Source organism: Diorhabda carinulata, chromosome 9, assembly GCF_026250575.1.
Source record: "Diorhabda carinulata isolate Delta chromosome 9, icDioCari1.1, whole genome shotgun sequence".
NCBI lineage: Eukaryota > Metazoa > Arthropoda > Insecta > Coleoptera > Chrysomelidae > Diorhabda > Diorhabda carinulata.
In genome coordinates, this window is record NC_079468.1 from 1,209,738 (window position 1) to 1,697,324 (window position 487,587).

Genomic DNA, 487,587 nt, shown 5'->3' on the forward strand with positions numbered 1-487,587 from the left:
TACTCGAATTTTAATTACAATCCAATATGTATACGCTTTGTTGTATTTTCTCGTAATTATAAGAAAATTTAAAACAGTTCGTCCCCATTTAACTAAATATGACAATTGAACAATCGATATTTCATAAAAACGCCCGAATAAACTTCGTTAAACATCTAAACAAACCGTCAGTCCGCGTGGACTCTTCGTCTACACCGTTTACCGATGAAAAAATCGAAATAAAATTGAATCTCCTGTATATTTTATTCCAAATTCAAAATTTGAGAAAAGAACATAAATTTTCTAGAACGTGAATTCGTCAGGGTTATTTGTAAACTAGTTTTATGGCCCGAGTTTCAAACGAGCGACTAAACGCTGAGTTTGGAATTAACGCGTTTTCTTTGTCGTATTTTCCCATAATTATAAGAAAATTTAAAACACTTCGTCCCCATTTAACTAAATATGACAATTGAACAATCGATATTTCATAAAAACGACCGTATAAACTTCGTTAAACATCTAACAAACCGTCAGTCCGCGTGGACTCTTCGTCTACACCGTTTACCGATGAAAAAATCGAAATAAAATTGAATCTCCTGTATACTTTATTCCAAATTCAAAATTTGAGAAAAGAACATAAATTTTCTTAATCGTGAATTCGTCAGGGTTATTTGTAAACTAGTTTTATGGCCCGAGTTTCAAACGAGCGACTAAACGCTGAGTTTGAAATTAACGCGTTTTCTTTGTCGTATTTTCCCATAATTATAAGAAAATTTAAAACACTTCGTCCCCATTTAACTAAATATGACAATTGAACAATCGATATTTCATAAAAACGACCGTATAAACTTCGTTAAACATCTAACAAACCGTCAATCCGCGTGGACTCTTCGTCTACACCGTTTACCGATGAAAACGTCGAAATAAAATTGAATCTCCTGTATATTTTATTCCAAATTCAAAATTTGAGAAAAGAACATAAATTTTCTAGAACGTGAATTCGTCAGGGTTATTTGTAAACTAGTTTTATGGCCCGAGTTTCAAACGAGCGACTAAACGCTGAGTTTGGAATTAACGCGTTTTCTTTGTCGTATTTTCCCATAATTATAAGAAAATTTAAAACAGTTCGTCCCCATTTAACTAAATATGACAATTGAACAATCGATATTTCATAAAAACGACCGTATAAACTTCGTTAAACATCTAACAAACCGTCAATCCGCGTGGACTCTTCGTCTACACCGTTTACCGATGAAAAAATCGAAATAAAATTGAATCTCCTGTATACTTTATTCCAAATTCAAAATTTGAGAAAAGAACATAAATTTTCTTAATCGTGAATTCGTCAGGGTTATTTGTAAACTAGTTTTATGGCCCGAGTTTCAAACGAGCGACTAAACGCTGAGTTTGAAATTAACGCGTTTTCTTTGTCGTATTTTCCCATAATTATAAGAAAATTTAAAACACTTCGTCCCCATTTAACTCAATATGACAATTGAACAATCGATATTTCATAAAAACGACCGTATAAACTTCGTTAAACATCTAAACAAACCGTCAGTCCGCGTGGACTCTTCGTCTACACCGTTTACCGATGAAAAAATCCAAATAAAATTGAATCTCCTGTATATTTTATTCCAAATTCAAAATTTGAGAAAAGAACATAAATTTTCTTAAACGTGAATTCGTCAGGGTTATTTGTAAACTAGTTTTATGGCCCGAGTTTCAAACGAGCGACTAAACGCTGAGTTTGAAATTAACGCGTTTTCTTTGTCGTATTTTCCCTTAATTATAAGAAAATTTAAAACAGTTCGTCCCCATTTAACTAAATATGACAATTGAACAAACGATATTTCATAAAAACGCCCGAATAAACTTCGTTAAACATCTAGCAAACCGTCAGTCCGCGTGGACTCTTCGTCTACACCGTTTACCGATGAAAACGTCGGAATAAAATTGAATCTCCTGTATATTTTATTCCAAATTCAAAATTTGAGAAAAGAACATAAATTTTCTAGAACGTGAATTCGTCGGGGTTATTTGTAAACTAGTTTTATGGCCCGAGTTTCAAACGAGCGACTAAACGCTGAGTTTGGAATTAACGCGTTTTCTTTGTCGTATTTTCCCATAATTATAAGAAAATTTAAAACAGTTCGTCCCCATTTAACTAAATATGACAATTGAACAATCGATATTTCATAAAAACGACCGTATAAACTTCGTTAAACATCTAAACAAACCATCAGTCCGCGTGGACTCTTCGTCTACACCGTTTACCGATGAAAAAATCGAAATAAAATTGAATCTCCTGTATATTTTATTCCAAATTCAAAATTTGAGAAAAGAACATAAATTTTCTAGAACGTGAATTCGTCAGGGTTATTTGTAAACTAGTTTTATGGCCCGAGTTTCAAACGAGCGACTAAACGCTGAGTTTGGAATTAACGCGTTTTCTTCGTTGTATTTTCTCGTAATTATATGAAAATTAAAAACAGTTCCACCCCATTTAACTAAATATGACAATTGAACAATCGATATTTCATAAAAACGACCGTATAAACTTCGTTAAACATCTAAACAAACCGTCAGTCCGCGTGGACTCTTCGTCTACACCGTTTACCGATGAAAACGTCGAAATAAAATTGAATCTCCTGTATATTTTATTCCAAATTCAAAATTTGAGAAAAGAACATAAATTTTCTTAAACGTGAATTCGTCAGGGTTATTTGTAAACTAGTTTTATGGCCCGAGTTTCAAACGAGCGACTAAACGCTGAGTTTGAAATTAACGCGTTTTCTTTGTCGTATTTTCCCTTAATTATAAGAAAATTTAAAACAGTTCGTCCCCATTTAACTAAATATGACAATTGAACAAACGATATTTTATAAAAACGCCCGAATAAACTTCGTTAAACATCTAGCAAACCGTCAGTCCGCGTGGACTCTTCGTCTACACCGTTTACCGATGAAAACGTCGGAATAAAATTGAATCTCCTGTATATTTTATTCCAAATTCAAAATTTGAGAAAAGAACATAAATTTTCTAGAACGTGAATTCGTCGGGGTTATTTGTAAACTAGTTTTATGGCCCGAGTTTCAAACGAGCGACTAAACGCTGAGTTTGGAATTAACGCGTTTTCTTTGTCGTATTTTCCCATAATTATAAGAAAATTTAAAACAGTTCGTCCCCATTTAACTAAATATGACAATTGAACAATCGATATTTCATAAAAACGACCGTATAAACTTCGTTAAACATCTAAACAAACCATCAGTCCGCGTGGACTCTTCGTCTACACCGTTTACCGATGAAAAAATCGAAATAAAATTGAATCTCCTGTATATTTTATTCCAAATTCAAAATTTGAGAAAAGAACATAAATTTTCTAGAACGTGAATTCGTCAGGGTTATTTGTAAACTAGTTTTATGGCCCGAGTTTCAAACGAGCGACTAAACGCTGAGTTTGGAATTAACGCGTTTTCTTCGTTGTATTTTCTCGTAATTATATGAAAATTAAAAACAGTTCCACCCCATTTAACTAAATATGACAATTGAACAATCGATATTTCATAAAAACGACCGTATAAACTTCGTTAAACATCTAAACAAACCGTCAGTCCGCGTGGACTCTTCGTCTACACCGTTTACCGATGAAAAAATCCAAATAAAATTGAATCTCCTGTATATTTTATTCCAAATTCAAAATTTGAGAAAAGAACATAAATTTTCTTAAACGTGAATTCGTCAGGGTTATTTGTAAACTAGTTTTATGGCCCGAGTTTCAAACGAGCGACTAAACGCTGAGTTTGGAATTAACGCGTTTTCTTTGTCGTATTTTCCCTTAATTATAAGAAAATTTAAAACAGTTCGTCCCCATTTAACTAAATATGACAATTGAACAAACGATATTTCATAAAAACGCCCGAATAAACTTCGTTAAACATCTAGCAAACCGTCAGTCCGCGTGGACTCTTCGTCTACACCGTTTACCGATGAAAACGTCGAAATAAAATTGAATCTCCTGTATATTTTATTCCAAATTCAAAATTTGAGAAAAGAACATAAATTTTCTAGAACGTGAATTCGTCAGGGTTATTTGTAAACTAGTTTTATGGCCCGAGTTTCAAACGAGCGACTAAACGCTGAGTTTGGAATTAACGCGTTTTCTTTGTCGTATTTTCCCTTAATTATAAGAAAATTTAAAACAGTTCGTCCCCATTTAACTCAATATGACAATTGAACAATCGATATTTCATAAAAACGACCGTATAAACTTCGTTAAACATCTAACAAACCGTCAATCCGCGTGGACTCTTCGTCTACACCGTTTACCGATGAAAACGTCGAAATAAAATTGAATCTCCTGTATATTTTATTCCAAATTCAAAATTTGAGAAAAGAACATAAATTTTCTTAAACGTGAATTCGTCAGGGTTATTTGTAAACTAGTTTTATGGCCCGAGTTTCAAACGAGCGACTAAACGCTGAGTTTGAAATTAACGCGTTTTCTTTGTCGTATTTTCCCTTAATTATAAGAAAATTTAAAACAGTTCGTCCCCATTTAACTAAATATGACAATTGAACAAACGATATTTCATAAAAACGCCCGAATAAACTTCGTTAAACATCTAGCAAACCGTCAGTCCGCGTGGACTCTTCGTCTACACCGTTTACCGATGAAAACGTCGAAATAAAATTGAATCTCCTGTATATTTTATTCCAAATTCAAAATTTGAGAAAAGAACATAAATTTTCTAGAACGTGAATTCGTCAGGGTTATTTGTAAACTAGTTTTATGGCCCGAGTTTCAAACGAGCGACTAAACGCTGAGTTTGGAATTAACGCGTTTTCTTCGTTGTATTTTCTCGTAATTATATGAAAATTAAAAACAGTTCCACCCCATTTAACTAAATATGACAATTGAACAATCGATATTTCATAAAAACGACCGTATAAACTTCGTTAAACATCTAGCAAACCGTCAGTCCGCGTGGACTCTTCGTCTACACCGTTTACCGATGAAAACGTCGAAATAAAATTGAATCTCCTGTATATTTTATTCCAAATTCAAAATTTGAGAAAAGAACATAAATTTTCTTAAACGTGAATTCGTCAGGGTTATTTGTAAACTAGTTTTATGGCCCGAGTTTCAAACGAGCGACTAAACGCTGAGTTTGAAATTAACGCGTTTTCTTTGTCGTATTTTCCCTTAATTATAAGAAAATTTAAAACAGTTCGTCCCCATTTAACTCAATATGACAATTGAACAATCGATATTTCATAAAAACGACCGTATAAACTTCGTTAAACATCTAACAAACCGTCAGTCCGCGTGGACTCTTCGTCTACACCGTTTACCGATGAAAACGTCGAAATAAAATTGAATCTCCTGTATATTTTATTCCAAATTCAAAATTTGAGAAAAGAACATAAATTTTCTAGAACGTGAATTCGTCAGGGTTATTTGTAAACTAGTTTTATGGCCCGAGTTTCAAACGAGCGACTAAACGCTGAGTTTGGAATTAACGCGTTTTCTTTGTCGTATTTTCCCATAATTATAAGAAAATTTAAAACACTTCGTCCCCATTTAACTAAATATGACAATTGAACAAACGATATTTCATAAAAACGACCGTATAAACTTCGTTAAACATCTAACAAACCGTCAATCCGCGTGGACTCTTCGTCTACACCGTTTACCGATGAAAACGTCGAAATAAAATTGAATCTCCTGTATATTTTATTCCAAATTCAAAATTTGAGAAAAGAACATAAATTTTCTTAAACGTGAATTCGTCAGGGTTATTTGTAAACTAGTTTTATGGCCCGAGTTTCAAACGAGCGACTAAACGCTGAGTTTGAAATTAACGCGTTTTCTTTGTTGTTCGATGGCGCTCGATCTTTTTAACGACAAGAAATATTGCACCATCAATCTTGCTGCTGCTAATTGTGCAGTTCGGATCATTTGTTCCGAATCTTTCCACAGGTTCGACTTGGCTATAGGGCTGAAATCAAATCGACAAATCACTCCAACAACTTTTCGTTTTTCACTTAGAGAACGTGACGTTCATAAATGTCTCGAAAAGTTTTACTTTTTCCAACGAAAAATCATCGTTGATGGTAACACATATATACAGAGTGAATTTATATATTCGTTTGGGTCAGTTTTCTTTTAATTACAAACGAAATACGAGGTGTGGCTAATAAGTAACAAGACTGTTTTTAAATTATCGTTTTTCCTTCTTCTTAGGGGCTGTTTTATGCCTTTATAACCTTACAATCACATTTGCAACTTTGGTATTCGACAAATTACTTTTAAAAAACAGGAGGTCATGTCACGTACCCCCTATTTATCATTGGTTATTCCAGAATAATACAACTCGACAAATCCAGGAAAAACGAAGTGATATAATTTAGTTACGAGGTTTTAACTTTAAATTTCTGTATCTCAGAAGTAGCTAAACGACTTGGTATTTACACCCCTACGAAAAACGTTTATTTTAAGTCATTAATAGTAACAAAACTTTCAAGCAGTCGCGACAGGAAGGGAAAAATATGACCCTAAACAAAGGTCTTACTAAGGTTTCAAATATCTTAATGTACGTTGTGTTAAAATGATGAAATACGGGATTTTTCTGTATTTTCCAATTCTTCCTTTATTACTTTGTTAGTTTCAGTCTCTTATTCTTAGTTTCAACCTATCATCTTTTATCAAACAAGATTTGAATGTTTTAAGGAAAGAAATTCTCACACAACCCTCGTATATTGAAAATAGAAAATTAATCTAGCATTCCTTTCGCGTAATTTCGTAATTTATTACTTAATTTCTTCTATAGATTCAACTACAAACTATTAAAAAACTCCGATGGGAACTTTTATTCCATTCTTCAATCGACCTATAAATAGAATTGACAATTGATGAATCGCTGTTTTTCTAAAGCTCAGAAAAATGAAACCCGAACTGGAAAAATGCAATTTATAACATGGACGTATATCCATTTAAAATATATCTTCCTGCCAATTAAAATACTTCATTTTTTATATAATAGAAAAACCAAAATACGGAAAACTGCAATTTTTTATGTGTATAACCTAATATTTTCGGATGACACCTGTCAATAATAATGTCAACTGTCATCATCTGTCATACAGTGTTCGTGAAACGATTAACGACATACTATCAATTAAAACAAAATAAAAATGATCATTTTTTAATTATCAGCAGTCGTATATTGGACTCCATATAGTCCTGATTTATCTTCATAATAATGAAGCGAGTTTTCCGACATTTTAATCACGTCACCCGCGTGCAAAAGCGTATTGATCGTAATGGAGAATATTTATTTTGAAACTTTATCAGCAACCCTGGTATTTAAAATAAAAAATAGAATAAAAACCCGACCGCGTTGTCAAAAATCGAACCGACGCCGACAGAACGCATAAATAAATCCCATTGTTTCGTAAAAACTTAACATTAATGATTTTTGAAACGGCGTACAAGTAAAGAATAAACGATTTTGTTTATACTCCGTCAAGAATATAAATTACCAGTTGTCGAATAAAAGGCCAATTACCTTCGCGTTATATATCAAGCTGTTGACGGTTTACCTGTCCGTAATCCATCACCGAATAAAATGATCGCTTAAGCGAAATACAACGTTGCCAGATTCGTTATAAATCAATGCCGGCACAAATATATTTCACAATTTCTTAAACAAAACTCGCGAACACGACCTCCAACGCCATCTACAACGTCTGTTCCGAAAGTAGTTGGAATCGTTTTTCGTTTTAAATATTTTTTTATGAAAATAGTACAAACGAAAAGAATTTTCCAAAGTAGAACCTTTCCGCATCTACGCGTTACTGCCCACGAGTTTTCCAGTTTTCAAGAACAGAGATTTTTCTTTGTAACTGACTATTTTGTACTCTTGATCATTAGAAAAAGTCTGATGAACCAGGTCGGGTGCGAGGAATGTTCAATTCATCAGCAACCATTCCGATAATCATCCTAGAAGTTAAATCGAAACAAAAGGTGTAAGAAATAAGAAATATTAAGGAAATTGATATTTAAAAACACTTAATCTAGTCAAAGCAGCATCAACGCAGGCTTCCAGTAAACGCTGCACGATTCTCCATGTCAAAGCGATTCGTCAGGAGTTAACTGTAGGAACTAACTCGCGTTTCTCTTCATTTATCACATATCTGGTCCATGGACACGTTTGGTATTTGGTGTTGGATTCTTCCGCAAAGAATAGAACGTTTTCATTTTCCCTACACAAGTTTGTGGCGGTTCTATTGGTGGTCTAACTATAGCTCTACATCGGGTCCAAACTTACACCAGATGAAACAGGAAAATGTGCAGAAGCTTCGGCGCGAACCAAAACTTCTAAGCAAACATCTTTCAGCGATTCACACTGTTTCAACAACTCCTTGAACTTTTGACAAAAATCCCGTTTTAAAATGTTTTTATGCGTGAAATATGAAGTAGAGAAACGCGCGATAAAACATGTTGCCAGTGTAGTTAATAAACGCTGTTCTACGACTATGTTTCGCTACAACTCCATTCGCATTCCGGTGATTTATAACCTTTAATAATTGCATGAGCTGTCGCAATCCAAATCCTAATTCAGAAACGGCTGCTGCGGCCGGCCGTTCGCTCCTAACTTGACAAAATAATATTAAGTACCCTTGCTCATAAATATTAATATATGGTAACGAATTAATCGATAAATATCGAAGAGGGATGAAAATTGAAACGTGGGGTTAGTCAGTTGTCACAGAAATACTTGGACTGGCCTAGAGATGGCGGTAGTTCCACCCCTAGATTAGAAAGTACAAAATCTATACAATTTGTAAAGGATTTAGCCCAACCAATATTAAAGTTGAACTAGATTCTACATTGAATGATCAACTGAAAACCGGTGGTCGACGACTCTACAAATGTTGAAGAAGCTACTGGATGATCGTCGATTGGAAGTGCGCGAGCTAGCAGATATACTAGACAAGTTAAAAAGTGTGATACGTTACATATTGAGTGAAAATTTAGATATGAGAAAGCAGTGCGCAAAATGGGTCCAGAGTTTGCTCACATTGGACCAAAAACAATGGAATGAATAGGAAAAACCAGCTCCAAAGAAGACAAAGACCGTTCCATCTGCAGGCAAGGTCATGGTGTAGGTTTTTTGGTATAATTTTGCAAAGTTATTGCAACCTTTGAGTTAGGAAATCAAGCATTTACCTTCTGTTCTTTGGTCGTCACTAGTTTCTTCATGACTTTCGTTTCTACGTTGAAATCTGTTGAATATTTTTCTTTGTACAATTTGACTTTTCTATTAAATACGATTTTGAGGCATTCCAAACTATGTACAACAATGTACTTACAAAAAAAAGCATAAAACAAACCAGATATTTAATTCAAAGTCTATACTGAAGTTTTAGACACTATATAAAGAGAAGAAGAGTCCATTAACGAAACATCGATGAAATTGTATCAAATCTAACGGAATCGATGTCGTTAATTTGAATTTATTACGTGGAAATGATAACTTTTAATGAAAAATTTATAATCATCCGGCAAGTGTGCATTTCAAAACGTCCGGTTTGATTTCGAATTGATGTTTTAAATAATTTCTCTTTCGTGGTTTGCTACTAACTATCCCCGGTTATCGATTCCGTATTTAATTTTTGAGGTTAAACGAAACAGGTCAGGATTAAATGAACCCTTGACGCCTCTTTTGAAATTACCGAATTCCGCAGTTTTTCATGCAAATTTTCGACATCGCTGAGCAAACTGTGAATCTTGGTCAAGCCGAGAACTCTCCAATTAATCGGTCTGCAGTTTGTTCCTCCTGCAACCACCAGCGATCGTCGGTGGTGTCTTGGATGAAGTCGAATTCAGCGCCTGTTCAAATGGGGGTTCCGAATCTATTAGTTAAAGAATTTTACGTTAGAAGACACACTGTATCAAATATCTGGAATTATTTTATAGCAATTCCTTCTCTTTATCCAACACATAACGCATTTTGTTTTAGTGGGCCGTAAAAAGTGAATGGACCGCGTGGCAGTAACTGTCACGAGCACATTCAAGTTAAAAATTAAAACCGTGGCTGGTGTTCTGATTTCTCGGCCATTTGCTGGCTGAAAAACTGCTACGATGTGTCCTTAACCGGTTAATGAAGATTAAATGACGCAGTTGCTTCCACCGCATGTGGAAATATTAAATTTGCTTCTGAGAAGAAGACATATACATTGTTATTTCGAAAAAAAAAAGAACAATTTATGATACGTGGAAACATTGAATAATTGAATGTTATACAACGTGTCCCACGATACGTACCGGATAGGCATCTAAAAACGGTCGTAACGCGAGAACGGCTAGAGATATTTTCAAAATTTTATATATTTCGTATTGTTGGATAAAAGGGCTTTCAAACAACATTAAATTTTTAAAAATCGACTCAACAGAACCGGACTTACAAGCATTTTTTTCTAACAATGTTCCCACTCTCCCCTACTTATTATTTAGAGAGATAGATTGAAACTTTTTGTATGAAAAATGTGCAGAATTTATCGAAGAAATCGATTATTGTATATACAGTGTCACTCAATTGGATGAATTTTGGAAAATTTGCTTTTTTATTTTCATATTTACAAATATGTTTCTCGGGGTAACTTTTGTAATTATTCTTAAATCGGTGACAAAAATATAATTTAATAAATGTTCACCATTATCCTTGTCAGGTTTACTGTCCTGTAATCAATTTCTCATAATTTCGTCCAGGTTTGGGATTGCAAAATTGTCAGGTTTTGAAATTAAGAAAATTGTTGAATTGAAATGATTATTTTTCGATTTTATTCGGAACTGACAAATATCAACAATTGTGCTAAAAGTTTTACCTGTGCGTGTGTGTGTGTGTGTTTTTCGAGATATAAAAACTGGATAAAAGGGCTTTCAAACAACATTAAATTTTTAAAAATCGACTCAACAGAACCGGACTTACAAGCATTTTTTTCTAACAATGTTCCCACTCTCCCCTACTTATTATTTAGAGAGATAAATTGAAACTTTTTGTATGAAAAATGTACAGAATTTATCGAAGAAATCGATTATTGTATATACATGGTCACTTAATTGGATAAATTTTGGAAAATTTGCTTTTTTATTTTCATATTTACAAATATGTTTCTCGGGGTAACTTTTGTAATTATTCTTAAATCGGTGACAAAAATATAATTTAATAAATGTTCACCATTATCCTTGTCAGGTTTACTGTCCTGTAATCAATTTCTCATAATTTCGTCCAGGTTTGGGATTGCAAAATTGTCAGGTTTTGAAATTAAGAAAATTGTTGAATTGAAATGATTATTTTTCGATTTTATTCGGAACTGACAAATATCAACAATTGTGCTAAAAGTTTTACCTGTGCGTGTGTGTGTGTGTTTTTCGAGATATAAAAACTGGATAAAAGGGCTTTCAAACAACATTAAATTTTTAAAAATCGACTCAACAGAACCGGACTTACAAGCATTTTTTTCTAACAATGTTCCCACTCTCCCCTACTTATTATTTAGAGAGATAGATTGAAACTTTTTGTATGAAAAATGTACAGAATTTATCGAAGAAATCGATTATTGTATATACAGTGTCACTCAATTGGATAAATTTTGGAAAATTTGCTTTTTTATTTTCATATTTACAAATATGTTTCTCGGGGTAACTTTTGTAATTATTCAAAAATCGGTGACAAAAATATAATTTAATAAATGTTCACCATTATCCTTGTCAGGTTTACTGTCCTGTAATCAATTTCTCATAATTTCGTCCAGGTTTGGGATTGCAAAATTGTCGGTTTTCGAAATTAAGAAAATTGTTGAATTGAAATGATTATTTTTCGATTTTATTCGGAACTGACAAATATCAACAATTGTGCTAAAAGTTCAACCTGTGCGTGTGTGTGTGTTTTCCGAGATATAAAAAACTGGATAAAAGGGCTTTCAAACAACATTAAATTTTTAAAAATCGACTCAACAGAACCGGACTTACAAGCATTTTTTTATTACAAGGTTCCCACTCTCCCCTACTTATTATTTAGAGAGATAAATTGAAACTTTTTGTATGAAAAATGTGCAGAATTTATTGAAGAAATCGATTATTGTATATACATGGTCACTTAATTGGATAAATTTTGGAAAATTTGCTTTTTTATTTTCATATTTACAAATATGTTTCTCGGGGTAACTTTTGTAATTATTCTTAAATCGGTGACAAAAATAAAATTTAATAAATGTTCACCATTATCCTTGTCAGGTTTACTGTCCTGTAATCAATTTTTCATAATTTCGTCCAGGTTTGGGATTGCAAAATTGTCAGGTTTTGAAATTAAGAAAATTGTTGAATTGAAATGATTATTTTTCGATTTTATTCGGAACTGACAAATATCAACAATTGTGCTAAAAGTTCAACCTGTGCGTGTGTGTGTGTGTTTTCCGAGATATAAAAAACTGGATAAAAGGGCTTTCAAACAACATTAAATTTTTAAAAATCGACTCAACAGAACCGGACTTACAAGCATTTTTTTCTAACAATGTTCCCACTCTCCCCTACTTATTATTTAGAGAGATAGAATGAAACTTTTTGTATGAAAAATGTACAGAATTTATCGAAGAAATCGATTATTGTATATACAGTGTCACTTAATTGGATGAATTTTGAGAAAATTGCTTTTTTATTTTCATATTTTCAAATATGTTTCTCGGGGTAACTTTTGTAATTATTCAAAAATCGGTGACAAAAATATAATTTAATAAATGTTCACCATTATCCTTGTCAGGTTTACTGTCCTGTAATCAATTTCTCATAATTTCGTCCAGGTTTGGGATTGCAAAATTGTCGGTTTTCGAAATTAAGAAAATTGTTGAATTAAAATGATTATTTTTCGATTTTATTCGGAACTGACAAATATCAACAATTGTGCTAAAAGTTTTACCTGTGCGTGTGTGTGTGTGTTTTTCGAGATATAAAAACTGGATAAAAGGGCTTTCAAACAACATTAAATTTTTAAAAATCGACTCAACAGAACCGGACTTACAAGCATTTTTTTATTACAAGGTTCCCACTCTCCCCTACTTATTATTTAGAGAGATAGATTGAAACTTTTTGTATGAAAAATGTACAGAATTTATCGAAGAAATCGATTATTGTATATACATGGTCACTTAATTGGATAAATTTTGGAAAATTTGCTTTTTTATTTTCATATTTACAAATATGTTTCTCGGGGTAACTTTTGTAATTATTCTTAAATCGGTGACAAAAATATAATTTAATAAATGTTCACCATTATCCTTGTCAGGTTTACTGTCCTGTAATCAATTTCTCATAATTTCGTCCAGGTTTGGGATTGCAAAATTGTCGGTTTTCGAAATTAAGAAAATTGTTGAATTGAAATGATTATTTTTCGATTTTATTCGGAACTGACAAATATCAACAATTGTGCTAAAAGTTTTACCTGTGCGTGTGTGTGTGTGTTTTTCGAGATATAAAAAACTGGATAAAAGGGCTTTCAAACAACATTGAATTTTTAAAAATCGACTCAACAGAACCGGACTTACAAGCATTTTTTTCTAACAATGTTCCCACTCTCCCCTACTTATTATTTAGAGAGATAGATTGAAACTTTTTGTATGAAAAATGTACAGAATTTATCGAAGAAATCGATTATTGTATATACATGGTCACTTAATTGGATAAATTTTGGAAAATTTGCTTTTTTATTTTTATATTTACAAATATGTTTCTCGGGGTAACTTTTGTAATTATTCTTAAATCGGTGACAAAAATATAATTTAATAAATGTTCACCATTATCCTTGTCAGGTTTACTGTCCTGTAATCAATTTCTCATAATTTCGTCCAGGTTTGGGATTGCAAAATTGTCGGTTTTCGAAATTAAGAAAATTGTTGAATTAAAATGATTATTTTTCGATTTTATTCGAAATCTAAACTGACAAATATCAACAATCAACAATTTTTCGAGATATAAAAAATTCCTCGGAAGTCATAAAGTTAATTTATCAACAAATAATCGTTAATGAAGTTGTATAAACAATAATTTATTTCGTTTAAGAACATTTATTAATTTCCGACCGAAGGATAATCAATCAACTAATAAATAATCGATTTATGTATGAGCAATAAAAATAATTGTTCGATTAATTTATGCCTCCGTTGTTGATCGAGGTCAATATAGTCGAGATTATAATGTCACAGTCTATATATTTATATCCGACCGCAACCAATTTATTATCATTTGTCTATGATATCAATTTAAAAAATAAATCTACTTCAAATTGAATTGGATAATTCAAAAAAAGACTTTCTCAATATTCAAACTCAAAATTTTACAATAAATGAAACATCGCTCCACATCAGAGTTAAATCGACAATAAATTTGCGTGGAATAACGACGAAATTGACTGATAAAGTTATGGAATCAGTATTTTACGATACGCATGGTATAATATCTTAAAAAAAGGCAACATTGCATAAATCGGGCTTCGAATCGCTTCAGTATCCATCGTATTCTCCACATCTAACCTCCAACGATTTCGTTTTATTCCAGACCTCAAAAAAATACGTGCAGCACAGAATTTTTGAGCTGATGAAGAAGTTAACGTCGAAACTGATAATATTGACTAAAGATAAACTGTGTTATAGAAATTGTATGACTAGCTTAACGGTTTCCAGTTGCTTTTTCATACGTAATCACAAAAATTAACGTAGAAGACAATTATAGAGTGTCAAAGGACAACTACAAATGCCAATTTGACACATCATGAAAAGGAAACTCACAGAAATGGTGAGGAAGATCACACGATGGATACCTCGATGACCAAAAGGCAGACCAAGAAATATTTAAAGAGACTAAACGAAACCAGGTCCAAGAAAAAGAACATGGGGAGTAATCAACCCCCATAAAGGGATTTGTAGGCACACAAAACGCTAGTCATAATCCAAGAGGTTTAACCTCAAACCGGTAGGCTACATCAGGTGATTTAAGTAGTTCAATCGAACTGCATATCGAAGAAACATGCTTCTGAAGTCTAGTAACAATCCAAAGTCTTAACTATTTCCAGTGAAGCAGTCCAGGGTACAGAAAGTTCATTCTAACACGCTTTTGGTCCAAAATGAGCCACCACACATAATTGAAAACAGTCTTTTCGTTGCTGGTCAAAGCAGAATCTAAAAAACTGCATTTTCAGTACTGGAAACTTTAACTGTATCTCATAGTAGAATAAATCCGAAGCCACTACTTTTAAGGTGATAAAAGTTATACAAAACAATAAATTAATCGATAATTTAAAACCGGTAGCGAAAGATCACCCAATAAGACGCAGTACCAACAACTTGTAAACACTTTAAACTATAAGACCGGATTGTATTTTCAGATCTGCATTTAAATTGCCTCTTCACGACAGAATATCGTGACAAATATATTTAGGATTGCATCTTTCAGTTGCAGTGGGGGTTAAAAGGTCTAGGGCGTGTTGAACGTAGGTGGTACACACCTTCTCAATACTTGTTTACATAATAACTATATAAATATACAAGGAGATTCGACTGTAAGAAACTGATCGCAATCCCATGTCTCGAAATAACTTATACAGAATGGCATGTATGGTTCCGTTGAAGCTACAGGATTTAGTGTTTCAATTTTGGCCAAAAGAGCTCCAAATATTGGACGTTTTTGGTATCCATCTGTATGGATATGGTCCAAATTTTTGTTCCAACCAAAACACATCAATTACCTTCAACGCCTGGGTCAAATTAATCAAATGGAACGACGGCGGTATTTCCACTTGGTTTGAAGTGCTTCACGTGCAACTCTTGTTGGATTTTGGCTCGCCTTGAAAGACCCATACAGTTCCACGTATTTTGAAGCACCAATCGACAGGTTCTCTATTTTTGAGCGGTATCCAACGCGACCAAGTCAGAGCGAGTTGTTCGGCACTCAGCTAGTCGTCTGAATGGATTTTAACGATTCCATCTATGCAGACGCAGATCTAGAATGACCCTGTATAACTAGTTACCATAATGGATGCATCTATATGCGTTGTAATGCTATACGTTTTCGAATTGAACTAATATCTTTGAGGATTTGTTTGATGCTAGTACTGATATGAAAAAAATACTCTAAGCAGTAAAACGGATGATGCAACAAAGTGCATTCGATTCCGGAGAACCTCGGGAAACTTTTTTAAACGAAAATTGCATTTGTACATGGGGAAAATGCATCTCGCAAACTATCTCGAATCTATGGAAAATGAAAAATTGATAATTATGAAAATATTGCTGGAGATGATTGATCTGCGAGGTACCTGGTGTTCGGGGTAGATGGTTTTTACGCCCCGTGGCAATTCTTTATGGTATTATCCAAATATATACATTTGGTTCCCCCTACAAATCTCTAAATATGATCCGCGATGGAATAGTTTTTCTTCAGTACTGACGCTGCCGTTTTACCACGTCCCTGCTAGGTTCGGTCTATCCTGGGCGTTTTATTTCCACGGTACAATCTACCTCCAAGAGGCGTCATACTAATCGCAGCCTGGGAAGGCGATGAAGGACAAAAATTGAGACTTCATTTCTGATTCCCAGTGCAAAATATCCAGCAACTTCCTTCTTGGTCGATTTAATTAGTATCTCTAGTTGCTGGAGCTCAATTCCATTGGATATGTGATTGAACCAATTTGGTTCCCCCTACAAATCTCTAAATATGATCCGCGATGGAATAGTTTTTCTTCAGTACTGACGCTGCCGTTTTACCACGTCCCTGCTAGGTTCGGTCTATCCTGGGCGTTTTATTTCCACGGCACAATCTACCTCTAAGAGGCGTTATACTTTTCGCGGCCTGGGAAGGCGATGGAGGACAAAAATTGAGACTCCAAGTAAGTACTAGAGTAAAATAATTGTGAATACGTGAAAGTTTGAATAAAAAACCCATACGTTTCGTAGATAGTTACCCGGTCGTAGAAAGTTTTCCCTCGAGTGTTTTTAACATCCCTTACGAACATCTCTTATTTCGCGTGGTAATTCTTTTCCTCGCGCAGGATAATTTACAGCTCGGAAAGCAATAAAAGGATCAGGCCACATATCGGTTATTTTTACACTCCATAATTTAACGTCTTCTTCTCTTTTTTCTCCGTACCGTAAAAATGCGGACGCGTATCTAAATCTTAACGCGGGTTATGTGGTGGAAAATTTGAAAATGCTACGGCGATAACTCTTCCTCTAAATGAATTATGATTCCATTTGTTGTTAAAGTAGCGCTCGTAAATTTTATCGGGGGATATATATATATATGATGCTGATACAGTGTCGTTTTTAGGTATCGAATGATCTGAAACTTGTTACAGTCCCCCATTTTATATGATAAATCAACGTCTTTACAACCATTTCGCTTTCATTCAACTTTCAATAAGTAATCTTTTGAAAAACATCGATAAATCTACTTAAATTGGATGCAGCTTCATTTTTCTACGCATGAACCACGCAGGATTACTAACAATTGAGGTTTAATACATACGAGGTTAGTTCGCAATCTTTCACTTAGTTCATTTTAGCTTCTTTCGGTCTTATTGAAGAAGCTTCTTCAGCGAATATGGTAGTTGATTCATTTTTAGTTTATTGTCATGCTAATAGTCCGATTCTTAGACCGCAGAAGGTTCGTATTGGTTTTGATTTGCTTTTCCTTTCCATTTTTTTGGATTTTTTCCCTCTTTTCCATTGAATCCACATTGATTCAGCAATTCTTAATATGATTGCATTATCAGATTGATGAATAATTTCCTTGCTGTGTGTCTAAAGAGCGCCATTTTTTCTATTTATTTAAAGAAATTTATAAATTAAATAAATCTCACTTAGCCACGCCACTGCTTATCGCAGACTGTCTGGCAGGAATATTTCGAAGAAATTGCGTACAACTGAATAATTTCCTTATTTTGAATATACTTAAAATAACTTGTCCTGTTTTAATGTCTTTATTAGCCCATGGTCTAAAAAACGCCGTTTTTTCTATTTATTTATGAATTAAATAAATCTCACTTAGCCACGCCACTGCTTATCGCAGACTGTCTGGCAGGAATATTTCGAAGAAATTGTGTACAAACTGAATAATTTCCTTATTTTGAATATACTTAAAATAACTTGTCCTGTTTTAATGTCTTCATTAGACCATGGTCTAAAAAACGCCATTTTTTCTATCTATTTATGAATTAAATGAATCTCACTTAGCCACGCCACTGCTTATCGCAGACTGTCTGGCAGGAATATTTCGAAGAAATTGTGTACAAACTGAATAATTTCCTTATTTTGAATATACTTAAAATAACTTGTCCTGTTTTAATGTCTTTATTAGCCCATGGTCTAAAAAACGCCGTTTTTTCTATTTATTTATGAATCAAATAAATCTCACTTAGCCACGCCACTGCTTATCGCAGACTGTCTGGCAGGAATATTTCGAAGAAATTGTGTACAAACTGAATAATTTCCTTATTTTGAATATACTTAAAATAACTTGTCCTGTTTTAATGTCTTCATTAGACCATGGTCTAAAAAACGCCATTTTTTCTATCTATTTATGAATTAAATGAATCTCACTTAGCCACGCCACTGCTTATCGCAGACTGTCTGGCAGGAATATTTCGAAGAAATTGTGTACAAACTGAATAATTTCCTTATTTTGAATATACTTAAAATAACTTGTCCTGTTTTAATGTCTTTATTAGCCCATGGTCTAAAAAACGCCGTTTTTTCTATTTATTTATGAATCAAATAAATCTCACTTAGCCACGCCACTGCTTATCGCAGACTGTCTGGCAGGAATATTTCGAAGAAATTGCGTACAACTGAATAATTTCCTTATTTTGAATATACTTAAAATAACTTGTCCTGTTTTAATGTCTTTATTAGCCCATGGTCTAAAAAACGCCGTTTTTTCTATTTATTTATGAATTAAATAAATCTCACTTAGCCACGCCACTGCTTATCGCAGACTGTCTGGCAGGAATATTTCGAAGAAATTGTGTACAAACTGAATAATTTCCTTATTTTGAATATACTTAAAATAACTTGTTCTGTTTTAATGTCTTTATTAGCCCATGGTCTAAAAAACGCCATTTTTTCTATTTATTTATAAATTAAATAAATCTCACTTAGCCACGCCACTGCTTATCGCAGACTGTCTGGCAGGAATATTTCGAAGAAATTGCGTACGAACGCGTTTCGACAGCTTCGGCCAATAGAAATGCATTTATGTTTACGATTCGATGTTTTTAATGGTAAACAGTCACTATTTATGGTCCCCTTTCTAAAATAGTCGACTTTTACGTGTTTTTACGCTTTATAGTCGAATCATCACGTGCACAATTTGTCCAACACGTTCCTTTGTTATCTATAGGTTAGGTTAGGTTATATTAGGTTAGAATAGGACAGTTTGACAGCTGTCTTAAATTATAGACAGTATCTTTTGAAGGTTGAAGCTAATTAAAAATCATTTTGGTTTAGTACTAGTAGCGTCGTATATATTCGAATTCAACCCTGTATATTTCTCATAAATAGAAAATTGAAGGTATTTGATATATACGATAACTTAGACACACGTTTTCTTTATTGATTTATGTCAAAAATATTTCGATATCTCAAATGGTTTCGAAAATATGGAAATTTTATATAAACATTACAAATTTTTGAATTTTTTGATATAATAGTTGGAAATAACATCTTTATAGCGAGAGAAAATTATGTATTTTTGTCCAAAAAATCCAAAAATGATGTTAGTTTCCGGAACTAATCTATAATTTTCCGAAAAATCTTCAATTTTTCGTTTATAATAATTTTGATATTTTTCTCGATTACTTTTTACCCTTTTTAGAAAAATTTGACAAAATTTTGACTTTATTTTCATTATAAAATACAAAATTTAATTATATAATTACAAAATTTTGTACCACTACATATACGAGGGATGATCAAAGAGTTCGTTAGATAGAATTTGGTAGGATAAGAAAAATTATTTGTAAAAGAAGAATTTGTTGGAGTCCTGATATAGGAATAGCTCCTCTGCAGAGCTGGGGTTATGGTGGTTGCGCGGTATTGTGTTTATCAACTTTCCTGGAAGAGGATTTTTGACTAGAAGAAAACGAAAACAGTGGAAACGGTTTTTCTCGGTTTGTTTTATTTTAAATTCAAAAGAGGGCGGTCGAGTACAGCTGCGGCCGCGTTATTTCCTATCGTCGGCCATTTTGTTGAGGAACCGCTTCACCAGGAAACATCAAAGAACTTAGCAAATGGAAGTTTTCATAATAAACATTCTAACAACAAATTGTTAAACTTGATTAAGCGATTAGAATACAAGAAAAAAATTAGTTATTTACATTGAATTATTTCGAGGAAAATATTTTCATTGAGAAATCGTCGTGTTCGGTGCGCGCCTATGTCTACACTTTAATAGAATGGGTACTGGTGTTAATTATCAAACGGCCGATCTTGAAAGTATTCATCAGTTGTAAAAAGCATTAATTAGATGGTGTACGTGAAATATATTTCAACAAAGAACATAATGTAATTAGCACATTAATACCATGTTAACTGATAGTGATGAGTTCGTCCCAGGTATGGTGTTAGTCAATCCAATACGTTTATCAGTACAGGGTAGGACGGACTCATCGTTACATTCAATAATTGTATATAAATAGACGATTAAAACTAAAGGAAAAAGCTTTACTACAAGTTTTTCATCTATATTGAAAAATACACTCGTATATCGAGTTTTAACCGCATTTGAGACGTCGTAGGTCACCATTTTGGTTGATGTATATTCGAAATTCTTGTTTTTACATCCTGATACAAAACACGATTCATCTACTATCCTATTTACTTTGTATCGTATATTACTGAAATGTTTAAACTACCTACAAAATGTTTTGAATTTCAATAATTTTTTTCTCTATAAATATTGATCTTGAGGTACCAATTAGCACGTTTATAAAAATGTTATAACATCTAGATCACTTAGAACGAATATACTGCATGAAAGATACCAGAAGGCAAAAGGAAAAGTTGTAGACCAAAAAAACGGTGGAGGAAGCGGTGGAGGAAGACCTTGAAGAGAGAAACATCCTGATTTGGAGAGACCAAACCATACAAACCCTTTTATAAATACGAAGAACATTCAGAAGATGAAATTCCGTCTTGCCACCTCTCTCATGACGTATTGGCTAGAAACTACAACGTAGAAATAGTTCTTCGTTTTCGAAAATTAAGAATAAAGTTCAATAACTTGAGAAATTAAACTACGTCGCGCGGGCTAAATCTCTGGAAACGGCGTAGCTTCGCTGAGATCTCGGGAACAAAGAGCAGATAGAAGGTTTTTGGTTTTCCATAAATCAGGTATACTAAGTTCATATCGATTTTCTATAGTAAGAGATTTTTTTTCTGGAAATGAATGTTTGTCTTTGATTAAAAATATCAAATATCGTAAATTTATAAAATTTAAAACAATTTTTAGCATTTCCTCAACTTCTATAACAGGAATTTCTATCTTAAAATCGGTTTTTAGAATATAGTTGTTTATTAGACCACCCACTATAGTAAATTCTGTTCTATTTAGGCTAAGACACTACCAAGAAATGATGGGGTTGATGAAAAACCAACAATAAATAATAAAATAAGCATCTATATATATTTAAGTTCAAGCAAATTAATTATTTCTTTGTTGGTAATTGTATAAAGCCGGTCCTGTTCTTCATACTCGGTGACGTAATTAAAAAAGAGTTTGTGTTGCCACGTTAACAGAAGTTTTTTTTGTGATTCCGAATATTTGAGTGACGTGGTTTTTTTTCACTCCACAGCTGGTTAAATTCCAAATAAATAAGTAGCAGATTCAATAAAATAGGAAAACTAAATAAAAAATTTGAAATATTCTAAATAAATAATGATAATTCGTTTTAAAAGTGTACAATAATGTACAGAAGATTTCACAGTGTCTCACGAACCACTGTGTGTTATTTCTTCGGCGTTTATGATTGTAGTTTAGTCCATTTGAGACGCTGTAATTCATACTCTTTGGACAAAAAAATAGTACAGGCAAATTAGGTGGATTTTGAGCTAAAATCTTAAATCAAATTGGGCGGTTAGGTTAAGTTAGGTTAGGTAGATTTTCTAGATTTCGGGAATTCAAAAAAAAGCTGCTGGAATCAAAACTGTTGAGTTCAACATAAAACTTGAGGTTTTCGCGCAGATTAAGAGCAGATCTTGATGTAATCTTGAGTATAAAACAAGGCGGAAACTCGGTAATAGTTAGGTGATGTTTTAAAAAAAGGACGATCGATAAAACCTGAAGGAATTTTGAAAAAAACAAACTATAAGAGAATATTTGAGAAAAATGTAAATAGTAGATTCTGGTCACATATTGATCAACTGAAAATCTATTTTCCAGCGATCGTAATCATTCCTCGAAGATTTACAAAGAGTATTTTGAAGAATTGGAAAGAAAAACTACGTTTGAGTTGTTTTGGGACAAAGTGGATAGGAAATTCAGAATGTACTGACTTGAAAAACCAGTAGAACCAAACAGACGACAAAAACTTTTGTTTTTTCCAATAATTGTTTCACTAAACGATTTTTTTCTTATCTACCTCCTGGTGTTTTCTCCGCAGAAGATCTCAGATACTACAAAAGATCAATCCGCCCCTATTTTATCAAAGTTTTTCTTCTATTTCAGCTCCCTACACTCTAATGTTATCTTATATATTAAAAAAATTGATGATTTCCATTCCGAGTACGTTCAGGCGTTCTACCCTACCGATTTGCTTAATTTTTTTTTTCAATGAAAGGTATTGATGCACAGATCAGCCATCAACCATCGGATTTCATCTAATTTTCTCCATTCTCAAGTTATACTCAAATGCGATTTCCTCCTGTACATTACTTATGGGAGTTTTTCACATTCACACGTTCTATCCTCAATATCTCAGGTTTTATTCAAGATAGAGACTTCGTTTTGGTTTAAAAACACTCGATGAAACACCTTCTTTCTTTTGGGTTTTTGAACACTTAAATCGGTTGAGTTGGAGAAGAGCTAGGCGCGGACATTCGATGTGGAGTTATGAATTTTTGTAGGTTTTTGGCAATTTTTCTACATTCAAAGATCTATATCTCAGGTTCTAATACAGCTACAGAGGTCGTTTTGGTTTAAAAACACTTGCTGAAACACCTTCTTTCTTTTGAGTTTTTGAACACTTTAATCGGTTGAGTTGGAGAGGAGCTAGGCGCGGACATTCAATGTGGAGTTATGGATTTTTGTAGGTTTTTGGCAATTTTTCCACATTCAAAGATCTATATCTCTGGTTCTAATATAGCTACACAGTTCGTTTTGGTTTAAAAACACTCGCTGAAACACCTTCTTTCTTTTGAGTTTTTGAACACTTTAATCGGTTGAGTTGGAGAGGAGCTAGGCGCGGACATTCAATGTGGAGTTATGGATTTTTGTAGGTTTTTGGCAATTTTTTACATTCAAAGATCTATATCTCTGGTTCTAATATAGCTACACAGTTCGTTTTGGTTTAAAAGCACTTGCTGAAACACCTTCTTTCTTTTGGGTTTTTGAACACTTAAATCGGTTGAGTTGGAGAGGAGCTAGGCGCGGACATTCAATGTGGAGTTATGGATTTTTGTAGGTTTTTGGCAATTTTTCTACATTCAAAGATCTATATCTCTGGTTCTAATATAACTACAGAGTTCGTTTTAGTTTAAAAACACTCGCTGAAACACCTTCTTTCTTTTGGGTAATTGAACACTTAAATCGGTTGAGTTGGAGAGGAGCTAGGCGCGGACATTCAATGTGGAGTTATGGATTTTTGTAGGTTTTTGGCAATTTTTCTACATTCAAAGATCTATATCTCTGGTTCTAATATAGCTACAGAGTTCGTTCTTTTCTATTATAATGATTTCTGATACTCATTTAACGCATTCGATGCAAGGGAAGCCGTGGGTAAAAGCTAGTAATTTCTTAAGACCAATTGACATAATGCAATGCAAGACGCAATATTTTCGATCAAAAACATCGCCGATGGAGTTTCACGGAAAATCTACAGTTCCTACATTATCTAGTTGCGTACAAGCTGCAATTCTAGTTACTTTTGACATAACAACTGGTCAAAAAATATATTAAGTAGTTTCAGGAAACCATGATCAAGATTTTGGAAAACATCCATTCAAAATTGTACCATTGTTTAACTGGACTTTTCCTCTTTTAGACCAAGCTCGTTTATTAATCGTTTTTTCCCTTCTATACACGTTTTTCTTCTGACATTCCATGGAATATTCTCGTACCACATCAGTTATTTCTTCATTATCTTCATTAATTCTTTTATTAGCGACTATTTGTATATAATTTTCGTTTACAAACAGTTAATTTATAAACGTAATTCGTCGAATAAATAATTTAATCGATTTATTAATATGAATTCTACATCGCAACTGATGGATTTATGAATATTTTATTAAAGATAATCGACGTTCCTAATCGATTGATTGTTTAAAGAAACTTCATCATCCGTAGTAAACAATCGTTCTTGTAAAATTAGATATTCAATATTCGTTGTTGGTTGTTGGTTGTTTAAGAATCCAAAGACCGGTGAGTTGTTCGCATGTGACTAAGTTGACGCTGTCCGTTGTATTCCATTATGAGCAACATCCATTTTCGCCGTGTACGCCGGTTCGTTTAACGTATGATTCCTGCCATCTAATGCGACGTGCTCACTGAATCAGCAAGTTATATGATCGCTTTTCTAGCACAGCATAGAAATCGTATGCAGGCATAAAGTACTTCAGCGCTGTTTAGATTTATGGGTGCTTTTATAGGCATACTATTCCTCCCTTAACGATGTCCGTCAGGACGAACGGTTTAGTTTATATGATGGATGATCCTGTGTTGCCGCAACATACTCGCGCAGTAAGAATAATCGTAGGGAAATGTCTACGAGGTGGAACTGCTTACTCAAAATATCTATTCGGAGATCTAAAGATCTAAAAATCGTATTCAAATATGCGTTTCTTTTAAGATAATATACTTTTATAATATTAAGAATATGGTTTGATGTTTGTTCTATAACAAAGAAAAAATATTTTCGAGCTACAGGTCATCGTAAATATGAAATCTATGAAAGAAAGTTTAGGCAGAAGGTAGTTAGTTCTCTCCGATCCTCAACATTGTAACTCTAATAGAAATAAAAAAAAATTCCAATTGATAACGTATTTATTTTCTTTTATATAAATATACCGTTACTTAATCTATAAAATATCAAATTTTTACGTAATTACTTCGATTAGTTTCCGAGATACAGGCTTATAAGTTAATCCCAATATATCCTTATATATCCAATATATTTCCTTATATATCTCAAACCATCAAACCTAAAGATTTAAAAGAAACTTCAGTAGATTCGTGAATAATTTTTTCATAAGTAGTCAAATTTTCATGTATTTTTCTTTATTAGTTCCCGAGATACAGGTTGATAAAGTTTGACGTTATTTTAAATCCATCGATTTCATTTCAATCCCATAATTTCACTTATATCTTCCAAACCATCAAACCTATAGATTTTTACATGCATTCACTCAATTTAAGAGTATTCTTTTTCATATAATACCAAATTTTCACGTAATTACTTCGATTAGTTTCCGAGATACAGGCTTATAAGTTTATCCCGAACTTAACTGATATATAAAGATCTAATATATTTCCTTATATATCCCAAACCATTAAACCTAAAGAATTAAAAAAAACTTCAGTAGATTTGTGAATATTTTTTTCATAAGTAGTCAAATTTTCATGTATTTTTACCTATTAGTTCCCGAGATACAGATTGATAAAGTTTGACGTTATTTTAAACCCATCGATTTCATCTCAATCCTATAATTTCTCTTATATCTTCCAAACCATCAAACCTATAGATTTTTACATACACTCACTCAATTTAAAAGTATTCTTTTTCATATAATACCAAATTTTCACGTAATTACTTCGATTAGTTTCCGAGATACAGGCTTATAAGTTTACCCCAATATATCTTTATATATCCAATATATTTCCTTATATATCTCAAACCATCGAGCCTAAAGATTTAAAAGAAACTTCAGTAGATTCGTGAATATTTTTTTCATAAGTAGTCAAATTTTCATGTATTTTTCCCTATTAGTTCCCGAGATACAGGTTGATAAAGTTTGAAGTTATTTTAAACCCATCGATTTCATCTCAATCCTATAATTTCTCTTATATCTTCCAAACCATCAAACCTATAGATTTTTACATGCATTCACTCAATTTAAGAGTATTCTTTTTCGTATAATACCAAATTTTCACGTAATTTCTTCGATTAGTTTTTGAGATACAGGCTTATTAAGTTATTCTAATCTTAAGTGATATATAAAGATCGTATAAACCTCCTCATATCTCCAAAACCATTAAACCTAAAGATTTATACATATCTTCAGTAGATTCAAGAATATTTCTTTCATGAGGTATAAAATTTTTACGTACTTTCGTATTTTAGTTTCCGAGATACAGGCTGATAAATTATGGTGTTATTTTGAACTAATCGATTTGACATGACCCTAAAATTTCCCTTATATCTTTCAAACCATCAAACCTATAGATTTTTACATATTTTTAGTGAATTTTTGAGTATTCTTTCAATAAACTATCAAATTTTTACGTGGTTTTCCTTGTTAGTTTCCGAGATACAGTCTGATAAAGTTTGGTGTTATTTTGAACTAATCGATTTGACATGACCCTAAAATTTCCCTTATATCTTTCAAACCATCAAACCTATAGATTTTTACATATTTTCAGTGAATTTTTGAGTATTCTTTCAATAAACTATCAAATTTTTACGTGGTTTTCCTTGTTAGTTTCCGAGATACAGTCTGATAAAGTTTGGTGTTATTTTGAACTAATCGATTTGACATTATCCTATAATTTCCGTTATATCTTTCAAACCATCAAATCTGTATATTTTCACATGTTCTCAGAAAATTTTTGAATATTTTTTCAATAAACTATCAAATTTTTACTTAATTCTCCCTGTTAGTTTCCGAGATACAGGCTGATAAATTTTGTTGTTATTTTGAACTAATCGATTTGACATGACCCTATAGTTTCCCTTATTTCTTTCAAACCATCAAACCTCTAAATTTTCACATGTAGTTAATCAAATTTAGAGTACTTTTTCCATAAAATATGGAATTTTCACGTGATTCTCATTATTAGTTTCCGAGATACAATCTGTTAAAGTTTGGTGTTATTTTGAACTAATCGATTTGACATTACCTTATAATTTCCCTTATATCTTTCAAACTATCAAACCTATAGATTTTAACATATTTTCAGTCAATTTTTTAATATTTTTTCACCAACCTCTCAAATTTTCACGTAATTTTTCTTGTTAGTTTCCGAGATACAATCTGATAAAGTTTGGTGTTATTTTGAACTAATCGATTTGACATTACCTTATAATTTCCCTTATATCTTTCAAACTATCAAACCTATAGATTTTTACACATTTTCAGTCAATTTTTTAATATTTTTTCACCAAACTCTCAAATTTTCACGTAATTTTTCCTGCTACTTTCCGAGATACAGTCTGATAAAGTTTGTTATTATATTGAATTATTCAAATTCGACATTACCGACTATTAGAAATGAATGAGTCACAATAACCTCAAAATGTATTTGACACGACTTCATAGTACAGTATTAAGTTGATAAATGACAAATAATTTATCTACATGCGCAGAATCGACTTTACTTAACCCCACTTCTTAATTAATGAATAATTAAGAAATATACTGGTTGATTCTGTGGTATGAAGATTGCCTAAAAAGTTTTTGTCCTGAATTTGAATCAAATAAAAGACAAAAAAAATGTTTTATTCGTTTGTTAAGTCGGAAATTTTTCATATACTCTCATATAGTAGGATCAAGTTTAATGTTTTTATCTTAAAACGTGCATTTGAAAAAGATTATTACGAATATTTAATTTTGTAGTTTTGTAAGTTCGAATTGGGACACCCTGTAAGAGAAGAGTAGTAAGGAAAGAAATATACGAGGCTTTTCATACAACATTTTAGCAATTTACGAGCCACTTTCCGTCTAGATATAGAAAATGTAAATCGCTAGCCAGTGAACAATGAAAAACTTCGAGATTTATGGTTCTGTGGAAACAATGAATTTATTCGACATGTGTTCTGGAAGCGTCGGATATATGATGACTTCTGAATTATTTATTTGACAGGAGGAAACAGTTCACACTTTCCAGGTAATATATGGACGTTGTTTTCATTTTAATTAGATACCTTCACGGGAAATATGGAAAAGTCCGCGTTGCGATCATTCTTTTTTATAACGTTTCACGTGATTTAATTGATTCTGTTGTGGTAAAAATACCTGACCGACCGATACATAACACAGGAAATTTCTAGTAACCTTTTATCTTCTACCTACTCATTGTTCCATACCTACTCGAATCCAGGCGAGGCGTTTGGAATCGAGGAGAAAATCGTTCATTATTTCTTCTTATTTCATCATTTCCCGTATATCTTTCAAACCATCAAACCTATGGATTTTTACATATTCTCAGTAAATTTTTGAGTATTTTTTCAATAAACTATCCAATTTTCACGTAATTTACCTTGTTAGTTTCCGAGATACAGTCTGATAAAATTTGGTGTTATTTCGAACTAATCGATTTAACATATTCCTATAATTTCCCTTATATCTTTCAAACTATCAAACCTATAGATTTCTACAAATCCTCAGTAAATTTTTGAGTATTTTTATAATAAATTATCAAATTTTTACGTAATTTACCTTGTTAGTTTCCGAGATACAGACTGGTAAAGTTCGGTGCTATATCGATTTAATCAATTTGTCATGACCTTATAGTTTCCCTTATTTCTTTCAAACCATCAAATCTTTAAATTTTCACATGTGCTCAATGAAATTAAGAATACTTTTTCCATAAAATATCAAATTTTCACGTAATTTTCCTTAGTAGTTCCCGAGATACACTCTGATAAAGTTTGGTGTTATTTCGAACTAATCGATTTAACATATTCCTATAATTTCCCTTATATCTTTCAAACTATCAAACCTATAGATTTTTACAAATCCTCAGTAAATTTTTGAGTATTTTTTTAATAAATTATCAAATTTTTACGTAATTTACCTTGTTAGTTTCCGAGATACAGACTGGTAAAGTTCGGTGCTATATCGATTTAATCAATTTGTCATGACCTTATAGTTTCCCTTATTTCTTTCAAACCATCAAATCTTTAAATTTTCACATATGCTTAATGAAATTAAGAATACTTTTTCCATAAAATATCAAATTTTCACGTAATTTTCCTTAGTAGTTCCCGAGATACACTCTGATAAAATTTGGTGTTATTTCGAACTAATCGATTTAACATATTCCTATAATTTCCATTATATCTTATAAACTATCAAACCTATATGTTTTTACATATTCTCAGTAAATTTTTGAGTATTTTTTCAATAAATTATCAAATTTTTACGTAATTTACCTTGTTAGTTTCCGAGATACAGACTGGTAAATTTCGGTGCTATTTCGATTTAATCGATTTGTCATGACCCTATACATTCCCTTACATTTCTCAAACCATCAAACCTTTAAATTTTCAAATGTACTTAATCAAATTAAGAATACTTTTTCCATAAAATATCAAATTTTCACGTAATTTTCCTTATTAGTTCCCGAGATACACTCTGATAAAGTTTGGTATTATTTTGAAATAATCGATTTGACATGATCCTATAATTTCCATTATATCTTATAAACTATCAAACCTATAGGTTTTTACATATCCTCAGTAAATTTTTAAGTATTTTTTCAATAAACTATCAAATTTTTATGTAATTTTCCCAATTAGTTCCCGAGATACAGTCTGTTAAAGTTTGGTTTTATTTTGAACAAATCGATTTGTCATGACCCTATAGTTTCCCTTATATCTTTCAAACCATCAAACCTTTAAATTTTTAAATGTACTTAATCAAATTAAGAATACTTTTTCCATAAAATATCAAATTTTCTTTTGATTTTCCGTATCAGTTCCCGAGATACACTCTGATAAAATTTGGTATTATTTTGAAATAATTGATTTGACATGATCCTATAATTTCCATTATATCTTATAAACTATCAAACCTATATGTTTTTACATATTCTCAGTAAATTTTTGAGTATTTTTTCAATAAACTATCAAATTTTTATGTAATTTACCTTGTTAGTTTCAGAGATACAGACTGTTAAAGTTCGATGCTATTTCGATTTAATCGATTTGTCATGACCCTATACTTTCCCTTATATCTTTCAAAACATCAAGCTTTTAAATTTTCAAATGTACTCAATCGAATTAAGAATACTTTTTCCATAAAATATCAAATTTTCACGTAATTTTCCTTATTAGTTCCCGAGATACACTCTGATAAAGTTTGGTATTATTTTGAAATAATCGATTTGACATGATCCTATAATTTCCATTATATCTTATAAACTATCAAACCTATAGGCTTTTACATATTCTCAGTAAATTTTTGAGTATTCTTTCAATAAACTATCGAATTTTCACGTAATGTACCTTGTTAGTTTCAGAGATACAGACTGTTAAAGTTCGATGCTATTTCGATTTAATCGATTTGTCATGACCCTATACTTTCCCTTATATCTTTCAAAACATCAAACTTTTAAATTTTCAAATGTACTCAATCGAATTAAGAATACTTTTTCCATAAAATATCAAATTTTCACGTAATTTTCCTTATTAGTTCCCGAGATACACTCTGATAAAGTTTGGTATTATTTTGAACCAATTGATTTGACTTGTTCCTATAATTTCCATTATATCTTATAAACTATCAAACCTATAGGCCTTTACATATTCTCAGTAAATTTTTGAGTATTTTTTCCATAAACTATCAAATTTTCATGTAATTTTCCTAATTAGTTCCCGAGATACAGTCTGTTAAAGTTTAGTTTTATTTTGAACAAATCGATTTATCATGACCCTATAATTTCCCTCATAACTTTCAAACCATCAAACCTCTAAATTTTTATATATTTTAATCACATTAGGAATACTTTTTCCATCAAATATCAAATCTTTTTCACGTGATTCAATTGATTCTGTAGTGGTAAAAATACCAGACTGACCGATACCTAACCCAATAAATACCAAATAACTTTCTACAAATAAATTCTACCAATTCATCTACTCATTATTCCATATCTACTCGAACCCAGGCGAGGCGTTTGGAATCGAGGAGAAAATCATTCTTGAGATCTCAGCGAAGCAGCATCCTTTCCAAAGACTCAGTTTACATAGTACATAGTACCGGAAGTTTGCAATCTATCCTAGCATATAATTCCAACCATTAGGACACAATCCAACGTGAATAGGATAGAAATATCAAACACTACAGCTAAACGTTAGATATCTAAACAATAGAATGTGCAAAAACAAAAATTTTCTCTTCTAATCTTGGTGATACGACAAAGAATTATCATTTCAAGACGTTCGAGGTTTCTAAACCTTCCAGATTGAGAAATCTAATTTATACCACTCCGATAAATAATGCATTTTATTGGCTATACTGCTTAGTTTAAGAATCCAACTCGGTTTTGATTAAATTGATTATGTTTAGGTCAACTTTTACTCCCTGGAAGCTCCATCAGTTTCCAATATTACCACACACCAAACATTCTCTTTTAAGAACGAAAACTTTCGATGGAATCTTCGTCCTTTTTTCTCCATTAATGGACCACTTCAGCGGTTCTTATCCCTGTCCATTGATTCGTCTTCTCGAAATTTCTTTGTTGGTTTCTCTTGCAGTCTCCCAAAATTTTTCAGAAGAATGCCTCCAAACCACACCACGAACCATCCGTGGCATTTTGTGAATCTCATTCTGAGGTTGTGGTCGAATTAAACGTTTTTCAATCTCGCGATCTTTGATGTTAATCATATAAATGTAGGACAAACAACGAATAAAGTTAAATTTGTTTTACAATTACGTGCCAAACCGATTTTATGTTTTGTAAAAGTAGGAAATGTGGGAATGGAAAGGAAATCGATTCAAATTCCATACTAAGTTGTTAATAACTGTTTTAAATATAATAATTTCTCGACAAATATATTAACGAGAATATAAGACACTTGCTAAAAGTAAAAAAAACGACCGTTAATATTTCATTCGCTGGGGAAAAAGCATTTCAGCGGCACACGTGTGCAACACCGCATTATTAAAGCTGTAATTCAACATCACGGTCGACTTCTATGTCCCGGCTAATCAAATTTACGATCTCATAGTAGCGTTTTGTTAGCGACTGCGTCTCTACTAGTCTTCCTTTCTTCATCGCGTGTATGTGTGTGTGAGTGTGAATGCGCGTTAATTCGTCTGTCGTCTAAAGCCGTATTTCTTTATTTAAACAACCATTTGCCTCTCACCTAGCTGCCGTTACTTTTTGTCTTTTTTTCTTTCCTACTTTAGTAGGCGCCGCTCGATACGCTTCTCTGGCCATTCGCTGACTTTTACTAATACTCTAATAGCAACCAAGTGCTTCCTGTTTCGACCCTTGACAGTTTTACTACTCTTCAGAGTACATATATAACGTTTTCTTTCGTCAACAATCTCGATACCAGGCTAAGTGCATATATACGTTTATTCCGAGTTAGTAAAATATGGTGGCGAGAGGGCGATCGACTAAATTTAATCTAAATGTCGACAGCCAACTACTTTGTTATACGACTGCTTTTTTTTTATAGATTTAATCAAGTTTTACGACGCTTTTTGCTGATGTTAATTAGTTTTTCAGTGCTGCTCGCTTTATATCTGATCATTCTTGAAGATATCTTCGAATTTCTGTCGGTTAAAGTCTGTCTTCATGAATGAAACGAAATCTTCGGTTTCTTCGGCTTTGATTCGAGTCCAACTTCTTAAGCTACTTCTTTTGGTGTTACCAACTTTATATCTGCTCATTTTTGGATACATTTTCTAAATTCTTTTCGAAATTTTGTCGGTTAAAGTCTGTCTTCATGAATGAAACGAAATCTTCGGTTTCTTCGGCTTTGATTCGAGTCCAACTTCTTAAGCTACTTCTTTTGGTGTTACCAACTTTATATCTGCTCATTTTTGGATACATTTTCTAAATTCTTTTCGAAATTTTGTCGGTTAAAGTCTGTCTTCATGAATGAAACGAAATCTTCGGTTTCTTCGGCTTTGATTCGAGTCCAACTTCTTAAGCTACTTCTTTTGGTGTTACCAACTTTATATCTGCTCATTTTTGGATACATTTTCTAAATTCTTTTCGAAATTTTGTCGGTTAAAGTCTGTCTTCATGAATGAAACGAAATCTTCGGTTTCTTCGGCTTTGATTCGAGTCCAACTTCTTAAGCTACTTCTTTTGGTGTTACCAACTTTATATCTGCTCATTTTTGGATACATTTTCTAAATTCTTTTCGAAATTTTGTCGGTTAAAGTCTGTCTTCATGAATGAAACGAAATCTTCGGCTTCTTCGGCTTTGATTCGAGCCCTACTTCTTAAGCTACTTCTTTTGGTGTTACCAACTTTATATCTGCTCATTTTTGGATACATTTTCTAAATTCTTTTCGAAATTCTGTCGGTTAAAGTCTGTCTTCATGAATGAAACGAAATCTTCGGCTTCTTCGGCTTTGATTCGAGTCCAACTTCTTAAGCTACTTCTTTTGGTGTTACCAACTTTATATCTGCTCATTTTTGGATACATTTTCTAAATTCTTTTCGAAATTTTGTCGGTTAAAGTCTGTCTTCATGAATGAAACGAAATCTTCGGTTTCTTCGGCTTTGATTCGAGTCCAACTTCTTAAGCTACTTCTTTTGGTGTTACCAACTTTATATCTGCTCATTTTTGGATACATTTTCTAAATTCTTTTCGAAATTCTGTCGGTTAAAGTCTGTCTCCATGAATGAAACGAAATCTTCGGCTTCTTCGGCTTTGATTCGAGTCCAACTTCTTAAGCTACTTCTTTTGGTGTTACCAACTTTATATCTGCTCATTTTTGGATACATTTTCTAAATTCTTTTCGAAATTCTGTCGGTTAAAGTCTGTCTTCATGAATGAAACGAAATCTTCGGCTTCTTCGGCTTTGATTCGAGTCCAACTTCTTAAGCTACTTCTTTTGGTGTTACCAACTTTATATCTGCTCATTTTTGGATACATTTTCTAAATTCTTTTCGAAATTCTGTCGGTTAAAGTCTGTCTTCATGAATGAAACGAAATCTTCGGCTTCTTCGGCTTTGATTCGAGTCCAACTTCTTAAGCTACTTCTTTTGGTGTTACCAACTTTATATCTGCTCATTTTTGGATACATTTTCTAAATTCTTTTCGAAATTCTGTCGGTTAAAGTCTGTCTTCATGAATGAAACGAAATCTTCGGTTTCTTCGGCTTTGATTCGAGCCCTACTTCTTAAGCTACTTCTTTTGGTGTTACCAACTTTATATCTGCTCATTTTTGGATACATTTTCTAAATTCTTTTCGAAATTTTGTCGGTTAAAGTCTGTCTTCATGAATGAAACGAAATCTTCGGCTTCTTCGGCTTTGATTCGAGCCCTACTTCTTAAGCTACTTCTTTTGGTGTTACCAACTTTATATCTGCTCATTTTTGGATACATTTTCTAAATTCTTTTCGAAATTCTGTCGGTTAAAGTCTGTCTTCATGAATGAAACGAAATCTTCGGCTTCTTCGGCTTTGATTCGAGTCCAACTTCTTAAGCTACTTCTTTTGGTGTTACCAACTTTATATCTGCTCATTTTTGGATACATTTTCTAAATTCTTTTCGAAATTCTGTCGGTTAAAGTCTGTCTTCATGAATGAAACGAAATCTTCGGCTTCTTCGGCTTTGATTCGAGTCCAACTTCTTAAGCTACTTCTTTTGGTGTTACCAACTTTATATCTGCTCATTTTTGGATACATTTTCTAAATTCTTTTCGAAATTTTGTCGGTTAAAGTCTGTCTTCATGAATGAAACGAAATCTTCGGTTTCTTCGGCTTTGATTCGAGTCCAACTTCTTAAGCTACTTCTTTTGGTGTTACCAACTTTATATCTGCTCATTTTTGGATACATTTTCTAAATTCTTTTCGAAATTTTGTCGGTTAAAGTCTGTCTTCATGAATGAAACGAAATCTTCGGTTTCTTCGGCTTTGATTCGAGTCCAACTTCTTAAGCTACTTCTTTTGGTGTTACCAACTTTATATCTGCTCATTTTTGGATACATTTTCTAAATTCTTTTCGAAATTTTGTCGGTTAAAGTCTGTCTTCATGAATGAAACGAAATCTTCGGTTTCTTCGGCTTTGATTCGAGTCCAACTTCTTAAGCTACTTCTTTTGGTGTTACCAACTTTATATCTGCTCATTTTTGGATACATTTTCTAAATTCTTTTCGAAATTTTGTCGGTTAAAGTCTGTCTTCATGAATGAAACGAAATCTTCGGTTTCTTCGGCTTTGATTCGAGTCCAACTTCTTAAGCTACTTCTTTTGGTGTTACCAACTTTATATCTGCTCATTTTTGGATACATTTTCTAAATTCTTTTCGAAATTTTGTCGGTTAAAGTCTGTCTTCATGAATGAAACGAAATCTTCGGCTTCTTCGGCTTTGATTCGAGCCCTACTTCTTAAGCTACTTCTTTTGGTGTTACCAACTTTATATCTGCTCATTTTTGGATACATTTTCTAAATTCTTTTCGAAATTCTGTCGGTTAAAGTCTGTCTTCATGAATGAAACGAAATCTTCGGCTTCTTCGGCTTTGATTCGAGTCCAACTTCTTAAGCTACTTCTTTTGGTGTTACCAACTTTATATCTGCTCATTTTTGGATACATTTTCTAAATTCTTTTCGAAATTTTGTCGGTTAAAGTCTGTCTTCATGAATGAAACGAAATCTTCGGTTTCTTCGGCTTTGATTCGAGTCCAACTTCTTAAGCTACTTCTTTTGGTGTTACCAACTTTATATCTGCTCATTTTTGGATACATTTTCTAAATTCTTTTCGAAATTCTGTCGGTTAAAGTCTGTCTCCATGAATGAAACGAAATCTTCGGCTTCTTCGGCTTTGATTCGAGTCCAACTTCTTAAGCTACTTCTTTTGGTGTTACCAACTTTATATCTGCTCATTTTTGGATACATTTTCTAAATTCTTTTCGAAATTCTGTCGGTTAAAGTCTGTCTTCATGAATGAAACGAAATCTTCGGCTTCTTCGGCTTTGATTCGAGTCCAACTTCTTAAGCTACTTCTTTTGGTGTTACCAACTTTATATCTGCTCATTTTTGGATACATTTTCTAAATTCTTTTCGAAATTCTGTCGGTTAAAGTCTGTCTTCATGAATGAAACGAAATCTTCGGCTTCTTCGGCTTTGATTCGAGTCCAACTTCTTAAGCTACTTCTTTTGGTGTTACCAACTTTATATCTGCTCATTTTTGGATACATTTTCTAAATTCTTTTCGAAATTCTGTCGGTTAAAGTCTGTCTTCATGAATGAAACGAAATCTTCGGTTTCTTCGGCTTTGATTCGAGCCCTACTTCTTAAGCTACTTCTTTTGGTGTTACCAACTTTATATCTGCTCATTTTTGGATACATTTTCTAAATTCTTTTCGAAATTTTGTCGGTTAAAGTCTGTCTTCATGAATGAAACGAAATCTTCGGCTTCTTCGGCTTTGATTCGAGCCCTACTTCTTAAGCTACTTCTTTTGGTGTTACCAACTTTATATCTGCTCATTTTTGGATACATTTTCTAAATTCTTTTCGAAATTCTGTCGGTTAAAGTCTGTCTTCATGAATGAAACGAAATCTTCGGCTTCTTCGGCTTTGATTCGAGTCCAACTTCTTAAGCTACTTCTTTTGGTGTTACCAACTTTATATCTGCTCATTTTTGGATACATTTTCTAAATTCTTTTCGAAATTCTGTCGGTTAAAGTCTGTCTTCATGAATGAAACGAAATCTTCGGCTTCTTCGGCTTTGATTCGAGTCCAACTTCTTAAGCTACTTCTTTTGGTGTTACCAACTTTATATCTGCTCATTTTTGGATACATTTTCTAAATTCTTTTCGAAATTCTGTCGGTTAAAGTCTGTCTTCATGAATGAAACGAAATCTTCGGTTTCTTCGGCTTTGATTCGAGCCCTACTTCTTAAGCTACTTCTTTTGGTGTTACCAACTTTATATCTGCTCATTTTTGGATACATTTTCTAAATTCTTTTCGAAATTCTGTCGGTTAAAGTCTGTCTTCATGAATGAAACGAAATCTTCGGCTTCTTCGGCTTTGATTCGAGCCCTACTTCTTAAGCTACTTCTTTTGGTGTTACCAACTTTATATCTGCTCATTTTTGGATACATTTTCTAAATTCTTTTCGAAATTCTGTCGGTTAAAGTCTGTCTTCATGAATGAAACGAAATCTTCGGCTTCTTCGGCTTTGATTCGAGTCCAACTTCTTAAGCTACTTCTTTTGGTGTTACCAACTTTATATCTGCTCATTTTTGGATACATTTTCTAAATTCTTTTCGAAATTTTGTCGGTTAAAGTCTGTCTTCATGAATGAAACGAAATCTTCGGTTTCTTCGGCTTTGATTCGAGTCCAACTTCTTAAGCTACTTCTTTTGGTGTTACCAACTTTATATCTGCTCATTTTTGGATACATTTTCTAAATTCTTTTCGAAATTTTGTCGGTTAAAGTCTGTCTTCATGAATGAAACGAAATCTTCGGCTTCTTCGGCTTTGATTCGAGCCCTACTTCTTAAGCTACTTCTTTTGGTGTTACCAACTTTATATCTGCTCATTTTTGGATACATTTTCTAAATTCTTTTCGAAATTCTGTCGGTTAAAGTCTGTCTTCATGAATGAAACGAAATCTTCGGCTTCTTCGGCTTTGATTCGAGTCCAACTCCTTAAGCTACTTCTTTTGGTGTTACCAACTTTATATCTGCTCATTTTTGGATACATTTTCTAAATTCTTTTCGAAATTCTGTCGGTTAAAGTCTGTCTTCATGAATGAAACGAAATCTTCGTCTTCTTCGGCTTTGATTCGAGTCCAACTCCTTAAGCTACTTCTTTTGGTGTTACCAACTTTATATCTGCTCATTTTTGGATACATTTTCTAAATTCTTTTCGAAATTCTGTCGGTTAAAGTCTGTCTTCATGAATGAAACGAAATCTTCGGCTTCTTCGGCTTTGATTCGAGTCCAACTCCTTAAGCTACTTCTTTTGGTGTTACCAACTTTATATCTGCTCATTTTTGGATACATTTTCTAAATTCTTTTCGAAATTCTGTCGGTTAAAGTCTGTCTTCATGAATGAAACGAAATCTTCGGCTTCTTCGGCTTTGATTCGAGTCCAACTCCTTAAGCTACTTCTTTTGGTGTTACCAACTTTATATCTGCTCATTTTTGGATACATTTTCTAAATTCTTTTCGAAATTCTGTCGGTTAAAGTCTGTCTTCATGAATGAAACGAAATCTTCGGCTTCTTCGGCTTTGATTCGAGTCCAACTCCTTAAGCTACTTCTTTTGGTGTTACCAACTTTATATCTGCTCATTTTTGGATACATTTTCTAAATTCTTTTCGAAATTCTGTCGGTTAAAGTCTGTCTTCATGAATGAAACGAAATCTTCGTCTTCTTCGGCTTTGATTCGAGTCCAACTCCTTAAGCTACTTCTTTTGGTGTTACCAACTTTATATCTGCTCATTTTTGGATACATTTTCTAAATTCTATTCGAAATTCTGTCGGTGAAAGTCTGTCTTCATGTATGAAACGAAATCTTCGGCTTCTTCGACTTTGATTCGAGTCCAACTTCTTAAGCTACTTCTTTTGGTGTTACCAACTTCATATCTGCTGGTTCTTGAATACATCTTTCAATTTCTATCTCCATTCCAGACTTGGTTTGAATATGTCTTCAAGATATGAAACATTTGTCGATATTACAATTCATTAATATCGAAAATAACAGTTTTCTTTGCTGTTCATATCAAAATAAACAAAAAAATAGTAGATATGAATAATAATTTTGGTAAATATTGTATAGCAAGTCACGAATACAATAAAATTTCTAAATACTTTTTATATTATGTTAGCAAATAGTAATCAACAGTCACTATCAATTACTTTATACCCGATTTGGTATTCCGTTTCGACTCAAGACAAGTTTTTGAAGCAAAGGCCGTTTCTGTCGAACACGACCCGACGAGAATTGGATACAGATGCCCTTATTACCGGTCCAAAGTTAATTCATGCCACATCAAGACCGGCTCCTAACACAGCTACTATGTGACATGCCAATCCATCAATCAAAGTATAAAGCACGCCGCTTTTTAGTCCAGTCAATACAAAAATTATCAAAATATGAAATTGTACATTGTATGTAAGGAAATCATGGTTTTTTCATCGCCATCTACACCAAAAATACATTCCAGATAACTTGAAGATTAAACTCTTGGAGAAGACGACGAAGATGCTGCTCCTCCAATGATTTTTTTTGTCTTCTTTCATAGTTAATACGTTCTTAGTCTATTTTGACGATTTTTGCTTCATAGATATGGCAAAGACAGTGAATTTACGATTCAACGAAGATAAATCGAAGTTAACGACGATGATAACACCACAAACGAAAATAGCGATGAGAAGTTTGTCGATACAACTGAAGACAATGAGATTAGAACAAAGAAAAATACTGGGCGGTAAAAAGGAGGAACAAATAATGGAATGAAGAATCAATTTGGAGAAACAGAACTAAGCGAAAAAGAATGATGGACATATAACAATGAGGAACAAGATAGATGGGCTTGAAAAGCCTGCGTGAAGATTGTGGTGCCATCTACAGTTGATTAATAACCCAGGAATGCCAGGAAAAAGGAGAAAAGAAAGATTTTGAGCAAATTATAGACAAATTCTCAAAAAAGAAGGAAACGTGATGGTTTGAAGGGAATATTTTGACGCAAGATTTGAATTTTCATGAGTTAAATAGTAAGATTAACACCCCTATACCTTAGAGGGTGAAAAATATATAGATTATAAATTTCTTTGAGATTTATTATTACTTAGACCTTTAGGTATCTCCTGTTTTAAAATTAGTTGTTTTTGATAATTTTTGGTAGACAAAATTTGACGTTTCGACTTTTCTTTGAGTCTTTATCAAACTATGATATTGACGCTGATAATTTGCGTATTTATATTAATTAATACATCACCCACATCATGAATATCAAAATAAGAATAAAATCGAAACAGAAAACGTTCTAATAAGAAAAATTAATCTCAAATATGAAGCAGTACCCAATCAATCGAATTATCTGCAGTTTTATTAGTATTTAAAAAAAAGAGCTACAAACTCTACTCAATCCTTTTCACCAAGAATTTTTGAATCTTTTTGATTGAATTTATGATATTTTTTTTATTTTTCATGGTTTATTAACGCAGTTTTATTTTTTCTATCGTATTGATGACCTTTTAGTCTATTTTCTGAATAATGAGATGTCTGTCCTATGTAGATAGCATCACAAATAGTACAAGGCACTTGATACATAATAGTATATGATTATATCTTTTGTTTTTTGGTGTTTTTGATTTTAATTTAGTGAAATATTTGGATAACGTATTATGTAAAAAATTTTATTCAAGGTCAAAAGTCAAAAAAATGAGTTTTTCGGGATTATCAGCAAAACGGTGGGTTTTATCAAAAAAATACTTCAAATAAAAATTGTAGATCATAAAATTATCTATAAGAAACGTATCAATACTTTTTTTCCTACGATCCACCGTTTCTGAGATATAATGATTCAAAAAGTTGTAAAAGTTTTCGTATTTAATGGTTTTACCATTTTCAGCAATAAACTTTTATCACAATATAAAAATGAACCGAAACTTGTTGTTAGTATATGTAAGAAATTTCTGTTGACTGGTTGGAACTGTCATAAGTTCATCAAATAAATTATCAATTGACGAAATTATAGCCATTAAATACGACAGTAACATTTCAACTTTTACAACTTTTTGAATCGTTATATCTCAAAAACGGTGGCTAGTAGAAAAAAATATAGTTATACGTTTTTTGTAGATAATTTTATGATCTACAGTTTTTGTCTTAAGTATTTTCATGATAAAACTCACCGTTTTGCTGATAATCGCGAAAAACTCATTTTTTAACCTTGAATAAAATTTTTTTCATACACGTAACATTCAAATTTCATTTTCAATTGTATATTAAATAATTTTAATAATTTTGAGTATGATAGGAATTTACGTAGCTTATTTTTTGGTCTAATTTGACCGGACTATTAATCTAAAAGTTAAAAATAATTCTTGTTTCATATACTATTTGGTGGTTGAACAAATCTAAATCGTTTTGATAATTATTCTTCAATAAAATCAGTTTTTCTTCGTTCTCGTAGATTTTGTTGTGAGTATTTGTTAAGAAATTTCTGTTGACTGGTTGGAACTATCATAAGTTCATCAAATAAATTATCAATTGACGAAGATGTTACAGCAATTAAATACGACGACGAATATATCTGAAACATTTACAACTTTTTGAATCATTATATCTCAGAAACGGTGACTCGTAGGAAAAAAAGTATTGATACGTTTTTTGTAGATAATTTTATGGTCTACAATTTTTGTCTTAGGTATTTTTTTGATAAAACTTCCCGTTTTGCTGATAATCGCGAAAAACTCATTTTTTCGACCTTTGACCTTGAATAAAATGTTTTCCACACACAGAGATGATGAGGAACAATCAATTTCAATTGTATTTTACTGATTTTCAGCTTGATCGCAAATTCTACCGGACTATATCTGTAATTATATCTGTCTACTTGTGAATCGACGACCGTTACAAGTAACCGATTTATACGCCGCGCCTTGAAAACCATTTTGATACCAATGACGAGCTTTCCTTTTTTAGAACCTCGATCTCTTCTTAATGCTATAACTATCAAATACCAAGACGTATATATATATAATACGTCTCGTAATTGCTCCATCTGGAACAACTACATACTATTAGCCATTACTTTTTATTATTTGGTTTTGAAACTTGGAAAAAATGTTGTTCGAATTGTTTTTTTTTCTCTCTAGTAATATATATTGAAGTCTTTATGTCTTTCTACTATTTGTTCGAGACACCAATAAGTCACTCACCAGAGAACACGAAGTATTTGAAACAAATTCAGTTAAACCTGAAACACCACCATAACCAAAAACTAAAATAAAAACAAACCAAGTTTGAAGAAAATATGAAAACCGTTTTTCCGAGACATGCGAGAATGTAATGGCGGCTGTACACTCTCTCCGAGAAACTTCGAGACATTCCGAGACATGCGAGAATGTAATGGCGGCTGTACACTCCCTGCGAGAAACTTCGAGACATTCCGTGACATGCGAGAATGTAATGGCGGCTATTCACTCTCTCCGAGAAACTTCGAGAAATTCCGAGACATGCGAGAATGTAATGGCGGCTGTACACTCCCTGCGAGAAACTTCGAGACATTCCGAGACATGCGAGAATGTAATGGCGGCTGTACACTCTCTCCGAGAAACTTCGAGACATTCCGAGACATGCGAGAATGTAATGGCGGCTGTACACTCCCTGCGAGAAACTTCGAGACATTCCGAGACATGCGAGAATGTAATGGCGGCTGTACACTCCCTGCGAGAAACTTCGAGACATGCGAGAATGTACACTATCGAGCAAATGCTATCGCCTACAAACTTCTTCACATCCTGCACCAGAAGAATTAATGTGAAGCCAATTTTCACAAAAAAAAGTGTTTTTGATGTGGAGGTGATACATGAAGAGTTTTCCCCCTTTTTAAGATGAATATTATACCGTGCGCATCACAAAATACTGATGTGACAACGTTGCCAGTTGATTTTTATGTTTTTTAACGTTCCAGAGTCGGTTTTTCACGTGCAGTTCAATATGCTGACTGTCGATTGGACTCCAGTACAAAATGGTTCGTCCATTGTCACATATTAACGGAAAAATTTTGATTTATTAGTCGATAGTAAGCGTGCGCGGTACCCGTTTTGAACAGAGCTTTCGGATACCAAATTACACATTCACGAAAGCATTTCTTTATTATAATTACAGTTATAGAAATTATTTCGATGTTTTTGACGGTGTCAGCCTCGTCGGGGCGTTCATTAATTCCGAATAATGTTAATCAATCCGAGATTTAACTTCATTAGTTTATGCTTATCAAAAAATAATGATTCATTAACAAACTAAATTGCTTACCTTTCAAATTATTAGTATGACATCTGTCAAATTTGTATACAAATCTTTTGAGAGTTACGCCATCTATGTGTCAATATTTTTAAACTCATCTGATAGGTTAGGAATTGAATTCCTATTGGGTTATCATAAAACTGTCATTCGTTTACAAATAATTTGAGTTTTGATGTGAAATCGTGATTTATAGCGAAATTAGACTTCCCATGTGAAAATACGCTTGATAAAAGTTGTAGAGAAATGAAAAATCTACAATTTGTATCAATTATTTTTTTCACTCGACCTCAAATTTTCAAAAAAATTTCAAAAATCTGTTTCTTGGGTTCTTGGTTCAGATTCTTATCAAATCTAGTAGGAAGGTTGTTTCTTTGGTTCCAAACGATATTCTATTTTATATTTTGAGAAAAACTACTCGCTTTCGAATGAAGAAACTTGTTTCTATAACGAAAACGTGATTTATGACGAAATTAGACCTCCCATGGGAAAATATGCCTCATAAAATATGTACAAAAGTGAAAAATCTACAATTTATGTTGTTTCAAAATCGATGAACACGAATATGATGACAGGAAAGGTGTATTAAGTACCTGCTGCCCAGGATGGACAACATCCACGTCGCCTACTCAAATCCTGTGGAAATTCCTTATGAAATTGGTCGAATATAAACATCCTGGGGATGTCATAACAGAAATTGAATCGATTTATTAAAAAAATCGATTCATTCCTCACAAAAAATAGTGAAAACAGGATTCAACGTTAATGTTTTTAACTGTATTAGTTTCGTCTGCAAATTTGGAAGAATATTTTTGACGCTCACTAGTCAAAGCGATTTTTATGGGGACTAAATTCAAGATGGTAAAGTTGTTTTTCAAACGTCTATATATAAAAAGAAAGCTACTGACGTTACTGAAATTAAATTATTCAAGTCCGCACTTCCCCATGGTTGGATGCTATCGCAAGAAGCGAAAATCTCTCAAGGAACGAAGAGGCCGTAAATCAAAGCAATAAATCAGAGCGGAACGGTGTTATCAGGTGCAAGCTAGGGATTGTTATATGATAAACTCTCTGAAAACAAATTCCGCATTGTCCGGCAGCTAGTTGCGAGGTCGTTTATCAGCTACGCGAATACCGCCACGGGTCATGATAAAGAGGCGGCAATGAATGAGGAAGCGGTCGCTTAAACTTACGCCGAGACTCTGCGAGCAGGATAAATGTCTAAGGATCACACCCGGGGGAGATTCGCCAAATACATTCGATAAATTATCTGAAATATATTGTAATAATAAGTTTTGATATTAGACGAAGTTTATAGAAAAAATTGATTAAAAGAAAACAGTAATAGTCCAGTGATTACAGCTCCTGACCCGGAATTTTGCAAATAACTCGAAATCTACGCTAAATTTCTGAAAAAGTAAAGAGATCGAAAATATAGTTTATAAAATTTTCTATAAAAAAGGTTTCTCGTGATTTTTTCCTAAGAGCTCACATTTCTTTGTAAAATGCGCTCAAACTTCGGAGTAGCGTCTTACTAAAAAGTACTACGCGCCACGTAGGGTCTGAGGGAAATTACGTCCTCGTCTGAAGAAGAAACTGCTTGAAACTACTCGTTAGAGTTTCTACTTTTCAATTGCATCTGCTAAAAAAATCAGACTTGTGAAATTTTCTTGGAAAACAACACGAACGGGATTGTTTTTTGCTGGTTGCCTGGGTGAATTTAAAACACTTGTGTCTGTGACTCTGCTACACCCAGCAACGAAACTCTGCTTGAGGTCGTCAATTAGACGATTATTTTCAAAATGAGACCAATTATACCTTTGAACTCACTCTGTGATAGAAAAAAAAACCACTTTTACTAATGTTAGATTTTTCATAGTTGACAAGTTTGGTTACTTTTTGATTGTTGAATACCAGCCATTTTCGCAAAATAATGAGAAAACTAAAGCGTACATTTTGTAGTTGAGTTGACGAGATTCAATTTCCTCCCCAAATAAGTACGTAACGAGTTTAAAGCTGATTAAAACCTTAAGAAACCTGTTCGTATCAAGAGAGTATTCGATTCCGAAAACTCTCCGGGCTAAACCTGTTTATATTGAAGAAGTTTTCGATACCGAAAACACACCGTGCATCAGTGGACGTTTAAATTGGGTTTCGTTCCCCAAACACGAGTTTAAACTCGATTAAAACCTTAAGAAACCTGTTCGTATCGAGGGAGTATTCGATTACGAAAACACACCGGGCTAAACCTGTTTGTTTCGAGGAAGTTTTCGATACCGAAAACACACCGTGCATGTGTGGACGTTTCAATTGGGTTTTGTTCCACAAACACGAGTTAAAACCTATTAAAACCTTAAGAAACCTGTTCGTATCGAGGGAGTATTCGATTACGAAAACACACCGGGCTAAACCTGTTTGTTTCGAGGAAGTTTTCGATACCGAAAACACACCGTGCATGTGTGGACGTTTCAATTGGGTTTCGTTCCCCAAACACGAGTTTAAACTCGATTAAAACCTTAAGAAACCTGTTCGTATCGAGGGAGTATTCGATTCCGAAAACACACCGCGCTAAATCTGTTTATATCGAGGAAGTTTTCGATACCGAAAACACACCGTGCATCAGTGGACGTTTCAATTGGGTTTCGTTCCCCAAACACGAGTTTAAACTCGATTAAAACCTTAAGAAACCTGTTCGTATCGAGGGAGTATTCGATTACGAAAACACACCGGGCTAAACCTGTTTGTTTCGAGGAAGTTTTCGATACCGAAAACACACCGTGCATGTGTGGACGTTTCAATTGGGTTTCGTTCCCCAAACACGAGTTTAAACCTGATCAAAACCTTAAGAAACCTGTTCGTATCGAGGGAGTATTCGATTCCGAAGACACAACGTACTAAACCTGTTTATATCGAGGAAGTTTTCGATACCGAAAACACACCGTGCATCAGTGGACGTTTCAATTGGGTTTCGTTCCCCAAACACGAGTTTAAACTCGATTAAAACCTTAAGAAACCTGTTCGTATCGAGGGAGTATTCGATTCCGAAAACACACCGCGCTAAACCTGTTTATATCGAGGAAGTTTTCGATACCGAAAACACACCGTGCATGTGTGGACGTTTCAATTGGGTTCCGTTCCACAAACTCGAGTTTAAACCTGATCAAAACGTTTCGAAACCTGTTTGTATCGAGGGAGTTTTCGGTTTTGTACTTTTTCTGTTAGGTACGGAACAGGAACCGAAGCAGATTATTATTTTAATTGATGTTTTGAAGTAATTTATCGTAATTTTGGGTTCTATATAAAAATTTGGAGTGATGGGATCTGATTTATTACAGAATTCGAATGCTGATTGATTGGTACGCTTGTTTAAAACTAACCTTTTCGTCTTCTTTCCGTGAATCTAATCTTCTAATTGGTACCCCATTTTTTTATTAAGGGTATTTCTAATTTGTAGCGTGCCATTCGGCTTCTTCGCAAATTTTGATAATTCCCGGATATTTACTTGATTATTTTTATCTTCTGCTAATAGGGAATTTGTTTTTTGGAAAATCTCCAGTAGTTACCACCATGATTTCGTGAGGGACTTTCTCGTCTCCGAAAGATAAATAACCCCTCAGTAATTGCGTGCGGAACGATGCCATATTTCATACACGCCATGAGCCATAACTTAGAAGGCAATTACTATGAGTACGTCGTTTATCATCCGAACTCCTTTAGACAAGGGTGATGCGCGACGGTTCATAATCGAGATTAAATTGATAACGAATCCATTCCTGTCAAAATCATACTTCGACAATATCAAGTTCTTTTATACCGACATATTGACACTGCTTTCAGTTAATGATAAATTGAAAGGTTTTTCTTTTTGGCTCCCTTTTTATTTTGATAAAACAAATGGGTAGTATTGCTACAAGTCATATTTGAACAACGTTGCCAAGTTGAATTATTTATATGAGATTTGAGTAAATGCTGCATGTACCGTTGAAATGTCGAGATTAAATTGGGCGGTTTTCATTTTCTCGGAGGGTTTGGGATATTGAATAAGTCTAAAAAAAATTGCGGGCATGAATTTTCGAAATTTTGGGAGTTGAAACTGAAAAACATTTTGAAACGGGAATAACTCGAAAACTATGAGACATTCGGAAAAAACTGCCCAAACAAAAAATGTAGAGTACAAAATTCTCTACAAAAAAGTTTTCTAGGTATTTTTTCCTAACCTTAAAATTTTCATCTTAAAATGCGTTTATACACTCAAAAATATTTTGAAACGCGAATAACTCGAAAATTACGGAGAATTCGAAAAAAACTACCACAACAAAAAATGAAGAGTACAAAATTCTCTACAAAAAAAAATTTTCCTGGGTATTTTTTTCCTAACCTCAAAATTTTCACTTTAAAATGGGTTTATACACACAAAAATATTTTGAAACGCGAATAACTCGAAAACTACGAAGAATTCGAAAAAAAGTGCCAGAACAAAAAATATACAGCATAAAATTCTCTACAAAAAAGTTTCCTAGGTATTTGTTCCTAACCTTAAAATTTTCATCTTAAAATGGGTTTATACACTCAAAAATATTTTGAAACGCGAATAACTCGAAAATTACGGAGAATTCGAAAAAAACTACCACAACAAAAAATGAAGAGTACAAAATTCTCTACAAAAAAAAATTTTCCTGGGTATTTTTTTCCTAACCTCAAAATTTTCACTTTAAAATGGGTTTATACACTCAAAAATATTTTGGATCGCGATTAACTCGAAAACTACGAGGAATTCGAAAAAAAGTGCCAGAACAAAAAATATACAGCATAAAATTCTCTACAAAAAAGTTTCTTAGGTATTTTTTCCTAACCTTAAAATTTTCACTTTAAAATGAGATTTTTTTATGGGGAAATAAATTTTTGCGTGAAAAATATTTTGAATCACGAATAACTCGAAAATTATGGAGAAATCGAAAAAAACTGCCCGAGCAAAAAATGTAGAGTACAAAATTCTTTACAAAAAAGTATTCTAAGTATTTGTTCCTAACCTCAAAATTTTCACCTTAAAATGGGTTTATACACTCAAAAATATTTTGAAACGCGAGTAACTCGAAAACTATGAAGAATTCGAAAAAAACTGCACGAACAAAAAATGTAGGGCGCAAAATTCTCCACAAAAAAGTATCCAATGTATTTGTTCCTAACCTCAAAATTTCCACCTTAAAATGGTTTAATGTACCCAAAAACAAAAAAAAACCAAAAGATTCTGCCTTATAGCGTCAAAATAGAAGTTTATTCTATTGATTATTCCGTTCCTTCTGTATTACAAATACTAACCTCTTAAGATATATAAAAAAATAATCCATTGTATTCGATTCGGGGGGACGCGGTGGCCATGTAAATGAAAAGCGTTCAGTATACAATCTTCCAGCTTCAAACGACTTACCAGAAGCCAAATCATACATCAAATGCATATCGGCATATTCACTAAAAGTAAATTCAACCTTATCGAAACTTTTAATACGTTTTGATGATCATTGATGACAGATTTTGAAACTACAAACTGACTACAACAAATTAAGTCGCTCGCAATTTTTAATTGAATATCAAGTAGTAGCTGATATGACAGTAGCCTACTAGATGGAATATAATAATTAATCTCATCCAAGTTTTTCCTTATTCAAGTAATATAATATACAATTTATGATAATTTTTTTCAGAATGTCTCTTTATAGCGATCTTAAAATCTACATATCTCCTAAACCATAAATTTGATCGAGTTGAACGAAGAGTACCTTTTAGTTAAAAAATCGATTGAAAAATCAATTTTTGCTATCTTCAGTTTGTACAGGTTGTCCCTTTAAAAGTTACGGATTGTTAACTGGCCATGTACATCGATCTAAACATCTACATATCTCTTAAACCATAAATTTTATCGAGTTGAACAAAGAATACTTTTTTGTTAAAAAATCGATTGAAAAATCGATTTATGCTACCTTTAGATGGTACAGGTTGTCCCATTAAAAGTTACGAATTGTTAACTTGCCATGTTGATCGATCTAAACATCTTAATATCTCTTAAATCATAAATTTGATCGAGTTGAACAAGGAGTACCTTTTTGTTAAAAAATCGATTGAAAAATCGATTTTTGCTATCTTTAGATTATACAGGTTGTCCCATTAAAAGTTACGGATCGTTAACCAATGGGTATGAGCCGTCCCTGGCCTTCAGATTCATAATGATCGAATTTAGAAAGAAATACTTGAATATAGGCCTGTAACTAATAAACGAGAGGTGGTTTAAGAAAATTTTTTTATGTCATGTCAGTCCCGAAACACCCCGTGGAACAATTTAAATAAAATGGCGCGTTATTCCATTTTATAGCGTGTAAATTCATGATTCTATATTAAATCAAATCTGTCACAAACACGTAATGTAAAAAGGAGAATTGTAAATAGACATAAAGCGTTTGTGTAGCAGACGTGGTTTTCTAAGCCCGATAAAAGAGGGCGTTGATTGGTTCATTTTTACATCACATGCAAAGCCGGGGGTTTGTTATAAACTTGAAAGGTAGTAAATAAGCAAGCGGAGTGGATTTTCGTATTCGCCTGCATGTGGCACAGACACGGATGCTTTGAACTTTTATTTAAACGTTTTATTTACTAGTCACATTTCCGGGACTTTTATTTTTTTACGTCATTCCCTTTCATCGTACGATAAATTGTTTTTAGAAGGATTCCAGACCGACGAACTGACAAACAATACGCTTTTAAAACAAAAAATATTAACGTTCAACTACTAGATTTATATTTATGTCGAAATCACCCACGATGAGGACGAAAACTTTTACAAATCGGAAATCCCAAAAGGCGCTCTCCGATTGATTAGAAAACAATCTTTGAAAACAAAAGATTTATGGACACACAAATTTCCTTATCAAAAACAAATAACCCCTAATTTGTCTTACTACACTTTCTGCTCTTCCTTGTATAAAAATTCTTCGTTTTTCTCTATTTAGGGAGGCTCCTTCTTCAAAGTTACCTCAGGAATCTATCCAACTACAACAATTTTTAACACACGTGAAGTTTTTGTGATTTTTGTAGAGTGATGACTCAAAATTTCGAGGTTTCTGGGTCTAAACGGAGAGGAGGAAGAACGAATGTTAGATCTATGTATAAAACACGGCGAAGTTCGGGATAATTTTGAGATGTTTTTGAGAAATGGCGCCTCTAAACTGATCTGTGGCGTATCCAAAACTGCGGATGTAGGTAAATGGGTTTATGCACTCAAAAATATTTTGGATCGCGATTAACTCGAAAACTACGAGGAATTCGAGAAACACGCGTGAAGTTTTTGCGAATTTTGTAGAGTGATGACTCAAAATTTTGAGGTTTCTGGGTCTAAACGGAAAGGAGAAAGAACGGATGTTAGATCTATGTATAAAACACGGCGAAGTTCGGGATAATTTTGAGATGTTTTTGAGAAATGGCGCCTCTAAACTGATCTGTGGCGTATCCAAAACTGCGGATGTAGCTAAATGGGTTTATGCACTCAAAAATATTTTGGATCGCGATTAACTCGAAAACTACGAGGAATTCGAGAAACGCGTGAAGTTTATACGAGTTTTGTAGAGTGATGACTCAAAATTTTGAGGTTTCTGGGTCTAAACGGAGAGGAGGAAGAACGAATGCTAGATCTATGTATAAAACACGGCGAAGTTCGGGATAATTTTGAGATGTTTTTGAGAAATGGCGCCTCTAAACTGATCTGTGGCGTATCCAAAACTGCGGATGTAGCTAAATGGGTTTATACACTCAAAAATATTTTGGATCGCGATTAACTCGAAAACTACGAGGAATTCGAGAAACACGCGTGAAGTTTTTGCGAGTTTTGTAGAGTGATGACTCAAAATTTCGAGGTTTCTGGGTCTAAACGGAGAGGAGGAAGAACGAATGTTAGATCTATGTATAAAACACGGCGAAGTTCGGGATAGTTTTGAGATATTTTTGAGAAATGGCGCCTCTAAACTGATCTGTGGCGTATCCAAAACTGCGGATGTAGCTAAATGGGTTTATACACTCAAAAATATTTTGGATCGCGATTAACTCGAAAACTACGAGGAATTCGAGAAACACGCGTGAAGTTTTTGCGAATTTTGTAGAGTGATGACTCAAAATTTTGAGGTTTCTGGGTCTAAACGGAGAGGAGGAAGAACGGATGTTAGATCTATGTATAAAACACGGCGAAGTTCGGGATAATTTTGAGATGTTTTTGAGAAATGGCGCCTCTAAACTGATCTGTGGCGTATCCAAAACTGCGGATGTAGCTAAATGGGTTTATACACTCAAAAATATTTTGGATCGCGATTAATTCGAAAATTACGAGGAATTCGAGAAACGCGTGAAGTTTATACGAGTTTTGTAGAGTGATGACTCAAAATTTTGAGGTTTCTGGGTCTAAACGGAGAGGAGGAAGAACGGATGTTAGATCTATGTATAAAACACGGCGAAGTTCGGGATAATTTTGAGATGTTTTTGAGAAATGGCGCCTCTAAACTGATCTGTGGCGTATCCAAAACTGCGGATGTAGGTAAATGGGTTTATGCACTCAAAAATATTTTGGATCGCGATTAACTCGAAAACTACGAGGAATTCGAGAAACACGCGTGAAGTTTTTGCGAGTTTTGTAGAGTGATGACTCAAAATTTTGAGGTTTCTGGGTCTAAACGGAGAGGAGGAAGAACGGATGTTAGATCTATGTATAAAACACGGCGAAGTTCGGGATAATTTTGAGATGTTTTTGAGAAATGGCGCCTCTAAACTGATCTGTGGCGTATCCAAAACTGCGGATGTAGCTAAATGGGTTTATACACTCAAAAATATTTTGGATCGCGATTAATTCGAAAATTACGAGGAATTCGAGAAACGCGTGAAGTTTATACGAGTTTTGTAGAGTGATGACTCAAAATTTTGAGGTTTCTGGGTCTAAACGGAGAGGAGGAAGAACGAATGCTAGATCTATGTATAAAACACGGCGAAGTTCGGGATAATTTTGAGATGTTTTTGAGAAATGGCGCCTCTAAACTGATCTGTGGCGTATCCAAAACTGCGGATGTAGCTAAATGGGTTTATACACTCAAAAATATTTTGGATCGCGATTAACTCGAAAACTACGAGGAATTCGAGAAACGCGTGAAGTTTATACGAGTTTTGTAGAGTGATGACTCAAAATTTTGAGGTTTCTGGGTCTAACCGGAGAGGAGGAAGAACGAATGCTAGATCTATGTATAAAACACGGCGAAGTTCGGGATAATTTTGAGATGTTTTTGAGAAATGGCGCCTCTAAACTGATCTGTGGCGTATCCAAAACTGCGGATGTAGCTAAATGGGTTTATACACTCAAAAATATTTTGGATCGCGATTAACTCGAAAACTACGAGGAATTCGAGAAACACGCGTGAAGTTTTTGCGAGTTTTGTAGAGTGATGACTCAAAATTTTGAGGTTTCTGGGTCTAACCGGAGAGGAGGAAGAACGGATGTTAGATCTATGTATAAAACACGGCGAAGTTCGGGATAATTTTGAGATGTTTTTGAGAAATGGCGCCTCTAAACTGATCTGTGGCGTATCCAAAACTGCGGATGTAGGTAAATGGGTTTATGCACTCAAAAATATTTTGGATCGCGATTAACTCGAAAACTACGAGGAATTCGAGAAACACGCGTGAAGTTTTTGCGAGTTTTGTAGAGTGATGACTCAAAATTTTGAGGTTTCTGGGTCTAAACGGAGAGGAGGAAGAACGGATGTTAGATCTATGTATAAAACACGGCGAAGTTCGGGATAATTTTGAGATGTTTTTGAGAAATGGCGCCTCTAAACTGATCTGTGGCGTATCCAAAACTGCGGATGTAGCTAAATGGGTTTATGCACTCAAAAATATTTTGGATCGCGATTAACTCGAAAACTACGAGGAATTCGAGAAACACGCGTGAAGTTTTTGCGAGTTTTGTAGAGTGATGACTCAAAATTTTGAGGTTTCTGGGTCTAAACGGAGAGGAGGAAGAACGGATGTTAGATCTATGTATAAAACACGGCGAAGTTCGGGATAATTTTGAGATGTTTTTGAGAAATGGCGCCTCTAAACTGATCTGTGGCGTATCCAAAACTGCGGATGTAGCTAAATGGGTTTATGCACTCAAAAATATTTTGGATCGCGATTAACTCGAAAACTACGAGGAATTCGAGAAACACGCGTGAAGTTTTTGCGAGTTTTGTAGAGTGATGACTCAAAATTTTGAGGTTTCTGGGTCTAAACGGAGAGGAGGAAGAACGGATGTTAGATCTATGTATAAAACACGGCGAAGTTCGGGATAATTTTGAGATGTTTTTGAGAAATGGCGCCTCTAAACTGATCTGTGGCGTATCCAAAACTGCGGATGTAGCTAAATGGGTTTATGCACTCAAAAATATTTTGGATCGCGATTAACTCGAAAACTACGAGGAATTCGAGAAACACGCGTGAAGTTTTTGCGAGTTTTGTAGAGTGATGACTCAAAATTTTGAGGTTTCTGGGTCTAAACGGAGAGGAGGAAGAACGGATGTTAGATCTATGTATAAAACACGGCGAAGTTCGGGATAATTTTGAGATGTTTTTGAGAAATGGCGCCTCTAAACTGATCTGTGGCGTATCCAAAACTGCGGATGTAGGTAAATGGGTTTATGCACTCAAAAATATTTTGGATCGCGATTAACTCGAAAACTACGAGGAATTCGAGAAACACGCGTGAAGTTTTTGCGAGTTTTGTAGAGTGATGACTCAAAATTTTGAGGTTTCTGGGTCTAAACGGAGAGGAGGAAGAACGGATGTTAGATCTATGTATAAAACACGGCGAAGTTCGGGATAATTTTGAGATGTTTTTGAGAAATGGCGCCTGTAAACTTGTGAAAAGGAAGGATCGGAAAGGATGTCGAGGAATCAGTGCTACTTCTGGTTAAAAATTGCTATTTACAGAAGGATCCTTAACGGAGGAACGATGTCAAATGCTAGAGGATGACTGAATAGATTCATTCGAAAAAATAGAAATAAAATAAGTAAAAGAATTCATTTTGGGTAGGAAGGTGATTGGATGGTTAAATCCAGGTCCTCTCTATCATTTTTCACTATAATGAAATACTGAATTTTGTCAAATGGTCAATTGTAGTGTGAATTGGTTTTTCTTTCCACAATTTTCTTTCTTTTTAGTTCATACTAAGTAATACCATTTCGGATTGAGTTTTGAGTCGATTTTTCTTTATACGAATGTGGTCAACCATGGTTGAATCGTGGTTACATCACCAGAAACATAAAAAACTATCAATACAATGGGAGATCCAGCTCCAAAGAAGGTAAAGACTGTTCCATCTGCAGACAAGGTGATAATTTCGGTTTGTTGGGATGCGCGTGGGTTAATTTTCATTTAATATATTGGGAAATATTTTTGTGAAGATATTGCAACGTTTGAGCGAATAAATCGTCCAAAAACGGACGCATTCTACTAAGAAGAAAGTGTTTGATGAATCAGCTTAGATATCCAGCCAAAATTATAGTTTGGATTACTACCTCTTGCACCCTATTAGCCATATTTAGACCCCTCGGATTATTTTTTGTTATTAGACTTGAAAAAATGGCTCGGTGGTCAAAGATGAAGAGGTGCTATTGGCAGTTGAAGGCAATTTTGAGAATCATTCAAAATTTTTGTGTTTTCTTCGTTGGGTCAGGTTTTTCTGGAACCATTTGTCCTTTTTTCTTTTTATTTTGATCTAATTATTGTTATTATCACTATCATTAATTTCTTCACTAGTATTAGTTTCGAAAAACTACTTTCCACTGAAAATTTTAAAAGATTGTTTAGATAAAGTTATTTCCAAACAAATCATTTTAGTAAACCGAAACTAGTAACAAGAAAATAACAAGAAAGCGTCGTTAGAAAAAGATTAAAGGTGATGGCGTTAAGGATTGCCATCCAGGGAGGACTAAAATCGATCAAGGGATAATCCTCTGGGCTCAGAGTTATATGTTTACAGTTGCTCCTCCAGACAGTTGGGATTTCAAAGATTTCGCTTAACGGTCACTTGACAATTTGTTTGAAATTGGATTGGACCTCAATTCCTAACTTAACGCCATCAAGACGAGATTGTAAAAGATGTCGAATCTCGAACACTCCCTATTCTAATGGTTATTATATTTGGGTGGATTCCTTTGTTGAGCACGTGAAAGGTTTAGTTTTAAAAAAAAAACAGACTAGGAACTTACCAAATTCACGATAAATTTATATGTTAGAAGTTGTATACTTGTAAAAAATAATGACTATAATAATAATAATTATACAATCTGAATCAGAACTCAATCGGCTTATCAAACGCTTCCGCAATGTTTTTTTTTGTAATGGGCAGTTGCCTTATCTGGACAAAACACAAAATTTCCTCCAGAGGATGCTTTTTATTCATGAACTAGATCTAACACACTTTTTTCCCATATATTTTGGCCGTCACAGAATCACCACAACGCTGAGGAAACCCTACGACAACCATACCAAAAGTTTCGAGTTGAATTTTTGAAATATCCTTCTCAATTTGAATCCTTGCCTTTCCCACAATAACTAATCTTATTATTTAGAGTCAAAAGTAAGATATGACATACACACGCCATCTCCTGTCATTTCGACAAGTCCTCAACCTCGTTCGACTTGCAGTTTCGTCCAGAGTTCCATGGGAGATTCTGGGAAGTCTTATCTTGTTGGTTTGGACGTCTTAAGGTCTGTGTGTGTGTTTTCGCTACCTTGGGTAAACCTCTTCCAGTCTTCTTCGACAAGAAAAGATCTAATCGCGTTAAGAACTAAATTCTGATCCTTTAGAAAGCTGCTTACACATTTCGTATCGATTTTGAACTTTTCTACCCAATTGTGTGAATGTAGAACAAAGTTACGTTACGTTATGAACGTATTATACGAGGATAGTACCAAAAGTACTTAGCCCAACGAAAAAAACTCAAAAATTTCGTTTATTAATCAAAGTTATACCCTTTTAGCCCCATACACTTTTCCCAGCGATGTTCAATGAGTTTAATACCTTTTTTATCATAAGATTCGTGAAGCTCAAGGTGCTAAATCTGGCGAATAGGGAGCATGATGTAGCAATCCATTAAAATTTTGGCTGTTGCAATAAAAATGCGGCCGTTTTTACTTTATTTCTTTGCTCAAAAGTTGCACTAATACTCGCCGTTGATAGTTTTTCCTTGTGTACTTTTTCAAGCAACTAGCGCCATCTCTAGACGAGGACCGATATTACCGGACGATCCTCGTATATATCTTTAATTTTCCACGTCATAAAATAAGAATTTAAGGATGAAGATAGCGGGATATACATTATTTAAGTTACGACTTTGTTGTCTTATTAGCATATTTATTAATATTTATTAGTAACAACTCGGCACATCTTCACGACCAAACGACAATGAATTACTTTAATGGATCTGCAAAATGGATCCCCTCGACTCCCAACACATTAACTACACAAGAATGGGACAACATAATAAAATACGAGCCAGTTAAGCGAATAAAGAAGATCCGGGGAATATATACTGCTGGTTTTATTGCAGTTCGGTGACATGTATTAGCGCTTTACCTGACGATCGAACACGTCGAGTTATGGCTCTATAAAACATTCAATCGCTTTATTTGTTAATTAATTTTCTATCTTATTGCTGGTTGTTTTGTTCTTGCTGTTTCGCCGCATATGGCGTGTCGTTGTGTCGTTAAGATGCGGTTATAATTATCCGACAGTTATTTTGGAACCGCACACGAATACAAAATTGTTATAGAAAAAAAAATTATCTATCCTTCGAAAGAAATTTGTACGATGAATATGAAAATGAAATACGTAAATCGAAATTGAAAATAGACTATGACCAAATATTATTGCAAGGCCCGAAAGTTCAAAAACCGAACACAGATTGTGATTTAGCCGGATAGTACAGGCAAATTAGGCGGAAACTTTAAATTAAATAGGACGGTTTTGGAATACTAAATAAGTCTAGCAACTCTTGACAAACTTACGGCCACGAATTTTCCAAATTTTGAACGCGAATAACTCGAAAATTATGAGGAATTCGGAAAAACTGCCCGAACAAAAAATATACAGTACTAATTACGTTTTTCCCATCGATATTTCCATGTGATATACGCTTTTGGAAAGTCTCCAAGCAATCCCGAGGTAAACTTGTCCAGGGTCTGTTTTCAGCGATTTCTTTCTTAGACCTTTTCCCGGAACAACTTTTGCTACACCAAATACCTTCCGAAACATCGCAAAAGGTTCAGCGATGAAGTGATTTAGAGTACTCTATCTTCGATATAAAATATCACGCAAATACTCAAATAAAAACTCGAGGTAACGGTTTGTCCAGCTGGTAAAAATTCGAAGTTTCTTAGACCTTTTCCCGGAACATCTTGTGCTACACCAAATACCTTCCGAAGCATTGCAAAAGACTCAGGTATAAAGCGATTTAGAGTACTCAATCTTTGATATGAAATATCTCGCAAATACTCAAATAGAAAATCGAGATAACGGTTTGTCCAGCTGGTAAAAATTCGAAGTTTCTTAGACCTTTTACCGGAACAACTTTTGCTACACCAAAAACCTTCCGAAACATCGCAAAAAGCTCAGCGATAAAGCGATTTAGAGTACTCAATCTTTGATATGAAATATCTCGCAAATACTCAAATAGAAAATCGAGATAACGGTTTGTCCAGCTGGTAAAAATTCGAAGTTTCTTAGACCTTTTACCGGAACAACTTTTGCTACACCAAAAACCTTCCGAAACATCGCAAAAAGCTCAGCGATAAAGCGATTTAGAGTACTCAATCTTTGATATGAAATATCTCGCAAATACTCAAATAGAAAATCGAGATAACGGTTTGTCCAGCTGGTAAAAATTCGAAGTTTCTTAGACCTTTTACCGGAACAACTTTTGCTACACCAAAAACCTTCCGAAACATCGCAAAAAGCTCAGCGATAAAGCGATTTAGAGTACTCTATCTTCGATATAAAATATCACGCAAATACTCAAATAGAAACTCGAGGTAACGGTTTGTCCAGCTGGTAAAAATTCGAAGTTTCTTAGACCTTTTCCCGGAACAACTTTTGCTACACCAAAAACCTTCCGAAACATCGCAAAAGGTTCCGCGATAAAGCGATTTAGAGTACTCAATCTTTGATATGAAATATCACGCAAATACTCAAATAGAAACTCGAGATAACGGTTTGTCCAGCTGGTAAAAATTCGAAGTTTCTTAGACCTTTTCCCGGAACAACTTTTGCTACACCAAAAACCTTCCGAAACATCGCAAAAGGTTCCGCGATAAAGCGATTTAGAGTACTCAATCTTTGATATGAAATATCACGCAAATACTCAAATAGAAACTCGAGATAACGGTTTGTCCAGCTGGTAAAAATTCGAAGTTTCTTAGACCTTTTCCCGGAACAACTTTTGCTACACCAAAAACCTTCCGAAACATCGCAAAAGGTTCCGCGATAAAGCGATTTAGAGTACTCAATCTTCGATATAAAATATCACGCAAATGCTCAAATAAAAACTTTTTTTCAAAAAGTGGTGAACAATATTCCCAATGAACAACAAAAAAGTGTCTCTTTTCTCCCAGATTTCCATACATCAAAAATAAGATTTTTCTATGAAAAGTAGGGATGGTTGCAGCCTTCAACTAAAACCCAAGTTAAAGTTGATTTCCACGTGGGGATTGCGTACCGATTGTTTCTTTGATAACAGCTTAGCTTCCTTCTGGAAGTCGTAGAACTGCGCGAAAAAATAAAATATGAAAGGAAACGAAAGCACAGATGGAAATTACTAAATAAGTAACGAGTAGGTAGAACAGATTTGAATAAAAAGGAACTTGTGATCTTACATATGAAGCTGATTAAGACGGGGCTTTCGTAAAGTAGATAAACAGCTCTTTCTAATCTGGTTATTATAGAAATATCATCGAAAATGGTTTATACACCGAGGTGAATTATTAATAACAATAAGTTTTCATTTTCTTTCCATCTCTAACTAAAAGTAATTACGTTTAAACGATCATGCGGATATGACCACGTTTTCTTGATTCTGCTACTCTTATTCATTAAATTTATGGTTTCCTGGACGATAAGAAGTCGAGTTTATTATTAATATCGCTCATCGTTTAATATTTCTCATATAGAGAATTTATATACAATGTATATTTCTAAGGATACTTGCAACAAACTACGTCGTCTATGTTTGTATCATATAGATTGAAATTTCACTTTTCGTACTTCATTTGGACATTTATTAAGTCGCCTGCGATGATGAGATCCACAATAACGTAAACCTGTCGTTTAAATTACTGTTTCGAACCAATCTGCAAACTATAGAGTCCTGTGAAACTGATTTTTAAGAGTGATATTTCAAATCAATTAAATCATCCTAGTTAGACCTCAAATAATACTAATAAATTCACCAGAACGAAGAAATCCGCATCCAATATTAAGTGGTCCCAGTAAATTACATCTGAATTCTATTCCGGTGGAATTTGCACGATCTTGTGGTATCCTCTGTTCCCTTTCGAAGTCAGTTTGACCACTAAACGACCCAACTTTATAGACCAGTCGTTTGGGATGATAATTACATCAAAACTTTCCATTATGTGATTCTCGAAGTGGATCATCGGTAAAAGAGAATGAGTTTAACGTTTAACAACCACTTTATATAGATATAGATCAGAAACAAGGCTAGAAATATCAAAAACGAAACAATTCTTGGAAACTGTAAATATGAAAATTCTTGGTCGGATCCCGAGGAAGAGCTACCAGCATAGACGTGGTAGAGGTCTACCACGACAGAGGTGGAGTCACCTCCTACAACCAGATCGAAGGAAAAGATAGATAGACCAATTCCTCCTCCAACAACACCTTATTGTAACCCCTGTATAAATAAACGTGTAGAAATCAACTTCTCCAATCGTCGAGCGTGTTTGTTCGACCCGTGCTGAGCAATTGGTATCGTTTCCGAAGACAAAAAATTGATTTTTCTTTGGTATTTTTGATTAACTAACCAAAAGCCATTCCTTGGAATCCTCACATCATAATCTAGCTTTTTGAACCGAAAATTTCACCTTTCTTGTACTCAGTTTGCTATTTTATCAATTTTTTGGAGTTTTTTTCAAGTTATTGCCAACATAACCGCTGGATTAACTAGAATTTAGCTTATCCATAACCAATAACTAACTAACTCAATTTCGGTTTGTAGTACGAAATAAAACAGTTTTTAATCAATTATTTATTTTCCATTTTGTTCAATGACCTTTTGCCATCTTTCTTTCAGCTTCATCATTCCGCGCTCATTAAATTTCTGGTTCTTATGAGCAAAAAACTGCACCAGATGCTATTGAAGGTCATAGTCAAAGCAAACTTCGGAATAAATGGTAATCAGATGGTGCCAGATCAGGAGTTGCCTTTACGATTTGATTGCTTCATCCAGTTTCATTAATTGTTCACAGTAAACATCATAATTGATCGTTTGGTTCCTTGGAAACAGCTCTAGAAACTCACAATCACACCAAACTGATAGCATAAGCTTTTCTCGTTGTTTCTCAGCTTTCCAAGTGGTTGGTGCTGATTCCTAGTGAATTATGTTACTGTACAGGACCAATTTTTCAGCACCAGTGATGATTCTTTTCAAAAAAGGTACGGTTTCAATCCGTAAGGTACCTAAATATCAAACCAAGTGTTTTACAATTGTACATGTAACCTCTTCGCAGTTTCTCCAACAGTTACATGACGATCCTCTTCAATTATGATTGGGTCTTCATCAACTTGACCAGAACGTTGCTTATGCACGAGGAAAAAATCTCCAGAAGGGAATTTTTCGTACCAATTGTAACACATTAATTAATCAGGCTCCATCCATTTAAATTTAGTTTAAACATCGCCGTCTACACGATCCACACTCTCGCTTCGAACGTTAATGTGATATGTTGTGGAAAATGAACAATTGGAGGAGATTTTTTTATAAATAAACATGGAGAAATAGTGACCGGACTAGTGAGAATCTTGCGGAATCTGGTATTGGAGTTGCGACCGCTGAACGATCCGGTTTTCCCGCAAACCACAACGGGATTGCGAGTGGATTAATTGCAGACCTAAGGGAGCATTTACGAGCGGCACGACAATAGCCTTAAGATATAAACTGGCGAGCTCGAAGTATTACCTTTGCCCTTTTCCTGTCGTCAACACCAATATGGAGAAAATCCACCTTTAATATGTAGTTTTTCCCTCAACTCTCACCCAAGCAGGACAATTTGCTTTTTTATTTATGGGATGGAATTTAAACTAGGATATGTGTAATTTCGAGTTTTCCTCGGGTAACGCTTAAATTGTCATCGTTACTTACAACTAAACTGGCTAAAAGGATTTAAATGATGCACTGTTTATGGTACAGAACATTCCGGAGTCGTTTAAAAAGATAAAATCCTTTATTACAAGTTCCTTAACTTTTGTATACATTTATAAACTATTCACAAACAATTCCACGCCCAAAAAGATGTAGTTATACGTTTTATAGATTTCTAAAAAGCTTTCGACACAGTGCAACATCGAAATCTCCTTCAAATACTGAGGCGATTTGAAAGATGTTGAAAACTTGTATTGGAACCAATCAGCTGATATCAAACAACCTCAAAAATCTCCTGGACTTTTTGTTTTTGAGCTCTGAGTTTGATCTTAACTTTAGAATAAGATTGATCCATATGGTCCGTGTTATTGTCGGTATGGAAGGCTGGATACCATGAACAGATTGAAGGCATCTGTTCCACGGATGGAAAGAAAAACCAACAAAGAAATTCCGAGGTGAATTAGAAGCATATTTGGGATTGGGAGGATGGAGGATGTCGTGGTTCTACAATATCAAAAGTGAGACAGGGAGAACCACGGGAATATCAATTCTTACAACCAGAAAAATAGATATTTTCGATTTTCCAAACTTCTTAGAGTTTTTTTTTTCGTCTGTATTCAGTTCCAAGTTATGGTATTGGTGAAACATTTTGATTATTTCGCGCTGGCGTCGTTTGGAGTGTAGCACCGGGTTTGGGATGAGCGTTGAGTCTCGAATATTTGTTGTAATCACCTTTCACGTCCGATTACGTTCAAAGGTAATAATACTTTTTAATTTTTCTTCAAATATTCTCATTACATTAAGCTCTGACATATTTTTAATTTTACATCAAAATTTAATGAAAAATCTACACGTGAAGAAATTCAAATACACTCCAAACCTAATTACATCCACGGCAAATACTCATTTTTTTCATAATAAGCTCTTTGATCATCGGATGGGCATTCTCGAAACCGTCACCGACAGAAGTGGCAGCGCTACACGAAAAACGCCCTGCGGAAGGGCGGGCCTACGGCGGCGATGCTTTGTTATTTTCCTTTATCGAAAAACCAAGAACAGACTCACATAATACGATCCAGATTATGGGGAAATAATTTTTAATGTTCACTTTAAATTAATAGGACCTTTGAGCTTCGCAAATATTAAATTGGCCGATGTCAGATGTTTTTACTCGGTTTTTATTCGTGATTAAAGGACAGGTATTTCCAAATAACGTCATTTAATTAACTAATAATATGTTATTAGTTTCTTTCTTTAATTATTTATAAAAATCAATCATTTAAGAGCGCTTAAGCATCTAGCCAAGGAAGCACGGTCCAATCTTCTAGCCCAAGCGCTCGCACTCGGAACTAGTCCTGGGAAACATACGAGATAGCGTCAACATTGATAATACGGTTATCTTTCCACTTGTACATCAGCGATCAACGTCTGTTTAGCTGCGTCAGCTTCGCGCAACACTGGTTAGGTCCCAGCTGCAGGAAGGGCAGGAAGTAAATCGATTTCTGTCCCTGCATCCGCTGGAATCGAGGCCATACTCCAGTGCCATGGTATCCCGATATTGGCTAGCTGAAAACTCCGTACTATCAGCTAGTTTTGGAAGTTCTAGTTAAATATTGCTTTCTATGATGCAATTTTCGAAGCTTAGCTTCATCCCAATGGGGCTTGTTTTGTACATGAACAGCATCCAGAAGAATCTGACACTTCCAGCACATTTTTTAGGTCTTGAAAGAGAATATTCCTTAGAGAAACTCCTTCTGGCTCAATGTTCTTGAGTGATCTAATGAACCGAGGGATTGCACTTCTTGGTTTTATCTCAAATTTGATTCAATTCCTAATTAGTTCACAGCTTTGATCACCTGAAACTTTGAGGAATTGTTGAATCAAGATAAAACTATTACCTCCAAGGAGATTCACAGCTTCTGACTCAATGTTCTCGGGTGATCTAATGAACCGAGAGATTCCAGTTCTTGGTTTTATCTCAAATTTGATTCAATTCCTAATTAGTTCACAGCTTTGATCACCTGAAACTTTGGGGAATTGTTGAATCAAGATAAAACTATTACCTCCAAGGAGATTCAGAGCTTCTGACTCAATGTTCTCGGGTGATCTAATGAACCGAGAGATTCCAGTTCTTGGTTTTATCTCAAATTTGATTCAATTCCCAATTAGTTCACAGCTTTGATCACCTGAAACTTTGGGGAATTGTTGAATCAAGATAAAACTATTACCTCCAAGGAGATTCAGAGCTTCTGACTCAATGTTCTCGGGTGATCTAATGAACCGAGAGATTCCAGTTCTTGGTTTTATCTCAAATTTGATTCAATTCCCAATTAGTTCACAGCTTTGATCACCTGAAACTTTGGGGAATTGTTGAATCAAGATAAAACTATTACCTCCAAGGAGATTCAGAGCTTCTGACTCAATGTTCTCGGGTGATCTAATGAACCGAGAGATTCCAGTTCTTGGTTTTATCTCAAATTTGATTCAATTCCCAATTAGTTCACAGCTTTGATCACCTGAAACTTTGGGGAATTGTTGAATCAAGATAAAACTATTACCTCCAAGGAGATTCAGAGCTTCTGACTCAATGTTCTCGGGTGATCTAATGAGCCGAGGGATTCCAGCTCTTGGCTTTATCTCAAATTTGATTCAATTCCTAATTAGTTCACAGCTTTGATCACCTGAAACTTTGAGGAATTGTTGAATCAAGATAAAACTATTACCTCCAAGGAGATTCACAGCTTCTGACTCAATGTTCTCGGGTGATCTAATGAACCGAGAGATTCCAGTTCTTGGTTTTATCTCAAATTTGATTCAATTCCTAATTAATTCACAGCTTTGATCACCTGAAACTTTGAGGAATTGTTGAATCAAGATAAAACTATTACCTCCAAGGAGATTCAGAGCTTCTGACTCAATGTTCTCGGGTGATCTAATGAACCGAGAGATTCCAGTTCTTGGTTTTATCTCAAATTTGATTCAATTCCTAATTAGTTCACAGCTTTGATCACCTGAAACTTTGGGGAATTGTTGAATCAAGATAAAACTATTACCTCCAAGGAGATTCACAGCTTCTGACTCAATGTTCTCGGGTGATCTAATGAACCGAGAGATTCCAGTTCTTGGTTTTATCTCAAATTTGATTCAATTCCTAATTAATTCACAGCTTTGATCACCTGAAACTTTGGGGAATTGTTGAATCAAGATAAAACTATTACCTCCAAGGAGATTCAGAGCTTCTGACTCAATGTTCTCGGGTGATCTAATGAACCGAGAGATTCCAGTTCCAAGTTAGCGTGTTTATGTTTTTGGGGGCGCTTTTCCTGATTCTCATTTTATTAAAATTATCAGAGTGGAAATGAATATGTTGTATATCACCGAAAATTATCTCGGATTTCTTTTATACTTTCGAAACTCTATGAGAGGAGTTTTAATTTATCGCGAGATAAGAAAGTTCTGTGTCATCAGTTTCGGTAGTGGTGGAGATGCAACCGTGTTTGCTAACGCATTTTCCGGATATAATGGTGACGATAAGGGCGAGAAAATGCGACTGTTTTAAAATCTAAGTGTAATAGGTTCGCTGGGGGAGAGATAATACCAAAAGTATCATAACTTCAACGCTTTTAATTTTAGAAAAAGAAATATTTAGAACATGGATTGCGGTAACTTGGATAGGGTTCAATTCAAATACGTGGAATGATGAATGAATTTCTTAGAATTTAATGGGGTGCAACGAATTATGAATAATACAAATTAACGTACTAAATCGATAACTCCAATCTACCCAATAATTCCTAGTAATATCGCACCAGCTGAAAAAGTTTCTCTATCACTAACTGCGGGTTTTGTACTCTAGAAGGACCTGTCGTAGTGCTCGAGAGAAACGTGTCTTAGTAGAGAATCCACAGTCCAAATAAATTGATTTTCTGAACGTCTGCCTATCGAGTAGATCGTGCAAAAACTGCTCTAGGTGGGAATACGTCAGACATCTCTGAAAAGCTTTTACCTTGGTAGTATCAGTAGAATCAGATCTTCTATGCTCTAAGCTGTTCAAGCTTCTGTTCAATTCCGGATCGCCTATAAGTCTTTTATGTATTGAGTCGAGCATCTTCAGCATTTGTTTAGGAGTCGAGCACCAAATGTACTAGATAAGCCTTATAGAGTGCTAAACACGCCTCAACATTACTAGTAAAATATTCTGTATACAACTAGGAATTATTCAGAGGGTAAAACCTAAATTGACCGGACTATTTGTCAGAAAATTCTATCGATGAGTTGACAGTGTCTTGGTGGAAGATACCGGCAATTCCTCGTCGTCGTTGAACCTCCGATTCTTAAAAATTAAAATACTGGTGCTAATAATAATAAGGTATATTGGTTTTTCCAGAAACGTGCTACCAGATATTTCGTAGAGGATTAGGCAAATTACACGCCGTAGCTAAATTAAGAAGGGAAGACGTCGATCAGTATGGTGGTGACGAAATGTTGTACGGGGTCGAAGAAAAGAAGCAGGACGCAATCTCGAAGGAGATTGGAATGCGGCGGATGCAGCGTCCAGATGTTAACCAGATTTTGCTGATTCCAGAGCTTCGTTTTGGGCTTCAGTTAATTCAATGATCCACATTCGTTGTTGTTTTTGTTCTATAGAGTCAATTTGAGTTGAAAGGAGCTTTGCATGAATATTTTACGCAAACATTTCTGTATGTATTACTTAAAGAATCATCACGAAACGACAACACGGTTACTACCGTAAGTTTTTTGAATTTTCGGTAAATGATTTATGTTAAAAATGGAAAGATTAATTTTCCTTATTCGCGAATGAAAGTTTGACGACCAATTTTTCACTTTAGGTTAGTAAAATACGGCAACATTAAGTGGATAGAAGTCATTCAACACCTCGAAAGTGCTCACTTTATAATACGACTATTGATACGGACTCGGGGGCAAAGTGCCGTATCGTCGCCAAGTGAGTACGCGCTGAAATGGAATTTGAAATTTTGAAGACCCCAGAGTGATGTAAAAATACACTTCGAGTAGGGTAAAAACGTCGTTTGCCTTTTATTACATTACTGAAAATATATACTGGAGGTGACAAGGACGGCAATGATGTTGCACGTTATGGAATTTATTTTTACTTTCCTTGAAAGGAGGATTTGAATTACTACTCCACGTTCTGACAACCTAATTTGAATACATGAAATTTTCTATGGAAAACATAAGAATAATATACGCGCGTTTTTACTTAGCAACTTTCCTTTATATTCGCATTTCAAAAAGTATACAAACCAAAAAATGTGGTTTTTATAACAGTTTTGAAAAAAATTTCAGTTGATTCAGCAACTTGGTTATGTAAAGATCGGGATAACTTGACAAAGACCTGTTGAGGATTTAACGCAGATCACTAATAAGGTCCTGATCAAGTTTACCTTCTATCAGGATTACTTAGTGATGGTCCTGATCTGAATTACTTCATAAGATCTTTATCAGGATTACCTAACAAGAAATAGTCTCTATTTAAGTGGGGTGATCCTTAGATATTCCTGGAGATGACCAAGAAAGCCTGAAGGAAATTTCTTTCCAGTAGGAACAACCTAATATGGACCTCGACAGGATTACCTAACAAGAAATAGTCTTTATTTAAGTGGGGTGATCCTTAGAGATTCCTGGAGATGACCAAGAAAGCCTGAAGGAAATTTCTTTCCAGTAGGAACAACCTAATATGGACCTCGACAGGATTACCTAACAAGAAATAGTCTTTATTTAAGTGGGGTGATCCTTAGAGATTCCTGGAGATGACCAAGAAAGCCTGAAGGAAATTTCTTTCCAGTAGGAACAACCTAATATGGACCTCGACAGGATTACCTAACAAGAAATAGTCTTTATTTAAGTGGGGTAATCCTTAGAGATTCCTGGAGATGACCAAGAAAGCCTGAAGGAAATTTCTTTCCAGTAGGAACAACCTAATATGGACCTCGACAGGATTACCTAACAAGAAATAGTCTTTATTTAAGTGGGGTGATCCTTAGAGATTCCTGGAGATGACCAAGAAAGCCTGAAGGAAATTTCTTTCCAGTAGGGACAACCTAATATGGACCTCGACAGGATTACCTAACAAGAAATAGTCTTTATTTAAGTGGGGTGATCCTTAGAGATTCCTGGAGATGACCAAGAAAGCCTGAAGGAAATTTCTTTCCAGTAGGAACAACCTAATATGGACCTCGACAGGATTACCTAACAAGAAATAGTCTTTATTTAAGTGGGGTGATCCTTAGAGATTCCTGGAGATGACCAAGAAAACCTGAAGGAAGTTTCTTTCCAGTATGATCAACCTAATGTGATCCTAGTGTGGATCTCGACAGGATAAACTAACAAGAAATAGTCTCTATATAAGTAAGGGTGATCCTTAGAGATTCCTTGCTTGGAGAAGACCAAGAAAACCTGAAGGAAATTTATATCTAATAGAGACAACTTAATATGGACCTCGACAGGATTACCTAACAAGAAATAGTATTTATTTAAGTGGGGTGATCCTTAGAGATTCCTGGAGATGACCAAGAAAACCTGAAGGAAGTTTCTTTCCAGTATGATCAACCTAATGTGATCCTAGTGTGGATCTCGACAGGATAAACTAACAAGAAATAGTCTCTATATAAGTAAGGGTGATCCTTAGAGATTCCTTGCTTGCAGATGACCAAGAAAGCCTGAAGGAAATTTCTTTCCAGTAGGGTCAACCTAATGTGATCCTAGTGTGGATCTCGACAGGATAAACTAACAAGAAATAGTCTCTATATAAGTAAGGGTGATCCTTAGAGATTCCTTGCTTGGAGATAACCAAGAAAACCTGAAGGAAATTTCTTTCCAGTAGGGACAACCTAATATGGACCTCGACAGGATTACCTAACAAGAAATAGTCTTTATTTAAGTGGGGTGATCCTTAGAGATTGCTGGAGATGACCAAGAAAACCTGAAGGAAATTTCTTTCCAGTAGGGACAACCTAATATGGACCTCGACAGGATTACCTAACAAGAAATAGTCTTTATTTAAGTGGGGTGATCCTTAGAGATTGCTGGAGATGACCAAGAAAACCTGAAGGAAATTTCTTTCCAGTATGATCAACCTAATGTAATCCTAGTGCGGATCTCGACAGGATAAACTAACAAGAAATAGTCTCTACATAAATGAGGCGATCCTTAGAGATTCCTTGCTTGGAGATGACCAAGAAAGCCTGAAATTCCGCTATTACATTTTGTAATTTGTAATTTTATATTTTAAATCCGCCAATTCATAAAAGAAACTTACTAACAATATTTTTTACTATAACGTTTCTAGTATTGATTTACAATCTTTCTATCCGTGGGGTAAATTAATAAACACTGTCTGTTAGTTTTACTTACACACTATACAATACACTTAACACTTAAAATAATTTACTTATAAATATCATTTAAATAATTTCAGCGTTTACACATTTATATACCTAAATAAAATTCTACAAAGTTCTAGAACAAAAAGAAACAACTTTCGTAGAAATTATTTAGAAGATATACTGTAAATAAACCGTCTGCTACTAAAAAAAATTGTAGTATCTAGCCTAACCATCCATTTTGTGATTTTTTTCGTAACATTACGTTAAATTTCCTCCCAAACGTTTCATAATTGACTCCCCCCTGAGTAAATCCCGCCGAAATCGTTAAATTTCGTGTTGTTTTTTTTACTGGTATTCCCTCGGAAGCGTCCCGTATATTCCGACAACCACGTAAGATATAGGTAAGCGGTAATTTCTAGATCCGGTTGCGTTAGGAAGTTATGAGGTTCATCTCTCTCCCGCCTCAACCGGATATTGCCGCTCGTTTGTCTTAGTTCGTAATATCGTGTCTAACGGTTCCGAAATCCGTGGCACACAACCGATTCGTTATTAAGTGTACTCTATTCACACCAGCAGAGCATGACATCACTACTAGCTGCTTATCTTCTTGTTAAGTATCGACTTTCGCCGCCGCCGTCGCGGTTACACGACAGACGCACCCGTTAATATCATCGCTAAGATAATGTCGAGCGCAGACATCGATACGTTCGATTATAAATGACTTCTTATACGAAGCGTCGTGAAAAAATAGTTAGTATCTTGGTCGGACACAAATTTTATCTATAATACGTAATCCAGCTCGTTCCAATCCACATACATATATCGACAAAACGTAAAATTAAACTTAGTCGCGCGTGCCTAATCACCATGAGCAGCGTAGCTCCGTTAGATGTCACTAGACGTTCGAGTTTTGCTCGATCGCACCGAAGAAGATTGTCTTTAACACTTCTAAGCAAAACGTCTCACTTGAATTCGTGTAAGTAAAGAAGGTTTGGATAATAAAGGAATGTAGGTATACTGGTTTTGCATAAAACGTGTTTCCAGGTATATTGGATAGCATTAAATTAATAGCAGGACGCTAAGAAGGTTATAAAAGAAAAATAACTTCGGAATTCTCAACATGGAATTCCTTGGGCTAAGCATCGGTCAGTTAGGGGTTGAAATATGATTGTTTTTATTGTTCGGAGGGTGGAAAATGTAGTAAATGAAAGTGTGCCTGTATTATATATGTTTAAATGCTACGGCACATGGCGTAAGTCACAAAATGACAATATTTACGAAAAAAGTATTATACTGAAGAGGCACAATAACACTGAAATCGGATTAAAAACTATTTCTCCTTTAACAAACCAAGGAGAAATAATTTGTATCGATGAAACATCAGTTCTATTGCTTTAATATTGAGAAGGGGATAAATACACTTAAATATACAGTGGGACGTTTAATGTAACGTAGCTTATCACACTATTAGTCGAATATATCGCGCTACGAAGTCTTTCTCTTTCCCAAAATGAAAAAAAGTTCAATTCGATTATTTATTACAACGACAGAAAGGTATTACGGGCTCTGTTGACGACGCGCCGCGTTCTGGACTACCCGTATCGGTAACAACTAACGAAAATATGGAAACGGCGGCGTTGGCGTTAGTTGAGTAACCGAAACAATCTGTAAGGATGTTTCGCAGTTCCGGCATTCCACTTTATGATTGGATAAAGCAACCTTCAATCGGCGTAACCTGATACTTTGTGATTTCTTTCTGTGGTGCCTTTTGCAGGACCACGTTTTTTCAAAATAACCGCGTTTTTGGATCTCCGAGCTGCAGAGAACTTCACAGGACCTGCTTCTCCATCGAGAAACGTTGTCGTAAATGCATTGATCAAGATCGAGATGAATTTTTGCGAATTCCTTTTGTAGTTTCGATAAACAGACAAACTTTGACTTTGATAATTTACAAAATGAAATCTTTCTGTACGTATAATAACGGATTGGCCTAAACTATTCGAGTTCACTAATCACGGAGGTTTAGAGATAGGGTTTAACCCTCGCGCTGACATCGGCCACTCAATTACTGTTGCTTTAATTAGTCCGTGACGGCCCATTGCCAGCTCATTAATACGTTGTGCGGAGAGTTCCCGCGAGAGGGCAGGTAAATCACTCTTGACGTTGCATCGCGGGCGCCATTACTCTTCACTTTGTAGTAACTCGTGTCTTAATCACTGAATTAATTTCCGTTAATAAGTTTCTTTGTTGTATAAATAATTATTTGAGGTTAATATTATGTTTGATCAGAACCGTAGTCTTTAAACTTGGGGCAAAGAGAAGTTTGGGAACGATCTGGAATCTGGAACGATTCGGTAAGAAAAAACGTTTAAAAAATTAACTGTTGTGATGAATTAATGTTTGAAATACTGATTTGAACGTTTCGGAAACTATAATCCAGATTTAGATAGATCATCTATCAGCTGATTGATAATCCTAACCTAGAACTAGACTTAAAACATAGTTTCCGAACGTCGTGTTTAATTTTCGCTGGAAATTTTGATATCAAACAAATATTAAACAGCTTTTATACTAGATCAAACTGGAATGTACTAAATTAAGAATTTGATATGAAATTGCTCAAATTCTATTAGTAATTCTGCTATTTCCAATGACCATAAGACATTGGAAGCTTTACATGAATGTTTGAACAAAAAAAAACGAATAAAATTAATTAATAAATTTTTCTTTGATTGTTTATTCAGTAGTTTACATCAACCTTAAAATAACAACGGCAACGCCGCGTTTTTTCTTATAGTTATGAAAAAACCAGAAGAGGTTCAGCATGGTTGTTGATTTATCTTTTACCCGTTTGAGATCCATGCACTTTTCCCGGCGATCTTCAATTTTATTATAAGAATTTTCAAGCTCCAACCATTCACTTGACCAATCGAACCATTTTTACAAGTATGGGAACAGAATATAATCCGAGGAGGCTAAATCTGGAGAATATGGTTCAATTCAAACTGTAACTCATCAATTTTAGCCATTGCAATAACGGATGTTTGAGCTGGTGCTAAGTCTTGATGAAACATCATCATTTTTCAAGATAGTCAATGGAAATTATCCCATAAAAACGACGCTATGACCTTGTCTGCAGACGGAACGGTCTTTGTCTTCTTTGGAACTGGTTCCATTGTTACCATATTACATCTAGCTCACGTTTGGTGGATTTTCTTCAACATTTCCGGAGTCATCTCCTTTGGTCGACCACTACGATTATGGTCGTCGTTCAAACTCAATATTTTGTTGCTGTTAACGAAGGAACAGTCTCAACCAGAATAGAATCTAGTTCAACTTTCATATTCGTTCATTATTAATGGCTACCAAACAAATATTAAACAACGTGGCGTCTTCAAACTTGAAACATATGTTGTATAGATTGTGTACTTTCTAATACAAACAACTACCGCCATCTCTAGGTCTGGCGATGAGACCATCATCGTACTGTATACACGAGTAGTGTTTCTTTCAGTCAATCAAGAAGAAAAATTGTAAATTTCTCCTTTTTTCCATTTTATTTTCGTAATTTTTTCGAAAATATCATTTTCACTTACCGGATTAACTGTATAAAATTCGAATTATCAATATATCTTTTTAATTGACTCGCCATTTTCACGTTAAAACTGCCGTTGATGAATTGGATCGGAGTTGTTTTTTTATTGGTAATTCAAATCCTCGTTAAAATGTCTCTTGCCAGATCGTCTTTGAAAGCATCTATCATTATTCATTTATAATGAAACACTTCGGAGGTGTTTCCGTCGTCTTCGCGTTCAGCTTTAATTCCGAATTGATGGCTTGATTGATTGAATAACAAAGAAAAGTAACTGGTAAATGGAGAATGGCGCGTTTCTATAAATTCGTTTTCGATACAACACCAATAAAAAGAAAAATCTACAATTTTGTGATAAAAAAAAACTCGTCGTGGATGAATTAGTCGTAATATTTTCAAATATACGAGATGTGTTAACTGAATTGAAATTTCTTGCAATTTCCCCATTTCATCCTTCCGGGTCTGTCTCTTCTCTTTTTTTTTGTTTGTTTCCAGCTGCTGGTCGATTTTTTGCACTGCACTTACAACTTTGAATTCGCAACCATAGATCAGTTTTCTACCCAGTCCACGTGGACTCGTCATCTCCGGTATTTACTATCGTAAACATAATGCAATTCTATTGGTCGAAGCTGTCTGAAGGCGTATGTACACAATTTCTTCGAAATATTCCTACCGGACAGTAGTGACGAAAGGGGTTTATGTAGACAACGCATCCTACAGCTCACGGTAACTTACGATACCAAAAAGTAGTAGAAAAGCTTAAATTTTACCATTTATGTTCCGTCAGTGATCGTTTTGTATAAAAAAAAACGAACGTGGTACAAAAATAGATCAGTACAAGACTGGTACCCTGTTTAAACCAAACGCCAAGTACATTTTACTCGTCTATTTACGTTTTATAATGAAAACGTCGTAAACATAATGCATTTTTATTGGTCGAAACTGTCTGAAGGCGTATGTACACAATTTCTTCGAAATATTCCTACCAGAGAGAAATGACGAAAGAAGTTTATGTAGAAAACGCATTCTACAGCTCGCGGTAACTTAAGATACCAAAAAGTAGTAGAAAAGCTTAAATTTTACCATTTACGTTCTGTCAGTGATCGTTTTGTATTAAAAAAAACGAACGTGGTACAAAAAGTGACCAGTTCATGTCTGGTACCCTGTTTAAACCAAACGCCAAGTACATTTTACTCGTCTATTTACGTTTTATAATGAAAACGTCGTAAACATAATGCATTTCTATCGGTCGAAGCTGTCTGAAGACGTAAGTACACAATTTCTTCGAAATATTCCTACCAGAGAGAAATGACGAAAGAAGTTTATGTAGAAAACGCATCCTACAGCTCGCGGTAACTTAAGATACCAAAAAGTAGTAGAAAAGCTTAAATTTTATCATTTACGTTCTGTCAGTGATCGTTTTGTATTAAAAAAAACGAACGTGGTACAAAAAGTGACCAGTTCATGTCTGGTACCCTGTTTAAACCAAACGCCAAGTACATTTTACTCGTCTATTTACGTTTTATAATGAAAACATCGTAAACATAATGCATTTCTATCGGTCGAAGCTGTCTGAAGACGTAAGTACACAATTTCTTCGAAATATTCCTACCAGACAGTAGTGACGGAAGGGGTTTATGTAGAAAACGCATCCTACAGCTTGGGATAACTTAAGATACCAAAAAGTAGTAGAAAAGATTAAATTTTACCATTTATGTTCCGTCAGTGATCGTTTTGTATTAAAAAAAAAACGAACGTGGTACAAAAAGAGATTAGTACAAGACTGGTACCCTGTTTAAACCAAACGCCAAGTACATTTTACTCGTCTATTTACGTTTTATAATGAAAACGTCGTAAACATAATGCATTTTTATTGGTCGAAACTGTCTGAAGGCGTATGTACACAATTTCTTCGAAATATTCCTACCAGAGAGAAATGACGAAAGAAGTTTATGTAGAAAACGCATCCTACAGCTCGCGGTAACTTAAGATACCAAAAAGTAGTAGAAAAGCTTAAATTTTACCATTTATGTTCCGTCAGTGATCGTTTTGTATTAAAAAAAAAACGAAAGTGGTACAAAAATAGATCAGTACAAGACTGGTACCCTGTTTAAACCAAACGCCAAGTACATTTTACTCGTCTATTTACGTTTTATAATGAAAACGTCGTAAACATAATGCATTTCTATCGGTCGAAGCTGTCTGAAGGCGTATGTACACAATTTTATGTAGATAACGCATCCTACAGCTTGGGATAACTTAAGATACCAAAAAGTAGTAGAAAAGCTTAAATTTTACCATTTATGTTCCGTCAGTGATCGTTTTGTATAAAAAAAAACGAAAGTGGTACAAAAATAGATCAGTACAAGACTGGTACCCTGTTTAAACCAAACGCCAAGTACATTTTACTCGTCTATTTACGTTTTATGATTTAATATTTAGTTTTAGCAAGTTAACGAGGTGTAATAATGATTTTTTTCGAAGTTTCCAAGCAGGACTACTATTTTTGAGTATAAAGATAGTTTTTGGGGATTTTTGAATAATAGAGGGGTTCGAATTAGACGCGGAAATAGTGAAAAATAGTGTGTGTGGTATATTAAACGTCACGAAAGAAAAGATAAAAAGAAATCGTTCTGTTTATAACGATCTCCGACAAGCAGACAACTCGGATATAACAAGATTGCGCCGTTGATAACATATGGAATAAATCTAGCGAGTCGACGGGGCCTAATAAAAGAATGGCGAATAAAGTTGGCAGGTCGTCATGACGGATATTCCGTTCCCAAAACAATACCGAAACGAAATGAAATTTATCACGGCTAGTAGACAGTTTGGCGGATGAAAATTGATCGCGTTCATACTCATTGACTCTGTATTACATATTTATAAAACGATATGTCGAAAATCGGAATTATTTGAAATGGTATTAGTTAAAAACGACACCCCGTTCATGAGATATCAATTAATTCATCAAACAGACGTTAATTATAATAAATTATTATGCAATAAACAAGATTGATACCAGATCCAACAGAGAAAACACAAAAATTGTTGGAAAATCTTTTTTCAAGTTTGAAAATTCAAATTTCGCGGTTTAAATTGTCAATCAGGGTTTACCTGTTTGACCGGGAAAGTCAGATTCTACGAAAAGAATCGTAGTCCAACTGAATTCCTGCAAAAACCACCATTGGCAGTAATAATAAAAAGAAAAAACGTGTAAAGAAAGAAACAGTTATAAAGGAAAATAAAATACGTGGTCTGGCATATAAAAATCATGTGGGAAAACAAGTTTCGACTAGATTTACTGGCGCTGATTGTAGATATGTCAAAAACTGATTAAATTTTCGAAAATTCGTGTTATTATTGAGTAGATCTTTCGTTTTTAAAAAGCTTTCAAAATATTATAACGAGAATAATCGACCAACTTCGATAACTATGTTTAATAACATCAAAGGATGAACAATATTCGAAAAAGTTGATAATACAAGTGACGATGAACTAAATGCGAGAGAAGAAAATAACAAAATGAAATCGTTTAGTAACAGTGAAATGTTTTGTTACTAGATAAGATTTGAAGGCATATTCTGTATGTTTTAAGGTGTTTTTAAGCAAATTTGGTGTTATTAGAAGGAAAGAACGAAAACTACAAAATAATATTTAGCTTCAAGGTTAATCACCACACGATAGAAGAGGAAGGACACAAGAAAATACCGGAGTCTGTAGCGAATTTGATAAAAACCCATAAAAACAAAAACTTCCAGAAAAAGTTTTTGTTGAAACAATGTATGAAAAGTTTTTAGACAAGTTTTTACAGCATTATTTAATATTGAATTTGATCTGCTGAGATCTGACACGTGTACCATTTGTAATATATTTATACTTAAGAAAGGCTGATAAAATCTAAGAGATAAAAAGGCAAAGCAAAACAAGGCCTTATTATTCTTTTATCGTTTGCCATTGCCCCACATTCAAACTGGTGATTTTTTTACCAGTCAGTTCCGATACTAAATTTTTGGGGTGCATCATTTGTTACTTCAACAGGGCATTTATAAGCAACAAAGACTCAGTGTTGTTTAGTGATAGATGCCCGGGGTAAAACAAAAGACATTCCCGACTGCCCGGCGATCAAGATCAAGTACAGTCTGACTAGTATAGGTTAATATCGGCAGCTAGAGGGAAGCCTTCTCCTTTTAAGATTGTGAAAGCAGAGCAAAATATCGTTTTGATAGGGCTGAAGATCTGATGGCATTTTTTATACCCAATCCAAAGCCGCCTATGGAAATAAAATCAGTAAGAGTTAATTAAAATAACTGCTGTTCAAGGTGGGATTCAAATCAAACTCCAGAAGCTACGAAATCTTGTTAAATGCGTGAATGTTTTCGTGAATATCCATTATTATCTCAATCTGCAATCAAATATTCCTCAGTCCAGCACTAGTACTGGACCTGAAGTTGGAATAGACAACGAAGACAGTAGCAGTAGTGCAAAAGATTAAGCAATGATACCGATTTTCTTACAACTTAACATTGTTCAAAAATAAACATTTCTTTCAACCTTTTGCATATTGAAAACCTTATTTCCATAGAAATTTCCTTTTTTTCCAAAACTGGATTGGTTTTTGTAAGAAACGCCACAATTCAAACTACAATTCATTAATTTTGGTCATTGCAATAACGGATGTTTGAGCTGGTGCCTTGTATTGATGAAACAACACTTTCTTCTTAGCCAAATGCGGCTGTTTTTACTGGATTTTTTCGCTCAATAAATTCGCATAATACACGTAGTTGATAATTTTTCCTTTTTCAATGGAAATTATCCTAAAAAACTGACGCCATGACCTTGCCTCCAGATGGAACGGTCTTTGTCTTCTTTGGAGCTGGTTCTTCCTTTTCAATCCTTTGTTTTGATTGTTGTTTTAATTCTGGTGTGAAAGAATGGACTCACATGGACAACATCTTCACCTCGAAGTTTTTTTTCTATTCTGAGTTTGCTTTTTCACTAGACAATCATCAAATACCGCTTTTTGTTGTTTTTTCTTCAACATTTCTGGAGTCGTCACCTCAATTGTTCGACGACTACGATGCTGGTATTCTTTCAGCTTCTATATTGATCGAGTCGAAGCCATCTTGTTTACCGATAGTCGTATTCTCCAGATTTGCCTTCTTGTGACTTTTTTCTCTTTTCTAAACTTGAAAATTTGCTTTGGAGCACTCACCATAAGCCCATTCGAATACGATTTTTCTAATATAAGTAAATCGTAATTACCACATTGGACTCTCATTCTTTTTAACGCGAATTACCTTCTACAATGAACACCCTGTATATTTTATGTAAGATAAGCAAAGATATAATTTCACGTCACTTCAAACCCCCGCGAATTCTCACCCGACGTCATCCTTATGTTTGGTTTGTGTTCTTCATAAAACAGGGGCCGTGAGCTATGATTTTTAGTCGAGGACACGTCCGGCTTAGAAAATTATGTCAACAAATCACTCTTTTAGTTCCTATCACTGCTCGCCAGTTTTCCCAACTCTACATATACACTAGTTGAACTTAAAACCCGTCAGTGTTTAATCTCGTAACTCCTTTTGGGAAATTTATAGAATCATAGAAAAATAACCAATGAAATAAGATTATTTTTGACGAAGGTAACTTTTGTAGACGATTTACTGATCGAGTTAACTGGAGATGTTCCATCAACTGGTCAATTCTGAATGGTACACCAGCCATAAAGAAGATGTTGACACATTTTTTAACACTATAAAAGAATTAAGAGTGAAGTATAACTACTTCTAACAAAATCCAAAAATTTGGGGTTGAATAAATACCTACGAAGAACGCGTTTTAAGTGTGCACTGTCTGAACTAGTTCTGCTACAAAAAACGCGTTTTTAGTGGACACTTTCTGAACTAATTCTACTACAATGAACGCGTTTTTAGTGTACACTTCCCTGAACTAGTTCTACCACAAAGAACGCGTTTTTAGTGTACACTTTCTGAACTAATTCTACTACAATGAACGCGTTTTTAGTGTACACTTCCCTGAACTAGTTCTACCACAAAGAACGCGTTTTTAGTGTACACTTTCTGAACTAATTCTACTACAATGAACGCGTTTTTAGTGTACACTTTCTGAATTAGTTCTGCTACGAAGAACGCGTTTTTAGTGTACACTTCTCTGAACTAGTTCTGCTACAATGAACGCGTTTTTAGTGTACACTTTCTGAATTAGTTCTGCTACGAAGAACGCGTTTTTAGTGTACACTTCTCTGAACTAGTTCTGCTACAATGAACGCGTTTTTAGTGTACTCTTTCTGAATTAGTTCTGCTACGAAGAACGCGTTTTTAGTGTACACTTTCTGAACTAATTCTACTACAATGAACGCGTTTTTAGTGTACACTTTCTGAATTAGTTCTGCTACGAAGAACGCGTTTTTAGTGTACACTTTCTGAACTAATTCTACTACAATGAACGCGTTTTTAGTGTACACTTTCTGAATTAGTTCTACTACGAAGAACGCGTTTTTAGTGTACACTTCTCTGAACTAGTTCTGCTACAAAAAACGCGTTTTTAGTGTACACTTTCTGAATTAGTTCTGCTACGAAGAACGCGTTTTTAGTGTACACTTTCTGAACTAATTCTACTACAATGAACGCGTTTTTAGTGTACACTTCCCTGAACTAGTTCTACTACAATGAACGCGTTTTTAGTGTACTCTTTCTGAATTAGTTCTGCTACGAAGAACGCGTTTTTAGTGTACACTTTCTGTACGCTAGTTCTGTCAGTGCAGCTACCAAGAACAAACCTATTGATAGTTAAGACATTTTAGTCATAGTTTAAACGCATAAAGAAGTGTAGGGAATATTTTGAAAAACAATAAATTCATATGTTTATATTTCTATCTCGAAACATGATTAAGGAATTAGCTACGAGTAAAAAGTAAAAAAACGACCGATTCTGAAGGTTTGTCATACATTACAAGACACAAAACAAATAAAAATATTCCTAAAGTCATCGTTCAACAATCCCCCGACATTCATTATGATTTATTACAGTTGACGTTTTGAATGGGTACCCGGGACGTTTGCCGTACATCTCAGTGAATAATGTAATTTCATAATTGTCAAGCCGATGTCGTTAGCGTGATCAAATTACGGTCCGAGTTAGCGAGATAGTCGAATATTCGAACGACTAAATGATGATTGATGTCGGCTATTTCCGGCGACACACCGGGACCTATTCTATCACCTCTCGTCGCCAATAAACACGTTTTTATATGCGACCTGACGCGTACATTGTAACAAGTAGGCGATGAGAATGGTTCTCTAGACGCGTAAATCGTTGTATATACATATATATATATATATATATATATATGTGGCCATTGCACACGCGGGGTTAATATCCTTACAAAGATTTATGTTTTGAAAAGAAACAATAGACGCATGATGTAAATGGAAGTTACAACTACCACCCGACGAAATCTAATATCATCTCCTTTTTAAATATTACACGTTTTATATCAACAAAATTTCTAATTGAACGTGGAATGGTTAGAAACCGCGCGATTGAATCAGCCCCCTTACTAATATATTTTTTCTACGCCCATGTCTGTAAACGTCAAAAATCGCACTATCAACATTCCTTGTAAATGACATTTGACAATAGAAAATAAAAACGAAACTTAAACTTCTCGGTTTGATTCAATAACAATCAAATTTTGTATTTACGTAAGACTTTATTTCTATTTACACAAATTAAATTAAAAAAACATAAAACTTTTAGCATTAGAGAGAAATATTTAGGATTGAAAAAGTGTTGCACCTAAATGTAGGCAACATATTATGCAACTTCTTTAAAAATAGGACACGTTTTCTTAAGTAGCAAGCTATGAATGAGCGTAGAAAAAGTATAGTACGTTACACGAGTTATAAACCAATTACGCAATCGTGAAATTTATGCACTCGACGCTGCGCGTTTTCCTACCTAAAATTTTTCATTTCGTGCGTAATGGGTTACTTACAACTCTTGTTACGTAATATACCATTAAAATTAAAAAAAAAATAGATTGAAATATCAAAGTTTACGAAGAATGTTGTGAATTAATTGCACGCAATCGCCGATACCATGTAAAGTTGCATTTTATCCTTCAGTTAGTTATGAAATATCTCGTAAATTGCATGCACGCCATCTATTTATGAATATACGTAATTCAAATGACACGCGAAATTATTTATTATCATTCCCATCGTGTTATGCAATAATAATTCATCGTTTCGTTTCAAGATAAAGGAAATGGTGTGCATAAAACATAGGCTTGTTGTCAAAATATGATGGATCCTTTTAATGATAATTGATAACAGTAGCTAGGTTTGGTATCTTGATGTTACTAATTGGAATTCTTTCGTGTACGGAATTATTTACTTAGGCAACCACCATTACCAATTATACCCTACCGATCAAATTTTTTTGCTACTGCGTGTTAAACAACGAATAAAAACAATAAAAATCGATTTTATTATTTATTTAAATATGTAGTGTTCAATTTTTTATTTTAAAAACTTTAAAACTATCAAATAATTGATATGATAATGAGGCGACAATGAGTTATTTATCAAACCACTTTGTACATTTAGCATTTCCCATCGGTTCGTATAGAGGGCGTTTGCCAAACATGAATTAATAATTCCATTGAAAATTCACAAAGAGGAAACCCATTAGGAAATGATCTGAGCTTCTGAGCTCTGTGTCTAATAGGAAGATCTCCCCTGAGGACTGATAGTCACGTGTGAAGGATCACTGTCACATTACTATCCATCAAAGTGCTCCGGTGTTTATAAACCACCCCTCTTCCAACAAAGTATATATGTTGAATACAGGGACGGATTAAGTAACGTATATAAAAACAATTAAACAATATTATATAACGTTACTCAATAAGTAATTTGACTGACACACAGATCACGCTGTCATTGTCAAATTAATATGACGTTTATGTAGTACCAGCATTAGAAAATTTTATTACATTTCGATTAGTCAGAAAAAAATGACGGATTTAAAAAAATTTCGTGTGTTTTGCACCGAATCACAATTTAAATTGTCGAATTACATTTCGAATTGCTTTCTTATCAAACGTATAGTCCAGATCTGGCTCTCAGTGACTGAAAATAATAAATTCAGTTCAAATTAAGAGGAAATTGCTCAACTGAAGCCTATTTTGAGGCAAAGTGTTTTCCACAGTTAATTACACGACTTATTTAGTGATATACTTGGACTTTTCGACTTTTTTAAAAAGGAAATTTCAAAATATTTCATATCATACATTTTTATTACAACCAATTATAGGGTTTCCTTATTTTTCTTGATAAAAATCTTGAGCCGTGGGGTGCGTAAAAAAGTAAGTAAAATTTATATACGAAAGCGAAATACAATCCATCAGCTAAACACACGAAATGTTTGGAAAAAGGAGAAAACTATTAGATATGAGTTATGAGTGCAGTAAAGTACATAAAATGTCATATCGTGAAACGCCTTATCGTTATCGTCGTTATCGCCGCTTTTACTCCTGCCAAACAGCATGAGGTGCTATAACAACATTATATGCTGATACCTTCAAACAGAACCGAACTGAAAAATTTCGCAACTAAAAATATTATAACCAAACAGTCTAAAAAAAAAGTTTTCGCAAAATTGTTATATTAAATTCGTAATAACGACATAATCGACGAATTAATTCGTTTAATTTCGTATTAAAAGATGATTAAAAATCCTTAAAAATGTTCATTTTTGTCAAATATAGTTAGAGCCGGTCCTGCGTCGAGCGTCATGATCTGCCAACTTCACGGCATTTACTCGAAAACTATCACGTGAAACAGGAAAGACCATAACCGTGAAAATTTACGATATGAGTGCATTATCGTATAATAACAAGATGGACCGCTTTATCGACACGAACATAATGCCGTTATATTTCTTTTTGAACAAGATAAAAGAGATTTTATATTTTCCTTAATAAGAAAACATTATTTATAAACTTGTTCTTTATTTGCAATAAATACCCCTAAACGTCGGCAACTTATTATACGTCTTAAAGTCAAAGCTTTTATTACTAAAATATATCATTAAATAACGTATTTAAGACGTTTACTTGGCAATATTCACTTATTATGTTAATTAGAAATCTTTAACTGTTGTAAGACGTAAAGTATTCGATTAATATAGAAAAAAGATATTGAAGTTTTGATATGGATGCCCCTAAATGTAGGCAACATATTATACGTCTTAAAGTCAAGGCTTTTAATACTCAAATATTTTAATTTAGATAAGATATTTAGATATTTAAGACGTTTACTTGACAATATTCACTCATTATTATATTAATTAGAAAATTTTATTTGTTATTTGACATAAAGTGTTCGATTAATCTAGAAAAACGATATTAAAGTTTTAATATGAATGCCCCTAAATGTAGGCAACATTTAGGGGCATATTGTGTTTCGTAAATTAAAAACCTGGTAAAAATTAAAGGGATTTTAAATAAGGATATAAAAGATATTAAAGGAGAATGTAGTAAGTTTTGGCTAGCGCTTGATCGACAGAAAATTTGTTTTACAGCTCGACAATAATCTCAAATCTCCCGAGTTCAATCCTATGAGTTATTGCGGGACAAATATATAATTGTATAGCATATTTTGAATAAAGCAGTTATTTTCCTACAATAATAAGTTTCTTACAATATTCACGTATGTCAAAAGCTTAAATTATATTGTCTGTAGTGTTGGAACAAACCTATAAAGGCCGCTTCACATGATGGAAAACAACTTGCAAGGAATTTCACCCAGACGACGGTGGGCCAGGCCCTGGCTGGAAAAAACAAAGAGAAACAACAAAAATTGCGTTTTGCATTGCAGTTTACGTCGTCTTGCATCATGTCAAGAGGCCTTAATTAATATTTTGAAATGTTATATAGGCAACACATTGTACGTATCATACACTTTATCTATACCGCGCATGCTTGAGATTGCGCAGAACCGATTTTCATTTACAAAAGAGGTTAACTGAATATTTCGTACGGTAGAAGTAAAATAAAATGAATGTATGATGAAAAATTATAACAGAGATATCAAATCATTTCTGTAGTTGATGAATGTTGAAATAAAACTCGTGATTTAAAAACCGACACGCCGTGATAGAGCACGCTATATATTTTCGAATATTCATAAATTTATGTGACCACAACTTTATATGCTAATTAAGTTATACGTCTGGTGTAATTGAAATGTCATAATATTTTTTATTTTTATATGAGTTATCGTAGTTTTCTTCTAGTTTATTGTGTTTTTATTCAACTATCAAAATATCGTGTAGGTATATACACATTCGATTCTTCTACACGTCAAATTCATTCTTGTTGTAAATTGAATGTTTGATTAATAAGTTTTATAACAGAACAGTAAAATCACGTATAAACCGACTAAAGCGATTGGGAATTAATTGCGTTTTTAATTACACGATACTTTATATGGTATTTATGAGAAAAAGTAATTTGTGAAAATAATGAAGCCACTAATCATTCCGGCCGATGGCGGTTAAAGTAGTTCATTTCTATAATTGCTTCATAAACATGCCAATTCTCGACTCACATTATTCCCACAAAAACAAACTTGATTTATAGCAATCGTCACAGCTGCCAACGTTGCCACATCCAATAAAAACTACGAGGTATTATACTAATAATAATAATAGGATTGTTTATTAATATAAATATAAATAAATCGGATGGTTTTGAGTTTCTAATGATTAACCATGATAATTAGTATATAAAAAAACAACTTTTCTACAAAAATAATGGGAGATTAATAATATTTTTGGAAAATAAAATCGACAAAATGAGGCGTTTAATCACGTGACATTAAACACCAATCAGAAAAACGTGACGTCACACCTCGCGAAACGCCATATTGTATAAAGTGACCAGATTATTTCGAGTTTTCAACAATTATCGTTAAATTAATAAAGTTCGTTTTTAGTTTAATCTTGAAATACAGGTGTAATTTGCCGTGAAATCAAAATTTAACAAAGCAAAGTGCAGTAATTTGCCCAAAATTGACGCAGTTATGCTTGACAAATTTTTTGCATTGAACATCTACTTTTGTTCATCGAAAGTCCGCAGCGTTTTACTGATTTTGAGGTTAGCGAATACAAAGTTTCAATAACTTTAACTCAATTAAGTCATAACGTTTTATATGGTATGTGTGGTATATTATGGTAAATTTTGTACATTTTTCTGGCGGTTTTATCACATTGGGGCACTATACAGTATTTATAAGACGAGGAATCCATTATTTATTAAAAAAACACAATTGACTGTCGTAAACAAACACAGATGTTTCGCGAGGGGTGACGTCATTCAAGACGCCATGACAGTCTTGGATTTTTTCGCGGGCAATTTCAAATTTATTTCTAAAAACTCAAAATACTAACGTAAAAAACCTATTTTTTTATAAAATAATATATTTTTGGGGTGAAATAGATGCTATTACGCTCTAAAATTTTCTGATACGAGGGTTCTACTTAAGTTATGGCAACACTGTCGCCAATATGTCAATTCTGTCATAAAGTTTGACATTTTTAATTCAGAACGTATTGCCAAACGCGTGCTATTTGCAGATACTTGAAATATTCATCTTGATCTAACTTTAGAATTTAATCAAAGATTTTCTACGACTTTCAACTTGAATTAAACCTACAGCAGTATCCCGATGAATACAGCCACTACCAATTATAAATATTTGTTTCCTTAAAACTCGAGTAGCTACTCAACCCACGGCTCTGTGGGGCATCTGGACTGATCCACGACAAAGCTACACCCCACAGCTTTGTAGGGCTTCTGGATTGATCCACGACAAAGCTAGTCCCTACAGAATTGTGGGGCTTCTGGACTTATCCACGACAAATCTAGTCCCCACAACTTTGTGGGGCTTCTGTACTAATCCACGACAAAGCTAGACCCCACAGCTTTGTGGGGCTTCTGTACTAATCCACGACAAAGCTAGACCCTAAGCTTTGTGGGGCTTCTGTACTAATCCACGACAAAGCTAGACCCTAAGCTTTGTGGGGCTTCTGTACTAATCCACGACAAAGCTAGACCCCACAGCTTTGTGGAGCTTCTGTACTAATCCACGACAAAGCTAGACCCCACAGCTTTGTGGGACTTTTGGATTGATCCACGACAAAGCTAGTGCCCACAGCTCTGTGGGGCTTCTGGACTGATCCACGACAAAGCTACTCAACCCACAGCTCTGTGGGGCTTCTGGACGTATCCACGACAAAGCTAGACCCCACAACTTTGTGAGGCTTCTGTACTAATCCACGACAAAGCTAGACCCCACAGCTTTGTGGGACTTTTGGATTGATCCACGACAAAGCTAGTCCCCACAGCTTTGTAGGGCTTCTGGATTGATCCATAACAAAGCTAGTCCCCACAGCATTATGGGGCTTCTGGACTGATCCACGACAAAGCTAGTTCCCACAGCTCTGTGGGGCTTAACTGAAGCAGTGGTTTGTATAACGAAGCTTCCAAACTGATGTGAAGCTTAAAGAAAGTCTATTTCATTATTTTATTAAGTCAAAACATATCAAATTGTTTGATTTTGATTGCTACATATTATAAACCAAACGAGGAATTTAACGTTTGGGCTGCGACCGCTCTATCCGACAGGTAAATCCGCTAATCATCGAATTTGTTCCAGTCGGCCGGCGATAATGATCGTGCACGTCTGATTCGGACACATCACTCTCTAAACTACATTGAATTGTTTGTTTCTTGTTGAGAATTGACCTCGAACAGCAAATTACGCCGGCTGGAAGTAACTGTTCAAAGCCTTTATGACAAAAGGGCTTTGCGTTACTCAGTGGGAATTAATTAGGTTGGTCGGGTTGAGTAACCCGCAGGGTTTGTTGCGGAACTCGCCGGGGTTTCCCACTAATGAAGCTGGTAAACGGTCCAAGGGATTATTTTAATTACATACTGGCCCTTATGCACGTTAACGAAAACAACTTTATCAAAATAATAATTTACGAGAGGTGTTTGATATATTTTATAATGAAACTACCGACATAATGTTTGAAGGAAGTTTTTATTTGAGACATCTAAAACAACTTCGTCCTCACTATTATATTGTGAGTTTGTTTATTATCTATGACTAACAGATGTAGCTCTAGAAGTGTAAATCTGGTCCACAAAACCACCTTGACATTCACCGACTTCTTGGTTATGAATTGGTTTGTTTGTTTCTTATAACTGTGACCAAAGTATGTCACGTCGAGTAGTTCTGCAGCAGGTCTTGTCGCCGTTCTTATCTTACAGCGTTGTTCCAAACATCTGGTGATTGTTCTTCTTCTCAAATTTATCTTATCAATCTGCAGATATTATAAAAATCGTTGCTACGTAAAGAGTCTGGAAAAGTTTGAACAATTCAATGAAAACTGGGTCGAGAATTGTATAAGCTACGGCCTTTGTCTTATAGAAGAAGATGTTGAATGGAAACATGAGTTTAACATCGATTGGAACTGATCAGGTTATATGTCTTATTGTTCTATGGGGGCATTTAAATTATGGTCAAACGAGCAGACGTTGAGAATTAGTTAGAAAGATGTATTACAAACTAATTTCTTATTAATATGACGATTGATCTTCATGATTTTGTGTACCCGATTGTACACAGCTAGAATAGATACTTAAAGACGTTAGACTTAGTAGATAATGCGCAGATTTTATTGCACAAAGGACTTTTTGTCTATGGAACATCTAAGCACTACACCTAGAAGGGTTTGAAGATCTCTGGTAGCTGCAGCCATTTCAGGTACTGGATTTCCTAAAAACAGTGGGATTGAAGGATTATTTGAAGATCTCTGTTAGTTGCAGCCATTCCAGGTACTGGATTTTCTAAAAACAGTGGGATTGAAGGATTATTTGAAGATCTCTGGTAGTTGCATCCATTCCAGGTACTGGATTTTCTAAAAACAGTGGGATTGAAGGATTATTTGAAGATCTCTGGTAGTTGCATCCATTCCAGGTACTGGATTTTCTAAAAACAGTGGGATTGAAGGATTATTTGAAGATCTCTGTTAGTTGCAGCCATTCCAGGTACTGGATTTCCTAAAAACTGTGGGATTGAAGGATTATTTGAAGATCTCTGGTAGTTGCAGCCATTCCAGGTACTGGATTTTCTAAAAACAGTGGGATTGAAGGATTATTTGAAGATCTCTGTTAGTTGCAGCCATTCCAGGTACTGGATTTTCTAAAAACAGTGGGATTGAAGGATTATTTGAAGATCTCTGGTAGTTGCATCCATTCCAGGTACTGGATTTTCTAAAAACAGTGGGATTGAAGGATTATTTGAAGATCTCTGTTAGTTGCAGCCATTCCAGGTACTGGATTTCCTAAAAACTGTGGGATTGAAGGATTATTTGAAGATCTCTGGTAGTTGCAGCCATTCCAGGTACTGGATTTTCTAAAAACAGTGGGATTGAAGGATTATTTGAAGATCTCTGTTAGTTGCAGCCATTCCAGGTACTGGATTTTCTAAAAACAGTGGGATTGAAGGATTATTTGAAGATCTCTGGTAGTTGCAGCCATTCCAGGTACTGGATTTTCTAAAAACAGTGGGATTGAAGGATTATTTGAAGATCTCTGGTAGTTGCAGCCATTCCAGGTACTGGATTTTCTAAAAACAGTGGGATTGAAGGATTATTTGAAGATCTCTGGTAGTTGCAGCCATTCCAGGTACTGGATTTTCTAAAAACAGTGGGATTGAAGGATTATTTGAAGATCTCTGGTAGTTGCAGCCATTCCAGGTACTGGATTTTCTAAAAACAGTGGGATTGAAGGATTATTTGAAGATCTCTGGTAGTTGCAGCCATTCCAGGTACTGGATTTTCTAAAAACAGTGGGATTGAAGGATTATTTGAAGATCTCTGTTAGTTGCAGCCATTCCAGGTACTGGATTTTCTAAAAACAGTGGGATTGAAGGATTATTTGAAGATCTCTGTTAGTTGCAGCCATTCCAGGTACTGGATTTTCTAAAAACAGTGGGATTGAAGGATTATTTGAAGATCTCTGTTAGCTGCAGCCATTCCAGGTACTGGATTTTCTAAAAACAGTGGGATTGAAGGATTATTTGAAGATCTCTGGTAGTTGCATCCATTCCAGGTACTGGATTTTCTAAAAACAGTGGGATTGAAGGATTATTTGAAGATCTCTGGTAGTTGCAGCCATTCCAGGTACTGGATTTTCTAAAAACAGTGGGATTGAAGGATTATTTGAAGATCTCTGGTAGTTGCAGCCATTCCAGGTACTGGATTTTCTAAAAACAGTGGGATTGAAGGATTATTTGAAGATCTCTGGTAGTTGCAGCCATTCCAGGTACTGGATTTTCTAAAAACAGTGGGATTGAAGGATTATTTGAAGATCTCTGGTAGTTGCAGCCATTCCAGGTACTGGATTTTCTAAAAACAGTGGGATTGAAGGATTATTTGAAGATCTCTGGTAGTTGCAGCCATTCCAGGTACTGGATTTTCTAAAAACAGTGGGATTGAAGGATTATTTGAAGATCTCTGGTAGTTGCATCCATTCCAGGTACTGGATTTTCTAAAAACAGTGGGATTGAAGGATTATTTGAAAATCTCTGTTAGTTGCAGCCATTCCAGGTAGTGGATTTTCTAAAAACAGTGGGATTGAAGGATTATTTGAAGATCTCTGTTAGTTGCAGCCATTCCAGGTACTGGATTTTCTAAAAACAGTGGGATTGAAGGATTATTTGAAGATCTCTGTTAGCTGCAGCCATTCCAGGTACTGGATTTTCTAAAAACAGTGGGATTGAAGGATTATTTGAAGATCTCTGGTAGTTGCATCCATTCCAGGTACTGGATTTTCTAAAAACAGTGGGATTGAAGGATTATTTGAAGATCTCTGTTAGTTGCAGCCATTCCAGGTAGTGGATTTTCTAAAAACAGTGGGATTGAAGGATTATTTGAAGATCTCTGTTAGTTGCAGCCATTCCAGGTACTGGATTTTCTAAAAACAGTGGGATTGAAGGATTATTTGAGGATCTCTGGTAGTTGCAGCCATTCCAGGTACTGGATTTTCTAAAAACAGTGGGATTGAAGGATTATTTGAGGATCTCTGGTAGTTGCAGCCATTCCAGGTACTGGATTTTCTAAAAACAGTGGGATTGAAGGATTATTTGAGGATCTCTGGTAGTTGCAGCCATTCCAGGTACTGGATTTTCTAAAAACAGTGGGATTGAAGGATTATTTGAAGATCTCTGTTAGTTGCAGCCATTCCAGGTACTGGATTTTCTAAAAACAGTGGGATTGAAGGATTATTTGAGGATCTCTGTTAGTTGCAGCCATTCCAGGTAGTGGATTTTCTAAAAACAGTGGGATTGAAGGATTATTTGAGGATCTCTGGTAGTTGCAGCCATTCCAGGTACTGGATTTTCTAAAAACAGTGGGATTGAAGGATTATTTGAGGATCTCTGGTAGTTGCAGCCATTCCAGGTACTGGATTTTCTAAAAACAGTGGGATTGAAGGATTATTTGAAGATCTCTGTTAGTTGCAGCCATTCCAGGTACTGGATTTTCTAAAAACAGTGGGATTGAAGGATTATTTGAGGATCTCTGTTAGTTGCAGCCATTCCAGGTAGTGGATTTTCTAAAAACAGTGGGATTGAAGGATTATTTGAGGATCTCTGGTAGTTGCAGCCATTCCAGGTACTGGATTTTCTAAAAACAGTGGGATTGAAGGATTATTTGAGGATCTCTGTTAGTTGCAGCCATTCCAGGTAGTGGATTTTCTAAAAACAGTGGGATTGAAGGATTATTTGAAGATCTCTGTTAGTTGCAGCCATTCCAGGTACTGGATTTTCTAAAAACAGTGGGATTGAAGGATTATTTGAGGATCTCTGGTAGTTGCAGCCATTCCAGGTACTGGATTTTCTAAAAACAGTGGGATTGAAGGATTATTTGAAGATCTCTGGTAGTTGCAGCCATTCCAGGTACTGGATTTTCTAAAAACAGTGGGATTGAAGGATTATTTGAAGATCTCTGGTAGTTGCAGCCATTCCAGGTACTGGATTTTCTAAAAACAGTGGGATTGAAGGATTATTTGAAGATCTCTGGTAGTTGCAGCCATTCCAGGTACTGGATTTTCTAAAAACAGTGGGATTGAAGGATTATTTGAGGATCTCTGGTAGTTGCAGCCATTCCAGGTACTGGATTTTCTAAAAACAGTGGGATTGAAGGATTATTTGAAGATCTCTGGTAGTTGCAGCCATTCCAGGTACTGGATTTTCTAAAAACAGTGGGATTGAAGGATTATTTGAAGATCTCTGGTAGTTGCAGCCATTCCAGGTACTGGATTTTCTAAAAACAGTGGGATTGAAGGATTATTTGAAGATCTCTGGTAGTTGCAGCCATTCCAGGTACTGGATTTTCTAAAAACAGTGGGATTGAAGGATTATTTGAAGATCTCTGGTAGTTGCAGCCATTCCAGGTACTGGATTTTCTAAAAACAGTGGGATTGAAGGATTATTTGAAGATCTCTGGTAGTTGCAGCCATTCCAGGTACTGGATTTTCTAAAAACAGTGGGATTGAAGGATTATTTGAAGATCTCTGTTAGTTGCAGCCATTCCAGGTACTGGATTTTCTAAAAACAGTGGGATTGAAGGATTATTTGAAGATCTCTGTTAGTTGCAGCCATTCCAGGTACTGGATTTTCTAAAAACAGTGGGATTGAAGGATTATTTGAAGATCTCTGTTAGCTGCAGCCATTCCAGGTACTGGATTTTCTAAAAACAGTGGGATTGAAGGATTATTTGAAGATCTCTGGTAGTTGCATCCATTCCAGGTACTGGATTTTCTAAAAACAGTGGGATTGAAGGATTATTTGAAGATCTCTGGTAGTTGCAGCCATTCCAGGTACTGGATTTTCTAAAAACAGTGGGATTGAAGGATTATTTGAAGATCTCTGGTAGTTGCAGCCATTCCAGGTACTGGATTTTCTAAAAACAGTGGGATTGAAGGATTATTTGAAGATCTCTGGTAGTTGCAGCCATTCCAGGTACTGGATTTTCTAAAAACAGTGGGATTGAAGGATTATTTGAAGATCTCTGGTAGTTGCAGCCATTCCAGGTACTGGATTTTCTAAAAACAGTGGGATTGAAGGATTATTTGAAGATCTCTGGTAGTTGCAGCCATTCCAGGTACTGGATTTTCTAAAAACAGTGGGATTGAAGGATTATTTGAAGATCTCTGGTAGTTGCATCCATTCCAGGTACTGGATTTTCTAAAAACAGTGGGATTGAAGGATTATTTGAAGATCTCTGTTAGTTGCAGCCATTCCAGGTACTGGATTTTCTAAAAACAGTGGGATTGAAGGATTATTTGAAGATCTCTGTTAGCTGCAGCCATTCCAGGTACTGGATTTTCTAAAAACAGTGGGATTGAAGGATTATTTGAAGATCTCTGTTAGTTGCAGCCATTCCAGGTACTGGATTTTCTAAAAACAGTGGGATTGAAGGATTATTTGAGGATCTCTGTTAGTTGCAGCCATTCCAGGTAGTGGATTTTCTAAAAACAGTGGGATTGAAGGATTATTTGAGGATCTCTGGTAGTTGCAGCCATTCCAGGTACTGGATTTTCTAAAAACAGTGGGATTGAAGGATTATTTGAAGATCTCTGGTAGTTGCATCCATTCCAGGTACTGGATTTTCTAAAAACAGTGGGATTGAAGGATTATTTGAAGATCTCTGTTAGTTGCAGCCATTCCAGGTACTGGATTTTCTAAAAACAGTGGGATTGAAGGATTATTTGAAGATCTCTGGTAGTTGCAGCCATTCCAGGTACTGGATTTTCTAAAAACAGTGGGATTGAAGGATTATTTGAAGATCTCTGTTAGTTGCAGCCATTCCAGGTACTGGATTTTCTAAAAACAGTGGGATTGAAGGATTATTTGAGGATCTCTGTTAGTTGCAGCCATTCCAGGTAGTGGATTTTCTAAAAACAGTGGGATTGAAGGATTATTTGAGGATCTCTGGTAGTTGCAGCCATTCCAGGTACTGGATTTTCTAAAAACAGTGGGATTGAAGGATTATTTGAGGATCTCTGTTAGTTGCAGCCATTCCAGGTAGTGGATTTTCTAAAAACAGTGGGATTGAAGGATTATTTGAAGATCTCTGTTAGTTGCAGCCATTCCAGGTACTGGATTTTCTAAAAACAGTGGGATTGAAGGATTATTTGAGGATCTCTGGTAGTTGCAGCCATTCCAGGTACTGGATTTTCTAAAAACAGTGGGATTGAAGGATTATTTGAAGATCTCTGGTAGTTGCAGCCATTCCAGGTACTGGATTTTCTAAAAACAGTGGGATTGAAGGATTATTTGAAGATCTCTGGTAGTTGCAGCCATTCCAGGTACTGGATTTTCTAAAAACAGTGGGATTGAAGGATTATTTGAAGATCTCTGGTAGTTGCAGCCATTCCAGGTACTGGATTTTCTAAAAACAGTGGGATTGAAGGATTATTTGAGGATCTCTGGTAGTTGCAGCCATTCCAGGTACTGGATTTTCTAAAAACAGTGGGATTGAAGGATTATTTGAAGATCTCTGGTAGTTGCAGCCATTCCAGGTACTGGATTTTCTAAAAACAGTGGGATTGAAGGATTATTTGAAGATCTCTGGTAGTTGCAGCCATTCCAGGTACTGGATTTTCTAAAAACAGTGGGATTGAAGGATTATTTGAAGATCTCTGGTAGTTGCAGCCATTCCAGGTACTGGATTTTCTAAAAACAGTGGGATTGAAGGATTATTTGAAGATCTCTGGTAGTTGCAGCCATTCCAGGTACTGGATTTTCTAAAAACAGTGGGATTGAAGGATTATTTGAAGATCTCTGGTAGTTGCAGCCATTCCAGGTACTGGATTTTCTAAAAACAGTGGGATTGAAGGATTATTTGAAGATCTCTGTTAGTTGCAGCCATTCCAGGTACTGGATTTTCTAAAAACAGTGGGATTGAAGGATTATTTGAAGATCTCTGTTAGTTGCAGCCATTCCAGGTACTGGATTTTCTAAAAACAGTGGGATTGAAGGATTATTTGAAGATCTCTGTTAGCTGCAGCCATTCCAGGTACTGGATTTTCTAAAAACAGTGGGATTGAAGGATTATTTGAAGATCTCTGGTAGTTGCATCCATTCCAGGTACTGGATTTTCTAAAAACAGTGGGATTGAAGGATTATTTGAAGATCTCTGGTAGTTGCAGCCATTCCAGGTACTGGATTTTCTAAAAACAGTGGGATTGAAGGATTATTTGAAGATCTCTGGTAGTTGCAGCCATTCCAGGTACTGGATTTTCTAAAAACAGTGGGATTGAAGGATTATTTGAAGATCTCTGGTAGTTGCAGCCATTCCAGGTACTGGATTTTCTAAAAACAGTGGGATTGAAGGATTATTTGAAGATCTCTGGTAGTTGCAGTCATTCCAGGTACTGGATTTTCTAAAAACAGTGGGATTGAAGGATTATTTGAAGATCTCTGGTAGTTGCAGCCATTCCAGGTACTGGATTTTCTAAAAACAGTGGGATTGAAGGATTATTTGAAGATCTCTGGTAGTTGCATCCATTCCAGGTACTGGATTTTCTAAAAACAGTGGGATTGAAGGATTATTTGAAGATCTCTGTTAGTTGCAGCCATTCCAGGTAGTGGATTTTCTAAAAACAGTGGGATTGAAGGATTATTTGAAGATCTCTGTTAGTTGCAGCCATTCCAGGTACTGGATTTTCTAAAAACAGTGGGATTGAAGGATTATTTGAAGATCTCTGTTAGCTGCAGCCATTCCAGGTACTGGATTTTCTAAAAACAGTGGGATTGAAGGATTATTTGAAGATCTCTGGTAGTTGCATCCATTCCAGGTACTGGATTTTCTAAAAACAGTGGGATTGAAGGATTATTTGAAGATCTCTGTTAGTTGCAGCCATTCCAGGTAGTGGATTTTCTAAAAACAGTGGGATTGAAGGATTATTTGAAGATCTCTGTTAGTTGCAGCCATTCCAGGTACTGGATTTTCTAAAAACAGTGGGATTGAAGGATTATTTGAGGATCTCTGGTAGTTGCAGCCATTCCAGGTACTGGATTTTCTAAAAACAGTGGGATTGAAGGATTATTTGAGGATCTCTGGTAGTTGCAGCCATTCCAGGTACTGGATTTTCTAAAAACAGTGGGATTGAAGGATTATTTGAGGATCTCTGGTAGTTGCAGCCATTCCAGGTACTGGATTTTCTAAAAACAGTGGGATTGAAGGATTATTTGAGGATCTCTGGTAGTTGCAGCCATTCCAGGTACTGGATTTTCTAAAAACTGTGGGATTGAAGGATTATTTGAGGATCTCTGGTAGTTGCAGCCATTCCAGGTACTGGATTTTCTAAAAACAGTGGGATTGAAGGATTATTTGAAGATCTCTGTTAGCTGCAGCCATTCCAGGTACTGGATTTTCTAAAAACAATGGGATTGAAGGATTATTTGAAGATCTCTGGTAGTTGCAGCCATTCCAGGTACTGGATTTTCTAAAAACAGTGGGATTGAAGGATTATTTGAAGATCTCTGGTAGTTGCAGCCATTCCAGGTACTGGATTTCCTAAAAACAGTGGGATTGAAGGATTATTTGAGGATCTCTGGTAGTTGCAGCCATTCCAGGTACTGGATTTTCTAAAAACAGTGGGATTGAAGGATTATTTGAAGATCTCTGGTAGTTGCAGCCATTCCAGGTACTGGATTTCCTAAAAACAGTGGGATTGAAGGATTATTTGAGGATCTCTGGTAGTTGCAGCCATTCCAGGTACTGGATTTTCTAAAAACAGTGGGATTGAAGGATTATTTGAAGATCTCTGGTAGTTGCAGCCATTCCAGGTACTGGATTTCCTAAAAGCTGTGGGATTGAAGGATTATTTGAGGATCTCTGGTAGTTGCAGCTATTCCAGGTACTGGATTTTCTAATAACAGTGGGATTGAAGGATTATTTGAAGATCTCTGGTAGTTGCAGCCATTCCAGGTACTGGATTTTCTAAAAACAGTGGGATTGAAGGATTATTTGAGGATCTCTGGTAGTTGCAGCCATTCCAGGTACTGGATTTCCTAAAAACTGTGGGATTGAAGGATTATTTGAAGATCTCTGGTAGTTGCAGCAATTCCAGTTACTCAATAGATGTTTCTAAAATGTATAAAATGGTGCTACGCCACTGATGAAGCACATAAGCCGCTTTTTTTTCGAAAAGAAAATAGCTTTGATTAGTGGAATTAACTTCTTATTTCGAATGCAGTGTACTAATTATCTGTGACCTTAAGAATGCCGTAGAAAATTCGTGATAAAACGAAATTCTGTTTGTGTTTTATAACCGTTTTTTAATTCTCATTAATTGAGACATGTCATGCGTGTTCTACGGCCATTTGATTGCAGTTAAGGCAGTAGGACGCCTTCTTTCGAAGATATACCTAACTAGTAATTATACAAAGACGTACATTTTTATTTACAACGGGTATTTTAATCCAAATACATAGCTATAAAAACATTCAAGTAACATGACGTTTTATAGTATTTCTTCTTTTATATTTTCCATATTATAAATCATCTTGAGACATAATTCCGTTTAGTTTTCCATTGACTTTTAAATATTTTCTTACTGTCGAGTATTTGTCATAATTATCAATCTAGCATAACCTCACTTTTTCTTAAAAATTCCTTTTTGTTTTTCTCCAAGTACGCCTCTGTAATTGGAGGTGGTTCGGAGATTACTGCTTTTTGAAAGTTTCCCGTGATGCATGATAATGATATCGAATTATAAGGGACAAATAATAACTGTCATTATTATTCATGAATTATGAACAGTAACTGAGAAAAATTTTAATAACGCAATTTCTTTAATAACTGATTGCACTAAATCACGAATGGTTTTCGTACAGTGGTGTATTTCGTAATTTTAAACAACATTTTGACATTTTATCAACAACGCAGACTGTTTACAGTGTGTGACACTAGTTTGAACACATATATCAATTGAGAAAGTTCAAAAATATTCCAAAAATTTTATGTATTTATGTATTATTGAAAAACTATGTACTTCTCTTTAGGTTTCTGTACGACGAAACTCGGGGTTAAATTCTAGGCTAATTTAGATTACATTTTGACGTATTATGCACGATTTCTATAAATTACAACATATATAATCAAAATTTAGTGCGGTCAATCAGCTCTTATTATATAGACCAGGTAATCGAGCATTTTTGCTCCGAATTCTTTAATACATTTATTTGAAATATTGACAGATGATAGGTGTTTATTCAAAAAGCGAGATCCACATGGTGACGAAGTGTGTAATACCCCAGGGGGAATACCACCCCTATTCGGGGGTGGAAAATTTTTCAACTAAAATAACCGAGGAAATCGAAAGATCAGTAAATTTAAAGTAAGAAATGTTATGTAAATTTTTTTCGCCAGATGAATAGTTTTTGAGTTATTCGCAATTGAAAAGTAAGATTTTTCCTCAAAAAACCGCATTTTTTAATAGTTTTTTACGTATAACTCTGTAACGATGCATTTTATCGAAAAAAGTGCGATGAACAAAAATGAAGCTTATAAAAAAACAAAAAAATTAAACTATATTTTGAATACTTAATATTTTACCTAAAGCAAGTTATAGATACTTGAATAGATTTTGTTTTACGTAATTAAGTATTTAACCTCAAATAACTGGAAAATGGTATATTTTTCAACAAAAAGTCATATAATACTTTTTAAAGAGCTTAAAAAGACCTTTCGAATGATTACTGATAAAAGTCATTTCGACTGAAATTTCAGTGAGATATGATGTAAAATAGTTGAAGTTAAAGAAAAATTACAATAAAACTAATTCCATTTCATTGAAAATCAAAATTAAGCTTATTCCTTGTACTAAATACTTTATTTGGATTTTATTCATCACATCTGAAAGTTTGGCCGATTAGAAATACATAATTTTGACAAAAATGAGCATTAAATAAATTTTTTTTGAAATTTTTCAAAAAAAAAATTTTTTCCCCATTTTTTTCTCCATAAATATAAGAGATACAAAAACGAGTAAACCATCAAATTAAAGCATTTTTTATGAAGATTATTTTCCTTTTTTTATTTTTTTTGTATCATAAAAATTGACGGAGTTATAACCAAATTAATCCGTCATTATAGTACGAGGATTGCTTATCCACAGCCCTTTGACCCTATATTATTAAAGTGTGGAGAATGTCAAGCCCTTCTGACATACATAAGTTTGTAGCCCTGAAAATTACCTTCAAAATGGTTTTTTGTATGATGTGATAACTTCAAAATTAATGGAGTTACATAAAAAATTAAAATTTGAAAGAAGGTAAAAACTTTTCCGTCTGCAGGCAAAGTCTTGGCGTCGGTTTTTTCTAGGATACTCGTGGGATAATTTTCATTGAGTATTTTGATTTATCAACAACGACTTTTGAGCAAAAAAATGGCCGCATTTGGTTAAGAAAAAAGTGTTGTTTCGTCAAGACTTAGCACCAGCTCAAACATCCGTTATTGCAAGGGTCAAAATCAATGAATTAAAGTTTGAATTGAACCATATTCTCCAGATTTAGTCTCCTCGGATTATTTTCTGCTCCCAGACGTGAAAAAATGCATCTGTTGTCGAATATTTTCCAATAAGGAAGAGGTAAAATCTACAGTTAATGATTATTTTGAGAAACTTGACGATTCTTATTATAAAAACTGATTGAAAAGTGTACGGAGCTGAAAGGATATTACGTTGAACCAGATACTTCTGGAACCGTCCAGACTATTATCAATAACTAACTATTTAGTACGACTTTTGTTTCAAGTTGTTAAATATCATGTAATTAAAGTAAATCAAATCGATTTTTGACTTTAAAAACAAGCTCGTACACATCCGTTCGGTAAATATTGAAAACTATTTGTTCCCAAGACGAAACTACATTCATTAGAATGTCAAAAAATAACAAAATTCATAGCACACCTTGTATAAACAAAAAAGAACATGAAAAGACCCATTAAAGTTAACAAATCGCCATCTACTGATACAGGATGTCTTCTTATAACCGAAAACTCACGAAGTTTTCCGATGTAGTTGAGCTACACTGTATATAACGAAATTTAAATAGAAATTACAATGTTAAGATAGATTATGTATAACGTAACGTTTTGATTTATTTTATATCGCCGTTTCGTAGCGGTTTTATGGCGTTTATGGCATTTACGACAACCGTAAAGAGTTTTACCTGCGCCAAGTCGCATGTAGAAGCCGAGAATTAAATGACTAATCAGTATGTATCTATCTCGAAGTAGTAAATTCGAGATTCGATAAAAGCCGTAGATTTCGTGTGGCGTTCAGTAGCCATAAACACCGTTTTCGTATTCCCTTTGTAAAATACGACTAATTATTAACCATACTCAAAGATTAAAATCAACTTTCGATTCTTAATTATACTACTAAGGATGTTATTTATTTAGAATGTAAAATTTGTTTTATTACCGTCCAATTTATAGACGTTGCAAGACGTCGCTTTCTTAATAACTTTTAATTACTCCGATTAAATTCATTCTATCGAAAAAATTATTTATACCAGAAACTTTCGTTATTTGCAAAACAACTTCCTGTACGAGCGCAGCAATAGCTTCGAAAAAATGTTGTCCGGACTATTCTGGTCGTCAAATTGAGGTAATTACCCCAAAAAACATCGAAACAGTCCACGAATTGGTTGTATCTAATCGTAAATTGTATTTAAGTGAGGTAATTGAGGCTCTAAACATATCAGAACGCAGTATATATGAAAAGAAAGATTAAAAACAACAACCATCATCATCCAAGTGGACTATAGTCGGTGAACTAGGTCCGAAGCGTCCGAGAGTCAGCTGGGAAGGTCGTGGCTCCAGTATTTTGAGATTTGTATGGAATATTGTTCATTATCTATCTCTAAAAGGGAGAAACAACCAATAACGAATAGAAAAAAACACTGGTTTCACCAAGACAATACGCCGATTCATAAGTCGATGGTAACGATGGTTAAATTGATCTTCATACCTTTCGAATTGCTTCTTTATCAACCATATAGTCCAGATCTGGTCCCAAATGACTACTGATCTTAAAAAATTCAGCTCAAATCGAAGATCAAATACTGAAATTGAAACTTTCTACAAGCACGACATCGAAAAATTAGAGAAGAGTTGGAATGATGGTATTTTTGGCAAAAAATACTGTAAAAACTCAGCAAAAGCTTCAAAAGTGTTATTCAGACTATGCTCCATCGAAAAGAACGATTTGTTGAATTTCTACGGTGATTGTGAACGTTCTGGTCGTCAAATTGAGGTAATTACTTCAAAAAACATCGAAACAGTCCACGAATTGGTTGTATCTAATCGAAAATTGAAATTCCGTCACATAATTGAGGCTCTAAACATATCAGAACGCAGTATATATGAAAAGAAAGATTTTTTCAACTCACAGTCGATTAAAAACAACAACCATCATCATTTAAGTGGACTATAGTCGGTGAACTAGGTCCGAAGCAACCGAGAGTCAGCTGGGAAGGTCGTGGAATCAGTATTTTGGGATTTGTATGGAATATTGTTCATTATCTATCTCTAAAAGGGAGAAACAACCAATAACGAATAGAAAAAAACACTGGTTTCACCAAGACAATACGCCGATTCATAAGTCGATGGAAACGATGGTTAAATTGATCGAAATACCTTTCGAATTGCTTCTATATCAACCATATAGTCCAGATCTGGTCCCAAATGACTACTGATCTTAAAAAATTCAGCTCAAATCGAAGATCAAATACTGAAATTGAAACTTTCTACAAGCACGACATCGAAAAATTAGAGAAGAGTTGGAATGATGGTATTTTTGGCAAAAAATACTGTAAAAACTCAGCAAAAGCTTCAAAAGTGTTATTCAGACTATGCTCCATCGAAAAGAACGATTTGTTGAATTTATACGGTGATTGTGAACGTTCTGGTCGTCAAATTGAGGTAATTACTTCAAAAAACATCGAAACAGTCCACGAATTGGTTGTATCTAATCGAAAATTGAAATTCCGTCACATAATTGAGGCTCTAAACATATCAGAACGCAGTTTATATGAAAAGAAAGATTTTTTCAACTCACAGTCGATTAAAAATAACAACCATCATCATCTGAGTGGACTGAAGTCGGTGAGCTAGGTACGAAGCGTCCGAGAGTCAGCTGGGAAGGTCTTAGCTTCGATGTTTCGGAATATTTTTTCATCCACTAGGTATAAAATAGAGAAAAAATCAATAGCGAATACTACATGGAATTGTTGAATACAAAAATCAAGAAAAAACGACTGTTATGTTTGACAGCATCGTTCTGGAAACTCAAATTTCACAAATTACAACAAAAAGAAAATCTGAACAGATTAAAAATTGAATAGGAAACTTTGCTCATCCTTATGGTGAGAAAGTTCGTCAGTTCGCTTGTACAAACTTCGTGATGAAGTAGCAACCCTCGTAAAGGTAAAAAAACTTCGAAGGGTGTTGAATCCGTACAAGAAAATTTGATCTGCCGAAGTGAGTGAGTTAAAACAAAACGAAAAACCATCAGCAACATCTAAAATTGAAAAAAAAATGAACTAATGTTCAATATTATATGAAATATTGAACGAAAATTGATAGAAAACATTATTTTTTAGGTTATGTTAGGTTAGATTAAGTTAGGTTCCATTGTATTTGCTTTCAACTCGCCCCGGTATATAATTTCCGCGATCGAAACTATTTTTCAATTAAGAATAACAATAAAAAAACTGTAAAATACAACAAAATAAAATATATGAAATGAAATCGGTTGTTTTTCCGTACGTCCTTTAATGATTGAATAATATTCCTTTCGATTTAAATCCGATCTGTTAATTAAAGTGACAGATGACATCTTAATAGATTTAACGTCAACGTGGACGTAAAGCTGCCGTCATAGAGTAGTGACTAATGGATTTAATTATTCCATAGACAGTAAGGACGTTAACAGGGAATATATAGCGTTGGTCCTGGAGGATTAGCACACGATAAGAGTGATGTATGGCGGGAAGTCGTGAAGACGTGGCGGGAGATTAGTGGGGATCGCTTGTAGAGCACGGGGTTACTTCCGGTCGTGACAGTTCAGATAAATCACCTATCTCGTGCTAGGGCCGATTAATGGTTGAACAAATGTGGAAAACCACCTCTGCACTTTGGGGTATTTCTAGTGAAACATCGTTCGAGTCGGCAAATATTGAGAGTTTATGTTCTGCCGGTTGATTTATCACCCCATTCGGCCGATCCAATATATTGTCTATGGTGTATTCGATACGAGGGAAAAATATATATTGACGTGTCGATTTATTTGGAAAAAATGTCCGAATAACATTTTTTATTTGTGGTTCAAGACAAAAAATGTCACTTTCGCGGTGAAATAACTAAATTTTCACATGATACGATGCCCCAATTTAACCGGGGGGTGAAACAAATCCCGTCTTGGAGTTGGAAACTAATTCATGCAAACTAAGCTCAGAAATCGATCGATACGACAATTTTTATATCAAAAAATGTGAATATCTTGCAACTTTTTTTAACAATAACTGAAAAAAAAAATATTAAAAACAATGTTGAAGTATATACGAGGTCTGGCTATTAAATAACGAGACTGATTATGAGTTTTATTCGATCCACTCAAATCGGGTCTCTTTCAAAGCAGATTTTATCTTAGGAAATAAAATAAAACGCACGTTGCTAAATCTGGTAAGTACGGTGGGTGTTGGTGCACAAATTGTTCTCGCAGTGTTGCCAAAACTGACAAGTAGTAAGTCTTGTTAACAATCTGACCCTCTGGAACCCATTCGGTCATCACGATACGGTTAATGTCGAAAAAAACTGTCAACGTTACCTTGAATTTTGTTAAAACACGCTCATTAGATAGAGAATTGTTCTTGCAACAATTTATACCACTCGGTCGGAGTTTTTTTTGAATTTAACGAGAAATTTTAAATTGATACACGTTCGTTTCAAACCGCTACTGCACAAATAGTGATGGAAACGCGTTTTGGGATCAAATAGACAAGATATCTAGTTACCAAACGCACCTAGGGCGCCCTCTAGGCGCGCAGTCTCGTTATTTAATAACCAGACCTCGTAAGTTATCGAAAAGTTTGGAATTTTTTGAAATAGTTTGAAATATATGTTGGAACGTTGTCGGGTGTCTCTTATTTTTGAAGTTTCGCCACAAATTTGACATCGGCATCTTCTGACATTGCCAAACAGTCCAAGAACCGTTGACAGAAAAAACTGCGAGGTACTATCCTATTTTATTTTTGTTGGTGACTGGACTATTAGTCGAATTATGTAACTCATCATCGTTTTATTTGATCTCGACACGATTTACTAGGGTTAAATTTGAAATATAAACAAATCGGAACACACCAAGTTAGTTGACAGATGACAGTTGTGAATGACACAAGCAGAGCTGCCAACGAATAAAAAAATCACCGTAAAGTCACTGCTGTTACCAACTCTAGATACATAGGTAAACAGAAAGAAGATATCCAAGTCTGGACCTCAGGAATGAGACCTAATTGTAGCTATATCTCGAAAAAATGAAGAAGGAGATTGAGTTCTGGTGAGCGTCGTGTTTCAGCAGCTGTAACTGAACGATAACATCGTTGTCCTGAATGTTAATTTCATCTGTTGCAGTTCTTTTTGAACTGGATTTTTAATATGAATAATTACAGAAAATGGGGTGATTGATATTTTGTGCGCGATCCTTTACGAATAAAAAACAGCCGTGATACAATGTTGACATTATTTTGAAACAAAAACAATGTTTATAACGAAAGTGAAATTGCTGACGAAGAAATTATCACATCTGCTGAATAAGCGTCATTTTTTACTAATTTTGTTTCGTCGCGTTAACCTATTAATTCTTATTGTATATTTGATGTGTGTGCTTGTGGTTTTTTTTATAATATGGTGAGTCCTAAAGTGTTAAAATCAGAAAATAACGGGGATAAAATTAATAATTCGGAACGTTTCAAAGAACCTGAAGGAATGGTTTCCATAGAACTGAATTCTAAAAATAGGAATCACGGTAAGATCGAAAATATTTTTCAGTATTATTTGTTTGGTATAAATACAACAATTTCGGATAGTACGTAATTACGAGGGTTATCGGAAAAGTGGTCCCGTTGCTTGATTTAATCACTGGGGGCTAGATCTAGTGATCTACAATTTCCAAGTGCGATCACCGAAGTGTAAGAAGGTTCTGGTGGTAAAGCACTTTTCAAGTCGATGAAATCCACTATCTTGACTGTTTTTTTCATGCCATGTGGATCCACAGTTACAAATCAACGCTAAAAATACGATTTTTGACTTAAGCCGCTTGAATGAGACTCGGAAAATGTTCGAAGCTAGCAAACGCGATACTCAACGCAGAGATAGCTTACTGATATTGACATTCAGTCAGTTTAGAGCGAATGCGTTGTTTTGGTAACTCAATAGCCTCTTTACAGTCTTGTAAATGTAGAATCTAACTGCACAATGTCTAGATTATCTCGTATTTACATTTGCGTGAACGTATTGCCTTCCAAAACCAAATATTTAATTACAGTTTCTTACCACTGAATTATCGCTGCCCCTAACAAAAATTCCATAACCTCAAACTTTATTTAACATTTTTTTGTTAGTTTAAAAATGAAAATAACAAAATTAGGTGCCTCGCTTTTGGAGCCCGATGGACAATTTGGTTGTTTTGTTAAAAGTTTATAGACATCTCCCTAGAATTTCAGATTAATATCGATTAATATCGATTTTTAGGATCTTCTGAAGATTTGAAAACGAAGAAATCGAATAAATTATTATTGACAGAAATAATTGTGGTTTTATTTTTACTGAATGTTACTATATTTGGCGTTCTGATTTTCTGCAATCAAGGTTAGTAGAAACTTCGTTTATTTTTATTAAAAAAAAAAACGAAAACAGAAATAAATGTATTGATATTTCAACGTTTTAATCAATAAATCTTGTATCTACTTATAAAAAAACATATTTTCTATTAAAAATCACATTTTATTTATCGTTAATCACATACTAAATTCATCAAACTTCTAAATTCTTTGCAATTTTGATGATAATGACGATAATAAACAATAAAAAACATCCAAATATAGGAATGTAACTGAAAATATTGCACGTGTATCGTTTAAATCACATTCTAAACGTCGGCTTTTAAAGTGTAAGTGAAATCATTACTCAGATAAAAGGGGAAATGACATTTAAACGTTGGTAACTCTGTAGCATCAAAAGTGTCAAAATTTTTTGTGTTTGCGTTACTAAAGAGATGGAGGACAACGTTATTAAATAACGTGACATAAAAATTGTACTACAGTTAATTTTTGAAGTTATCTAGCAACGTTGCAATTATTTCGCATAAGCTATTAGTTGAATATTCGTTTTTTTACTAAAAAAACGAAACATTTTGCAATTTTCATTAGAATGACGATAATAAACGATAAAAAACATCCAAATATAGGAATGTTACTGAAAATATTGCACGTGTATCGTTAAAATCACATTCTAAACGTCGGCTTTTAAAGTGTAAGTGAAATCATTACTCAGATAAAAGGGGAAATAACATTTAAACGTTGGTAACACTGTAGCATCAAAAGTGTCAAAATTTCTTGTGTTTGCGTTACTAAAAAGATGGAGGACAACGTTATTAAATAACGTGACATAAAAATTGTACTACAGTTAATTTTTGAAGTTATCTGGCAACGTTGCAATTATTTCGCATAAGCTACTAGTTGAATGTTCGTTTTTTTACTAAAAAAACGAAACGTTTTGCAATATTCATTATAATGACAATAATAAACAATAAAATATATCCAAATATAAGAATGTAACTGAAAATATTGCACGTGTATCGTTAAAATCACATTCTAAACGTTGGCATTTAAAGTGTAAGTGAAATCATTATTCACATAAAAGGGGAAATAACATTTAAACGTTGGTAACACTGTAGCATCAAAAGTGTCAAAATTTTTTGTGTTTGCGTTACTAAAGAGATGGAGGACAACGTTATTAAATAACGTGACATAAAAATTGTACTACAGTTAATTTTTGAAGTTATCTAGCAACGTTGCAATTATTTCGCATAAGCTACTAGTTGCATATTACATTTTTTTAGTAAAAAAACGAAACGTTTTGCAATATTCATTATAATGACGATAATAAACAATAAAATATATCCAAATATAAGAATGTAACTGAAAATATTGCACGTGTATCGTTAAAATCACATTCTAAACGTCGGCTTTTAAAGTGTAAGTGAAATCATTACTCAGATAAAAGGGGAAATGACATTTAAACGTTGGTAACACTGTAGCATCAAAAGTGTCAGAATTTCATGTGTTTGCGTTACTCAAGAGATGGAGGAAAACGTTATTAAATAACGTGACATAAAAATTGTACTGCAGTTAATTTTTGAAGTTATCTAGCTACGTTGCAATTATTTCGCATAAGCTACTAGTTGCATATTACATTTTTTTACTAAAAAAACGAAACATTTTGCAATTTTCATTAGAATGACGATAATAAACGATAAAAAACATCCAAATATAAGAATGTTACTGAAAATATTGCACGTGTATCGTTAAAATCACATTCTAAACGTCGGCTTTTAAAGTGTAAGTGAAATCATTACTCAGATAAAAGGGGAAATGACATTTAAACGTTGGTAACACTGTAGCATCAAAAGTGTCAAAATTTTTTGTGTTTGCGTTACTAAAGAGATGGAGGACAACGTTATTAAATAACGTGACATAAAAATTGTACTACAGTTAATTTTTGAAGTTATCTAGCAACGTTGCAATTATTTCGCATAAGCTACTAGTTGCATATTACATTTTTTTAGTAAAAAAACGAAACGTTTTGCAATATTCATTATAATGACGATAATAAACAATAAAATATATCCAAATATAAGAATGTAACTGAAAATATTGCACGTGTATCGTTAAAATCACATTCTAAACGTCGGCTTTTAAAGTGTAAGTGAAATCATTACTCAGATAAAAGGGGAAATGACATTTAAACGTTGGTAACACTGTAGCATCAAAAGTGTCAGAATTTCATGTGTTTGCGTTACTCAAGAGATGGAGGAAAACGTTATTAAATAACGCGACATAAAAATTGTACTGCAGTTAATTTTTGAAGTTATCTAGCTACGTTGCAATTATTTCGCATAAGCTACTAGTTGCATATTACATTTTTTTAGTAAAAAAACGAAACTTTTTGCAATTTTCATTATAATGACGATAATAAACAATAAAAAACATCCAAATATAGGAATGTAACTAAAATTATTACACGTGTATCAACAAAATCACATTCTAAACGTTGACATTTAAAGTGTAAGTGAAATCATTATTCAGATAAAAGGGGAAATGACATTTAAACGTTGGTAACACTGTAGCATCAAAAGTGTCAGAATTTGTTTTGTTTTCGTTACTAAAGAGAAAGTCATAGGATGAAGAAGACAATGAAGAATCATTTTTTTTCTTTCCAACTCGCTTCTTTTAATTTAAATTTAAAAAGTATCAAAGAAACTTTTAGATAAAACGTTAAAAATAACATTTGATTGATCGAACGTTTCATTTTGTTTTAGAAACTAACATATTTAGAAGAAAAAAATGTGAAGACAATCAGATCGAGTTTGAAAATATTGAAAAACAAAACTCGATACAACAAAAGAAATTAACCACAACGGAATATCGAAAAAAAAGAGAATCAACCTCCAATTATTATTATCCACATGTAGAGCCTTTACAACACTACGATTATATATTTTATCCCGAAACGGATTACGAATATCCTTTGGAAGAATACGTTTATTATCCTTTTGAATATAATTTACCTCATAATTATCCTATAAACCAACAAAATCTAAAGCATAGATCATCTATGAATAAAGACGAAAAAGATGAATATGAAATAAAAACTAAAACATACAAAAATGATGATACTACTGTAAAAACAGTTGATAACGTAAAAGAAATTGATAAAAATCTTGTATCTAATCAAAAAACAACGAAATCTCAAAAAATATCCTCAGGGAATCAAGAAGGATCCAACAATAGATCAAATTCGACCCCGAATGATCTACTAAGTGACGATATTATAGGAGATACTATCAAAAACAACGAAGAAAACGATAATAAATTGAAAAATAGAGCAAACGCGGTAATCAACAGTAGGAATAGAGAAAAAAACGATATACTAGACGCTCAATCGAATCAACCAGCTCTATATAATCCTTGTTTGATGGGTATGACTCAATATACTTCACCGTATAAATTAGTACCGACTGATAATAATCAATTATTTCAAATCGTATCGAGTTCGATACCGAAATTATCAGCGTACGTTGTCAATCCTCCTGTTTATCCTTATATGCAAACGCCTTTCGTGGTAACCCAACCTGCACTACCCACAAATCACCAAAACAATGGGGTTATACAAGTCAACGGTCCTGGTGGTCAATATTATATATGTAACCCCATATCTGGTCCCAGTAATGTAGGAAGTATGAATATCGCGAATATGCCTGGAGTGGAAATTAGGAGAGACGCTGCTAATTTACAGGACTTATTAGGGACTAATCTACGTCTCGAGAAACCCAAGTAAGTAAACGTAAGTCTGGCAACGCTGTCGAGAAATATTAAAACACGTACTCGTCGAGTAGACACAGAAATTTTTAAAAACGGGCTCGGTTGCCGACGTGCCGTGTTCTGGACGATTTATATCTGTAAAAACTATATTTTCCGAATTTCAACAACAATTTCCGAACTTGCCGCTACCGAATAGTTTGAAAGTGTGGAAGGCGTACCAGAAATTCTTAAAAACGGGATCGGTTGCCGATGCGCCGAGTTCTGGACGACTTATATCTGTAAAAACTATATTTTCCGAATTTCAACAACAATTTCCGAAATCGCCGATACCAATTAGTTTCAAAGTGTGGAAAACGTACCAGAAATTCTTAAAAACGGGCTCGGTTGCCGACGCACCGCGTTCTGGACGATTTATATCTGTAAAAACTATATTTTCCGAATTTCAACAACAATTTCCGAAATCGCCGATACCAATTAGTTTCAAAGTGTGGAAAACGTACCAGAAATTCTTAAAAACGGGCTCGGTTGCCGACGCACCGCGTTCTGGACGATTTATATCTGTAAAAACTATATTTTCCGAATTTCAACAACAATTTCCGAAATCGTCGCTACCAAATCGTTCGAAAGTGTGGAAGACGTACCAGAAATTTTTAAAAACGGGCTCGGTTGCCGACGCACCGCGTTCTGGACGATTTATATCTGTAAAAACTATATTTTCCGAATTTCAACTACAATTTCCGAAATCGTCGCTACCAAATCGCTCGAAAGTGTGGAAGACGTACCAGAAATTCTTAAAAACGAGCTCGGTTGAGGACTCTCCGCGTTCTGGACGATTTATATCTGTAAAAACTATATTTTCCGAATTTCAACAACAATTTCCGAAATCGTCGCTACCAAATCTTTCGAAAGTGTGGAAGACGTACCATAAATTTTTAAAAACGAGCTCGGTTGCGCCCCGCCGAGTTCTGGACGATTTATATCTGTAAAACCTATATTTTCCGAATTTCAACAACAATTTCCGAACTTGCCGCTACCAAATCGTTCGAAAGTGTGGAAGACGTACCAGAAATTCTTAAAAACGGGCTCGGTTGCCGACGCGCCGCGTTCTGGACGACTTATATCTGTAAAAACTATATTTTCCGAATTTCAACTACAATTTCCGAAATCATCGCTACCAATTAGTTTGAAAGTGTGGAAGACATACCAGAAATTCTTAAAAACGGGCTCAGTTGCCGACGCACCGCGTTCTGGACGACTTATATCTGTAAAAACTATATTTTCCGAATTTCAACAAAAATTTCCGAAATCATCGCTACCAATTAGTTTGAAAGTGTGGAAAACGTACCAGAAATTCTTAAGAACGGGCTCGGTTGCCGACGCACCGCGTTCCGAACGACCTATATGTGTAAAAACTATATTTTCCGAATTTCAACTACAATTTCCGAACTTGCCGCTTCCAAATCATTCGAAAGTGTGGAAGGCGTACCAGAAATTCTTAAAAACGGGCTCGGTTGCCGATGCGCCGCGTTCCGAACGACCTATATGTGTAAAAACTATATTTTCCGAATTTTAACAACAATTTCCGAACTCGCCGATACCGAATAGTTTGAAAGTGTGAAAGACGTACCAGAAATTCTTAAAAACGGGCACGGTTGCCGACGCGCCGCGTTCCGAACGACTTATATCTGTAAAAACTATATTTTCGGAATTTCAACAACAATTTCCGAACTCGCCGATACCAATTAGTTTTAAAGTGTGGAAGACGTAGCAGATATTCTTAAAAACGGGCTCAGTTGCCGACGCGCCGCTTTCTGGACGACCTATATGTGTAAAAACTAAAGGAAAGGATTTCGCGCATGGTACCTCGAATGCAATCAGGGCGATCTGTATTTCCAGCATTCCATTTCCTGGTCGGTTGAATCAACCACACATTTAAATAGAATTAAACCTGCCTGGAACGTGTGTGACGGCAGGTATCCATGCGGGAGATCTCGTGGGTCCGTACTTTGGTGATGGTCACGTTGAGTGTCCACCACGATCCTGTGGGGCCTGCTCAAGAACGCGTTTTTACAAAAGAACCACGCACTCTTCCCAACCTTCGAATTACAAGAATTTGAAACTCTTCTCGGGCAGCTTGACATGCATATCCTAACCTAACTTTCCGTAGAGGAACGTCGCAGTTAATATAATGATCTAGGTGTCATCAATTGACTTATTTTAGCCTGTGTATTTGATTCACAAGTCACTGGCTGCTTTTTAACCAAGTTTGTAATAAATCTTTTTAAGGGGCAACATCAGATCGTCGGAAACGGATATTGTTTGTCCAATTGGATACGAAGCTTGTTTCGATAATAGCAAATGTATACCGAAATATCAATTTTGTGATAACGAAGCTCAATGCGAAGACGGAAGCGACGAACTTGCCTGCGGCTGCAAAGAAAGAGTCGGAAAATTGAGAACGTGCGATGGGTATTTCGATTGTCCCAATGGGGAGGACGAATTGGGTTGTTTCGGTAATTACAATATTCAAATTATGTTAGAAATTAGATTAATAACCATGTCAGGGACTAAATTCCTTTTCTTGGATCATCAAGAATGGTTCGTTTGTAATTTCTTCAATCCTAATCTTCATCTTCATCTTCATCTTCATCTTCATCTTCATCTTCATCTTCATCTTCATCTTCATCTTCATCTTCATCTTCATCTTCATCTTCATCTTCATCTTCATCTTCATCTTCATCTTCATCTTCATCTTCATCTTCATCTTCATCTTCATCTTCATCTTCATCTTCATCTTCATCTTCATCTTCATCTTCATCTTCATCTTCATCTTCATCTTCATCTTCATCTTCATCTTCATCTTCATCTTCATCTTCATCTTCATCTTCATCTTCATCTTCATCTTCATCTTCATCTTCATCTTCATCTTCATCTTCATCTTCATCTTCATCTTCATCTTCATCTTCATCAACTGCGATTATTCCAACAGATGCAGGTTGTTTAAAACTGGTTAAAAAAGAATCTGACTTCGCGTAGTTTCCATAATATCCAATCGGAATTTCAATTTCAATTCCAGGTTGCCAAAAAGACGAATTCAGTTGTGACGATTGGTCAAAATTAAGGAAAGGCACTTGTATACCAATAGAGCAACGATGCGATTCAATTACACAATGTGGTATCACCGGAAAGGATGAGGAAGATTGTACAGTGCTCGCAGATAATATTGGAGAACAGCCTTTCAATAAAATATCCAATTCCGTAGGGTTTCTCCATAGGAATTTCAAAGGGAAATGGTATCCGACTTGTTTCGGTAGCGAATTATGGGCTACGGATGTTTGTAAAGTAGAATCAGGGCCTTTGACAGTGTAAGTTTTCTATACTAACCTATTTTAGAAGTTATCGATTGTTTCCGTAGGTTTCCCAGAACGCATATGGCTATAACAAACGATAAATACGACGGTCCTTTTATTAATATCCTTCCGAATAAAGAAATAAGCATCGTGAACGTTTGCGTTAAAGATAGAGCCGCTTTCGTCGAATGTCCCGCTCTATATTGCGGTATGAGATTAACCACGAAGAATCCTTATAGAAAACAAGAAGTTGATACCAGCGCGGAGCAAATGTTGAACGAACTAGAACGATTTTCTATTATGCGTAAAAAAAATTTGAAAAGAAGCAATAGTAGAGTGGTGGGTGGTAAGCCGAGTCAACCTACGGCTTGGCCTTGGTTGGTATCCATCTACAGGAACGGGATTTTTCATTGTGGGGGAGTTTTGATTCACGAATCTTGGATTGTTACTGCAGCACATTGCTCCGATAAGTAAGTACCGGTGATCAGTTTTGGCCCAGACACTTTTCATTCTTAAAATCCACCACCGGTCAAAAGTTTTGACCACCCCTTGTATGTATGTAGATATTGTGGTATCGTATACACCGTAACTCAAAGTTTGCTCCTTTTTTGATGAGATACTGGGGAAATCAGCGCTCAAAGCTGATCTGTTAATACTTTTAGAAAATTCAGAATGTTGGATTGGTTCTAGCTGCTAGAGGTCTCGTGGTAAAAACTTTTGACCGCTATTGTACATTAGTCTTCGACGTTTTTCTCGATATGGATGTTTCTAGCGACATAATATACAGTTAGGATTTGTATTTTCTTATTTTTTGCCATTTCTTTGCCATGTCAATGAAACGTCAAACAATGGGCTATAAATTTAGGTCTTTAATGTATATTCGGGCATCGGCGGCACGGTTTCTTACTAGAAAACCTGCTATTAATATTAATACCGAGGTAATCGGCTATTCCGAAAGAATCCTATATACAGAGTGTCCCACGTCGAGTTAAAACTACCCGTATATGGCAAAATAATAAAATTATGAAAATTTCTACGTTTGGGTTCTTCGGACACAAATTTTTATTGAGAAAGTCATGGAATTGCTTTCATCGGCAGGGGATGATCGCCATGGCTGGAATTGAGGAATTACCTTTCGAATTTCTTGACCACCCACCGTATTTACCAGATCTAGCCCACAGCGATTCCTATTATCTTACATTGAGGTTTTTTAGAGTAGTACGTTACACTTAAACCCCTATTTTGAAGAAAAACGATTAATTAGAAAAGTTAAAATACTTGTGCATCACTGGACTAGGTATACAGGATGTCCCCAGTTAAAACTAACTGTATATAGTGCAAAATACTTGTAATAAAATCATGAAAATTTCCACGTTTAGGTTTTCGGATACGATCTTTTTAAAATATTTTCAAAAATGGCCGGCTTCCGGTTCTACCGGAAGTCGACTGTAACTTTGTTATTTCAAATAAAACACCCTATATATTAATACATTTTTAAAATCTACGTAAAATTTTAGTATACTTTTGTCTAAAAATTTTTTTTCAAAAATGTATACTTTTTGAGTTATTAATTTTTTTGTAACTATTGCAGACCCTTACAAATTATTTTTTTGCGTGGATACCCTTAAAGATATGAAAATAGTTTCTATTCGGTTGCTTTTAGCAAAGTTAGACGTATTTGAATCTACGTTGGAAAATTTTTTGTTTTATACAGGGTGTGTATAAAAAGTGTTCAAAGTTTTACTTCATAAATATCAAATTTCTCTATTTTTTTAAATAGATCACCCTGTATATTAATACATTTTTGAAATCTAGAGAAAGTTTGGTATAATTTTGTTTAAAATCTTTTTTCTAAAAATGCATACTTTTTGAGTTATTAATTTTTTTGTAAAAAATTTCACCGTTGCAGATCCTTATAAATTATTTTTTTACGAAGTTATCCTTAAGGATACGAAAATAGTTTCTATTCGGTTGCTTTTAGCAAGGTTAGACGTATTTGAATCTACGTTGGAAAATTTTTCATTTTATACAGGGTGTGTATGAAAAGTATACAAAGTTTAACTTCATAAATATCAAATTTCTTTATTTTTTTAAATAAAACCACCCGGTTTTTTTCTATTTTAATGCATTCAGGGGTAGAAAAACTGTCATTAATCAATTAGTGATTCTTTAGAAAATCGTTAAAATCGCTCGTTTTCAATTTAATAATGAATAAATAAAATACTAAAATATTTTGCCATATACAGATAATTTCAACTCGTCGTGGGACACCCTGTATACCATGCGTGCATAAAGTATTACATTACGTTAATAACCACTTTTATGAAGTATAATATACAAAAAATTCCAAAAATATGAGGATTTTTGACTGTTTTTTATATAAACTCCTTGACACAATTAATGAATCACTTAGATTTATCTAAATATTTACAATATGAACACAAAAATTCGTAATTATTCACACTCTTCTCATATAAACTTTCCTACCAATTATTTAGAAGAAATACTATAAATAAACCGCCTGCTACTAAAAAATCTTGTACAAATAAACATGAAACGAATTCCGGCATGTATAAAAAAATTCGCGAGCGAATTCGGCGAATTTTAAAAATTCTGAACAGAGCCGTCCTAAGGAATCATTTTGTTCATAACCTCATCAAATTTTTGTGCGATATATTTTCCTATTCTTCAATATAGATCTCTATGAGTTACTTGTAATTAGAAACTATAACTTCGCATCCTCTTTTCGAGTCTCATAAAAGTTCTATAGGATTCATATCCGATCTATTAGGTGGCCACTATAATTAAGAGACATTGACATCAAGTAAGAACCTTATAACCTGTCTAGCCACGTGGAGGAACACAAAGACATTCCTCACGAGCATCAAAGCTAATTCCTCCCCAAAACATTTTAGAACCACCACCAAAAGGCACTTTAGGAGATATATTACAGCTGTAAAATCATTCTCAATCATTTATAGTCCAATTCTGATGTAGTCTTGCAAAATTTGAACTCTAAACTTCGTCTTTTTTTGGCTGGTCTTCTGTTACTTAAACCCTGCTTCATATAAACGTCTTCTAACCATTCGATACGATTCCTGGTGGCTCTTCTGTTTATGAGAGGACGTCGTGTCGACAACGATCATCAATTTGATTAGTGCGACTTGGTCTTCGATGGTACGAACCCGTTTCACTATACGACTGATGCTGGAACGACGTCTTCTTAACTCTTCTCATTTATGGTGAATACAAGCTACAATTTCCTTTATTAGAATGATTACTTTGTAGATACTGGTTATACTATTACGAAATACAAGCTGGTATGTTGAGGAGATTCTCGTACGCGCCCATGGAACAACACCGTTGGGCTACAATCGTCGTAACCAACGAAAACTACGATAGAAGTTCGTTAACCAACGATATAGCTCTTATGAAATTATCCGCCGCTGTTAGATTCAATAGATACGTTAGACCGATTTGTTTACCGTCAGCTTTAACTGCGGGTAAGGAATTTTTAGCTGGACCGCCTCCGGGGACGATCTGTTCGACCGTCGGCTGGGGAGCTACCATCGAGCACGGATCTGATCGTAAGTCTGAAACTGTTTTTGTCTCACCAACTTTGTGATTTGATTTTTTGATTTGATTATTGTTTAGCCCAACCTATTAAGTTGGGCTAAACAAGAATCTGGACATTTTGGTGTGTACCAATGTTATTTTTGTTTGATCCAAACAAAAGGCGTGACCACCAAGTCCAAACACACCGTCCAGTATCCAAACTACCCAACAGATCAATCCTACATAGTGCCAAAGCATAAAAATTTGTTCTTTGTCAACCAATAAGGTATCTCAAGAGCGCGACCAAAGTTATGAACCCTCAGCATTGAAAGACTTACGAGATGTTTGGAAAATTGCTTGGGCTACAGCTTGGTAATACAAAATATTGCTGTTCCATTTGCGAAAAAGACGGAATAAGCTACGACATGAAGAAAGTATGGTCCAAGGGCAGAAGAATGATCCTTCAGTGAACCTTGATGACATGCTGTTACCACCGTTGCTTATAAAGCTTTGACCAGATGAGAAATTTTGTAAACTGTATGCCTAAAGATGACAGTAGATTCTTATACCTGAAAGAGAAATTATTTTCCAAGCTTTGTGAGGCAAAAATTGAAGAGGAAATGTTCAATGGTCCACAAATGCTGGTGCTAATGAAGAATACAAACTTTGGACGAAATCTGATTGATCTGGATCATGAATTTTGACCAAAATTTCCTCATACAAAGCTTTGGGATGTAATATACCAAAGAAACCTGATGTTTCAATGTTTTTCCATTGATTTATCATTAATTGGTGACCATGGTACATTCGAAACTTGATGTAAGCTAAGAATACAAATTTTGAAGGAAAGCTGATTGATCTGGATCATGATTTGTGACCGAAATTTCCTCATACAAAGCTTTGGGATGTTATTTACCAAAGAAACCTGATGTTTCAATGTTTTTCCATTGATTTATCATTAATTGGTGACCACAGTACATTCAAAACTTGATGCAAGCTAAGATTACAAATTTTGGAGGAAAGCTGATTGATCTGGATCATGATTTGTGACCGAAATTTCCTCATACAAAGCTTTGGGATGCAATATACCCAAGAAACCTGATGTTTCAATGTTTTTCCATTGATTTATCCTCATTTGGTAACCATAGTACATTCAAAACTTGATGTAAGCTAAGAATACAAACTTTGAAGGAAATCTGATTGATCTGGATCATGAATTTTGACCAAAATTTCCTCATACAAAGCTTTGGGATGCAATATATCCAAGAAACCTGATGTTTCAATGTTGTTCCATTGATTTATCCTCATTTGGTAACCATAGTACATTCAAAACTTGATGTAAGCTAAGAATACAAACTGAAGGAAATCTGATTGCCCTGGATCATGAATTTTGACCAAAATTTTCTCATAAATAGCTTTGGGATGCAATATACCAAAGAAACATGATGTTTCAATGTTTTTCCATTGATTTATCATTAATTGGTGACCATGGTACATTCAAAACTTGATGTAAGCTAAGAATACAAACTTTGAAGGAAAGCTGATTGATCTGGATCATGATTTGTGACCGAAATTTCCTCATACAAAGCTTTGGGATGCAATATACCCAAGAAACCTGATGTTTCAATGTTTTTCCATTGATTTATCCTCATTTGGTAACCATAGTACATTCAAAACTTGATGTAAGCTAAGAATACAAACTGAAGGAAATCTGATTGCCCTGGATCATGAATTTTGACCAAAATTTTCTCATAAATAGCTTTGGGATGCAATATACCAAAGAAACATGATGTTTCAATGTTATTCCATTGAATTATCATTAATTGGTGACCATGGTACATTCCAAACTTGATATAAGCTAAGAATACAAACTTTGGAGGGAAGCTGATTAATCTGGATCATGAATTTTGACCAGAATTTCCTCATACAAAGCTTTGGGATGCAATATACCAAAGAAACCTGATGTTTCAATGTTTTTCCATTGATTTATCATTAATTGGTGACCATGGTACATTCAAAGTTTTCGTCTGACAAATAAATGTTGTTGACCAGTCTAATTATTACAGCCGATCATATGCGGGAAGTAGAAGTACCGATTTTGAGCCACTGTAAACATAGAGATGATTTGAGCCAAGATGAGATATGCGCGGGATTATCGGAAGGCGGTAAGGATGCTTGTCAAGGTGACAGCGGCGGTCCGTTGATGTGTAGAAACCCAAATAACCCGAGCCAATGGTATTTAGCCGGTATTGTTAGTCACGGAGAAGGTTGTGCCAGACCTAATGAACCAGGGGTTTACACTAAAGTCAGTAAATACGTTGAATGGATCGCAGAAAATATCGGTTCGTATATTTTTAACATAACCCATAAATTTTTAAATGAAATGAAAATTTTCATCGTTTCAGGCGGGGAAAAATTCATTACTACGTTCCCTTTGCAGCACTGTCCGGGCTTTGTTTGCAAATCATCAAAAAAATGTCTTCCGAAGAAACATCATTGCGATAAAATAGTCGATTGTCTTTTTGGAGACGATGAAACTAGTTGCAGTAATCATTTCTTCGACTTGTTTAAACAAGCTAGAGAAAGTGAAAATGATGATGACGATAATAAAATTGATGGAGCTAATACAGGAAATGAAACAGTTTTAGTAGATCCTACTTCAATTACAAATACCTCGAGCAATTCTAGTAATACAGATGAAAATTCAGTAGAATTTTTTACTTGTAAAAGGTAATACTAAAGAAAAACTGAGTATTCAATGGAAAATAACAAGATTTTTGCCATGAGATGGTTTTATACACAACATTTCTTACTTACTCACTTAATTTATTTAAATACTTACGCTAAATACACTCGAATATGCACTAAACACTAAACTACTCACTATTTGTTAAAATTATCAACTATTCACTAATTTATTTAATTTTTCCTTTTTTTTAATTGTAAAAGGAAATACTAAAGAAAAACTGAATATTTAATGGAAAATAACAAGATTTTTGCCATGACATGGTTTTATACACAACATTTCTTACTTACTCACTTAATTTATTCAAATACTTACGCTAAATACACTCGAATATGCACTAAACACTAAACTACTCACTATTTGATAAAATTATCAACTATTCACTAATTTATTTAATTTTTTCTTTTTTTTACTTGTAAAAGGAAATACTAAAGAAAAACTGAATATTTATTGGAAAATAACAAGATTTTTGCCATGAGATGGTTTTATACACAACATTTCTTACTTACTCACTTAATTTATTCAAATACTTACGCTAAATACACTCGAATATGCACTAAACACTAAACTACTCACTATTTGATAAAATTATCAACTATTCACTAATTTATTTAATTTTTTCTTTTTTTTACTTGTAAAAGGAAATACTAAAGAAAAACTGAATATTTATTGGAAAATAACAAGATTTTTGCCATGAAATGGTTTTATATACAACATGTCTTACTTACTCACTCAATTTATTCAAATACTTACGCTAAATACACTCGAATATGCACTAAACACTAAACTACTCACTATTTGATAAAATTATCAACTATTCACTAATTTATTTAATTTTTTCTTTTTTTTACTTGTAAAAGAAAATACTAAAGAAAAACTGAATATTTATTGGAAAATAACAAGATTTTTGCCATGAAATGGTTTTATATACAACATTTCTTACTTACTCACTCAATTTATTCAAATACTTACGCTAAATACACTCGAATATGCACTAAACACTAAACTACTCACTATTTGATAAAATTATCAACTATTCACTAATTTATTTAATTTTTTCTTTTTTTTACTTGTAAAAGGAAATACTAAAGAAAAACTGAATATTTATTGGAAAATAACAAGATTTTTGCCATGAAATGGTTTTATATACAACATTTCTTACTTACTCACTCAATTTATTCAAATACTTACGCTAAATACACTCGAATATGCACTAAACACTAAACTACTCACTATTTGTTAAAATTATCAACTATTCACTAATTTATTTAATTTTTCCTTTTTTTTAATTGTAAAAGGAAATACTAAAGAAAAACTGAATATTTAATGGAAAATAACAAGATTTTTGCCATGACATGGTTTTATACACAACATTTCTTACTTACTCACTTAATTTATTCAAATACTTACGCTAAATACACTCGAATATGCACTAAACACTAAACTACTCACTATTTGATAAAATTATCAACTATTCACTAATTTATTTAATTTTTTCTTTTTTTTACTTGTAAAAGGAAATACTAAAGAAAAACTGAATATTTATTGGAAAATAACAAGATTTTTGCCATGAGATGGTTTTATACACAACATTTCTTACTTACTCACTTAATTTATTCAAATACTTACGCTAAATACACTCGAATATGCACTAAACACTAAACTACTCACTATTTGATAAAATTATCAACTATTCACTAATTTATTTAATTTTTTCTTTTTTTTACTTGTAAAAGGAAATACTAAAGAAAAACTGAATATTTATTGGAAAATAACAAGATTTTTGCCATGAAATGGTTTTATATACAACATGTCTTACTTACTCACTCAATTTATTCAAATACTTACGCTAAATACACTCGAATATGCACTAAACACTAAACTACTCACTATTTGATAAAATTATCAACTATTCACTAATTTATTTAATTTTTTCTTTTTTTTACTTGTAAAAGAAAATACTAAAGAAAAACTGAATATTTATTGGAAAATAACAAGATTTTTGCCATGAAATGGTTTTATATACAACATTTCTTACTTACTCACTCAATTTATTCAAATACTTACGCTAAATACACTCGAATATGCACTAAACACTAAACTACTCACTATTTGATAAAATTATCAACTATTCACTAATTTATTTAATTTTTTCTTTTTTTTACTTGTAAAAGGAAATACTAAAGAAAAACTGAATATTTATTGGAAAATAACAAGATTTTTGCCATGAAATGGTTTTATATACAACATTTCTTACTTACTCACTCAATTTATTCAAATACTTACGCTAAATACACTCGAATATGCACTAAACACTAAACTACTCACTATTTGATAAAATTATCAACTATTCACTAATTTATTTAATTTTTTCTTTTTTTCACTTGTAAAAGGAAATACTAAAGAAAAACTGAATATTTATTGGAAAATAACAAGATTTTTGCCATGAAATGGTTTTATATACAACATTTCTTACTTACTCACTTAATTTATTCAAATACTTACGCTAAATACACTCGAATATGCACTAAACACTAAACTACTCACTATTTGATAAAATTATCAACTATTCACTAATTTATTTAATTTTTTCTTTTTTTTACTTGTAAAAGGAAATACTAAAGAAAAACTGAATATTTATTGGAAAATAACAAGATTTTTGCCATGAGATGGTTTTATACACAACATTTCTTACTTACTCACTCAATTTATTCAAATACTTACGCTAAATACACTCGAATATGCACTAAACACTAAACTACTCACTATTTGATAAAATTATCAACTATTCACTAATTTATTTAATTTTTTCTTTTTTTTACTTGTAAAAGGAAATACTAAAGAAAAACTGAATATTTATTGGAAAATAACAAGATTTTTGCCATGAAATGGTTTTTTATACAACATTTCTTACTTACTCACTCAATTTATTCAAATACTTACGCTAAATACACTCGAATATGCACTAAACACTAAACTACTCACTATTTGATAAAATTATCAACTATTCACTAATTTATTTAATTTTTTCTTTTTTTTACTTGTAAAAGGAAATACTAAAGAAAAACTGAATATTTATTGGAAAATAACAAGATTTTTGCCATGAAATGGTTTTATATACAACATTTCTTACTTACTCACTTAATTTATTCAAATACTTACGCTAAATACACTCGAATATGCACTAAACACTAAACTACTCACTATTTGATAAAATTATCAACTATTCACTAATTTATTTAATTTTTTCTTTTTTTTACTTGTAAAAGGAAATACTAAAGAAAAACTGAATATTTATTGGAAAATAACAAGATTTTTGCCATGAGATGGTTTTATACACAACATTTCTTACTTACTCACTTAATTTATTCAAATACTTACGCTAAATACACTCGAATATGCACTAAACACTAAACTACTCACTATTTGATAAAATTATCAACTATTCACTAATTTATTTAATTTTTTCTTTTTTTTACTTGTAAAAGGAAATACTAAAGAAAAACTGAATATTTATTGGAAAATAACAAGATTTTTACCATGAAATGGTTTTATATACAACATTTCTTACTTACTCACTCAATTTATTCAAATACTTACGCTAAATACACTCGAATATGCACTAAACACTAAACTACTCACTATTTGATAAAATTATCAACTATTCACTAATTTATTTAATTTTTTCTTTTTTTTACTTGTAAAAGGAAATACTAAAGAAAAACTGAATATTTATTGGAAAATAACAAGATTTTTGCCATGAAATGGTTTTATATACAACATTTCTTACTTACTCACTCAATTTATTCAAATACTTACGCTAAATACACTCGAATATGCACTAAACACTAAACTACTCACTATTTGATAAAATTATCAACTATTCACTAATTTATTTAATTTTTTCTTTTTTTTACTTGTAAAAGGAAATACTAAAGAAAAACTGAATATTTATTGGAAAATAACAAGATTTTTGCCATGAAATGGTTTTATATACAACATTTCTTACTTACTCACTCAATTTATTCAAATACTTACGCTAAATACACTCGAATATGCACTAAACACTAAACTACTCACTATTTGATAAAATTATCAACTATTCACTAATTTATTTAATTTTTTCTTTTTTTTAATTGTAAAAGGAAATACTAAAGAAAAACTGAATATTTAATGGAAAATAACAAGATTTTTGCCATGACATGGTTTTATACACAACATTTCTTACTTACTCACTTAATTTATTTAAATACTTACGCTAAATACACTCGAATATGCACTAAACACTAAACTACTCACTATTTGTTAAAATTATCAACTATTCACTAATTTATTTAATTTTTTCGCTTACTTCCACTATTTTGATAAGTTCACTATGACATCTGATTATTTACTGACTTTTCGCTAATAAACAAGATCCTATTTATACAAAAATAATTTATCGACAATTCAGCTCTAGAATGTAAGCATCCGCGAGATTTGGATTCTATCAACATAATAGCACCGGCTTCAAGATTTAAGTCATTAGACGAGTTTGTAACATTTTCTTTCTGACACCTGTCACCTGTCACCTTATTTTGACATTTTTAATAGTGTGAAATTTATTTATTTTCAGTTTACTTCAATTAATTCCTTCTAAAAAGGAATGTGACAAAGTGATAGATTGCGAGGACGGAAGTGACGAACTTAACTGTACTTGTGCCGGTTATGTGAAATCTCAAAATCCTAAAGCTATTTGTGACGGAACATCTGATTGCTATGATCTATCAGACGAACAATGCGGTTAGTAATTCAAATTGACTTTCAAAATTTATTCATTCATATACAAAATATTCTTTGTAACAACATAATAAACATTCTACCTCCATATTGCAAACACCTGATTTTTAAGTAACGACATACGTTCCATCGACTGCCTCGTTGTAATCTCATAATGTTAAAAAGAGATAGCGACAAACAACATTAATTAGGTTCTATTCATGAGGGTGAAGTTTGACAGGTGACAAACATGGCAACTAGTTGACAGCGTCTTATAGGCGCCAAATTTAAATTGTTAGGAATCACGTAGTTATTTAACGATATTATTGCTATTTAGTATTAAATTGTATTTTGAGATGTTAATAAATTGATGAAAATATTGATGAATTTAAAAATTAATAGCTCTCAATTGAATGTAGTGCAATGAGGTTAGTCCACAAATTTTTTTTTATTTCTGAATTTATACGCACTGTCTCTTACGTAATTGATTTATTCACCGGCTACTTACTTTAGTTCAGTTCACTATGACTATGAATTATAAACTGACTTCTCGCTGCTAAACAAGCGAGAATTTATACCAGAGAGGAATTTCTAGAATTCTAGAAAGTAAATAAACAAACAAATGCATGAAAGGCTTTCGAAAAATTGGTTCAAACAAGATAAACAATCCGCCATTATAATAAAAATACGTAAAGAGCTTTTTTGAAAACTTTTTTTGTGCACTCAGCGTGTTCACCTAATTTTAGACTCATTATAACCGAACAGGACCAGTTTTAATGTCCATGTCGTGGACGAGTTTGTAATATTATTATATAAATCGGATGCAGCTTCGCATATTTTCGTGTTATAATACGAGGGCTAATAAAAAAGTAAGGAACGTTTGATTTGAATAAGAATATGCTTAAAACGAGTACCGTGGAAGTGATTCGGCTGAAATAGTGACACATTTTACAATTTTTTTTAGTGAAATGTGAAAAATATGAATACTACTGTCGCCTAAGTCAACAATGCATAGATTTGAAGCGACGTTGTGATAAAAAAATAGATTGTTCGAAGGGAGAAGACGAATGGGATTGTGGTAAGTTATTAGATATAATTTAGAGTACTAATTCAGATTTTAGCAACGTTGTCAGACTTTGAAATGAGATAATTTTGATTTTTTTTCATAATAATACTGTTCGGTTAATTCTAAGGCTAATTATTTTATCTTGAATTGTGTTTTTTGTTATAAAATTTCGTCTGAAGCTAATTTTTAATGTAAAATCCACAGTTTTCGCCAAAACTTTGCTCCGAGGAGAATTTTGTTATTAAAAACGTCTCTTTTAAAACATGGGATCAATAGGGACTTCTGGGAACTAATTTTTAATGTAAAACCCACAGTTTTCGCCAAAACTTTACTCCGAGGAGAATTTTTGTTATTAAAAACGTCTCTTTTAAAATATGGGATCAATTGGGACTTCTGGGAACTAATTTTTAATGTAAAACCCACAGTTTTCGCCAAAACTTTACTCCGAGGAGAATTTTTGTTATTAAAAACGTCTCTTTTAAAATATGGGATCAATTGGGACTTCTGGGAACTAATTTTTAATGTAAAACCCACAGTTTTCGCCAAAACTTTACTCCGAGGAGAATTTTTGTTATTAAAAACGTCTCTTTTAAAATATGGGATCAATTGGGACTTCTGGGAACTAATTTTTAATGTAAAACCCACAGTTTTCGCCAAAACTTTACTCTGAGGAAAATTTCTCTTTTACCTAGACTATACAGCTCTGATAAAATATTCTATAACGTTTTTTGTAACAATCTGTAATAGAGTGTTAATTTTTCGCTAATAATAATTATTTTCTCCATACGTTTCGGTTGGTATCCATTCCGAAAAAGTTTTATTTTGACACGCAAACGTTAATTACAGTCCTTTACGTAATACCTACTGATAAATCAACGTCAAGTCTTAATGTTTGGTCGTTCCAATGAAAAAAAAAATATATATATATATATCCGAAAGATTACATTACGAAATTACTCAAAACGAAAGTGATGTGAAGAAATTTATGATTCGATTATATTGTCAGACGTGTAGGTTATTACAGTTTGATATATCTGCAAGATTGTAAGAAAAATTGTTGTCGTTAATTTCTTTAGTGGACGCAATTACCGGTTTTACCACTTTTGTTATTAAGTTTTGCGGGAGCTCTCGCGCGGAAATTTATCGTCACTATAATTTACCTACCATTTATTATTTTATCGAATTTATTAAAATTGTTTATATAAAATGATTTATTTATTTATTTATTTATTTTTTTCCATTTTTCAGTGACACTTACAAACGGTCGTACCGTAGATTTGGACGCGGATTCTCGTCCGAATCTAACGACGCGCGGTATCGTAACCATAAACCGCAACGGGGTTTGGCGTCCCTATTGCCTAAACTCCACCGAAAAACCTGCTAATATAGCGACTAATACTTGCTATTTATTAGGCTTCGAAGAATATCTAACGTTCAATAAATTCCAATTAGACAAAACACCCCTAAACGAAAACGAAATAAAAACAATTTACGAAAATAACACTTGCCAAGGATTGTATGTTAAATGTTCGAACGTATCTTTGGATAATTCGATCCACGGCATTCGCGACAACGCAATCGACGAGGTTGAACTTTATACCGCTCCATGGAATGCCGTCATTTATTCCGACGGTATATATAGATGTATGGGAGCTATTTTAAATCCATTTTGGATTGTTACTTCCATCAATTGTACCAAACATTTAACGCAGTAAGTGATTTAAACCATCTTTATTTAATCAGTGACGTGTACGAGGCTTGTCCATAAAATAAAGTTTCCAACAAATGTTTCGATAACTTCGATAGCGTACCGGGGCGGAAATTGGGAGAAAGAGTGCCAAACAGTCAAGTTTCGTCGAGACTCACATAACATCAGCAGCTCTTATTTAATGGACAACTCTCGTAATAAAAATTGTCAATAATTGAATTCTAATGAGACACAATACGATTCTTTCGACAAGCTTCTTTTTTTTTACCAAAAGAAACAGCATTGGCACGTCCCTCAACCTCCGGAGTTTTTGCTGTGTTGCAGTTATACTCGACGCTACGTTGCCGCGTTTATATTGTTGGTGTTTTTTAGTTTGGAAGAGCACTACGTGGCTGTTTTATTGGGTAAAGGTAAAGCCGAGCTGCCCGTCGAAGGCCCCCACGAGCAAACACTAAGAATTGTCGAAAGTCGACGAATTCCAAATACCGATATTGTCCTATTGAGAACTGAAAAATCGATATCTTACAACAGATACGTCAAACATCTCCGCTTAAATTTGAGGTGAATATTTAAAAGTTCGTACGGCGATGATGATTTTATTTTGGAGGTTTACTTTGTAGGAGGGATGGAGAAAGGAGAGAAAAATGCGTGGCTATCGGATTATTTGAAAATAAAGCGAAGTATGTCTTTTTGGCTCCTGTCAAAAATTGTGACGTTGGGTATAGGTGTTTCGAAACAAAAATCAAAACTAACTGCAAGGTATCCAACTTTTATTTTTGTATTATTATGAAAATGTATGAATAATTCGATTTCTAGAATTCGATTCCTTGGAGTGGTAGCATTGTATGCGATTCTGGTAGCGGTTGGTACTCGGCGGCTGTGTATTTTGAAAAAGATGGTTTATGCGGCTTATCTTCCGTCAAAAAATATACCAGCATTCCTTATCACAAAGTGGAAATAAACAAAATTTTAGGTATTTATATATATATATATAAAAAAATTAACATAATTTTTGGATGGCAGTGTATATAAAACTCCTTAATTATTTAGTAAAAAATGTATAAAATAGATATCTCACTTTGTGGAGGGCAGTGTATATAACACTTCTTATATCTACTCCATAAATTTTCCCACGCTCGAAAGTTATTGTAAATTTTTTTCGAAAAATTAATTTTTTTTTCCAAATTCGTAATACAAAACATTTAAATATCATAATTCGAACAATTTTTCTAAATTATTAAAAAAAAATTAGTTCAAGTTAGGTTAGGAATTTATATAAACAAAAAATAACAAAACACTTTCTATCTCTCCATGTATATAAAAATTTATAAAACTAATAATGAAATTACACTTTTTGGATGGCAGTGTATATAAAACTCCTTAATTATTTAGTAAAAAATGTATAAAATAGATATCTCACTTTGTGGAGGGCAGTGTATATAACACTTCTTATATCTACTCCATAAATTTTCCCACGCTCGAAAGTTATTGTAAATTTTTTTCGAAAAATTAATTTTTTTTTCCAAATTCGTAATACAAAACATTTAAATATCATAATTCGAACAATTTTTCTAAATTATTAAAAAAAAATTAGTTCAAGTTAGGTTAGGAATTTATATAAACAAAAAATAACAAAACACTTTCTATCTCTCCATGTATATAAAAATTTATAAAACTAATAATGAAATTACACTTTTTGGATGGCAGTGTATATAAAACTCCTTAATTATTTAGTAAAAAATGTATAAAATAGATATCTCACTTTGTGGAGGGCAGTGTATATAACACTTTTTATATCTACTCCATAAATTTTCCCACGCTCGAAAGTTATTGTAAATTTTTTTCGAAAAATTAATTTTTTTTTCCAAATTCGTAATACAAAACATTTAAATATCATAATTCGAACAATTTTTCCAAATTATTAAAAAAAAATTAGTTCAAGTTAGGTTAGGAATTTATATAAACAAAAAATAACAAAACACTTTCTTCTCGTATATCTCCATGTATATAAAAATTTATAAAACTAATAATGAAATTACACTTTTTGAAAGGCAGTGTATATAGAACTTCTTAATTATTGAATGAAATATCAGCCATTTTTTATCCCTACTTTTCAAACAACTTTTTTCACTCGTACATTATATCAAATTTCAGAACAAATTACTCCAGACGTCGACGCTCCCAAATGTGATGGATTTAGATGTTCCCTAGGGGAATGCATAAACAAAACAAAAACTTGTGACGGTATCACTGACTGTAGAGGTGGCGAAGACGAAGATTCGAATTTGTGTTATGAAAATGAACACATCTGCCATCTAACCGGAGAATGTCGTAAGTACAGATCTCTTCCTAATTACAGGAATCATTATACCAATAATAGGAGATTCAGCATGAATATAAACTTGAAGTATAGATGTCGCTAGACAAATAACTTAAATTTATAAATTGTATGAATTGATAATATAAATAGATACAAATTTCTTATTTTTTAATAAAAATTTCATTGAAACAATATATTTTTTACGAAAATGAAATACAAATAAATTATTTAAAAAGAAACTATTTAAAAAACAAGTCAAGTACACGGTTTTTATATATAGATGACGCTAGGCGCTTATCTTGAATTAGTATTTATAATAATAAGACGTTTATCAGTAATTTGAATTTAGTAATTAGACTGATATATTGCATACAATTAAAGAATTTATAGCAAATTACTGATGAATTTCTTCTTATTATAAATACTAATTCAAGTTAAACCTTTAGCGACACCTATGACTGAAAACACTATACCTCATTCTATTTATTAATGATTCCTGTACGGTACAATTCCGAGTATCACTGTAGATAAATAATTAGACTGATATGTTACGTTCAAATAAAGAATTTATAGCAAATTAATGATAAATTTCTTATTATTTATTTATCTATAAACAGTCTAATTATTTATCTACAATGATACTGGAAGTTTTATCGTACAGGAATCGTTAAAATAAGAATTAAGTATACATTTCTCATTAATAGGTGTCGCTAGGCTATTAAATTAAAATTTATGTTATTGATAATAAAAATTGTAATAATTCACAATTAATTTATCGATTTAATTAAGAAATTAAATCAATTCGATTATTTCTAAATAAACTTAATGATTAACAGGGATTTTCATAAATATTTTTTGCGTACAGAAAACAGTAATAGAATATTATTGATATAATGAAATTGTAGTACGTGAATCTCATTCATAGATGGCGATAGACGTTTAAATTGAAATTTAGTCATTTCATGAATAATAAATAAGAATTTGTTTGTTTCACAATAAATTTGTCATTAGCTCCACGTAAATATTCATAAATATATACAAAGAATTAAAATGATAATCGAAAATGTGTTTTATTGTATACAGAAATCAATCAAAGCATTCTACTGGGTATTTAAAGTTTGAATTTTCATTTATAGATGTCGCTAGCCGTTTGAATTGAAGAAATTCAAGTAATACTAAAAGAAATGGAGATTTTTTTAGTTTATTATATGAATTTCATGATTAATAAATATTTTTAGAATGTCATTTTAACGAATTAAGATGTAATAATGGCATATGCGTCCCCAAAAGCAAGTTTTGTGATAGAAACGATGATTGCGGTGATTTGAGCGACGAACCAGATGTTTGCGATTGCAAATCTTACCTTGAATTAACGAATCCGGAAAAGATTTGTGATGGTATCGTCCATTGTATGGATAGAACTGACGAAGATCCACAAGTTTGTCCATGCAAACCAAATAGTTTCAACTGTTCAAAGTTAGTAATAATCAATTGTTGTTATTTTCTCTAAATCAATCATAATATTAACCCTTTTCATGAATATTTGATTGAGATAATCAAATATTAATTATTAATAAAGTTTATACCAAGAAAACGGCATTGTTTGTACAAAATCCTAAACAGCGAGGGTCATAATTTGTATAACAACGAATTATCTCAGCAATGTTGCCATATTGGCTCCTGCGAAGGAAACTTGGGTATTTTTATATTGAAAAAAATGGTTTTTTCTTCATATAAAACGAGGCTCTCTGATTTGTTATGTTTATTTTCAACCGTATAATGGGTAAAAAATATATCTTGAGATAATTTTGTTTCAATCTAATAGCTTTTCTTTGTTCTTCATCCAATTTAATTATTTAATGATTAAATAATACTTTTTCTGTACCCAGCTATATTGTTAAAGATGAAATGGGATGAATCGTAAAAATCATAAAACTGATATCAACTATTGCTTCATATAACTAAAGCTGGCAACGTTGCGCTCTTTTCCAGATGATTTATAATTCGTGACTATGGCTGTTTAACGTCTTGTACCTTATTAATTATAGAATTTATTTTAACTTCAATATTTTTTATTTCTTCGTCTTTTTTCTACACTTTTGTTTCAAAAATTCGCATTTTAGCTCTAACCTTTGTATTTCCAATGATATGGTGTGTGATGGAACTCCGGATTGTCCAATAGGAAGCGATGAAAAACTGTGTTATAACATTGTAAATGAACAGAACGAAACGTACGTAAACAATTCAAGCCATAAACAATTTAATATACTTAAGAATAAACAATAAAAAACATTAAGTAATAAGTATACGGGGTGTCGTTAAAATTAAAATTAAAATTATTATTATTTATAAAAATTCTAGAACGAACGCTGGAGAATTAATATCGAGAACCGGAGGTATATGGCACTCGGGTTGTTTCCGTAATAATTATACAGCTCAAGAAATCGAACACATATGTCAAAATTTAGGATTTTCCGGTGGGACTTCGGATCAACTTGAACCGCCCAACACTATATACGACATAAATACGATGCGACCGAAAATAGACGATTTTGATATCATATGGTTACGAAGATATCCGAACGAACAATTTAGAATTGGACTTAGAACCGGAAATGAACCTTACGTCAGTTTTATACCCGACGACGATTGTTACAAACTATTTTTAGCTTGTCTTTAATTCAATAAATAATTCGATAATCAAATTTTTCAATTAATTTTTATAGCATACCTATTAGTTATTCTAACATCTATACTATGGATCATTACTGGTTGCATAACTATTTCTTATTATAATACCAATATTAGTCAATGTTGGTTGCATAACTATTTTTTTACTTGTCAATACTGGTTGTATATCTAGTGATTATTATAATTCTGTTATGAGTAATACTGGTTGCGTAACTATTTGATTCATTATAGGTTTAAGCAACAAATTCTATTATTGGATTTTGACATAAGCACGTATTTTCGAACCACTACGTTTATTATTAATTTGTTATAACGATTTTTTTATTAATGTATCTTTTTCTTTATTTTAAGCAACAAAATATTTAACGTTTCGAAATCAATTCAAATGATATGTATATTTTTGTTTTTATAACTGGTTGCATAACTATTAGTAATTATATGACGTTTAATAAATAACTGGTTGTATATCTATTAGGGATTGTAAATTTTAATAAGGTCACTAGATATACAACTGAATTCACCCACCAAATCTGGTATTCTTCGCAACGGTTTCTTGGGTCGTTGAACGCCCAGACCCAATTAAAATCTATGCTCGTTCATAAGTCGACTAAAAATGAATGTAAATATCTAGCATCAAAAAGTACTAATTGATATTCTTCGCTATCGATTGGAATTGCGGTAGTACCGGACAAAAATAAACGCTCGCAGAATTTGAAATAATTAATATTAAATGGAATATTTAATATTTAAACTGTTAGTATTTTTTTTTGTCCTTGTAATATGAAAACCATTAAAATCAAAATAGGTTACTGTTCTACCTACCTATCGGAGTCTCCAACTTTTTTTTTAGTTCAGATCTTTTTTATCTGAAAGATCACATTCCTTCATAAGAAATAACCATTAAAAAAATAAAGTAATTCTCAGAATGTACCTGTGCGGTTAATATAGCACCGAAACGTACCCGCAATATAATATGTTGGTCAGTATAATGTATATTATATGGAATAATGTATAATACTTTCAATTCATCGAGTAGACTGATAAATGTGAGAGAAATAGTTCTTATAGACTCACGGAATAAGGTTCAAAATCGCTTATTTTCGTTTTATGGTTCAGTCGCTAGTACCCGTACAGGCAGCTCTATAGCGGTAGACAGGACCGGACTGGTATTTTATTTATTAAAAAAAAATAATTACGGAAAACATTTTAAATAAAACCGAACAATTTTGGATTAAATTAAATACAATGAGAAATAAATTAATTTAATTTTGAAATATATTTTAATTGATTTACATATTCATCAACAATTGAAATTAGCTTTAATAAAAAAATTGTCAACAGACCGAAAATAGGAATAATAGAAATGGATATACAAGGAATTATCAAGTAAAGTGGCTGTACTAAGATATATCTAAAGAATTTCGGAACGATAGTTTATTATACCTGAAATAGATCACGAAATCACGAGGAGTATTAAAAACTAAGTTTATTTCTATTCTAAACTGTGCTACTGATTTGGTGGTTTAGATACAGCCCTCTAATGAACAAATTTTAGTTTAACATCTACTTAATTAACTATCTCACGAAATTTTCTTTAAAGGACAAGGATTTTATTAATAATTTCATCAGTATTTGATATTTATGAGACTTTTTTTCGGTTTCTTTGATTGGTTTTCTACAGTTTTCCTTATATGGAGTATTTAAACTAATCTAAATCAATTGATGACATCATAAACATGACGTTAAAGACAGAAATTGAATATATAGAGTTGCTACAAATAATTAAACCGCTTATAATACAATTAAGACTTCGTAAAAGGTTCAAATATATAAAAAAATATATGAAAAAGAAGAAGCATTATGACAAGAAAGTTTTTATGTGTACTTTTATTTATAAAAATTGCGATTACGGATCTGTAGTACGAACAGGTAGACGGAGCTTGTTTCCTGCTCTTACCTGTCTTGAGGTGTAGATGGAACTTTCAGTCTTTGGTTAGAAGGTGAGGTTAACTCGTGAGTGCGTCGTGAAACTAACAGTTTGGTTGTATTGTAACTATTTTTTTTTTTTTTCGAACGTTAATTCCGAATTTTTTATGTGTTCCTTATTCGACCATTTGGGATATTAACTACACAGGTTCGTTTATTTATTTTTATAAAAATTAGTGTTAAATGGACGAGTTTGAAGGTCAAGTTGAACTTTCTGTTTTATTTTCTTAAAAATTCGTTTTGAAATTGTTTCGATCTATTTGACCTTCAAAATTTCTACGTCTGTAGTAAATTTTTTATATTGTCCCTGAAGACGATAATATCGTTAACGAAACGTTAGTTTTTATATTTAATAATATGTTTTTTGTAATTATTTTCACTTACGTATCAATTTAACAATATTAAATCAAATTATAAAAATTCCAATAACGTAAAATCTATTTTAGAATACTGACGAATCTCCAAACAATCAAAATTGTATAACACAATCATGATTAAGAAAAACAAGTTTAATAATTCCGCATTTCTCAATTTCTTATTTAATCACAACACTTTTCTTAGAACTGAAGGTCAGTAAACAGATTAAGAAGTTTGTGTAGACACTATAATATTTACCAGTCAATTTCGTTTTACGTATAAGTTAAAAATACTAGTTTAGTTAATAGTAAATAAATTACCGATGCAAAATCGATTATTATAATCGATATTAACCCTAAATTGTTTGGCACGGTAGTGCGAAGTGATTGACTTAACGGTTGTATCGCTATCATTGTTTAATTGGAGGAGAGAAACAAAGCGAGAGAGATAGTAACAGATGTTTGCACATCTTGATTGACACGAAACGATTATATTAATAGGAAGTGGCTATGCGCACGAAATACGGTTTAATAAAATTAGTGTTATATATTTTTTAATTAATATAAATGATTTTAATTATTAATTAGTCGAATAGGGAGAATATATCAAATTGTCAATTTTGAAATTACATCACGCAAAAAAAAGTTTAGCAATTTCTCCTAATTTAAATGTTTAACTGCCTAAACTGAATTCTTCAGCAGTACTTACGTATTCCGAAGTTAGCTTGTTCAAGTTTAACAACCTTCTTTCGTCGCACTGACCTGAATTCTTGCAAATTACGCCGATTTATATTTTTTTCGTTAATCTCATTTAACAATTGACTTTATTATGAGTGATACGAGGGTTGCTTCCTAAGTTTCGAGATAGACAAATAAAAACAGATATGAGTTTGCACCAATTGTCGAAGTATTTTGACGTTGACCTGCTAAGTATGCGTCAATCTCAAGGTATGTCACATGGTCACGTGGTTTTGACATATTCATATCTTAAAACTTAAGTATCGACCCTCGTATACTAAATATTGGGTAGTGAGTTCACGAAATTCGGATGTTATAAGTTACCTTACAAAATTACCGTTGAATTCGTGCAGTTTCATGACTTTCCCACTATTCTTATTAATTTTAATTATTCCCAAGATGATTCTTAAGATTTTTACGTAACATAAATTTCTCACATTATTACAAATATTACGAAATGTAAGTCAAATGAGTAAGTAAATTACGCGGAAGGTTCGATAATTTTTATTCGAAAATGGTAACCTAACCTAACAAACTCAGTTGTTTGATCGACAAGCTTTAACGTACAGTTTTGGAAAAAATAATTTTTTTATTAAATCACGAGTAGGAATTGATGAAAAAAATGCAGTATGAGTGTTTATAATATAATATGAACGCGTATTTTCGATCCGTTACCTTTTGATTGGAGTGGAACGGAAATGCCTTAAAACGTATAAAATGCAACACCTTGTATAGTATACGATAAACTATATATATATATATATTTAGTACGTGCCAGAATTTATGAATAGACGAACCCCGTTAGTTGAATATAATTTGAAATTATATTACGAGGACGGTTCCAAAAGTACCTGGCCCAACAAAGCGACTGTGAAAAATCATTATTGTACACTGACCGCTTCTAAAGGGAACCAACGTCATAGTTAAGCGATTCCGAGAGTTCCTTAGACACTTGAAGTTCCAATAACGTATTAAATTACTTTTATTTATTACAATAAATATAATTATTAACAGCTTTCGTGTAAAACAGTTAAATTAATTATTTTCTTGTATGATAAATAGTTTTGATGTTTTAAAACAATGAATACGTCAAAAAAAACGTCAAACTTTTGAGTGCAATGACAGATTTGACATATTTACATCAGTGTTGCCATATTTCAAAACTTAAGTGAGATTTAGACCCCGTTCCACACACATTTGTAATATAATTAAATTTGGATGAAACTAGAAGAATTAGAGGTGGCAACACTGCAATTTTAGATAGTGATTAGTAAGTTCTAACTGCAGTTGAATCGTCGCTATTATAGAACAATGAAATTTTGTTGTATTTCGTTGTAAACATTTGGCGATACTAATAGAAGGTTCTAATTGTATTATGGCTACTCTAGTTACCATAATTTGTTCAATAATTATACTCGACTAAGTTAACTGGTAAGTCAAAGAGCAAATTCATGTTTAAGGTGTAAATTTAATGTTTGGTAGTTTCTAGAACGACTTACAGTTAACCGTTCCACGTGGTCGCCATTGACTGGATTACCATAGAATCATCATTCGTTATAAATATAATTAAATAAAATAATAACTATACAGTTTGTCCCGCGATTAAATCCGATAATGTAAATGAATGTTATAGACATTCGTGTTCAAGGTCAAGGCTTCAATATGGTCTGTACTATAATTATTATTTTCTGGTATTTTCCTGACAGTATCGTACTGAAATTTATTGAAAGATGAGTCGAACAAATGCCTTTTTAACACGGGAAAGACGAATTTTTTCAACTTATACAGTTTATATAACTTTTAATTTTTATTTCGCGATTTTTTTTTATTTTCTATCGATCGATCGTCCAATGTGATAATTCAAGATTCGAATGGTGATGTAATTGTTATAAATAAGTGACTAATATGACGGAATAATTGATTGTTTTATTGAATTTGATGAATTCCTGGAACTTCAAGACCGGAAGTGGGAATTAATCATTCCGGGCAACATAATGTACGTAAAAAAAATTTCACTGAAGAATTAAATTAGAAAACGTTCGATGAACATCGAATGTCAGTGGGTCACGTGGCTTAGTCATTCTTAACAGCCGGATATTTACGTGAAAACTTGAAAGATTCTGATCATGCCAAAAATAAGTTATTTCAAGTTATAAATATGAATAAATAATTATGAAGAATGACGTAATATTTGGGTTTATTTCCAAAAAAATAATGTGTTATTTTTGAGGTTAGAATTTGATATTTGCATCTATTTTTTCCAAAAAAACATTTTTCCAATGCAAATTTTCATGAAAATATTCATTTTTCTATATCATAATGAATTTTTTCCATTTTAATTTTGTTTTTCAATAGATATCTGCGTGAAAATCGATAAAAAGAATAAAAACGCCAAAAATACGTTATTTCAAGTTTTAAATATGAATTACTTCGTATCGAAAATAAAGAATTATCAAAAAAGACGTATAGTTTGAAATATTTGGGTTTATTTCCAAAAAAATACCAATTTGTGTTATTTTTGAGGTTAGAATTTGATATTTGCATCTATTTTTTCCAAAAAAACATTTTTCCAATGCAAATTTTCATGAAAATATTCATTTTTCTATATCATAATGAATTTTTTCCATTTTAATTTTGTTTTTCAATAGATATCTGCGTGAAAATCGATAAAAAGAATAAAAACGCCAAAAATACGTTATTTCAAGTTTTAAATATGAATTACTTCGTATCGAAAATAAAGAATTATCAAAAAAGACGTATAGTTTGAAATATTTGGGTTTATTTCCAAAAAAATACCAATTTGTGTTATTTTTGAGGTTAGAATTTGATATTTGCATCTATTTTTTCCAAAAAAACATTTTTCCAATGCAAATTTTCATGAAAATATTCATTTTTCTATATCATAATGAATTTTTTCCATTTTAATTTTGTTTTTCAATAGATATCTGCGTGAAAATCGATAAAAAGAATAAAAACGCCAAAAATACGTTATTTCAAGTTTTAAATATGAATTACTTCGTATCGAAAATAAAGAATTATCAAAAAAGACGTATAGTTTGAAATATTTGGGTTTATTTCCAAAAAAATACCAATTTGTGTTATTTTTGAGGTTAGAATTTGATATTTGCATCTAATTTTTCCAAAAAAACATTTTTCCAATGCAAATTTTCATGAAAATATTCATTTTTCTATATCATAATGAATTTTTTCCATTTTAATTTTGTTTTTCAATAGATATCTGCGTGAAAATCGATAAAAAGAATAAAAACGCCAAAAATACGTTATTTCAAGTTTTAAATATGAATTACTTCGTATCGAAAATAAAGAATTATCAAAAAAGACGTATAGTTTGAAATATTTGGGTTTATTTCCAAAAAAATACCAATTTGTGTTATTTTTGAGGTTAGAATTTGATATTTGCATCTATTTTTTCCAAAAAAACATTTTTCCAATGCAAATTTTCATGAAAATATTCATTTTTCTATATCATAATGAATTTTTTTCCATTTTAATTTTGTTTTTCAATAGATATCTGCGTGAAAATCGATAAAAAGAATAAAAACGCCAAAAATACGTTATTTCAAGTTTTAAATATGAATTACTTCGTATCGAAAATAAAGAATTATCAAAAAAGACGTATATTTTGAAATATTTGGGTTTATTTCCAAAAAAATACAAAATTGTGTTATTTTTGAGGTTAGAATTTGATATTTGCATCTATTTTTTCCAAAAAAACATTTTTCCAATGCAAATTTTCATGAAAATATTCATTTTTCTATATCATAATGAATTTTTTTCCATTTTAATTTTGTTTTTCAATAGATATCTGCGTGAAAATCGATAAAAAGAATAAAAACGCCAAAAATACGTTATTTCAAGTTTTAAATATGAATTACTTCGTATCGAAAATAAAGAATTATCAAAAAAGACGTATAGTTTGAAATATTTGGGTTTATTTCCAAAAAAATACCAATTTGTGTTATTTTTGAGGTTAGAATTTGATATTTGCATCTATTTTTTCCAAAAAAACATTTTTCCAATGCAAATTTTCATGAAAATATTCATTTTTCTATATCATAATGAATTTTTTTCCATTTTAATTTTGTTTTTCAATAGATATCTGCGTGAAAATCGATAAAAAGAATAAAAACGCCAAAAATACGTTATTTCAAGTTTTAAATATGAATTACTTCGTATCGAAAATAAAGAATTATCAAAAAAGACGTATATTTTGAAATATTTGGGTTTATTTCCAAAAAAATACAAAATTGTGTTATTTTTGAGGTTAGAATTTGATATTTGCATCTATTTTTTCCAAAAAAACATTTTTCCAATGCAAATTTTCATGAAAATATTCATTTTTCTATATCATAATGAATTTTTTTCCATTTTAATTTTGTTTTTCAATAGATATCTGCGTGAAAATCGATAAAAAGAATAAAAACGCCAAAAATACGTTATTTCAAGTTTTAAATATGAATTACTTCGTATCGAAAATAAAGAATTATCAAAAAAGACGTATAGTTTGAAATATTTGGGTTTATTTCCAAAAAAATACCAATTTGTGTTATTTTTGAGGTTAGAATTTGATATTTGCATCTATTTTTTCCAAAAAAACATTTTTCCAATGCAAATTTTCATGAAAATATTCATTTTTCTATATCATAATGAATTTTTTTCCATTTTAATTTTGTTTTTCAATAGATATCTGCGTGAAAATCGATAAAAAGAATAAAAACGCCAAAAATACGTTATTTCAAGTTTTAAATATGAATTACTTCGTATCGAAAATAAAGAATTATCAAAAAAGACGTATAGTTTGAAATATTTGGGTTTATTTCCAAAAAAATACCAATTTGTGTTATTTTTGAGGTTAGAATTTGATATTTGCATCTATTTTTTCCAAAAAAACATTTTTCCAATGCAAATTTTCATGAAAATATTCATTTTTCTATATCATAATGAATTTTTTCCATTTTAATTTTGTTTTTCAACAGACATATACGAGAAAATCGATAAAAAGAATAAAAATGCCAAAAATACGTTATTTCAATTTATAAATATGAATTATTTCGTATCGGAAATAAAGAATTATCAAAAAAGACGTATAGTTTGAAATATTTGGGTTTATTTCCAAAAAAATACCAATTTGTGTTATTTTTGAGGTTAGAATTTGATATTTGCATCTATTTTTTCCAAAAAAACATTTTTCCAATGCAAATTTTCATGAAAATATTCATTTTTCTATATCATAATGAATTTTTTTCCATTTTAATTTTGTTTTTCAATAGATATCTGCGTGAAAATCGATAAAAAGAATAAAAACGCCAAAAATACGTTATTTCAAGTTTTAAATATGAATTACTTCGTATCGAAAATAAAGAATTATCAAAAAAGACGTATAGTTTGAAATATTTGGGTTTATTTCCAAAAAAATACCAATTTGTGTTATTTTTGAGGTTAGAATTTGATATTTGCATCTATTTTTTCCAAAAAAACATTTTTCCAATGCAAATTTTCATGAAAATATTCATTTTTCTATATCATAATGAATTTTTTCCATTTTAATTTTGTTTTTCAACAGACATATACGAGAAAATCGATAAAAAGAATAAAAATGCCAAAAATACGTTATTTCAATTTATAAATATGAATTATTTCGTATCGGAAATAAAGAATTATCAAAAAAGACGTATAGTTTGAAATATTTGGGTTTATTTCCAAAAAAATACCAATTTGTGTTATTTTTGAGGTTAGAATTTGATATTTGCATCTATTTTTTCCAAAAAAACATTTTTCCAATGCAAATTTTCATGAAAATATTCATTTTTCTATATCATAATGAATTTTTTCCATTTTAATTTTGTTTTTCAACAGACATATACGAGAAAATCGATAAAAAGAATAAAAATGCCAAAAATACGTTATTTCAATTTATAAATATGAATTATTTCGTATCGGAAATAAAGAATTATCAAAAAAGACGTATAGTTTGAAATATTTGGGTTTATTTCCAAAAAAATACCAATTTGTGTTATTTTTGAGGTTAGAATTTGATATTTGCATCTATTTTTTCCAAAAAAACATTTTTCCAATGCAAATTTTCATGAAAATATTCATTTTTCTATATCATAATGAATTTTTTCCATTTTAATTTTGTTTTTCAACAGACATATACGAGAAAATCGATAAAAAGAATAAAAATGCCAAAAATACGTTATTTCAATTTATAAATATGAATTATTTCGTATCGGAAATAAAGAATTATCAAAAAAGACGTATAGTTTGAAATATTTGGGTTTATTTCCAAAAAAATACCAATTTGTGTTATTTTTGAGGTTAGAATTTGATATTTGCATCTATTTTTTCCAAAAAAACATTTTTCCAATGCAAATTTTCATGAAAATATTCATTTTTCTATATCATAATGAATTTTTTCCATTTTAATTTTGTTTTTCAACAGACATATACGAGAAAATCGATAAAAAGAATAAAAATGCCAAAAATACGTTATTTCAATTTATAAATATGAATTATTTCGTATCGGAAATAAAGAATTATCAAAAAAGACGTATAGTTTGAAATATTTGGGTTTATTTCCAAAAAAATACCAATTTGTGTTATTTTTGAGGTTAGAATTTGATATTTGCATCTATTTTTTCCAAAAAAACATTTTTCCAATGCAAATTTTCATGAAAATATTCATTTTTCTATATCATAATGAATTTTTTCCATTTTAATTTTGTTTTTCAACAGACATATACGAGAAAATCGATAAAAAGAATAAAAATGCCAAAAATACGTTATTTCAAGTTTTAAATATGAATTACTTCGTATCGAAAATAAAGAATTATCAAAAAAGACGTATAGTTTGAAATATTTGGGTTTATTTCCAAAAAAATACCAATTTGTGTTATTTTTGAGGTTAGAATTTGATATTTGCATCTATTTTTTCCAAAAAAACATTTTTCCAATGCAAATTTTCATGAAAATATTCATTTTTCTATATCATAATGAATTTTTTCCATTTTAATTTTGTTTTTCAACAGACATATACGAGAAAATCGATAAAAAGAATAAAAATGCCAAAAATACGTTATTTCAATTTATAAATATGAATTATTTCGTATCGGAAATAAAGAATTATCAAAAAAGACGTATAGTTTGAAATATTTGGGTTTATTTCCAAAAAAATACCAATTTGTGTTATTTTTGAGGTTAGAATTTGATATTTGCATCTATTTTTTCCAAAAAAACATTTTTCCAATGCAAATTTTCATGAAAATATTCATTTTTCTATATCATAATGAATTTTTTCCATTTTAATTTTGTTTTTCAACAGACATATACGAGAAAATCGATAAAAAGAATAAAAATGCCAAAAATACGTTATTTCAAGTTTTAAATATGAATTACTTCGTATCGAAAATAAAGAATTATCAAAAAAGACGTATAGTTTGAAATATTTGGGTTTATTTCCAAAAAAATACCAATTTGTGTTATTTTTGAGGTTAGAATTTGATATTTGCATCTATTTTTTCCAAAAAAACATTTTTCCAATGCAAATTTTCATGAAAATATTCATTTTTCTATATCATAATGAATTTTTTCCATTTTAATTTTGTTTTTCAACAGACATATACGAGAAAATCGATAAAAAGAATAAAAATGCCAAAAATACGTTATTTCAATTTATAAATATGAATTATTTCGTATCGGAAATAAAGAATTATCAAAAAAGACGTATAGTTTGAAATATTTGGGTTTATTTCCAAAAAAATACCAATTTGTGTTATTTTTGAGGTTAGAATTTGATATTTGCATCTATTTTTTCCAAAAAAACATTTTTCCAATGCAAATTTTCATGAAAATATTCATTTTTCTATATCATAATGAATTTTTTCCATTTTAATTTTGTTTTTCAACAGACATATACGAGAAAATCGATAAAAAGAATAAAAATGCCAAAAATACGTTATTTCAATTTATAAATATGAATTATTTCGTATCGGAAATAAAGAATTATCAAAAAAGACGTATAGTTTGAAATATTTGGGTTTATTTCCAAAAAAATACCAATTTGTGTTATTTTTGAGGTTAGAATTTGATATTTGCATCTATTTTTTCCAAAAAAACATTTTTCCAATGCAAATTTTCATGAAAATATTCATTTTTCTATATCATAATGAATTTTTTCCATTTTAATTTTGTTTTTCAACAGACATATACGAGAAAATCGATAAAAAGAATAAAAATGCCAAAAATACGTTATTTCAAGTTTTAAATATGAATTACTTCGTATCGAAAATAAAGAATTATCAAAAAAGACGTATAGTTTGAAATATTTGGGTTTATTTCCAAAAAAATACCAATTTGTGTTATTTTTGAGGTTAGAATTTGATATTTGCATCTATTTTTTCCAAAAAAACATTTTTCCAATGCAAATTTTCATGAAAATATTCATTTTTCTATATCATAATGAATTTTTTCCATTTTAATTTTGTTTTTCAACAGACATATACGAGAAAATCGATAAAAAGAATAAAAATGCCAAAAATACGTTATTTCAAGTTTTAAATATGAATTACTTCGTATCGAAAATAAAGAATTATCAAAAAAGACGTATAGTTTGAAATATTTGGGTTTATTTCCAAAAAAATACCAATTTGTGTTATTTTTGAGGTTAGAATTTGATATTTGCATCTATTTTTTCCAAAAAAACATTTTTCCAATGCAAATTTTCATGAAAATATTCATTTTTCTATATCATAATGAATTTTTTTCCATTTTAATTTTGTTTTTCAACAGACATATACGAGAAAATCGATAAAAAGAATAAAAATGCCAAAAATACGTTATTTCAAGTTTTAAATATGAATTACTTCGTATCGAAAATAAAGAATTATCAAAAAAGACGTATAGTTTGAAATATTTGGGTTTATTTCCAAAAAAATACCAATTTGTGTTATTTTTGAGGTTAGAATTTGATATTTGCATCTATTTTTTCCAAAAAAAACATTTTTCCAATGCAAATTTTCATGAAAATATTCATTTTTCTATATCATAATGAATTTTTTTCCATTTTAATTTTGTTTTTCAACAGACATATACGAGAAAATCGATAAAAAGAATAAAAATGCCAAAAATACGTTATTTCAATTTATAAATATGAATTATTTCGTATCGGAAATAAAGAATTATCAAAAAAGACGTATATTTTGAAATATTTGGGTTTATGGTTTATTTACAAAAAAACAACATTTTGTGTTATTTTTGAGGTTAGAATTTGATATTTGCATCTATTTTTTCCAAAAAAACATTTTTCCAATGCAAATTTTCATGAAAATATTCATTTTTCTATATCATAATGAATTTTTTCCATTTTAATTTTGTTTTTCAACAGACATATACGAGAAAATCGATAAAAAGAATAAAAATGCCAAAAATACGTTATTTCAATTTATAAATATGAATTATTTCGTATCGGAAATAAAGAATTATCAAAAAAGACGTATATTTTGAAATATTTGGGTTTATGGTTTATTTACAAAAAAACAACATTTTGTGTTATTTTTGAGGTTAGAATTTGATATTTGCATCTATTTTTTCCAAAAAACAGTTTTTTAATGCAAATTTTCATGTAAATATTCATTTTTCTATATCATAATGAATTTTTTCCATTTTAATTTTGTTTTTCAATAGATATCTGCGTGAAAATCGATAAAAAGAATAAAAACGCCAAAAATACGTTATTTCAAGTTATAAATATGAATTATTTCGTATCGGAAATAAAGAATTATCAAAAAAGACGTATAGTTTGAAATATTTGGGTTTATTTCCAAAAAAATACCAATTTGTGTTATTTTTGAGGTTAGAATTTGATATTTGCATCTATTTTTCCCAAAAAACAGTTTTTTAATGCAAATTTTCATGTAAATATTCATTTTTCTATATTATAATGAATTTTTCACTTCTAATTACCAATTTTTTCCATTTTAATTTTGTTTTTCAACAGATATATACGAGAAAATCGATAAAAAGAATAAAAATGCCAAAAATACGTTATTTCAAGTTATAAATATGAATTATTTCGTATCGGAAATAAACAATTACCAAAAAAAACGTATAATTTGAAATATTTGGGTTTATTTACACAAAAATAACATTTTGTGTTATTTTTGAGGTTAGAATTTGATATTTGCATCTATTTTTTCCAAAAAACAGTTTTTTCTATATCCTTATGAAATTTTTTCTCTATATTTCTGTTTTTTTTTTGGTTTTCATCTTAATTTTTCAGTAGACGCCATCTTATCATCAATATTCGTATATTATATACATAAAAAAAATGTTAAAAATAGTATATAGCATATAAGTGAAATTGTACTATTGGCTCATCTGTCATTCCTACATCTTGAAACTTTGACGTCATCTCGATCCAATCAGAATAAAGTAGAGAGAAATGGAAAGTGATATACCGATGTTCTTTCTCTTTCCCTGTCGGCCGTTCGGGTCTACTTGAACAATCTCCCATCTCTCCCTCTCTCTATATATTTAATATTTTATCTATGACTTTTGACATCTGTACCCTGACAGATGTCAACTGGAAATATTGACAGATGAGAAATTTCGACAAATTACAGCCCCCAATACATTTATCTGTATAAAATATTAATTTTCTTCACCATTAATTTCATATGATTGTATAAAATGTACGATGGTATCAAAAGATGTTCATATCCATGAAGTAAAAGATGGCAGACACTTCCTTCCGGTGTAAAATTGATCGTGACGTTCCGCATATGTTTTGTTATTAGAAACCTTCGTATTGTTCCAGTGATTATACCTCAATAATTGCGAAATGTGGTTTAAAAAATGCATTCGTTTACTATCTAACCGTATATAAAGACGCTACACGTAATAAGGAGGTTAACCTTGTCAAGTTCAAGAAAAAATACAGGTCCGAGGTCGTACATTAAATATCTGACCTCGATGACACAAAACTTTTAACGATAATGGGTTAATGCTACACCTACGAAAGAAATTTCACTACGAAATTTAAATACAATAAGAAGTAGAATTAGATTTCAGTTATATCCGGATTCTTGTACCTAATACTCTCCCAAAAATATCATAAAGTACTTATGACGCACTATTTTATCTATTTGTCACTAAATGGGGGTTCATCTACCTCGTTTTTATTTTAATTATCTTTTTCAATAAATGTACATGTCGAAATAATTAAATTTAACACTATAACCTACGATATTTCGACATAAACGTTGAATCCCAGCCTAAATAATATCCCACGTCAACATATCATCGTAGAGATCGAATTTGGCAACAGCGCGCATAGTTAAATTCTTATACAACTGTTGTTGACCTACTTATCTCCTTGGCTCGATCGAAGAACGTTATTTGCAAGAACGATTGGCAAGCCTACTGAGAACATACCAAAGAAAATGAATTTATAATACGTACATACCTACGTTTATACATAAACTGATGTTTTACTGTTAACGAAATTTCTTACGAGACGCTAACAAGTAATTCTAGGAATTTCTAAAGCACCTTTCTAATAGAAATTTCAAAAAAACTGTCAATTATTTTTGTTACAATTCGTATTTTTTTAAAATTGTTATATTGACCTTGACGCGAATTGATATATATTATTTACACAGTTGGTATTAAGGGTTTCGGAAGTTACTGGTGATGATATATCAGTGTTGCCAGACTTTTCTAATAACTTTCTTTCAACTGAATTTAAAAACTATGAAGTTTTTTAAGGGAAAAGATTTTATTTAATAAAAATAACGTAATGAAAATGCCGTTCAATATAAATTAATTACGGATGAAATTTAAATATTTGTTAAAACAAATTTTGTATAAACATTTTTTTAATAATAGTTTAAAATTTTTTATTATGAAAGTAATGCTTCCGATTTGGCAACAGTGCGTTATACCAAAGAACAACTATACAAGTGAAAAAAAAAAATAACGCTTGTATAATAATATGCTTGACCACTGGTAGTGTCTAAATAACCGTTTGTCTTGAAATCGTCACCTTTATAAATAATACATAATTTTTTTATCAAGGCTAAAACGCTTATTTCAAACTTGATTTATGATATCGTTTACTGATATTGTTTTTTTTTGTTACAGGGGGATGCTAATACGTACAAAGGCGACCATATTGGTCGCCATAGTATTTTTATTTGGAGAATCATTATCACAGGTACGTACACTTCAATGTTTTTAATGATAATTACCGATAAAATAGTCAAGGTAACGCAAAAAAGGTAAATTGACAAGGTAAGGTGACACCGTCAAAAGTAGAGAAAAAAATACATAAGAAATAAAAAAATATAAGGAAACAAGAGAAAATATAAAAAAGAAAAGGGAAACACACGTATTTAAAGAAAAGATATTAGGGAAAAAATATAGAAGAGAGAGAGAAGAAATTAAAAAAAAAATGTACAGAAAAGAGAGAAGAAATTAAAAAAAAAATGTACAGAAAAGAGATAAGAAAAAAAGACAAAATATAAGAGAGAGGAAAGGAAATATGGGGAATAGAGAAACAAAAAAGAAAAAAAAAACAGATAAAATTAAAAAAAAAAGAGAAAAAAATTAAAGAAAAAATGTGAGAAAGGAATATGAAGAATAAGAACAAAATAAGCAACAAACAAGAAAAATGAAGAAGAATAAGAGATATTGAGATAAAGCGAGAGAAAATGAAAAAGAAGAGGACAAGGATAAGACAGATAAGATGAAATTTAAGAAAAAAGAAAAAGTATGAAAAAGAAGAAACGTTAGAGAATGTATTAGAAAAATAAAGGAAAAAACAAAATATAAGATAAATAAGAAAAAGGAGATTTTAGAGTAAAAAGAAGAGATATAAAAGAGAGAAAATATGCGAAAACATCCGAAAAATACGAGAAAATAGAAAAAAAGGGTTAGAACAGAGAATATTAGAAATTATGAGAAAAAATAGAGAATATAAGAATTTAAAAAAATGTTAGAAAATATGAGAATAGTAGATAAAATAATTAGAGAAAATAGACTACTAGACAACTAGAAGGAATATGAAAATAAAAAGTAAGAATTATAAATATAAGCAAAGTTAGCAAGAAATAAGAAAAATAAGGGTACTGACATGAAACAACGAGAGAAAAGTGAAAAAGAGAAGAAAAAAAAAGAAAATATAAGAAAAATAGAAGAAATATGAAGAAAAGATAAAATATAAGATAAAGAAGGGAAAGAAAATATTGAAATGGAAAAAAGAAATATAAAAAACAGAAAATATACGAAAAATAAGAGAAAATAGGAAAAAGAAGAGAGAACATATAGAAAAACTGAAATTGTAAGAAAAACTAGAGAAAACATGGAAAAATAAAGAAAATATGAAAAACTAGCGATAATATGAAAAAATATGTAAAAACCCTAAAAATATGAAAAAAAGGAAAATATAAAACAAATAGTGAATATATGAAAAAATATAAAAAAACCGTGAAAATATGAAAAAATAGCAGAAATATAAAAAAATAGTGAATAAATGAAGAAAATATGAAAAAATCGTGAAAATATGAAAAAATAGCGAAAATATAAAAAAATATGAAAAAATCGTGAAAATATGAAAAAATATGACAAAAACCTAGAAATATGAAAAAAGGGAAAATATAAAAAAATAGTGAATATATGAAAAAATCGTGAAAATATGAAAAAATAGCGAAAATATAAAAAAATAGTGATTAAATGAATAAAATACGAAAAAATCGTGAAAATATGAAAAAATAGCGAAAATATGAAAAACTAGCGATAATATGAAAAAATATGACAAAAACTTAAAAATATAAAATAAGGGAAAATATAAAAAAAATAGTGAATATATGAAAAAATATGAAAAAACCGTGAAAATATGAAAAAATAGCGAAGATATAAAAAAAGGTGAATAAATGAAAAAAATATGAAAAAACCGTAAAAATATGAAAAAATAGCGAAAATATAAAAAAATAGTGAATAAATGAAAAAAATATGAAAAAACCGTGAAAATATGAAAAAATAGTGAATATATGAAAAAACCGTGCAAATATGTAAAAACAGCGATAATATGAAAAAATAGTGGAAATATGAGAAAACAGAGAGAATATAAATAGAATATGAAAAAAAGTATAAGAACAAGGAAATATTGCAATAAAAAGCAGGAAATATAAGAAAAAGTAGAAAAGAAGAATAAGACATAGTGCCCCGCGTCAGCTGGCCTTTACAACCGATTAGAACGTATATTTTATAAGGCTGTACTAGTTAGAATACCATCTACCTACAGTCAGATAACGATATAAAGACAGACATTTTCATGAGAAATTTGCTAATTATAATTATCAAACATTTTTCTTCTCTTCTTCTTACCCACTTCATTTTCATCACTAATAATTTTAAATTTCATTTTTATTACAGAATTCAACGAGCAGTTTATTTAGTTGTCCACCTGGTAAGTTGAAACATTATTTTTTAACAATTTCAACTGTCTTTTGTCTCATTAACATCGTGTATATATTTATAAATTCAAAGATGACTCATTCTTGTCAAAACACATTCCATTCCATTGGTATTTCCAAATTGTTCTGTTGTTTAAAAAACAGGTTTTTTTTTGTAATTCATTCGCCATTTTGAAAACTAAAATAACGTTAAAATGCGTTAACCATCGAAAATTTATTATTTTAATAACAAAAACCTACGCAAACTGCAAAACACTTTGTGTAAAAATGTCAAGGACCCAATGCCAAGTTGTACAAATCTCATAATTACATTTCCTCTTGTGACGCATCGTATAAAATTTTATGCTAAACGGTGATTAAAACCAATCCCCTATACGTTGCATAAATATTTTTATATTATCCTTTCACGAAGGATAACCAGTTGTGTAATCATTACTATTAAATTTTGTTTCATATACATGGAACTTCTGTACCGAATACCGATATTCGGGACGCGCCCATCTCTCGTGTCAAAGTTTTAGATACATTCATTTGTTTACGTAAAACAACGACTCCGATTTAATTGTAATAATTTGTAAAATATTCCGCAACATATTTTCATCTCAATTTCTATTTCGTTATTTTAAATTCTCCCCATTTCAAACATTCTTTCCCATCTTGAGAAAGTTGAAAATGAACGCTTCCAAATGATAATTCTAATTTGTTAGGTTAGGTGTGTAAATACATACCTATGATAAATAACCGCTCGGTAGATAAATAAGATAATTAAATATTGCGAAACAACATATATGTTTTAAAGAAAATATTTTATAAATAACACAAATAAGGATTGTAAATGAGTTTTGTACACGAGATTATTATTTTCAATAAAGAATTTCTTTTAATGCGTTATAAAATCAGTTGTCAAACAAAGCAGCGTTGCCAAGCTATTTGAAATTTGTATAGTGGTTGGATAAACGAATTAATACATCGGTTTGTCAACGTTGCCATTCTTATATATCAAATAGTTTGATTGTGAAAGTTAATTTTAAGATTGATCATCTGAAATGAGAATTATTATAAAAAATAAACGAACCGGATATATATTATTACTTAATAATTTATTTAATATATGGTAGAAAGTAGTTTTATCAAAAAATATACCTAAAATTGGTTACTTATTTTCATTTATAATTTTTTCGTTGCAGGTTGGGAGTTAAGGAACCTCAACTGTTATAAATTTTTTAATATAAGACACTCGTGGGAAAAAGCAGCCGAACTTTGTAGAAGGTGAGCACAATAAAAATCAAATCTTGCAATAATGATGTTTACATACTTGGGTGCGATATAAATAAAAAAAAGCAACACTTACACGACATTTTTTTTAATATTCTCACGATTGTATAGACGTTGTATAATATACCTTCACTTTTGACATTAATTTATTGTTGCATAATTACTTTGCATTTACTAATAATTAAAAATAAATAAGAAATAAAAAAAATGTACAAATACCCTTAATACGTAGTTTTATATATAAACAAAGTTCATTAACCCCAAAAATTCATTCACGAAACATTTTATTTCTCATCAAGTGGTTAAACTTCTAATCCAAATAAAAATTATAACTATAAAAAACGTTTTAAAGCGAAATTTAAAGTTTTCCATCTAAAGAAGTTTTATTTTCTGCACTGGCAACAACGCCAGTCATTATAATTTTACAGTTTCCTTCGATATTTTAGGATACTTTTGGGTTCATAGCTGAAAACAGAGATGGCGCGACTAACGGTTTATAATTTATATTTATAATTAATTTTGTGATTGCTACAAAGTATTAAATTTATTTTAAAGTGAAATCTAGAAGATTGGTATTCAATCCTGAACTATATACCTAATTATTAGTTTATAAATAATTTGTTCAGGTCTCATTACTCGTACGGTACATGCTCTAATTTTTAATTAAATCACGCGATCTCTTCTTAGTTCGACGAATAAATATCTCTCTTTTCGATCCATACCAGGTCATTAATAAATTACTTGTTTTTATACTTATTTTCACAATATCTACAAATGGTCACTTAATTGTGTTTCTACTATGAAATAACGCAACAAACATATAAAAATATAGGATCACTTTCTAGGATATTCTGAATGATTCAGCAAAAAAAATTATTCAATTTACCATAATAATTAATAAATAAGTCGAATACAACATTTTTTTGTGTTGTTAACCTATTTTAAATTTGTATTCTGAACAGTATAAATAATACAAATCATCGATTCTCCCGCGCCCGTTGTTTAGGCAACACACAACACCGCCACGTGTTGCATTAAAAATAGATTATATGTTCTATGTATTAAATGGAGCTTAACCTCCGTATAAAAAGTTTATCTATGGCGATTGCAACGTGAATCGATGGTATTAGAGCACACGGAACAGGAACAAAGTACAACAACAAAGATAACGATACAATATTATACACTGACATACACGCTACGAACGGAGTACTAGATATAGAAAAAGTATTTGACATAATAGAAAAAAAAACGCTATTATAAATGGAATTAAAGGAACTCGTAAAGTATACAAAAAAAGTGATAGAATATACGGGAGATTTCGATAAGTTAAGCTAAACTAGGTTATATAATAATGAAAATAAATACACTGAGAAAAAAAATAGATATAGAACTATATATGATAATGACTTTGAATGTTTGTTTACGTAAATAGACATGATAAAGAATTATATTTATCGTAGGTGAAAACTTTTAATGCGTCTCGAGGTATTTTAGAAAAGTAGGTCTACATCTTCGACCAGACTTACAGGTGTACGCATTGGTCAGTCGCCCGGGGCGATCGAAATTCTTTTTCTCAATGAGCATACAGCACCGTAACAAAAATTATTTTATTTTAATGCGCTGCAAAATGGAAAATTAAATATATACATAAGCATTCGAAAACAAAAATTTTCAACACTGAACTTTGTTTCAAAATTAGCCATCATCTGATTGTCAGCTGATTGTATTTACTCACAATCATATATCTATGATCTGATTACTGCGTTCATTTTCTACACTGAGGGTATAGAATGGATTGAAGATCGAAATCAGCTGATTTTGACAGTCCGCCATTTTGTTACAATAATCGAATTGTAAACAATATATTTTGAAATATAAGGTTTTTGATCAAAATTAACGAAATTTAAAATTAATTGAAATATTTTTGAGTATATAATTAATTAGTCATTCAAGAGAAGCTTTCGCAATATTTCGAAATTAGTTTAACAATCGCATTGCATATCAAAACCGCCATGGTACGTTTTAGATAAAAATATTTTTTTGTCTAGTAAAATGTCATAAATATGCAGGTGAAATAACTATACTTTCTCATAATCGTTGGAGTGTGATGACCCTGTAGATTTCTAAATACTAAATCTCAACTTATTTCTTATTGATGTCGATAAAGGTCAATAGGTTCGAAATCACTGACCGAATATTTATGCATATAATCTCAATATAAGTTGAAAATTCAGGTTTTTATTCGGTTCATCGTATTATTTAATCCACAAGGCGATGTTAATATTTCGTATTAAAAAATTATGACCAATTAAAACGTTTTTAACCTCAACCTTCATCGGGATTAACATTTTTTTTGATATCCATTAACTAATAAATACTCCAAATCAATTAATTCCTGAACAAAAAGTAATTTAATCATACAGGGTGTTTGAAAAAAGTTGATTCCGTCTCTAGGACAGATTTTACCGCAACTAAAATATTTGAGGTTAGGTTAGACATTTTTTACGATTTTACCGCAACTACTGGCAACATCGCATTGAAATTTTTTATGTTTTGGAAGCTGATACATCCAATGAATTTGTTTTTATTCAACGCCTTTCATCTCGAATACGGATGGCGTTACGAAAATTTGTTTTGAAGAGCAAATCCCACTTTTTTTTCGAAACACCCCGTATAATAGATTATTATTATTATTAATAGATTGTGTCAATAGCTATGAACACATCAATAATTGAACTATAAATTTGAATATATTTAATAAATTGATGTGAAGTAAGTTTTATAAAATATTCATTTCGTACCCACATCGTATATAAATTACTATGTAAACACATATCGCAGTTCTGGTTGTCAAATAGAAAGTTATTGGAAAAGAAATTCTTTAGGTATATGTGTAAGTAGGTGCGTTTTGGGTTAATTAAAATCCATCTACATATACACAACTCTAATTTCATGAAATCTGGAGAAATAATTTGTTTTAAAACTTAAATACCAATTAAATCATTGAAGGCAACCTACGATAATGATTTAAATTATTTTGGAATATTTTTGTCACGAATTTTGTTATGAATCAAATTCCCAACGTCAGTGGACGAAGAACTAGCTAAGAAGAGCCGATTTTACAAGTGATTGTGCATTTTTTTGCATTGTAAAGTATCGAGCCCTTAACTAATTCTGAACGTGCAATAGGTGGCTGCAGTAAACCCTGATGTTTAGTCCAAATATCAAACATTCTACCAAAACTCTTCATAATATTCCAAAAATGTGAACAATTTGAAAAAGTTAGGTTAAGATCCTCCGTTTTATGTTGAACTGAAGTGACGTTTAAACCGAAGTTAGTAAACGCCATCTATGAAACGTATCTGTAATTTAAACCGACGTTTGGGGTTTCAACATCACTTTTAGAAAACACATCCTACTGTAATATTAATCAACCTCGATTGGGCAATGGAGCAAAAATAGTTGTGAAAAAGGTGGAGGTAACAATCGTAAAGGGAAGATACAAAGGAGTGAATGTCTTGATCTCGCCCATATCGATGATTCCAATAGATTTACGTACGTCTGGCTTTTGCAATAACCATAAATAAATCGCAAGGCTTTTGTTTGTTTGAATTTTTATTAATCGATTGAGGTAGTACGAAGCCTGCCGGATCAGCTAGTCTATTTGTCTATCTCAAAACTGAAGCAGCAACTTATTTATTTAGATATTTGGAATTCAGTGGAAATACTTTTGATTCCAGATATGGCAGTGAATTATTGGCAATAGAATCTTATAGTGAAAACAATTTAACGTCAACGATAGCGACGTCTTCGGTACCATTAGAAAGGCGAGGTGCTATACATTATTGGTTAGGTTTAGCTTCATTAGACGATCTAAGAACAAATACGCTCGAATCTGCAGCCGGAACGTTAGTTTCACAATACTCAGGTAAATTTTCGTGAAAATCGTTAAAAACTAGTGGTAAAAATCAAATTTTCTTGTAGGATTCTGGTCATCTAGTCAACCAAATCCGGAATCCGGGGAATGCGTAGACGTTACATTGACGGACGAATCGCAGTCATGGGAATTAACAACTTGCGAAAGTCTTTTACCTTTTATGTGCAGGACACGCGCGTGTCCTACGTCGTCTTTCCACTGTTCGAATGGACTGTGCATTAACGAAAAATTCCGATGCGATAAACAAGACGACTGCGGAGACGGTTCCGATGAAATAGACTGTGCCACAAATTGCAATTTTTATCTGGCCAGTAGTGGAGATGTCGTCGAAAGTCCTTACTACCCTCACAAGTACGCCCCTCTGACGAATTGTAAATGGACCCTCGAAGGACCTCAAGGTCACAATATTCTTTTGCAATTCCAAGAATTCGAAACTGAAAAAACTTTCGATACCGTACAGATTTTAGCGGGTGGTCGAACCGAGGATACATCGGTGAATCTGGCTACTCTTTCGGGGAAACAAGATTTAACCAACAGATCATTCGTTTCCGGTTCCAATTTTATGATTATTAAATTCAGTACTGACGCTTCGGTGGAAAGGAAAGGGTTTAGAGCTTCTTGGAAAACCGAACCTCAATCTTGTGGTGGTACTTTACGCGCGACGCCACAAGGACAAGTACTCACATCTCCAGGGTATCCGGAACAATATCCCGGAGGATTGGAATGTTTATATCTCATTCAATCGCAGGGAGGGAAAATTATAACTTTGGAAGTGGATGATTTAGATCTGGATGAAAATCGGGATTTTATTTTAGTCAGAGACGGAGATTCGCCAAAGAGTAAACCGATAGCTAGATTGACGGGAAAATGGGAGAACAATCAACACGTCATCATGTCTACCAACAATCAACTGTATATTTATTTCAGGACGCGACTTGGTGATTCGAAAAGAGGATTCAGAATTAGATATACTCAAGGTAAAATTCATTGACATACTATTTTTTCTCATTTTCTGATGTTCGCCAACAATTTGGAGGTTTTTCTTTTTTCATTGATTCCCAAAATGGTCCAAGTGAACCTCGGGGGACGTCAGTTTTATATGGTCTTTCCGTTGTTGGGATAACCAGCAGTTTTATGGAAATATAATTTCAGGTTGTAAAGCAACGATTGTAGCTCGGAATGGAACCATCAAATCTCCCGCTTTTGGTCTCTCCAACTACCCCAGTAATCAGGAATGTCTCTACAAAATCAGGAACCCAGGGAATCAACCTCTATCTTTAAATTTCCCAAGTTTCGATGTCGACAAATCCGATTACGTTCAAGTATACGATGGATCTACAACTAGTGGATTGCGACTCCATTCGGGGAACGGATTTACCTCGGCATCTAAACCGAAAATAACATTAACAGCTTCCAGTGGTGAAATGTTGGTTAGATTCGTAACGGACGCTCTGCACAGCAGCCAAGGTTGGGAAGCTGTATTTTCAGCAGGTATATAAAAGATTCCACCATTAAAAAAAAAAGAAAAGAAATTTTCCACTATTTCGAATTTTTAGATTGTCCTCCTCTACAACCGGGTATTGGAGCGTTAGCCTCTAGTAGAGACACAGCTTTCGGTACAGTAATCACTTTCAGTTGTCCGACGGGACAAGAATTCGCGACAGGTCGTAATCGCATTACGACTCAATGTCTTCCGGGTGGTAATTGGTCGATCAGTTACATACCTAAATGCCAAGAAGTGTACTGCGGACCCGTACCTCAAATCGATAACGGCTTCTCCATTGGATCGACGAATGTCACTTATAGAGGTCAAGCTATGTATCAATGTTACGCTGGATTCGCTTTTCCCACGGGACAAGCCATAGAAAGAATATCCTGTCTATCGGATGGGCGTTGGGAGAAGAATCCCAATTGTTTAGGTGAGTACAATATGAAGTGTATTTCGTAAAATCAGCATCCTAGTACCGCAACATTTTTCCGAAATTTCCAGCTTCGCAATGCGCAGCTTTACCGGAAGTACCTCACGCTAACGTCACCATATTGAACGGCTTGGGTCGCTCATACGGTACCATAGTAAGGTACGAATGCGAACCCGGATACATACGAAGTGGTCCACCGGTTATTTTGTGTATGAGTAACGGTACTTGGTCCGGAGACGTACCCATATGTTCCAGTAAGTTCCGCTAGCACCGGAGTATTTGTTGGAAATATATAATAAAAATTATATATATATATTACAGGAGCTAAATGTCCCAATTTTCCCGAAATTCCCAACGGTTTCATCACTGACACTTCCAGAAATTATTATTACAACGACGAAGCGCGCGTACAATGTTTCAAAGGCTACAAATTAATCGGCAACAGCGTGCTGAGATGCGGCGACAATCAAATGTTCAACAATCCTCCGAGATGCGAAGACATCAACGAATGTATAAGTAGCCAGTGCGATGTGGCGTCTACAGAATGTGTCAACGTACCGGGATCTTTCCATTGCAAATGCAGGAAGGGTTTCGAAACGACTCAAGAATGTAGACCGGTAGGAGATTTGGGGTTGGTGAATAATGGTATTCCGGATGAATCGATTACCGTTTCTAGCAGCGAACCCGGATACGATAAATCAGTAAGTTTACTAGAATTTAAAATTTTTGTGCGGTTCCCACTACTAACACTTCACCACACTAAACTTCTGCCTTGCAACAATTCTAGAACATTGTAGAAACTTTCTAAAGAACTGGAACAATAGTTCAATAAAACAGTTACCCAAAAATCGTGGTTTTCAATTTTTGGGGGACATAAAGAGATCGCGGGGAGATAGATCCGGCGAAGAAGTAACTGTGGTAATACAAGAAGCTAGAAATTGCGTTACAATTAACGCACACGGGTAAAGTGCATTGTTTTCTCTCCTCGCGCCTTTTGCACAGTTTTCTTTCCTCGCGCCTTTTGCACAGTTTTCTCTACTCGCGCCTTTTGCACAGTTTTCTCTACTCGCGCCTTTTGCACAGTATTCTTTCCTCGCGCCTTTTGCACAGTTTTCTCTACTCGCGTTTTTTACACAGTTTTCTCTACTCGCGCCTTTTGCACAGTTTTCTCTCCTCGCGCCTTTTGCACAGTTTTCTCTCCTCGCGCCTTTTGCACAGTTTTCTCTCCTCGCGCCTTTTGCACAGTTTTCTCTCCTCGCGTTTTTTGCACAGTTTTCTCTACTCGCGCCTTTTGCACAGTTTTCTCTACTCGCGCCTTTTGCACAGTATTCTTTCCTCGCGCCTTTTGCACAGTTTTATTCCCTCGCGCCTTTTGCACAGTTTTCTCTCCTCGCGCCTTTTGCACAGTTTTCTCTCCTCGCGCCTTTTGCACAGTTTTCTCTCCTCGCGCCTTTTGCACAGTTTTCTCTACTCGCGCCTTTTGCACAGTATTCTTTCCTCGCGCCTTTTGCACAGTTTTATTCCCTCGCGCCTTTTGCACAGTTTTCTCTACTCGCGCCTTTTGCACAGTTTTCTCTACTCGCGCCTTTTGCACAGTATTCTTTCCTCGCGCCTTTTGCACAGTTTTCTCTACTCGCGTTTTTTACACAGTTTTCTCTACTCGCGCCTTTTGCACAGTTTTCTCTCCTCGCGCCTTTTGCACAGTTTTCTCTCCTCGCGCCTTTTGCACAGTTTTCTCTCCTCGCGCCTTTTGCACAGTTTTCTCTCCTCGCGTTTTTTGCACAGTTTTCTCTACTCGCGCCTTTTGCACAGTTTTCTCTACTCGCGCCTTTTGCACAGTATTCTTTCCTCGCGCCTTTTGCACAGTTTTATTCCCTCGCGCCTTTTGCACAGTTTTCTCTCCTCGCGCCTTTTGCACAGTTTTCTCTACTCGCGTTTTTTACACAGTTTTCTCTACTCGCGCCTTTTGCACAGTTTTCTCTCCTCGCGCCTTTTGCACAGTTTTCTCTCCTCGCGTTTTTTGCACAGTTTTCTCTACTCGCGCCTTTTGCGCAGTTTTCTCTACTTGCGTCTTTTGCACAGTTTTCTTTCCTCGCGCCTTTTGCACAGTTTTCTCTCCTCGCCCCTTTTGCACAATTTTCTATCCTCGCGCGTATCTTCTTCCACTAGTTTCCCTCCGCGCGCGTCTTCTTTTACAGATTTTTTTCATCGCACGTCTTTTACTACGGGTTTCCTTCACCTCGCGTTTTCGTTTCCTCTTTCATGGTACTCATTGAGCGTTTTATATCAATTTAACTCTTGTACGAGACTCATGGAATTATCGCGAAACACTTTTATCATTTTTCTCTAAGAATCAATCGCCAAAACGTCTAAAATTCGATCAGGACACGTTGCTTGAGATTGTCCTTTCATCACTAACACAATATGTACTGACACAACGGGATTACCACATTATGTGGCAAAAGTTTTGTTTGTTTACTTATAAAATCTCGTACTCCGTCGACTGAATTTTAAAAAACTTCTAAATTCTAGATGGTGCGTTTGAACGGAGCTGGTTGGTGCGGCAATACAATAGAAGGTGGTTCCAATTGGGTGCTGATCGATTTGAAAGCGCCGACGGTGATTAGAGGTTTCCGGACGATGGCCGTACAAAGATTAGACGGAAGTACCGCTTTCACTTCGGCGGTTAGGATACAATACACGGACGATCTAACCGATGTGTTCAAGGATTACAGAAACCCGGATGGTTTAGCCGTTGAATTCACCATCGAAAAACCGACATTATCTATATTAAATTTACCGGTACCGATCGAAGCGCAATATATCAAATTCAAAATTCAAGATTATTCGTTAGCGCCGTGTTTAAGGATCGAAGTTATGGGTTGTACGAGATTGGAATGTTCGGATATAAACGAATGCGCCGTAAATAACGGCGGTTGTCAACAGAAATGCGTCAATAGCGCCGGCGATTATTCTTGTGGATGTAACGTCGGATACGAACTGTATACCCAAAACGGAACGGCGTCGTTCTTCATCGAAAAATCCGAAAACGGACGACGAGACGGCGACATTTATCAAATTAACAAATCCTGCGTACCCGTCATGTGTCCGCCTCTAATTTCGCCGGAAAACGGCGTTATACTAACGACGAAAGACAAATACCATTTCGGGGATTTGGTGAAATTCCAATGCGATTTCGGTTACGTCATGACCGGATCCACTTCGTTGTTATGTACTTCGTCGGGTGTTTGGAACGGAACTGTACCAGAATGTAAATGTAAGTACAATCCCCCTAACCCTCCGAATTAATTTTTAATTACTTGTTACTTTATTATTACAGACGCTCAATGTGTATCTTTACTTGACAATAAAAATGAGGGTTTGAAAATTTTACGTAACGACGAAGACAGCGTCTTGGTACCGTTTAGAGACAACGTCACCATCAATTGCAACTCCAACGGTAGACAACTACGAGGTTCGTCTACGTCCGGTTTCAGACAATGCGTTTACGACCCAAAACCAGTAAGTTTCCAACAACAAATATCTCGACACGTACTCTAAGCAACTTTTCCAGGGTTTTCCAGATTATTGGTTAAGCGGAGATCTACCTTCCTGTCCGAGAGTCGATTGCGGTCCGCCGCCATCGAGCCCCGGAGCGGAATACGGACAATACGTCGATACCAAATACCAATCGTCATTTTTCTTCGGTTGTCAAAACACTTTCAAACTAGCAGGTCAAAGTAGTAAACACGATAACGTCGTTAGATGCCAAGCGAACGGCGTTTGGGATTTCGGCGATCTTCGATGCGAAGGTCCGGTATGTCAAGATCCCGGTAGACCGAGCGACGGTTACCAAATAGCCAGAAGCTACGAACAAGGATCGGAAATATCCTTCGGTTGCAATAAACCCGGATACATTTTGATAAATCCACGACCGATCACGTGCGTAAGGGATCCGGAATGTAAAGTGGTACGACCTTTGGGTATAGCCTCCGGTAGAATCCCCGATTCCGCCATTAACGCCACCAGCGAACGCCCCAATTACGAAGCGAGAAACGTCAGATTAAATTCCGTTACGGGATGGTGCGGTAAACAAGAAGCTTTCACTTACGTCAGCGTCGATTTGGGAAAAGTATACAGAGTGAAAGCGATTTTAGTTAAAGGAGTCGTAACTAACGATATAGTCGGTAGACCGACGGAAATCAGGTTCTTCTATAAACAAGCCGATAACGAAAATTACGTCGTGTATTTTCCCAATTTTAATTTGACCATGAGGGATCCGGGAAATTACGGCGAATTAGCGATGATATCTTTACCCAAATACGTCCAAGCGAGATTTGTCATTTTGGGAATTGTTAGTTATATGGAGAACGCTTGTTTGAAGTTCGAATTGATGGGTTGCGATGAACCGGAAAAGGAACCTTTGTTAGGATACGATTACGGATATTCTCCTTGCGTTGGTAAGTTAATAATATTTCATATAATCGTCTAGTCGTTCATGGTATCATCACTCTGGATTTCTTCTGTTCTGTACGATATACCAAGAACTTTTCATTCGATACACACCAAATTTAATGAATCATTGCACGAAGTATTTGGGATTGGAACCTCTGGAAGGTAACAATACTTGATTTACTGGCACCACCTTAAAGATCTACGTCATATATGGTCGTCGTTTTGTCGTATTAACTATCGTATTAACTCTAATGTATAAAGTGAATAAAATAATGGCACCAGAACTATACCCTGTGGTACCCCAATTTTGAAAGTGTCTGAGGCTTCTCAATTAACTGTGGTCATGAATTGTCTGCTTGTTAAGTAAGACTAAGGCCTTCCTGTCAAAGAAATACTTTTTTTTGAGGGATCTGTTGATCGTATGGCATGATGCAACCTTGTCTCATTTTGTTAGCTATGGTATAGTTTTATAAAAAACATTTATTTGAATAATTTATTAATTATCATTTATTAATTTTCAAAAATAATTAAAAAGATAACAAAAGTCATTAATTTTATTGTTTTTTTTTTTGGTAAATTTTAAATGAAAAATATCTTAAATTCATTTTTCTGTTGCTCTTTTGTAGTACAAAATATGAGGATTCAAATTACTTTTCAAAATGCATGCATAATTTTTTATATCAAATAATTTAAAAAATTGGAGAAAAAAATAATTAAAAACCATCCCAAGAATCACTTATTGAATAATATATCAAAAACATGAAAAAAGTTTCTGAAAACTGATAGGATTCAATTTTTTTACAAAAACACTTTTGATATAATAGAAAAAGAAATATTTATATTAAACAGTAAAAAATTTATAGTTCTGCCATATTAAAAAAAAAACAAAATGATATTTTTTCATAATTTTAAAATCATACTTACAAAATATTGATATCAGTAATCTCCTTTTTATTAATTTGATTAAAAGTTTAAAACATTTACAAAAAGGTTCAGGTTCTTACTATCGTAAGAATATTTAAATTTTGATTCATAAAAACATTTGAACAATTATATTTATGTTTAAAATAAATTATTGAATGTATTACATTCCAAAGATTATTCCTCAGACTTGTAGAATGTAAAAATTAATGAAAAATAAGTTTTTTCCATTTACTATGGTTTTTTCATTATTATTATACCCGAATGTGTTGAAATTTTTGCATCATATACACGATAAAATTAATTTTATAAATTATTTTGGCCCTACCACTATTTGTTTTGATTTCTTTTCATATCTCATCAATATTAAAAAAACATATATTTGTAATTAATAATTATAAAATATATAAGTAATATGGTGAAAAAAAATATGAAAAACTGTGATTATAATAAAATTTTTAGTAAAAATTCCAATTTCTTTATTTTTGATGTATTATTTTTTACTCCAAATCGAAAATTACAAGATATTCAATAACATCTTCTTGATATGAGACAAAAATTTCAAAATGGCTGCTAACGCCATTGCATTAAATGAAACGATATAACTTAATGTATAAACCCTTACCATTGAAACAATTTGGATTAAAACAATTTAATTTTCACAAAGAACACACACATTATCACATCTATAACTTTCACCATATTCCAAAAAAATAATAATTAAAAACGAACAATTTCAAACTTATTTCACTACATACTCCATAAATATAAAAACTCGTCAATATCCATCAAATATGACCGCCCAACTGAAATCAATACACAGAACTTTGAAAAGCCGAAGATAACGAATTTTGTCGATAATTCTCGAACACGCACTGAAATTAACATAATCATACTGGCAACGTTGCTATAGTTGCGTTCGTTTTATTTACTTTCATATTGAGAGTAAAATCGAATGTTGCCATATTTAACAAAAAATTTTATGTTAACATTCTTTTTATCTACGCTTTTAATATAATATACAACTGTCGTTAATGGATACATCATTCGAATTCGAATGATTTTTATCTGTCATTGTCTTCCTTATTAGTAGTATTAAATATCCCCATAATAATTTAAACGATATAGTTTCTCACTGTTCAAAATTTTCAAGATAACGAAACTCCGGTGTTCCAAAATTGTCCACAACAACCGATAGTTGTTCAAAAAGACGCTAACGGAGGTTTACTTCCAATAAATTTTACGGAACCGACTGCTGTCGATAATTCCGGTAGTATAGCTAGATTAGAAGTAAAGCCGGCAACGTTCAAAACACCAATGTATGTATTCGATGATATGGTGGCGAAATACGTCGCCTACGATTATGATGGTAACGTAGCCATCTGCGAAATCAACATCACTGTACCAGGTTAGTCAAAAATAAGTATATATTATTTTTTTATAACTAACATTATTTATTTTTAGTATTGAGTTTATTATTATTTTTTTATCGTATCTAGTATTTTCGTCTCTTCTTATTCCTATGTGTTTTATCTGCCTAATTTGGAACTATAACACGCTAATTTGGCGTTTTCGAGGCATTTATCGAAATCCTGGGTATCGGAAATTAGTATTTCCATTTTTAACGAAATAGAAAAATATAATAATAGAAAAATAATTTTTTTCTGATGCATAAAAAACCGAACCGGAAGTGAACCAAATTAATTATTGAAAGTATTAATTTCCGGAATTTGGATAAATGGATTCTACGATTCCGAAAACGATAAACTAACGTGATTATGATCCTAAAACGTGCAGAATTCATATTCCGATTATATTTTTTTTCGTTAAACGACATTTTCAGATAACACCCCACCTCAATTGAGTTGTCCTCAAAGTTACGTAGTAGAATTGGTGGATAAACAAGATAGCTACGCGATTAATTTCAATGAAACCCGTAGAAGACTGAACGCAACAGACGCCTCTGGAGAAGTTCACATAACGTTCGTACCCGATAAAGCAACAATACCTATCGGAGATTTCCAGAACGTCACCGTAATAGCCGCCGATAAATATGGCAACAAAGCCTCGTGTCATTTCCAAGTTTCCGTACAAGCCACGCCTTGCGTCGATTGGGAGTTAAAACCGCCAGTAAACGGAGCTTTAAATTGTTTACCTGGCGATAAAGGACTACAATGTATCGGTACTTGCAATCCGGGCTTTAGATTCACCGACGGTGACCCCGTTAAAACTTTCTCTTGTGAAAATAACAGCCCTTGGAAACCGAGTTCCGTTATACCGGATTGCGTATCAGAAAGTAAGTATATTTTTTACTATTAATTCTTTTTATTTTTAACTATTATTTATTTAAAAAAAACTTTTAGATACACAACAAGCAGATTATCATTTCACGGCGTCACTGAACTACAGAGCTAACGGCGCTGTTGCCACGTCTTGTTTGAATCAATACACTGATCTCGTTTCGCAATATTATAAAAATCTAAACGCGATTTTATCGGAAAAATGTTCGGCGGTAAACGTGAAAATGAACGTAACTTTCATTAAAGCTAAAGCTATTTTAATAGAAGAAAATCTAGTTAAAATCGATTATATCTTAGATATAATTCCGTTGTATAAACAACCGCAAATTTACGATCTATGCGGTAGTACTTTAAATCTAATGTTCGATTTATCGGTACCTTACGCTAACGCCGTTGTGGAACCGCTACTAAACGTTGCAGCAATAGGAAATCAATGCCCTCCTTTGAAAGCACTAAAATCCACCAACGAAAGAGGTTTCACTTGCAACGTAGGAGAAGTACTAAATATGGACACCAATGACGTACCGAGATGTCGTAAGTTTATTTTCTCCCCCTCCCCAAAACCTATAATCGAATAATAATTTCCGTTGTGTTCCAGTTCATTGCCCCGCCGGTACTTTCGCCGGAGAAAGACAAAAAGAATGTACCAATTGTCCCAAAGGGTACTATCAAAATCGAGATAGGCAAGGTGCGTGTAGTAGGTGTCCTCAAGGTACTTACACGCGCGAAGAAGGTTCCAAAAGCGTTCGCGATTGTATACCGGTTTGTGGTTACGGTACTTACTCGCCTACGGGTTTGGTACCGTGTCTGGAATGTCCAAGGAATAGTTTTACCAGCGAACCACCAACGGGCGGTTTCAAAGATTGTCAAGCTTGTCCGGCGAATACTTTTACTTATCAACCGGCTGCCACTGGGAAAGAAAAATGCCGACCGAAATGTAGTCCCGGGTTTTATTCGCCCACGGGACTCGCTCCTTGTACGATGTGTCCAAAGAATTTCTATCAAGCCGGTAAGTACGATAAAAAAACCTAACCTAACCTAACTTTTTAATATAATAATTGTAATTAATTAAACTTAGTCATTATTGGAATAGATATCATATTATCAAAACTACTTTCCATTCTCTAGCATCAACATTGCCGCGCATTTTATGGCTTCTTGCGTCATAACGGTGTTGCCAATAACACGGTAATCGCGGTGTTTTCGAGACTTTTTTAATTGTTTTTAAAGACATAAATTCTTTCTTTTGATAATATGAAATTTTTAACAAAATACGATGAAATAATTGAAATTTCACTTGAGACCTATTTCGATTTATTTTAATTATTTCTGAAACGAGACAACACTGTCTACGAGTTTTAGTTCTTATAAACATCTAGCACTTTTTAGTTCGAATACAGTGTTGCCAATAACGCGGTAATCTCCATAAATATTTCGTTTGACAATATAAAATTCGTATGTTACCATTTTTTAAAAAAATACGAGGAAATAAATGAATTTTCACTTGATAGAAAATTAGTTTCAAAAACCATGTAAAACATTAACGTTTCGACCTATTTTGATCTTTAATATAATATTTTTGAAATCAATTTTTAGTAATAATTGAAATATTCGTATTATCAATTGTAGTTTCCATTCTCTAGCAACAAAATTGCAACTTACTCGAGTCACGTGACTGTCTATTACAAAGTTTTATCTCCTAAAACAATCTAATGGCTTCAAGAGTGATTGCAGTGTTGCCAATAATACGGTTGTCGCGGTGTTTTTAAGACTTTTTGAACTGCTTTTAAGAACATAAATTTTTCATTCGACAATATAAAATTTCTATGTTAAATTATTTTTCCCACAAAATACGAGGGATATAAAATTTCACTTGATAAATTGTCTTGATTGATGACCTTTTTGATAGAAGATGAGTTTAAAACACTGGTGAAAAATTTCAAAATATTTTGACCTAAAATCAAAAAAATGTATCCAGAAAAACATATAAAAAGGTCTAAGAAGTGAAAAAATTAAAGATATATATATATATATTTTTTTATTTTTATTGAGTCATATAACCAATTTTCATTTGTTTATTTTATATGATTGGCAACCCTGTTCGATGCGTAACATAAATTGAAGCACTACGGTCATAATTTCTTCGATAACGTATTATGATGACTTTGTATCCAAATTGGCTCCAATAGATGAAGAAATTATACTTTTCATATATTAATACACAAATGATGCTAATTTATCTAAAACAAAACTTCATTATTCTTATCAAGAAATCATGTTATCAAAACTACTTTCCATTCTCTAGCATTAAATTTGTGGCGCGTACTGGAGTCACGTGATAATACAACCTGTCAACGAGTTTTATCTTCCAAAACATGATGCTTCAACTGCGAATACAGTGTTGTCAATAACACGGCAAAATCCATGTTCTTAAGACTGTTTTTAAAAACATAAATTTTTCGTTTGGTGTTATAAAATTCATATGTTACGAGGGAAAAAATAAAATTTCACTTGATAAATCGTCTTAATTGTGATAGAAAATTAGTTTCAAAAACAGATAAAAAATTGACGTTTCGACCTATTTCGGACTTTATCAAAATATTTTGACCTAAAATAAAAAAAAAAAAAATTAACCAGTAAAAGAAAAAAATATGAGTGAAATGAAAAAATAATTTTTCTAGATTTTTATTGAGACATAATCATTTTTTAGTTTATATGTTTGGCAACCCTGTTCGATACGTCAGTAACATGAATTTAAATAGCAACGGTCATAATTTCTTCGACAACGTATTATGATGACAACGTTGCCGAACTGTCTCCAATGAAGACAAAACTTAGTATTTCCCTAATATAAATTATGACATCTAGGAGGTCGATAAATGGATTGTATGATCTCGAAAACGCTAAACAAACGTGTTTATAATACATTTTCGATATAGTTGCAGGACAAACGATATGTAGTGAATGTCCCAGTAACATGAAAACCGAAGGTCCCGGCGCAACGGGTCGAGACGAATGCCGTCCTGTCCAATGTAAAGAAAACGCCTGTCAACACGGCGGACTTTGTATCCCGATGGGACACAACGTGCACTGTTTCTGTCCGGCCGGTTTCACCGGAAGACGATGCGAAATCGACATCGACGAATGTACATCTCAGCCGTGCTACAACGGAGGTTCCTGCATCGACTTACCTCAAGGTTATAAATGCCAATGCCCTCCAGGATACTCCGGTATCAATTGCCAAGAAGAAAGATCGGATTGTTCCAACGATACCTGTCCGGCTAGAGCCATGTGCAAAGACGAACCTGGTTACAAGAACTACACGTGTCTTTGTCGTTCCGGTTACACGGGAATCGACTGCGATGTCACGGTGTGTTGACGAAAAAAAAATTTCATTAGATATTTATATATATATATATATATATATATACGTTTTTTTCGATTTCAGATCGATCCTTGTACGGCGAACGGAAACCCTTGCAACAACGGAGCCACGTGTTTGGCCCTACAACAAGGTAGATTCATGTGCGGATGTCTGCCCGGCTGGGAAGGACAATTGTGCGAAATAAACATCGACGATTGCGCCGAAAAACCTTGTCTGTTAGGATCGAATTGTACCGATTTGGTGAACGATTTCAGTTGCACGTGTCCGGCCGGTTTTACGGGAAAGAGATGTCAAGAGAAAATAAATATGTGCGGTCGTAATCCTTGTAAAAACGGCGTTTGCGTCGATAGATTATTCGATTACGAATGTATTTGTAATCCTGGATGGACGGGAGATCTGTGCGATTCGAATATCAACGATTGTCAGCCGAATCCTTGCGAAAACGGGGGACATTGTATCGATGGAATAGACGATTTCAAATGTACGTGTGAACCCGGCTTTACCGGTAAAAAATGTCAACACACCTTAGGTAAGATATAAATTAATTATTTAATTTATCAATCATATTTTGCTACTTTTTGTTTTGCCCTCGTAGTGTCGTCAAATCAAAATTTATATCGATTTCTTACCACCTATAAAAGTTTCTATAAATAAATATTTTTGATTCATGTTCTATAATTTTTTTGGCATCTCGCTGATATTCACACGTATTTTTATTATATTTTCAACAGATTTTTTTATTTTACACAAATTTTATTCGAAATCAATAATAATTATTATAAAAATCTAAATCATTTCATCATTATTCGAACAGGTATTAAATTATCAATACTTTTTTCCACTGTCTAACTTTAACGTGTTTATGAGTCACGTGACACTTCGACGAGATCATTTGTACTAACAGCTGATCGTTTGGGGCGCGTAAGCTCATTTCATCGCACTGTTGCCGGAATTCAAGAATATCCCTCATTTTAAAAGATTTTTGAATTGAAGGTTATGAAAAATTGGAGGTTTTTATTAAGTGTATAAAGGCAAGATATGAATTAAAATTCTAGATTCCCACCTTTTAAATCTATATTTTCAATATCTTACGCCATTTCTTGAAAGTTGACCAACTTTTTATTTTTGTTTCGACTAGTTTGTATCAATTCAATATACAATATAATTGTTTTTTCGTTCTATTTTACATATTTTTACGTGTTTAAATTAAATGTTCATCTAATTTTTTTTATTTTATACATATTTCTTTCAAAAATTAAAAAATTTTCAATATTTATCCAAAAATCTTAATCATCATTTGATTTGGTATCATATTATCAATATTTATTTCCATTATCTAAGTTTACGGCGTATTTAATCACGTGACACCGATGACGAGGCCATTGTTGCCAGTCTTTAAGAATATCCTTCATTTTAAAATATAATTGTGTGTTTGTTAGCAAAATATGAATTAAATTTCTACATTTTAAATCTATATCTTTGATATCTTTCTTTTTTCGCCCTTATAGATTAGATTTTCCGCCATTTATTTCAAATTAACTAACTCATGAATGGCTCATAGACATATTTATTCAATTTTCTTCAATAAACAGTGGAAATTATTGATTATCACAAATTATTGTTTCGCCTAGTTTCTATTTATTCATCGTACAGTTAATTTGTTTTTTTTTTTGGTTCTATTTTACATATTTTTACGTGTTTCAATTAAATTTTCATCTAATTTTGTTATTTTATACATATTTCCTTTGAAAAATCTAAAAATTTTCAATATTTATTTAAATAAAAATCTAAATCGTCATTTAATCTGGTGTCATATTATCAATATTTATTTCCCTTATCACGTGACATTGATGAGGAGGTCGTTTTTCATAACAGCTGATCGGCTTGAGTGTCAAAGTTTATTTCATTACATTGTTGCCAGAATTGTAAATATTCTATGAAACATTTTTTTATGACAGTGACGTTGTAATTTTTGTTGGCAGGTAACAATTAAAAAAGCTACTACTAAACACTTTACTGTGTACTAACGAAATTTGTTAGTTCAATACAGGGTGTTTCATAACATCTATACCATTAAATTGTACAAATAGAAATCGTTTAATTATATCGAAACTAATGGCAACGTTGTAATTCTGTTTCCGTCACAACTTTTATTTCTCTGGTATCACGATAAACCGGAAGTTATACTACTACCATGCGACGTTGTCATGTTGAATTTAATTTCGGAAACAATATTTATTTGATTTTATAGATTTTTGTTCATCCAAGCCTTGTCAAAACGGAGCTACTTGCACCGATTTAGTAGACGGTTTCTCTTGTAAATGTCGTCCAGGATTCGTAGGACTACAGTGCGAAGCCGAAATCGACGAATGTCTAAGTGATCCTTGTAATTCCGTCGGAACTGAAAGATGCGTCGATTTGGATAATAAATTTGTGTGCATGTGCCGTGAAGGATTTTCTGGTAATTGAAAATTACCAAAAAAAAAAAATTGACAATTTGCAATAAATTTATATCTTGACAGGTACTTTTTGTGAAATCAACATGGACGACTGTCAATCGGATCCGTGTCTTAACGGAGGTTCATGCAGAGACGACGTCGGTTCTTATAAATGCGTTTGTAAGCCCGGATGGACTGGTACCAATTGCGAAACGGACATCGGCAGCTGTCAAACAAAACCTTGTCAAAACGATGCCAACTGCATCGATCTGTTTCAAGATTATTTCTGCGTGTAAGTACCTCTCTATTGAATATATTTTATCTATGAAGGCACTTTTTACGTGATTTCTTTGATTACCCCCGTATTACAAAGGTTATTCCATGAAACGAGTGAAAAAATTACGAAATAACAAGATACAACTTTTTACTTACCCCTGTTATAAAAAATAAATGCTTTTTATACGAAAAATTAGAAAAAATAACGGAAAACTAAGAAAGAACTCTTCAAGTACCCCCGTAGTACTACAAATTGTACGTTTTATAATCGAAATATTAAAAAAAACCGAAAGAACTTTTTGTATACCCCCAGAATAACAAAATTTAGGTTTTTTTATGAAAAAAGTAAAAAAAATTCAGGAGAATTTCTTATATCAATAATATTTGTTACTATCCCACTAAGTCTGGCAACTATGTTTGAATTTCTTTGTGAAAATATATATGTGTTTATTACTGGCAACAACGCCTGAAATTATTAATTAGATTTAACTAATTTTCTGTAATAGTCCAGTTAAAGTAGACACTTTTTGGGTTGAAAATAATGTTAGCAAATCTAAATTGGTGAAACTAGAAAACATCGATTTAAAGAATGATCTAGTGGAACCGCAACAGTGAAGTCATAGTTGGGATTAAAAATTGATTTAATGCCCATAACTATCGAATAAATTTTGTTTGGGAACCCAAATTATCGTATTTTTTCCTATAAACTGCTTACTTCCAGTATAATTTTCTTCAATTTTATCTACTTGGAATCTGATTTTAATAATTATTATATTCGTGTTTCAAAATTATAAAAATAAAAACTACACTTCTTGAATAATACTTTTTTCTAGTTAAAATCTGTAAACCAGTTTATTATTCAACAGAATCAATCGGTTTGTAATAAAAATTTCATTAATAAATCGTAATATATATCAAATAATGAATTCCACATCACTATTAAATAAAAAATTTAAAAAAGTCTAAATTCAAAAATTAAACTCAATTTAACTGTACTATAACTTGAATCGTATAGACGCGCGCAATTCGTTTCCAATTCGACATTCCTACAAATCAGTGTTGCCAGATTTTTGTGAAGATCTCCATTCTACTATGAATGAAATTAAAATTGAAAAAAATATTTTCACGAACAACAATGACGTTTCATATTTTGTTCTTTGTTTTGCGGTTTCTTATTGTTTCGAACTAGATTTTCGTCACTCAGTTTAAAGGAATTCGTCAAAAAAATGTGGCAACACTGACTTGTTGGAGAGTATGGTCAGAGTCAACTTAGCGAACGTCTAGACGATTTCAATTTATAGTACAGTTAAATTCGTCATTTTATTGAACTTTTTGTCAATTAGCGATTTAAGGCAACTACAACTAACTTCTAACTATATATTAATCTGTATGATATTATACTTTCAGTTGTCCTTCCGGTACCGACGGTAAACAATGCGAAACAGCCCCGGAAAGATGCATTGGCAACCCTTGTATGCACGGCGGTAAATGTCAAGATTTCGGTTCCGGTTTGAATTGCTCTTGCAGCGACAATTTCAGCGGCATCGGCTGTCAATACGAATACGACGCTTGTCAAGCGAAAGCTTGTAAAAACGGAGCGACCTGCACCAACGAATTTCCCGGTTTCAGATGCATCTGTCCACCGGGATACACCGGGAAATTCTGCGAAGAAGATATCGTCGATTGCAAGGAAAATTCATGTCCTCCGAGCGCCACTTGTATAGATCTCACCGGAAAATTTTACTGCCAATGTCCGTTCAATCTTACAGGAGAAGACTGTAGAAAAAGTATGTATAGAATATTCCTATTGAAACATAACCTAACTATTTCAGCTTCGTAACATTTATATTTGTTTGCTTCTTCTTGTTTATCGAATATACCACATGCTACTTGATATTTATAGAATTTCTTCTTTATTTATGTTTGACGCATGCGTGGCACTTGACGTATAATACAGTCACGGTTGTCAATAGGATTGGTACAATATTATAGTCAGTTCATTATTTTTTTTTGGGTTTCTTGTCTACGTAAATCGGTGACGTGACACTAAATCGAGTTCTTTTTAATATTTTCTAAGAAAAATATGATAAAAGCGGAAGATTTTACAAGTTTTATTATCAAACCATATCACTGGATTACGTTTTAGCCTACTTCTAGATAGTTATCTGTCTCTAATGATAAGTGACAATTCGATTTCATAATAAACAGTCTCTAATAACAATTGACAGTTGGTTTCCATAATAGACACTCTCTAATGACAATTGATAGTTCGATTCCACAATAGACAGTCTCTAATGACAATTGACAGTTCGATTTCATAATAAACAGTCTCTAATGACAATTGACGGTTTCTGATCATTAAAAACAGTTTCTAGTGACATTAGTTTTTTGTAAAAGACAGTTTCTAGAGACAAATATGACGATTTCTCATCATCAAAGACAGTTTTTTCTCTTAATAGACATTTTATAATGACAATTGACGCTTTCTCATCATCAAAGACAGTTTTTTCTCTCAATAAACAGTCTCTAATGACAATTGACAGTTCGATTTCATAATAGACACTCTCTAATGGCAATTGACAGTTCGATTTCATAATAGACAGTCTCTAATGACAATTGACAGTTCGATTTCATAATAAACAGTCTTTAATGACAATTGACGGTTTCTGATCATTAAAAACAGTTTCAAGAGACAAATATGACGGTTTCTGATCATTAAAAACAGTTTCAAGAGACAAATATGACGGTTTCTCATCATCAAAGACAGTTTTTTCTCTTAATAAACAGTCTCTAATGACAATTGACAGTTCGATCTCATAATAAACAGTCTCTAATGACAATTGACAGTTCGATTTCATAATAGACAGTCTCTAATGACAATTGACAGTTCGATCTCATAATAAACAGTCTTTAATGACAATTGACGGTTTCTGATCATTAAAAACAGTTTCAAGAGACAAATATGACGGTTTCTCATCATCAAAGACAGTTTTTTCTCTTAATAAACAGTCTCTAATGACAATTGACAGTTCGATCTCATAATAAACAGTCTCTAATGACAATTGACAGTTCGATTTCATAATAGACAGTCTCTAATGACAATTGACAGTTCGATCTCATAATAAACAGTCTTTAATGACAATTGACGGTTTCTGATCATTAAAAACAGTTTCAAGAGACAAATATGACGGTTTCTCATCATCAAAGACAGTTTTTTCTCTTAATAAACAGTCTCTAATGACAATTGACAGTTTTTTCTCTTAATAAACAGTCTCTAATGACAATTGACAGTTCGATTTCATAATAGACAGTCTCTAATGACAATTGACAGTTCGATCTCATAATAAACAGTCTCTAATGACAATTGACGGTTTCTGATCATTAAAACAGTTTCAAGAGACAAATATGACGGTTTCTCATCATCAAAGACAGTTTTTTCTCTTAATAAACAGTCTCTAATGACAATTGACAGTTCGATTTCATAATAGACAGTCTCTAATGACAATTGACAGTTCGATCTCATAATAAACAGTCTCTAATGACAATTGACGGTTTCTGATCATTAAAAACAGTTTCAAGAGACAAATATGACGGTTTCTCATCATCAAAGACAGTTTTTTCTCTTAATAAACAGTCTCTAATGACAATTGACTGTTCGATTTCATAATAGACAGTCTCTAATGACAATTGACAGTTCGATCTCATAATAAACAGTCTCTAATGACAATTGACGGTTTCTGATCATTAAAAACAATTTCAAGAGACAAATATGACGGTTTCTCATCATCAAAGACAGTTTTTTCTCTTAATAAACAGTCTCTAATGACAATTGACAGTTCGATCTCATAATAAACAGTCTCTAATGACAATTGACAGTTCGATTTCATAATAGACACTCTCTAATGACAATTGACAGTTCGATCTCATAATAAACAGTCTCTAATGACAATTGACGGTTTCTGATCATTAAAAACAGTTTCAAGAGACAAATATGACGATTTCTCATCATCAAAGACAGTTTTTTCTCTTAATAAACAGTCTCTAATGACAATTGACAGTTTTTTCTCTTAATAAACAGTCTCTAATGACAATTGACAGTTCGATTTCATAATAGACAGTCTCTAATGACAATTGACAGTTCGATCTCATAATAAACAGTCTCTAATGACAATTGACGGTTTCTGATCATTAAAACAGTTTCAAGAGACAAATATGACGGTTTCTCATCATCAAAGACAGTTTTTTCTCTTAATAAACAGTCTCTAATGACAATTGACAGTTCGATTTCATAATAGACAGTCTCTAATGACAATTGACAGTTCGATCTCATAATAAACAGTCTCTAATGACAATTGACGGTTTCTGATCATTAAAAACAGTTTCAAGAGACAAATATGACGGTTTCTCATCATCAAAGACAGTTTTTTCTCTTAATAAACAGTCTCTAATGACAATTGACTGTTCGATTTCATAATAGACAGTCTCTAATGACAATTGACAGTTCGATCTCATAATAAACAGTCTCTAATGACAATTGACGGTTTCTGATCATTAAAAACAATTTCAAGAGACAAATATGACGGTTTCTCATCATCAAAGACAGTTTTTTCTCTTAATAAACAGTCTCTAATGACAATTGACAGTTCGATCTCATAATAAACAGTCTCTAATGACAATTGACAGTTCGATTTCATAATAGACAGTCTCTAATGACAATTGACAGTTCGATCTCATAATAAACAGTCTCTAATGACAATTGACAGTTCGATTTCATAATAGACAGTCTCTAATGACAATTGACAGTTCGATCTCATAATAAACAGTCTCTAATGACAATTGACGGTTTCTGATCATTAAAACAGTTTCAAGAGACAAATATGACGGTTTCTCATCATCAAAGACAGTTTTTTCTCTTAATAAACAGTCTCTAATGACAATTGACAGTTCGATCTCATAATAAACAGTCTCTAATGACAATTGACAGTTCGATTTCATAATAGACAGTCTCTAATGACAATTGACAGTTCGATCTCATAATAAACAGTCTTTAATGACAATTGACGGTTTCTGATCATTAAAAACAGTTTCAAGAGACAAATATGACGGTTTCTCATCATCAAAGACAGTTTTTTCTCTTAATAAACAGTCTCTAATGACAATTGACAGTTCGATCTCATAATAAACAGTCTCTAATGACAATTGACAGTTCGATTTCATAATAGACAGTCTCTAATGACAATTGACAGTTCGATCTCATAATAAACAGTCTTTAATGACAATTGACGGTTTCTGATCATTAAAAACAGTTTCAAGAGACAAATATGACGGTTTCTCATCATCAAAGACAGTTTTTTCTCTTAATAAACAGTCTCTAATGACAATTGACAGTTTTTTCTCTTAATAAACAGTCTCTAATGACAATTGACAGTTCGATTTCATAATAGACAGTCTCTAATGACAATTGACAGTTCGATCTCATAATAAACAGTCTCTAATGACAATTGACGGTTTCTGATCATTAAAACAGTTTCAAGAGACAAATATGACGGTTTCTCATCATCAAAGACAGTTTTTTCTCTTAATAAACAGTCTCTAATGACAATTGACAGTTCGATTTCATAATAGACAGTCTCTAATGACAATTGACAGTTCGATCTCATAATAAACAGTCTCTAATGACAATTGACGGTTTCTGATCATTAAAAACAGTTTCAAGAGACAAATATGACGGTTTCTCATCATCAAAGACAGTTTTTTCTCTTAATAAACAGTCTCTAATGACAATTGACTGTTCGATTTCATAATAGACAGTCTCTAATGACAATTGACAGTTCGATCTCATAATAAACAGTCTCTAATGACAATTGACGGTTTCTGATCATTAAAAACAATTTCAAGAGACAAATATGACGGTTTCTCATCATCAAAGACAGTTTTTTCTCTTAATAAACAGTCTCTAATGACAATTGACAGTTCGATCTCATAATAAACAGTCTCTAATGACAATTGACAGTTCGATTTCATAATAGACACTCTCTAATGACAATTGACAGTTCGATCTCATAATAAACAGTCTCTAATGACAATTGACGGTTTCTGATCATTAAAAACAGTTTCAAGAGACAAATATGACGATTTCTCATCATCAAAGACAGTTTTTTCTCTTAATAAACAGTCTCTAATGACAATTGACAGTTTTTTCTCTTAATAAACAGTCTCTAATGACAATTGACAGTTCGATTTCATAATAGACAGTCTCTAATGACAATTGACAGTTCGATCTCATAATAAACAGTCTCTAATGACAATTGACGGTTTCTGATCATTAAAACAGTTTCAAGAGACAAATATGACGGTTTCTCATCATCAAAGACAGTTTTTTCTCTTAATAAACAGTCTCTAATGACAATTGACAGTTCGATTTCATAATAGACAGTCTCTAATGACAATTGACAGTTCGATCTCATAATAAACAGTCTCTAATGACAATTGACGGTTTCTGATCATTAAAAACAGTTTCAAGAGACAAATATGACGGTTTCTCATCATCAAAGACAGTTTTTTCTCTTAATAAACAGTCTCTAATGACAATTGACTGTTCGATTTCATAATAGACAGTCTCTAATGACAATTGACAGTTCGATCTCATAATAAACAGTCTCTAATGACAATTGACGGTTTCTGATCATTAAAAACAATTTCAAGAGACAAATATGACGGTTTCTCATCATCAAAGACAGTTTTTTCTCTTAATAAACAGTCTCTAATGACAATTGACAGTTCGATCTCATAATAAACAGTCTCTAATGACAATTGACAGTTCGATTTCATAATGAACACTCTCTAATGACAATTGACAGTTCGATCTCATAATAAACAGTCTCTAATGACAATTGACGGTTTCTGATCATTAAAAACAATTTCAAGAGACAAATATGACGGTTTCTCATCATCAAAGACAGTTTTTTCTCTTAATAAACAGTCTCTAATGACAATTGACAGTTCGATCTCATAATAAACAGTCTCTAATGACAATTGACAGTTCGATTTCATAATAGACACTCTCTAATGACAATTGACAGTTCGATCTCATAATAAACAGTCTCTAATGACAATTGACGGTTTCTGATCATTAAAAACAGTTTCAAGAGACAAATATGACGGTTTCTCATCATCAAAGACAGTTTTTTCTCTTAATAAACAGTCTCTAATGACAATTGACAGTTTTTTCTCTTAATAAACAGTCTCTAATGACAATTGACAGTTCGATTTCATAATAGACAGTCTCTAATGACAATTGACAGTTCGATCTCATAATAAACAGTCTCTAATGACAATTGACGGTTTCTGATCATTAAAACAGTTTCAAGAGACAAATATGACGGTTTCTCATCATCAAAGACAGTTTTTTCTCTTAATAAACAGTCTCTAATGACAATTGACAGTTCGATTTCATAATAGACAGTCTCTAATGACAATTGACAGTTCGATCTCATAATAAACAGTCTCTAATGACAATTGACGGTTTCTGATCATTAAAAACAGTTTCAAGAGACAAATATGACGGTTTCTCATCATCAAAGACAGTTTTTTCTCTTAATAAACAGTCTCTAATGACAATTGACTGTTCGATTTCATAATAGACAGTCTCTAATGACAATTGACAGTTCGATCTCATAATAAACAGTCTCTAATGACAATTGACGGTTTCTGATCATTAAAAACAATTTCAAGAGACAAATATGACGGTTTCTCATCATCAAAGACAGTTTTTTCTCTTAATAAACAGTCTCTAATGACAATTGACAGTTCGATCTCATAATAAACAGTCTCTAATGACAATTGACAGTTCGATTTCATAATGAACACTCTCTAATGACAATTGACAGTTCGATCTCATAATAAACAGTCTCTAATGACAATTGACGGTTTCTGATCATTAAAAACAGTTTCAAGAGACAAATATGACGGTTTCTCATCATCAAAGACAGTTTTTTCTCTTAATAAACAGTCTCTAATGACAATTGACTGTTCGATTTCATAATAGACAGTCTCTAATGACAATTGACAGTTCGATCTCATAATAAACAGTCTCTAATGACAATTGACGGTTTCTGATCATTAAAAACAATTTCAAGAGACAAATATGACGGTTTCTCATCATCAAAGACAGTTTTTTCTCTTAATAAACAGTCTCTAATGACAATTGACAGTTCGATCTCATAATAAACAGTCTCTAATGACAATTGACAGTTCGATTTCATAATGAACACTCTCTAATGACAATTGACAGTTCGATCTCATAATAAACAGTCTCTAATGACAATTGACGGTTTCTGATCATTAAAAACAGTTTCAAGAGACAAATATGACGGTTTCTCATCATCAAAGACAGTTTTTTCTCTTAATAAACAGTCTCTAATGACAATTGACAGTTCGATTTCATAATAGACAGTCTCTAATGACAATTGACGGGTTCTGATCATTAAAAACAGTTTCTAGTGACGAATATGACGGTTTCTTATCATTAAAGAGTCTTTTCTCGTAATAGACCTTTTCTAATGGCAAATGACGGTTTCTCTAACGACATATAACGTTTAAAGACAGTCTTAAAAGACAAATAATGGTTTGTGTTCGTAAAAGACAGTCTCTAACGACAATTGGCACGCCGATTTTTATTCTGAATATTGAATACACATTTACAAGACAACTTTTCGACATAAAGAAGATTTATAAAGTTCAATCATTTTGCAGCAATATCAGTCGATTACGACCTCTACTTCAGCGACGCCACTCGTAGTTCCGCTTCCCAAATCATACCGTTCTACACAGGCGCTAAATCGAGTCTAACCATCGCCATGTGGGTCCAATTCACTCAAAAAGACGAAAACGGAATATTTTTCACGTTGTACAGCGTTTCGTAAGTCCGTTTACCTCTTTTTTTTCCCAATTTAATCGATCTAATTTTCAGAGATAAACACGTAGCGGTAAACAGAAGACCGATCATCCAAGCCCATTCGAACGGAGTCCAAATATCAATTTTCCCCGATTTGCAGGACGTTTATTTGAGTTATCGCGATTACACGACGGTCAACGACGCCCAATGGCATCACATAGCGATAGTATGGGACGGCGAGAACGGCGGCGAGCTCAAATTGATCACCGAAGGTCTGATTGCCAGTAAAGTTAAAGGTTACGGCAGCGGCAGAAAATTACCCGAACAGTAAGTCGAAATCAAATCAATTTTTAATCGATTCCATCCGAATAATATATTTCAGTGCTTGGGTTACTTTGGGCAAACCCCAAACCGGGAATCCGAAGGCTTACACCGAATCCGGTTTCCAAGGGCACCTCACCAAGGTCCAGATATGGGGAAGGGCGCTCGATGTTACCAACGAAGTACAAAAACAAGTGAGAGATTGTAGAACCGAACCGGTCATATACAGAGGATTGATTCTAACTTGGGCGGGATACGAAGATACGGTTGGAGGAGTGGAAAGGGTAGTACCGTCTCATTGCGGACAACGGAATTGTCCACCGGGATATAAGGGATCGAAATGTCAGGAGTTGGAAGTCGATAAAATATCACCGAAGGTAAATTCTTTTAATATTTTCAGTTGAACTAATTTTTTCTAGTTATTTCGATGTTTATCCACTGCATCATTTCATAACAGACACTTTCTAATGACAAATAACGGTTTCTTATCTTTAAAAACCGTTTCAAATGTCAAATGACGATTTCTTATCATCACAGACAGTTTCTAACGATGGATTCTTTTCGTAAATGACAGTTTCTATTGACAATTGACAGTTTCTTATCTTTAAAAACCGTTTCAAATGTCAAATGACGATTTCTTATCATCACAGACAGTTTCTAACGATGGATTCTTTTCGTAAATGACAGTTTCTATTGACAATTGACAGTTTCTTATCTTTAAAAACCGTTTCAAATGTCAAATGACGATTTATTATCATCACAGACAGTTTCTAACGATGGATTCTTTTCGTAAATGACAGTTTCTACTGACAATTGACAGTTTCTATCTTTAAAAACCGTTTCAAATGTCAAATGACGATTTCTTATCATCACAGACAGTTTGTAACGATGGATTCTTTTCGTAAATGACAGTTTCTACTGACAATTGACAGTTTCTATCTTTAAAAACCGTTTCAAATGTCAAATGACGATTTCTTATCATCACAGACAGTTTCTAACGATGGATTCTTTTCGTAAATGACAGTTTCTACTGACAATTGACAGTTTCTATCTTTAAAAACCGTTTCAAATGTCAAATGACGATTTATTATCATCACAGACAGTTTCTAACGATGGATTCTTTTCGTAAATGACAGTTTCTACTGACAATTGACAGTTTCTATCTTTAAAAACCGTTTCAAATGTCAAATGACGATTTCTTATCATCACAGACAGTTTGTAACGATGGATTCTTTTCGTAAATGACAGTTTCTACTGACAATTGACAGTTTCTATCTTTAAAAACCGTTTCAAATGTCAAATGACGATTTCTTATCATCACAGACAGTTTCTAACGATGGATTCTTTTCGTAAATGACAGTTTCTACTGACAATTGACAGTTTCTATCTTTAAAAACCGTTTCAAATGTCAAATGACGATTTCTTATCATCACAGACAGTTTGTAACGATGGATTCTTTTCGTAAATGACAGTTTCTACTGACAATTGACAGTTTCTATCTTTAAAAACCGTTTCAAATGTCAAATGACGATTTATTATCATCACAGACAGTTTCTAACGATGGATTCTTTTCGTAAATGACAGTTTCTACTGACAATTGACAGTTTCTATCTTTAAAAACCGTTTCAAATGTCAAATGACGATTTCTTATCATCACAGACAGTTTGTAACGATGGATTCTTTTCGTAAATGACAGTTTCTACTGACAATTGACAGTTTCTATCTTTAAAAACCGTTTCAAATGTCAAATGACGATTTCTTATCATCACAGACAGTTTCTAACGATGGATTCTTTTCGTAAATGACAGTTTCTACTGACAATTGACAGTTTCTATCTTTAAAAACCGTTTCAAATGTCAAATGACGATTTCTTATCATCACAGACAGTTTGTAACGATGGATTCTTTTCGTAAATGACAGTTTCTATTGACAATTGACAGTTTCTTATCTTTAAAAACCGTTTCAAATGTCAAATGACGATTTATTATCATCACAGACAGTTTCTAACGATGGATTCTTTTCGTAAATGACAGTTTCTACTGACAATTGACAGTTTCTATCTTTAAAAACCGTTTCAAATGTCAAATGACGATTTCTTATCATCACAGACAGTTTGTAACGATGGATTCTTTTCGTAAATGACAGTTTCTACTGACAATTGACAGTTTCTATCTTTAAAAACCGTTTCAAATGTCAAATGACGATTTCTTATCATCACAGACAGTTTGTAACGATGGATTCTTTTCGTAAATGACAGTTTCTATTGACAATTGACAGTTTCTTATCTTTAAAAACCGTTTCAAATGTCAAATGACGATTTCTTATCATCACAGACAGTTTCTAACGATGGATTCTTTTCGTAAATGACAGTTTCTATTGACAATTGACAGTTTCTTATCTTTAAAAACCGTTTCAAATGTCAAATGACGATTTCTTATCATCACAGACAGTTTCTAACGATGGATTCTTTTCGTAAATGACAGTTTCTATTGACAATTGACAGTTTCTTATCTTTAAAAACCGTTTCAAATGTCAAATGACGATTTATTATCATCACAGACAGTTTCTAACGATGGATTCTTTTCGTAAATGACAGTTTCTACTGACAATTGACAGTTTCTATCTTTAAAAACCGTTTCAAATGTCAAATGACGATTTCTTATCATCACAGACAGTTTGTAACGATGGATTCTTTTCGTAAATGACAGTTTCTACTGACAATTGACAGTTTCTATCTTTAAAAACCGTTTCAAATGTCAAATGACGATTTCTTATCATCACAGACAGTTTCTAACGATGGATTCTTTTCGTAAATGACAGTTTCTACTGACAATTGACAGTTTCTATCTTTAAAAACCGTTTCAAATGTCAAATGACGATTTCTTATCATCACAGACAGTTTGTAACGATGGATTCTTTTCGTAAATGACAGTTTCTATTGACAATTGACAGTTTCTTATCTTTAAAAACCGTTTCAAATGTCAAATGACGATTTATTATCATCACAGACAGTTTCTAACGATGGATTCTTTTCGTAAATGACAGTTTCTACTGACAATTGACAGTTTCTATCTTTAAAAACCGTTTCAAATGTCAAATGACGATTTCTTATCATCACAGACAGTTTCTAACGATGGATTCTTTTCGTAAATGACAGTTTCTACTGACAATTGACAGTTTCTATCTTTAAAAACCGTTTCAAATGTCAAATGACGATTTCTTATCATCACAGACAGTTTGTAACGATGGATTCTTTTCGTAAATGACAGTTTCTACTGACAATTGACAGTTTCTATCTTTAAAAACCGTTTCAAATGTCAGATGACGATTTCTTATCATCACAGACAGTTTCTAACGATGGATTCTTTTCGTAAATGACAGTTTCTATTGACAATTGACAGTTTCTTATCTTTAAAAACCGTTTCAAATGTCAAATGACGATTTATTATCATCACAGACAGTTTCTAACGATGGATTCTTTTCGTAAATGACAGTTTCTACTGACAATTGACAGTTTCTATCTTTAAAAACCGTTACAAATGTCAAATGACGATTTCTTATCATCACAGACAGACAATTGACGGTTTATATCATTTTTTACCCTTCTCCTTCGTTCTATTCCCCTTTTTTTGTTTTGGTTTTCCTATTTTTCATTTTTCTTTGATTCTTTATCTGATTTTTCCCTTTAGATCCTCTCATTGCATCCTCTTTGTTTGATTATCTTCCAAGTTCCTCATTTTTTATCCTTTTCCTTTCTTCTATGCGCCGTTTTTGTTTTATCGATTCTTTTCCTATTATTGCTTTTTCATTCTTCTTTCGTTTCTCTTTCGTTTCTTTTATTCCTTTTTCTTCCTTTCAGGTGGAATATTGTCCTGGAGATCTTTGGATAATCACGAAAAATGGATCGGCCATCGTTGTATGGGACGAACCCCATTTTTCAGATAACGTAGAAGTAACGAATATCCAAGAAAATAACGGACATCGACCCGGACAAACTCTCTTGTGGGGAGTATATCAAATTGCCTACGTGGCATCTGACGCTGCAGGAAATACGGCCGTTTGTTCATTTAGAGTATCGGTTTTATGTAAGTTGAAAATTTATTTGAGAATTTTTGGTAATTATTTAACTTGAAAGTTCGTAGATTCGTAAAAGTCTCTGTTAAATCGTGACATTGATGATAATTTATAAAACTTGGCAACGCTGTAAACGATTCCGTCGATATGAAATACGACAGTAAACTAAAGAAATATTTCCATAAAAAAATGTACAAGTAACGTAATTTTGATAATTGAAATTCAAAAATATAAGTATCGGTATCAATTTTTGGAAAATTGGTTTCAAAATGGATGTTTTGCAACTTTTTTTTTCATACTGGTAATAAATGTCAAAAAAAAAGACTGCAATATGACAGATCGTTTGACAGTTAGTCGTCTTAACCTAAAAAAAAACACACTGCGAGTAAAATTTTTCGCCAAATCTATTCGCCGATACTTTTTTGCTTAGTTTATTCAATAATCATTGTTTATACGTGAATGATTTTGAAAAATTTTCGAAATACAACACACTCCCTTAAAGATTTATCCGATGTTGCCAAGAATCGCCATTTTACGTAAAATATTGGAAATATATCCCATGTTGCCACGGTTTACTATATTTCGTACATTATTGGAATATCGTGAATTAATTCTAACAAGATTTGATTGAATTTTATGATAATTTGACAATTTCAGCTGATTTTTGTCCCGAACTTCCTGATCCAGTTGGCGGTATGCAACTGTGCAAAGATTGGGGCGCCGGGGGTCAATTCAAAACGTGCGAAATCGGTTGTCAGCCAGGTTTGAGATTCTCGCAACAAATCCCACAATTCTACAGCTGCGGTTTGGAAGGTTTCTGGCGACCGACCAAAGACCCGTTACTCCCGCTCGTCTATCCCGCTTGTTCCGGTAAATAAAATTGAAAAATAATCGGTCCGATTATAAATTTAACGATATATTTTGAAAAATTTCCAGCCGCCAAGCCCGCTCAAAGGGTATTCCGCATCGAAATGTTATTCCCCAGCTCGGTATTGTGTAACGAAGCCGGACAAGGGGTGTTGAAACAAAAAGTACGGAACGCGGTGAATTCCTTGAATAGGGATTGGAATTTCTGTTCGTTTTCCGTTGATGGTACCAGGGAATGCAAGGAACTGAATATCGACGTGAAATGCGATCACAGGACCAACAGGCAGACCAGGCAAGTTAACGAAGAAGAAGACGGAGGGACTTACGTTGTGAAAACTGACGTACCAGTGGAAAAGTGAGTAATTTGATAGAATTCTACTTTTTTTTTCAATTAAAATCAAAGCATACGTTTAGATAATCTATTTCCATTCAATTATGTATTACGTATAAATATTTTTCTCAGTGTATATTCATTATTTGATTATTAATTTTTTTTTCCTTATTTATTATTCTAAATTGCACAATATGGCAACATAGTATTTCATTATAATGTCTGACTCACTACCTACTCCTGATTAGTAATCGATATCCAGTGTTGCCGGACTTTTTAACTTTTAAGTATCAAAAATTTTTTAAATATATGGCAATTGCAACAATTAAATAACAAAATTAAGTTTTTTGTCAAAAAATAATGACATTTATAAATTTCTAAAAGTAAAATTTTTTACTAAAAACGAAAATAAAGATTTTATTTATAATTGTATATAATGGCGTAGTTTAAGTGGCGTTTGATATCCTATTTTTTTTAAATTGTCGATAAAATTGTGAAAATAATTGCCAAAGATACGATTTTGTTTAAAAATCCTCGAAATTCTAAAAAAAAATCTGCAAGTTTTTCAGCAGTACTAATTTCTATGCAAAACTACTTCATATTGAAGAAAATCGTTCAATTCTGGCAACAACGTTCTAATAGTCTCGCAATCAGTAGTTACAGCAGTGTTGCCAGATCTTTTTGACGACTTTCATTCGATTGATTGATAAAAATATTTCATATGCTTCAAAAAATAATGAAAAGTACAAGGAAACACTAAAAAAAATAATAATATGAAATTTTTTTCATAAAAATTAGACAAAATGTTTAAAAATCAAATTTTAACCGACAAATACAGTGAAATAGCTAATGTCATCTCGTATTTTCTGTTAAAATTCTTGGAATAGTTACTGAACATACGATTTTGTCTTCAAATCCTTCAAATTCTTATAAAAACCTTCAATATCTTCAGAAGTAGAAATTTTAGTTAAAAAATAATTCATATTGTCGGAAGTTCTTCAATTCTGGCAACACTGTCTTACAGTTTTGCAACCGTTATATGCCGAAATGTTGCCACACTTTATTTGACCATTTTCTTTCAACAAATAAGATTTTTTATATACTTCAAAAATAATGGAAAATACAACCAAAAATATATGTTTTAATAAAAATGGCAACAGAACTATTAAAAATCGTTAACTGCTGATGATAATGTATAAAGAAAATGGCGTTTGATATTTTTTCCTAAATTTATGAAAATCTTTCAAACCCGGCAATGCTAACAAGAATCTTTCATATCTTGAAAAAATAATGGAAAGTATAACAAAATATTTTACAAAAAAAAAGTATGAACGTAAACAAAACTAACAAAATTGCTGATAAAACTTTCAAAATACTTTCTAAATAAACAATTTTGCCTGAAAATCCTTCAAATTTATATAAAAATAATTAATTCCTAAGTAGTACAAATTTTAATACAAATTCCTTTATATCGAAGAAAATTGGTCAATTCGGGCAACACTGTGATGTGTATTTCATGTTTGTAAGAAATATTTCAAACCATTTAAATAACAAAGATCGAGTCAAACAGCAACAAAACTGCGAATACGTTCTTTTAATACTATAATATGAGATAATGTATTTTAAAAACTATTTAGCACTTACATTTTTTACAAAAATAGTTTGAATTAACAGTCCACCATCAACTTGTTTTCTCTCAAAATACTTAAGAATCTTCGAATCACTTGATAAAAACTTAAGATACCCTGTCACAGTTTTTCTGTACTCTCTTTTAAAAAATAATAAATAAATTTTATTACCTTTCACAGTAATTAATCACACAAATTAATAACGATAAGAACAATCAACTTTCACACATTCACTTTAATAATAATATTTACATCATCGACGCCATGTCTACCAACTTTTTAAATATAATTTCCCCTGTTACAATTCCACTTACACTTCAGATATATAGATTTAGTTCGGTGGTTGCAATTGTCATTACAAAAATAACCTTAACCTAAAAGTTGTTTATGAATCAAAACTATTAAACGAAGTCTAAATGTATGCAAAGTTTATAGCATGTAAAAGTTTTACTCATTTGCAGTATGTCACATCACTATAGTATCTATTGCATGGCTTTTATAGTTTAATTAGAAAATAAATAGTTTAGTTGAATGTGTAGTAGTAGCATCTTCATATTATTGTAGAACCTCCCGACAAGGAAGACAATCATCCAGCGACACGTACAACTTAGAAATTTCATTCCCGGCAATAAAGTAAGCATGTCGTAATTTATTTAGTCTCTTTTCAGATCTTTCTTGAGTAGTAAAAATGAAAATAAAAAAATTATTATACAGATCAATATCGTTGCCTAATTGTTTTTATTATCAAAACTTTTTATTCGTTTCATCATTTACACGCCGCTTACCATAAGCACCGAATGCGCACTATTAAAGGTTTTTTTATATATACCGGATGTCCCAATAAGAACTCTAAAACTTAGTGAAAAATTTGGAGTAAAAAAGTATCATTAAAAGATGTTCATTTCTTTCATATACATATACCAGATGTCCCAATAAGAATTACAACATTTGGTGGAATATGTGGCGTAAAAATTTTTGATGAAAAATATTAATATTGGTGGAATATATGGTGTAGAAAGTATCGATGAAAGATGTAAATTTCTTTAATGTATACCAGATGTCCCAATAAGAATTAAAACACTTAGTGAAATATCTACAAAGTGCTGCTTTGCTGCCCAATTATTTTATATATACCGTATGTCCCAAAGAGATTTATAACATTTAGTGGAATATCTGGTGTAAAAAAGTATCGATGAAAGATGTAAATTTCTTTAATGTATACCGGATGTCCCAATAAGAATTATAACACTTAGTGAAATATCTGCTAAGTGCTGCTTTGCTGCCCAATTCTTTTATATATACCGTATGTCCCAAAGAGATTTATAACATTTAGTGGAATATCTGGTGTAAAAAAGTATCGATGAAAGATGTAAATTTCTTTAATGTATACCGGATGTCCCAATAAGAATTATAATACTTAGTGAAATATCTGCTAAGTGCTGCTTTGCTGCCCAATTATTTTATATATACCGTATGTCCCAAAGAGATTTATAACATTTAGTGGAATATCTGGTGTAAAAAAGTATCGATGAAAGATGTAAATTTCTTTAATGTATACCGGATGTCCCAATAAGAATTATAATACTTAGTGAAATATCTGCTAAGTGCTGTTTTGCTGTCCAATTCTTTTATATATACCGTATGTCCCAAAGAGATTTATAACATTTAGTGGAATATCTGGTGTAAAAAAGTATCGATGAAAGATGTAAATTTCTTTAATGTATACCGGATGTCCCAATAAGAATTATAATACTTAGTGAAATATCTGCTAAGTGCTGTTTTGCTGTCCAATTCTTTTATATATACCGTATGTCCCAAAGAGATTTATAACATTTAGTGGAATATCTGGTGTAAAAAAGTATCGATGAAAGATGTAAATTTCTCTAATGTATACCGGATGTCCCAATAAGAATTATAATACTTAGTGAAATATCTGCTAAGTGCTGCTTTGCTGCCCAATTATTTTATATATACCGTATGTCCCAAAGAGATTTATAACATTTAGTGGAATATCTGGTGTAAAAAAGTATCGATGAAAGATGTAAATTTCTTTAATGTATACCGGATGTCCCAATAAGAATTATAATACTTAGTGAAATATCTGCTAAGTGCTGTTTTGCTGTCCAATTCTTTTATATATACCGTATGTCCCAAAGAGATTTATAACATTTAGTGGAATATCTGGTGTAAAAAAGTATCGATGAAAGATGTAAATTTCTTTAATGTATACCGGATGTCCCAATAAGAATTATAATACTTAGTGAAATATCTGCTAAGTGCTGTTTTGCTGTCCAATTCTTTTATATATACCGTATGTCCCAAAGAGATTTATAACATTTAGTGGAATATCTGGTGTAAAAAAGTATCGATGAAAGATGTAAATTTCTTTAATGTATACCGGATGTCCCAATAAGAATTATAATACTTAGTGAAATATCTGCTAAGTGCTGTTTTGCTGTCCAATTCTTTTATATATACCGTATGTCCCAAAGAGATTTATAACATTTAGTGGAATATCTGGTGTAAAAAAGTATCGATGAAAGATGTAAATTTCTTTAATGTATACCGGATGTCCCAATAAGAATTATAATACTTAGTGAAATATCTGCTAAGTGCTGTTTTGCTGTCCAATTCTTTTATATATACCGTATGTCCCAAAGAGATTTATAACATTTAGTGGAATATCTGGTGTAAAAAAGTATCGATGAAAGATGTAAATTTCTTTAATGTATACCGGATGTCCCAATAAGAATTATAATACTTAGTGAAATATCTGCTAAGTGCTGTTTTGCTGTCCAATTCTTTTATATATACCGGATGTCCCAAAGAGATTTATAACATTTAGTGGAATATCTGGTGTAAAATGTATACCTTCACATCTCCGTATGTAGGGTTTTCTTTTGAGTAGATGAATTTTGATTGTTATTGTGTTATTCCATGTTCGACTCACATTTTAGTGATCCTGTTGTTAACGTTAACACGAACGAAAGAAGGAACGTGAAGGAACTGCTGGAGAAATTGATATTAGAAGAGGATCAGTTCGATGTAGGGGATATACTGCCTAACACCGTTCCAGATCCATCTTCCCTTATATTAGAGTCCGATTACGCCTGTCCAGTTGGTCAAGTCGTCATGGATCCAGATTGCGGTAAATATATTTATAATAATAGTCACTTATCCACTTTTGTAAATTAAAAATTGTGAATAATTGTTCAAGCTTACAGCTTCTTCTTCGTTTTTATCTTGGTCTCTAAATTTTTGTTTTAGTCCCATGCGCTATCGGTACTTACTACGATAAAGACACTAAGACATGTATACCGTGCGCCAAAGGGTACTACCAAAGCGAAACCGGACAAACCCAATGCATCCAATGCCCTCCTATCGCCGGTAGACCGGGTGTAACTATCGGCGTTGGCGCTCGAAGCGCCGCAGATTGTAAAGGTGATTTTTTAACAATGTTTTTTTGTTACATATTTTATTTACTCAATTATTGTTGTGTAGAACGTTGTCCTGCCGGTAAATTCTACGATCACGAAGCCGGCTTGTGCCGCAGTTGCGGCCACGGCTTCTATCAACCCAACGAAGGTTCCTTCGCCTGCGATATATGCGGCTTAGGTAAAACGACTAGAACCAACGAAGCGGTATCGGTAAAAGAATGCAGAGACGAATGCGGCGACGGATTACAATTAGGAGTTGACGGAAAATGCGAACCGTGTCCGCGCGGTACTTACAGAACCAGAGGAATACAATCCGCTTGTCAGGCTTGTCCTATAGGTCACACGACACCCAAAACCGGAGCCGTAACAATAGAAGAATGTTCGTTGCCGGTTTGTTCGCCCGGTTCCTACTTGAACGGTACTTTGAACAGCTGCGAACCGTGCAAAAAAGGTTTTTACCAATCCGAGTACCAACAAACTACGTGTATACCTTGTCCGCCGAATACTAGCACCAAGGAACCAGCAGCGGTGAGTTAAGAAACTTTTTTTTTTTTATTCATTCTAACAACTACACTAAAATCACGGTGTACACTAACACTGCACTTTTTCCACACTAAACCAACTCAATAGGTTCGGTTATGCACCGATGGATCCGGAACGAACACATTCTAGTCTTTACCGAGATGAATTGAAGCACTTAACATGAGTTAAAGTAAAAAAAAAACAGTTGGGATTTCTTCTTCTTTTACCAAACAATTAAATAGGCGCGAAATTCGGACTTTTAACCGGTCACGGCCATCTGAGACTCCATCTCCGCGCCATGGGCATCACGGATGACTCGGAATACCGAGGGTGTATGGAGGAGGAGGAAATCGCGAACCACGTTATCTGGAAGCACTCAGCATCGGCGTTGAAACACTTGGACAAACCTCACTTGTCTAATGACATGAAAAGGTTCAAACCGATCGGTTTCAGTGGGACAGGACGCGGGTATATGCGCTTAAAGGCTCACTATTCTACTAAGACCTAAGAAGATTGTGTTTGTAAGTACTTAGCGTGAGTCAAGCCAAGGAACACATAGATGGGTCTTCTTCTCTTAACAACTGAACGAAATAGACGCGAAATCCGACTAGAGATCATACACGGTCATCTAAGACGCCATCTCCACACTATCTGTACCACGGACGACGCTGGGTGCCGTTGTTACATGGACAAGGAAGAAACCGCGGACCACGTCATCTGAAAGTGCCCAGCATTGACCCGAGCGGGGTTCAAACTTTTGGGCAAGTCTCGTAGCTTAATAGACTTAAGCACAAGTGTCTAAATAGCCTTTTCATCGGGTTTTGAGAGTTTTTAGTGGATCCATTAAGAGGGCTATGTGTGGAGCTATTCCTTGAAACCGAAATTCGTCTTATGACTAATTTTTTTACCAAAAATGGTCATACAAGTCACCATCTACATACTATAGATATCACGGATGATCCGGAATGCCGTTAGTGAATAAATAAAGACGAAACCGTGGACAATCCCACAGTTTACTTAGTGGCGTTAACAAGTCCAAGCCAGAGAGTTTATTTAGCTTTTTCATCGGCTTTTGATAGGTTTTAGTGGATTTATCTGGAAGACTTTGTGCTCAACGGTCTTTGATCAACCAATTACGATTTTCTGGTCAGGTTTACGGTGTCTACTATGGAGACCAAGGAGCATCAAAAATACAGAAATTTCGTACTTCTTCAGATGACAACTTTGAGAAGCTATTTCGCAATAAAACTGGGAATTACAAGGTCCAAAATTCAACAAATAACTTCACAAACCACACGGCGGTCGTTTTTGCATGTACATCAGCTGATTTTGACAATTTGTTAGATTGTTCAACCGGCAGATTATGCGCAAAAGGTCTTTGTTCAACTTCTAACGGAAAAAATATTTTTGATTCGTAATAACTTGACTCTGAATCAACTTTACTAAAAAATTTGATACTTTCCAATGAGTAAAATATCCGGGAATCATCATGGATAAAACATCCAGACAAGTCTTGTTGATGAGACTTGAGCTTAAAATGTAATAAAAGTCATTGAACCCATGATCACAAATGCGGCGTTGGTCTGATGCTCGAAAACTGAACAAAAAACATCTCAGAAAAAACTGAACAAGATTCACAGGCTAATCTGTCCGGATATCATACCACAACCTTAAAGACGCTGCTGAAATTGCCTCCCTTTCATCTTATAGTGAATAAAGAAGCATTTGGCGACGCCTACGGACTAATCCAGACACTAGAATTGAAGCTATGAAATCTGACAGGTCACTTAAGAATTTTAGAACCGCTAGAAAGCAGTGACCAAATGCGCAGTAATATGGACAAAGATTCCATTGGAAGTGGTAATTAATGACCGCCATCATGGGTCACAATAAACTATCTGAGTTAGTCACGCGCCCTTGAAGGTCCTGAAAGCTATTCAGTGCAAGTTCAAACTAGCGCGGTACTCTGAAAGCCACGACCCCATATTTAGGACCAGTGTCTTCCTCAAGAGATGGGATTTTTACGAGAGAAACACTCTATGCGTCCAAGACAATCCAAAAGGTTCATTACCGTATCAGCGAGGAAGTTGTGATGACCAGAAACGACATGAATCTGGCGATTAGTCTTCTTAAAAGTGAAATATCCGCCTTAAGACGACGGTGATTGCAGATTTTGCGAGCAAGCTATGGAAACAGCAGATTAACTCCTCTGCGAACGTCCTGCTCAAGGTTTTGAGTACCTCGAAGGATTAGTACTAACACTTTGGGATACGAAAACCCCAGAAAAACTGTTTTCTTTAGGAGGAATCTACATATTTTAGATTATATGTTATTTTTTTTTTATTTAGACTAGCAAATCGGCGTGTACTAATCCTTGCGAGACAAACGGCGAAGAAATGAACTGCGATCCGAACGCCTATTGTCTCCTCATACCCGAAACCAGCGAATTCAAATGCGAATGTAAACCAGGTTTCAACGGAACCGGCGAATACTGCTTCGATTTGTGCGACGGTTTCTGCGAAAACGAAGGCACTTGCGTCAAAGACATCACCGGTCAACCGTCTTGCAGATGTATAGGAAGTTTCACGGGAAAACACTGTAGAGAAAAATCCGAGTTCGCTTATATAGTAGGCGGAATAGCCGCTTCCGTCATCCTAATCATCTTCATCGTATTATTGATTTGGATGATCTGCGCAAGGTAACAATTTATCTCTCTTTTATTTTTTTACGCGAATTTTATGGTGTTCGATTTTGTTTTCAGAGCGAGCAGAAGGAAAGAACCGAAAAAACTGCTCACCCCCGCTACGGATCAAAACGGATCTCAAGTCAATTTCTATTACGGCGCCCCGACGCCTTACGCCGAAAGCATAGCTCCCAGCCACCATTCGACTTACGCCCATTATTACGACGACGAAGAGGACGGATGGGAGATGCCGAATTTTTATAACGAAACTTATATGAAGGAAAGTTTACATAACGGGGTCAATGGAAAGATGAATAGTTTAGCGAGATCGAACGCCAGTATATACGGTACGAAGGACGATCTATACGATAGACTGAAACGGCACGCCTATAACGGTAAAAAAGGTAATGATAACAATGATAATAATTGAGTGATCAAAAAATATTTGATTTCAATTTTCATCCACCTTTTCACTCTTTCCGATCCTTTACTACTATTTTTCCCTTTCTGTTGTCACCAAGTTTTCCTTTCCCTCTTTTGGGCCTTCTTCTCTTCACCTTTCAACTCTTTTGTTCCCTTTTGGTTCCCGTTTGAGCTTGAGAGTTATGCGATTCCAGTTTTCATCCACCTTTTCACTCTTTCCGATCATTTGCTACTATTTTTCCCATTCTGTTGTCACCAAGTTTTCCTTTCCCTCTTTTCTTGTGTCTTTTTGCTTTTGATTCCTCTTTTCCGCCTTCTTCTCTTCATCTTTCAACTCTTTTGTTCCCTTTTGGTTCCTGTTTGAGCTTCGGAATTATGTATTTCCAATTTTCATTCACCTTTTCACTCTTTCCGATTCTTTGCTACTATTTTTCCCTTTCTGTTGTCACCAAGTTTTCCTTTCCCTCTTTTCTTGTGTCTTTTTGCTTTTGATTACTCTTTTCGGCATTCTTCTCTTCATCTTTCAACTCTTTTGTTCCCTTTTGGTTCCTGTTTGAGCTTTTCCATAATTACCTCATTCCGTTTCCATTTTTCTACTCTGTGTCTTTTTGATCTTTATAATTATTTAATTTCCATATATTAACGTTGTTGTATACTTTTATTGTTATGTCTTCACCTATTTTTTCTTCTTAAAAATTGTTTTTTTTATCTCTATATCTATTTTTTCGTTTTCTTTCAAAACGAATCAAAAGTGATCCCTCTTTTTTTCTCTATCCTTCAATTATTAAATCCTCCCCATGTTTTCTTTTTCAATTTACTATCATCATTTTGCATTTCTTGATATTTCCATTCTCATATCTTCTATTGTCTACTTTTCCTTGTCACCTTAACAAGTTTTCCCTATTTTGAATTTCCTTATCACTTCTTCCACTTCCTCGATTTCCTCTCTTGTCCTTCTATCATCGTATAATTCTCCTTCATCCTCCAATTCTTCTCTTGTTAAAGTTCATCCTATGCGGATCAACTGTTCTTGAAAAATTTTTTTTTATGTCTTTATATATTTCCCTGTTTCTTCTATCTCTAATTCTTCTTTTTCTTCTCTTCTTATTCTTCCCATTGCTCTATTTGAGTTCCAAAAGTTTTGAAATATATACTACTATATAAATATATTTTTCATTGTATTTTTTGATCACAACTCGTATTTATAATAGTTTGTGTTCAAGCATGCTTTTTTTACAATCGTAGAAACACATTTGCAAATCCATACATCACTATTCAATCCTGTTTGCTTATTTGTTTTTTGTTTTGTAAATATTTTGGAAAAAAAAGAAATTTCGAATATTCAGGGTGTCGAATAATAAATAAAAAGCTTTCTTAGTCTAGTAGAACATTTATAGAGGTACTATTTGCTTTTTTCTATGAAAATTGAATGTTTTTATTAAAATTATGGTATTTGGGATAATGTAATGTTCATCGATAAGAAATTCAAATAGATTATTAATTGCATTAGTTGGAATCGGTTAAAAAGGCGAAAATTGAATTAATTTTATCACTGGGTTTGTTTTAAAATAAATCTAGATGCATGAATTTAATCGCTAACGCTTTATATCTAATAATTAATCTCTCAACATTATTTTTCATTCGCTTTTAGCATGAGCTTCGACTAAAGATAATAAAATCCAATTAACGTAAAGGTAAAAACTTATCTTGAAATTTGAATCCTTTAAATCTTTCTTCGAATTACAACCTCTCTAAATACACTAATTAAAATAAGGAATAATAATAACACTTCAATATCTGTGTAAAATTATATATACTCATAACTTTTTTTGAAATTCAAGTTTCCACTTAACATTTTCATTTTTCTGTTACCTTCACATGTTTTTTCTCCATAATTGGTTATCTCCAACAATGGATAAGTCAATTTTTCTCTCGTTAAGTACTTTTAGTATGTGAAATCCACCTCGAACTTGACTTAAATGATAAAACGAAATGACAATTGACACTTTTATTAAAAACCAAAGCCATCTTGTTAGTTTGCCAGTTACGGTCATAGAACATACCTCTGGTACGTTCTGTGGTTAGGGTAAACCGATTCAAACCTATAATCAAATTAGATCTGTGGTTTTCGGAAAAACGATTTAATTTTGTTTAAAACTTAAGATATTAGATAAAAATAACCAGAAGAAAAAGTATCTTAGTGTGTAAAAGGTTTATAAATTGATACTTTCTTTATCAGTTTAATATGACGTTAGATTCATGACGTCATTATCATTTGCTGGTATACTACTGTATATTTCCATAGAAATAGATGAAATAATTACCACTAATATTAAATTCTATGGCCGCCATATTCTACGACAAAAGTCTTAGTCAGTTATATGTTTGTTGTTTACATCGTTAACATGGTTAGTACGAGTGACTTATTTCTGTTGATTAGTGGAAATTGTTTTTAAAACATTTTTATTTCTTATTTCTTAAACCTTTTATATATGTTTATGTTTCTAAATCGTCTTGATTTTAGATCTCTTCTGTTATAAGATTTTTTTTATAACAGAAGAGACCTAAAATCAAGAAGATTTAGAAACACAAATATATTTTTATTGTGATTGAAAGAGTGATTTTGTATCGTTACGTGTATAATTAAAGTGGGAGAAGATTATTTGTGAGGTATTAACTTTATTTCGTTTATATTGTTATTATAAGAAGCTAGTTATTTTTTTTATTTTCCTTTGTTTTTCAATTAAAAATTTAGAAAAAACAATTAGTTTCCAAGTGTATTTATGTCTAGGGTAATTAATCCAGTTAATATTAAATTATGCTCAAGTATTCTAAACGAGAACATCTTCATTTATTATATTTTACTAAAAAAAAAACTTTCCTACACGAATAACTTGAAATTTCAAGTTTCAAATTTATTTTTTGCTATTGTAAATGGTAAGAAAGTTACCCCCCACCCCTTTAGAGTCCTGTAAGCTGAAAATTGCGAACTTTACACATCTAAACCTTTCAAAAGGGGGAAAAAAGTTCTATCATATATTTTTGAATAAAGAAAACTGATCTTTCGAGTAAGATTTGGCTATGCCATTTTGTAAATTGACCTAAGATAAATCGAAAAGGAGGAATAAAATTTTTCGATATTTCGCTTCGTTTTCGAGATATCAATACTTAAAATCAAAAAAACCTAACACCACTGGGGCTTCATCTTCGTACTTCTTGCTTGATAAGCTCAAATAACATATTCCTACATTTAATTAACGATGAAATCTTCAAAATATTGCCATTTTTTTCTAAAAAATTATTGAATATTTATCATGGAGTGATGAAAGCCCATTTTGCTTCAGCAATCTGTTCTTTTTAATATGTTTTTGGAATATTTGCGTGGATTATGTATCCATATCTCGAAAACGAAGCGAGATATCGAAAAATTTTATTCTTCATTTTCATTTTATTTTGACTTAACTAAGCTAAATGCATTAATCGAGAACCCTACTACCTTCCGTCTTTTAAAATTCAGAAAAAAAATTTTCAAGGATTTCACAATTTGTTAACCTTTTCCTCGAAATTAGGGCACTTTTTGAGAGTTAATACTCATACTTATCTTTTTAATCTATTCCTATCTATATTTCGGAGAACATAACCTCAAATATAATTTTCGTATATATAAATTTTGAATCAGGTTGTTGTGGATTATGAATATTGAAATAGTTTCGATGTTGGTGACATTACTAATACTACTAATATTGTTTCAGATAAAAGTGACAGTGAGAGTGAAGGTCAATAAACAAAAAATCTGGTCATGTATCTTTACAATGCTCAAGTAGCAAATAAAAAAAATATCTAGTGAATATGTAAAATTACGTATAACGAATGTGTGAAGTATGTAAGTACCATTTATAAATGTTAATTTATATATTTTAAAGTAGATACACCCTGTAATATACACGAAACTTTTTTTACTTGTTGATTTAGGTTGTAATGTATATTTATATATATATATATATATAAAAATAAATTGTAATTCTGTAATTCGAGATATTTGTGGGCATAAGAATTTGATATTTTCCGGGAAGTTACTTTTCAGTCATGGTAAAATAATTAAATCAAGTGCGAAATTTCAGTTATTAAGCACTTTATCATCAATTTAATACTTTTTACTTCATTTTATATTTTATTTATTGTATGTAAAGTTTTTTTAACGGTTTGACACGTCCACTGACAAAATTGTTTTTTAAAAAATTTATATCTAAAATGACTTTTATGATTATTGAAATCCCAGTGAAACTGCTATTTATTATTCAAAATTAACTTCCAGGAGGAATATTTTTTTAAATTATGGAATTACGATGGTATGTTGTTGAAATTTGTAAATGGAATAAACAAAAATAACTTTGGTCGAATTCTGATTAATTTTTATTTTAAATATGTTAAAATTGAATACGATTAAGGTTATAATACAATATTTCCCACGTGGTAATTATTTTTTTCAAAAACGAAATATAAAAAAATTATAATAAGTAGTTGATGACGTATACGCCATCTACTGTAAAAAATTTACTTTATCAAAAGTATAATTTACCAACAATTATATTATAATCTGAAAAACAAATACACTTTTTAATGAACTTGCACAGTTTTAAATATACAAAGTTTGCAAACGAGAAATTGGTGTCTGGTTTTTATGAATTTTGAAAAATATTCAAAATTTACACAATAAGTAAGGGTGAAAATTTCTTATTGTGATACTTTCTCTACTTCAATGCTACCTTTTAGCATAATTTTTAAATAAATTCACGAAAAAAAAAATTTATATTTAATAGGTAAAAGTGAGACCAGTTTATGTATAACCATTTTTTTTTTCAAATTGATATCAAATACTTGATAAATTATTTACAAAAATTGTATTAGAACATCAAGTTATATAAATTCGAATTATTTATTTAATATTTTGATTCAAATTTTGTTTTTTTAATTATTTTCATAGGAATTTGAATTTTTCGGTAAAGGTAAATTGGTCTATTTTTTAATATATTTTACAAATACGACTTGTACAGTAACAAAAAAACAACGAAAGCATGCTTTAATTCCGTTATTTTCCCCACCATTTTATATATTTAATTTAATATAAAATTTATATTTTTATATTCAAACTTTTTATAATATAAGTAGTTGTATGATAGGTTGGACACGTACGAAGAATGTTTTTCATATTTTTTAAAAGAATGACTGAGAAATATAATTTATAATGAGTATTTCGCTTTATTTCACGCACCCACCATGCTCATAACAAAATTTAATCTCTACGAGGGATGTTTGAAGATTTAATTTTGAAATAAGAAAAAGAAGATCGAGTACAGTACAATACGGTTGTACCTCGAAGACTTTAAATGCTAAAAGCCAATTAAAATAGCTTAGAACTAAGTCGAGGCTATACAGAGGATGGTAAAAAACGCCGAAACTCCACCGAGAATTTGGTTTGACGTTTCTTCATTTAGAAAATTAAATTTTTTCACACTCTTAACATTCTTCAAAACTGCATCCAACCATTTTTTCGTTGGTCCTTCTTGTACCTCCTTTCCCTTCTTCAATGGCCCTTTCAGCAAATCTTTTTCCCAGCGTACTTTTAGTATACCCCAACTATCTTACTCTTTGGACTTTATGTTTGGGATTTGCTGATAAATCTGGACTTTATGTTTGGGATTGTTAATATATTTGCTGATAAATCACTAGAAGGGTCAAATACAGTCAAACCTGACGTATGTACTTGAAGAAAAAAAGTGAGAATTCATTCTTTTCCCTAAAATTCTGGCATGGTGAAACTTCAAATGTTTACCTTCCATAAAGATAAGTAGAACGCCGTGAATGTTGTATTTTTCAAAAATTTAAAGTTTAAAAACGATCAGTTTTTATCAAAAGGATTCTTTCACGATCCTACTGGTGGTGGTAAATTCACTTTTTGGATAACCATTTGAATGATAAAGGACAAGAAATTAAAACAAAGTTCGGTGTTGAACAAGTATATTTTAAAGTTTTCAAGTTGCATAGATATTCAGCTGTATGTACATTCAATAAAACCACAAAAAATAATATCTTCTAAAATGTTTCACAATAAAAACATTTTTTAACAAACAATAAATAAATTAATAATAAATTTCTAATGATATAAAATATCAGCTATACTGGTTTAAAAATTAGATCGTTTTCTTCTTTTTTTTTGGTAAATTGTCTAGATTAATTCGTTTATTTTAATTTAATTTTGTGTAATTTCAATTTGAATCCCAACATTTCTGAAAACACACCGGATAACGCAGAAAGGATCACCAATTTTGTACAATTGTATAATATCGGATTCGCAGAAAGACCCGATATTTTAAAAGGATTTTCCAGCTCCTAGAAACGAAAATTCATAATTTCCAAAACGCTGTTATCGTTAAAATCAAATTTGGGAAATTCTTGTGTATTATCAAAATTAAACGGTAAGTAAACATCATCAAAACCATTTTATCTCTCCAACTTTTTTTGTTAGACCTTTTTATATATGTTTCTTGATAACTACTTTTGATTTTATGTCTCTTTTGATACGAAAATTCGTTTCAAAGCAGACCTAACATCAAGACGATTTATCAGGAAAATCATTTCATTTTATTGTGTTTTGTTTTTAATATTAATGTAAAATTTTAAATAAATATTTGTTTTTAGTGAAATTTTGATAAAACCAATAGTTTAATAATTATCTTATAAATGAGAAAGGCAAAACTAGAATGTAAATTATAGAAAATAAAGATTCCTAACCACACTTTTGTTTCATTTAATTTATTGCATCAATTTTCAATTACCTTCGTTTACGTCTAAGATTATATTGAACACTAGATAAAATTTTTTTTCTAAGACTAACATAACAGCTTATTATCCAATTAAAAATCAATAAAAACTAAAACCACTCTGTTTTCTACATTTTCAACTAACTTTGTTGTTACTGTCAAAATTAAACTCAGCTTTGTTCGCGGGTGTGATTTAGGAACCATTCGAGAACCGACCGCAAGAGCACCTTTACAGTTCGATGGTCACTTCGATTCAGCAACAACGAACGTAACTTACGAACAGTTCAGGACTGACTCTTATTGTGAAACGGAAACAAACTCGTAACAAATTTTGGTGGAATGAACAATTTTTGATTAAGTGAAAGCAAAATATTGAAAATAAATAAAATGATTTTTACTTACCTTTAATAGATCTATGGCAAGTTTTAAAACGTTATTAGCAACGTTAAGCTCGTCTTTCTTATGCGGTTTTTGTTCGATTTGCAAATGCAAATTTATTTGTTCGGTAATCAATACAGAAAGATTCCTGTACTTTTTATTAATTTTCGTACCCAAGGTCATAAACCTCAGTAATAATATCCCTAAGCCCACACACCAGATAAGCGCTTCAAGATAATACTGAGACAATAATACTGTATCCTGGAAATAATAACAGTTCAAAATATACAGGGTGGTCAATGGAAAATTAACTAACCTTCAAAACTTCGACGCAAAGAAACGTCAATAATAACAAGTTAGCAATAAAAGCGGTAGACACGATGATATCTACGGACCTTTGGGGACCTCTCTTCTTCAAATACGATCTAACTGACAACCAAGTTTTGATATTTATCACTTTGTTTAATCGAAAATGAGGTATTTCGGATTTTCTAGCTCGTCTCGAAGACGTCAAGTGAGAAAATAATTTAGCGTATAATAATCTTTGTTTGAACGTTCTTTCCGCGACGGCTAGTAGAAAAAATATCATTGAAGCTAATACCCAACGTTGTATTAGCGATATTGCCATTACTACGTATTCCCTATAAGGTAAGGAAAGTATGTTACGCCCATGTCTTAATTTTCTTTATAATCAACTATGATATCATCAAATAATAAGAATTATTTTCTTATTGAATGTTAATTAAAAAAAACACTATTTAATTGTTTTAAATCCTTAAAAATTATCTTGATTTGAAAAAATTATTTCCAAATATGTTAGAATAACGTTAAACTTGGCAACATCTTTACTTCAACTTAGTAACTTCCGCTGTAACCTTCAAAGAATTATATTCATGGAATGAACGTATTACAGCGTTGCCAAGTTTCATTATAGAAATTCCAATTAAGTAACAGTTGAAAATGAAATGCGTTGTATTTAAAAAAAATAATATTTTGAAGAAATTATTTCGCATTACGTACCTACATTGATATTTTTCATAAAAAAAATTGATTTTAGTTTTGGTTTTATAAGAACAATTATGCAATCTAAGCATTCATTCTCAAAGGGAATAGATCCTACTAAACACATTGTATAACGAAATAATTAGTCACTTTAATCCTGAGAGCCCTGACTTCTATTTATTTCCAACAATATTACGAAAAAATCCAAATATATCGGAAATAGTGTAAGATTTGGCAATGTCGCGTATAGTTAAATTTATATCTCGACAGTTGGTATAATCGATCCTCCCCGCCAAGCTATAAGTTGTTCAATATCGATAGAATTGATCACAGGGTTGCCAAGTTTTATGTAAATTTGAATTATATAAAAGTTATTTAATCCGAACAAAAAAGAAAATTATTTTTAAAGTTGTATAAGAAAAATTGACAGTTGAAAATTAAAAACAATATGTTACTTACATAAGTTTTATAAAAAAGTTGAAAATAAAAAAAAATTAATTTAAGTTTACTTACCAAATGTTCCCTTCGAAAGTGGACAAAATCCATCTCCTACATTGTAAAATAACTTCTCCTAACATTGTCCTGTGTAACATGAGCAGAGTTTGTTGATTATCGGGTAAAGATCTAGTTACGTTAACGTACAAATTTTCGACGAAATATTTAAATTCTACAAAACTATCAGACGACGTACTCAAAATTTTGCAAATCACCGGTAGAAACGCCAAGAGAGACGATATCATTAACCCTATATAAAAATAATCTCTACTTTCAGGCATTGAATCAACTTTTGCTATAATCACAGAACTTATTTCTAACATAGACAAATCCGCAGTTTTCATTTCGTTCTTTTCCCAAATTATACAACTCACTAAAACATTTGAAAAAAATATATCAATGTTGTATATACAATACTAATTGTAGATTGCAAGTACTTTTCGACGTACCCCTGTATCTATTATTTGAAGAATAGTTTCGATTTTCATGAACAAATTGTAATTGAAAGTATTTTTGTATTATGTTATTAATTTATTTTCGAATATCTGACAACACCGCGACGTTTTTTTTATACTCTTGGAACAAAAAATCGTGAACATTTTAGTTTGATTGTTGGAGATTACATGTTGGTTTTAATTTTATGGTGGTTTTGAAACTATTTTTTGTGTTTTTGTTTCGTACATATATAGGTAACCATTAGAATTAATTAGAATAATGACTTGGGTGTTAAAACATAAGTAATTAGATTACAGTTACGTAGCTTGCAGTTACATTCTTAAAAATAAATCACTCTTCACAGGTAAATTGCTTTTTCTTTATTCACTTTAGCTATTATCAATTTTAAATATATAAAATGGTGAAAAAAAATTTATTATTCCGATAATCGACAAGGTTAAGACATAGGCGTAACATAATGAAATTAGTAAGATAAAATTTTCAAAAAGAAATTGAAAAAACATTTTATATTTTATGAAAATTATTTTTTCTGTATGTGATAATGTGATTTACGTATATTTAATTATCATAGTTCAACCGACATCTATTAAGTTATTTTGAAAACAAAGATAAACTTCTTCCAAGGTCATAATATAGGACAGTAACACCTATTTTAGTTCCTTTTATGAATCCTTGTAAAAATTAAAAAGCAAAATCACGTTTTAGCGAAACTGTATGAGGACAACTTATTTCATTCAAAATTAAGGCCAATACATTGTCAAGACACGTAATGAATAATTTTAAGAAGATAAAAATTCATAAAAAAACAAATAATAGTAATAGTAAGAGTTATTAATCAATTTAAATATTTTTTTATTATAAAGCGTCCTTGGAATTTTGTTAATTTTTTATATTAATTGCTACAGAATAATTTTTATATAGCACGCCTATGGTAAAGCGGATATTGCCGTCCACCATTATACATTGGCCATCTTGGACGTCAAACTTTCGTTGATTGATTTACTTTTTATTCGATGTCTTAACCATTCAATTAATGCCTAATAAATTATTTGGCGATAAATTCCAGTTATCCCAAGATTTTTTTATAATAAAGTAAATAATTACTTTTTATTCAATGTATATACATATTTGACAGTCTACTAGTGAAAATCTGGGCGTGTCAATCATATGTGTTAATAATACAAATCCAGCGATTAATGTGGAAAGTTATAATTCAAAATCACGATATTTATTAGAAAATTAAAAAAAAAATGCTAAATTTTCTCAAACAAAAACGTTAACTTTTGATAATCTTTTCAAATTATTTTTCGAAATAAAAGTTCGATCAGCTGATTTCCGACAGCCATCATTGTTTTACAACTTCTCGTTTACGATATGTCAGTTTTAAAGAGAAACGTTTCTTTGTGAATAAATAATATTTTGAAAATATATATGTTGATAATAATGTTTATTAAGTGCGTTTCGAAAACTTGTACAGTGTAATCATGTCTGTGTAGTAGTAACAGTATAAACAGTGTACTAAGTTTTAATATCACCAATATAAAATTCCGTAAGACATATTTTCTTACTTATAAAAGGTTAGAAGCATTGTTGTCAGATTTTTATTATGTCTAACTAAAATAGTTTTAGTTTCGTGGTAGTTGAATAAGATACTAATTTTAGTAATTAGAAAAAATATAATAAATAAACATTGAATTATGATTAAATCATCATTTTTTTCAAATTCGTATATTATAGTGACATAGTATTTAAAATAAAAGATACGGGGGTAATTTCAAAAGTACTTGTTAAAACTAAGTCATTTTACTTAAAAAATATAAACGAATTAGCACATAAACTATACTGATGAGGTTCAAGACTATGAAAATCGGTCTATACTCAATTATACTTCTTCGTTTGACTAGAATACTTTTCGAAAATGATAAAAAAGTTGGTAAATAAAAAAAAATCGAAAATAACATTGTATTAGTAGAATATGTAATAATTACCTTTGGCAGATGGTGGATTCAATATAGCTGTTGGAGCTATATCGTTATCGTATACGGAATAATCTTTTTCGTTGTCGATTTGACTATCAGTCAAATTTTCCATGTCGGAACTGTAGCTGCAATCACTATTCGTCGTCACACCCATCCAATCGGTAGCCGACGACGTCAGATCGCCCAAAGAAGTTTCATTCAACTTTATTTCGGGAGACGATAAAGCCGGTTCTTCGTCAGTTTCACAATTACTATCTTGCGAAGTTATACTAATCGTCGGAATAAACGTTATTTTAGATTTAGTTACCTAAAATAACATTTTCTCGAAATTTACCAAAATTTATTCCACCACACAATTAATAAAAAAAAATTTATTGTATTTTATAAAGTATAAACATTTTTATACAATCCAGCACTAAATCGATCCAATCAATATAATTATTGTTTCAAAAATTAAATTTTTAGTCATTATAATGCTATTCTATTGATACGAGTGTTTATAACTACTTTTGGAAGCACCCCTGTATAGTTTATTTCAAATACGCCATGTTACTATGAGACACGATTATGTAGAAACTAATAAAATTCACAATATACTTATATAAAATAAAGAATTTTTGTTTACGCATAATAAAAATCTGACAACAGCGCTTCCTACATTTCTTGATATAATAAATAGCTTTGTTAGCGGGTCTTGTTTGGAGTCGGTTTAGGAACTGCAAGTTGTAACAGTTCTGTGTTCGATGGTAATAAAGTTTCGAAATCGAATCTGAATTGTCACAAGAACAAAGCTAATACGTCTGCTATTTAGAATCGAATTAGAATTATTAAGTGTATTTTAATGAAAATAGAATCATTTATACTACATGAATGTTGTTATTGAAAAACTGACTGTGTATTGCTGTCGCTTGTCCGGCGAAAATCAACTGTCTGATTTATTTATATATCAATTATTAATCGAATTTAGGAATGTTTGTAAGTGGTTTAAAATTTTAAAAATTGAAATATTGGTAAAGTTAATTTTTAATTGAGTTGCCATCACAGACCGCCATTGTTAGAACAGGTCAGGATTCACTTTCCAAAATTTTAACCGCGTTGACGATTGTTTATGTGTTTAGTGATTTCTGATTATTTCGTATTTTCTTTAAAAAAAATCCCTCGTAAGTATCACCAATTACGTTATTTATTATTTGTAAAATATATTTACGTTCGGATACAATTATTATTAAGGGTTTTAGACTTGACTATGACTTCCATTTTTTTTTATTTAATTTCACGCTTCTTTAAGGAAGAAAACATGTGACCAGGGAAAAAACTCCCACTGTAATATTTATAGTGTGGTACAAAACTCATTACCATCTTATACTGCAGTAAAACACTTTAGAGAAACACACATAATTTGGAAAGTGAATTATAACAATATGGCGGCCGTGACGTCACTTTCCGATTGTGTCTATTAACCTTCAAAAAACTTTATATCGATTATTTATCGAGATATTTCGATGACATTTGGAATCTCAAACGTCAAATATTTGATTTAAGTGCAATGTAGAAATTGTATAATCTTTCTAAACTCCTCCAAATAAGTATAAGTGTCAAAAACTCAAAATTAAAATATATTTACTCCTTGAATTAATATTATAACTAAATAATGTCAAGTATCGTGACAGCATCAAATAGATTCTAACCTAGAAAACCCGATCTACAATATAAAATACAAAAAATCTTTTTTTTTTCGTAATTAAAAAGTACGTTACCGATGGAACTGACTTTCTTCTATTAGAAAATACCGGTTTTGTTTCACTTTCTGAATCAGTGCTACAATAACCGTCTAATCTGTTTTCGGTTAGCCCCTTACAGCCGTCATGATTCGAGTTCGTTGTTTGTTTACTGAAAACTCACAACGTGAAACTGTATACAATACGATTTTATACGTATTATCTTCTTAGAATTGAAAAATTAAAAAACGATCATCGTTATAAGAAGAATGCACTACATTATGATAAATAATAAATACACCTATTATTTCATCATCTACAGGGGTAGATCAAAACATTGAAACTTGAAGATTGCAATTTTTTGACGAAACGTTGATAAAGGTTATGTCGTTGTAATAGGTCACGTGATTTGTAACTTCGTGTAATTTTTTCATTGAAATAGAAAACTTTGCGACAAAAAAAATGTAAAATAAAACACACTAACGATTTAATGTGAATATTTGTACTACGAAACAATACGGCGGTTGGTTGTGACGTCACATCCTATTAACTCTAACGATAGGGAACATAAATTCCAACGTGCTGTCAAAATGAAAACAATATGGCTGCTGGGAGGCAAACAAATAATATTGTTCTGTGAGTTTTGTATGGATTTGTTGAAAGTTACAGTTTTTTTAATGGTTCAATGGTGATATGGTTCAATTTACCCAACAACGGAACCATTTTGCTTTAGATTTCATATGGGATTCGCCATAAATGCAGTTATTATGACCCTAATTGATGAATGAAAGAGGTTATGTTTGCCTCCCGGCGGCCATATTGATATAATAAACGTCAAAGTTTCGGAATGCCCTATATGTTTAATTAATTGATAAATTAATTAATTTAAATAATTATTAATCGTTATTTCATACCTTAGAACGTTTAAACGTCGAAAAACATCTTATTCACTATAAAACTAATCAAATTTCGAAGGAAAATTGTCGTAAAACAAATTATGATAACAATTTCCCGCTAGGTATCATTATTAACATAGAAATAAAATTAATTTCTTTAATTTTAATTGATACAGGTGATTAAGTGTCCTTGAGTTGGTTAGTGATTAATTTCTAACGCGTAATTCATATATTAAGTCTTAAGGCTACGATCACACGCTCAGGTTTAAACCGGACAGTACGCGAAAATCGTCATACTGTGATATTGTGGGAATGAATATATCAAAATTGAAATATGAGCAGAATTTTGATTTAATTTACATCATGTGATATAAGATTCTTGGTATTTTCATATTTTTCTCGATGTATTTTATCTAATTCTATAATTGTCACAATTTTTTATTTATTATCCTTGAATTGCCTTCAATTTGGTGCTTCTTTAGTTATTCTTGGCTTTGCTCCAATTTGTCTCACCCCTTTCTCAGTTTTTCTTGGCTTTCCTCTGATTTTTCTTGGTCTTATTTCAATTTTTTGGTTTTTCTCCAATTTGTCTTGGCCCTCTCTCGGTTCTTTTTGGCTTTACTTCAATGTTTCTCAGCCTTTTTTCAGTGTTTTCTTGGCTTTCCTCTGATTTTTCTTGGCCCTTTTTCAGTTCTTGGCTTCTCTTCAATTTTTCTCAGCCTTTTTTCAGTTTTCCTTGGCTGTCCTCTGATTTTCCTTCGCATTTCTTCATTTCATCTAGAACAGTTCTTTTTGATATTTCCTTTAATTTTTCTTTTAGGCTTGTCCCTAATTTTTGGCCCTATTTCAATCTTCTTGGCTTTACTCCAGTTTTTCTCAGCCTTTTTTCAGTTTTTCTAGCCTTTTTCTAAATTCTTGGCATTTTCCAAGTTCTTCTTGGTTTTCCTTCAATTTTTCTTGGCCTCTTCCAGTTCTGGCTTCTCTCCTATTTTTCTTTGCCTTTTTCATTTTTCCTTGGCTGTCCTCTAATTTTTCTTGGTATTTCTTTATTTCATCTTGAACCGTTATTTTGATGTCTCCTTCAATTTTTCTTCAGTTCTTCTTCAGTTCAGAATTTTCATCAAATCCTTCATTTTGTCTCGATTTTATCCTGATCTTCCCTTAATATTGAAGGGATTATCATATTCTAGCTATTATTTCTGCGTTGATGGTTAAAAAATGCTTTTATGTTATATTCAGTCAGTTTAAACCCTTAGTTTCGAAATTTCTCACAAAAAATATTAATATTTTGTTCAATTCCACAAAAATTTCAGATGGATCCAAGATTATTTGAACAAAACTTTGGCAACACTGTTAAGTTTCAAACTCTAACCCTACGGCAATCATACAAATATATGTTTACAATGTTGCCAGATGTCAAAAAAGTTTAAACTGGAAATTATTGAAAAATTTTTATAACGTACCTCTTAAGACTAAAATCTAATAAATCACTTCTCTTGTTTGCTTCTTTTTCTATTTTATTCGACACTTTTTCGTGTTTAATTTTTGCTTCGCTTTGTAATTCTTGTTTCTTCTTCTTTTTAATATGAAGACGCTTTCTGATCTGTCCATGTTTCAATCGCGCTTTTTCAATCTCAGTACCAGAACTAGTTGCCACTATTTGCGAATGTATTAAGCACATAATCCACAATAATAATAACGGAATAAATATTTCCATACAAGATAACGACTGGAAAAAAATCTTTTTTAATATAGAAAAAAATGATATTAATGAAATATTTCACTTACCTCTGGAAAAACCTCACTAATTGTAGCGTAAGTACAATAAATCGCAATGTTAATAATATGGAGAATGTATATCATTAAACAAATAATGAAAACGTATTTGGAAGTCTGCTCTATCCACCATTTTCCATAAAACGGGAGAAACAGACATCTAACGGTAGCCAATTTGGTAACTTTAAAAAAACCATGTTTAGGTTTTGCTTTCGTGAAAGACGAACCTGCAAAAATAATGAAAAAGACACGAGATAATATGAAATAAACAAATTACCTCTCACTAAATCTAGATCAATAAAATTCAAATTCGGTTTAGCTGATCTTGTTTTTATATGATTTAATCCGTTGATTCTTTGTTCTCTTTCCTCGATTTGAGTTTCCCATTTTTGTTTATCGTACGCACCAATTTTTTGTTGATACCTACAATAAGCTGATAACATTAAAATAAAACAAAATAACTTTTAAATTTTTAATTCACATCAAAATACCTGCGAGTTTTTAATATACGTCAAATGTTTGCTACAAGTGCCTACTTTTTATTAATAAAAACAATCTTCTCTTTTTAAAAAAAATTACGCAAGCATTAGCTAAAAAGTTTTTTTTTATTTACACAATGACTACGTATCAGAAAATTTACTAACCATGTAAAAATAAAATCAATACCCATCGAAAGTTATTATTCTATTTAGTATGTTTCTATTTCTATCAATAAAATTACGTTACTTGTATTAAAGCTGAAACACATATCATCTCTGTTTGATAAGGTTCTTCAAAATTTGAAAAATTATTTGAGTTCGGATCAGCTGATATCATTTGGCAACTTAAAGTAAGGTTAGAGGTTAATGACATTATTGTCATAGAACTATAAAATATAACGATTTGATAATGGAATGATTTTCAAAATCAAAATAATTTAATCTCTTTACTATTAGATAAAAAACTTCATTATGTATTTTGATTCACTTGAGAATAAATGATAATTAGCTTCATACCGTTATTGTGTATCAAACTAAAGTGTTATTTTTATAAATAATACAGTGAATATTATCAGATAATTTTGTAAAATAAATAAAATAAAGTTTTTGGTATAATGACTATTGATTTCTTTTGCTATATTTGTAGCATCTCAACCAATTCCACAATTAATCTTTTATTACCTTATATTCGTAGTAGTTGAAGGGTGAATATATAAATAAGAAACATTGGTACATATACTTGTTTTATTAAAATTAAACAATAATTACTAAGAATTTGTTTAATAAATATCCTACGATTGTTTTTTGTAAAACAGAATCAATAAAATCGAAAAAAATATCGATATATCGAGAATCTGACTGTATTATGACGTCACAAATTACCCGACATCACTTTAGAGTAAAATGTAAACAAACAAAACAACATTAAATATTGTGGTTCATTTCTTGTATACCTCACTTTATAAGTTGAATAAAATGTGATCAGCTTCCCAAGTTCGAAAAAAATTATAAGCACAACACGAGAAACGAGCTCAAAAGATCAAATCACAGAATATGATTTTAAAGATTGTCAATGGTTACAGCTTGACGTTTGATCACAGAACACAGACGATTTAACAAATTTCACTTCCGCTAACTAGCACACTGAAACATGGTGTCCGTTCCAGAATGTGGTGTTGAGTTTGTAGCGTATATAACACCGAACGACTCCGCTAGGGTTGTACAACGTTGTCGTCCGCTAAATAAGACCTATCTCAACTTACCAGTTAGGCAACACACAATTCTGTCACACTTTCCGTCAAAATGTGTTCAAATATGTATCAAATCATGATCATTTTGTTGTGTTAGAGTAAAGAGACCTTTAGTTTATTAATCAATGGGGTTGTTTTTCAGGCAGGTGCGCTCCATTTTGTTATATTAATTGGAACGTAGTACCAAAAAAATCCGTATTGGAAAATGTGGCGCTACTACAGTAACGTTTTTAACCAATGTTGCCAGAATAAAACGAAATAGAATGTCAATTATTGAAATATTTAAAGTTGTTTTTTACTATTTATAATTAGTAAATTTAATCAGTTTCATGAATGCAAAACGTCAATTTTATGTTTGGTAAAATATTTTTCTCCTAGGCATCCGATTACTTACTTTTTAAGTATACGAAAGATTTTTGTCTCTCAGTTGAAAGAAGGTCGTAATAAAAAATCTGGCAACAGTGTTTTTAATAATTGTTTACATTTTTTTTTGGTTAAGTGCAGTATTTCTGCCTGTTAATATTAATTATTTTTATAAAGATGAGTATAATATACGAAAATGAAATTGGTTTTTATATTTCACACGAATTATATATAAACAAAGTATGTGAAAACGTGTGTACTTCATGTGGTAATACTTACATGCTAAACTCGAATTTATTCAACATTAACACGCCATATAAAAATAGTTCCAAATTGCAAAAACGAATAAAATTAAAGGAAGAAAGGAAAGAATTTGAGGATCTCGTAATAGAACAAGAAGATGTTAAACAGAAATATGTGAGTTTTTTACCGCATATAAAAGAATATTTAAAAGAGAGTTCCGGCGATAACAAAATGGCTCTCGAAACAGCTGATTATATCAACAAGACTTTCGAAAACTTCAGGTAACAACGTAACAACTAGTAAATAATTGATTATTTAATAGTAGTTACTTTTTTAATGTTGGAGTTATAGAGTTGTAGATGTTCGAGGAAAAAATAGTGGATCTGCTGTTATTAAAGAAATAAATAGTTCAAAATATTTGTTTCCAGTAAATACAGAATTCTATTGTAAAGATATTTGTGAAATAAATATTTATTTGAAAGATAGAAAGTTTGATGTAATTCTGTTGGATCCTCCGTGGTGGAATAAATACATTAGAAGAAAAAGAAAAAAATCAACAGGTGAAAGTTTTTGTTATTTCGTAAATGTTTAGAAGTATGTTTTTTGTCGTAAAAATTCATATTTTTGATCATTTTTGTTTTCTTTTTTTTAATCCTCTTTGAATTAATAGAGATATGAAAATTTTTTTCAATTTTATTCATTTTTTGATGCCCTTAGGTCAAAAAAGTTTAAAATTCCAAATTTCAACACTTTTTTGGTGGATATAACAAATGAAAATGATATTAACATTAACATTACAAAGAAATGGAATCTTTACCTAACCTAAATTTTTTTTCTAAACTTGTAAAAATGGTATTCTATTGTTTTTTTTTTTTATAAAATTGTTTGTTAAAATCATGATATTCAATCGTTTTTTTTCCAAATTGTTCGCTTATGTATTCAATATTCGAAAAAAATACAACATTCTTCAAATATCAAATCTAAGAACAGTTTTCGGTAACAAAACTGGAAGTTGTTTTCAAAAAAATTTTGATTTTAAAACTCAAATCTCATTCTAATTCCAAACACACCAAAATTGAAAAAAAAATTTTTTGACCAAAAATAAAGTATACCCCACTTCCAAATAATAACCATAAATTTTTATACTTTTATAGATAGTTACAAAATGATTTATAACGATGATTTAAAACAACTACCAATAGAAAACTTATTATCCGATGACGGTTTACTAGTAGTATGGTGCACCAATTCCAAACAAAATTCAAACGCGCTCTTAACCGATTTATTTCCACACTGGAACGTCGAATTCGTTTCCAAATGGTACTGGTTGAAAATAACAAAAACCGGCGAACCAATATGTAACTTTTCTCACCCCCCCGGTAAACAACCATACGAAAAAATCATATTCGCCAAAAGAAAAACAAATAAAACAAATTTTCCCGTAGACGGTAAGATATTGGTGAGTATACCGAGTGTTTTACATTCGCATAAACCGCCTTTAATGGAAATTTTGGAAAAATATTTATCGAAAGATTCCGAACGTTTGGAAATATTTGCCAGATATCTTCTTCCGGGTTGGACAAGTTATGGTAACGAAGTGCTGAAATTACAAAACGAGTGTCTTTTCAAATGTAATTGTATGGAATAAAACGTTTATTTATATATATAAAAAAAAATTAATAATAAATATCAAAAATCGAGTTCAAACTTTTTCTTTTCCTTTTTTTAACAAATTTGAATAAATCGTACTGTATATCATCTTCGTTGTCTCCAAGATTTCTTTTGGGGGTTTTGGAAAACGTGGCTAAAGCTTTAACAACTGCTGATCTATTAGGGGTGCCTTTGAAACTCCCCTTCGTACCAAAAATATCATCATAGAGATTATTTATTGAGTATCTTTCAGATACATTTGGTATATTCAAACTTCCGCTTCTATATCTCACACTTGGGTTTTTATTAATCGATTCGTGGAGATTTTTCGATCCGTTATTATTATTCTGAGATTGTATCTCCAAATTTTTGAAATATTTTATTGCCTTATTGAATTGGTGGTGTACTGGATTAATTGGAACGTCGATATTGTCGTTTTTTGTTGATATACTGGGAGCAGTATGAATTTTCTTTACAAATCTCTGTTGTACATTTACAGGTTCTCCAGTTGATAATTGTAAAGCTAAAATCAATTTCCAAGTTACAGTAATTGAAATTTATACAAAAAAAAATGAGATATACCGTCACCAAAACTATATATAATCTAAAGAAAAATTCACAGTTTGTTGATTTGATCATATGCTTAAAGTAGATCAATAAATACTAGATGTGTCGGCGAATTTCTTTTTAACGATTAGTTTTAATCAAAATATGTTATCAAAAACAGGATTTTACTTGATACTTCTTTTAAAACGTTTGTATTTTTGGTATTTTTTTTATATATTCAAGTTAGGTACCTTGTAGTTGCAAATAAAAATATATATTTATAGGGTTAAAATAGTTGATAACATAAAATGAGGGTAGATGTAGTGGAATTTATACTTTTAATACAAAATTTCGACTTAATTAAAAAGTTTTTTTGTACAATAAATAAATAGACTTATTGATAAAGAATGAAATTGTCAAAGCAACTTTGGGAAATGGCATTTTCATACTAGAACATGAATCAAATTCAACTAAAGTGACCTGCACTCACTAATTTAGTTGAAAACCAAAAAATATCACAACTACAATTACATGTGGACTTGAAACTTATGTGGAAGGAACTTTTATTTAAAAAAACTTATGGGTACAAGAACTACAGTGGTTCTCGAAGGAAAGTCTGAAATACTACTGGAAAAACTAGCTTCTGATATACCAAACCATCTTCGAATCCATTTGGACGTATGGATGTAATTGAGTATCACGTTAATTTCCTTCCAGACTCCAAAATACTAGAAGAATGACCAGCTGACTTAAGAAATGGTTAAAAGTCCTTAATAGGATAGATAGGAACAAAAAATAGATTCACTATGTAAAGATTACGTTCATTTCCTCCAAGAACTCCATAACACAGGAAAATTGAAAAGGAATTTACCTGATGACTCAAGAAATGGTTAAGATAAATGGGAACAAAAAATAGATTCACTACGTAAAAACCAGTTTAATTTCCTTCCAAAAGTCTTTATCATGCTAGATAGAAGCAAAATATGTATTGTGGATATAAAAACAAAATTAAAACACAACAAAAACAATTATTTTATTATTTATATCATTTCTACGTCGTAAGATACTTCAAAGTTTGTTTGAAAATAAAAAGTAAGGTTAGATGCTAATGACAATTTAATCATAGAAATATAATTCTTACTTTATAACCACAGAATTGTAAATTAAGTCTTTGTATAACATCTGTGGTTTATAATAACTAAACGTCAAAATAACACATTTGACTATTTCTAGATATAAAAAAATTTACTCTTAATTCCACACTATTGGATTTTATATATTTTTCAAGGTAAAATTGATATAAAAAACTTCGTAAAATAAAGAATTGCGTAAAGTCTATGGTTCAGTGTCAACTCTTGACATATCAAATTTACATAGATAATTATAAAATACCTGTATTGTTAATAGAAAAATATAAAACATAGAGGAAAAAATTATAAAATTTGATTCCGGATAGTTCCAAACCACAGAGATAAATATTTGTTGTAGGTTATAATTTAAAGTTTTTGTTGATTAAAAATTCAAAGTACTATGCTAGAGTTGGGCGAAAACGTTTTAAAATAATCATATTAATTTAATACTCACCGCTGTTATATCTTTTGATTTTATCATGAATAGGAGTAAATTTTACATTGAACTTTTTATTTTTTCTCTCCGTACTGTTTTTTATTCCATCAACATTATTTATAACAGTAATTTTTCCAATTTCCTCAGCTTGTTTTACTAATAATTTTTTCCTTTCTTTGATAGATAAAGTAGTACATTTATCTAAAGAATCATCAACAGATTGGTACTTTTTCGTATTAGTACGAACTAAACTACCAGTTATAGATAAAATATTGTCTGCTGATTTGAAAATATTTTCGTTATTTTCTTTAATTGTCGGTTTTTTCCAAATTAATTTGCTCCTTTCAAGTTCACTTTTTGTCGACATTACAGATTTCTCACTCTTGGCGGAAATATTCTCCCAAAAGTCTTTTCTATCTTTTACCGAACCAATCGAAGAATTTTCCGAATCTAATGACAGATTCGGTAAACTTATCGTACTGTATAACGACCAACGTTTCAATGGTTCTTTTATATCGGTTGAAATATTGAAATTCGGTTGGATTTTTTTCACACTTGATCCTAAACTATTTTCGTTATCCGAAAATGAGGAATTGTTTGAAAATGGTCCGATTTCTAATGAAGATTGAGCGAAAATCTAAAATTGAATCGATTTTTTCAATTCATTAATCGATTGTTTAAGAAAATAATTAACGTTAATATACAAAAACGAGAACATTTTAAGTTATATAAATATTACTAAAAACATGTATTTAATAAAAAAAACTAAAATCAGTTAATATATGATTAATAGAGATGGGGTTTCCACTTGACTTTTAACAGTTCAAAAATAAATATTTAGTATAACAACGTGAATCAAGAATCTCACGATTACGATCTCTAAATAGATATTTTCTTTAGTATATTTATTGAAGAAAATAATTTTTTTTCAAAAACTATCAAAAATGAATTCGAGAAACCGTTATTATTAAACTGGTTGAAATACAATCGGTACGCCCATCTCTATACGATTCAATAGAATTTTACAGTTTCCTACGGTCATGGAAACAATTAACCTTTTGGGTTTGTAGTCGTTAGTGAAGATGGCGTAACCAGCACCGTTTCAATTATATTGTTATAATAGAAACTAAAACTACAAACCAAAAGACCGAAGACTTTTGTAAATTGGAAAAATTTGAAGGAAAAAAAAATGGAAAGGCATGAGCGCCCCATATGAATTGCATGCTCAGAAATAAGATGTTTCGAGGTCAAGGTCATATGAAAGATAAAATTACCAAAATTTTTTGTTCTTTATAATTTTTTTAATAGAAATTTTCATTTGTTTAATAGTTTTAACATTCCTGGGGTTCAAGGGTGCGTTTATAAGGAAAAAATAGTCTGAATGAGGTAGGACTAAAATTTTATGCTTCATAACTTTTATTTTCAGCTTTTTTTTGATATTTTCGAAATATAACCTAAAAATTATATTTCGACGTAGTGTTTATTCACAGTCTTTTCGACTGGACTAATTTTTATAAATCCCATTATCTAGTATTACAATGTTGCCAAATATTTTCTTTTATCATATAAACACCGTTTTTTTACTATAAACATTTTCATAACTTTCGAATAGTAAAAATTGCAATATCGAGAATTACAATGTTGCCAAATATTTTCTTTTATCATATAGAAACCGATTTTTTTTCTATAAACATTTTCAAAACTTTCGAATAGTAAAAATTCCATTATCGAGAATTACAATGTTGCCAAATATTTTCTTTTATCATATAAACACCGCTTTTTTTCTATAAACATTTTCAAAACTTTCGAATAGTAAAAATTGCATTATCGAGAATTACAATGTTGCCAAATATTTTCTTTTATCATATAAACACCGATTTTTTTTCTATGAACATTTTCAAAACTTTCGAATAGTAAAAAAAAAAAATTACTAACCTTTCTTTTTTCGGCCACATTTTTTTTCTTGTAATCTACTTCCGGTACAATATGATCGGGGCATATCGGAGAAGTATTTTTTTTCGAAATTCCAGAGCCGGCTCTCGATTTTTCCAAATAAATTTGTACTCTATCTCTGATAGAATTATTATTGACGTCATCTTTATTTTGCAATTTATTAGTTTCGTTAACGATACTCTTAAAATATTTAACCTCCAATTTGTTTGAGAAATTTTCTAGCGAACTGTCCGGAATTTTTAATTCATTTTCAAATTTATTTTTTTTATTATTACGGTCTACTTGTTTGTACTCGCTAATTAATTGTTTGCCGTTACTTATTTGTTCAGAAACAGCGTTGTTTGATTTCGAATTATCGCCGCCGCCGTTCGAAATTTGTTTATTCGAGACGGTGTTTCCTTGCACTGGTATATTGCCTATTTTACAGGGTGATTCCTCGTGTTTGGACTCGAATAAGTTGATTTTTTCAACAATCGCACTTTTTGAGGCTTTTTTTTCCTTGTAATTAATATTTTCAGACGCATTTTTCGCTTCAACGTAGTTTTTAAGTATTTTTTCGGAACTTTTTTGATTATTCTTTTTCAGTATATCGATATTACTTTCGTTGGGACTGATTAATTTGATTGATTTTTCGGTTTTTTTATTGTTTTTATCAATAGTACAGTCCGATACAGCATTTTTTGCAATTTGATTTACGAAGTTTTTAATTTTTATTCTGGAATCTGTTGAAGTGACTTTTTCTTCGTAAATAATTCCGTTTTGTTGATTACCTTCAAGAAATTGAAAAAATTTAAAACTAAAATTCATCAATAAATCCGTGGAAGAAAACAATACGAGGGGTTAATATGTACGACTTTATCTCGATCCCCTCGTATTTAGTATCGATAAAATTGAAAAATTTTTCGATTTCAATTATTTTTTTTTTTGAAATCTTCGTTTTTACGTAAAATTTACGAAAAAAATTACGAATATGGAAAAAATTTGACATTGATTTAATTTAAGGATTTTGACGTTCAAAAAATCCGGAGGAAAAGACAATACGAGGGTTAATCTTTTTGTTTTACCTCATTTTTGAGATTTAAACAAATTTATTTCGTTTCTAAACGTTTTATTAGTGTAAAAGGTAACGCAAATTAAGAGAATAAATAGTTTAGGGTAACTCAAAATTTTATAATTGATTTCATCGCGTTCCCCTCGTATTTTGGCTCGTCGAAATTGAAAAATTTTTCGATTTCAAGCATTTTTTTTGAAATCTTCGTTTTTACGTAAAATTTACGAAAACAATTACGGATATGAAAAAAATTTGACATTGATTTAATTTAAGGATTTTGACGTTCAAAAAATCCGGAGGAAAAGACAATACGAGGGTTGATCTATTTGTTTTACCTCATTTTTGAGATTTAAACAAATTTATTTCGTTTCTAAACGTTTTATTAGTGTAAAAGGTAACGCAAATTAAGAGAATAAATAGTTTAGGGTAACTCAAAATGTTATAATTGACTTTATCGCGATTCCCTCGTATTTTGGCTCGACGAAATTGAAAAATTTTTCGATTTCAAGCATTTTTTTTTGAAATCTTCGTTTTTACGTAAAATTTATGAAAACAATTACGGATATGAAAAAAATTTGACATTGATTTAATTTAAGGATTTTGACGTTCAAAAAATCCGGAGGAAAAGACAATACGAGGGTTGATCTATTTGTTTTACCTCATTTTTGAGATTTAAACAAATTTATTTCGTTTCTAAACGTTTTATTAGTGTAAAAGGTAACGCAAATTAAGAGAATAAATAGTTTAGGGTAACTCAAAATGTTATAATTGACTTTATCGCGATTCCCTCGTATTTTGGCTCGACGAAATTGAAAAATTTTTCGATTTCAAGCATTTTTTTTTGAAATCTTCGTTTTTACGTAAAATTTATGAAAACAATTACGGATATGAAAAAAATTTGACATTGATTTAATTTAAGGATTTTGACGTTCAAAAAATCCGGAGGAAAAGACAATACGAGGGTTGATCTATTTGTTTTACCTCATTTTTGAGATTTAAACAAATTTATTTCGTTTCTAAACGTTTTATTAGAGTAAAAGGTAACGCAAATTAAGAGAATAAATAGTTTAGGGTAACTCAAAATTTTATAATTGATTTCATCGCGTTCCCCTCGTATTTTGGCTCGTCGAAATCGAAAAATTTTTCGATTTCAATTATTTTTTTTTTTGAAATCTTCGTTTTTACGTAAAATTTACGAAAAAAATTACGAATATGGAAAAAATTTGACATTGATTTAATTTAAGGATTTTGACGTTAAAAAAATCCGGAGGAAAAGACAATACGAGGGTTGATCTATTTGTTTTACCCCATTTTTGAGATTTAAACAAATTTATTTCGTTTCTAAACGTTTTATTAGTGTAAAAGGTAACGCAAATTAAGAGAATAAATAGTTTAGGGTAACTCAAAATTTTATAATTGATTTCATCGCGTTCCCCTCGTATTTTGGCTCGTCGAAATCGAAAAATTTTTCGATTTCAATTATTTTTTTTTTGAAATCTTCGTTTTTACGTAAAATTTACGAAAACAATTACGGATATGAAAAAAATTTGACATTGATTCAACTTAAGGATTTTGACGTTCTAAAATCCGGAGGAAAAGACAATACGAGGGTTGATCTATTTGCTTCAACTAATTTTTTGATATTTAAACAAATTTTTTTTGTTTCTAGACGTTTTATTAGTGTAAAAGGTAACGCAAATTAAAAAAATAAATAGTTTAGGGTAACTCAAAATGTTATAATTGACTTTATCGCGATTCCCTCGTATTTTGGCTCGACGAAATTTTGGTTATATCTCTAAAAGGGGAAAAAAGGTGCTTAATGCCCACTAATCTGCTATGAATAAAAAATTAGAGATTTCCAGGAACTCGATTATTCTAGAATGTCATGATAGTGTATATAAAACAATTTGTTGCCATATTGAATATATAGGGATAGTGAAAAGTGTTTTTAAATAAATTAGTGTGTCAAGTGTTAGTGAATAGTTAAGTGTTAGTTTGTTTTTTTCATAAATTCGCTATAAAAATCCCTAAAATCGACCACAGAAACGAAATAATATAAAACTACTCATTTTTTAACGACATATTCAATAAAATGGATGAATCACGGAAGAAATTCACATAAAAAAATGTCCTACCTGTAATTTTTCTAACAGTTTTCGTACGTTTCCTCCTCAGATCAATTCCATCTAAATTATTATCCTTAGCAAAAATATGAACGTTGAAAGGACTACATTTCAACACTTCCCCACCACCGACCAAACTAATTTCGTACATTCCTTGATGTTTCGGAAAATAAGTCACTTTAATTCTATCATTTTCCAATATGGCTTCCACGTCGATTTCCTCCCCGCATATTTTCCTCGGACTCCTAGTGAAATTGATGATGTTCGATTGGAGCGATTGCAAATTTTCGATCAGATTCAACGAGGGTCGTCTTTCGTTTTTAATCGGTCTGCGTTTCCTCTTTTTGTTTATCAATTTCGGCGCCACGGCTTCGCCGAACGATCCGAACGGTCCTTTTATCTGTATTATGACGTTGCTTTCGTTATCGTCGTCGATGTTTTCGTCTAAATAGATATAAAATTCGGCTGTTTTGTATTGCTCGCCGGAAAATAGTCCCATGCCTCTGACGATATAGCGTTCGGAAATTTTGCTTTCCCTATCGGTACTCGTAGTGCGGTTAATGGATTTTTGAATATCCGTCAAGTATTTTAGAAATTTTCTGTCTAATGTCGACGTTAATTTCTTATTCAGTTCGTCGTTTGAAAAAATCTGTAGAATCGATGAGAAATCATCTAATTTTGTACCGCGGGCGGGAAACTAAGAACTGCAATCGGCCGTATTTGGCGTCGAGAAACACGTGGAAATTATTTTCAAAATTTTGGATTCACAACTTGATTGGAAACGGCGATTCTTTTGAAAAAAGATCGATTTTTGAATCGATTCGAATCGTAACCGGATGAATCGATTAATAAAACATCGATTTGTAATTCAAGACGTCCAAGGTAGAAACGGCGATTCTTTTCAAAAAAGATCGATTTTTAAATCGATTCTTATTGTAACCGGATGAATCGATTAATAAAAAATCGAGATCTAAAAGATCGATTTGTAAGTTAGTTGCAAACCGAGACGTCTGAGGTAGAAACGGCGATTCTTTCCAAGAAAGATCGATTTTTAAATCGATTCGAATCGTAACCGGATGAATCGATTAATAAAAAATCGAGATCTAAAAGATCGATTTGTAAGTTAGTTGCAAACCGAGACGTCTGAGGTAGAAACGACGATTCTTTCCAAGAAAGATCGATTTTTAAATCGATTCGAATCGTAACCGGATGAATCGATTAATAAAAAATCGAGATCTAAAAGATCGATTTGTAAGTTAGTTGCAAACCGAGACGTCTGAGGTAGAAACGGCGATTCTTTCCAAGAAAGATCGATTTTTAAATCGATTCGAATCGTAACCGGATGAATCGATTAATAAAAAATCGAGATCTAAAAGATCGATTTGTAAGTTAGTTGCAAACCGAGACGTCTGAGGTAGAAACGGCGATTCTTTTGAAAAAAAATCGATTTTTGAATCGATTCGAATTGTAACCGGTTGAATCGATTCTTAAAACATCGAGATCTAAAAGATCGATTTGTAATTTAAGACGTTCACGGTAGAAACGGCGAATCTTTTTGAAAAAAGATCGATTTTTAAATCGATTCGAATCGTAACCGGATGAATCGATTAATAAAAAATCGAGATCTAAAAGATCGATTTGTAATTTAAGACGTGCACGGTAGAAACGGCGAATCTTTTTGAAAAAAGATCGATTTTTAAATCGATTCTTATTGTAAACTGATGAATCGATTCCTAAAAAATCGTGGTCAAAAATATCGATTTGTTATTTATTTGTAATTTAAGACGTCCAAGGTAGAAACGGCGATTCTTTTCAAAAAAGATCGATTTTTAAATCGATTCGAATCGATTCTTGAAAAATCGATTTTTATTGCATTAGATCCTTTCAAACAATATCAAGGTTTTAAAAATCGGCTAAGCAGAACCGGACCTGGAGGAAATTTTTGATAACAAGGTTCCCACTTTCCCCCCTTTTATTTGAAGAAATGTACTGAAACTTGTAAAATGAAAAAACCTAATAATTTCCACATGTTTTTCCGGGCCATTTTTTTTATAATTTTTCATGAGATTTAACCAAAAACCGTTTCTAGTTTCCCGCTGTTTTACTATTTAAATTTGAAAAAAAAAAAAAATTAATTACCGGGGCTACTCCGAAATATTTATAGGCCAAAGCTTGTGCGTGTGATGGTGGTTGTTTCCAATGTCGATGGGGATTAGGACAAGCCCCCGGTACCCCCGTATTTATTAAAGTACAAAGTAAAGACCCGTCAGTCCATAAATCTTTTATCCCCCCGGATAAAGTTTTAGAGGAATAAGAAGACCAAGTGGGCGGTAATCTATTACAAGCCCATTTCAATAGCGCTTCTTTTCTTATAAAATTGGGGCAGATCACTGAAATAGCAAAATTTTATAAGAAAATCTAACAACGTTGTTCAAATAGAAAAAAAAAATTTTCAAACATCCCCCGTATATTAGTTTTTAGCAGATTGTTATCTAATTATACTCAATTTTCATATTGTTTAGGCAACACAGAACAAAAAACATTTTTTGGAAAATTAAAAAAAAAACATTTTTATAGAATAAAATTGAAATACTAATTTTTCGAAAAACTTTTGGTGATTTCAAAACGTCTAAGCTGGTAGATAGACGTAACTATTAAGGCCGAAGCGCACTAGTGACGAATATGTGTCTGCGTATACACGCCACCCCACGCCACGCCACGTCCCGCCACGCCACGCCATCCCTCATGGGACGATTCAAAATTTTCCGATGCAATGCATTTATTAGAATGGAAGCTACAGATTTTGAGACGAGTCGATTTTTTTTGCTTACTATAGTGTATAAAACTGCGAAAATCGTTATTGAAAATCGACGATTACCCATCAAGGTCACGATCATTAATAGGAAATGTGCGTATCGTAAACATTGCAACTATATTGAGTTTTCTTGTTACGTCTATTAACTTTTATGATTTTTTTCGTAAACAAACCATTAGTTTTAATTAGTTTACCTCATAAATATATATATATATACTCATATAAAAGTTTCATTTAATAGAAAGTAGCAAAATATTAGAAAAAAAAACGATCTTGCACGACTATACACGATACTTATACCATTAGAAGCTTTTCGTAATTCCAAAATAATCAAAAATCATTTATATCCCAAAAAAAATTATTGGGGAACTGTTATTATGGAACTGGTGGAAATATAATAGGTAAGCCCATCTCTAAACGAACCAGTTGAAGCGCTTATAAGGTACGTTATAATAACGAATGGTCTGTACAGTGTTGCCGATTTATATTTTGAATAAACTATATTCAAATAGGATTTTATCGAGAAGAAATGATTTCTACGGAATATATGATTGAAATATGTTTTTATTATGTAAAATTAATAATGGTGATGTAAAATGGACGCACTATAACGCAATAATGAAGTTTGAAGTAAAAATAATTTTTCAATTGTTCAATTTTGAAAAATTAATTGAATATTTTTCATTATTTACAACGAAATTTCTTTGATAATTTGAATTGATTTCATAAATTTCAAATAAACTGGAATTTTTGGTGATATTCATACTGTGGCAGATAAGTTGGCAACACTGTTTAGTCATCTACAAACTCTGACCAAATATTTCACATTGGAAACGGTTATTTCTCAAAAACAAACCCTCATTTATTTTGGTAGACTATTTTTTCAAAAAATTCCGTCATTTATCGTCGCAAACTGTCTTAATGTAAAATTTTTCGATTGAGTACATGTGAAAAATTTTAAGTGGCGCCATCTGCCAACAACATTAAGACAGTTTGAGATGACAAATAATTTTTTTTTGAAAAAAACAATCTACCAAGACAAATGAAGGTTTGTTTTTGAGAAAAACAGTTCCTAACGTCAAATAAAGATTTTTTTTGAAAAAAAATCAGTCCCCAAACACAAAAAACAGTTTCCAACGTCAAAAGAAGATTTTTTTGAAAAAAATCAGCTTCAAATACAAAAAACAGACTCCAAAGACAAATGAGGATTTGTTAAAAAAAACATTTTCCAAAGAACACTAACGGTTTGTTTTTTGAAAAAAAATCAGTCCTTAAGCACAAATAATGATTTTTTTCTATAAAAAGTCAGTTCCTAGAAGAGCCACTACCTGTTAAATATTTTTTATCGAGTTGTAATAATAGTTTTTCAAATATTTGTCTCCTTCCTAAAACAACTAAAATCAATCCGGCCACTGGTAAAAATAGATGAAAACCGACTGAAAATTTGCTACTTCTATACTGATGTTGGTTCGTTTCTTCCGCATTTTCTCCCGAAACATTTCCTGAAATTATTTATTACAAATATACACGTAAAATAACAGTTTATATTGTTGACACAACCCAACGTTCAATATCGATATACACAAGATTTTAAACAGCCACGGTCACGAAATAATATAAATCAGCTGGCAGAAAAAGCGAGGTTGCCATATTTAAATTACTAATTGTTAAATCAATCTTCAAAGTGAGTCTAGAAGTTCCGTTTTCTCTTACATTAAACTATACCTAGATACATAAAAAATAAATATTATTTAATAAATATATAATTTTTCGGATCACAAAGCTTCCTATTAAAAAAATTAAAATTTTTTTCAACATGATAAGGAAAATACCGCATTTGCGTTATTTATAGCCAATTTGGCAACATTGTCAGTATATGTTATGAAATTATGACCATTGCTGTTTAGTCTTGTATTTCAAAGGAAACTTCCATCTGCTTCACTTATACTTAACGCATGCGCACAAAGTATCAAATATTTCTTTTTAGATCTACTGGAAATCGTAATTAGGTTTTACATAAAACACAGTGACTTACTGCCTAGCTTTCCCTTTACAATACCAAATTACGTAATTTAATTTTTGTTATTTCCCCATTTAAAACAAGTCACAATTCCACAGAATTATTTATATCTAATGTGACATTAATTGAGAATAATAAATCGTCATGTAGGGTTCCAAGTTCGTTTCAATATAATAATTTTAAACGACAAAATTAACAACACTAATTATATAGCGACAAGTTTTTCATAACAGACATTTATTTAAAAAAAAAGTATACAGTAGTATACAGTATACAGTTTGTCTTAAGACATTTAAAAAAAATTAGTTTACCTGTTTTGATTTTATTCATTTCAATCGTAAAGTTAAAAGAAATATACTTAATTGTAGGGTATCATCTTGCAATAGAAACTACTAAATATTTGTAATACATATATCTATCTATACATAGATAGATATCTAGAAATTTGATAACTGATAAAAACAATTCGTGGAATAGTGATAAAAACAAAAAAAAATATAACAATCATTATTTTTTTAATAAATAAATTACCAAGGAAAAAATGTTTCGTTTTTTGTTATTAAGATCTATCAAAAAGTGAAAAAAAAAGAATAAAATGAGTAGGAGAAAATGAAACAGGGAAAAAAAATAAAGAGGAATAGTAATAAACAGTAAAATAACAGAAATAAAAGAAACGAAAAAAGGAAAGTGAAAGGAATAGAGAAACAACCAATGAAAATTGAAAAAATAGCAAAAAAGAAGGAACAGACAAAAATATGAAAAGAGAAGAAAATGAATAAATTAAGGAAATGAAAAAAAAATGGAAATTGAAGGTTTAGAAAAAGGAAAAGTGAAAACAAGTCATAAAAAGGCATGAAAAAATAAGAGAAGTAAAAGAAAAACGAAAAGTAGGAGATAATAACAAGAAAAGTGCAATAAAAAATTGAAAATACAGAATTGGAAGAAATAAATAAATAATAGAAGCAACAAAATAAAAAAAAAACTAAGGGAATATATTGAACAAAAAGAAAAAGAAAAGAACATTAAAAGAAGAAATTAAAAAGATATCAATATAAAAACCAAAGATATACACATAAAGGTTTGTTTTTGAAGAAAAACAGTCTCTAAAGACAACTGAGGGTTTGTTTTTAAGAAAAAACAGTTTCCAAAGACAAATAAGGATTTGTTTTTGAAAAAAATCAGTTTCAATCAAAAAAACAGTCCCTATATATACAAGGGTATTGTTTTTGGAAGAAAAACAGTCTTCAAAGGCACATGAGGGTTTATTTTTGAGAAAAACAACCTCCAAATACACATGAGGGTTTATTTTTGGAAAAAACAATCTTCAAAGATACATGATGGTTTGTTTTTGAAAAAAAAAATTAACCAAAAACACATGAGGATTTGTTTTTGAGAAAAACAGTCTCCAAAGACACATGACGGTTTGTTTTTAAGAAAAACAGTTTCCAAAGACAAATGAGGATTTGTTTTTGAAAAAAATCAGTTTCAATCACAAAAAACAGTCTCTATATACACAAAGGGATTGTTTTTGGAAGAAAAACAGTCTCCAAAGGCACATGAGGGTTTATTTTTGAGAAAAACAACCTCCAAATACACATGAGGGTTTATTTTTGGAAAAAACAATCTCCAAAGACACATGAGGGTTTGTTTTTGGAAAAAACAGTCTTCCAAGACACATGTGGGCTTGTTTTTTAATAAATTTGTCCTTATCCATAAAGAAAAGTACAGTAAAAATATATAAAGATAGCAAAATAGTGAAAAAATTGAAAAGAAAGAAAAAAAATAGGAAAGTATTTGAGGAAAATCGTAAAATCGAAGATATATAAATTTAACTATCTATTCAAATAATTCCTTAACAATTTCAAAATTATTATAATTATCCTTATAAATCTATTTTGAATATTAATTGAAAATAAAAAAAAAACTATGCTTACGGGAAATTAAAGTAGACATCCAAATTGCAGCAACAATCACCCACATCACTAAACACTGTATTAAATTTATTTTAATCAATAATTCTTTTCATACTGCTCATCCAACTTTATATAAAAAAAATGCAACTACTTGTTAGCTACCGAAAAATTTCTAGTAAACTATCAGAAAGCGTTCCGGTAGTTATTTATTAACTTGCTTTTAATGATCTTACTCACGTTAATTGTGATCCTAATGAAGATATTCGAACGTTATGGTACAATAATTATATATTATATACGCGATTTCAACATGAAGCTTCTCGCGCAACGCGCCGTACTTACCAACTCACATCAAATTTATCACAAATACCATTCAGTCTTTTATACATGAGAGACAAACATATAAAACGAAGATATTCGGAAAATACATCGATATTTCCAATAATATAAACTCTTATCGGATTAACTATTGTGTAAGAATTAATTAACACCCTGTAAGACATTGTTTATAACTGTGCACTAAGTAAACCACTCCATTTATATTTTTAAATACGCATATCTTATGTTCTGTCAATCGGAAGAAAAGATTTCTATTTTATCGACGTAAGGCGCGTAAAATTCAAAATAAAATTACCTTACTACATAATATTTAAATGTAATATTTACTTTTCGCTAATATAATGTATATAATGTATACATTTTTCTATATAGTTATATCCTTATTTCCCTTTTTAAATCATCCCGATAACATTTTTCTTAAATATCTCGACCTAATCAAATGATTCAAGGTTAAATGAATTCCATACATATAAGTATTTCTTTTATACAACCCTGTCTTAGTTCTGTTTTGATAATAAATTATTCGGATATCTAATTTCACATCTTGATGTGTCTGTTTGTAGTTTCTCACTTTTTTTCACTAATTATTTAATCTACAACTGTGTAAAGAAAGAGTTAATAATAATGAACGTAACAGCTTTCATTCCGCTATATTATTAAATCAATTTCTTTGAAATAGTAGTGGTAATAAAAATAGTAAAGTAAAACGTTTACGTTGGAACTTTTTTCGTAAAAAAATTCATGTTGATGTTAATAAATGATTTAATTTGATATAAAAAAAGTCACAATTTTAAACTTGAAATGGTGTGAAAAGTGAGGTTAAGAATTTGGAATTTAATATTAGTTTCTCTTTGTGTACGAATTGGTCCAGAACCTGGGTTGTATTATTATTATGAAATAAAATATTTTTAGTTGAGGGCTACTTTAAAAAATTATGTAGTTAAATGATAGTAAGATTTACATTACGCTACAAAGTTTTGTATAAAATACAAATTTTTAACGTTTGGAGTAGAAAGCGTTGAAAATGTATTCATCTTATTTGAAAGTATATTCTAATAAATCTGAATGATTTACTATCACTTTGAAACAAATTATTCCTAACAAAAACACTCTAATATTTTGTATAATCATTATTTATAGCTAAAATATATTTTCGCTAATTGACAATTTGCATAAACTTTAAATAAGTATCTCCAATTATAGAATCGGGTAATTAGTAATCAAACTATACAAAGTGGACTGTGCAATGTTTTAATTTGGCCAAATAAATTCATAATTTTATGTATATTTAGAACAATTTAGTGATTTTTGGGCATTTTGGGCAAATTATTATCACAGGAACGACTTTCGTACATTTCACATTATAGAGACATAGTTGGTGATATTTTGTATAAATTTCTCACGATTCTCATTGTTTTCTTAATTAAAAATACTTTATACATTTATATGTTTAATTTTTGTTATGCATTTATAGATGTTTTGTTACGTGAATTATGCAACACATTATACAGTACAAAACAAGTTTGACATTCAGATGCTTTTTATATGACTGTTTTAGACCATACACCTATGTTGGAGTAGAAAGTAGTTAAATATCTAAAAGGACTAACATCAAAGTGATCTTTCACATTTTTTTAGCTGTTTTTTAACAATCCAAAAAAATAGAGAAATATTTTAGATCCTGTTATAAAAAAGAAGAAAAATAGCTTGTCATGAAATGTCAATTAGAAACAGTGGTACCAGACAACAATAATTATCAGATTTTATTATAATTTTCATGGTATCTGACAAAAAATAAAATATTTATAATTCTAACATAATTATATACTATAATTAATACTATTACTATAATACTACAAATAATATAATCTTAATAATTTAAAAAAAAAATCTGATGATTTTGGCAACACTGCGTCATTATTTCAACAAAGGCACCCAACAACACTAATTAGAAATCAATACTAGAGATCCAATATTAAGAACCTGTTTGGCTTTTTATTTTATTTAAATAATTTCAAATGAACGTATGTTTAAAATTCACACCATTATTAAAAAAATTGTTATGAACCGTCTTAACATATGTAAGTTGTGTTAAAACCATCTAATTTTCAATATAATTTTTGCAACTGTTGCTCAAATTATTTATTATGTTCTTTTCATATATTAATTAGTTATTAGTTTCAAATATAATTGAACAAAAAGTAACTTGGACTGTTACTTTGACCGAGAAAGTGTCAAACCATCTAAAAGCACTAACTTCACAATGGTTTTAGTAAGGGCCGGATTTAATATTTTCTTTTCTAAAAACCTGGTCTATATGTTAATCGCTTAAACATAACTCAACAATGCTATTTTGAAGAAAAAGCATTATTTACATTACGTATTATGTATTTAAAAGTAACAATTTAGATTTCCATCGAAAACGCTGAATAGTGTCTTGAATGACGTCACGGCATCTAAAACAAACCTATTTCAATAAGTGCCAATTCTAAACTGTTTTCTATAAACGAATCCTTCGTTTTACATGTAGTGTATAGTGCCACAGTGTAAAAGTACAAGCATAAAAACGTCAGACAAATTATTTATATGTTTTGTCCAAGAATATTAACATACTAAATGCTAAAAACGTAAAACAATACAGAGTAACCTACTCTGTGGTATGAAAACGTCAATAACAACAATGACGTTTTGCGTGACGTGACACTTTCTGATTGGTGTTCGAAGTCACGTGACTTAATGTCTATTTTTATAAAATTTATTTTCTAGAAATATTGATAATCATTAATATTTACGAGGAATAGTCACTATTTTTCTTATCTACGTTCCTTCATTTATAATTAGAAACTATAAACCAAGAAATTCGTTATTAGTGGACCCAAGCCTATTGAAAACAATTTTGGTCTAAAAGAATGATTTATATTTTTAAGGGTTAATGGAAATAAAATGTAAAATTTTCCAAATTTGATTGAAATTAGCAGCCTCGAAGTTAAAAACAGGATTTTCTTATCTTTATTGAGTCAATTATTATAAACAATACAAGAAATTAACAAGATTATGCACAAAATTTCATTTTCTTCAATCACTATCATCCTCATCGCTTAACTGGAGGCTTAATTTGAATAAATTGGTGCTATTAATAGTGTGCAACCCTAATATCGATGGATTATCTCTGATGGTATCATACAACAGTTTAACACTCAGGGTGTTATTAAATTTAGGTTTTTTAGCACAAGAATAAGCAAAAGCGATATTTTGCTCGATACTTTCCAGTGATTGTTTATATTTCGGTCTAAACGTGTCATCTTCATCCACAACTTCTACTTTAGACTCCAACGAATCGTCTATTATATTGTTAGAGTTCCTCACAAATGGATCGGGGATCGGATGATTAAAACCAAACTGAAATTTCCCATCTCTAATTTTATAACCTTTCTTTTTTGATATCATAGCTGTTATTATATTTTTAACGAATACTTGACAAGAATGTACCATTAGTTCAGTTACTTTTTCGTTTGCACCTTGCATTCCATTTTCCCATGCTACTATAGCTACCCTACAAGATACGAAGCTACTGTCCGGAAGGAATAGCTCCGCTGCGGCGCTACGATTCTCGAAATCAGACGGAGGAACTGCAGTCGGACTGGAGGGTTGAATGTAATCCGAATAATCAATGTATTCAAAACCCCCTTTTTCATTCGACAAACGCGTATTTTTCGGTTTATTATTTGAACTACATTTGGCTAGGATGGCTAGAAGGAAAAAATTGTGGCATCGTATCTGTTCTTCTGTTACTAATAACTTTCTTACGTTACTGTCGAATGTGTCTTTATTTATAGGAGAACTAAACAGAAACCATTTTCTAAGAAGAGAAAAATATTCTTTTTTTTGTTCTTCCGTTAAACAGGATTCTAGTTCTTTTCGAGATTCATTTAAATCTACAAAAATAAAATAAATTATTCCATAAACTGTTACCTGTTTTTACATTTTTGTTTACCCATAATGAACTAATATTTACGTTTTTGACATAACCACGTAAATAAACATAGACGAATAAAATCATTTAGAGTAAATTTTTTATTAAACTGTCAATCAGTTATGTATATACAACCATAAATACAATTTGTAATTAGTATTGCCTACGTACGTACTAGTCTATTCAATTTTTTGTGATAATCAATCTAATTAACAGAAAATTCTGATTGAGTAAGCTTATTTTACATTTTACAAAATGTATTAGTATCAATAGTATTATTAAAAACAATAAATAAATAAAATAAATTGATATATAACCGTACTTGACTGGATAAATAGTTTTAGCTCATCACAACAGAAAAGAAGGATATATGACATTACAAATAACCATAGATAAATATAAAATACGAATTAGGAGTTTCGTGAAACAAATGTCATTTTATTGTTTCATCTTAGATCATAGATATAACTTTGTGATTAAATGAAAATGTAGGCAACTATAACTACAATATTCAATGTAGTTTGCCTATGTATTAGATATTGAAACGTTTTTATTTTATTCCATTTCATCAAAATTAAATAATTGAAATGTTTATCTCCAAATAATAAATTAATGAATGTTTTTGCACAAAAATTTTATTTGCATTATTTTATAATGCATTATTTATAATTTATTCTATATCTATCTTTAAACAATTACGAAACACCATTGTTAACAAGGTTTTACTTTTTGTAAATGACATTGAACTTTAAGCGTAGGTAAGAAGGTATCGAATCATTTGACATCCGCTTTTATAATAACTACAAGGGAAGTTCAAAAATTGTCAATATTTGGTTGACTCAACATGATTAAATTAATTTGCAGTTAGTTCATGGTTGTATATTTGTAAGAAATTTATTAAAATTAACCGCAAACTTACTCATTAAAAAAAACTATTTATTACAATTTCTATTTACACAAAAAAGTACAGTTAACCTAAAAAATTTTAAATAGAAATCCGTGATATAAAAAATAGTAAGAAAGGCAGGAAAGTTTTAAAAGATGTTACAATTACTGAAGAAAAAAAAATTAAGTGGAATTTAATCATTTTTCTATTGTTCAACTCATACAATTTAAACAAATTTGTTTAAGCATAACGAACACGTAGAGATAACAATCGAATAGCTACGGAAATACACGAGAAACAATAGGAGAGAAATGTTTTATGATGAATCGATATATGTGTAAAAAAAACGTAAAACAAATCTTTGAAGTTTTGATATGTTTATGTTTCTGAATGTTTTTAATTTTAGGTCTCTTGATTTAAAATTAGTTTCCTGTATAATTTTTCAAAGACAGATAAAAATTTGACGTTTCGACTTCTTTTAGTGTTTTTCAAACACTGACAATTTTAATAAAGACTAGAAGAAGTAGAAATGTCAAATTTTTATCTGTCTATACCTAAAATCAAAAACATTTAGAAGCATAAAAAGTTATTGGATATTATTTTATTTCAATCTTTCCATACAGGGTGTTCTTTATGTAAACGCAAATTTATAATTATAAATCGTTGCAATAGTATTCATATAAATCGTTGTTGCCAAATTTCACAATAAATAACGTTTTGTAATACAATCACGCATGCGTATAAGTACGTTTATTAAATTTGTGACTATTTAAAAACATTCCAAGCGAATTAAAAGAAGAATAATTGTATTAAAATAAGGTTATTATATTTCTTCAAAGTAATTATTACTTTCTTCATTGAATAAATTGGTAATATAGCCGTGGCCTATTTTAATGATTAATATTAGGATTCACTTTCTTCTTGGAATCTCGTCTTAAATTTGTGTTTCAATAACACTCGGTGTAAATCACATTAAGGAATCTTCCGAATTACGAACTTGTGACATACCATAGAAACCTGTGAAAAAGTTCTTCCGCGGTAGCCAAGACATTCTTCGCGCGCTGGCGCATTCATTTAAAAGTGAATGGTGGAAACTCTTCGAATTCTCGATGTGTCAGTTCTTCACGGACCGTGGTGATAGACTAAATCGACTGGATTGGGATCGCAGAAACCACGCGAACGACGATTTTATAAAGGGTTTTTCGAAAATGAGATACAAAAAATTGATGTGAAATATTCGTGATTAATTTATAGTGGTGTAGTTCGGTTGATTTTTTGTAGGAAGTAAATAGAAAGGAGGATATTATTTTAGGTAAGTTATTCATCGTTTGTTTATTAATTGTTATTCGTGGGACGTAAGACGTACAGTTACTTATGGTGTGCTACATTTTTTTTTCAAATAAACACGTGATTTGAATATTGATATCAATAATCGAATATATAAAAATATTATTAGTAATTTTATATTAAATTTTATATCAAATTTTGACAGTATTATCGTCATAGATAGTTATTAATTCATAGAGTTTTTAAATTTTTTATGTTTAAGAAGATTTCAAATTTTTTCTGATAGATGGCGGAAGCTACGCCGTTTGCATTAATGCTTGAATCGACACCACTTAAGCCTCTTATTTTCAATGTGTTACCAGTGTAATATTTTCTGAATTTTTGTAAAGATTAATCTAAATTTTATCAAATATTGAAAAAATTAATCATTTTAAATGAATCTCTATTTAGACTATATTTGAGGATTCAGCAGCATATCATTATTACGAGGGCTGCTTGAAAAGTTTCTGAATTTAACCTCACTTATAAATAAAAATAATTAATAATATATAACTAATATATAAAAATATTATTAGTAATTTTATATTAAATTTTTCTAGTTTCCTAAATGTGTATTATTATACAGCACGTCGTATTTGTTAGTATTATCGTCATAGATAGTTATTAATTCATAGAGTTTTTAAATTTTCTATGTTTAAGAAGATTTCAAATTTTTTCTGATAGATGGCGGTAGCTACGCCGTTTGCATTAATGCTTGAATCGACACCACTTAAGCCTCTTATTTTCAATGTGTTACCAGTGTAGTATTTTCTGTATTTTTGTAAAGATTAATCTAAATTTTACGAAATATTGAAAAAATTAATCATTTTAAATGAATTACTCTTTAGGCTAGATTTGAGGATTCAGCAGCGTATCATTATTACGAGGGCTGCTTGAAAAGTTTATAAACGTAACCTCACAAATAAAAAAATTATACCAAACTATTAATTTAGAATAATTTTATAACACCGTCAGACCTTGATGGTTAAAAAAAAACGTTACAAATATTATAAATTATGATCACTTTCACTAGATGAATAACCATGGACTGAATGCCGATATTTAAATGTCGTATCTAATATACAGAGAGAGTTTGTATTACAAACATAAATCACTTAACGTATGTGTGGAAACAGACCTAAAATAGGGTAGCTATGGGGGAGATCTTCTCCCTGGAGAAATCTCATCACGACTTAAGCGAGTTTTTTTTTCATTATAACCTCCAAGGTAACAAAATAACCTGTAGAATTGTAAATTCTGATTGTTATTAAATAAACATTAGAAAAAAATGTGAATGATCAGAAAGCTCATAATGATTTATCAAACACATTATAATGACAATATGGAATATTAGAAAATGTGGTAGGTAGTTCGAAATTACAATTCCGTGACGTCTTCTACGAGTTGAATATATTGATAGAATACGTGTTCGGATTTTATTATTCGAATTGAATGAAGATTTTCTCACGATCTAAATTACTATTTACTCAAGATTGAAATAGAACTCTATGTTCTATGTTGGAATCGATTCAATTGTATCGATTTTTTCAAATCGATAATCTTAACCATATACTCTACAGTAAAACGAAATTAATATGTAATATATATTATTATTAATATATTTAGACTCTTATTCGGCTATTAATATCAATAATTTATGATTATTTCAAAGTAAATACTGATATTTCTGCTGTTCGTACTGAATTATGCAACACATTATACCAGACGACGTTTGACAGTTATAGTAAAATTAATATAACCCACAAAAAGTTTATAAAGTATATAAAAAAGTTATGTCTACGTCACTGTTAACATTAATGTCGAATTTATATAAATAGTATAACCACGCGATTACAATGTTTCATCCTCAATAGTTATCTACATAAAACTAATTGGTACACGATATTCAATCACTTTAAGTATACTTTTAGTTTTCTATTTACTTACACAAAATACTGTTATGTTTACTGTCAATTATTTATAAATATATACCCAACTTAGCAATCCGTAAATTATTCATCTATTGAATAAGAAGCTTGAACGTTTTATAGTACGGGAGATGTTTGGAGTGTTTAATTTTAATTCAAGGTCATTTGATATAGATATACACACTTCTTACGAGTACACTTTAATTTATTCTTGTCTATGAGCTTGTATGCTTGTCAATTGTCAAATAAAAAAAAATACCATAGAACTATAACTTAAATTTCACAGAGCGTAGCAACCGCCCAAAAAAACGCGTTAATATATGTATCATAGAACTATAAGCCGAATTTGACAGGGCGCAAAAACAGCTGATCAATTGATATAAATATATACAGAGTAAACATAAAAAGTTTTCAAACGAAATTTATTTGAATACTAGAAGTTATTAAGTATTTGAAAAATTGTTATACAGGGTGAGCCATATATAGAGGGGTAGGCCGATTTCTATGTATTTTTAATTTGTATAAATCGTGAAATTCGGAAAGTTATTGATATATACAGTATTTGAAATAAATAATAAAGAAATAAAAATGTCAATTCGAGGTTATCGGGTATCTTAGCTTATGCTGCCCAGACTATAATTTAAATTGTATAAAACTTGTGGGAATCTTGCGGAATGTATTACATAAAAGTGACTAATATTTGTGCTATATTTAGAGTTTAGTTCATTGTGACAATTATACAACAAAATTGTTGATTAATTCTCTAATATATCAATTTTAAGTATAATTTAATAAATAACAAATATTAAAATACACTTTAAATGATAGTTGTATTGAAATTTATATATATTTGTGTTTAATTTTATTCACCCCGACGAAAATATTGAAAACAATATGGCAAAACTAAATTTCTATATTGTGTACTACTCTAAACTAGATTAATTGCTCCACACTGTATAAAACGTGAAAAAAAAACTCTTGTTTACGTTTATAGTGATACAAATTGCACGCAAAACACGATTGGTAACTTTCTAATTTACTTTTTTGTTAAACTAGATTATATGTAATATATTTATTTAAAGAAATTGTGTAGGTTGTGTTGTATAACAATATTTATATGTAAATAGAATCACTTACCCCATTTTTTTTGTTTTAATACACTTTTTCCATTGAAAAAAAACTCCTGAAAGTGATTTAACCTCAACATACTTTTATTAAAAACATCAATTTTTCAATAATGGCATTAATTTAACAAATTTATAGTTCTACCCTCGTAAGTTTATATAAAACCGTAATATATCGATGTTTTTAACGATTTTTATGATTACCACAAATTTTAACGTAGACACTTTCTCTTACTTTCCACACATATGTTAATGATTGTTATTTTGAATTATTGTATATACGTTAGTCTGGTTTTCTCCCCTTATTTGATATAAAAACTCTTCCTTATAATAAGGAAATAGATTTTATGAAATGAAATATCAACTACATTAGTTTCTAAGAACAAATAAAATTAGGTTATGTTATCTATTAAACAAGAAGGGCTTTTGGAAACTATGATCGAGTTTACCCGATCACGAAGTTCGGAGAATACAAAACTAAACAACCACGGTCACGATTTAATATAAATCTGTTGCGATGGAGTACAACGTTGCCTAGTTTCTTTCTTAACGTAAGTCGTGAAAATACATAATATTGAAATTACGAAATATATGATACAATGATCTAAAGAATAATTTTACTTTTTCAAGTTTTAATTTTACGACGGAGTTCAATTATTAAGAGTGAAATAAATAAAAAAATATCTCAATACCACAGTAATGATTTTATTTCAAACACATCAATTGTGTAATTTTAAACCATTCACTTAATACTTCAACTATATATAGAAAAAATTAAATAACGTAATCGTTATAAAATTTATCGAGGCACGGATATTATAAAAAAAATTTACAATATTTATTAGCTTCAATTTTGGAAATTTTTCATTTATGATACAGTTAAAAATAAACATAAATCACTGAGTTTCGAATCAAATAATAATGATTTTTATGATAATTGACCTGATGTTGAAAACACTGGCAACAATGCTAGAATAATCCGTTTTTATGACCGTGGCTGTTTAAGGATTTGGTTCGTCGTTTGGAAACCGAATTAAATCACATCATATGATGAAACCTTTATATTCCTGTGTATCATAGCTAAATTTGATCAATTGGTGTTTTTTTTTTGTTTTTTAGGTTTAAAAATTAATATTATATTGTATTGCAGAACTTAACAAATCATTTTATCATGCTATTGTATATAACAAACTTTGAATTAAATTATCTCGATTTCTACTGATTGTATTACAAATTTTTTTTCAAAATATGTGGTTTTTTAAAGTCTATTCTTCAAGAATTTGAAACAGAAGTTACTGCACCTCGAAATTGTAAAAATGGAAAAGATATTTGCGAAAATTTCAAATTTTGAATACCGTAATCAGTATTTGCAAGTTCCGTTGCAATTTTCAGAGGAATTCATTAGAAAAAATATGAAATAAAACTGCAATCCAACATTAGATATATTTTTAATAACAAGTCCAGGAAGCTTTAAAATATCATTGAATATTATATTTAACAATCAAAATAAATGAAAAATATCAAGACTGTTAATCGCTTATATTATTTTTTTTATAATAATAAATTAAGTATTTACAATAATTATCAATTTAAACGCATTTAAAACAACCATATATAAAGTGATGTATTACTATTTCAAAACATTACATTTTCTCCGTCTCCAAACTTTTTTTGAAAGTCTGACAACACTGTTGAGAGGTGCTTTACGTCAACGTACATAAATTCTTACAATACGGAGGTAGTTCAATGGTTTCGATGTTCTGCTTCAAAATCGGCCATTTTCTTAAGATACTTCCGCGAGTGTTTATGTCTAGTATTAAGATTTCATTGACCTACCCTCGTATAAGTCTTGTATCTGTAAATGCTAATTCAGCATATTTGATTTAGATAATTTTTTTAAATAACTATCACTTTAGAATCCAAGGTGACGAATTATCATATCTATCTTGAATTTAATGACATTAGTCAGCTTTATTATTATCATATCAATGCCTGCGTCTTAAAAATATAATCAATTAAAAACTAACGTGGTGTTTGTTATCAACTCAAAATGGTTGTGCAAAAAATTCCATTAGATTTCGTTTTTTTTAATTCCGTCGTTAAATAAAAATTTATTCATATTATTGGACTAATTTATGGATCATAATTTATTTTGTAGATCATAAATATTGAGTTTATACTACAAGTTACAAAACTGATCATAGATATGAAAGATTTGTTCGCAAGATCTGTTCGTTACCAGCGCTATACGCGTTCGTGAAGTGGTACTAAATATATTTATAACTGCGTGTACGTTTGTTTTTGCAATTCATTCACTTCCTTTAAATGATATTAACGAACAGCCTCTTCGAACACATGTTATAAAAGTGACTGGAAAATCATATAAACGAAGGCCAATATCAGTTTGACAGTTTATTATTACATGTGATATTATTTGGGAATATGTACAGGAAAACATCATATGAATATGGTTATTTTTATTACCTATGCTAAAAAATAAAAACATGTCTTAAATATAAAGACTAGAATACAACAGTCGCTTTGATTTTTTTAAACCTAATAAAAATATTTAAAAATACAAAAAAAGTTACGTGACTTAGATTAAATTAATGTTTTCTACAACCTCGTTATTTTAACACATTTATATTTACTATACGAGGTGTGTTCAAAAATATGGTCGATTATTTTTTTCAAATTGTAGCATTTTATGGGTTTCTTGATGGCAAATTTTCTTGATTTTATAAACCATCCGAGAAAATTCTAACTGTTTCTCAGAATTTTGTTCATTTTTTGGAACTTTGTGAAAAGATTCTATCAATTTATCATCAATTTGGTGGCCTGTCTAATGGTGTTAGGTTAGGGAATATCGAAGAAATAAAAAAAAAACTTGAATTGAAGAAATTGAAAGAAACAGTTAGAATTATCGAAAAAAATGTTCATAGAAAAGAAGAAAGTTCGAGTAAATTCAAGAAAAAACAAAGACACTACGGAAAATTTGAAGATAAAGAAAAAATTTTCGAAAAATTGAAGAAATAACAAAAACTTGAATAGAAGAAACTGAAGAAATCACTGAAAATTGAATTGAAGAAATCGCAAAGAAATTGAAGAAACTGACGAAAAAAGCATTCGTAGAAAAGAAGAAATTTCAAAGGAATTCAAGAAAACAAGAAGAAATTGCAGAAAAATTCAAGATAAAGAAAAATTTTTCGGAAAATTTAAGAAATGACAAAAGATGGAATTGAAGAAAACTGAAGAAATCACTAAAAATTGAAGAAATTACACAATTGAGGAAAAAAGAAGAAATTTAAGAAATTTAGGAAAAAGAAGAAATGGAGGGGAAAAGGGAGAAATTTAAGAAATTTAGGAAAAAAGAAGAAATTGGGGTAAAAGAAGAAATTTGAGAAATTGAGGGGGGAAAAAGAAATTTGAGAAATTGAGGGAAAAGAAGAAATGGGGGGAAAAAGAAGAAATTTAAGGAATTGAGGAAAAAGAAGAAATTGAGGGAAAAAAGAAGAAATTTGAGAAATTGGGGAAAAAGAAATTTAAAAAATTGTGGAAAGGGGGAAAAATTGGGGGAAAAGAAGAAATTGAGGGAAAAAAAAGAAATATAAGAAATTGAAGAAAAAGAAGAAATTTAAGAAATCGAGGAAAAAGAAGAAATTGAAGAAAAAGAAGAAATTTAAGAAATCGAGGATAAAGAAGAAATGGAGGGAAAAAGAAGAAATTTAAGAAATTGAGGGAAAAACGAAGAAATTTGAGAAATTGAGGAAAGAGAAGAAATGGAAGGAAAAAAGAAGAAATTTAAGAAATTGAAGAAAAAGGGAAAAATTGGGGGAAAAGAGGAAATTGAGGAAAAAAGAAGAAATTTAAGAAATTGAGGGAAAAAAGGAGAAATTTGAGAAATTGAGGAAAGAGAAGAAATGGAGGGAAAAAAGAAGAAATTTAAGAAATTGAGGAAAAAAGAAGAAAATTAAGGAATTGAGGATAAAGAAGAAATTGAGGGAAAAAAGAAGAAATTTGAGAAATTGAGGGAAAAGAAGAAATTGATGAAAAAAGAAGAAATTCAAGACATATCAAAAAAAGCATTAGTAGAAAAGAAGAAATTTCAAATGAATTCAAGAAAAAAAAATAAATTACAGAGAATTTCAAGATAATGTCGAAATTTTCGGAAAACTGAACAAATCACCAAAAATTGAATCGAAGAAATCTCAAAAAATAGAAGAAATTGAAAAAAAAAGAAGTAATTTAAAAAATTTCGAAAAAGCATGCGTAGAATAGAAGAAATTTCAAATGAATTCACGAAGAAAAAAAAATTACAGAAAATTTCAAGATAAAGTCGAAATTTTCGGAATTTGAAAAATAGAAGAAAGTGCGGAAAAATTAAATTTAAGGAATTTTAGAAACGATGAAGAAAAAATTAAGTAATTTTTGAATCACCTCGTATAACCTAAATATGTTCACCTACAACAATGTAACCCATCCCTTACAGAATTCATTTATCCGACACAACTTTCTTCTTTTTCCTCTTGAAGAACCCGCAACATTTGGTGTCTTCTACAACTTCAACGTTTTTGGTTTGTGTGATGGGTGTGTTACTGTGCGCGATTGAATTACCACCTTGGAGCTCCCCGTTGGCGGAATTGACTAATAAAAACGAACCGGGTCGTTCGATCGGCGTCAAATTCCCCCCGGCGCCATGTTTGGCATTATTAACACGCTTTTCTCGTATCGGAGATATGGCGAATTCCTGAGTGGCAGTCGGTAAAGATCCCGCCGATAGGTTAGTAGTTTTCCCCGACCAATCGAATTCGCCGTCATCAATGCAACCCTTATTTTTAAATAAATTGATAAACAAATTTCTCAGGTATTCGTAATCTGGCGTTTCGAAGAAATCCAATCTTCGGACGTAACGTAAATACGTCGCCATTTCTTCGGGGTAACCTTTACATAAACTTTCTATCGACGTTTCCCTTTTGGTATCGCCGATTTTTTGATAACGTTCCTTCAAAGTATCCGCCTTGAGTCCTTGCCACGGTAAAGAACCTCTCAAAAAATACATAAACATGTGACCTAAAGCTTCTAAATCGTCTCTTCTCGATTGTTCTCTACCTAAATGTGTGTTTATCGACATATATCTCGCGGTGCCCGTTAAAGATTTATGTTCTCTGTACGGTATATGCTTGTTGGTTTCCGGTTCGATATATTCTTTAGCTAAACCGAAATCGATGATGTGTATAACGTTCTCTCTTTTACTACCATTACGACCTATGAGGAAATTTTCCGGTTTTACGTCCCTGTATATAAGATGCCTTGAATGAACGTACTCGATTCTATGTAAAAGCTGTATCGCTATTACCAAAACTGTTTTTAGAGAAAATTTACGATCACAAACATCAAATAAATCCTCTAAACTAGGGCCTAATAATTCCATAACCAGAGCGTTGAATTTACTACAAGGTCCAAAGTAATAAACATCAGGTATACCTTCGTGATTTCCCAATAACTTATAATATCTATATTCTAAATGCAGTTGAGGAGCTTTTGTTTTAAACGGTTCCAATTTTATTGCTACGTGTTCATTAGTATACAAGTTTTTCCCTAAACGAAGTTCCCCGAAATTTCCACAACCTATCTTCTTACCTACTTTGAAATTAGGGCCGACCATAAGCACTGTGGAAGTAGAATTTGAGCTCGAATCATTATTACCATGGGTTTTTGATGAATTTCTTAATTTCTGGTCCCCTTTGTCCATGGTAATAAAGTAAATACTAAATTGATAATTGTGCTTCCGCAACTCTAATTTATTTTAATCACATTATATACTATCACAGTTAATAAAAATTACTTGTCATCACTAAAATTAATCACGTATTTAACACGAATTATTTTGAATTTTCTAAACAAACTTCATCTAAGTTGAACCCCATGCATTAAGTACCTAAAATAAAATTTAAACATTGATAAACTACTGATAACGTATTGTTACATGGGATAATAAACCAAAAATGCAATAAATTTCCTCTAAAATAACTCGATTAATTTTATGAAATAAGCTAAACTCAAGTAAATAAAATCGTGTTATCTACTACATAATTTACATTTTTAAACAATAAAACGTTTATAGCTAACAGAAATCATTAAAACTAAAAACAAATTATCTCGTATTTACCTTAATATGGGTCTTGGGTAATCAATTTTTAAATCTCAACACAATTCCAGAAACACTTTCACGTTTCAAAAATAACTTTTGTAATGGAATCATTACAATCCGTATACCTGTCTGGCTACTTAAAACGTAAATTAAATTAAATTAGAATTGATTTAAAAATCTCCCATTACTAAATCTGAAACATCTTACCACCCACACAGTCACCTATACGAATTCATAACCTAATTTTTGACTATTATGATACTCAGGTACAAATGACATATGACATATATTAATGGTTACGGGTGCATTCCACTAAGCGCTCACAACAATATACGTAGACAATTATTTTCTGCAGCGATAAATATTTGTTGATGCGTCACAAGAATGCTTTAAAACTTAGTCATAACGTCATTAGTGACGTTCTCGCCGCGACGACAACGATCGTAGTTGCTATGTGGAACGCCCAAAAAAGTATTTCTGGTGTTGTAAACGCATCATACGTGTGTTGATAAAGCGAACAGTGAAATTATCTCAAACATATATTTATATTTAATTAAATAGTTTTCTAATTATTATTGTTATAATAATTGAGAACAATGGATCATGTTTTATGAAAAGATTGCGTTTAATATAGCGTGTAGGATTTATATTATACAATTGTAATTATTTTGCTCCAATTCTCACGAAAATGTCATTTATAAAATAACTCAGTATTCTATATTTGATTTTTGCTTATGATTTTTATTTTTTTCAAAATATCTAAAGTAGTATTTAATACTGATCAGTATATTTGAGTTTTTAAACCTATTTTCAACTTACAAATTTCCCCTTGTTGTTAGACAACCCAAATTTCGTTCAATTGACAATTAAGATACCGTGATTTATTTATATTTCGTACGTGAATAATATGGTAAATAAATAATAGGCACTTGAAATTTTAATAAAACAACCAACGTTTAGTGGTACGTCTTTTTTATAGCAATTATGGTTACACGGCAGATGTAAACTCGTCTGACCTACTTTCACTTACAACATACGCTAGACGATCGGCTATACGATATCGATACAAGATGCACGCATCAGGTTTTCAATAAAAACCACTTTTGTAGATTGGCACTCACTCAAAAATAAATTTATACATCTCACAAAGGATTTATTAACATTTTCTGTCTATATTATTGATGATGGCCACGATAAAACATAAAAATAATATACTTATATCAATATTCGATGTATTGTACTATTCTTCTTTTTTATATATAATCAGATGTTTGTTTGCTAATCGTCTTTCACTTCAATCCTCTCAATAGAAAACATTGACCTTCTAATTGAAATGTCAAAATATGATTAACCAAAATGACTACAAGGAGAGTTTAAAAATTTGAGGTGATAATTATTTTTATAATGAATAAAACATTTTAATGTTAATAAATTACATTTTTTAGGTTAATATCCTATTTTTTACATATTATGACTTTTTGCAAATATCAATCCCAAATTATTTCAATGATTCATCAATTTTGTATTCCGCCATTTTTAATCTGGTTATTTTCCTTCATTTATATGACAACCCGCTGTCATTACATAAACGAAAACAGTATGCAGCCATTATCTTCAATCAAAATTTTTGTGTGATGATATTTGACTCGATAGAATCATTGACCTTTCTTTAATTGAAATATACTTATACCGCGGAACTCAGTAATATACACTACAGGTCAAAAGTTTCAATATTCATATTATGGAGTTCATATACAGATAAGAATATTTTCTTTTGACCTGCGCACAAACACTCTTCAGCCTACTGCAACCTCTTAACTAGTTTTAATGAATGGATTAACTTTTAACCGGTAGTGTATATAAAGAAGAGGTTATAATTAGCGATGTTTTATAGTACTTTCATCGTTACGAAACATTTATTTTAACATCTTATTTTACATAAATAGCGTTTGACCTTTTACGTATATAATATCAACGACTCTTATTCAATATAATAATTTATTGTTGAAATTTCGTTTTCAATAGATTCTGTTTAACGAATGTATTTACAAACTTACGTAAAACTATACATTAATCATGGTAGGTGCAAAAAACTCTTATTTTTCATTAGGAAACGTTCAAGTCAGATTTGGCAACATTGGATTTAGCAGTTCGGATCATGACCTTGAAATAACTTTTATAATACAGGAGAATATTAATTTGCTCGGTGTTTGATCAGGAAACATACGTGATTTATATGGAAAAAACATTAGTAAATTTATTTCGTCTATTAAATACGATAAATACCATTGAATTACAGTAAGAGGTTAAAGTTCCGAACCATACTATGATCATAAATAATATTATTACGATAGTTGGAGCCCAACGAAGAATTTCACGACTGGTTTTTCAACTATTATTGTTTTATCTAAACTGAATTGAATATTTTCATAGTTACGAGGATCATTTGTTAATTATAAACTCGTTTTCTTTCAAGACTAGAACCGACAAATAAATATTTCATTCACAGATTATTTTTTTATACAAATAATTATCAGCGTTATATAATAATACATAAATTACAATAAACAATTTCCGCATTATTTTTAATTTTGGAGAAAGTTATTTTCGTTGTTGCCAGTTGATGTAGAATATTTTTTGTCGGCCATATTGTTAACTTTACCGACTACTAGATTGTCTATTTCATTCTCTAATGTTAAGCCAGAAATTTGAATTTTCTTAAAATAAATTAGGATATTAATAACTTCTGCCTAATTTATTATACTATTTAGTGAGATAAAGAAAAACCGGGATAGTTATAGTTGACATTGAAGTTTATATTGAATCGCGCAGTTGCCAGAGTTCTTCTAATTTACCTATCGATTTTATTTACTATATGCAAGGGTAGACGTTTATTTTTTTTTAAATAATTTTGATATAATTCGTTATTATCAGACATTTATTAGATCATATATTGATACAATAAAGTTTGTTCATTATGACAAACATAATCAAAACAGAGTTGGACTTCTCAACACAGTTTTAGAGAGTATTTTTAAAAACTGTCTAGAAGATTTTTTTATATTGAAGTAAATCAAATTTTCCACCACATTTTGATCGTTTTTGAATACCCTCCACCACTCAAACATTATTTCTATTAAATATATAAATTTTACAGCAAAACGAAGCCCTAAACAAGAAATGATTGCTAATAACTTTGGATTAAAAAAAAAACGAAACAAAAGTTTTCAAATTATCCTTTTTTACTTTTATTCCATTAATAATATATACATATATATAAATAATAATTCAATATTATTACTTTTCAGTCTATATCAGATCATATTAACTGTGAGTCCGGGCCTGCGTTTTCAGTACCAATCGATATACTTATTGAATTAGATTGGTCAATGTAAACAAAGAACTGTTACTTTAAACTGGTATTTCAAAACGGTTTTCAAGGAAACGTTTTATTTTTCATATCAATCTCCGCCCATTGTAGGAATTGTCGTAATACATTTCGATTGTATTACATATTTTAAATATCAACACAATACTGGTAGATACTTTTTATTCGTTACTTTGGAATAATCGAATTTATTGTATGTATGGTTGCCTATATTTTTAGCGGTTTGTCATTTATGGGAAAATAGATTTTTAAATTGATTGAAATTAATATATTAATAATAATATTAATAACTTATAGTAATTATAAGTAAGCTTTAAAACTACTTCATAAATCAATTTTACTTTAAAAATCAGTTGGTAAAGTAGGTATAGTGAGCTTAAAGAATTCTAATTAAGCATATGATTTTCTCCTGACAGTTATTGCGGTTTCATAGCGTTGCCACGTCCATATACACATATTTACGACACTTAATAACCATACAGATAAAAAGTTTGTTATAGGGCAGATGCACTCAATTATTTTAAGATCCATTAAGCAAGTTTTAAAATACGAGGGAATTAAAATTTTTTCTATAGTATAAAATATTTTTTCTTTTTTCGACTGTTACAGTTCATCGACATTTTCTATGTAACACTTGAATTGATTATCGAACTCAGAATAATAGATGTATACGTAATTTGGATTTATTTAATAAATTCGTTTTATCTAGTGGGTGAGAACTAAGTCACGTTTTGAATGGATCATAAACTGTGGAATGGACAAACATTTGTAAAGAAAAAAAATCATAGCTGTGCTGAAATAATCAGCAGACCGTGAACAATACATTTTACCAATAGCATGTTGAGACATAATCATTTTTTTTGAGTTTCGTATTCACTTTCGTTGTCATAACTGTTACGAAACTGTTAATATATATTCAATGATTTTACTAGACTTTGATTTAAACTTATTTTAAACCATATACCATTTTTACGGAGTGAATTTTACACTTTTTGTTGTGAAATATCAAAGACGATTGTTTACCCAATACTAAGTAAATCGTGCAACGTCGCCTAGTCACGACGACGTCTCATCTGTTCTGTTAGTGTCACACTTAAAAGTTTTTTCTTATTTCTTTTTTATAGGCAGATTTGTTAAAAAAGTTTGAGGTTGAATTTTTCATTTTATAATTATTTTTTCGTTAGAATTTTTAAGAATAGGCATAAATTACAAGGTCGCGTAGAAATAAAAGCTAAAGTACGAACGTTGATTCTTTTCTGACACATGACTGACACGTCATCGAACATAAGCATCCGGATCAAATCAAGATGGCGGTAAAAATAATCGTTATGACTAATATTTATGTTTATTAGCTCCTGAATATTTCAAACATTGAAAACCGAGTATTATACAAAGGGAATATAAAAAATACACATATTTAGAGTATACTGATGAGTTTTATTCAAATAACTCACTTGATAAAATTAATTTGATTCAATATTTTCCACACTTCGCCATATTTTCTGCTTCTTTGACAATCAGATCGTAAATAAATTTAAGTACATTTGTATTAACTTCGCATTCTTCTCGACTGTTAGATCTTTTACCCCAGTTTGGAGTAAAGGTGAGTTGAGATGTACATATCCCAAAAATACTTGCTGCTATTATTAAAAATACTACCAATCTAATTAATTTCATTTTTTTTACTCGATAGGACTATTTTCAAGACTAAATGTACTGTTTTGAAAGTTACGACTCAATTTATATGAAAAAACTCACCCACGTACATGGAAATATAATTAAAGAAACCTTTTCGTTTGTTTTTCCATGTTTTTAATATGAACTAATCAAAGAAATCTTATAAAAACGATACAGAGTGTTCCTAATAGAATCTAACTTGCTAATATTTATAATTATGATGTTGTATACAAGTTGTTACATCCTGTATAGTTTTTTATGAGTTACATTACTTTATTAACACTGTATATTTAGAAAATCTACAATCAATACAATTTTTTATTAAAAACTTTTGCGGAAAAAATGTACTTAACCTCAAATAAATTCAAAATTTATCCAGTTAAAACTAGTTATTGATCCTATTTGTTTTTTAATGAGGTCAGTGCCTTTGCTGTTTCCATTTGCCTTAATGAAATCCAAGAAATTTATATCAATTTTTAAATCAAGGTCAATACTGAAATTCTCGTAAAATCAACCGCAGACTAGATTTTTGTAAGAAATAAAAATGATCGGAATTTAGAGAACGTGAAAACATTAAATAAGTTATAAAAACTACGACAATGTTAAATATAAGTAGCACTACCAAAAAAATTAGTATATCAAAAGTTTTTTAATAATAGTCCAGTCACATTAGGGTTAATAACTTATTTATTTCAATATTCTAAACGTTGACATAAAAGTTTTATACAATGTCTGATTCCTCTCCAAATATATATATGATAAACCACGCCTCAAAACTGGCGGGATTTTTGAATATGAATACCCCTCGTAAGAATATCATCCCGCGCAAATTGACATCATAGTATGCGTTATCAAAGCGCTCCTAGCGGGATTGAACAGAAACGTTGCTTACTTTCTGAATAGATTCATTTCGGTATGACGTCACATCCAACCGCCATATTGTCTTATGGACAAATATTTACATTAAAACGATTATTATTAACAATAGTGTTATATTTTGATAAAATTTTGATGAAAATTAGACTAAAATATTTATTTAGATAAAAAACCATTATCTGTACACAAATACAATGAAACTTCTGTTTGTCTATTACGCCAATATGGCCGACGTTTCCAGTCACGTTACTGGAAATTACCTACAACCCTCGTAATTGTCATTGAATCATGTTAACTGAATATATTATTTATATCAATTCGAAAGGAATATGAAACAACACGCATATTGGATTACAAGGTTAAAAGTATTTTTTTAAACGTTAAAAAATATATAATGTTGTTTATTGACGGTCATTACTAAAGTCGGTTTCTGTCACCATAGAAACTAATCATTAATAGCAATAAGCAATATGAGACAAGCTAATTTAGATTAACTATAAACAAAATTATTCAGTTGATTTATCTACTTTTATCAAAAATTGTATATTTGTTTTGAAACCGGTTATATTTTTCGGTGTGGTGTTTGGACCTGCGCACAAAAACAGTTATCTACTTCAATCAAGACTCGATTTAGTATCAACACGCAACACATAGATAAATATACCAAGATTCAAGCATTGTTTGAAAAGTATTAAGATATTTCCCTAAATTCCGATTATCTTAAATAATCGTTAAAAAAAATAACCATGTTTATTCGTCAGTGCAACACTGAGAGCGAGTCTGTCGTCAAGAGAGCGCTGCATACTGAAAATCCTAAACAGACACGGTCACGAAATAGAAATCAGCTGGAAATGAACGCAACGTTGCCAATTTTAAGTTACCTTAGGATTATCAATCAGTGTGGATTTGTTTATATTGTGGGTTTTAATTCAATTTTATTTTTACGATATCAATAAATTCTTAAGATCATTTATCTCAATTCACCCTTTATACTATGATAAGGTACAGACATAATATCAGTTAATCAATATATAATTATAGAGAAAATGTTAGAATAGTCATTAGCTTCAGTTACAAAACTCGCACAACACCTTCATTCATTATATTGTTATAAACAAACACGTATCACAAACCTCTGATAGTTAACGTGATATAAAAAAAAACTGGCAACATTGTCAGTAAAATCCGTTGTTAAATTATGACCGTTGCTGTTTAAGGTCTTAATACGGTTTTTCGTTATTTCTTATATAAAAACAATTTACAAAATGAAAGCTTTTAAACAGATACGTAAGAATTAATATCGATAATGGTTGCAATTAAATGAATTAATAACGAATTCAATTAACATTTCTCAACGAATAATTCTCACAACGGTCCAATGGAAATCAAAATTGCTTTGGCCTGAATTCGTTTGTAAGTAGACTGAACCAAAAGTAAGTTTACAATATGAAAAATTGAAAATACAAACGGCTACGTCGCGTTTAAATACTAATAAATTGAAAAGGATTAGGATTATACAGGGTGCACTAGAGTTTCTATAACGAGAGTGTATATACAAGGTGTGATCTGAAAATACCTGTTTTGACGTTTGATTTTTAATAAATGTTCAATGAACATAATTTTTTACACTAAACTCGATTATTTCAAGTATAATATGGTTAAGTAAACTACTTTATGGTTTTCACCTAGTTATAAGTGATAATTTTATATATAAACGCAACGTAAAAGTGAAATTTAACTAATTAACCTCATTTTTTTAATAATCATAGACTTCGAATAAGACAATCGGTATAATAAATTATGGGAAATTAGCGGAACAACAAGTTTATTCATATTTCTAAACTGGTTTCAATTGTTCACAAATGGAAATGTTGAATAAATTTCCAGTTATAATATTTGCTAAAAACCGTTAGTCAACAATTCGTTTTACGAGAGGTTTTCTCAGAATTACCCGATGTTGTAAAAATATTACGGTACTTTTTGCCAACATAATAGCCTCTAAAGAATTCCTCTTGATGCTACTGGTACAATGTGATAAAAAAATGCGAAATTCATCACTCAATTTATTATGACAAATAAAACTATATCATAAAGTTGGCAACGCTGTAAATTCCAGTAGGATATTGTTTATAAATAATTCACTCATATACCGATTTAATATATTAAACTATTGACTTTCGAAAGTGAAAATTATTATATAAAATCGAATTAACTAGAAGAATTAATTAAAAATAATCACAAAAACGTTTATAATTTTGATTCAGACCTTGAAACTGTTTGCCATATTGAATCACGTGATTGGTAACAAACACGGCTGCTTCTTATAGGTTAAGACTGAATTTGCGGGAATTTTTCCATTTTGTATTACTTGCAATACTTTTTTTGAATATAAAATAGAAATAAATTGAAATTTGTGATGATTTCGTGTGAACTACGGACGCTACTGAATGTCGTTTTAGCAAAAAGTAGAATAAACTATTGAAATGCAAAAGATACGAATCAAGCACTGAAAAAAGTGCGTTTCTTAAAATGGTAAGTTGTTGCTTACATTGTGGGAAGTTATACCTGTCTGCGAATACAAAGATTATTGAAAATATAAGAAATTTTTGTATATATGTAATAAATACATTAATAACACTGTTAAAATCTCGTCTATATTACAGATGTTTTACATAGTTGCCAAAATGTGATTTTTTCCTGTGTTGTCACTTTAAAATTATACTTTCAATCATTCGGATAGGATATTATGTACACAAATCTCGGCGTTTCTTTCAATACTTTTTATAGATTTGTTTATTTTGCTGTTTTAAATATGAATGATTATAACTAAACAAAAACTGAATACAAAAAAATTTTGATACGAATACTCGATTCTGACAACAATAAATCTTACAACACCGACGGCACACAGCTGCCAACGCGTAGGATAATTTACCCTGGTTCACGAGTGTAGATATCACTTACACTATTTAGATTATGTTCATTGACAACCATCTTATTATTCAATCATCATAGATATGCGTATGCATTTTAGTATATTTCTAAAATGTATTGAATTTATAATTTGCTGGGTTTTTAATAAAAAATATTTTAATTTAAATTACGAGGCTGTTTTATATTATACTGAAGCGTTCAATTAAAAAAATACAATCGGTATTTAACCTCAATGGTAGTCAATGTCTTCAATAACTACAAAAAAGTTTCCAAATTAGATTATGATCATCCTTTCTTTGTTTTTAAAACATATATGTCGTGTTAGACACAATCTATAAGTGATGCGACCTTCAAGATTTTCATCTGAGGCCAATTTTATACGAAATAGTGGGAAGTGTTGTAAGAGGAAGCTATGATTTTTATTTATAATCGTTTTTTAACATCTGGGTATTGTTTACATTTTTTTTAAACTAATTAATAATGCATTTATTTTAATATGATTGCCATAAAAAAATTTTTTGTGGATAAGTTGAAAAATGATTATTTTGTTACAGATATGACTTCGAATGGCCTCAGAAATGACACTTACAGCGATGATAATTTATCAGACGACGAAAGTGCCCCCTTGACTGAAAATATCTACAGCGGGAGGTAAATTAGCACATTTTTTTCTAAAATCTATTATTTTCGTATAAATTTTTTCCTTTAAAATGTTTATTCTCAAATTGAAAGTAATGAAATGATTGGCGCCAACCGGAAATTACGAAGAAATAAGATCTCTTCTTCTTTTTTATAATTATAGTTCAAGTTGACTTGATAAAGACAAAGATAAAATCGTTTTGATTTTATCTATGGTTAACGGGATTTAGAAAATAGTTTTGATAGACGGAAATGATTTTTGATTATATACAAGACTAGTTAAAGTAACACCTAATTGTGGTGAATTAATTAATATAAACGTATTTCAGTTATCTAATAATAAATCTATATGAATAATAAAAATTCTTTTTCAAGGTAAGTGACAGATAAATTAAAACGTGTATATTACTTTTAATTGTTAATCGACAGCAAATTCCTTTAGCAAAAACAACTTTCTATTAAGTAGCTATTTGAATAACATACATACAGACGTTATGCTACTTGATTTTGTTTATTTAAAATAATAAACCAACAAAATTTCACTACAATACGAGTTTGTAGTTTATACATTCGATAATTATCCCATAATAGAAGACCTACATCAATTTTCTTCAAAAACTGATAAAAGAAATACATATTTTGGTTATTTTCAAAATATCAGTTAAGCATGCAAGTTTTAATATCATAGAGTAGACATTAAATAAAGCATCGGTATATTACTTTCTATCTCTTTCTACTCGCTAATAAAATCAAAACATGTTATCCTCCTTTTTTGTCGCCACACCCACTTCGATACTTCGCGTCATAGATATCCAATTAAATTAGAGTAGAGGGAGATAAAGAGATGGTCTTCCTCTCTCTATCAGTAGTGTACAAATAATTAATTTGCGTTTTTAGTTTTAATCTAAGTCTACGAGGATTATATTAGTTTAAATAAAATGTTCTACTTGCATTTCACGTGATTCTGGTTCTATATGTTATACATAACTTTTCGGTTTCATCACAATTTTATAATATACCGATATTTAGAGAAAATAAATGAATTTCTGAGTCTATCGGCGAGTTCAATAACTATTCAAATTTATTTGATAAATCTTGGCAACGCTGTAACTCATTCTAACAACATGAATCGGGACAGTTTTTGTTTATTAAATTTTGCAGTACTTATTAATACTTCTATAATTAAATAATTTTTATATTGTTTCTTAAAGGCATTTAGAATTTTATTTCTTGATCTAATTACTAAATTTCGATTACAAAATATGTGTATTGCGAAGTTTCTTACAAAGAATCGATGACAGCATCGATTCTATGGTAACCGTTTCAATCATGAGTCAAACTATCGGATCAATGTTAAATAATACATAGACAAAGTTGCACAACTGACGAAAGATTATCTATACAAAATGATACATTAAAACTTTTACTTCATGATTCAAGAATGTTACACAATTTAAAGAAACGTATACATTAATTTTTTTATCTAATTATGAATGGGAAAGGTTGTAAAAGGACAAAATTTACGGAAATTTGTTGGATGTTTTGGTATAAAAAAAATTAAATGTCTGGCAACACTGTTATATCCTTATGTCAGTAGCGTTCTTTCATTAAATACTCCAAGTGACAGCACGCATTTTCTTGATAAGATATTTTTATTAAAAATCAAACAATAATCGAATAATTAAGCTAATATTTAAATATTTTATTGAAGGTGTGGATTTTTCACAACTTTTGAATTAGGTTATTTATTCCACAACCATTTGTCCACTGCGTGCTACTGACATGGTTGCCAAGCCTTAAAAATTGAGTGGTGTATCAAATATATAATATTTAATAAAAGACACATATGGAAACAATTTGAATTCGTTCTTAAGTTACAAAAAGATAATAATCAGACAACTACCTTTGCAAAATAAAAAGTAGACCTTGATAGAAACAAGGCGTATACGCATACACCCGGCAATTATAATTTTTTTTCAATCTGATACGATGTTGTCGACTTTGAGTTATATACAATGCAATCAATCTCACGTTGAAGAAATTTAATTAGGATTGCGACTGTAATGTCATGTTTAAAATTCATGAATCGATTTTTGTCCTTTCCCACGCATTTCAATTGTTCTTTTTTCTTGAAAAACAACAAATCGTTGTTTGCCGGTAGTGTTTGTTGAATCTAATCGAGTCATAAAAAAGTATTGATACAGGAAAATTAAGAAATTATCGATTTTTATCATAGAATTTACTATAAACCCATATTTTCAATAACTATTCAATATCTCTCAATTTTTGACATGCTCCCATAAAAATGTCCATATTTCCAAGACTATAAAAGATATGAATTTATATCATATACCATTAAATAGAGGAAGAATTTCTTCAAAAGATTCACTATATTTGATTCTTCCCAATCGATTATAAAGGAAATTATACAGGGTGAAAGTTGGTAGTGATTTTTTTGTGGCACGTATTACTAAAAAAATTGTGGTGTCTACAACTATGGGTTTGGAAAACCATATTAAGTTTGAAATTGAAAAGAAATGTTGAAATTATGATAAAAAAAATGAATTAATTCTGCAATAAGGATATAAATCGAGTTATAAGACGTCAAAGTTAAACTTTTGAAAGTTTCAATGTGTAACACTTTAAAATAAAATTAATTTTATTTTCATAAAATACCGTAGAAAGCAGTGGAAATATAAGAAAATCTGTTGAATTTCTTTTAAAAAATTATCCGGTTGAATCAGGAACTAACACAATTTTTACTAGATAATTCTACTAAACCATCTTCAATATTTATGTTGAAAATTTTTGACATACTCCCATAAAACTGTCCATATTTCCAAGACTATAAAAGATATAGTTTTATATGAAATACCATTAAATAGAGGAAGAATTTCTCCAAAACATTCACTATATTAGATTCTTTCCAATCTATTATAATGGAAATTATACAGGGTGAAAGTTGGTAGTGATTTTTTTGGGTCACGTATTACTAAAAAAATTGTGGTGTCTACAACTATGGGTTTGGAATACCACACTAAGTTTGAAATTGAAAAGAAATGTTGAAATTATGATAAAAAAAATGAATTAATTCTGTAATAAGCATAGAAATCGAATAATAAGACGTCAAAGTTAAACTTTTGAAAATTAATTTTATTTTCATAAAATACCGTGAAAAGAAGTGGAAATCTATGAAAATCTGTTGAATTTCTTTTAAAAAATTATCCGGTTGAATCGGGAACTAACACAATTTTTACTAGATAATTCTACTAAACCATCTTCAATATTTATGTTGAAAATTTTTAACATACTCCCATAAAACTGTCCATATTTCCAAGACTATAAAAGATATGAATTTATATCATATACCATTAAATAGAGGAAGAATTTCTTCAAAAGATTCACTATATTTGATTCTTCCCAATCGATTATAAAGGAAATTATACAGGGTGAAAGTTGGTAGTGATTTTTTTGTGGCACGTATTACTAAAAAAATTGTGGTGTCTACAACTATGGGTTTGGAAAACCATATTAAGTTTGAAATTGAAAAGAAATGTTGAAATTATGATAAAAAAAATGAATTACCTCTGCAATAAGCATAGAAATCGAATAATAAGACATTAAAGTTGATTCTGAATAGAAACAAATTTCAAATAGAGAAATGATTTCAAAGTCGATTTTTTTTATTATTAAAATGATCTTATATAGAAGAAATACTTGACATTACGCTTCATTACCAATCTCCACTTCCTTTATACCCATTTATTATTGAAATATTTGCTACGGTCGTAAGTATTCGGTATATAAAAAAAGACCCTCACTCGACCATGATAACAATACATAATTAATATTATTTACAACAGAATCGTGACTTCTGTATAAATTCTCAACTCAATAGAAACGTTTTTGCCAATTACCTACTTTATGTAACACCATAACACAGATTCTATCAAAAGACTTGCTAGTATCGAATTATGCATATACATAAGTTGTTGGGAATATATAGGATGAAACCTACTGACGTCTTTTTCTGATTAACCCCCGTATACGACGAATTGAAAATGTCGTAGTTTTTGACATATTGCATAGAGCAGAAAATGTAAAACAAAAGCAATTTATACGAGAAACAATAGTTCTCGTTAATTTGTGATATTCTCATTAAAAATTTTATATCTGACAACACTGTAGTATTTTTCTGTCAGTCTCGTTCTTCTATCTGCTCTCTTTGTACCAGCACGCATTTTTTTTTTTAATAAATAAAACGAGAAATATACATTCCACTATTTTTATCATAATAAATAAAAGTGCATCCTTAAACTAGCTACAATTAAATACTAATGGGATAATTAAACATTGATTTAAATGTATTTTCTAAAATGTATGGCTCTTTCACAAATTTTAAGCGAGGTTATTTATCCCCAGCCGCGTGCTGCTAGCATTGTTGCCAAGCTTCAATAATTGAGTTTCTAACATAGAATTTAATTTTGTTCGCAGTTACGTTATAGGACCTTTTTTCAAAGCAAATTAAAATTCATTTATAATATATTTTTGTTGTTTTTAAATAGTTTTTACGCTGAAATGGTTTTTCTCTTTGAAGATCAAATTCCGTAAGAACCGTTCCAGAATTACAAACCCGCCTCTAACTTTGGAACTGTTCAACACCACAAACCAAAGCCAATTTTTAAAAAAACGTAAACTCGATCAGAAAATTACCTAAATTAGTAAGAACTGCACATAAAAAATAAATCTACATACTTTTTTCTGAATGAAATAATGAAGTATTTTGTTATACAATTTATTTAAAAAAAGGGAGTAAAAAGCCGTAGAGTTGGCAACGCTGGTTGATAATATGCTAAGACAAATAAATACATTAATCATTCGAACAGGTAATACGACATATCGATTATTTGATTTTATCATAATCGATATTTTTTAATTCACTTTTTTTAACTGAAATTTAAATTCAGCTTAAATTCACTGAGATTTGGATTGTAAAATGAAAAAAATTATTTAAAGCGATATAAATGAATAATTCGAAGTGTTTGTGGTAAAATATTTATAATCTCATTCGGTATTTCTAACTGAGTCTCAGCGATTCCGTACTCGATATCCGTGTACCGACAACGCTAGAGATCTAGTTATCCTTGGCATTTCACTTTTATATTACCGTTTCGAAACTGAAAATCTCCCGACAATTGGGAGTGCATTCGACGCCGTTTAATAATAGATCGAGTTTTTATAGAAGGTTAAGAAATAAAAAAAAACGACCAACGCCTTCACTTTCGTTATTATTGAAATTGACTGTATACTTTGTCATGCTAGGCCTCGGAAAGTAAGATAAAGACAAAGAAATGTAATGTTTGCAACAACATAACCTCAAAATTTTTTATTTATACATATTCAAATTCATAACATATGACATCTCTTGTTCAGCTTCACTTTACAGCGTTGCCTATTTGTATGAGAAAACAGTATTATTATATTTCATTATATTTAACGATATTGTTTAATAGATTTCGCAAAATATAAATTGACTAACTATTTAAAAATTAGTAAACCATAATAAAAACGAATTGCTTGAAATTAGGTATTAGTTTTGGTTAAATATCTTACGAAATAACCTTAACTTATCAACTGTATTCTTGCTATTGGCAACATCGGTTTATAACTAGACATAATCTTTTTAAATTAAATATTTTTGACTCGAATATTTCGGCCACGTTCGCTTTACTTCGAGAATCATCGTCATGTTTGGGTATCCATAACACTTTCATAGACAAATTCTAATTGTGATATTTCGAAGTCTGTATTTACATTGACAAACTAGAATCAATTATTACGTGTAGATATTACCTACTGAATTTTAAATACAAAACATCTTTTTGTTAATTAATTAACGCCTTAAAAATAGTACAATAGAATAAATTATGTATATACGAGGGCGTTACTATATTCAATCTAGTAAATGTCATGTAACAAAGAAAAATGTACCCCAACAAGCGCTCGTTAAAAGGTAATATTTTATTGTCCGTTATTAAATGTCAAAAGATTACCACGTTAATTTTTATTAGAAACGCTACTCCAGGTTCAACTTATAACCGCCCATGCATGCATATAAATCCTTTGTCGGTCGAAATCCGCGTGCTGAACAATGACCTCCGGCTAAGGAGTGGAAATAATCTAACCTTGGGCTCGAGAAGAGTGGCCCTTGTTTGTTGGAGCAACACCCTAAACAACACGTGGGGGACAACGGGGCAATATTGATAAACGTTTCTTTTTTTAATTTCAATTTGATATTCGAATTCGTATTCTATGATGATTGATAATCAATCGATTGTGAACTCATCATTCATCAATCATGTCTTGTTAGCAATCGAATACACATGTCAAAAGTGGATAGTATGTTTGAGTATTTAATTCAGATTAGTTTCGAGTTGCGTTCGTTTAACTTAGTGCATAATTCGAGTGATTAGTGACGGCAATGTTGCAAAATGATACGTGCTTTATGAAACTAATGGTTTTGTGTATATATTATTAATTTAAGCGATGATTTTACTTATAAAGTATATCAAATGAAAACATAACGGATTTAATCACAGAACGTACTATTAATTACACTTTTATACGGGATAATAATGTTGGCTACACTACAAAATGTTTTGACAGATCGTCGGAATGATTGATAACTAACACGGATGTCTGTGTTTTAAGCCATGGGCGTAACATTTTTTTTTCTAAAGGTATTTTGTAAATATAATGTATTATTTTTTTGGAATAAAGTTATTTTAGAATTTGAAATACGATCAATCGTATACAAGGTTTATCAAAAAATTGAATTTTATTAAATCATTATCTGTATCTGAAGTTGTTATTGAGAAAAGTTAATTAGAATAGGAAAAATTCGTACTTGATAAAATTGTAATATTGAAAAATATGTGAAATAACCCGTGTCTCCCCGTTTATCGGCCTCCCCATCGAGAAGGACGTTTATTCACATCTCTCGTAACCGGTTGAGATTTTTTTTTTTATTCGAAATTGCCAGTTCTGCCAGTTACGCTGTAATCAGTTATTTATACCGCTGACTGCCAAATATAGCCAGGTATGTTTCTCCTTTTTAAAATGATGAGTATGGGTGTCGATAAAAAACTTTTCGACAGCATGACTCTGACGTATATAATGTCTAATTATGTAAAATTCTCGGAGATAACTGTTGATGGTGTAGTTTTTTATTTTTTTTTGACGTGTTTTCGATGATTCATACTGAAGATACATAATTGGAACTCGTCTTCATTTTAATGCAAATGTTATTATCAAACTAAATTGTATAATGTAAATGGGACGTTTCTCTATATAATATTGAAGACAATTTTTGACGAATTTAAAGAATGAATTGTAGGTTAAAAAATAAAATAAACAGTTATTAGAAGGTAGTGCATCACACCCAGATTCTCAGGCTGCATAATTGGATCCAAACTGTTGAAGAACGGTACGAATTTATGAAATTATAATATTTTCGTCGATTATTGATGATTTTGCATAATTTCGAATCATCAGATCGTTTAAAATCGGTAAAAATCGAGTCCAAAGTTTCCCTTACATCTATCTTGGTGTTCCTGGCAAGGATATTTGTACAAATTTATGAAATTATTGTATTTTCATTTATTTTTTTCAATATTATGCATTATTCTGAACAATTGGATCGTTTAAAATCGGTAAAACCGAGTCCAAGATTCAGTTACATGCTATCCTGTATCCCTGGCGCGGACATTGGTACGAATTTATGAAATTATTCTATTCACATCGAATATTGATGATTGTGCATTAACTTCGAATCATCAGATCATTTAAAATCGGTAAAAATCGAGTCCAAAGTTTCCCTTAATCTATCTTGGTGTTCCTGGCAAGGATATTTGTACAAATTTATGAAATTATTGTATTTTCATTTATTTTTTTCAATATTATGCATTATTCTGAACAATTAGATCGTTTAAAATCGGTAAAACCGAGTCCAAGATTCAGTTACATGCTATCCTGTATCCCTGGCGCGGACATTGGTACGAATTTATCAATTTATCCTATTCACATCGAATATTGATGATTGTGCATTAACTTCGAATCATCAGATCGTTTAAAATCGGTAAAAATCCAGTCCAAAGTTTCCCTTAATCTATCTTGGTGTTCCTGGCAAGGATATTTGTACAAATTTATGAAATTATTGTATTTTCATTTATTTTTTTCAATATTATGCATTATTCTGAACAATTAGATCGTTTAAAATCGGTAAAACCGAGTCCAAGATTCAGTTACATGCTATCCTGTATCCCTGGCGCGGACATTGGTACGAATTTATCAATTTATCCTATTCACATCGAATATTGATGATTGTGCATTAACTTCGAATCATCAGATCGTTTAAAATCGGTAAAAATCCAGTCCAAAGTTTCCCTTAATCTATCTTGGTGTTCCTGGCAAGGATATTTGTACAAATTTATGAAATTATTGTATTTTCATTTATTTTTTTCAATATTATGCATTATTCTGAACAATTAGATCGTTTAAAATCGGTAAAACCGAGTCCAAGATTCAGTTACATGCTATCCTGTATCCCTGGCGCGGACATTGGTACGAATTTATCAATTTATCCTATTCACATCGAATATTGATGATTGTGCATTAACTTCGAATCATCAGATCGTTTAAAATCGGTAAAAATCCAGTCCAAAGTTTCCCTTAATCTATCTTGGTGTTCCTGGCAAGGATATTTGTACAAATTTATGAAATTATTGTATTTTCATTTATTTTTTTCAATATTATGCATTATTCTGAACAATTAGATCGTTTAAAATCGGTAAAACCGAGTCCAAGATTCAGTTACATGCTATCCTGTATCCCTGGCGCGGACATTGGTACGAATTTATCAATTTATCCTATTCACATCGAATATTGATGATTGTGCATTAACTTCGAATCATCAGATCGTTTAAAATCGGTAAAAATCGAGTCCAAAGTTTCCCTTAATCTATCTTGGTGTTCCTGGCAAGGATATTTGTACAAATTTATGAAATTATTGTATTTTTATTCATTTTTTTTCAATATTATGCATTATTCTGAACAATTGGATCGTTTAAAATCGGTAAAACCGAGTCTAAGATTCAGTTACATGCTATCCTGTATGCCTGGCGCGGACATTGGTACGAATTTAAGAAATTATTCTATTCACATCGAATATTGATGATTGTGCATTAACTTCGAATCATCAGATCATTTAAAATCGGTAAAAATCGAGTCAAAAGTTTCCCTTACATGCTATGTTGGTGTTCCTGGCAAGGATATTTGTACAAATTTATTAAATTAATGTATTTTCCTCGATTATTGATATTAGTGCATTAATTTGAATCCACAGATCGTTTCATGGCGAACCTGACAAGGTTAATAATAGGAATTTATGAAATGATTGTATCAGTCGTTAAAAAATGATTAAAATTTCTAGTTAATTCTCTGATTTGAAATATTAGAATTATAAGAAAATAGAAAATGGTAACAATTAGACCCAAATTCGATGAAAAACACTATAATTATTATAATAATCATTTTCTACAGTCATAACTTTCTCTATATTAAGATAAAATTAGATATAAGTATAATTAAACTCATTTTTCAAGTCGATTTCGCTTATCCCACAAAAATAAAAACTAAATTCCGTCCGCGGTTATCCGTAAAAAAGACAAAGCAAGGTCGTCACAAGATCCAGTTTATTTAGATTTTTTTCATGTCAAACTAGTGAACGGAATATTTTCACGCGAAATCAAGATTACAGGATGTCTATTTTAATGAAAACATTAGACAGTATCTAAATGTATACACTATTCATCATAGAGATACTAAAGATAGAGACAATCCATAGCCTAATGAGAGAGAAAGAGACGAAAAACACTTGATTGTATTATAGTCCGACTCTCTATCTCTTTCGTACTCGTGGTTGACTTATATATTACATCTGTCATATATCTATGATATTCAAACGTAGCCGTGACGTGACAGTCACGTGTCCGATAAGTGACTTCAAATGCAACGTCAAAATTGTTCTAATCTGTATTTTATTATTGTGGATAATATTGTATTAGGAAACTTATCGGATAATCCTCGTATAACGTTGATTTATTTAATAAAATGTCGAAAATAGCCATTTATGTATCACGTAAAGGTACAGAACAGAAAATATTTATCTCGTGGGTAGAGGGATAAAAACATGATTTTTCATATTACAAAGTCAAAATGTGTTATTTCTGACATAGATTGATAGATATTTGTAAAAAAACTGTAGATTTATTTAGAAAAATTGCGTTTACAAGTTTATTTACATATATTTTGAAGGTTAGAAATAATAATTCTACGTTTTACTCGTTTCTTAGTTAACAAATTAGTCTTTTGTATTTTTAACTTAAAATTATGCCAAAATCGACCTTATGCAATTATTAAACTATCCTTACAAATTTTTTTTCCACTTAACATTATTCACTAGCTTGCAACGATTTAATATTATATAATGAGGAAAAAAACAATGAAATGAAATAAAAAATTTATGGAGCGTTTATTGGTGTACCTATAATAATTAATATCGAGTTAGAAGTAACCGAAATCGGTTAGATAATACTGATTTTATGGTAGCTCTGTTCGCGGTTGAGATCCCGAACTGTCATCAGAATCAGGCGCAGTGTGCGGTGTAAATAAAGCACGTTCGGGGTCTAAAGTTCTGTGTTCGTGGATCAGCGATAACTAATTTCATAAAAGCCTCAAAAGTGCGTAGAAAGTACAAAAAGTTCGTGAAATGGGAATTTCTTGTGGGTTTTCCGATAAAAACCTATGTCTCAATAAAAAATTCACAGGAATAAGTACCCGCCCTCGTATTTATTTAATTTTCAAACTATTCACGGGACAAACTGTATAAATTGATAAAGGCTTAGTGGACATATTAAAAAATGTCTGTGTATTAAAATTCAACAGGTTTTTACAAACAAAAATCAGTTTATAAAAAAGGAAGAAACGTTCTATTTATATATCTCGTTTTATAGCCTTGGAGCTATAATATATAGATATGTATACAGTTAATTTTTTAACCGACTGTCTACTATTTGCTAAAAAATCTCCGCACACGCAATAAAACGAAAGAAATTGATTGCTACAACACTTACTACAACCGACAAGCTCAAAACAACAAAAATTTATTAGAATTTATGTAGATTGTTATGGGGTAGGCGTTTCCAAACGCAGAGGCAGCAGCAAAACAAAAAAGGGATACGAAATAGTTTTATCTACAGTATTTCAATAAAATCACAAAAGTGTCACAAAAAACCTTACAACGTAGCAATAGATTAGAATGTTTTGATCTTTTCTTTTGTTGCTTATTTCTATTATTTTTAAAACAAATTTTGACGTAATGTGTGGCAGTATTGTGTAACTGTTGGGTTAAGATATCAACGTGCTTTGCCTTTAATTTAAAATAAATAAAAATTCGAATTCAAAAATTTTCTCACTTAATTCTCTTTGTTTTGGCTATCATCGTACCAGTGTTTTATCCCCTTGTGGTTACAAAATACTTATTATGAAGTTTGATAATGATTTATACTTACATCAAAGTGATTTAAATTGAAGTTGTAGTCGATTTCCTTTAGGCACGTGAATAAATGTAATTTCACACACTGAGACACTATACACCATTTATTAGTTTTAATACACATTTTATAATAGAAAAACAAATAAACACTAAACAATATCGTTAATTGCTCACACGCTCATCTTGTACTGACGTCAGTGCACCGCCATATTGGCAAGGAACATTTGAGCGGGAATTATTAACCGAAAATTTAAAAACTTGGTTTTATGTGTGATGATGATATAAAAAATTTTTTATAATAATTTTTGCATGTCAAATTAGAGTTATATATATATATTATAATATTTAAACAATTCCAAAATTTTATTCGAGAGACTAGTGCTTGTTGACATGAAAGAATCCCGCCAAAAATAAGTCTGAAATCTTATTAGCGCATGACAACTAATGCAGATGTATGGTAACAAAATATTATATAAAGACTGTCAGAAGATGCATTAAACATTATCTAATCCATATTTCGGAGTTGACTGTGGTATCTTCAGACGCGATTTTTTCACTAAAACGAGTTGTCTACATCTGATTACATCTAATGTGTGTCCATATAATAATTTATCTGTGTTTATGAGGAATATAGTGATTCTTGTTTTATTGAAGTGTATTTGTGTCTGTTCTATAATACGTAGGGGTAAGAAGTGCACTCTCTATGGAACGAAAATGTCTCTTAAATAGACTTTAAATAAAGATGATGTTGCTGTACCAGAAAATCAATTATATAATGTGTAAATATACATTTCAAGACGTTCTGGGGTTTGAGGAATCTTCTCACTATAAGACGTTGTCAAATTTAGTTAGGGTTGATGTAATCACGTTTTTTTTTTCAGCACAAGGACTGTACAAGAAACGAAAGGATGGGACGTATTCAGGGATCCTCCCAGAAAGGAAATTTCTGGTTCTATGGCCAATCAGAAATGTTTAGAAATCTCAGTGATAATACTCAAAGCTGTAGCTTATCTAGTGACTTTCATCATAGTTTTAGCTTCTGGTGTTATAGCGAAAGGAACGCTTTTGTTCATGGCGTCGCAACTTAGAGTAGATAAAGTTTTAGAATATTGTAATAAGGATTTAGGTGAGTTTAATTTTTTTTTTAATACTTAGAGTTGAATTAAAATTTTGAAATTTTTGATCCATCAATGCAATCTTGAATCAATTCACACTTTATTTCGAATTCTCATTAAGACTGTTGGAAAAAGTGAGAATTTAGGTCTGTTTGTTATTTGTTATTATATGAACGAATTTGCATGAAATTTTGCTTGAATTTTATAAAAACTAGCATCATCATTTCGTTTTAGGGAGAGAAAAACAATTCATAGTTAAATTACCGACACCAGAACGAGTGGTATGGATGTGGTGTCTGTTTTTCGCATACTGCATCCCCCAATTAGGAGCCCTGTTTCGTTCTACGAGAATGTGCTACTTCAAATCGTCGAAAAAACCGCAGTTTTCGCACTTTTTAATCATTTTCATTATGGAAACGGCCCACACGATCGGCGTAGCTATCTTAGTTTTTCATATTTTACCGGAAATAGACGTAGTTAAAGGAGCCATGTTAACTAACTGCCTTTGCTTCGTACCTGCCGTTCTAGGTAAGTCCAAGTAACGTGTATCCTATTGACTGCGCCGTATCTTCATAATACTTTGATATAAAAACTGAATATATCAACACTTTGACACAATTCATTTAGGAAAAACATGGAAAATCGTGGAAAAATGTTTGGAAATTATTATTTGATATTTTTCTGTCCCTTTTTAACATAAATAATATCGATTTACTCAGTAAATGATGTCTAATTCTGTAATTCCTATTGACTGCGCCATATCTTCATGAAAAGTTGATTTAAAATCGATTATATCGATATTTAGACATAATTCACGAAGGAAAATCGTGGAAAAATGTTTGGAAATTATTATTTGACATTTTTCTGTCCCTTTTTGACATAAATAATATCGATTTAGTCATTAAATGATGTCAAATACTGTAACTCCTATTGACTGCGCCATATCTTCATGATAATTTGATTTAAAATCGATTATATCGATATTTAGACATAATTCACGAAGGAAAATCGTGAAAAAATGTTTGGAAATTATTATTTGATATTTTTCTGTCCCTTTTTGACATAAATAATATCGATTTACTCAGTAAATGATGTCAAATACTGTAATTCCTATTGACTGCGCCATATCTTCAAGTTAAGTTGATTTAAAATCGATTATATCGATATTTAGACATAATTCACGAAGGAAAATCGTGGAAAAATGTTTGGAAATTATTATTTGACATTTTTCTGTCCCTTTTTGACATAAATAATATCGATTTAGTCATTAAATGATGTCAAATACTGTAACTCCTATTGACTGCGCCATATCTTCATGATAATTTGATTTAAAATCGATTATATCGATATTTAGACATAATTCACGAAGGAAAATCGTGGAAAAATGTTTGGAAATTATTATTTGATATTTTTCTGTCCCTTTTTGACATAAATAATATCGATTTACTCAGTAAATGATGTCAAATACTGTAATTCCTATTGACTGCGCCATATCTTCAAGTTAAGTTGATTTAAAATCGATTATATCGATATTTGGACATAATTCACGAAGGAAAATCGTGGAAAAATGTTTGGAAATTATTATTTGACATTTTTCTGTCCCTTTTTGACATAAATAATATCGATTTAGTCATTAAATGATGTCAAATACTGTAACTCCTATTGACTGCGCCATATCTTCATGATAATTTGATTTAAAATCGATTATATCGATATTTAGACACAATTCACGAAGGAAAATCGTGGAAAAATGTTTGGAAATTATTATTTGACATTTTTCTGTCCCTTTTTGACATAAATAATATCGATTTAGTCATTAAATGATGTCAAATACTGTAACTCCTATTGACTGCGCCATATCTTCATGATAATTTGATTTAAAATCGATTATATCGATATTTAGACAAAATTCACGAAGGAAAATCGTGAAAAATTGTTTTGAAACTATTATTTGATATTTTTCTGTCCCTTTTTGACATAAATAATATCGATTTACTCAGTAAATGATGTCAAATACTGTAATTCCTATTGACTGCGCCATATCTTCAAGTTAAGTTGATTTAAAATCGATTATATCGATATTTAGACATAATTCACGAAGGAAAATCGTGGAAAAATGTTTGGAAATTATTATTTGACATTTTTCTGTCCCTTTTTGACATAAATAATATCGATTTATTTAGTAAATGATGTCAAATACTGTAATTCCTATTGACTGCACCATATCTTCATGAAAAGTTGATGTAAAATCGATTATATCGATATTTAGACACAATTCACGAATGAAAATCGTGGAAAATTGTTTCGAAACTATTATTTGATATTTTTCTGTCCCTTTTTGACATAAATAATATCGATTTACTCAGTAAATGATGTCAAATACTGTAATTCCTATTGACTGCGCCATATCTTCAAGTTAAGTTGATTTAAAATCGATTATATCGATATTTGGACATAATTCACGAAGGAAAATCGTGGAAAAATGTTTGGAAATTATTATTTGACATTTTTCTGTCCCTTTTTGACATAAATAATATCGATTTAGTCATTAAATGATGTCAAATACTGTAACTCCTATTGACTGCGCCATATCTTCATGATAATTTGATTTAAAATCGATTATATCGATATTTAGACACAATTCACGAAGGAAAATCGTGGAAAAATGTTTGGAAATTATTATTTGACATTTTTCTGTCCCTTTTTGACATAAATAATATCGATTTAGTCATTAAATGATGTCAAATACTGTAACTCCTATTGACTGCACCATATCTTCATGAAAAGTTGATGTAAAATCGATTATATCGATATTTAGACACAATTCACGAATGAAAATCGTGGAAAATTGTTTCGAAACTATTATTTGATATTTTTCTGTCCCTTTTTGACATAAATAATATCGATTTACTCAGTAAATGATGTCTAATTCTGTAATTCCTATTGACTGCGCCATATCTTCATGAAAAGTTGATTTAAAATCGATTATATCGATATTTAGACACAATTCACGAAGGAAAATCGTGGAAAAATGTTTGGAAATTATTATTTGATATTTTTCTGTCCCTTTTTGACATAAATAATATCGATTTACTCAGTAAATGATGTCTAATTCTGTAATTCCTATTGACTGCGCCATATCTTCATGATAATTTAATTTAAAATCGATTATATCGATATTTAGACACAATTCACGAAGGAAAATCGTGGAAAAATGTTTGGAAATTATTATTTGATATTTTTCTGTCCCTTTTTGACATAAATAATATCGATTTACTCAGTAAATGATGTCTAATTCTGTAATTCCTATTGACTGCGCCATATCTTCATGAAAAGTTGATTTAAAATCGATTATATCGATATTTAGACACAATTCACGAAGGAAAATCGTGGAAAAATGTTTGGAAATTATTATTTGATATTTTTCTGTCCCTTTTTGACATAAATAATATCGATTTACTCAGTAAATGATGTCTAATTCTGGAATTCCTATTGACTGCGCCATATCTTCATGATAATTTAATTTAAAATCGATTATATCGATATTTAGACACAATTCACGAAGGAAAATCGTGGAAAAATGTTTGGAAATTATTATTTGATATTTTTCTGTCCCTTTTTGACATAAATAATATCGATTTATTTAGTAAATGATGTCTAATTCTGGAATTCCTATTAACTGCGCCATATCTTCATGAAAAGTTGATTTAAAATCGATTATATCGATATTTAGACACAATTCACGAAGGAAAATCGTGAAAAATTGTTTCGAAACTATTATTTGATATTTTTCTGTCCCTTTTTGACATAAATAATATCGATTTATTTAGTAAATGATGTCAAATACTGTAATTCCTATTGACTGCGCCATATCTTCATGAAAAGTTGATGTAAAATCGATTATATCGATATTTAGACACAATTCACGAATGAAAATCGTGGAAAATTGTTTCGAAAGTGTTATTTGACATTTTTCTGTCCCTTTTTGACATAAATAATATCGATTTATTTAGTAAATGATGTCAAATACTGTAATTCCTATTGACTGCGCCATATCTTCAAGTTAAGTTGATTTAAAATCGATTATATCGATATTTAGACATAATTCACGAAGGAAAATCGTGGAAAAATGTTTGGAAATTATTATTTGACATTTTTCTGTCCCTTTTTGACATAAATAATATCGATTTAGTCATTAAATGATGTCAAATACTGTAACTCCTATTGACTGCGCCATATCTTCATGATAATTTGATTTAAAATCGATTATATCGATATTTAGACACAATTCACGAATGAAAATCGTGGAAAATTGTTTCGAAAGTGTTATTTGACATTTTTCTGTCCCTTTTTGACATAAATAATATCGATTTATTTAGTAAATGATGTCAAATACTGTAATTCCTATTGACTGCACCATATCTTCATGAAAAGTTGATGTAAAATCGATTATATCGATATTTAGACACAATTCACGAATGAAAATCGTGGAAAATTGTTTCGAAACTATTATTTGATATTTTTCTGTCCCTTTTTGACATAAATAATATCGATTTACTCAGTAAATGATGTCTAATTCTGGAATTCCTATTGACTGCGCCATATCTTCATGAAAAGTTGATTTAAAATCGATTATATCGATATTTAGACACAATTCACGAAGGAAAATCGTGAAAAATTGTTTCGAAACTATTATTTGATATTTTTCTGTCCCTTTTTGACATAAATAATATCGATTTACTCAGTAAATGATGTCTAATTCTGGAATTCCTATTGACTGCGCCATATCTTCATGAAAAGTTGATGTAAAATCGATTATATCGATATTTAGACACAATTCACGAATGAAAATCGTGGAAAATTGTTTTGAAACTATTATTTGATATTTTTCTGTCCCTTTTTGACATAAATAATATCGATTTATTTAGTAAATGATGTCAAATACTGTAATTCCTATTGACTGCACCATATCTTCATGAAAAGTTGATGTAAAATCGATTATATCGATATTTAGACACAATTCACGAATGAAAATCGTGGAAAATTGTTTCGAAAGTGTTATTTGACATTTTTCTGTCCCTTTTTGACATAAATAATATCGATTTATTTAGTAAATGATGTCAAATACTGTAATTCCTATTGACTGCACCATATCTTCATGAAAAGTTGATGTAAAATCGATTATATCGATATTTAGACACAATTCACGAAGGAAAATCGTGGAAAATTGTTTCGAAAGTGTTATTTGACATTTTTCTGTCCCTTTTTGACATAAATAATATTGATTTACTCAGTAAATGATGTCTAATACTGTAATTCCTATTGACTGCACCATATCTTCATGAAAAGTTGATGTAAAATCGATTATATCGATATTTAGACACAATTCACGAAGGAAAATCGTGGAAAATTGTTTCGAAAGTGTTATTTGACATTTTTCTGTCCCTTTTTGACATAAATAATATCGATTTATTTAGTAAATGATGTCAAATACTGTAATTCCTATTGACTGCACCATATCTTCATGAAAAGTTGATGTAAAATCGATTATATCGATATTTAGACACAATTCACGAATGAAAATCGTGGAAAATTGTTTCGAAAGTGTTATTTGACATTTTTCTGTCCCTTTTTGACATAAATAATATCGATTTATTTAGTAAATGATGTCAAATACTGTAATTCCTATTGACTGCACCATATCTTCATGAAAAGTTGATGTAAAATCGATTATATCGATATTTAGACACAATTCACGAATGAAAATCGTGGAAAATTGTTTCGAAAGTGTTATTTGACATTTTTCTGTCCCTTTTTGACATAAATAATATCGATTTATTTAGTAAATGATGTCAAATACTGTAATTCCTATTGACTGCACCATATCTTCATGAAAAGTTGATGTAAAATCGATTATATCGATATTTAGACACAATTCACGAATGAAAATCGTGGAAAATTGTTTCGAAACTATTATTTGATATTTTTCTGTCCCTTTTTGACATAAATAATATTGATTTACTCAGTAAATGATGTCTAATTCTGGAATTCCTATTGACTGCGCCATATCTTCATGAAAAGTTGATTTAAAATCGATTATATCGATATTTAGACACAATTCACGAAGGAAAATCGTGAAAAATTGTTCCGAAACTATTATTTGATATTTTTCTGTCCCTTTTTGACATAAATAATATCGATTTATTTAGTAAATGATGTCAAATACTGTAATTCCTATTGACTGCACCATATCTTCATGAAAAGTTGATGTAAAATCGATTATATCGATATTTAGACACAATTCACGAATGAAAATCGTGGAAAATTGTTTCGAAACTATTATTTGATATTTTTCTGTCCCTTTTTGACATAAATAATATCGATTTACTCAGTAAATGATGTCTAATTCTGGAATTCCTATTGACTGCGCCATATCTTCATGAAAAGTTGATTTAAAATCGATTATATCGATATTTAGACACAATTCACGAAGGAAAATCGTGAAAAATTGTTTCGAAACTATTATTTGATATTTTTCTGTCCTTTTTTGACATAAATAATATCGATTTATTTAGTAAATGATGTCAAATACTGTAATTCCTATTGACTGCGCCATATCTTCATGAAAAGTTGATGTAAAATCGATTATATCGATATTTAGACATAATTCACGAAGGAAAATCGTGGAAAAATGTTTGGAAATTATTATTTGACATTTTTCTGTCCCTTTTTGACATAAATAATATCGATTTACTCAGTAAATGATGTCTAATTCTGTAATTCCTATTGACTGCGCCATATCTTCATGATAATTTGATTTAAAATCGATTGTATCGATATTTAGACACAATTCACGAAGGAAAATCGTGAAAAATTGTTTCGAAACTATTATTTGACATTTTTCTGTCCCTTTTTGACATAAATAATATCGATTTAGTCATTAAATGATGTCAAATACTGTAACTCCTATTGACTGCGCCATATCTTCATGATAATTTGATTTAAAATCGATTATATCGATATTTAGACACAATTCACGAAGGAAAATCGTGAAAAATTGTTTCGAAACTATTATTTGACATTTTTCTGTCCCTTTTTGACATAAATAATATCGATTTAGTCATTAAATGATGTCAAATACTGTAACTCCTATTGACTGCGCCATATCTTCATGATAATTTGATTTAAAATCGATTATATCGATATTTAGACAAAATTCACGAAGGAAAATCGTGAAAAATTGTTTTGAAACTATTATTTGACATTTTTCTGTCCCTTTTTGACATAAATAATATCGATTTACTCAGTAAATGATGTCTAATTCTGTAATTCCTATTGACTGCGCCATATCTTCATGAAAAGTTGATTTAAAATCGATTATATCGATATTTAGACATAATTCACGAAGGAAAATCGTGGAAAAATGTTTGGAAATTATTATTTGATATTTTTCTGTCCCTTTTTGACATAAATAATATCGATTTACTCAGTAAATGATGTCGAATACTGTAATTCCTATTGACTGCGCCATATCTTCATGAAAAGTTGATGTAAAATCGATTATATCGATATTTAGACATAATTCACGAAGGAAAATCGTGGAAAAATGTTTTGAAACTATTATTTGATATTTTTCTGTCCCTTTTTGACATAAATAATATCGATTTATTTAGTAAATGATGTCAAATACTGTAATTCCTATTGACTGCGCCATATCTTCATGAAAAGTTGATGTAAAATCGATTATATCGATATTTAGACATAATTCACGAAGGAAAATCGTGGAAAAATGTTTGGAAATTATTATTTGATATTTTTCTGTCCCTTTTTGACATAAATAATATCGATTTACTCAGTAAATGATGTCGAATACTGTAATTCCTATTGACTGCGCCATATCTTCATGAAAAGTTGATTTAAAATCGATTATATCGATATTTAGACATAATTCACGAAGGAAAATCGTGGAAAAATGTTTGGAAATTATTATTTGATATTTTTCTGTCCCTTTTTGACATAAATAATATCGATTTATTTAGTAAATGATGTCAAATACTGTAATTCCTATTGACTGCGCCATATCTTCATGAAAAGTTGATGTAAAATCGATTATATCGATATTTAGACATAATTCACGAAGGAAAATCGTGGAAAAATGTTTGGAAATTATTATTTGATATTTTTCTGTCCCTTTTTGACATAAATAATATCGATTTACTCAGTAAATGATGTCGAATACTGTAATTCCTATTGACTGCGCCATATCTTCATGAAAAGTTGATGTAAAATCGATTATATCGATATTTAGACATAATTCACGAAGGAAAATCGTGGAAAAATGTTTTGAAACTATTATTTGATATTTTTCTGTCCCTTTTTGACATAAATAATATCGATTTATTTAGTAAATGATGTCAAATACTGTAATTCCTATTGACTGCGCCATATCTTCATATCTTCATTATCAATAAGTCCCGAACTTATCGATTCGATATCGTATCATTAATCCCATTATTTCGCAGGTTTACTTTCTAGAAATAACAAAGAATCTCAAAGGTACCTCAAAGTATTGATAGATCTCGTCGCGATATCTGCCCAAGCCACCGGGTTCATCGTTTGGCCCATAATGGAAGGACGACCCGATCTGTGGATCATACCGATTGCCATCTTTCTAGTATCCATGGGTTGGTGGGAGAATTACATTTCCAAAAACAGTCCGATTCCTTTCATAAAAAAATTGGGCAAAATCAGGGAGCAGTACGATCAAACCAGATATTTCACTTACATGTTTATATCGGTTTGGAAGATTATTTGTTTCTTCGTTACCATATTGTTCGTTATACTGGCCAGAGAAGGAGAAATTGGCTTCTTCTTCACGGAGTTTTCAGAAGGATGGGGAGCTCACCCTATCACTATATTAGAGGTAAGTGCTACTTAAACTTTAGTGGGAGGAGGGGGGGGTTTGTTGGAGTAGGCAATGATATAGGAACAGCTCCTCTGCAGAGCTGGGGTTGTGTTCGCTTATTCCTGAAGGTGGAAAAGTGCCGGGTCCATAACCTCTTCGGGTGTTTGGACTGTTCCAAAGCGTGGGAGCTCGCAATGTCTTGGCGGAGAATGATTCGTCGTCATCTACGATCGGTTTCCGTCGACACTTCTGGCAAAACCATTCAGAATCGACCTTTCTACGTTGCTCCAATGGAACGGTGACCAAATGTCCGAAGAAACAACCGACCATTTGCTACGAACAACTTTTGTTGTATTGGGATGTTGAAAGACCCATAGTTAGGTTTCGGGTTCATATGCACCCTTATTTCTTCACACCAATCGACCATTCGAGCGTTTTTTTTTAACCCAAATTATAATTGAATTGAATGTCGATCGATATTTGATAAAAAAACTTACGAAAAATCGTGATAATTTTCGTTTTTCGCTTGTACTTCCTAGTTACATCATTATATTCATCTTGTCTTCGTTCCAGTTGATAATTGGTAATGACAACAATTTTATTTACAAAAAAAATGGATCCGACACAATATTACGGTATAAATCAAATAAATTCCGTCAAATTAATACGATTTTTGATAGTTGCGATGATTGTATTACCTTCTCTAACTCTAATTACATCACGACAACGCCGTGGCATACTGATCAAGTCCTTTTAGTCCAATTTTCTCATTAACACATCTCGCAGTGCATGGAAGATGATTGGGTATCAAATCCGTGGATCTTACTTTCATCTTGTCTTCGTTCCAGTTGATAATTGGTAATGACAACAATTTTATTTACAAAAAAAATGGATCCGACACAATATTACGGTATAAATCAAATAAATTCCGTCAAATTAATACGATTTTTGATAGTTGCGATGATTGTATTACCTTCTCTAACTCTAATTACATCACGACAACGCCGTGGCATACTGATCAAGTCCTTTTAGTCCAATTTTCTCATTAACACATCTCGCAGTGCATCGAAGATGATTGGGTATCAAATCCGTGGATCTTACTTTCATCTTGTCTTCGTTCCAGTTGATAATTGGTAATGACAACAATTTTATTTACAATAAAAATGGATCCGACACAATATTACGGTATAAATCAAATAAATTCCGTCAAATTAATACGATTTTTGATAGTTGCGATGATTGTATTACCTTCTCTAACTCTAATTACATCACGACAACGCCGTGGCATACTGATCAAGTCCTTTTAGTCCAATTTTCTCATTAACACATCTCGCAGTGCATGGAAGATGATTGGGTATCAAATCCGTGGATCTTACTTTCATCTTGTCTTCGTTCCAGTTGATAATTGGTAATGACAACAATTTTATTTACAATAAAAATAGATCCGACACAATATTACGGTATAAATCAAATAAATTCCGTCAAATTAATACGATTTTTGATAGTTGCGATGATTGTATTACCTTCTCTAACTCTAATTACATCACGACAACGTCGTGGCGTACTGATCAAGTCCTTTTAGTCCAATTTTCTCATTAACACATCTCGCAGTGCATGGAAGATGATTGGGTATCAAATCCGTGGATCTTACTTTCATCTTGTCTTCGTTCCAGTTGATAATTGGTAATGACAACAATTTTATTTACAATAAAAATGGATCCGACACAATATTACGGTATAAATCAAATAAATTCCGTCAAATTAATACGATTTTTGATAGTTGCGATGATTGTATTACCTCCTCTAGCTCTAATTACATCACGACAACGCCGTGGCATACTGATCAAGTCCTTTTAGTCCAATTTTCTCTTTAAAACATAACGCAGTGCATGGAAGATGATTGGGTATCAAATCCTTGGATCTTACTTTCATCTTGTCTTCGTTCCAGTTGATAATTGGTAATGACAACAATTTTGTTTTTCCAGATCAAACCAGTACTGGGCGGTACTTCTTTACCGGATATATCCGAGATAATACCAACCGGCGACGACACTGTGATCCAATCCAACGACATGACCCCAATCTACGTTTTGCTCATCAACGTCTGCGCGTCATATTTAGCATACATTTTCGGAAAATTCGCTTGCAAAATCATGATACAAGGTTTTTCTTACGCGTTTCCGGTGAATCTAACAATACCGGTATCCATATCTTTACTGATAACGGCTTGCGGGTTACGGAACGGGGATCCGTGCTTCTTCCACGAAACCATCCCCGATTATTTGTTCTTCGAATCGCCCCCGGCGGTGTTCCTCAACGATTTCATATCCCACCAGCACGCTTGGGTGTGGTTGCTGTGGCTGCTGTCCCAAACTTGGGTCACCATCCATATTTGGACCCCGAAATGCGAACGTTTAGCCAGAACCGAAAAACTGCAAATCGTTCCGATGTACGACGGTGAGTTAGGCATTTTTTCGCGTGGTTAAATCGTGATTGTGATGATGATTCACTTCCAGGTTTCCTGATCGATCAAAGTTTGGGCTTGAATCGACGTCGGGACGACGGATCCGACGTCAAACCGGAAGATCTCGATGAAATACAAAAGGAAAAAGCCGACGAATACTACGAGACTATTTCTAATCACACGGACGGTTCGTCTCCGAAGAATATCAAAAATTCCGATCACATAACGAGGATTTACGCATGCGCCACCATGTGGCACGAAACCAAAGACGAAATGATGGAGTTTCTCAAGTCTATACTCAGGCTAGACGAAGATCAATCCGCCAGAAGGGTTGCGCAGAAGTACTTGAGAGTCGTCGATCCCGATTATTACGAATTTGAAAGTAAAAAAAATAATTTTTTTTGTATGTAAAATGTTGTCTCGATAATATTTTTATTTCAGCTCATATTTTCTTCGACGATGCTTTCGAAATATCTGATCACAACGACGATGATACTCAAGTGAATCGATTCGTTAAACTGTTGATAGCTACTATCGACGAAGCCGCTTCCGACGTCCACCAGACGCACATACGAGTCCGACCTCCGAAGAAGATCCCCACTCCTTATGGGGGTAGATTGATTTGGCAGTTACCCGGGAAAACTAAGATGATAGCTCACTTGAAGGATAAAATGAAAATCAGACACAGGAAGAGATGGTCGCAGGTAAAAATTGCTTCAATTTTTATTTTTTTTTATAATAGTCCGGTCAAATCGGACCAAATAATAAGAGAGAAGCTACGTGAATTCCCACCGAGCTGAAAATCGGCGAAATTCTTGAAAATATAATTAAAAACGAAATTTGAAAGCACCCCATCATTCGCGTGTATGGGAAAAATTTTATTCAAGGTCAAATGTCAAAAAAATGAGTTTTTCGCAATTTTCAGCAAAACGGTGAGTTTATCAAAAAAATATTTCAGACAAAAATTGTAGATCGTGAAATTATCTACAAAAAACGTATCGGTACTTTTTTTCCTACAAGCTACCGTTTCTGAGATATAGCGATTCAAAAAGTTTTAAAAGTTATAATCTGGTCAATTCAGACATTTGAAGTTACATAAATTCTCATCAAGCTGAAAATCAGTAAAATTGTTTCAAATACAATTAAAAATAAAATTTTAATGTTTCCCATCATTTGCGTGTATAGAAAAAATTCTATTCAAGGTCAAATGTCACAAAAATGAGTTTTTCGCGATTTTCCACAAAATGGTATATTTTATCGTAAAAATACCTCGGACAAAAATTGTAGATCGTGAAATTATCTACAAAAAACGTATCGATACTTTTTTTTCTACGAGCCACCGTTTCTGAGATATGGCGATTCAAAAAGTTTGAAACGTAGTAATATGCACAAGTTTCCACGCCATCTATGAGGTAATATGGTAAACGCGTTTTTCAACGAGGATTTCTAGCCTATAAATGAACAGAAACATATTAAGGACCTTCGTGGTAGACGTAGATCTGCGGGAATCACAGAGTTTGTTTTCTCGTGTGTTTTTAGTGGATTTCTAACCTAAAAATGTTAGGAAACTTCTTAAAGTAGACTCAAATTTGAAGGTTTTGTTATAAAAACTACAGAATTCGGTTTATTATGTGTCTTAAGAGGATTTCTAACCTATAAATGAATATAAAACTTCTCTGGTAAACTACATTCTAACTTCTAACCAGATTTCTGACCAAAACATGTTAAGGAACCTTCGTGGTGGACTCGATTTAACAGTTTCACTATAAGAATCACTAAATTTATTTCTCTTTGTGTACTGAAAAAATTTTTATCCTAAAAATATTAAGAAACAACTCTAATAGACTCAGATCTAGTGGTTATAACCTAGAATTGGATAGAATCATATATAGAAGCTTCAAACTTAGTGGTGGGACTATAAAAACTTCATATTGTGTTATTTAGATGTGTAACTAAAGGAGTTCTAACCTAGAAATCTCTCTAGTAGACGTAGATCTATGATATCACTATATAACTTCACAATTTGTTTCCTAGATGGATAATAAAACGTATTCTAACCTAGAAATGAACGGAAACCTTTCTAGTATGTTCAGATCTAGGGATATAACCATTAAAAACGTAAAATTTGTCTACTAAAAAGATTTCTAACCTATAAAAGTGAACAAACCTTCTTTTTAAACTCATATTAATATGAAAAACATTTAGTTTGTTAATTGTATGATCAAAATGTTTCCTAGAAGCAGAATAAACCTCCCGCGTAAAATAATTCCGGCGGGAAAAACCTACTTGGCGGGTATCTTCGCATTTTTCCCGCCGGAATTATTTTCTAGGACTCATTTATTTTACAGAATTGCATGAAAAATGTATTTTCAAATTTTTACTCGGTTATTTAAACCGATTTTCTATCTAAATAAACAAAACTAACACGAAATATTTTCTAGGTTATGTATATGTACTACCTACTCGGACATAGACTAATGGAGCTGCCGATATCCGTAGATAGAAAAGCTACAATTGCAGAAAACACTTACCTACTAACCTTAGACGGTGACATCGACTTCCAACCATCGGCAGTACTACTTCTCATAGATTTAATGAAGAAAAACAAAAATTTAGGTAAAAAAAATAACAAAAAAAAATGGTAAATGTCATTTATTTAACGTTAATTTTACATCTAGGAGCCGCGTGCGGTCGTATCCACCCAGTTGGATCAGGACCGATGGTGTGGTATCAACTTTTCGAATACGCCATTGGGCATTGGTTACAAAAAGCTACCGAGCACGTCATAGGCTGCGTATTATGTAGTCCCGGTTGTTTCTCCCTTTTCCGAGGAAAAGCCCTGATGGACGACAACGTCATGAAGAAATATACGACATGGTGAGATGATTACATCCCAAAAAAAGTGATTTTAAATCTTCTTTTCCAGTTCGGGCGAAGCGAGACATTACGTTCAATACGATCAAGGAGAGGATCGCTGGCTCTGCACTTTATTACTCCAAAGAGGATATAGAGTCGAATATTCGGCCGCTTCGGATGCTTACACCCACGCCCCCGAAGGTTTCAACGAGTTCTTCAACCAACGTCGTCGATGGGTACCGTCTACAATAGCTAACATCATGGATCTTCTAATGGATTATAAAAAAACCATCGAAGTCAATGATAATATATCCATGCCGTACATCGGTTACCAGATATTGCTCATGGGAGGTACCATCTTGGGTCCCGGTACCATATTTCTTATGTTGGTGGGGGCGTTCGTCGCTGCTTTCCAGATAGATAATTGGACGAGTTTTTATTACAACATTTGGCCCATTCTACTCTTCATGTTTGTATGTTTCACCTGCAAATCGAATATACAGGTAAAACAAAAATTACTTATTAATAAAAGTAAATAATTATATTTTTAATTCCAGTTAATCGTTGCTCAAATTCTTTCGACTGGTTACGCCCTAATCATGATGGCTGTGATAGTTGGTACCGCTCTCCAATTAAGAGAAGACGGCGTCGGTTCTCCTTCCGCCATTTTCTTAATAGCCATGACGGGTTCGTTCATGATAGCCGCCATTTTACATCCGCAAGAATTTTGGTGCATCGTACCCGGTATAATTTATCTATTATCGATACCATCTATGTATCTATTATTAATCCTATATTCTATTATCAATTTGAATAACGTATCTTGGGGTACAAGAGAAGTAGCCGTTAAAAAAACAAAAAAAGTAAGTCGAATTTAACCTCAAAACCCCCGATTAACAATTTCAAATTACAGGAATTAGAAGAAGAAAGGAAACAAGCCGAGTTGGAGAAGAAGAAAGCGAAACAAAAATCTTTATTAGGGTTCCTTCAAAATGGCGGCGTTAATGATGATGATGAAGGTAGCATCGAAATATCTTTAGCCGGATTGTTTAGATGCATGTTGTGCACTCATAAAAAATCCGGGGACGAAAAGGCGCAACTTATGCACATCGCGGATTCGTTGGACGGTTTAGCTAAACGATTGGACCATATAGAAAAGTAATATTACAACTTTTTCTCGTTTAATTCGTTTATTCGAAACGATTTTTTTTAGGGTGGTTGATCCGGCCGGTCACCGTTCGAGGAAACGGAGTATGTCTTCTTCGTCTCGGCACGGCGATCATCTTAAACCGGTTAACGAAGAAGAGGAAGAATCTTCGGACGAATCAGATGATGATACGGCGTCTATTACACCGAAAAATAAGCGAGACGATTTGTTGAATCCTTATTGGATCGAAGATCCGGATGTACTGAAGGGTGAAGTGGAATATTTGAGTAGCAACGAGTTGCAATTTTGGAAAGATCTGTTGGAAAAATATCTGTATCCTATAGATGAGAATAAGGAAGAGAAAGTAAGAAATTTTTGATTTCTTTTTAAATTTTTATCACATATAAAACGCTACTTTCAGTATAAAACCTGTGAACTAGAGATATCACTATAAAAACCACAGAATTTGATCCCTAGGTGTGTACTAAAACGATTTCTAACCTAAAAACGAATAAAAACATTTCCAACAAAATCAGATTCAGAAGAATCACTATGAAAATTCCAGAAATTGTTTTCTCAATTTGTATTTAAAGATTTCTAACAGAAATAGAAAAAAAAACTCTCTAGAAGGCTCTTATCTAGAGATATCACTATGAAAACCACAGAATTCGATCTCTAGATGTGTATTCCAAATTTGTATTTAAATGATTTCTAACAGAAATGAAAAGTAATCCCTCTAGAAGACTCATCTAGGAATATCACTATAAAAGCTACAGAATTCAATCTCTAGATACGTACTAAAATGATTTCTAACCTAAAATTGAATAGAAACATTTCTAATAGACTCGGACTTAGAAGAATCACTATAAAAAGTCAAAAGTTTGTTTTCCAAATTAGTATTAAAATGATTTCTAATAGAAATGAATAGAAAACTCTCCAGAAGACTCTCTTCTATGAATATCACTATAAAAACCACAGAATTCGATCCCTAGATGTGTACTAAAACGATTTCTATCCTAAAAGTTAATAGAGGCACTATTTTCAATCAATTGTAATGTAGAGACATGTAGAAACTTCTTGTTAACCCTTTTGATGAGTAAAGTTCAATAAACTGTAAATAAATAATTTATTAAATGAAACAGTCATAAAAATTTACAGAAACCCTTATAACACGAAAGATAGATTAATCGACTCAATTTAGAAGACAAATACCCAAATTACACAAATGGTAACTAAACTTGAGTCAAAAATATACCCAAATTACATATAAGCAGGAATATTGTAGCAAAGTATTTAAGGACGAGGTAATTGGAAGAAAAATATTGAAAAACTGAATGATAAAGACAAACAGATATTGTAATATATTCAAAAATAATGTGTTTAACTTAAATATCACTATTGTTACCATTTTATTTGGCTACAAGTTTTTCTTTAGATTCAATTACTACCATATAATATCACCGTTAGGTAAACATTCTGAATATAAATAAAACAATATTTTATGTTGTGTTTGAAATATATTATAAATATTAAGTTACTAACCTTAAAATTGCAATAATAAATTAGCGGCTTTTAAAAAACTCTAGTTTATAAAATTATTATACATATAAACAAATAACTACTTCGTAAATAAAAATGACAGTAAAAGTGACAGCTGTCAGAAAAGGGCAGAATGACTTCTAAATAGAACCATAGACATAGTATTACCAGAACATTAATATCTTTTTAACTCTATCAGTTCATAATGAGGTATTCGTAGTTTTGTGGTATTGGTAAATTGAACTGATGAATTGTTCTGAAATATTTTGGCTAGGATATGACGTTATATAACGGCGCCATATTCGAATAATGATTTTGTTTATTCAAAACATCAAAATATATCTAAAGGAATATTATAAATAACATAATATATATTTAACATTGAAAGATTTGAATTAAACTTTATATCAAACAAATATATGTTACTGTTTCGTGTTTTAACGAAGTTCTTTGGTTTCCATTATTGTAATCATCGTTAATTGTTTTATTACATATTTTTTGCAAAAAATTATAGGCCCGTATAGCAGCCGACCTGAAGGAGCTAAGGGATCAATCGGTTTTCGCTTTCTTTATGATGAACGCCCTTTTTGTATTAATTGTATTTTTGCTGACCTTGAAAAAAGACTATCTGCACATCAAATGGCCCTTCGGAGTACGCACTAACATAACCTACGACGAAACAACACAAGAGGTAATTTTAAATGGGTAACATGGTATCTTTATTGGTGACGAGAACATTTTTTTTTTTCGTTTCCCAGCCGTGTCAACCGAAAAAGGAACCATGTAACCCACCTTTCAACCTCATCTAATACCCACTGATTTTTTTACAGGAAAGGATAGCAAAAGACTTGATAGAGCTACGCAACAAGTCGGTTTTTGCTTTCCTCATGTTTAACGCTTTATTCGTATTAGGAGTGTTTCTACTCCAATTGAATAAGGATCAAATTCACGTTAAATGGCCTTTAGGCGTTCGAACTAATATAACGTATGTTGAGGAGACCTCAGAGGTATTTAAACGGTCTTTAATTGTGTAGGCCTTCTGCTCGGGACTGGAATGAAATTACTAATAAGTCTCTTTGGTATGGGACTTAACTACCTACCGATTTTTATTTTTGTTTTCTTTTCTCCAAAAAAATAAAAAAAAAACATTTCTGTTCTCGAACAGTTCATTTTGACTCAAATACTCAAATTTTTCCTCGAATTACAATAATAAAAAATGACATTCCCTGTATATAAAAGTCTGGAAACGAGCTATAACGGCCATGTGTAAGAGAGAGACATCTGTGTCCTTTTCTATTCTATTTTGTGGTCTCGCGAATGTAAGCAAAACATACCAAATTTGCATTTGACTATTCTCTTATTGTAATTTATATCTATAAATGTTATTTCCTTCATAAAAATTCTATAATTTGTTATATGTTTCAATATACAATAAAATTACTGTTTCGCGCGCTTCTTTTATTGGAGCCGCCATTTATTAGCTCGAGGTCAACCAATCGCGTGTAACGCCATCTGTATGTTAAAGACAGAACTTACCGGCGCATTTATAAAGGCCAAGTGTCGGTAAAAAAGAATACTGCTGTATTAAAAAAACGATGACGATCGAGAATGAGATGTTGCCAAGTTTACAACTATAGGAATCTCTTTATATTGAAATGAACTGTTGGAAAATGGATTAAACACTAGACACTTGTGATTAATACACTACTTTTTTTTCAATAATTGATACACTAGTCGACGTGTACGACATCTTGTCACATATATCACGTTTATTCACAAATAAAATATATTTTCACTAAAACTGGAAAGGAGATCCTAAAGCACAATGTAAAAAAATCACCGTTGAAAAGGCATATCTAATTTTATTAACTATTGAATGATATCGTCGTTTGTAGATTTCTACAAATTTCGATATTTTTCTCTAACGCACATCTCATAACATTTTACTAACACATTACTGACATTCCATCAAAACATCTAATTTACCTCATTTTTCATTTGAAAAAATTTCAATTCATTCGTCTATTTTTATTATTTCATCATTTTTCACTAAATTTATCAAAATAAAATTATTTGTTCATCATAATTTTGATTTAAAACATTTTTGTAGGATAAAGTACGGTCCTGTTGGGTCGTCCATAAATTCAACACATCTACGACACTTCGCTATATCCAAAATGAAAAAATTTTTTTGCTTTTTATCGAGATTCCATTTTATAATCACTTTTTAACAATTTCATTTAATAATCATACGCATTTTTTCATACCACGTCTCACGAATCGAGTATATTGCAAAAAAAATGATATATATGAACTTCCGACCATAATGTACTTATTTCCTTGATGTTTGATTGTTTCTAATGTGAATAATAAGATTAAATTACTAAAATTGTATTCCCAGAAACAATTACTCAATACATGATATTTTTAGCACGTTTTATAATTTCTTGATGAATAAAAAGTAACGTAAACAAAACGTCATCACCCATCTCTATAAAATGTATTGAGTGAAAGTTGTCTGTAACATGCATGTTAGTTATTTCGAAAATATTTACTTCCAGAACAAATTAAAAGAAAAAACTTGTTAATCTAAAATGATCTTTATAAACAAACCACTAAATACCTTCTAAATTTAATTGTAAACAAATATTTTGTCGTAAAAATAACTATTCAAAATGATTTAAAATTTGACAACACTGTTAAAAGTAACATTCTAAGAAATCAAACAATAATTGTCAGTTGAGGACGACAAGATTGATAGAGAATAGGTTGCCCAATGACCTGGATGCTACGTGACGTCACTTGTTCAAAACGATCCAAAATTACTCAATACATGATATTTTTAGCAAGTTTTATAATTTCTTGATGAATAAAAAGTAACGTAAACAAAACGTCATCACCCATCTCTATAAAATGTATTGAGTGAAAGTTGTCTGTAACATGCATGTTAGTTATTTCGAAAATATTTACTTCCAGAACAAATTAAACGAAAAAACTTGTTAATCTAAAATGATCTTTATAAACAAACCACTAAATACAATCTAAATTTTACTGTAAACAAATATTTTGTCGTAAAAATAACTATTCAAAATGATTTAAAACTTGACAACACTGTAAAAAGTAACATTCTAAGAAATCAAACAATAAATTGTCAGTTGAGGACGACAAGATTGGTAGAGAATAGGTTGCCCAATAACCCGGATGCAACAGAAGTCGTGACGTCACGTGTTCAAAATATAAAGTGTTTACGTTTCATTTGTGCTTCGTATTCGATTTTTTATGCCGAATCAGTGTTGATATAATTATAATTTATATAAAAAACGTGCCATGTCAATATTCTAGACTGGTATTAAATTTCAAACGATTTAAGAAGCAAATTGTTTTGGAAGTAATGACCCACTAAATTCTGTTATAAATTTCGATGTTGAAAAAAAATTTTCGATTTTTTAGGTCCATATATCAAAAGAATATCTTCAACTGGAACCGATCGGTCTTGTATTCGTCTTCTTTTTCGCTTTAATTTTGGTTATACAATTCGTAGCCATGTTGTTCCATAGATTTGGGACTTTAGCCCATATTCTCGCATCTACAGAACTCAACTGGACTTGTACGAAAAAGGTGAAATTTGAATCCAACCTAACCTAACCTAACATAACCGCGAAATAATTTTTAGAAAGAAGAAATGTCTCCTAACGCTCTTCTGGACAAACAAGCTGTGGAAATCGTGAAACAACTACAACGTCTGCAAGGTATCGATGGGGACTACGATAATGATTCCGGATCCGGACCAGATAGGATCGGCAGAAGAAAAACTATACACAATTTAGAAAAAGCGGCTCAAAAGAAAAGACAAATAGGCACTTTAGACGTTGCTTTCAAGAAGAGATTCGCTAAACTCAACGCCAATCCCGAAGGAGGTTAGTAATAATATTATTTTAAGAAAAAATTGAGAAAATAAATTCCAATTTCCAGGTACGCCGGTGTTGAGTCGTCGAATGACGATGAGAAGGGAAACAATGAAGGCACTGGAGGTTAGAGTAAACTCTGTGATGGCGGAACGTAGAAAATCCCACATGCAAACTTTGGGCGCCAAAAACGAATTCAATGGAACCAACAACAATATCAGAACGCACAGGAGCAGTGTTGCCAGCAGTATTCCCGCGAAAGAAGTTTTCGAAAACGGTCACGTTAATCAGGCGTTCGAAGAGGAAATTTATGGTAGTAGAAACTCTTTACCGATGCATACTAGAGGTAACACTGTTAGTTGGATGGGGAGTAATAGTCGAATGTAAAATTTAGTTGGATCAAAATATTGTTATACAAAATGTTCCAGTGTTCAATTTTAGGTCCTTTAGTTTTGTTTGAAACGATGTTGTTTCAGTATGTTTACTTTCTTAGTCTATGGATTGATCAATAAATCAAGTTTTCCGTCCTATATTGCCAGATTGGTTAGAAATTATTATAATCTGTGATTTTGTTATCAAAAACATGAACACAATTAAATAATCTTCCATTGAAACAATTCGTTTTTAAATGAAAATTAAATCTATGCAAAATACTCAATTTTACTTTGTGAATACTCGACGAAACTCAATTCTAATATTGAAATTTTTGTTTTGTAAATAATTTTTTGTACATACACCATAATTTAATTATTTTTCGTAATATTTTTTTAAATATTTCTCCTAAAAATAAGACTTGCTAGCTCAACTTTTTTAGGCATCATTTTGATTATTTTTTTATAATTTAAGTTGTATTTATATATTTTTATATTAATGTGATATATATGCAATATAAAATTTGTATGTAATCGTTGGTTTTATTTAATAAAATCCTTTACCTTAAATATACGAAATAAAAAATACAAATGATTGTTTCAATCAATTCATAACACATATATCACTAAAGCACATACTAGCATTTTTAAAAATGCACAGAAAATTGGATCTTTTCGATCAAATCAAATGTTTGCTCCTTAATTTATTTAACTAAAGACTGTAGCCAAATATCGTAATTTTATTTGGTTAAGCTGATTTAGTAATGAAAAGTATGACATATGTCAAATTTGATTTCCGATGCGTTCTTTTGTGTGAGCTATATATAATGACAGATAAGGTTCATATACTAAAAATTGTGCGCTCTTCTGAATGAAGTGTAATTCAGTAAATTACGAAATATTAAATACGGTCTTTTACATAAACTTGCAGCTCTCTCTGGCTCATTTTGTCATATTGGCTTCAGTACGTTCCTCTGTATTAGTATCTTGCTACTAAATTAATTGCGCTTTTTCTAACGCTTTAGTACATTTCTTCCAGTTCTTTTATTGCTATTAAACTATTTGTAGATATTTCTAGCACTTAAAGTTAAATTTAGGAAAAAATATTTTATTAACTTATTAGCGTTCCTTTGTGTCATTTTCTTGCTGTTCAACTGACTGTACTGATTTCTGGTGCGTTCATTTGTGTTAAATTTAGAAAATAGTTTTTTAACGCTTCAGTACGTTCCTTTGTATTATTATATTGATCTTATAAAATATTTTAATAGCGTACGTTTCTTTGTGTTGTTTTCTTCGCATTCAGTTAACTACACCGATGTACGTTTTTTGTGTTAAATTTTGAAAATAATATTTTGATAACGTACAAATACGTTCCTTTGTATCGATTTCTTCGCGTTCAGCCAACTGCACCGATTTCTAGTACGTTTTTTGTGTTAAATTTTGAAAACAATATTTTGATAACGTACAAATACGTTCCTTTGTATCGATTTCTTCGCGTTCAGCCAACTGCACCGATCTCTAGTACGTTTTTTGTGTTAAATTTTGAAAACAATATTTTGATAACGCACAAATACGTTCCTTTGTATCGATTTCTTCGCGTTCAGCCAACTGCACCGATCTCTAGTACGTTTTTTGTGTTAAATTTTCAAAACAATATTTTGATAACGCACAAATACGTTCCTTTGTATCGATTTCTTCCAACTGCACCGATCTCTAGTGCGTTTTTTGTGTTAAATTTTGAAAATATTGCGTTACCGCTCCAGTACAGCCTAAATTTTGGTATTACAACAAAATGAATTAATGTATTTATTCAGAAAAAAAAATATAAACACAAAAATTTGAAAAAAACTAGATCAAGTATTTTTAAAAAATTGATAATCGAGTATGCAAGTTTCAATTTCCTCCGTTTTATCAATAGCTTCCAATTTTGTCTCCACCACCGGATTCACATCCACGGGGGTGGCGTAATCCAAATCGGGCAACTGATCCATAGGTATGAGTTTAGATTGCACGACTTCGCATTTCATAATGTTCCCTTCCTCGTCTAGATCATTAATAGTAATCATGACATTCTCTTCGACGCCATCTCGATCACCACCATCGTTCCGGTCCGCGTTCTCTTTACCTTCATCGGTAATATGAACCACGTAACCGGTTTTAGAATCACTATCGTATCTGAAGTTATACGACGGGGCTTCTTTCACGCTACCGCTCGCCTGCATCGACTCGCTTCGTATCAAATCCTGCGTCACTTCCAAGCTTTCGTAACGGACCGTTTGGAGCCTATGGATTCCATCTTCATCTTTACGGTACCTACAAAATCGTCTTACCTAGAAGGTCTTCGCGCAGATGTAGAACAAAAAGTGCGACACAAGGGTCTGATGTTCTGACGCCATTAACGATTAGAACTTACCGAAACCTGGTGTGACCCGAAGGCCATCGGTAATCGTGATATTCGGTTAAATGGGTGGTCAAATATGTACCGCGTTTATATCGTTTTTTACAACAATGACATTCATACACCGAACCAACCTAAAAATTCGAAAAAAAAAAAATATATTTCCACGATAAAAATTGATGAATCTCGAAGGGTTATGACAGAAATTTAGGTATAGGACATTTAAGGGACCGATATGATTATTATTTTCGTGGGAAGGGATGAAAATGGAGGGGAAAACCGCTTTATATTTACCGAATCGTGCATTTTGACGCAGTGATTATCCATTCCGACTTTAGATCGGCATTCGAATTCGCACAGATAACATTTTAAAGGATTTTCTTCTTCGTGGATTTTCAAATGTGTGTTCAAATTATATTTTTCCACGAATCTGAAACGATTTACACACAAAAACATATTTTAATACCATACACGTCAATATTTGTATCGAAAAACCATCAATATAGACACCGATCGACTCGGTAATTATCGGAAGAGTACGGGGCAGGGTTGCCAGCTCGGAGCGACAGAAATCCGGGATATTAAATAAGTTGTCGATGTCGATGCTTCTAAAAGGCGTTTAAAATTGATTTACTCACCTTTTATCGCAATTCGGGCATCGATACGGTTTAAAATCGATGTGCTTGAATCGAATGTGTTTAGCTAGAACCGAAGGCTTCGAACAAGTCATATCGCACATGGTGCATTTGTAATGATTAACGTGGGACCTCATATGATCCCTGAGCAATCTTTCCGTGGGAAACAACTTGACGCATTGGGAACATTGATAAGTTTGTACTGAAACAAATAAATTTCCGGTTCGTTTTATCATTTTTTTTCTATGTTTCGAAACGAGCGATTACAATCGACTTACAAGCTGTCGATAATTGGGTTTTCTGGCGTTTCCTGTGATCGCAAAATTTGGTTTTATTCGAAAATAATCTGTTGCAATTGGCGCATCCCATTATTTTTTCTTTGGTGTGGGTTTTAAGGTGGTCCGCTAATTTTGTTTGGGTCGCGTATTTCGTATTGCAAGCTGAAACGATTCGATAAATTATTCTCGAGAATTGTTAACGCGTTTAGATTCTTACCGTTCCAACAACATTCTATAACCTCATTATTTTTCGCCATTTTGGGATTATTTTTGATATGTACGTTCATGTGGTTCAGGAAGTCGAATATAGTCCAAAAACTGAAAGTGCAATGTTGCCATTCGCATTCGTAACCCGATTTTAATGAGGGCAACACGCTCAAATACGATTCTGTGCATTTCGGTAATTTTTCCCTTGTTGCGACGTTATCGCCTATATTTTTCAATTTCGATAAGTAACCGTGGAAAGATAAATGTTGCATTAATAATTCTACACTTTCGATTTCCTCTGTATCGCAATCTATCCACTGACATACGAGATCTTCTAAAATTATTATTTATTTAATCGTATTTTCATATTTCCGCCGAATTTATATTTACCCGAAGAATCGGTGGCGTGTTTTACCAAATGTGTATTAAAATTTTCCCAAGAATTGAAAATTTCATTACAAGAACCCCATTTACATTCCAAGTTTAACCGTTCCTCGGACAACTTCACGATTTGACTCCTCTTTTTTCTCTTTATCTATGAAAATAATTTATAAACGTTGCCAAATATTAAACTATTTGTTTTAATATAAATTTCCGGTAAATGGAATATTAGTTATAGAATATAACACATAATATATGTACAAAATAATCGATTAATTTACGTCAAATTATAAATACTAATCGATTACATTCGACTGCTCGAGTGGTATTAGTCATAATTATATAATGAATAATCGCGTATAATCACGTAATTATAATCAAATCGTCATTTCTATTGATTAATTTAAGCATAAATTATAGAATAAAATGAAAACTTTATAAAAATAAGTTAAATATACACATAAATTTTAAAATTGAATTCAATAAATTATACGTCCGCTATAGGTAAGTTTAGACACAACTTACAAAGTGTCAATTGAATTGACAAATGACGTAAAACATATGTATTTGAGTGGAATGATTTGAAATTTATTTTACTTCTGTTGTTTGTGTAAATAAAATATTACGTGAGATTTAATTTAGTATTAATAAATAATGTAAAAATTTTAACGTTCCTTTGCGTATATATAAAATAAAATAATGTTATCTAGTTTAAAGGAAAAGATACTAAATGTCTCGTTGTTTAACAATGGGGAGGAATCGCAGTTATCAAAAAAGAGATTGATAAACGTGAACGCGGGAGCAGAAATTTTAGCCCATTACCAAAATAATTGGGAAGAGCTACATGGGATAAACGAAGAAAACGCAGAAAAAGCGGAGAAATTGGCAGATGAGATAGAAAAAATATCTACTTTTGTGGGTGATAATAAAAAAAACCTGGAATTTATTAATAACACAGTGGTATACTCAAAATTATCGTCGAGTATAAGTAAATGTTTGGAAGATATACAGCGGTTGTATGAATCATCGGAAAACATTGAAAAGAAACTGATAAAATTAGAGGATTTGATAGACGAAGCGGATTTTAATAAAATGAAAAACAGACACGCGTATCATTTAGAACAGTATAAAATGAGAAAAGATGAATCGTTAACTAATTTAACAGCGGAATTGAAAGTTAAACACCTCAAAAAAGTAGAAGAATACGAGTTGAGTAAAAAAGAGTTACTAAAAGAAAGGCAGCAAGTTTTTCAAGATGCGTTTAAGAACGACTTGGAAATTTATAAAAATTCGGGAATTGTCCCAGGTCAAATTCAAAATAAAAGACGAAATGGAGCATTGTTGGAAGAAATACAGCTAGATTATGACCAAAAGGAGTTGGATCAGTTTTTTAATGATGATATAAAAGGCAGTTAGTTATTATTTTGTAATATTGTTAAAAATGGAGAGGTATATTTTTGTATATATAAAAATTTTATACTAACACAACTTTGACTTTTATTTGAATCACTTGGTATAAACAAAATTATCAATTTCTTATTCCTTAGACCTTTTTTATATTGTCTAGTCGATTAATTATTTGATTTTAGGTCTGATTTACTCGAAATTTCGTTCAAAAAAGAAAACAACTTGACGTTTCGATCTTTATCAAAATATTAGTTCAAAACGTAGAGATTTTTTTCTGTTTTTGAACGAAATTTCAATTAAAAGAGACCTAAAATTAAATCAAAATATTTTTTATATTACTCTCTGTTGATCTTGATAGTACATTTGAACTACTAATTGCAGTACTTACAATGAGGTTAGAAAAAAATAGAAAAAAAATGTTGGATGGTCTTAAATACACAATTTAACTGCATCTGATTGATATTTTTTACATGTGAGTCACTTAGTTGAAAAAAAATCAACATTAAAACTGAATTATTTCAATACAGATCACTCAGAATGTTTAGTGGTACATTTGAACTACAAGATATCTCAAAAGAAAGTTCAATGGATATAGAAGATCGAAGAGACCAGATCAGCATTGTATAAACCAAAATTTCGGATGTCCAAAATCTTCTAGAAAGATCAGAAACATAGACAATATTGACTTGTCTATTCGAAAGCATGCTATTGCATCAAACGTGCATAGATCATCATTATTTCGCATTTTTCACAAATATTGGGGGTACAGGCTCACAAAACTGACTAGGATCAACAATTTAAGCCTCGGGGTGCCGGTGAGAAGCTTCATTTCGTAAACCAGATGATTCAGCGTTTTCCAACGTTTACCAACATCTTGTTTTTCATGTTTAAGTTGCAAAACTTAAATGGTTATAACCAAAGAACACGTGGAATAGATCTCCAGTAGAGGTAGCCTTGTACTAATTACGAGATGTTAAAATAATTAACAATGGTGTTAAGAGGTATCGAATAAACAATTTAACTGTATTTTTATGAATGTGCCACTATTGAAAGTGATTAATTTCAAGGCATATCACGCAGTGGTACATTTGAACTACTAATTGCATTGCGGTACCTATAAAACTGTTAAAAAATGGAAAAAAAATATAAGGTGGTCTCTAATACACAATTAACTGTATATAAATGATACTTTTGACATGTAGGTCGCTTAGATTGAGAAATCAATATTAAAAGTGATTTATTTCAATGCATATAACGAAAATGTTCTGTGGTACATTGCAACTACTAATTACAGTACCTACAATGAGGTTAGAAAAAAACAAATACACAATTTAACTGTATAATATTCGAAAAATGCCCGTTTCAGCAACAACAAAAATTCTAAATGTGCACAAAAACTGAGACGATAAACCAAAAAATTATTTTTCATTTGGACTAACATATATTTTTAATTAACTTATAGCTAAAGGGACAGGAATTTTAAGAAACTAATGCTTGTAATAAAACGATTTTAGGAAATTTCTATAAGTTAATACAAAAAATTTTTATCGGTCTCACTGGTTAATTCAATAACGATGAATATTTGAAAATTCTTTGCAATATCTTCATTATAAGTGTACTGAGTTAATCAGTTTTCATGAATAACAAATCTAAATTGTGCCACAACTTTTTGAACAAAATAAACAAACAAAAAAATTCATGATAATAACTTTATATTTCTTCTATCAAATTATTTTTTTATTAAATGAATAAAATAATGTAGAATCGATTTATTAAGGATGAAAAATATCTAAAGATTATATCTGCATTGTTTTTTTAGTATTTCCGCAAATCTAAAGCTACAGGACTAAATAGTTTCAAGTAGTTTTTCATTTATCATAAGAATATCATAAGAAAAAAAAATTAAAATATATAGGATAATTCTTGTTATTTATATAATGTTAGGTATAGGAATGATCCTTATGGTGCTTTATTTTTCACTTTAGTCTCAATTTTAATCAATTCGGTCAAACATTTTTATATACAAATAAATAGTATTGAAAGTGTATTAAAATAAAGAAAAATGATACTTACAGGTGATACTGGTTCATCTATAACTAATTCTGATTGGGAATCTTCCGAATTTAATGTGATTAACTTTCTTATTTTGGAAGGTTTTTCATTTTGCACCACATGCTCAAAAACAGCTAATTTATTTTTGCGTTTTCCATATTCTTCTTGTTCCTCCATTATATATTATATTAAATATCTTTTACGCTTTTTTCAACGTATAATTGTAGTTTTAATACATCAGATTGTAAAGAATTGAGAGGCACTATATCAACAGAATGATCTGAACAATCTTTTTCATATAATTCTACCCAAGGAAAATTCTAAAATATCAAATTTATCGTAGATTTGAAAAAATCTACAAGTTAAACGCATACTTACTTCATAACTCGGATTCTGATTAAATTCCAAGTTTGAATAAGCTGTTACCTGAAGTCTTATACTAAAAGTCGAATTTTTATCCAAACCTTCTAAATAATCTAAAGTAGTATGCAATTTTAAAATAAAGTTTCTCATAAATTGCTCAAGATCAATTAAAAAAGGATCACTAAAAAATTTTTAACATAAAAATAATACAGACCATTACGAAAATTATTACCTTTCAGTATTAGTTTTAAGATCTAATATTTCAAAAATATATTTCTCACAGATAAAATCTCCGTTATGTATACAGAGATATATTTTATTGAGCTGATTTTTTTTAGAATGGAAACTAATTGCTTTCAAAATCTCCTTAATGTATTCGTTTACATCTGGTTGAATGCACTGGTAGACGGCTACTCCATATTTTCGTCGTCTCGAGAATATTGCTTCTGGATAAAGTTTCTTAGCATACAGAATGTTGTGAATAACAACTTCCACAAATTCACACAAAATATCAGAAGGTGCTAAAATTTGCACTAATAATAAATTCGAATAATAATAATATATTTGTTATTTACCAGTTTTTATAGACATACCAACTAACTCATAATCTGTCGATATAAATATGTCATAGTTTGAAAAGTGACTTTCCCGCTTAAAATATTTCACACTGTTGCCAGGGTTCGAAATTTTTACGATTTACAAGGTTTGTTCCAAGCTGCTAATCAGGACCGTTCTTGGAAGCGTTTAATGATATTTTCTGCAGAATCTCCGGCTACGCACAGTTCTTGTAACAGTACTTATCAATTCAGTATCGAAAAGGGAAAAGTTCACAAACGATACCTAAGTCGGAACACGTAATCTCTATTGCGGTTTTTTGATGGGTTGGAACGAACCTATTATTGTAGTAACTAATTATTATCACAAAACCTTTACAAGTATAGTTTTTATAAAATCTATAAGGTTTTGAAAGCATTTTCTAATAACTTATAAATATAAAATGTTTCAAAAATGGATATCGACAGTACACGTCATCATCAAAATAGGAATCTTGTTTTGTCTATGTTTATACCAAATGAGAACATTAATTATTTACAATAACTCATCCTCAATATTGATTTCATGTTTTTATTTCCATTTTTTCTCAAGTTTCTTCGATTTTCCATTAAAAAAATTCGTTTTGATAATTTAAATTAGTAAATTGGAAATATGGTAGAATTGAGATTAAAAAAACTGCATCTAATTCATAAATTTTATCCTACGAGAGTGAGTTTTCAAAATTATTATAATATAATAATAAAAAGTTGTACAAAAATTTACATTAGAAAACTTTTCGACTCGTACTAGTTTGTAGATTATATTTTTTTGCACTTAGTATGGCAACTATGTAAATAACATTTGACACTTGATATTTTTGGTTTGTTTTGACGTTTTTAGTGTACTTTAAACTAATTTTTAATTAGCAAGTAAATTAATAATTATGAACATTAATTTTCGTAATAGATTATAAAGAGATGCACTAAACTATGTATGCGTAGATATATTTTAAAATTAACTGTGTTTATAGCTTCGTATATCGAATTTGTTTGAAATTTCTACAGGAGACAATAATGGCAGATAATCTAGTGCTAGATTGGCTGGATGAATTCGAAGCATTAACAGAAAGTGAAATTCACACGTATTCTACAGAACAAGAACATAATCATGAAGTTATGATAGCACTGTACCACGTTTTATCTGAACCACAAAAATACAAGTCTGATCATGTAATTAATTAGGTGTAACCTTGTACTTTTATTGAATTTGAAAATTTTTAGCTAATTGATGGAATTTGCCAACAGTTGCTAAATTTTTATAGATCCGGGGAGGCTCATTTAAGAAGATTTACTATACAGTTTATTCCTACTTTGGTCTTTTTACATCTTTCAGATAAATCTTATTCTGCTATCCAAACTTTATTAGTGAGTTTATACAATTTAGAAGTAAGTATTTATATATTTTTAGCAATTTATATCGCGGTCCCCTCGTTTTTTAGTCTAAAAAAATCGAAGTTATATTTTGATAATGTTTTTTAAATTCTTGATTTTACAGTGTAATTATTGAAAAACATTGGGGGATATACAAAAATTGATTTTTTGATTTTTAATGTATAAAAAAAGGCCATTTTTTGTATTTAGTTAATTGTTTATAACTTTTTTGCAAAGCATCAAGGGAGTTTGAAAAATTCTAAAAAACTGCTTATTATTAAAAATAAAATTTGATTAATGTTAATATCAACTTTTTTATTTAATAATCTCATAAACCTAACCTCATTGATGATTTCATAATGTAATATTTTCATTTTTACTGGCAATTAAATATATTTTTATTAAAAAAAATTGTTAAAGTTTTTGATAAATAATTTTAAAATAATAAAAATAAAGGAGATTGACGTCTTAACTAATTTTAAGTGAAGTTAGCAACATTTATATGTGAGTGAGTGATTTATATGAACATTTAAAGCCTTAAAACTAACTTATTCTCTAATTTTTTCAATCCCGCAATTTTTTATTCATAAAACGAAGATTTGAAATTAAAATCATTGAAATCTAGTGATTTCTCCATTTTTTATAACCAAAAACACAAACTGACAGTTGTAGTATAAATTAAAGGGTGCAATTTCGAAAAGAACCCCTGATTTTGCTGAAATTTTTTCCAGATCTTTGGATTTGTACTGACAAAGCTTCGTTTGTCCCCAAATCCCTTCAAAGTTAAATCAATTTTTGTAAATATCTCTGAAAATATTGATTTTAGAGAAGAAAGTTTCTAATAAAAAATGAAGCTCATAAAAAGCTCCACAATAAAGGTTATATATATTTTTTACATAGATCTTTCTGTTTGGCAGTTATGACCCAACTAACCTATCCTAATCTTCTGCAAGTGTGCAACTGGTCGAGCTATTTTGAATCACAATAAGATATTTAGGTTTATGTAACAATTGTATAAAACCTTTATTGTAGAGCTTTTTATGAGCTTCATTTTTTAATTGAAACTTTTTTTTCTAAAATCAATATTTTCAGAGATATTTAATTTTATATAATATATAATTTGACTTTTGTCGGGATATTTAGGGTCATAACAACCAAACGAAAAGGTTTATGTAAAAAATGTGTATAACCTTTATTGTAGAGCTTTTAATGAGCTTCATTTTTTAATTTAAACTTTTTTCTCTAAAATCAATATTTTCAGAGATATTGGATGAAACCTTTCAGCAAAATCAGGAGATTTATACTATCATAACTCTATTCAAAATAATCATATTCTAAAACTATTTCTACACTTTCTTTTCCTTTTAGGTAATCGATTCAAAAGGTCAACCTAGAACTGTTTCCTTTCGAATCCCTAGTATCGCCCAATCTTCAATATACCACGATTCCAGTAATTTAGAACCAGCTTTCATAGCTGAAAATTCCTTGAGAAGATGGGAGGAATGTAATACGAAATTAGTTAGTTGGGGTCCTCTACCTCAAGTGGATTGTCTCAACGCCCAGAATAGACAAAGAGTCGTTACGGCTCTAATTTTCCTATACAATCAACAAATATCCAACGTTATCATCCAAGGTGTAGAGCAAACTTGTAGAGGAATATCCAGGTTAGTATCCCAAGGATTTAACAACACTTCGGAAAGCAATAGAAGTTCCTTAGCCAGTGATAGTAGTATACAAACAAGTTTAAGACCAAGAATACCGGTTTCTAGTCCTTTATTAGTTGAATTGCTTCATATTATTTACCATGCAGCTGAACGATGTGCCGTTGGGGCTGTTCAAGCCCTCCACGACGTTATACATAGAGCTAAATATGAATCATATGCAGGTAAAGTTACATTTTTAGATATTTTTTCTTATAATAATGAATGAATTTGTTTAGAGGTGTTGTTAGCTGCTAATGCGATTAAAAATCTCCTCCAAAACTCGCCTTCGATAAGTGGAGTTACCCCAAGACCGTCTCATACCCACAGTGTGTCAAAATCTATGATAACAAATGCGTCGTTTAGAACGAAAAAACTTCCAGGTAAGTTTTTGGTAACTTTGTATATTAATTTCCATTTTTTTTCTGCTTAGATATGAATTAGAAATTTTTTTCGGTACCATTTGAGCTGTATCTAACTTTATACTGATTATTTTTGCTATGCTGCAGCCTAGTACTAGCTTACTAATTGTTTTTTAGATGACATTCCCATCCAAGACCCCAATCAGACCGTACTAGGCGAAGCCGGTTTGGATTCGATAACCGAAGAACAAGAAGATACGGAAAAATCGAAAAGTAAAGGGGCCCTGAAGCATTTACCGAAGATACCAGGCATCGGTAAGAAGCACAAAGTGAAAAATAATCCGCAAGGGGATCAGATCGATAGCGGAGATGCCCATAACGAAAATTTTATGAATGATACTAACCATTCTGTTCACGTTAGCGCCGTTTAACTATATATAAATATTAATAACAATGCTCTAGATTCGAAGAAAGGTTTTAATATTTTCATATTACGATAAGTGGAAATTTTTAGGGTCTGATATGAAGAAAGACGCATCGACGAATACTATTGGATCAGAGAGAGAAATAACTGGAAGGATTTTCTAGTATAAGTACGGTGAGTCGATTAAATTTATATTAAATCACATTTTTATGTATTTAAAACATTAAGTCAAGTAATTGTTATGAAACAAAAATGTTTTGGTTAAAATATATGTTGGACAAACAAGTAGATTGTTTAAATAAAGTATTAACGTACATATATAATACTGGGAAATCGATTTTGGGGGAAATTGTATTTTTAACGGAAAATGCAAGTAGAAAAACTATTTTTTTTTTTTAATATAAACTGAAAGTATTATTCAATATTTTTGTGGTATTAATGAAACTATTGTCATTTTTTAAATACCTATAGAAAATAATAGTATTATTCAACAATAATAAAAATCTAGAAGTTAATTTAGCCACCGATTTAAAATTTTATAAACAAATCAAAAACTTGTTCGTAAAATGAAAAAATGTGTCAACGAAAAGCTTTTGGATATAAAAAGCAAAGTATGTGGATGAAAAATATCGTTTTTCAAGTTTTTCTTTGATCATTTTTCGCCTTATTATACCATGCAGTTGATAATTTATGATATTGCAATACTAATTTTAATAGTTGGCTATTACCTTCTACATAGCAATCGTTTATAATTAAAAAAATCAAAATTATTAGTAATTTGTTATTTTTTTTTGTATTAAAACCTTTCTTCTAATTAATGGGGTGGTAGAAATACTTATTTTTTCTATAAAAGTGTACCTCTTTTCAAAATTTTGAATGTTCCCATTTATATTAATCGAATTATGGATATTCGAAATGTTTTAATGAATTTTTATCTTATTTATTTTACATTGATGTGATTTTTAAAAATTTATTAAATCAATCGTTAATTTATTAATATTTCTTGGTAGAAAGTATTATTTATACTTTTTGGAACATACTATATATAAATAAACATAAATTTATTTATTTTCTCACCTTTTAGACCTTTTTAGCATTATTTTTTGTTATTAAATGTGATTTTAGATCTATTTTATTAAATAGTGTGTCTTTTTTGAATTAATAATGATTTTTGAACTTTAAGATAATTATAGTAAAAGCAAAAACATTCTATTTATTAAAATTAATGTGAAATCAAAAACGTTTTTTCAATAAAATTGAAAATTATACATAAAATTATTTATGAATATACTGTTACATTTTTTTTCTTCGAGAATTGTGCCTATATACTTAAATTTTCCTAAAAATAATTCGGGTTTATTCAATTTTAATTAATTTAATCGTTTTATGATATTCTATCAAAGTTCTAGTCAAAAATAACCGATTTTCAAATAGTGGGACATTTGAACTACTCACCTCGTTTGAACTACTTACCTTGTTTTGAATATTTTATAATGATATAACATTAAAACAAATTAATTTTTTTCTTTAATATTTGTTATATAAAAAGAAAATTTGATTAATTTCAATTCGATTACTAAGCATTATAATGACTAGTTAGATTTCCATAATTGAATATATCATTATAATATTTCCTAAAAACGTTACTATTCATTGATTTTCCATTTTTTCCTGTGCAATTTTTAACAAAAATTTCGATTTCTTTTCGTTAGTTCGAATTTTTCAGTACTAACACCTCAACTAACGATCACAGCATCTAAAAACGTATAATTGTGTATCTCACCTTTTTTTCATTAATTTTTATTACATTATATTACTGAATTTTCCAAATATTTTATACAAATCTAATTTTTCTTCAGCTTTTTTTAAAACTTTCCTAATAATTTTGTTTTAACGAATGAGTCATTGATATATTATGAAGTTGAATTATTTTCTTCTTTTTCTTGTAAAACTATAAAGCCTTGTTAGGTTATATATTCATCTATTTATTAGGAAACGTCCTTACTGTCAAATTAAATTTCAATAACAAAGTTTTATTTTTCAATAAATCATCAATAATTTATTTTTTTTTAAAAGTGTAATTAAAAATTTGGGAAGGAAATTTCGAAAATAAAAACGAGTTTATTAATCAAAAACGGTATAATTCGTAAAAGTAACTGATGACATTTTTTATAAGACAGAAGTAAAAGACGTCATTATTTTCATATATACGAGGTTAGTTCGAATAATACAGTAATTAAATGCACTTATTTAGAATATTAATAACAAAAATAAATGTTTAGCAAACTTTATTTATAATTTATACGAAATAACTCGATTGGATAAAAAAATTCGAAAGTTTATGTTAATTAAAATACATTTTGACTAATGTGTATTTGTAAATTGTAAAATAGTCTTAGGTGTTTGTTATTAATATATTGGTGTATAGCCATGGTTATGGGCGAGATCTGTTGTATCGTTGAATAAAACATCCTTTGAATGAGTTTAGTCTTACATCTACCTCTCCTTCCTCCAACTAAAAAAAAAAAACAAACACTACTCGTTGATTACGAGGTATATTTGGTAAGTATCATTTTTCGAAACGAAGATACAGGGGGACGTAAAAGAATACTGTTCCTAAGAAATAAACATCTAGATCTATGGAATGAATAATCACACGTATACACGTCTAACAACATTAACTACGAGGGATGTTTAGTAAGTATCATTACTCGTCGAAAAAAATTGGAATAAATATACCGGGGGAGGTTGCAAAATAATGTTTCTAAGAAATAAAATACATAGAATAATCGAACGAACAATCCCAGATATAGAAATCTAACAATACTACGGGGTGATTAAATAAAAACCGTGTATTTTAATGTATGTAAAAGTTTTACGAACGTACCAAATCTGGTTGATACAGTTCCTTGTAACAGGAAGGGGAAATGCACTGTCGAACGCATAATATTTTTGACACGCCATTTTTTCCAATGCATCCTCTTTGACACGCCGCTTCTACTTCTCTATACATAACCTCCTAAAACATACCTGATCCCCTGGCAACAAAATCTTTGATCAAAGACTATATTTTACTTACGTTTTTATTCGTTTCTTTGTATTGAAATTCTGGAAACGTATAGGTTACTTTTCCTTCGTATTCATCTGTGATTATAAAAATTACTAATATAATACCGAAAGTATTCATTTGAGGATTGCACAGAATGTCAAAAAGCGTGAGAGCATGCGCAAGCGTCTCGATCAATATCGGAGTTATACAGGGTCATTTATTAATATAAATATAAGTATTTCTCGTAATTTAAAAAAAAAATTAACGTACTATATTGGAATTAGATATTTCAACGTATTATCTACGAACTAAATTTCGTTGTTGAAAAAACGCAAGAAATAAAAAAAATCGTGTTTCTAATAAACGTATATTTTCATTATTACGTCTTTTAGTATGATCCCTGTACATTTGCAAGTCGTTTCCACTTAAATCGTATCTCTATATATTACAAAATATATATCAATATAATGGCCATTGATAATAACGTCATATCCGTCACCTTATTGAACTATTACGTCGCCATATTGTACGGTAACTTGCCGCACCGAATCAGCTGTAAAAACAAACACAACAGCGTTGCCAGTTGACGCATCACTATTTCAACTTAAAATTATAAACATTAAATATTGGTATTAATTATTTTACCACTACTTTATGACAACAACTCATTCTTGGGACGAAATATTAATTTTAACATAGTTTTAGTGAAATCATTTTGACGCACTTGCGCCGTAATTCCGTAACGGACACGTGCCAACGCTGTAACTCATGTAAACGTCAAAATTTAAATGCGCACTCGTCTTAGTTTATCCTCCCCTCCATATCTATGCTAATTTCTCAAATATTTTTCATGTTATAAACAATATATAATAACCCGTAATATTAAAAGAACAACAATTTTTTGACAATTTATTCTTTACATCAATTATTATATTTGTAGCTTCAATATATTTGAAATTAATAACTTGGACCGATCTAATTGAAAAGATCTGATAATATATAAAATATATGAAAACATTTTCTTATTGATGTTTACACACTTGTTATTTTAATTCATTTCAAGACAACTTAGTTCTTTCCACGACTTTTTTGTTTTAATAATAGCTATGATATAAAGTGATTAATATAAAGGAACTACCCTGTATATTTTAATTGAGGTAAAAGTAAAAATGTAAATATTGTAATGTCGGGTATGGTTGGAAGTAAAAACAAGGCCCATTTCAGATTAATATTGTTTCTCAACAATAACCTATTTTTTAATGTTTCATAATAATTATAATTATTAATTACCTTAATTGTACATAACCTATAGGTAAAAATAATTTGGGCATGCTCAGTGATAGATCGATAAATCAATCGAATAGTTTATCATAGACAAATACCGAAATGATTGAACCAGACAGTTGCTTTGTAGACTGTTTTTTGTTTAAGAAGAATTGGCGGATTATAAGGATGGAACTAGTTAATTTCTATTTCTATTTCTAAGAGATTAGTACTTTATATAAATTCATTTAGGAAAGGCATATAAATTTTCTCCATGTTGAAAAATAATTTAGTGTGTTCTAGAAGACGTCTAGCACTTATGCGAGCGGAATTGGATTCAGAATGGCACAATATTAATTTGGGAATATGGGTATGTAAATATTTTACTCTAATCATAAATTAATATTTGTTCAATTATCAATTTTTATCGGATATAATACCACGTTACTAATTAAATAATATAAAATGATTCTTTTAAAACCGTTTTATATTTAAGATATTTGTTTTTCGAAATATTTAACTTCAATTTTTTTGCTTGATTTGTCTAGTAGGTGTCAGTGACATTTCGTGGAAATGATCTCGTCTAGACATTTGGTTTTTTATGTTATCTACTGTGAATTTTAAGTTCCATGTCTATCTACGTTAAATAATCAGTAATATTAATTAAAAATATAAATGAAAAGGAGTAATATAGAAATGAGACTTTAGTTTTTCAATAGTTTCGTGTGTTTCATAATTTATCTTTAGTAGCATTATTGTTTTATAAGCATAAACTACATAACCTTATTTTCTTCACGAAGATATAGGTACCAAAACAATTCCACCAATAATAAATGTTGGTAATTGTAAATTCGTATTTTTAACCGATATTGAAATTGAGGAAATTGTAATTATTGAAATGCTTTCCAACTGAATAAATATTTAAGAAAATGTTTTGGCAAAACTTTGAAAAGATTATATGATAGAAATAACAATAATAACGTTATACATTTTATTTTTATTACGAGATGTAGTCATATTCTATGTGTTGTGACAAGTTTTATCCAGTTCCTGCTACTCCATAGCAATGTATGTAGTGATACATAGATTTTGAACAATTCAACAACAATAAATCTTGTTTGGAATGAAAAAAGTACCTAAAAGAACGCTATAATTTGTCTATGGTGATAATCTAGTAACTTTAATACATATAAGTGGAAATGAGGGTAAGAAATGACGTGCTTGGACCTCAAAAACTGATAAAAGTGATATACGACACAACGTGTGATGAAAACCAGTTGAAAATGGCTCTTATTTTACATAATAACCACGTTACTATTAGCTAAACGTCTTTCCGTTTACCTATACCCGCTTTATTCACCGGATTTAATACCAAGCGAATTCTGGTGCTACTAAATGCGCCAAAAGACACTAGAAACACGAAAAGATATTAATTAGAATTTTATGACGTATTCAATTTGTAATTTTTGAATATCCCTCGTATTTAAATACATATTGTGGTAAATATCAATTGTAGTTTTTCAAACAAATCTAATTACTGATTCTATCTATTTCTTAATTTATTAGTACTGGCTTATCTCTAGTATTTTTTATCTACTTTTTTATTTCATCGTATTTCTTCTGCATTGCCTATTTTTTTGTAGTATTGTCAATAAATTCATGTATTCAAAGCTTGTATTAACATAACAAATATAGACGTAATTCGAAGTGGTCTTAGAAAAGAGTTATTTTACATACGGGATTGTATAAGGGATCCCAACATTCCCAACTGCGAGCCTTCTTCATCGACTCTGCTCTCTAGCTAAACATTGGACGCTAGATAATTGGACTTACTTTTGTTTTAGTCGCATTATTTTAACTGAATATAAAATTTTATCGGAAAAGTATTTTTGAAACTAACTCTACACCGTTTTGGTATATATGTATATATAAATTTCTTTAATTTCTTAGATCTTTTGATATATTAATGCATCTTGATGTTCTTGATTTCAGGTCTCTTCTGTTTAAAAATCAGTTTTTTTAATAATTTTTGAAAGATTATTAAAAAGAACTAATTTTAAAACAGAAGAGACATAAAATCAAGAACATTTAGAAGCATTTATATATATGTATATAGACAGATATATTTTTTTTTCAAAAGATTTTGGAGTCACTTTTTATAATTTTTCAACCTGAATAATCTACGTATCATTCTTTTTTTATTCTGATGGTATTTGCTTTATTACTTCTAATTCTATAAATAATGTTTTTATTTTCATCTTAGTTAAATAAGACCAGTTTACTGTTACCCATTAATCCCTCTACCTCTCCTGTGCGCTTCACGATCCGTCAGACCGGCGTTCATTGATCGACCCCACCATATTTCTGCGACGTTGCCACGTTGCTTTTATTTTTTATCGAAACTATTTTGTAGGTACTTTTATTTATTTTTTCTTTTATTAATTCTCCTTTTTTTTCCTTCACTTAATATCGTTTTTAAACACATTATCGACGTTATCTATAGAAATTTATAATCTATTGACAATTTTTATTGATAACTTATTTGATAATAGTACGCCAATGATTAAATATTTTTTTTATGGCTAGGATTACAAACAAATACCTGATCTTATATTATACTTGAGATGTTTTTGTTTTGATACATCAATTTAATCCTTTTTAAACCGATTTTTAAGATTCCCGATTAAAAAAAAAAGATTTGTTGATAGGAATAAAAAAACTGTACAAATATTTATGCATGATTAAAATAACTAAATTTATCTCAAAATTAATCTAAATCTTTAGTTTTGTACAATTTCTTGCTGTAATGAAAATATTTTAATTATTTTAGTGAATGAATATACAAGTTATCGATTTTTTTAGAATAAACTTTATATCAATTTTTTTATTTCCTTCCTTTAGCTACGTTTTTTATTACAAAAGAAACTGTTATTCCCCAATTCGTATATCCGGTATAATCCAAAATTATAAATTGTCTTTAGTTTCTTGTGAAATGATATAACGTGACAACAGCGCTTGCCATACCTACAGCTACACGCTTTCATGCTTCCCTCCGCCTTCTTGCGTTCTGTACCGCTCTATCGTCTCTAACGAGTTGCCAGGGTAGTTTGAGAACCCTGCTCGACAAAGGTCGGGCGTTGTTCTTCAGTTTCAGCAAAGCCACACATCGTGAATGAATCGAATGCTGTGATTTTTGTGTAGTTCCAGTAAACCCAGTGCCAATTTTATAAACATTTCGCCTTTGTGCAGTGATTTTTAACTAACCGTTCCGTAAAATCAGTCAAGCTGTGGGGCGCCGGCGCTTTTTTTCTTCCCCCCCAGGGGATGTACTACCCGGTAAGTCGAATGTTTTCAATAAAAACAAGTTATTTCGTGATAACGCGCGTATATCGAACATGCTGTCAGAACAACGTATTTCGTCATTTGTTTCTGTTTAATGTTTACCAATTAGGAAGCAGCATCTCTCTCATCGACAGTCGTTTACTAGACCAGATGTGTGTATTATTATTACATAGACGTACGTTGTCGCTTCCATTGGGTTTTCATCTTGTTTACTTCTAGTCTGGTTACAATCAATTTAGTTTGTATTAAATAGACAGAGGTTTAAAGGTTATAGTTATATATTAATAGTATTGTTTTTTTCTATTTATTTACGCATATAAAATTGATTTATCTAAATATATTTCAACATTTTCGGATAAAACTGATATTCTATTCTGTTTTATCTGTTGAAAGTGATAGTGAAACGAAACCTTATTATCTGAATATAGGTAGACTGCGGTCAGTTTATCAACAATATTAATACAAAGGATATTACATATTTTTTTGTCAATTGTGATAATTATATACAACGTGTCCTATAATAGGTGAAACGACTCTAGTAAGAAATAATTCTTGATTTCAATTTTTGAGGTTAGCATTATATTTGACAGATTTTAATTTTGAAAAATTAAGTTTTAAATAACTTTTTGTCGTATTTACAAATACGTTGTTATATAAACCTGTAGACAAAAATGTATTTTACGAAAATTTCGTAATACTCATTTTTTTTTTCAAACAAATTAGTTTTTAAATAGACAGGGCCGTACTCTAAATAAATATAAAATATTAAATCGAGATTTTTTTATCTTTTATAATATGTATTAGTTAGATTAAAATAAGGATCAATACCACTTGTGAATACGTAGTATAGTCCAAAAGTTCTTAACCTAAAATGGAAAGCATGGTCATAAATAACATAAATTTTGTTTTTCAATATATTTCCACGCACTTTTTAGATCGTCTACCGATTTATATTTTAGGACATGATGAAAATAATACCGCGAGTAAAAAAAATCGAGACAGAAGTTACAGAAATACGTTTTTTTATATAAAATATATTTGGATTGATTCGGTTTTATTTAATTGACTTTTGTTTTTGTAACTACGCACTTTAAATAAAATGAGGATTCATTCTAAAGTAGACGCGTAATCCTTATATATATAACGTCGTCCTTCAAATAATTTATACATGGTCAAATATCGAACAAAAGCTTAGACCTCAATTAAATACATATTTTGTTTTAATTAAAACAAAATAATTGGATGTATACGTCATCAAAAATACGAGGAAGGTCCCTGAGTACCTGGCGTGACCTAGAGGTGGCGGTAGTTGCTTGAATTCACCGTTTTCGTTGTTGTTTTACATCAGTCGTCGATTGGATGATTTCGTTGAATCGTTATTTACGCGAAATTGATAATGTGGCAACAACGCGTCCGTATCAGTTCGTTCTGAAAGAAAAGTGTGTTTATAAAACAAAAAAAAAACCTTTACAAAGTTATACAAAGGAATTTGTGTTTTGAACAGAACAGACCGATGATTATATTTTTTTTATCGTAGTCTGTATATTGATCTTTAACCTTGTATTCTTTACTTAATGATAAAAACAAGAAACTGAATTGTGTTTACACGGTTCTTGGTACGCGCCGACTTCGTACATACGAGGTTAAATGGAAAGTTTCGAGAACAATAACCATTTAATGTTGTTTAGTAACAATGATGATTCATTTAACGACTTTGTCAGTAATAATTGAGTTTAATTAACTTATAATCCGGTGAAAATGAACGGTATTTCGGTCGCAACTCATGATGAACTTCATCCTCACTTTTGATCAATTGCTTGTAGTAAATCTTTAGCGTTCTGTTTGACAAACTCCTTGATTACTGTTAGTTGAAGTCTCGTCGTCACATATTTTATGATTTGATGCTTTATTTAATTCAATTCATTGATTTTGGAATGACTGGTTGTGTCAAAACTTTACGCAGATCTTTCATTGTTTCCAACTCGCGTATGTGCGTTCGTTCTAGATTTTTGAGGTTACTAAAACCACAGAACTCATCCTTAGAAGAAATTTTACAAATTTAGTTGTTATTCATTGGAAAAAACATGGTGGATTTTCGATGAAGTGTCAAATCTTTACGTAGATCTTTCAATGTTCGATTAATAGCTTCCAACGCGCGTATGTGCGTTCGTTTTAGGTTTTAGAGGTTACTAAAACCACAGAACTCATCCTTAGAAGAAATTCTCCAAATTTAGTTGTTATTCAGTGGAAAAAACATGGTGGATTTTCGATGAAGTGTCAAATCTTTACGTAGATCTTTCAATGTTCGATTAATAGCTTCCAACGCGCGTATGTGCGTTCGTTTTAGGTTTTTGAGGTTACTAAAACCACAGAACTCATCTTTAGAAGAAATTCTCCAAATTTAGTTGTTATTCATTGGAAAAAACATGGTGGATTTTCGATGTAGTGTCAAATCTTTACGTAGATCTTTCAATGTTCGATTAATAGCTTCCAACGCGCGTATGTGCGTTCGTTTTAGGTTTTCGAGGTTACTAAAACCACAGAACTCATCCTTAGAAGAAATTCTCCAAATTTAGTTGTTATTCATTGGAAAAAACATGGTGGATTTTCGATGTAGTGTCAAATCTTTACGTAGATCTTTCAATGTTCGATTAATAGCTTCCAACGCGCGTATGTGCGTTCGTTTTAGGTTTTCGAGGTTACTAAAACCACAGAATTCATCTTTAGAAGAAATTTTAGAAATTTAGTTGTTATTCATTGGAAAAAACATGGTGGATTTTCGATGTAGTGTCAAATCTTTACGTAGATCTTTCAATGTTCGATTAATAGCTTCCAACGCGCGTATGTGCGTTCGTTTTAGGTTTTCGAGGTTACTAAAACCACAGAACTCATCCTTAGAAGAAATTCTCCAAATTTAGTTGTTATTCATTGGAAAAAACATGGTGGATTTTCGATGTAGTGTCAAATCTTTACGTAGATCTTTCAATGTTCGATTAATAGCTTCCAACGCGCGTATGTGCGTTTGTTTTAGGTTTTTGAGGTTACTAAAACCACAGAATTCATCCTAAGAAGAAATTCTCCAAATTTAGTTGTTATTCATTGGAAAAAACATGGTGGATTTTCGATGAAGTGTCAAATCTTTACGTAGATCTTTCAATGTTCGATTAATAGCTTCCAACGCGCGTATGTGCGTTCGTTTTAGGTTTTCGAGGTTACTAAAACCACAGAATTCATCTTTAGAAGAAATTTTAGAAATTTAGTTGTTATTCATTGGAAAAAACATGGTGGATTTTCGATGTAGTGTCAAATCTTTACGTAGATCTTTCAATGTTCGATTAATAGCTTCCAACGCGCGTATGTGCGTTCGTTTTAGGTTTTCGAGGTTACTAAAACCACAGAACTCATCCTTAGAAGAAATTCTCCAAATTTAGTTGTTATTCATTGGAAAAAACATGGTGGATTTTCGATGTAGTGTCAAATCTTTACGTAGATCTTTCAATGTTCGATTAATAGCTTCCAACGCGCGTATGTGCGTTCGTTTTAGGTTTTCGAGGTTACTAAAACCACAGAATTCATCTTTAGAAGAAATTTTAGAAATTTAGTTGTTATTCATTGGAAAAAACATGGTGGATTTTCGATGTAGTGTCAAATCTTTACGTAGATCTTTCAATGTTCGATTAATAGCTTCCAACGCGCGTATGTGCGTTCGTTTTAGGTTTTCGAGGTTACTAAAACCACAGAACTCATCCTTAGAAGAAATTCTCCAAATTTAGTTGTTATTCATTGGAAAAAACATGGTGGATTTTCGATGTAGTGTCAAATCTTTACGTAGATCTTTCAATGTTCGATTAATAGCTTCCAACGCGCGTATGTGCGTTCGTTTTAGGTTTTCGAGGTTACTAAAACCACAGAACTCATCCTTAGAAGAAATTCTCCAAATTTAGTTGTTATTCATTGGAAAAAACATGGTGGATTTTCGATGTAGTGTCAAATCTTTACGTAGATCTTTCAATGTTCGATTAATAGCTTCCAACGCGCGTATGTGCGTTCGTTTTAGGTTTTCGAGGTTACTAAAACCACAGAATTCATCTTTAGAAGAAATTTTAGAAATTTAGTTGTTATTCATTGGAAAAAACATGGTGGATTTTCGATGTAGTGTCAAATCTTTACGTAGATCTTTCAATGTTCGATTAATAGCTTCCAACGCGCGTATGTGCGTTCGTTTTAGGTTTTCGAGGTTACTAAAACCACAGAACTCATCCTTAGAAGAAATTCTCCAAATTTAGTTGTTATTCATTGGAAAAAACATGGTGGATTTTCGATGTAGTGTCAAATCTTTACGTAGATCTTTCAATGTTCGATTAATAGCTTCCAACGCGCGTATGTGCGTTTGTTTTAGGTTTTTGAGGTTACTAAAACCACAGAATTCATCCTAAGAAGAAATTCTCCAAATTTAGTTGTTATTCATTGGAAAAAACATGGTGGATTTTCGATGAAGTGTCAAATCTTTACGTAGATCTTTCAATGTTCGATTAATAGCTTCCAACGCGCGTATGTGCGTTCGTTTTAGGTTTTCGAGGTTACTAAAACCACAGAATTCATCTTTAGAAGAAATTTTAGAAATTTAGTTGTTATTCATTGGAAAAAACATGGTGGATTTTCGATGTAGTGTCAAATCTTTACGTAGATCTTTCAATGTTCGATTAATAGCTTCCAACGCGCGTATGTGCGTTCGTTTTAGGTTTTCGAGGTTACTAAAACCACAGAACTCATCCTTAGAAGAAATTCTCCAAATTTAGTTGTTATTCATTGGAAAAAACATGGTGGATTTTCGATGTAGTGTCAAATCTTTACGTAGATCTTTCAATGTTCGATTAATAGCTTCCAACGCGCGTATGTGCGTTCGTTTTAGGTTTTCGAGGTTACTAAAACCACAGAATTCATCTTTAGAAGAAATTTTAGAAATTTAGTTGTTATTCATTGGAAAAAACATGGTGGATTTTCGATGTAGTGTCAAATCTTTACGTAGATCTTTCAATGTTCGATTAATAGCTTCCAACGCGCGTATGTGCGTTCGTTTTAGGTTTTCGAGGTTACTAAAACCACAGAACTCATCCTTAAAAGAAATTCTCCAAATTTAGTTGTTATTCATTGGAAAAAACATGGTGGATTTTCGATGTAGTGTCAAATCTTTACGTAGATCTTTCAATGTTCGATTAATAGCTTCCAACGCGCGTATGTGCGTTCGTTTTAGGTTTTCGAGGTTACTAAAACCACAGAATTCATCTTTAGAAGAAATTTTAGAAATTTAGTTGTTATTCATTGGAAAAAACATGGTGGATTTTCGATGTAGTGTCAAATCTTTACGTAGATCTTTCAATATTCGATTAATAGCTTCCAACGCGCGTATGTGCGTTCGTTTTAGGTTTTCGAGGTTACTAAAACCACAGAATTCATCTTTAGAAGAAATTTTAGAAATTTAGTTGTTATTCATTGGAAAAAACATGGTGGATTTTCGATGTAGTGTCAAATCTTTACGTAGATCTTTCAATGTTCGATTAATAGCTTCCAACGCGCGTATGTGCGTTCGTTTTAGGTTTTCGAGGTTACTAAAACCACAGAACTCATCCTTAAAAGAAATTCTCCAAATTTAGTTGTTATTCATTGGAAAAAACATGGTGGATTTTCGATGTAGTGTCAAATCTTTACGTAGATCTTTCAATGTTCGATTAATAGCTTCCAACGCGCGTATGTGCGTTCGTTTTAGGTTTTCGAGGTTACTAAAACCACAGAATTCATCTTTAGAAGAAATTTTAGAAATTTAGTTGTTATTCATTGGAAAAAACATGGTGGATTTTCGATGTAGTGTCAAATCTTTACGTAGATCTTTCAATATTCGATTAATAGCTTCCAACGCGCGTATGTGCGTTCGTTTTAGGTTTTCGAGGTTACTAAAACCACAGAATTCATCTTTAGAAGAAATTTTAGAAATTTAGTTGTTATTCATTGGAAAAAACATGGTGGATTTTCGATGTAGTGTCAAATCTTTACGTAGATCTTTCAATATTCGATTAATAGCTTCCAACGCGCGTATGTGCGTTCGTTTTAGGTTTTCGAGGTTACTAAAACCACAGAATTCATCTTTAGAAGAAATTTTAGAAATTTAGTTGTTATTCATTGGAAAAAACATGGTGGATTTTCGATGTAGTGTCAAATCTTTACGTAGATCTTTCAATGTTCGATTAATAGCTTCCAACGCGCGTATGTGCGTTCGTTTTAGGTTTTCGAGGTTACTAAAACCACAGAACTCATCCTTAGAAGAAATTCTCCAAATTTAGTTGTTATTCATTGGAAAAAACATGGTGGATTTTCGATGTAGTGTCAAATCTTTACGTAGATCTTTCAATGTTCGATTAATAGCTTCCAACGCGCGTATGTGCGTTCGTTTTAGGTTTTCGAGGTTACTAAAACCACAGAATTCATCTTTAGAAGAAATTTTAGAAATTTAGTTGTTATTCATTGGAAAAAACATGGTGGATTTTCGATGTAGTGTCAAATCTTTACGTAGATCTTTCAATGTTCGATTAATAGCTTCCAACGCGCGTATGTGCGTTCGTTTTAGGTTTTCGAGGTTACTAAAACCACAGAACTCATCCTTAGAAGAAATTCTCCAAATTTAGTTGTTATTCATTGGAAAAAACATGGTGGATTTTCGATGAAGTGTCAAATCTTTACGTAGATCTTTCAATGTTCGATTAATAGCTTCCAACGCGCGTATGTGCGTTTGTTTTAGGTTTTTGAGGTTACTAAAACCACAGAATTCATCCTAAGAAGAAATTCTCCAAATTTAGTTGTTATTCATTGGAAAAAACATGGTGGATTTTCGATGTAGTGTCAAATCTTTACGTAGATCTTTCAATGTTCGATTAATAGCTTCCAACGCGCGTATGTGCGTTCGTTTTAGGTTTTCGAGGTTACTAAAACCACAGAACTCATCTTTAGAAGAAATTCTCAAAATTTAGTCGTTATTCAGTGGAAAAAACATGGTGGATTTTCGATGTAGTGTCAAATCTTTACGTAGATCTTTCAATGTTCGATTAATAGCTTCCAACGCGCGTATGTGCGTTCGTTTTAGGTTTTCGAGGTTACTAAAACCACAGAACTCATCCTTAGAAGAAATTCTCCAAATTTAGTTGTTATTCATTGGAAAAAACATGGTGGATTTTCGATGTAGTGTCAAATCTTTACGTAGATCTTTCAATGTTCGATTAATAGCTTCCAACGCGCGTATGTGCGTTCGTTTTAGGTTTTCGAGGTTACTAAAACCACAGAATTCATCTTTAGAAGAAATTTTAGAAATTTAGTTGTTATTCATTGGAAAAAACATGGTGGATTTTCGATGTAGTGTCAAATCTTTACGTAGATCTTTCAATGTTCGATTAATAGCTTCCAACGCGCGTATGTGCGTTCGTTTTAGGTTTTCGAGGTTACTAAAACCACAGAACTCATCCTTAAAAGAAATTCTCCAAATTTAGTTGTTATTCATTGGAAAAAACATGGTGGATTTTCGATGTAGTGTCAAATCTTTACGTAGATCTTTCAATGTTCGATTAATAGCTTCCAACGCGCGTATGTGCGTTCGTTTTAGGTTTTCGAGGTTACTAAAACCACAGAATTCATCTTTAGAAGAAATTTTAGAAATTTAGTTGTTATTCATTGGAAAAAACATGGTGGATTTTCGATGTAGTGTCAAATCTTTACGTAGATCTTTCAATATTCGATTAATAGCTTCCAACGCGCGTATGTGCGTTCGTTTTAGGTTTTCGAGGTTACTAAAACCACAGAATTCATCTTTAGAAGAAATTTTAGAAATTTAGTTGTTATTCATTGGAAAAAACATGGTGGATTTTCGATGTAGTGTCAAATCTTTACGTAGATCTTTCAATATTCGATTAATAGCTTCCAACGCGCGTATGTGCGTTCGTTTTAGGTTTTCGAGGTTACTAAAACCACAGAATTCATCTTTAGAAGAAATTTTAGAAATTTAGTTGTTATTCATTGGAAAAAACATGGTGGATTTTCGATGTAGTGTCAAATCTTTACGTAGATCTTTCAATGTTCGATTAATAGCTTCCAACGCGCGTATGTGCGTTCGTTTTAGGTTTTCGAGGTTACTAAAACCACAGAACTCATCCTTAGAAGAAATTCTCCAAATTTAGTTGTTATTCATTGGAAAAAACATGGTGGATTTTCGATGTAGTGTCAAATCTTTACGTAGATCTTTCAATGTTCGATTAATAGCTTCCAACGCGCGTATGTGCGTTCGTTTTAGGTTTTCGAGGTTACTAAAACCACAGAATTCATCTTTAGAAGAAATTTTAGAAATTTAGTTGTTATTCATTGGAAAAAACATGGTGGATTTTCGATGTAGTGTCAAATCTTTACGTAGATCTTTCAATGTTCGATTAATAGCTTCCAACGCGCGTATGTGCGTTCGTTTTAGGTTTTCGAGGTTACTAAAACCACAGAACTCATCCTTAGAAGAAATTCTCCAAATTTAGTTGTTATTCATTGGAAAAAACATGGTGGATTTTCGATGAAGTGTCAAATCTTTACGTAGATCTTTCAATGTTCGATTAATAGCTTCCAACGCGCGTATGTGCGTTTGTTTTAGGTTTTTGAGGTTACTAAAACCACAGAATTCATCCTAAGAAGAAATTCTCCAAATTTAGTTGTTATTCATTGGAAAAAACATGGTGGATTTTCGATGTAGTGTCAAATCTTTACGTAGATCTTTCAATGTTCGATTAATAGCTTCCAACGCGCGTATGTGCGTTCGTTTTAGGTTTTCGAGGTTACTAAAACCACAGAATTCATCTTTAGAAGAAATTTTAGAAATTTAGTTGTTATTCATTGGAAAAAACATGGTGGATTTTCGATGTAGTGTCAAATCTTTACGTAGATCTTTCAATGTTCGATTAATAGCTTCCAACGCGCGTATGTGCGTTCGTTTTAGGTTTTCGAGGTTACTAAAACCACAGAACTCATCCTTAGAAGAAATTCTCCAAATTTAGTTGTTATTCATTGGAAAAAACATGGTGGATTTTCGATGAAGTGTCAAATCTTTACGTAGATCTTTCAATGTTCGATTAATAGCTTCCAACGCGCGTATGTGCGTTTGTTTTAGGTTTTTGAGGTTACTAAAACCACAGAATTCATCCTAAGAAGAAATTCTCCAAATTTAGTTGTTATTCATTGGAAAAAACATGGTGGATTTTCGATGAAGTGTCAAATCTTTACGTAGATCTTTCAATGTTCGATTAATAGCTTCCAACGCGCGTATGTGCGTTTGTTTTAGGTTTTTGAGGTTACTAAAACCACAGAATTCATCCTAAGAAGAAATTCTCCAAATTTAGTTGTTATTCATTGGAAAAAACATGGTGGATTTTCGATGTAGTGTCAAATCTTTACGTAGATCTTTCAATGTTCGATTAATAGCTTCCAACGCGCGTATGTGCGTTTGTTTTAGGTTTTTGAGGTTACTAAAACCACAGAATTCATCCTAAGAAGAAATTCTCCAAATTTAGTTGTTATTCATTGGAAAAAACATGGTGGATTTTCGATGTAGTGTCAAATCTTTACGTAGATCTTTCAATGTTCGATTAATAGCTTCCAACGCGCGTATGTGCGTTCGTTTTAGGTTTTTGAGGTTACTAAAACCACAGAACTCATCCTTAGAAGAAATTCTCCAAATTTAGTTGTTATTCAGTGGAAAAAACATGGTGGATTTTCGATGAAGTGTCAAATCTTTACGTAGATCTTTCAATGTTCGATTAATAGCTTCCAACGCGCGTATGTGCGTTTGTTTTAGGTTTTTGAGGTTACTAAAACCACAGAATTCATCCTAAGAAGAAATTCTCCAAATTTAGTTGTTATTCATTGGAAAAAACATGGTGGATTTTCGATGAAGTGTCAAATCTTTACGTAGATCTTTCAATGTTCGATTAATAGCTTCCAACGCGCGTATGTGCGTTCGTTTTAGGTTTTTGAGGTTACTAAAACCACAGAACTCATCCTTAGAAGAAATTCTCCAAATTTAGTTGTTATTCAGTGGAAAAAACATGGTGGATTTTCGATGAAGTGTCAAATCTTTACGTAGATCTTTCAATGTTCGATTAATAGCTTCCAACGCGCGTATGTGCGTTTGTTTTAGGTTTTTGAGGTTACTAAAACCACAGAATTCATCCTAAGAAGAAATTCTCCAAATTTAGTTGTTATTCAGTGGAAAAAACATGGTGGATTTTCGATGAAGTGTCAAATCTTTACGTAGATCTTTCAATGTTCGATTAATAGCTTCCAACGCGCGTATGTGCGTTCGTTTTAGGTTTTCGAGGTTACTAAAACCACAGAATTCATCTTTAGAAGAAATTTTAGAAATTTAGTTGTTATTCATTGGAAAAAACATGGTGGATTTTCGATGTAGTGTCAAATCTTTACGTAGATCTTTCAATGTTCGATTAATAGCTTCCAACGCGCGTATGTGCGTTCGTTTTAGGTTTTCGAGGTTACTAAAACCACAGAACTCATCCTTAGAAGAAATTCTCCAAATTTAGTTGTTATTCATTGGAAAAAACATGGTGGATTTTCGATGTAGTGTCAAATCTTTACGTAGATCTTTCAATGTTCGATTAATAGCTTCCAACGCGCGTATGTGCGTTCGTTTTAGGTTTTCGAGGTTACTAAAACCACAGAATTCATCTTTAGAAGAAATTTTAGAAATTTAGTTGTTATTCATTGGAAAAAACATGGTGGATTTTCGATGTAGTGTCAAATCTTTACGTAGATCTTTCAATGTTCGATTAATAGCTTCCAACGCGCGTATGTGCGTTCGTTTTAGGTTTTCGAGGTTACTAAAACCACAGAATTCATCTTTAGAAGAAATTTTAGAAATTTAGTTGTTATTCATTGGAAAAAACATGGTGGATTTTCGATGTAGTGTCAAATCTTTACGTAGATCTTTCAATGTTCGATTAATAGCTTCCAACGCGCGTATGTGCGTTCGTTTTAGGTTTTCGAGGTTACTAAAACCACAGAACTCATCCTTAGAAGAAATTCTCCAAATTTAGTTGTTATTCAGTGGAAAAAACATGGTGGATTTTCGATGTAGTGTCAAATCTTTACGTAGATCTTTCAATGTTCGATTAATAGCTTCCAACGCGCGTATGTGCGTTCGTTCTAGGTTTTTGAGGTTATTAAAACCACAGAACTCATCTTTAGAAGAAATTTTAGAAATTTAGTTGTTATTCAGTGGAAAAAACATGGTGGATTTTCGATGTAGTGTCAAATCTTTACGTAGATCTTTCAATGTTCGATTAATAGCTTCCAACGCGCGTATGTGCGTTCGTTCTAGGTTTTTGAGGTTATTAAAACCACAGAACTCATCTTTAGAAGAAATTTTAGAAATTTAGTTGTTATTCAGTGGAAAAAACATGGTGGATTTTCGATGTAGTGTCAAATCTTTACGTAGATCTTTCAATGTTCGATTAATAGCTTCCAACGCGCGTATGTGCGTTCGTTTTAGGTTTTCGAGGTTACTAAAACCACAGAACTCATCCTTAGAAGAAATTCTCCAAATTTAGTTGTTATTCATTGGAAAAAACATGGTGGATTTTCGATGAAGTGTCAAATCTTTACGTAGATCTTTCAATGTTCGATTAATAGCTTCCAACGCGCGTATGTGCGTTTGTTTTAGGTTTTTGAGGTTACTAAAACCACAGAATTCATCCTAAGAAGAAATTCTCCAAATTTAGTTGTTATTCATTGGAAAAAACATGGTGGATTTTCGATGTAGTGTCAAATCTTTACGTAGATCTTTCAATGTTCGATTAATAGCTTCCAACGCGCGTATGTGCGTTCGTTTTAGGTTTTCGAGGTTACTAAAACCACAGAATTCATCTTTAGAAGAAATTTTAGAAATTTAGTTGTTATTCATTGGAAAAAACATGGTGGATTTTCGATGTAGTGTCAAATCTTTACGTAGATCTTTCAATGTTCGATTAATAGCTTCCAACGCGCGTATGTGCGTTCGTTTTAGGTTTTCGAGGTTACTAAAACCACAGAACTCATCCTTAGAAGAAATTCTCCAAATTTAGTTGTTATTCATTGGAAAAAACATGGTGGATTTTCGATGAAGTGTCAAATCTTTACGTAGATCTTTCAATGTTCGATTAATAGCTTCCAACGCGCGTATGTGCGTTTGTTTTAGGTTTTTGAGGTTACTAAAACCACAGAATTCATCCTAAGAAGAAATTCTCCAAATTTAGTTGTTATTCATTGGAAAAAACATGGTGGATTTTCGATGAAGTGTCAAATCTTTACGTAGATCTTTCAATGTTCGATTAATAGCTTCCAACGCGCGTATGTGCGTTTGTTTTAGGTTTTTGAGGTTACTAAAACCACAGAATTCATCCTAAGAAGAAATTCTCCAAATTTAGTTGTTATTCATTGGAAAAAACATGGTGGATTTTCGATGTAGTGTCAAATCTTTACGTAGATCTTTCAATGTTCGATTAATAGCTTCCAACGCGCGTATGTGCGTTTGTTTTAGGTTTTTGAGGTTACTAAAACCACAGAATTCATCCTAAGAAGAAATTCTCCAAATTTAGTTGTTATTCATTGGAAAAAACATGGTGGATTTTCGATGTAGTGTCAAATCTTTACGTAGATCTTTCAATGTTCGATTAATAGCTTCCAACGCGCGTATGTGCGTTCGTTTTAGGTTTTTGAGGTTACTAAAACCACAGAACTCATCCTTAGAAGAAATTCTCCAAATTTAGTTGTTATTCAGTGGAAAAAACATGGTGGATTTTCGATGAAGTGTCAAATCTTTACGTAGATCTTTCAATGTTCGATTAATAGCTTCCAACGCGCGTATGTGCGTTTGTTTTAGGTTTTTGAGGTTACTAAAACCACAGAATTCATCCTAAGAAGAAATTCTCCAAATTTAGTTGTTATTCATTGGAAAAAACATGGTGGATTTTCGATGAAGTGTCAAATCTTTACGTAGATCTTTCAATGTTCGATTAATAGCTTCCAACGCGCGTATGTGCGTTCGTTTTAGGTTTTTGAGGTTACTAAAACCACAGAACTCATCCTTAGAAGAAATTCTCCAAATTTAGTTGTTATTCAGTGGAAAAAACATGGTGGATTTTCGATGAAGTGTCAAATCTTTACGTAGATCTTTCAATGTTCGATTAATAGCTTCCAACGCGCGTATGTGCGTTTGTTTTAGGTTTTTGAGGTTACTAAAACCACAGAATTCATCCTAAGAAGAAATTCTCCAAATTTAGTTGTTATTCAGTGGAAAAAACATGGTGGATTTTCGATGAAGTGTCAAATCTTTACGTAGATCTTTCAATGTTCGATTAATAGCTTCCAACGCGCGTATGTGCGTTCGTTTTAGGTTTTCGAGGTTACTAAAACCACAGAATTCATCTTTAGAAGAAATTTTAGAAATTTAGTTGTTATTCATTGGAAAAAACATGGTGGATTTTCGATGTAGTGTCAAATCTTTACGTAGATCTTTCAATGTTCGATTAATAGCTTCCAACGCGCGTATGTGCGTTCGTTTTAGGTTTTCGAGGTTACTAAAACCACAGAACTCATCCTTAGAAGAAATTCTCCAAATTTAGTTGTTATTCATTGGAAAAAACATGGTGGATTTTCGATGTAGTGTCAAATCTTTACGTAGATCTTTCAATGTTCGATTAATAGCTTCCAACGCGCGTATGTGCGTTCGTTTTAGGTTTTCGAGGTTACTAAAACCACAGAATTCATCTTTAGAAGAAATTTTAGAAATTTAGTTGTTATTCATTGGAAAAAACATGGTGGATTTTCGATGTAGTGTCAAATCTTTACGTAGATCTTTCAATGTTCGATTAATAGCTTCCAACGCGCGTATGTGCGTTCGTTTTAGGTTTTCGAGGTTACTAAAACCACAGAATTCATCTTTAGAAGAAATTTTAGAAATTTAGTTGTTATTCATTGGAAAAAACATGGTGGATTTTCGATGTAGTGTCAAATCTTTACGTAGATCTTTCAATGTTCGATTAATAGCTTCCAACGCGCGTATGTGCGTTCGTTTTAGGTTTTTGAGGTTACTAAAACCACAGAACTCATCCTTAGAAGAAATTCTCCAAATTTAGTTGTTATTCAGTGGAAAAAACATGGTGGATTTTCGATGTAGTGTCAAATCTTTACGTAGATCTTTCAATGTTCGATTAATAGCTTCCAACGCGCGTATGTGCGTTCGTTCTAGGTTTTTGAGGTTATTAAAACCACAGAACTCATCTTTAGAAGAAATTTTAGAAATTTAGTTGTTATTCAGTGGAAAAAACATGGTGGATTTTCGATGTAGTGTCAAATCTTTACGTAGATCTTTCAATGTTCGATTAATAGCTTCCAACGCGCGTATGTGCGTTCGTTCTAGGTTTTTGAGGTTATTAAAACCACAGAACTCATCTTTAGAAGAAATTTTAGAAATTTAGTTGTTATTCAGTGGAAAAAACATGGTGGATTTTCGATGTAGTGTCAAATCTTTACGTAGATCTTTCAATGTTCGATTAATAGCTTCCAACGCGCGTATGTGCGTTCGTTTTAGGTTTTTGAGGTTACTAAAACCACAGAATTCATCTTTAGAAGAAATTTTAGAAATTTAGTTGTTATTCAGTGGAAAAAACATGGTGGTTTACGATTTACAGAAAATATTCAATATCTGGATAAAGGTGAGGTTCAGGTATAGGAAAATATACATGAATTTTCCTTATTTTTTACCCCTGAATGCATTAAAATAGAAAAAACCGGGTGGTTCTATTCAAAAAAATAAAGATGTTTGATATTTATGAAGTTAAACTTTGAACACTTTTTATACACACCCTGTATAAAATAAAAAGTTTTTCAACGTAGATTCAAATACGTCTGACCTTGCTAAAAGCAACCGAATAAAAACCATTCTCATAACTTTAAGGGTATCCTCGTAAAAAAATAATTTATAAAGGTCTGCAATGGTCAAATTTTTTACAAAAAAATCAATAACTCAAAAAGTATGCATTTGTCGAAAAAGTTCTCAGACTAAAGTAAACTGAAATTTTACGTAAAAGTCAAAAATGTATTAATATATAGGGTGTTTCATATAAAATAACAAAGTTACAGTCGACTTTCGGTAGAACCGTATTTTACCATAAACAGATAGTTTTAACTCGTCGTGGGACACCCTGTATATTGCATTCGTATATTTAACGTCTTTTTAATGTGTTTAAACCATCGTTTCCTTCGATTTTTTAACGAAAACACCCACTCTGTGTTTCGGTCTTTCTTAGGTATGTCAAGAAAATAAATAATTTTATGTTTACAACAATCTATTTTTAAACTCGTAAATTTCCTGTCAATTGGGACATAAGTTAGTTGATATAGAATTGAATTTACATAATTTTTGTTAAAACTTTCTGTTTTAATCGTAATTTTCGAAGAATTCATCCCTTAGAAACAATTAACTAATATCAAATTGCATTATTGTATTTCAATTTTTGTTTCCACACGAAATTGAAACGCGTATAAAAACAGATTTTTTTTTTATTTATCCCAACAACTTATTATATTTCGGACTGTTATGTTACACAAAACTAACAGTTTTTTTTTACGTCTGACAGCGTTTTAACACGTGGTTTAAAATTTTATTCCAAACGAATCGTTTCTTTGTATATGCGTGAAATATTTTTTGGTTCATTACACTAACTAATGAAACCTTTTTTTGTATCTACCGAGATTTAAATTGCCGGTTGTTGTTTTGACCAAATGACGCGTTTTACAAAAAGATACAAAGCAAAAACCAGTTCCGAGAATATCAGTCCCACTATAAAAACATTTTCGATTAACATGAATTCCATACGAGAAATATTTTTTGGTGGATTTTTGCGGTTTGGATGTTTTTTTTGGGGGGTTGTAATCGCGTACGTGTTTGTCTATTAGTAATTAAATTTTTCTATGATTGTATCGACGTTCGTTTTCAGATTTTCTTGTATTACAACGTTGCCATATCACAATTTATGTAGGCGATAATTTATTCAAACTTTAACCCTGTATATTTTTGACAAATATGGAACCGTTGGAATGTAATAAATACATTCGATTAGATACAAGCTTTCTCTATCGATTCATGTCAAAAATAAATCGATATCTCGAATGATTTCGAAAATGTAGAATTTTTTATACAAGCATGTCGTTTTTTTTTTAAATTTTTCGATTTTTTTATAAATTAAAAATCTAGAATCTTTTCTTTGGGGTTGTATTTGGTAATATCTACGAAAATCTATACAGGATGTTACAATGAAAACTTGAACTATCTCAAAAATTCATAACCTAATAGTTTATTCAAAATTTTCGATTTGAATTCCGAACACTATTTTCAAAACCTTTTTTTTTATACCCAACCGACATTTTGTCAAAACTCGGCGATATTTACAATCATCGAACCTTTGAAGAATATTTTAATTGCCCTAACATCATAGTAGTAACATAAACTGATCATTAAATTTATATTAATATTTTCTGCTGCTATAAAATAAGATATTTTCGTAAATTTAATTGCCTTCGAGTCAAATTCGATATTCGAGGTCGGAAAAACAAAATTTTATTGTCGAAACTCGGAGACTAGCTCCGCGAAGAGTTATTACTTTACACTACACTTAACTAATTTATTTAAAATCACCGTTTACTTTTCTACTTCCTTCCATTCATTATAACTCCGCCCAACAAACTCGTTTATATATAATTTAATTGCCTTCGAATCAAATTTGATATTCGAGGTCAGAAAAACAAAATTTTATTGTCGTAACTCGGAGACTAGCTCCGCGAAGAGTTATTACTTTACACTACACTTAACTAATTTATTTAAAATCACCGTTTACTTTTCTACTTCCTTCCATTCATCATAACTCCGCCCAACAAACTCGTTTATATATAATTTAATTGCCTTCGAATCAAATTTGATATTCGAGGTCAGAAAAACAAAATTTTATTGTCGTAACTCGGAGACTAGCTCCGCGAAGAGTTATTACTTTACACTACACTTAACTAATTTATTTAAAATCACCTTTTACTTTTCTACTTCCTTCCATTCATCATAACTCCGCCCAACAAACTCGTTTATATATAATTTAATTGCCTTCGAATCAAATTTGATATTCGAGGTCAGAAAAACAAAATTTTATTGTCGAAACTCGGAGACTAGCTCCGCGAAGAGTTATTACTTTACACTACACTTAACTAATTTATTTAAAATCACCGTTTACTTTTCTACTTCCTTCCATTCATTATAACTCCGCCCAACAAACTCGTTTATATATAATTTAATAGCCTTCGAATCAAATTTGATATTCGAGGTCAGAAAAACAAAATTTTATTGTCGAAACTCGGAGACTAGCTCCGCGAAGAGTTATTACTTTACACTACACTTAACTAATTTATTTAAAATCACCGTTTACTTTTCTACTTCCTTCCATTCATTATAACTCCGCCCAACAAACTCGTTTATATATAATTTAATTGCCTTCGAATCAAATTTGATATTCGAGGTCAGAAAAACAAAATTTTATTGTCGTAACTCGGAGACTAGCTCCGCGAAGAGTTATTACTTTACACTACACTTAACTAATTTATTTAAAATCACCGTTTACTTTTCTACTTCCTTCCATTCATCATAACTCCGCCCAACAAACTCGTTTATATATAATTTAATTGCCTTCGAATCAAATTTGATATTCGAGGTCAGAAAAACAAAATTTTATTGTCGAAACTCGGAGACTAGCTCCGCGAAGAGTTATTACTTTACACTACACTTAACTAATTTATTTAAAATCACCGTTTACTTTTTTATTTCGTTCCATTCATTATAACTCCGCCAAACAAACTCGTTTATATACTCGAATCGAATTTCTCAAAAATTCTAGAAAATAAACAAATAAATGGTTAGGTTAGGTGCTATTTTTACATTATATTTTGAAAGGATGCTAATATCGAATGGCAACAAGTTGTATCGTAACTATTAAAATGTTTTCTCGACCATAAACAACAGCTAATTGTAAATGCGTAATTATTTAAACTGATTTCCGGTTATGTTGAGAGAAGAAGTGCTAGCCGGTGCTAGTTGACCTAGCTGCCAGTATCGAAGTCAAAGAACTGTTTTTTTTAATCAATTAATCGATTTAACAATACGGTTTCATAAGCATTATAACCGAATGGATTACATTATGTAAAAAAACTGTATATACGAGGGTTGTTTCTGAAGTTAAAACAATCGAAAATATGTAGTGTTAATTAACAGCCCTGTAATAGTAAACCTTGACTTTTTTTGTTGCTAAATTGATGGAAATGTTAAGATTGACTAAGTTTTTGATAGTGAACGTTCAAAAGAAGCAGGTTTTTTCGAAAAATTGACCTTATTCAACGACAACGTATAGAATCGTTTCGTGCTACTTTTGGTAATGACCCTCAACTGTTCACACTCAAATCGTACACAAAAAACGTTTAAATTTAGTAAACGGCTAGTTTTTATTTTTCGGCTTGTTGTTTGGGACTATTAGAAAAGTCTTAATCCGATTTTTCAGGAATGAAAACCTTGCGGTTGGTTTTTTCGCTATAACTTTGTAACCACGCATTTGTCGTGAATATCTATTACGTAATTATTTAAAGTAGATAAAATTTGCTACAAAACGAGACTAATTGTAGCTCCGTAGGTCTAATAGTTTCTGAGATACAGCCTTTCAAAAATTGAAATTTCAACTTTTTGACCTAAAATCACTTCAAAATGGCGGTTTTAAAGTACTACCGGTACTACTAAAACTGTAATCGACTTTAATGTAATACCATGTATGATTTTTACCGTGCCGAGCCAGCACTAATGATTACCATCAACCGCAAATCCTGTTTTCTATATTTTATTATATGTTAGTTGGAACAGATATATTTTAAAACGTATAATTTTCTCCTATTAGTATTCAAATCATTTATTTATAGTGAATTTCTTTTAAAAAAAAGATGCTTTTCATTCTAAAAAAGTGGGATGCCTTCCAGCATCGCGGTAAATAAGAATTAATTTGATAAAACAAGTCAATAGAATGTAGGGTGCCTCAAGGTTCGGTACTAGACCCTTTGGTTCCTTCAATTCATCAACGACATTATCCGTCCAGACATCAGTGTTGAAATATGTCTTTTTGCAGACGATACTAGCTCCCTTTGGCAAAACCCTGACGTCAGTTTCCAAAGAACTAAACTTATCCACCTCGTATAACAGTTTGGTATGCCTTTAATGAGTCTATCTCCGATATTCTTTACCCCACGTTCAGAATTAGTTAAGGGCTCGATAGTTTACAATGCAAAAAAGTGTACAATCATTCGCCAATCGAAATCTCTTCAGAAATATCGAGCAGTAAAGACCAAAAGAAATCGAGAAGATTAGCGAAGAAAATGGAAAGCAAGGCCCAAAAGACTTATAAAACTGTTGTATATCCCTAAATATTTAGCTTAGTTATTATTTTTGTTTTAACCTTTGCCTTTTCATTCTTACGACACGAGGTTACTCTGTCAAATATCAAGTTATTTGAAATTATAATTAACACCCTATTGTATGTATTAATTTATAATCGGCACTTTGTACTTCCTTCACGATCATTATATCCATCGAAAAACGATACCAAATAAAACGGTCGTAGATACGGGGGGTGTCGTGGAAATGCTCGAACTTCTATCTATATCCTGTTGTTGACTGATTCCACGGGGTTGCCAAATTGCGTCTACGAATACGGTCATGATCCACGTCTAACTGTCGAGTGGGTCTTTGGACACCTCGAAAGGGCATTTGTCGTGGTGGTATCGATACAGATCGACTACGTAATCGAAAATTCCTCGGAGGAAAACAGAGCGTCCTCTGGTGATTTCCTAGACGCGGCACAAACCTTCATAGTGCATAGTTCGTAGGTGTGGGCGGTCGTGAAGCCGTTGAGCACATAGACCTTCAGATAGGCCCGTCGTGTCCCACTTGACGTCACCAAAGTCGATCAGGAGCTTTGCCTTGAACCCTTTGGTGTCGTTAGACAGGTTGTGGGGCTTACCCAGGTGGTTTAAACCGCGCTCGTGTGAGTGTAGAGCACTCACAGATAACGTGGTCCGCAATTCCTTACTTTCCTCGATTGGAATCTTCTTCTGGTGATGTACACCATGATTTGCCCAATCTTTTGGTCCAATACCCGGTAGATCTGTTGTTCTGATGTAGCTGCTTCCTCCAGGTCAATGTTGAAGAGTTTGGAAGCTTCTTGATGGTGTATCCTGACGCTGTACATCCATACAGTTTAATCAGTATGATGATTCAGCGAGTTTTGGTTTTCAATTGACTCAATTCCTTGATTTCCTCGATTGGAATCTTCTTCTGGTGATGTACACCATGATTTGCCCAATCTTTTGGTCCAATACTCGGTAGATCTGTTGTTCTGATGTAGCTGCTTCCTCCAGGTCAATGTAGAAGAGTTTGGAAGCTTCTTGGTGGTGTATCCTGACGCTGTACATCCATACAGTTTAATCAGTATGATGATTCAGCGAGTTTTGGTTTTCAATTGACTCGATTCCTTGATTTCCTCGATTGGAATCTTCTTCTGGTGATGTACACCATGTTTTACCCAATCTTTTGGTCCAATACTCGGTAGATCTGTTGTTCAGATGTGGCTGCTTCCTCCAGGTCAATGTTGAAGAGTTTGGAAGCTTCTTGATGGTGTATCCTGACGCTGTACATCCATACAGTTTAATCAGTATGATGATGCAGCGAGTTTTGGTTTTCAATTGACTCAATTCCTTGATTTCCTCGATTGGAATCTTCTTCTGGTGATGTACACCATGTTTTGCCCAATCTTTTGGTCCAATACCCGGTAGATCTGTTGTTCAGATGTGGCTGCTTCCTTCAGGTTAATGTAGAAGAGTTTGGAAGCTTCTTGGTGGTGTATCCTGACGCTGTACATCCATACAGTTTAATCATTATGATGATGCAGCGAGTTTTGGTTTTCAATTAATTCAATTCCTTGATTTCCTCGATTGGAATTTTCTTCTGGTGATGTACACCATGTTTTAACCAATCTTTGGGTCCAATACTCGGTAGATCTGTTGTTCTGATGTAGCTGCTTCCTCCAGGTCAATGTTGAAGAGTTTGGAAGCTTCTTGGTGGTGTATCCTGACGTTGTACATCCATACAGTTTAATCAGTATGATGATTCAGCGAGTTTTGGTTTTCAATTGACTCGATTTCTTGCTTTCCTCGATTGGAATCTTCTTCTGGTGATGTACACCATGTTTTGCCCAATCTTTTGGTCCAATACTCGGTAGATCTGTTGTTCAGATGTAGCTGCTTCCTCCAGGTCAATGTTGAAGAGTTTGGAAGCTTCTTGGTGGTGTATCCTGACGTTGTACATCCATACAGTTTAATCAGTATGATGATTCAGCGAGTTTTGGTTTTCAATTGATTCAATTCCTTGATTTCCTCGATTGGAATTTTCTTCTGGTGATGTACACCATGTTTTACCCAATCTTTTGGTCCAATACCCGGTAGATCTGTTGTTCTGATGTAGCTGCTTCCTCCAGGTCAATGTTGAAGAGTTTGGAAGCTTCTTGGTGGTGTATCCTGACGTTGTACATCCATACAGTTTAATCAGTATGATGATTCAGCGAGTTTTGGTTTTCAATTGACTCGATTTCTTGCTTTCCTCGATTGGAATCTTCTTCTGGTGATGTACACCATGTTTTGCCCAATCTTTTGGTCCAATACTCGGTAGATCTGTTGTTCAGATGTGGCTGCTTCCTTCAGGTTAATGTAGAAGAGTTTGGAAGCTTCTTGGTGGTGTATCCTGACGCTGTACATCCATACAGTTTAATCATTATGATGATGCAGCGAGTTTTGGTTTTCAATTGATTCAATTCCTTGATTTCCTCGATTGGAATTTTCTTCTGGTGATGTACACCATGTTTTAACCAATCTTTGGGTCCAATACTCGGTAGATCTGTTGTTCTGATGTAGCTGCTTCCTCCAGGTCAATGTTGAAGAGTTTGGAAGCTTCTTGGTGGTGTATCCTGACGTTGTACATCCATACAGTTTAATCAGTATGATGATTCAGCGAGTTTTGGTTTTCAATTGACTCGATTTCTTGCTTTCCTCGATTGGAATCTTCTTCTGGTGATGTACACCATGTTTTAACCAATCTTTGGGTCCAATACTCGGTAGATCTGTTGTTCAGATGTGGCTGCTTCCTTCAGGTTAATGTAGAAGAGTTTGGAAGCTTCTTGGTGGTGTATCCTGACGCTGTACATCCATACAGTTTAATCATTATGATGATGCAGCGAGTTTTGGTTTTCAATTGACTCAATTCCTTGATTTCCTCCATTGGAATTTTCTTCTGGTGATGTACACCATGTTTTGCCCAATCTTTGGGTCCAATACCCGGTAGATCTGTTGTTCTGATGTAGCTGCTTCCTCCAGGTCAACGTAGAAGAGTTTGGAAGCTTCTTGATGGTGTATCCTGACGCTGTACATCCATACAGTTTAATTAGTATGATGATTCAGCGAGTTTTGGTTTTCAATTGACTCGATTCCTTGATTTCCTCGATTGGAATCTTCTTCTGGTGATGTACACCATGTTTTACCCAATCTTTTGGTCCAATACTCGGTAGATCTGTTGTTCTGATGTAGCTGCTTCCTCCAGGTCAACGTAGAAGAGTTTGGAAGCTTCTTGGTGGTGTATCCTGACGTTGTACATCCATACAGTTTAATCAGTATGATGATTCAGCGAGTTTTGGTTTTCAATTGACTCGATTTCTTGCTTTCCTCGATTGGAATCTTCTTCTGGTGATGTACACCATGTTTTGCCCAATCTTTGGGTCCAATACCCGGTAGATCTGTTGTTCTGATGTAGCTGCTTCCTCCAGGTCAACGTAGAAGAGTTTGGAAGCTTCTTGATGGTGTATCCTGACGCTGTACATCCATACAGTTCAATCAGTATGATGATTCAGCGAGTTTTGGTTTTCAATGACTCAATTCCTTGATTTCCTCGATTGGAATCTTCTTGGTGATGAAGGAATTTGATTTTCAGATGACTTCCAGGTATGTAGCGATGTCCGCGTAATCTTTTGGTGTTTTTTAAGTAAAAATACTGTCAAAAACTGAATTTGAAATGAGAATTGTATGTATACGTCCATGTTTTGAATCAGATTTTGGCGCGAGTCGGACTATTGTTGTCTAAATTGTTTCCAAAATTAAAAAAAATAATAAACAAAGTTCAATTCTCGCACCTGTGATCGTTAACGTGAAATATATTATTCGTAAATTGTATACGAAAAATAAAAATTCGTTGAACGCCGAACTTGACCTTAAAAAAATCGGTCAATACCAGGGAAATACCAAAAAACACGTTAATTTGGAAACTAGTATTAATTTAACGTCTAGTTAATCATTTATATTTATTTGTCCATCCTGTAAATTTGGATACGTGTTACGCCCTTCTCCCTACTCCTCCCTTTGTGTCGCAATCTTCGAATTACGTCCTTTGGTCCCTAATACGACATCCAGAAAATTTCCGGGACAGTTCCCCGGTAACGAGGCGGTGTGCCCGGGAAAGGGCGCAAAATTCGTTCTCTCCCTTACGGAAGGTGTCGCTCCGCCACTACGCTAACGATTCCACAGCTTTCCAAGAGAAATATCTGGCGGAGTGGAAATGGAAATTGATTTCCGTTCGTTAGATATTGGCGATTTTTAAACGTGCTTCATTATTTCACATAACACGTCATCAAACATCGTTCGAGAGTTTTGCAGTGACATTTGATTTGACAGATGACATCCAACAAATAAATCGCTTAATTCGCTTTGATTTGAATCCACCTGGCGGACGTTCGTTGAACGTTATCTTACGAAAATTGCGATGTTGTCAAGTTTTATTTACCGAATTTAAGTTATTTCCTTTACAAGTTTACAGACGATTTTGACGTTATTTTTTTGTAAATATTTTAACAGTGTATTGTATGGTGTTTACTCGTAATGTTCTCACTGATCACTTTCAAATAGTATTGTTGACAATGCAAACAGATCAACGTAAAGAGAAATATTTGTTTGAAGCTAGCCGAAACGTTTCAAGTGTTTGAAATTACAATTACGCATTTATCTAGATTGTGGTGAATCTACGAGGGTTGCGTGGAAAATATCCTATCTAACAAATAAAACAAAACATTTTCTTCTCATAATTGTTTGGAGAAAACAATCAGAACGTCGATAGGGTCCTCAGAATTAAAAATAGGGACTTTCGAACTTGTTCGAATAATTATCAAAAACATATCCATGTTTAAAAAATCACTTGCGCCAAAATAATTGGAGCATTGAGCTGAAATTTTAGAGACTTGTTTTTGAGGGTTGGTTGTTTGTAGAAAAAAATCAGAACGTCGATAGGGTCCTCAGAATTAAAAATAGGGGCTTTCGAACTTGTTCGAATAATTATCAAAAACATATCCTTGTTTAAAAAATCACTTGCACCAAAATAATTGGAGCATTGAGTTGAAATTTTAGAGACTTGTTTTTGAGGGTTGATTGTTTGTAGAAAAAAATCACCACGTCGATAGGGTCCTCAGAACTGGAAATAGGGGCTTTCGAACTTGTTCGAATAATTTTCAAAAACATATCCATGTTTAAAAAATCACTTGCGCCAAAATAATTGGAGCATTGAGCTGAAATTTTAGAGACTTGTTTTTGAGGGTTGGTTGTTTGTAGAAAAAAATCAGACCGTCGATAGGGTCCTCAGAATTAAAAATAGGGGCTTTCGAACTTGTTCGAATAATTATCAAAAACATATCCTTGTTTAAAAAATCACTTGCACCAAAATAATTGGAGCATTGAGTTGAAATTTTAGAGACTTGTTTTTGAGGGTTGATTGTTTGTAGAAAAAAATCACCACGTCGATAGGGTCCTCAGAATTGGAAATAGGGGCTTTCGAACTTGTTCGAATAATTATCAAAAACATATCCATGTTTAAAAAATCACTTGCGCCAAAATAATTGGAGCATTGAGCTGAAATTTTAGAGACTTGTTTTTGAGGGTTGGTTGTTTGTAGAAAAAAATCAGAACGTCGATAGGGTCCTCAGAATTAAAAATAGGGGCTTTCGAACTTGTTCGAATAATTATCAAAAACATATCCTTGTTTAAAAAATCATTTGCGCCAAAATAATTGGAGCATTGAGCTGAAATTTTAGAGACTTGTTTTTGAGGGTTGGTTGTTTGTAGAAAACAATCAGAACGTCGATAGGGTTCTCAGAATTAGAAATAGGGGCTTTCGAACTTGTTCGAATAATTATCAAAAACATATCCTTGTTTAAAAAATCATTTGCGCCAAAATAATTGGAGCATTGAGCTGAAATTTTAGAGACTTGTTTTTGAGGGTTGGTTGTTTGTAGAAAAAAATCAGAACGTCGATAGGGTCCTCAGAATTAAAAATAGGGGCTTTCGAACTTGTTCGAATAATTATCAAAAACATATCCTTGTTTAAAAAATCATTTGCGCCAAAATAATTGGAGCATTGAGCTGAAATTTTAGAGGTTTGTTTTTGAAGGTTGGTTGTATGTAGAAAACAATCAGAACGTCGATAGGGTCCTCAGAATTAGAAATAGGGGCTTTCGAACTTGTTCAAATATTTATCAAAAACATATCCTTGTTTAAAAAATCACTTGCGCCAAAATAATTGAAGGATTGAGCTGAAATTTTAGATTCTTGTTTTTGAAGGTTCATTGTTCGTAGAAAAAAATCAGAACGTCGATAGGATCCTCAGAATTAGAAATAGGGGCTTTCGAACTTGTTCGAATAATTATCAAAAACATATCCTTGTTTAAAAAATCACTTGCACCAAAATAATTGGAGGGTTGAGCTGAAATTTTAGAGATTTGGTTTTGAGGGTTGGTTGTTTGTAGAAAAAAATCAGCACGTCGATAGGGTCCACAGAATTAGAAATAGGGACTTTCGAACTAGCTCAAATAATTATCAAAAACATATCCATGTTTAAAAAATCACTTGCACCAAAATAATTGGAGGGTTGAGCTGAAATTTTAGAGATTTGTTTTTGAGGGTTGGTTGTTTGTAGAAAAAAATCAGCACGTCGATAGGGTCCATAGAATTAGAAATAGGGGCTTTCAAACTTGCTCAAATAATTATCAAAAACATATTCATGTTTAAAAAATCACTTGCGCCAAAATAATTGGAGCATTGAGCTGAAATTTTAGAGATTTGTTTTTGAAGGTTGGTTGTATGTAGAAAACAATCAGAACGTCGATAGGGTTCTCAGAATTAGAAATAGGGGCTTTCGAACTTGTTCAAATATTTATCAAAAACATATCCTTGTTTAAAAAATCACTTGCACCAAAATAATTGGAGCATTGAGTTGAAATTTTAGAGACTTGTTTTTGAGGGTTGATTGTTTGTAGAAAAAAATCACCACGTCGATAGGGTCCTCAGAATTGGAAATAGGGGCTTTCGAACTTGTTCGAATAATTATCAAAAACATATCCTTGTTTAAAAAATCACTTGCACCAAAATAATTGGAGCATTGAGTTGAAATTTTAGAGACTTGTTTTTGAGGGTTGATTGTTTGTAGAAAAAAATCACCACGTCGATAGGGTCCTCAGAACTGGAAATAGGGGCTTTCGAACTTGTTCGAATAATTTTCAAAAACATATCCATGTTTAAAAAATCACTTGCGCCAAAATAATTGGAGCATTGAGCTGAAATTTTAGAGACTTGTTTTTGAGGGTTGGTTGTTTGTAGAAAAAAATCAGACCGTCGATAGGGTCCTCAGAATTAAAAATAGGGGCTTTCGAACTTGTTCGAATAATTATCAAAAACATATCCTTGTTTAAAAAATCACTTGCACCAAAATAATTGGAGCATTGAGTTGAAATTTTAGAGACTTGTTTTTGAGGGTTGATTGTTTGTAGAAAAAAATCACCACGTCGATAGGGTCCTCAGAATTAAAAATAGGGGCTTTCGAACTTGTTCGAATAATTATCAAAAACATATCCTTGTTTAAAAAATCATTTGCGCCAAAATAATTGGAGCATTGAGCTGAAATTTTAGAGACTTGTTTTTGAGGGTTGGTTGTTTGTAGAAAAAAATCAGAACGTCGATAGGGTCCTCAGAATTAAAAATAGGGGCTTTCGAACTTGTTCGAATAATTATCAAAAACATATCCTTGTTTAAAAAATCATTTGCGCCAAAATAATTGGAGCATTGAGCTGAAATTTTAGAGGTTTGTTTTTGAAGGTTGGTTGTATGTAGAAAACAATCAGAACGTCGATAGGGTCCTCAGAATTAGAAATAGGGGCTTTCGAACTTGTTCAAATATTTATCAAAAACATATCCTTGTTTAAAAAATCACTTGCGCCAAAATAATTGAAGGATTGAGCTGAAATTTTAGATTCTTGTTTTTGAAGGTTCATTGTTCGTAGAAAAAAATCAGAACGTCGATAGGATCCTCAGAATTAGAAATAGGGGCTTTCGAACTTGTTCGAATAATTATCAAAAACATATCCTTGTTTAAAAAATCACTTGCACCAAAATAATTGGAGGGTTGAGCTGAAATTTTAGAGATTTGGTTTTGAGGGTTGGTTGTTTGTAGAAAAAAATCAGCACGTCGATAGGGTCCACAGAATTAGAAATAGGGACTTTCGAACTAGCTCAAATAATTATCAAAAACATATCCATGTTTAAAAAATCACTTGCACCAAAATAATTGGAGGGTTGAGCTGAAATTTTAGAGATTTGTTTTTGAGGGTTGGTTGTTTGTAGAAAAAAATCAGCACGTCGATAGGGTCCATAGAATTAGAAATAGGGGCTTTCAAACTTGCTCAAATAATTATCAAAAACATATTCATGTTTAAAAAATCACTTGCGCCAAAATAATTGGAGCATTGAGCTGAAATTTTAGAGATTTGTTTTTGAAGGTTGGTTGTATGTAGAAAACAATCAGAACGTCGATAGGGTTCTCAGAATTAGAAATAGGGGCTTTCGAACTTGTTCGAATAATTATCAAAAACATATCCATGTTTAAAAAATCACTTGCGCCAAAATAATTGGAGCATTGAGCTGAAATTTTAGAGACTTGTTTTTGAGGGTTGGTTGTTTGTAGAAAAAAATCAGAACGTCGATAGGGTCCTCAGAATTAAAAATAGGGGCTTTCGAACTTGTTCGAATAATTATCAAAAACATATCCTTGTTTAAAAAATCACTTGCACCAAAATAATTGGAGCATTGAGCTGAAATTTTAGAGACTTGTTTTTGAAGGTTGATTGTTTGTAGAAAAAATTTCCCAACGCATGCGCAAATATATTTCCCAACTTATACCAACATCTTTAGGTCGAATTCAAAAACTTTTCCAATAATTCTCGTATAACAAACCTTTTTGAATTTTCTTCATCAAATTAGGGTCTTTATTCCATTTATTTTCTTCTTGAAATCAATACTACGATAGCAAAGACCGTAGTTCGATTTTCCTAAACGATTCTCTTCCAAATTACCCTCAATATTCCCAAACGCTGGCTCATTATTACCCCCGAGTCTGATACCATCAATCCCCCTTCCGTTTAAAATCGTTTGTTAGAAAAATGTGCAAAAAGGAGCCGAGTTCAACGCCTTAGGGAATTCCTTCAAACATTCAATCGCTTGCGACAGAACCAGAAGGTGATTATTGATAACTTGGAACTAACTAAACCACATCTGTATATGGAATGTCTCGTTCAATGAAACGATGATGGATGAACCTCGAAATTCGACCTAAATCGCCAAATAATACAAGAAAATTGATTTTAGCGAACATATCCGTATTTTTTTCAAAAAAAATCCAAAATTTTAGAAATTTATGATTATTAAAAGCTTCATAGCTCAGCTACCCTTCCGCTTCGTTAGTTGTCGCATATACCGGTAGTTCGGAACGCGGCGCGTCGACAACAGAGCCCGTTTTTAAAAAATTCCGGTACGTCTCCCACACACACACGATACGAGACGTCTTAGTCGGAATATTTCAAGCTAGTTTCATATTTTAAATAGTTTTATCAAAATTTCCGTTACATCATATAAATATTTCCACTTTTTTACATGGTTAACTATTTTTTTTTTGGTATTACCGTATAAACACAATTACGAATGACGTAATATCACTTTATAAGTCTGCAATGTTTATTAAATTGTTCACAGGATCACATCTGTTTAAAATATGACCGCATAGCTTAATTGAACTAATAGGAAACGTTTAACTCCCTAAATTAGTTCGTATAACAATGACAAAAGTCATGGTGGTACTTTAATCCAATTGGAATTTGTCTAGTTGAAAATTTTCAATAAAACGTCGAAGTCTTTTAGTTGAATCTATACCAAAAACCCCCTCGATTATTTATCGTCGAATCTGATCGCTCAAAGTGGGTCGAAAATTACTAACATGAGGTTAAGACCTCTGCTCTTGATCAACCAGTCTTCTTGGAGCTGTTACATCTTTGCAAAAAATAGAATTTCGTCACCAAGATGTGGCAAAACCTCTTAAAGGCTCGAACATCCATAAAGCGACTGCCCCAAGTGGAATACCACCAATCGCCGCTTACCAGGAGATTGCAAAAGTGCTAGGGTTCAATCCATACAAAAAAAAACAACCAGAAGGTTCCCAGTAACTACCAATCGATGGTTTTAGTTCCAACCGAGGACTTCCTGACTGTAGAAAAATATGGGGAATCGCATTGGATATATCGAAGGCTTTTGACACGGTTTGGTATGACAACCCCAGCCCACCGAGCAAACCATCTAACCAAAAAAACGCGTTAATTACATCTAATTATTAATGGGACGTGGACAAATATATTTTAAATAATTTGTTGTGTATATTTCGTCATATTTCTATTTATTTAAAGGAATTTGAGAATTAAATGAATCTCACTAAGCCACGCCACTGCTTATCGCAGACTTTTCGGCTGGAATATTTCGAGCTCCGGCCTATAGAAATGCATTTGTGTTAATGATTCGATGTTAACAATGGAGATGATGAGTCCACGTGGACTGACGGTTTGTCTGTCGAATTTTATACGGGGAGTGAACATTATTTTCCATTTATCAGTTCGGTACGAGCGCCGTGGGTATTTATGAAATATTGATTGTTCAAATGGCTTTTGGTGTGTCGAAATAAAATTGATTTTCATAACTAAATTGTATATTACACCGCATTATGCAATCATTTAGGGATTATAACGATCGGAATAAGTTTTAAAAAAATTTGGCTCGTCTCGACCGGTACTTTTAACACTTCCTAAAATAATCATTCAACGTCAACACGTTTAAATACATAACCGAGTTTTCATTGTTCGTTGGGCTGATTGATATTTCGTATGCCAGGCGTCGTAAACTTCAATACACGTGATGAATTACAAAATATTAAATTTCTATAATCGATTTATTAAATTTGACGATTAATTCCGGTTTAAACTTTTTTTTTAAGCATTTTAATGATTACGAAACTTTCAAATGTTCAAAATGTTGTTGCACATCCACAACAACCAAGAAACTCGTCGAAACGAATCAAATGAACCCTATAGCAACGTTCCACCTCCATCATCGTATTTATTGTCGTTCGAATTACAAAATAGTAAATTTCTATAGTTAATTTATTAAATTTGACGATTAATTCCGGTTTAAACTTTTTTTTAAAGCATTTTAATGATTACGAAACTTTCAAATGTTCAAAATGTTGTTGCACATCCACAACAACCAAGAAACTCGTCGAAACGAATCAAATGAACCCTATAGCAACGTTCCACCTCCATCATCGTATTAATTGTCGTTCGAATTACAAAATATTGAATTTCTATAATCGATTTATTAAATTTGACGATTAATTCCGGTTTAAACTTTTTTTTTTTAAGCATTTTAATGATTACGAAACTTTCAAATGTTCAAAATGTTGTTGCACATCCACAACAACCAAGAAACTCGTCGAAACGAATCAAATGAACCTTATAGCAACGTTCCACCTCCATCATCGTATTAATTGTCGTTCGAATTACAAAATATTGAATTTCTATAATCGATTTATTAAATTTGACGATTAATTCCGGTTTAAACTTTTTTTTAAAGCATTTTAATGATTACGAAACTTTCAAATGTTCAAAATGTTGTTGCACATCCACAACAACCAAGAAACTCGTCGAAACGAATCAAATGAACCTTATAGCAACGTTCCACCTCCATCATCGTATTAATTGTCGTTTGAATTACAAAATATTGAATTTCTATAATCAATTTATTAAATTTGACGATTAATTCCGGTTTAAACTTTTTTTTTAAAGCATTTTAATGATTACGAAACTTTCAAATGTTCAAAATGTTGTTGCACATCCACAACAACCAAGAAACTCGTCGAAACGAATCAAATGAACCCTATAGCAACGTTCCACCTCCATCATCGTATTAATTGTCGTTCGAATTACAAAATATTGAATTTCTATAATCGATTTATTAAATTTGACGATTAATTCCGGTTTAAACTTTTTTTTAAAGCATTTTAATGATTACGAAACTTTCAAATGTTCAAAATGTTGTTGCACATCCACAACAACCAAGAAACTCGTCGAAACGAATCAAATGAACCCTATAGCAACGTTCCACCTCCATCATCGTATTAATTGTCGTTCGAATTACAAAATATTGAATTTCTATAATCGATTTATTAAATTTGACGATTAATTCCGGTTTAAACTTTTTTTTTAAACATTTTAATGATTACGAAACTTTCAAATGTTCAAAATGTTGTTGCACATCCACAACAACCAAGAAACACGTCGAAACGAATTCTTTAAGGCAGGAATCTCTCGCACTTGACGAGGACTTGAATCCTGTTTGGTGTTCAAATATCAAAAGCTGGCAGATCAATTTAATTTGACCGAATTATGAGTTAAGGAGCTAAATCGATATGGGATCACACTTTATATTACCCCCTGTATATCTGTAATTTGATCCAAGAAGAATGATACGCATCTGCCGAATGTTATCCTTGAAAGCGTTCCGTGAACTCCGCGGCGCACAAATTCGATATTCCAAGAATATTCTGTACTTGTACATGTCGAACATACTGGGTATTTTCGAACAACCCTTTGTTCGTTGGCGTGGCGTCTGATGTGACACAAATAGATCACTAAATTAGGATCGCGTGTTTTTTTAGTTTACTCGCTTTTTTTTCCGTTTCGAAATACTATTCCGGTGTAAATTCAAGCCAATCAAAAATATCGTTACTCATTTATGCGAGAGTTGATGACAATACGTCAAATCTGACATTGACTTTGACATTTTTAATTCTCGTACGATGACTTTTGACGTGGATTAAACCGGCAGTAACTCTCTTCGATTATTGTGCTGATTAAGATATTTATACGAAATATTCAGTATCTTCACCTTACTCAATCGATTGTTTTAGTTTGTTAATCGACTCGAATTACACGTTTTTCTTTTATCTCTATCAATGGTTAATATTTACTATTTTTTAACGACATTCTGGTTCCAAACAGTGGGAACTTAATGAAACCATATCTAATATGTCGGTACTGATATACGACAACCTCTCGGTGATTGTAGTACTTTTGATAACGATATAACTGTCTCTGTTCGATTATTGTGCTGATTAAGATATTTATACGAAATATTCAGTGTCTTCACATTATTCAATCGATTGTTTTAGTTTGTTAATCGACTCGAATTACACGTTTTTCTTTTATCTCTATCAATGGTTAATATTTACTATTTTTTAACGACATTCTGGTTCCAAACAGTGGGAACTTAATGAAACCATATCTAATATGTCGGTACTGATATACGACAACCTCTCGGTGATTGTAGTACTTTTGATAACGATATAACTGTCTCTCTTCGATTATTGTGCTGATTAAGATATTTATACGAAATATTCAGTATCTTCACCTTACTCAATCGATTGTTTTAGTTTGTTAATCGACTCGAATTACACGTTTTTCTTTTATCTCTATCAATGGTTAATATTTATTATTTTTTAACGACATTCTGGTTCCAAACAGTGGGAACTTAATGAAACCATATCTAATATGTCGGTACTGATCTACGACAACCTGTCGGTGATTGTAGTTCTTTTGATAACGATACAACTGTCTCTGTTCGATTATTGTGCTGATTAAGATATTTATACGAAATATTCAGTGTCTTCACATTACTCAATCGATTGTTTTAGTTTGTTAATCGACTCGAATTACACGTTTTTCTTTTATCTCTATCAATGGTTAATATTTACTATTTTTTAACGACATTCTGGTTCCAAACAGTGGGAACTTAATGAAACCATATCTAATATGTCGGTACTGATCTACGACAACCTGTCGGTGATTGTAGTTCTTTTGATAACGATACAACTGTCTCTGTTCGATTATTGTGCTGATTAAGATATTTATACGAAATATTCAGTATCTTCACCTTACTCAATCGATTGTTTTAGTTTGTTAATCGACTCGAATTACACGTTTTTCTTTTATCTCTATCAATGGTTAATATTTACTATTTTTTAACGACATTCTGGTTCCAAACAGTGGGAACTTAATGAAACCATATCTAATATGTCGGTACTGATTTACGACAACCTGTCGGTGATTGTAGTTCTTTTGATAACGATACAACTGTCTCTGTTCGATTATTGTGCTGATTAAGATATTTATACGAAATATTCAGTGTCTTCACATTACTCAATCGATTGTTTTAGTTTGTTAATCGACTCGAATTACACGTTTTTCTTTTATCTCTATCAATGGTTAATATTTACTATTTTTTAACGACATTCTGGTTCCAAACAGTGGGAACTTAATGAAACCATATCTAATATGTCGGTACTGATTTACGACAACCTGTCGGTGATTGTAGTTCTTTTGATAACGATACAACTGTCTCTGTTCGATTATTGTGCTGATTAAGATATTTATACGAAATATTCAGTGTCTTCACATTACTCAATCGATTGTTTTAGTTTGTTAATCGACTCGAATTACACGTTTTTCTTTTATCTCTATCAATGGTTAATATTTACTATTTTTTAACGACATTCTGGTTCCAAACAGTGGGAACTTAATGAAACCATATCTAATATGTCGGTACTGATCTACGACAACCTGTCGGTGATTGTAGTTCTTTTGATAACGATACAACTGTCTCTGTTCGATTATTGTGCTGATTAAGATATTTATACGAAATATTCAGTGTCTTCACATTATTCAATCGGTTGTTTTAGTTTGTTAATCGACTCGAATTACACGTTTTGTTGCGCAAAGGACGGAATCTCTATCCACAATCTCGAAATGTGAACTCCACAGCACTACACATGGGTGCGTATGAAATAGAAGATCTCTGATTAGTTGAGACCCTCGTAATAAATTGGAAAAGATTCATTATACGAATTTGCCATTTTTGGGTCTTTCTAAATACAAAACAACAAAACAAAACACTTTCCCCCACTCCACTCCACAGCTAAGCACAGTTAAAACACCAACGAACATCAAAACTGTATCCACTGAACACTGGCGAACCGATAAACCTCTGAAAATGTTTTGCCCGTTTTGTTCTCTTCAGCGCAACGTACTAGAGGAATTTAATATAGCGCGCGTTTGGTTCGTTCGGAGTATTTTGTTGCAAGTGATTACCCACCCTTACATATAGAGCAGATTTAGCATTTTACTCTGTTGATTGGAGTTGAGAGAGCTCCAAACTCAATGAAACTATATTTAATATGTCGGCACTGACTTACAACAACCTGTCGATGATTGCAGTACTTTTGATAACGATACAACTGTCCGTCACATTACCCAATCGATTGTTTTAGTTTGTTAATCGATTCGATTTACACGTTTTTGTTTTATCTCGACCTATAGTTAATATTTACTATTTTTTAACGAAATTCTGGTTGAGCAATCGTCACGTTAGCCCCTCAACGACCCCTCGCATATTTTTTTAGAATAATAAATTATTTGTTGCAGCACATGGTCCAGACGGGTATGACGGCTCCCTTCCCCGGAGCTGCGACGGCCACCCCGACTGGTTTCCCGACGCAAAACGGCGAAATCAAACCGGGGGCGGAGGAGAAACCGGCGGTTTCCGCCCTCCTCCCGCCGCCGACCGGTGCCACGGCGCCGGGCGCAGGACCGCCTTTCAGTCCGCCTCCTCCGCAACCACCTCCGACAGCGGAACCACCAGTAAGCATAGCGTGTAGTCCGGCGACTTTGGCGGCACAGTCGCAAAATAATTACAAGTGCGAACAGATTTCTACGGTAAACGTAAGTTTAAAAAAAAATGGTCGCATTTGTTTTTTTAAATTTTTTTTAAATTCTGGTTTTCAGGATAACGATAATGGTTCTTCGGTTCCGCCTCCAACTTCAGAGTCTTCGGATGGTACGACCAATCAATCGGCAGGTCAGGCAGCTACAGATATTTCGAAAAATCAACCTAAAAGGCTACACGTTTCCAACATTCCATTCAGGTTTAGGGATCCAGATCTTAGAGCCATGTTCGGGGTGAGTTTTCCTTGAATTTTCCATTAAAAACGATCATCGAAAATTTTGTTATAGTTTTTCTATTTTTTCTCTAGACTTAATACGTTTCGAAATACATTTTTTTTATTTTATATTAACTACAGGGGGTAAAAGAAATATAACAACACCTCGCGTTCCATTTTTTTTTGGTATCTTTTTGGCAACATTGTTTTTGACAGATGACGTGTGAATCGTGTCAAATGTCATTGTCAAACTCGTTCAGTTTGATTTATAATTCAATCGTGAATCGACTTACGAACGCAAATTATTGAATTTTACCATCAAAATTGAGAGACTTCTTTCAATTTATGGCCGACCTACTGAAGGAACTATTCGGAAGCTTTTGACCCGATTGGCCTTTTAAAAATCGATGAAATTTTTGACTGGACTATTGAAAATCGATGACATTTTTGACTGGATTATTAAAATCAGTGAAATTTTTCGAATAATGGACTGGACTATTGAAAATCAATAATATTTCTCAAACTATTGACTGGACTATTGAAAATCGATGAGATTTTTGAAATAATTGACTTGCCTTTTAAAAATTGATGAGATTTTTGACTGGACTATTGAAAATCGATGAAATTTTTGAAATAATTGACTTGCCTTTTAAAAATTGATGAGATTTTTGACTGGACTATTGAAAATCGATGAAATTTTTGACTGGCCTATTGAAAATCGATGACATTTTTGACTGGATTATTAAAATCAGTGAAATTTTTCGAATAATGGACTGGACTATTGAAAATCAATAATATTTCTCAAACTATTGACTGGACTATTGAAAATCGATGACATTTTTGAAATAATTGACTTGCCTTTTAAAAATTGATGAGATTTTTGACTGGACTATTGAAAATCGATGAAATTTTTGACTGGCCTATTGAAAATCGATGACATTTTTGACTGGATTATTAAAATCAGTGAAATTTTTCGAATAATGGACTGGACTATTGAAAATCAATAATATTTCTCAAACTATTGACTGGACTATTGAAAATCGATGACATTTTTGAAATAATTGACTTGCCTTTTAAAAATTGATGAGATTTTTGACTGGACTATTGAAAATCGATGAAATTTTTGACTGGCCTATTGAAAATCGATGACATTTTTGACTGGATTATTAAAATCAGTGAAATTTTTCGAATAATGGACTGGACTATTGAAAATCAATAATATTTCTCAAACTATTGACTGGACTATTGAAAATCGATGAGATTTTTGACTGGACTATTGAAAATCGATGACATTTTTGACTGGACTATTGAAAATCGATGAAATTTTTGACTGGCCTATTAAAAATCGATGACATTTTTGACTGGACTATTAAAATCTATGAGATTTTTCGAATATTTGAATGTACTATTATAAATTGATGAGATTTTTCAAACTATTGACTGACTTTTTAAAAATCGACGAGTTTTTTCAAATTATTGACTGGCCCATTAAAAATCGATCGGATTTTTCGAATATTTCAGTGGCCTTTTAAAAATCGATGAAATGTTTAGATTTTTCATATTTTACATTTATTTAAAAAAAAAAAAGATGTTTAATTACTTTTTCTAATCATTTTAGTTGAAATTAGTTTTCCAATAGATGAAAATCTAGACGTTAGTCATTTCTATATACAATCTCATTTTCCAGAATGTTCGAATTCCCGGAAATCTCTTAATTTGCCGTAAACCACTTAAAAATGTCTCTAAAACAACATAATATAAACAGTTCACAAAAAAAAACAAAGGAATTAGCCGCCATTTAAATGTATAAATACAGTAGGCGCCTTCGCCAAACTTACGCATCGACTAACGTAATCGAACAGGACCGGCTTCGTGGTCTTTATCAGTGGACGAATCGTAACGATATATATTTGAATGAATTTTTTGAATTTGAATAATTTTATAGTAATTGCTGTTTTTCTTTTTATGACTGCATGTTTTTATTGCAGCAATTTGGCCCAATTTTAGATGTAGAAATAATTTTCAACGAACGTGGATCTAAGGTATGTAAAATTTTTTTATAATTATAATGAAATCAATATAAAATTTATTTATTTTCGAGCCAGCTATGTTGCTATTAAATTAACTAGTTTATTTTAGTTTTTAGTTTCATACCGTAACGAAAATTTTGAAAAAATGATTGCAAGGAATTTACAAAATTCAAAATTTCTATATTTATCAGAATTTACAAAAAAATTAATATTCGTAACCACCTTGAAGGGATGTTATCGCGTGGGGTGTGAAAATTCTGTTAATAAAATTATCATTTAATTTTAAAAATGAAATAAACTCGGATACATTAATTTAAAAAAAATACCATTTTCAATATATTACTAATTATATTTTGTGATTTTTTGATTTTTGAAAATTTAGATATTATTCGAATATTTGACTAGCCTATTAAAAATCGGAGAGATTTTTCAAACTATTGACTGGCCTATTGCAAATTTATGAAATTTTCGAATTAATTCACTGGTATTTTACAAATCGATGACATTTTTGACTGGACTATTACAAACAATGAAATTTTTCGAATTGAATGGATTATTAAAATTCGATGAAATTTTTGACTGGCCTATAAAAAATCGATAAAATTTTTGACTGGCCTATTAAAAATGGATGAAATCCTTGACTGGACTATTAAAATCAAAGAAATTTTTCGAATAATTGACTGGATTATTAAAATTCGATGAAATTCCTAAAATTTTGACTGGCCTATTGAAATCAATGAAATTATCCGAATAATTGACTGGATTATTAAAATTCGATGAGATTTTTGACTGGACTATTAAAAATGGATGAAATCCTTGACTGGACTATTAAAATCAAAGAAATTTTTCCAATAATTGACTGGATTATTAAAATTCGATGAAATTCCTAAAATTTTTGACTGGCCTATTAAAATCAATGAAATTTTCCGAATAATTGACTGGATTATTAAAATTCGATGAGATTTTTGACTGGACTATTAAAATCCATGAAATTTTTCGAATAATTGACTGGATTATTAAAATTCGATGAGATTTTTGACTGGACTATTAAAATCAATGAAATTTTTCGAATAATTGACTGGATTATTAAAATTCGATGAGATTTTTGACTGGACTATTAAAATCCATGAAATTTTTCGAATAATTGACTGGATTATTAAAATTCGATGAGATTTTTGACTGGACTATTAAAATCAATGAAATTTTTCGAATAATTGACTGGATTATTAAAATTCGATGAGATTTTTGACTGGACTATTAAAATCCATGAAATTTTTCGAATAATTGACTGGATTATTAAAATTCGATGAGATTTTTGACTGGACTATTAAAATCCATGAAATTTTTCGAATAATTGACTGGATTATTAAAATTCGATGAGATTTTTGACTGGACTATTAAAATCAATGAAATTTTTCGAATAATTGACTGGATTATTAAAATTCGATGAGATTTTTGACTGGCCTATTAAAATCAATGAAATTTTCCGAATAATTGACTGGATTATTAAAATTCGATGAGATTTTTGACTGGACTATTAAAATCCATGAAATTTTTCGAATAATTGACTGGATTATTAAAATTCGATGAGATTTTTGACTGGACTATTAAAATCAATGAAATTTTTCGAATAATTGACTGGATTATTAAAATTCGATGAGATTTTTGACTGGACTATTAAAATCAAAGAAATTTTTCGAATAATTGACTGGATGATTAAAATTCGATGAGATTTTTGACTGGACTATTAAAAATGGATGAAATCTTTGACTGGACTATTAAAATCAATGAAATTTTCCGAATAATTGACTGGATTATTAAAATTCGATGAGATTTTTGACTAGACTATTAAAATCAATGAAATTTTCCGAATAATTTACTGTATTATTAAAATTCGATGAAATCTTTGACTGGATTATTAAAATCAAAGAAATTTTTCGAATAATTGACTGGATGATTAAAATTCGATGAGATTTTTGACTGGACTATTAAAAATGGATGAAATCTTTGACTGGACTATTAAAATCAAAGAAATTTTTCGAATAATTGACTGGATTATTGAAATTCGATGAAATTCCTAAAATTTTTGACTGGCCTATTAAAATCAATGAAATTTTTCGAATAATTGACTGGATGATTAAAATTCGATGAAATCTTTGACTGGACTATTAAAAATGGATGAAATCTTTGACTGGACTATTAAAATCAAAGGAATTTTTCGAATAATTGACTGGATTATTAAAATTCGATGAAATTCCTAAAATTTTTGACTGGCCTATTAAAATCAATGAAATTTTTCGAATAATTGACTGGATTATTAAAATTCGATGAAATCTTTGACTGGACTATTAAAATCAAAGAAATTTTTCGAATAATTGACTAGATTATTAAAATTCGATGAAATTCCTGAAAGTTTTGACCAGCCTATTGAAAATCGAAGAGATATTCGAATATTTGACTGGACTATTAAAAATCGATTAAAATTTCGAAATAATTGACTGGTCTATTAAAAATCGATGAGAAATTTGTAATATTTTTTTTTTCGTCGAGACGAGTTAGTGCTATTTTATTTTATTTTTTTTTTCATTTGAATTGTTTCTTACATGTTTTTTCACAACAATATGTTACGAAACGAACAGTGCATTTTGCAGTGAATGCGTCTGTGAAGGTTCCAAAAATATCCTCTGTCAATATTAATGATTTCATAAAAATAAACTAGAATAATATTTTCGAATTTTAACATGAGTGATAAATAAAAAGAAATATTCAAATATTAGTTACAAGTTTTTTAAATTTTGAAAATTGCACGAATTCTCTAAAATTAAAATGTTGACGTATTTCTATACAGGTTACAAATTTTACAAAAAAGCTTTTTTCAGTAACAGTAATTTGATGAATATTTTTAAATTTTTTCAATAACTTCTGTCACAATTGACATTATCAAAAATATTTGAGAATGACAGAATCGATTGTAAATTGAAAAGAATCAAATCAAGCTGATCAAAGGTCTTAATGGGCAGGAAGCCCCCAAACGCCTCCAATTCTCCAAAACTGCCCCTGAAGTGACCAAGGGAACCATAAGAGGAGGGGTACTGGCCAGTTTTTCTCTAATTTGGCGCTACGATAGTTCAAATCAAGCTGATCAAAGGTCTCAATGGGCAGGAAGGCCCCAAACGCCTCCAATTCTCCAAAACTGCCCCTGAAGTGACCAAGGGAACCATAAGAGGAGGGGTACTGGCCAGTTTTTCTCAAATTTGGCGCTACGATAGTTCAAATCAAGCTGATCAAAGGTCTCAATGGGCAGGAAGGCCCCAAACGCCTCCAATTCTCCAAAACTGCCCCTGAAGTGACCAAGGGAACCATAAGAGGAGGGGTACTGGCCAGTTTTTCTCAAATTTGGCGCTACGATAGTTCAAATCAAGCTGATCAAAGGTCTTAATGGGCAGGAAGCCCCCAAACGCCTCCAATTCTCCAAAACTGCCCCTGAAGTGACCAAGGGAACCATAAGAGGAGGGGTACTGGCCAGTTTTTCTCTAATTTGGCGCTACGATAGTTCAAATCAAGCTGATCAAAGGTCTCAATGGGCAGGAAGGCCCCAAACGCCTCCAATTCTCCAAAACTGCCCCTGAAGTGACCAAGGGAACCATAAGAGGAGGGGTACTGGCCAGTTTTTCTCAAATTTGGCGCTACGATAGTTCAAATCAAGCTGATCAAAGGTCTTAATGGGCAGAAAGCCCCAAAAACTTCAACTTGCTCAAACTATCAAAGTGTCAAATTCCAGAAAAACTGGAATGGAAATCTTTAGGGGTAGTTTAGGTTCATTGAAATTTCGTTCTATGGGTTTTTCTAGTAGAATCCACCCTGTACAATGAATTCTAGTTTGGAATTAATAGCAGCAAAGCTGATCAGGCTCATTTTTCTTATCAAAAAATTTATTCTCAATCGCATGTTATACAATTTTATTATATACATATGATATACGAACAATATAATACAGGGTGAATCATAGAAGAATATAAAATTTTATATTTATGTTCCATCCTGTATATAGATGAAAATATTTATGAAATTTGTGCAATTTGATGACATTACTGAAAACAAGATACATGACATTATGATGGCGTAGGAAAATTTTGGTTTTATTTTCCGTTTATTTATTATTTTACGTTAATGGTTGTGCTGTAGAAGCTATTTCTCAGTTCGTCTGGTTTTTATTGATATGTTCTGTTTTTCAAACTTCATATCCATCTCACCAAATAACCGACTGGAAAAATTGTAATGACAATAACCGTTACCAAAATAACGTTACGCACCTCTATTAAAAAACAAACAAATTACCGTTACTTCTTATACGTGAATGTCATTTCACTAACAGTAGATTTGAACCACCTCTAGTATCTCATGTAAAAAAAGTAGAGTTGGGCTTTTATTTTTATTTAGGAACAGTTCCACGAATCTTGATAGAGGTAGATAGCTGTCATAATTGACATTTAAGAAAAAATTATCGAAAATCTGATCATTTTTACTGTTATTTCGAATAATTGCTGTCATAATTGACATTTTGAATGGAATTATCGAAACTTTGATGGCAAATATTTGACAATGACTTACTTTTCGACAAAATCGATTGTAAATTGAAAAGAATCGATTATTATTGATAGAAAATCGTTGAAATAGATGAAATTCTTTTTGATTTTTAAAATTTCATGATATTCACTATTATTTTTCAATTTTCTTAATGACAGCTGTCATAATTGACATTTTGAATGGAATTATCGAAACTTTGATGGCAAATATTTGAAAATGACTTACTTTTCGACAAAATCGATTGTAAATAGAAAAGAATCGATTATTATTGATAGAAAATCGTTGAAATAGATGAAATTCTTTTTGATTTTTATCATTTCATGAGATTCACTATTATTTTTCAATTTTCTCAATGACAGCTGTCATAATTGACATTTTGAATGGAGTTATCGAAACTTTGATGGCAAATATTTGACAATGACTTACTTTTCGACAAAATCGATTGTAAATTGAAAAGAATCGATTATTATTGATAGAAAATCGTTGAAATAGATGAAATTCTTTTTGATTTTTATCATTTCATGAGATTCACGTTTATTTTTAAATTTTCTTAATGACAGCTGTCATATTTGACATTTTGAATGAAACTATCGAAACTTTGATGCCAAATATTTGAAAATGACTTACTTTTCGACAAAATCGATTGTAAATTGAAAAGAATCGATTATTATTGATAGAAAATCGTTGATATACATGAAATTCTTTTTGATTTTTATCATTTCATGAGATTCACTATTATTTTTCAATTTTCTCAATGACAGCTGTCATAATTGACATTTTGAATGAAATTATCGAAACTTTGATGGCAAATATTTGAAAATGACTTACTTTTCGACAAAATCGATTGTAAATTGAAAAGAATCGATTATTATTGATAGAAAATCGTTGAAATAGATGAAATTCTTTTTGATTTTTAAAATTTCATGATATTCACTATTATTTTTCAATTTTCTTAATAACAGCTGTCATAATTGACATTTTGAATGAAATTATCGAAACTTTGATGGCAAATATTTGACAATGACTTACTTTTCGACAAAATCGATTGTAAATTGAAAAGAATCGATTATTATTGATAGAAAATCGTTGAAATAGATGAAATTCTTTTTGATTTTTAAAATTTCATGATATTCACTATTATTTTTCAATTTTCTTAATAACAGCTGTCATAATTGACATTTTGAATGAAATTATCGAAACTTTGATGGCAAATATTTGACAATGACTTACTTTTCGACAAAATCGATTGTAAATTGAAAAGAATCGATTATTATTGATAGAAAATCGTTGAAATAGATGAAATTCTTTTTGATTTTTAAAATTTCATGATATTCACTATTATTTTTCAATTTTCTTAATAACAGCTGTCATAATTGACATTTTGAATGGAATTATCGAAACTTTGATGGAAAATATTTGAAAATGACTTACTTTTCGACAAAATCGATTGTAAATTGAAAAGAATCGATTATTATTGATAGAAAATCGTTGATATACATGAAATTCTTTTTGATTTTTATCATTTCATGAGATTCACTATTATTTTTCAATTTTCTCAATGACAGCTGTCATAATTGACATTTTGAATGAAATTATCGAAACTTTGATGGCAAATATTTGAAAATGACTTACTTTTCGACAAAATCGATTGTAAATTGAAAAGAATCGATTATTATTGATAGAAAATCGTTGAAATAGATGAAATTCTTTTTGATTTTTATCATTTCATGAGATTCACGTTTATTTTTAAATTTTCTTAATGACAGCTGTCATATTTGACATTTTGAATGAAACTATCGAAACTTTGATAGAAAATATTTGAAAATGACTAACTTTTCGACAAAATCGATTGTAAATTAAAAATAATCGATTATTTTCGACATAAAACATTCGATCTGGTTAAAAATCTCTCTAATTTTGATCATTTATAGAGATTTTAGAAAAAAATTCTCTAAACCATAAACATTTTCTAATAAAGTAGAGTTGGGCTTTTATTTTTATTTTGGAACAGTTCCACGAATCTTGCTAGAGGTGGATTTAGTGTTATTGTTATTGCGACAAGCATAAATTAGACTTAGCTTGAAACCGTTTTAAATTATGACGAGTTTTTATACATTTTGTGTTGGTTTCTATTGGTGGCTTTGGGATGTTTTGCTACATAGATTTTTAGTAAAGCTTTTTTTTTTTCATTATATTACACATATTGTTCTAGTCGTACGTAGTTGCCATATCTCAGATTTTAATTAGATCGTTTGGATATAAAAATTTCTGGATTTGTTAACCGTACTAGAAAAAATTGTGTATAAATACGAAATTTTCTACACGTAGGTTATTTTTTTTTTAACTAAATGTTTATAACTGCATCGGATTATGAGAAAATGACAAAATCTATGTGCATGCGATTTCACACCTAACCATATAAATAGTCTAGGATTTAGCCCATGGAAAGCATGATCTGAAGTTGTCCCTAAAGGCTACTGTAGTTTTTGTTAAAAAAATCCCTTTTCCTTTTTTTTTCAGAAATCCAATTATTATTTTTCGGTGGGTTTGTTTTTCGAAATGCACGTTGCATAATGCAAAATTTCACTTTTTTTTTAATCGAAATCGATTGTCCCATACCAGGACACGTTTTGTTTCAAACGAATATACGAGGCGCGATCATTAATTTACCTGCTATCAAGGTAAAAATGACCATGACCGAAAAGGAAAATTTTCTATAAGTTTTCCTCAATAATTGAAGTTTATTATAAAAGTTATTCTTCCAAAAATGTCACTTCCTTTCGAAATACTTTCATCACAAATCGCACTAGACCAGATCCAGGCTATATTGTGGATTATCCCGCGTTTCGTAGTTCTTTCTGTAGTTTCCAACTTGTCGACCTTGAGATGTCGATGTCCATGAATCCATCCATCAGCGTCTTCTCTTTTCTTCGTGCTTGGTTCCATTTCGAACTTGTCTTCTTGCTATTGAAGAAGATTTTGTTCATGGTAGCCTTCGTTGAGGTTAGAGCTTCAATACCGCGAAATATCCGTCCCATGTCAAACCTATTCTATCAGTTTACCTCGTTGCCTCTGCCGAGAATTTGTAAGAGCTAGTTTTTTCGATATTATCACATTTTTTGGAGGCTCCATCATCATCTTGAGGTGATTCAGTGTTTCGCCAATTGCCTTAAACCATAAAATGAGGTTCCCAATGAGCTATGGATGCTAGGAGCATTATTCGACAGTCGGCTGTCAGCATTTCGCGATTGTTTACCGTATCAAACGCCTTTATATAGTCCAAAAATACCAAAACGTAGTATTTATACATTATAGATGATGTTATTATCAAGATTTATCTACCTATTCTATCAGTTTACGTGGTTGCCTCTGCCTAGAATTTGTAGGTGCTCGTTTTTTCGATATTATCACATTTTTTGGAGGCTCCATAATCATCTTGAGGTGATTCAGTGTTTCGCCAATTGCCTTAAACCATAAAATGAGGTTCCCAATGAGCTATGGATGCTAGGAGCATTATTCGACAGTCGGCTGTCAGCATTTCGCGATTGTTTACCGTATCAAACGCCTTTATATAGTCTACAAATACCAAAACGTAGTATTTATACATTATAGATGATGTTATTATCAAGATTTATCTACCTATTCTATCAGTTTACGTGGTTGCCTCTGCCTAGAATTTGTAGGTGCTCGTTTTTTCGATATTATCACATTTTTTGGAGGCTCCATCATCATCTTGGGGTGATTCAGTGTTTCGCCAATTGCCTTAAACCATAAAATGAGGTTCCCAATGAGCTATGGATGCTAGGAGCATTATTCGACAGTCGGCTGTCAGCATTTCGCGATTGTTTACCGTATCAAACGCCTTTATATAGTCCACAAATACCAAAACGTAGTATTTATACATTATAGATGATGTTATTATCAAGATTTATCTACCTATTCTATCAGTTTACGTGGTTGCCTCTGCCTAGAATTTGTAGGTGCTCGTTTTTTCGATATTATCACATTTTTTGGAGGCTCCATCATCATCTTGGGGTGATTCAGTGTTTCGCCAATTGCCTTAAACCATAAAATGAGGTTCCCAATGAGCAATGGATGCTAGGAGCATTATTCGACAGTCGGCTGTCAGCATTTCGCGATTGTTTACCGTATCAAACGCCTTTATATAGTCTACAAATACCAGAACTTAGTATTTATACATTATAGATGATGTTTTATATCATATTCAGCTCTAAACTCAAATTATTATCAAGATTTATCTAATTTTAACCTTAATCTTTTACGTAAATATGCACGCGTACAATTTATACAGGGTGTGGTTATTAAATAATCGATATATACCTCACGCGTCGACGTTATAAACATTCATTATAAGTTTAAAAAGGTAACGGCTGTACTGGTTTGTCAACAGACAATCGATCTACAGTGTGATCGCTTAATATAGCCTTTTTCTAAAAAAGTTCCAAATTTAGATCTTCGAGTTGAGTTCGAAAACTTATCACGCAGCCCTCGTAGCTGTAAATTATAATTTTTCGTTTCCAAACTTGATTATCGATAAGTTAAGATTTTGTTATATAAAATTGGTACGTGTGAGGTTGTGTTTGATATGGGTCTAGTTCTTAGATTGTTTTTTTATTTTTTATTTTTTTTTCGTGTTGATTGCTTTTGTTACTTACGGAATTATTAGCTTGGAGTTGTTAATTGCTTTTTAATTATAAGCAAAATGTTTGTAAATACGAAAGATTATATTAGATGTACGGGGTACGTCTAATTAAAAAAAAGACGTTTGTCATTTCGTTAATGTTTTTTCGCATTTTTTTTTAATGAATTTATCCGCGTAATCGATTGGGAAAGTTCCGAGCTTCGGTCGGAGAAGTACACGAAGAAAAATTTCGTCTTTATATTAAATAGTACTAAGTACAAGGACGGGTCAATAAAAATCTTGACATTTGATTGAATTTCTCGTTGGTTTCTATAGGAAAAAAAATAGTTACAAATGACGTTAGATACGAATAAATGAATCTGAACAATATCAAAAAAAATGTAAAATATAAAATTTTTTTGAACCACATTGAATGGCCAATTCCGTGTTGAATATTTCTTCGACGCCCGGTATATTACCCATAATCTTGAGAAATGTACCGATCGAACTGATCGCAGCTTCTGAAGATCCCAATGATATAACCGAACTCAAAAATCGTATATACAGGGTGGTCCGCATAAAAATCGACACAAATCAATCAATTTTTCCAAAATTTTTCGACTACCCTGTATTTAATACCCTTCAAATTAAAACTGTATATCGAATGATGGCCGTCGATTAGTTATCAGATTATATTTCTGTATAATTTATATACGGGGGCGGATGAAATGTATTTTTGTTTTTTTTTTCAACGGGTTAGTGTGTGAAATCGATGCGAAATATATAAAAAAAAAAACATCCTGAATTTACTATAAGAAAACCTGTTAACTTTCTAGATAATCAATTTCCGGCGTCAATAATATTTTTCCGTCGATATTTGGTCCAGGATACCTTGGTACCAAAAAACCGAATAAACCCGTTCGTAAATCAACCGTATGGGTGATTTTTTTTTTGTTTTTTAGTACCAAGATATACTGGGTGGATAAACATTATGTATAACGGCGCACATTTGATGAACACGCCTTGCCACTACTTTTTTTGAGAGGCTTTAACAGATTAATAATTGTTTTAATCCTGAAAATGTGGAATGAGGCTTCTAGAAATCATAAAATGTTTCAAAACCTAATAGCACATGGTCCAATGGAAACTATGATGGATACGTCTTCGGATAAATAAGAATTTGTCGATCTCCGCCATATTTACAATGTGTTGGGCATACATTTAAATTTATATCGAATTTTTTGGGCGCAAAATGTGTAAAAACGGTACTACGATGACGTTGTCCTATGTATTTACGTCATGGATTAGAGAGGCCGTTAAAGCACAAAAACAATTGTCTAGTAACTTATTTTCGAACGACAAGTTTACGTTTAGAAATGTGCCATCAAATGTTTGTCTTCAAGAAGGATGAAATCATTTATTTAGCTCAGCTTAATGTAAAACGTATGAGGTCGTCCATTCTACTCTCCTGATCTGAATCTTACGAATTTTTCCCGTTTTCCCATATAAAGATGATCCTATACATTATGATCGTCCCTCCTACTCTCCTGATCTAAATCCTACGAATTTTTTCCCGTTTTACCATATAAAGATGATCCTATACACGTTATAATCGTCCATTCTATTCTCCCGATCTGAATCCTACGAATTTTTTCCCGTTTTCTCATATAAAGATGATCCTATACACATAATCGTCCATTCTACTCTCCTGATCTGAATCCTACGATTTTTTGCCGTTTTCTCATATGAAGATGATCCTATACACATTATAATCGTCCATTCTACTCTCCTGATCTAAATCCTACGAATTTTTTCCTGTTTTTCCATATAAATATGATCCTATACATTATGATCGTCCCTTCTACTCTCCTGATCTGAATCCTACGAATTTTTCCCGTTTTTCCATATAAATATGATCCTATACACATTATAATCGTCCATTCTACTCTCCTGATCTGAAACCTACGAATTTTTCCCGTTTTTCCATATAAATATGATCCTATACATTATGATCGTCCATTCTACTCTCCTGATCTGAAACCTACGAATTTTTCCCGTTTTTCCATATAAATATGATCCTATACACATTATAATCGTCCATTCTACTCTCCTGATCTGAAACCTACGAATTTTTCCCGTTTTTCCATATAAATATGATCCTATACACATTATAATCGTCCATTCTACTCTCCTGATCTGAATCCTACGATTTTTTGCCGTTTTCTCATATGAAGATGATCCTATACACATTATAATCGTCCATTCTACTCTCCTGATCTAAATCCTACGAATTTTTTCCTGTTTTTCCATATAAATATGATCCTATACATTATGATCGTCCCTTCTACTCTCCTGATCTGAATCCTACGAATTTTTCCCGTTTTTCCATATAAATATGATCCTATACACATTATAATCGTCCATTCTACTCTCCTGATCTGAAACCTACGAATTTTTCCCGTTTTTCCATATAAATATGATCCTATACACATTATAATCGTCCATTCTACTCTCCTGATCTGAAACCTACGAATTTTTCCCGTTTTTCCATATAAATATGATCCTATACACATTATAATCGTCCATTCTACTCTCCTGATCTGAATCCTACGAATTTTTTCCGTTTTTCCATATAAAGATGATCCTATACACATTATAATCGTCCATTCTACTCTCCTGATCTGAATCCTACGATTTTTTGCCGTTTTCTCATATGAAGATGATCCTATACACATTATAATCGTCCATTCTACTCTCCTGATCTGAATCCTACGAATTTTTTCCGTTTTTCCATATAAAGATGATCCTATACACATTATAATCGTCCATTCTACTCTCCTGATCTGAAACCTACGAATTTTTCCCGTTTTTCCATATAAATATGATCCTATACATTATGATCGTCCATTCTACTCTCCTGATCTGAAACCTACGAATTTTTCCCGTTTTTCCATATAAATATGATCCTATACACATTATAATCGTCCATTCTACTCTCCTGATCTAAATCCTACGAATTTTTTCCTGTTTTTCCATATAAATATGATCCTATACACATTATAATCGTCCATTCTACTCTCCTGATCTAAATCCTACGAATTTTTTCCTGTTTTTCCATATAAATATGATCCTATACACATTATAATCGTCCATTCTACTCTCCTGATCTAAATCCTACGAATTTTTTCCTGTTTTTCCATATAAATATCCTATACACATTATAATCGTCCATTCTACTCTCCTGATCTAAATCCTACGAATTTTTTCCTGTTTTTCCATATAAATATGATCCTATACACATTATAATCGTCCATTCTACTCTCCTGATCTAAATCCTACGAATTTTTTCCTGTTTTTCCATATAAATATGATCCTATACACATTATGATCGTCCCTTCTACTCTCCTGATCTGAATCCTACGAATTTTTTTTTTTTTTGTTATTGTTGGTTATTTTTAATTTTTTGGTACTTTATCTCGAAAACTATCAACTATTGGGTGGTATTGATACATATTTTTAAAATTAGAGGTTTCAATTGGAGGTTTACAACCCAAATAGTGGCACTGTTTATCTAAATATGTATAAATAGTGAAATTGAAATTCTAATTGCGACGCCCGGTGTATTTTCTTTATTTATATTCGCACATTATTAAAAAAAAAAAATCAACGGACGATACGTCAATTTAACATTCAAGTCATGTGGAAATTCCAGCTGTGGATATCTGAAAAGAAACGTATATAAAATTTATATTTCAACCAATCCGCTGTTGGTCAAAGAACTTGATAGTACAGGCAAATTAGGCGATTTTGAGCTAAAACTTTAAATTAAATTGGACGGTTTTGATTTTCTACATTGTGGACGGTTTAAGGATACTGGATAAGTCTAACAATTCTTAACAAAATTACAGGTACGGATTTTCGAAATTTTGGGACATTAAACTCAAAAAAATTTTGAAACGCGAATAACTCGAAAACTATGAAGAATTCGAAGAAAATTTCGGTAATAAAAAATGTAGAGTACAAAATTTTCTACAAAAAAGTATTCCAGGTATTTTTTCCTAACCTCAAAATTTTCACCTCAAAATGGGTTTATACACTCAAAAATATGTTGAATTGCGAATAACTCGAAAACTAGGAGGAATTCGAAAAAAAGTGCTGGAACAAAAAATGTACAGCACAAAATTCTCTACAGATTGGTCTTTAAGCATTTTTTCCTAACCTCAAAATTTTCACCATAAAATGAGTTCTTTTACTCAAAAACATTTTGAATTGGAGATAACTCAAAAATTATGAGGATTTCGACACAAACTGTCCAGACAAAAAATGTGGAGCATAACATTCTGTACAAAAAAGGTTTCGATTTTTTTCCTAACCTCAAAATTTCCTTTTTAAAATGAGTTTGAACGTTCAAAAATATTTTGAATCGCGAAAAACTCGAAAACTATGAAGAATTCGAACAAAATTTCGATAATACAAAATGTAGAGTACAAAATTTTCTACAAAAAAGTATCCCAGGTATTTGTTTCTAACCTCAAAATTGATTTTTGAAATAATAATCATCAGAGAACGACATGATCGCGTTTTTTAACAGTTAGTTCGTTTTAAACCAAGAAGTAGTTTTAAAATTATTATTAATCATCATGATGCATTTTGAATTATTGAAAACGAAGTTGTTTTACAAAAGTTGGAGCAATTTCCATGGACGCCTGGAACGTAAATTGGCGGGAATTACAAACGGATGCGCCGCCTCCGACTTCAACGAAAAAATGACTTCCAAAATTTCGAAATCTCGTTATTATTATATCATTCAGTAACCGAAAACCTCCGAAAATCTAGAAAATCGCCAGCGCCCAATTTAATCCCGGCTTTAATCCTATTTTTCCTGTACTATGACTTAACACCAAGGTTCGATTTTAATCGTTAATGACAATTTATTATTTTCATCACGTCTTATCCGATTGTAGTCGATTTTATAATAAAACTTTACAAAGGCAGACATTCAACAACTGTTAATACAGGGTCTTCCCTTAATACAGGTTATTCTTATGAATAAAAGAGTATTAAAATAAATTTAACAAACCCAATTGAAAAAATGAATAAAATTGTTAAATCTGCCGATGTATACTTTGTTTTGAAGTCTTTCTTTCAAATTTTTTTTCCTATTTAAATGTTTTCGTTTTTAACTTTTATGGAAAAAAATCTGTGTTATATTTGGGGCTGTAGGCCAGTCCAAACCCTTTTCTATTGTTTTCTACAGCTTGTGGACTCTTAATTTCAACGTTGTTTCAGCTTTCACTGCTGTGTAATTAGTTTAATTCCAAGAGGTATCATAAAAATTTTCGAAATTATCAAAACTAGAATAATCGAAAGAAACTTTGTTTGTTTTTTTTTTGTTTTCGATATATCTCATGGTTAGATTTTTTTTAGTAAATTTTAATCTTTAAAATGTTCTCTCCGCAGCTATACTATAATCTTTTTCTTATATACAGGGTGTCCCACGACGAATTAAAACTAACTAAAATGGCAAAATACGGTTCTACCAGAAGTCTACTGTAACTTTGTTATTTTATATGAAACACCCTATATATTAATACATTTTTGGAATCTACGTAAAATTTTCATATACTTTTGTCTAAAAACTTTTTTCGAAAAATGCATACTTTTTGACTTATTGATTTTTTTGTAAAAAATTTAACCCTTGCGGACCCTTATAAATTATTTTTTTACGAAGATACCCTTAAATATATGAAAATGGTTTCTGTTCGGTTGCATTTAACAAGGTCAGACGTATTTGAATGTACGTTGAAAAAGTTCTCATTTTATACAGGGTGTGTATAAGAAGTGTTCAAAGTTTAACTTCATAAATATCCAACTGGTTTTTTCTATTTTAATGCATTCAGAGGTGAAAAATAGAAAAATTTACAGAAAACATTTAATATTTGGATAACGGTGAGGCTTAAGTATAGAAAAGTATACATGAATTTGCCTTTTTTATCCTTGAATGCATTAAAATAGAAAAAACCAGTTGGATATTTATGAAGTTAAAATTTGAACACTTTTTATACTCACCCTGTATAAAATATAAAATTTTACAACATAGATTCAAATACGTGTAACCTTGTTAAAAGAAACCGAATAAAAACAATTTTCATATCTTTAAGGATATCCTCGTAAAAAAATAATTTATAAGGATCTGCAACGGTCAAATTTTTTACAAAAAAATTAATAACTCAAAAAGTATGCATTTTTCGAAAAAAGTTTTTAGACAAAAGTATACTAAAATTTTACGAAGATTTCAAAAATGTATTAATATATAGGGTGTTCTATTTAAAATAACAAAGCTACAGTCGATTTCCGGTAGAACCGGAAGTCGGCCAACTTTGAAAATATTTTAGATAAAAAGATCGTATCCGAAAACCCAAACGTAGAAATTTTCATGATTTTACTATAAGTATTTTACCATATACAGATAGTTTTAACTCGTCGTGGGACACCCTGTATAGTCGTTCCAGTCATAACTACATACTTCTTAAGGAGCAATTTTTTAAGAAGAGAATACGCTTTACCCCGTTTGATATGACCTCTTATCCCTATAATAATTAAAAAAAACTTGTTTTTAGTTATAACATATAAACAATTCCACCAAAAGTTAGTATCTTCATTTTTGACAGTATTGAAGTACTAAACAAGAAAAAATTGAAGTTTGACTGGACTAAATTGGTAAATGAAGAGTTTACACGAATTTGAACAAAATAATAAGTAATATATACTGAAATTATGGTTATGGGGACAAAAAATTTGTACAAACTGTTTTTTAATTGAATTATTTGCATTTTATTCTATAAAATTAATGGTTCGCTTTTCGATTAATCGTAAACGATTTGTCAAAATTTTGATTTTGTTTTGACATTTGACACAACTGTCAAATTACGATAAACAGAAACGCATTTAAAAACGCGGTTGCCAACTTTCAATGAGAAAAAGTCCATTAACATTATGTCATTTGTCAACTGTCATATTACGATAAACAGAAACGCATTTAAAAACGCGGTTGCCAACTTTCAATGAGAAAAAGTCCATTTTCATTATTTCAAAGTGATTAATCGTAAACGATTCGTCAAAATTTTGATTTTGTTTTGACATTTGACACAACTGTCAAATTACGATAAACAGAAACGCAGTTAAAAACGCGGTTGCCAACTTTCAATGAGAAAAAGTCCATTTTCATTATTTCAAAGTGATTAATCGTAAACGATTCGTCAAAATTTTGATTTTGTTTTGACATTTGACACAACTGTCAAATTACGATAAACAGAAACGCAGTTAAAAACGCGGTTGCCAACTTTCAATGAGAAAAAGTCCATTTGCATTATTTCAAAGTGATTAATCGTAAACGATTCGTCAAAATTTTGATTTTGTTTTGACATTTGACACAACTGTCAAATTACGATAAACAGAAACGCAGTTAAAAACGCGGTTGCCAACTTTCAATGAGAAAAAGTCCATTTCCATTATTTCAAAGTGATTAATCGTAAACGATTCGTCAAAATTTTGATTTTGTTTTGACATTTGACACAACTGTCAAATTACGATAAACAGAAACGCAGTTAAAAATGCGGTTGCCAACTTCCAATGAGAAAAAGTCCATTTTCATTATTTCAAAGTGATTAATCGTAAACGATTCGTCAAAATTTTGATTTTGTATTGACATTTGACACAACTGTCAAATTACGATAAACAGAAACGCAGTTAAAAACGCGGTTGCCAACTTTCAATGAGAAAAAGTCCATTTTCATTATTTCAAAGTAAACGATTCGTCAAAATTTTGATTTTGTTTTGACATTTGACACAACTGTCAAATAACGATAAACAGAAACGCAGTTAAAAACGCGGTTGCCAACTTTCAATGCGAAAAAGTCCATTTCCATTATTTCAAAGTGATTAATCGTAAACGATTCGTCAAAATTTTGATTTTGTTTTGACATTTGACACAACTGTCAAATTACGATAAACAGAAACGCAGTTAAAAACGCGGTTGCCAACTTCCAATGAGAAAAAGTCCATTTTCATTATTTCAAAGTGATTAATCGTAAACGATTCGTCAAAATTTTGATTTTGTATTGACATTTGACACAACTGTCAAATTACGATAAACAGAAACGCAGTTAAAAACGCGGTTGCCAACTTTCAATGCGAAAAAGTCCATTTCCATTATTTCAAAGTGATTAATCGTAAACGATTCGTCAAAATTTTGATTTTGTTTTGACATTTGACACAACTGTCAAATTACGATAAACAGAAACGCAGTTAAAAACGCGGTTGCCAACTTCCAATGAGAAAAAGTCCATTTTCATTATTTCAAAGTGATTAATCGTAAACGATTCGTCAAAATTTTGATTTTGTATTGACATTTGACACAACTGTCAAATTACGATAAACAGAAACGCAGTTAAAAACGCGGTTGCCAACTTTCAATGAGAAAAAGTCCATTTTCATTATTTCAAAGTAAACGATTCGTCAAAATTTTGATTTTGTTTTGACATTTGACACAACTGTCAAATTACGATAAACAGAAACGCAGTTAAAAACGCGGTTGCCAACTTTCAATGAGAAAAAGTCCATTTCCATTATTTCAAAGTGATTAATCGTAAACGATTCGTCAAAATTTTGATTTTGTTTTGACATTTGACACAACTGTCAAATTACGATAAACAGAAACGCAGTTAAAAACGCGGTTGCCAACTTTCAATGAGAAAAAGTCCATTTCCATTATTTCAAAGTGATTAATCGTAAACGATTCGTCAAAATTTTGATTTTGTTTTGATATTTGACACAACTGTCAAATTACGATAAACAGAAACGCCGTTGAAAACGCGGTTGCCAACTTTCAATGAGAAAAAGTCCATTCCCATTATTTCCATTATGTCATTTGTCAACTGTCATATTACGATAAACAATTAATGAATGACATTCTCAGTCAAAGCTCACTTTCTAAGCTGTATTGTACGAATTTTTTGTCCTCCACCCTTACTTCTTAAAAAACAAATCCACCCCATATCGATAAAACCTCCAATTCCTACAAAAATTAATAAAAAAAACCGGTTTTTGGTTATAACATATAAACAATTCCACCAAAAGTTAGTATCTTTATTTTCGACATAACCGACGTACTAAACAACAAAAAATTCAAGTTTCACTCGGCTAAATTGGTAAGTAGAAAGCGGTAAAGCAATTTGAAGAAAACAATATCGAAATCGACGCCGGAACTAGTTGCGTTGCAAACTTTCTACAATCTAGTCAAAAATTTCGGGTATCCGTCCATAGTTTTCAATCGTCGCGTTGTGCTATTAGGCCGGAAGGAAATAAACCAACGGCATGCGTCTTTATTTGGTCGATACAACGTCTAACGTCATCATGTCATTGCACGAGTTTGAGAAGCTGTTGATAATGCATGTCTTGTCTGTCTTTGCATGCAGGGTTTCGGTTTTGTAACATTCGCAAATAGTGCTGATGCGGAGCGCGCACGAGACCGTCTACATGGCACCGTGGTTGAGGGAAGAAAAATAGAGGTGTGCATGTTTATTATTCATTTTTTTTTTTTTTCGACCCGTTCGCTTCATTTATGACCAACGAGCGCGTCAACAAACAATTCATTCTAATTTGTGAACGACGAAATTGTTGCTCATAAAAGCGAACGGTTTCTAGCTATCTACGTGTAGCACTGGCCTGTCCCGTCCCTCCCCGGTAAAAAAAGGTCAAAACCTCGTGTGAGACTGGCTTGCAGGCTTTAGTGACTAACCGGTAGCACATCACTCCTCTGTAGTTTAAGACCAGCTTAATAATTTATCTTGGATGTTCCAAATAGACTAAAAATCAAACAGTTTACTGGTCCTCGATGTTTTCCTTTCTTTCTTTTTTTGTTTATCGGGTTTTATCATTCATTAACTACGTTCAGGGAACCGTTTTCCTATTAAAAAAAATCGCTAATGGAAAACATATCCGCCCACAATCGTTCTTTGATAAGTTCCGCTGGAATTTCGAAAAAAAATTTGAAAAATTCGTACCTATATAATAAAAACAACGTAATCAAATTGATATCTTTGAAAAAAAAAAAACAGAAGAAATAGTTAAAAAAACTTGATTGGATGAAATGGAATAAAATCGTGGTATAAAACTAATTTATTCGCCTCGAAATTTCAACAAAACGTTATTATACGATGGCCGTTTATTTGTTTCGACCTCCGATCGCTCCGTGCGGACGTTACGCGTGAAGAAGAAGCTCTCGCACTGCACATTCCGCCATTGTTGATATTCAGAGGTCAGTCGGCGTTGTGCTACGGCCACGTTAACATTATTGAACCTCCCGCCGAGTGTGATTCGTTTTATACAGACTGGGGGTCGTGGTGGTGCAGAAATCCATAGGAAAACGAGTCGTGTATATGAGGAAAACTTGATTTGGTTCAACGATTCTTTGTCTATGGAATTTCTAGAAGTTGAAAGGTCCGATTTGTATCTATTCGTATTATAAATTGATTAATTACTTTATTTCGATCTACCTCGTATAATATCGTTTCGAATATTTTGAAGAAATCTACTATGTTTTATATATCACTCAATAAATCGTGTGATTGACACACAGATGGCGCTGTCAATTCCATATGACGTTTTTATGAAGTACCAACTTTCAAAAAAAAAGTTATTTGTAAGTAAAAATCGACTTTTGATTAATTCATTTCATCCAAACAACCTATAAGCCCAAGAAATTGGGAAATATATATATCGTAGTGTACTAACTTTAATATATTTCCGAGTTTGTTTTAAAAAAAAAACATTGATTTCATCGTTATCATCGGTTATTGATTATAGTTGTTAGAAAAATCGTTGTTCGTTGGTTAGATTATGAAATTTTTATAGGTTAGGACGTTTTGGATGTAACTTAATCGAATCATCAAATTATCAATTCCATCCCTAACGATCTGGCATATTAAAATTTAACATATGTTTTCGAAAGCTCGGATATATATTAGAGTTAGTACACTTTGGTGTTTAATTTTGCCACAATCCCACAACGTAAACGCTCATAATCTACCTGGCAAAGTAAATGGTAAATGAGGTGTGCAAAATGTATCAAAATAATGGGGAAACCAACCAGTTTCCTCACTAATGTTTGGAGGAATATTGAATTACAACCCCTCTGAAGAACGTGATGTAAATCGACCTTTTTGTATATATTAACATCCCCAATGGTTCGCTATTACAAGGAGAGGGTGTAACTACTGACTAGTTTCGACGTTATTACGTCTCATCAGAGCAGTTTAACGTCGTTACACCCTCTCCTTGCAATTGGGAGCCATTGGGGATGTTAATATCGATAAAAAAGGTCGATATACATCACGTTCTTCAGAGGGGTTGTAATTCAATATTCCTCCGGGCATTAGTCAGGGAAAGTAGTTGTTTTCCCCTTTGAAGAACGGTGGAATACATTTTCGAAATTATTTCATTATTTCAGAGGTGAATAGTAGAAATCCTTTATTTTGATACATATATATATATATATATATATATATATATATATATAAGCGTTTTCTTATTGGAAACGTGGCAATGAAACACCAAATTGTACTAACTTTAATATATTATGCGAGCTTTCGATAACTTATGTAATCATCATCTGGGAATTAATTAATTGAGATTTGTGATGGTACACAAACTTTATATAAATATTTATTGAATTTTGAAACGTATTAATTTAAAATTTTTACAAGAATCTATACAACTCAGAACCATCACAAATCTCAATTAATTAATTCCCAGAAGAATGATTACATAAGTATTCGAAAGCTCGGAAAATATATTAAAGTTAGTACACTTTGGTGTTTCAATGCCACGTTCCCAATAAGAAAACGCTCATAATATAGCTGGCACAGATTTGGGGTTGCAGCAAATTTTGGAAAATGACAACTCTTTCTTAAACTATAATTCCAAGTTTTCGGGAAATGTTTTTACCATCATCAGGAAATCTACAGTATAAATTGAAAATCTTGAGTAAAAAAAGAGGAAGAAAAATCACTTGGGATTATAATTTAATAAAGAATTGTCATTTTCCAAAATTAGCTGCAACCCCAAGTCTTTGCCAGCTATATTATGAGCGTTTTCTTAATGGGAACGTGGCAATAAAACACCAAATATTCTAAGTGTCGTTTTTAACGACTCGATTTTCGAGTTTAATTTGCAAGCTCGGCAGCGGAATTTATTAAACAATATACGAGATTGTTTTCCATTAGGAAAACGGAAAAAACTTGTTTCCATTTTTAGGCTTTACCTCCCCGGTCTATAAAGTTTTCAACTTCATTAATTTATCCCAAACGGCAGCTACGAATTTCGTCGTAGTTATTTCTATAGCCACAAAATTTGATCAATAAACGAACCGCCCCCAATTTCTATAACCAAAATTTTTATTGGTAAATATCAAAATTCACCACTTCACACGTGTTGTTTTGACGTTCTTTTGCCGCACACTTGTCAAATATTTTTTTACTCAAATACTTGAGGTGGATGTCGTTTTTAAATTTGAATGAATTGCCAACTTGAATTTTTTTTGCTTAAAAATTTTCATGATATAATCCACTTTCGAAAACTCCAATCGATATAGCAACAAATTACAAAACTTGGCTAACGCATCGAAGGAAAATAAACAAAAAAAAACAATGTGGCAACTACGCACAAACTGCCAAGAATACTCCGGCCTTAAAAGCTAAACATTCAGACACTCGTAGCGAAACTGATGGCGCAACAAATGAAATAAATTTTGGACAAACTTCGTAATCAATTAAAAATAGACCCATGGAACATACGGCGCTTTAAAACGAATCTAAATACCATGGAAGTGATCTTGGAGGATGATTTTTATATCTTGTGGCTCCAAGGAACAGACAACAACGTTTATATTAGAAAATGTCACGATTTAAAAGAAATTGATGGGCGAATATCGAATTTCCACGTTATTCGAAAGGTCAATGACCGGACGACAGTGTTGTGGTAGCGGTATCTTAGAGTAGCCACAATATAGTCCCGACTTCATTACGGAAACGAATTTTGGAAATCGTGCTGTTTATAGTTACTCTTTTCCCCCCCAGGTTCTAAAGAGATTAGTTAGACTTTTAATATTTACCCCAATGGGGGGAAAATCGACACAATTACGAAATTTATACGTTAATTTTTTTGTATTACAAAGTTGATAAAAAATTTTGTTTGGTACGTTGAATTTCCACGTTGTTGTTTAGCCAAGTTTTTCTTTTTTTTTTTTGAATTTAGTTTGGGTATCGTTTCAATAACAAAATATTTTTTATATATAATTTCATCGTTTCTGTGATTGATACTCATTCTAATCCCGAAAATTGACAGTGCAAAATGGTGAAAATTCCGAATCTGTTGTTCAATGCGTTCCCGAAAAGTCTTTAGACTTTCATATAAAATATGAGATAATCAAAATTGATTATAGACCAAAATTTGTTGCTGAAGGATCCGAGCTGGACCACCTCTTCTGATTCACCAATATCCGAACACCAAGTCGAGTTGAACCATCGTTTAAATGTCGAAGGAATTTTTTCGTGTCGATTGGTGCAAAGAAATTTCGAATTCTGATAAATCGGTTCAAACAGAAACGTTTTTGAACAGTCAAAGCATCGAATCGACGGGTCATCCGCCGTGCAGGTGTTGTTTGGGACCCGATGGTTCCTTCTTATTCCTGCAGGTGATTTCTCACATGTTTTGGAGGTACCTCAATCGAAATGGAATGTTTTTATTTGTCTAAATCGAAAGTAGTTACCCCTCGATTCGAACCAACTAATCTAAAAAATGAAATCCTGAAAAGTTGGTCTTTTTTTGGGGTACCATTTGGGTCTATTTCAGTTTTTTTGGTAGCCAAATATCGTCGATATTTTGGGATCTATAGACCAATGACTAAGTACCAAAAAGAAAAGAAAGTTTTGGAGGTACCACAATCGAAATGGAATGTTTTTATTTGTCTAAATCAAAAGTAGTTACCCCTCGATTCGAACCAACTAATCTTCAAAATGAAATCCTGAAAAGTTGGTCTTTTTTTGGGGTACCATTTGGGTCTATTTCAGTTTTTTTCGTAGCCAGATATTGTCGATATTTTGGGATCTATAGACCAATGACTAAGTACCAAAAAGAAAAGAAAGTTTTGGAGGTACCACAATCGAAATGGAATGTTTTTATTTGTCTAAATCGAAAGTAGTTACCCCTCGATTCGAACCAACTAATCTTCAAAATGAAATCCTGAAAAGTTGGTCTTTTTTTGGGGTACCATTTGGGTCTATTTCAGTTTTTTTCGTAGCCAGATATTGTCGATATTTTGGGATCTATAGACCAATGACTAAGTACCAAAAAGAAAAGAAAGTTTTGGAGGTACCACAATCGAAATGGAATGTTTTTATTTGTCTAAATCGAAAGTAGTTACCCCTCGATTCGAACCAACTAATCTAAAAAATGAAATCCTGAAAAGTTGGTCTTTTTTTGGGGTACCATTTGGGTCTATTTCAGTTTTTTTGGTAGCCAAATATCGTCGATATTTTGGGATCTATAGACCAATGACTATGTACCAAAAAGAAAAGAAAGTTTTGGAGGTACCACAATCGAAATGGAATGTTTTTATTTGTCTAAATCGAAAGTAGTTACCCCTCGATTCGAACCAACTAATCTTCAAAATGAAAGACTAAAAAGTTGGTCTTTTTTTGGGGTACCATTTGGGTCTATTTCAGTTTTTTTCGTAGCCAGATATCGTCGATATTTTGGGATCTATAGACCAATGAGTATGTACCAAAAAGAAAAGAAAGTTTTGGAGGTACCACAATCGAAATGGAATGTTTTTATTTGTCTAAATCAAAAGTAGTTACCCCTCGATTCGAACCAACTAATCTTCAAAATGAAATCCTGAAAAGTTGGTCTTTTTTTGGGGTACCATTTGGGTCTATTTCAGTTTTTTTGGTAGCCAAATATCGTCGATATTTTGGGATCAAATTGAGCAACAAAATCGATGTTTTTGAAAAATATTTTATAGACATAAACTCGAAATGTACATTAGACCGCTTAGTAATATGGTTTTGAAAATGTTTGTGCTAAAATCACACAAGCTTTTCGGTATATATATGTATATATATACAAGCTGTTACATATTTATAGATCGACATCGGCGCTATAATTCAAAAAATTTCATACAAATTTGCGAAATTTCCTTTAGAAAAATTCCCACTCCTTGTTTTTATCAACCATTCTAATCATTTCGAAGTAGTTTTTTCCACCATTTCCACTAATCAACATTCAGTTCACTAAAACGTCCTCGCCTGTACGAAGAATCTCATCAAACTTTTTCGATAGGAAATTACGTCATGTCCCTAAAGGAATAAACAATCTAATTACCTAATTATCCCTTTCTCCATGGGTTGAAAATATTATTAACTAAACTGCATCGTTTCTACTCTATTTAATTATAAGTAAAAATGGCTGATGTTATTCTATAAATTTGACACACGCTGTAGATAGTCCGTTTCTCGACATCCAATATTTGTTAGTTACAGCATATTTAGACATATACAAGATTATTTATTTCGAAATTAAATATTTTAAACAGGAAATCCTGATATTTAAACCGAAACATTTAAATAGAATACGTTTTCTAATAAAAGTCCAAATACAGGGTGTGTTCCGGGACTCGATACGAAAAATTCGGGAATCGTTAGTGCGAAAATGATGTCGAAAAGAAAAATTTTCCCCTACGACCCCTCGTTTCTGAGTTATAAGCTCGTAAATTCGATTAAACACAATTCAAATTTAAGTATATCATTTTACATAGTTTACGAAGGATATTTTTTGGAAATTCGAAAAGCTTTCCAAGATTCTGTGTTATAAGGCTACAATGGAAGTTATCCATCGATTATTTCGTTTCGTGTGTGATTCCAATGTATTTAAATCGGGAAAACGTGGTGGCCATGCAAAAGGTCCTTCCCGATCGATCCAATTTAGAAAATATCTCTGCGAATGTCATATAATATGGATGGATCCATTAAATTATTACCCACTATCCACATTAACACAAAATCGACGTTGATTTTTTGTAAATATAAATTATGGGAATAAAGAAAACCGTCTCGTGTGAAACCAGCTTTATTAGTCGTTTATCTAATAACCAACGATCTAAACATCTACATATCTCTTAAACCATAAAATTGAGTTGAAAAAAGAGTATTTTTTAGTTAAAAAATCGATCGAAAAATCGATTTTTGCCATCTTTAGTTTGTACAGGTTGTCCCTGTAAAAGTTACGGATTGTTAACTGGCCATGTACATCGATCTAAACATCGACATATCTCCTAAACCATAAAATTGATCCAGTTGAACAAAGAGTACCTTTTAGTTAAAAAATCGATCGAAAAATCGATTTTTGCCATCTTTAGTTTGTACAGGTTGTCCCTGTAAAAGTTACGGATTGTTAATTTGGTATGTACAACGATCTAAACATCGACATATCTCCTAAACCATAAAATTGATCCAGTTGAACAAAGAGTACCTTTTAGTTAAAAAATCGATCGAAAAATCGATTTTTGCTATTTTTAGTTTGTACAGGTTGTCCCTGTAAAAGTTACGGATTGTTAACTGGCCATGTACATCGATCTAAACATCGACATATCTCCTAAACCATAAAATTGATCCAGTTGAACAAAGAGTACCTTTTAGTTAAAAAATCGATCGAAAAATCGATTTTTGCCATCTTTAGTTTGTACAGGTTGTCCCTGTAAAAGTTACGAATTGTTAACTTGGTATGTACAACGATCTAAACATCGACATATCTCCTAAACCATAAAATTGATCCAGTTGAACAAAGAGTACCTTTTAGTTAAAAAATCGATCGAAAAATCGATTTTTGCCATCTTTAGTTTGTACAGGTTGTCCCTGTAAAAGTTACGGATTGTTAACTTGGTATGTACATCGATCGAAACATCTACATATCTCCTAAACCATAAAATTGATCCAGTTGAACAAAGAGTACCTTTTAGTTAAAAAATCGATCGAAAAATCGATTTTTGCCATCTTTAGTTTGTACAGGTTGTCCCTGTAAAAGTTACGGATTGTTAACTTGGTATGTACATCGATCGAAACATCTACATATCTCCTAAACCATAAAATTGATCCAGTTGAACAAAGAGTACCTTTTAGTTAAAAAATCGATCGAAAAATCGATTTTTGCCATCTTTAGTTTGTACAGGTTGTCCCTGTAAAAGTTACGGATTGTTAACTTGGTATGTACATCGATCGAAACATCTACATATCTCCTAAACCATAAAATTGATCCAGTTGAACAAAGAGTACCTTTTAGTTAAAAAATCGATCGAAAAATCGATTTTTGCCATCTTTAGTTTGTACAGGTTGTCCCTGTAAAAGTTACGAATTGTTAACTTGGTATGTACAACGATCTAAACATCGACATATCTCCTAAACCATAAAATTGATCCAGTTGAACAAAGAGTACCTTTTAGTTAAAAAATCGATCGAAAAATCGATTTTTGCCATCTTTAGTTTGTACAGGTTGTCCCTGTAAAAGTTACGGATTGTCAAACGTCAATTTTTCGCATGTACAATTTAGAAAATATAAATTCCGATTTTGGAACTTTAAATGCCTATAACTCAGAAACTAAGGGATCGGAACACCATGTATATAGATTATTTTATTATCTCCGATACATTATATTTTATTTTATCAATTATTGAGGTTAGGAATCGCATTTTCTCGAGATATATACGCCGAATTATTTTTCAAGCGTTTCGGTTTTAAATCTCGTTATTTTCCGTGCGAAATATTTATATTGATAAACGAATTATCTTGTATATAAACAAGTACTTTCATAATTTGAGAATATTCGCTTCACATTCACGAAAAGTAGTTTAATTTTTTCTAAATGTTTACAATTATGTGTGAGACATTCGGCACTAAAAAAGCTATTGGCATGGTAGATGTATGTTTGAATATTATTATATCCTTAAATTGTTTAGCTTTTGATGCATTCCATAGGTTAAAACATAAAAAATTTAAAAAAAATAAATATTTATATGTATATATACGGATTGTCTCACACCACACGAAACTATGATACGAAACAAATATTTATATACGTAAATTTCGTGTTTAAAGGGTGGTTCAAGTCTAACGCTCGATTTTAATTGTTAATAAAACGAAAATCACCCCAATTTTTATTGTGATTAAACTGTGATTCCCGGTGAACCTCGGGGGACGGTTTTGAGCCAATTTCCATTGTTGAATCTCTATATTTTCGAAAAAATATGATGTCTCTAACTCATTTTTTGTAGATGCATCATTTGCCCATTCGAAATCGTTTTTTTATCAACACGTTGACTGCCAACTACAAACTAACTCGAATTTGCCTTGGCAGTCAACGTGTTAACTGTTGCACGTACAAATCTAGAATTTGCGGACACATTTGTCGATTGAAAATGGCACGAAACGATTGTCAACAATTCACAAAAACTTCAAGACTAAAAAGCTGCAAGTTTATTTTTGTCGGCTTCCAAACACACCCTGAAGATGCTCGACTCAATACAGAAGAGAACAGGCGATCTAGAGTTGACCAGACAGCTTAGAGCTAAAGTTTTCTCAAGCTTCTTGTCCTTACTGATCCTTTACAAGGTTCTAATAAACCTTCTGTTGATATATTTGCTTGGTTAAGTCTTCCGTGGACACCTGGGGGGTTTCACCTAAACCACTCCAGGAATTATTGGCTTAGACATGGAAGACTGCAGATTGGACAAGCAGACGTAGCTCATGGACTAGCTTCCCAACGTCCAAAAGGTCAATCCTTCCTTTGGAAAAGTTTAAGCTACGAAGGCACGTCTTTTCCAAGAAAAATTTAAGATCAATATCCACACACCATCCAATCACTCGGGTGCGAAAGGTTTTACCATCTTCTGGTTGGTTTTTACATGGAGTAAATACTCTATTGATCTGTGAACCTCCCAAGCATACCCTGAAGATGCTGGGCTCGATACAGAATTGACCAGAAACTTGACAGCTCAGAGCTAAAGGTTTTTCAAGCTTCTTGTCCTTATAGATCCTTTACAGGGTTTTAATAAACCTTCTGTAGATATATTTGCTTGGTTAAGTCTTCCGTGGACACCTGGGGGGTTCACCTAAACCACTCCAGGAATTATTGGCTTAGACATGGTAGACTGGAGATTGGACAGACAGAGGTCCAGGACGTGAATGTATCTGTACCTTTCTGTGTTTGAATTTTCAAAATATCGATAGAAAAAATGTCCTACCCAATTAAAATCGTGCATTTGGACTACCCTTTATTTTTATATTTTTTCAAAATAAAATTCAGGACTTTTTTATAACATTTTTAATGATTTTTCAAAATCTTCCTGTTAAACATTCAAAACAGCAACTGTTACAATTTTTTTTCAATAAATTTTGAAATCTACAATTCGTATATTAATTCGAGAAAAAAATTTTTTATCGTATTTAGTTTTTAATGGTTAAAAATATCGTTAAACGTCAAACGTCAAATTATCGAGATACAGATCGATTAGAATGACAAATATGGGACAATTTGTATATATATTTCTATATATTTTTTATTTTTTTTTAATGGTTTATTCGAAATGAAAAATAATCAACGAAAAGAAAGAAAAATTTGAGAGTTGGCAATTCTCCACTTCAACATCTCACCAAGTGGTACAGAAAAATCAAAAAAAAAAAAACAAAATTTCACCCACCAATGGTTTATAAAACAATTTTTTTCTTCGAGAAATAAAATATATCAGTTCCCGCTAATTTGTATTTATATTTATTAATCGATGAATTAATTGATTTTTGCTGTATGTGTATATATAATCGATTATGGGTTAAATCATTGGTATGTGTATATAAAATCGAGAATAATCTGTACTACCCCCTCCTAGTACAATATCAATACGAATCAGATACAACCATACAAAAAACGACGAAAAAAAATGGCCGCTATTATCTGCAATTTGTATACGTTGTCCCTCTAGAGTTTTTCGGGTGCGAAACGATAAAATTTGGCAAAGATGACACGGTAGTACCCCCTCCCGACCCCCATGCTACTCGGCCAGCCGAGGAGGTAAGTGGGTAAGGCCAGCGGGGTGACGTCATAGTCTCGTGACTTTAGATTGTGGCGCCATCCCAGTTAGGTTAAGTGAATTAATTTTTAAATTTATATATCCCCGACAAGAATTTAAGTTTTTTTTTATTTATTTATTAAAATTAATTCCGATTTTTTTTAAATATGACTTAAATGTTGTCAGGGATATTTTGAAATTATTCAATTTATAAAAATATTGAAAAATTACTCAATTTTTTTGATCCAAATATATTTTTTTCGATATTTATATTAATAAAAACTATTTTCAAATAAAAAATATGATAATAATATTTTGAGTAGTTTTGTTTATCATTTTCATTATTTAAAAAGCGTTACATCCATACAGGGTGTCCCAAAAATATTGAAAAAAATCAAAATTATGATTTTTTAAATAAAACGCTTTATATTCGATAGAATTTTTGATTTACACGTGGATAATTTCACGTAATTAAATGTTGTCGTTCTAAAAATAATTTTTCGCGGAAATAAATCCATTTGATTTAGGAAATTCGTAACAAAATACCTTGAACTATCAATTTCGATACTATTTTCCTTTATTTTTTACCATTTTCTATAACCCTGCGATCGAATATCAACGGTAATAATCGTTTTACGTAAATCGTAAAAATAAATCCAACGGAATCAAATCTGGCGATCTAGGTGGCCGAATACATGGACCTCCTCTTCGCACACATATCTTTGGACTTTTTTTATTCAGATACTTTCTCGCGGCTAATTTCAAACGCGCCAAACCTAACCAAAACCCAGGTTTCCAAATCTTTTGTAAATTCCTCGGCCTTCGTCTGAGAATAGAAGGAAATCCCATCGTAGATGTCCTGCTCGATGGACTAGGGGTTAATTTAAGCCCAGACTCAAAGTAAACTGGTTTCTTTTGACTGTGCATCTACTCCCGTTTCTCTGAGCTCTTGTCGGACTTGATTTTGAATCTTGGTAACGTAGATAAACCTGGAAACAACAGACCGACTCATGGTCATAATTTTGGCCTTGTAGTAGAAGTTTCGTCACTCGTTGAGGTCATTTTCAGGTGGAATTCTTGTTGTTCGATAAAGGAGCCGCTTGGTTGCTGTAGGTCAGGTAAATAACCTTTAATAACTGTCGGTTACTTCTTTCTGTGGGGTTTTCTCGAGGATCGCACCCTTCTCGAACCCCGAACCGCAATTTAAGTATTTGAAACTTTCCGCGAACGGAATCGCCTTTCCAGTTTGTTTGCCAGCGACTTACGATTGCAGGGGTGTCGATTCAATCGATTTTTTCTACCCTGTATAATTTTTTCGATGGATAAATGAACGTCAACGTATAATAAACAAAATACCAGACAATTAAATAATGAAAATGATAATAATATTCCTGAGATAGTTGTTTTACTGTTAATAATAATTCGATTTTATAAATTCGAGTTTTCCAGCTGTGGGGATCTTGTGGGTCGTTCCATAAAGTTCTTCTTTCAAATTACACACCAATTACCTTGAAAATTGTTCATTGATACATATATTTCCAAGTTTCATCAATACACTTCCTAGTTTTCACAACATGGAAGTTTAAAGTCAAAAAATTGACCATTTTGCAACAGAAACTTTCCACACCGTCGCTCATGAAGTTTCCCCCATACACACGATTCATTCTCCGCACCACTATCCTGTAGGAAACGAATCGCACTCGGCGGGAGGATCGATAACGTTTACGAGGCCGTAGCATAACGCCGACTGACATCTAAAACGCCCCATTAAGTTTCTAACTGCAAGTGTACATCATTTGATCCCGTATTTAGGTCTGATGAATACATCCGGACCCCTAGTGGGACACTGTGAAGCTCTAACTGATAACTGATCGTGTTTTTCCGATTGAATCTGTTTGTTTTTATATCGAGTTTTGTTTGTAGGTCAAATATGTCGAAAAATGATCGAATCGATTATTAACAGCGAAACAATTATCGAGTAACTCATGGAAAACGATAATTTTTGTCGTTCTAGGAATTATTCCAAGCGATTCGTATCGTTTCCTATGACGTAATGAAAATTTTTTTGAGTGTCGATAATTTGGTGTCCGAGTAATGTTCTTTTATTATTATAAAATATAAATAAGATCGTTTCGCGAAAATTATAATACCAGAAATACTTCTCGGATTATTGGCTTTTGTGTATCTCATAAATTTGAGTTTTTTGGCAGACGTTCAACCTATTAATAAAGTCTGTTTACAAAATACCTCATATCGAATTTGAAATCCGTGTTAAAAGTTGAGCGATTAATAATTTTGGTAAAAGAATACGCGACCGTATCGACGCTCAAAATATTCATAATGTAAACCGAATTCATTTGTACGCATCAAACAGAGAGAACAAAAAAAACGTTTGGAAATATAGAAAATTCGTTTTTTTCACATGTTCTAATCGTAGAGTTTGATTATCGATTACTATAATTAATTTTGATTTTCTGTGATTCAAAAATTCTTCTCCAAAAGGCTGAAGTTCCAAAATAAGTAATTTTTTGCCCTATAATTCAAAAATTCTTTTCCAAAAGCTTGGAAATTCGAAAATAATCATTTTTTACCTTATAATTCAAAAATTCTTCTCCAAAAGCTTGGAAATTCGAAAATAATCAATTTTCTACATTATAATTCAAAAATTCTTTTCCAAAAGCTTGGAAATTCGAAAATAATCAATTTTCTACATTATAATTCAAAAATTCTTTTCCAAAAGCTTGGAAATTCGAAAATAATCAATTTTCTACATTATAATTCAAAAATTCTTTTCCAAAAGCTTGGAAATTCGAAAATAATCAATTTTCTACCTTATAATTCAAAAATTCTTTTCCAAAAGCTTGGAAATTCGAAAATAATCAATTTTCTACCTTATAATTCAAAAATTCTTCTCCAAAAGCTTGGAAATTCGAAAATAATCAATTTTCTACATTATAATTCAAAAATTCTTTTCCAAAAGCTTGGAAATTCGAAAATAATCAATTTTCTACATTATAATTCAAAAATTCTTTTCCAAAAGCTTGGAAATTCGAAAATAATCAATTTTCTACATTATAATTCAAAAATTCTTTTCCAAAAGCTTGGAAATTCGAAAATAATCAATTTTCTACATTATAATTCAAAAATTCTTTTCCAAAAGCTTGGAAATTCGAAAATAATCAATTTTCTACATTATAATTCAAAAATTCTTTTCCAAAAGCTTGGAAATTCGAAAATAATCAATTTTCTACATTATAATTCAAAAATTCTTTTCCAAAAGCTTGGAAATTCGAAAATAATCAATTTTCTACATTATAATTCAAAAATTCTTTTCCAAAAGCTTGGAAATTCGAAAATAATCAATTTTCTACATTATAATTCAAAAATTCTTTTCCAAAAGCTTGGAAATTCGAAAATAATCAATTTTCTACATTATAATTCAAAAATTCTTTTCCAAAAGCTTGGAAATTCGAAAATAATCAATTTTCTACATTATAATTCAAAAATTCTTTTCCAAAAGCTTGGAAATTCGAAAATAATCAATTTTCTACATTATAATTCAAAAATTCTTCTCCAAAAGCTTGGAAATTCGAAAATAATCAATTTTCTACCTTATAATTCAAAAATTCTTTTCCAAAAGCTTGGAAATTCGAAAATAATCAATTTTCTACCTTATAATTCAAAAATTCTTTTCCAAAAGCTTGGAAATTCGAAAATAATCAATTTTCTACATTATAATTCAAAAATTCTTTTCCAAAAGCTTGGAAATTCGAAAATAATCAATTTTCTACATTATAATTCAAAAATTCTTTTCCAAAAGCTTGGAAATTCGAAAATAATCAATTTTCTACATTATAATTCAAAAATTCTTTTCCAAAAGCTTGGAAATTCGAAAATAATCAATTTTCTACATTATAATTCAAAAAATCTCCAAAAAGTTGAAGTTCCAAATTAAGCAATTTTCTAATTTAAAATTCAAAAAGTTGAGGTTCCAAATTAAGCAATTTTTTATCTTTTTTTCCAAATGTCTCAACCCACTAGATTTCATAATTAATACATCGTTTTTATGAGAATAAATTTTTTTTAAACATAGTACAGACATCTCAATCTTTGGCGAAAAGATCAAACAGTCATCAATACGTTAAAAATATAAAACTAAGTATAAAATGATAAAAATTATAATAATTGTAGTCCAATCGTTGTAACGAACTAAGTTATTTAACTGAAAGCAATAACAATAAGGAACCACAGCAATTCCGCGTTCATGACTATTCAACTATTTTTTCTTTCGATTTTATCGAAAATGTTGAAGGTTTATGCTCCCTAAGATTAGTTACTTCCATCTTATTCATTTCTAAATAATTTGTTTTTTTTTTGATCGCTGGGTCATTAAAGACGAAAATTGTGTAATAATAATAATCCAAAATGCAAAGGGCAAATACCACTTGGTCGTTTTGGGTCTAGATTTTTGGGTAATCAATTCATGGATGTTTCACCGCGATAATACGCCTACATTACATCTTGATTTTATGACCAAACACGAAACTAGCCCCATTATTCGCCAGATTTTGTTACCTGTCACTTTTCCCTTATTTTTCAGTACAAATATCGGATAAAAAAAAGTTTAGTTCTGTGGTTCCATCAAATTCGTTTGAAAGTACGTCCCTGTAACGATTCCTATTCTTTTGTTTTGTTAGTTTGATAATTCGATACTATATTAATCGATTAGTAATCGATTTTCTTTACGTAATCAATATAAAAACTTCTCAATTTCAAATGTTTTTTTTGCGTTACAAAAATGAATTTGGAATGGAATTGATTGTTTCTGATGATTCTATAATTGAAACGATTGATTCCAATAGACTGCGCGTCTAATTTTTTCTAATAATTATCAATTTTCACGTACGTTTAGGTAAATAACGCAACTGCTAGAGTACAAACCAAAAAACCTCCGACTTTACCTACAGGTAAGATTCAAAAAAATATAAATAAATTATAATGATACGTTTCACGAGAATTTCGAAAATTTCAAGGTTATTTTGGTTTTTTTTTCTATAAATAATACGTCAAATGATAGTAAGTATCGATCATTCGAAATATCGATCTCAATTTGACCAGCCGACTATGAAGAAGTTGCGCGCGCATCCTGGAAATCGTCGTACTCCACTCGTATTTATATTACGAGGGTGAGTCGAATATAAATCGGAATTTTTTTATAAAAACGCGCGAAAAATTCAGTGTCAAATGCACTGGACGTTAGATTGGGCTGTTACAAAGCATAGAGAATATCCCAACACCACGTAACCTCACTTTTTAGTGTACTTTTACTCATTATTCGTTTTTTGGTCAAAATTGATGTCAATGTTTTCCAAAAGACGGAAAGGTGACAAAAGAGATCTAGAAAAACTGTACAAAATGTCAGCTTTGTAACATAATAAATTTTTTATAGCAAAATTCTCGTTTATAATTGAACCACCTCCGTAGCATTATCCGCGGGTGTGATTCCAGGTGGAATTTCAAAGAATTACCAACCAGCTGACATGTTATCCCCCTTATACAGTTAAATTGTCACTTTTCAACGTCACTTGTCATATTCATAACTTCGATTCAGTAATACCAACTAATTAGAATGTTTTTCACTAAAATTCTTCAAGTCACTTGTCAAATCGACATTTTTAAATCATTATTACCAATCAGCTGACATGTTTTTCCCTTTATACAGTTCAATTGTCACTTTTCAACGTCACTTGTCAGATGTCAGTACTCATCAATATAATTTTATGATATTTGCGCATGCGCCGAGAGAATTACACATTGAAATTTCGGCCATTTTGAACGCCAAGTTTGACAATACGCGGATCTACTTCTACCTTAGTTGGCGCGTATTTATTTCTCGAGTACCGACAATTTGATTTTAATTTGAACCAATCTGCATCATGATTTTTTAATACCGTTTAATGCCATAATTTCATTTATTGAAATGATTTTAGTAAATAATACGCCGTATTCTTTAGTACCAGTCATACAATGGTCGGACGCGACGTTACGCGCAGGCGTAGCCGCTCTTCAGCGCGGCAGAGCCCGCGCGGCGTATCCTACAGCGGCGGCGGCGGCCGCGGCCGCTGCGGCTTTCGCCAGACACCCCACTCCATTAACAGCCGGCTCTCTCCACGGATACACTCCCGTTATCAATACTCTACCGGTAGATGGCGGTGTTTACTACGATCCATTCCTAGCTGCCCATGCTGCCGATCCAAATTATACAAGACTGCAAGTAAGTACGAATCGAAATTTTCAAATATAAAATAATAATTTTCAAGTTTTTTATAGTGAAAACTTAATAAATTCCTAAAAAAACTATACTCAATATCTTGTATTACTTTTTAAGTGCCCTAATTGTTGTGTTTTCCATCGACTACCAACCAGCTGACATGTTTTTCCCTTTATACATTTCAATTGTCACTTTTCAACGTCACTTGTCAAATTCATAACTTCGATTTAGTAATACCAACCAATTAGAATGTTTTCCACTAAAACTGTTAAATTCACTTGTCAAATCGACATTTTTAAATCAGTATTACCAACCAGCTGACATATTTTTCCCTTTATATAGTTAAATTGTCACTTTTCAACGTCACTTGTCAAATTCATAACTTCGAACCTAACCTAACCGATTAATTAGAATGTAGGCGCGTTTTTTAGGTTGTCGATTGTCAATTTCTAACCTTTAAATGGTTTATGAGGATGTCTACGTAGTACAATTCATTCATGAACATCGCTAAATTTAAATTTCGTAAACTGCACCGTATAAAATGATTTATCTCGCTCTAAAGTCATATGCGAATTGAAATTTATAAAATCGTTGTTGATATTCGTACTGAACAAACTTTTAACGCTACCACTACGTTTCGATTATCAACTTATCGTCTTCAGAGACTAAATATTCAATATTCAATCCCGAATATGTTCAGTGTCTAAAAATCTTTAGGTTAGGTACGAATTTACGACAGACAGTCCGTTGTGATGGGTTAGTAAAAAGTGTATTTGAAATATAGGCGGCGGCAGCTGCGGCGGCGGCGACACCTTTACTCAAAACTCCCCTCTCGACCGCCCAACAGGCTAGTTACGCGGCAGCGGCGACGTATACGGCGGTCGCGGCGAGATACGGAGCGGCGGCCGCTGCTCAACCCGTCGCCGGATACGCGGTCGCAGGATACGGTAGAGATTACGCGGATCCTTATTTGGGACACGGAATCGGACCGATGGCTGGATATGGGGTAAATAATAACATTGAATATATATTGTTTCGATCGATAACGTTTGTTGTTTATTTCTAGGCCGCTGTGTATCGTAGTGGTTACAACCGTTTCACGCCCTACTAAACATATCAGCAGCTCCGTTGGGCCTACCACCCTAAATACTCAAAATAAACGTTAATCGTCTTGTGTACGTAGCACAATGCAGCACAAAAACAAATAAATGAAAATATATATATATAAATATATGATTTTAAGATTTGAATAAGGAATATAAGAGCCAAAGAGCTGAAAGTAAAAAAGAAAACTCACTAATGTAAAAACCCTTGTGATAGCCCAAAAAAAGCTAACCCAGCTCTCTATTATTAAGCGTTAAGATTTAATTAGGATTTTCCGTACACTTATACTCGCTAAATTCGATGTCAAACGTATCTTTTAATTATTTTTCCCAATCTCGTTCGAGTCACTTGTCAAATTTGTCGCATTTCAATGTCACTTGTCAAATTTATAACTTGGATTCAACAATACCAACTAATTAGAATGTTTTCCACTAAAACTGTTCAATTCACTTGTCAAATCGACATTTTTAAATCATTATTATCAACCAACTGACATGTTTTCCCCCTTATACAGTTAAATTGTCATTTTTCGATGTCACTTGTCAAATTCATAACTTGGATTCAGTAATACCAACTAATTAGAATGTTTTCCACTAAAACTGTTCAATTCACTTGTCAAATCGACATTTTTAAATCATTATTACCAACCAGCTGACATGTTTTCCCCCTTATACAGTTAAATTGTCATTTTTCGATGTCACTTGTCAAATCCATAACTTGGATTCGGTAATACCAACTAATTAGAATGTTTTCCACTAAAACTGTTCAAGTCACTTGTCAAATCGACATTTTTAAATCATTATTACCAACCAGCTGACATGTTTTCCCCCTTATACAGTTAAATTGTCATTTTTCGATGTCACTTGTCAAATTCATAACTTGGATTCAGTAATACCAACTAATTAGAATGTTTTCCACTAAAACTGTTCAATTCACTTGTCAAATCGACATTTTTAAATCATTATTACCAACCAGCTGACATGTTTTCCCCCTTATAAAGTTAAATTGTCATTTTTCGATGTCACTTGTCAAATCCATAACTTGGATTCGGTAATACCAACTAATTAGAATGTTTTCCACTAAAACTGTTCAAGTCACTTGTCAAATCGACATTTTTAAATCATTATTACCAACCAGCTGACATGTTTTCCCCCTTATACAGTTAAATTGTCATTTTTCAATACCACTTGTCAAATTCATAACTTGGATTCAACAATACCAACTAATTAGAATGTTTTCCACTAAAACTGTTCAAGTCACTTGTCAATTTGACAGTTTTTAATCAGTAGCACCAATCAGCTGAAATTTTACTCCTCAAGACAGCTGAAATGTCACATGTCACATTTGTAAAACCAACTTATTTGAATCAGTAATACCAACCAATTGAAATATTTTTCTCCGTGCTTGTTGTGTAATTCATCTTATTGGTGCAACTGAATTAACGATGCCAACCTGCTAAAATCCTGTTTCCTCTAAATCTGTCAAATTGACATATGTCAAATCGGTGATACTAACCAGCTGACATGTTTTCCCCCTTATACAGTTAAATTGTCATTTTTCGATGTCACTTGTCAAATTCATAACTTGGATTCAGTAATACCAACTAATTAGAATGTTTTCCACTAAAACTGTTCAAGTCACTTGTCAAATCGACATTTTTAAATCATTATTACCAACCAGCTGACATGTTTTCCCCCTTATACAGTTAAATTGTCATTTTTCAATGTCACTTGTCAAATCCATAACTTGGATTCAGTAATACCAACTAATTAGAATGTTTTCCACTAAAACTGTTCAAGTCACTTGTCAAATCGACATTTTTAAATCATTATTACCAACCAGCTGACATGTTTTCCCCCTTATACAGTTAAATTGTCATTTTTCGATGTCACTTGTCAAATCCATAACTTGGATTCGGTAATACCAACTAATTAGAATGTTTTCCACTAAAACTGTTCAAGTCACTTGTCAATTTGACAGTTTTTAATCAGTAGCACCAATCAGCTGAAATTTTACTCCTCAAGACAGCTGAAATGTCACATGTCACATTTGTAAAACCAACTTATTTGAATCAGTAATACCAACCAATTGAAATATTTTTCTCCGTGCTTGTTGTGTAATTCATCTTATTGGTGCAACTGAATTAACGATGCCAACCTGCTAAAATCCTGTTTCCTCTAAATCTGTCAAATTGACATATGTCAAATCGGTGATACCAATCAACTGACATGTTTTTCCCTATACTTGTTCGAGTCTATTATTTTGTTGGTATCATCGAATGAATCGTGCCAACCAATTGAAATGTTTTCTTCTAAAACTGTCAAATTGACACATGTCAAACCAGTGATACCAATTTACTGACATTTTTCCCCCTGATTTGTTAATTTTTTGATAACCTAAAATGAGTAATGTCAATCAGCTGATACTTATTTTAAAATCCCCTAAATTCGAATCAAAATTCCCTAACTTTGACAGTCGAAAGATTCGACATGAATAAATTTTTATGTAAAAGAGAAGAATAAAAAAGACATTTCTGTAAATACACTGAAAAAACAGTCAACTGCTAATAAATATTGGGAAAAATATTAAAAACGATGTATTTGATATTGAATTATCATTGTGGACCACTGTTTTTTGTACAGGGACCACAAAAATTAGGATTTTTCTTAGATCTAAATCAGAATCTCAAATTTTTTGATATTTTTTTTGTGAATTTTCATACGGATTCTGATCTAGGCGATAATCTCTAATGATGCTTTGAATCTTGTTATAATTTACTTTATAGGAATAGAGGGCGTTTTAATCTCTTGTATAAATTAGTGAATAATTAATATTTTTAATTAAATCGAACTCAAATTGGGATAATCAAATTTTTCAATTTCATTTAAATCCATTTATCGACGTTAACAATTTTTTTTTATTTTTTTCCCCTCCATTTTGTTTTTATACTCCAATTTCCCCAATTATATTTATTTCTATGTCCCCTTGTATCATATTCTGTTACTTTTTTTTTCTTCTTTTAAGCCCAGTCTAAACCCGATTCAATTCTACGTTTTCTTCTTCTTTCCAATTTCCTCTTTCTGCTAAATTTTTATTTTCCTGGTCATTTCTGATGATTTTTTTCATCATTTACAAATCTTGTATTTCAACTGTTTCATTTCTAGAATTATTTCGTTAATTAAATGTTTTTTTCCCTCCCTATCATGTTTTCAAATTATAATTTTTCATTTTTCATTTCTACGTACCCTGTATACTTTTACTTTGTTTTTGTTTTTCAAATTATCCTCGGCCAGGGCCAAATCGAATTCCATTTTGTGTTCTATGCGTTTCTGATGACTAATATCAAATTTTATATACGAGGTTTGTTCGAAAATATGAATTCCGATTAAACATAAAGTATCTTTATATTGAGTAATATCGATAATTGTTGTTTAAAAAATGATTAGAGATAAAATTTATGTAATTAAAACCATCTTTATCGAAAATTAGGTTCTTTATAGTAATTTTTCTATTTAGAATTATTATATTAATTTTGAGGTGATTGTAATTTTTTTTTTTTCAAAATAGATGGATTTAACTGCATGAAATTTTTATTCTTAATAATAAATTTATTAACAATTTTCAATATTATCAACTATACAAAATTTAACTTATTAGTAAATTTCATTTTTCGACGAACCTTGTATACGATTGAAAAAGAAAATTGGTTATATTTCAAATTTTGGAATTTTTTATCGAAAATATCTTCAGTTTCATGAGAATAATGATAAAAAATGTTTTTTATGTGATCTCAACTTAGGGACATATACAGTATGTCCTCCTAAATTGAAATTATATGGAAAACATTTTAATTATAATGTTTAGAAAAAAAAATAATCGTGATAAAAGGTTCTAAAAGTTATAAAAAAATGAAATTTAATCAAGTTTCTTCATAATTAATTATATCAGAAATTATTATGTAAAAAAATGATTGTTGATATTATTAATTATGAAAAAACTGCTTTTTTTAACAAACCTCGTATACGACTGGAAAAAAATTAATATTAATTGATTGTTTATTCGTTTTTATAAGTTTTAGAACCTTTATCACGATTATTTTTTGTTTCTAAACATTATAATTAATGATTCCAATTTAGGAGGACATACTGTATATCCCACTAAGTTGAGATCACATAAAAAACCTTTTTTATAATTATTCTCTTGAAACTGAAGATATTTTCGATAAAAAAATCCAAAATTTGAAATATAACAAATTTTTTTCCAGTGGTATACGAGGCTCGTCGAAAAATTAATTTCCCAAGCTCACCTATATACCTTGTTAATTAAGTTAATTGAAAATATGAACGATTTTGATAACATATTTGACGCTAATTTCATCATTTTTTTAATAATCATCATTGTTATTATTAATTATGAAGTAACTTGATTAAATTGCAACTTTTTTAACGAACCTCGTATACGACAGGATAAAAAATTGGTTCTATTAAAAATTTTCGAATTTTTCATCGAAAATAACTTTAGTTTCATGAAAATAATGATAAAAAATGTTTTTTATGTGATCTCAACTTAGTGGGATATACAGTATGTCCTCCTAAATTGGAATCATTAGTTATAATGTTTAGAAACAAAAATTAATCGTGATAAAAGGTTCTAAAACTTATAAAAACGAAAAAACAATCAACAAATATTAATTTTTTCCCAGTCGTATACGAGGATTGTTAAAAAATACAAATTTATAAATAACGATATTATCCATCATAAGTTTAAAAAAATGTTCAAAACTACGTTTAAATACTTAATTGATAAATTTTACATTAAAAAGTTTTTTAATTATTATATTTTTGATAAAATTATTTAACAAAGTATAAAGTTAGACTTTGTAAAAATAATTTTTTCGACGAACCTTGTATACGACCGAAACAAAATTCAATATCTAACGATCACATTGAAAATTCTAGTAATTTTTAACAAAAAATCATTTTTTTTTTCTCAAAAATATAAATAAAAAAAAATTGGGAGGAAATTTCTTGAAATTTAAAAAAACATTGTTAATTAAATTAAATCGAACAATACATATTTGATCACAATTTCAGTTCGGACCATTCTCGAATTCAATATAAAATAAGCAACGTTGCCAGTTGTAATAAATTTACCTAAAACTAATACATCACAAATTAAGATATTTCACATTTAATTTTGATTTCTGAAATATATATTTCAGAAAACGGAGATATTAAAACCAACCCCTTGATATTTATCGTTCTGTGAATATTTATAAGGATGTTATGCAAAAAAAGATGCCATATTATGACCGAAATATTAAATAACGTCTTAGAATCTCACGTAAAAGCAATTTTATCATGTCCTCCAATTTCAATATCGTGTATATATATATAAATATTGAAAAGTGAGCCAATTATTACTCGTAGGATGTTCATTGTAGCTATAGTTTGACAACACCGTGTATTTCGTTCAGTTTCGAATAATAAATTTCGACCGAAGCTTTAATTAAATAACTGTAATGGAAATGTCCAACTGCTACTCCATCTTTTACTGTGATTTTCCCGTTTTATTTTCTGGCTATTCGATAAATTCTTCTTCTTCGCCTACTTCTCACACTTTAACTGTTCATTCCACTTCCTCTTTCTTTATTTCTTATCGTACCACCACATTTTATCCCCCTTCACGGATTCACATCAAATTTACATACATTTACACATTTTGTTGATCGATTCTATTTCTTCTTCTTCTTCTTCTTCTTCACAAATTCTACCATCATTTCTCTTCTTCTTTACTTGATTCTTCTGTTTCCATGTTTTGTGTGGCTTCTTCCGTTGTTCGTATAACTTTGTGTCTTTCCATTTCCAATTTTCAAGTCTGTTTTTAAGCCTGATACTATTTTCTTTTGTTTTTCGACTTTTTCTTCTTCTTTATTAGTTTCTCTTCCGGTTTTTTGTTAATTCCTTGTGCTGTTCCGTCTTCTTCTTCTACTTTTACCCAATTTAATGTTCCGTATAACTGCTTTAGCTTCTTCATTCTTATATTCTTCTTTTATTTGTCGTTTTATCTTCTTTTTGGTTACTTCCACTTGTAGTTGTTCATCTACTTGTTGTAGTACGATGGAATGTTTAAAAATCGATTTTTTCAGTGCAGATATTTAATAAAAAATCGATCGGTCATCAATTTCGACACAATTTCTCTAGGTTTAGGTTGAATATTCGACAAATACATTGATATTATAAATGTTATTGATTTAGTTTAGTTTTCTGACTGGTAGACGTAAAATATTTTGACTTTCCGGAAACGTGGAAAGTGATACCCGAAAGGTATAAGTGTATCGGAAACCAACAAATTTTTTTTAGTGTTTTATTGTAATTTGTTTTTGATTATCTATATTTTGATACTCTTACTTTTAGGTGGACGAATTATGTCCGCATTACATATCGAAATCTACCGTTTAGCTCTCTAGGTATATGTACAGTTCATTTTTTTTTTCTTTTCAGTGATTCGTTGTTTTTCGTGTGATGTTGAACGGATGTGTTTTCGCGAATTTTTTTCTTCTAAATTTACCGATAAAAGTCTTTTGTCTTGTTGGATAATGGAAATTAAAACGATTTACGTGCTTTTTCGGTACTAAAGGGGGTGAAAATCGATAAGGGATCGAGAAAAGTCTGTTTTTTATCATTTTTTTCTGCTCTTTTCGATATTTAAAACATATTATTGAAACTTTGCAACATTATCTTTTTCTTAGTGTAGAATAACAACAGTTTTATATTGTCATTCAAGGCAAATTTCATCTCGATTGAATCCGATGTATTTGAACGCATATTTACAAAAATATTTTGTTTGACAGCCTGTCGATTCTGTCGAAAATCATCGATTTCTCATAAAACTGTCAAAAATCTCAATTTTATACGCTTTTTGACACAATTTCGCAACCCGGATATATGCATAATTCTCTTTTTCTTAGTGTAGACAACCTTGTCAAAAATCTTTTATTATGATATCAAATTCTGAAAATCTTTAGATTCCCCTTTGCCAAAAATCCTTTTCTATTTTAAATTGTGGAGAGACACTCGTAAATTTTTTTTCTTAGTGTAGAATCACAATTTCCTATTGTTTTTCGAGTATATTTCTGTCACGATACTTTAATTTATACAGCTGACAGCCTGTCATTTGTCAAACCTTTTCTATATAGAACTGTCAATACAACATGTCATTTGTCAAATATTTATTTATATAAATTTCATAAACATTTCATATCCGTATCTTTTACAAACGTTGATTTATCTTAGTGTAGAATGACAATGTTTCCTTTTTTTTCAAAATTATTAATAGTTAGACTTTTTATTGACTGGCTGTCATTTGTCAAATATCACTTTTTTGTATATAACTGTCTAAACGTAATTCACTAAATAATTTTATATCGTGGACTTTTATAAGGATTCATACTTCTTAGTGTAGTTTTTTTTTGTGACATTGACTCGTTTATTTTCGTATCCAACATTAACAACGGACTTTCAACAGATAATTTTTATTTTAACTGAAGTTTATTGGAATTTTACTTTTATTTTTTAAAATTGTACACAAATGCAATAATTTTTTTTTCTATTTTGAAAATACATCCCATCGATTGAAGCCAACTTTTCTCTAGTCGCTGTATATATCCCATACACGTACAAATCATCCCATCAATTCGATCTTATACCGAAAAAAAAGTGTGAAGAAAACGGAATATAAAGTACACTCAGAAAACATTTTTATTTCTAGACATAACATAAGATACACTGCCGGTGAAAATTTTTTATTAAATTAACATATAATGAAAAAATTACTGTTTCCATTGAAAAATTAGTAAAACAACACCCTGTAACACCCCAACAAAAAGTGGAATTCCATTTTCTTTACACCTTCAAACTATTTTTATTTTATTTTTTTTCTTATGGCAAAAAACTCGTAACGTCACGAGAAGCACAAATTCAAACGTTACATCAACAATAATTGTTATTTTATACTATTTAACTGTTTTATTTGATTCGACAGTTTCCTTTCAGGTGATATGATTGGTGATTGTGTATGTGAAAAATATGAAATAAAGAGAAATAATTAAGGCGAAGTGTGTTTCATTTGAAAATATCCCCTAAAAATGTGTGATTTTGAGTATAACGAGATCATTTCCTCAAGTAATTAAACAATCACTGCGGCAAACCCTTCAATGGGTTCCGAGACAGCCTGGAGTAGAAGGAAATCAAATAGCAATCAAACTTGTAAAAGAAGGGGGCGAATAAATCCTTTGTGGGAAAATATGACGGGATAATTAATAAAAATTCTAGAAAATGATTGGTACTTGACAATTTACAAGTTTTTTGTTACCAAAAGGGGCGAAATTCCATAACGGATCTACAAAATTGTATTGGCACATCTTTTTTTATTATTTTAATCCACCCTTTTCGATAAACTATTGAGATCATATTCCGAGACTTCCTTTTCTTAATGTAGAATAACAATTTTCAAATATCACTCTGAATAAATCGCATATATTCGAATGTATATCAACAAAAAAACAGACAGATTTTTTAAAGTGAGAGCGAATAAACCCTTTTTAGGATAATGGTAAAGGATCATTTAAAAAATACTAGAAAATTATTGGAAACTAACAATTTAAGTACTAAAAGGGGTGAAATTCCATAAAAGATAGAGAAAATACTAGAAAAGTGGGTTGTTAGAACATTCTACAGGGGTTGAGACAGGCACAGTTACTCCTTGTAAACTATAACCAAAGAACTATCTACGAAAATTAACACAAATACAGTTCCCTAAATGAATACCTGATACGTGCAGATTCTGCTATATAATAGACAAAACCTCCATCCACAATATTTTAAACTGTGAAAAACTAAGCAACTCCCTACATTACCCCTTGGGGCATATGAGAAAATGAAAATCTTTTGCAGCTGAAACTTTTCCAGTAATATACAGTTCGTTCTGTGATGAACCAAAAATATTTAAAATTATATTAAACTGATAAAACTTGAACACAAAGAAATTGTTTTTGTAAATATACGTTGAAGTATAGCGAAACTAGTAGGATTAAAGTTTAAAAAAATTTTCTGAGAATCATCTATTACATATAAATACTTCAGTGATACAAGTATAATACATTTTTTTCACTTAAAATATACCTCGATGTTGCATTATGTCAAAATCAAAAAAATATAGTAAACTAATCGAAAAAAAAATCAAATAATTTCAATAATTACCCCAACGAAACATGTTACCATCTTGTATAACATCAATGGACTCAAATAGTAAAACATGATATTTATTTTCATAACTTCATCCAAACAAATTTTCATTACAATTAATAATTGTTATAATAATCAAAAAGATACAAATAATACAGTACAATACATATATAACCTTAATATGAACAGTACCTATAAACCCAACGAATAGAATCGCCAATGTAGTACCAACATAAAATTATCTACCGACGTCATCCACGTCCAAGGTTTCGTACACAAAGAAAAGGACGTCTATCTATATCTAACCTGTCAGATTGTATTCTGACGTCACAAATTACACGACATTACCTCACTTTATATGGTGAGTAAAATTTAAATCGTTTTCGAAGTTTGAAAAACAACTATAAACACATGAGAAACGAGCACAAAAAATTGATTCAAATCAATATATCAGTTTAGAAGATTCGATAATATGACCATATTTTATGTCAATAAATAAATTTAAAAATATAAGTATTTTTCTATATTTATACTCCTTAATTTATTTTCACTAGGCTTAAAATTTTGATATATTTTGTTTTTTTATCTAAATTATCATCATCTGTACTATGTCTCATGAAAAACACTATTTTAGAATAAAAATAAAACAAAACAGTAGATACAAATCACACGTAAGCACAGCTTATTCTTCAGTGACGTAACGGTTTCCCTCTGTCTGTTGTAACGTTATCGGGCAACCTTCTCTTTACTAACCTTGATGGAAGAGTAGAAGAGTAGAAGATGAGTAGTAGTACCAACTTAAAAGTATCTGGCGTTATTTATTACAACATAATATATATATATATATAGTAAATCATCTTATAATAGTGATATTACTCATTGTTTTTCAATTCGACTGTTTTATGAATTTAAATTTGCGTTATTTGGTGTTAATATTATTTTTATAATAACGATACAATAATGATATTTAATTTTAATATACTTTGTATACATTGTTAAAATGCCCATTTAAGCCCCAAAATCGTTTATACCACACTATCTAATGAATGCATCACCCTATACGATTCGGTATAAATAAATATTTAGACATAGTTGGCTTTGGAAAAATGATATGTCATCTCGAACAAATGAGCATCGTTAGATTTATACGTCGAATACAGTTTAGTAGAGAATTCTTCTTAAAAATCATCCAAAATGACCAACTGTTGTACTTTGGAACAAATTCAAACGCTTGTTTTCTACGCAGAAAATTTTAGCCCCAACGAAGTTCAGGAAGTAGTCGAATGCTTTTCGTTTGAGTCGATGATCAATATTAACATATTAAACCACGAGTTACTAAGGTAAAACAAGTTTACAATTTTTTTGAACTTTTTAATTTTTTACTCGTTTTCATATGTTTTTTTTGTAAATAATCGTGATTTTAAGTTTTTCATACGAAATCAGTTCTTAAAAACTGGTAAAAATTGATTATTTTGATAAAGATCGAAACGTCAATTTTTACCTGATTTTCTATCAAAAAATTAAAACGATTTTTATATAGAAAAACAAGTTTTCTCTTCAAAGTACATATATTTTTATTAATATTGTATTAATTCTATCGAAAATTTATAAATCAACTATTAATTTAGCTCTAATCAACAATTTTCTCCGTTTTGGTTGATTTCAAAGTAATTTGATAGATAGGCAACTGAAGATACTTTAAGATTTAATCGCAGTTTCTCTTTATTTTGACATGAAATGTATTTACATGTTTTAAACGTTTACATGTTATAAACGAAATATTGGGATATTAAAATTTCCTAGGGTGCCAAATATTTTTTTAATTACCTACGTTACAATAAATAAAACGACATAACCTTAAAATTACGAGATTGTTTTCCTCGATAAAACGGTATTTGTATTAAAAATATTTCAAATGATTCTATTGATACTCACACAAAGTTATCTATTCGAATTTAAAAAGCTGTTTATATACGAGGTTGGCACTAAAGTTACTTTTTAATTATTATATTTGCTAAATATATATCATGATAATTGAAATTAGTTCTATAAGATGTTTTCCCTTCGTTATGAAGACTTAACTGTAGACAAATATATCGAAGCAATTATTTTAATGATAAAATTTGTTTTGATAACAAATTTATCGTCTTCAGAGGTTAAAATTTGGAGCTTTCATGATACAAAATTCTATAGATTCCAATTGAAAACAATTGGAAATTATTTTAGTTCATATTTTTATAAATATATAACTATTACAATTTTTTCTCATTTTTTCATTGACAAATGTAAAATTTTTTCTCTTTCATACACTTTTCAATTGAAAATCTCTTTTTTCAATATTTATTAATACTTTTTGGTCTTATTCTTTTATAAAAAACCAAACTTCTAATATTTGTCCTCTTTCTAATACACTTTTTTGGGGCTTTTCTATATATGTGTACAGTTTAAGGTGTCATATACATTGTGATCCAAAATATCTCTTTTTTTGCTGTGGGGATGTTCATATTTATAGCTGATCCTTCAATGCCACTTCTTTTAGAAAATTCAAAATGTAGCATGGCTCTAGCTGTCAAAGATCTCCATTTTCCATTTTATACGCCTCTAGATGTAATGCTATTGAGTTCTATAGTCTTTCAAACTAGATAGAGGTTCAATCCTGCAACCTCTACATCCCAAGTGAAAGCTCTGGATGGTTTTGATTCCTCACGCTTTAAGAGAATTTTGACAAAGGTTTTGTCCCCTGCAGAATCTTCACGTTGCATCCTCTACTAAATCTATCATCTTCATGTATCAATGGAAGCAGTAATGCCCCTCAAGACTTCTGTTTTTCACTCCGTTAAGGAGTGTTCAAGATGTGGGATGTTTCTAGCAGTCAAAAATCTCCATTTTCTATTTTATACACCCCCAGGTGTAGTGTAGGTATAGTCATCATCTTCAGGTATCCTTTGAGGTGGTGATGTCTCAATAAGACTCCTATTTTTCATTTATTTCAGAAAGTGTAAGGTACAGCATTGAACTAGCTATAAACATCTCTACTTTCTATTTTATAGTCCCCCAGGTGTAATGCTCTGCGGTTCCATAGTCTTTCACACTTTGAGATAATGTGGATAGATGTTTTGTCCTCTGCAAGTTTAGATATCCATTGAGGTGGTAATGTCCCAACAAGACTCCTGACTTCCACTTAACTGTCTATTGTATACACCCCCGGGGGTAGTGTTTTGGAATTTAATAGTCTCTCACTCTGATTTTATTGGATATTATTTCCCCTGTCTGAAGATGAGAACTTGGTAATCAAAACACACGCTTAACAGTGTGATTACAACAGTTCCAACAGTGTCTGAATATCACCAACGGTTCCAGAAATATTAACACAAATTCTATTACAAATAATCGACTTAAGCAAGCCACGGATTAATGAAAGTAAAAAAAAATATTTTTTTAGGCTGCATATCCTTTTTTTGAAACAACTAATACTACACGACATATTTTATCGAAAAACAAAACCTATCAAACATACCATGACGTTCATATTATCTAATCTACAAATATTCAAAGATGATCACTTGCACGATATTTTAGGTTGGTTGTTAGGATTGTTAAGAGGTTTGATTCAAAAGTAAGTACAATTATTTTGCGCGATATGAACTAAAACTTGGCATAATTTATCGTCCCATTGTTATTTTCAGAGGTAAAACTTTTGAACATTTGAAAGAACTATTTCAGGTTAAAAGAGAAAAAATTTTTGATGTACTAGTGTCGATATTGAGATTAAAAACGTTCAATTTGAATCACGTTAGCGACTTTATGTCTATTCTGTGTGATATATTTGTAATTGATGGTTTTTTGTCCGAATCGCATTTAAGAAATTTGGTTGATATAATTCAAGCTTTTAAAAGTTTAGGCGTAATTTATGAAATTGTTCTCATATCTCAAATCGTTATCAAAAAGTAAGTTTATATTAACTTTATTACGTACCAAATTATTTAATTCTGTAACCTAAAATTACCGTGACTTTTTCTGTTTCTTGAAATCCCACTTTAAGATGAAATCATTTTTTTAGAAGGTGATTTTTAAATTCCAAATTTGCAGACCAACGAAAAATTGTTTATACTTTGAATGTCACTTAACCTTCAATATTCAACAATGACAGATACTACGTTCGGGTATATACATCTGCTGACAATGACAGTTCGGTATCGTTCGGCAGTCTACTTTATTTCGATGTTACTGCTCGATTCACGTTCGGTTATATACATTTTCGAATACTCGGAGTAAAATCTCTTTGCTCCTAATCTAGAAAGAGAGTTTTGTTTTGGCATTTGACGTTTCGTTTGACATTTCAATTCTTATCAATTAGCAATTTTATTCGACATTCGTGTATAATTATGTATTTTTTGTTGTTTTTTGTATATATAAAAGCTAATTTGTGTATTTTCTGACTTTTATTATTTTGCGTCGTTTTTTTTCGTTATTCGTTCACATTTCAGCAATCACCATCATTAATCTGTACAACTTACGTGATAGAAATTACTCTTTGCTCGTTCTGTTCCTTGAACAACGTTACCGAACGCAACTTGACATTTACTTAGGCATTTTTTCACGACTAATACTATCACTTCCACATGTTAAATTTTATTAAAAAACTTAAAAAAAAAACTTTTCGCATGTTAATTATTTATAGAGATTACAGGGTGTGAAATGAATCACTCTGTATATTCATTGTAGATATCAGATATTTTCGGATGCGTTTTCGATTTGTTCCTTATGGGTTTTAACCGAAGGAATCGAAATTTTATTAGAAGTAAGTTTACGAATTAATTGAAAAAAATTATTATTGTAACTAGAATTTTGTTTTATTCTAGAATAACGAAGAACACATATTGTTAAAACTTTTACAAGTACTCGATTATATTTTTTCAAAATTCGATACGAACGAATCTCGATCATATCAAAATATCAAACTAAGAGAATCGATTGAAAATAGCATCGAAATACTATGGAAAAATTCCGATATCATTTTATCGTTTTCAAATAGAGAATGTCTACGAGAAAATTCTATGAGAATATTTTGTATTGTTCTTTTTAAACAACCTATAAATAGTGATTGGGAAATCCGCTATGAAAATTTAACACAACTACCGGTAGATCCTTTAGAATGGGTTAATTTGGAACCGGAAACGTTTTTAAGGATTTGCTATTCAGTTTGTTCACATTTCAAGTAAGTATCTGATCGATATCTACTCGTTTGATTCAAATCGATTTACACGTCATATTATTCATAGATAACATTATTATACGGAGAGCTGGTAATCCATAGATATAGTTATGATATTACTATGTCTATGATCTAATTATTCGAATTATTTTAATATCTATGATTAAACTAAACAAATAGAACATTCTGGAGCACGTGATTTTGACAAGTCGGACATTTTGCTTGGATAGCACACAGATTATTTATTCCCCGGTTGTTACAGTGCATATATTGTGTTTTTCGAATTGTTATTTACTATTATTTCGACAGAATAAATAGAATTGAATATAGAGATTAAATCATAAATAAGATTGTAATCGTTTCAACACAACATTCAGCTTAGTAAAACCAATCTATGGCAATATACACAATTTTGACCCCTATGCAAAGTTTGTTAAAGGCTCTAATTTGAAAGTTCGTAAACGAGCATTTCTTCTGACTTATGACAGTTCTCTGTTGTTAAAAACGGTAGGAAATCGGTAAAATAATACGTTATTATGTTCAGTATTCACAACACACCAATAACGAGGTTTTTTTTTTAATAAATTTGCCTCAAACTAAGGATTGAAAATTGAAAAACTCGCCGATGTTTACAATCAGATTTTGTGCCATCCAGCAAAAATTGTTGAACGGTCCATTGTTCTAATTGAATTAAATTCTAACCTCAAATTCCAACGTTATTTTGTTATTATTTTGTAGAGTAATATGGCCGCCGTTAAAAATTGTAAACGTAATAAAATCTCTAATATATTCCTTGCAACGTTTCTCTCTAAAAACAAGTCTTTTGAAGATAATTTGCTTCATTTACCCATTCGTTTTACCGGAATGCATAAACGAAATAAACGTTATTTTGGGTGACGATATTTTAATACTTTTAACAAAAAGATTTTACGAATTGGACGACGTCTTTTCCCCGCACATAAGTCAACTGAATTGGATATTATTACGAGGCGAATGTTCGTTGAAAGAAGCCGTTATTTGTTATTGGTTGAAAAATGATAACGATAAGAACGTTTTAATAAAATGTTTGATGCAATGCGAGGCGCAAAATATTTTAATCAAAATACTAATAAATCCCTTCTTAGATGACAAATCTTTATACGAAAAGTAAGTATATGTTTTTAATCCTTAATATCATTTATTTGTCTATCTTTTTCAATAAAAAAAATCACATCCTACCAAATCGGGGTCATATGATGGACTTTTCAAACATAATTCACAATAACGAGGTGAAATAAGGGGGAGTGAAAAGTAAATGAAGAGAAAAGTGGATATAGAAACATATAGAAAGAAAAGGGGAATGGAAGAGGCGATAATGAGAGAGGTAGTATAAATAGGGTAAAGTGGAGGTACGGGGAAAGATAAAGAGGGTTATCGAAAAGAAAATAGTGGCATATGTGAAGTAGACAGAAAAGAGGAAATAGTGGGAGGTTGTGGAGTTATTGAAGTAGGAAGAAAAGAGATAGAGAAAATGGGGACGAGTGGAGGCGCAGATTGAAAGAAAGGGGGCAATGAAAAACGGGATAATGAGGGAGGTAGAATGAACGGGGAGTGAGATGTATTTTTTTTATTTGTAATTGTAGGGTTGCAGATTTGGTAAAAAGTATGGGAGATTTCAATTTGAATACGCAAATAGCCAAAATGTTACCGGTGTATTCGGGCGTTCCTAAATCGTTTAGACGTCTGATGATTACCAATCCGGCAGTACCTGAAGATAAGGAACTATCGAAACGTTTGTGCAAATTTATGTCGCTACATATAATTTTTTTGGCCGACGAATACATATTCGGTTTGGCGTGCGATTACAGTAAAAACTTGTTGACTTATCTCAAACACGACGTGGACGTGGTGAATATGTTTTGCGGAAATTACAAAACTATTTTGCTTATATTGAAACGATTGAAGAAATTCAACGAAGAAACGGCTGTCAAAACGATGGGACTTATAAAAGTCTTACTACTGATACAGGTACTTCTGATATACGTCTGTTATAAACCATCTTATTTTGTTTCTGTTATGAATATTTGGGGGGTAATTTATGATGTTCCAAAAATTTTGGGGGGTAATTTCAATTTTTTTACAATTATTAAAAACCCTGATAAACTGAAATAAAATTTTCAACAATATGCAATGATATTCTTGTATGTTTGGGAGGTAATTTGAAATTATTTGTTATTGTTGTAAAAAAGTTGGGGGGTAATTTGAAATTCTTTTAAATAATAAGAAAAAACTTTGGGGGGTTCCAAATTTATTAAAAACCGTAATAATTTTAATTAGAATATTCTCCGATGTTTTATAACATTTCGAAAGGTTTGGGAGGTAATTTGAAATTATTTAAAAAAATAAGAAAAAACTTTGGGGGTACCAAATTTATTAAAAACCGTAATAATTTTAAATAGAATATTCTCCGATGTTTTATAACATTTTGAAAGATTTGGGAGGTAATTTGAAATTATTTAAAAAAATAAGAAAAAACTTTGGGGGGTACCAAATTTAAAAAAAAACCATAATAATTCTAAATAGAATATTCTCCGATGTTTTATAACATTTTGAAAGATTTGGGATGTAATTTGAAATTATTTAAAAAAATAAGAAAAAACTTTGGGGGGTACCAAATTTATTAAAAACCGTAATAATTTTAAATAGAATATTCTCCGATGTTTTATAACATTTTGAAAGGTTTGAGAGGTAATTTGAAATTATTTAAAAAAATAAGAAAAAACTTTGGGGGGTACCAAATTTATTAAAAACCGTAATAATTTTAAATAGAATATTCTCCGATGTTTTATAACATTTTGAAAGGTTTGAGAGGTAATTTGAAATTATTTTAAAAAATAAGAAAAAACTTTGGGGGGTACCAAATTTATTAAAAACCGTAATAATTTTAAATAGAATATTCTCCGATGTTTTATAATATTTTGAAAGATTTGGGAGGTAATTTGAAATTATTTAAAAAAATAAGAAAAAACTTTGGGGGGTATCAAATTTATTAAAAACCGTAATAAATCACGATCGAATGTTTTCGCGCATTGTAAAAGATTTTTGGGGTGATATTGAGAATGTTTTTCAATTTTTCGCAATATCGGTTTGTTTTAAAGGTTTTTCTATCGACTTTATTTCGAAATTGGGTTATAGACATTTGAAAAAATGAAATTTTGTAGAAACGGAATCACACCGAGGTCGATACGCCTATCGAAATAGATTTGAGTTACTTTCTCGAAGGTTCGAGGAATAAATTGGAAAAAGGTTTAGACATTTTGCATCTTTTGACGTGCCAAAATTTATTTATTCGTTTATCTCAAGAAAGTATCAATAAAATTTTCACGATATTATTTTCTTTCTGTCAAGATCCTCGACTCGCCTCAATGAGCTTTACGTGCCTCACTCAAATTTTGAAATGCAATAATTGGTTAGTAACAACAATTTATATGTACGATTATTTTAAAAAACTTTTTTTTATTTTTTTTCTCATTTTTTTATCAAAAAGGAAGAAGGGAAATTTTGATTATTTTTTTTTTGTTTTAATATTTTTTATCCTATTTTTATTTCGACAATTTGTTTTTTTTAATAAATATGAAATATTTTATTAAAATCAATTTATTTCTCCACAATTTCTTATATTTTTCAACTAATTTCTTCTATTTTCTATAAAACAAATTATTTATTGATTTATTGATATTATTATATATTTTTTAATTTTTTCCTCATATTTGTATATATTTTTCTTTTTTATCTAGGAACTTTTTTCATTTTTTTCCTTATTTTTTATTAAGAAATCGATGTTTTTACATTTTCTTGTATTTTTATTTTCACTTTTTCATCGACAAATAGATTTTCCTATTTTTACTTCAAGTTTTCATCGAAAAATTATTTATTTACTATAAAAATGATTTTCTCGAATTTTTTTTATTTTTACGTATTTTCTTTCAATTTTTTTAATTAAAAAATGATTTTTTCCTCTCAATTTTCCATCGAAAAATTATTTATTTACTATAAAAATGATTTTCTCGAATTTTTTTTATTTTTACGTATTTTCTTTCAATTTTTTTCATTAAAAAATGATTTTTTCCTCTCAATTTTCCATCGAAAAATTATTTATTTACTATAAAAATGATTTTCTCGAATTTTTTTTATTTTTACGTATTTTCTTTCAATTTTTTTCATTAAAAAATAATTTTTTCCTCTCAATTTTCCATCGAAAAATTATTTATTTACTATAAAAATGATTTTCTCGAATTTTTTTTTATTTTTACGTATTTTCTTTCAATTTTTTTCATTAAAAAATGATTTTTTCCTCTCAATTTTCCATCGAAAAATTATTTATTTACTATAAAAATGATTTTCTCGAATTTTTTTTATTTTTACGTATTTTGATTCAATTTTGTTCATTAAAAAATGATTTTTTCCTCTCAATTTTCCATCGAAAAATTATTTATTTACTATAAAAATGATTTTCTCGAATTTTTTTTGATTTTTACGTATTTTCTTTCAATTTTTTTCATTAAAAAATGATTTTTTCCTCTCAATTTTCCATCGAAAAATTATTTATTTACTATAAAAATGATTTTCTCGAATTTTTTTTATTTTTACGTATTTTGATTCAATTTTGTTCATTAAAAAATGATTTTTTCCTCTCAATTTTCCATCGAAAAATTATTTATTTACTATAAAAATGATTTTCTCGAATTGTTTTTTATTTTTACGTATTATCTTTCAATTTTTTTCATTAAAAAATAATTTTTTCCTCTCAATTTTCCATCGAAAAATTATTTATTTACTATAAAAATGATTTTCTCGAATTTTTTTTATTTTTACGTATTTTGATTCAATTTTGTTCATTAAAAAATGATTTTTTCCTCTCAATTTTCCATCGAAAAATTATTTATTTACTATAAAAATGATTTTCTCGAATTTTTTTTGATTTTTACGTATTTTCTTTCAATTTTTTTCATTAAAAAATAATTTTTTCCTCTCAATTTTCCATCGAAAAATTATTTATTTACTATAAAAATGATTTTCTCGAATTGTTTTTTATTTTTACGTATTATCTTTCAATTTTTTTCAATAAAAAATAATTTTTTCCTCTCAATTTTCCATCGAAAAATTATTTATTTACTATAAAAATGATTTTCTCGAATTTTTTTTATTTTTACGTATTTTGATTCAATTTTGTTCATTAAAAAATGATTTTTTCCTCTCAATTTTCCATCGAAAAATTATTTATTTACTATAAAAATGATTTTCTCGAATTTTTTTTGATTTTTACGTATTTTCTTTCAATTTTTTTCATTAAAAAATAATTTTTTCCTCTCAATTTTCCATCGAAAAATTATTTATTTACTATAAAAATGATTTTCTCGAATTTTTTTTGATTTTTACGTATTTTCTTTCAATTTTTTTCATTAAAAAATGATTTTTCCCTCTCAATTTTCCATCGAAAAATTATTTATTTACTATAAAAATGATTTTCTCGAATTTTTTTTTATTTTTCGTATTTTCTTTCAATTTTTTTCATTAAAAAATAATTTTTTCCTCTCAATTTTCCATCGAAAAATTATTTATTTACTATAAAAATGATTTTCTCGAATTTTTTTTTATTTTTACGTATTTTCTTTCAATTTTTTTCATTAAAAAATAATTTTTTCCTCTCAATTTTCCATCGAAAAATTATTTATTTACTATAAAAATGATTTTCTCGAATTTTTTTTTATTTTTACGTATTTTGATTCAATTTTGTTCATTAAAAAATGATTTTTTCCTCTCAATTTTCCATCGAAAAATTATTTATTTACTATAAAAATGATTTTCTCGAATTTTTTTTGATTTTTACGTATTTTCTTTCAATTTTTTTCATTAAAAAATAATTTTTTCCTCTCAATTTTCCATCGAAAAATTATTTATTTACTATAAAAATGATTTTCTCGAATTTTTTTTTATTTTTACGTATTTTCTTTCAATTTTTTTCATTAAAAAATAATTTTTTCCTCTCAATTTTCCATCGACAAATTATTTATTTACTATAAAAATGATTTTCTCGAATTTTTTTTGATTTTTACGTATTTTCTTTCAATTTTTTTCATTAAAAAATAATTTTTTCTTCTCAATTTTCCATCGACAAATTTGTCGCATTGTTCTATCGGAAAATTCATTTATTATTTTGATGAAAAAATTTATTTTTTTTCTCATTTTCCTATATTTTTTCATCGATAAAAAATTTAGTAATAAAATCAAATTTTCCCCTCTGTTTCGTATATTTTTGTCTAATTTTTCCATCAACAAATATAAAGTCGAATATCTCACTCTAAGTTTGACCTCTTCATCGACAAATATAAAATCCATCATCTCACTTTTCCGTTCAAATTTTCCATCGACAAATATAAAAACTTCCCTTCTTCCGATTTATTCTAATCAATTCCTCAATTACACACCCCTTTTACTAGGTTATCAACGACTGCCACCCTAAATATCTTTATCGAAACAAACTGCAGTTTGGCTGTCGATAAAGTATCTTGGCAGGAATTTTTGGAATTTCTAACGACGTGGATAAAAATTTTGAGAAAGCGCTTGCCCACCGATTCGCCATTTTACCTAGCACACACCGGCATCATTAGAAATTACATTAAAAGATTACCAGGCTTCCCCAAAAAAAAGGTAAATCCATATATAATCAATCTTAAAGTTTGTCATTTGTCATAAAATTTCACAAAAAAATGGTAAAAAGCAACATTTCGAGTCATAATTGTCATATTTCCATCAATTTATCAATATGCAATACAACATCCATCGATGTATATAGACCGAAGTGAAATGATTAATTTATAATCAGACTTGTTTTTTATGTTATTTAATAAAATTAGTCGATTTTAATTTCAGGTAAACCACTTACTGATTATGCTCGAACATTTAGACTTTTTAAAGCCCAAATCGACAAATTATTATTCAATTATTAAAAAATACTAAAACGCCACCTTAAAAATTAAATTTTCTCATAAATATAGGAATTTGTAATAGTTTTCAATCGTGTTAATAATTTTTGTATATTCAATTTAATAAAAAAAATTGTTTAACTAGTTTTTTTTTCTTAACCAATTGGTAAAACATCCCCTATATTCACATCGATGTGATTACTAACTAATTTCAATTCAATAAATTAAAAACTGTTCTAATTGTGACGACGACTTTTTTTCCGCCTCCCGTATAAATCGTATTATAGTACAATAAAACTACACGCGGTTTGTATTACTTCGATTTTATGGAGACGTAAATTCTATAAATAAAATCTTCCTAAGACAAAAAACCCCTAAGTCAACGGAGAGAAGATTAAACTGTTTCAATTGTCTATAAATAATCGAGTACTTTCTCGTGAATAGCACTGTTAAAAATAGAAAATCTATTGTGGGCTTCTACGAAAATACTAACATTATTCTTAAAAATAGGGCTGGTGAATCTTTAAAGCCTATAAAACAAATCGACGTGACGTTGCCACTCTTCCGAACAAGTCAAATCTTCCAAAACTTTTCATTTTTTATCACAAAATTTATTATTGAACAATAAAATAAAATAATTTATTTGTATCTCTAAACTTCGACACCCTGTATACTTTTTTTTTAAATAAACATAATAAATTTTGATATAATACGACGTAAGTCAAATCCAACTATTAATAGCATTATTATTGAACTCAACTCAAATTAATTGATACTAATAAATCAACTTTTTAAAATATTTACAACTTAAAAATTGAAAAACATATTTTTTAATTAAAATATAAAAAAAATTATTACGTATTTATCACGTAATTATTCTCAACGTGGCAACGCCGATATCGGATTTGTTAGAAACAGCTTACGAGATGACAATATTGCCAACATACGTGACCGTAATAGAACCAACTGCTTCTACGAGTATAAACCCATTTTTCTCGTGTATTATTCAACGTAAACGTTAAAAATTGCAATGTTACATCGTTTTTTAATTATTAAATTTTATAATTTGAACTTTTTTAATAAATTTCTTCGATTTTTCTTCGTTTCTATTTGGATTGTAAGGGAGTTTGACAAGTAGGCAACATCGCAAACCACTTCATTTGTGTTATTCAGTTCCTAGTTTTATTTCAGCAAGCAAGATTAGTTTAGACAAGAATATTGGGTTAGTTCAAGTTTGGTCGCGACCGGTATGACCTCGTAAAACTTTATTTTAGTTCCAGTGTGTTTATTTTATAGTGTGTGATTAGTGCAAAGTGCAATGTACTCGATATTAATGTAGGATATGGCCGAACAGCATCGCGACCCACCTGAAATCGAGTTGGAACAGCAAATTCAGCTGATCAAAAAACAACAACAACTCCAACATCAGATTTTATTGCAACAGTTCCAGCGCGAACAGCAACATTTAGCTGAACAACACGAACAACAATTACGTCAGCATTTGGAGCAATTTTGGGAGAGACAAAATCATTTGAAGGAGCTGAGACAACGGGAGCAGCTGGAAGTGCTGCGAAAAAAGGAAAAACATGAGGAGAGTGCGGTGGCTAGTACGGAAGTTAAACAAAAACTACAGTCGTTTTTACGACAAAGGGCTTCGGGAGTTAAAGGGTCTAGACCAGAAAACTCTTGTTGGTAAGTTAATTTTTTTTAATAGGATAACAGCTGATTTAGCGGATTCTCCTTACTACCAACCTTCTAAATTTGAGACTTTTCTTGTTTGTAAACAAAAAATATTTATTAATTAAAATAAACTTATTTCGTCTTATTTTATTAAACATATGATTGATAAAAACATGTTTGATTAATAATTAAATCATATTAAACTAATTTGGTACATGTAAACATCAAATTGTTTGGTTTGTCTACGTATACTTTTATAATAAAGATCGCGTTGTTAAAATTGCTACATTTGTATATGTATATCCAACAGGTGCCTCTTAATGTGAAAATCAATCCTCGCATTTTCAATGATACTTATAAATCGGATATATAAACAATTTGTTCTACTTGTTATGAAATTTTAATAACTTTCGAGTCGATTTACTTTTATTATCATTGTAAAATTGCTCATTAAATTACATTATAAAATGACAAATACCGAAGAAACAAGTTAATTTTAGACTTACCAATATTTTATTGATACGAATGAACAACTTTATATATAATTTTATAGAATACAATGAGTCAATAATGATATGATGTTATTGATAATTACAGTTTGTTTGAAAGAAATAATAAATTTTTTAAATAAAAAATACTAATCTTAAATAAAAACAAAATCTTCCTATTATTACATATTAAGAGTGACAGAAAAATGATATCATACAAAATATTCAATATAAATTGGATTTAGGTGTCCCACATTTTTTTCGATACTGCCAGAATAAGTGATCTAGTGGATTATCATCAACAGTTTAATGAAAAAGTTCATTGCTTACAATATATCCAGTTTTTACATCTTTCGGTTAAGAAATCGCCAACTAAATGATAATAACAGAATAGGACACCATTAATTTGATACCATTTGCGTCAAATTGTCACCGTATCATCCAAATTGGTGATCTAGTAGTCAAGGTGAATCCGTAGAGCTCCGTGGAAGGCCCAATAGGAGTTTGAGCATATTTTCATTGTTCGATCTCCAAATTTGTTGACTAGTATTGGAAAAATGATCGAAAAGTAGCAGGGGGTTGATAAATCAACAACTAAATGATAATTATGGCATGGAATACCTTTAGTTTGATATCATTTGTCTCAAATTATCATCATATCATTTAAATCTGTGATATAGTAGTCCAGATGAATCCGTAGAGCTCCATGGAAGGCCCAATAGGAATTTAAGTATATTTTCATTATTATATCTTCACATTTGTTGACTAGTATTGGGAAAATGATCGAAATGTAGCAGGGGGTTGATAAATCAACAACCAAATGATAATTATGGCATGGAATACCTTTAATTTGATACCATTTGTCTCAAATTATCATCATATCATTTAAATCTGTGATATAGTAGTCCAGATGAATCCGTAGAGCTCCGTGGAAGGCCCAATAGGAATTTAAGTATATTTTCATTATTATATCTTCACATTTGTTGACTAGTATTGGGAAAATGATCGAAATGTAGCAGGGGGTTGATAAATCAACAACCAAATGATAATTATGGCATGGAATACCTTTAGTTTGATATCATTTGTCTCAAATTATCATCATATCATTTAAATCTGTGATATAGTAGTCCAGATGAATCCGTAGAGCTCCATGGAAGGCCCAATAGGAATTTAAGTATATTTTCATTATTATATCTTCACATTTGTTGACTAGTATTGGGAAAATGATCGAAACGTAGCAGGGGGTTGGTAAATCAACAACCAAATGATAATTATGGTATGGAATACCTTTAATTTGATACCATTTGTATCAAATTATCATCATATCATTTAAATCTGTGATATAGCAGTCCAGATGAATCCGTAGAGCTCCGTGGAAGGCCCAATAGGAGTTTAAGTATATTTTCATTATTATATCTTCACATTTGTTGACTAGTATTGGGAAAATGATCGAAACGTAGCAGGGGGTTGGTAAATCAACAACCAAATGATAATTATGGTATGGAATACCTTTAATTTGATACCATTTGTATCAAATTATCTTCATATCATTTAAATATGTGATATAGTGGTCCAGGTGAATCCATAGAGGTCCAAGAAAGGCCCAACAGTATTTGGAGCATATTTCTATTATTATATCTTCAAATTTCTTGACTAGTTTTGGGAAAATGATCGAAATGTAGCATAAGGTTAATAAATCAACAACCAAATGATAATTATGGCATGGAATACCTTTAGTTTGATATCATTTGTCTCAAATTATCATCATATCATTTAAATCTGTGATATAGTAGTCCAGATGAATCCGTAGAGCTCCGTGGAAGGCCCAATAGGAATTTAAGTATATTTTCATTATTATATCTTCACATTTGTTGACTAGTATTGGGAAAATGATCGAAATGTAGCAGGGGGTTGATAAATCAACAACCAAATGATAATTATGGCATGGAATACCTTTAGTTTGATATCATTTGTCTCAAATTATCATCATATCATTTAAATCTGTGATATAGTAGTCCAGATGAATCCGTAGAGCTCCATGGAAGGCCCAATAGGAATTTAAGTATATTTTCATTATTATATCTTCACATTTGTTGACTAGTATTGGGAAAATGATCGAAACGTAGCAGGGGGTTGGTAAATCAACAACCAAATGATAATTATGGTATGGAATACCTTTAATTTGATACCATTTGTATCAAATTATCATCATATCATTTAAATCTGTGATATAGTAGTCCAGATGAATCCGTAGAGCTCCGTGGAAGGCCCAATAGGAGTTTAAGTATATTTTCATTATTATATCTTCACATTTGTTGACTAGTATTGGGAAAATGATCGAAACGTAGCAGGGGGTTGGTAAATCAACAACCAAATGATAATTATGGTATGGAATACCTTTAATTTGATACCATTTGTATCAAATTATCTTCATATCATTTAAATATGTGATATAGTGGTCCAGGTGAATCCATAGAGGTCCAAGAAAGGCCCAACAGTATTTGGAGCATATTTCTATTATTATATCTTCAAATTTCTTGACTAGTTTTGGGAAAATGATCGAAATGTAGCATAAGGTTAATAAATCAACAACCAAATGATAATTATAGCATGGTACCATTAAATCATTCCGGAAGTAGAAATGATATTTTCCTGCTACCTATGCAATTATTTTTAGCTATTGTAAAAAAAGAAAGAAATGGGGTGGCCCACTATGTTGATACTCAAGTTACCGTACCACCCCATTATTTTTAAAATCCTGGGAATTTCACACTTTGAGAGAAATCTATTTGGAGGCAGAAGATATTTTTTTAGATATATAGCATCTAGAAAGCCAGAACAACCCACCAAGCATTGTAATCTAATCCCCTGTTTATAATTTTCTGAAATCCAGCCATAAATTACTGACATCGTATATGTTTCTATCTTCCAATCTGTTAATTCAACCCTGTCTGAAGTCAATAAAGCAATTGGGGTCAAATTATGAACAAAACAAGTTACATGGATAAAGATATTTAATCAACCAAAGTTGTAGCCAACTTCAAACAAGGTAAAAGTGTTGCATAGTATAAAAACCTCGTGGATTTGATTGTTCAGTTATCTTCGATGTCTATAGGTTTATTCTATGGTGGTATTTTTCCAAGTTTATCCAATTTTTGTCATATTTGGCACATTTTCAAACTCTGGGTGCTTGTGCACGAAAGCATTATACACGTTCAGCAGTATGAATGGACTATAATCATAATTAAGTTACAATTGAAAAAAAAATTAATAAGCAGTGATATTTCTAGGTATAACTGTTTTTTTTTCTCTATACGTTGAAGAACGACAATATATAAGCGTTATATGTATTAATTTATTCATATATGTATTTTTTTTATTATATCACTGATCCATGTTGATTTCAAGTATAAAATCGTTCTACAATTTATGAATAAAGTAAAACTAGCAGTTAACATTAGCTGTCTATTGATTTGATTACTGTTTACACAATTTATTTATCTAGTCGATTTCTAAATTCAGTTCGCGTTATTTTAGGTTAATTTTGAATATATTTCTATTTGTAGACTTGTGAAATATTTCACACCAAATGAATATTCACGTATTCCGAATGAATAATTAGAATTTTTCTGTATATTTTCAATATTTTAGCATTATTTTCACAGTTAATAATTGCTGTAATAATTTTTTATTCAAACATTGTTAAGTACATGTTATTCCATTGAACATATCAATAGAATTTTTGTTTTAATTACTATACTTTCGTATGATAATTACACATAATTACAAGCACGTGTGATGATTTTTTTTAATGAATCTTTTGTTATAAAACGAGAACTTTAAAAAAATAAAATCCAACTAAAAATAGTTCTGATGCTTATTCAAATTCATTTATCTCTAGCAGTAGGTAATCAGAAAATGTTCCATAAGTACTCTTTATTTTAAGTTCATTTTTGTTTAAAACAAAACAAATTCTTCTTTTTTACGTGGAACATATATAATATTACTTGTTAGATTAAATTTGTAAAAGAAGAAATTTAATTTCAACTCTTGTGTATCAAAATCAAACGGACCATTCTAGAACACGTGACTTTGACAAGCCGGCCATTTTGCCCGAGTGATAAACAAAATATTTATTCTTCTTTATAACTTGCAAATTTTGTGTTTCAATTGTGATTTACGTGCTTTTCTCATTGTTCTTTGTCATTATATCGACAAAATGAATCGAATTGAATATTATCTAACCTTAAGGCGGTGATGTAAAGTGCCATACCACGAGATATCAGATAAAAATCTTTTCTAAATAAGGTAAGACAAATTAATGGAAATATTTTGAAGTATATATCGATTTCAATTTTTATGTTCTCTTTACTTTGTTTTTAATAAAATAAATCCCCGATTAATGGTTAATAGGTACTTATAGATCTTATAAATAATAATAAAAGCCTAAAAACCTGTATTAACTAGATATGTTGATGAAAATTCTAGATTATTCTGGAATAATAATTGACCTACTACTAGATTTGGTTTAGTAATTTGGTTTCTGTTTCGTAAATAAATAAGCATTCGTAGGTAAATTTATATCGTTAATATTCCAAATTACGAACCAGGAAACAGTTTTATTTATCTAAATAGTTGATTCGTTGGAACCAGTAAAATAAAATATAAATCAAGTAATTACGGTGACATTGACAACAAACCTACCTACCTTACCTTATACAAATTTCAGAACAATTGCTATTCAAATAATGTTTTAAATGTTATTCAGTTGTTATTTTTAGTTTGTAGTATAATATGCTTACCTTGCTTTCAAACCATGCAGATTTTGTTTTTATAAAAGTCAATCGAATGTATCTAAAAATAACTGCGAATGTCATGATCATTATTAAGAGAATCATTCTATATTTTTAATCGAATCTTTTTTGTTTCCTCAAATTCCTTTCATATTCGCTTAAAGTATTTACAGGGTGATGTTTTAATTAAGAATGTCTGTATAATTTCAAAAACAACGTGAAACTTATAAGGATTTTTGTATTATAGTGGTATTTACATCGTTGTCAGATCTGTCGTTTTTATAGAAATATAATGAATGTTGTAATTATATTTTTTATTTGAAATTATACAGGATGTCTTTAAAAAAAAATACATGGATGTGTTATTGGTGTTAGGTTTTTGAGAAGGGGATGCAAATTTTTGACTTTTTTGAAATTCTGTTCCCTAATTTTTTACAAATCGTTTAGGTAATACTCAAATTTCGTTGAATTACAGTATTAGAAATAAACTTGATATATTTTTGAATGTTTGAATATCGTCAGGATTCGAATTAAACTTTTTATTTTCAATTTAAAATTTGTATTTTCGAGCATTTTATTTTTACCGATTGCGTTCGAAAACAAACTTCACCGTACAGAATTAAACATGTGTTATGATCGACCAATTATCTGTTCCTGGACAGGGACGTCTCCAGGTATTTTTAAACACTTGAACGTAAATTTGAAGTATTGTGATTTAAAAAAATTCTAATGGAATGTCAGTTGGAGGAAGCTCGGTGATTGTTTGGGGATGTTTTGGAGGAAGGGCGATTAGAAAGCAATTATCTGTTTCTGGACAGGGACGTCTCCAGGTATTTTTTAAAAACTTGATCGTAAATTTGAAATACTGCGATTTAAAAATTTCGTTGTAAAAAAATAAGAGTTGGAGGAAAGTCGGTGATTGTTTGGGGATGTTTTGGAGGAAAGGCGATTAGAAAGCAATTATCTGTTCCTGGACAGGGACGTCTCCAGGTATTTTTTAAAAACTTGATCGTAAATTTGAAATACTGCGATTTAAAAATTTCGTTGTAAGAAAATAAGAGTTGGAGGAAACTCGGTGATTGTTTGTGGATGTTTTGGAGAAAAGGCGATTAGAAAGCAATTATCTGTTCTTGGACAGGGACGTCTCCAGGTATTTTTAAACACTTGAACGTAAATTTGAAGTATTGTGATTTAAAAAAATTCTAATGGAATGTCAGTTGGAGGAAGCTCGGTGATTGTTTGGGGATGTTTTGGAGGAAGGGCGATTAGAAAGCAATTATCTGTTTCTGGACAGGGACGTCTCCAGGTATTTTTTAAAAACTTGATCGTAAATTTGAAATACTGCGATTTAAAAATTTCGTTGTAAGAAAATAAGAGTTGGAGGAAACTCGGTGATTGTTTGGGGATGTTTGGAGAAAAGGCGATTAGAAAGCAATTATCTGTTCCTGGACAGGGACGTCTCCAGGTCTTTTTTCAAAACTTGATCGTAAATTTGAAATACTGCGATTTAAAAATTTCGTTTAAAAAAATAAGAGTTGGAGGAAGCTCGGTGATGGTTTAGGGATGTTTTGGAGGAAGGGCGATTAAAAACTTGGAGGAATTATGAAGAAATAATGTTATAAAGAATATTAAAAGAAAATGTAGTACGTTCTGGCCATTGTGTGGTTGCCAGAAAATTTATTTTCTAGCATGACAACGATCGCGAGCATCGAAAAAGAAGAATGTACCGATTAGGCCGTCACAGTCGCCCGATTTTAACTTGCGCGATTATTTGGACCACGTCCAAATGTCCAAAATTGTATACCGAAATAATAAGAGCCAAAAGGGGTTACGACGTATCAAAAAATTGAATACGTCGCAATTACACTTTGACTTTTGATACAACGGCCAGTCCTATCCTGCACATAGGAATTTAACGAGTATCCTTGAAAAATGAATTCGTGGAAACACGCCACTGCTATGTAGCTGCACGTTCTTTGGAAAAACCACCTACATTTGGCCGAATTTCAAAAAATAATTTCATTAATGCGACACATTCAAACATTTATTAGGGAAGTACGAAACCAGACGCCTCTCCGTCAGAGGAAATGACGAATTAATTTTAATAAAACAGTTTTCATCTATGGAATCGTTGTTTTCGAAATGTCACATGCCGATTTTCTTTTTTATCTTCAAGTTCATCGCCTATTCGACGTAAAGTTTTTCCGCCGTTGCCTATTTTAAAAACCGTCAAGGTAAATACTAAGTTCATAATCAAACAATTTATTACGAAAACAATTATGACGTGGGTCGGACGAGTTTATAAATAAATCGCTATTTTTAAGATATTTATAAATTCTTATCGCCGAGGATACACGAGTTTATCTGTGTTTTAAATTATTTATTTTCAATATAATATCAGGGGAAATTTTATTATCTTTCGATAGATTAATTTCGACACAATGGGCTATTCGATAACGTATATCGTAATTCGGGTTGTCATTTACACTATAGGGGGATGGTTCCGAAAGTACCCGGCCTGACCTAGAGATGCCACGTTGTTTCAAGTTTGTAGACGCCACGTTGTTTAGTATTTGTTTGACAGCCATCAATAGTGAACGTTTCCATTTGTAAACATCTTTATGTGTCGGAAAACCTTCATTGGAAAGGCATTAACTCCGGAAATGTCGAAGAAAATCCATGGATGGGACCTGGGTGCATCAATTCGTACCCGAAACGAAAGAACAATCGAAACAATGGATTTAAAAAGGAGAATCGGTTCCGAAGAAGACAAAGACCGTTCCATCAGAAGACAAAAAATAGGGTCGATAATGTACGCGCCGTTTCTAGTGTCAAACTTGACGTATGAATAGATGTCAACACTGAAGTAAGAATCGATGTCAAACTGGATGAATTGATGTCAAAACTAGTGTCAAACTTGAAGTATGAATAGATGTCAAAACTGAAGTAAGAATCGATGTAAAACTGGATGAATTGATGTCAAAACTAGTGTCAAAACTAGTGTCAAACTTGAAGTATGAATAGATGTCAAAACTGAAGTAAGAATCGATGTAAAACTGGATGAATTGATGTCAAAACTAGTGTCAAAAGTGGTGTCAAACTTGAAGTATGATTAGATGTCAAAACTGAAGTAAGAATCGATGTAAAACTGGATGAATTGATGTCAAAACTAGTGTCAAAAGTGGTGTCAAACTTGAAGTATGAATAGATGTCAAAACTGAAGTAAGAATCGATGTCAAACTGAATGAATTGATGTCAAAACTAGTGTCAAACTTGAAGTATGAATAGATGTCGAAACTGAAGTAAGACTCGATGTCAAACTGGATGAATTGATGTCAAAACTAGTGTCAAAAGTGGTGTCAAACTTGAAGTATGAATAGATGTCGAAACTGAAGTAAGAATCGATGTCAAACTGGATGAATTGATGTCAAAACTAGTGTCAAACTTGAAGTATGAATAGATGTCAAAACTGAAGTAAGAATCGATGTCAAACTGGATGAATTGATGTCAAAAGTGGTGTCAAACTTGAAGTATGAATAGATGTCGAAACTGAAGTAAGACTCGATGTCAAACTGGATGAATTGATGTCAAAACTAGTGTCAAAAGTGGTGTCAAACTTGAAGTATGAATATATGTCAAAACTGTAGTAAGAATCGATGTCAAACTGGATGAATTGATGTCAAAACTAGTGTCAAAAGTGGTGTCAAACTTGAAGTATGAATATATGTCAAAACTGTAGTAAGAATCGATGTCAAACTGGATGAATTGATGTCAAAACTAGTGTCAAAAGTGGTGTCAAACTTGAAGTATGAATAGATGTCAAAACTGTAGTAAGAATCGATGTCAAACTGGATGAATTGATGTCAAAACTAGTGTCAAAAGTGGTGTCAAACTTGAAGTATGAATATATGTCAAAACTGAAGTAAGAATCGATGTCAAACTGGATGAATTGATGTCAAAACTAGTGTCAAAAGTGGTGTCAAACTTGAAGTATGAATAGATGTCGAAACTGAAGTAAGAATCGATGTCAAACTGGATGAATTGATGTCAAAACTAGTGTCAAACTTGAAGTATGAATAGATGTCAAAACTGAAGTAAGAATCGATGTCAAACTGGATGAATTGATGTCAAAACTAGTGTCAAACTTGAAGTATGAATAGATGTCGAAACTGAAGTAAGACTCGATGTCAAACTGGATGAATTGATGTCAAAACTAGTGTCAAAAGTGGTGTCAAACTTGAAGTATGAATAGATGTCAAAACTGAAGTAAAAATCGATGTCAAACTGGATGAATTAATGTCAAAAGTGAAGTCAAAATTAATGTCAACCGTTTTATCAAATAATCGCACCAGAATTCATAATAAACTATTAAAAATATCCAACTTGGACCTCGTCGCTATATGGGAAAATCCACAATCGTAATTTCGGTGAAATTTATTGCAAATAATTTCTTGAAATGAATCTTTATCGACAAATTGATACTTGTTGAAATAAATCCCATTTTACGGCTATATAATATTCAATACACGAGGTTTTTAGCCCGTCCAAACTTTGATTATCCACGTTGAACGACTGTATGAAGGGTGGTTTTTAGGGTACGGACGAAACCAAAGCATCATCACCCCTTTTATTCCATTTGTTCGGATCCATTGCAATTAAGTTTATCCTTTCTAACTTTGGGTGAATTTTTCGAAAACGACCGATTCTCTTTATCGCAGTTCATAGTCCTTGTATCAACAATTCTTGTTATTCAGATACAGATAGAAATGAGTAATCACAGATAACGTTTTATTGTGTTATTATCATGTAGTTTCGTCACTGAGTGGGTCTAATTTTAAACTAATACTTACGCCAGAAAGAAATCCGAAATTTATAAAAAAAAATACTTAAACGTAACTCAAATTCCGTCTGACGTAATTTCCTGCTACTGCCGACCAAATTATATTTACTTTCAAATCGTTTCGTACTCACATATGCGGCGATTTGTATTTTTAAAGCGTTTTTTTTGCAACACACGGTATATTATTTATTTTCGGGATTCCCCGTAAAATTCGTGTACAACTGTTTCGGAAATATTTATAAAAAAAAAAAAGGAAAAACATCGAGAGAAGTTCGAAATGCTCGCCGCGAACATTTCGGCGACATTCCGATCTGGTTTTACGAGGGTAGTTCACGAAATAAGTTTCCCGGTCACACGTAATCAAGTATCTGATTTCGCACGAGTAAATTCTTCGTTATTTTCACGTTTGGAGTACCCCGAATAATTGTGATAATACCTGTCTTATTCGACGATTTCTTCTTCTTTTTTATATATTTTTTTCTAATTTTTATAACGAAATTTATTATCGAGAAAGTTTCGTTGTTATTTACGATAGTTTAATCGATTTAGTCTAAATTTAGAAACACAATGAACTAATAAAAATTGGGAACAACGGAAAATACTTAAATACGAGGGGGTATCCAAAAGTAATGGGAATAGGAGCTTTTGTAGTACTGATTTCTGCCGCTCGTCGCCAGTGACCGTTTTTGCTGTTGTGCCGTCGTAAAATTTTGTTTTCTACTCGATAAAAACTCTGCAAAACTGTTTAAATGATGCTATGGGGAAAACTCGAGGTTTTCTCAATTTAAAAATGCTCGGAGTCCGATTCATGCCAACATCTGCACACTCAGCCATCACTGTTGGCTAGTTTTTGGTTCCCCACGCACCTTACTCGCCTGATCTGGTTCCGTGCGACTTTTTCTTGTGAAAAGGGGCATGAAAGGACGACGATTTGATGACATCAAAAAGGAAACACCGTTGGGACAAATGTATTACTTGTATTGAAGAGTATTCCGGTTATTTTTGGGTACCCCCTCGTATACTACTAACTACAAGTTTGAAGTTGCGACGTTGTTTAGTACAGTTGTACATTTTTATTGGCGGATGCTGTCGGAAGGCGTATGTACGCAATTTCTTCGAAATATTCCTGCCAGATAGGCAGCGATAAACAGTGGTGTCGTTTGGTGAGATTCGTTTAATCGTTTAATTCATAAATTTATGTAAATAAATAGAAATATGGCGTTTTTTAGAATGAGTCATACTTTTCTCAGACTACCTTCTCACTATTGCATATTTAACAGTTGATATGGGCAAACGTAGAATCAGAATTACCAAAATGTAATAAAAGAAGAAGGTTTTTAGTTTGAAATTTCGAAAAAAAAAAAACGAGTGGGTTACAAAAAGGAATCAGTTAACGTCTGGTACCCGGTTTAAACCAAACGCCCTTACATTTCACTCGTCTATTTACGTTTTATGATTCAATATTAAGTTGTAGCAAGTTAAAAAGGGGTAATAATGATTTTTTTCTAAATTCCAATTAATATTACAACATCTACGCCTATGGTAGTTCAAACAAAATTGTCGTCAAGGGTTTCGAACCAGTTTTTATAATCTGCAATTGATATTGGAAGAACTATATTCATTTTTTTTCTTATATAAAAGTTGTAGGGTTTGCCATTGTGTAAATTCGAGAATTCGGTCCGTCGTATTTTTCGACCAGACCTCGTATATATTAATTTTCATTCATTACGCGAATTTTATGGTTACGCGAACAGCGACAACGCAAAAACGCGCGTCTCGTTGTTGTCTTGGTATAAATGAATTTATTTTTAGTAAAAAAATTTGACTGCACCCAGAATAGTGGGTAGATTAATTCAATTATATGGTGTGATTCATCCGTTTTGCGAAAACAAGTTTTTTCTTTTCGGTTTTAGTAAATTATACTTCGTAATGAATAAATTCGTGTAATTTTTATTTAAGTTTAACGGAGTTGGACAGAATCGGACTTCGAGAGGGCGATTAACAACGGCCACATTTCGAAAACGTTTTTTTTTACAAAAATTTTGCCAAAAATTTCGAATAAAATAGACATTATAATAAGTTTCATCGTTTTAGTAACAAAAAAATTGTGGATTAAGTGGTTAAAACATTTTTAGAATCGTGTTTTTGTATACATACGTCACGATTCTGATTCGCACGTATTTTAGAATCGTCCTGTATCAGATCCACGTAGTTCTGGAAAGCGTGGTAGAGAAAAAAATCACTTGGAGCTGTTCAGAGACGGACTCATCAAAGAAAACACGCTTTTAAATAATGATTAATTCTCGGAACGTTACATCTAGACTTTTGGTTAGGTTAGATTTTATCGGTTATACAGAATCGGACTTTGAAAATTTTTCAATAAAATTTCCCCACTTACCCCTATTTCGTATTTGAAAAGCTTGTGGAACGAAAAAAACGCAGAATTTGTTGAAGAAATCGATTATCCTGCCAATTAATTTGATAATTTATGAAAAAATTTTGTTTTTTTTGCGTTATATTTCCAAAAACGCCCTCTAGCAATGACGTCATCGTCGTTTCGAAAAATTACTTATTCGTTTGACGGAGATATTGATGGGACAACCTGTATTGTATTATTTTTTTTTTCAACTGTTTTACTAAGAATAATTTTGAGGTTAAGTATTCAATGGAATAACCTTAAAACTGAAAAGAAAAAATTCATTTCGTAACAAGAAGTTTGTAGATTTTTTTTGCCCGTTAAAAATAGAAAAAAAAATACCGTAGTGCCTAAAATAAAATATACTTCAACGTTTCTAAAAATAATCGAATATATTTTGGGAACATTTATTTTGAACGGTTTTATTTTTGGAAAAATTGTTTGCTGATATTACGCCGATGGGAGACTGTAAAAATAAACAGAAGTTCTGCTCCATTTCTAACTTTTTAATACCAGTGCATCTCAAACATAAACATTGGAAATATTCAATCTGACACTTTCGATTTATGAAGAAATGTCTTGTAACCGGAAATACTTCGTTTACGTTTACGTTAATTGACAACGACATATGTCATCTACTTACAGTATTGCCAGATTTAAATTTAGAAACAGAGATTCTCGTAAAATATATGTTTAGATACTTTTGTGAGAATTTGTTGAAGAAAAAGTTTATTTCGTACTTTTTTGAATTAGTTATTCTAAACAAAGTATATTTTCGATTAATTTGAGTCTGCAAATGAATTTTTGTCACAGGTAGTTCGAAAAAATGAATTTTAGATGATACTCAACTAGTTTTTAGACAAATTAAAAATCGAAAAATGTATTTTTTGTCGAATTCAACTAGATTTTTGTATAAATTCACTCAATGTTTAAAAAAAGATCCAATTTTTAAGATGGCTTAGTCAAATAAAGCTCGGAAGAAAGTTTTCGAAAAAGGTCTGTCGAGTTAGGGGGCCAACTTTTAAAAAAATAAATTGTTGGCCCGCTTACTTGACAAATTAGAGGTTGGAAACAATTTTTGATCAAATTATATTAGAAAATGTTTATTTTTCTCTCAATAAAGTTTGAAAAACTAATTTTTGACAAATTTACTTCGAAAAAGTGAGTTTTAGATTATAGTGATCTTTAAAAATGTGTTTTTGGTCAAATTAAGTATTGGAAAGAGAAATTTTCGACCAAATTGAACAAGAAAAATCAATATTTGTAGATATTTAATATAAATATTGAATTTTTCACTAAATTGAATTTTAAAAAACGCCCATTTTTGATTAAACTAACCTCAAAAAGCACATATTTGAACAAATTTTACTTGAAAAAATAGATTTTTGACAAAGTGAAGAAAAAATAACTGATTTTCGATAAATCAGGCTTGACAATGTCAAAATTTCCCGTAAAGAAATTTTTAGCAAAAGAAAACTCAGGAACTGAGTTTTTGACAAAGTTTTATTGGATTCCAGACCAAACTAAATTAAAGAATGTGAATCTCGGTAAATTTAAACATAGAAAAGTGAATATGTCACGAATAAGAAAAAAAGGAAGAAGCCAATTTTGAGCAGATTTACTTGCCAAATTCACCCAGGATAGATATTAATCTTTATCAAAATTAACCTATAAATGGATTTTTTTTTAATTTAGATGCGATATATAGAGACCAAAATGAGTTGAAAACCCCAAAATTTGTTTAAATTATTAATAGACCTAGAAAAACCCAATTTTAAACAAAATAAAACCATAAATGCAATTTTTTTCCACTTAGATGCGATTTTTAGACAAAAATGAGCTTAAAAACCCAAAAATTTTTTGAAATAAACAAAGAAAAGCAAATAAAGCCAGAAAACCCCATTTTTGAGCGAAATAAGTCCATAAATTCAGCTTTTTTCAATTTAAAAGCGATTCTTTGACCAAAATGAGTTGAAAAACCCAAAATTTGTTTCAAATGAACATAAAAAAGCAGTTTATTAATCAAATGAATCTATAAAAACCCATTTTTAAGTGAAATAAACCCATAAATTCCGCTCTTTTCAACTTAAAATCGATTTTTTTGACCTAAATGAGTTGAAAACCCAAAATTTGTTTGAAATAAAGATAAAAAAGCAGTTTATTAATCAAATGAAGCGAGAAAAACCCAAAATTTTTTTGAAATAAACACAGAAAAGCAAATAAAGCCAGAAAAACCCATTTTTGAGCGAAATAAACCCATAAATTCCGCTCTTTTCAACTTAAAATCGATTTTTTTGACCTAAATGAGTTGAAAACCCAAAATTTGTTTCAAATGAACATAAAAAAGCGGATAATTAATCAAATGAATCAAGAAAACCCCATTTTTGAGCGAAATAAACCCATAAATTTCGCTCTTTTCAACTTAAAAGCGATTCTTTGACGTAAATGAGTTGAAAAACCCAAAATTTGTTTCAAATGAACATAAAAAAGCAGTTTATTAATCAAATGAATCTATAAAAACCCATTTTTAAGTGAAATAAACCCATAAATTCCACTATTTTCAACTTAAAATCGATTTTTTTGACCTAAATGAGTTGAAAAACCCAAAATTTGTTTCAAATGAACATAAAAAAGCAGTTTATTAATCAAATGAATCTATAAAAACCCATTTTTGAGCGAAATAAACCCATAAATTCCGCTCTTTTCAACTTAAAATCGATTTTTTTGACCTAAATGAGTTGAAAACCCAAAATTTGTTTCAAATGAACATAAAAAAGCGGATAATTAATCAAATGAATCAAGAAAACCCCATTTTTGAGCGAAATAATCCCATAAATTCCGCTCTTTTCAACTTAAAATCGATTTTTTTGACCTAAATGAGTTGAAAACCCAAAATTTGTTTCAAATGAACATAAAAAATCGGATAATTAATCAAATGAAGCTAGAAAAATCCATTTTTTAAGCGAAATAAACCCATAAATTCCGCTCTTTTCAACTTAAAATCGATTTTTTTGACCTAAATGAGTTGAAAACCCAAAATTTGTTTCAAATGAACATAAAAAAGCGGATAATTAATCAAATGAATCAAGAAAACCCCATTTTTGAGCGAAATAATCCCATAAATTCCGCTCTTTTCAACTTAAAATCGATTTTTTTGACCTAAATGAGTTGAAAACCCAAAATTTGTTTCAAATGAACATAAAAAATCGGATAATTAATCAAATGAAGCTAGAAAAATCCATTTTTTAAGCGAAATAAACCCATAAATTCCGCTCTTTTCAACTTAAAATCGATTTTTTTGACCTAAATGAGTTGAAAACCCAAAATTTGTTTCAAATGAACATAAAAAAGCGGATAATTAATCAAATGAATCAAGAAAACCCCATTTTTGAGCGAAATAATCCCATAAATTCCGCTCTTTTTAACTTAAAATCGATTTTTTTGACCTAAATGAGTTGAAAACCCAAAATTTGTTTCAAATGAACATAAAAAAGCGGATAATTAATCAAATGAATCAAGAAAACCCCATTTTTGAGCGAAATAAACCCATAAATTTCGCTCTTTTCAACTTAAAAGCGATTCTTTGACCTAAATGAGTTGAAAAACCCAAAATTTGTTTCAAATGAACATAAAAAAGCAGTTTATTAATCAAATGAATCTATAAAAACCCATTTTTAAGTGAAATAAACCCATAAATTCCACTATTTTCAACTTAAAATCGATTTTTTTGACCTAAATGAGTTGAAAAACCCAAAATTTGTTTCAAATGAACATAAAAAAGCAGTTTATTAATCAAATGAATCTATAAAAACCCATTTTTGAGCGAAATAAACCCATAAATTCCGCTCTTTTCAACTTAAAAGCGATTCTTTGACCTAAATGAGTTGAAAAACTCAAAATTTGTTTCAAGTGAACATAAAAAAGCAGTTTATTAATCAAATGAATCTATAAAAACCCATTTTTAAGTGAAATAAACCCATAAATTCCGCTCTTTTCAACTTAAAATCGATTTTTTGACCTAAATGAGTTGAAAACCCAAAATTTGTTTGAAATAAAGATAAAAAAGCAGTTTATTAATCAAATGAAGCGAGAAAAACCCAAAATTTTTTTGAAATAAACACAGAAAAGCAAATAAAGCCAGAAAAACCCATTTTTGAGCGAAATAAATCCGTAAATTCCATTTATTTTAACTTAAAAGCGATTTTTTTCCTAAAACGAGTTGAAAAACCCAAAATTTGTTTCTAATAAACATAAAAAACCAGATAATTAATCAAATGAAGCTAGAAAAAACCCATTTTTTAAGCGAAATTAAACATAGAAAAACAAATTAATATACAAATATAACCTGAAAAACCTATTTTTGAGCAAGATAAAACCCAAAAATGCCAATTTTACATTCAAACCAAAATACAAAGGACTAATATTCAAACATATCGAACAGAATTTACCAAAAAACTACAATTATTGATTACAAAACTTTAATATGTACCTGCATTAAAAAAAAATGGAATGGAATTTTCCATGCCGATATTGGATTCATCCGACATAAATATCCTGGAACAATATATGGACACAACGGGATTTATCTGAGAAATATTGTTTCAGGTCCGAAGGTATGGACACCGGCTCCGATTCCTCAACGATAAACAACGATTTTCCATTACGAAAAACAGGTACGTTCTTTACATAATAAATTTCCATCCAACAACCCCAAGAAAACACATTTTCCAGCCTCCGAACCGAACCTTCTGAAGGTGCGTCTCAAACAACGCGTAATGAAAAGAATGCCGCCCTCGGTGAAGAAAAGACTCCTCTGTTCGCGCCTACCCCCGAGCGAATCGCCGCCACAAGAACCGCCCAAGGAGCTCAGCCCCCCCTGCGAATCCGAAGAGTATCAAAGACACGCGCTATTCAGCAGCCCCTCAATGCCCAACATCTCCCTAGCGGCCCACCACGTCCTCTCGCCCGATCTCTCGGAGGCCGCCGTCCGGGCGGCCTGCACCGCCAGACTGGGTATGCCTCTAACCGGTCAAATGCTACCCGGCACTTTACCTTTCTACCCTTCGTTACCAGCCATCGAAAGCGAACACGAGGATCAACCTCTGGATACAATTAGCGAACTACAAGAACCTCAATCTAGGGGCGTTATCAGGCCCTTGGGTAGGACGCAATCGTCGCCGTTGCCTTTAGGTCATCCTTTGTTAGCCGGACCACCGCCTCCCGATCTCCCGCCGCCTCAACCGCCGTTACCACCCACCGAAGAGCAGGAGCAGAGAGATCTAGAACTGAGGGCGAATGAGTCCAGAAGGTAAGTTTTCTATTTTTTTTTTTTTTTTATTTTTATTGTTGACACTCGTTTATATACTAAAATAAGTTTCTAGAATATTAGAATTCTTGGAAATCCCCAATTTTCCGTATTAAAACAAAAATGACTTGTTAGCAATTTCTCGAAAAATTCTCCAAAACAAACAAATGAATAAATGAAAAAATCTTCATAGAAATTGGTTCGCTTGGATTCTTCTTATCATAACCGGACAGGATCGGCTTCGCGATCCATGTCGTGGACGAGTTGGTAACAATATTTTAACGCGGTAACTTCCGAGTCTACATCAATCGACGTAACAACAAGATTTCTACAAGCCGAAATTAATTATTGACGCGAATCACTAACTAGTTCTAGTTGAATCGCTAACAATTTTCTTCTCCAGGTCTTCCGTAGATTCGTCCTCTCACCCACAGCCTCAATTCTCGCGTTTTTCTGAGCTCTTGTTGGACTCGAACACACCAGCGATTATCTTTCTCGCGTCTTCGATGAAAGTTACTGCTTCTTTGTCTAGGTCTTCCGTAAACTCGTCCACTTCGATCGCTACCATCCAGAGACATTCAATTTTCGTCTGAAAAGAGAAAGAAACCTCATGGTTTTTCACAATTAACGTCTTTTTGACGAATTGTAGATGATCTGCAACCAGTAGCTGGATTTTTGTCCCAAAATTGCTCTTCTTCTGATTCTCCAGTCACCCACAGCCTCAATTCTCGCGTTTTTCTGAGCTCTTGTTGGACTTGAACACACCAGCGATTATCTTTCTCGCGTCTTTGATGAAAGTTACTGCTTCTTTCTCTAGGTCTTCTGTAAACTCGTCCACTTCGATCGCTACCATCTCTGCGTGTCCATCGATATCGACCTGGATGGATCGGTCTTCAATATTTTACCGAGAAAAATACAAATTCGTGTTCGCTTTTTGTGACCAGTGTCTATCGACCAGCACCGGTCTGATCTATATAAAGAAACTTCCTTCCCTTCCGTTTGTCAATTTCCTTCGCTTTATCTTATTTCAGGGTTTGGTCAGGCTATTTTTAGACACACGATTAAATTTGTAACGGAAACAGGTACAATTCAACCGACTTATACAACGTACAGTGAATTTTTTTTGTTATCCAAAGATAAGGAAAATGCGTATCCGCACCATCAATGGTCGTACGAAACATAGACAAAGCAGTAACGTTGAATCTGCGGTTTTATTTAATAATTCTGTCATCTCGTTGAACAAGATGAAGTTTTTCTCATACCCACGACTCATTCTTCGATGGATAAAACGAATCCCACTCGGCCGGAGCATCAATAACGTTTACGTGGCTGTAGCACAACGCCGACTGACGCCTTAATGTTTACAGCGCATATCCGCGTAGCGTCCGCACGGAGCGATCGGAGGTTTCCGATGTTCTAACCTAAATATTGTGATATTTGATATTTTTCCTTTTCCAAAAAAAAAAAACAACCCAACATCTACATAAACCACTCGTTATAAAGCTAATAGTTTCGAAATGCTAAAAGAAATATAAGGTACAGATTTTTTTTTTTGGTAGATATTGTGACGATTTTTTCCTCGCGAGTGTATAAATCATATTTAAAAACACTAATCGAATCAAGTATTAAATCGTAAATTCACTATTTCGTATTAAATGGTTGTGTGAAAATTTTCTGAATACGCCCCTGTTTCAAATACAACCAAAACTCGCAACTACAAATAGTAAACTCGTTTATCTATTTATAGAACTTAATTATTAAAACAAAAATTCGCAACCTTTGCTCCTTTTAAATTATTTTTCTTTATTTATCGATGTGTAGACAGTAATATTTAAATTTTTTTATTTATTAATATCGAACGCGAATATATACAAAGTTTACACACACAACGAATAATCTTTTTATTTCGTTTCCTAACACCATGTCGAAATATTTTTGTCGAATAAACATTTGTGGATTGTGTTTTAATTATTTTGATGAATTTTTGAAACAATTTGAATATTAAAAATACCAGCAACGTCTAGAAGTCGATTACCGCCAAATCGTGTAAATAACGTTAGGATAGGTGGCGCTGGCGATAGCTGACTCGTTACTGTCGACGCGAAGCGCAGGGTCGGCTTTTGAATTTAAAACATTTCGGTTTCTTCTTAAAAGATATGTTCGGAGTAGTACCTAGGGATTATGTTCAACGACGAAGGGTTTTACTATACCGAATGTCTCACATAACGATTTTATAAGATGAAAAATATACAAGAGGTGTCATTTTAAACTGAAATATAAAGGGTAGCTACCACGATTTGATATATACAGTGAGTTCTAAACCGATGGGGGAAATTTAATGTTTTTTTTTAATTTCTGATCTGCCACTGGTATATTAAATAAAAATGTCGAAATACGAAACCAATCGAGCAAAATACCCTACGATTAAAAAAAAAAAAACACTGACGAACTAACCCGACGTCACCGAATTAATCATAACATTAAAAAATTAATTGGTTTTGCCACAGTTATCAAATTTTACTATTCCCACGACACACTATCGAATTGTTTTTGTTTCCATGCTCTGCGAATAACGTTTTCTCTCTCTTTCTTTCGGTCTCTCGTGTACGTGTTAAGGTTTTCTATTCTATTTTTGTGATTGTAAGGTGGTCGCTTTATACTTTATCGATTTCGGGTTATTTTTAGAAAAAAACGTGGCAAGGACGGTTCTCCAGAGATGGGCTCGTTATTACCGTCAAGTAAACAGTTATTTATGTTATTGCAACAACGAATTATCGCATATTTTATATAAATCGAACGATAAAACGCAGCCGTACCCATCCACCCAACTACCCGCTTACCCAGTAGAGAAAAAAACAAATTTAAAAACAAAAAAATACGAAATATACCCCCAAACATGGAAAGAACTATTTTTTTTCTTAGATCGGAGCTTTCCCCTTTATTTATTTCTTCCAACGAATCCTCCTCACTATAAAAAAATTCCATCATTCTACCCAAAATATATCCAACAAATATATATCTCTCTCTCTCTCTCTCTCTCTTATATTTCGACATACCTCGTACATTACTAAAATTGAATTTTGGGACAAACTGTATACATAACTATATATATTTAACCTTAAATGACTTGTTCGACTGCAGTGTTGCTAATTTTCTTCAATACATTCGGGACCATACGAGATATCGAAGAAAAATAAATTATTGTGAATAGTAAATGTTTGTTTCTAGTATACGGCCGTTATCTAGAGCCTTAAGTTCCCCCGTAGTACACCTAGGACCTCCGGGAGAAGGTCCTACGTTATCCAGACGGAGAGCTTCGTCTACTCCAACTACTGGTCTTGCTTACGATAACCAAATGCTCAGACATGCTTGCGTATGCGGCAACAACGCCATCCATCCAGAACACGCTGGAAGGTTACAAAGTATTTGGTCCAGGTTACTCGAAACTGGATTAGTATCAAGGTAATAAATAATAAATATAAATAATAAAATTGAAGTGATTAAAACAAATGTTTGGTAATTCGATTGTTTTTATAGGATTTTTCGATAATATAATAAGTGAGGTTAGGTAATTTGTAGAAATCGTTTTGTTATTGTTTGATTATAAAATTGTAATTTATTTCGAGATAACTATAATTTTGAATGAAATTGATTATTATAACGTGAATTAACATTAAATAAATTTCGTTTTTATTGCGATTTTTAAATTTAATATCTTTTGACCTTGTATCATCGAAAATTGATTAGAAGAAGTACTCGTCACTGAAAATTATAAGATTAACGATCAGATACGAAGTTTTATTTATTTTCAATGTAATACTACAAATAAGATTAAAAATAAATTACACGAAATCGAGAATTTTATATAAAATTTGATTTGAGTGGAATCGATTTGAGGTTAGGTAAATTTTGTTTTTTCGTATTCCAGGTGTGATAAGTTGCGGCCTAGGAAGGCGTCGCCTCAAGAATTACAGACTTGTCATTCGGAATCTCACGTTTTATTATACGGAACTAGTTCTTTGAATAGGCATAAAACGGATTTAACTAAATTGAATAATTTACCAGTTACAGCTTTCGTTAGGCTTTCATGCGGAGGGATAGGGGTAAGCAATTTGACTCATTTTCGACATATTAGGGGTTGCTTTCGTTAAATTATAGATCAAAATATGACTTAATTTGCGCCACAAGTGCTATTTTAGAAGACGGACCAAAGAAAAATAGCGAAGAAAACAAAATGGGGTTGGATATTGTTCGAAGACAAAAGGAAACCGATAATGGTTGAGGAAATGGAGATTAATGAAAGAAACAGACAAGAAATTGAAATATAAAAAAGATAATTGATCAAATTGAGGAATTGTAAGTGAAAATCAAGAAATTTTAGAGGAATTGAGGAAAATATTGGAAGAAATTGGTTCAAGAGGGAACGATACATGATAGAGTGAAAGGAAAAGAGAAAAAACAGATGTTGGGCCATTTTGATAGGTCTAGAAGATAGACCAAAGAAGAATAAAGGAGAAAACAACTTAGGACTAGATAAGGATCGAAGAAATTAGAAAAATATCAAAAGGAAATGGATATTGATTAAGAAAATGAAGATTATCATGAAAAATAGGAAATAAACTGCATTATAAAAGAAGATAAGGATTTAATAGATGAAATTAAAAAATTTTAGGTGAAAAACAAGAAATTTTAGAGGAATTGAGGAAAATAGTGAAAGAAATTGGTACAAGAGAAAACGATACTTGATAGAGGAAAAGAAAATGAGGAAAAGCAGGTATTGGGCCATTTTGATCAATGTAGAAGTCAGACCAAAGAAGAATAGTGGAGAAAATAACATACTATTGGGTAAGGATGGAAGACATTAGAAAAATAACAAAAAGAAATGGATATTGATTAAGAAAATGAAGGTTAACATGAAAAATAGGAAGGAAACTGCATTATAAAAGAAGAAAAGGATTTAACAGATCAAATTAAGAAATTTTAGGCAAAAAACAAGAAATTTTAGAGGAATTGAGGAAAATAGTGGAAGAAATTGGTACAAGAGAGAACGATACTTGATAGTGTTAAAGAAAAATAGAAAAAACAGATGTTGGGCCATTTTGATAGGTCTAGAAGATAGATCAAAGGAGAAAACAATTGAGGACCAGATAAAGATTGAAGAAAATAGAAAAGTAACGGATATTGGTTAAGAAAATAAAAATTAGCAAAATAAATGGGCAAGAAAAGGAATTAATGATACATAATAAGGAATTTTTGAAAAAAAAACAACAAATTTTAGAGAAATTGGGGATATACTTGATAGAGTAAGAGAAAAAGCAAGTGTTGGTCTAGAAGGCAGATCAAAGAAGAATAAAGGATCAAGACATTAGAAAATTAACAAAAGAAAAACGATTAATTGGTTAAGAAAATGAATTAATATAACAAATTAAGGAATTGTAAACAAAAAAGAATAAACTATGGAAGGATTGAGGGAAATGGTCGAAGAAATTGGTACAAGAAAAAACGACACCATAAGGGATAAAAGAAAAGGATCGAAGATACAGGAAAGTATCAAAAATTAACCGATATTGGTTATGAAAATGAAATTAGAAAAGAAAATGGATAATAAGCATTATAAAAGAAAGAAGAAAGAAATTAATAGACCGTATTAAGACATTATAGGCAAAAAATTGAAGAAAATAAAGGAATAAAAAGAAAAATAAATACAGGAAGAAATATTACAGCTCACAATACGGAAAGTATCATCATTGTAGGTCAACAATATGAAATAACCGTAGAGATACATTGAAACTGGGTGGTAAATAGGAATCAGATCTAATCATTATCGTTCGCAGCAATTTTTAGACCAATAATAATAAGATCATATGATAAAAAATGTCTCGTATCTAATTTGTGGTAGTCAACCGTTTTTCCTAACCTCGAAACTATAGAAATGTTATGATTTTAGGTGGATTCCGATACGACATGGAACGACATACACACACCACCCGCAGCAAGGATGGCTGTAGGTTGTACGATCGATTTAGCGGTACGTACCTGGACTGGAGATATAAGGAACGGTTTCGCTATAGTTAGACCTCCGGGTCATCATGCGGAACCGCAACAAGCTATGGGTTTCTGTTATTTTAATTCGGTACGTTGATCGATCGATTCGAATCTAATAAATTATTTTTCCATTAATCCATAGATAGCCATAGCAGCAAGAATCCTCCAACGCGAACATCGGGTCCACAAGATACTCATCGTCGATTGGGACGTCCATCACGGTAACGGTACTCAAGAAATTTTTTACGACGATCCTAGAGTGCTGGTCATATCGATGCACCGGCACGACGACGGTAACTTTTTCCCCGGCACGGGTGGGGTTACCGAATGTGGAACCGGCGCCGGGGTCGGGTGAGTTGATGTGCATAAATACGAATTTTCGAATTAAATACTTTCGAATTTGTCGTTTTGTAGATTCAATGTGAATATAGCATGGTCCGGTGGATTGAATCCGTCTTTCGGTGATGCCGAATACTTGGCGGCGTTCAGAAGTGTTGTTATGCCGATAGCCAGAGAATTCGATCCCGATATTGTCCTCGTTTCTTCTGGATTCGATCTTACCGAAGGACATCCCGACCCATTGGGCGGTTATAGAGTATCTCCTGCTTGTTTCGGGTAAGCGAACTGTTGAACCGTTGATAATCAACGAAGGAAATGTTTAATTAGTTTTAGAAAAACGAATTTTGATCTGTATAATTCGATTTTGTTTTAGTTACATGACCCGTCAATTGATGACGTTGGCTCGGGGGCGGATTGTTTTGGCGCTCGAAGGCGGTTATGATCTACCGTCGATATGTGATTCCGCTGAAGAATGCGTCAGGGTTTTATTGGGGGATCAACCGTCTCCGATCAGCGCTTTGGAATTATCGCGTATACCTTGCCATAACGCCATTTTGACCATACAAAAGGTGAACATTTTGACCATAGTAGTTCATTTGTACCTACTTCGCTACTAGTTATTTTTTGCTTGATACATGTTGATCGAACTCTTATTTTGATTTCCTCATTTTAATATCAACATTTTTCCATTGTTTCAATTTCTTTATTTTCTATAATATCTTTATATGTGCTTCAAAAATGAAGGAGGTAAATCTCCCCCTTTTTATACCACTTGTAATTTGATAGTAAATTAGGAATATAATTGAAGAAAAGTAGTTCATTTGTAACGCTATCTTCCACTAATAGAACAGTAAACTCATACTGAAAGAGAGTAGTTCATTTGTACCGTTATTTGATAGTGGAAATTTCTTTTTTTTTTTTTTCTTATCGTGCAATCTAATAATTTAAACATAGACAATAACTGAAGGAGAGTAGTTCATTTGTACCGCTACTTTGCAGCTAATTGTTATTATTCTAATTAACAAATAATCGAAGAAGTTTTTTTGAAAATTGAAATCAGCACATTTTTTTTATTTCACTAAATATTTTTTTTTTGTTAAATGGGCGTTTATTTCTTTTTTACTAATAATGTTGCCCCCGGAATAAAATTTTTAGTTTAAGAGTTCACAATTATGTTACTTAATAGAATAGTAAACTCATATTGAAGGAGAGTAGTTCATTTGTACCGCTACTTTGCAGCACGTCATTATTAATCAAATTAACAAATAACCGAAAAAACTCAATTTGATTTTATATTTCATTTCTCCCAAAATAATATTTTTTATAGAATGTGCACTATAATTCACTTTTTTGATAATCATCTTGGTCTGTAATGCCAAATTTTGAAGATAAAGTTCATTTTGTTTCTTCGTTGAATGGTATAAATATTTTTTGGATTTCGCCTATAAATTCAGACAATTACTAAAGAGAAGTAGTTCATTTGTACCCCTATTTAGAAGGAGATCCTCATTTATTTATATCCTGCATTCTAATGATATAAATTCAGACAACAACTGAAGAGTAGTTCATTTGTACCACTAATTTGAAACGAGTTATCTGTTCTCAATGTAAAAAATTCCCGAAAAAACTCAAATTTTGATTTTATTTGTCATTTTTCTTAAAATAATAGTATTTTTTGTAAACTGAGACAATTACTGAAGCAGAGTAGTTTGTTTATACAATTATTTCAAAGTAAAATTTCCTTTTTTGTATCCTGCAATCTAATGACATAAACTGAGACAATTATTGAAAAAAAGTAGTTCATTTGTACCGCTATTTAGAAGGAGATCCTCATTTATTTATATCCTGCATTCTAATGATATAAATTCAGACAACAACTGAAGAGTAGTTCATTTGTACCACTAATTTGAAACGAGTTATCTGTTCTCAATGTAAAAAATTACCGAAAAAACTCAAATTTTGATTTTATTTGACATTTTTCTTAAAATAATAGTATTTTTTGTAAACTGTGACAATTACTGAAGCAGAGTAGTTTGTTTATACAATTATTTCAAAGTAAAATTTCCTTTTTTGTATCCTGCAATCTAATGACATAAACTGAGACAATTATTGAAAAAAAGTAGTTCATTTGTACCCCTATTTAGAAGGAGATCCTCATTTATTTATATCCTGCATTCTAATGATATAAATTGAGACAACAACTGAAGAGTAGTTCTTTTGTACCACTAATTTGAAACGAGTTATCTTTTCTCAATGTGAAAAATAACCGAAAAATCTCAAATTTTGATTTTATTTGACATTTTTCTCAAAATGATAATATTTTTGTAGAATCTTCATTCATTTCTACTATCTTTTTGATTATCTCTGTCCTTGAAGCCAAATTTTGAGGTTAGAATTCATTTTACTTTCAGTTGTCTGATATGAACACATTTTGTATCTTAACTGAGATAATAACTGAGGAGGAATTCATTTGTCCCACTACTTTGAAGCAAGTTATCTTTTCTCATAGTAACAAATAATCAAAGAATCTCAAAATTTGATTTTATTTTCCATTTTTCCTCAAATCATTTTCTTTTTCGATGATAATCTCTGTCCTCAAAGCCAAATTTTTAGGTTAATTCTCATTATGTTTCTCAATAGAATGGTATGAGCTTATTTTTTATCAGTTTTTATAAACTGAGGCAATTTCTGAAGAAGAGTAGTTCATTTGCACCACTATTTGAAAGAAAATCTTCCCTTTTTCGTACCCTACAATCTGGTAATAAATTGAGACAATAACTGGAGAGTAGTTCATTTGTACTACTACTTTCTAGCAAGAAAAAACTTGAAAGTTGGTTTTATTTGTCATTTCTCTCCATATAATAGTATTCTTTTGTAAAATGGGTATTTATTCATATAATTATTTCTTTTTTCATTATAATTTCCGTTTTTTAAAGCAAATTTTTTAGGTTAGATTGGATTTTATTCCTCATTTGAATTGTATGAATATAATTTCAATAGAGATCCTCCTTTTTGTATCGTCCTTGTGGACTGAAACAGCTAAAGAAGAGTAGTTCATTTGTATCTTCACTTTTTTACCCTAGAATCTTATGATTCATTAATAAAAATAAAGAAAAACTTATATTTTTCTTTGGAAAACTCAGAAAAACAGGATTTTCCATAACAAAAGATAAATATACAGTGTGTACTACTAAATCTAAACCAATTAATTTATATATTTTGTAGGTTATCGCAGTGCACAGTGGCCGTTGGTCCTGTTTACAAGAAGCTGCGAAAAGCGCCATGTGCTCATTCAACGACGCCATCCGCAGCGAAAAGGAAGACAAAGATACGGTTAACGCAATGGCGAGTCTCTCCATGCAGCATCCCGTAACCAACATGGTAATATCCCCCATCGGATACTTACCCACCAGCAGTCCTCAGAACATCATACGTCCCAGTGCATGAAGCAAACGGTGTTGAAATACCGATTTTTTTTTTTATTTGCGAATTTTCGCAATGCTGGACGAACTGTTTTGTTGTATACGGGACGTCTCACGTATTTCGATAAGTTTTTAATGAAACAACAGTATTTAACGATGATTTTTTTTTTAGGAAAAATTAGTTTATAAGACTTGGAGTACCTGTAACAGATTTCTCGATTGCTCAATTGGTAAAACGAAAAAAAAAAAAACATCTAGATGAGCTCAACAACTGCGCGCAATATTTAGAATACGGTGAGACGTTCTGTAATTTAGGGCGTTCGATGTTTACTAAGTGTGAGAAGTGGGTGCAATGAATTTCAGTTTATTTTGAAAATCCTTAGGAAAATTGTTATAAAAAGCGGGGGATGTTGATGTTTTAAACGAGAAAACACAAAAAAAATTGGTGTTTTACAATAATTATTATGAAATGTCGAACTGTTTGACATTTTGGACGTCACCGGGCAAAAATTTAATTCCACTGGGCCTAAAATTCATAAAAACGAAGATTTCGACAAGTACAATTCTTCCTTGGGTATATGAACTATTCCAATAGTTCAAATGTAAAAAAGAAAAGAATATGTATTATTAGGTATATTAGGTACCTATTGTTTTGCAGTAGTTCAAATGTAACAAAGAAAATGTGTGTTTGACATGCTTAGGTACCTATTGTTTTGCAGTAGTTCAAATGTATCACAGATATCTAAACATTGAGGCACGTCAATTTTTTTTATTTAGTACAATCAGCAATCATAATTTTGAGCTAATCTGATGACCTGGGGGCTGCTGCCCCGCATTGTCAGCATTGGATGAATTCTCTGAACGATAGACATCTACCTTTCCATGAAATCAGCCGGCCACTTTTTCCGTAGTCTTCTAGTGCTGTTTGGTACAAGTAGAGGTTCTGATGGGTGATTTTGATGACATATTTAACATAATCTTGATGCAGAGTTTGCTCAACACATACCAGATTAAGTAGAATTTTTGACCGGCTTCTTCGTATCTTGTGCATACCCATATTTCTATCCCATCTACCCATTTTTTTTAACCATTGTTGGATTTGGTCTGGTTTATTCTAATCCCAAACCAATACCATGGAAAATTGATGTTACAGGAAATTTTTCTGAAAGTTTGTTTGAAATACCGAAGTTATTCAATGGAAGGATTTCCTTGATTTTGTAGGGGATGACTAGATGCCAAACTTTATCAAAAGCTCGATCCATATCTAAGAATACAATACAGTTATTGTTCAATTGCCTCATTGATGGCGAGTAGTTCAAATGTAACACATTTTCTCCTGATTTGTTTTTATAGATAATAATTTTAATTTAGAAATGTGACATTTGAACTACTTTGCATGATAATGAAAGAACAAAGAATACGGAAGAAAGATGAAGTAGATCTTGAAAAAAAAAACAAGAGAGAAGAAGCTGCACAGAAGAAAAATCAATATTGCAAATGAAAAATGAATTTAACAAAATACTTCAACTTTAAAAAAATCTCACACCCGAAAAGGTGGAAAGGCATCAGGATTAAGCTAATCTAGAAATGTGACATTTGAACTACTCGTTTTAAAGAATTTCCTATTGTAAATACGACTTAGTTGTTAAAATGGAAATTATCGCACCTATAATCCAATTGATGGAGAGAAAAATTCGATCCTTTATGAGAATGGAAAAAGAACAAAGAATACGGAGGATATATGAAGCATTAACTTGGAAAAACAAAAAAGAAGAAGCTGGACAGAAGAAAAATAAAGACTGCAAATGAAAAATGATAAATAAAACAAGACGCGTGATCAAAAAGAGTGGAAACCGCTATGGAAAAAGGAGCCAACAAAATGCTTGAACTACAATAAATTTTACACCCGAAAAGGTGGAAAGGCATCAGGATTAAGCTATGTGACATTTGGACTACTAATTTTGAGGAAAGTTTCGCTGTAACTATTATTGAGTTGTAATGGAAATGAAAACACCTATCTACCTCTTAATGGACGAAAACTGTGGAGAGTATTATGTAGAAAGGTTTGGTTCGGAAGAAGAATAAATAATACGGAAGATACATGAAGCAAGAACGTATAAAAACAAAAAAAAAATGATAAATAAAACAAAAGACACGTTATGGAAAAGAATGGAAACAGCTGTGGAAAAGGTAGCCAACAAAATAGAGGTCAATAGAAATGTGACATTTGAACTACTCGTTGTCACATCTAAAGGATAAAAACAGTGGAGAGTTTCATTTTTAGAGTAAAAAACTTGGTTGGAAAGAGGAATTGGGAATTGCCCGGTGGCTCAGTTCGGCCGTTGTTCAATTATAAAGATGAAGATACTTTTTTAAGAAAAAAATAAATTGTTGGAATATATTGTTGTAGATTAAATTGCAGTAAATGAAAATTCAGACTCAATTAGTTGTAAAATCGGTTGCAGGATGGTATTTAATATTTCTCCAATCATTTGAGTCGAAAAGTAGAATATTTACAAGGAAAATGCGTTTAATTCGTCAAATTATGACATAGAATATTTTTTAATTAATAATTTTTGATAATACAACGAAAAAAATATTTTTTCACCTTTAATAACTATTTTTTTATCTTCCAATCCATTAATTTTGATTTAGAGGTTACAAATTTTATCAAAAAATCCGTAGTATAAAAACGAATGTCAACAGAGTCAAAATCCCTTTTTATATTGCATATTTGAAATTATAATGATTAATTGTAACATTTTTTCTTTGGATCCAAATTTATTTTCTTTTGTTATTTTCCTTGGATGATTTTCTAATAAATTTTCCCTATCCTAATTAATTACGAAGTGATTACATATAATTTTGTTAATATTTTGTGCCATCCTGTAACTGAATATTAACTTTTTATACAGGGCCAACAACCCCTAGTGTACATTGATGTTAAAATATCCTTTTTTAAAACTTTTAAAAAAAATTGGAGGATTTTGGAAGCACTTGACATTTTCATTAACGCATATATCATACAACACGCACAGTTTTTTTAATGCTAATGTATATTGTCGATTAAAAATACCTGCTGTTGTTTTAATGCCCTTTACAACATTTAATTTTGAAAAATGATGAAAAAAACTGAATTCTGACAATATTTTGAAAAATTAATAGATGGCATTAACATTTCGAAATTATTTTGGACACGTAGTCACCAAGACTGTTCTGAAAGTCAAATATCGGTCCCTTTATTCGATCATCGCTGGTGGTATATCACATATTGGCCTCTAAGGTCTCAATTGTTGCTGGAAGAAGTCCATGAGTTGTTGGGTGTTGAAATTACCATCATTTTGTTAATACCATATCTCACCCGAATCAATATAACTCATATTTTCAACTGAAAAAGCATCGATTATGGTGTGATAACAATTTCCATAAACTGTAACACAACCCCCTTATTCATTTTTAAAGAAATAATTGCAATGGTGCGTATAAACCGCACTAAAATGTGGATTTTTCTGAAATTTTGTGGTTATTTGAGACAATAAGTGAAAATTAATTCGTTTGTACCACCATTTGGAAGAATATCAAGTAACATTAATGTCCCATTATGCCATCACCACTTAAACCACACTAAACGCTGCATTTTTCTTAAATTTGCTGGTAAACTGAGACAATAACTAAAAGTAGTTCATTTATATCACTATTTGGAAGGATGTCTGGTAACAATAATGTCCCATGATGCCATCAGCTTATAAGCCACACTAAACGGGTATTTTTCTGCAAGTTGGTGGTAAACAGACAATACGTGAAAAGTAGTTCATTTGTACCACAAATTGGAAGGAGATCTTGTGACAACAATGTCCAATGATGCCATCAGCGTATAAACCACACTAAACAGAACGTTTTTCTTCAATTTGCTGGTAAACTGAGACAATATGCGAAAAGTAGTTCATTTGTACCACTATTTGGAAGGACGTCCAGCAACAATAATGTCCCATGAGACCATCGGGTATTTTTCTGCAAGTTGGTGGTAAACTGAGACAATATGCGAAAAGTAGTTCATTTGTATCTCTATTTGGAAAAAGATCTTTTGGCAATAATGTCCCATGCTACCATCATCACTTAAACCACACTAAACGGTGCATTTTTCTTAAATTTGCTGGTAAACAGAATACGCGAAAGTAGTTCATTTGTACCATTTGGATATCTGATAATAATGATGACCAATGATGCCACCATTATGTAACCCACCCCAAATGATGGGATTTTCTGGAAATAATGTCAATTTAAAAACATAATCTTCAGGAAACCATTTATTTCTTCATTTTAGATTTTTGCGGAAGGTATGACATGAAATATCCTGAAAATTATGCGTGTTGTAATCAAACATATACTAGAAAGTGCAATAGATTTTTTCACCTCCTACTTTTTCACTAAACACGTTTTTTTAAGAAAAAAAAAAAAAGTGGAACATTCCTGCAGTCACTAAAAGTGGCCGCCTTTTATTATATAAGATCAAATTTATCGTGTGTTTTATTTTTGTTAATATATTGAACGTTTTTAATAAAATCATTTATTTACTTTTAAAAATGCTTTTTTATTACCCCAAAATTAATAACCAAAAAATTTAATATTCATAAAAATCTAAATTCCCAGTCTCTTATGGGACATCCTTTATATAGTCTAAATACTGACAAGTGACGATATTATCCAAGAATTACTGTGTTGGTACTAACTCTTTCTAATAAAAGAAAAAGGGCGAAACTCAATACAACCATTTGTCATTTTTACCGAAACAATCACAGACATACGTAACAATTTCTTTGTGATTAACGTAAAGGTATTAAAAAGAGATAACATTACAATCGACAGGCAGATAAACGTTCAGGTTGATTTGGGATATTTTGTGGTTATGTAATTTTTTATAAATTATTGCACATTATTTAATGAATTGTTTGTATTAAAATACAATTTATTGTTGAAATCAGTTCTTTCAAGAGCTCTATTAACCTTTTTATTTCATATCGGTAAGCAGAGATTCAATAGATGAATACCTTCTAATCATGAGACCTTTCAATTATGTCTAAAATGATGTGACACGGGAACATTAGAATACATATTTATATACGTAAAATATATATATATATATATATATATATATATATATATATATATATATATATATATATATATATAATACGTAAAACCTCAATTCGCACGCGAGAATTAGTTTTGAATGTGTATGAACACCTTTTTAATCTGTTCAAAAGGTGATATAGATGAAGTTAATATGTTATTGAATATTTTTATTTAGGTTATATCATATTTCGAGTAGCTAATTTTGAAGAAAATTGTCTTAATTCAAAATACGTAAATGATAGGATTGAAACTTTGTAAACAAGTGGATGTTGTAGTAATAAAACAAAAAATATTCCTAAAATACTGTTAAATGAGTAACAACAATATTTAGTCAATATAGATATTGTACCAATAAACATGTTTATGAGATTTCAATCTATCATATTTTCAGAAAATTCATAACAAAATAATTTTAAAATTTGTCAAAAATGCCGGCTTTAGGTATATTAGCCATAACGTTTATTTCTACTGTCAATAATATATGACTGATGACGTGTTAACGCTTAGACCATAGAAATAGTAAGACTAGACTGCACATTCGATGAAATTCGTGTTCTAATATTAGAACGAGATACAAAAATATGGAGGATAGATGTAAGGAGCAGTATTTTAGATGGGAGGGAAGTTGAAAAAGTCTCCAGCTGTATACAATATCAGTCCAATAAACTTCTAGAATGCCGTAGCAATTGTAGATGAATTGAAGTATGTCGAGTTTGTAAATTTAATAAAATTTTTAACTAAAATTGTTAATTTATTAAAAATTGCCACAGCTTGTATTGTACCAAATTGTCCAATTCGTAAATATTTGTCGTGTCTTTTAAAATTCACCTTGATGCTGATATGCCACCATCCTTATTAACATGCTTCGACGGACACTTTTCCTTACAATTAATATTAAAGAAGAGGAGAGTAGCCAAACTGCTTCTGATTCTATGCTTGAAACACCAATCAGAAGCGAGGAAATATAAAAGGAAAGTGGTAAATCGAGGTTCTTTCTTTCTCTTTTAATAGTACAATTCCCCCTACATGCCGCTTTCTCAATCTTCAAAATTCATTCTATGTACTTTTCATATATGACGTCACCCCCCCCCACAAACCGCAATTTTGAAAGTGCGGATGCAATCGGTACCGTAACTGTTTCGGAATTTGACCAACGAACAAAGCAATCATTTTGTAAAATGTTACATGTCATTTGTCAAAGATGACATAGGTACTCAAACTCGAGATTAATCATTTTTTTTACTATGACTTGTAGATTCTCGCGTCGTTGTATACCTATATATAAAAACGTGTTTTTCCAATAAAATTTCTGGACACAAATAAAATATAAGGCGTATATTAATATATCTTGTATTTCCTTTGAAACAACGAAGTCTCATTGTGTCTACCTTGTATATATTTCATTCTACGAAATAAATTAGTTAATTTCGTAAAATTTTTGTATTAAACAGAAAATTTTTCAGTTATAGAATTAATGGGGATTAAGTTATGACGAAAAGCCAGTATAAATAAAAAAAACAATCAGGAAAATATTCTATTTTCAAAAAGTCCGCGTAAAATCACCTTAACAAGCATCAAAACTTCTACCAATACATCATTAAAATATTTAATGTCTTTTAAATTACTAACACACATCAATTTACAAAAATATTAATTTGACCATCAAATATCATTCGAAATATTCACTATTAGTAATTTGCTATAATTCAATTAAGTTTGCAACAGCTGAACTGCACATAACCCAAAAGTGAAAAGACACTGCATTTCCACTGTTAGGATACGAAATTAAATAGTTAAATGGCATTAAATCAATATTTTTATCCAATATTATTATTGGAGTCGATCTGAAATAAACAGATAACATGAGCAATATTACTGAAAATAAAAATTTTATTCCGAAAGTTAATCCGAAATGAGTTGTAAGGCTATTTTTTCCAACTCTACATTCGCCTAGTTCGTCATCTATTTTATTTATCTGCCTTTGAATTTTCGAGTATATAACAAAATTTTCGGTAATACTTATCGTACTTTGTTGTGTTTTCAAATCATTCTTTTTAGAAAGTAGTTGTTTTTCTTTAAACGATGGTCTATTAAGCCATTTTAATAACTAGAAATAAATCAGGTTATGATGTAAATTTATATTCCTAGATTTTATATTTACCTGTTTACTAATTAAATTAGAATGTACGTTAATAAAACTCAAAGCAGTAGCTACAAGTAGCAATGTAATTCCCATATTTTCGTTAATTAAAAATATATAAACATTATTTGTTCAGCATAACCTCAACTTTTTATAATAATACATGTTCCATAACATGTAAAAAAATATTTGTTTTGTTTCGAAGATCACGATTAGATTCTGTCGTAATCAGTTCGTAATCAGTAAAAATATCATTTTGTCACGAACGATTCTAGGAACACAGATAAGTTTATTTATTGGGTATCAAATATTTCTATGATTTTGTTGCTAAATCGTTTTTATTGATTAAAAATTAGTTTTTTTATTCTAAAAACTAATTTTTAAACAAAATAGATCGAAAATCGAGACGATTCAGCAACAAAACAATAAAAAGGATTTAAAATTAAAAAAGCGTATTTCTATGATTTACGTGTGACCGCTACTAAAATGAAAAAATAAATTTGAGTTGATTTAAATTATGTTCAAGATCCGATCAGGAGTAGTACACGCATTGGATACGATACATAAATACGTTAATATTGCTAAATAAACAAAACTAAAAGAGTAGTAATATAAAAAGTGCACATTCCCGAACTTGTTCGGAATAAAAATCCCGAACAAAGTTAAAATAACAACTGATGACATATTTGACAGTGACAAACCCAGTACTAGAATTAAGTTGAAATATAGCGGGTTCTATAATCCACGACACTCTATAAGATAATGAACGAAAGGAAAGGGTAGAAAGGAACCTTGAGTAGGTTATAAAAGCATTCGAAATGTTTTAGTCATTTCACCGTGTCACGCTTATTAGAATTATTTTTCTTCTACGCGAATCAAATTATGTTAAAATGGAAAAAAATCAACCAATAATTGCATCCACTAAAGAAACCGAAAGTAATAGTTTAAAGAAAGACGTACCGTTAGAAAAATATAAAAACGGTCTCACCAGTATTAGAGCTATTGTATTCTTATTGTTGTGGTATTTTTTTAGCGGCTGTACTTTATTTTTAAATAAATATATCTTGACTTACGAAAATGGAAATCCCACTGTTCTAGGTAGGTACAAATACATTTTAATCTGTATTTTGGTGAAATAAAGGTTTTTTTAACAAAAGTAAATGCTTGTATTCCATAATTTTTATTACAGCTGCTTGTCAGATGTTAATGACAGCAACTTGTGGATTTATTCAATTATATTTTCCATGTGGTATGTACAAACCTATGCAGAGATTAAGTAAACCTCCTGGTTTTTACCGTCATATGATTTTAGTTGGTTGTTTTAGGTAAGTCATTTTTCAGCAAATACTATTAAACTTTTAGTATTTATACATATATTTTAGGTTTTTTACAGTTGTGTTAGGTTTAATAGCACTTAATTATGTAGCTGTTAGTTTTACAGAAACTATAAAAAGTTCCGCACCTTTATTTACAGTTTTGATATCAAGATGTCTTTTAGGTAAATTAGGTGATTATATCTAAAGATATTTGATTAAATTTATACGTTTTTGTAGGGGAACAGACGGGATTGTATGTGAATTTGAGTCTACTTCCAGTTATGTCGGGATTAGCTTTGTGTTCTATAAATGAAGTTAGTTTTGAATTGACGGGGTTTTTGGCAGCAATGGCTACAAATGTTACAGAATGTATTCAAAATGTGTATTCCAAAATGCTAATTTCTGGAGATAAATTTAAATACACGTGAGTATTGAAAATTATTAATTTTTCTATTAAATAGGCCAGTTTAGAGATTTCTGTTGTATCATTTTTATAAATCTACAATTAATCTTAACGATTTTGAATTTTCTTTCCAACTTTTAATTCGAATTAATCATCTTCAAAGTCAAATTGTTCAATTACCTTCTTTTTTTTTCAAATTTATTGTTCACTTTCACTTTATTTAAAGGTTATGCAGATGTTTGTTCATCTTTTGTCCTATTGAAATTAAATATCATTTGAAAGTCGTAAATATTGGTTTGCAACGTTGCCATGATTCATATAAATATGTAGTTCTAGGTCATATAAAAATTTTCATCAATTTAAGATAAAATTTGTTTTTTTTTTCAACAAACATGTATCTACTTTGTAAAAAAATACCAAATTTTCCAAAAACCTTTGAGGAATTTATGGTTTTTGGTTTTTGTCGAATATAAAATTGAAAAATCAAACATTTCTTCAAGTTTTCTCAAAAATTTAATTTTTTTTTCTCGGTAAATAGATACAAAATAAACAAGTTGGAAAATAAATCAATCGAATATTATAAATTGAACAATTTTTGCAAATTATTGAAAATTTCTTGAAACCTAACTTAAAATTTTTTTAATAATTAGCAAAAAATGTCAACTTTTTTAATGGCGAAATAAGTGTTGAATTTTTGATTTTCAATCTAAGTGCTCTATTTACTTAAATGCATTGAAAAATAAACAAATTTCACAAAAAACGTATAAAATGTCAATTTTTCGATTTTTTATGACCCAAAATAGAGTGGACCCCACCTCCAAATAATAACCTATATTGATACACATTTACTAACTAAAATTATCGAAAAAATATTGAAAATCGACATCGTTTTCTTGAATTTTTTTTTCAAATCTGACAACATCGTTTTGAATATATCTTAATATGGCTTTATTCATCAAATTCATAATCGATTCCTAATCGATTGATAACTAATTTGGAATCGCTGTAATGCGCATGCTTGATTTGAATTTGAAAGTCATAAATATTTGCTTACAACGTTGCCAGTATATACGTAAATATATAATTTGATTAGTTTATGGTCATATAAAAATATCACTAGGGTTTTTATAATTTTCAAAATTATAATGAATGTAATAATGTAAAATTTCAACTATAAACTATACTAAAACATTAAATATGTTGTTATTCCAACAATAACCATTTTTTACTTATCCAATATTTGTTTTAAAATTGACAATAATCACATGACGAAATAATCACTCGATATATAAAGGTTCACAATAATCAAAAAAACAACAATAAATTCACTGGAAACCTTTTTAAATTAATTTTGAACCCAATATACGAGAAATGTTTTCATCGATCCGCCATATTGTAAACTTCAAGATGTGCGTTGCATCCATAGATATATTTCTATGGTTTCATTCATAACGCTAACGGTCTTTAAGAGTATTAAATAGAACGTACCTTATTTTTGATGTAATAATGTGAATATAGGAGTAATGTACAACGTTGTATAACCTTAAATAAATTTGAAGTATTGAAACAAATTACAAACTTTCTTTCAGTCCAGCTGAATTGCAATTTTATACCAGTGTTGCTAGCATTGTAGTACAAATACCAGCAACTTTGTTGATGGTAAAATTTTCGTTTGATGACAAAATTGGATATAAACTTTTGTTATCCTTCGTATTGAACGGGATATTTTTCCATTTTCAAAGTATAACAGCTTACGTACTTATGGATTATATTAGTCCAGTCACGCACAGGTAAGTTATAATTGAATTATGTCATTCGTATTTTTAAATTTTTTATATTCAAGTATGTAGTTTTTATTATATTTGTCTTTGTATTTTATAGGTGTATTCTTCTAAAATGTTTTTTTTTATTATTATTATAAATTCGTATCCTGTAACTGAATTTGATATATTTTGTTTTCTATTTTGGGTTGTTTTCCACGTTGTAAACGATTTCTATGTTTTTGTTTTCGTTTCCTCTTTCTACTTTATCATTTTATTTTAATTTTTAGTGTGGCAAATACGGCCAAAAGGGCGTTTTTGATATGGTTATCGGTGATAATGTTTGGTAATCCAGTGACATTGCTCAGTGGATTGGGTACAATAACTGTGATAGTTGGAGTTTTATTGTATATTAAAGCGCAAGAATATGATCAAAATGACAAACTTACTTCTGGAAATTTAGTTCACAGAAAGGTTAGGGCTATTTAGCATATTTAGGGGTTTTATCAACGAGGGCATTTATTTCTTTTTTTATTATTTTGTATAGGGATTTAATAATGACAAATTGAAATTTATATTGACAAAATTTTTGTAAAAATTAAAAGTATACGGTACAAAAAATTATTGGTAATTAATTTTCAATGTAAACTCTATAGGAAATATAAACCGTAAGCTAAAAAATCGACTTACGTGATACCCCTTTAATCAAAAGTAACTTTTCGTATTTTTCTTAGTAAAATCTTAAAGTTAATGCTATTAAGTTAGAAATTATGTAAAATATTGTGATGTTTTTTGCCAACAATATGTTATAGTGGGTAACCACCCTTTTAATGCTTCTTCATATTAACTGTTAACCAACTTTCAACTTTTTTCGCGCCCCAGTGTGGTTTGTAGTTGCAGAAAAATGACTTGTCTGAGTGAAAGGTTGAATTTGTACGAGCTCATGAGTGTTCATATAACAAACAGTCGACTGGGTACAATGAAACTAAAATTTTGGAGAATATAGGGGATTGTTTTACCTTTTTGAAAATTCCGGGACAAAGAATGTTTTATTTTAAATGCATGGTCGCATTCATTCTGTTCGGCTTTAAATTTTGGGTGTATTTTTAACATTCATGAAGGTTTAGAGCACGTTGAGCACATAGGCCTTCGGATAGGCCCCTACTTGACGTTACCAAAAGCTGATGTCCTTTGAGAAGCCGATCCTTATCCGACAAGGCCAGAGGAGGCAGCGAAAAGTGGTTAGTACGTTGAATATGAGTCAGTCTGTTTTTTCCAGAGATTACCAAGAGACTGGCAACGTTTCAAAGGCGCATGTTTTGTTCAAAATAAGTTCAGAACATGAATTCCTACACGAAAGGTTTACGAACGCCTAATTTGGACAACAAGTTCATCTAATTTTGACAGTAACAATTTGAAGTTTTTATTCAGTCTCTGAAGACGATAACTTGGTTGTCGAAACGCGCGTCAGACAGTGTAATTGTGAATGTTGGTGTAGTTGTGTGTTCAGTACACGTAAAAGTGTAGTGGTATCGCAAAATGGAATTTCTTGAGGTTATGTGGTACCAAGTGGCATGTTTTTTGATAAATATGAATCAATCTTTGTCGTTTTAATGAACCGAATTTATTTTTTTTACATTTTTAGACCTTGAATTAGTTTTTTGAATGTCATATAGTAATTTTCGATTTGTGTATATTACAAAATGGTGTATATCAAAAATTGCTCAATAATGTCGAGTCAATTTTAAAACTGAACATATTAAGTCAATGAAAGTGGAATTTTTGATTTCTATATACGAGACTTATACAAATTGAGGTTATATTTGTATATATACACGTGTGATATTGTCGTCTCGTCAATTTACAACATTTCTGGTCTTTATAATTTAGTATTTTTCAAAATAATGAAAAAAAAATTATTTACATTTACTGATTTACATTCCGTTCATGTAATTATTGAGAAAACCAAATAGACTGCTTCTACGATAAATTTGCAATGATTGACAGATGTTTTACATCGTTGCCACGTTGTAATTATTTTCCCAATTATTAATGGAAATTTTTTTCCATTAAATTCAATACGAAATCATAACCGAAATATTGAAATTCTTATATTCCACGTATTTTAAGTTTATTTATTAATTAATTAATTAAATTACGTTTGCCAACGATTAAAACATAATTTCCCTAGATATATGAGTATTGATTTCCCCTACACTTTAGATATGTCAATGTCAAAATTGCAAACTTATCGTAATTAATTCAACTGTATATAGTTTTCGAACTAAATTCCAGAGGGCGTATTTTATTGTATAGAAATATAAACAATTTTTATTTTTTTTTTCAGCACTTGTATGTATAATTAATGCAATGTATATATTGATGTAAATATATATAAACGAAATAGTGTGTTTTCAATAAAAATCCACGTTCGTTACTGCTTATTTCATTTTACTTACAATTTTTGTACCATACTCATTACGTCATACTTCTAATCAAATATAGTATAGTTAAATGATACATCGCGAAAACATGCCTTAAATGTCAATGATAAATTAGAAGAGGAGAAACCAGAATCACACCACCACAGAAATAACTAATAAGGTGTTTAGATTGAGATCGATGGTAAGACTGAGTTACACTGGTAAAAATGAATCATAAAGTAAAGAAAGTTCTTTTTGGGGAGGAATGAAAATGTCTACTTCGAATAAAAATATTTTCAATGAAATAATAACAAGAAATCATAAAGAATAATAATAACATGGTTTAGAATTTACGCTGAATAAAACCGGCTTGAATCTGGCCAATCAGAAATATAAAACATAAATTCAAATCACTTCTAGTTGAAATTAGTATAATACTAAATGTTTGATTGATAAATTATCTTCATTTTGGGTATTTTTTATTTAAAATTTCGTTTAAAAACATAATATTGACCTAATTCCGTTATATTTTGATGAAGTAATGGAGAACCAATTCGTTCCGAAGCGTGATATCTGAAGGTGGTAAGTATTATACTCAGTTAGTTCTTATATGAAGTACAAAAAACTGTCTATTAAAATTGCTAATTAATGAATATTGATATGTCAAACGAAACGTCAAAAGTCAAAACAAGATTCGGTGTAAAGAAATCTTCGTCGTCAAAAATGTATATAATCGAACGCTACCGTGCAGTAAGAACGAAATAAAGTGGATTGCCGAATGATACCGAACTGTCATTGTCATCAGATCTACATTGTTAAATATTGAAAGTTGAGTAACAAAGTATAAACAACAATTCTTCGTTGGTCTGCAAATTTTATATTTATCGTATGTACTAAAAAGAAAAATTCTCATCGTATTTAGTAAATCTGTATGCATTACGAATAAGACTATTTTATTTATACAAAAAACAACATCAATATAAAAAGTACAGAAAGCTGTCGTTTAAAATTGCTAATTGATATGTCAAAAGTCAAAACAAATCTTAAAACTCTTTTTCAACATTCGAGTCATAGAGTTCTTACTCCGAGTGATCGAAAATGTATATAACCGAACGCGAACCGAGCAGTAAGAACGAAATAAAGTAGATTGCCGAACGATACCCAACTGTCAGTGTCATCAGATCTATATAATCGAACGCGGTATCTGTCATTGTTGAATATTGAAAGTTCAGTAACAATTAAAGTGTAAACAACAATTTTTCATTGGTCTGCAAATTTTATATTTATAGTATGTACTAAAGAGAAAAATTCTCATCGTATTCAGTGAATTTCTATGCATTACGAATAAAACTATTTATTTTATTTACACAAAATATATAAAGTATAAAAATGTACTTAAAAGATCCAAAAAATTTATTTCGAAACGGTATGTTAATTTAAGATATTTCGTATGATTAGAGAAAGGAGTGAGATAAAAAAACATGTATATTAAAATAAAAATATTTATTATGTACAGAGTGTGACGAAAAAAACCTTAATTTTAACAAGTTACAAAACTAAATGTTGTCAATTATTGGCACGTTGGGGGCCTGCGTATTTTATAATTAAAAAATATAATTCACTATTTAACACAATAAGAAATGAAAAATAAGCAATCTAATTTTCGAAAAATAAATTTCAAAAACAAATCATTTTCCAAATTAAATGAACAGCGCTATCAAAAGTTATAATCCTCTACAACTGATTCGTTCTTCTTTGTAGTATTGCCAGCATATTTGGAGGTCATCTTCCAAGATACTAGTCTCGATACAGAAGGAAACAATTCGACGAAAGAGTTGATCAAAAACTTGGATAGGTTAGAGTATACAAAACAGTCGCTAACGAGACTTCGTTTTCCCGATACTACCACAGCAAAAGCTCTTCCAATATAATCCCCATCTAGAGCAGTATCTGTAATATCCAATCAACAAGCAAACGTGGCCCACGAACACCGAGTTCTTCTAAACGTCCAGGACGTTGGTGTGTCAACACTACAACCTACGGAAGTTCAAGATCAATTTCCAAGGCCTTAAAGGCCACACCAAGGAGTAGTGGAGGCTAAAAAAAATCTCTGAAGATGCCACAAGGATTGGGGTGGCAAACGGGATGGTCCTTGGAAGAGATATAGCGCTAGTGATATTTACATACCAAAAATATCATTATAAAGAAGAAAATAGAAGCAAAATTTCAAATATAGTACAATTTTTTTTTATTTAGAATATTTTATTAAAAATTTGAAGAAAAAAGAAGTACCAGTCTATGTATGTCTCCCCGTTAGGCTTTACTAGCTAAACTACCGGGAGTTCGCGGTGGCAGCCTCCTTCTACCGGCTAACAATCTGTTCAACCCTTTCGGTTCTTCTGTTGTCGTACTAGAACTAGGAGGCGAAGCTTCGGTTTCGTCTTCTTCCGGTTCCGAAGAGGCTTCGGTAGCCGACGATTCTTGTGGAGCTTCACTAGACGGAGCTTCCGTCGATTGACCTAAACGTTTTCGTCCTAATAGGGGATTTATTCTACGTACTTGAACTGGAGCACTGGCGGCGGTTTTTTGTCGAGGTTGCACCGATATGCGATTTTTATTTCGCAATCTTCCCAATGGGGAATTGTCGACGGGGGCTTGCGGTTCTTCTTGCTACAAAAAATACGCAAAACACTAATTATTACAAAGTTATATACAAAAAAATAGTACCTTGGTTTCTTGTTCGCGAGTTTCAGGTTCTTCTTCTCCTGTAACTTCGTCTTCTTGTGGAGCCGGTGGTTCGGTAGTACTTGTGGTGGTTCTACCTCTACCGCCACCGATATTAATCCTTGCGCCGGGTCTCAAAGGTCTAATACCAGCTCCCGCGTTGATCCTTCGAGGTCTTGTTGTACTACTAAAGAAAAATATACGCCAATTTAATAAAAACAACTTTTCAAATCAATATCGGAAGAATCACCTCGCTTCAACTGTAGACGCGGAAGGTTCGTCTTTGTTATCGTCACTTTCGGTAGAGGGAGCTGCCGTTGTGCGACTTCTGCTTCTCAAATTAGGGCGAGATCTTGGTAGCGAAGCTCTAGTTGGGGCGGAAGTGCTCGGCGATTCTTCTTTGGGTTCTTCTGACGGAGGCGTTGTCGTCCGGCTTCTCGATTTCGAAGCGCCGAATCGGGACCGGCTCACAGTAGGCTAAACAGCAAAATATTTCATTTTAACCAACAACAACAAATCCGCGATATACGTACCCTCGATTGGCTAACCGGTTTAGCTTCTTCTTTAACCGGTTCTTCGGCGGCTGGTGGCGCTGTCGTTCTCGTTCTTGATCTAGATCCGAAACTCGGTCTGCCGAATTTGCTCTTTTTTGGTTCTGAAACTGGTGTTTCGGTAGTCGTTGTTGTTGCGGTTGTTTTTCTACCGTTCAAATTACGTCTACCGGCTCCGAATTTGCTTCTACCGAAATTTGTAACCGCCTCGGTTGTTGGTGGAGGTGGAGGAGTAGTTGTGGTGGTTGTCGTCGTCGTCGTCGTAGTGGTAGTTGTTGTTGTTGTTGTTGTTGAAGTAGTTTCAGCTTCTAAAATCGGTTCGATTGATGCGAAATATTACAATCATATCGTTAAATCATATCTACCAGTACTAATTTCGTCAGTTGTTTGTTCAGTCGACGCGGTGGCTTCTTCTCCGTCTTCTCCGAAGAGTTTTTGCGTTCCCTGGGATATCGCGTACAAATCTAAAGCCACTTTATCCATAGGCGACATAACTGTAGTCGTTGTATCTATAATCGTCGCCGTAAAATCTTTCGTTACGGTACTGTCTTCGACGGATTCTCGCTTATCTTCGTCTTCCTCGGTCGATGGTCTTATATTAGGTTTAGAAACGGGTTCCGCGGTCTACAAATTAGATACGCGAGTCTTATACGTTTTTTTTTTTAAACGAAAATATAATTGGCGCAGTCGGTAGTACCGCAAATCGTTTTGGAATATCAAAAATATTCCTGGACCGACGTATTTGACGCTTAACGTTCTTTCTTTAAGGATTATACTCATAGTTCATCCTGCCAGTACCCGTTTCCTCTGGTTTTAGTCCTGTGAGTCATTCATTGGTAGTTATATCAATTAATTTCATTCCAAATGCGAATAATCCTATTGACTGCGCCAATTATATTTTCGTTACAAAAATATCGAATTTGTTATGAAAAACCTTTGTAATTGACCGAATTTCGATGGAAATCCTACTGACTGCGCCAGTTATAATTTTATTTCCGATAAATCGAATTTTTAACAACGAATTTCTACTTAAACAATTGAAAAACTAACGATTTCAAACAGATTGTCAGTCTTATTCGACCTAATGTGTATTTAAATGTACTAAAACCGCAACCAAAAATGATCATGTCGTAAATATTTCGAAATATATACTTATTTGAATTACCCTGTATTATTATTACTTTTTTGTTACCCTATACCTTTCCCGACACTATTTTTTAAATAAATTTTTTCATATACTGTGAATTCAAGTCGACAAAAAAATATTTTATATTCAACAATTTTTATAAACCCTGTATGTGATAAATAATTCCGTTTCTAGTTCAAATCTAACCGTCACTCCAGTGCCGATAGTTATGCAACAAATACAACAGATGTTATGACATTTGCCTATTTTAAAAAAATTTATTTTTATTTACTGTTCGATCAATTTCGATGCGCTCGTTGGGTATGGCCCCCAAAAAACGTACCGGCCCTTCTGGTAGTTCTTGCGGGAACGAAGGTTTGCCTTGATTGGCGCCTCCGTTAAAACTATCGCTATCGACCAAATCCAAAGATGGACGATGCACGTTTGCACGCGTGCGACCTCTATTGCCCTAGACGAGAAGTTATATTTATAATTATCAATATAATAGAAAAAAAAAAAGCTGAGAGATTAGTATCAGACGTGGATTTAATGAAGGTAAAATATAAATACCTGTATTTCGTCTGATACATTATCTGTATCGCTGGAAGTAGCCTCGCCTCCGGACGGCCTTCCTCTTCCTCGACCTCTAGTTACCGCTCCAGCTCCGGCGGCAGGTTTTAGTTCCTCTTCTGGTAAGGGTGTGGTGTTCAAGTTTCTACTTCTTCGGATTGAAAAGGATAATGTCGTCGTTAATATTCCAATCGATATTGAACATTAAAATCGCGATTTAACTATTTAGGTTAATGCTACTAGTCGATTTGATATGTTATGAATTTTTTTGTTAAACGACGCCATCTATTATAAAACGACGAAATTTATTGAATGATCGTTTATACATAGTGAAAGTCAGTTGAAGGTCAATTCCTTTTGTTCGACGTCATAACATACTGGGTGGTTCAAAATGATTATAATTTAGGAATAGATAATTAAGATACAATGTGTCAAATAATAATAAAAATAAAACGGTAGTAAGGCAGAGGGTTTTCGGAAATAACACAAAAATGTGGTGTATACAGAGTGGTCTATTTAAAAAGACATATATTACGAGGGTTTTCGGAAATAACACAAAATTGTAATGTATTCAGAGTGGTCTATTTAAAAAGACATATATTACGAGGGTTTTCGAAAATAACACAAAAATGTGATATACAGAGTGGTCTATTTAAAAAGACATATATTACGAGGGTTTTCGAAAATAACACAAAAATGTTATATATAGAGTGGTCTATTTAAAAAGATGTATATTACGAGGGTTTTCGAAAATAACGCAAAAATGTGGTGTATACAGAGTGGTCGATTTAAAAGACATATTACGAGGGTTTTCGGAAATAACACAAAAATGTGATATACAGAGTGGACTATTTAAAAAGACATATATTACGAGGGTTTTCGAAAATAACACAAAATTGTGATATACAGAGTGGACTATTCAAAAAGACATATATTACGAGGGTTTTCGAAAATAACACAAAAATGTGATATACAGAGTGGTCTATTTAAAAAGACGTATATTACGAGGGTTTTCGAAAATAACACAAAAATGTGATATACAGAGTGGACTATTCAAAAAGACATATATTACGAGGGTTTTCGAAAATAACACAAAAATGTGGTATATACAGAGTGGACTATTTAAAAAGACATATATTACGAGGGTTTTCGAAAATAACACAAAAATGTGATATACAGAGTGGTCTATTTAAAAAGACGTATATTACGAGGGTTTTCGAAAATAACACAAAAATGTGATATACAGAGTGGACTATTTAAAAAGACATATATTACGAGGGTTTTTCGAAAATAACACAAAAATGTGGTGTATACAGAGTGGTCTATTTAAAAAGACGTATATTACGAGGGTTTTCGAAAATAACACAAAAATGTGATATACAGAGTGGACTATTCAAAAAGACATATATTACGAGGGTTTTCGAAAATAACACAAAAATGTGATATACAGAGTGGTCTATTTAAAAAGACATATATTACGAGGGTTTTCGAAAATAACACAAAAATGTGATATACAGAGTGGTCTATTTAAAAAGACGTATATTACGAGGGTTTTCGAAAATAACACAAAAATGTGATATACAGAGTGGTCTATTTAAAAAGACGTATATTACGAGGGTTTTCGAAAATAACACAAAAATGTGATATACAGAGTGGACTATTCAAAAAGACATATATTACGAGGGTTTTCGAAAATAACACAAAAATGTGGTATATACAGAGTGGACTATTTAAAAAGACATATATTACGAGGGTTTTCGAAAATAACACAAAAATGTGATATACAGAGTGGTCTATTTAAAAAGACGTATATTACGAGGGTTTTCGAAAATAACACAAAAATGTGATATACAGAGTGGACTATTCAAAAAGACATATATTACGAGGGTTTTCGAAAATAACACAAAAATGTGATATACAGAGTGGACTATTCAAAAAGACATATATTACGAGGGTTTTCGAAAATAACACAAAAATGTGATATACAGAGTGGTCTATTTAAAAAGACGTATATTACGAGGGTTTTCGAAAATAACACAAAAATGTGATATACAGAGTGGACTATTCAAAAAGACATATATTACGAGGGTTTTCGAAAATAACACAAAAATGTGGTATATACAGAGTGGACTATTTAAAAAGACATATATTACGAGGGTTTTCGAAAATAACACAAAAATGTGATATACAGAGTGGACTATTCAAAAAGACATATATTACGAGGGTTTTCGAAAATAACACAAAAATGTGGTGTATACAGAGTGGTCGATTTAAAAGACATATTACGAGGGTTTTCGGAAATAACACAAAAATGTGATATACAGAGTGGACTATTTAAAAAGACATATATTACGAGGGTTTTCGAAAATAACACAAAAATGTGATATACAGAGTGGACTATTCAAAAAGACATATATTACGAGGGTTTTCGAAAATAACACAAAAATGTGATATACAGAGTGGACTATTTAAAAAGACGTATATTACGAGGGTTTTCGAAAATAACACAAAAATGTGATATACAGAGTGGACTATTTAAAAAGACATATATTACGAGGGTTTTCGAAAATAACACAAAAATGTGGTGTATACAGAGTGGTCGATTTAAAAGACATATTACGAGGGTTTTCGGAAATAACACAAAAATGTGATATACAGAGTGGACTATTTAAAAAGACATATATTACGAGGGTTTTCGAAAATAACACAAAAATGTGATATACAGAGTGGACTATTCAAAAAGACATATATTACGAGGGTTTTCGAAAATAACACAAAAATGTGATATACAGAGTGGACTATTTAAAAAGACGTATATTACGAGGGTTTTCGAAAATAACACAAAAATGTGATATACAGAGTGGACTATTTAAAAAGACGTATATTACGAGGGTTTTCGAAAATAACACGAAAACATTTTATGATATATAGAGTGGATTATTTAAAATGAGATAGAAGGCTGTATATGAAAAGAAAATACGTCATATTTTCAAATTTCAATGTTACAGGGGCGATCAAAAATCAGTAAAATCCAAAATTTCAAAAAATTACAACTCCAACTAAAAATTGCGTCTTCAAACATATCGAGTATTGTTAGAATTTTGAAAAATGTTAATTTTGATCTACGGGGTACTGAATTTCTATTACAATTTCAATTTTTTTTTCAAAAAAAAAAAGGGGGATTTGAGGGCGATATTTTGAAAAACATGCAAAAATATCCCAATCCGAGCCTTGCAGAGGAATCAAATCCTATATCGGGTCCAATCTTTGTGTATCACGCCTGTTCGAGCCCCAAACTCGAACGTATCTCCACGTCGGTAGCATCTTCTCGGTTACATCTGCAGTATAATCCACCAGGTGATACAATCGCGTTCCGGCCTTCAATCGCCTCATCTCACTATCGATAATTCGAGCGCGAATCGAATTAAATCGAGATACGGAGCAGTCCAATCGGCTCCGCTACCCAAATATCGTATCGAACGCCGATTCGCGAGAATCTGGATCGTGCATAAGTCACGCCAAAATACGGGCGTGTTACCATCGAATTTTGAACTTTGATTCGAGCACGCGCTCGAATCCCTGAAACAATTCAACTTACCTCGGAGGAAATCTGGTATTCGCCGGTAATCGTTCGTCGTCGTCGACCGTCTCCTCTTCCCCCAATTGTTTACCACGTTTGCCGCTACCTCTGGACGGGAGAATTTCGTTGGTTTCGGCGACGGGTTTCTGTTTATCCCCGCGCGTCGGTATTCGGTTCCTCGCCGGACCGTCGTGGGCATTGGTTATCTGTCACAGATACGAACAAACATTGAAACAAAAAAAAAAAACAACCCCGACACACGATCGAAAGGAATTCTTACGGGCTTATCTTTGGGATCGTCCTCGTCGTAATAATAATAAACGTATTCGTATTCGTATTCTTGACCGTTCGGTCCTTTTTTAATTTGGATTCTGGATCTGGTGTTGTCGCTGGCGGCTCCGAAGAGCGGCACGTCGTCTACGACGGGCTTCGGGGCCGATTTTCCCGTTGTGAGTACGGGACTCGGGGTGGTTACGGATTTTTTCACTCTTCCGCCGCCGCCTCTTCGATTCAACGACTTTTCGGTCGTGGAGGTGACTTCCAACCCCGAAGATTGATACCTGGAAGCAAAAATTTATGAAGCGATCGCTCTCCATTCGATCGGTACACGTCTTACTTAGCTAATAAAGCCTTTACGTCGATTTTCGTAGCACCGGGAGGCGCCGGAGCCGGGGCTTTACTTTGCGCTTCCCTTTTCTGTTTAATCCCGGTGTAGTTTTTATCGTCTTCTTCCAGGGTATAGGTTAGGGAAGGTGGTAATTTGTGAGCGGTTTCGAATTGTTTGTATTCTCGCAGAGGTTTTTCGTTTCGTGTTATCGGTTTCGCGTCATCGCCGACCGATTGGACGAAGACGTATTCTTCGCCTGGTTTCGGTTCGGTTATCAATTCCGGTATCGTGGGATAAGCTTCGGTTGCCGCCAATACGCAGATCAATCTATGGATAAATTAAAACACGATTTAGAACCTTCAACGCTAGCACCAGGAATGTACGAACCCGAGTTCACGAATTCAGACTGGAGTCACCCGAAGACGCCGAGACTAAATTTGGGAGCGTATAACGAAAATTTCTGATCAACAGTTCAGTCCAGATCAATGATTTGAAGTGCCATCGTCGAGAGTCGTGCTAAAGTCACGCCATAAACAAAAATCACGAGGACTTAACTCTGGAGATCGAAGAGGCTAATGCGGGCGTCTCGACTCGATTTCGATCACTAGTTTTTAAGGTACGGACCGAGGAAATTTTGTTGGAGGAAAGATCCATCTCGATTTAATGCCAACAATCATCCTCGTGAGTTTTTTGACGGACGAAATAAATTGTTTTGATGAGGATCATCGCCGAACTGGCCTATTATGAATGTGTACGGAAAAAATCGCGCCCGAGGGGCGATTGAGGCTCGAAAAATGACTTTCTTCGGTTTCTTCGACGAAGGTCACGCTTTGACCTTGAAAAACGAAGAAATTTCTCCTCATCTTTCACTCTCTCGACGTACGCGAGGATTTGGCTCGCCTACAAAGTTTCGAGGGAGTCACTGACACCTGACGATGGCTCTTCATGTAACAAATGATATCGAAAGTGGTGACCCGGTTGGGTGAAGTAAATTTTGAGACGTGGCAGACGGGATACGCGAAATATCCACACTAGATGATGAATGGTTATTAGAAACGTAACGGTTTATGAAAAAAAAAAATTAAAATCCGATTGATGATGTAATTATTACAAAAATTTTCATAATCTCGTGTATATTAATACGATTTTATTATTAATTCTTCATCGGTTGATAAAAAAATTTACTCGGATTTCATTTGTAGGATATACAGGGTGTGAATAATTCGATAAAATTATCATCTTTTTCATTTCGAATCGGTTTTTATCTAAACTAGTGTTTCATCAATTTACCGCTTAAAAATCCTTTTTTAAAGTGAATTACTCATCAACAAGGCTTTCAATCCTTTGGATTTTCGCTTTTAGCGCTTTAAAATCCTTTTTTAAAGTGAATTACTCATCAACAAGGCTTTCAATCCTTTGGATTTTCGCTTTTAGCGCTTTAAAATCCTTTTTTAAAGTGAATTACTCATCAACAAGGCTTTCAATCCTTTGGATTTTCGCTTTTAGCGCTTTAAAATCCTTTTTTAAAGTGAATTACTCATCAATAAGGCTTTAAATCCTTAAATAATCGTTTTTAGCGCTTTAAAAACCTTTTTTAAAGTGGATTACTCATCAAAAAGCGTTTCAATCTTTTGTTTTTTCACTTTTAGCGCTTTAAAATCCTTTTTTGAGGTGGATTACTCATCAATAAGGCTTTAAATCCTTAAATAATCGTTTTTAGCGCTTTAAAAACCTTTTTTAAAGTGGATTACTCATCAAAAAGCGTTTCAATCTTTTGTTTTTTCACTTTTAGCGCTTTAAAATCCTTTTTTGAGGTGGATTACTCATCAATAAGGCTTTAAATCCTTAAATAATCGTTTTTAGCGCTTTAAAAACCTTTTTTAAAGTGAATTACTCATCAATAAGGCTTTAAATCCTTAAATAATCGTTTTTGGCGCTTTAAAAACCTTTTTTAAAGTGAATTACTCATCAATAAGGCTTTAAATCCTTAAATAATCGTTTTTAGCGCTTTAAAAACCTTTTTTAAAGTGAATTACTTATCAATAAGGCTTTAAATCCTTAAATAATCATTTTTAGCGCTTTAAAAACCCTTTTTAAAGTGAATTACTCATCAAAAAGCGTTTCAATCTTTTGTTTTTTCACTTTTAGCGCTTTAAAATCCTTTTTTGAGGTGGATTACTCATCAATAAGGCTTTAAATCCTTAAATAATCGTTTTTAGCGCTTTAAAAACCTTTTTTAAAGTGGATTACTCATCAAAAAGCGTTTCAATCTTCTGTTTTTTCACTTTTAGCGCTTTAAAATCCTTTTTTGAGGTGGATTACTCATCAATAAGGCTTTAAATCCTTAAATAATCGTTTTTGGCGCTTTAAAAACCTTTTTTAAAGTGAATTACTCATCAAAAAGCGTTTCAATCTTTTGTTTTTTCACTTTTAGCGCTTTAAAATCCTTTTTTGAGGTGGATTACTCATCAATAAGGCTTTAAATCCTTAAATAATCGTTTTTAGCGCTTTAAAAACCTTTTTTAAAGTGGATTACTCATCAAAAAGCGTTTCAATCTTTTGTTTTTTCACTTTTAGCGCTTTAAAATCCTTTTTTGAGGTGGATTACTCATCAATAAGGCTTTAAATCCTTAAATAATCGTTTTTGGCGCTTTAAAAACCTTTTTTAAAGTGAATTACTCATCAAAAAGCGTTTCAATCTTTTGTTTTTTCACTTTTAGCGCTTTAAAATCCTTTTTTGAGGTGGATTACTCATCAATAAGGCTTTAAATCCTTAAATAATCGTTTTTGGCGCTTTAAAAACCTTTTTTAAAGTGAATTACTCATCAAAAAGCGTTTCAATCTTTTATTTTTTCACTTTTAGCGCTTTAAAATCCTTTTTTGAGGTGGATTACTCATCAATAAGGCTTTAAATCCTTAAATAATCGTTTTTGGCGCTTTAAAAACCTTTTTTAAAGTGAATTACTCATCAAAAAGCGTTTCAATCTTTTGTTTTTTCACTTTTAGCGCTTTAAAATCCTTTTTTGAGGTAGATTACTCATCAATAAGGCTTTAAATCCTTAAATAATCGTTTTTGGCGCTTTAAAAACCTTTTTTAAAGTGAATTACTCATCAAAAAGCGTTTCAATCTTTTGTTTTTTCACTTTTAGCGCTTTAAAATCCTTTTTTGAGGTGGATTACTCATCAATAAGGCTTTAAAACCTTAAATAATCGTTTTTAGCGCTTTAAAAACCTTTTTTAAAGTGAATTACTCATCAAAAAGCGTTTCAATCTTTTGGATTTTCGCTTTTAACGCTTTAAAATCCTTTTTTGAGGTGGATTACTCATCAATAAGGCTTTAAATCCTTAAATAATCGTTTTTGGCGCTTTAAAAACCTTTTTTAAAGTGGATTACTCATCAAAAAGCGTTTCAATCTTCTGTTTTTTCACTTTTAGCGCTTTAAAATCCTTTTTTGAGGTGGATTACTCATCAATAAGGCTTTAAATCCTTAAATAATCGTTTTTGGCGCTTTAAAAACCTTTTTTAAAGTGAATTACTCATCAAAAAGCGTTTCAATCTTTTGTTTTTTCACTTTTAGCGCTTTAAAATCCTTTTTTGAGGTGGATTACTCATCAATAAGGCTTTAAATCCTTAAATAATCGTTTTTGGCGCTTTAAAAACCTTTTTTAAAGTGAATTACTCATCAAAAAGCGTTTCAATCTTTTGTTTTTTCACTTTTAGCGCTTTAAAATCCTTTTTTGAGGTGGATTACTCATCAATAAGGCTTTAAAACCTTAAATAATCGTTTTTAGCGCTTTAAAAACCTTTTTTAAAGTGAATTACTCATCAAAAAGCGTTTCAATCTTTTGGATTTTCGCTTTTAGCGCTTTAAAATCCTTTTTTGAGGTGGATTACTCATATCAAGCATTTCAATCCTTCAGATTATCGTTTTTAGCGCTTTAAAATCCTTTTTTGAGGTGGATTACTCATCAACAAGCTTTTAAATCCTTTAGATTATCGTTTTTAGCGCTTTCAAATCCTTTTTTTATCTGGATTACTCATATCAAGCGTTTCAATCCTTTAGATTATCGTTCTTAGCGCTTTAAAATCCTTTTTTGAGGTGGATTACTCATATTAAGCGTTTCAATCCTTTGGATTATCGTTTTTAGCGCTTTAAAATCCTTTTTTAAAGTGAATTACTCACTATTAAGGCTTTAAATCCTTTAGATAATCGTTTTTAGCGCTTTAAAATCCTTTTTTGAATGATCTTTTATAAAAAAAAATGCGCCAAAAATGTTTGTTCATAAATAATCAAAGTCTTGAATCATTTAAATCGAACTGATTGATTATTTTTGTTAATATTCTGTAGTATGTTGCGTCCAGTGAAAAATACGATTACTTTCAATGGAACTATGCACTTTCATCTAGTAAAACCGCATGTCGAAATCATTCAAATTATCATTTTTGTTCATAATCTCACCAATTAACTTTTTGTGTAACTCGGTAACTAGTTTTCATAATATTTTACTTTAAAGTAAAAAAATCACGTTTCACCGAAATAATAATTCAAAAATAAAGTCGTTTTCAAATAGATCTCAAATCGAATTTAAGTTGTTTTCGACTTCCCTGTTCGCTTTTCCCCGCGATAACTCAATAGGGTTGAGGTCTGGCGATTGCGGCGGACAAATTATCACTTTCCACTGCATTCTTCTTTCTAATTCATTCAAACACTTCGAGATATCCTTGGGATCGTTGTTACCGGCTGGTTCGTACAATATTTTCAAAATAATTCCTTCGGAACATCCCCAGATCCATCCATCTTCATGCAGCTTCATTGAATCGAGCTGCTAACTCTGGGCCGGATCAATACAATCAGTTTGTCTTCTTCGAGGCCGCCCTCGACGTTTTCTATCGTATTTTTGGTTTACTGGACTCTAGAGGGATGTAGGTATGTTGGTTTTTCCTTTGTCGTGAAACGTCGCACCGAGTTAACCGAATGGGTCAAGCATCGGTCGGTCAGGGGTCGAAGGAATATCGTTTTATTGAGAAAGTCGCGAATATACTATATTAAATAAACTATTTAACTATACGATCATTCCTGAATGTACAATAACTCCCTTTTAGATGTTTAACGTAATTTTTATTAACCTCGTCCTTTACGTAGGTTCAACTTAGTTCATATTGGCTTTTTATGACCTTTCGAGGTTATAAACCACCATATCCGGTGATTGCACGCCTTTTCCTTCACAAACAGTTTATATTTGTTTAAATAGATTGTTTTACGAGGTGCATTTAGAAATTAAGTAACTCATACAAAAATTTCAACAAACAAACCCTAAAAAACTAACCGGATGTGGTGGTTTAAATCCCCCGAAAGTCATAAAAAGCGAATATGAACTAAGTTGAACCTACGGAGAGGACAAGGTTAATAAAAATTACGTTAAAACATCTAAAAGGGAGTTAATGTGCATTTAGGAAAAAAAAAATATAAAACACAATCCGTATAATTAAACGAAACGCGATTTGTTTAATTAAATCTCAGTTAAAAACCTCAAGTAGATAGTTTTTACTTTTATATTCGACTTAATACCGTCCTGTATTTGAAATCCTCAATGTACTTTTCAAGGATTTTACTTTTACTCTTCTCGAGCTAGCTAATTGATGAACCGGTACGAAAGTATCGCTGCGAACGTGTGGTATTGAGCTTTCGGATTTTTTTTATATGCAGTTCAATCACGAAATGCTTAGAAGATTACCATAAACATAAATTATATAACGGTTTGCTTAGTAGTACCGGGCGGGCGACTAAGGTGGAAAAAATACCCTCGAGAAAACCTATCAGGGTATGTTTGTTCCAAAAAAAACCATAAAAGTTCTTTACACTTTACACTACACTAACTTCTAATATCACTATCACTTAAATAATTTATTGAAATGTCGAAATATATCGGAGAAGAATTCTAGAACTGTAAATAAACCGCTTGCTATAATGAAAAGTTGTATAAGAAGTAAACATCAAACGAATTCCGGGTATTTGCCTTTGCCGAATTTTATAATTCCATAATATCGGAACAGGGAGGGCTTAAGGACTCATTTCGCGAACTTTTACCAGGAAATGATGTACCAGGAGACTATTATGTTGCAAGGACGTGTCACGACGAATCACACGATCGTGTGACGACGTTTTGATGATTCTGAACGTTGTTTGGTGACGTAACAAATCATATTAATTGCGTCGATATGTGTTGGTGGAAAAAAACGATAAAAGTTCTTTACACTTTACACTACACTAACTTCTAATATCACTATCACTTAAATAATTTATTGAAATATCGGAATATATCGGAGAAGAATTCTAGAACTGTAAATAAACCGCCTGCTATAATGAAAAGTTGTATAAAAAGTAAACATTAAACGAATTCCGGGTATTTGCGTTTGCCGAATTTTAGAATTCCATAATATCGAAACAGGGATGGCTTTAGGAAACATTTCGCGAGCTTTTATGATGTACCAGGAGACTATCATGTTACAAGGACATGTCACGACGAATCACACTTTACACTACACTAACTTCTAATAAAATTCGCTTATCACTATCACTTAAATAATTTATTGAAATGTCGAAATATGTCGAAGAAAAACCAACTGTTTCGACAAGATTCACAAATCTATGGTGACGATGGTTAAATCGCTTCCCCATCCATCGTATAGTCCGTATTTGACCCCCAGTGACTAATGAAGAAGCAATTGGTGAAACCGCTCTTACATAGTTGCCAGATTTTAACTTATTTAACTAAGTAACTATATTTAAATTAAATTTGAAAGATAATAATATTATTTTCTACGTGGTTACGTAAATATTCAAATGTTTTTTTTACCAACTTTCTCCACGACTATGGTGAAAATCTTCATCAAGAATGTCACTTTATGGAATAACAAATTGGATTGTGTGTTTACGAAATATTCGATACCGAATGTCATTTCGGACGCTTCGAAGAAGGAAATTAATTAAAAAAAAAAGTAGTAGATTTTGATTCGCTACCATTTTTGTAAAATTGGAACAATTTGTGATTAACGTTTCCATTGATAGCACGTGTTTTATGTAATATTAAGTAATATTATGTTGGAAAGAGAGACAAAAATACGATTTTTTATTTTTGTACATGAAAAAAAAACGCACGTTTCATTAAAACCTGAAGAAACGGGATCTATATCTAGTTCATACTGTATTCGTCCGTCTCTAGGATTGATTTAAACGTTAAAAACTTCGTCAGGAATATCGTAAATTATGTAATGGCATTCTGTGGTTTTATTTGATCAAAATTGGGGTTCTTTGAATTGAATTTTTACCAAAAATTGGCTTTTCAAGTCAATTTATTTAAAAATTGGCTTATCAAGTCTATTTGTTCAAAAATTGGGATTCTGTGGTTCTAAAATTGGTTTTATCATTGTAATTGTATCACAAAATAGACTTTTTCGAATAAAATTCGTTCAAAAATTGGCATTTTGTGGTTCTGTTTGATCAAAATTGGGGTTTTTGAATTGAATTTTTACCAAAAATTGGCTTATCAAGACTATTTAATCAAAAATTGGCTTATTAAGTCTATTTGTTCAAAAATTGGGTATCTGTGATTCAAAAATTGGTTTTATCATTGTAATTGTGTCACAAAATGAACTTTTTCGAATAAAATTCGTTCGAAATTGGCATTTTGTGGTTCTGTTTGATCAAAATTGGGGTTTTTGAATTGAATTTTTACCAAAAATTGGCTTATCAAGACTATTTAATCAAAAATTGGCTTATTAAGTCTATTTGTTCAAAAATTGGGTATCTGTGATTCAAAAATTGGTTTTATCATTGTAATTGTGTCACAAAATGAACTTTTTCGAATAAAATTCGTTCGAAATTGGCATTTTGTGGTTCTGTTTGATCAAAATTGGGGTTTTTGAATTGAATTTTTACCAAAAATTGGCTTATCAAGACTATTTAATCAAAAATTGGCTTATTAAGTCTATTTGTTCAAAAATTGGGTATCTGTGATTCAAAAATTGGTTTTATCATTGTAATTGTGTCACAAAATGAACTTTTTCTAATAAAATTCGTTCAAAAATTGGCATTTTGTGGTTCTGTTTGATCAAAATTGGGGTTTTTGAATTGAATTTTTACCAAAAATTGGCTTATCAAGACTATTTAATCAAAAATTGGCTTATTAAGTGTATTTGTTCAAAAATTGGGTATCTGTGATTCAAAAATTGGTTTTATCATTGTAATTGTGTCACAAAATGAACTTTTTCGAATAAAATTCGTTCGAAAATTGGCATTTTGTGGTTCTATTTTATCAAAATTGGGGTTTTTGAATGAATTTTTACCGAAAATTGGCTTATCAAGACTATTTAATCAAAAATTGGCTTATTAAGTCTATTTGTTCAAAAATTGGGTATCTGTGATTCAAAAATTGGTTTTATCATTGTAATTGTGTCACAAAATGAACTTTTTCGAATAAAATTCGTTCGAAATTGGCATTTTGTGGTTCTGTTTGATCAAAATTGGGGTTTTTGAATTGAATTTTTACCAAAAATTGGCTTATCAAGACTATTTAATCAAAAATTGGCTTATTAAGTCTATTTGTTCAAAAATTGGGATTCTGTGGTTCAAAAATTGGTTTTATCATTGTAATTGTATCACAAAATAGACTTTTTCGAATAAAATTCGTTCAAAAATTGGCATTTTGTGGTTCTGTTTGATCAAAATTGGGGTTTTTGAATTGAATTTTTACCAAAAATTGGCTTTTCAAGTCAATTTATTTAAAAATTGGCTTATCAAGTCTATTTGTTCAAAAATTGGGTATCTGTGGTTCTAAAATTGGTTTTATCATTGTAATTGTGTCACAAAATGAACTTTTTCGAATAAAATTCGTTCGAAAATTGGCATTTTGTGGTTCTATTTTATCAAAATTGGGGTTTTTGAATGAATTTTTACCGAAAATTGGCTTATCAAGACTATTTAATCAAAAATTGGCTTATTAAGTCTATTTGTTCAAAAATTGGGTATCTGTGATTCAAAAATTGGTTTTATCATTGTAATTGTGTCACAAAATGAACTTTTTCGAATAAAATTCGTTCGAAATTGGCATTTTGTGGTTCTGTTTGATCAAAATTGGGGTTTTTGAATTGAATTTTTACCAAAAATTGGCTTATCAAGACTATTTAATCAAAAATTGGCTTATTAAGTGTATTTGTTCAAAAATTGGGTATCTGTGATTCAAAAATTGGTTTTATCATTGTAATTGTGTCACAAAATGAACTTTTTCGAATAAAATTCGTTCGAAAATTGGCATTTTGTGGTTCTATTTTATCAAAATTGGGGTTTTTGAATGAATTTTTACCGAAAATTGGCTTATCAAGACTATTTAATCAAAAATTGGCTTATTAAGTCTATTTGTTCAAAAATTGGGTATCTGTGATTCAAAAATTGGTTTTATCATTGTAATTGTGTCACAAAATGAACTTTTTCGAATAAAATTCGTTCGAAATTGGCATTTTGTGGTTCTGTTTGATCAAAATTGGGGTTTTTGAATTGAATTTTTACCAAAAATTGGCTTATCAAGACTATTTAATCAAAAATTGGCTTATTAAGTCTATTTGTTCAAAAATTGGGATTCTGTGGTTCAAAAATTGGTTTTATCATTGTAATTGTATCACAAAATAGACTTTTTCGAATAAAATTCGTTCAAAAATTGGCATTTTGTGGTTCTGTTTGATCAAAATTGGGGTTTTTGAATTGAATTTTTACCAAAAATTGGCTTTTCAAGTCAATTTATTTAAAAATTGGCTTATCAAGTCTATTTGTTCAAAAATTGGGTATCTGTGGTTCTAAAATTGGTTTTATCATTGTAATTGTATCACAAAATAGACTTTTTCGAATAAAATTCGTTCAAAAATTGGCATTTTGTGGTTCTGTTTGATCAAAATTGGGGTTTTTGAATTGAATTTTTACCAAAAATTGGCTTATCAAGACTATTTAATCAAAAATTGGCTTATTAAGTCTATTTGTTCAAAAATTGGGTATCTGTGATTCAAAAATTGGTTTTATCATTGTAATTGTGTCACAAAATGAACTTTTTCGAATAAAATTCGTTCGAAAATTGGCATTTTGTGGTTCTGTTTGATCAAAATTGGGGTTTTTGAATTGAATTTTTACCAAAAATTGGCTTATCAAGACTATTTAATCAAAAATTGGCTTATTAAGTCTATTTGTTCAAAAATTGGGTATCTGTGATTCAAAAATTGGTTTTATCATTGTAATTGTGTCACAAAATGAACTTTTTCGAATAAAATTCGTTCGAAAATTGGCATTTTGTGGTTCTGTTTGATCAAAATTGGGGTTCTTTGAATTGAATTTTTACCAAAAATTGGCTTTTCAAGTCAATTTATTTAAAAATTGGCTTATCAAGTCTATTTGTTCAAAAATTGGGATTCTGTGGTTCTAAAATTGGTTTTATCATTGTAATTGTATCACAAAATAGACTTTTTCGAATAAAATTCGTTCAAAAATTGGCATTTTGTGGTTCTGTTTGATCAAAATTGGGGTTTTTGAATTGAATTTTTACCAAAAATTGGCTTATCAAGACTATTTAATCAAAAATTGGCTTATTAAGTCTATTTGTTCAAAAATTGGGTATCTGTGATTCAAAAATTGGTTTTATCATTGTAATTGTGTCACAAAATGAACTTTTTCGAATAAAATTCGTTCGAAAATTGGCATTTTGTGGTTCTGTTTGATCAAAATTGGGGTTCTTTGAATTGAATTTTTACCAAAAATTGGCTTTTCAAGTCAATTTATTTAAAAATTGGCTTATCAAGTCTATTTGTTCAAAAATTGGGATTCTGTGGTTCTAAAATTGGTTTTATCATTGTAATTGTGTCACAAAATGAACTTTTTCGAATAAAATTCGTTCGAAAATTGGCATTTTGTGGTTCTGTTTGATCAAAATTGGGGTTTTTGAATTGAATTTTTACCAAAAATTGGCTTATCAAGACTATTTAATCAAAAATTGGCTTATTAAGTGTATTTGTTCAAAAATTGGGTATCTGTGATTCAAAAATTGGTTTTATCATTGTAATTGTGTCACAAAATGAACTTTTTCGAATAAAATTCGTTCGAAAATTGGCATTTTGTGGTTCTATTTTATCAAAATTGGGGTTTTTGAATGAATTTTTACCAAAAATTGGCTTATCAAGACTATTTAATCAAAAATTGGCTTATTAAGTCTATTTGTTCAAAAATTGGGTATCTGTGATTCAAAAATTGGTTTTATCATTGTAATTGTGTCACAAAATGAACTTTTTCGAATAAAATTCGTTCGAAAATTGGCATTTTGTGGTTCTGTTTGATCAAAATTGGGGTTCTTTGAATTGAATTTTTACCAAAAATTGGCTTTTCAAGTCAATTTATTTAAAAATTGGCTTATCAAGTCTATTTGTTCAAAAATTGGGATTCTGTGGTTCTAAAATTGGTTTTATCATTGTAATTGTATCACAAAATAGACTTTTTCGAATAAAATTCGTTCAAAAATTGGCATTTTGTGGTTCTGTTTGATCAAAATTGGGGTTTTTGAATTGAATTTTTACCAAAAATTGGCTTATCAAGACTATTTAATCAAAAATTGGCTTATTAAGTCTATTTGTTCAAAAATTGGGTATCTGTGATTCAAAAATTGGTTTTATCATTGTAATTGTGTCACAAAATGAACTTTTTCGAATAAAATTCGTTCGAAAATTGGCATTTTGTGGTTCTGTTTGATCAAAATTGGGGTTTTTGAATTGAATTTTTACCAAAAATTGGCTTATCAAGACTATTTAATCAAAAATTGGCTTATTAAGTGTATTTGTTCAAAAATTGGGTATCTGTGATTCAAAAATTGGTTTTATCATTGTAATTGTGTCACAAAATGAACTTTTTCGAATAAAATTCGTTCGAAAATTGGCATTTTGTGGTTCTGTTTGATCAAAATTGGGGTTTTTGAATTGAATTTTTACCAAAAATTGGCTTATCAAGACTATTTAATCAAAAATTGGCTTATTAAGTGTATTTGTTCAAAAATTGGGTATCTGTGATTCAAAAATTGGTTTTATCATTGTAATTGTGTCACAAAATGAACTTTTTCGAATAAAATTCGTTCGAAAATTGGCATTTTGTGGTTCTGTTTGATCAAAATTGGGGTTTTTGAATTGAATTTTTACCAAAAATTGGCTTATCAAGACTATTTAATCAAAAATTGGCTTATTAAGTGTATTTGTTCAAAAATTGGGTATCTGTGATTCAAAAATTGGTTTTATCATTGTAATTGTGTCACAAAATGAACTTTTTCGAATAAAATTCGTTCGAAAATTGGCATTTTGTGGTTCTATTTTATCAAAATTGGGGTTTTTGAATGAATTTTTACCGAAAATTGGCTTATCAAGACTATTTAATCAAAAATTGGCTTATTAAGTCTATTTGTTCAAAAATTGGGTATCTGTGATTCAAAAATTGGTTTTATCATTGTAATTGTGTCACAAAATGAACTTTTTCGAATAAAATTCGTTCGAAAATTGGCATTTTGTGGTTCTATTTTATCAAAATTGGGGTTTTTGAATGAATTTTTACCGAAAATTGGCTTTTCAAGTCAATTTATTTAAAATATGGTTTTTTTAGGTTCATTTGTTACAAAAATGACTCGTTTGAGTCGATTGTGACCAAAAATTAGCTTCTCTGGAAACTATTTCATTTAAAATTGGCTCTCCACGTCCAGTTTGTACAGAAAAATCACTTTGCCGAATTCGATTCGTTCAAAAAATGGCCGAGTTGGGAGAAATTAGCTCACTCAGTTCTATTAGTTCAAAAATTGGTTTCCGCGTTTTAATATTGTCACAAATTGGCTTGGAAGTACAAATTGGTTAAAAATATTGTTTCTCAGGTCAAATTTTTCCAAAAATGGATTTAATGAGTTAATTTTGATCAAAAAATGATTTTGTTCAAGAATAATTTGTGTAAAATTTTTCTGAATTTAATTTAGTCAATAGCTGACTTTTCAATTCAATTTCGCAATAAAAAATTGTTTGGTTTAATGAGAATAGATAACAGCTTTTGGTATTTCAAATTGATTTAATTCAGTTGCTCCAGACAAAAATTGTGCACAGCAGGATTTTGCAAACAAAACTAATAACCGATAATAACTTACCTACACTAAATTTCGATTTGAATTAGCAGTAAAAATTCAACAGTTACGAATGGAATGAAAGGTTATTATTCCGTTAGGCAGCGTATTACATAATAATTGCTTTGACATTTAAAACTTGTCGTAAATTCCTGCGAGGACAATAGAAATAAACTATCCGTAATTAATACAATAAAACAAATTCATGAAGAGATAATGCAGACAGTTTAAAATAAATGACTTGAATTATAGGAAACGAAAGAAAAAATAAGAATACTAATAAAACTAATCAACAATCATAAACCAATTTTTGTCGTATTTACAACCTATCAACCACGTATAATAATACGTAATGCAATATAATAAATTATATACTTACTCGATATTCTTTCACAAATCCCAATAACAAAATAAAACTCAACAAAACAGATAATGTTCTAACTTAACCTCACATTATTATAACTTCAACAATAAACTTTTCAAATTATTTTACACCAAAATGGCGGTGACACATTTCAATAGTGTTGTCATTTCTCATTACGTAAAAACTAATTCCCGATAAGGTGAAGAATATAAATCTGAATATTTACTTGATAAATATTATAATTAAAGTCAATTATACTCATTAGCTTAATGAATTACTTCAATTATAATAAAATAAAAGAGGCTTTCACCTACTATTCAAATCAATAGATCTATGGTTTTTTAAACAGAAGGAAATTGTAACAATTATAGTACTTATGCATATAACATATACGAATCATAATCGATACAATCGAACGTCTTGGTTTCATATATTATACAATGTTGTCGATTTGTAAATATATTTGACAGTATCACAATATAAATAAGATTTAAGAAATAACACTTTTTTACGTTTTGCAATACATAAGAATTTAAATAATGACTATTACTGTTATTTTATTCATTATTCATAGATTGCCGCACCTTATTTTGTAAAAAAAATCCTTTGTAAATGTCAACGATACGCTATACGCAGAAAAATAATTCTACTGAATCAGTAAGATGTTGTGAAAGTACGTATTGAATCATTTTTGGTATACGCTACATAACTTCTAATGTATCCTTTCTTTACATATGAATTAAATGTCACGGCGTATACGGGGTGATGATCTTTACGTGATTAAATTATTATTTTTCATCACAAAACGTGAGATAATTATATTTGACGTTGTTGCCAAGCTTATAAGGTTGATTTTCTATTAAATTAACGCCATCTTGGCTAAAGGTACGCAGTTAATGTAAAGCGGGTAGCATACACTAAGTCTGTGGGAAGGATTCTACATTCTTTTCATTGGCTAAAGATATTTCCAACTCATAACCGGTTCCGGTAGCTTTTCGTTAATTTGACACATTCTTCAATAATTATGGAAACTTTCATATCTTCGTGGAGTACTTAATTATACTTTTAAGATATTCGAAATAACAAAATAGGCTTGTCAATCAAGCCATGTTGTAATATTATTTATACTATATATGTTTACATAAAGTTAGATATTTTTTTATGGATTTTTTAATTGAGATTGTACTAGAGCGTTTTTATGTGAGGTTAGAGTTGCTATACCATCCAGAAATATTATTGGAGTATTGACGTTTGTTGTAATAAGTTTAGCAGATATAAAATAATTCCTATTTTATTAAAACTGTCTGCAGTTTAAAATTCAGTTTAATTCTGTACAAACCTTTGGATAATATTAATGAATAATACGAGGGCTGTTGCTTAAGTTGTGATATATGGTAAAACTGACGTGAAAATGTCAAATTTGACATTGTAATCATGAAGTTTGACATTTTTAACGAACTTCCTTCTTTAAGGACGAAACTTATTAAAAGTAGTTTAAGCATTACGTTGTATAATGACCATATTTTGTTATAAAAATTCAATAAATGACATGAAATTTTTCCCAAATTAATTATTTATAGAAATAACTTTAAAATTACAAAAAAAAATTGATTGACTATATAATATCGTGTATACAATGTAGTTAATGAAATAATAAATCGTAATGAGTATGTGAAAATGGTTTTTATTACTTACACGATAAGGTTTTTTGCCATAGCGCTTTTTTAACCTCCAAACGAAGCAGTCAGAGACACAATAAAAGAACTAACACTTTATGTATCACAACGAGGAATATTATGAGTCACTTCGCACTCAGCAGCGCCGCATAATCAGTACTGAAACGTCGATTCTTCGATACAGAAAGGACTGAAATGAGAAGGCGACTTTCGCTCTTTTGCCAACAAATTACGCGGTAAGAGGATTGCCACCGCCAACTCACCTCTTATATATCGAAGATTCTTCGTGGGTACCGATGATATACAAGAAAACAGTGGCGGCTGGTGGTGAAAAAAATTAAATATTCTGACCTTGAGTCTCTGAGGACGATAAAATGGTTATCGAAACGCGCCCGAGACAGTGTAATTGTGAGTGTTGGTGTTGTGGTAATGTAAACAGTGTGTTTAGTATGAATATCACTAACGGTTCCAGAAATTCCAATTTAGTAAATGTTTCCGTCCGGTGGCGCTTGGATTTGAATATGCCATTTTGTAAATCGACCCAAAAGAAGTCGAAAATGAAGAATAAAATTTTTCGATATCTCGCTTCGTTTTCGAGATATCTCCTAACCTAACCTAACTTAACCTAACCTAACTTTCTCGTGGTGCACTTTGAGTGTAAAAAGTTCAAAAATCGTGAATTTTTTACAGTCAGTTTTTAGTATACTTTTGTCTAAAAACTTTTTTCGAATAATGCATACTTTTTGAGTTATTAATTTTTTTGGAAAAAAATTAGACCCTTATAAATTAATTTTTCACGAGAATACCCTTAAAGTTATGAAAATAGTTTCTACTCGGTTACTTTTAGCAAAGTCAGACGTATTTGAATCTATGTTGAAAAATTATTCATTTTATACGGGGTGTGTATAAAAAGTATTCAAAGTTTTTACTTCATAAATATCAAATTTCTTAATTTTTTCAAATAGAACCACCCGGTTTTTTCTATTTTAATGCATTCAGGGGTGAAAAATAAAGGAAATTCATATAAACTTTCCTATCTCTAAACCTCATCGTTATCCAGATATTAAATGTTTTCTGTAAATTCCAGCGTAGTAAATGTTTTTATCCGGTAGCACGAGTACGATTTCCGTGACGCTTAAACTTGATATGCCATTTTGTAAATCGACCCAAAATAAGTCGAAAACGAAGAATAAAATTTTTCGATATCTCGCTTCGTTTTCGAGATATCTCCTAACCTAACCTAACTTAACCTAACCTAACTTTCTCGTGGTGCACTTTGAGTGTAAAAAGTTCAAAAATCGTGAATTTTTTACAGTCAGTTTTTAGTATACTTTTGTCTAAAAACTTTTTTCGAATAATGCATACTTTTTGAGTTATTAATTTTTTTGAAAAAAATTAGACCCTTATAAATTAATTTTTCACGAGAATACCCTTAAAGTTATGAAAATAGTTTCTACTCGGTTACTTTTAGCAAAGTCAGACGTATTTAAATCTATGTTGAAAAATTTTTCATTTTATACAGGGTGTGTATAAAAAGCGTTCAAAGTTTTTCCTTCATAAATATCAAATTTCTTTATTTTTTTAAATAGAACCACCCGGTTTTTTCTATTTTAATGCATTCAGAGGTAAAAAATAAGGAAACTTTATATACACTTTCCTATCCCTAAACCTCATCGTTATCCAGATATTAAATGTTTTCTGTAAATTCCAGCGTAGTAAATGTTTTTATCCGGTAGCACGAGTACGATTTCCGTGACGCTTAAACTTGATATGCCATTTTGTAAATCGACCCAAAATAAGTCGAAAACGAAGAATAAAATTTTTCGATATCTCGCTTCGTTTTCGAGATATCTCCTAACCTAACCTAACTTAACCTAACCTAACTTTCTCGTGGTGCACTTTGAGTGTAAAAAGTTCAAAAATCGTGAATTTTTTACAGTCAGTTTTTAGTATACTTTTGTCTAAAAACTTTTTTCGAATAATGCATACTTTTTGAGTTATTAATTTTTTTGAAAAAAATTAGACCCTTATAAATTAATTTTTCACGAGAATACCCTTAAAGTTATGAAAATAGTTTCTACTCGGTTACTTTTAGCAAAGTCAGACGTATTTAAATCTATGTTGAAAAATTTTTCATTTTATACAGGGTGTGTATAAAAAGCGTTCAAAGTTTTTCCTTCATAAATATCAAATTTCTTTATTTTTTTAAATAGAACCACCCGGTTTTTTCTATTTTAATGCATTCACAGGTAAAAAATAAGGAAACTTCATATAAACTTTCCTATCCCTAAACCTCATCGTTATCCAGATATTAAATGTTTTCTGTAAATTCCAGCGTAGTAAATGTTTTTATCCGGTAGCACGAGTACGATTTCCGTGACGCTTAAACTTGATATGCCATTTTGTAAATCGACCCAAAATAAGTCGAAAACGAAGAATAAAATTTTTCGATATCTCGCTTCGTTTTCGAGATATCTCCTAACCTAACCTAACTTAACCTAACCTAACTTTCTCGTGGTGCACTTTGAGTGTAAAAAGTTCAAAAATCGTGAATTTTTTACAGTCAGTTTTTAGTATACTTTTGTCTAAAAACTTTTTTCGAATAATGCATACTTTTTGAGTTATTAATTTTTTTGAAAAAAATTAGACCCTTATAAATTAATTTTTCACGAGAATACCCTTAAAGTTATGAAAATAGTTTCTACTCGGTTACTTTTAGCAAAGTCAGACGTATTTAAATCTATGTTGAAAAATTTTTCATTTTATACAGGGTGTGTATAAAAAGCGTTCAAAGTTTTTCCTTCATAAATATCAAATTTCTTTATTTTTTTAAATAGAACCACCCGGTTTTTTCTATTTTAATGCATTCAGAGGTAAAAAATAAGGAAACTTTATATACACTTTCCTATCCCTAAACCTCATCGTTATCCAGATATTAAATGTTTTCTGTAAATTCCAGCGTAGTAAATGTTTTTATCCGGTAGCACGAGTACGATTTCCGTGACGCTTAAACTTGATATGCCATTTTGTAAATCGACCCAAAATAAGTCGAAAACGAAGAATAAAATTTTTCGATATCTCGCTTCGTTTTCAAGATATCTCCTAACCTAACCTAACTTAACCTAACCTAACTTTCTCGTGGTGCACTTTGAGTGTAAAAAGTTCAAAAATCGTGAATTTTTTACAGTCAGTTTTTAGTATACTTTTGTCTAAAAACTTTTTTCGAATAATGCATACTTTTTGAGTTATTAATTTTTTTGAAAAAAATTAGACCCTTATAAATTAATTTTTCACGAGAATACCCTTAAAGTTATGAAAATAGTTTGTGTCCGGTTGCATTTAGCAAGATCAGACGTATTTAAATCTATGTTGAAAAATTTTTTATTTTATACGGGGTGTGTATAAAAAGTATTCAAAGTTTTTACTTCATAAATATCAAATTTCTTAATTTTTTCAAATAGAACCACCCGGTTTTTTCTATTTTAATGCATTCAGGGGTGAAAAATAAGGGAAATTCATATAAACTTTCCTATCTCTAAACCTCATCGTTATCCAGATGTTAAATGTTTTCTGTGAATTCCAGCGTAGTAAATGTTTCCGTCCGGTAGCACGACTACGATTTCCGTGACGCTTAGATTTGATACGCCATTTTGTAAATCGATCCAAAATAAGTCGAAAATGAAGAATAAATTTTTTCGATATCTCGCTTCATTTTCGAGATATCGATACTCGAAGTTGGAAAAATGTATTTTTATGTAATATTCGTATATATCAACCTAACCTAACTTTTCTCGTGTGGCACTTTGAGTGCAAAAAGTTCAAAAATCGTGAAATTATTCATTCATTCAAGTATTGAACGCCATCTGTTCACTAAAACCAATTTTGAACCAACGTTTGATTATATCGATATCTCGAAAACGAATCGAGATATCGAAAAATTTTATTCTTCATTTTCGATTTATTTTTGCCTAATTAAGCCAAATCTGTTAACCGTACGGAAATCGTACTCCCCTCCATCCGATTTTCGTACTGGAAAGATTAGTTGTTGTAAAACAAAACTACTTATCGTCTTTACCTACACATTTACTACACTAATTTATTCGGTGTGCACTAAATTAATTCGGTAGTTAGTGTTTGAGTAAATCTGCGCCAAATATGAAAGTTTGGATGGGATTCACGGATACAACGAGGATTGTTACGTGAACAGTATCTAAAATTATGCCGATTTAGGTTTACGTGCAAATTTTCTACGTCTATCATAATCATCATCTGATAATTCTCGAACCAACGTTACTTTGTACGATTAGAATTTATTATAACGTGAAATTTTCATTTCATATCAAGTTCTCTGGATATTTTTTTAGTACTAAAGTATGGATCGTCTTCTAACGGGACGAAAACATCTAAAGATTTGTTTACAGTTGATGCAGTTTACTGTCAGTAGGTTTTGTTATGGGATTTCGGTTAGGATATAGATTATTAAAGATATTAAAAGTTTTTTGTTGACTTTTACGCCTATCACCATATTATAATATGATTTAATTGTCGATTCCTTCTTTTTCAGATTGTTTTTTTCAATAAACTTCAACAATAATAATTTTTTTAAACGTCAAATTTGTTATTGTAGCTATAGATGATATTTGAGACGTTCTATATATAAAACTCACCCTGTATATTAAAAAATTAATAAGAATCTAAATACAGTCGTTGTATTCGACTGATTTCCTTCTTTTTTTTTTGACTACACACATTTAATTTAATAATATTGGTCAAGTTAATTCAGCTTGAATCCGTCCCTGTCTAAAACTCAATTTATAAACGGTGTCAGTACACAATGAGTAACCCTGTATGTACAACTAACCTTAGAAATAGATAAATTTAATAAGCGAGGTATGACTGGGGTGAAATTCCGTATAAAACGTTGTCGAATAGGATTTAAAATTTCGAAAGGTCGTTGTTCAAGGTCAATGTAAAAGTAGTGCCCGATATTTCGTATTAAATGTATTGCAAAATCGGTACAAGGTTGCAGATGATTGTTAAGTTAGAAAGGAATAATATCGATGGATATTTGGAAATAAAACTAATGTTGGAAAACCAGAAATTCACCGAACGAATCAATAATAATTTCAAATTTTCTTTATACAGATTGAAATAAAACATTTCGAGTGGAAGCGACGTGTTAAAAATGATTTTTTCAATTGATTTTTGATCACGGGATGCTAGGTATTACTACATGTTATTTTATTAGATTATAAAGGTCCGAAAATGGCCGAAGCTGTCGGAAGGCGTATGTACGGAGTTTCTTCGAAATATTCCTGCCAGACAGTCTGGGTTTTGAGTCGTAAGCCTATTTAAAATCAATGAAAAGGAGATGTAGCCCCGGATTTTATTCGTAGCGAACAGTTTTGTCAAGATCATTTCAGATGGTTCGGCTATTAATGCCGAGGTATACAGGGTGTCCCACGACGAGATAAAACTATCTGTATATGGTAAAATACTTATAGTAAAATCATGAAAATTTCTACGTTTGGGTTTTCGGATACGATCTTTTTAACTAAAATATTTTCAAAGATGGCCGACTTCCGGTAGAACCGGAAGTCGACTATAACTTTGTTATTTTTCATGAAACACCCTATATATTATTACATTTTTGAAATCCACGTAAAATTTTAGTACACTTTTGTCTAGAAAGTTTTTTCGAAAAACGTATATATTTTGAGTTATTAATTTTCTTGTAATTATTACAGACCCTTATAAATTATTTTTTTCCGAAAATACCCTTAAAGTTATGAAAATGATTTCTACTCGGTTGGTTTTAGAAAGATCAGACGTATTTAAATCTATGTTGAAAAATTTTTCATTTTATACAAGGTGTGTATAAAAAGTGTTCAAAGTTTAACTTCATAAATATCAAATTTCTCTATTTTTTTAAATAGAACCACCCGGTTTTTTCTATTTTAATGCATTCAGAGGTAAAAAATAAGGGAACTTCATATAAACTTTCCTATACCTAAACCTTATCGTTATCCAGATATTAAGTGTTTTCTGTAAATTTTTAGAGATGCAGGTGTGTTCTAAATTTATGGACAACTGTAAGGTTTAGGTATACATAAGTATACATGAATTTGCTTTATTTTCCACCCCCGAATGCATTAAAATAGAAAAAACTAGGTGGTTCTATTTAAAAAAATAAAAAAATTTGATTTTTATGAAGTTAAACTTTGAACACTTTTTATACACACCCTGTATAAAATGAAAAATTTTTCAACATAGATTCAAATACGTCTGACCTTGTTAAAAGCAACCGAATAAAAACAATTTTCATATCATTAAGGGTATCCACGTAAAAAAATAATTTATAAGGGTCTGCAATAGTTTTAAAAAAATTAATAACTCAAAAAATATGCATTTTTAGAAAAAACTTTCTAGACAAAAGTGTACTAAAATTTCACGTAGATTTCAAAAATGTATTAATATATAGAGTGTTTCATATAAAATAACAAAGTTATAATCGACTTCCGGTTCTACCGGAAGTCGGCCATCTTTGAAAATATTTTAGTTAAAAAGATCGTATCCGAAAACCCAAACGTAGAAATTTTCATGATATTTCTATAAGTATTTTACCATATACAGATAGTTTTAACTCTTCGTGAGAAGACACCCTGTATAGTGGACAGTTGATGCGAATGCATGAGGTTTTTTCGGCGAATTATTCAGGATTGGTTGACCGAAAACACTAAACCACGTACCGAAAAAAATTACGCGGAATAAAATCAAACAACTTGTACCTCATTCAATCCGGACCACGCTCCATCAGATTTCTATTTATTCACGTCCACGGCGAATTTTCTTGTAGTGTAATCATTTTCAGTATCCAAGCACTAACCTAACCTAACTAACTAACTAATCTCAAAGAGATTGAACGAATATTGATTATATACTTAAATAGTAGTTCTGATGTACTAGCTCCCGAATTTTTTTAATAAAATTCTGTTTTTGTAATGAATTAATTCCTAATAAAGGAATGTGGGATGCGAGAGATTCGCTTTTGGGATTGGTTTCTACATTGCAAATGTGAAATGTATAGACAAGGTCACTGAATGTAGAAACAGCATTTTCTTAAGATGACTAACATTTTACAGACACTTTCTTAGAAATAAAAGTCAAAAATTAACTTGTAGTGAAGCGTATAATCCGTTTTAGTTGTAAATTTATGATATAAAGGATGTACGAATGCAGCATTTTTCGATATTAATGATAATACGAGGGCTATTACATAAGTTTTAGTATAGATAAATAAAAACTAATACTTACAATTGGATATGGATTTATCATTTTTAAAAATAGTCTCTATTAGGATCAAAACTTTCTTGCATGAGATTTGGACGTACAAGGTGTAGAAAAACGTTGAACTCGCGATTTATTATCGATATACGAGGCAAAGAAAATACCATTGGGTTCCAAACAAGCACTGAATGACGGACGATCCGTCAATTCGATGTTTTGACTGTTCATAAGCGTTTTTTTGAATTGAAGTATGAGTTGTTCGAACGATGGCACGTTCACCATTAAAAACGTCAAACGTCAAATTGAAATCAATGTTGTCATATCTTAAAACTTAATTAGCAATCCCTAGTATTTAATGTTTAAAAGAAATAACCACGAAATATGATTATAGAAAACCAAAATTATCAGATTGAATGGGGAACAATGGACAAATATATTATTTGATTTTAATCATTGGATATGAAAGACGTACTTCCTTTGTCTCTTGAGGAATTACTTTGAATATTAAAGACTAAGTTTCCGGGCGTACCAGAGACAATTATTAATGTTTTAGTACTAATACCTGACTAAACTTACTAAGTTTCACAGAAAACGATTGAGGTTAAGTAATTAGTGATTGCTACTTATAAAACGAACGAATATCGATATATAAAACTATGATTAGACTAGATTATTATTGTTGATTGACGTTTTAAGTCTGGCATCTTCGTTTGATGAAAATCCCTCTTCTTCTATTGGAATTTTGAGGTTACGGAACAGGAAACAGTCAATGGGGACCGGATCCGGTGGATACGTTGGGTGTACAACTGATTTGAAGTGCAATTCGTGGAAGTTTCCGCGATATCAGATTCAGAATCGGAAAAATGTTACCAAAATTGGTTTGAGCGTTTGGTTGTTTATTTTTATTATGTATTATGAATTATTGTCGATGTAATTTGAGCTACCAGGGGGAATGGAGCGTCGTATTCGATTACATTTTATCAATCATCGCTTTATTTTGGGAGTTTCGTATTTAATTTCATTGAAATATGCAAAGTTAAATGACAACCGTGTCAAATATTTTATTCGGGAACAAGTATTATTTCCAGGTGAGTTTTTTCTACAAAAATTTCTTTAAGAACTTAACCTAACATAACCTAACTTAACCTAACATAACCTAACTTAACCTAACCTAACCTAACCTTGTTTTTATTCGAAACAACACTGTCTAATCACGTTATTATTAATTTTTTTTGATAAAAAAAGTTGTAGAAGAGGTTAATGTGGTAATTAGGTGTAATTTGTTGTAAATTGCAATCGTCTGAATCAAAATATTTCACCCTTTGTCGCTTTGTACAAAATTGATTATACAATTTCTTTGCGAAATTTTTAAACTTCATGGTTTTGAAATTAATGCCGTAATAAACCAATTAGTATAAACATTTAACAACAAATTTTCCCAAAAAAAAAAATCGAAACTAAGTTATGCCAATTATAGACCCATTTGGAACTAAATCTAAAACATAAAGTATGATGTAATGCAGCCCTGGTTTTAGACAAAAACGCTGCAGGTCTATGATAAATAAAGAAAAATAAGAGCGATATACAGGGTGATTAAATAAGAGTAGAGGACGTATTTGAAAATTTATTATTAAAATGGCATTTTTTTTCAAATTTATCCAATCAAGTGGCACTTTTTATAATTTAATCGAATTCTGCAACAAATTCTCCACATTTTTCATTCTACAAGTTTTAGTCTATCTTTTCAAATAAGACGTAGGGGAGAGTGGGAATATTGTTATGAAAAAATGTCTGTAAGTCCGGTTCTGCTTAGCCGATTTTCATAAATTTGATGTTGTTCGGAAGAGATTTTGTCCAGCTATACAAAATATATAAATTCCAAGCAATTTAATAAACAACGTAAATACTAGAGGGCGTTGTTTCATATATTTCAGATATTGTGAATTATCTTTACAAATTTAAATAGAATCATAAAAGTTTAAGTAGGTCTTTCAAAAATAAACTAAATTAAGTTTAAAATAGCGAAAACATCATGAAGAATCAGGTTTGTTAATTTTTTCATTTTATGTTGTTTAGAGAATTCAATTCGAACTAATACAATTGAAACTGAATATTTTCGAAGTTTTTTTAGTCATTCATCCAATTTTTTCAAAATTTACTTAATCAAGTGGCACTTTTTATAATTTAATCGAATTCTGCAACAAATTCTCCACATTTTTCATTCTACAAGTTTTAGTCTATGTCGTCAAATAAGACGTAGGGGAGAGTGGGAATATTGTTATGAAAAAATGTCTGTAAGTCCGGTTCTGTTTAGCCGATTTTCGTAAATTTGATGTTGTTCGAAAGAGATTTTATCCGGCGATACAAAATATATAAATTCCAAGCAATTTAATAAACAACGTAAATACAAGAGGGCGTTGTTTAATATATTTTAGATATTGTGAATTATCTTTACTAATTTAAATAGAATCATAAAAGTTTAAGTAGGATTTTTAAAATTGAACAAAATGAACACTAAAATAACGAAAACTTCATGAAGAATCAGGTTTGTTAATTTTTTCATTTTATATTGTTTAGATAATTCAAATCGAACTAATACAATTGAAACTGAATATTTTCAAAGTTTTTTTAGTCATTCATCCAATTTTTTCAAAATTTACTCAATCAAGTGGCACTTTTTATAATTTAATCGAATTCTGTAACAAATTCTCCGCATTTTTCGTTGTATAAATTTCAGTCTATCTCTTCAAATAAGACGTAGGGGAGAGTGGGAATATTGTTATGAAAAAATACCTATAAGTCCGGTCCTGGTTAGTCGATTTCTTTATACTTTATGTTGTTTGATAGAAATTTTCTCAATCCATACAAAATGTATGAATTGTAAGTAATTTGATTAGCAACGTGAATGCTAGAGGGCGTTGTTCCATATTTTCGTAATATTTCATTATCATCATAATTACAAATTCAAACTATTCTCGTAATATCTTATTATTGCCGCTAGATGACATTACCTTGACGTAAAACTAATATTAATTAAACAAATCTAACAATTAACAACTTATATAACTAACTAGGTAATTAATGGGTGTTTACAATGTCGTCGAACATTTTCTATACATGTAACTAGTCGCTGACAGGTTCTTAGGACAGTAATTTCGATTTTTGCAATTGAAATACTTCGTATTAAGTCTCGTATTTAAATAAAGATCCAAGCAAGCTAGATCTGGAGATATGGGTGACCAAATAAATAAATTTCCAAATTTAAATTAGTAAAGATAATTCACAATATCTGAAATATATGAAACAACGCCCTCTAGTATTTACGTTGTTTATTAAATTGCTTGGAATTTATATATTTTGTATAGATGGACAAAAACTCTTTCGAACAACATCAAATTTACGAAAATCGGCTAAACAGAACCGGACTTACAGACATTTTTTCATAACATTATTCCCACTCTCCCCTACGTCTTGTTTGAAGAGATAGATTAAAATTTATATAACGAAAAATGCGGAGAATTTGTTACAGAATTCGATTAAATTATAAAAAGTGCCACTAAATTGGGTAAATTTTGAAAAAATTGGATGAATGACTAAAAAAATTTCGAAAATATTCAGTTTCAATTGTATTAGTTCGATTTGAATTATCTAAACAACATAAAATGAAAAAATTAACAAACCTGATTCTTCATGAAGTTTTCGTTATTTTAGTGTTCATTTTGTTCAATTTTAAAAATCCTACGTAAACTTTTATGATTCGATTTAAATTAGTAAAGATAATTCACAATATCTAAAATATATTAAACAACGCCCTCTAGTATTTACGTTGTTTATTAAATTGCTTGGAATTTATATATTTTGTATAGATGGACAAAAACTCTTTCGAACAACATCAAATTTACGAAAATCGGCTAAACAGAACCGGACTTACAGACATTTTTTCATAACATTATTCCCACTCTCCCCTACGTCTTGTTTGAAGAGATAGATTAAAATTTATATAACGAAAAATGCGGAGAATTTGTTACAGAATTCGATTAAATTATAAAAAGTGCCACTAAATTGGGTAAATTTTGAAAAAATTTTATGAATGACTAAAAAAATTTCGAAAATATTCAGTTTCAATTGTATTTGTTCGAATTGAATTCTCTAAACAACATAAAATGAAAAAATTAACAAAACAACTCTCACTAACTGAAAAAACTGAAAAAAAGCTAAACCGGGTACATACAAGAACATCGCCGCCATTTTGACGTAAATCACATTGTTTAATTAGTTGTTAGTGACGAACATAACCTAAGAAAACGTAATTTTTGACATTGACACCTCGTAATTATTGTTATTTCTTCTTCTTCTAGATCTAGTTTTAATAATGGCTGAAACTAATCACACCTACATCGATTATGTAGACATCGGAGATCCATTCGAATACGAAGACTACGAATACGACGAATACATGAAAATTTCGTCTGCTTTAACAATTTTTCAAAAAATCACCGACGTTTTTGAGTTATTTTATTACACCCTCATCGTTTTAACCGACATTATTCTCATTATTTTAATACTTGGTAATAGTAAATTGAAAGGGATCAAATCGAACAGATCGATAATGCATTTCAGTGTATTTAATTTGAGTTTAATTTTATCGTTTCCTATGTTTTCGATTATATTCCCTTTATTCAATTTGAATAGATTCGTTAATCGGAATTTTTATTGTTTCGAATTTCAGATACAATCCACTGCAGTTCTAGGAATCTTCTTAACTGGTTTCGTACTGTCCTTTCATTGGCTGGTCGATATTAATTACCAAACCGCGAATCCTGTTTTCAAAACATTCGATTCCTTCTCGATTCTCATCACTTACGTATTATGTTTTCTCAAATTAATAATCGATATTCCTTTTTGTTTTCTACATATAAATGGATGGAATGTTATAATATTAATGCTTTTAGTTTTATTTATAATAATTTTCGTACTAGTTTGCGATTGCAAAAGAAAAACTATAAATAAACAAAAAAATTATCCATTAACCATAGCTAATATTATAATTTTAAGTTGGATGCCTTTGTTCATATTTCAATTGTTAATCGAATCGTTAAGATTCGAATATATAGCGAGACAAATTCTAGAATCGATTCTTTTCATACCGGAATTAATGGCGTTCGGAAGTCCTATTATAATAATTATTTGGTTAGGTTTTAATAATAAACAATTTAAATCTGGCTTAAAAAATATTTTAAATCGATTTCCGTGCCGTTCGAATGTTGATTATACCATTAAAGATGATTCTGAAGATGACGAAGATGTTGGTAATGGAGAAGATGAAGCTGCTATTTTGTAACAAATTTATATTATTCCAACAAAAAAATCCATAAAATTAAAGGTAATTACTATTATATATTACTAAGAAAATATTTAAAGAAATAGTATTACTTTAGTATTAATATGGTTTTCTTTATTTATCTATGGTCTGTCATCGATGTCACAAATGTCATTGTCACAAGTGTCAATTTTGATTAATCGGAATAAGATAATAGAAGTTATTTAATGTAGGTCAAGAAATATTGTTTATTTAAGAGAGAGTTAAAGAAATAAACATGTTTATTTCGATTCATTTGAAAATCATCTTATAAAACGACATTTGATTTGTGAAATTTGAATAAAAAATAAATGACGAGGTTTGTACAAGTATGGATTGATGTCACATTTAGGTCCGGCTATGAAACCATTTGAAATAATGGCAATAGACACAATGGGAGGATTTGGAGGATCAAGGTTAACAAAAAAAAATATTTATATTTGTTAGTAGATCATTTTACAAGATATACTTAAGTTTTAACTTCAAAGACACAAACAGCTGATGATTTCATAAAACTTATAAAGCATCACAAACAGAAAATGTTTGTATGATTTCAACTGATCAATATCCAGGGATAAATTCAAAGGAATTTAAAGAAGTTTTAAAAGATCAAGAAATACTTCTGATATTTACAGTAGTAAATGTACCATTTACAAATGGTTTAAATGAAAGATTGAATCAAACTTTAGTAAATAAAATTGAAAGTACAATAAATGAAGGACGGAAAAGCTTGGACAACAATAGCTTAAGAATGTATGAATAAATATAATGAAACCAATCACTCAGGAACCGGATTTATACCAAGTTATTTACTGTATGGAAAATATGTAAGGATTTTACCGAATGAATTAAAACTGGAAAAGTTATTCTTTAACACTAGTTGGGATACAGACACAAGTGTCTAATTTGATTAATTAGAATCAGATAATAGAGGTTAATTAATGTAGGTCAAGAAATATTGTTTATTTAAGAGAGAGTTGAAGAAATAAACGTGTTTATTTCGATTAATTTGAAAATCATCTTACCTTAGCTAATACAAAGTTTGGGACTTTTATTTGTCCATTTTTTTAAACAAGTGGTACAGAACAATACAAAAAAGGTTTGGATAGGCCAAAATACTTGTCTATTAAAAATAAAGGGAGAAATATTTACAAAATTCTTTTAAAATTCATACTAGTAATTTTTTATATTAAAATTATTATTTGTGAATATAACTTTGTTCAAAAATCAAAATTCAAACTCATATACATAAATAATCAGTATGACAGAATGTTCCCAACAGAAAGCAGCTTGTAAGAATTTATACAATGATGTTTTAAGCAATCCAATAGAATGTGGAGTGCCTCAAGGTTCAATATTCCGTGCTACAATGTTTCTAAAACTACGCTGACTACGAGAATGTATTGTGATGGTTCAAGAAGTAACTGGCCCAACAAAACACAACAAATTTGGAAAAAATATAGACAAAAAAAGACATTTCTACAAAATAAACAAACAGAAATAATTAAATAGTTGTAAAACCATAATATAAACCACTCGCTGAATTCTAGAATTCAATTATAACCGAACTGGACCTGCTCCGCGGTCCGTGTTATGGACGAGTTCGGAACAATTTCTATACATTTATATTTTATTTGTTTTGTAGTTATTTACAAGGTCTTGTCCATAAATTACAAGCAATTTTTCGACATTAAAACGTTCTTAGTTTCTCGTGAATCAAATATTTTAGGAAAAAATGGACTTTAGCTGTTTGGAAGTTTTATTATATATGTTATAATTGTACAAATGCTATTTTCCACGAAAATAATCGATCTATAACTTGAAATAATTGAAAATAAATGATACGTCTATGGACTAGGAATGATTTATTATTTTATTACTGCAAATATTTAATAACATTTAAAAAAGTTATAAAAAGGAAAAATGATTTTTACTGCCCATATAAAATCGTCTAACAAACTGTCAGTTCACGTAGACTCATCATCAATAGCCCCCACAAGCCACTAGCTTAATCCGGCCCTGACTGTAGACCAGTGTTTTCATACTAATTCAATTCAAATTTGACACTAAATACCTTTTATGTTGTGTATGGTGTGATTCAGGCTTACAATTTCTCTCACGCACTATGCACGTGATTATTCTCTGTAATGAGTGGCCAGATTATAGTAATGAAATAATAGGTTATATCGTCAAACCTCTGTATAAAATATATTAGCTGTGTTAATTATGTTTCCATCTGTACCATTATCTTGTTTATTGGACTATATTTGATTGGATTCTTATCAATAATGGATAATATTTCACAAATGGGTGGTTTCCTGTGTTTGGTATTTAGTGTCATTTAAACTAATGATTGAATTTAATATCAAAAGTTAATTCATTCTTTACAGGTAAGATAATTATAATAGATTTGAATAATTAATTATTGTTAATTGTGCTTTTACAACATCTTTATATCTTCGACGGTATTTGAGGTTATTTTCTGTTTATCAATTACGAAATTTTTGTACACTCGCAGTCAAAAGTCAGTAGCTTATTATTTTTAATGCAGCACCGATTTTTCAATAGTTTATAACGTATAACTCTGTAATGATGTATTTTATCGAAAAAAGTGTAATGAACAAAAATGAAGCTTATAAAAAAACAAAGAAATTAAACTAATTTCAAGATCTTAATATTATACCTAAAGCAAGTTATAGATACTTGAAACTTTTTTGAAACTTTTTTATCAAATATCGATATTTTCTGATATATTTAGTATTATATGATGTACAATTTGACTCTCATCGAGATATTTAGGGTCATAACAACCAAACGAAAAGGTTTAGGTAAAAAAAGTATTAGACCTTTATTGTAAAGCTTTTTATGAGCTTCATTTTTTATTTGAAACTTTTTTATCAAATATCGATATTTTCTGATATATTTAGTATTATATGATGTACAATTTGACTCCTGCTGAGATATTTAGGGTCATAACAACCAAACGAAAAGGTTTAGGTAAAAAAGTATTAGACCTTTATTGTAAAGCTTTTTATGAGCTTCATTTTTTATTTGAAACTTTTTTATCAAAAATCGATATTTTCTGATATATTTAGTATTATATGATGTACAATTTGACTCCTGCTGAGATATTTAGGGTCATAACAACCAAACGAAAAGGTTTAGGTAAAAAAGTATTAGACCTTTATTGTAAAGCTTTTTATGAGCTTCATTTTTTATTTGAAACTTCTTTATCAAAAATCGATATTTTCTGATATATTTAGTATTATATGATGTACAATTTGACTCTCATCGAGATATTTAGGGTCATAACAACCAAACGAAAAGGTTTAGGTAAAAAAGTATTAGACCTTTATTGTAAAGCTTTTTATGAGCTTCATTTTTTATTTGAAACTTTTTTATCAAAAATCGATATTTTCTGATATATTTAGTATTATATGATGTACAATTTGACTCTCATCGAGATATTTAGGGTCATAACAACCAAACGAAAAGGTTTAGGTAAAAAAAGTATTAGACCTTTATTGTAAAGCTTTTTATGAGCTTCATTTTTTATTTGAAACTTTTTTATCAAATATCGATATTTTCTGATATATTTAGTATTATATGATGTACAATTTGACTCTCATCGAGATATTTAGGGTCATAACAACCAAACGAAAAGGTTTAGGTAAAAAAAGTATTAGACCTTTATTGTAAAGCTTTTTATGAGCTTCATTTTTTATTTGAAACTTTTTTATCAAATATCGATATTTTCTGATATATTTAGTATTATATGATGTACAATTTGACTCCTGCTGAGATATTTAGGGTCATAACAACCAAACGAAAAGGTTTAGGTAAAAAATGTATTCGACCTTTTTTGTGGAGCTTTTTATGAGCTTAATTTCTTACTCTAAACTTTTTTTTCAATAATCGATATTTTCTGAGATATTTAATATTATATGATGTACAATTTGACTCCTGCTGAGATATTTAGGGTCATAACAACCAAACGAAAAGGTTTAGGTAAAAAAAGTATTAGACCTTTATTGTAAAGCTTTTTATGAGCTTCATTTTTTATTTGAAACTTTTTTATCAAATATCGATATTTTCTGATATATTTAATATTATATGATGTACAATTTGACTCCTGCTGAGATATTTAGGGTCATAACAACCAAACGAAAAGGTTTAGGTAAAAAAAGTATTAGACCTTTATTGTAAAGCTTTTTATGAGCTTCATTTTTTATTTGAAACTTTTTTATCAAATATCGATATTTTCTGATATATTTAATATTATATGATGTACAATTTGACTCCTGCTGAGATATTTAGGGTCATAACAACCAAACGAAAAGGTTTAGGTAAAAAAAGTATTAGACCTTTATTGTAAAGCTTTTTATGAGCTTCATTTTTTATTTGAAACTTTTTTATCAAAAATCGATATTTTCTGAGATATTTAATATTATATGATGTACAATTTGACTCCTGCTGAGATATTTAGGGTCATAACAACCAAACGAAAAGGTTTAGGTAAAAAAAGTATTAGACCTTTATTGTAAAGCTTTTTATGAGCTTCATTTTTTATTTGAAACTTTTTTATCAAATATCGATATTTTCTGATATATTTAATATTATATGATGTACAATTTGACTCCTGCTGAGATATTTAGGGTCATAACAACCAAACGAAAAGGTTTAGGTAAAAAAAGTATTAGACCTTTATTGTAAAGCTTTTTATGAGCTTCATTTTTTATTTGAAACTTTTTTATCAAATATCGATATTTTCTGATATATTTAATATTATATGATGTACAATTTGACTCCTGCTGAGATATTTAGGGTCATAACAACCAAACGAAAAGGTTTAGGTAAAAAAAGTATTAGACCTTTATTGTAAAGCTTTTTATGAGCTTCATTTTTTATTTGAAACTTTTTTATCAAAAATCGATATTTTCTGATATATTTAGTATTATATGATGTACAATTTGACTCTCATCGAGATATTTAGGGTCATAACAACCAAACGAAAAGGTTTAGGTAAAAAAAGTATTAGACCTTTATTGTAAAGCTTTTTATGAGCTTCATTTTTTATTTGAAACTTTTTTATCAAATATCGATATTTTCTGATATATTTAATATTATATGATGTACAATTTGACTCCTGCTGAGATATTTAGGGTCATAACAACCAAACGAAAAGGTTTAGGTAAAAAAGTATTAGACCTTTATTGTAAAGCTTTTTATGAGCTTCATTTTTTATTTGAAACTTTTTTATCAAAAATCGATATTTTCTGATATATTTAGTATTATATGATGTACAATTTGACTCTCATCGAGATATTTAGGGTCATAACAACCAAACGAAAAGGTTTAGGTAAAAAAAGTATTAGACCTTTATTGTAAAGCTTTTTATGAGCTTCATTTTTTATTTGAAACTTTTTTATCAAATATCGATATTTTCTGATATATTTAGTATTATATGATGTACAATTTGACTCTCATCGAGATATTTAGGGTCATAACAACCAAACGAAAAGGTTTAGGTAAAAAATGTATTTTATTTGAAACTTTTTTATCAAAAATCGATATTTTCTGAGATATTTAATATCTTATACAATTTAACTCCCAACGAGATTGACTATCTTAAAAAACTATCAACGACGATTATTATGCGACGTTTGAGCGAAAAAAACAAGCAAAAACCATCGCATTTGGTTAAAAAGAAAGTGTTTCATCAAGAGAATGCACCGACTCAGATATCCGGTCAAAATTAATAAATTAAAGTTTGAATTGCCACCGCATTCGCCAGATTCAGCCCCTGCAGATAATTTTCCGATAACAGGCTTGTAAAAATGGCTTTAAAATTAAAGATTTTCCTATAATGAAGCTTTCCAAAAATTTTTTATGGGTTCAGGACGCAACCTGGAATATCTGGACAAACATTATCCTGAATTAGGATAAAGTTTCAACTCCTCGCGTTTCTCAGAGCTTTTGTTGTATACACATACTTTAGACACACTTTCAAGTGCGTAAAATTGTACTTTACGCACTAGTGCCTACATACAAAACGTATTATTAAGGTCGTCATTGTGTACAGTACGAGGCTCATGTTTGGGAGGTCCCAGGTTCAAGTCGCTGATGCCATTTGTCATTTTTCCACTTTTCCAGTTGTTCTTTACAAGATATACTTTAGAATTACAAAAAAAAATATTTTTCTTTTTTATAGCTACTTCGCATTAAAAAAAGAATCACTTCGAATCACGGATTAGTTGCAGAGAAAACTAAAAATTTCAGTTACTAATTAATTATCTTTTGAATTTACGAAATAGTCTAATTTGACTGGACTAATGAGCCGTATTATCAAGTTTAAGGCATTAAACTTTCAAGGTATTCTACTATAAATTCTCTATGGTCAAATAAAAAGTCCCAAAGCAGGTATGTACATTGTTTGGCAGAAAGTAAAAACAATTTTTTGTTTTGATGAACATTTATTTCAAATTAAACACAAACTGAATGCTGTGAAACACTACAGAATATTTTAATCTCGCTTAAGTCAATTGAATTTGGTACAATGTGTCGAGTTCCATTTTCGAATTGAGGACCCCTTATTTTGAAAACATTCTGTATTTTTTGACGTGTCGATACCAAAAATCTAACGTATTCCAGTTTCCGAATTCCTTATTTTAGCCCCGAGCCTTATAAATCTTAAGCCGGCCCTGTCTACTGTATATTCTTTGACAATTATTTTTGTTTTTATAACCTTAAAAACCTATTTAAACAATGTAGTTTCACAAATTAATTTCGTTATTTTATAATCTCACTGTATAAATGACTACGAAAGATAAAAATAAGTGAATTCAAAAATAAAAACTATCGATGTTTTACACGTAGTATAAACGCTTATCTCGGTATCTTTTTGTGTCGGATAATACGATCTGTCTTTCAATCAAGGACGTCTTGTTTACTTTCCTTTAATAGGTTATTTTTATCATTATCCTCAAATTGAAAGCGACATTATTAGTAAACCTTTCATGTACTGCATACAGATATTGTTGTTTCATTCTAAATACCAAGAAAGAGAACTGTCATTTATATACTCGTGAGCAAAAAATTGTTTTTGTTCTGTTTTTTAATAAAGAAGAAAGAAGAAAAAACAATGAAAAAAGGTTATAATCAACAAGGAAGAAAATTGAAATGCCCGTTTTTGTTTATTAACATATGTATTACTAATTTATAAATATTATCTTTATATGAAACAAATTACCCTAAAAAACTCATTATTTAACATCTTTTCTAATTTGTTTTGGAAAGTTAAAGTACCCAGTA

The 487,587-nt window shown here is 31.6% G+C and overlaps 20 protein-coding genes and 1 long non-coding RNA gene across 39 annotated transcripts; 11 read left to right on the top strand and 10 right to left on the bottom strand.

The window, feature by feature from the left end:
- The first annotated feature begins 103,804 nt into the window (after positions 1-103,804).
- Positions 103,805-130,742, top strand: LOC130897787 (serine protease nudel-like). The gene is made up of 19 exons (XM_057806690.1): positions 103,805-103,965; positions 104,691-104,807; positions 107,539-108,553; positions 110,828-111,054; positions 111,618-111,906; positions 111,957-112,361; positions 115,180-115,478; positions 117,513-117,788; positions 117,852-118,176; positions 122,808-122,974; positions 123,915-124,028; positions 125,265-125,727; positions 126,097-126,285; positions 126,345-126,483; positions 126,541-126,697; positions 127,879-128,055; positions 129,283-129,520; positions 130,168-130,275; positions 130,406-130,742. Exons 1-19 carry the CDS (start codon positions 103,845-103,847, stop codon positions 130,722-130,724), a joined length of 5,145 nt encoding a protein of 1,714 aa, XP_057662673.1. The 5' UTR covers positions 103,805-103,844; the 3' UTR covers positions 130,725-130,742.
- A 1,933-nt stretch (positions 130,743-132,675) lies between these two features.
- LOC130897935 (sushi, von Willebrand factor type A, EGF and pentraxin domain-containing protein 1) lies at positions 132,676-197,023 on the top strand. Of its 3 annotated transcripts, none has more exons than XM_057806920.1 (35): positions 132,676-132,869; positions 145,975-146,047; positions 148,267-148,300; positions 149,495-149,576; positions 153,326-153,513; positions 153,570-154,499; positions 154,675-155,013; positions 155,079-155,441; positions 155,513-155,695; positions 155,763-156,142; positions 157,974-158,718; positions 158,782-158,963; positions 159,016-159,901; positions 161,971-162,225; positions 162,661-163,113; positions 163,181-163,651; positions 163,716-164,126; positions 166,057-166,487; positions 166,566-167,031; positions 168,754-168,963; positions 169,025-169,232; positions 170,624-171,003; positions 177,971-178,136; positions 178,188-178,439; positions 178,495-178,810; positions 182,293-182,518; positions 183,165-183,377; positions 183,444-183,729; positions 185,898-185,966; positions 188,291-188,481; positions 188,601-188,774; positions 188,835-189,298; positions 191,641-191,990; positions 192,054-192,379; positions 196,151-197,023. In XM_057806920.1, the coding sequence occupies exons 2-35, from the start codon at positions 145,979-145,981 to the stop codon at positions 196,180-196,182; spliced, it is 10,731 nt and encodes a 3,576-aa protein (XP_057662903.1). In that variant the 5' UTR covers positions 132,676-132,869; positions 145,975-145,978; the 3' UTR covers positions 196,183-197,023. The 3 variants fall into 3 exon arrangements, with proteins under 3 accessions (XP_057662903.1, XP_057662905.1, XP_057662904.1); XM_057806921.1 differs by lacking the exon at positions 132,676-132,869 and adding an exon at positions 135,132-135,246; XM_057806922.1 differs by lacking the exon at positions 185,898-185,966.
- A 1,574-nt stretch (positions 197,024-198,597) lies between these two features.
- LOC130897958 (protein phtf) lies at positions 198,598-208,772 on the bottom strand. Of its 4 annotated transcripts, none has more exons than XM_057806952.1 (10): positions 208,564-208,772; positions 208,197-208,342; positions 207,932-208,146; positions 207,607-207,872; positions 205,287-205,419; positions 203,539-203,836; positions 201,113-201,467; positions 199,914-200,238; positions 199,622-199,858; positions 198,598-198,788 (listed from the first exon to the last, which is right to left on the bottom strand). In XM_057806952.1, the coding sequence occupies exons 1-10, from the start codon at positions 208,587-208,589 to the stop codon at positions 198,639-198,641; spliced, it is 2,151 nt and encodes a 716-aa protein (XP_057662935.1). In that variant the 5' UTR covers positions 208,590-208,772; the 3' UTR covers positions 198,598-198,638. The 4 variants fall into 4 exon arrangements, with proteins under 4 accessions (XP_057662935.1, XP_057662933.1, XP_057662934.1 ...); XM_057806950.1 differs by having other exon boundaries at positions 208,197-208,352; positions 208,646-208,766; XM_057806951.1 differs by having other exon boundaries at positions 208,641-208,766.
- A 1,307-nt stretch (positions 208,773-210,079) lies between these two features.
- LOC130898196 (N(6)-adenine-specific methyltransferase METTL4) lies at positions 210,080-211,954 on the top strand. The gene is made up of 3 exons (XM_057807294.1): positions 210,080-210,535; positions 210,606-210,814; positions 211,409-211,954. The coding sequence occupies exons 1-3, from the start codon at positions 210,189-210,191 to the stop codon at positions 211,900-211,902; spliced, it is 1,050 nt and encodes a 349-aa protein (XP_057663277.1). The 5' UTR covers positions 210,080-210,188; the 3' UTR covers positions 211,903-211,954.
- LOC130898195 (uncharacterized) lies at positions 211,931-226,367 on the bottom strand. 3 transcript variants are annotated; one of them, XM_057807293.1, is made up of 7 exons: positions 226,234-226,367; positions 223,287-223,460; positions 221,283-221,533; positions 219,156-219,792; positions 215,952-216,739; positions 214,035-214,653; positions 211,931-212,427 (listed from the first exon to the last, which is right to left on the bottom strand). In XM_057807293.1, exons 4-7 carry the CDS (start codon positions 219,640-219,642, stop codon positions 211,931-211,933), a joined length of 2,391 nt encoding a protein of 796 aa, XP_057663276.1. In that variant the 5' UTR covers positions 219,643-219,792; positions 221,283-221,533; positions 223,287-223,460; positions 226,234-226,367. The 3 variants fall into 3 exon arrangements, with proteins under 3 accessions (XP_057663276.1, XP_057663273.1, XP_057663275.1); XM_057807290.1 differs by lacking the exon at positions 226,234-226,367 and adding an exon at positions 225,913-226,197; XM_057807292.1 differs by lacking the exon at positions 226,234-226,367 and adding an exon at positions 224,290-224,367.
- A 2,849-nt stretch (positions 226,368-229,216) lies between these two features.
- Positions 229,217-230,277, bottom strand: LOC130898197 (transcriptional adapter 1-like). Its single transcript, XM_057807295.1, has 2 exons — positions 230,225-230,277; positions 229,217-230,165 (listed from the first exon to the last, which is right to left on the bottom strand). Exons 1-2 carry the CDS (start codon positions 230,226-230,228, stop codon positions 229,306-229,308), a joined length of 864 nt encoding a protein of 287 aa, XP_057663278.1. The 5' UTR covers positions 230,229-230,277; the 3' UTR covers positions 229,217-229,305.
- A 1,802-nt stretch (positions 230,278-232,079) lies between these two features.
- LOC130898198 (chitin synthase chs-2) lies at positions 232,080-285,582 on the top strand. Of its 3 annotated transcripts, none has more exons than XM_057807297.1 (18): positions 232,080-232,401; positions 251,048-251,144; positions 263,628-263,872; positions 264,096-264,389; positions 272,384-272,784; positions 274,752-275,223; positions 275,283-275,612; positions 275,672-275,934; positions 277,672-277,846; positions 277,909-278,107; positions 278,157-278,589; positions 278,644-278,949; positions 279,000-279,244; positions 279,300-279,597; positions 281,603-281,779; positions 284,223-284,390; positions 284,446-284,689; positions 284,745-285,582. In XM_057807297.1, the coding sequence occupies exons 2-18, from the start codon at positions 251,050-251,052 to the stop codon at positions 285,062-285,064; spliced, it is 4,665 nt and encodes a 1,554-aa protein (XP_057663280.1). In that variant the 5' UTR covers positions 232,080-232,401; positions 251,048-251,049; the 3' UTR covers positions 285,065-285,582. The 3 variants fall into 3 exon arrangements, with proteins under 3 accessions (XP_057663280.1, XP_057663279.1, XP_057663281.1); XM_057807296.1 differs by lacking the exon at positions 281,603-281,779 and adding an exon at positions 281,287-281,463 and having other exon boundaries at positions 232,082-232,401; XM_057807298.1 differs by lacking the exons at positions 232,080-232,401; positions 251,048-251,144; positions 281,603-281,779 and adding exons at positions 257,748-257,872; positions 281,287-281,463.
- On the bottom strand, positions 238,149-241,899 carry LOC130898199 (casein kinase I-like). The gene is made up of 2 exons (XM_057807299.1): positions 241,637-241,899; positions 238,149-241,405 (listed from the first exon to the last, which is right to left on the bottom strand). Exon 2 carries the CDS (start codon positions 241,217-241,219, stop codon positions 239,960-239,962), a length of 1,260 nt encoding a protein of 419 aa, XP_057663282.1. The 5' UTR covers positions 241,220-241,405; positions 241,637-241,899; the 3' UTR covers positions 238,149-239,959.
- On the bottom strand, positions 277,868-280,886 carry LOC130898200 (uncharacterized). The gene is made up of 2 exons (XR_009059845.1): positions 280,776-280,886; positions 277,868-278,570 (listed from the first exon to the last, which is right to left on the bottom strand). It is a non-coding gene; the product is annotated as an uncharacterized LOC130898200 (long non-coding RNA).
- A 1,258-nt stretch (positions 285,583-286,840) lies between the features above and the next one.
- LOC130898201 (histone H4 transcription factor) lies at positions 286,841-292,932 on the bottom strand. 2 transcript variants are annotated; one of them, XM_057807302.1, is made up of 9 exons: positions 292,785-292,932; positions 292,428-292,726; positions 288,957-289,101; positions 288,577-288,897; positions 288,360-288,521; positions 288,085-288,283; positions 287,741-287,876; positions 287,462-287,580; positions 286,841-287,361 (listed from the first exon to the last, which is right to left on the bottom strand). In XM_057807302.1, the coding sequence occupies exons 2-9, from the start codon at positions 292,581-292,583 to the stop codon at positions 286,902-286,904; spliced, it is 1,698 nt and encodes a 565-aa protein (XP_057663285.1). In that variant the 5' UTR covers positions 292,584-292,726; positions 292,785-292,932; the 3' UTR covers positions 286,841-286,901. The 2 variants fall into 2 exon arrangements, with proteins under 2 accessions (XP_057663285.1, XP_057663284.1); XM_057807301.1 differs by having other exon boundaries at positions 288,577-288,900.
- On the top strand, positions 289,095-290,435 carry LOC130898203 (dysbindin protein homolog). Its single transcript, XM_057807305.1, has one exon. The coding sequence runs from the start codon at positions 289,647-289,649 to the stop codon at positions 290,361-290,363; it is 717 nt and encodes a 238-aa protein (XP_057663288.1). The 5' UTR covers positions 289,095-289,646; the 3' UTR covers positions 290,364-290,435.
- LOC130898069 (mitotic spindle assembly checkpoint protein MAD2B-like) lies at positions 292,595-293,360 on the bottom strand. The gene is made up of 4 exons (XM_057807111.1): positions 293,345-293,360; positions 293,002-293,302; positions 292,785-292,950; positions 292,595-292,726 (listed from the first exon to the last, which is right to left on the bottom strand). The coding sequence occupies exons 1-4, from the start codon at positions 293,358-293,360 to the stop codon at positions 292,595-292,597; spliced, it is 615 nt and encodes a 204-aa protein (XP_057663094.1).
- A 784-nt stretch (positions 293,361-294,144) lies between these two features.
- LOC130898202 (hyccin) lies at positions 294,145-299,701 on the top strand. 2 transcript variants are annotated; one of them, XM_057807304.1, is made up of 6 exons: positions 294,161-294,532; positions 294,584-294,748; positions 296,102-296,618; positions 296,673-296,816; positions 296,973-297,110; positions 297,310-299,701. In XM_057807304.1, exons 1-6 carry the CDS (start codon positions 294,377-294,379, stop codon positions 297,381-297,383), a joined length of 1,194 nt encoding a protein of 397 aa, XP_057663287.1. In that variant the 5' UTR covers positions 294,161-294,376; the 3' UTR covers positions 297,384-299,701. The 2 variants fall into 2 exon arrangements, with proteins under 2 accessions (XP_057663286.1, XP_057663287.1); XM_057807303.1 differs by having other exon boundaries at positions 294,145-294,532; positions 296,973-299,701.
- LOC130898204 (uncharacterized) lies at positions 299,052-300,419 on the bottom strand. The gene is made up of 3 exons (XM_057807306.1): positions 300,299-300,419; positions 300,107-300,238; positions 299,052-299,734 (listed from the first exon to the last, which is right to left on the bottom strand). Exons 1-3 carry the CDS (start codon positions 300,404-300,406, stop codon positions 299,654-299,656), a joined length of 321 nt encoding a protein of 106 aa, XP_057663289.1. The 5' UTR covers positions 300,407-300,419; the 3' UTR covers positions 299,052-299,653.
- Positions 300,420-304,583: 4,164 nt separating this feature from the next.
- LOC130897906 (RNA binding protein fox-1 homolog 1-like) lies at positions 304,584-387,441 on the top strand. Of its 3 annotated transcripts, none has more exons than XM_057806855.1 (9): positions 304,584-304,867; positions 340,006-340,302; positions 340,366-340,539; positions 342,509-342,562; positions 361,256-361,348; positions 376,866-376,920; positions 377,968-378,227; positions 379,009-379,230; positions 379,291-387,441. In XM_057806855.1, the coding sequence occupies exons 1-9, from the start codon at positions 304,856-304,858 to the stop codon at positions 379,333-379,335; spliced, it is 1,212 nt and encodes a 403-aa protein (XP_057662838.1). In that variant the 5' UTR covers positions 304,584-304,855; the 3' UTR covers positions 379,336-387,441. The 3 variants fall into 3 exon arrangements, with proteins under 3 accessions (XP_057662838.1, XP_057662840.1, XP_057662839.1); XM_057806856.1 differs by lacking the exon at positions 304,584-304,867 and adding an exon at positions 333,639-333,667; XM_057806857.1 differs by lacking the exon at positions 361,256-361,348.
- Positions 387,442-389,594: 2,153 nt separating this feature from the next.
- LOC130897813 (uncharacterized) lies at positions 389,595-400,894 on the top strand. Of its 3 annotated transcripts, XM_057806728.1 has the most exons (10): positions 389,595-389,913; positions 392,016-392,189; positions 392,260-392,520; positions 393,299-393,374; positions 393,436-393,791; positions 394,527-394,934; positions 395,411-395,795; positions 396,989-397,236; positions 400,268-400,478; positions 400,701-400,894. In XM_057806728.1, the coding sequence occupies exons 1-10, from the start codon at positions 389,768-389,770 to the stop codon at positions 400,785-400,787; spliced, it is 2,352 nt and encodes a 783-aa protein (XP_057662711.1). In that variant the 5' UTR covers positions 389,595-389,767; the 3' UTR covers positions 400,788-400,894. The 3 variants fall into 3 exon arrangements, with proteins under 3 accessions (XP_057662711.1, XP_057662712.1, XP_057662713.1); XM_057806729.1 differs by lacking the exon at positions 392,260-392,520; XM_057806730.1 differs by lacking the exons at positions 392,016-392,189; positions 392,260-392,520.
- Positions 400,895-401,690: 796 nt separating this feature from the next.
- Positions 401,691-434,665, top strand: LOC130898232 (histone deacetylase 7). 3 transcript variants are annotated; one of them, XM_057807342.1, is made up of 10 exons: positions 401,691-402,445; positions 419,576-419,643; positions 419,702-420,278; positions 423,504-423,737; positions 424,204-424,378; positions 426,223-426,408; positions 426,463-426,671; positions 426,735-426,935; positions 427,033-427,228; positions 429,885-434,665. In XM_057807342.1, exons 1-10 carry the CDS (start codon positions 402,096-402,098, stop codon positions 430,104-430,106), a joined length of 2,418 nt encoding a protein of 805 aa, XP_057663325.1. In that variant the 5' UTR covers positions 401,691-402,095; the 3' UTR covers positions 430,107-434,665. The 3 variants fall into 3 exon arrangements, with proteins under 3 accessions (XP_057663325.1, XP_057663327.1, XP_057663328.1); XM_057807344.1 differs by having other exon boundaries at positions 401,749-402,445; positions 426,223-426,303; XM_057807345.1 differs by lacking the exon at positions 401,691-402,445 and adding an exon at positions 406,976-407,229.
- A 2,141-nt stretch (positions 434,666-436,806) lies between these two features.
- LOC130898234 (guided entry of tail-anchored proteins factor 1-like) lies at positions 436,807-437,558 on the bottom strand. Its single transcript, XM_057807347.1, has 2 exons — positions 437,376-437,558; positions 436,807-437,321 (listed from the first exon to the last, which is right to left on the bottom strand). The coding sequence occupies exons 1-2, from the start codon at positions 437,448-437,450 to the stop codon at positions 436,914-436,916; spliced, it is 483 nt and encodes a 160-aa protein (XP_057663330.1). The 5' UTR covers positions 437,451-437,558; the 3' UTR covers positions 436,807-436,913.
- Positions 437,559-438,052: 494 nt separating this feature from the next.
- LOC130898233 (solute carrier family 35 member E2A) lies at positions 438,053-443,270 on the top strand. The gene is made up of 7 exons (XM_057807346.1): positions 438,053-438,452; positions 438,544-438,679; positions 438,737-438,852; positions 438,908-439,094; positions 440,663-440,863; positions 441,124-441,307; positions 443,181-443,270. The coding sequence occupies exons 1-7, from the start codon at positions 438,245-438,247 to the stop codon at positions 443,193-443,195; spliced, it is 1,047 nt and encodes a 348-aa protein (XP_057663329.1). The 5' UTR covers positions 438,053-438,244; the 3' UTR covers positions 443,196-443,270.
- A 1,474-nt stretch (positions 443,271-444,744) lies between these two features.
- On the bottom strand, positions 444,745-467,873 carry LOC130898281 (mucin-5AC-like). Of its 2 annotated transcripts, none has more exons than XM_057807464.1 (11): positions 467,650-467,873; positions 452,424-452,741; positions 452,088-452,367; positions 451,826-452,013; positions 448,228-448,378; positions 447,950-448,126; positions 446,897-447,155; positions 446,514-446,839; positions 446,231-446,457; positions 445,984-446,167; positions 444,745-445,926 (listed from the first exon to the last, which is right to left on the bottom strand). In XM_057807464.1, exons 1-11 carry the CDS (start codon positions 467,667-467,669, stop codon positions 445,570-445,572), a joined length of 2,487 nt encoding a protein of 828 aa, XP_057663447.1. In that variant the 5' UTR covers positions 467,670-467,873; the 3' UTR covers positions 444,745-445,569. The 2 variants fall into 2 exon arrangements, with proteins under 2 accessions (XP_057663447.1, XP_057663448.1); XM_057807465.1 differs by having other exon boundaries at positions 448,001-448,126; positions 467,650-467,857.
- An 8,049-nt stretch (positions 467,874-475,922) lies between these two features.
- LOC130898283 (uncharacterized) lies at positions 475,923-482,137 on the top strand. Its single transcript, XM_057807469.1, has 2 exons — positions 475,923-476,005; positions 479,276-482,137. Exon 2 carries the CDS (start codon positions 479,290-479,292, stop codon positions 480,256-480,258), a length of 969 nt encoding a protein of 322 aa, XP_057663452.1. The 5' UTR covers positions 475,923-476,005; positions 479,276-479,289; the 3' UTR covers positions 480,259-482,137.
- Positions 482,138-487,587: the final 5,450 nt, after the last annotated feature.

What these genes read in the sequence shown, in the direction of transcription:
- LOC130897787 (XM_057806690.1), top strand. Translation starts at nt 103,845, where the DNA reads ATGGTGAGTCCTAAAGTGTTAAAATCAGAAAATAACGGGGATAAAATT. An exon ending in GGACGAATTGGGTTGTTTCG is followed by an intron (nt 111,055 to 111,617) that starts GTAATTACAATA and finishes TTTCAATTCCAG; the next exon opens with GTTGCCAAAAAGACGAATTC. An exon ending in GTAAATGAACAGAACGAAAC is followed by an intron (nt 130,276 to 130,405) that starts GTACGTAAACAA and finishes TAAAAATTCTAG; the next exon opens with AACGAACGCTGGAGAATTAA.
- LOC130897935 (XM_057806920.1), top strand. Translation starts at nt 145,979, where the DNA reads ATGCTAATACGTACAAAGGCGACCATATTGGTCGCCATAGTATTTTTA. An exon ending in AACCCGGATACGATAAATCA is followed by an intron (nt 156,143 to 157,973) that starts GTAAGTTTACTA and finishes TCTAAATTCTAG; the next exon opens with ATGGTGCGTTTGAACGGAGC. An exon ending in GCACCAAGGAACCAGCAGCG is followed by an intron (nt 189,299 to 191,640) that starts GTGAGTTAAGAA and finishes TTTTTTATTTAG; the next exon opens with ACTAGCAAATCGGCGTGTAC.
- LOC130897958 (XM_057806951.1), bottom strand. Translation starts at nt 208,735, where the DNA reads ATGATATCAGCTGATCCGAACTCAAATAATTTTTCAAATTTTGAAGAA. An exon ending in TCAGCTTTAATACAAGTAAC is followed by an intron (nt 208,343 to 208,640) that starts GTAATTTTATTG and finishes AGCTTATTGTAG; the next exon opens with GTATCAACAAAAAATTGGTG. An exon ending in TTAGTGAGGTTTTTCCAGAG is followed by an intron (nt 207,873 to 207,931) that starts GTAAGTGAAATA and finishes ATTTTTTTCCAG; the next exon opens with TCGTTATCTTGTATGGAAAT.
- LOC130898196 (XM_057807294.1), top strand. Translation starts at nt 210,189, where the DNA reads ATGAGTATAATATACGAAAATGAAATTGGTTTTTATATTTCACACGAA. An exon ending in AAGACTTTCGAAAACTTCAG is followed by an intron (nt 210,536 to 210,605) that starts GTAACAACGTAA and finishes TTGGAGTTATAG; the next exon opens with AGTTGTAGATGTTCGAGGAA. An exon ending in AAAAAGAAAAAAATCAACAG is followed by an intron (nt 210,815 to 211,408) that starts GTGAAAGTTTTT and finishes ATACTTTTATAG; the next exon opens with ATAGTTACAAAATGATTTAT.
- LOC130898195 (XM_057807290.1), bottom strand. Translation starts at nt 225,958, where the DNA reads ATGTGGGTGATTGTTGCTGCAATTTGGATGTCTACTTTAATTTCCC. An exon ending in AACTGTTAGAAAAATTACAG is followed by an intron (nt 216,740 to 219,155) that starts GTAGGACATTTT and finishes AATTTCTTGAAG; the next exon opens with GTAATCAACAAAACGGAATT. An exon ending in AATCAAAAGATATAACAGCG is followed by an intron (nt 212,428 to 214,034) that starts GTGAGTATTAAA and finishes AATTGATTTTAG; the next exon opens with CTTTACAATTATCAACTGGA.
- LOC130898199 (XM_057807299.1), bottom strand. Translation starts at nt 241,219, where the DNA reads ATGGACAAAGGGGACCAGAAATTAAGAAATTCATCAAAAACCCATGGT.
- LOC130898198 (XM_057807297.1), top strand. Translation starts at nt 251,050, where the DNA reads ATGACTTCGAATGGCCTCAGAAATGACACTTACAGCGATGATAATTTA. An exon ending in AATCGTTCCGATGTACGACG is followed by an intron (nt 275,224 to 275,282) that starts GTGAGTTAGGCA and finishes ATTCACTTCCAG; the next exon opens with GTTTCCTGATCGATCAAAGT. An exon ending in GAAGAAAAACAAAAATTTAG is followed by an intron (nt 277,847 to 277,908) that starts GTAAAAAAAATA and finishes TTTTACATCTAG; the next exon opens with GAGCCGCGTGCGGTCGTATC.
- LOC130898203 (XM_057807305.1), top strand. Translation starts at nt 289,647, where the DNA reads ATGTTATCTAGTTTAAAGGAAAAGATACTAAATGTCTCGTTGTTTAAC.
- LOC130898201 (XM_057807301.1), bottom strand. Translation starts at nt 292,583, where the DNA reads ATGGAGGAACAAGAAGAATATGGAAAACGCAAAAATAAATTAGCTGTT. An exon ending in GCGTCAAAATGCACGATTCG is followed by an intron (nt 287,581 to 287,740) that starts GTAAATATAAAG and finishes TCGAATTTTTAG; the next exon opens with GTTGGTTCGGTGTATGAATG. An exon ending in TCGGGTCACACCAGGTTTCG is followed by an intron (nt 287,362 to 287,461) that starts GTAAGTTCTAAT and finishes ACGATTTTGTAG; the next exon opens with GTACCGTAAAGATGAAGATG.
- LOC130898069 (XM_057807111.1), bottom strand. An exon ending in CTTAAAACTAATACTGAAAG is followed by an intron (nt 292,951 to 293,001) that starts GTAATAATTTTC and finishes AAAATTTTTTAG; the next exon opens with TGATCCTTTTTTAATTGATC. An exon ending in ATCAGAATCCGAGTTATGAA is followed by an intron (nt 292,727 to 292,784) that starts GTAAGTATGCGT and finishes TTGATATTTTAG; the next exon opens with AATTTTCCTTGGGTAGAATT.
- LOC130898202 (XM_057807303.1), top strand. Translation starts at nt 294,377, where the DNA reads ATGGCAGATAATCTAGTGCTAGATTGGCTGGATGAATTCGAAGCATTA. An exon ending in TGAGTTTATACAATTTAGAA is followed by an intron (nt 294,749 to 296,101) that starts GTAAGTATTTAT and finishes TTTTCCTTTTAG; the next exon opens with GTAATCGATTCAAAAGGTCA. An exon ending in TAGAACGAAAAAACTTCCAG is followed by an intron (nt 296,817 to 296,972) that starts GTAAGTTTTTGG and finishes ATTGTTTTTTAG; the next exon opens with ATGACATTCCCATCCAAGAC.
- LOC130898204 (XM_057807306.1), bottom strand. Translation starts at nt 300,406, where the DNA reads ATGAATACTTTCGGTATTATATTAGTAATTTTTATAATCACAGATGAA. An exon ending in ACAAAGAAACGAATAAAAAC is followed by an intron (nt 300,239 to 300,298) that starts GTAAGTAAAATA and finishes GGTATGTTTTAG; the next exon opens with GAGGTTATGTATAGAGAAGT. An exon ending in AACTGTATCAACCAGATTTG is followed by an intron (nt 299,735 to 300,106) that starts GTACGTTCGTAA and finishes TTTTTTTTTTAG; the next exon opens with TTGGAGGAAGGAGAGGTAGA.
- LOC130897906 (XM_057806855.1), top strand. An exon ending in TCAACGAACGTGGATCTAAG is followed by an intron (nt 342,563 to 361,255) that starts GTATGTAAAATT and finishes CTTTGCATGCAG; the next exon opens with GGTTTCGGTTTTGTAACATT. An exon ending in TTGAGGGAAGAAAAATAGAG is followed by an intron (nt 361,349 to 376,865) that starts GTGTGCATGTTT and finishes ACGTACGTTTAG; the next exon opens with GTAAATAACGCAACTGCTAG.
- LOC130897813 (XM_057806728.1), top strand. Translation starts at nt 389,768, where the DNA reads ATGACCAACTGTTGTACTTTGGAACAAATTCAAACGCTTGTTTTCTAC. An exon ending in TCAGTTTGTTCACATTTCAA is followed by an intron (nt 393,792 to 394,526) that starts GTAAGTATCTGA and finishes ATTATTTTGTAG; the next exon opens with AGTAATATGGCCGCCGTTAA. An exon ending in ATTTTGAAATGCAATAATTG is followed by an intron (nt 397,237 to 400,267) that starts GTTAGTAACAAC and finishes CCCTTTTACTAG; the next exon opens with GTTATCAACGACTGCCACCC.
- LOC130898232 (XM_057807342.1), top strand. Translation starts at nt 402,096, where the DNA reads ATGGCCGAACAGCATCGCGACCCACCTGAAATCGAGTTGGAACAGCAA. An exon ending in GAAACTGGATTAGTATCAAG is followed by an intron (nt 423,738 to 424,203) that starts GTAATAAATAAT and finishes TTCGTATTCCAG; the next exon opens with GTGTGATAAGTTGCGGCCTA. An exon ending in CCATTTTGACCATACAAAAG is followed by an intron (nt 427,229 to 429,884) that starts GTGAACATTTTG and finishes TATATTTTGTAG; the next exon opens with GTTATCGCAGTGCACAGTGG.
- LOC130898234 (XM_057807347.1), bottom strand. Translation starts at nt 437,450, where the DNA reads ATGGGAATTACATTGCTACTTGTAGCTACTGCTTTGAGTTTTATTAAC. An exon ending in CTAATTTAATTAGTAAACAG is followed by an intron (nt 437,322 to 437,375) that starts GTAAATATAAAA and finishes ATTTATTTCTAG; the next exon opens with TTATTAAAATGGCTTAATAG.
- LOC130898233 (XM_057807346.1), top strand. Translation starts at nt 438,245, where the DNA reads ATGGAAAAAAATCAACCAATAATTGCATCCACTAAAGAAACCGAAAGT. An exon ending in ATTTTAGTTGGTTGTTTTAG is followed by an intron (nt 438,680 to 438,736) that starts GTAAGTCATTTT and finishes CATATATTTTAG; the next exon opens with GTTTTTTACAGTTGTGTTAG. An exon ending in ATTAGTCCAGTCACGCACAG is followed by an intron (nt 440,864 to 441,123) that starts GTAAGTTATAAT and finishes TTTAATTTTTAG; the next exon opens with TGTGGCAAATACGGCCAAAA.
- LOC130898281 (XM_057807464.1), bottom strand. Translation starts at nt 467,669, where the DNA reads ATGGCAAAAAACCTTATCGT. An exon ending in ATGTATCAGACGAAATACAG is followed by an intron (nt 448,127 to 448,227) that starts GTATTTATATTT and finishes CTTCTCGTCTAG; the next exon opens with GGCAATAGAGGTCGCACGCG. An exon ending in GCATCGAAATTGATCGAACA is followed by an intron (nt 447,156 to 447,949) that starts GTAAATAAAAAT and finishes TCTAATTTGTAG; the next exon opens with ACCGCGGAACCCGTTTCTAA.
- LOC130898283 (XM_057807469.1), top strand. Translation starts at nt 479,290, where the DNA reads ATGGCTGAAACTAATCACACCTACATCGATTATGTAGACATCGGAGAT.